We start from the raw sequence: 576,716 nt of genomic DNA, 5'->3' as shown, positions 1-576,716 counted from the left end.
TCAAGGAATGTTTGTGTATACTTTGGAGGCCTCCTATGTTTAGTGCATTTCCTGGAACCTAACTAGAAAAGCTAAGAAAGAGTTAAGAAGTAGCTGGGAGCTTTGTAAGAGTTGGGATGGAACAGGGCCTCGAGATTTGGAAGATGATCATGCACCATAGCGGGACGCCAGGTGGCTGTGGAAATGGTGGGGAGAAGCCTCCGGTGGGGGTGCTGGGGAGGTACCCTGCCTTTTATTCTTCCTTGCTGCTTATTTCCTGCATAACTACCATGTGGGACGCAGGTTGGCATCCACCGTGGGGGGAGTGCAAAGGCTTTTTGCCTTATCAAAGAGAGGCAAGGATACAGTCCCATAGAACAGGGAAACAGTCTCATAGCAGCCACGGGGAGAAGCAGGGTGACTGTCCACCAGGAGGTAGTAATTCCCAGGGACTCTGTACAGAGAGTGTGGCTGGCAGATGAAAAACAGTGACTGCTCCTTGTTTTTTAAAAAGTAGTATCCTAGAGAATAAAACACTGTTCCTTACATTGTGTTTCATAATTAAATCATGCCTATTCTACAATGTTTAGGTCCTGCCTTTTGTTGCCTGCAGATTTAGAAAGTATTTGTCAGACCTAATACATACAGAGCCACTCCTGTGTAAAATGACAGCTGTTTCAGGAATGCAGCCCAGGCGTGTGGTTGAAAATATGCAGTCGAAAGCCCACGCGGCTGCTGTTCTTTAAGGCCATGTAATCTGTACCAACCAAACATACTACTTCTCCTTTGAATTATTAAAAAGTGTTTTTAAATATGGTGTATCTTAAAATTCAGGGTTTTTGCTTTGGTTTGTTTTATGGCCTTTACTGATTAAACATATTTGCTCTATCTATGTCGTGAGTGGATAGCAGCTTCAGCTGTTGTAAAAGATGTCCTACTCCGCAGACCCGTGTGCAACATATGTCTGTGCAGAAGTTATGCAACAGATGGCAACTGGAAAGGATCTGCTATCTTTGGGAAGGTGGTAGTTAGAGAGTATACAATTATGAGTAAAGCAGGGTGTACCTTTCATGGTTCTTTCAAGAACATATTAAACAAGTCAGAAAATATTTATTAAGTGCCTATTTTGTGAAGAACTTTGTAAGGGTTGCTGTTTTTCTGTTAGGTTGTCTGAATGAACGGCTTAAAAGTGTTACTAATGCATCATCGCCTACAAGAATATTGGAGAAATAATGATTTCCTAAGTTTCAAGGTCTCTCCACTTTTGATTTTCTGTTTTATGAACTTGAAACAGGATTAAGAACATTTTAGTTATCAAGGACAGTTTTCTGTGGCTTTTTGGGGCAGGGGGGCTATATGCCCCTAACGGGAACTGAACCCAGGACCCTCTGGTCTGCAGGCCGATGCTCCAACTGCTGAGCCAAACCGGCCAGGGCGTTCTGTGGCTTTCTGAGTTAGATGTGTGTTATAACCTTAAGTGACCTATGAAAAATTAGCCCTCTGGGATGGCCCAACTCATGGGCAGGATCTGATCAGGTGAAAGAAATAGATTTGGCACATAAGCAGCATAGTGAAGTCCTAAGTGCCTGTCCTTTCGTAATTACACACTGCTCCTGGAGAATGAGTGGGATGGATGAGACAGTGGGCTGTGCCGGCACCCCTGATCCGACAGCTGTCCCTGCCTCCTCACACAGCTTTGACCAAAGACAGAGTTACCTTCCCCACAGCGAATCCACAGGGCCATATATATATATATATATACACACACACACACACACACACAAATATTGGTGTCGTGCCTCAGCTCCCGCCTCCATGGAGCAAAATGAATTTCCTCCGAGCTTCCTAGTGTTCACACCTTTGTGCTGGAGGAAACCCCAGAGGCAGCTCCGCTGCAAGGGAGAATGCTATGAATGTGCCACCCCGAGATAAAATGCCTTGAAAGATCTGACGTGGCCTCTTTAGCCACTGAAATGTTAATACCTTGATAGATTTAAGGAGTAGTCGCATGTGGGCAGCTTTCTAATCCTTTGCTTTGAAGTTAGATATTGGTCTTGATTGCTGAGGAGGGTGCGCGGCGGGTGCTCTCGGCCCCTGGAGCAGAGAGGCAGTGTGATTCAGGGAGTTCACTCACGTGTCGATCACCAGAAGCCCTTCAACACTTTCAGGACCACTTGCATTTTTAAAAGATTTTTTCTTAACCCAAACAAATCTGTGTGGGGGAGTTCTGGAAGTGTAACACAGTGGAATAAAAACAAGTCAAGCTGTTTCCAGATCTTAGCGATTGTAAATAGCATTGCTATTAGTATAAGGGGCATATATTCTTTCTGATTGGTGTTTCAGGCTTCTTAGGGTATATTCCTAGAAGTGGGATCACCGGGTCAAACGGCAGTTTTGTTTTTAATTTTTTGAGGAAACACCATAGTGTTTTCCATAGTGGCTGCACCAGTCTGCATTCCCACCAATAGTGTACTAGAGTCCCCTTTTCTCCACAAGTGAATAAAAAGGTTGTGGTACATTTATACAATGGAATACTATGCAACTGTAAGAAGGATTTCTTACCCTTTGAGCTGACATTGAGGAACCTGGAAGAGTATTATGCTAAGCAAATTAAGCCATTCAGAGAAAGGTAAGTATCACATGATCTCACTTATATGTGTAATCTAATGAACAATTTAAACTGATGACAAAATAGATCCAGAGACATGGAAGCAGGGAACACACTGACAAACCTCAGAGGGAATGGAGGTTGGGGGGGAGGGGAGAGATAAACCAAAGGAGTTATATGCATATATGCATAACCAATGGACACAGACACCAGTAGGGTGCAGGCAGGGAGGGCGGGAGTGGGGAGGAGGGGGTCAGTAGGGGGAAAAAAGAAGAGACATCTGTAATACTTTCAACAATAAAGACAAATTTTTTAAAAACTCAAGCAACACACAGGAAAATGTTTCAGAGGGTAGGGGGCAGAACTCCAGAGACGAGCCCCCAAATGGGTTCCTGCTTTCCCACAACCTTTTCACTGATCCCCTAAAAGCATGAGGTGTTTGTTGTTTTGATGGGTCTCAGGCATAACTTGAGGCTGGAGAGAGAGCGTGGCCCAGAGCAGGCAGCAGGTGGAGAGGCACAGAGACAAGGCAGGCATGTCTTGCTATGTTTGGGTCTTTGTGAATCATGTTTGAATACATCAGGGATTAACAATGGTTTGTTGTAAACATATCTGAGTGTGAATTGATTTGTCTGCAAAAATATAAGAAGTGTAAAAATAATGGCAAACCACAATGGAGAAAATAAGTTTTGCTCTTTATGTCAGGCACTTGGAAAATATGCAACCCCATTGCTCCCTTGGGCTGGTTTGATACTGCCTATGAACTTCCTTCAAGAAAAACAATGTTTCACCACCCATTTTTATGAACTCCACATTCTCAGAGGAACCTCTGTGCACTTCCTTAAACATCAGGACTAGATTCCTCTCACTCCTTGTGGGACTGTCCTTCTGCATGTCCCTTTCCAGGAAGCTGGCTTTACTTTCCAGACCAGGAGGAATATCGGTGGATGCTCTGCCATCTCTGTCTACTTGCTTTTAAGCCTCCAGACGTTATCTCAGGAATAAGGAAAAAAAAAGTTTAATGTATACTGGAATAACTGCAGGGCCAGAAGTGCTGCGTGTGGCTCTGAGTGCTTATGTCTAGCCTCCAACTGATGTGGCTGAGAAACTCTTCTTCGGCTAAGAGAGAGGTAGTCAAACAGGATGGTTGGTTCTGTGAGTAGGTTAATGCATATGGATAAAGACAACAGACCAGAAGATGGGGTTTAATTAAAGGGGAGGGAGGACGGGAGCTAGGGCAAAAACCTAGGGTGCAAGGTTAAGTTCTAGGTCAGCTGCCTATGAAAGTATAATAATGTGAGCCGCGTACGTAACTGTATATTTCCTAACCACCTAAAAAAAGGTAAAAGGAACAGGTGAAAGTAATTAATTTTAATCATATATTTCATTAAAACCAATATATCTAGAATGTTGTCATTCTGAAATGTAATCAATACAGAAAAATTATCACTGAGATATTATATTCTTTGGGGAGGGTTCTAGGTCCTCAATCTGCTACGGATTTTTTTCACTTGTGACACATCTCCATTCGTACTAGCCACTCTCTGAGTGCTCAGTCCAGGGCTCCTGGACAGCAGTTCTGGGTACTGAGCCAACAGGAAAGACATGATGAAGACCAAAATCATTATAGAATCTAAGTCAGAGAGAGCATTAAGCAAATAATGAGATAGCTATAAGGAGATCAGTTTTTACTTTGAATTAAAAGATGAACTTGGAGTTTATTCAAAGATGATCTTGGTTTTCTTAAGGTAAGAAAAGCAGCGCTGTTATTGGAACAAGAGTATAAATAAATGTGGATTCCAAACCCCACCAATGTATGAACCTAACGGGAAAGGGGGAGTTCCTGAATCTAATCTGCATAATAACGTCCCTGAGTTTAAGTCGGTCCCCCTATCTCCTTTCTGCAGCAAGGTAATTTTTACCTAAGGGCTTTGTTAATTTTGAAACTCATATTCTTATGAGGGTTATAGTTAATGACTAAGGAAAAGGCTGTTCTGTGGAGATGAGCTATAAGGCACACCTATAGGCGAAAATTCATCTTCCCTGAGCATAATTAAATGTTGGAAACTTGCTCCTTGGGGAGACGGAGAGTTGGTGGAGGTGGGGGAAAGCTGTAGTTCTATCAGGGACAATCTTTGATTTTTTTAAAAATGTATCTTTAGCCCTGGCCGGTTTGGCTCAGTGGTTAGAGTGTCTGCCCGTGGACCAGAGAATCCTGGGTTCCGTTCCCGCTAAGGACACGTACCTTGGTTGCAGTTTGTTCCCAGCCCCAGTTGGGGTCATGTGGGTGGCAACCAGTCAATGTGTCTCTCTCACATCAATGTTTCTCTCTCTCTCTCTTTGTCCCTCTCTCCCTCCCATTCTATCTGAAGATAAATGCAAAAATGTCCTCATGTGAGGATAAAAAAAATGTATCTTTATTGTTGAAAGTATTACAGATGCCCCCACCTTTCCCCCCATTGACACCCTCCACCCTGCTTTTGACCCCCCACCCCCAAGCCTTCACTGAACTATTGTCTGTGTCCATAAGCTATGTGTTATAAGAACTTTGATTAATTTCTTCCCAACCCCTGGCCCCCCCTTCCCTCTGAGATTCCTCAGTCTGTTCCATGCTTGCATGTCTCTGGATTTATTTTGTTCATCAGTTCATTTTGTTCATTAGATTATACATATTAGTGAGGTCATGTGATACTTGTCTTTCTCTGACAGGCTTATTTTGCTCAATATAATACTCTCCAGTTCCCTCCATGCTATCTCAAAGGGTAAGGCATCCTTCTTTTACACAGCTGCATGGTATTCTGTTGTGTAAATGTACCACAGCTTTTTTAATCCACTCATCTACTGATGGGTACTTGAGCTGTTTCCAGATCTTAGCTATTATAAATAGCACTGCTATGAACATAAGGGTGCATATATTCTTTCTGATTGGTGTTTCAGGGTTCTTAGGATATATTCCTAGAAGTAGGATCACTGGGTCAAATGGCAGTTCCATTTTAAATTTTTTGAGGAAACTCCATACTGTTTCTCACAGTGGCTGCACCAGTCGGCATTTTCAACATCAGTGTACTAGAGTCCCCTTTTCTGTACACCTTCACCAGGACTTGCTGTTTGATTATTTGTTAATGATAGCCATTCTGGCAGGTGTGAGGTGATATACCTCATTGTCATTTAAATTTGCATTTATATAATAATTACTGAGTTTGAGCATTTTTTTCATATGTCTCTTGGCCATCTGTATGTCTTCTTTGGAGAATGTCTATTTAGTTCTGTTACATGAGCAGAGCAAGGATGATGGACTAGGTATACAAAGTCACTAGAGCAGAAAGCCCTGGATACCTGGCAAGGGGCAAAACTGGGAAAACAAGAACTTCATACGCAGGGTAACCTTTCCTTCGTATCATATCACTGGTCATGCGGATTAGACCCCCTGACCTTTTTCTCCCTTAAGATAACATCTAGTTGTCTGAGCACTTTATATATTTTGGAAATTAACCCCTTATCAAATGTATCATTGGCAAATATGCTCTGCATATACAGTGGGATATACAGTGGGTTCCCTTTTCATTTTGATGCTGGTTTCTTTTGCTATGCAGAAGTTTTTTAGTTTGTTGTAATCCCATTTGTTTATTTTTTTTCCTTTGTTTCCTTTGTCCCACGCGATGTTGTCAGTGAAAATTCTGTTACGTGAGATGTCTGAGATTTTACTGTCCACATTTTCTTCTAGGATTTTCATGGTTACACAACTTACATTTAAGTCTTTTATCCATTTTGAATTTATTCTTGTGTATGGTGTAAGTTGGTGGTCTAGTTTCTTTCTTTCTTTCTTTTTTTTTTTTTCCATGTACCTGTCCAATTTTCCCAACATCATTTATTGAAGAGACTGTCTTTACTCCATTGTATGTTCTTGCCTCCTTTGTCAAATATGAATTGAGCATACTGTCTTGCATCAATTTCTGGGCTCTTTGTTCTGTTCCACTGATCTATGTGCCTCTTCTTATGCAGTGTCAGTCTGTTTTGATTACATTGACTTTGTAGTATAATTTGATACCTGGTATTGTCATCCCTCCTACTTTGTTCTTCTTTCTCAAGATTGCTGAGGCTACTGAAGCCTTTTTTGGTTCCATATACATTTTGGCAATATTTGTTCTAGACCTGTGAAATATACCATTGGTATATTATATAGGGATTATGTTGATTCTATAGATTGCTTTGGGTAGTATGGACATTTTAATGATGTTAAATCTTCCAATCCATAAACATAATATATGCTTCCACTTGTTTGTATCTTCCTCTGTTTCTTTTTTCAGCGTCCTGTAGTTTTTTGAGTATGGGTTTGTTACCTCCTTGGTTAAGTTTATTCCTAAGTATCTTAATTTTTTTTGTTGCAATGGTAAGTGGAATATTACTTTTTTAGTTTCTCTTTCTGAGAGCTCATTATTGGTGTATAAAAATGCCATTGATTTCTGGATGTTAATTTTGTATTCTGCTACTTTGTAGAATTCATTTACTAAATCTAGTAGTTTTTTGGTGGAGTGTTTAGGGTTTTCTATGTAAAATTTCATGTTATTTGTGAATAATGACAGTTTCACTTTCTCCTTTTAAATTTGGATGTCTTTTATATTGTCTTCTTGTCTGATTGCTGTGGCGAAGACTTCCAGTACTATGTTAAATAAGATTGGTGAAAGTGAACATCCCTGTCTTATTCCTGTTCTTAGGGGAAATGCTTTTAGTTTTTGCACATTGAGTATGATGTTGGCTGTAGGTTTATCTAAATATTGATTACCCATCTTTAGAGCCTTTAGGCTATTACTCTTGGTATATATTTAGTGTGAGGACATGCATTGCTCAATAATTAATTTTTTCCCCCTCAATGTGGGCTTTTGGTGGCTTCATAAAAGTGATAAATGGCTCTTCTTGGACACACAAAATACAGATTGGCAGGGAATTAAAAATTAAGATTTCCCAGTAGAATTGTCACTACCATCACAATCACATGGACTCTCCTATACTCTGAGAAATGTTAAAGTAAGGCCAAAATTTTTATAGTCCTCACTTTCTACTGCCCAAAAGACGTTTCTACCCCTCACTTGTCCTGTGCCGGCTGTAGTTACACCTTTCTAGTTGTGTCCCCTTGGAGTACACAGGCACATGTGGACGCTCCTAAAAGCAGTCATTTCAAGCAGCTCTAGGTTTTGCCAGGACACTTGTGTATGCGAGAAAAACTGCTTTCCTGGAAAATAGCTTTGGAAGACATGCATACATTTTTACATCAGGTGACAGCTGTAAATTAGTGCACTCAGAACCTCTTTTAAATAATAACACTTTATTAAAGTATGGGGTTTCCTCACACATGATCCCGTTTGCGCTTCACAAGGGCCTCGTTAGGGCATTTGGAAGATTCCACTTTTTAAGCCCAGAATCTGAAGCCCGGCACATTCGAATGCTTGACCAAGGTCACACAGCTAATATTTCACACAGCCAGCACTCCACTGCCTGTCTCTCTACCGCACCCCCTCCTCTGTCACATCTTCCTTAGTTGTTTTCTAGGCCGTGCATCCTGGAAGCAGTCATTGTAACCACAGGCTCATTTGAAGGCTCTGCTCCCGGTTATTATAATTCTAGGTCTTCTTTCCTCTAGGAATCTTGGTGGGGCTGGGATGCTGGGGAGCGAAGGTCACATCTGCTTGGGGGTTGGATTTGTTAACCCAGGGTAGCAGGCACTAGTTTCATTGTGTTGGGATCCAGCTTGGAATTGACGATGTTTCCACGACCACCCCCGTCTGGGGCAGCGGAACGCCCAGAGCGGAGCCGGCCCAGGTGGTGAGCTCTCATTTGTCTGCTGCAGCTCCAGGCTCTTCCTGCGTGTGGCTTGGGCTCCGGCTGCAGGTCACGTGAGTGGGGAAGTGCTTCCCCCGCCCCACCCCGCCTTCCACGGCTACAAATCTTGTTAAACGCTGCCCTCAACGAGTCTTTAAGGGAACTGCTCTTTCACTCTTACTCCCTTTGTATTGTATCCCCTTCTCCCCGGGATGTCCACAAGGGCTGAGCCAGAGAAGTGTCCCCGTGACGAGCCCCGAGCTGTTCCCCAGGTGCGCCATCCCTCCAGCAGTGCCCCACTGAGTTTGCACCAGCCGGCCTGCCTTTGGGGGATTTTCTCCCTTTGCCCTTAGCTGCCTCCAGCCAAGGAGACTGCCGAGCCTACCTGCTTTCCTTCCCACGTCAGCCATTCTGCAGCTTAGGTCGTCAGGCTGAGACACACATTCACCGCTGGAACCACTCTCCCCAAACGCTCTCCATTTTCTGTGACCCTTTGTGCACAACTGCCAGAGCAAAGCCAGCGTTTTCTGTCTGAACATTAAGGTTCTTTACCAGCTGTTCATGTCATCTAATTGATCTTCGTGGCCCTGCCTCCGTGGGATGTCACAGAGAATTTGTATATAATGGGCATTTCCTACTTATATCAATGGGTTAATTGAGTAAATTACTAACTATTGGTGACAGTTGAGAGACTGATTTTTCTTTCTCAGTTATAGTTCTAGATATTTTTAGTAGTGCTCAAAGTACTGTTTTTCAAGTTACATACCTATTATTTATTATCTTTTCCATCTTATCTTCCTTATAAATCTACAGGAATAAAATTGTTGGCAATAGATTAGTAGGGTCTTCTTTATTAATAAAGGAAACCACATTAATTAGCACAGCATTGTGCTGGCTGTTAAGCAAAGCCGGCCTCAAGTTAAACACAAACCGCTCAGGAGCTCATAACCTGAGGAAGGATAGAGTTATTTAGATCTGGTCTATGAAAGGTCGTGCAGATACTTGTGTAGATACATAATGTTTTTGCATGAAAAGATCATCTAAACTTTAAGCTTTAGTACAAGTGGTTTTATGTGGTCTAGAGTTTAAGAATGAGTTATGAGAGTGGCACATTCTGGGAGGATATGGCCAGGATAAAAAAATAAATCCGTACTCACTTCCTTTTATGAAAGACTTCCAGAAGGAGATGAGATCTGCAACACTCTTTTGCTATGAGGAGGAAGAAGTTGCGTTTTGTGAAGTCCAGTGAATCACATGCATCTCTCCTCCAGAACCTAAACTGACTGAGAAATATGTACAGGTGCCAGGAGAGATCAACACATAAGCCTCATTGCGGATGGAGCTGGGCCAGAGGCCATGCCTTGGACCTGTGTGGCCTTTCTGTTTTTCCTTACTTTGATCCCGAGTAGAGCTTACTGGTCCCGGGAAGATCGGCGGACATTTCCAGGCCTCTTTCATGGAAGAAAGAGCGGCTGAGGAAGAAACACCAGCCGGCTCTGGAAGGAGAGAAGCAGGGAGAACGGACTGCAAATGCCCAGTGACCCTTCTCCTGTCTTACCGATCAGATAAATCAGGAATCAGCAAACTTTTTCTGTAAAGGACCAGACAGTGAATATTTTGGGCTTTGAGGCCATGTGGGTCTTTGTTGCATGTACTTAGCTCTGTTGTTGCTGCACGAGAGCAAAACTGTGCAGATACAGAAATAGATGAGGATGCCCTGCACACAGTGCCACGGCATCGGTGGCCGAAACATCGGAATCCACGGCCACGGGAGGGGCGGGGTGGTCCCTCACGGCTGTGAGGGAGAATCTGCTCTGGGCCTCACGCCCAGCACCGGGGCTTTGCCTGCAATCTGTGGTGTTCCTGGGTTGGTAGAATCATCACCCTGATCTCTGCCTTCACGTGACATTCTCTTGGTGTACATGCCCCCGTGTCCCAAGTTCCCCTATTTACAAAGACAGCAGTCAGCTGGATTAGCGGGCCCACTCTGTTCCAGTATGGCCATTATTAACCGATTGATCTGTAAGGACCCTTTTGCCGATTAAGGCCACATTTTAGTACTGAAGTTTAGGACTTTCACACATGAATTTGGGGACCCAGTTCAACTCATAACACGGACATGAAATGCTGATTTTCACATAAAGGTCATGTGTTATGAACTATCCTCATTTTTTCCCAACCTTGTAAACTATATGAATGTATGCAGACCCCGCAGAAACAGGCTGCCGGCTGTAGAAGACTGGCTACTGTGATAAGTGCTCCTTCTCCAGAAGGGAGAGCTGAGTGAGGGAGGGGCAGAGGGTAAAAAGTGTCCCTCCCATCTGAACCTTTCCAGGGGGTGAGTGGCAGTTCCCACCCTCTGCGGAAATAATGAGGAATAGGGTAATATTCTGTATTTATATCCCAGAGGACTCTGGCTGCCTGGGAGACAGATTATATTCCAAGAGGAATGAGAGGCATTAAGGATGTTGGGATGAACAAACAAAAAACCCCAGACAAATAAAAACAGAGGAAAAAAAAACCCAGAAGATAAAATAAATTAGAAGCCCAGAGAAGAATCTGTAAGTATAACGTATAATCTTCACTGAGAGCATTTAAAGAACACAGTAGGTCCTATCGGAAAGGAATCCACATGGTGCCGGTCATGATGAGGAGGAGGAACACACGCAGGGAACCTGGAGAGAAAGGTCACGCAGGAGTCTAGACTGAGGTTACAAGATCCGGACTGAGGGATGGTTGTACGAAAAAGTATTAAATAAAAAAAACCTTCTTTGTTCTGGGGATTATATTTGATCTCTAAGACTCAGTCCTGAAAGCTCTTTGTTATGTGTTCTTACTATACTGATCACTCGCATCTTAGAAAAAATGCAAATAAGACTTTGACTTTCATTGTAGAAGTTGGCTCACCTGAAGGTTTTTTAGTGCATGTGGATAATCTTTTAGTCAGAACGTATTCCCTATGATTAATCTTAGTCTTTAGTTTCTAGTGGTTTGCTGTCTAACTTTTATTATGAGCTTTTATGAGTCAAGGGATGATTGTGGGGGGTGGTCTACCCTCATCTGCCTCTCACCTAGAATATGCTATAAAATCTGCCCCAGTATTGAGCAACAAGACTCAGAACAGATCATGTGCATTTTAACCTCCCCTCAGAACTGCCTTCTTAGGTTTGAACCTTAACAAGGTCCTCTGAGTTTTAATTAAGGGTAAGTTTTTTCTCTATGCTTGCTGTAAAAAAAATGTCTGCATGTCTCATGACGCTTTTGTTAAAGACTCCTAATTATATTATTTGATGTGCATGTATGAAGAGCTAGGTAAGATGTTATGTCTAGACGTTAGTGCTAGAAATAAATAATTCCTCTTTGATTTGCTATTTCCCTTTACTAAGAGAACATGCTATGTATCTTTTTAGTACCCATTTAGCTTTGCCTTTTCAGAGGCTCAGAGACAGGTTTTGTACTTGATTCTAGAAGAGAGACTTTACCTAGGATTTTCAGCTCATTTTTCTTCTTCACTTTGTAATTTTAGCCTTTTAATGTTTAACTTGCTTCAATGGTTTTATTACATAATGCCTTTTATTGCAAAGAGACACGACACTTTTTAAAATATAAATAGGGTATAAATAATAAATGATTGGCTCTCACCACTTTACCCAGGGGTATTGTCCCCTAACACAGAGTTTAGTGACCTCAGTTACCTCCTAATGTCACCTCAGGTTACAGTGATTTTTCAGTCTCATACAAATTCTTTAATCAGTGATTTCTCTCCTGAAATGTTATATTTGTTAAAGAAACAAATGTATACGGGACTCCAGAAATACATCAGTTTTTTAAAAAAGAAATCATTGTTTTACATGGTAGTTCAACTATTTCTCTTTGAAAGAAAATTAAAGTCACTCTAGTTGTGCTTATTAGGATTCTTTTACTTGAAAGTGACAGAAGCTTAACTGAGACTCATTTTGGCACAAAAAATGTGTATACTGAGGGAAGTAATTTTGAAAGCCAGAACTCACCTGTCTGGCTCTCGGCGTGGGTCCCCCCAGGAGCTCATCCCTGCTGCACCAAATCGGGGTGTGCTCACTGTTGTCAGGCTTTCCCCACGAGGAAGCAAAAACGTCTAGCAACTTCTGGGTCTGCATTGTATTGGCAGCTGAAATTCTAATAAAAAAATTTAAAAACCAAAAGTCTAATTTTTAACAACTCCAACAACAGTCTCATAGAGAGCTTGTATTGGCCTCGTTTGGTCATGTGACCATCCCTGGACTTAATCACTGTGGCTGAAGAAATGTAGTAACCGGCCAGAGTCCTGGGACGTGCCCACTCCTAGCTAGAGGAAAGAGGTGGGGTGGACTGGACCCAGACCCCATGGACCCAAAATGAGGGAGGGATAGTCCCCAAAGGGATACCACCCCGAACAAAACATAGGACATCTCCCATTGTGTTTCCACCCCTTGTCTGCCCAGCATGCTGTGTACCTTCTTTCTTATTCATACAACCCCCCAAATCGCCCTGGCCAATATAATGCAAATTCACCTCTGCAAGGAAAATCGCCCCTACCTTCACCCTTCACTCTAGAGGAAGAAAACCTGTAGGCTCATTCAGTTACTGCTTTCAACTTCACTTTCAGAGTCTCTAAGTTTGGACGTTTTCTTGGTCAGGTCTAAACATAGCTCTTTGTGTCTAGGCAACCTCTGGCTAAATAATAGAAATGTAACACTACCAGTTCACAGTGGCAGAGAGAAAATACTGTTGCTGCAATAAAACTTCCATTTGGAAAAGGGAGAAGGACAGCCACAAAATAGTGATCCCAGATTCATTGCCATTATCTAATGCTGGACAAAGACAGCAAAGACTTTCTGACCTGGCAATGCAGGAAGTTCTTTGTTCAAAAATCTGGCTGGCCTCTCACTGCCTTCTGGGAGGAACTCTCTTTCCCCTTGTCCTGCGTGGCTACGTGGCAAATGGACACTGGGGAGGCTTTCATTCCAACAACTAAGATGTTTCAGTTCTTCCTGCCTATTGGTGTGGCTTTGGGGGCTGAGATTGCCTTGTGAGTTGGACATTCTCAGGGCTGTTTGGTGAGCCTTGGCATTTCGCCAATAATGTTATTGGTTCTCCTGATAGAACTGTTGGTCTGTTTACTCCCTGATTATTCTCTGGATTGAGTCTTGTATAGCCAGGGCCCTTACTAATACTTCCTCCAAGGGGAAGTTTAGGCTCTTCCCCTCCCCAAGCTGTCTGGACCTCAAACTGGGAGACAACGGGCCCTCTCTCCTAACCACCCCCTCTTCCCTTTTAGAGTTCCTGGGGATGGTTTTACAGAGCAGTGACACATTCCCTGTGTTACTCAGGTAATAGACAGCAGGAAGTCTTTAGAAATGACCCAGTGCCCTAGCTCACCAGGATCCCAGTCTCTTTCCATTATGTTGTCACTTGCACTAAATTCAGCATGGGGCAGCGATTTATCTACCTGCTGACTCTGAAGGTACACGGCTGCCTGCTACTGGCCATTTTGGAGTGCCAGGCACAGGCAGCAAAGGGTGACGCTTAGTAAGGACTAAATAGCTTTCCTCTTTGCTTCCAGAACTGCCAGACTAGTAAAAAAATAAATAAATAAACTCATTACATGTGCACATAATTAGAATATTTTGATGAAACATTCCTAAATTTTCCAAAACAAAAAAATTTAGTAAGAAGAATTTCACATTTGTTTTAAAGTGGCTGCTTTGCTCCTTTTCCCCACATTTTTGTAAATCTTTTCAATGTCTGACTTAATAGAAGACAATTGGATTTCTTATATCTGCTTCTGCTTCAATGTATTGCTCTGTTATTTTGGTGGAAGTATATGAAAAAAATCTGGCTTTATACAGTTCAGAATTTGGACAAAGGAGGAATATTTTAATAATGGACCTTTTAGATAATTGCACATATTATTCCTTTATACTACACCAAAGCCCAATAAGTACTAATTTCTTGATATGTAGAAACTGAAACCATATTAATGATCTTTTCATATTCTGTTACATTAAACTTTATTGTAATATGTAAAACATATTAATGTTTTGGTATTTTTTATGTCTATGTAAAACTTTTTTTCTTGTTTAAAATATTTAATTTTGTCCTGCTATATATGAAATTTCTTTTTGTGTGTGAAATTACAATCTTTCTTTGAAAACATTTGTTAGTTAATTATGTGTGAATTTTTTATTACTTATTTACTTACTTACTGAATTGATTTTTAGGAATAGTGAAACCCAAGTGATTTTTAACCTCCCTAAGCTTCAGTTTCCTCATTTGTAGAAAATCAGGGCCCTTTTGTACAAATGATATAATGATATCATAATTATGAAACAATGTTCTGCTCGCCACAGACAGAACACTCAGTGTTCACTTCCTTCTTTGCTTTCATTCATTTTCCAGAGCATACTTGCAAGAGCAACAAGCACTGTAGTCTCACATAGCTAGAAGGGCAGTGTTGGTCTTTTTCTATCTGGTTTTAATGCAACACCCCAGCTACCATGAGCCATATTTGGGGAGCAGGCTTTCTTTGAGGCAGACCAAGATGCAGATAGTAATTGAAAGACTGTCTCAGAAACAGGACCTTCCTAGCAATGTATCGAATAGAATAACTATTGCTGTCATCCCCTGATGTAATTTATTTTTAGGATGGTATATGAAAAGTTTCTAAGGGACGTAGGACAGATAGCAGAGGAAAATGGGGATTTTTGTTGTTGGTATTTCAGGTTTGTTTTTTTGTTAACATCTTAAATTTTTTTCCCAATTGTTGCTACTATTTTCCTTAAAGAGCCAGCATCCTATCATCATAACATTCCTATTGAAGCATTATTCGATGATCCTTAAAGCAAGTTTGTCATCCTCGTCGTACAAACTTAACAGAATGAAAATCAGTCTTCATATTATGAAGTTAGAAAGTAGATTTATGACGAGAATTTTCTATCTCACTGCTTAACTTCATGAGTGATGCTGCCCTCATGATAGAATTCTTGATGTAGTTGGTTCTACTTTATTAACACTTGGCAGCCCTTGACTCCTTTACTGCCAAATATAGAAATGAATTGTTGGAAGAAGCCGTCACAGTCTGAGGCAGAAAGGGTTTCATCAAGCACTGAATCGATGTGTCTCAAGAAGTAATGAGCCAAAGAGCACCCCAAATGGATTTATTTAGCAGAAAGAAAAATTTTTCATTGATCATTTCTAAAATATTCTTTTCAGGTACTGTTGAAGCTAATACTTAAAAAGGCACATAGTTAAATGATATGAATTGGACACCAGATGCATAGAAAAACTATAATACATATAACTATGCAGAACTATAGAAAATTGTCCATCTCCTTTCCCTTCTCAGGTGATTCTCTAATTCTTAGCCTTATTTTGACTCTTTTAAATATTGCATAATTAATTTTAGATGCTAAATACATTAGAATAAAAAGATGGTGGTTCAAGGTTTCAGAAAGCCTGGGATCTTGTCCTTACTTTCATGTTAAATATTTGCAAACTTATTCAAACAACTTCATTTCTCTCAGCCTCACTTTTGTCATCCATAAAAATAGGAGTATTGTACTAAATAATTTCTGAGTTTCATTAATGTGCTAGAATTTGAACTGCAATGCACTCAACATAGTTTATTTGCAGTAGAAAGAATTTGAGACTAGTTACCTTTCAATGAAAATTTGTAATAAGAAAATATGAAGGAGGCATAATAATGTCTGTTCACAATTTTATATTATAACATTTGGATCACAGCTATATGTAATGTTTACTTTTAATTTCTCATTATCTTTCTCTGTAATTTTTAGCACTTTTTCCTTAATATAAGAATTATTTGTCACCCTGGCCGGATTGGCTCAGTGGTTGGAGCATCGGCCTACGGAGCAGAGAGTCCCCGGTTGGGTTCCCGGTAGGGGCATGTACCAAAAAAAAAGAATTGTCTTTCATCTTGCAAGGGTGTTATTTGAAATTTTTATTTTATGTGTATGATTTGAATTATTTTAATAGAAAGCATTTAGAATCACTTAATCTTATTGCCTATCTTTCATACCTAAAACCAATCCTTTCTTTTTCTGATTCTAATGGTAGAGGTCCTGTTTATTACCTTATCTCTTGACTATCACAAAAATGCAAGTATTTTAAAATGTCAGATTCATTACACACAAAAATGTTCTGAAATAAAAGACTCCAAGAATCCCTAATGAAAGTGATTACAGAAATTTGAATTTTGATCTATTTACCCCCCATCTATATCATTTTCACTATAACCCTTTCACCACATTGGGGTAACGTTTCACTCCCAGTACAAACTTAGCAGAGGAAAATCCCAAGTCCTACAACTGCAGCATGTGAGTTGTCATGCTGGGCTTGTAATGTTTTATGTTGGCTTAAGGTTGGAGAGTAAATATGTTATTTTTCTCTGTTTGCAAAGAACTAGATGCTTTTAAAACTTCAGTTCAGATACATGGAAGTATCACTGGCATTCTAGTTGGTTTTACTAAAATTGTTTTGTTACCACAAACTCTTTTTTACTGGGCACCATTTCAATGACTTACATTAGTAAAGAGTTGATTGTTATTAATGCACACACTGAAAAGACTCATCATGTCATATTTCAGAGATTTGTATGTCTGTATTTATCAACTCCCAGCTACTAAAGTAACAGACTTGAATCACAAAAATAACCACATATCACCAAATAATTTATGATTTCAGTTTCCAGAGTGGTACACACCAGGAAGCCCTCACACACTTAACTCCATCTTCCCCAAACCAGTCCTCCATAGCGAGCGGGACTCGTGGGCCTATAAGGAGACAGTGGCCCACATGCTTGTTTGTCACTTGGTGGTTGTGAAACCATGGTAATTAGCTGTAAATAGAGGGGGGAAAGGCTTATGGTGGTCTTTATAGCAGATAATACATAAAATAAATAAATCAGCTAATTGGCCACCAAATGAACTTGTAAGGTTTTCATATTGAGGAGACAAGATAAATAAGTAGATCAATGTAGAGATAAATAGGTGGGATGAATTTGTGGTTTAGCTGTGATTTATAACACTACAAACTAGTATTCCCACCTGTTCACTGAATATTTTAGGATCTTGGACAACCATTTTCACTCCTTTATCAGGATGAGATTTACCAAGCTTACACAGTAAAAGCTAAGCTCAGATCAGGTTGGGGTGGAAGACTGGAATGCCCAGTGACAAATGAGAGCTTCAACTCTGTTGGCTGATAGTGGACACTAAATGTAAGGCTGAGCTGTGGTAAGGAGAGTTTGAGACTATTTCAGTCCTCAAGGCAACTGACGTTATTCAGAGACAAAGTGCACACATAGTCTTTGAGAAAAGGAAGCCGACTGTATGTTGGTTATGTCTAAGCACATAACACCAGCAACATACACTTAGCACAAAGACATGCACTAGATCAGTTTTTCCAAGACAGCAATTAGATGAATAATTTTGAAAACTTAAAGGTCTCAGAAGATGATGGGATGTATTTGAGGTCATTCTAATTAAGCTAAGCATGTTTTTTATATTCTTCTAAAAATTTGTAAGGAAAGCCAAGCTCTATTTTTCTTACCATAAAAAGAATAACCACAAAGGAAATCTGGTGTGAAAATAATCCCAAACATATTTTTTTTAACAAAACATCTGTTTCATATATCTGGGGTTTAGTTGAGAAAAATGATACTTGTAGGATATTAGAAACGAAACAGTTATATCACATAGCCAAAATTTATTCTGAAATGAGACTGTGTAGCATTTAAAAAATAAAAAATATAATAGAGTTCAAAATTTGCCATTTTATATTAACAAAAGACATGTTGTTTTTTCTTATTTAAAAACATCACTAAAAATGCAGAAACTGTATCATCATCAGTGACAGTATCATGAAATGTAAAAACACTCTTCTGTGTGTACCATTGCCCTAGGTATTACACAGAGTTAAACATGGGAGCTCACTTGGGTGCTTAATACAAAACCATACTACATATACCTGGGTGTACAGGTGATTCCATATAAAGGAATTAATATGACACTTGTCTGATATGAATAAAATCCTGAGTAATAATATCAATATTTTGTATAAGAAGAAGGGAAATTGTATATCCAGGTAGGATGATGTGTCAAAGAAATTTGCATATTAAAACGACACCAAAAGGAAGTTTCTATCATGAGGATATTTTGGAAACTGATCAATTATTCTGAATAATTTAATTATCATTATTATAATATTAGTAAATAATAAGAAAGCATTTTTTAGATGGAACTATATTTACTATGCTATCGTAATTTCTTATTTTACAGTTATCTTTGCCTGAAATAAATAATAAAACTATAAAAATAAGTAAATGTACAATAAAAACGTTAAATGGAAAGGTAGCCCAAGATGAAAACTGATTTATCATCCATTGCAGGACAAGGGTAGACGACAGAGATGAATACCAAACAATTCAAAGCCACCCTGACCTGCTTCCTGCCAGCCTTATTCAACAGTAATATATACACAGCAAATACTTCTATCCTGTTTAAAAGATGGGAAAACTGAGACACAAATATTTAAATATTTTACTCAAGACAAATAAGAAAATAAGTGATCCACATGAAGAAAGTGTTGAAGTTTTTCAATCCTTTAGCTTAGGTCATGCTGCCCTTGTAAATGTTTATAATTTATCTTTGAGGGCTTTTCAAATAGTACCAAGTATAGAGGAGCTCATATTGTTTAAGTTAGCATTTCCATAACAGCTATCTAATGTAAAACACAAGTACTTCTTTTCAAAGTTTTAAGTTGTATCAGAGAAAACCTGATGATAGAGTTCTGAATATTTGTTGATTGACAGGTACAATTACCAGAGTGGGTAACCTGGGGAAACAAATTGACTTCTGATTTTATTCTCATATGTTGTACATTCTCTGGACAGTTTTTATGGTCCATAGGAGCTGAGCTAGAAATATCTGGCATTGCTAAACATGAAAGCCAAGCTCACAGTGAGGTCTAGAGCTAAAGGAAGTGTAGGCAGGAAATGGAGAGTCTCTGAGTCATGTCACGGGAATGTATAGCTAGTGAGCTTTGATAACATTCAGCTACACACTGTTGATTTTGGATGATTTGTTATGGGAAACCTATGTAGATTCCTTACCATTTGGGGTGCATTTCTTTTTATGTTTCCTACTGTGCTTAAGTGGTTTGTGCTAGTTATTTCTTTTTTTGGTATAGCAGCAGAGAAAACCTTGAAATTGTAAACTCTATAGACTGTGTCACTTAAGCCCTCTGTTTGGTAGTTGTCCTAAGGGGCCAACTGGTCACCCTTATTTTGCTAACCATAAGGAAAAAGAAGCCAAGGCCTTCATTTCAATAAAAAAGCTACTTTGCTCAAGCCTCCATCTAGTTTTACCGGGATTACAATCCTATCAGCCAATCCTGTCCTGTTGACCATTGTTCTATGTCCAGCTCCCTTCTCGCTGGTAGTAGACAATGACCCAATGCAATGCGTCAAAATTAAACTGAGGGAGCTAATGAAGGCCAAGGGAGGCAGAGCAGGAGTGCCTTAAACTCTGGTGGCTCTGTCTGTAAGTTCTTTCCATGCACTCTGACACTGGCCTTCTCAGGGCTGTACCTGCTCAGTTCCCCGTGACCTGGCTCCTGCACACCTTCCCATTAGACCCTGTTCTTCCAAGGATTAGTTCATTTATTCGACTAGACAAGTCTGTATGTAAGGCATGCTGAATACCAAGTACTATCCTAAGGGCTGGGGATACAACAGTAAAAACAAAATATCTGCCCTTCTATTACTTACCCTAGTGGGGTGAGAAAAAAAAATAAAGTTAACTTAAATATATAATATGCTGAATGGCAATAAGGGCATTGGGAAAAGAAGAAAGAAAAAGTGAGAACGGGGACAAGGAGCTGGCAGGGGTGGAGAGCTTCGTTCTGGGTTGGTGGTTGGTGAATTCTGCTCTGAGGAGGTGGCATTGGCATCAACATGGGAAGGAAGTGTCTGCTGCTTCTACACCAAGGACTAGTGTTCCAGAAAAAGTGAAGCTCCTTCTGCTTTAGTTATGCAGGGACGTTTGATGTGCGCAGCTGACCCTGGTAGCCTTGTACCCTGGTAAATACAGCATCCACAATGTAGTTCTTTTGGGGTTTACGACTCTGTCTGCTGAGGGACCCATTCATGTGGCACCCCCTGCTAATTCTCTCATAGCCTCTTGCACTAAACCCCATCCTTTGACCTGGAATGCAACCAGCCACTGGCCACTTTCTGTGAATGTGATAGAAACTATGATTTGGGGGCTATGGGGTTAGATGCTAAGTAAATTCTAGATTTGGATTTTCTTGACTTTAATTTTTTCTATGATCAAATATGCACTTTGCAGTGTTCTATACAGTTAATAGCTAACTTTAAAAAATATCAATAAACTTTAATTTTAGAGCAATTTTAAGTTTAGAGAAAATTTGAGCAAAAAGCACCAGCAGTTCCCAGTACTCTCCACCTCGCTCCCACCCACAGCCTCCCGCTATTAGCAGTTTGCTTCAGTGTGCTACATTTGTTACAATTGATGAGCCAATAGCCACACACTATTATTAACAAAGGTCATCGTTTACAGTAGGTTCACCCTTGGTGTTGTACCATTCCCTGGGTTTTGATAAATGTGATACATCTGAGTTCACTCTGGGACTTTTGTGGGGGTGGGAGGAAAGTCGAAGGTGATGAATCAGGCCCAGCTCTACTCCATAGTGGTTTTGTGTTGGCATCTAAGAGTAGGTTCCACAGGGAGATTTTGCTGCAATAATGGATTTACATTTCCTAAAAGTCATGTGATCATGGTGAATTTTTCAGGTGTCCCACCCCATCCACACGCTTAATGTTCAGTCTCACTGGAAGCTGTGAGCTGCTTATAGGTACCTGTGTCCCTCAGGATCACAAACCTTATTTAATAGAAGAAGAACACCCCCAGAAAATGTATGAAGAGATCCTGTTCCTTTGGTAGAACACTATTTATTTATTTATTTATTTATTTATTTATTTATTTATTTTTAATCTTCACCTGAGGATATCTTTCTGTTTATCTTCTGATAGAGTAGGAGGGACAGAGGGAGAGAAACATCGACGTGAAAGAGACACATGGACTGGTTGCCTCTCACACGACTTGACCAGGGCTAGGGACAAACTAAAACTGAGGTACGTGCCCTTGACCAGAATTGAACCCGCAACTCCTTGGTCTGCAGGCCGACGCTCTAACCACTGAGCAAAACTGGCCAGGGCTAGTAGGACATTTTGGAAGCAGGTTGGTGGAGTCAATGTGCGCAGGGTGCGTTCAGCGTTTGAGTGATGGTGGGGACATAAATCTGTCAGCATCAGTGATCTCATTAAAAAGGGGCAAATGATACTTAACTCAGCATCAATGAAGTAAACTGTATAAATACCTAGGTCCAGTGTGTAGACACTCAGTGAATGGTAACTATAGCATATCATCCAACTTTCATCATTTTCCCACCCAAACGGGTACTTGCTTTTAGGTTCCTCCAAAAATTCTCCTAGTACAATGGTTCTGCAACTTGATTCATAGGAATCCAGGGCTCCTAATTGGATTGTGTAGGATGAAATGCAAAGACAAAATGGGTTGGACTACAAACTTCCATTTTTGTAATTTATATTTTGGGGTTACAATGTAAAAATAATGTTTATAAATAACTTTCTATGAGAGGTTGCTTTTAGACAGTGATCCTTTAATGTTACTTCTAAGGCAGCAACACTGCCAAGGTACCACTTAAGCACCAAACTACAGTGACCGATCACCAATTACATATATCATACACTTCACACTCTACACTCGGCAATTTTTGCTAAATATTTCATTGGATTTAAAAAAGCAAAGCACTTGGGAAAATGGCGGCGAAGTGAATGGAGCGACACAGACCATCTCCCAAGACCAAACTGGATTTACAAGGAAAATAAAGGCAAATCGTCAGGAAAGGGCAGCCAAAAGACATCTTGGAGGACCACTTAACCAGAAACACCCACTCAATCCTGGTAGGCTTGCGAGGACGGGAGAGGGGACCAAGAACCTGGGGTCTGCAGTGGCCTGGGCAGGGGCCGGGGAACTCGGCTGGAAGTTACTGCTACCACCTCCCTTCCCACCCTGCAAGGGCCCTGGGAACTCTGTAGCCTGCTAAGCCCTCCGCTGGAGCCGCACAGACTCGCGGAGACCAGGGGACTCGGAGGGACCAGGGAACTCGGCGGGAAGTTAATCCTACCATCTCCCTTGCCACCCTGCAAGGGCCCTGGGAACTCTATAGCCAGCTAAACTCTCCGCTGGAGCCGCACAGACTCGCGGGACTAGGGAACCCGGTGGGAAGTTAATCCTACCATCTCCCTTGTCACCCTGCATGGGCCCTGGGAACTCTATAGCCAGCTAAACTCTCCGCTGGAGCCGCACAGACTCGCGGGACTAGGGAACCCGGTGGGAAGTTAATCCTACCATCTCCCTTGCCACCCTGCATGGGCCCTGGGAACTCTGCAGCTGGCTTAACACTCTCCGCTGGAGCAGCACCAGCCTACCGCGGGCCCCAGGGAACTCGGCGGGACCAGGGAACTCGGCAGGAAGTTAATCCTACAGTCTCCCATGCCACCCTGCATGGGCCCTAATAACTCTGTAGCCAGCTAAACTCTCGGCTGGAGCCACACAGACTCGCAGAGACCAGGGGACTTGGCGGGACCAGGGAACTCGGCAGGAAGTTCATCCTACCATCTCCCTTGCAACTCTGCATGGGCCCTGGGAACTCTGTAGCCTGCTAAGCTCTCGGCTGGAGCCGCACAGTCTCCCGAAGACCAGGGAACTCGGCAGGAAGTTAATCCTACCGCCTCCCTTGCCACCCTGCATGGGCCCTGGGAACTCTATAGCCTGCTAAACTCTCGGCTGAGGCCCACAGACTCGCGGGCACCCGGGGACTCGGAGGGACCAGGGAACTCAGCGGGAAATTACTCCCACCGCTTCCCTTGTCACCCTGCATGGGCCCTGGGAACGCTGTAGCCTGCTAAGCTCTCGGGTGGAGCCACACAGACTCCCGGAGAACAGGGGACTTGGCGGGATTAAAGTGGGTCCTCCCTGGTGCATTCAAACCCAGGAGAGGGAGCCACAAACAGCAGAACACCAACACCCACTGGGAAAACTTGGCAGACTCCAAATCCCTCTGTGATAACCAAAATGGTGGGAAACAGAAACAAAAGCCAAATGAAAGAAGAACAAGAGACCTCTACAGAAGATGAAATAAATGAGGTGCAGTTAAGCAAGTTAACAGAACTAGAATTTAGAGCCATGATGTTGCGGAAGCTCAACAGCATGTGTAAGGACATGAGCAACATGAGTAAAGACATAGAAATGTTGAAAATAAACCAGCTGGAAATGAAAAACCAACAGGAAGAAATGAAGAATGACATATCAGAAATGAAAAACACACTGGAAGGTCTAAAAAGCAGAGTAGGGGAAGCTGAGGACCGGATCAGTGAATTAGAAGACAGGCTAGAAGAAATCAACTAATCAGAAAACCAAAAGGAAAAAAAAAAAGATTAAAAAACAGGAAGAGAGCTTAAGAGAACTGTGGGACAACTGGAAACGGAATAATATTCGTATCATAGGAGTCCCTGAAGAAGAAGAAAGTAAGCGAGGGCTAGAGAATATATTCAAAGAAATAGTGACAGAAAACTTCCCTAATTTGGTGAAGGAAGAAGGCATTCAAGTTCAAGAAGCTCAGAGAGCCCCAAGTAAGAAGAACCCAAACAGGCCCACAGCAAGACACATAGTAATCAAACTGCCAAAAATTAAAGACAAAGAGAGAATCCTAAAAGCAGCAAGAGATAAGCAACAGGTTACCTACAAAGGAAACCCCATAAGGCTCTCAGCTGACTTTTCACAAGAAACACTACAGGCTAGAAGGGAATGGCATGAAGTAATCAAGGTCATGAAAAACAAGGATCTGAATCCAAGACTACTCTACCCAGCAAGGCTATCATTCAAAGTAGAAGGTCAAATAAAGAGCTTTTCAGACAAAAAAAGTCTAAGGGAATACATTAGCACCAAACCAGCACTGCAAGAAATGTTAAAAGGACTGCTGTAATTACCAGGAGAAATGGGAAGGAAAATAGAACCACACTAAACAAAAATGGCAATAAATAAGTACATATCAATAACCACCTTAAATGTAAATGGACTGAATGCTCCCATAAAAAGACACAGAGTAGCTGATTGGATAAGAAAGCATGACTCATCTATATGTTGTTTAAAAGAGACCCACCTCACAACAAAAGACTCACATAGATTGAAGGTGAAGGGATGGAAAAAAATCTTTCAAGCAAATGGAAAAGAAAAAAAAGCTGGGGTAGCAATACTTATATCTGATAAAATAGACTTCAGATTGAAGGCCATAACTAGAGACAAAGAAGGCCACTACATAATATTGAAAGGATCTATCCAACAGGAAGATATAACCTTGATAAACGTATATGCACCTAATATAGGAGCACCAAAGATTTAATAGATATCTACAGAGAACTACACCCCAAAACTACAGAATTCACATTCTTCTCAAGTGCACATGGAACATTCTCAAAGATAGACCACATGTTAGGGCACAAACTAAGTCTCTACAAGTTCAAGAAGACTGAAATTATAACAAGCATCTTCTCAGACCACAATGGTATGAAACTAGAAATCAATTGCAAGAAGAACATACAAAGACATTTTAACCCATGGAAGCTAACTAGAATGTTATCAAACAATGAATGGCTTACCGAGGAGATCAAGGAAGAAATCAAAAACTTCCTGGAAACCAATGAAAATGAGGACACAACAATACAAAATCTATGGGATGCAGTGAAAGCAGTTCTGAGAGGGAAGTTCATAGCACTACAGGCCTACCTCAAAAAAGAAGAAAAATCTCTAATAGACTACCTAACCTCACAACTTAAAGAGCTAGAGAGTAAACAAAAAGAAAACCCCAGAGCAAGTAGAAGGAAAGAAATAGTAAGGATCAGAGCAGAAATAAACGACATAGAGACCAAAAAAACAATTTAGAGGATCAATAAAACAAAGAGCTGGTTTTTCGAAAAGATAAACAAGATTGATGGAACCTTAGCTAGACTCACCAAGAAACAAAGAGAGAGAGAACCCAAATACATAAAATCAGAAATGAAAGAGGAGAGATAACAACTGACACCACAGAAATACAAAAGATCGTTAACAACTACTATGAACAATTATACGGCAACAAATTCGAAAATCGAAGCGAAATGGACAAATTTCTAGAAACACATAGTCTCCCAAAACTGGATCAGGAAGAGATTGAAAACTTGAACAGACCAATAACAACAGAAGAAATTGAAGATGTAATCAAGACTCTTCCAGCAAACAAAAGCCCAGGCCAGGATGGCTTCACGGGGGAGTTTTACCGAACATTCAAAGAAGAACTAATACCCATTCTCCTCAAACTATTTCAAAAAATTCAAGAAGAAGGAAGACTTCCAAACTCATTTTATGAAGCCAGCATAATTCTAATTCCAAAACCAGAAAATGACACAACAAAGAAAGAAAACTACAGGCCAATATCCCTGATGAACATAGATGCCAAAATCCTGAACAAAATACTAGCAAATCGAATCCAGCAATAAACCAGAAAAATTATCCACCATGACCAAGTGGGATTCATCCCAGGGATGCAAGGCTGGTACAATATTCACAAATTCATAAATGTGATACACCACATAAATAAAATGAAGAATAAAAACCACATGATCATATCAATAGATGCTGAAAAAGCCTTCAACAAAATCCAGCATCCATTTCTGATAAAAATGCTCAGCAGTGTGGGAATGGAGGGATCATATCTAGACATAATAAAAGCCATATATGAAAGACCTACAGCCAACATCATACTCAATGGGCAAAAACTAAAGGCATTTCCCTTAAGAACAGGAACAAGGCAAGTATGCCCACTTTCGCCATTCCTATTTAACATAGTACTGGAAGTCTTAGCCACAGCAATCAGACAGGAAGAAAAAATAAAAGGGATCCAAATTGGAAAAGAGGAAGTGAAACTGTCATTATTCGCAGATGACATGATACTGTACATAGAAAACCCCAAAGACTCCACCAAAAGTTTACTAGACTTAATAAATGAATTTGGCAAAGTAGCAGGATACAAAATTAACGTCAAGAAATCGATGGCATTCTTATACACCAATGATGAACTCATAGAAAGAGAAACTAAGCAAACAATCCCATTTACCATTGCGGCAAAAAAGTTAAGATACCTAGGAATAAACTTAACCAAAGAAATAAAGGACCTATTCGCAGAAAACTACAAGTCTTTGAAAAAAGAAATAGAGCAAGATATTAAAAAGTGGAAGCACATACCCTGTTCATGGATTGGGAGAATTAACATCATTAAAATGTCCATATTATCCAAAGCAATATATAGATTCAACGCAATCCCCATCAAAATACCAATGGCATACTTCACAGAATTAGAACAATTAATTCAAAAGTTCATATGGAACCAAAAAAGGCCTCGAATAGCCACAGCAATCTTGAAAAGGAAGAACAAAGTTGGAGGGATCACAATACCAGATTTCAGGTTATACTACAAAGCCACTATAATCAAAACAGCCTGGTACTGGCACAAGAACAGGTATATAGACCAGTGGAACAGAACAGAGAACCCAGAAATGGACCCAAGGCAATATGCTCAATTAATATTTGACAAAGGTGGCAAGAGCATACAGTGGAGTAAGGACAGCCTCTTTAATAAATGGTGCTGGGAAAATTGGACAGCTACTTGCCGAAAAATGAAACTAGACCACCAACTTACACCCTACACCAAAATAAACTCAAAATGGATAAAAGACTTAAATGTTACTCATGAATCCATAAAAATCCTAGAGGAGACTGTGGGCAACAAAATCTCAGACATCATACGCAGCAGAATTTTTACTGACACATCACCTAAGGCAATAGAAACAAAGGAGAAAATGAACACATGGGACTACATCAAACTCAAAAGCTTCTGCACAGCGAAAGATACAATCATCAAAACGGAAAGGCTACCCACTGTATGGGAGAGCATAATTGCCAATGATATATCAGATAAGGGGTTAATTTCCAATACATATAGAGTGCTCATACAACTCCACAAAAGGAAGACAAAGAATCCAATTAAAAAATGGGCAGAGGAACGAAATAGACACCTCTCCAAACAGGACATACAAATGGCTAAGAAACATATGAAGAAATGCTCATCATCACTAATCATCATAGAGATGCAAATCAAAACAACAATGAGGTATCACCTCACACCTGTCAGAATGGCCGCCATCAACAAATCATCAAACAACAAGTGTTGGCGAGGGTGTGGAGAAAAGGGGACTCTAGTACACTGCTGGTGGGAATGCAGACTGGTGCAGCCACTATGGAAAACAATATGGTGTCACCTCAAAAAATTAAAAATTGATCTTCCATTTGACCCAGTGATCCCACTTCTAGGAATATACCCTAAGAAGCATAAAACACCAATAAGAAAGAATATATGTACCCCCATCTTTGTAGCAGCACTATTTACAATCGCTAAGATCTGGAAACAGCCCAAGTGCCCATCAGTAGACGAATGGATCAAAAAGCCGTGGTACATATACACAATGGAGTACTATGCAGCGGTAAGAAAGAAAGATCTCTTATCCTTTGAGACGACATGGAGGGACCTGGAAAGTATCATCCTAAGTGAAACAAGCCAAACAGAGAAAGACAAATTTCATATGATCTCACTGATTTGTGGAATATAATGAACATAACAGTTTGAGGAATGGGGTAGTCCCAGAGACGCAGAAGTGGGGTACAGACTGACAATCCCCTAAGGAGTGGGGAGGTGGGGGAGGGATGAACCACAGAACTTATATGCATGTATGCATGAACAGTGGACATGGACAACAATCTGGGGAAGGGGCAGGGATGGGAGGGGAGGGGGGAATCAGTGGGGGGGGAAAGGAGAATCATCTGTAACAAAAATTAATCAATAAAAAAATAAAATAAAATAAAATAAAAAATAAATAAAAAAGCAAAGCAGCCCGACTGGTGTGGCTCAGTGGTGGAGCATCAACCCCTGCACCAAGAGGTTGCATGGGGGGCATGCAGGAGGTGGAGTCGATGTTCTCTCTTATCGATGTTTCTCTCTCCCTCTCCCTTCTTCTCTCTCTAAAATCAATAAAGAACAAAAAATTTTTAAAATAAATAAAGCAAAGCAAACAAAAAACTGTAATTTCTCCAGTAGCGTATTGGCCTGTCCTAATAAATTGTTTCAGACTTCTCAGATCTTAGGCAATCAAATCATTAAGGCCTCTGATTCCATATTAATGTCTCCTAAGTTGACTCAACCTTCTCTCATTTATTTATTCAAAAGTATTTGTTGCCCTGGCCAGTTTGGCCCAGCGGTTAGAGCGTCGGCCTGCGGCCCAGAGAGACCCGGGTTCAGTTCCCGCTAAGGGCATGTACCTCAGTTGCAGTTTGTCCCCGGCCCTGGTTGGTCGTGTGAGTGGCAGCCACTCGATGTGTCCCTTTCATGTCAATGTTTCTCTCTCTCTCTCTCTCTCTCTCTTCCTCTTTCTCCCTCGCACTCTATCTGAACAAAAAATGGAAAAATGTTCTTGGGTGAGGATAAAAAAAAAAGTATTTGTTGAGTTCCTTGTAGTGCCAAGCACCAGGAATACAATGAAGAAGTGAGTTTTCATTTTACGTCGGCACTTTTTCCAAGTTTGTTTCCCTTTCACCTGTTGAACTCAGCTTAGAATTTTCATTTTAATCTTTTACTCTAAACAGGCTGCCTATCTGCCACTGAAAAATTCTTCAATGTCATAAGCATGTCACATAGCCATGTGACATATTGAATACCTACTAGCATCCTTCAATGCATGACAAAATGAGTTCCCCAGAGCAAAATGAACATGTGGAATTCCTTAACACAAAAAACACAAACTTTTGAAATAAGGTTGCAAACTATTGCCATTAAAGTCAATTATAATTAAAGTTAAATTATAATTTATATATCAGATAAATTTTTCATTGTTATTTAAAAATTATTTGAAAGTTTAAAAGAATGTGTTTAAATGAGTAATATTGTTATTTTACAGTACATCTATTCCTTGCTTAATGCAAAGTTTCTTATTAAACTCCAAGTTATAGATTCATTTGGTTTTGTTAGCAATGTTACAATTTTGAAAATGACTGAAAATTATTTTTATCCCCCAAAGAGAAGAATATCATAGTTCACAGTTTTGGTCTGATAATTCTCTGAGAATCCTCATGCGAATAATGAAAACATTATAGCAAAGTGAGCAGAGATGAAAAAGAAAAGTTGAAGTTATTTGCCCCATGATCTATGGCTGTTTCTTAAATTTTTTTTGTAATCCCCACCTGTGGACATATTTTTATTGATTTGAGAGAGAGAGAGAGGACACTGATCACACCCACACACCCCAGCTGGGGACCGACCTGCAGCCTGGGTGTGTGCCCCGACCGGGAACCAAACCGAGACCTTTAGTGTACGGGGCCACGCGCCAACCCGCTGAGCCCCACTGGCCAGGGCCATAGCTGCTTCCTGAACTTTTTATGTGTTAAGTTGCTTTTGTTTGGATTAATAAAATTAGCACATTCAATTTTGGACCTAGAAGAAGCAGAATAAGTATATTATTTGGAACTTTCAGCCAAACTCTACTTCAAGCATTTTTTTTTTTTTTTTTTTTTTTTTTTTATGTAAAGGGAAGTTTAAATAGGTAAACTGTTTTCAGATTATCCTATTTTGATCTTGATTGAAGTTGAAAGAAATAAAAGGAACATTTAATTTCTCTACATCATTTATTATTAAAAATTGGTCACAAGAAGAAAATGAACAATAATATGTCTTCTTAGCTTTTATTGTGTAAAATTATGGAAATATCTTAATATTTTTTTTGCACGTGCCTGTAGTGGGAAGCGAACCCAGGACTCTCTGGTCTGCAGGCCGATACTCCAACCACTGAGCCAAACTGGCCACGGCCAAATACCTGAATATTAAACCATTAAATTATTTTTAGTTTGCTTTACCAAGAGATACATTTTGATAACATCCTCAGAAGACTTAATTACAGTGAATTGCCTTATGGAAGTTTAAAGGTTAATTGACTACATAGGTATTATATACATTGATGTTTAGTTTTCTCAATTGAGATCTTTTTTTTGTTTGCAATTCTAATTAATTGATTAGTAATTGATCAGAGGAAGAAAACCAATATGAAAAAGAGATGTGAATATATTTGAAAGATATTTATCAGCTGTGATCAATCAGACACGGTGAGAGATTGGAGGATGGAACAGGCCAGGATGACACCCAGCGCTCTCCCTGACTGGGACACAGTAGGGAGACCTGTCCAGTCAGCACAGATGCATTCAACTCGAGATGTACAAAATTTAAAGGTTTTTAGAGTTAACCCGGTGAGATGATTATTGGGCAATTAAATATCAGTCTGAAATACAGGTGGAGAGTATTTAAGAAAGCATGACCTAAACTTTTAAATAAGTGTTAACACGAATCCTGTGTGATCACAGCACAGAGTGAGTAACTCTGCGACCAGGTACCAGAGAGGCCACTCAAAGAAGGTGGCGTTTGAGTGTAAAGGACAGGAGGGATCAGTGGGTCGGAAGAAGGAAAGGATATTTCAGGTCGAGGCGATTTTATGAGCAAAGATCTAAAAGCTTGAAAGTGCTTGATGTTATCAGGAAGTGTCTGGTTGTAGAAAAAGCAAAGAATTCATGAAGAAAGATAATGGAGGTTGAAGTCAAAAAGAAAGATTACAGCCAAGCACTGAAACCTTTAAATCTTATTTTACAGAATTTTCATTCTATTCTCCAGGGACAGCTGGGATCCTCTGAGAGTTTTTGAAGAGGAAAGAACCAGATATTAGATATGAGATGTTACAGACATAGAAGTAATTGGGTTTGGTGGCTGAATTTATACGGGATTGTTCAGGGAGGTTAAGTTGCCCAAAGTCACAGAGCTTGTGAGTGGAAAACACGGTAGACAGAGACTGATACCATACTTTGTAAAAGTCATTGTTTTCATAATGAATGGTTATTCCTGGCTAATAATTTTCGAAAAATGCTTTTGTTCGGATAACTGGTTCCCTCCCAGCAAAGTCAGACTTTCAGTGGTGTAACACAGCAGGCAGCACGGCTGATGTGGAGGAAATCTTTCCCAGGTCAACACTACACGTATCTGACTTCAGCCGAAAGGGTCAGGGTGGGCGCTGTTTGAACGCGGGGCTTCCCTTTCTGGCAGGCAGGACCCCGGCGGCTCGAGAAGGCACTGTGCATTTTGGAGGAAGAGCAGCTGTGAGGAGGTGAAGAAAGTGTCGGCAAATAAACTGTAGAAGACATAAGTCAGGCAAGTTATGTACCTGGAACAAAGGCTGATGAGGAAAGATGGAGAGAGCAGCAGCATGCAGGAGAGAAAGCATTGTGAGCTTCCACCTGAGCGGCTACTGGTCTTCTGGTTCCCTCCCACCTTAGCTCTTTTACTTCTGTGGCCAGGCAACCGGATCTGCACTGCAAAGTCCATTCGCCTTCTGTTAGTGGCCTTGAGGTCACTTTCGGATTCTTTGTGTCTAATTCCCAAATCAAGCACACGAAACGTCTTTCCCTACAGCTGATGTAGGTCAGGATTGGTCTTCAGGTGTGGGGGGAATCATTGAGGAACACTTTGGTCTTGGAACACACTGACTGAGGCTCATCGGTAGCACTCTGAACAGCACACTTTCTACGTTCTGCATTTTAGTAGTTCCAACTCACCAAAATATACCTGATAATTAACTTGTCTTCTTTTAGCCGACTGTGACCCTTGTCTTCTTCTCCCAGCTTGGCATGGGCCTTGTCTGTAGCAATGGTACCTTAGCCCTGGCTGGTTTGGCTCAGCGGTTAGAGCGTCGGCCCACTGACCAGAGAGTCCCGGGTTCAGTTCAGCTAAGGGCACGTACCTTGGCTGCAGTTCATCCTTGGCCCCTGTCGGGGTCGTGTGGGTGGCAATCGGTCGATGTGTGTGTGTGTCTCTCTGTCCCTCCCACTCTATCTGAAGATAAATGCAAAAGAATGTCCTCAGGTGAGGATAAAAAAAATAGCACCTTATATTTGTATAGACATTTTTGCAATTCAAAGTGATTGCATATCCATTACCTCAATTGATCTCATTTGAAGTGATTAATGAAAATTCTGAACCATTAGAGGGTCTATTTTTGAGCCCTTTTTCAGGAAATTAGTGAAACTCAGCCCTTTTTACATTACACTCAATACAGTAAAAGAAATTTTCCAGGACTGGAATTTGCTTTATAATTTATGTTGCTCTCCTTTCAAAACATTAATTCTTATTTCTCTTCTAATTAATTTATGTCAACAAAGCATTCTTTTTTTAAATGTTTTAGGACTAAATATTGCAGGTGTGTTTTAATGACATAATTTTTTAATTTCCTGGTGCTTTTTATGAACGTCAGAAATATTTTTAGTACAAATGTTTTGTTTTTAAAACTGGCCTTGTTACCAGAAGCAGGGAGGGGTGGTCTTCATCCCCAGCCATTGCTAGTGGGGGTGGATTTCTTGTGATATCCTGAGAAAAAGGGTTTTCTGAGACCCGCACGGGAGGATGCAGTACGGTAGAAAGCTTTATTTCTGTGGAATTAAATCCCTGAGTTTCCAAAATCTCATTCCCTTTGTCCCGTCTCAGAAGAAATGTAGCTGGGGCTTTAGCAGAGCTAAAATCAGAGCCAGTGTTCAGAGCTTCCATTCCATGTCTGCAAATTCCGATCCAGCATCAGGCTGGTTTAGTTTGTGCTTCCCTGTGGCAGTCCATCGGTCCATTGCAGGTGGGGTCCGCAGGACCTCATGGAGGAAACACGAGTGGACACAAGGAAGAAGAACTGGGAGAGCCCCATGAGCCAAACGGAACCAAGAACGCGAGCGCACTTGTTTAGATCAGGGATTCCTAAATTTTCACAGCTTGCAGTGGCCAATGATCTCTGTTCCCAGGTGTGACTGACAGGCAAGCACCTTCCCTTTGCCACCCAACGGTACTGGGCATGTGTCTGTCTTCACTTTGTTGGGTCCCTTCCCCCAGTGTTTTACTGGGAACAGGCTGGTGATTCTCTAACTAGTGAAAAGTTGCAGTTTCCTGGTGAAGCTGCCAAATGACATGCCTATGATGTCTGGCCTTCCCTTTGCTCCTTCCCTACGATTAATAACTAGCTAATTCAATGGCATCAGTCTCCCCTGAAGGCATCTTGTGACATCATGAATCTTCCACTTTGGTAATTAAAAATGCTTTTGAGTTTCAGAAGAACTAAACAGTAATAAAAGTATTAGGCATCTGCTTATTTTAGTTATTCATGTAATTTAAGGCTATCTGAATATATTTCCACTAATTGCATTTGCAATTTACCAAGTAGTAGTTTGGGAGGAAATATTCTTAGGTTTAATTTACAAATTTCTTATAATTCATTTTAAGTAATAGGTATCAGTTTGGTATGTAACTCTGCCATTTTCTACTTTCTGTATCTCAGTGGTTTACTTATATTCATATTAGATATCAGCTAGGAGTCTTGAATGGTAAAAAGAAAGAAAGCCAGGCTTGTAGGAAAGTGTTTCCTTAAATTGATTTGAGGGATAATCTCAGATGTTGAAATTGATCTTAAATTTCTATTTTAAGTATTATCTATGATGCTACATTAGTTTTAGTTCTTGAATTTTTTTCTTTCCCGACTTACACCCTCACAATTGGAAATGACTGCATCCTAATTTTATGTGAAATATGGGACTTGCCATATTGGAATATGTTTTCAATAATTATTTTCACCCTTTATGTATTCTAAAACACCAAAATGGTCTTTATTTAGGTAAATGTCTCATTTTATTTCGTTTTCATAAAGAAAACCATATACTTTACATATAACTATAATTTGTAGTAATTTTTGAACATTCTGCGATATGGCCAATATGGATTATCAGTTATTTTCAAGCCCTGTTTTCTTTCTCTTCTCCTCCACCTCCTCCTTTACCTTCTCCCCCCACCCCCATTGCTCACTTATTTACCTGGCCCCGACACCTAGTATATCTGTCATGCTTTAATTTTAATTGGCTTCTGAGGTCACCTTGCCTGGACCAGACAGTTTTAGGAGAACAACAACAGTTCTAGATTTTCATCCACAGATGAAATTCATTTCCAAATTAAATTATTATCGAAGATTTCTAGGTAGTCCTGGTTGATTCTGGATCATTAGTGAGGCCTCCAGCTAACTCCCAAGGACTTTACAACCTTGACTGACATCAGGATCCTGTGACTTTCCTGCCAGGGAGGAGTCCATGAGGGCAGTTCTGTAAGGAAGTGCATTGTGATGACTGTACGAATCCAAATCCAGCCCCGAATCAGAGTGGTGGTCAGGGGTCTCCTTAAATCAATGTGTACCCTTTGCTCAGCTTTGAGGTTATAATTTTCCTCTTTCCAATATAATTTTCTACTTGTTTCCCATCTGCTTAATAAAAAATATATTTTTTTAATGCAAGGTAGTCTGAGAAATTTTGTCTGAAACCTTTCTTTGTTAGATTATGGCAAGACTTTAAACTTGATTATTTGCATTATATATTTGTCTGGTGTGTGAAACAGAGAAAGTTAAAAATATAAAGTTTTCCTTAACCAAGTCTCCATAAACTTTCCTTAGTCATCACAGTAGAAGATGCATTCATATACTATATTAAATTTATCTTTGATAATTATTTATCAACATTAATAATGTTTATTTTCCAATTTTAGTCATGTGTGTTATCAATAATCATAAAAATCTAGAAGAAATTTTTAACTTAGAGTCATATTGTTACAAGACCATCTTAATAATTAGAAATCTGACCTGGTCAGTGTGGCTCAGTGGATTGAGCGCTGTCCCATGGACTGAGAGGTCCCGGTTCAATTCCCGGTCAGGGCACATGCCCGGGTTGTGGGCCCAATCCCCAGTGGGGGGCATGCAGGAGGCGGTCAGTCGATGTTCTCTCTCATTGATGTTTTTATCTCTCTCTCCCTCTCCCTTCCTTTCTCACTAAAATCAATAAAGAAAAAAAATTTTTTTAAGTTGCAAATGGTAATATTCATTATTAGTATAATTAATTATTAGTATATTATAGTCATTCTGTTTTTATTAACTTCTTCTCATCTACTATGTGGTTATGTCTTGGTACAATTCATATAGGAAAGGTAGGATTAATGCTTGGTTGTTTCCTTTTATTTACCACTTTTCAAAATAATGTCTTTGTCTACCAGCATCCTCTCCTGGTGACCCCTTAATTGTTATTGTTTTTGGTGCCATTAACAACTCGTGGATTTAAACATATATGATATTGTTTTTAATATGTTATTTTCTCAAAATTTTCCATCCTTGGTCAGTGGGAGCTTTTTGAAGTTGGCTCTTGGTTCTTTCGACACAACCCTAGTAATTTTTGATAGTTTTCTTGCTTTCTGGTGTAACAAGTTCCTTCAGGCTTATTGTAAACCTTTTCTGCTCCAAACCTGAAACCAGCCATTTCTCCAACGACTCACTTTTCATGCAGTCAAAAGGGTGCTAGAAGCAGTTAATATTCATTTTTGCAAATCACTGAAACTTGCTCTTCTCTGTATGTTAGCAACTGGAGATAGAGTTAACTTCATTTATTTTATTTGATTTTATTATTTTCTCGCTTTCTTTTTTTTTAAGTTTAGTATTGTTCTATAATTCTGTAAGATATTCATGGTTTTAAACTCTATGTAAGAGGAGTCCTATCCCTATTCTTTCCACCCTATTTTCTTCCCCCTTCAATAGAGAATTATTTCCAATAATTGTAGATGATCCTTCCATTGTCAGTTTAAAGTTATATATATTTATAATATGAACACCTACATATGTAAGATATATATACACACACGTATATATATTTACATATAATACACATATAATATGTGTATGTCTCCTTAACTATAGCATAATTATACACTTCTTTTTCCCTGTTTGCTTTTTTCATTTATCCGTGTATCCTTGAATTAATCCCATAGTGGTACATAGAAATATTCTTTTTTTTTTTTATCCTCACCCGAGGATATTTTTCCATTTTTTTTAGATAGAGTGGGAGGGAGAGAGAGAGAGAGAGAAACATCGATGTGAAGGGACACATCGAGTGGCTGCCACCCGCACGACTAACCAGGGCCAGGGACAAACTGCAACCGAAGTACGTGCCCTTAGCGGGAACCGAACCCGGGTCTCTCTGGACCGCAGGCCAACGCTCTAACCACTGAGCAAAACCGGCCAGGGCTAGAAATATTCTTTATTTCATTTTTTAATATCATAATACCTCATGGCATTGATGTATCATAATTCATTCAAACAATTCCTTAATGATGTACATTTGAGTGTTTTTCATCTTCAGATTTACAAATAACGCTCTAACACAATATATAGGATAGAACAAAAGAAAGTTTACAGTTGTGAGTATGCAAAACAGAGTTTATTCTTTTATTATCATGTAGTATGTATTGTATCATTTTCCATATAAACCTTCTTTTGCCTCTCCCTGTACATCTGTCTTTTCTTTTTCTTTTTGGTACTGTAACCTAGGAAATGCAACTTTTTCCATTTTTGCCTGAATATCTTCCAGAGAGGTGAAATAAATGGATGTCTAGGTCCAAGGACAAATACATAGGTAGTTTTTCCAGATGTGCCCTACTGCCCTTCATAAGGTCCTGCCATGTCTGCGTCCCTGTCTGCAGTGTGTGCGGTGCCTCTTTCTCTTGCCAACAGAAATGCTGTTGACCTTTTGAAGTTGTACTAATCTAACAGGTGAGGAATAGAACTTTAATGTTGTTTTAATATGAATTTTTCTTATTATGAGAAAGGGTAATCATCTTTGCATATGATTAAAAACACTGTGAGCTCAGCCAGTGTGTACCAAGCGGTCGCCAGTTCCATTGCCAGTCAGAGTACATGCCCAGGTTGTGGGCCGATCCCCAATGTGGGGTATGCAGGAGGCGGCCAGTTGATGTTCTCGCTCATCAATGTTTCTATCTCTCTCCTTCTCCCTTCCTCTCTCTCTAATAAATAAATAAATAAAAATAAATTAAATTAAATAAAAACATGGTGAGTCACTTTTCTATGAATAATGTGTCCATTTTTATAGCCCATTTTTCTATAGGTTCTTGAGTTGTTTTTTCTCTGCTTTAGAAGCTTTTTATATATTCAGATATTAACCCTTTGAATATGATATACTGCAAATATTTTCCCCCAATTTTTCACTGAACCTTTTATTTTACTTCATTTTATTTATTTTTAAGTAGGGGAAGGTAGAAATCAAATTGTTTTGAAATTTTGATTCCATTGGACACATTGAAAAGAGTGATGTCACAAATTTATTATAAAAGTATAATATTTACACTATACTGGACTTATATACTTCACTGCTGTTTAAATGCATATTGAAAATTTTAGATACCAACTTAAAAAAGTATCAATTAAAAAAAAATTATTTTGCCCAGCTGGTGTGGCTCAGTGGTTGAGCATCGACCCATGCACCAAGAAGTCGCTGGTTTGATTCCTGGTCAGGGCACATGCCCAGGTTGTGGGCCCAATCCCCAGTGGGGGCATGCAGGAGGCAGCCAATCGATGTTCTCTCTCATCGATGTTTCTATTTCTTTCTCCTTCTCCCTTTCTCTCTCTCAAATCAATAAAGAAAAAAAAAAACTTTTTAAAAATTATTTTAGGAAGTCTCTGAAGAAGTCCCTGAAGAACATTTGATGGTTTTAGGTCTTCCTGAGTAATTTCAGTATTTTCTCACCTACAAAAAAAACAGCCTGGGCAGTTATCAGGAAAGATTATTTGACTTTGTAGTCTGAAAAGTTTAAGTCTAAACTCTGCTAGTCACTACAGGCAACTTATTCTTTGAGCCTCAGTTTCATCATATACAATATATGGAAACAATAACATACCTCCCACGTAGGGTTGTTGTGAAGATTAAGTGATAATGTCAGTGTGTCTAAAATATAGTAGACCATAAATATTTTCATACTGCTTAGATTGTTAATAAAATGAAGGCATAGTTTGCCTTACTAGACAATCATTTATCTAGGATCATATTCCTTGTCTGATTTTTCTGCTTTCTTTCCACAGCTTGCAATAAATAAATGAATGAATGAATGAATGAATGAATAAATAAATAAATGCAGAAGCAATTGAATGTTGGTATGACAATGGTAGGAATGCTATTCATTCATTTAATAATATGCATCCATGTATATTGTGTATATCAGGCACTATGCTAAGTAGAGAAATTCAAAGGTAGGATATGATCCCACCCTCACAGAGGTCTCTGTGAACTCAGGAGGCTACTACGTGCTGTTTTTGCTATGAGAGAGTTATACACACATTGGCACTGGAACACAGAGCTCTTAGTTCAACTTGAGATAGTCAAGAAAGTTTCCTGCCCGGCCAGTGTGGCTCAGTGGTTGAACATCAACCCATGCATCAAGAGGTCACCAGTTCGATTCCTGGTTAGGTCACATGCCCAGGTTGTGGGCCAAATTCTGATTGTGGGGCATGCAGGAGGCAGCCAATAGATGTTCTCCCTCATCGATGTTTCTCTTTCTTTCTCCGTCTCCCTTCCTCTCTGTAAAATCAATAAAGAGAAAAAATGGCAGTGGTGTGAATGGAAGCCACACAGACATTCTCCCAGGACCAAACAGGAATTACAACTGAAATAAAGACAAATCTTCAGAAGGAAAGCAACAGAAAAGCAGCAGGAAAGGACCATATAACCAGAGACACTGGTAGGATTGCAGAGGAGCAAGAGAGGGTGGGCTGGGAGCACATGGACAAAAGCGGTCTTAGCTGTGAGCAACACGCTCAAGGTTACAATCCCAAGCTGGCTCCACGGCACAGAAGCCCAGGACAGAGCACTAGATTGGCTACAGCCACTCACCTTGGGCTCTGGCAGAGGGAGGGAAGACTGGACTGGAACTCTGTGGGGACACCTGGGATTTGGAGGGTGCTCATTGATTTTGCTGGGTCGTGACCACAAAGGACAGTGGACAGCTTGCTCCGTCCTTGAGTGGGGAAAAGCAGCAGCACCTCCCTCGGGGATTCAATCCCACCAAAGTGAGCCATAGAAATGCAAATTGAGGATCATTTACAAACAGCATCTGCTCCACCCTCTGGAAATACTCTTACACAGAATATCTGAGGGCTACATCCTGAGTAACTGAGACTAATAGCCTCCAGGCAAAAAGCCAGAGGATAACTGAACGTTTCCTGGGCTTGCAAATCTACCCAGGAAAGTAAGACTTGACAGTGGTGTTTAACGTGGGCCCTTCCATGCTCATCCAAACCCAGTAGAGAGGGCCACAAACAGCAGAACACCAACAACCACAGGGAAAATTTGGCAGGCTCCAAAACCCACTAAGATAGCCAAAATAGTGAAACAAATCCAAAATGAAAGAACAAGAGAACTCTACTGAAGATGAATTAAATGAAATGCAGTTAAGCAAATTTTCAGAGGTAGAGTTCAGAGCCATGATCTTGAAGAAATTCAACAGCATGAGTAAGGACATCAACACCATGAGTAAAGATATAGAAATGTGGAAAATCAACCAACTGGAAATGAAAAACGACCAAGAAGAAATGAAGAATGACATAGCAGAAATTAAGAACACATTGGAAGGACTAACCATCAGAGTAGAGGAAGCTGAGGACTGGATTAATGAATTAGAAGACAGGGTAGGAAAAATCAAACGATCAGGAAACCAAAAGGAAAAAACAATTAAAAAGCAGGAAGACAGCTCAAGAGAACTGCGAGACAACTGGAAACATAATAACATTTGCATCATAGGACCTCTCAAAGAAGAAAATGAGCAAGGGTTAGAAAATATATTTGAAGAAACAGTGACAGAAAACATTCCTAACTTGGTGAAGGAAGAAAGTATTCAAGTTCAAGAAGCACAGAGAGCCCCAAGTAAAAAGAACCCAAACAGGCCCACACCAAGACACATAGTAATTAAAATGCCAAAAATTAAACACAAAGAGAGAATCCTAAAGGCAGCAAGAGATAAGCAACAGGTTACCTATAAAGGAACCCCCATAAGGCTATCATCTGACTTCTCAACAGAACCACTACAGGCCAGAAGGGAATTGCATGAAATAATCAAGGTCATGAAAAACAAGTATCTGAATCCAATGCTACTCTATCCAGCAAGGCTATCATTCCAATGAAAAGCTTCCCAGACCAAAAAAAAAAAAGGCTAAGGGAATACATTCGCACCAAACCAGCACTGGAAGAAACATTAAAAAGACTGCTGTAATTAGTAGAAAAAATAGGAAGATATACTCACATTAAACAAAAATGGCAATAAATAAGTATATAACAATAATCACCTTAAATGTACATGGTTTGAATGCTCCCATAAAAAGACACAGAGTAGCTGACTGGATAAGAAAACATGACTCACATATGTGTGGTTTACAAGAGACCCACCTCAACAAAAGACTCACATAGGTTGAAAGTAAAGGGATGGAAAAATCTTCCAAGCAAATGGAAAGGAAAAAAAGCTGGGGTAGCAATATTCGTATCTGATAAATTATATTTCAAAATAAAGGTCATAACTAGAGACAAAAAAGGCCACTACATAATATTGAAAGGATCTATTCAACAGGAAGATATAACCTTGGTAAACATATATTCACCCAATATAGAAGCACCAAAATATATTTAAAATCTTCTGAAGGACTTCAAAAGAGAAATCCACAGCAATACAATCATAGCAGGGGACTTCAACACCCTGCTGACATCACTGGATAGATCAGTTAGACAAAAAATTAACAAGGAAAGAGAGAATCTAAATGAAGTGCTAGATCAAATGGATTTAATAGATATCTACAGCCCTGGCCGGTTTGGCTCAGCGGTTGGAGCGTCGGCCTGCGGTCCGGAGAGACCCGGGTTCGGTTCCCGCTAAGGGCACGTACTTCGGTTGCAGTTTGTCCCCGGCCCTGGTTGGTCGTGCGGGTGGCAGCCACTCGATGTGTCCCTTCACGTCGATGTTTCTCTCTCTCTCTCCCTTCCTCTCTCTCCCTCCCACTCTATCGGTACAAAAAATGGAAAAATATCCTCGGGTGAGGATAAAAAAAAAAAAAAATAGATATCTACAGAGAACTACACACCAAAACTGCAGAATTCACATTCTTCTCAAGTGCACATGGGACATTCGCAAAGATTGACCACAAGTTAGGGCACAAACCAAGTCTCTACAAGTTCAAGAAGATTGAAATCATATTAAGCATCTTCTCAGATCACAATGGTATGAAACTAGAAATTAATTGTAACAAGAACATGCAAAGACAGTTGAAAACATGGAGTCTAAATAGCATGTTATTAAACAATGAATGGATTACCATGGAGATCAAGGAAAAAATTAAAAACTTCCTGGAAACCAATGAAAATGAACATACAACAAAACAAAATCTATGGGATGCAGTGAAAGCAGTTCTGAGAAGGAAGTTCATAGCAATACAGGCCTACCTCAAGAAGCAAGAAAAATTTCTAATTGACTAACGTCACAACTTAAAGAACTAGAAAGCAAACAAAAAGAAAAACCCAGAGCAAGCAGAAGGAAGGAAATAGTAAAGATCAGAGCAGAAATAAATGACATAGAGACCAAAAAAACAATTCAAAGGATCAATGAAACAAAGAGTTGGTTTTTTGAAAAGATAAACAAGATTGATGGACCCTTAGCTAGACTTACCAAAAATACAGAAAAGAGAAAGAATCCAAATATACAGAATCAGAAATGAAAGAGGAGAAATAATAACTGACACCACAGAAATAGAAGTATTGTTAACAAATATTATGAACAATTATATGGCAACAAATTGGACAATCTAAGAGAAATGAATAAATTTCTAAAAGCACTTAGTCTCCCAAAACTGAAAGAGATAGAAAACTTGAACAGACCAATAACAATGAAGGAAGTTGAAGATGTAATCAAGAATCTCCCAGCAGCCCTGGCCGGTTTGGCTCAGTGATTAGAGCGTCTGCCTGCGGTCCGGAGAGACCCGGGTTCGGTTCCCGCTAAGGGCATGTACCTCGGTTGCAGTTTGTCCCCGGCCCTGGTTGGTCATGCGGGTGGCAGCCACTCAATGTGTCCCTTTCCCATCGATGTTTCCCTCTCTCTCTCTTCATCTCTCTCCTTCCCACACTGTCTGTACAAAAAATGGAAAAATGTCCTTGGACAAGGATAAAAAAAAAAGAATCTCCCAGCAAACAAAAGCCCAGGTCTGGACAGCTTCATGGGGAAGTTTTACCAAGCATTCAAAGAAGAACTAACACCAATTCTCCTCAAACTATTCTTTAAAATTCAAGAAGAAGGAAGTCTTCCAAACTCGTTTTATGAGGCCAGCATAATTCTAATTCAAAAACCAGAAAAAGACATAACAAAAAAATAAAATAAAATCCTATGGCCAATATCCCTGATGAACATAAATGCCAAAATTTTTAACAAAATACTAGCAAATGGAATCCAGCCATACATCAAAAAATTATTCACCATAATCAAGTGAGATTCATCCCAGGGATGCAAGTCTGGTACAATATTCTCAAATCAATAAATGTGATATACCACATAAACAAAAGGAAAGATAAAAATCAAATGATCATATCAATAGATGCTGAAAAAGCATTCAAAAAAATCCAGCACCCATTTCTGATAAAAACACTCAGCAATGTGGGAATAGAGGAATCACATCTTGACATAATGAAGGCCACATATGAAAAACCTACAGCCACCATCATACTCAAAGAACAAAAACTAAAAGCATTTCCCTTAAGAACAGGAACAAGATAGGGATGCCCACTTTCGCCACTCTTATTTAACATAGTACTGGAAGTCTTAGCCACAGCAATCAGACAGGAAAAAATAAAAATGAAAGGGATTCATATTGGTAAGGAGGAAGTGAAACTGTCATTATTTGCTAATGACATGATATTGTACATAGAAAACCCCAAAGACTCCATCAAAAATCTAGTAGACTTAATAAATGAATTTGGCAAAGTAGGAGGATACAAAATTAATGTCAAGAAATTGATGGCATTCTTATACTCCAATGATGAACTCACAGAAAGAGAAACTAAAAACCAATCCCATTTACCATTGTGCCAAAAAAATTAAGATACCTAGGAATAAACTTAACCAAAGAAGTAAAGAAACTATTTGCAGAAAACTACAGGTCATTGACCAAAGAAATAGAGGAAGATATAAAAAACGTGGAAGCACATACCTTGTTCATGGATTGGAAGAATTAACATCATTAAAATGTCTATATTACGCAAAGCAATCTATAGATTCAATGCAATCTCCATCAAAATACCAATGCCATATTTTACAGAACCAGAACAAACACTTCAAAAATTCATATGAAATAAAAAAAAGACTCTGCATAGTCACAGCAATCTTGAAAAAGAAGGACGAAGTAGGCGGGATCACAATACCAGATATCAGGTTATACTGCAAAGCCACTGTAAACAAAACAGCCTGGTACTGGACCAAGAACAGGCATATAGACCAGTGGAACAGAACAGAGAACCCAGAAATGGACCCATGGCAATATGCTCAATTAATATTTGACAAAGGTGACAAGAGCATATAATGAAGTTAAGATAACCTCCTGAATAAATGGTGTTGGGAAAATTGGACAGCTATATGCAAAAAAATAAAATAAAAAAAATAAAAAAACTAGACCATCAACTTACACCATAAACAAGAATAAACTTAAAATGGATAAAAGACTTAAATGTGACTCATGAATCCGTAAAAATTCTAGAAGAAAATGTAGGCAACAAAATTTCAGACATTATACGCAGCAGAATTTTCACTGATACATCACCTAAGGCAACAGAAACAAAGGAGAAAATGAACACATGGGACCACATCAAACTCAAAAGATTCTGCACAGCAAATGAAACAACCATCAAAATGGAAAGGCTACCCACTGTATGGGAAAACATAATTGACAATGATTAATCAGATAAGGGGATAATTTTCAAAATATATAGAGAGTGCTCATACAACTCAACAAAAGGAAGACAAAGAACCCAATTAAGAATTGGGCAGAGGAACTAAATAGACACCTCTCCAAACATGACATACAAATGGCCAAGAGACATATGAAGAAATGCTCAGTCACTAATCATCAGAGAGATGCAAATTAAAATAACAATGATGCATCATCTCACACCTGCCAGAATGGCCGCCATCAACAAAGCATCAAACAAGTGTTGGCGAGGGTGTGGAGAAAAGGGGACTCTAGTACACTGCTGGCGGGAATGCAGACTAGTGCAGCCACTATGGAAATCACTATGGTGTTACCTCAAAAAATTAAAAATTGAACTGCCATTTGATCCAGTGATCCCACTTCTAGGAATATACCCTAAGAAGCCTGAAACACCAATCAGAAAGAATATATGTACCCCCATGTTCATAGCAGCACTATTTACAATAGCTAAGATCTGGAAACAGCCCAAATGTCCATCAGTAGACAAATGGATAAAAAAGTTGTGGTACATAGACACAATGGAGTACTACGCAGCGGTAAGAAAGAAAGATCTCTTATCCTTTGAGACGACTTGGAGGGACCTGGAGAATATTATCTAAGTGAAACAAGTCAGGCAGAGAAAGACAAATATCATATGATCTCACTTACTTGTGGAATATAATGAACATAACAGTCCGAAGAACAGTTTAGTCCCAGAGATGTGGAAGTAGGGTACAGACTGGCAATCCCCAGTAGTGGGGGGGGCAGTAAACTACAGAACTTATATGCATGTGCACATAACCAATGGACATGAACAACAAAGGTGGGGACGGGGCAGGGAGGGAGGGGGAGGTGGATGTCAATGGGAGAAAAAAGAGAAACATTTGTAACAAAAATTAATTAATTAATTAATTAATTTTAAGAAAGAAAATAAATAAAATCAATAAGGAAAAAATTGTTTTAATAAAATAAAAATAGCCCTGGCCATTTTGGCTCAGCGGTTAGAGCGTCGGCCTGCGGTCCGGAGAGACCCGGGTTCGGTTCCCGCTAAGGGCACGTACTTCGGTTGCAGTTTGTCCCCGGCCCTGGTTGGTCGTGCGGGTGGCAGCCACTTGATGTGTCCCTTCACGTCGATGTTTCTCACTCTCTCTCCCCTCCTCTCTCTCCCTCCCACTCTATCTGTACAAAAAAAAAAAAAATGGAAAAAATATCCTCGGGTGAGGATAAATAAATAAATAAATAAATAAATAAATAAATAAATAAAATAAAAATAAAGTTTCCCATTCGTATATAGTAATGACAAGGTACAGTACACCGGAGAAATAGAAGTTAGCATGATGAGGAAGACACACTAGGGGGAGGAAACAGGTGAGCAAACATTCAAGGGTGAAAGAGCCTGGAAGCCCGCAGCCAGGTCTTGGAGGGAAGGCCAGGCATGACCCAGGAGCTGGGATTTGCTGAAGTTCAGTCAGCAACAAAGTGTCATCAGCAGACTTGTGTGGTTCAGTGATCGCTTGGGCCACGTCGTGAAGAGTTCTTTGGAAAGGAAACCACACACAAGGCTTTTATGGTCATTCATTTACTCATCCATGCAGCTGTTGAACAATTGTTCCTTGAGGTCCTACATGTTCCAAGTTTATGCTAGCCACTGAGCAGTAACATGACAAAAACCTGAACTAAGGCATTGACAGGATAGTCAACAATTTGTTGATCATCAGCGGACAGGGATGGAGTAGGTGTTGGGGGAAGTACAGCAAGAGGACGGAATTCTAGCTTGTGTGTCTGGATTGATTATTTTTAAAGAGGAATTTCTCTGGTCCCTTTGGTTTTAAAAAATTTGATGAAGTGTCATATGCACTCCAATGAAAACATATATTTTGTAAATGTCCATATTGGCACACCCTCACATACCTTGATATAATTCAGTATGCCCACACGATCAGCTTCCTGATCTACGATCAGAACTTTACCAGTCCCCAGAAGTTCTCGTTCATGTTCCCTTTCAGTTGCTAACATTCCCCAACTTCTAACATTTGTTTTCTGTTAATATGTTTTGTGTTTTGGCTTTTTAAATAAATACTTGTGTCAACTTCTTTCACTTAGCCTTATTTTTAGTTCTTTGTGCTGTGTATTATTCTGTTGTGTGCATATAGCAGGTTTTATTTGTCCATTCTACTGTAGATGGATATTTGTAGTTTTTCATTTGGGGGCTACTACAAGATCTTTACTGCACATATGTATGCATTTCTTTCCCTTTTTTTTTTTATCCTCACTGGAGGACATTTTTTCATTTTTTGTTCAGACAGAGTGGGAGGAAGAGACAGAGAGAGAGAAACATCGACGTGAAAGGGACACATCGAGTAGCTGCCTCTTGAATGACCCAACCAGGGCCGGGGACAAACCGCAACCGAGGCACGCTCCCTTAGCGGAAACCGAACCCGGGTCTCTCTGGACTGTAGGCCAATGCCGTAACCGCTGAGCCAAACTGGCCAGAGCTATGTATGTATTTCTGAATCCTCCTTGAAGTGGAGTTGGTAGGTCATAGTCTGTACAGATTCCGTTTTGGCAGATTCTGCTGAAGAGGTTCTGCTGGTGGTTGTACCCATTTGCACTGAGCAGCTCACCAAAATATGTTTGCATTGTCAGTCTTTTTAAGTCTAGACAATCTGTTGCGTTTGCCATGGTATTATACTGTGGTTTTCATTTCCATTTCCTTGCTGACCAGCAGTATTGAGCATAAGTGAATATGTTTATTGGCAATGTGGAGATTCTTCTTTGTGTCTCTTCAAGGATTTTGTTATTTTTTCTTTTGATGTGTAAGATATATGTTAATATTTTTTCATATATAAAATAAATATATGTATTTACAAAATGTGTTTGTATCTTCTCCCATTCTATGGACTAACATTTTATTCTTGATGTATTTGGTAAAGTTTTTAATTTTACTACAACCCAATTTATTTTTCTTTTATGCTGAATGCCTTTTCTCTCCTACGTAAGAAAGTGTTACTTCCTAAAGGCCATGAAGATGTTCTTTTATATTTTCCTATAAAATCTTTATTATTTTATATTAATATTTATAATCTATTAAAATTAGATTTTTTAATGTATATTCCCTCCAATTACTAAAAATATTTCCTGCTTTACAATGGAGAGATTCGGTTTTATTTTTTTTCATTCATTGAAGGCAGGCCATACCTGAGTGGGTGTAGTGGGATTAAAGGGAGAAGAGAAATGTGGCAGGTTTAAGACCTTTCACATTTCATCTCTTCAGTGAATGCTTTTCCAACAGTTCTGCCCAAAGTGTTTTCTCTCTTTTGAAATTTGATGGCACTTAGTGTCTATATCAGAGCCTCCGACACATTTTCACACTGTGGCACTTAGGGAAAAATAGATGTTCTTGAAGCATTGTGGGTTGTGTTAATGAGGTTTCTCATACCTGGAAGAAACCACTGGGGCTTTAGCTACTCACACCTACTGCTGGCCAGAGGGGCTGAGGGGAGCAAGATCTTGGCACACCTACAACCCATCCATGGCACGCCTGGGAGAACGCTCTGCTTTGTACCATTAATTTCAAGTTTGTTTTCTTTTCATGTAACAAATTGTTGTATAATGAATTGTCCAGTGCTTCTAAAACTTTAGCACTCATCCTGATCACCTGAGAGGCTTATTAAAATACCATTTTCTGAGCTCCAGCCCCAGAGATTTTGGTTCAGTATATCTGGGGTGGGACTGAGACTTCCCATTTCCAGCAAACTTCCGTTGATGTGATGTTGCGGATCCAGGGACCACACTTTGAGAAGCACTGCCTAACCCTCCTAACTCTTAGCCTAGAGCCTTTATACATGGTTAGATTGCAGTGTCTTTTGATTGTTGACCATTTAAATAAGTCAATGAAAAATGAAAAAAAAAACATAACTTACTTGTTCTTTTTTTTTTTTTTTTCCCTCACCCGAGGACATTTTTCCATTTTTTGTTCAGATAGAGCCGGGGGGAGAGAGAGAAAGAGAAACATCGATGTGAAGGGATACATCGAGTGGCTGCCACCCGCACGACCAACCAGGGCTGGGGACAAACTGCAACCGAGGTACATGCCCTTAGCGGGAACTGAACCCGGGTCTCTCTGTACCGCAGGCCGACACTCCAACCGCTGAGCCAAACCAGCCACGGCATAACTTACTTGTTCTTAAGGATTCGGTGCAAATACTCTTCAGTGAAGCAGCCTCTTCCTTTCAAAGTATATTCAACCTTCTCTTCCTCTATATTGTTGTTGAAACATACACACATGTTCATTGGTATAGTTAGCACCTTCTACTTTAATAATGGCTCACAAGTATGTCTTAAAATATGCACTTTGGAGTCAGTCAAATGTGGCTTCAAATGTGAGTTCTAACACTTAATTAGCTCTATAAAAGGAAGAAAATCAACAGCTCTGAGTGTTCCTTATTTTAAAAAATATAGATAATATTACCAATTCTGAACTTTGTATTACATAGGGGCTTGTGGTAGAGCCTTAATAAGTGATATTATTATAAATGATATACTATGTATAAAATATTATAAACATTCTGGACACTAGACCTATTTCCCCAAGCCAGGATATTATCCTACTCATTTTTGTATCTCTTGTGTCTGGCATTGTGCCTAGTATACACTTGATAAATGATGAATCAACAAGCCAACCAGCAAGTTCAAGGACACCTCTGAATCATAAGTATTTTAGGCCTCATGTTTTTCAAAACCTATATGTTCATTTCCGTGTATGTTTATGGAGAAATCACCCAAAGGTAGATTCCCTGAGGCCATGTCAGACCCTTTCGGGGAACCTGAGCTGCCTATATTTGGGGTAGACTGGCTTCTCCACTTCCTTTGAACCAGGAAGAAGCCAAAGATATTCTAAAAATCTAGACAATTCCCTTGGCCAAGACTAAATTTGACCCCAGGTCTATGGACAAACCACAGGGTGAATAATAGTTTGTCTACACACATTCTCTTTAACGTTAGAGCAGCTCCGCAGTGAAGGGCCTCAGGTCCCATCTTTGTATACACACGATTCCACACCATCCTAAATCAGTTAGGAAGTTGAATTGCTGAGGGCTTTTCCTGGGTGGTGGTGTATGGTTTAGTCGTTAGTATCAAGCAATAGAACTGCACTGAGTTACACAGCAGCATCAGTGTATGTCAGTAGTTCTCAGCTGGGCGATTTCACTCCCTGCCTCCCACCCCCACTGAAGACGGGTGGTGGTGTCTGGAGATGTTTTGAGTTGTCCCAAGTTGGGCAATGGTGAGGAGTATATGGGGGAGGGGGCATTTAGTTGGTAGAGACCAGGGATGCTGCTAGATTCTACAGTGCACAGGACAGTTCCCCACCTTCCCATCACCACTATAACAAAGAATGTTCAAGTCCCAAATGTCAGTAAGGTCAGGGTTGGGAATTTCGGGCATGTTTTTCTTTTTTACAGTTGGATTTTGGAAAAATAATCATAAACTGATGACAGAGTACTCAATTAAAAGGGCTTGCTATGAAAAGTAAACAGACAAATAAAAATGGTGAATCAACAAGCCAACCACCCTCTTGATAGTAAAGATAGAAAAGAAAGGCACCATCTGTTTAACATTTGATGAAAGGTGAGTATAATATATAATTTTCTTCAGCAGATTTTTATTTTAGAAGTGAATTCATATATTTAGATATTGTATCTTTCTCTGAATAAATGACCTTATATATAGCATCTATAATGAAAGAACATTCTTTCTATGTAGATAAGTTCATTTCCTATTCCAGCTATGTAGAAAATAGTAAACGTAGCCCAGCCATTGTGGCTCCGTGGTTGGGCATCAACCCATGCACCGAGGTCACTGGTTCAATTTCTGGTCAGGGCACATGCCCAGGTTGTGGGCCAGAACCCCAATGAGGGACATGCAGGAGGCAGCCAATTGACGTTGTCTCTCATCAATGTTTCTATCTCTCTCTCCCTCTCCCTTTATTGATTTTAGAGAAAGAGGAAGGGAAAGAGATAGAAACATCAATGTGAGAGAAATATCAATTGGCTGCCTCCTGCACTCTGCCTACTGGGGATTGAACCTGCAACCCCAGCCATGTGCCCTGACCAGAAATGGAACTAGGACCTCTCAGTCCATGGGATGAGGCTCAATTCACTGAGCCACACTGGCCAGACAGCAATGACTTTTTAAAAAATCAATAGTGGAAAGGAAACATAGTGAAGGCCTTGGCCAGGAAGTTACCATATCTCTTCTGTTCTCATCTCATTGGTGAGAGTTACCCACACAGAGAGCAAGGAACAGATGATTGCTAAATATACCAGAAATGTCAATGGATTAACTGGATGGAGGGAGCAGGAAGACATAAAAGCTAAAAATAAAAATGTTTCAAACACCTGTAGAGTTATCAGCATCTTTAATATAAATTGGGCACACAGGAGGGTAACTAAGATGGGAAGAGAAACTATGAATTCTGATTTAGAATACTGAATTCGATGTCTAAAAGAAGACCCACTCGGGAGAATCTTTCAGGGGTTTGGAGATGTAGGATTAGAGCTGGAAGGAAGATGATGGATTCTTTGGGAGTCATTCACATAAAACCAGTGGTTATATCCCTGTGAACAAAAGCAGTTGCCGAAAAGGACGCATCCATTTTAACTTCCCTTGTTTCTGCCAGTTTCGCTCTAGTATTGCTTAAGTAGCAAAAGCTGATAACTAATTAGACTTTTCCAAAAGGCGACTAAAGTGTCAAGATCTTAATGACCATCCCCTTGAGCAGCAATTCAAAGAGGCCCTCGACCCAGAGATTGAGGAGGTCCAAACATGTAATTCATACATAGTATCAAATGTATTTACCATCTATAAAATGAATATAATAATAAAATCTACCTAATGAAGTTGTTGTGAAGATTAAAGGAGATGGTACAGTAAAGTGTCTATCTAAGTGCCTGGCACATGGTAAGTTCTCCCATCCTACATGCCTGCTTCCAAATGGCTTAGCCTAAATATGCAACCCAAAGACATCCAGCCTGAGAAAGATTGAAGAAGTGCCCTCGTGTTGCACTTAGGCAACCCCCACTTCAGTGTCAACCCCCAACATAGGTGCTTCAAATTGTCTACCAAATAGTGAGTGTCAGTAGATTTCTTTCCTGTTCAGTGTCCTCTTGGAAAATAAGAGGATCTGTTACCCACCATTACACTAATTTTGCGCTTAGGAAAATATTTATTTTAATGTTGCTATTATAGAGACCAGAGGTCAGGAAAAAGTGCCAAGTACGTGTTTCCCTTTTGGATTACCTTAAATTTGTGTTTAGGAATTTCTGAGTTCACAGAAGCTTTCTTCGGGCTCCTAAAGTAATCTGTATTTATGTTGCATTTTCTGCTTTGAAAGCAATTTAGAAACATCAACTAATTATATCATACTATGCTACTTTTCTAGGTTAGTTTGTTTGTTTCTTGGGGTTTTTGTTTATGGTTACTATTTTCACTAGGAGATTTTCACACAACTTCTATCCAGCCTTTAACTTTTATGCAATAATTAGTATGCAAACACATTAAAGCTTATGAGATATTAAAGTATAAATAAATAGTAAGCACATTCATTTTATAGATGTAATGTTGACACTGCAAGTCTGAAAATACTTTATAATTACTTGCTAGGAGTATAGGGGAATTTTATTCAAATTTTTTTCAAACTATCAACTATATTAACCTAACTGCTTACAGTAATCTGGTTATGGTAGCACCACGTTATACATGTCTATATTTCCTTAGGAAAGATAATGTGTAATATATAGAGTATTTTGACAGATTTTGTTTTCCAACCAACCTGGAATATATCTGTAGTGTAGCACATGTCATTTCTTCAAGTAAGCCAGTTGGTGTGCTGCAGAGTGAGAAGGAGTGAGTGGTCTACATTCAGATCAGAGGGGCCAGGTCCTGTGGGTTCCATCCTGAGTGCAACGGGAAGCCATTGGAAGGCTCTTGGGCAGTGAGGAGAAACAAGTAGACATAGATTTCAGGTAACTCTTGGGGGATGAATGACAGGAATGTAAAATGGAAGCAAGAAGACCAACGAGGAGACTAGTGTAGTTCCACAACAGATTATGGTAATGGGTAGAAATAAAGAAAAAAAGAAGGTAGTAAAAATAAGGATAGAAGAGGAAAAGTGGGAATATTAGGGAAAGTAGAGTTGACATTGGATAGATGAAATGAGGGAAAGAGAAGAATTGAGGATAATTCCCCAGTTTTTGGCTTGAGGCTGTGCTCTTGCAGAGAAGGGGAAGAGCCAAGGTTGTGATGAGTACCTGTAATCTGACTTCCAAGCTAGACCAGGAGGTTCTCGCAGACAGGTACCATAGCACCAGAAGTATTCAACACATCGTAGGTGTTCAGCACATTTTTAAATGGATGAGAAATATGTAGTTAGCATTGTTCTAAAGCAGCGTGAGATGAGCGCGGGGCTGCAGTATTCGGTGATGGCCTGGAGGGCAGGGTGCCTGGGACAGATGCCCCCCAGCTGTGGGCTGTGCTGCTTTTGATCAGTTTTGGAGGAATATATACATATTTATAGATGACTTGTTGGAAAAGTGAGAATACTTTGTGCGTCATTTAACATGTCTTATAGCTTTAGCCATAAACATTTTTAAAATTATTATTGAAATGTTCAAATATAGACAAAACTATAGAGACTAGTATAATAAAACCCCATGCATCGATCCCACTGCTTCCGTAATTACCAGCAAACTAGTTTGGTTTCGTCAGTGTTTTTGTCTAGTCCCTTTCCAGCTTATTTTGAAGGAAATCCCAGACAACACCATTTGACTGGCCTATGCCTTCGAATACGTTGTTGCCATGCGGACATTTGATTCCCAGAAGTGATCAAACAACAGCTCCATCAGGCTGCATCGGGAGCCCGCAGCGTAACATGCGCCTGCACACATTTCTGTTGCCCTGCTTTGCCCCTCCAGGCCCGGGTCACATCCCCTGCTTCTCCGACTGCTACCGTAGTACGTTCTCCACAGCTGGTTCCTTGGCACCGAGAGAGACTTGAAAAACATGTACTTAAATTTATTCACCAAATATATATATTGAGCGTTTACTGAGAGTAAGGCACCCCACTAGGCACTGTGAGAGGCATTCCTGCCCTCCGAGAATTTAAAATACCGAAGGGTAAAGGAGTATGCAGCTTAATAAAATGGTGTGTGATCTCTAAGGTTAAATGAATGGTATAAAAAAAATATTCCAAGAATTGGGAAGGGGGCTATTTTCCGGTCAGAATGAGCAGGACAGATACCAGGGCGGAGGAAGGATTGAAGGAAATCTTTAAGGAATGTTGAGGTTGCTCGTGTGGACTTCACCCGTGAAGAGGAGAGCGAGGCCAGCACAGGTCCCGAGGCGGGAGGCAGCTGGACAGGGATGGGTGGGGGAGCAGACGGGGCAGAGGGCAGGGTTTGGGAAGGAGAAGAACACCGTCCTAGATAGAAGTAGCATTCCAGTTTCTCTCTCTTTGTTGTGGTTGTGTTTAAAATAGAAAGAAAAACTTGGAGAGAAAAGTAAATGGCAGAGCAAGTTACGTGGAGACCACTGCTTATCAAACTGTCCTGACTTTGACAGAGGATGGACGTGTTCTCTAAATAATATACTTAATTCTTGTCCTCCTTGTCTCTACATAGTACACCTATTCTAGGTTTTAAATTTTACATAAAGATGTACAGGATAGGTTTATAGTTATTCATATGGAAAATAATATAATAGTTAATAATAATACAAGAATAAACTGTGTTTTGCATACTCGCAACTGTACACCCACTTTTGCCCCATCATTTATATTGTGACAAATAAAAACAAAGAGCAAGCGGTATTACAAATGCAAATATTTCAGCTCCATCTTGAGGAGCCTGCAAAACTCATTCTAATGTAGAAGCCTAAACTATACCATAATTTTATAAAAACCCATAATAAGAAAGAATATTGTTACAAACCAGCAGGTATAAATAATACTTCAGATTCCTGACAAAAATACCCTAAGAAGCCTGTACTACTGTACAAGAGGGAAAAATCTGAAACAAAATTCCATGTGTCCAGTCAGATTTCAGAGTCCCACTGAGGGGCCGTGAATCTAGCTGCGCGGAGCCTGGATTCCATCCTCCGTGAAATGTGGGCACAGCACTGGCCGCCTCACGCAGCCGGCGTGACACCGGGCGGCAGACCCCAGTGCCAACGTGGCACCCCTAACACAGAGCAGGCGCTCAGCGTATCTTCTCCAGGAATTTACAAGAGATATGTACCTGGCGTTTTCATTTCTGTTTTAAAATAAATGATTTTTTAAGTCAGCTTTATTGCATTATATTAACATAAGATAATATGCACATATTGAAAGTATATACTTTGATCAGTTTTAACATGTACACACTCAGGTCCATCATGGTGACCAAGGTAAGGACCATAGTTTCCCGGAGCCCCTCGGTAATCTCTCCTTCATTACCCTCATCCCAGGCAACAGCTGACCCACTGTGTGTCACTGCGGTGGTTTGCATTTTCTAGAATGGTAAAGACAACATTATGTAACATGTGCTTCTTTTTGTCTAGCTTGTTTCACTTAGCCTAATTACCTTGAGATTTATCTATGCTGCTACAGGCAAGGAGGGTTCCTTCCTGTTTACTGCTGACAGTATTCCATTGTATGGTTATCCACACATCGCCTCTTGGAGCAGACTAAAACCATCAGTGTAAAAATGACTGTTTTGGTTTAGTGTAAAAAAATAGTGTCCTTTGTTTTTACTTTTCTACTTTTATTTTTTGACTTTAAATAATTGTTTATTTTTCAATTACAATTGACACACAATATTAGATTAGCTTCAGGTATAGAACTGTGATTAGACATCATATAACTTACTAACTGATCATCTGATAAATCATGTACCCATCTGACACCATTCATAGTTATCATGATATTATTGACTATATTCCCTGTGCTGTACTTTACATCCTGTGACTACTCTGTAAATACCAGTTTGTACTTCTTAATTCCCTTTTCACCCATTCCTCCAGTCCCCTTCCCATCTGGCAACTGTCAGATGTTCTCTGTATCTATGACTGTTTCTGTTCTCTTTGTTCATTTATATTGTTTTTTATATTAAATCATTGATAGATATTTATTGTCATTTTATTATTCATATTTTTTATCCTTTTTTTTTTTTTTTTTAAGAAAATTGTTTAATATTCCATGTAATACTGGTTTGGTAGTGATGAACTCTAGCTTTTTCTTCACTTTGAATATTTCATGCCACCCCCTTGAGGCCTGCAAAGATTCTGTTGAGAAATCAGCTGAGAGTCCTATTGGGACTCCTTCGTGGGTGACTGACTGCTTTTCTCTTGGTTCTTTTAAGATTCTCTCTTTGTCTTTAACCTTTTGCATTTTAATTTTGATGTGTCTTGGTGTGGGCCTCTTTGGGTTCATCTTGTTTGGGACTCTCTGCATTTCCTGGACTTATATGTCTATTTCCATCACTAGGTTAGGGAAGATTTCTGTCATTTTTTCAAATAGGTTTTCAATTTCTTGCTCCCTCTCTTCTCCTTCTGGTACTCTCATGATGTGAATATTGGTGCACTTGAAGTTGTCCCAGAGGCTCCTTATATTATTCTCATTTTTCTGGATTCTTTTTGGCTGTTCTGATTGGGTGTTTTCTGCTTCCTTATCTTCCAAATCTCAGATTTGATCCTCTGCCTTTTCTACTCCACTACTGATTCCCAATAATGTATTCTTCATTTCAGTTAGTGTATTCTTCATTTCTGAGTGGTTCTTTTTATGTTTTTTTTTAGTTCCATTTTTATGTTTCCTGTCTCTTTGTTGAAGTTCTCACTTAGTTCATCTACTCTTCTCCTAAGTTTACTTAGTGTCCGCATAACCACTATTTTGAGTTCTGCGTCTGGTGGATTGCTTCTCTCCATTTTGTTTAGTTGGTCTGGAGTTTTGTTCTGTTCTTTCATTTGGAACAAGTTTCTTTGTCTCCTCGTTTTGGCTGCCTCCCTGTGTTTGTTTCTATGTATAGGTAGAGCTGCTATGTTCCGGACTTGGTAGAGTGGCCTTGTGTAGTAGTTGTGCTGGGGGTTCTGTGGCACAGCCTCCCCATTTATCCAAGCTGGGCACTCTAGGTGTGTCCTCCCTCCCCTGTGTGGGCTGTATACACCTTTGTGTTGTCATTGAGCCTTGATTGCTGTTGGCACATCAGTGGGAGGACCACTGTGGAGGGTCAGATGTGCAAGGGTTCACCCCACAGAGAAGGACTTACTTCAGCAGGGCTCTTGTGCCCAGTGACTATTCCCCTTGAGTGTGTCACTTGTGGAGGTTGTTGGGTGATGCTTTGATGTGGTCTGAAGCTGTCCACTGGGTGCGCTGGCCCTGGGGCATCCCAGGAGGTGTATGCCAAGGCCAGCCTCTGCCTATGTTCTGCCCAGAGACACCCAGCATGAGCTACAAAGCAGTCTGCAGATGGTTGCTACTTCTGCTGGGCTTGGAGGTTGCTCAGGAGAGACCAAGCTGGCAAGCAGAGCTGGCTGCCTCTTGTGCCCTGCCTGGGGCCACTTAGCAAGTGGTATGGGGTGTGCTGAGGCCAGATGCTGCTTGTTTGAGAAATTTTATGGAAGTCTGAAGCATGAGCCAAGACAGGCTGTCAGTATGGGAAAGCCATTGGAAGCAGCTTGGGTGGGCCCGCAGGTTGGGTGGGGCCCAGTCTCAGGAACTCACCAGGGCGGGGCAAACAGTGTGAGCCAGGTTGATGGAGACTCAGATACGGAGCCTGCCTGCTGGCTCTGTGCAGGAGGCTCAGCAGGGAACATGGCCTCTGCCAGGCTTCCGTCTGAGAGAAAACTCTGCCTCCAGCTCCTCTGGGGAGCCTGGTGTGGGGCGGGACCCCTTGCTCCTCAGGGGGGGCCTCTGCACCAAGATATCACTCCCAGTTTTTATTCACCACACGTGGGTGTGGTACCAGCCAGTTCTGCCCCTCCTCCCAGTATCCATATGGCTTCTTCTTTATACTCTTAGCTGTAGGACTTCCGTTCTAGATTTCGGGCAGTTCTGAATGATGGTTGTTCTGTAGTTCAGTTGTAGTTTTGATGTGGCTGTTGGAGGATGTGATGATACTGCGTTTGCCTACCCACCATCTTAACCAGAAACCTGTGTTCACCATTTTTAAAAGTTGAGTCAATCTAGAAAAAAACAAACATTTTAATGACTTTTATTTTTTAATTAGGGATAGGAAATGTTCTAATGGAGAAATGAGCCATGAGTTTTATTTTAAAAATAAAAGTGATACATTGTCAATTTTAAAAAATTTAAGAAATATGGAAAATAAGTAAAATGTTACCCTACTCCTGTAACTCCAAAACCACCTTCATTAATACTGCTGATTGTCATTCCATAAATCTCTCAACAAACAGATGAAAGACAGAAAGAAAAGTTTTATAAAGACACATTTGGGGATTCCACTTCCAGCTAAGATAGAATCATGGGAGCTAGATATACTCTTCGACTTGAAACATAAAAAGAAAAGATGGAATGTATGAAATAATTATTTTCGGAAATTGAGCGCCGTGCAGCACAGGACGGAGCCCTGGAAAAGGGGGAGCGAGCAAGGTGAGCCCTGTCATCGCCCGTTGGCTGCACGAGGCAATGGCTGGACCGTGATGCGGGCAGAGGGCACCCAGGCAGAGCCTGGCGAGCCCGGACTGTGGAGACAAGGCTGGGCCGCAAGGAGCCAGGGCAGCAGGAATTCAAGGCAGTTCAGAGGAGAGACAGCTTCAGAGAGAGACTTCTGGGACATGGGGGCTGTAGAGGATTCCCCACCCCCAGTTCACAGCTGAGAACTAATCAGCACCTGTAGGTGAAGAAACTGTGCAAGGCCTGGAAGGAGCCTCCTGAGAGGGTCTGGGGGAGCCATCTCAGTGTCCCCTCGCAGGGGTAACACCTGGAGGCACAGGGCATTGGGTGGAGACTCAAAGGGAAATGAATGCTTCAGTGTGGGGGGACCTTAGCCCAGAACAAAGGCTGTTCTGATCTCACATGACAACGTGTAAAATCAAGCTCTGGAAGGATTAAGTCATTTCCAACTAACCTAACTGCATCCTAGAACAAAGCTAAACAATATTTATACGAATACAAAAATTTTAACACATAACGAAAAAATTCACAAAGACTGGCATCCAATGAGAAATTACCAGAAATGTAAAGAAATGGGAAAATATGACTCATAATGAGCAGAAACATTAATAAATTGAAACAGATCCAGAAATGTCACAGATGTTAGAATTCTTTGACAAGGACATTAGAACATCTGTTACAACCACATTGCGTATGTTCAAGGAGCTAGAAGAGAGATTAAGCGTGTTAGTTAGAGATATAAAAGGTGCAAAAAATTTCTAAAATGAACTTCTGGAAATGAATGAGGTAAAAATAAATAAATAAATAAAAACCCTGCATGAGACAATTAGCATTGAGGCCCTGCAGAGGAAATGATCCGTGAGCGAAGCTGAGGACATAAAAACTCTCCAAAATGAAACACACAGAGAAAAGAGAGTAGGGGGAAGGAAAAAGCACTCTTTGTTAAGAGAAATTTGCAGATGACAAGCAAGCATATGAAAAATGCTCAACATCACCCTGGCCATTTTGGCTCAGCGGTTAGAGCATCGGCCTGCGGTCTGGAGAGACCCAGGTTCGGTTCCTGCTAAGGGCACGTACCTCGGTTGCAGTTTGTCCCCGGCCCTGGTTGGGTTGTGCGGGTGGCAGCCACTCGATGTGTCCCTTTCACGTCGATGTTTCTCTCTCTGTCTCTTCCTCTCTCTTTCTCCCACTCTATCTGAACAAAAAATGAAAAACATGTCCTCGGGTGAGGATAAAAAAAGAAAGCTCAACATCATCTGTCATCAGGGAAATGCAAATGAAAACAACAATGAGATTTCGCTACACACCCATTAGAATGCCCCAAATCCAGAACACTGACAACAGCAGGTGCTTGTGAGGATGTGGAGCAACAGGAACTCTCATTTGTTGCTGGTTGGTGTGCAAAACAATGCAGCCACTATGGACGGAGGATCAGAGGTTTCTCACAATACTACACAGACTCTTGCCATGTAATCCAGCAACGGTGCTCCTTGGTTGAAAGTAGTTGAAAATTTGTCACACAAAACCAACACATGAATATTTAAAACAATTTTATTCCTAACTGCCAAAACTTAGAAGTCATCAGGGTGTTCTTCAGTAGATAGGACAAATAGATTGAAAGATAAACTATGATATATCTTGGCAAAATGATATTATTCAGCACTAAAAAGAAATGGACTATTGAGTGATGAAAGGACATGGAAGAACCTTGAATGTGTATTTCAAGGTGAAAGAAGCCAATCTGAGAAGGCTACATAACTGTTTAAAACTATATGACATTCTGGAAAAAGCAAAACTGTGGTCACAGTGCAAGGACCATGGTCACCAGGACTTATGAGGAGTAAGATATGAACAGAGCAAAAGCGATTCTGGGGGGGTGAAACTGCTCTGTATAACACTATAATGGTGGATACATGCTACACATCTGTCTAAACCCACACAATGTGCAACACCAGGAGTAAACTCTAATTTAAACTATGGCCTTTGGGTGATGATGTTTCAATGCAGGCTCATCGCTTATAATAAATATACCACTCTAGGGAGGGATGCTGATAGTGGGGAAAATTATGTGTGTGTGTATGTACATACAGGGTACATATGGGAATTCTCTGTACCTTTTGCTCAATTTTGTCATAAACCTAAAACTTCTCTAAAGAAAAATCTATTTAAATAATTGTTTAGCTATGGGATAACTTCAAGCATCCAAAATATACATGTAATTGGAATCTACAAAAGAAACAAGAAAGGGGAAAACAGAAAAAAATATTTGAAGAAATAAAGGCCGATTTTCCCAAATTTGATGAAAACTTCAACAATAGAACCAGATCTTCAATGAACTCTAAGCACAAGAAAGTTGAATATTACACTAAGGTGCATCATAATGAATTTATTTAAAACCAATGACAAAAACATAAACTTAAAAGCCACAGAGGGAAGAGACACATTCCATGCAGAGGAACAAGATAAGGATGACCTCAAAGTTCTGTTTGAAAACAATTCAAGTCAACACAGCAACATATGTGGGAGACCATTTGCATGGCATCCCTCATTAGAGTCTGCTCTGCCGTCTCTGGCCCCAGGGCGGGGTCTCTCTGCATACAGTGTCTGCATTTCTCTAGATAATTGTTTACTCCATTCTTTGCTTATCATTTGTTCCACCTGGGGTATTTACTGGAATTTGCTTCAGGTGGGATACTCATTAACTGTTTCACCTGTTTTTCCCCTATATATTATGTGAACTCCCCCTGAATAAACGAGACTTGATCAGAATCCTGTCTTGTCTCCATTTCTCTTGTCTCTTGTCCCTCCTCATTCTCACTCCCCGTCTAGAGTCCTCGTTGCTTGACCTATTTAACTGCTGAAAGGAAAACTCAAACTAGAATTCTATCAGAAAAAAAAAAATATATGTATTTCAAATACACGTCAAATAATGACTCTCTTATGCATAAAAATTAAAGAATTCATCACCAGAAGACTTGCACTATAAGAAATGTTACAGGAAGTCCTCCAAGCTACAGGAAAAGATATCAGATAGAAATACAGATCTACGCAAAAGAATGAAGAGCACTGAAGATGATACATACGTAGACAAATGCAATTGATAACATTTTTTGTATCTTTAAAAGTAAATGAGTATTTAAAGTAAATATAACAGCGTCTTTGTGTAACAGACACAGAGGTGAAATGTATGACAGTAATAGTACAGAAGGAGGGGGGATGGAAGGGTAGTGTTATGAGTGTCATGTTCTGTACTTGGAGTGGGTTGATAGTACTTAAAGACAGACTGCAAAGTCAAGGATGCAAACTGAAAACCCAAAGCCAGGACTAAGAACCTAATCAACAGTACCAACGATGAAAACCAGATTTATAGTATATAAACCAACTAGAGAGGCAAAAGGACACCATAGAAATGTTTATGCAGTGCAAACGAAAGCAGACAAACAAGCAAAGGCAATTCAATTGAGAGAAGATAGTGTCTTCACCTGATGGTCCTGAAACAATTGGATATTCAAATGCAAAAATATGAACCTAGGTCTATACCTCTCACCACTTAGAAAAACATCTCAAAAGGGATCATAAACAAATGTAAAATCTAAAACTATAAAACATACAGACTACAACACAGAAGAAAAATCTTTATGACTTGGATGAGGCAATGATTTCTTAGATGTAACATTAAAAATCATCCATAAATGAAAAAAATTAATTGCACATTTTAAATATTAAGAATTTCCAATCTTTAAAATCACTGCCAAGAGAATAAAAAGACAAGGTCCAGACTGGAAGAAAGTCTTCACAAATCACTTAATCTCATAAAGCACTAGTGTCTACAATACATAAAGAACTCTTGAAATGTAATAATAATAAAAAAAAAATTGACCATTTAAAAATGGACAAATGATTTGAAAGGCACTTCAAAGTAAGTACACAGATGGCAAATGAGCACCTGGAAAGGAGAGTTATCATCATTAATTATTGAGGAAATGCAAATTGTAACCACAAAAAGTTAGATGACATTGCACAATGGCTAAAATGAAAGAGACTGTGCTGTGTGTTGGCGAGGATGTGGAGTCACGGGAACTCTCTGTGCCGCTGGTGGAGATGTAAACCGGTACAACACTTTGGAAAACAGCTTGGTGGTTCTCAAAAGGTTACATACACATCGATTATATGATTTCATTATTCCACTCATGAGAAAACGAGGAAAACAGCTAAACAAAGAAGCATAGATGAATATTCATACCAGTTTTATTTGTAGTAGTCAAAACTAGAAACAACCAAAGTGTCCATCAATAGGCAAGAGAATATGCAAATTGTGAAATCTCTATGCAACGAAATACTGCTCAAGAATAAAAAGGAAAAATCTCCTAATACGTAAAATAATATGAATGAATCTCAAATGTATTACATATACTATGTGAAGGAAGCCAGAAAAAAATAGAGTAGATACTGCACAATTCCATTTATATAAAAGTATTAGGAACGCAGACCAATGCATAGTGAGATGAGGTAGGTAATTGGGTATCTGGGGACTGAAGGTGTGAGACAAGAAAGGACATGAGAGATGATGAAAGAGGGGCACAAGGAAATTTGGGGGGGGCAGATCTGTTTATTATCTTGATGATGTTGATGGTTTCCTGGATATGGTCATTTGTCAACAATATTGATCAAATTGTACACTTTAAATCCACAGACTTAAAAGTTTATTCTATGTCACTTATATCACAACAAAGCCGTAAAAATGGGAGGAAAGTTTCAAGAATAATAAATAAATAAACAAACAAACAAACAAACAAACATGTGTAAACTGTTCCTTGCTCAAAGAGGTTTTTCCAAGGTGGAGAATGGAGTCTGAAAGGCAGACATGGGAGTAATTTATCAGGAGGAAGGCGGATCTTTTGTGATTCAGCCATGAGAGGAATTCTTTCTCTGCATGTGATTTTCCCCTCAACATCTTGTTGCTTTTTTTCTAATTCACCTAATTCACAGAAAAGTTCTGTTTGTGTTAGCACAGCCTTGCCAAATCTACAGGTTACTATCACAATAATTTATTATATTTTAATTTTGAAGATAAAAAGAATCTAGTGAGACAAAAGGTATTGATAAACTTAAAATTTTTTCTATGCACATGAGAAAGCAGATCATAAAAGATTCATTAAAATTAACATAAAATATGAAAACTGTTAAGTGATTGGGTTTTTCATGCTTTGTAAACTACATATTTTAACTTTAATATGTGTTAATTCCTATTACACGAGAGAAAGAAATCAGCTCTTTTGTACCTCCCCCTACCCTTTCCCACACTTAAAAAAAAGAGAAGTTTTGAAATTTCTTCTTTTTAGAGAGACTGGAATGCCACCTCTCGGCCTGCTGGGATCAGTGCAACGCAATGAAACTACAAGTACACGCTGCTTGGAGTGAGGGGGAGCTGTGCAGGGGAGCAAGTGCTCCAGATCTCTGGGTGCAGTCCCATTTATTTGTAGATTGGCACCCCCAGGACACAAGTGGATTTAAGTAAATTATTTCCTTGAGATGGCATTACTGCATACAGCCTAGCTTTGTCTCTTGATTTTATGGGAAGAAACTTTGAAGCCAAAATGTAACAAACCCTTATTCACATGCAAATGAAGCATCCAATACACCTGGGTTGGCCAGGTTCCCCCCCCCCGCCCCCCAGGATTCTGAGAATGCATTAACATAAGGTTGAGAAACCTTAGCACAAGGTTACCAAACATCTATCTTCCAACCCCCCACAGAGGAACGTCACTGTGAGAGAAAAACGTCAATTGGTTGCGTCCACCATGCACCCCGAACTTACAACCTCGGCATGCTCCCTGACCCACGATGCTCCACGTGGTTGTGTTCCAGCCACCAGCCCACCAGCCACGGCTCCCTTCCCCACACGCTCTGAGTTTTGTTTCTATATTACTATTTTGACATTTTTAGAATAAAAACCTCGCTGTGTGAATTACAGTCGGCCCTCGTTGGTCGCGGTTAATCAGTTCCAGACTCTACCGTGATAAACGAATTTCCGTGAAGTGGGGTTCTTCATTTATACAGTGGTCCCCACCTCTTCGCGCCTCAACAGCGCAGCTTCGGTCATCGCAGTTTTTCAAATATGGTATGGTATTTGTAGACTAGAGTAGAGTAGAGTAGAGTAGAGTAGAGTAGAGTAGAGAGTAGAGTAGAGTACAGTATTTGAGAAAACCGCGATCCAGCAAGCCGCGAACGTGGAGGCGCGAAGTGGCTAGGGACGACTGTGTAATTCTTGAACTAAAACTTAGGTAAGACTATGCAAATGCCTTCATTCTACGTTTAAATGAATTCCACCCTAACCACCTGTCCTTGTATCTTGGTTTTTACATCATGAGTTAATTTTTTACTTTTATCTTCCACTTGGTCGTCTTTGTTACCAAATTTTATTTTTTTTAAGGAAGTACATTGGCTGTTTCTTGAATTCTTGCTAAGATGATTGTTTTTATATTTACAGAACAACTTGATTAAGCATCCGGTTTGGGGATCACATTTTATTTTCCTAAGACCTTTGTAAGAAAATACTTACTCTTTCTGGCATTGAGGGCTTTTGTCCAGATGCCTAAATGATGCATTCTTTACAAGGGAATATCTTTTCTTTATTAGAACTTGACATTACAGATTTTCTGGAACACAATGTGTTCCATTAGGCAACAATTAAAAAAAGTTACAAAAAATTCCTGCTACTATTTGAATACTCTCTGTTTTTATTCTCTTCTTCAGGAATGCCAATGCTATGTATGTTAGACTTATTTTTCTTCCATCTATCAATCCTCTTTGCAAAGAGCACTTACCACCTCATCAAATTCATTAAACCTGTCTAAGTCCCAGCTGTGTTATCTGTGGAACTTGTCCTTGTGTTTTGTGCCTACAAATATAATTGTCATGTCTACATTATTATGTTTGTTTTCTGTTTCCTAGGTCTTGCCAGCTAACTTTTCCTCTTTTAATTTTCTAATATATTGTTTTAATAAGTGTATTTATTTTTATAACTTAAACACTATTTATTTATTTATTTATTTAAATTTATTCTTACCCAAGGATATGTTTATTGATTAGAGAGAGAGAGAGACACAGAGACAGAGACAAAGACAGAGACAGAGACAGAGAGACAGAAACACCTATGTGAATTAGGAACTTCTCATAAATCAGTTGCATCTCATATGTGCCCTCACCTGGGATTGAACCCACAGCCCAGGTATGTACCCTGACCAGGAGTCATGGACCCACAATCTTTTGATCTATGGAACAATGCTCCAACCAACTGAGCTACCCAACACATTTAAAGAGAGATCACGTGGTCTATTATGTCTTTGAACTATGAAGAACTATTATTGTGTTTTACAAAGTGTCCCCCTCAATATTTTAGTACCCACCTGGCACTATACATAGTTATTACATTCTTGACTACATTCCCCATGCTATACTTTACATCCCTATAACAATTTTGTAACTACCAATTTATACTTGTTTATTTCTTCAATTTTTTCACCTAGTCCCCAACCCCCCTCCCATCTGGCAACCATCCATCTGTTCTCTGTATCTATGAGTCTGTTTGTATTTTGTTTGTTCATTTCTTTTGTTCATGAGAGTCCACAAATAAGTGAAATCATATGGTATTTGTCTTCCTCTGACTGACTGATTTCACTGAGCATAATACCCTAGAGGTGCATCAATGCTGTCATAAATGGTAAGATTTCATTCTTTTTACTGACAAGTATTATTCCATTGTTTATATGTATTAATACTTTTTTTTCCCATTCATCTATTGATGGGCACTTGGGTTGCTTCCACATTTTGGCTATTGTAAATAATGCTGCAATGTACATAGGGGTGCATGTACTCCAGAATTAATGTTTTGGGTTTCTTTGGGTATACACCCGAAAGTGGAACTGCTGGGTCATAAGGAAGTTCTATTTTTAGTTTTTCAAGGAACATCCATACTGTTTTCTACAGTGGCTGCACCAATCTGCATTCCCACCAACAGTGCATGAGGGTGCTCTTTCTCCACATCCTCACCAAGGATTGTTTGTTGATGGCAGCCGTTCTGACAGGTGTGAGGTGATATCTCATTGTGGTTTTAATTTGCATTTCTCTGATGATCAGTGACCTTGAGCTTCTTTTCATATGTATGTGTTATTTGGAGAAGTCTCTATTCAGGTCTTCTTCCCATTTTTAATTAGGTTTGGTTTTTTTTAATTTGTTTGTTGTTGGTGGATTTTTTTTTTTTTTTTTGGTGTTGAGTTTTATAAGTTTTGTATACTAATTCCTTATCAAATGTATTGGCAAATATGTTCCCCCATTCAGTGGGTTGTCTTTTCATTTTGTTGATTGTTTCCTTTGCTGTGCAAAAACTTTTTAGTTTGATGTAGGCCCAATTCTCTTGCTTTTTTCCTTTTGTTTCCCTTGCCCGAGGAGATGCTGATGCATGTTTGCCATGTGTTATCACCTTCCCACTGCCATACCCAACACACACATTTTATTTTTTTCAAATTTATTTTTGCATGTAGCTCAGTGGTTCCTTTGTCACTGTTACCCATTGAATGCACACTGCCCGCTGTTGCAGAGGAAGAACGTGGGCCTGGGCTGGGAGCAGGACAACTGGCACTCGTCTGTCATTTCCGCCCTGGGAGCAAGTCTCCTCTCACTTCTGAGCATTCTGGGCAAACTTCTTGAGTAAAGGTCAAATAGTAAATGTTCATATAGTTTCTGTGAGCCACATAGATTCTGTGCCAGCTACTCAGCTCTGCCATAGTACGCTGTTGTGGACTGAATGGTGTCCCCCCCACACACACACACACATTCACAGTTTCAAGCCCTAATTCCCAGGTAATTCCTTTAAGGAGGTAGTAAGGCTCAATGAGGTCCTAAGGGCGGAGCCCTATTCAGTAGGACTGGTGTCCCTTTAACATGAGGGAGAGACACCAAGCATGAGCACGCGGAGAGAAGACCCTGTGAGGACACAATGGGAAGGTGGTCTAACACCCAGGGAGAGTCCCTCCAGGGGCTGTCAGCACCTTGATCTTGGATGTGCAGACTCCAGAACTAAGAGGAGACAAGGTTTGTGGTTTAAACCACCCAGCTTGTGCCATTTCGTTATGGCTGCCAGCAGACTGATCTGCAGCCTGAAAGCAGTCATAGACAAGATGGAAATAAGTAAACATGCCCGTGTTATAATAGAACTGTATTTAGGGATGCTGACACTTACAGTTCTTGTAATTTTCTGTTACAAATGTTGTTCTTCATTTGATTTAAAAAAAAAAACATTTAAATATGTAAAAGCCATTCTCAGCTCCTGGTAGAACAAACGCAGGCAATGGCTGGATTGGACCACTGGCTCTGGTAACCCAAGTCCTGAAGAGCAGTCTGACTCACGCGGAAGCCCAGACAATCAGAAGGCTTTGTGTGAGATCTGATACTTCGTTATTTCTCTCACCCTTCCGCCCTGCTCACTTGTAGAAAGTAACATACTTCAGCCTGTCTTCCTGTGCTACCTCTCCTGCCTTCCGAATGGGACGGCTCGTTCTAACAAAAAATGACAACTGGCTAGACCTTCCACAGTGGTGACACCTGTTTCAGAGAAGTCTGAGGTTTGGGGCCACTCAGCACCCTTGTTCTGGCAGAACTTTCCACTGTAATTGACCTGCGTGTCAGTCTGTGGTTTAGGCTTATGACCATTTTCTTGTTTTATTGGTGATGGAAGTTAGTGTTTTTCCCCCTTGTTTTCTACTATGACTCTAGACTTTAAGGGACCGGGTGGAATGAAAGTTCCTTTACACACACATATTTTAATGGCAGTCACCCAAATGCCTCTGGACATTTGGAAATGTATCTTTTCTTCTCTGTCTTGCCAAGGCATAGCGCAGGGCTCGGTCCAAAGTACATATCCGCTGAGTCGCTAATCTCAATTTTTCCTATGAAATATTTCCCTACCTCTTCTACATACTGGGTCTATTCTCACACACACTACAGTCATCACCTCTTCGGTGATTCACTCTCCACTTGGCAGCAGAATGATCTTGTTCTATCACAGATTTGAGCCGGCCACTCAGTAGGAGCTCTTTTTCTTAGAACAAGGACCAAGGTCAGGTATATGGGAGGCATTCACTAAGTAGTTGTTAAATGAGAAATTGAGGAGAATCAGTAGCTTCAGGCTCTAACTTGGAACTGGAATAAGTCACTGTTATAGAATCCCCTTTGGAAGTTTATTAAATCTTTCTTTACTTCAGTTTTTCTGTCTATAAATACCTACTTATGGTCATAAAACCAAAATAAGATAGCACATGAACGTGTTAGTTTATGTCTGCCAAGAGGCAGATTCCACGATAGGATTAGACCTGCTAGGTCTACTGAGAAAGGGCTCGGGGGGCGGGGGGGGGGGTGCTCATACTGTTTGGCAGTCGGTGCAACACATGTGGGAGGAGAGGGTGAAATGAGAGTCGCAGAACAAGTACAATTCCCAGAGAGGTTTGGCCAGACCACTGGAAAGTCCTGTAGGAAGAAGTTGAAGCTAGGGAGTGTCCTGCTGCTAGCTGGAAAGGGCCTGTATCAGTGACTCCGCCAAGGTCACTCCTTAGGTGGAAGCACTGTGGGAAGCATGGCCCCAGTATGGAAGGGGGTGGATCCGAGGGGCAGTAGCTCCCGAGCAGAAGACCTGCATAGTGTACTTCATGGCCACTGCACTTAGGAAACCTCTGAATCAGAAGAGGAGGAACGAAGTAAACACAAGAAAAAAGATCATCTTTCCATTTGTCTTGTGGGTATCGCACCATAAACTCATCGGTCTTGCCTTTTTAGTTTCTCCCTCCCACTATCCTTTCATCCTCTTCACTGCTCATCTACATCTGTGTGCAGAAGCGGACAGAACAAGAAGCCGTGGATTGGCCTTGTTTTCCCACTGTCGAGGCCGAGATAGCTGGATCAAAACCCTGCCTCTCCCACCTTCATGTGTTTCAACTCTTCACTTTGGGAGAATGCTTTTCTTAAATTTTTTTCAGTGGTAGCATGCAGTTTACACAGTGTTTTTGTCCAAAAGTGATGTTAAATTATATTTTGGTAGATAGTAGTTTTAAGTTCTCGTCTTCCATTACCCCAGACAAAAGTAGTGACAGTTGTACCATTGTCTCTGTACTTCATCTCTTATTGGCATTTTGTTGAACTATTGATTTTTATGTGGCTTTCAAATGCAAAATGAAAAGGATGCTCCAGACAAGCCAACACCAACATTTCTTTTATACCCAGAAGAAAACATATTCTTGAGTCATTTTTATTTCTTAAAGCAATTAGGATTCATCCAGGAAGTTACTTGGGCTGGGGCCAGACAGAGGAGCAGACCATCAACTGCTGACATTTTCCAGGGCTGGGTGTCCGGAATGTGGTGACCCAGTTCTTCCCTGCTGGCCTGGGTTCAGCCGAACAGGCCAGGCCTAAGTCGTCAGGCTCATGAAATATTTTGTTTTGTTTGTTTTTTTTAAACCAAAACCAACTCTTTTAAAGAAAATGAAGCATTAAATAAAATGTGCCACTATAATTTAGTATAATCTTAAAGGCTGGCAGTTCTGGTTTATAGAAACAAGCCGAATGCCAGGGCAAACAGGCCTGCGGAGCAGTCAGCTCGGGATGCTGCCCGAGGGCGCCGGCTGTGTGCCAGTCGCCAAACCAAACTCAGCTTGATTTCTTACCTATGGACACCGAGCGTGAGTCGGGGGTATACTTACTAGAGGCCTGAATTGGGGTGTGATACAATGACTTCTTTCCCATACCTTCTTTACTGATGGGCACTATTTTTAAAGTCAGAGATGAAATGGAATAGAGTAGTTGACGAGAAAGACATTTTCATGTAGATACACATGAGTATTCCAGGTTACTCATTGATCTAGAAAGCATAGATTAAGTACATTATTACCTAATCTGGTCCTAGATGAAAGAGGGTACATGGATTTTAAATTCAATCTTTACATTCTTATGAAGTCTGTCTTCATTTTTCATATAAGAACCTAAGTCTCAGACAAGTGAGAACAGTTGCCCAAGCCCATATAACTAGTAAGAGTTGGATTCCAATTCACTATGTCTCACTCAAAACCCCAACGCTTTCTAACACACCATAATGCTTTAAAAGAAATAAATAGAGAGAGTCAGGTCTTAATTTTCCAGAACTCACAATTTTTTAGAGGAGAGAGACAAGTTTGGAGTAATAACTAGAGAATAGTTTCATGTTTATAGAAAATATAAATATATTTGAGTGTGAGACTACAAGAGTACCAAAAAGCAAAACACTGCGTTGCTTCTCAGATGGTAGACAGATTTCTCCTGTGCCCTCCCTCCAGCTCCAGCCTCCTTTCTCCTGGCCTTCACACCCTCAAAGAAGTTAGAGGCTCTGGGATTTGTGTGCTCCCAACTTTCACAGCACCCCCTGCCCTAACTCGATCAGCTGCCACCTCAGCCAAGCTGCCAGTGCCCATGCCCTTCTCTTCTTCCCCCCTGCCAGGTCCTGAGTTCCTGGGTTCATTCTTGCCCCCCTTTCAGACCCCTTGTTCCTCTTAAGCAACCACAGTCATCGCTAAGTTTCTGTCTCAAGGTCTTAAACATATTGAAATGGCTTCTAATTTGCAAAAGCCCTCCATCAAATTGCCTGCTAGGGCTAGCACATGTGCATCCTCAGTCTTTCTAGGTCAAGTTTTTTGAGATTAGATTGTTTCATTTTCCATTTATTCCTTAATTTATCCCATTCAAATTTCTATTCCTTAGCTCTCGCAAAGGTTACCTCATAATTACCAGTGTTTAGTATCTTCAGAGTTGTCCATTTTCAGCCCTTTTTCTATTAACCTATTCCTCCTGGTTAACAAACTTTTATTTTTATTTTTTGGTTTTACACTATATCACACTCTTCTCTGGCTGCTTTTCCTCCATCATTTCCCTCAGCCTCAAAACTACTATTGCGCTCCAGACTTTTGCCTTTGCTCTCATATTCTCCATAGAATCACTTTCCTGAACAAGCTCCTCCAGGGCCGAAATGATCACTGAAGCCTGCATGTTAACCCAGTCCAGACCCCTTTCCGCAACTCCAGCTTCTTTATACAGTCCCAGCTGCACAGCCCCGTGTGCAAACTCAATGTGTCTGAAAACAGAAGCCCTCAGAGTCCAAGCCCCTCACCACCTCTCCTGCTACTCAGCTTCTGCAGCTGACACCTCCATGAACTAGGTTGCCCAAGCCCAACCCTGATAGCCATTCAAGACACCCATTTTTCCTCCCTGCCCCTCTCTACTGCTATTAACCAGTCCCTTCCTGAATGACTCAGAACTACGTCTTTCCCACAAGTAGTCTAGACCAGCTTCGTGTTTCACCTGGTCTTGACCTACTGCAACAATCCCAGACTTGTGTCCAGTCTCTTCCTCCTCCAGTCCATCCCAGATTCTTCCAGATATACCATGATAAGCCCACATCTTTGGAGTCTTCTTCACTCGTTGAAGTCATTCCTAACCCCTTAGCATAGTATACAAGCCCCTTTATGATATAGCCCCTTCTTATGTTCCCTAACCCCATCACTTTACACTTTTCTCATAACTGTACAGCAATAACAAAATACCTGCATTTCCCCGAACACGCATGCTCTCCTCTGCCCCTTTCCTTCACACATGCTGTTCCTGCTCTCTGGAACCCCCATCTCCCTCATTTTCCCAGTGAGCTGTTTCTTTCAAAGTCATCTTAAATAGTTCTTCTATGGAAACCTCCTCTGAGCCTTTCTCTGTGGAACCATTATTCTACACTTGTTCCATAGGGTTGCGCACTTTCATAATGGGGCTGTTTGCTGCTCCAGATTGTGATCTTATGCAGAGTAGAGAACTCATTTCCACCCTAATGTAGCTGGATTTTCAACAGCACACCCAAATGTAGTAAACATTTTTTTTACTACTAACTTTAAGGTATTCTTTTTTTTTCCTTCAAGTTTCAGTTATTTTTAGTTAAAGAAAAACAACCTTTTTCAAGGCAACAAAGTGAACTGATGGTCAGAAGGAAGCAGGCTGTGGGCTTCTCACCAGCTCTTGCTCCAAAACCTGGACTTGAAGAAAGAGGGCCCTGCTGGGAACTCAAGGCCAACTGGCCAGCAGAGGCGTGACTTTGGTGGGAGGAGGCGGAGCTGCAGTCCACCTTGGTCACTGAATTGGTCTGCGTGGACTCAAAGGTGATTTCCACCTGCCAGTCGGCTGACATGATTAACACTATTATTCTTGGGGGCATTAAGTTAAGGAATGACAGTGGAGCCCAGAGAGTGGCTGATTCAGTTGGATTCTGAATCTCAATCAGGAAATAGTCTTTATCTGCTGCAACCATAATTTCATTTTTCTTGGAGTGAATTGGAAGGAAGGTGAAGTCATTCTGGGGGTCAGTTTCCTGCACAGTACCCCAGGGCATTCGAGATGAAACTGGGCATGAGTTGGTATACTGTGTGGTGGCGGGACAGTTCACGTGCTCCTAGTGGGAGCCTTTGTGCTCACTCTGATGCCCCCGCACTGCCTTCTGGCTCTGACGTGTCTCCCCCTCTGCTGCCTTGTCTCGCGAGCCTGCAACTCCACAGTCATTCTTAAATGTCGAGTGTGTGTATTTGCTAAGTGAGTTAATTTGGCATTGTAATAAATTATACACTGAATTGCTTCCTAGCTGTTTTGTGTATATATTTCTTATCTCTCTTTCGAGATGATCAAATTCTGGAGTCTTTTCCTTACCACAGATTATTTTAGGGTGGATCAAGCCTCTTTTTATTTTATTTTTAATTAAATTTATGAGGGTTATATTAGTTAATAAAAGTATATAAGGTTAAGGGTACAGTTCTGTAATACATCATCTGTATATTTTATTGTGTGTTTGGTACCCCAAGTCATGTCTGTCACCATTTATCCCCCCTTCACCCTCTCCTGATTCCCCCAACCCCCTTCCCTCTGGTAATGACCAAACTGTGGTCTGTCTATGAGGTGACTTTTTTGTTTTATTTTTAATGGATCAAGCATCTTATAAGGCTAGGTAGCAGGCTAAGGCATGGGAAGTGTACTTACTGGGCCTGTCACATTGTTAGTTGGCTGGGAAATCCATGTTTAAATTGTGAAACCCAAAACTATGATTACTAAAAAACGCTCAAGGTGTAAGGAGAAAAAACTGTCTTAGCTTAAGCTAGTTAATTCACACTTGCATTTTTCCACTTCCCAATGATCGATGCATTGGCTCTGCATCAGAGCTTCGGTTTGTCACTCTCTAGAAAATGCCTCTGCTAGTGGTCAGCAAATTGCCAATGTTTCTAAAGAAATTTAATGAAAATATCTATGATGTATGTTTTACACTATTGCATTGATGCTGTCAGAGAAGTAGTGACCTTTTCTAGAGGAAAGGGTCAGGAGCTGGTGTGTCGGGGTCAGTCAGAGTCAGGGGACAGCCTGAGCCCACCGCCCAAGCTGGAGCAGGACACTGGGCACCGGAGCTAAGGGAGGGACCCAGGAAGTCTGAGCGAGCAGGACAATAGCACTTGCGTTTCAGGGTCACGGTTCAGGGGCAAGGAGCGCCTGTCTCGGCCCAGCTGGCTTTCTCAGCAGCTTCCGGGCCAGCTGCGGCCTCCTCGCCTCCCGCAACACCGGCCTGGGGACCGAGAGCTGCTCACCTTTGCCTGGAGGGACCGTGCTGGTACGAAAGAGGGAAGCGTGGAGAGCCTTGTGGATTTTAGGCCCTCGTGGTGTTTCTGGAAAACTGACTTCGAATATTTGTCCAGATGCAAAATTCCCTGGATCATTGATTAGAATGAATTTTATTAGCCAAACCGGATCCAGGAAAATCCTATAATCAGCTTTGTTATTAAAAACTTCTTTTTTATTTGATGCATTCCTTTCTTCCTTCATTTATTCATTTCTGGGATATGGTCCAAATCATACATAAAACATCCACAGAAAGAGAGAAAACAAGTGGCCTCTTTATATAAACTAATCAAGCAGGAAGTGAAGCCACCCAAATGTGGGCTATGCCATCTGCGGTCTGTGATAAATAGCAAAATTACAGCCATGTTTTCTTTAAATGTTAACTGTAATATATAAAATTCTTTATATTAACACCAGATGTCAAGAATGCTTATTGAAATGCCACGGTTTATTAAATAACATCATTTTAGACTCACTGAACTAATAAGATTATTTTTTTCCATTTAGATTTGTCTAAAATTATGTATCACTACTTCTATTCAAATATGTGAATACTAATATACACATATACCAACATAAATTTAGAAGTAGAAGATTTATACATCATGGGATAAGTGGAAATATATCTAATTTTGCAAAAGTAGATTTTCGTTTGACTCATGTTTAAATGTAATCATATTTTTATGTAGCACTGAAAATAAGCATTACTTTCCATATCTCTAAAAGAAATCAGGGAACATAAAAAAAGAGTATATTTTTAAATTATATTGTGCATTTTCGGCATCTTTTTAAGTAGCTTCTGTTTGGCTTTCATAGCATAGTTATTTGTTGAGAAATCTGTTATCTACTGTTTTTTCTCTATACCCCACCAACTAAGAATTACTACAGTCTCTTCGCACCTGAGTCAGAAAAGAGATAGCTGAGGCAATAGGTAGGAACCATTACATAGAATTTTTGCAGAAATAAAAATTTTTAGAAACTTCTCTACATGGTCATGCTTAGAATAATTTGAATTCAAATTTAAAGTCAATAATAAAAATTAGCATGGTAATTAAGTAATATAATATTTCTATTTTATTTCTTCAGAAGCTTATACTTTTTTTTTTTTTATCCTCACCCGAGGACATTTTTGCATTTTTTGTTCAGATAGAGTGGGAGGGAGAGAGAGGAACAGAGAGAGAGAGAAACATCGACGTGAAAGGAACACATCGAGCGGCTGCCACTGCACTACCAACCAGGGCCGGGGACAAACTGCAACCAAGGTACGTGCCCTTAGCGGGAACCGAACCCGGGTCTCTCCAGACCGCAGGCCGACGCTCTAACCGCTGAGCCAAACCGGCCAGGGCAGAAGCTTATACTTTTTTTGAACTTCTTTCCTTAGCTGAACTCCTGGAAGGAACTCTGGAATTACAGATTATAATGCTTTAAAATATTTTCTTTTTTATTTCCACATATTGTTTGGACATGATCTATTAGGTAGCTAACGTGAAAGGGATGAGAAAACTTTCTATGAGATATAAATTCACCTACATCAAAGTCAGTCAGCATTGCCCTGTCCAGGTGGCTTGGTTAGTTGGGGTATTGTCCCATACACCCAAAGGTTGCAGGTTCAATTCCTGGTTGGAGCTCATACGAGAAGCAACCAACTGATGCAAAGTTTCTCTCTCACATCGATGTTTGTTTCTCTCTCTCTCTAAAAATCAATAAACATATCCTCTGGTAAGGATAAAAAAGTCAGCCTTAAATTATTTGGGCCAAAGTCAGTGTGTATTACATCTCTCATATTTGTCCCCCTTTCTGGTGGAAATCTGGTGCTTAACCTCATCTGTGCCTTACTTCTTAGACATCATTCTGTGATGTTTAAATCAGGGTCACCACTGAATATAATTTATTGAGTTTAAAACCAGCAGGTGTACTCTGAACAAAGTAAAGAGCAAATAGTAAAGTGGCTTACATGTTTACCTAAGAGTTTATTTACTTTGGGATTTTATCTGCTGCTTTGGTTTTAAAGGTTTACTACGGGGCATTAGGAACAAATGGGCCCTTTGTGTTTCGAAGTGGCAGGTGTTGAAACAGCTTTCTGGTTTCCCTTGGACAGCAGTTGTTAATGTATTTATTGACATGATTGATCACCACATGCCCCAAGGGCCACAGCCTCTTAATAAAAAAATTATCTGGAATTCTCTGTGGTTTTCTAGTGCCGTTCTGTTCATCTATGTGCATCTTCGTCTATGTGGCAAAGGATACATGTCTGGGCACATTTATTCCAAAAAGCAATGGCATTTATATCCAGCTCTATCATAAAACAAATTCCTAAGATGTTGCTATACTTAGACTGTGTGAACATGGATTTATAATTACTATGGCTTTTAGAGCTATTTAACATTGAACACTTTCGCTGGGCAGGTAAGGCTCAGTGGATTGAGTGTCGTCCCATGGACTGAGAGGTCCTGGTTCAATTCCCAGTCAGGGCACAAGACTGGGCTTTGGGCTCAATCCCCAGTAGGGGGCGTGCAGGAGGCAGCTAATCGTTTCTCTCTCATCAATGTTTCTCTCTCTCCTCCTTCCTCGCTCTAAAAATCAATAAAAACATATTTTAAAAAAAAAAAACCACACAAACATTTAACACTTTCTGGGAGATCTCACCAAATGAGGTAAGTGACTCTTAAATACACTTTAAAGGAATTTACTACAATTTATCCATGAGATAATTTTAACCATTCTAGAGCTCCTAACTCTCCACTTTGGATGATTTGCCTGTCCACAGTCATCTATACAACAGAAAGAAAGGGTCAAACACCCAGCATGGTGCTAGAAATGTGTATTTCCATATACTAACTACGCATTCGACAAATATTTATTGGATAAAATATCCATAGAAAGAACCAATCGATTATCCAGAGACATTTAGTCAAACGACACTGGCATCAGTGAACGACATGTCCCCCTTCTGCTCCGAGGCAGACCTCTCCTGCCTTGTGTTCCATGGGCGCACTGTAATCGCAGGGCGACTGTAGCGCGGCACGAATAATTCCCATCAAGGCAGTAGCAGTCCCTGTACTCTCTTCCTGTGTCACATTTGAGGTCTTAGAAATATTCTATTAGTATGTTCTATTTCTGGGTTGTGAAGGTTTCTACACAGTGATTTGGATTTTCAAACAGAAGTGCTTGAAGCCGAGGGGCTGGAAGTGAAACACACAACCTTGCAACAGCATGTCTGCATCTGGGGATTTCTGCGTGTCTTTCTCTTTAGTTGTGGGACATTATTCATGTCATAAAATGTGTTATTGTAACCATTTTAAGTGTATAGTTACATGGCATGAGTACATCGTGTTGTCATGTGACCATCACCTACTCACCTCCAGAACTCATTTTGCAGAACTGAAAATCTGTACCCACAAAACACTAACTTCCCATCCCCCACCCCAGGAATCGAAAATTGTATGCAAAAATATTTCTGTATAGCCATAAGAAAAAATATATTCACCAACACATTTATGAGTGTTTTAGAACTGACATATTTTAGAAAATACATATTACATACTTTTTCTTTGCTTCATCAATTTTCCTGAAAAAAAATGAATGTCCCTACACTTTTGCTTCTAAACTTTCATGTACTATTGAAATGGTTACAAGCATGTAGCGGTTCATTTTTAAATATCTCCAGCATCTTTGAACTTGAGTAATATTTTTCATGTTTTTTTTATTTTTCAAAAACACTGTTTTGTTGCTTTAATTTTAGACATTTAATTTCTATTTTTCGCATCATGACACTAACATTAACATGTTTTCTATTTCCACATACATTTGTAAGTTGACACTTGAACAACACAGGTTTGAACTGTGCGGCCCACTGATACACAGATTTTTTTCAGAATTACATATACTGACTTTGATTTGTGGTTAGGAGTCCACAGATGTGGAGGGCCCCCTGTATGCGTTGATCTAAGGCCATTTCATAGAGGGGCCTTGAGCATCTGTGGATGTTGGTATTTGTGGGGTTCCTGGAACCAGTCCCTAGGGTAGTTAAATTTGGCTGGAGTCAAAAGTTATATGGAGATTTTTGACAATGTGGGGTCAGTGCCCTCCATTCCTGCATTGTTCAAGAGTCAACTTATATCAAATTCAAACTATGTGTAATTAACATTCTATATTTAGAAGTAAATAGTACTCAACCATACTTTTGTCAAATACTCTTTTTAATCTGGGAGTCCCTGGGCTGCATTGATTGACTTTGGTATCAACTAATGTGACTTCCAGTTCTTCTGTCAAGGATTATTCATTATTATTAATGTATGAGTAGCTCTGTTAGCACTCAATCTTACAGAGTGGTTAAGGAAGCCTACTTACTATGTTTTGTTCCTTTTTTAAACCCTAAGACTGAAATTTCTCTGCAGCAATTGCTAGCTCATCAGTGAGAATTTTTTTTAATAGGTTTTTAATTTTATTGATTTTTTTTAGAGAGGGAGGAAGGGAGAGAGAGATAGAAACATCACCATGAGAGAGAAACATTGATTGGCTGCCTCCTGCATGCCCCCTACTGGGGATCGAGCCTGCAACCTGGGCATGTGCCCTGACCAGGAGTCACAGGACACTCAGTCCATGGGACAACCTCAGTCCACTGAACACACCAGCCGGCCATAAGTGAGAATTTTTAAACAGCTGAACTTGAAGAATTCTACTGGGTTATTTCTATGTTGTATGACGATTAAAACATTATGATAATACTTAGAAAATAATTCTTAATATTTTATTATGTTCAAGTAACAAAACATTGTACTTTCTAAATTTGTTGTACTTGTTATTCCAAGTCACATAGTCATTAAACAAATTCACTTCTGAACCATGTCAGAACCGTTTAAATATGATATGCTGCCCCAGCTGGGTTGGGTTCTCTAGAGCAGTAGGTAGTCACCTCCTTGATAGTGTTTGGGAGTGTGGAGAGAGGTTTTCCTCGTGTCAGTGTCTGCAGGTCCAGTCCTTGGTGTTTGTTGTCAGGTGGTGCCCTTGGAGGTGTGCTCTCCCTGGGGACGGGGACGCTTCTCATCGGCAGTCCCGAGCTCTTTGGAGCGGTTACCCAGGCTGAGCAGAGAAAGAAGCAGCCAGGCAGGGAGGAACTGGGGTGTCAAGGACAGACCTTTAACTGCGTCAGCATTTTGCTTTTTTGCATCCCTGACTCGTGTAGAGTATTATCTGCTGGATGCTTTAACTTGTTAGTAAAATGCAAGTCCCTGTTTTTCAGAATTTCCTTCGGAGGGCTCAGCAGACACTCACCGTCTGGTATGACACCCTTGCCGCTCAGATAACAGCTTCCTAACTGCTCGCGGGCTCTGGTCTCATGCCCTTCCAGTCTGTTCACACCCAGGATGACCTTGCTAACGCACATTAATCATGTCCCTCTTGCACTTAAACCATTCAGGGGTTTTCCTCTTTCTAAGCATAAACCCTAGAGGTTGAGATTATATGTGTAGCAATTGGAAAGACAGGTACTAGCTGCACGCCATTAAGAAAAGATCCCACGTCCCTCGGAGCCTCATTTCCTCCTTCCTCAAATGAGATTGCGTTGAAGAGTCATACAGCCCTTCATGGGACCTGCTGAGCGGCAAGGGTGTCGTACCTGCCGGTGAGTATCTGCTGAGACCTCCGAAGGAAAGTCTGAAAAACAAGGACTTGCATTTTACTAACAAGTTAAAGCATCCAGCAGATAACACTCTACACGAGTCAGGGATGCAAAAAGCAAAACGCTGACGCGGTTTAAGGTCTGTCCTTGACACCCCAGTTCCTCCCCGCCTGGCTTCTTCTCTCTCTCTCTCTCTCTCTCTCTCTCTCTCTCTCTCTCTCGCACACGCGCGCCAATTCTATGCCTCTGCTCAGCCCTGGGTAAAAGCTCAACAGAGCTGGCGACTGCCAATAAGAAGCGTCCCTGTCCCCAGGGAGAGCATACCTGCAACAAACACCAAGGACTGAACCTGCAGACACTGACATAGAGAGAAAAAGCTCTCTCCACACTTCCAAACACTATCAAGTAGGTGATTACTTATTGCCCAGGAGGTGGAAGTAGGAATAAAAGAAGTGGGTGCAGTCAGGCAAAATTTGGGGGTAGACATTAACAGAATCGATTACAATGACAGGAAAGAGTCAAGAATGTTCTCATTTGAGCAACCAGGTAGGTGGTTGTCTTAGTCAGCTTGGGTTGTTTTAACAAAAAAAAAATCATAGGCTGGGGGCTTAAACAAATATTCCTTACAGTCTGGAGGCTCAGGGTCCAAGATCGAGGTACCAGCAGACACTGTCTCTGGTGATGGCCCGTTTCCTGGTTCACAGATGCGTGTCTCCTTACTGTGTCCTTACATGGCAGAGTGAGGGCACCAATCACACAATGGGGGCCACACTCACATGACATCAACCAAAGCTAATGACCTCCCAACGGCCCCACCTCCAAATATCATCACATTGAGGCTTAAACATATGATTTTGGGGGAATACAAACATTCAGTGTATAGAAATGGTGCTGCCATTCACTAAGATGGAAACACAGGGGGACCAGTTTGGGAATGGGTGTGGGGGGTGGATCCTGCTGAGCTTTGGATGTATGGAGCTTGAGGCCCTATGAGGTGTCTAAATGCAGACGTCCAATAAACAGTTTTCTCATTGGCCTAGAGCGCAGGGGAAGAGATGTGGGCTGGAGATATAATCTTTAGGCTATCGGTACATGAATGGGAAGAGGCTGAGATCACCCTGGGAAAAGTGCAAAGTCAGAGGAGAAGGCCCTGCACCCAAACCTGACAAAACAAAGTAGAACCAGCGTAAATGGAGTCAGCGTAGAAGAAGGGCGCAGGCGGACAGGGTGCTCGCAGCACGGTGAGAGAAGCTGGAGAGGTGGGAAGGACAGCAGGGACAGCGTGGAGAACAAAGAAGGCACAGAAAGACAGTTTCAGGTGTCACTGGGGCAGAAAGGGACGTGGTGGCTGCATTCAGCACTAAGGAGTTGGTTGGTGACATGGTTCAGGGGAGTAGAAATCAAAAACCAGATTTCACTCTTCTGACTATGGAATGGACACAAGGGATAGTGTAGATTTTTACATAAGTTAGAGAAAAATAAACTTAATGCATCTTTCTCATGAATGAGTCGTCTAATTGCTTTTTAAATTTCAAAAGATGTGTGCATCCTAAAATCATTTAATTCTAATACCGTGCTGGCACGTTATTTTCATTTCTGGAGGCCGTTTGACTCTCATGTCACAATATAACTGTTCAAAGTTGATGATATTATTTTGGGGGAGGCAGTGTCATTTTGAGATATTAAGAGAGTTGTATTTTTTTACAGGTACCCTCTGACAAGCAAAGCACGGAGAGAACAGGTAAATCTTGATTAATTACATTTCACTATTTGTTTATAAAAGTTGTTTAGGGAGTCTTGCCTGGTCACTATAAAGGTAAGCATGCCATGCATCTCCCCGAATGACCAATCGTCTCAGTAGGATGTTAAATCAGAACATGTCTGGTTGATTAGTGATTCCGGGGTAGTTCAATGCAGCATTAAAGCTTCTTTCATCTAAGTGTATATCTTGAAAGACTGTTTTGAAAGTCTGTTTTTGAAATAGTCTTATCAATACTCTAATGCTTCCATTGCCTGTATTGGTAACCATGATTATTTCCATTTCAAAGACCCCACTGTCATTAAACTGTTGGAGACTCAGGTTTAGTTATTATTTAGTCATTACTCAAAAACCCAAGGTCTCAGCTTCAGTTCAAATTAGTATCAGCATTGGACTTCTCTTCTTCTGTCTTTTGGGAAGATTTGCCAAGAGACCTTTGCATTGGACCCCTAGGCAAAGTGACTAGCTGGACCTGTCATGGAAATGACTTTGGTGCTTGTGTTAGGCCTACTAACTGTACCACTGGATCCACTAAACAACATTTCTCCTGCGCTCTGTGAAGTGCTTGTGGAATCATATCTGTATGGTTTTGTCCATGCCAGTTTTTATATTTAAGACTTTACTATGTCGCTGAGCGAGGGCCAGCTGCCTGGTGCACATAGCAGCCAATACTGTGGCACCGGCTTTTGAGAAAAGAAAAAAACTTGCATTGCAAGGAGACAGGAGGCACAGCTCAAGTCTGTCTCCCCATCCAGAGTTTGGGATGAGATGTAAGGGGTGTTAGCACTGGCTCTCCCTGGACAATAGACTCGTCACATCAGAAAGGGTTCCATCGGGTTCTGGTCACGTCCTGGTCCTTCAGTTTTCTGTGAGGAACTGTTAAGAGTTCACAAGTACTACTTGTAAGGGGTGGATCTAAGGCTTTTTAAACTTTGGTTCTGGGTCTTATTGGAAATGGGATAGGACCAGTGTGAGCTGGTTCTGTGATGGCAGATTCCCGCTGTTGGTGGTTTATTCCTCAATCTTGAGCGATGGGGGCAACCAGCACTCTGGCAACTTCCTGCGATAATGGACCAAAGTGCATCTTCGCAAAGAAAAAGCACAAGGAAGAATAAGAAGGTAGAAAGTAGAAGTATACAAGCAATGATCACAACCAGTAAAAAAACCACATTGTTTAAACCAAAACAATGCATGTTAGGGCAGATACTTTAGGTTTATGCAGGCTTGGTCTGCACTCTTGGGCAGAAGCACTCTGTTTTCAGGATGTCCACTTCTCTTCCAGGCAGTGTCTCAACAGTCTTGATTCTTTTGAAAAGTAACTAAGCAGACACATTTCATAGGGTCCATTTCACTTAAGTTGTAGCTGACTCTCAGGGTATTGCTTTTTCTAGTCTCCTGGGCTCACACAATGTAGGAGAACACCCTTAGGAAACATTAACCAGCTAGAAGCACACTCATGTATGGCAGACGAAGTAGCACCTAGAGACCATATGCATTTATAGTATCTAATTTTCTGTACAATACAATCATTTTCAAGACTATAATAATCTGTAGTCTTAAAGAGGGGTCTCCTATTTCACATTTCATAGGAGCTCAAGTGGAGCTAGCTTCCAGGGGCTTCTCTTACCCTAAGTGGGGCAACTGATAAAAACCTTATCCCAAGTTACATTGGTTTCTTGACATACTCATCTTTTAGTTCTTCCCCATAGACAGAGCCTCTGTACTCTGAGGGCTCCAGCATCTCTTCAGCCTTTCCTTGGCTATGCCTTGTGGGAGCACTATCCAGCAATATTGTTTCAGATTCATCTCTGGATCATCCCATTGAAAGGAGACTGTTCCTGACAGTCAGAACTTAAGTTTTGCAGTAACAGGTATCTTTTAAGTCTAGAACTGTAAACAGCAAAGGTCTCTAGATAAAGTTGTAAGCCAAGTGTAAGGATTTAGCACCACTGGATATCTATAATTTGGCTAATGGCTATAAAGGCACCCATGGACCCTATCCTTCCTGGTCGCTATCAGCGAGTGGCAGCATCTGGCAGGAGGTTCTAGAGTAAGTCCCTTTTCCTTCTTGCCAAAAAGGTTGGGAACCTCCCCTTTCCAGTGTCCTTTTTGTCTACTGCGGCACACTGTTGTGGTCCAACAGATGGATGGCCTTTTCTGCCTGGTGGGGAGGACCCAGGGGTCTTACCTATGGTCATTTGCTCTTTCCTGCAGACATCTTGTAGGGTTGTGGCTACCTTCTCTAATACCATCCTCCATCCCTCTCGCTGCGGAGAAGATTCACGAGGCCTGTATGTCAGCCCCATTAAGATGATGACTAGCAAAAACAGAGTGAAGAGATTCTTTATATGTTTAGGATTATCTCAGTAGGATGGCATGTTATTCTTCTAATTACATGGACCAGAAGCAGAAAAGGGGGAGTGTCCATAGACAAGTCCCCTGGATTGACCTTGGTCGTCGAGACCTGTGGAGACCGTCTTAATGGATATGCCCAGCCTGGAGCAGACGCACCCCGGCACAAACTGAGAACTCCGGCGAATACTGGGAGGGAGGGCCGTTCCTTTCCAACGATCTGGCAAGGAGGGTACAGGGAGGCCCCGGGAGGATGTCGGTGGGAGCTGGGCGCCCGGGCAGGAGCTCCCACTTCGCAAGAGGGAGGACGGTGGGAGGCGCCGGAGGAGACAGACGTTGTAAATTGAGATCGTCGTTTGGCCCTGTCTCAGGCAAAACAGGGTTTCTGTTTTCGTTTTCTGAGTGTCTCCTTCCGAACCATCATTTTACATCGTTTTTGTAAATTTTTATTTTAAAATGAGGACATAAATGATGACATATATTGGATTTTGTACCACTCGTCTTTCTTTTGCAGAACAGATCTAACTGTCAAGTGGTATTATAGTATAAGGACAAGTTCTGGGGCCTGTCTCCCCTGAACTTCGGTTCTTCATTTTCCTTGTTGAAATTCCCACTGGAATTCAAGAAGTTGGTGTTGCATTTACGTCATGAGTTTGTGTCAGCAGCTAATGCACGGCAGTACAGAAGTGACCAAACAAATGAGAGGTCTCTGCAGACGAGCAGCCCGTGGAGGTTTTTAAACGTGTCCCTGGAGATTTGACAGCTAGAATATTACATATCTTTTTTATCATAAGCATATCCAGTTTGTTATAGTTAAAGGATATTTTCAATCATGTAGAAGCTACAATAAGGGAGTAAGTAAGAAACAACTCCAGTTACCTCCTGGCCAGCATGACAAGTATTTTTCTGGCAAAATCCCAGTGAGTCGTGCAGCTGCGGTGGCTCCGATGTGGCTCAAGAAGCAGGTTGGACGTGGAGCTTCTTCGTGAGCCTTCGGGTGTTGTGCAGTGGGGTGCCGCTGCCTGTCCCCTCCGCCAGGGAGTTTCCCTTTGGACAGACACCGCTGAATAGGCCAGCAGGCTGGCAAAGCGAGGAAAGAGGCAGATTGATTTTCCTGCAAACACTTGTGGAAAGTACTGCGGGAGTACGAGATATTGCAATATCGGTGAAGGGTGTCTGAGAACAATTTCTCTGCACGTGTAAATCAGGGGAGAATTTTTAAAGCCTAATTCAAATTTCCATGCAAATGGAAAACACTCCATAGATTGGGTTTTTTTTTTTTTCCAATTATAGTTGTCCTCTTATTTTGAAATCTCATCTTCTAAAATAAATTACTTATACAGTTTAATTGTTTAATGTTCACTCTTTTTTGTTTTGTAAGATGTAAAATTGGTCCCTCCGCTCATTTCTAATTTGGTACCCCATCATCGCTTGTGATCAGTGTCTAAGAGCTGCTTCTGTGTGTTTTACCAAAGATGCAATCAGGCAGACTGAAGGGGCCACTCAATATATCCAGATGGAAGGTGTAACATGACCTACGAGGAATATGTGACCGTGACCCAGCCTCATTGTTTGCTCTTATAAGGTGATTTTTTTCATGAGTGATAAAGCTGCCTGATCCACACTGTCCTCTGCTCTGTCACTAGTGAGGGATAAGTGTGGAGCCCAGTATAAGTCACTGTTGTTGCTTTCACTAGTAGATTAAGAGAGCGTGTCACTAAATAACCACACTTTTTTCTAAGCAGTTTGAACGGCCCACCTGGTCCAAAAGATCTCAGACTAGTGGCAGAAGAAACATCTACTGTGAGAACAGTGGAATAAATTCTCTGAATTTGCACATATCATGCTGTGGTCTTTGTTAGGCAAAAAGTCAAAGTAGAAATGAACAGTTTATATTATATTATGGCTTCCCTAGTGGAATGAAAATAATTTATTTGTGAAAAGTGAATATAAATGCTCATAAATATACACAAATGAAAAAAAATTAACTCAAATAGATATGGTTGACCTAACCTTTCTTTAAATTCATTTTATCATCATATATGCTTTTCATTTCTTCAAATCTGTAAATAGGAGACAAAAGCAAAATTTCACCTTTACTCACTAATATACTGTCGTCCTTAGCATGCAACACACATTTCCTTCAAGGTTGTCTAAATTTCTCTTTTGTTTAGAAAACAATGTGTAAAATAAGATCACATCTGAAGAAGTCACTTACTTTTCTTACTCAGCAATTTCACTAGGGGAACAGGGTGGGCTCCTCTAGGAACCATTTCGAAAGAGGCTTTGTGGCCACAAATATTTATCCTTCCTGTAAGTACTGCAGTTACTTTCTGCCTTCTCAGCTTCATTGTACTACGATGTTTTGTTAGGCCCAGTTCCAAGGATATGGAGGATGTTTCATAAACAGAATTCACAAGAGTGAGAGATACAGTGTATGTGGGAAATAAAAAATACATTTACATGATGGAATACTATACGGCTGTGAAAAAGAAGGATCTCTTACCCTTTGCAAACAGCATGGAGGGACCTGGAGAGTATTATGCTAAGTGAAATAAGCCCTCCAAAGAAAAACAAATATCAAATCATCTCACTTACATGTGGAATGTAATGAACAAAATAAACTGATTAACAAAATAGGTCCAGAGGCATGGGTACACAGAACAAACTGACAGGATCTCAGAGAGGAGGGTAGTGGGGGGGATGGGAAGCGATTAACCAAAGAACATATAATGCATATATGTATAGCCCATAGACACAGACAATAATGTGGTGAAGGCCTGGGGTGGGGCAGGGGCTGGGTGGAGGGGAACAAAGCGGGTTAGAATGGGAAACATCTGTAATATTGTCAATAAGAAAAACTAAATAAATAACAAAAGAAACGAACAAACAGAAACAGACTCACAGAAACAGAGTGGCAGTTGTCAGAGGGCTAGAGGTGGGGGTGGGTGAGAAAGGTGAAGGGATATATAGTCAATAATAGAGTGATGACTGCACAATGACAGATGGTTCCTAGATATAGTGTTGTGATTACATTATAAAGATTATAGATGTCGAATCACCATGTTGTATACCTGAGAATAATATATGTGTGTATATATATATTTTAAAATTTATCTTTATTGTTTAAAGTATTACAGATGTCTCCCCTCTTTTTCCCCCATTGACCCCCTCACCCGGCTCCAGCAATAAAAATTTTAAAGACAGTGTACTAGAAAATGTATTTGAAAAAAATTCAATCTTCGTTTTGTTTATCAGTTAATAGATGCATAAACTTTGACAAATCAATAATAACTACATTGCTTACTTCACAGGGTTGTTATAAATATAAAATGAATAATTATTTGTTCATTCTTTTCACAAAGAATTATCAAGGGTGTATGTACTGTGTGGCAGGTACCAGTGGTGCAAAGATAATAAGGCATGGCGCCCGCCCTCAAGGAGCTGACAGTAGACGGCATAGGAGGCATTACAGCGCATCATAAAGAGTCATGTGCCTGGTCAGCTCTCCGTGGGAGACTAGGAGAATGGTCAACAGAGGTACCAGCTTCTGCTCTGCCTCCTAATGAGTGACAAGTAACTTTCCAGGTGGAGAAGTCAGGAAGAGTTTGTCTTTATGTCTCCAAGGTATGAAAAGGCAGAGTGTTCTTGGTGAACCATGATGATGGGGTAGATTAAGAGGCTGGCAAATGAAGGAGTAATGCCCTGTTCCAGTGCTGGAAGGTTCTAGGTAGGAAGGTGCTGATGCTAAGAGAGAGGCAAGAAAATCGAAACTAAACTCGTTGGCTAGCTTCTGGGTATGGTGATGAATTCTAACATGATTGTGGAAGCTGTACTCCTCTCTCAGAGGAGGGTGTTAACGAAAGTATAAATATAGATCTGTGGGACTGGATTGAATAATATTCAATGTTAATTTCTGCAAAAAATATTGTATAGGGCAAAATATTCTTTATTTCCAAAGACTGAATTAGTTTCTAAAGATTAATATAAATCAAGTTATTCATCTGTAGTCATGCTGAAGCCAATCTGAGTTAAATTTTCCATGAAACTATATTATATTAAAATTTCAGTGAAATAATGGTGTATGAAATCACTTTCAATATTAGATATCTTGAGTATAACATGCTTATAAAGGCAATTTCAAAAGCAAAAATTATAGCTGCCTATTAACTCTGATATTTTCTTCAATGCACTTTCTACAAGAGATCGTTGTTTCATCAATAAAAATAAACATTGACAAACCTAAAATCTATTTATAAGATGTGGGTATATTGTAAAACTGAAATACTTTATTTTCAACATTAAATTTATGTTACTTAAGAAATCAATATGCTATACATAAAAGTAGGGAGACCTTTTTTTAGGTTACAGATAAGATAAAATCATGTTGTTAACAGAATAGATTTCCTTTCAGGTCATGAAACAATGTGTAAAGGTAAAGAAATAGATAATTTAAATTTAAATTTTATTTTTCAATTGCAGCTTACATTCCATATTGTTTTGTATTAGTTTCAGGTGTACAGCTTAGTGGTTAGACAAGCATATACTTTACAAAGTGTTCCCCCTGATATTTCCAGTATCCACCTGGCCCCATACATAGTTATTACATCATTATTGACTATATTTCCTATGCTGTACTTTACATCCCCATGAATATTTTGTATTTCTTAATCCCCTAACCTTTTTCACCTAATCCCTCAAGCAATCATCCATCTGTTCTCTGTATCTACGAGTCTGTTTCTGTTTTGTTTGTTCATTTATTTTGTTCTTTAGATTCCACTTATAAGTGAAATTATATGGTATTTGTCTAAAAGGATGGTTTTTAACTAAGGTCTGTTATTTTCAATAAGTGGTACTGAACAACAAAACAAATTGATACTCAGTGTTTCTGGCTGAAGAAATTATTGATTATATCAAAGAAGGATTCTTTAACAAGGTAATGTTCTTTCCCTGCTGCCGGTAAATTAGCTACCAGTATTGTTAATTGCTTTCTGGTCATGATCTCAACTTTTCAGGGTGTCTCATCCTCTAGTAGAGCCTGCTTCATTTCCCAGAAGACTGTACTAGGGAGAAACCAGGTACTAATCTGCTTTCAGTAGCGTGTGCTCAGATCTGGCTTCCTCCAAAGCAACTCTAGAAGCAACAACAGCATCAGTAAGATCAAATCTCTTGCTTTACTTTGGTTTTGGTCTCCAGAACTCATTCTTTCCTAAACTACTACTATTTATAAGGGGACTTTTAAATAAAGTTTCATTAATAATATTTGCAAAAATCCTTGATTTTAAGGATCCTGCCTGTGTCCCTGATGTATTTACATTCGAAATAACAGGGGAAATATAAATGTAACAGAAAATATCTGTGTTTTGATCTTGTTCTGTATTGTTTGTTTATTCTCTTCCCTACTAAATGTGAGTCTGGAGGGGGGCCACTGTCTTTGACTTTTCTGTGCTCCTTATAATGAGTCATCATGCCTATTCCACCAGATCAGGGGGTTGAGGTTTATGGAGGGACAAGTGGTAGCAACTAGCAACCCTCCCACCAGTCTCCTTGAGAAGTATTCATTTAGTGAAAAGTACATGGCCTTGAAAATCAGATGGAACCAGGTTTAAGTTCAAACCCTGACACTCATTGAGCAATTCAGTCTCCTTTACCTTTTTGATATCTATAAAATATTTATGTAAATGAGGATAATACCCTCTATGTTATAAGGTTGTTTTGAGGATTAAATAAATGAATGCTCATAAAGAATGCATCACACTGCTTGCTTGACACTTAGTAAATACTGATTGCCTAGCGTCCTTTAATATTGCAAACTCTGGCCGGTTTGGCTCAGCGGTTAGAGCGTCGGCCCCACAGACCAGAGAGTCCCAAGTTCGGTTACTGCTAAGGGCACGTACCTCGGTTGCAGTTTGTTTCTGGCCCCCGGTTGGGGTCATGTGGATGGCAACTGCTTGCTTGATGTGTCTCTCTCAGGTCGATGTTTCTCTCTTTCTCTTCTTCCCTCTCTTCTTCCACTGTATCTGAAGATAAATGCAAAAATGTCCTCGGGTGAGGATAAAAAAAAAAAAAAGTTTAATATTGCAAACTTACCTTCTTCAGACTGAGCACTCAGCTGTTTGCTAAGAGCATCACAAAGCCACTGGGTAAGCACAGGTCATCCTGCTGCATGCACTTTCCTGGGTGACATGGGATTCTATTAATATAAAACAATTATTCAGGGATTCATTTCGTCCACAAGTGTTTTTGAACACTTTCATGGAGCAGCAGTGCTGGGAGCAAGGAATAAAATAAGAATCGAGACATGAACCTTCTAGTCCCGTGGAAAGGAAGCAAGGAAGGAAGCAAAGGGAAAGTGACATTCTGACAAGAGCTGCGAGGGAAATGAAGAGATGGCAGTGATAGAAATGGGTGAGGGGTGGGAAGTCAACCTCTTCAGGTTAGTGGACAGAGGATCCTTTCAAAGCTGGCGGTATGTTAGCTGGGTGATAAGGAGACAGTCATGCTTAGTCAGGGAATAACATCTGAAGCAGAGGAAACAGCAATGCAGAAGCCATCTAAATTCTTCAGGTAAAAAAAATATCATATTTGCTGGCTTGGCGATTTTCCTGACTCCCTCCTATCTGGGGCCTTTTGGTAGACTTTTGGGGAACATTGCTCTGGAGAAGACGTTGAACACCTGCTGCAGGAGATAGGAATGGGGAAAAAATCCCCTTTCATTTCCCATCAATTTTAAGTTGGCAAGGGCTGTCACTAAGTATTCACGATAAGTTGGTACAACTTACATATGGAAGAAAATAATGTATTTTACTGTAGTTTATATAACTTAAACTTTACATGGCACTTGCTTTTTAAGACAGGGATTCACACTAATTACAGTAACTGAAACCCGGGTTCTCTGGGCACGCTCAGGGTTCCCTTGTGCCCCCGTGGGAATGTTGCCACAGGATGGTCACGGTCTCTCTCTATGTTGCCACAGGAAATCACAGTTTTAAAGTCTTACTAAATGACTGTAAATTTCACTAAATATTCTCACATTTATTGAAAAGTTCTAAATACCCTGAAGAAATCTTAGAGACAGGATTTAAGTTAGATGAGTTTCTTTTTAATTAGATTTTTGTTCCTTTTCATTGAATTTATTGGAGTGACACTGGCTAAAAATAATTAGACAGGTCTCAGGTGCACAATAATACAACACATCATCTGTATACTGTAATGTGTACTCACCACCCCAAGTCAGGTCTTTGTGCATCACCGTTTATCCCCCTGTACCCACATCCCACCACCCCAACCCCTCCCCCCCCCCCCGGCAGTCACCACACTGTTGGCCTTATCCATGAATTTTTCTTTCTTTTTTTCTTTTTAGCTCAATCCCTCCACCTTCCCCACCCAGCACCCACCTTCACCTCTGACAGCTGTCAGTCTGCTCTCTATCTGTGAGTCTGTCTATATTTTGTTTATTAGTTCATTAGATTCCACATATGAGTGAAATCATGTAGCACTTGTCTTTCTCTGACTTGCTTACTTCACTGAGCATAATGCTTTTCAGGTCTACCCACGCTGTCGCAAAGGGTAAGATTTTCTTCTTTTTCGTGGTCAAGGAGTATTCCATTGTGTAAATGTACCACTACTATTTTTTTATCCACTCATCTACTGATGAACATTTGGACTGCTTCCAAATCTTGGCTTTTGTGAATAATGCTGCAATGAACATAATGGTGTATAGTCTTTTGAATTAATTTTTCATGTTTCTCTGGATAAATTCCCAGAAGTGGAATCACTGGATCATAAGGCAGCTCCATTTTTTATGTTTTGACGTAAATTCATACTGCTTTCCACAGTGGCTGCACCAATCTGCATTCCGCCAACAGTGCACATCCTCACCAACACTTGTTTGCTGATTTATTGATGATAGCCATTTACTGCTGACAGACAGGTGTGAGGTGAAATCTCACTGTGGTTTTCATTTGAATTTCTCTGATGGTTAGTGATATTGAGCATCTTTTCATATGTCTATTGCCCATCTATATGTCCTCTTAGGAGAACTGTCTATTCGGGTACTTTGCCCATTTTTTAAAAAATATTTTTTCTTTATTGATTTTAGAGAGAGAAGAAGGGAGAGGGAGAGAGAAAAAAACATCCACAATAGAGAACATTGATTGGCTGCCTCCTGCATACTGCCACCAGGGATCAGGCCTGCAACCTGGACATCTTCCCTGACTAGGAATTCAACCAGTGACCCCTTGGTGCATGGGTTCATACTCAACCACTGAGCCACATCGGCCAGGCCCATTTTTTAATTGGATTGATTGTGTTTTTGGTGTTGAATTTTATATGTTCTTTATAAATTTTGGATATTAATTCCTTATCAGCTGTATCAGTGAATAGGTTTGCCCATTTACTGAGTGGGGTTTTTTTTATTTTGTTGATGGTTTTTTTGTTTGTTTTGCTGTGTATAAACTTTTTAGCTTGAGTAGTCCCATTTGTTTATTTTTTTCTTTTGTTTTTCTTGCATGAGGAGATATATCAGAGAAAATATTGCTAAAAGAAATGTCTGAGATTTTACTGCCTATATTTTCTTTTAGGATTTTTATGGTTTTGAGTCTAACATTTAATTCTTTAATTCATTTTGAATTTATTCTTGTACATGGTACATGAAGGTGGTCTAGTTTCTTTTTCTTTTTGCATGTATCTGTACAATTTTCCCAACAATATTTATTGAATAGATTATCCTTAGCCCAATATATGTTTTTGCCTCCTTTGTCAAATATTAATTGACTATGAAAGAGTAGATTTAGATCTGAACTCTGTATTTTGTTCCACTGATTTATATATCTGTTTTTATGTCACTACCATGCTGTTTTGATTACTGTGGCCTTGTAGTATATTTTGATGTGAAGTGGCTTGATTTCTCCAACTTTGGTCTTTTGTGGTTCCATATAAATTTTTTTTTTTTATCCTCACCCGAAGACATTTTTCTAGTTTTTGTTCAGGTAGAATGGGAGGGAGAGAGAGGAACAGAGAGAGAGAGAGAGATACATTGATGTGAAAGGGACACATCGAGTGGCTGCCACCCACATGACCAACCAGGGCTGGGGACAAACTGCAACCGAGGTACGTGCCCTTAGCAGGAACCGAACCCTGGTCTCTCTGGACCACAGGCTGATGCTCTAACCGCTGAGCAAAACCAGCCAGGGCCCATATAAATTTTTGAAATATTGTTCTGGTTCTGTGAAATACATCATTGGTATCTTTATAGGAATTGCACTGGATTTATTACTTGCTTTGAATAGTGTGAAAATTTTAATGCTGTTAATTCTTCTTATCCATGAACACAGTATATGCTTCTACTTATTTTTATCTTCTTCAGTTTCTTATAATTTTCTGAGTACAAATCTTTTACATCCTTGGTTACATTTATTCTTAGGTATTTTATTCTGTTTGAAACAATTAGGAATGAGATTGTTTTCTTAGTTTCCCTTTCTGATAGTTCATTATTCGTGTATAAAATGTAATTGATTTCTGAATATTTTGTATTCTCCTACTTTATTGAATTAATTTATCAATTCAGGTCAAGGGCCTGTACCTTGGTTGCATTTCGTCCCCAGCCCTGGTTGTGGTCATGCGGAGGCAACCAGTCAATGGGTTTCTCTAACAATGATGTTTCTCTCTCTCTCTCCCTCTCCCTCCCCCCCACTCTATCTGAAGATAAATAGAACAATACCCTCAGGTGAGGAGTTAAAAAAAAAGTGAGATTATGAGGAGTAACTTGATAGAAAATTATAAAGTAATGAAGGAATCAAGATAAAGGTGGAATTGCTAGAATAAAAAATGAGGGTTGGAATGAGTAATGACTGTCTTATAAGTGTCTGATAAAAAGCAGAAGAAAATTGCCTTAATTAAAGTGGAGATTAGATGTCAAGACAAATTATCAGCTGTTATGTGAAGAAATTGAGAAAGTTTCATTTCTTGCAAATGAGCTAGGCTTTATTTAGGTGCATCATCACAATAATTAATTCTCTGTGTTGTAACATGAGACAGGGTAGGAACCAAAAGCCCACCTTCTTTCTTGACATTCTACCACATTAGAGATACTTTTCTTCTATGGGCAACAAAGAATTTAGGATAGATAAGAAAAAGAAGCTCTACTAATAGAAGCTATAGATATATTGTAGAACATGTATGGGAACAATATTGAAAAGCCTAGGTAATTAATAATGCCTTAAACATAGATGGTCACATTTAATATTTTTAAATAATGGCTAAATAAAAAGAAGGCTAAATAAGACTAAACATTAGTCACCCCACTATTTATTTACACGGTTGGTATATTGCTGGGAAATTCAGTGTATATTCAAATCATGTAAAAACTACCTTCTGTTTGTAAATGGAATTAAGGTCTAGTCTCAGAGAAACTCAGATAATAACTCCTGTGGCAGGAGACTTTAAGATCATGTTGAATGCAGGGCAATTGTTCACAGTACAGGCTTATCCCATGACTTTCAGGATAGTCACTAATTCTTGCAGACACTGCCAATCATTGCAGTATACTAAAATGTACTCCCCTCATTTTTTACCCCAAACTCCCTCATAGGATGTATAAGATCTCCATTGAGAACCATCGGCTTAGACTCAGAGAAAGAACACCCTTGCATTGGAGACTTTCCATACACATGCACTAATCTAGCAGCATAACATGAGGTTGGGGTATTGCCCTGAATGGAACTATATATTATGTGTGTGTGTGTGTGTGTGTGTGTGTGTGTGTGTGTGTGTGTCTGTGTACACATGCACATGTATATTTGTATATATATATTTATTTATATATATTTAGATAGAGAGGAAGAGAGAGGGAGAGAGAGATAGAAACATCAATGAGAGAGAAATATCTATTTGCTGCCTCCTACATGCTCCACACTGGGGATCAAGCCCAGAACCTGGGCATGTGCCCTGACCAGGAATCGAACCAGCAATCTCTCGGTGCATGAGACAACGTTCAGTCCATTGAGCCACATTGGCCAGGCTAGGTGCACATTTTCTACCTGTTCTTTCAATGGTGTGGTACTAAACTTGGCATGCCAGTTGGACACTTACATGCTTACTGGGCACTCTACGTGTTGATGGCTTTGAAAGAATCTCTTTCCAAGTAGGAGACATAGACAAGGCTTCATGCTGCCCACACTACTCACTGAGAAAAAACTCACCACTGTATAAATTAGCATACAGTGCAGAGCTGATATTCCATTTCAAATCACATTCATGGTCATTTTCCTTTTCACTGAGCTCTTGTATGAAGGGAGACCACAATTTTTGTTCTTCTTTTAGGAGTTTAATGAGATCTAAAGCTTCTATTATCTATTATTAGCTCCAAAACTCACATCAAAATCCATTAGTCGTTTGATAACAGTCAATAGTTTAACAAACTCTCAAACTCCCAAAAGATTTTAAATGTCATCTTTAAAAGTCATCTTCCAATTGTGAAAGCAAACTGATTTCTCTTTTGGAAATTCACTAAAGGCAATCTTGCTGGACTATATGGGGTGACATTGCAAGGTTTTTGAAAGGTTCAATTGAGCTATCTAATAACATACAACATGAATTTAGATTTTTACTTGTAAAATATATTTCCACTGCTTATGGCCTCTTTTGATATGCAATACCATGTTCCCTGTCACCCACACAATAAAATCCAGAAAACTTGTCTGGCCATCAACGTCCTAAAGCAGCCTAACTGCCTTCCCCCCGCCCTGCTCTGGCCACGGAGGAGACTCTGGGCCTACAGTTAAACTCCTATTCAGTCATTTCACTCAGAGTCCAGTTTTTTAATAAGTACAAAGCAGGCGGAATAAACTGCAGTAACATCCATAGAAGGTGTAGCACATACCTTGGCACACAACAGGTGCTCCAGAAGTGTTAGTTCTTCATCCTCCCTTTTGAGGCCTTTATCTCGTAATCTACAAACACACAGTCTTTGAGACCATCCCAAATTCCATCTGTGTGAAAATTTCCCTGGAGATCTCAGCTGGAAGTACTCATTAATTTACAGATAAAGAAACTGGATACAGAAAAATTAACTAGTTCAGGGTTTCATGCTGGTAAGTGGTAGAGCAGATTCTGACCTCGGTAGGTTGGCTTTAGAGTGTGTTTTTGTTCTTTTAACATAACATAAACTTAAAAAACAAAATGGATTCATGAATATAATGTATGTGTCATACAATTCACCCATTTTTTTAAAACTCTTTTTAAAAATAATTTTTTCTTTATTGATTTTAGAGAGAGGAAGGGAGAAAGAGATAGAAACATCAATGAGAGAGAACATCGATTGGCTGCCTCCTGCATGCCCCCCACTGGGGATCGGGCCCACAACCTGGGCATGTGCCCTGACTGGAAATCGAACTGGTGACCTCATGGTGCATGGGCCGACGCTCAAACACTGAGCCACACCAGCGGAGCAAATTCACCCATTTGAAGTGTACATTTCAATGGTTTTTAGTATATTCACAGAACTGTGCAACCATCACCACAGTCAATCTGAGAACATTCTCATCATTCCAAACAGAAACTCCACACATGTTCTCAGTCACTGCTTATTTCCCTTCCGTTCTATTCTCTGGTCTCTGGCCACCACTAATCTACTGCCTCTCTCTGTGGATGTGCCTCTTCTGGATATTCCATATAAATGTGGACATTCCATATAAATGGGATCATGTGATACTTAGCTGTTGTGCCTGAACTCGCGCACCACAGTGCTTTGAAGGTTCATCCATATTGTGGCATGTGTCAGTACTTCGTTTTTATTTTTCTCTGAATAGTATTCCAGTGTATGGATATATTACATTTAGTAATCTAGTCCTTGGTTTATGGATATTAGAATTTTTCCTACTTGTTGGCTATTATGACTAATGTTATTATAAATATTCATTACATATTTTCATGTGAACATATGTTTTATTTCTCTTGGGTACACACTTGGAATTGCTGGGACATGATAACCCTGTTAAATTTTTTGAGGAACTGCTAAACTATTTTCCAAAGTGGCTACAAAAGTTTAAATTCCCACCAACAACATATGAGAATTCCCATTTCTTCGTATCGTCACCAACACTTCACCTGTGTTTTTATTGTAGCCATCTTAGTGGGCATGAAATAGCGTCTCATTGTGGTTTTGATGTGCATTTCCTTCATGACTAATGATGTTGAACATCTTTTCCTGTCTCCGACGGCCATTTGTATATCTTCCTTGAAGAAATAGAAGTTAAATCCTTTCTAAGGACTTAAAAAACAATAGCTTTAAATTGGGTTATATGTCTTTTTAAAGTGTTGAGTTGTAGGAGTTTTTCACCTATTCTTGTATACAAGTCCTTATCAGTTACATAATTTGAGAATATTTTCTCCCATTTTGTGGGGTTGTCCTCTCATTTTTTTAGATGATGACGTTTGAAAGACAAATTTGAAAAAATTTGAGGAACTACAACTTATTTATTGTATTCTAATTCTCTGTGTTGTGTCTAAGATGGCTTTGCCCAACCCAACCCAAGGTCCTCAAGATTTACTCCAATGTTTTCTTCTGAAAGTCTCGTAAAGTTAGCACTTCCATTTATGTCTGTGATCACAGGAAATTAATTTTTATGTATGGTCTAGCGAAGATACCTGACTGTTTTTTTGCTTGTCGATATTCTGTTGTTCCAGCATCACTTGTTGAAAAACACTATCCTTTCCCCATTAAATTGGCACCCTTGTTGGAAAAGAGCCCATGTATTTAATTTTAGTGCCCCCTGCCCATCAGATCCCTTCGTCCTCATTTTCTTCCTTAACCACACATGCTCAGCCACTATTAGTGCTTCCCTGTCCCCTCCCAGGCTGTCTCGAGTATAGGTCCATGTTGTGTCAGCCTGCCAGATTCTTCCTATCCTTAGCATCAGCTCAAGTGGAATCCACTTGGTCTAGTTTTTGTGTCATTACCTCTTTTTAAATGGTTTACATTTTCACACTGCTTATTGACAATTGCCTTTCTTTCTAAAGAGCTCTCATTTTCTTGCTCTAAGCACCTGGCACTGTGTCCAGCACGTACTAGACACTGTGGTTATAAATCTGTTGGATGGAATCAACGAAAATGGCCTTGGCTAGGAATTTTAGGGTCTATTAGAAATCCAGCAAGATGCTAAAGAAATCAAGGATTAACCAAATATAAAAGGCAATGGAAATGAAAACTGCAACCCACAGCGAAAGCATTATCATTTTCTTCTGCTTCTGATAAATTTCCTACAGACTTATCATTGTTATATCGCTGCTAAAAACAGAAAGCGATTGAAATTTTGCAGACCGATAAAATGTTTTGTGAGTTAATACATTTTGTAATGTATCTTATAGACTGCATTACTAAGAATATTTCAAAATCGATTTTGTTAATGCCTATCCCTTGCTTTTACAGCATATTTAAAGAAGAGTAAGAATATTTTAGTTGACAGTCCACAGTCACTTTCAATGCATATGCTTTTGGTCTTTTTATCTTTTCCATTTATGTATTTGTTTATTTATTTATTACCTTTATTGTGGAAAGCATTACTGATGTCTTCCTTTTTTCCCCGTTTACACTACACTCCCTGCTCTCACCCCCTCGTGCCTTCCCCACACTGTTGTCTGTGTCCATTGGTTGTGCATATAAGTTCTTTGGTTTATCTCTTCCTGCCTGCCCACCGTCCCTCTGAGGTTTGTCAGTCTGTTTCCTACTTCCATGTCTCTGGATCTATTTTGTTCATCAGCTTATTTTGTTCATTATATTCCATAAATAAGTGAAATCATGTGGTACTTGTCTTTCTTTGACTGACTTATTTCACTCAGCATAATACTCCCCAGGTCCCTCCATGTCGTCTCAAATGGTAAGAGATCTTTCTCTCTTACAGCTGCATAATGTTCCACTGTGTATATGTACCACAGCTTTTTTATCCACTCATCAACTGATGGGCATTTGGGCTGTTTACAGATCTTAGCTATTGTAAATAGCACTGCTATGAACACAGAGGTGCATATATTCTTTCTGATTGGTGTTTCTTAGGGTATATTCCTAGAAGGGGGATCACTAGGTCAAATGGCAGTTCCATTTTTAATTTTTTGAAGAAACACCATATTGTTTTGCATAGTGGCTGCACCAGTCTGCATTCCCATAAGCAGTGTACTAGAGTCCCCTTTTCTCCACATCCTCGCCAGCACTTGTTTGATGATTTGTTGATGGCGGCCATTCTGGCAGGTGTAACATAGTAAATACCTCATAGTCATTTTAATTTGTATCTCTCTGATGATTAGCGATGTTGAACATTTTTTTCATATGTCTCTTGGTCATTCATATGTTCTCCTTGGAGAAGTGTCTCTTCAGGTCCTCTGCCCATTTTTTAATTGGTTTGTCTTCCTTTTGCTGAGTTATATGAGTACTCTATATATTTTGGATATTTTGGATATATCATTGGCAAATATATTCTCCCAGAGAATGGGTTCCCTTTTCATTTTATTGCTGATTTCTTTTTCTGTGCAGAAGCTTCTTTGTTTGATGTAGTCTCATTTATTAATTTTTTCCTTTGTTTCTCTTGCAAAATTCTCTTGTGAATTTGCAAAATTCATTTATTAAATCTAGTAGTTTTTTAATGAAGTCTTTAGGATTTTTTATGTACAATATCATGTCAACTGTGAATAATCACAGTTTCACCTCCTCATTTCCAATTAGGACGCCTTTTATATTTTATTCTTGTCTGATTCCTGTGGCTAAGACTTCCAGTACTATGGTGAATAAAAGTGGCAAAAGTGGGCATCCCTGTCTTGTTCCTGTTATATGAGGGAAATGTTTTCAGTTTTTGCTCATTGAGTATGATGTTGTTTTTTCATATGTGGCCTTGATTATACTAAAATATGATTCCTCTATTCCCATTTTGCTGACTTGTTTTATCAGAAATCAATACTGGATTTTGTCAAATGCTTTTTCAGCATCAATTGATGTGATCATATGCTTTTTGTCTTTCATTTTGTTTATGTAGTGTACCACATTTATTGATTTGTGAATATTGTACCAGCCTTGCATCCCTGGGATGAATCCCACTTGGTCATAGTAAATAATTTTTTTAATATATTGCTGGATCCAATTTGCTAATATTTTTTTGAGGGTTTTAACATCTATGTTCATCAGGGATATTGGCCTGTAGTTTTCTTTCTTTGTAGTGTCTTTATTTGGTTTTGGAATTAGAATTATGCTGGTCTCATAAAAAATAGCTTGGAAGTCTTTCCCTTGAGTTTTTTGGAATATTTTGAGGATAACGGGTGTTAGTTCTTCTTTGAATGTTCGGTAAAACTCCCCTATGAAGCTGTACAGATCTGCGCTTTTGTTTGCTGGGAGTTTATTGATTATAGCTTCAATTTCCTTAGATGTTATAGGTCTGTTCAGGTATTATGGCTTTTCCTGGTTGAATTTGGAAAACTGTATGATTCTAGGAATTTGTCCATTTTGCCTAGTTTCTTCAATTTGTTGGCACATAATTGTATATGGTATTTTCTAATAACCCTTTGTATTTCTATGGTGTCATTTGTTACTTCACCTCTTTCATTTCTTATTTTATTTATTTGGGTCCTCTCTCTTTGCTTCTTGGTGAGTCTGGCTACAGGTTGATCGCTCTTGATTTTCTTTTCAAAGAACAAGCTATTGGTATCATTGATCTTTTGTTTTGTTGTTGTTTTAGTCTTTATGTCATTTATATTCTTTCTTTCTTTCTTTCTTTCTTTCTTTCTTTCTTTCTTTCTTTCTTTCTTTCTTTCTTTCTTTCTTTCTTTCTTTCTTTCTTTCTTTCTCCTTTCATTTTGCCTTTGTTCATTTTCTAGTTCTTTAAGTTATAGTGTTAAATAGTCTATTAGAAATTTTTGTTTGTTTGTTTCTTGAGGTAGGTTTGTACTGTATGAACTTCTCTCTCAGGACTGCTTTTGCTGTGTCCCATAAATTATGTGTTATTGTGTGTTCATTTTCATTGATTTCCAGGAAGATTTTTATTTCTTCCTTGATCCCCTTGGTAACTTACTCATTGTTTAATAACATGCTATTTAGCTTCCATGTGTTTGAATGTTTTTGAGTGGTTTTTTTTTCCTTTATTGATTTTAGAGAGAGAAGAAGAGAAAGATAGAAACATCGATGAGAGAGGACATCAACTGGCCGCCTCCTGCATGCCCCCCACTGGGGATCAGGCCCACAACTTGGGCATGTGTCATGACTGGGAACTGAACAGGTGACCTCTTGGTGCATGGGTCGACACTCAACCAATGAGCCACACCAGCCAGACTGAGTGTTTTTATTATAATTAATTTCTGGTTTTATGCCATTGTGATCTAAGAAGATGCTTGATATGATTTCAATCTTCTTGAACTGGTAAGGACTTAGTTTGTGTCCTAACATGTAGTCTATCTTTGAGAATGTCCCTGTGCTCCTAAGAAGAATGTATATTCTTCAGTTTTGGGGTGTAATTCTCTGTAAATATCAATTAAATCCATCTGACCTAGTGCATTGTTTAGGGTCTATGTTTTCTTACTAATTTTTGTTTAGAGGATCTATTCAGTGATGTCAGCGGGGTGTTGAAGTTTCTTACCATGGTTTTATTGCTATCTATCTCTCCCCTGAAGTCCTCCAGAAGATTTTAATATATTTTGGTGCTCCTATATTGGGTGCATATATGTTTACCAAGGTTATATCTTCTTGTTGGATCAATTGTTTTAATATTATGTAGTAGCATTCTTTGTCTCTTGTGGCCTTCATTCTGAAGTCTATTTTATCAGATATGAATATTGTTACCCCAGCTATTGTTAGTTTCCATTTTCTGGGGAAATTTTTATATATCTTTACTTTCATCCTGAGTGAGTTTTTTGTTCTGAGGTGGGTCTCTTGTAGAGAGCATATACATGGGTCATGCTTTCTTATTCATTCAGCTACTCTTTGTCTTTTTATTGGAACATTTAATCCATTTACATTTAAGATTATTATTGATATGTACTTATTTATAGTCATTTTTATTTATTATGCCTATGTTACTCTCTATTTCTTCTGATTACAGCAGTCCCTTTAACATTTCTTGCAATCCTGGTTTGGTGGTAATATATTCCTTTAGTCTTTTTTTTTGTCTGGGAAGGTCTTTATTTCACCTTCTGCTTTGAATAATAGCTTGCTGGATAGAGTAGTTTTGGATTCAGATCCTTGTTTTTTATTACCTTGAATACTTCATGCTATTCCCTTCTGGCCTGTAGTACTTCTGTTGAGAAATCAGCTGACAGCCTTATGGAAGCTCCTATGTGGGTAACCTGTTGCTTTTCTCTTCCTTTCTTTAAGATTCTCTTTTTGTCTTTAATTTTTGGCATTTTAATTATGATGTGTCTTGTTGTGGGCTTCTTCGGGTTCTTCTTGCTTGGGATTCTCTGTGTTTCCTGAACTTGTATGCCTATTTTCTTTACCACGTTAGCAAAATTTTCTGCCACTATTTCCTCAGACAGATTCTCTAACCCTTGCTCAGTTTCTTCTTCTTCTGATACTCCTGTGATGCAGATGTTGTTACGTTTCAATTGTCCCAAAGCTCCCTTAAACTGTACTGTTTTTATTTTTTTATTTTTTATCCTCACCCGAGGATATTTTGCCATTTATATTCAGAGGGAGGGAGGGAGAAAGAGAGAGAGAGAGAAAGAAACATTGATGTGAGGGAGACACATCAGCTGGCTGCCTCCTGTATGCCTCCCACGTGCCTCCCGTGTGCCTCCCACATGACCAGGGCCAGGGACCAAACCACAACCAAGGTACTCTTGCCCTTAATTGGAATCCAACCTGTGACTCTTCGGTCCGATATCCCAGAGATCTGCCCCTCACTGAAGCCTGACTGTTAGTCTCAGTCACTTAATGAGTCTCAGATTGTAGTCCTCAGCTGGACATAAACTCCCCATGGTGTGCAAAGTAAAAGGATTTCCAGTGAGTGGGGCAATTGCTTTCCCCAGGGGGCTAAAGCTGCTTTGATGGGAAAACTCTGCCTGAGAAAAAGTGGTTTCTGCAACATGGGTTAATGTCTCAGAACCGGGTCCCAGGCAGCCACCTTCACCACTTGGACCCTGGAGCCAGGAAAACCTAACACGATGAGTCAGGCCCAAGGCTCAAAGCATCCAGAGACCTATCTATGCCTGCAGGCTTGCTGGTAGTCTCTGACAGTTAATGAGCCTCAGGTTGCAGTTCTGTGCTAGGTGCAAACTCCTCCTGGTGGGTGGGGTGAGATTCAAGTGGGTGAGGCAGTAGCTTCCCCCATGCCCCAGGAGCTATATGTACTTTGATGGAAAAACCCTGCCTGAAAAATATGGTGTTTGCAGTGTGGTTCAGCACAGGGACCCAGTGAGCCACCTTCACAGCTCAGTCCCAAGAGCCACAAAACACAACAACCAAGGGCCCAGCCCAGGGCTCAAAGGGTCCAGAGACTCCTCTTTGCCTGCAGGCCGGCTGATTGTCTCTGACGGTTAATGAGCCTCAGATTGCAGCTCTGTGCTAGGTGCTAACTCCTCCCTGTGGGAAGAGTGAAATTCCAATGGGTGGGGCAGTTGCTTCCCTCAACCCCAGGCTAAAGCTGCTTTGATGGGAAAAGTCTGCCTGAGAAAAATGGTTTCTGTAGCATGGGGGAATGACTCAGCACAGGGCTCCTGATGGCCTCCTTCCCAGCTCTCTCCCCAGCACCACGAACCCCTGACTCTTTCCTCTCCGCTCCAGTCCAGTCAGCCTTCCCTTCTGCTGGGGCGCAAGGTCAGTGGCTATGGCTGAAACTGAGTGCACTGGCTCTTCAGGCAGGTGCCCGTGTCCCAGGGCCTGTCCCTGCCGGACGGGACCTCTGCTCCGGTGATTTTCACATTAGCCTTTATTTTTAGAGAAAGTTTATTTATAAAGGTGTTATGAACCCAATGTTATACCCAACTGTCCGAAACTGAGGTCTGTGGAGTACTGCACAAAGAACAGAAAACAACCACCAAATGAGAGGGAGACACTTTTACAAGGCCAATTCTAACAACGAAAACAAAAACCTGAATAGAATATTTTATTTCTTCATGTAAAATTTTTTGTTAATGTTTTTCAAATTATATTCACTTGTGGAAACTAGTGAAACAATGTGAAGACATTTAAAGCAAAAGAACTCATGGGCATGGACAACAGTGTGACGATTGCTGGGGGGGGGGGTGTGGAGGTGGAAGAGGGCGTAGAGGGGATAAATGATGAAGTAAACAAAAAATAAAATTTTAAAAAAGATTTTAAAATAAAGTTTATCATATCCCTCTCCTTCCTGCTACCACTGCCAAGCAATCACTTTTAAGAGGTAAGCTTTTGTTCATAACATTCTCTCTCTGTGCAAACATTTACATGTGCATTAATAGGTCCCAGGTATCTACTGCTTGCACCGAAGCACCCCGAAGAGTCAGGCGGGGCGCTGGTAGCTCGTGCAGGCAGTCTGCCCAGCTCTGGTGCCCAGAGCCCGGCTGCTGTGTTGGCTTGTTTGGTCATTGGTCTAGTTGAAGTGGAAGCAGACTAATATATCAATATCAAATCCTTCCTCTCAATACACATTATAGACATACTCAGAGATTACACAAATTTCATTCTAACTATCTTCCTCTAGTTTTTACACATATTACCCACACATATATGTATATTAGTGAACTTTCCTCTTTTTTCTTTTCCTCACGCGAGGACATTTTTCTATTTTTTATTCAGATAGAGTGGGAGGGAAAAAGAGGAAGAGAGAGAGAGAGAAAGAAACATTTATGTGAAAGGGACACATCGAATGGCTGCCACCCGCACAATCCAGCCAGGGCCGGGGACAAACTGCAACTGAGGTACATGCCCGTAGCGGGAACCGAACCTGGGACTCTCCAGACCACAGGCCGACGCTCTACCTGCTGAGCCAAACCGGCCAGGGCTATTGATGATTTTTTTTTTTTTTAATCCTCACCCAAGGACATTTTTCCACTTTTTGTTCAGATAGAGTGGGAGGGAGAGAGAACAAGAGAGAGAGAGAGAGAGAAACATGGACGTGAAAGGGACACATCGAGTGTCTGCCACCAGCATGACCAACTAGGGATGGGGACAAACTGCAGCCGAGGCACATGCCCTTAGCGGGAACCGAACCCGGGTCTCTCTGGACTGCAGGCCAACGCTCTCACCGCTGAGCCAAACCGCCAGGGCCCTTTCCTCTTTTTAATTACATTTTAATAGTCTCTTTCTCCCTACTTCCCCCCATTAATACTATCTCTACCTTGCCGACCTAAGATAACCCATGCTTATAACTGATGTGTTTCTTTCCACACTTTTTAAATTAATGATTTGTGTCATTTTCTGTTTAACAAAAATGAGATCATCCTTTACATCTTTTTTCAACTTTCCCTCCTTTATTCAAAAATTTGTCATTGAAACTTCAATCAAATTCATTGAGAAGGAGAGAGGGAGGAAGAGAGAGAAAGAGCGAAGTGTTTTTGTTTCCTTCCTCCTTCTCTGTCTCTACCTGTCAATTAATTAATTAATTTCCCTTCTATTCCTTTTATTTTTTTTTATTTTTTATTTTTCATCCTCACCCGAGGAAACTTTTCCATTTTTTGTTCAGGTAGAGTGGGAGGGAGAGAGAGGAACAGAGAGAGAGAGAGAAACATCGACGTGAAAGGGACACATCGAGTGGCTGCCACCCACACAACCAACCAGGGCCGGGGACAAACTGCAACCGAGGTACACGCCCTTAGCGGGAACCGAACCCGGGTCTCTCAGGACCACAGGCCGATGCTCTAACCGCTGAGCCAAACCGGCCAGGGCCCTTCTATTCCTTTTAAAATAAACTTTGTATTTTGAGATAATTATAGATTCATATGCAAGCACAATAAATAATATAGAGGTCCCATGTACCCTTTATCTAGTTTCCCCCAATGGCAACATCTCGCAAAACTAAGGTAAAATATTATGGCCAGGATGTTGACATTTATAGAGTAAAGACAAACTGTTTCATCACCGTAAGGATCATTCATGCCCTTTTTATAGCTACACGCATTTCTTTTCCACCCCCACCTCATTTTAACCCCTGGCAACTACTAATGTTTTTTCTCTTTTCTATGATTTTGTCCTTTTAAGAATGTTATATAGATGGAATCATACAGCGTGGGACCTTTCTGAATGTATTCTTTTCCCTCAGCATAGTTGTCTGGAGAGTCATCCAGGTTGTTTGTTATCAATAGTCCGGGTCCTTTTCTTGTTGATTTGTATTTCATAGTACTATGGGTTCCCTACAGTTTGCGTAATCATTCACCCAGTGAAGGTCATCTGGCTTGTTTCCAGTTTGGCTCTTTTGTGAATAAAGCTGCTATAACTATTTGTGTACAGGTTCTGTGTGGACATAAGTTTTACTTCTCTGGATAAATGCCCAGGACAATTGCTGGGTTGTATGTAGTTTCAAGTTTAGATTTTTTTTTATTTTTTATTAATTAATTTTTGTTACAGATGTTTCTCCTTTTTCCCCCACTGATTCCTCCCACCTCCTCCCTCCCTGCCCTGTCCCCAACTTTGTTGTCTATGTCCATTGTTCATGCGTACATGCATATAAGTTCTGTGGTTCATCTCTCCCCCACCACCCCCTCTTCTGGGGATTGTCAGTCTGTACCCCATTTCCACGTCTCTGGTACTACCCCATTCCTCAGACTGTTATGTTCATTATATTCCACAAATCAGTGAGATCATATGATACTTGTCTTTCTCTGTTTGGCTTGTTTCACTTAGGATGATACTTTCCAGGTCCCTGCCTGTTGTCTCAAAGGATAAGAGATCTTTCTTTTTTACAGCTGCGTAGTACTCCATTGTGTACATGTACCACAGCTTTTTTATCCATTCGTCTACTGATGGACACTTGGGCTGTTTCCAGATCTTACTATTGTAAATAGTGCTGCTACAAACATGGGGGTACATATATTCTTTCTAATTTGGTGTTTCAGGCTTCTTAGGGTATATTCCTAGAAGTGGGATCTCTGGGTCAAATGGAAGTTCAATTTTTAATTTTTTGAGGTAACACCATATTGTTTTCCATAGTGGCTGTACCAGTCTACATTCCCACCAGCAATGCACTAGGGTCCCCTTTTCTCCACACCCTCGCCAACACTTGTTGTTTGTTGATTTGTTGATGGCGGCCATTCTGACAGGTGTGAGGTGATACCTCATTGTTGTTTTAATTTGCATCTCTCTGATGATTAGTGATGTTGAGCATTTCTTCATATATCTCTTAGCCATTTGTATGTCCTGTTTGGGGAGGTGTCTATTTAGTTCCTCTGCCCATTTTTTAATTGGGTTCTTTGTCTTCCTTTTGTTGAGTTGTATGAGCACTCTATATATATTGGAAAATAACCCCTTATCTGATATATCATTGGCAATGATGTTCTCCCATACAGTGGGTAGCCTTTCCATTTTGATGATTGTATCTTTCGCTGTGCAGAAGCTTTTGAGTTTGATGTAGTTCCATGTGTTCATTTTCTCCTTTGTTTCTATTGCCTTAGGTGATGGATCAGTGAAAATTCTTCTGCATATGATGTCTGAAATTTTGTTGCCTACAATTTCTTTTAGGATTTTTATGGATTCATGAGTCACATTTAAGTCTTTTATCCATTTTGAGTTTATTCTTGTGTAGGGTGTAAGTTGATGGTCTAGTTCATTTTCTGCATGTAGCTGTCCAATTTTCCCAACACCATTTATTAAAGAGGCTGCCCTTACTCCACTATATGCTCTTGCCACCTTTGTCAAATATTAATTGAGCATATTGCCTTGGGTCCATTTCTGGGTTCTCTGTTCTGTTCCACTGGTCTATATGCCTGTTCTTGTGCCAGTACCAGACTTTACTCATGGTGCTCATGACCTTACACATGCTGTTGAGCTTCCTCAAGATCATGGCTCTGAATTCTAGTTCTGTTAACTTGCTTAACTACACCTCATTTATCTCATCTTCGGTAGAGGTCTCTTGTTCTTTCATTTGGCTTTTGTTTCTGTTTTTCACCATTTTGGCTGTCACAGTGGGCTTTGGAGTCTGCCAAATTTTCCCTGTGGGTGTTGGTGTTCTGCTGTTTGTGGCTCCCTCTCCTGGGTTTGGATGAGGCAGGGAGGACCGGCTTTAAACACCACTGTCAAGTCTTAACTTTCCTGGTTAGAGTTGCTAGAGGAGGGAATGATTGTTATCCTCTAGCTTTTTTGCCTGGAGGCTATTAGAAGTCACCTGAAGAAACTTGGTTTCTGAGTTGACTGAAAAACTCCCTCAGGTGCTCAGTGTAAGAGGATTTCCCAGGGGTGGGGGCAGATGCTGGTTGTTAATGGGCCTCAATTAGCATTTCAATGGCCACCTGTGGGGTTGAATCTCCAGAGAAGGGGCCGCTGCCTCTCCGCAGGGCCCTGGGAAGGAGTAAGATGACCACAGTCCTGTGTGGCTGCACTCAGCAAAAGCTCTGAGCTCCCTCCAAATCCTGAGTGTCCCCACACAGTTCCAGTCCAGTCTGCCCTCCCTCTGCCAGAGCCCAAGGTGAGTGGCTGCTGCCAATTTAGCCTCTTTCCGGGCTCCGCGTTGTGGAGCCGCCTGGGACTTTAACCCCAGGGTGCTACTTCCAGCCAAGGGCGGCTGAGGCTGTGGCGCTAGCTGAGGTCACAGGACCCAGCCAAGGGCGTAGCACCTAACCGAGGTGGCCGCAGGACCCAGCTGATGCAGCTGCTGATCCCAGCCAAGGCCACAGGACCCAGCAGAGGGTGCAGCTTCCAGCCGAGTCCCCTGGTCCCAGCCCAGTCCGCTGGTCCCAGCCCAGGCCGCTGTGGACCATGGGATCCCGGCCCCCTCTCGCATCCTCGCAAGCCTACCAGGGTTGAATCAGTGTCCCTGCTTATGTGGTCCCCCAAGCTGCCTTTCGGTTGCCCCTTCCTGACCATTTGTCTTTATTTTTGTTGTAATTCTAATTTGGTCCTGGAAGATGGTCTGTGTAGCTTCCATTCACTCTGCTGCCATTCTCTCTCAAATTTAGATTTTTAAAGAAACAACCAAAATGTTTTTGAGAGTGGCTGTTCTATTTCGCGTTCTCAGCAGCAATGTGTGTGTGATACAGTCGCTCTGCGTCCTCACTAGCATTTGGTGATGCCATTTTAAAAGCCATTTTGCTGGCTGGGTTGTGATATCTCTTTGTGGTTTAAATATGTATTTCTCTAATGGCTAATAATGTTGAAATTTTTTTGTTCTTATTTATCATCTGTATATATTCTTCAGTGAAATGTCTTTTCATGGTTTTATTTTTGCCATATCCTTTTTTTATTGTTGAGTTTTGAGAACTTTTTATGTATTCTAGATACCAGTCCTTTGTCAAATTATGTGTTTTGAAAAATATTTTCTCCCATTCTGTGGCTTTTCTTTTCATCCTTTCTACATGAGCATTGCAGGAGGATAAATTTATTTTTGAACTATTTTTCTTTATTGATTTTAGAGAGAAGAAGGGAGAGGGAGAGAGGGATAAAAACATCAGTGAGAGAGAACATCTATTGGCCGCCTCCTGCACTCCCCATATTGGGGATCAAGCCTACAATCTGGGCATGTGCCTGACCGGGAATTGAATCTGCAACCTGGTGCTGCCTGGGTGGATACTCAGTTGCTCAGCCATACTGGGGAGCAAGAAAAAATAATTTTAATTTTGATGAGGTTTGTAAATTTTAATAATCTTTTCAAGGAATTAACTCTTTGTTTTGTTGATCTTCTTTATTGTTTTTGTTTTCAGTTTTATCATTTGCTACTTTTATTTTTATATCTTTCCTTCTACTTATTTAGGGCTTAGTTTTTATCTTTTTTTTTTCCTTCAAGATTCTTGACATTTGATCTAAGATAATTAATTTGAGGTTTTTCCTCTTTTCTAATATATGTTTAATGCTATAAAATTTCCTGCTAGCTTTAGCTATATCCCACACAATTTGATACATTGAATTTTCATTTTTTATTCATTTAATATATTTCATTTAATATATTTTTTTCTTTTCCTTCAGACTTCCTCTTTGACCAATGGATTATTTAGAAGTGAATTATTTGGTTTCTGAATATTTGGAGATTTTCCTGTTAGTTGTCTGCTAATGATTTCTAGTTTGATTTCCTTGTAGTCAGAGAACAATTTTTAAATTTTTGAGGCGGTTTGTTTTATGATGCATCATACGATCTATCTTGGTGTATATCCCATGAACACTTGTAAAGAATGTGTTTTCTGTTTTTGTGTGGAGTGTTCTGTAAATGTCAATTATATTCTCTTAGTTGATGATGTTATTGAGTTCTTCCATAGCCATCTTGATTTTCTGTCCTGTTGCTCTTATCAGTGGTTAAGAAGGAGGTATTTAAGTCTCCAACTGTGGTTGTGGATTTGGTTCTTTTTCTCCTTTGTTAATCCTATTAGATTTTGCTTCATGTATGTTGAAGCTTTAAGGTACATATTTATTTTGTATTACTATGTCTTCTTGGTGAATTTACCCTTTTCTATTCATATAATTTCTCTATCTCTGGTAGTTTTTGTTTTTGCACTTTATTCTGTTTTATTTAATATTAATATATCTACTTTTGCTTTCTTTTGATTAATGTTTATATCTTTTTCATTCTTTCATTTTCTACCTGTCTGCGTCATTATATTTGAGGTGAGTTTCTGCCACTTTCTGTATTTTAATTGATATAGTCAGACCATTTAAATGGAATATAATTATTGTTATGTCTGGGCTTAATTCTTCCGTTTTATTTTTGTTTTCTGTTTATTCTCTCTTTTTTTTTCATTTCTGTTTCCTTCTTCCTGCCTTCATGTATATTTGAACTTTTTTTAGAATTCCATGTTTATTTATCTATAGTGCTTTGAAAAATAATTATTACCCAAGGATATGTTTATTGATTTGAGAGAGAGAGGGAGAGAGAGAGAAAGAAACATCAGTGTAAAAGAGAAAAATCAATCAGTTGCCTCCCTTACACCACCCCCCCAACCAGAGATCGAACCCATGATCTAGGTATATGCCCTAACCGAAAGCAACCCAGCAAGCTTTTTGGTGTATAGGACAATGATGCTCCAACCAACTGGGCCATCCAGCCAGGTTATCTATAGTGCTTTTTTTTTTCCTCCTTAATTGATTTTAGAGAGAGAGTAAGTGAGAGGGAGAGAGAGAGAAACATTGATGAGAGAGAACATCGATTGGCTGCCTCCTGCATGCCCCCCACTGGGGATTTGGCCCACAACCTGGGCATGTGCCCTGATGGGGAATCGAACTAGCGACCTCTTGTGCAGGGTTGATGCTCAAACGCTGAGCCACGTTGGCCAGACCCTATAGTGCTTTTGAGAGTATCTTTTTGTATAGCTTTTATTTTTAAAAATTTTTGTTTATTATTGAAAGTATTACAGATGTTCCCCTTTTTTCTCTATTGGCCCACTCCTGTGCCCCGCCCACCCCCCCCCCCCCCCGCCTTCACCACACTATTGTCTGTGTCTGTTGGTTATGCATCTAACCATATAAGTTGCTTTTGAATTGAAACAGGGACACTTTGGCTATTATGTTTTGAAACCCTACATCTTATTTTAACTGGCTTCTTCAGATACTGCTGTTGAGGAAGGAGGTGCAGAGCCTTCCTGCTTAGTGAAGGTAGAAGTCCAGGTCTCTCCCTTGGCGTTCATTGACACCTAGAGGGGGTTGCTCCTTGTTATGCCAGGAAGAGGTAGAATTTCTGGCTCTCCACTAGGCCTCTACTGATATCTCCTGTCTGGCAGGAGTGCTTTGTTACTGCTTCCACACGGTCCCCACTGACACCAGGGGGTAGGTGGGTGGCCGTCTTACTACTGTGGTGGTAAAAGTTCCTACTCTCCCCTTGGACCTCTTCTGATAGTAACCGAGGGAAGGGGAAGAGCCGCCTCATTGTTGTGAGGTGATGATGAAAGTTCAAGCTGTCTACTCTGCTCTCCAACTACACCCCTGGGAGGGAGTATTGGGTGTCTTGCTAAAGCCTGGTGAGCGTAGAAGTCTAGGCTCTCTACTTAGTCTTTGCTGATTTGTGAGGAGAAGGACCAGAGGTGTTTATTTTCCCCTGTGATATTTGCTATAATAGAAGAATTCTTTTCTTTTCTTTTTTTGTCTTTCATATTCCTTGGCTTGATAGAGTAGGCTTTTGTTGGGCTTAAAATTTTTTTTGGCCTATACCCAGTGGTATTTCCAGGTTACTAGCTTCTCCAGCAATCATTCTGAGATATGTAAAGGAAAAAGAAAAAGAAAAGAAAGGGAAATGGAAGAGAAGGAGAAGGGGAAGGGGAAACAGAAGGGAGGGGAGGGGAGGGGAGGGGAGGGGAGGGGAGGGGAGGGGAGGGGAGGGGAGGGGAGGGGAGAAGACCCAGGGACCTCACCACATTTAGGTCCTGAGGTCCCTGACTGGTCTGCTTTCTTTCTTCTATCTTTCCCAGGCTTCTTATATTTGTTTTCTGTATAATGTCTAGAGTTTTCAGTTGATTTAGTGGCAGAAATTAGGAAGTGTCTGTCTTACTCCATCTTTCAGGAAGCAGTTGTATTTGTTTATTCATTAATTATTAATAGTAGTATTGTCATTATTATTTTGTTCATCTTCACCTGAGGATTGATTTTTTTAGAGAGTGGAAGGGAAGGGGAGAGAGAGAGAGAGAAAACGAGAGATATGAGAGAGACACATCAATTGGTTGCCGCCTGCACATGCCCCAACTGGGGCTGGGGATTGAACCTACAACCCAGGTACATGCCCTTGACTGGGAATCAGATCCACAGCCCTTCAGGGCATGGGCTGATGCTTTAACCACTGAGCCATACCGGTCAAGGCTGTATTTATTTGTTTTTTACATTCTGCACAATATTCTTTGTTGTGAATCTGGCACGATTTACTGAACTATTTCTCTATTGGTAAGTATTGCCACTAAGAAAATTCTGCAACATTTCTATTGATACTTATATTCTAACACATTAGTGCCTTTATTTCTAAGGGATAGATTCCAAAGAGTGGGAATGTGAGATCAAAGGTCACATATATTTAAAATTATAATAGCTATTGTCAGATTACTTTATCAGTTTACATTTTCATCAGCAATATATTTTCAAACCGTTTTCCCCCTATCTTTACACATAATAGTTATTACACTTGAGTCATGAGTCTTTTTTCTCCATCAATTTGTAAAAACTCTTTGAGGTTACAGACCCTTTATCTGCTATCTGCCTATAAATCATTTTTCCAAAGGTATCAAATTGTTTATTAACCTTGCTTATGGTATCTTTTGTCATACATTTTTTTTTTGGTTTTTATACAGAAACAAGTGTTTATCATTTCTTCTATCAGTCCTATTATTATAGTAATCAACGTATGTCTACTTTGAAAATGTTTTCTCTGAGTATCTATATTACCCAATAACTAGTTATTCTAAGTAGGGCTTGGTCTGACTCAATTAAATCTAAAATCTTCAGTTGTTTAGTTTATTGAAACCACAGTCTCTCTCTGCTACAGGCAAGTATAACCTACAGTACTCACAGCTAGTTTTATTCCCCTTCATATTTATACTAATTATTTTAATTTCCTGTCTTATTTAATTTTCATTTTCTTTTTCTTTTTATTGAACTTATTGAGGTGACAATGGTTAGCAAAATTATACAGATTTCAGGTGCACAATTCCACAACATAGCATCTGTATTGTGTGTTTACCACTCAATGTCAAGTCTCCCTCCATAACCGTTTATACCTCCTCTACCCTCCTCCACCTCCCCCACTCCTGCCTGCCCCTGGCAATCACCACACTGTTATCCATGTCCATGAGTTTTTTCCTTGTTTCTTTTTTTCCGCTCAATCCCTCCATCTCCCACCCAGCCCCCAACCGCTCCCCTGACAACTGTCAGCCTGCCCTCTATTTATGAGTCTGTCTCTAATTTGCTTGTCAGTTCTTTTTGTTCATTAATCTTCACGTATGAGTGAAAACATATGGTACTTGTCTTTCTCTGATTGGCTTATTTCACTTAACATAATGCTCGCCAGGTCATCCATACTCTTTCAAAGAGTAAGATATTCTTCATTTTTATGGCCCAGTAGTATTCCATTGTGTAAATGTACCACAGCACATGAGGGTTCCTTTTTCTCTACATCCTCACCAACACTTACTGTTTGTTGGTTTATTCATGATAACCATTCTGACAGGTGTGAGGTGATATCTCATTGTGGTTTTCATTTGCATTTCTCTGATGATTAGTGACCCTGAGCATCTTTTCCTGCGTGTATTGGCCATCTGTATGTCCTCTCTGGGGAAGTGTCTATTCAGGTCCTTTGTTTATTTTTAAATTGGATTGTTTGTTTTTTTGGTGTTGCATTTTATAAGTTCTTCATATATTTTGGATATTAACCCCTTATCAGATATATCATTGGTAAATATGCTCTCCCATTCAGTGGGTTGTTTTTTAATTTTGTTGATTGTTTTCTTTGCTATGCAAAAACATTTTAGTTTGATGTAGTCCAATTTGTTTATTTTTTCTTTTGTTTCACTTGCCTGAAGAGATACATCAGAAAAAAATACTGCTACAGGAAATGTCTGAGATTTTGCTTCCTATGTTTCCCTCTAGGTTTTTATGGTTTCAAGTCTGACATTTAAATGTTTAATCTACTTTGAGTTTATTCTTGTGTATGGTGTAAGAACGTGGTCTAGTGTCATTTTTTTTGTACATATTTATCCAATTTTCCCAACACCATTATTGCATTTTCTAATAGCAGAAATTCTTGAGTACCTTATGATTTGGCTGAAATGGTTTAAATGTGTTCACTGTTTTAGAATAAGTGGCCTTTTTAAGTTTTGATAGTCTTCATCAAATTTTATTTTTTCTTATTTTATTTAGAATTACTATTTAATGGCTACATATTCTCATTTTATCAAATGACCTTTCATTTCTATTAATATATTAACTTCTTTTTTCTCTTTAGTTGCTTGGTTTTATAATTTTTATTTTTATTTATTTATTTATTTTATTAGTCCTCACCCGAGGACATTTTTTGATATTTTGTTCAGATAGAGTGGGAGGGAGAGAGAAAGAGAGAGAGAGAAACATCAAGTGGTTGCCACCCACACGACCCAACCAGGGCCAGGGACAAACTGCAACCGAGGTACATGCCCTTAGCCCAGGGCTATAATTTTTATTTTGTAATTTAAACCATCCTTGCACATCATTGGTCATATTATAGTTATTATTAGTCTAACATTAATAACATTCTTCTTTTAAAATAAATAATTTTCAACTTACTGAAAATTTGTAAAAATACTTCAAAAAACTTCTGTATACTCTTTGTCCAGATTTATCCACCATTTTGCCCCATTTGTTTTATTGTTTTTACTTTCTCTGGTTAAATCATTCTCTGTTTGTTTTTGCCAAACTAAGCAAATATATGATACTTTCTTACTTCATCTTTTGTTAGCATTTTATTTATGTTCTTTTACATTTTTCTTCTATCACTTAATAAATATATACTGGTGAACACTCCTAATCAGTGTCAGGATTCTTGGAGATTCTTGAAACTTTCTTTTTATAAATAGCTACATATCACTTCATGGTGTCTACAGACCATGATTTAACCAACCTATCTCCTATGTTTAGGACTTTAAGTAGTTTTGAACATTTTACAGATACATATATTACTGAACTTTTGCACATGCTTTTGGGGTGAGGGGTGGGGTTACCGCAAGCGTATGTAAAGGGTAAATGCCTATAACTGGTATTGCTTGGTGCAAATCTTTGTATCCATTTTGCATCCATGCTGGGAACCTGTGCAAGTGCTTCCTCCCCACAGCCTCGCCAGCTGAGTGTGATGGGCCGGTGACTGCCAGGCTGGTTAGTGAGAAGTGACACTTTGAATTCACATTGTTCTTATTATGAGTGAAGTTGAGCATCTTGTCATATGTACAGTGGCTCTTCTGTATTTTGTGTGCATTTGTGAATTGTTCATGTCTTTTTCCCATTTTTAGATCAAGTTTTGATCATTTTCTACTTTCAAGTTTTGAAAGTTTTCTACGCATTTGAGATATTAGTCATTTATCTGTAATATATTTTTCCAGTATTTTCTCCTTGTTTGTTATTTATTTTTGTCTTTGCTTATGGCGTTTCTGCTATACAAACATTTGTTTCGTTTGTGATACATTGCTTTGTTTGGGTTGAATTTACCCATCTTATTGCGTGTGGACTTTTGGTCAAAGTTAGAAATCTATTCTACACCCCTAGATTATAGAATATTTCACTCATGATTTTTTTCTAGTTCTTATGTGATTTCCTGTTTTCCTTTAACACAGGTATTATTTTAACATGTTTCTGAATATTTGACATTAGTTTTATATTCTTGTACCTTATTTCTAATTGGGATTAATTGAAATTTTCTGTATATTGTGCTATATTTAGTACAAAATTACTCTGGTTTCAAAAAATTAGGATTATTTCTAACTTTTTATGATAAAAATGTTTAAATAATATTGGAATGATCTAGTTTTATAATGAACAAGAACTTGGGAAATACCTACTCAAGTTTTCATTCTCTTGTATAGCAATTGGTACGTTTAACTTTTCATTTTTGTTTCGAATCACTTAGCAATTTTGATTTTTCTTAAAGAAATTATTCACTTCCTCAGTAATTGTTGCTATAAATCTGTATAGAAAGCGCTCTGCATTGCCAAGAGGGACCAGATGTACCTTCTCTATGGAATATTTATTATATTAAGAGAGACTGCTAGAATATTGTTTCTTAATATGACTCCAATTTATATCACAGTGCTCCAGTGTCATTTCTGTAAGATTCCACGTACGTGTATACAAACTGTGGTCTGACTTGTTTTGTTTTACACGGAGCCATATCCTTTTTCCTCAATAAAACCAGTGGTTTTGGTTTCATATAAGCACATTCTTTTTTTTTTTCTCGCACATTTATTATTTTTTATTTATTTTTGTTACAGATGTTTTTCCTGTTTCCGTAAGCACATCCTTAGTGTAAGGTTTGCCTATGGATTTTAGGATATATTAGAAATTCTAATTATAGTAACTAAAATTACTAATTATCTTAGGGTATCAAAGCACTTTTACGAAATCAAAAAATAATCTCAACAAACAAGGGCTGTTAATGTGCCTTTCTCTACTTCCCTCTTAGAGATCCAAATATACAAAAGTTTCAGGAAAATAATTAGTTTTATTAATCATCATTAGCATTTAGATTCAGAGAATATTCGCGCTGGAAAAAAGATTAGAGATAATTAGTTCAACCTTTCCACCCTGTAAACGAGGAAACGGAAACCATGGCTGGGAGGCCTGCCTGGTCTCCGTCACACAGAGGTGGTGAGTGGAGGGGCTGGACCATGAGCGGTGTCCTCTCTGCCAGTGCTCTTGCTCAGTGACCCTCCATGCATCAAGGAAAGGACTCACATGTTGGCTTTAGTGCAAATTTTTCCAGACTTCTTTCAGCCAAAGTGAGTGAGTGCATCCAAAAGAGACGGTCCTGCTCGAAAGAGAGCTCACGCTTGGAAATTCAGAGTTAAGCTTTTTAATGAAGTCATTTCTTCAGGATCCCATGGGTAAAGCTTACTTGCCCCCTAGAAGCCTAGTAGAAGAAACAGACCTGTTGATCCTTGGCCTTTATTCCGATTCTCATTGTTACCCTTTTCCACTGGCAATTTCCCCTGAAGACTTCAGAGTCCTTTGAGGACCTCCAATGAGACTCTGTACTTACAAACAGCATGGAGGTCACTATCACTTGGCTGACAAAATTTTGCCAATAATCAAATGATGGATGCATGCACCTGTTGTTCTAGTGAAACCTGAAGACAGCCTGAAACGAAGCAGACCATACAGATGGTGCTCTCAGTAACATGAGACCCACAGAATGGCCTGAGCCATTTGCCAGGGGCCTTGTACATCAACAGAAGCAGTGCAAAATGCACAATTGAACCATAGTTTCAGAGCACCAACGAGGCTGTCAGCTGCCTCCCGATTTAAAGAATGACAAGAATAATCAAAATGACAGTTCTTCATCCGACACTCATAAAGATCGTGCTTTTTTAGTTTAAAAGATTTTCTTTTCAAATAATCCTATCTCCGTCTCCACCTGCTGAAATCAGGTGCTCTCTCCACTTGACTTTGAGTAGGAGACTCTTCACCTCCCTTGTGTTTTTGAGAGTCTCTGTCAGCCCTGTTGTTGCTAAAATGCCTGCCGGCAGCCTGCCAGGATGCAGGTCCTTAGAGGGTCAGACGGAAAGTCACCAGCAGAAATGCACTGGGGCGAGGGGCAGGGGGCTCTGGGGAGTGGACAGTGTGCCGAAATCCCAGTTTAAAGCAGAATCTGCAGTGAACCAGTGAAATAAGAAAGGAAATGGGCAAAGGGGTAATGGAGGGTGGAAACGCCTCTGCCGGCCAGCTGTCCTGTCCATGCATTTTACTCTGGAGAAGGGGACTTGTTCCCATCGACAGGAGCTTACTGAGCTAGGGAACTGTCTAAATTTTATTAAGAAGCTGAGACTGTTTATTAATGTAAATTACTTTTCATAAAATAAATTATATAATAAATCTTGTTATGTCCTGCCATTTTGAAGAATTCCAATATGTTGGGTCAGATGTTACCATGAAATAGATGAAGTCGTAAGAACAGCAAGTTGAAGAGCTTGTCTCTTCAAAAACGTCGTCAGACACTGACAGTCGGCTAGGCATTGAGAACTCAGAGCAGCTGGAGTTGCGGAGGCATGGGTAGGAAGAACTGTGAAATTTCTGGAAGTTGTAAAGAAAGTGAAAGTCTTTCTTTAGCTGATCACAGAGTGTCCTGCTGATGTTTGGGTTGGACTGGGCGATGCCACCTCCTTGCAGTCCCCTGTCGAGCACAGACTGCGGTGGCTCTTTGCCAGAGGACGGAAGTGTCCATGTGAACCCAGGAGCTGGACTTGGGCATGTGAGCCTCCAGTGCGCCACCCTGTTTGGGAGGCCAGCTGAGAAGAGAAAGGGAAATGATTTTGTTGAAAGAATCTAGTTCTTTCAGTACACGCAGACAGTTTAACCAGCCCTCCCAAGGCGGCCCCTTCCGTGGCGGAAGGCTCTCTTCCATGCAGAGGGGGCAGGAAGGCAGGCATTCTGAGTGGGTGCCCAGATGGCGCAGCCAGTGGCAAGTCCTTCCTCCTTACAGAGAGTCTGGGGTAGGAGATAACGCAGAAGGCTGAGCACGGTTACAGCCTTGGCCTTCCACTGGAAATGCACGTCGCCTTCTGACTCCCTGGGGATGGTATTCCAACCAGGCATGCGGCCTCCATTGCACGCTACCTGCCTCTGTGCTCACAGAGAACCTTGTGAAGAAGAGGGTGTACAGTACCTGCTCTTCCCCATCTGCTCCCTGCTTCTACTTCCACTCATGTGACCATTAACATCTCTCGTGGTACCAATAAAATGGAGGTGTTAGATTATCTTAGATGTTCAATAAATCACCTGACAACTACCCACCCTAGTCATTGACCAGAAGCTTATCCCTGTAATGAAGAGACACACTGAGTTATTGATTTTTATTAGGCTTGCATTAAGCACTTAGCAGAAGACAGCAATAAATTAGTAATCACCTCAGTGTTTTTCAAGTTCACCTGAAGGGGCACATCAGAGGAAGTCTGAGATGCTACATCAAATGTACACTCCGTGGTCAAGGACACTGAACAGGGAAGAGAAGAGAAAGTGAGGCGAAATGAGAAACATGGGCAAGATTAGATTATAAGGAGGATGTGCTGGGCAAGGCTGGCTCTACCGGCTGGCATTTATACATTTATCAATGTATATATTATACATTTGTGTATAGCATAAAGGGAAGCTGAATTCCAGAGTGTCCTTTTTTCTTGGTAAGGTATTTGCACTTCCAGTTAAGACTGGTACATATAAATGACTAAATCGTATTCCCAGAACGGTGTTAGTATGTCCTGATCTGCCATGCTCTGAAACAAATTTGATTCTGTTTAGGTCAGGAACGTATTACTATTGCTGGTGGAAAGAGGGTTCTTGCATGGAGTCACAGGAAAAGCATTTCAGGGACCCATGCACGGTAGGGTGAGGTGTAGTGGTGAGATTTATGGGAGCCGGAGTAAACCCAAGGGCTGTCCCTAGGTGCCCAGGGTCTCATCCATGACCAGGTGGCCTAGCCCTGTCCTACTGTGTAAGAAGGTCAGCCTTGTCTTCACCAAACCCAGAAGAAGGGCCAGGGTCCAGAGATATTGTGCCATTACCCAGCATCGGGAGGGCATCCAAAGCTTTCATAGTTCACGCCAATACTCAGTCCCGCTCAGTCTCTGCCCCCATCTGGCCAGCTCAGTGTCTGTGCCCATCTGGCTCGCTCAGCCTCTGTGCCCGGCTGCACCCCAGCTGGCACTGTGCTGCTGTACCCTGGCCCGCGCTTTGGAGCCAGGCCAAGCTTGGGCCTGTGTGGCTGCCAGGGCCGCAGGGCTGCAAGGGAGAGAGAATGTGCCAAACAGGCCAAGGACGGGCAAAGGGGAGGAGACTTTGTTAAGTGCTGATTACAGTACCTTGGGCTTGGGAAGGGGTAAGCTTTCTTTCAAACTAACCAATCTCTTTTGTGACCCTTGGCGGGCTTGTGCTGGGTCCCCCACATCCAATCTGGTCCTTTTCCCAGGCTAGGTACTTCCTCTTTTGGGAGCCATTGGGCTCTACTGAGCACGTGCTTACTCCTCCCCCTCGACAGCCTTGGCTCCCACTGCGCATGCGCTCAGCGCAGGCCTTTCCCCTGTATTGTTTATTCCTCCTCCCCGTCGTCCTGGCCGCCCGGCTGGTTCGTGCTCCCTACAGGGGCACAGGGGGGTCAAGCCCATCGGCGAGATTCAGCGTCCCCTAGGCTGTCTGCAGCTGGAACTTCCAGACTTTAGCCTGATGAAGGGTCACTTGCAGGCGCCATCGGGCCCAGGCGTCTAGCCGCCTTCGCTTCTGTCAGCTCCGAGCTGCCTGTGCAGACTCTGGGATCACTTCCGGTGCCGTGCGGGAGCACCCGCAGGGGACCCCAGGCCGCGGGGACACCCACAGGGGACGCCAGGCCGGGAGCACCCGCAGGGGACGCCAGGCCGCGGGGACACCCGCAGGGGACGCCAGGCCCCGGGAGCACCCGCAGGGGACCCCAGGCCCCGGGAGCACCCGCAGGGGACCCCAGGCCCCGGGAGCACCCGCAGGGGACCCCAGGCCCCGGGAGCACCCGCAGGGGACGCCAGGCCCCGGGAGCACCCGCAGGGGACGCCAGGCCCCGGGAGCACCCGCAGGGGACGCCAGGCCCCGGGAGCACCCGCAGGGGACGCCAGGCCCCGGGAGCACCCGCAGGGGACCCCAGGCCGCGGGGACACCCGCAGGGGGACGCCAGGCCCCGGGAGCACCCGCAGGGGACCCCAGGCCGCGGGAGCACCCGCAGGGGACCCCAGGCCGCGGGAACACCCGCAGGGGACGCCAGGCCGCGGGGACACCCGCAGGGGACCCCAGGCCCCGGGAACACCCGCAGGGGACGCCAGGCCGCGGGGACACCCGCAGGGGGACGCCAGGCCGCGGGGACACCCGCAGGGGGATGCCAGGCCGCGGGAGCACCCGCAGGGGGACGCCAGGCCCCAGGCCGCGGGGACACCCGCAGGGGACCCCAGGCCGCGGGGACACCCGCAGGGGGACGCCAGGCCCCAGGCCGCGGGGACACCCGCAGGGGGACACGCACTGCGTGGGTTGGGCTGTATCTGTCCTTTTCACCCTCTGCTCTGTAAGATCTGTGATTCACAGTACAGCCTGTCACGGGGGAAGGACATGATGATGCATCATGCAAAAAAGAAAACTTGCTGTCTTTTTTCTCGCGTTTGTAATTTAAGGGACATTTTCGTTATTACGCACTCGCAGCCGAGTGGGTAAGAGCGCCCAGTGCGGCGCCACAGAGCTTTCCCTGGGGGCTCCATCACAGCTGCAGGGGGCCCGAGGTGAATTACTTGACATGTCTGTGCCATCACGTCGTTGTACAGCCAGTCTCTGGGAATCTTACATCTTGGAAAACCCTCTACCTGTTAAGCACAACCCCCTTTTCTCTCCCCCAGCTCCTGCCAGCCACCGCTCCGCTTGCTTTCTGACTTAACTCTAGATACTTCAGATGAATCGTATTGTACTGTGTTTATTATTTTTATTTCACTTAACATAATGTCCCGAAAGTTCATCTGTGTTGTGCCATGTCTCACAATTTTCTTTGTTTTTAAGGCTGAATATATGTACCACATTTTGTTTATCCATTCATCTATTGCTGGACACTTAGGTTTCGTCCACCTGCTCTATTTTCAGGTAGCTAAAATCTTACGACACAAAGGTATGACAACATATACCCTTGGAACAAAGTTGATATTATGCTTTCTTTAAACTTAACAATTAAGCTATTTCCCGGAGATAAATGATCTGACCATGGCTTTGCCTTTCTCTTCATCATGTGAATATACTTAACGGTACTGAACTGTACACTTAGAAATGGTTAAGATGATAAATTCCCTGTTATATACAATTTACCCCAATTGAAAATTTAAAAATAAAAGTAAAAAATAATAATGCAGATTCTGTGAGAACAGGGTAAGATTAGAGGGGCAGTGACTTTATTGTAGCTTTAATGCTATTGTTAACAACAGATTTTTCTCTGGTGACTGTGCTCTGCAAGAAGAATCGCCACCTGCCACCAGGCAGTTAGGCAGGGTTCCAGCCCCAGACGCAAGGCGTCTCTGTGAAGCTGCTGGCTGTGACTGGAGCACTCACGGAGAAGATAGCCAGGCTCATTTCAGCCCAGAGGTAAGGACGTCAAGGCCCGTGGGGGATGTGTGTCGTCTTTCGAAAATACCTGCTGCTGTGGAAAGCATAATTTCCATCTGAAATAATACTTTTAAATGGTGTTCTTCACATAATGGTTAAGTTTTTTCCAACCGTTATTGCTCAGAGAAAGGCTCTCTCGATAGGAAGAAGTGCTAAAATAAAAACAAGTGAAAGTGTAAAAAGCCCAGGCGTGTCTGTGCACATGTTTCATTTCCGCTGGTGTCCTGTCCTCAGGGTGTGAAGCCTTCTCCTCCCTGACTGAGTGGCATTTAGCCTGACTGCCTGGCAGAGCTCCTGGCTTCCCTGTGGGGTGTGGTGTTGGGGGGACGACTAGGAACATTGCCGGCCGTGAAGAGAGCCTGGGAACAGGCCTCATGGGTGGACTTGCAGGACGCCTACCCGATGGAGAGCCCCTCACTGCTCAGAGTTGGAATGTGCACATTCAAAGGCCACGTGCCCACAGCAGGAAGTTATTCCCTCCTGTGTGTTGTTGGAGAATGCTTTAAAGGGGCTGCAAGTACAGTGGGAGCTGTTTTTTGAAAGAATATGGTAGTAACGTTGCCTTCACTCAGCCTAAGTTCTGTGATTTCCGTGCAGTGACTGGTGTAGGCAGTTGATCCTCATTATTCGTCATCTGTGAATTGACCTACTTGCTGTGATTTTACTGTAACGCCAAAGTCGACGCTCAGGCCACTGTGTGGTCATTCGTGGGCATGCACAGCACACTGGTACGTGTCCCCAGCTGAGGCTGGACATGGTGATGTCTGTGTTCCTGTTTCATTTCTCGTGCTATAAACAAGTGGCTTTTTCATGGCTTATTTAATGCCGCATTTTCACATTTTGGTGCTTTTGTTGGTGCTTTGCTGTTTAAAATGGCCCCCAAACATAGTGTGGAATTGCTGCCTCGTGTCCCTAAGAACAAGAAGGCTGTGCAATGCCCAGTGCAGACAACAGGTGAGTTAGGGAAGCTGATTCAGGCGTGAGTTATTGTGCTGTTGGTGATGAGTTCAGGTTAATGAATCAACAGGAGAGCTTAAATAAGGTGTCTTTAAACAGAACAACACAGACAGAAAAATTACGTATTGATTGATTAACAAAAAGGTGATGACCAGAGGCTGGCAGGAACCTAACCCGATTTCCCCTTGAAGCAGTGGATCAGTGTTCACTAACTCAGTGTTCACAGCAGCGTTGTAGGCCGCAGCTCCCATGCGCAGTGAGTGTTACCAGAGTAGGTGTGCAGTTGTGAGTACATGAAACACAGTTTATTCTTGTATTATTATTTATTGTATTATTTTTTATACAAACAACTTGTAAACATAGTTTTAACCCACCCTTATTTTAAAAACTCTTTCTGAATAAGACTTATGTTCCATAATATCTAAAATAACAGTGTTTTTAAGCAAAGTATTTTTTAGGCTATGTCAATGTCATACATGTTTACATATATCAAATTACAGTCTCAGAAAGTCTTTGTTAGCCTTAAATAGTATTTTGATCTGTTTATATATGTGTTGGTAAACAAGCAACTATCTAGAGTAGTAGAGTATGGATTTTCTCATTATATGGATTTGGGTTTTCCCTTTTACTAGTACTAGATGGACAAATCATTTAGCCTGTTTAAATTCAATTTTCTCATCTGCATAAAGGAATAATATTATTTATTTTATAAGACTTTTATGAGTTGCCCTGGCCAGTTTGGCTCAGCGGTTGGAGCGTCGGCCCATGGACCAGAGAGTCCTGGGTTCTGTTCCCGCTAAGGGCACGAACCTCGGTTGCAGTTTGTCTCCGCCCTGGTTGGGGTCGTGTGGGTGGCAGCCACTCAATGTGTGTCTCTCACTCTCTCTTCCCTCTTCTCTCCCTCCCGCTCTATCTGAAGATGAATACAGTAATGTCCTCGGGTGAGGATAAAATAAATAAATTAAAAAAAAACTTTTATGCCCTGGCCGGTTTGGCTCAGCGGTTAGAGCGTCAGCCTGCAGTCCACAGAGACCTGGGTTCAGTTCCCACTAAGGGCATGTACCTTGGCTGCAGTTTGTCCCCGGCCCTGGTTGGGTCGTGTGGGTGGCGGCCACTCGATGTGTCCCTTTCACATCGATGTTTCTCTCTCTTCCTCTCTCTCCTTCCCGCTCTATCTGAGTAAAAAATGGAAAAAAAAAAAAAATGTCCTCGGGTGAGGATTAAAAAAAAAACTTCTATGACTCTTAAATAAGATGCACAAAAAATAATAAGCACACTTCCCTGCAGAAAGCATAGCAATGTTCAATACGTGTTAGTTGTTGTTGTTGTTATTTGAGCCAGATAAAATGCATGATATGGGAGAAAAGTTGTCTCTGAAGTGTTCAGTATAGAGTTTGTGATCAGGATATGTGAGGTAACAGAGTAAGCACAATCATGGTGAGATAAAAATTAGAAGTTCTTTTGAGATGTTATCTATTGTTTAGCAAGCTAGCTGAAGTGGGCTGTGCTGACACCTTTGCGTTTATCATTAACTCAACAAATATTTGTTATGCACACAGAACTAAGGAACTGGAAGGCTGTCATACTTAATACTTTTATCCAGTTTCTAAATCCAGCCTGTCAACAAGTGCATTACAAGGGGGATCATGATGCCAGAATGTGGAAATGACAGAGCCCTCGACAGTTCTGAGCACAGACCCCGTCCTCTCTGTCCTGTGCGTCTCTCTCCGAGTTCTCGGGGTGGTGTCCTGAGCACAGCGAGCGCTTGTCGGGTCCGCGGGCGGCTCGCCTGAGCCAGCACCTGTGCACGGGGCTGGGGATGATGGTGCGAAGGCGGGCACTTCAGGTACCCATGCGGCCCTGTAGATGGCTGTCACGATATTGGTGACTGTGTCCCCGTGCTGTAATCTTCACATCTGTGGCCGTTCGTTAATACCAGTTTGTGCTTCTGAGTCTTCAGAGGAGGTAGGATTGTGTGTCCTGCTGGTGGGGAGGTGAGGAGTTGTCGGAATTTCTCTGAAGCAAATGCAGCTTGAACCAGTCCCAGAAGCGATGCTGACACCCCTCCCCTCAGCAGGGTGAGCATTTTCTTCTCGTATTTCTGACTAATGAGAGAGGAACTTATACACAAGCCTTGCTATTTCACAAAGTGTTCAGTTCTCACTCGGTGCTCACATTTGTTGTTTTTGTAGCCCTGGATCTTACTTTGTTTAGAGTGACTTGTTCGTAGTCATGCCTTTAGGCAGCTTAAGGGACATATCTCAGATTCTCTCTCTGGATCACTACTAGTCCATGTCACCACCCATGCGTTCTCCACATCACAAAGACTGATTCCTGGATGAAAGCAGTGTGCCATTTCTGTTCACAGCCCCGGTTTCTTCCATCCTCTCCCCCCTCTCTCTCTCTCTCTCTCTCTCTCTCTCTCTCATAACAGGAACATTTTACTTTGATTGTCCTTGTTTGTGGGAAAACACATCCTTTTTGGACGCCTGCCTTTAGAAAAAGACTTTAAAAGGAAATAATACAGTTGAGAAAAGATTTATATCAGCAGTTATCCAGTTTCTTTTTTGTCCTCTTTGAATCTGCTACTTATCAAGATGTCCTTTGCTGTACTGTAGCTCCTTCATCTGTATTCCACAAGCCATTGAGACATCCTTCCCACTGTGCATGAAAACAGATCTCATTATTATCTATTTCAGCTATGCAGAACCAATGATCATCAGATTCTTTTGTGTATCACTGCTCATCCATGGTACTAGCTATTAAACTAATTAAAGACGAAAGTTTGCTTATGACTCAAGAAGTTTGAAGAGAAACATGCAATAGAATGCTTCTATTAATAGACTAATAGAAGAATACAAAAAAGAAAAAGGACGAAAGTTGGTATGATTTTCTTATCCACACAGCAAATGGAGGTTAATGGGTGTCTTAGTTTCCTTTATGATGTATTTTCTATGTTCATGAATTCTAAAAGTGTAGAGTAGAAAATAATAGTTGGTATCCTACAGTTGGTGCCCAGCTGGGCCAAAGCTTTACTGATGGACAGTGACCTTAAGCAAGATGACTGCACAGCAGTAGTGCTGTGTAATGATGTCATGTTGAGGCACACACTTGGAGTTATGTCTAGGTTCAGCCTCTTATTAATGACATACTTTATCACAAAACCTTTATTTCTGATCTATTGAATGTCTTTCAAAAAATGTCCCATGAAATCTATGAGTTAATGAAAGATAAATCCTCTTAAGTATATAGCATCACAATACTTTTTAATACGAGCATAAATATTCATGATGAAAAAGTTTTTAGAACAGCATATTCTCTAGCTTAATTGTCATATATTCTTTCGGCCTCTGCCAAAATTATCCTTAAAACTATCAGTTTGGAAAACCTACAATTCCCGCACAACCATTTTAAATCTAAACACAAACAAAATTTGCCATTATTATAAATGGGTTTAAACAAAGTGTTTTTCTCTTGAACTATTACAGTACACAATGAAGCAACCCACAAGTCTTTATTTAAGGGAATCCAATTACAATGATTTTAAAAGTTATTTCATTTAGTAGGTAGTGATTGCTGTCTTGAGAGCTGAAGTTTTTATGCTGTGCTCCCTGCCCTAATATTATCAGAGCAGAGGACCGCTACAGCTTGTTTCTAAAGCAAACTGTGAAAGATCACTGGTTTCAAATACTCATTTCTACATTTTTCTGGTGTCATTGCTGTCGTGGTGGTGACTGTAAACGCCTTCTGTGCAAAATGTTGCAGGAGGACATGTACAATTTAATTACAAGGATATTGTCCACCCTCTAGCTGTATATAATTTACTATCCTTAAAAGTCTCTAATGTTTACTTAGTTTATGAAAACATGAACTTCTTTGTACTGTAACATATCACAGATCTGCCAAAAAGTCTGTCATTTGATATTGCAATTTAATATTTTTATTTAAAACTTGAAGAAGTCACAACTTCCACCAAATTTTGGGTGTTACAAAGGTGGGAAAGATAACAGATATAAAAGATGAGGGAGTCATGATTCACAAAAACGTTTTTTGCATGACAAAGAATCCTTACTTCTAAATGGTTATCAGTACATTAAGTAATAACATGTAACAAGTTCTTGAATTCCATCATCTAGCAGTTTTGATGGAGAGACCCTAGAAGCAATGCAGACAGTTGCACTAGCAAACGTCCTTCTACGCCTCAGCCAGAAAGCACTGTTAAGCCAGTTGCTGCTTTACCAGCTCACAGACAGCTGTTTGCTGTCTGTTCATAGATGACGGTCCTCTCCTTCAAACCCTTCGGGAAAACAATCCCTTTCTTTCTTAAAAATGTGTTTTGTGTTTGCTACATCTAAGGAAGGAAAAGTCAGTAGTGATGTATGTATTGCTTGAGCTAAAAGGAAGGTGAAAAGAGACCATGTACACCCATTACATTTCTAAGAACTATGAGGTAAGAAGATGAAAGTTTTGGGTAAGCTCTAAGTTTTTACAAGGAAACTAGATTTGCTCTGATCTAAAAAGGACCTGCTGTATAATGTACAGAAATAATTTAGTGCCTTTTCAGAAGTGTAGGTCAAGTTTTTCAATATGTTCGTCTTCCCTGGAGGCATCTGACAAGCCAACCCATGCAAAGGCGCTTCCTTCGTCTTCCCTCGTCTCCTTATGTGGCAGTTTTCATGGATTCCGGCTGGATGTCCCAGCAAAGGCCAAGAGGCTATGAAGGGCTTCATCCCTGTTCTGCTGGAAGTTCGGGATCCCAGAGCTGCAGTCCCGGGGCCTCGAACTCACTGCAGGTGGTACTTCCCGCCTGGGCTCCCTGGCCCGCTGCAGCTCGGCTCTCCCCTGCCTTCCTCAGACCCCTTCCCGGGGGCCTGCTTCCCGGCCTGCAGCAGCTGCTGGATGCCCGGCGCTGTCTGGCCGTGTCAGCGTCGATTCACATGATCTTGATGATGAAGTAACTGGCCTTAAACCAGCAAGATGAAATTCAATAGGGATAATATAAAACTATAAGAGCCATCAGTGGGACTTGATCGCCATAAAACATAATTAAATTAACCCTAAAGATTCTACCTAAAAACTACTAGAACTGATAAATTAATTTAATTAAGTAGCAGGATACAAAATAAATATCCAGAAATCAGTTGTATTTCTTTTTTTTATCCTCACCCGAGGACATTTTTTAATTTTTTGTTCAGATAGAGCAGGAGGAAGAAAAAGAGAGAAACATCGACGTGAAAGGGACACATCGAGTGGTTGCCATCCGCACGACCCAACCAGGGCCGGGGACAAACTGCAACCGAGGTACGTGCCCTTAGCAGGACCCGAACCCGGGTCTCTCCGGACTGCAGGCCAATGCTTTAACTGCTGAGCCAAACCGGCCAAGGCTCAGTTGTATTTTTATGTGCAAATAATAAACTATCAAAAAGGGAAACTAAGAAAACAGTTCCATTAACAAGTCCATAAAAAATACATACCTAGGAATAGATTTAACCAAGGATGTAAAACACCTGTACTCAGAAAATTATAAAACACTGAAGAAAGAAATTGAAGAAGATACAAGATACAAATAAATGGAAGCAAAACAGAACACATATATCCATGTTCATGGATAGGAAGAGTTAACATCATTAAAATTTCCATACTACTCCAACCAATCTGTAGATTTACGGTAATTCCCATTAAGACACTAAAGATGTATTTCACAGAACTAGAATAAATATTCCAAAAATTTATGTAGAAACACAAAAGATCCCAGATAGCAACAGCAATCTTGAGAAAGAAGAACAAAGTGGGAGGAATCACACTACCTGATATCAAACTATGCTACAAGGCCATAGTAACCAAAACAGCAAGGTACTGACATAAAAACAGACATGTAGGTCAATGGAATGGAAAAGATATCCCAGAAGTAAATACATACATTTGTAGTCAATTAATATTTGACAAAAGAAGCAAAAACATACAATGGGATAAAGATAGTCTATTCGGTAAATGGTGTTAGGAAAATCAGACAGATACGTGCAAAAAAATGAAACAAAATACCTTCTTACACCATACCCAAGAATAAACTCAAAATGGATTAAACATTTATATGTAAGACTCAAACCATAAAATTCTGAGAAGAAAAAATAGGCCATTGGACATTTCTCATATAACTCTTCAAACAAGGGAAACAAAAGAAAACAAATGAACAAGTGGACTACATCAATCTAAAAATTTTTGCATGGCAAAGAAAACCATCAACAAAATGATAACCTATTAAAAGGGAGAGCATACTCGCCAATGATACATTTGTTAAGGGGTTACTATGCAAAATTTATAAAGAATTCATATAACTCAATACCAAAAAAACAATCCGATTAAGAAATGAGCAAAGGACCTGAATAGATACTTTTCCAAAGAGGACATACAGATGGCCAATAGACATATCAAAAGATGCTCAATGTCACTTACCTTCAGAGAAATGCAAATTAAAACTATAATGAGATACCACCCACACCTGTCATAATGGCTATCATCAATAAATCAACAAACAAGTGTTGGTGAGGAAACCCTCATGTACTTTTGGTGGGAATGCAGATTGGTGCAGCCACTGTGGAAAGTAGTATGGAGTTTCCTCAAAAACTTTAAAATAGAACTGCCTATGACTCAGTGATTCCACTTCTAGGACTATATTTGAAGAAACCCAAAACACTAATTCAAAAGAATATATGCACCCCTATGATCATTGCAGTGTTATTTACAATAGCCAAGATTTGGAAGCAGCCCAAGTGCCCATCAATAGATCAGTGGATAAGAAAGCTGTAGTACATTTACACAATGGAATACTACTTGGCCACAAAAATAAGGAAATCTTACCTTTTTCGACAACATGGATAGACCTGGAGATTATTATACTATGTGAAGTAAGCCATTCAGAGAAAGACAAATACCATATGATTTCACTTATATCTGGAATCTAATGAACAAAATAAACTAACAAACAAGATAGAAACAGACTCATAGATATGGAGAACAGACTGACAGATGTCAGAGGGGAGGGAGTTGGGGGCTGGGTGAATAAGGTGAATGGATTAAGTAAAAGCAAAAACAAAAATAAAAAAATTGCACAGACATCAACAACAGTATGGTGATTACCAGAAGGAGGAGGAGGTCGGGGGAGGTAGAAGAAGGTAAAGGGGGGATACATGGTGACAGAAGGAGATTTGACTTTGGGCGTGAACACAAAATAACATATAGTTGATGTATTATAGAATCGCACACTTGACACCTATATAAATTTATGAATTAACGTCACCCCAATACATTCAATAAAATTTTTTTTAAAGATAATCAAATATTGTATTGGATTGTATTTGTTCAGGTTTCCCAAAAACTTTACACCAAGATGAAATTAACTTGCAAGGGTTGAGGAAAATGCCATGAGGAAAACCGGAGCGGGCGCTGGGAAAGGCTGAGAGAGCCGTCCATCTGTGAAGCAGGTGTTACTCCTGGGGAAGGAAAGAAGGGGCAAGGCCGGCTGCAGGTGTTCTTGGTTTCCACAGAGTCAGAGGGAAGTTTGTCCAGGCCAGTAGGGTGTCCCTCAGCCAAGGCAGCCTCCGGATGAGTCCTGCGGCTCCTGGGAACAGATGTCTGAGTAAGCCTGCCTGGGAGGCTGGGAGCAGCCCTGGGAGCGTGGTTCAGGGACAGCTGAGGCCGGCGTTTCAGCGTGGAGCTGGGGCCCTTCGGCAGAGCAGCTCCCTGTCGGTGGGAGTCTGCAAGGCATTCTCCAGCCTGTGGGCAGGCAAGGGCCTGAGTAACTTGGCTTTCCAAAACTCTAGGTTTTGCTTTAAAATATTATAAAAATATTTTAAAAGAAGTAACTCAAAACCATGCAAATCTGAGACCCTGAAAATGTAATCTTGTTTTAGGATTTCTAGTTCCAGAACAGATACTGTTCATGGAATAGATTTTTAAGAAAAAAAGAATTAAATTCTGTTCTTTGGCCTTTGAGGTGTGTGTGTGTGTGTGTGTGTGTGTGTGTGTGTGTGTGTGTGTGAGAAAGAGAGAGAGAGAGAGAGAGAGAGAGAGAGAGAGAGAGAGAGAAGAGAGAGAGAATGCCTTTTAACACGTTCCTTCTATTTCAAGTATCTACAGCCATTATTCTCTCTTGATGCTTAAACTGTCAACTCTTGAGGTTGACCTGGAACACTTTTAAGGTTGGTTCTGGGTCATTTTGACATACCACATTAATCTTATTTTTTTAATTTGTTGATCTTTTCTTTCTAAATCAACTTGATTGAAGTATTTGCATATAGTGATATGCACCTATTTTAAGTGCACAGCTTGATGGGCTTTGACAAATATATCTCCCATGTAGCCACCATCAATCAAGAATAACATCCAAAATGTTGCCTTGTGTTACTTTTCAGACATTGCCCCCACAATTTTATCCTGCATATTTCACTATAAATTAATTATACCTATTCTAGAATTTTATGTAAGTAAAATAACATAAAATATTCTCTTGTTTTAGTTTTGGCTTTTTTCACTCATATAAGGCACTGACAATTCAACTGTGTTTTTAATCTATGAGTAATGCATTCCTTTTGTTTCTTAAGAAGTATTTTTTTCTATGCAATATTACAACTTATTTACCTATTTACCTGTCAGTGAACTTTTGAGTTTCCAGTTTGGGACTATTATGCTAAATCTGCTATGAACATTCATATAAAAGTCTTTGCATATGTTTTCATTGCTTTTGGGGAAATACCAAAGAATAGAAGTGCTGTGTACACAAGGAAACTACCAGAGTGCTTGTGCGGCTCGGCGTCCTCTCCAGCAAGACACGAGAGCTCCAGTTGCTGTACACATCACTAACACTTGTGTGCAGTAGTGTCTTAAGATTTCAGTTTGTGTTTTCCTGGTCATAATGTTACTGACCACCTTTTATTTTTCTTAGTGATTATTTGCATATCTTCTTTTGCGAAGTCCTTGTTCAAATCTTTTGTCCATTTTAAATTGGATTCTTATCACATCAGTTCACTTACATGTGGAATCTGATGAACAGAATAAACTGACGAACAAAATAGATCTAGAGACATGGAAGCAGGGAACAGAATAACAAACCGCAGAGGGACAGGGCGGGGGGGGGGGGAGAGATAAACCAAAGAACTTATATGTGTATATGCACAACCAATGGACACAGACAATACTGTGAAGGTGGGGGGCAGGAGCAGGGAGGAAGGGGCCAATGGGGGGAAAAGGGAAAGACATCTGTAGTATTTTCAACAATAAAGATACATTTTTTTAAAAAAAGAAATATTCATGTCTGGCCAGTGTGGCTCAGTGGTTGAGCGTCGACCCGTGAACCAAGAGGTTGCCCATTTGATTCCCGGTCAGGGCACGTGCCCAGGTTGTGGGCCCGATCCCCAGTGAGGGGCATGCAGGAGGCGGACAGTCGATGTTCTCTCTCATCGATGTTTCTAGCTCTCTCTCTCACTAAAATCAATAAAGGGGAAAAAATAAAAAAGACATATTCTTAGGTGAAGATTAACAAAAAAGAAATAAATTGGATTCTTGTCTTTTTAATTATTGAGTTGAGTAGTTAAGGATATAGCGAGGATATAAACCTATAGCTATATGTACTGTGGATATTTTTCCACATGGTGCCTTAGTTTTTAATTTCTTAACATATTTTAAAGAATAGAGGAATTTAATTTTGATGATAAAATTCAACTAATCCATTTTCACATCAAAGTTTATTTTTTGTGTCCTAGGAATTATTTTCCTACCCTCAAAATTTTGATGATTTCATCTTATGTTGTCTTTTAAAAGTTTTATGGTTTTAACTGTTATTTTATACATTTTGTGAATGTTGTGAGATAATATCAGTTACATTTTTCCCATATGGATATTCAGTCGACCCAGGATAAAAACTGAACATTGTTACTAATTGGTACAACAGGCCAGACCTGAGGCCGACTGCAAGGCTGTGAGAACGCCCTCCCCCCTCCCCCTCCTCCCTCCCCCTCCCCCCTCCCCCTCCTCCCTCCCCCTCCCCCCTCCTCAAAGGAGGGTTAGCAGCCTTGGGGCAGCAGGCTTCGGTCAACTTTCCAGTCTTCAGCCTATAACCTCCTCCCAGTTCCCCCTCAGTAACAGCAATAAGGGGGAGAACCATTTATTGCCCTGTTAACCATACAGTTTGGTCAACATTTTGATATGATTGCTTCTAAATTCTATAGACTTTTCTCAAATCCCGTTATTTGGCCCATGGGGCCCCCGACCTTCATTCTCCAGAAGTGAGGTCTCTGTCCGTGTTCCATCCTAGTCACCAAAACTGTCCAAATTATTGAGGCTCTGGGCTCTCACTCTACTTTCAAGCTCAGAAACTAGCCTGCTTCAGTTTCAAGGATGTCAGGAGAAGACATGGGTTTAATCTGCTTTTTGAAAAATACTTACATTGAATTTTAGAGAGAGAGGGTGAAATATAAATAGAGGGGAAGAAAGAGAGAGAGAGGCATTGATGTGAGAGAGAAGCACTGATTGGCTGCCTCATGCACACCCCCTGCTGGGGATCAAACCCAAAACATGTGCCCCTACTGGGAATCAAACCATCCACCTTTCCGGGCATGGGACGATGCCCGTCTGAGTCACACTGGCCAGGGTGAAGAATGTGTTTAAACGAAGAACTTCATTACCCCTGTCAGGAGCAGAAGCCAGAGTGTCAGGATTTGCTCCACCTTCCTGAACCCCATTCCCTCAGGGCTCTGCAGTGCAGTCCGTCTAGGAAAGGAGGGAGCCCTGAGTCTTGTACGACGGAAGTCAGAGTGTCTGCCTTTTGCTCCCGAGGAAGACACGAGCTCTGTTTCCCAAGGCTGTTTGCCACGCAGATCTCTGGACTAAGGAAGTCCGGAGTGAATGTAGTCAGCCTCTGGCTGCAAGGTCTAGACGAGAGGGCAATGGGGATTGTCGCTCGCTGCGGACAGCTCCCTGCAGTTCCCCCTGCGGCTTAGCCGGTGCTCAGCTGGACCGGAGGAGATCTGTGCAGACTCAGCACCTCCTGGCCGCGTAACTCCTGTGTCTCTGGCTCCGCTCGGTGCATCCCGGTCATTTCAGCATCCCTGTCTTCTTGATTTGCCATGACTGTTGGGTTTGGCTGGAGTCCCCCTACCTGTTTCAGTGCAGAAGTTCTTGCAGGCTGAACACGGGGTGCTGCAGGGCTCACCTTATCTATTTCCCTTCTCTCAGGAACTGCAATTCTGTGCTAAAGTTTGGTCCAGTTTTTTATTGTTTGCAACAGGGTTACAAATCCCGTTCCAGGTACCTCGGCATGGTAGGAGCAGGTGTCTTCTTTTGTTGCTGTTTATTTTTGACAGTTTCTGGGATAGTCATTAAGAATAATTCGGCTTTAGGTGCATATAGCTAAAACTAAGATTGATTGCACACCTGGAGTGAGACAGAACACCAGACACACCGAAGCAAAGCCGGCTCTCTCCCCGAGCGCGTTCGGGAAGCTGCAGGCCAAGCTGTCCGCACGGAGCGGGCCCCGGGGTGCCGTCATAGTGGGAAGCACCCGCGGTGCCCAGAGGCTGCTCCCCTCCCTCTGAAAAGGCAGTTCATCCACACATTGGGGAAAGTGTCAGGCTGACCTCTTTGATGCACTTACGTGCTTCATAGGTAAAGTTCTAGGCCTCAACGTAAGTATCTCTTCCTTATTAAGCGAGGGCTGCCAATATCTCATTGATTATGAAAAGTGGTGGCTTCCTCTTTCCAGTTATGGGACTGGGACATACCTGAGGCTGGACATGACGGGTTCAGGCTTGACTGGATCTGGGAGACGTGTTCCCAGCACAGTTACTCAGATCTGAACCAGCAGAATGAGAAGAGCCGAGGGGTGAGGCTGTCCCTCATTTACCACATCTTTCCCCAAAATGCAGCGAACACTGGCCCAGTGGGTCCTTCTCAGGTGTCCCCATCTGTCACGTTCCATCCGTCTTCCCATTTTATCTCTAGCCTGACAGTTGTCCACTACTTCAACTCTTTTATTCCATAATCGTATAAAACCAGTTAATAGCATTATAAATATATTGACCAAGAATAGACTTACGCTGCTTTTCAAATCACTTTCATTGACTGAGCAGATGACAGTGTTTCAGGTTGTGCTGAGGAGCCATTACTCCAGGATGTCTAACAGACACCACGTGTCCTTTTAGTGTCTTGCTTGTTTGATGTCGAGAAATTAGTAAGTATCTTATCTTCAAAGTCATTGTCCTGTTGAACTATGGGTATCATGACTGACAACTGAGGCACAATCACGCTCCCGAGGAAGAGTTCGGAGCTGTGTCTCAGCCTGCAACCTAGTAAACCCTCCGCACCTCCGCAGGAACTTCTCTGAAACAGGAAGCTGTGCCGACCGTGTCACCGCACAGCTTCAAGGCTTCTGACGGCTCCTGCTGCTGCCAGATAATCCGGAACCACTGTAAGGAGCACAGGGCCCGTTCCGTCCAACCCTAGTTTTAACCTTCAGCCTCATTCCCACTGCTGTCTCACCCTAAGGCTTTACCACTGTGAAGCCACATTACGCCATCACCAGGTTCGGAGGACTTTCAGGATCTGTGCCTCTGCTCGGACCGTTTCATCTGTCTAAACGCCCTTCCTGAGCAAGGGACAGCTCTGGCCAGAGCGCCTGCCACCCTTCTCGCCCCGTGCAAGTGGAACGCACCAGCGCACGTGCTGCCAAGTCCTGAGCTCCGCCCCCAGGGAGCATGAACGCGCTGGATCAAGAACTCTCCAGCCTCGATGCCTCAATTTCCTGTCTTATTAGCAACAATTCGCCCCACTTCTTTTAAGAGTTTCCTCCTGTGTATCCCTGAAAATCCCCTAATGTGACTGCACACATCACTTGCAAGTCCCCGGGGCCCCGCGGACTGAGGCAGAGAGAGGGTACTTACCCATGTTGTGTTCTCGAGCGGGGTGCTCAGGACAGCTCGTGCCATGATGGAGACTCGTTTGCTCTGCCCAGTGTGGTACCCGCCAGCTGCACTGGGCAGTTGTTTGACGTGCGGGTTGTGTGGTAGAGCAACTGAACTTTTAAAATTGTATTTAAATCAAATTAAATCAAATATAATGTAACTAGCAGCATGTAACTAACAGTGACTGTAGTACACAGGGCAATTCTAGAATCCTCATAGGCCTGGATACCAACGCACAGGACTGTTATTCCAGGGATTGGTTTTTCAGAGTAAGAGAAACACATTTCAGGATATGGATGACTGGTCACAGAAATTAGGGCACTACTGGGGTCACGTGAGTGTAAGAAGTATTTTCTTTCTCCATTCTTCAGGATTTAATTATAGACAATTTAGCCTCTGTAATTTTGCACTGGTCTTTATAGTTCTTCTAAAAATGTTCTACAGCCTTCCCTCTGTCTATAATTTCTGTTACTCTGGAATAACAATCATAATTTTATATTTTGCTAATTATTGCCTTACACCTTTATGACTGGCATGCATACAGAAAACATGTATGAAATGGTTTGGAGCCAGTGGCTGAACTAGTCAGTGAAACACTGGACAAGACAGATCGCAGTAACGTAACGTGAAAACAGACGTCACCCCTGAATGCATTCGGCCAGCGTCCACGGGGCTGTAACGAAGAAGGCGACTGGGTGTGGAGGCTGAAGGGACGTGAGGGCTTGACCGTCTAGCTTTCAGCTTCCTCGTCCGAAAGCCAGGAGGTCGGCCTGCAGCCCAGGGAAGTGGTTCACGTGAAGCCCTGAGGTTAGGTTCCGGCACGGAGGAAGCATTAAATGTTAGTTGAGCCCTGGCCAGTTTGACTTAGTGGTTGGAGTGTTGGCCCACGGACCGAAGAGTCGTGGGTTCAATTTCAGCTGGGGGCATGTGTCTCGGTTGCGGTTCGGTCCCTGACTCCAGCTAGGTCGTTCGTGTGGGAGGCACCAGTGGATGTGTCTCTCTACAATGGTGTTTCTCTCTCCCTCCCTCCCTCCCACACTGTCTGATGATAGATGGGAAGGAAAATGTCCTCGGGTGAGGGTTAAGAAAAAAAAAGTTAGTTGATATTGTTACTCTGATCATGATTATATTATTGTTTTATTAGTATTCTCCTTTGTGTAGAACTTCAGACTCGACAACGCACTCTCAGACCATAAAGTCATTTTACCTTCCAAACAAGAGGTAGGCAGACATCCGAGGTGGACAGACAGTCCCCCTTGACAGAAGAAAACAGGCTCAGAGGCTGCAAGCAGCTTGTCGGAGCACCGAAGGCAGAGCTGAGTTCGGACTCCGGAGCCGCCGCTGCCCGGGCCCCTGGCCGCCTTCTCACAGGACTCGTTCCTGCGTGGACTCATCTCCAAGTGCTCGATCGAGCCGGGCTTCAGCAAGTGTTCCTGCCTTCACCATATGCTGCTACTGTGTTTAACATTTGTCGCTTAGGTTTTCGTTAAGCAAATATTTTATCATATGCAGTAGTGCCTTATGTAAGCATTGGAAAAACAATTAAAAAAACCTCGTATCCATATCCAAGAGCAAACACTTAGGGTTCACCTCTGAAAAGCCAGGCCCGCCTCTGAGGCCGGAGTTCAACAAAGGCCCTTTGTCTGGCTGGTCTCGGCATCAGGAGTAAAGCTGTTAGGCCTCTGCCAAGAGCCTTTGCCACATTGCACCTTACAAGTCAGAGACAGAGGCTTTGAAGTAATGAACAAAGCACGGTTCCACATCGTGTTTGCTCAGGACTCTACCCGGTGCGTTTCATGCCAGCAACATCGAAATGGAAGTTAGATGAAAGGTGGTCCGTGTGAAACGTATAGGGTTCGAGTCCCCACCCATGCTCATAGAAGTGTTCCCGACAGTGCCGATCAGGTGATAGTAAGGCTCAGTTTACCTTGGGACTCAGGCAGAATGCAGTGATACAGCTGAATAAATGTAAAATCCAGTGAGTGCATTCATCGCCTGAGACTGCCTGTGAGGACACGCCAGCGTGGACACGGCGACATGACGCGGCACCTTGCTTCCCGAGGCAGGCTGAGCCCTGCACTCCCAGCTGGCCCGGGGCCACTGGGCACCAACACTGACCGAGAACGCACGTGCTCACACACCTGCGTCGCAGAAAAACCCCAGGATGGAGGTGCAAGGTATCCCGGATGCTCGGCACGCCGTGTGCTTCAGTCTCCGGAGTAGCAGGGGTGCCTGCCTGCGTGACCCCGCGCGGCTCCTCTGCCTGTTCTCCCCTGGAACACAGCTGAGGGAAGCGCTCCCGCAGAGCGTCCACTCACGCTACACGTGCTGACCCCGAGCCAGGGCTGGCCGCCCGGAGACACGGTCCAGGGGAACAAGATCGCCAAGGCCTTAAAGCGATGATATTCTCGGGTATTAGACAAGGAAGAGTTTTCAGAAGACAGTTGTACAGTTGGCTGGGTTCTTTCCAGAATGTCATATGAGTATTGAAGGTTTTTCTTTAGTGTCCTGCCAAGAGGCCCCGCCCACATCATGGGTAGAAGGCGCTTTGAAAGGCCTTCGGAGCAGAGATGTCGATGAGACGTGAGGAGGAAATACTGATCCCAAATTGACAGCATGTGATCTGCTCCCCGCTGGTTTTCTGAGCTGTCCTGACAGCTTTCTCAACACACTCCCTGCTCCATCATCGTGAAGTCCGGCGAAGTCCTTTGTAACAGATTCTGGCACATCCATGATACGCTTCCTGGATGCAGTACGATTTTTGAGAAATATTTTCAGATTTTGTGTCAAAGTCACGTAGGGTATGTTTGGCCTATACATCAGTCTTGTGTGTACTCCGTACCTTTCTCTTACCCAAGGGACAGCACACTGAGGCCCAGCTGTGTTCCTGCCGCAGAACAAAGCAGAGCCTTGAACCAGAGCCAGCAACGAACTGCACACTTTCAACCAGCTCGGATCTTGGTAAATGCAGTGAAGGCTGCAAGACAAGCTGGAGACCCTGACCCGCTTATTTTAAGGAACTGAGCATCGCAGTTTTGCTTTGCCAATTGTTAATGTCGTTTGTTCTGGTTCCTTGTCTAAAGCAAGCAGTAGCAATGTTAAAACGTATCTCAGTTGTTCTCCATTTCTTCAGTCAATTGTTTCAAAATAAAAAAGTAGTACATTCTGTGTGAATTTTCTTAACAATAATTAATGAATTTCCTTGTTATGTGTTTTGTTTGTTTTTTATCCTCACCCGAGGACATTTTTTGCATTTATCTTCAGATAGAGCAGGAGGGTGCGAGAGAGGAAGAGAGGGAGAGAAACATCGATGTGAGAGAGACACATCGACTGGTTGCCGGGGACAAACTACAACCGAGGTACGTGCCCGTAGCAGGAACTGAACCCAGGACTCTCTGGTCCGCGGGCTGACGCTCTAATCGCTGAGCCAAACCGGCCAGGGCTCTTGTTATGTGTTTTAACTGTAACCCAGCTTCTGATGTTTTCTAGTCACCAGGAAGGGTAAATTTCTATTTTTATATGACACATACACAAATACACACAATCTTTTTTTTTTCCTTCGGAGAGAGGAAAGGAGGGAGGGAGGGAGAAACATCAGCTTGCTGTTCCACTGATTTCCTCATTCATGGCTCGATTCTTGTGTGTGCCGACTGGAGACTGAACCTGCAACCTTGGCGTGTGGGGAGCACTCTCTAACCCACTGTGCTACCAACCAGGGCTCCACACAAACTTGAAGAGAGACCTGCCTTGCCGTGGTGGGGTACGTCAGTTGATCGGAGCATGGTCCCAGTACACCAAGGTTGCCGGTTCAGTCCCAATCAGGGCACATACAGGAATCAACCAATAAATGTATAAATGATTGGAACAATAAATTGATCTCTCTCTCTCTCTCTCTCCCTCCCTCCCTTCTTCTCTCTCTCACAAATCAATCAATCAATTAAGCAATAAAAATTTAAATAAAAGAGACCTGCTTAACAAAATTACAGAGGTCTCAGGCGCACAATTCCACAACACGTCATCTGTACCCTGCACTGTGTGTTCGCCCCAGTCAAGTCTCCTCCATCACTGTTCACCGCCCCTTCTCCTGCAGTCAGCACACTGTTTTCCGTCTCCGTCCCATGTCACCCCAATAAGTTCAATAAAAAGGGGAAAAATGCAAAAATAGATAAAATTAAATTTAAAAAAAGAGAGAGACGTGCTGAGTGATTAAGAGAATTCAGTGCTGCTGCACAGAGTCAGTGTGACCTGGAGGAGGAACGCAGAGTGGAGGCTAGTCTATGACCCACACTCGGAGCCGCTCCGAGCGCTCCTGCGGGCAGGAAGGGCACAGCTCTCGGTGCGCCTCTGAGGTCCGCGGGCCGGCCCCGTCGGATGACCCACACTCGGAGCCGCTCCGAGCGCTCCGGCGGGCAGGAAGGGCACAGCTCTCGGTGCGCCTCTGAGGTCCGCGGGCCGGCCCCGTCGGATGTCCGGCGGACGCGCTGGGATGCTCTGCGCTTCTGCGTCTGGAAGTGAACTGAAGCTCAGCAATGCTCCCGCTTTTATAGGATTGTCAAGATTCGGGATTGTCCTCTTTTTCTTTTGTGTTAGTAAGAGTTTGTAACGTGTTTTCATAAAGTAAGCACTTAAGACACGCATGTTACGGATTTTTCTGAGTGTTTCCCTTTCTCAGCCCACAGTGTCCCGGTGTTGAGACGTCACAGCCGCTGGCGGTGAGGGCTGCCTGCTGGGGCAGTGCCCACCACGCCTGTGCCAGCCTGTGCCAGGGAAGGGGCATCTCGGTTCTCTTCCTCCAACTGATCTTCTCAAATAAGACAAGGGAATATCTCAGATCCTTTAATAGTTTTACTTTAAAAAGTCTTTTGAATTATTCCCAGATTTGTCAAGCTATTGAAGTCCAAGTCAAAGGATATTCTTGCTTCCTAAGCATTAATGCCAGATCATTTTACACTTGTAAAACATAGATGAAGATTTTAAAAAATGAAATTAATATAGGAAATCGGTTTTAATTGCAATTGACATGATTATTGGGCAATGTAATACAAATTTAATGGAAATACAACTTTTATTTTTATTTCTATAAGTGACTAAGTATGAACATATGATTTAAATGTCAGAGATTTCTCTCGGAAATGGAGTACTGGCTTTCATTGTTCTCTGTATTACAATGGGTAAATGTTTGCACACCCATTTTATTAGGTACAACAAGAAAATAAGAGCGAACAATGTGCCACGGAGCAAAGCCCTGCCCTGGCTCAGCTCACTTCCTGCCTCCTTCCCCAGGGAGCTCCTTGCCATTCCCACCAGTTTCTTTTACTATAGCCCTCTCGGGAGGGAATAAGGACCCCCTTTCACCAGTGGGGATATTTCTGTGTGTATACCCGTTACATATACCTTATATAGCACACGTGATCTTAGCAGAATCTCTCCCCTCTGAAGGAATAATGTATGAGGAGCGTGGGATACCCCAGTCACCAGCAGCAAGACTGCCTCAGTGCTAAATGTCCTCCCCCAGGCTTCGTCTGGGACTGATCTCAGGCTGTGGCCGATGTCAGCCTGCAGCACGAGGAGCAGCGGCACAGCAGCACAGCTGCCAGACTGCAGGGCAGACGACCAAGGATCACCCAGGTCCTTGTGCTTCTGCAAGCCGAGGACGGTGCGTCTGCAGAGGTGACTGCAAAGCAGGGCAGTTACTAACTTCCAAAGTCCTGTAAGTGTTTAGAGGAAGTATCACAATGAAATTCTAGAAAAACATGACTTATCTGAGCTCAGAAGATAGGGCGGAATGTAGATAAACTAAGCCGGGGGAGGGAGGAATCTCACCGTAGGATTGGAGCCTGTGCATTTTCTTATCCCCTTCCCCGCTGCAGGTGCTCACCTTTGCCCGTCTCTGCAGGCTGCAGGCACTCACCACACAGAGTTCCCAGCCTACCAGAGTCCCTCCTACAAGACTCGGCCCTGTGGACGTACCTGCCCTAAGCCCTGCCAACCCCCCTGGTATCACGCCTCTGCTGGCAAGTTCGCCCCCGGCTGGACTCAGCCAATAGCTCTTCATTGCTGCACATTGACTCAAAACCCAGGTATTTTTGCTCAATTTTCCTTTGATTCTTAGAACTTCAGCCTGAATATTTGCTTTCAGTTTCTACTGTTCTGCAACCCAGTAGATTTCCTTTGAGGCGTCTCGGTCCCTGGCTGCCAGTCCCCTTGGCTCTGCGCACCTCGTGATTTTGGCATCTCTTTTAGTCAGGGAGGAGCAACCTTCGTCACAGCCCGGCCTTACAGAAATGCACAGTTAACCTCAAGCCCTCAGACTCCCCAGGCCGGCGCAGCCCCACTCCCAGCCGAGTGCCCACAGCCCACTCGTGGGCTTCGACGCGGAGACCACTGAGCGCAGAGCTGAGGGGCGCGGGCCCCACTGCCGTCTCCTCCAGACCAGCCACCGAGTCTGCTCATTCTGTGTCTCCAGCGCCTGGACACAGCCCAGCACAAGACGGGGTGTTTCCTCACAGTTAGCCGACCATTTTCATCCATTTCAGCTGAGATTCAACTGTCGCGAGCAAAACATGAGGGGCTAAGTCCTTCCCCTCCTTGCCCCATTTCCAAGCCAAGATACTGGAAGGCCCACTCAGGATTTGCACAGTGGGTAGGAAAAGTCCCTTCCTGTTCTCAGCCTATCACCCACCTCAAAATTTAGAAAGGGTTGAAATGGAAGAGTAAGGCAGCCCTGTGATGGGCGGAGTGGTCAATGTGCTGTGCATACCTCTCGCTTCAGCCAAATGGGGTACCCCAGGACCCCAGGGCCTGAGGGTGCTAGAAAACTCGACCTATATTCTCGACTTTGGAGGGCCCAGTTGGTGCCTGATTCTATTCTGTGGAAGCAAAACCACCTGCAACATGATAGAATAAAAGGAGGGGCACATGGGGGGACCTTCTCTCCCACTGATGGGAGTGGGCATCGGCCTCTTGTCCTGGGCTGGGCGGGGACCTTGCACAGGAAGCCACCATGAGAACCACCTGTAGGGCTGTTGATTACATGAGGTGTCAGGACTGGAGAGAAATCCAGCAAGGTAACCTCGTGGGAAAATCACTGGCACTGGAGTCCGCCACTTCCAGAGGGCACCCAATGGATCTCATCCGACCAGCTCGCTCTGCGCGTGAGACCTTCCCTCTTCCTGACCTCAGGCCCCTCCCACCAGGCCACCCCTGAGGGGCCAGGGTGCTCATGAGAGCTGGAGCAGGGGGTGACGGCGGGTGGAGGACAGGGCTGGAACACAAAGCCTTCGTCCTGGATAAAATTGAAGCTCTTCTAATTACAGTGGACTGGATATTTCAGTTCCTAAAATGAGATTGTTCTGATGACTAATGGTGGCCGGATTACTTTAATCAGCTGTGTGGTCTGAAGAACCATGGTGCCTCTCATCCGGAGACTAGGGAGGAAGTGGGCGACAGAGAGGGCTGAAGGCCGAGTGTTGACAAGGGAAGGGGGCTGCTTGCTGTGGGCACAGTTGAATTCGGCTGATGTACATATACTACTCGAATACATGATGAACTGATGAGTAAAAGGACCGGAAATAATTGCAAATTCAGTCTTTTCACTCGATGTACTCAAAACGCATTTATTTACCGTGAACTAGGCTTTTTAAATGATCTCCAGTGCTCCATTCTAGGTCACCTTTATCTCTGCTCTTTACTGGGTCAAATTCTAGTTACTGTTTTGCACCATTCCAGGTGAATCCTCTTTCTTCATAGTTGCCAGTTCCTAATTTTCTGAACAATTTTACTCTGGAGCTCACAGCTCAGGGCAACTGTACCAAATAAGCATTTTGCCTTCCTTTTCTTCTCCAGAACTTTCCTACTTTGCTGCCCCAAGAATGTATGCACGGCCTGTATTCTTTTCCTGCTTCTCATGTCCCCTTTCCAAAGTGAAACTCCGGACTGCCAGGCGTGTTAGACACGTGGGCCCTAGAGAAACTGGAACTCTTGTCAAACCAGATCTGATGGGACAGAGGGACGAGTGTGAGCTCTGCTCTCCGCTGTGCCCGTTGTCCCAGCTGCCCGCTGCGCAGCTCACCCCCTGGTCTTCAGCCTTGCCATGGAGCCACGGGCACCTCGGGCTGACTCCCTTCCTGGGCACAGCGACTCTGAGGTAGCGGTAGCTGCAGTCAGGACGAAGGGGAAGGCGGGATGGGGGTGCCACCGGGGACGAATGATGAAGGATTCGAGGACTACATTCCTGTAGATAACAGTGGGGTTGCCTGGCCGTGGGGCCAGGTGCAGCACTTGGTATTTTGAGTACTTTGTGTTTTGAGTTCTTATTCTGGAGTTCAGATCAGGAGACCATGGCATCTATACTGGTGCTAAATCTCCACTGTGCCATTGCACCTACGGGTTCGTTTACTCCCGTGCTATTTACCGGTAGACTTTTAAAGTTTCTGCAGCTTCTGAATATTAAATCATTTGATTCAAAAACACTTGCTTTCTTGGACCAAGGGACTCAGCATGCTTAAGAAGCATTAAAGTATTGATTGGTCGGTGTTTAACAGTCATGCTGAGCGATTTTATGTGGTTTGATTTAGCAGTCTGCCCCCTGGTTCATGGTTTGGCTGACAACATTACAATGCTTTAACCACTGGTGTAGAAAACTGAGCAGGAAATCCCCTCAACCATGGCTCGGTGGTAAGCAGCAGGGTTCAGGCTGGAGGAGGGGCCCTGGGCTTGTCATTACTGGCGGCAGATTCAGTGGCTTCTGCGCGAAGGGAATGTCACTCCTCCATCTGAAGGTGCTCTGTGCCCGGATCGCACCATTCGGCACACTGCACCGTGGGCCCTCGTCACCCTTGCTGTGGGCTGGGCCCCCGCCAGGTTGCCCCCAGGGCTAATTTGTCTTGTGGTGACCCATGAAATAAAACCGCAGTCTGCGTTTGAATTCCAGCCTGTTGGCCTGGTCCACCAGGTGAAAGTCATCCTGACATGGTGCGCCCTGAACGTGCTGCCTGCTGTTCAGAGAGAAAACTCACAAAAGACAGAGGTGCCGGGTGATGGGGCGACGCTCAGAGGGGCGGCCAGTCCTGCTTGACCCACAGACTGGCCGTGTGCGCTTCCCTGGGCACCGCTGGGCTCCTCCCCTGAGGGGGGCCCCCTCCCCCCACGAGCTGTCTCAGAGAGAAGCCTGCTACCACGTGGCACTACTGGGGGACAACCAGGGGGAAATGTGGGGGAATGTTCAATGTCTTTTGAAAGAATCTAAATGTAATTTGAAAGTTTGATTTCCCGGATTGTTTTTTATTCTTATAATCAAAGATCCAACCAGATGTCACTCAACAGCCCAGCCAAGACCTGTGGGTTTGGGGGTTTAAAAAAATTTTTTTTTCTTTATTGATTTTAGAGAGAGAGGAAGGGAGAAGGAGAGAGAGATAGAAACATCGATGAGAGACAGCATGGATTGGCCGCCTCCTACATGCCCCCCACTGGGGATCAGGTCCACAAACTGGGCATGTGCCCTGACCAGGAATCGAACCAGCGACCTCTTGGTGCAGGGTCGACACTCAACCGCTAAGCCACCCCTGCTGGACAAGACCCGTGGGTTCTAACACGCAGAGCACTCTGAGGTCTGATGCCCACTGTCACAAAGGGACTGACAGATTGAAAGGCACTTGGAATGATCCACAGGAATAATAAAAGCACCTGGGGAGAGTGGTTTATGGAGCAGTTTAAAGGAAATGATCACGTGTAGTGTGGTTAAGTGAGAGTGAATAGAAGACATGAGGCTAAAATTGTTTGAAGTGCGTTGATGCCAATGTGAAGAATTATATTACCTCCAGAGAAGCACTACCTAAAAGCTAGACATCATGGAGTAACATTAAAGGCAGGTAAGAATACGTTGTTCACCAATTCTAATAGTAATGCTAATGGCTAATATTTATTTATAATTAGGATAACAAAGTAGTATATTAATAAACTGTTATCAATGGAATAACATTTTTTTTCTATAATTTCAAATATAAAATGGCCTAAATTCTGGAAATGAAGTCTAAGCGGTAGTCTGTTTTCGCTCTCTTAAATTCTGTATTTTTCGTGTTCTTGAATGCATGTTGATTTCATGTGTGCATGCTCGATGCTGCAAGATAAGACCAAGGGCACATAGCCCAGCCATCGCGGAGCTCGGATCTGCCGAAGGACCAGCAGTAAACATAACCACATAGATTAACTTAGCTTTAGACTTGGTGTCAGCGCTAAGTACTGTACGAAAAAATAAATGGCATTCCCAGAGCCGACAGGGTGACCTGCCCAGTCAGGGCGGCGGTGGAGGTGACTTGTCAGCTGATGCCTGAGTAGGAGTTAGCTGCGGGGACAGGGGAGAGAGAGGCCGTTGTGAGGGACAGGAGAGGGTTCCGTGAAACCCTGCGGCACCAGGGAGCATGGGCACGATTTCTATACCCGGATGAGTTTAACTTGAGACATAATTTGTTCAGAAGAAATGGAAACTAAAGTGCAGGGTAAATGAGCTGCAGTTACCCAAGGGAGCCCAGGAGTTCAGATAACTCCACTAAGCATTCGATCCCACATGACCAGTGCCCATCAGCAGGACACGCCGCGTTCCTGCTCCTGCCACAAGGCCCGGTCCCCGGCCTGTGCATGTGCGGGGCCTGGAAGAGCGACATGCTATGCGGAGTGCTACTCTGTGGCCACCGACATATCCAGTCTCTGGGGGAACCAAAGGATAGCTCTCGACGGGGCAGCTGCGGGAAGTGGGGTGTATGTCGACTTTGAGGTGTCATTATGTAAAACCATTCTGAGAAATGCATGTTATTCCACACATAATACAGACAGTACTTGACATGTAAGAGATCCTAATGCCGTGTACTTGAGGGATTATCATCTCTAATCTGCTCTGAATGTTCTCTTATGAATGCTTTTCTGAAGAGACGGTGCGTAAAGAATACGTATACAACCACTCCTGGGTCACACCCTTGAGACAACGCCAGGCAGCGGTGAGGTATTCCATAGGTGCTCTGTGTTAGGGGAACAGTTTAAACTTCAAGCTTAAGTGTAACAAAGGTAGGGTTAAACAAAGTTAAATAAGCTTCCTTGCTGTCTGACTGGTCAAGTGTTTAGTATTTTCATATAAATGTAAATTGTAAGACTCTTGTGATATAGTATTTGACATCTCCCAAACATTTTTAACACAGGACGCTTTTTTCCCCTGGAAATACACTTTACTCAAAACCGAATATTATTATGTACTCATATAGGTGATCTAGAAGTAGAAAAAAGCCATGACTATGTTTGGTTCTAGAATGTGTTCCTACCTCGTTGCCTGTAACTGTGTCTGCAGTCTGAGCCGAGCCGGTAACATTCACTGTCTGGCCCTGGGCAGTTGTTCCTTCGCCTTCTGCCCCGTCGTCTGGGCACTGAGGCTCTGGCCACCGTCTCCCCTCCCTGAACCCCAGTTCTTCCTCACCTGCACCCTGGTCTGTGCAGAGGCTCTGGCCGCGGACCGTCTCCCCTCCCTGACTCCCAGTTCTTCCTTCACCTTCTGCAGCCTGGTCTGTGCAGAGGCTCTGGCCGCGGGCGGACCATCTCCCCTCCCTGACCCCGCCTCGTTCCCCCTCGCCTGGCCTGGCATGCCCGCTCCTCCTGGAAAACCCTGGGCCTCCACCCTCCACTCCTTCTGCCCAGGCCCCACTTCTGCTTGTCCAGGGTCTGTTCCTTCTTCGAGATCTAGTTCAAATACCTTCTCTGGAACTGTGTTCTTTCTTCTGTTACAGCACTTACATCGTGGCATTCTCGTATCTGTTTATCTGACGTTTTCTGCCTCCTGCCTCCCCCCGCTGAATGCTTGGCTTTGAGGCAGAGACAGGGCTCAGGTTTGTATGCAGTGTTCCTAATAAAACATTTAGATGGGCAAAAGGAGACATGTCTGTAACAAAAATAACTTAATAAAAATTGCAAAAAAAACATTTAGTACACAAAGGAAATGTCTATGCCAACTGAGATGAACTTGAATTTGTGTGTACGTGTGTATGTGTGCAGAGGGTATTCTCCACATTTTAAGTAAAATAAGTGAGTCAAACTATAAAACATCTGTCTGTTGAGGGGAACCATGTGTCTGTCCTGCATACATTTATTATCGCACTCGTCATAAAGTATTAAAGTTATTGTTTCCATGAGTCATATGACAACATTGTCCTTGAGCACAGGGACTTCAGCAAATTTATTTTTCATTCATAGCATTTAGCATAGATCCTAGAATTAGTAAATGCCTGATAAATGGCGCTTAAATTACTACCCCTGGGAATTGAGTTTTATTCAACTCTTCGCTACTTGTCACAGCAAAGTGACAAAATGTGTGAACTCTGGGGTCCAAATGCCTGGATCCAGGTGTGGCTCTTCTTCACCAGCGGTGTGGTCTTGGGCAAGTCACTGAACCATTCTGTCCCTCACCGTGTCATCTATGAAAACGATGCTGATGTTGTCCACCCTCTGGCCTGTTGTTAAATCTTAATCTATATTTATACCTATTTCCAAGACCATCTTTCTCATTCCTTCACAGTGAGAGAACAGGGAATCACATGTTATAATATACAAAGAGAAACTTCTAGCCTTCTAAATTCTATCAAGTGTGAGATCAGAGGCGGGTCATGCTAATGAGGGCGTGGCCTAAGGAAGTATGCGAGTATAATTTGCATTCTGTAATGATTTTAATATGCTCAGTCACAACTGGATTGTAAAGTGGTCTGACTTCCCACCTTTTAAATATTGTTATACAGCTTTTATGAAAAAATCTGCAAATGTCAGAGAAAAAATATGACGGCATAGTTTCAATTTGAACTATTTCACAAGGTGCTTTGGAGTATCTGTCCTCTAGCTCGGTCCTCACAGGAGCTCTGTAAGAGAACCGCGTGCGGTTCGTGGTGCGCTGGGCCATGGCGCGAAGTGGCAGCAGACACTCAGCGTGGACGCAGGTTCTGACGGGCACGGGCTTTCAGAGTGAGAGTGTCCCTGGGCGCCCACGGGGCACAAGGTGTAAGGGAGGGGGTGAAGCCTCTTCAGGTGGGTCTTGGAAGGTAAATGTAGACAGGTGTCAGGAAGGGCAAAGGGCCCTGGCTCAGCGGTTAGAGCATCGGCTTTCGGATCAGAGAGTCTCGAGTTCGATCCCGGTCAAGGGCACGGACCTTGGTTACAGTTTGGCCCCCTGTGCTGGTCGGGGTCGAGGGGGAGACAACCAGTCGAGGTGTCTCTCTCGCATGGGTGTTTCTCTCTCTCTCTCTGTCTCTCTCTCCCTCCCACTCTATCTAAAGATACATGGGAAATATCCCCAGGTGAGGACTTAAAAATAAACAGACAGGAGGGGGAAGGGCATGGAGAAGAGCAAGGTGTGGAATGCGTTAGCACTGGGAGCTGGTGTGGCCAGGCCTGGTAGTCCGGACTGGAGTGTGAAGGGGCCGCAAGCCGGGCTAACCCACGCATGCTTGTTTTAGGGGTAACATCTGCCTCCCTTTGGACACCAGTGGCCAACACTCCATGCAGTCCAACTTTGATGGCCAAGGAGAGTCTGGAGACCCTCTAGGGACCCACAGCCAGACACTGGCTCCCCGCCCCCCTTAAACGACAGCCTTGCTCAGTGCTTCATTGGACAAACAGTGGCCGACAGTGGTGTTGCCCCAGAGCTGTAGTCATTCAGCCCAGAATGTCACCAAACATTCCTGCCGGAACGGGTTGGCTGTTGTGAATGGTTTTCATAACAGGTCTTTCTTCATCTGGTTTTTAGATATGTGATTACTGACTTACCTATTCAATTAAGTTGTATATTCCTCTGCCGGGTAAACAAACACTTTTCCCAGCCCTACCCCCTGGCTTCAGGACAAGGAAAAAACAAAAAAGAACTACATCATGATCACAGCAGGTAATCACATGCCTTCCTCCTCTGAGTGTAGGACATTCAGTTCCGGTAGGGCTGATCCAGGGCTATTGGAGAGTCTTCCCTAAAAGTATTATCCATAGGACACATTCTCACCACCTGCAAGTTGTGTGTTTGTGGCCACATGTGTGCATGCATCAGCGCGCGCGTGTGTGTGTGTGTGTGTGTGTGTGGAGTGTAACCCATGGGGTCAAGGTAGGAGTGATCGAAATGCTCTGTTAAGATTTCACTTAGTCCTGCCCTGGTCAGGTGGCTCAGTAGGTTGGAGCGGTGTCCCACACACCAAGAAAAAAAAAAAGTGTGGTTTCGATTCCCGGTCAGGTCACATACCTAGATTGCAGGTGTGATCCCTGGTTTGGGCACATGCGGGAGGCAACTGATTGATGTTTTTCTCTCACATCGAGGTTTCTCTCTCTCTCTTTCTCTCTCTCAAATCAATAAAGATATATCTTCAGGTGAGAATTTAAAAAAAGATTTTACTTAGTCCCATGAGGCTGAGGAAACCTTTTTTGATGGTCGTGCAGAACTTCTAGAATTGTCATAATGACAGTTTAAGTATCGATGATTCTGGATAGATGAATTCATTTTTACCTTTCAGAGACAGCTCAGTATTTTTCACTCAGTATCCTTAAGTTCACAAATATACTTGTTACTTCAGTGTTTCTTCCCAAATGTCCCCTCATATCAGAAAGAGGACATAAAGTAAAATTAAATGTTTTTATTAGAACATGGCTCTTGTTGGCTACTTTATTTTTAATTTTTTTCCTCAAGAAGCCTTTATTATTACTATTACCTATTATTTTTTATTATGCCAATCATTCTTCTGTCATCTCTGAAATTTTTTAACTACTCTCAGTTATTTCTTAATGCTCCAGTTGTTTTAACCTGCCACTCGAGAATCCCTGTGACTCAGGCCCGCTCTATTCTTTCTTTCTTCCCCAAACACCACCTTCGTCTTCACCTTTGATCTTCTAGTCTTTTTCTTCTGTAGCCTCAGAGAGTACTTCCAAGTGTGTCCTCTCCATTACTGACTCAATTTTCTATACTGATGAGACTGATTTTCCTATCTCCAGTACAGATTTTAATGATCTTATTACAATTTTAATCTCCATGCAATTATTTTTTTTAAATGTATTTAAATTACAGTTGATATTCAATATGATATCAGTTTTAGGTGTACAGCATGGTGGTTAAACGTAACTTATGAACTATTCTCCCTTGATAAGTCGAGTACCCACCTGGCACCATATGTAATTTTTGCAATATTATTAACTGTATTCCCTAAGCTGTATTTTACATCCCCATAACTAATTTGTAAGTGCTAATTTGTACTTCCTAATTCCTTCACCTTCTCACCCAGCCCCACAACACCCCTTCAGTTTGGCAACTATCAGCTTATTCTCTGTATACATGGGTTTGTTTCTGTTTTGTTTGCTCTTTCTTTCTTTTTTTTTTAGATTTCACATGTAAGTGAAATCATACTATTTGTCCTTCTCTGTCTTACTTATTTCACTTAGCAAAATACCTATGTTGTTACAAACAGCCATATTTTATTCTTTTTTATGGCCAAGTAATATTCTGTTTATCTGTATGCCACCTCTTCTTTGTCCTATCATCTATTGATGAACACTTAGGTTGCTTCCATATGTAAATAATGCTGCAGTTGGCATAGGTATGCATATATCTTCTTGAAGTACTGTTTTGGGTTTCTTCAGATAAATACCCAGAAGTGGGATTGCTGGGTCTCATTTTTAACTTTTTAAGAAACCTCCATACTGTTTTTACTCCATTGTATATTCTTGACTCCTTTGCCATATATTAATTGATCATATAGATGTGGATTTATTTCTGGGCTCTCTATTCTGTTCCACTGATGTATGTGTCTGTTTTTATGCCAGTATGATGTTGTTTTGATAACTGTAGCCTTGTAGTATAGTTTGATATCAGGTAGCATGATACCTTTAACTTTGTTCTTCATTCTCAAGATTACTTTGGCTGTTTGTGGTCAAATTCCATACACATTTTAGAATTATTTATTCTAGTTCCATATAAATTTTAGAATTATTTATTTTAGTTCTGTGGAAAATCTTATTGGTATTTTGACAGGGATTGCTTTGAATCTATAGATTGCTGTTGGTAGTATGGACATTTTAATGATGTTAATTCTTCTTATCCATGAGCATAGTGTATGCTTCCATTTATTTGTATCTTCTGAAATTTCTTTCTTCAATGTTTTATAATTTTCTGAGTACAGGCCTTTTACCTCATTGGTTAAATTTATTCTTAGTTGTTGTTGTTGTTTTTTAATGTAATTGTAAATGAGATTATTTTCTTAGTTTTCCTTTCTTATAATTCATTATTGGTGTATAAAAATGCAACTAATTTCTGGATCTTTATTTTGTATCCTGTTACTTTACTGAACTGATTTATCAGTTCTAGTAGATTTTGAGGTGGGGGGAGTCCATAGGGTTCTTCATATATAGTACCATATCAATTGCAAATAATGACAGGTTTACTTTTTCCTTTCCAATTTGGATGTCTTTTATTTCTTTTTCTTGTCCAATACCATGCTGAATAAAAGTGATGAAAGTGAACATCCTTGGTGCCTGGCTGGTGTGGCTCAGTTGTTAAGCATCAACCCTGCACCAATACGTCGCTGGTTCAATACCCAGTCGGCACATGCCCAGGTTGTGGGCCCGATCCCCAGTGGGGGTCGTGCAGGAGGTGGCCAATTGATGTTCTCTCTCATTGATGTTTCTATCTCTCTCTCCCTCTCCCTTCCTCTCTCTCTAAAATCAATAAAGAAAAACATAAATAAATAAAAGTATCTTGTTAAAAAAAAAGAAAGAAAGTGAATATTCTTGTTTTGTTCTTAATCTTTAGGACAATGCTTTTAGCGCCCCCCCACCCCCACCCCCTGCCCCTGGAGTATGGTGTTAGTTAGGTGATTACCATTCTCAGGTTAATCTTCTGAGAAAAATTATGCACTACTTATTGATGAAAAATAAAATGCTAGAACTTTTGCTTTATTTTGTTCCAAGCCTTCAAAAAGCCAAGCCAACACTCGGTACAAAAAGATTATTTTCATTGAAAATAAAAATGGTGATTAAAAATGCATAAATTATCATCTAAGAATACCTTGGCCTCCTTAAAAGTCTCAATACTCTTGCCCTGGCCAGTTTGGCTCAGCGGTTAGAGCGTTGGCCCATAGACCAAAAAGTCCGGTTTTGGTTCCTGCTACGGGCACCTACCTCGGTTGCAGTTTGTCCCAGATCCTGGTTGGGGTCGTGCGGGTGGCGGCAACTTGATGTGTCTCTCTCTCTCTCATATCAATGCTTCTCTCTCTCTTCCTCCCTCTCTCCCTCCTGCTCTATCTGAAGATAAATGCAAAAATGTCCTTGGGTGAAGATTAAAAAATAAAAGTCTCAGTACTCTTTCTCATATACAAATACCATGTAGCATCTTATTGACCACCCCATGCCCCAAGCCCCACCCAGGGCATAGTCATGGCTTCCCAAAGCTGACCTTCTCCTCCCTGACATGGCCAGCTGCCCCAGACCTCATCTCCTTGACCTCTCAGCAACACTCGGTACTGGTACCTGAAGGGCCTTTGACCATACTGCTTCCCTGGATTCTCTCCACCTTGTCCCTCTTTCAGCCCTTGGGCCACCCCTCCACGGCGTTCAGTGACTCCTCCCCTGTGTGTGGCCCACATATGAGCCTTCCTTCCCTTGAGGTCTACTTCAGGGAGGCATTTCATCCGTTGCAAAGTTTTATTCCTCATAAGGATCTATATCTGCATCTAAACCTGCATCTACCTTCCTTCAAATGCACCCTTTCCTTCCTCTGCCCCCACTTCCGGAATGTGCAAGTCTCCACTCGATCGTACACTCCATGAGGACAAGCCTTCTGGCTGTCGTCATTTTTACCTAAACTTAGATACCCTCAGCACTTAGAACAATTCCTAACATCCTGTTAGCCACCTGTGCTTAAAGCTTGAGTGATTATATTATGTATCACTGAATCTGGGACATTTTTAGTGTGTAACAGGCCACCGTTAATAATTACACAGGAATGACGGGCATCACTTTGGAATGCCCTGGACAAACCTGATTGTATGTGTGCTCTAATGATCGGCAACCTTCTTCTTTTCCTTCTCCTGTGTTCCCCTGCATGGCAGCTGCCCAGACATACGTCTTCTGTAGAAATGAAGAATTTGTACCCTGCCATTGGAAGTGTTATTGGAGAAATTGGGGTGTCCTTTCCCACTGAGTGCTGCGGTGGGATCCTTACAATATCTTGAGAAAAAGAACTTTCTGAGACTCACACGGGAGAATTTATTTCCATGGAATTATATCCCTAGGTTTCCAAAGTCCCATTTCCCTTAGTCCAGTCATAGAAGGAGTGTAGCTGGGGTTTCGATGAAGCTAAAAGCAAAGTCAGTGTCCAGAATTTTCTTTCCATGTTGGAATCAGGTCCAGCTCAGCATCAGGCTAGTTACAGCTCATAGTCCATTGTGTGAGGTCCACAGGGCTGTGGGCCATGTGGACAAACACAGGGAGCCAAGCGAGTGTGTCGCCTGCAACAAGAGTCCCAAGGGCATAAGAGAAATCAAGGAGAGCTCCAAAGCACAAGAGCGTAAGAGGACCAAGAAAAACCAAGAAAGCACATTTCTTTGTGTAGGGCAGTGGTTCTCACCTTCCTAATGTTGAGACCCTTTTATAGGGTTCCTCTTGTTGTGTGTGGGCGTGTCTGCCTGTGGGCGTGTCTGCCTGTGGGGGGACCCCCCTGGAGAGGGACAAAGGAGTGGTGTCTTGGTTCCTAAGACCGTCACAAATATGTGTTTTCCGATGGTCTTAGGTGACCCCTGTGAAAGGGTCATTTGACACCCAAAGGTGTTATGGCCCACAGGTTGAGAACCACTGGTTTAGGGGATTAAATATCCCAAATTTTATGCCCTTGCAGTGGTCACGCCCATTCTGTTCCATGACCTGTTCCCAGGTGTGTCTGACAACAAGCACCTTCCTTATGTCACCCCAACTTTACTGGGCATGTGTCTATTCTCCTCCCTGTCTAGTCCCTTTCCCAGCGATCTGAACGAATAGTCTGGTGGCTCCCTGGGGAGTGTAAGCTTTGGCTTCCTGGTGCAGCTGCCCCGATGCCGTGCCTGTAATATGCGGCCTCCCTCTGCTCCTTTCCTGTTATTGCTCACTAGGTTCATGACAGTGGGATCAGAGCTATGGATCAGAATCCTCATTTAGCAAGATTCCCAAGTGTTCTGTATCCAGTGTGACAAACAGCTCTACACATGCACATAACTGGGAGGGATCGCAGTTCTAGAATCACACCTCAAGACGTTCGCTTCCGTGCATTGTTTTTTTATACTGGTCTCTTTTTATAAGAAACCTGTCCCTACCTTCTCTATCATTTCAATTATGTTCATCTTCCAAAGGTAAAGCCCAACCACTATATGCTCCATAAAACCTTTCCTGAAATAACTATTTTCTTTGTAATCTCTGGACACCATACTATTTAATGTCTTCTGTCATTATTTTACTTATGTTATTCAGGTACTAATATGTTATTTCTTCACTATATTATAAGCCCAATATGGGCAAGAACTGTTTTTTAATGTGGTAAAATATTCGTAACAAAATTTACAATTTTAACCATCTTCAAATGTATGGTTCTGTGGCATTTCAGTATGTTCACATTGTTATGGAGCCAGCACATCTGTCTCTAGGATGTTTTTATACTGTCCTATACTGAAACCTGTATATATTATTTGTTATTAAAACATTTTTTCTTTATTGATTTTAGAGAGAGGAAGGGAGAGGGAGAGAGAGATAGAAACATCGATGAGAGAGAACATCGATTGGCCGCCTCCTGCATGCCTCCCACTGGGGTTTGGGCCCACAACCTGGGCATGTGCCCTGACCAGGAATCAAACCGGCGACTTCTTGGTGCAGGGTCGACGCTCACCCACTGAGCCACCCCGGCCAGGGGAACCTGTATCTATTAAATATTACTTCTCATTTCCCTATTTCCCCAAATTCTGGCAATCACCATTCTACTTTCCGTCTCTGAATTTGACTACTCTGGGTACCTCATGTAAGTGGAATAATATATTTGTCCTTTTGTGTCTGGCTTATTTCACTCAGTATAATGTCTTCAAGATTTATCTGTTCTGTAACACATGCCAGAATTTGCTCCTTTTTATGGTGGAACAATATTCTGTTCTATGAATATACTCCATTTTGTTTCTCTAGTCATCCATGGAGGGAAAAAGGAGTTGCTTCCACCTTTCAACTATTGTGCATAATGTTGCTATGAATATGGGTATGGAAACATCTAGTCAAGTCCCTGTTTTCAATTTTTTTGGGTGTTTGCCCGGAGTAAGAATTGCTGAGTCACATGCTAATTCTATTCTTAATTTTCTGAGGAATCTCCATACTGTTTTTCTTTGTAGCTGCAGAAGGATTCTAATTTCCCATATTCCTGCCAAGACTTCTTTTTCTTCTTATAAGAAGCATTCTAATGGGTTGATTATGAGATGGTATCAAATTGTGGTTTTGATTTGAATTCCCTAATGATCAGTAATGTTGAACATTTTTTTATGTCCTTGTTGGCAATTTGCATATCTTCTCTGGAGAAGTGGTTATAGAAGTCCTTTGCCCATTTTTATATTCAGGTTGTTTGTTTTCTTGTTGTTGAATTGTAGGAGTTCTTTATGTATTCTGATATCAAATATATAGTTTACAAATATTTCTCCCATCCTGTAGGCTGCCTTTCACTCTGTCCATAGTGGCCTTTGATCCAGTTGTGGGATAAGTTGTGGGAACTTATTTCCCCACAGTGTCTTCAAATGGTGTGTGATCAATATTTACATCTTTAATCCAATTCTTAAATGATACTTAATTAATGATTTATCACTGTGCTTACATTAATGATAAAAACTAGATGTAAATTAACTTGGCTTTAAAATTACTTGGGAAAAACCCAGTGAGATGGAGGAACGCCCCACGGTGACATCTCCAGGCGTGAGCTGTTGGGGCCCCTGGAAGAAGGTCCCGTGCAGCACGTGCCCTGAAAACCGTCCGCGTCCTCAGGTTGAGGGGCTTGGTGGTTCCAGAGGGGGGCTTTGAAAAGTAATTGCTGTTATATGATAAGAAAGAGATGAGACAATTATTTGTGGGACAACCAGATGAAAGTTTAAATTCCTGTGTTTGGCTAGGGTTGTCTCATGATCAAAGACAGATGGGAAATAGAGAGTAACTCTGAAAGAATGAATTTCCAGGAAAGTAAGAATGTTTATGAAAATTCAGAATGTACCCTGAAGCGTGACTCCTGCTCTTCCTCCGTTCAGATGAGTCATTGATATGACGGCAGTGAATGAGAAAAGTGAGTGAATATTTGTAGGATGGTAAAAAGAAAGGGGCAGTAAGCTCTTTGGTGTTTCTGAAGTTACTTGTTTATAGGCCAAGAAAGCTACTAATAATAGCTCTATTAACAATTCTAATTCATTTACTGTCTTACATTCTGGCCTTTCTGGCCTGTGACTTATTTTTAGTTCAAGAACTTTTACCACAAAGTATCTTTAGGCTATAAAGTCACACGGGTTGTGTGCTGCTGTGATCTTGTGCCCTCGTTAGAGCAGCTTGATGGAAATCTGATTTTTCTGGTTGGTTTGCATTTGAAAGGATTACATAATACTCCTTTGAGTAATTAGCCCAGCCTCTCAACAAAGGGTTAGTTGATTTTTTTATAATAAAGGTCAGACAAGAGAAGTCATTTAGAAGGCGTAAGAGATTGGTTCCTGGGGTCATTTTTATTCTGAACTACGAGCAATTTCAAATGCATGAGGAAAGCACTTAGCATTTCTGGTGCGAAACATTGCTGCTGAGTACGGTAGTTCCATGACCGCTTCTCTTCTGGTTTAACATTGATGAGAGCTCCCGATGGTCCTTCATGCACATAGGTAGCCTATTCTAAGGTATGTGCAGGTAGTTAGTTAATCAGGGTCATGCTTAGCCTTTTATTATAACTATTTACTCTGTTTACTCAACCCTGACTTGATGATGAATGATCCATTTGGAACAACTTTTTGTGTCCTTTCAGATATGTCAAGGTTACACGTTCCCCCATGACTGCTTACATTTAATACTTTAAACTTTTCTTCCCCGGCTATCATAGACTCGTTCACTAACCTGTGTTTTGAAGTGTTTTATCTAATTGTTTATGTTACAAGAGATTAACAGAACAGTGCAATAGAGTTAAAGCAGGGAATCTGTAAACCTGTGTGATCCTGGTTGGTTCTATAATAAATCTAAGATATGTCAACAAAAGGTCGCTGTCATCAATCCAACACCAGTCTCCAAGCCTGGGGCAGTGAAGGAGAGGCTTTGTTCAGGTGAAGAGTTTGCAAACCTGGGAAACAAGCCTCCAAAGGAAAACAAAAGTACACTCCCAACACTAAGGGGAGACTCACAGAGAGAAAGCACCAGCCCTGATCCCTGATTGGTTCATTCTTATGCAAATAAAGAATCCATATTTGGCCCTGGCCAGTTGGGCTCAGTGGTTAGAGCCTCGACCGGTGGACCAGAGTCCTGGGTTCAGTTCCCGATAAGGGCATGTACCTCAGTTGCGGTTTGTCCCCAGCCCCCGGGTGGGGTTTCGTGGGTGGCAACCAGGTAGCAACCAGTCAATGTGTCTCTCTCGTGTCAATGTCTCTCTCTCTCTCTTTCTCTCTCTCTCTCTTTTTCTTCCCCCCTCTCTCCTCCTGCTCTATCTGAAGATAAATGCAGGAATGTCCTCAGGTGAGGATAAAAAAATACCAAAAAAGAATCCATATTTGTAATTTTATTGATCTAAATAGCACTGTGTTGATTGGTCAAAAACACATTGGTTGTTAGGAAGCCACTCTGATTGGTCAGTAAGAGAACAAATGCAGCTCTGATTGGATGGGACAGCATTTAGCTATTCAAATATTCCAGTAACTCTTTTATAACTTTGTCTCAGAGGACAGGAACACAGTGCAAGAGGCTTGGCAGCCCAGTCTGGCTTTTTTCTGAAATGCAGAATTCAGTGACACCCCTGTAAACAATGGCTGCTAGACTGATTAAAATTCGTTCCCAGTTAACCAAAAGATATCCTTTTTTTTTGTTTCTTTAATCCTCTCCCAAGGATATGTTTTTATTGATTTTTTTTAGAGAAATAAGAAGAGGGGTGGGAGAGAGAGAGAAACATCTATGTGATAGAGAAACACAGATAGGTTTCCTCTTGTGGGTGCCCCAACTGGGGATCAAACCTGCAACCTAGGTATGTGCCCTGGCTGGGAATCAAACTTGAAACCTTTCAGTGTATAGGATGGTGCTCCAACCAACTGGACCACCCATCCAAGGCCAGAAGGCATCCTTTTGGACAGAATATTCCTTCCTGAGGTCAACAGTTGGAATTTAAACAGAAATAAACTTTGTTATTACCTTTTCCCAGTTTTAGTTCTGAAGTAAAAGCAATATGGCCAATTACAAAAAGTGTAAATTGAAAAGAAGGCATTTATGTGCTGGCTACCAAAATTGTACCTGAAATCATACAATTTTAGAAAAGGACCTCAGAGGGTATCTGTTCTGTTTCTCTTAATTTGCAAATATGGACACGGCCGAGCGCCCGTGAGTGAAGGGACTGATGTTGTACAGTCACCGATGCAGCCAGGGAGCCAGCACTGGGAGGCATTGCAGGTCAGTTCTCGTTACTGTGCCTTGTCTGCCTCAGACCTTCGAAAAGCACTGTATTATTTCTTGTTTATTTGTTTTTAAATTAGAGCAAGCCATTTATAACGATGGAAACAAGTTGTTTTTTTATTAAAAATTGCTATTCTCTTTACCGTAACATTCCTAATGTAAGAAACAGGCTACAAGCACCAGGTGTTTCTGACAGGGTAACAGGACGCTGTCTGGTGTGAGCGCCTTTGTGACCTCAGTCTGAAATGCAAATCGGCTGATATCTACACACACACTCAAGGGTCTCCTTTTTTAGCATGTTTTCAGAAAGGATACAGTGTTTTACAGATGTTTGACCAAAGCAGTTATAGAAAGAAAAAGAGGGGGGAAAACCAGGTGACCTTTTCTGTAGTGTGCTTGCAAATGCTCGTGAGAATGAAAACAGGCAAGACTTCGTTAGCTTCCGGAAGTTTCTCTCGGTAGGCGGCGGGAGCACTGAGGAAGCAGAGAACCTAATGTAAGGGAATCCTTGCCTGTCAAAGAGCCAGCGCAAGGGTTCCCTTGGCATATGTTATACCACTTTATTCAGAGATGGAGCGGTTTGGCCTAACCTGGGAGGCAGATTTGAGATGAAACTCTTAATTTCTTTGAACTTATCATCATTATAGTTTAAGAAAATATACCAAATTAAAGCAGAGCAACATTCAGAAAAAATAATTTTGTTCTGTATATGAGTGCCACAAAAAAACAGAAAATGTGTTAAATTACAACTAAACACTAAAATAAATCCTAGGACATGATAGAAGTGATACCAGCAGGTGTTTGCCGTGCATTGCTCCGTTGTTGCCCTTCTGAAAGGGACTGTAGAGTGAGACCAGTGTCTCCTGCCGCCCACACCCAGACAGGACTCGGACAGGTGCGGGGAGAGTGACATTCAGCTGAGGTAACATTAGCAGACTTTTGTATTAGGTTCTTGCTGTTCCCCTGAAACTAACAGTGCTGTGCAACCCATTGTTCCCTGACCCCCAAACCCAGCTGAGAATGAGATGCCAATTCAGCAAAGGGGGCTCATAAATACCAAAAGTAATTTCCTTTTCTAGGAGAGTCAACGAGGTAAACATAGTTATTTATAATCAATTAATATAAAAGAACTTAGTGACTGATGTGTATATGTGCCAGGCCTAGCTCTGAATGCTTTGTAATAAGTGTGACCTTATTTAATCGTCACAACAGGCCTATGAGGTAGAGAACACTATTGTCCCCATTTTACAGACAAAGACACAGAGACACAGAGAACCTGACTGGTTCTCGCAAGTGGCAGAGCTAGCCTGGGAAAGGCGGAGGTCCTGAGCATGGAGGGAGACCACACACCGTATGCTTATGCACGTTACCCTGCAGCTCGTATGCATTTCTAGAAATCTGAGTTCTCATGATAATTTGTCGTATGAATATAAAGTCAGAAGTCCCTGGAGAAATTAAAAGACTATGAATATATCCATATTTCTTAACAAATATTTACTGAGGGTAACTGTGCCATGTGCCAGGCCCCAGGATTCTCTATTCCATTAATGATGAACAGCTCCCAAAACAAAGGCGATAATTCTCCCACTGCCTTCAAAGTAAACTTGACATAGGAAGGGTGTGTGTGCCCACGTGTGTGACGTAGACCGCGTTCTGTAAGTGAAGAGAAAGTGAGCTTTCACTCACCTCTTTGTAAACACAGCCTTACCCCCCAAGTCTGAGGGCACCTGTCTCCCAGCACCCGGCGGTGCCTGTGGTCTCGGGCAGAGACCCCAGGCAGGGAGGTGCGCGGTGATGGGACCTGCCAGGGAGTTCGGGTGGCCTCCCAGGTGCTGTCGGAGGGGCTGGGACGTCCTGCCTCTCTGAGCCTGGGACACACACCGCGTGCTGAGCCAGCTCCTCGTATCCCCTCTCTGGGGGTGGGGTTGGCGGCTGCCCGAACTCACAGCCAGCACCTCCTCCAGTCCGAGCAGGAGCTCGTTCTCCTTCTCAAGGCTCTCTGGTCCGTCCCTCACGGAAGGTGCTCCAGGGCACAAGGACTTTGCACCGGTTTTCCTCTCCAGCACCAAGCACAGAGCCCAGGACACAGTAGAGGTCAAATCAGTGTTGACTAAATCTCCAAAGGTTTTACTGTTGTTTTCCTGCTAATAATAGTAAGGAGGACGTGGCTAAAATGTTCACTCCAAACCTTTATTATTTCTCTTTCCTTTCAAACGGCCGCAGAGGAGACAGGGCTGCACAGAATGCCACTGTGCCGTGTGTCCAGGTGTGTGGCACACAGGATGTACCCAACAAGTACGTGTTAAGTGAGTGAATGCCAGTTGTAATGTTCAAGTACAAAAAGGGCAGGCATAACATTTATCTACATTATGTAGAAATATAATTTTGTTGTCAGAGCTTTCTCTATTATAGGACCTGGGCCACGATGGGGGAGGGGTCTGGTTGGATGTGGCTCTAGGGACATGTTGAGGGGGAGGAGGGGATGCAGGGGTGCCTTGAGGAAGTGAGGACAGAATTAGTCATAGGGTTTACTCCCCGAAGATAAAAGTGTTCGAAGTAGGGGAGAGACTGGGGCTATATGCAGAACCAAATGGCAGAAGGAGGAAGGGAAGGAAATCGCAAACCCCGTTATCAGAAAGGGAAGGAGAGTTCGTACAGCTGCCGGGCACTTTGGGCTCTTTTCCAAATAGTCACACACCTGAAAGTGATAGTTTTCCATTGGAGCGCATTAGTCGGGACCACCCACAGTGCGAGAGCCCTGCACTCTCCCATCGCAAACAAACCTCTTCGGTGTAGTGCAATTTCAAATCGTACCGCATTCTAGGAAATATCTGATACAGGCTGGGAAAAACACGGTGAGTACGGAGCTGTTTCCCCGGGCCATCGCTCGTTGTTTCCGTCATACAGGGTAAAGGCGTGTTCGGCACCTGGCCTTTCATCTTGGGACACTTTCTCACCAGGAGGAAGCAGAAATAGAGCAGGTTAAAGTACGTTTAACAATACAACTCACAATTGAAGCAAATGCATATACAATGGTTTTTAATATTGGAAGCAAGTTTTATTGTTTTTACTATTTAGGAATTTCTTGTTCTTTCTCTTCTTATAAGAGCTGCTCACCTTTGGGAAGTGATGGTTGTAATTCTTCGCCCCATTGCAGTGACCAGAACACAGTATCCTAGACTGGACTGAATGGGAGCCAGCCTGTGCATGGCGTTGATTACCTGGCTAAGGCAGAGGACTGTCTCCAGGTTTTAAAACACAGCTTGACGTTCTTACCCACATATATGCTTTATTAGAAATAAATTAAAAGAAGATCCAAAAACAGCCAGGAACATTACTTTTTATGTCTAACATACATTTTATGAAAGAAAAGTGGCAAAAATTAAGCCATTTGGACTATAATATAGCACATCTCTGACCTGATGAAAATTCTGTATTTCCCTTTTCTTGATATATTATCTACACAGTGACAGAGGGTGATGAGTATTCATGCTGTTAATGTTGTCATGAATCATTTAACTATATGGTTCTTTTAATGTATTTTTAAAGCAAACTTGGACTCCTAGCTACTTATAGAGTATTCTTTTACAGGACATGAATACTTCCTGTCATAATCTCCAAAAATCCCTCCTAGAAAATAAACCTTTAGCTTGAATTCAAAAGCTTAGCTTTCATCATAGTTCATCTTTGAACCCACAGCAATAAGCTCCTTTCACTAAACGTTGATATAATATCTGGCCTATCAGGTGAAATCAGTGTTTAATGCGGACGAAAGGCCCAGACCTGTGCAAATGCGATGTTTTATAAGGCATTAATCCAGAGACCCAGTAATACGTACAGTAAAGTTTATCTTGACAGGTAAATCAACTCACTGCTAAGTAAAATAGCCAGACAATGCTAGCCTTGTTATTGACCTGCAGGTGTTAAAAGCTAGGTTAACTAAGGCAGGAACTGAGCATCACATGACAGGAATGAATGGCGGGGAAGGGAGCAAAGCTTGGTTAGTTGGTCAGACAGGTGCTTAGGAAATGTACGTGAGAAAATAGAGATCTTAAAAGCAAAAGCATGTGCCTGGTTAGGTTTTTATGGCTTTTCTAGAAATAATAAGAGAGCTTGAGGCTCAGGTGAGCTATAATCATAATAATAATAATAATAATAATAATAATAATAATAGGAGCACAAACATTAAAAGAGTTATTCTCAGAAATCTTGTTTTGGAAGAATGAAATACTGTACAGGTTTGGGAGATCATCTGTTCTAAGGAATTCATTGTGTGCAGACTAGTGACAAGGAAATTCCATAAACCTAAGAACAAGCATACTTGTTTATCAGCCTCGGAAATATTTATTTAATGTCTCCAGTGTGTGTGACAGAATCCTGTCCTCTATCCTATCTTTTTTAGGCTAACTATAATATAATCTCAGGAATATTATTTGTAAGCATTTGAACAAATGTAGCCAAGTGATATATACATCTAAATGATATGCATGTTTGGTTACAGAATAAATGTAAACCATTCTTATCTATAATACTGTACTTGGGAGAGAGAAGCTATATAGCCCTATGATAGAGGTCTCCAACTAACAGTATTAGGAAGTTGCTTAAAATAAAACAATTGATCATGTTGAATTTTATGGTGTTCTAATAATATCTTAATGAAGATATTATTTAAAAACATGAAGGTGGAAGTAGTACAATAATAAAGCCATTAAAGGGAAATCAGAAATATAACAGAAAAGACTTGTGAGCAGGGGCAATGAATGTCTGAAGTGAAAACTGTTTTATAATTATACCAAGAAAAGCAGAGTAGAGAGAGGACAGTCAGAGCGAGACGTTTCCCTGCTCAGACACCCGACCTGCAGTGAATGCAGGGTCCCTCCTTGAGGGGTCCAGAGAGCATGCTCTATTGGCTAAGGAACTGAAAGCGGAGGGATTGCATTCTGTATTTTTTCTCCCATGATTCATCTGTCAAACCCCTTGGATGACATACATGACATTTCACTTGCTAGCAAACCTTGTGGTTCACCCCTGGCGGCCACCACTTAGGGCCAGGTTGGGAGGGGTCTCGAGCCTCACCACCCTGCCATAACGTCCACGGAAGGGTCCTGTCTCCAGTTCTGATTGCTGTCGTCCAGCACATGGGGCCATTTGAATGCACAGCTGAACCTTGTAACAGAGGAATGAAATGTGGGGACACTTGCTGTATGTGTTGATGTGCACCAGACTGTAGTCTTATGTTGTTCAGTGCCCTTGCCCAGCTTGAAGGCTCTGAACAACCCTTTCCAGCACCTCCTCTTCCCAAATCCTGTTACTCTCCCCACGTCCCATCAGAACCCACCGAGGCTGTGGCCTCTGGCCCCCACCCCAGACCCCTCCTCCTTCCACTGCCCCTCTCTCCCCCTCCAGGGAGCTAGAGCCCTGTCCTGCTTGAGGCTCAGGGGAGCTGCGTTTACTTGTTTTGTGATGACCTCACACCACCATGGAAGGGGCCAACTGGCTCTTACCCTGGAGTTCTACCTTTGACAGCCCCTCTCTCCATGTTAGAGTCTAGCAGGTCTGTTCCCGCCCCCCCACTTTGCTGTGTTGTACTGAGGTCCTCTCTGTTCCTTCCAGTTCCTTGTACCTTCTACCCTTCTGCTCCTAGTCACATCCTGTAGTTCTTCTCTTTCTTTTTCTTGCCATTACCCGATTCTCCCTTTAAGACGACGCACACTTTGCCCATAGGAAAGTTGTAGTTTCCCAAAGCTGGGTCATCACTTTCATTGTACAATATTGTATTTCTATTCAGAGTCATGTATTTAGCTTGCATGTTAAATTCACATGCACTCTTTTCTTACATATTAAAGATAACCTAATTCATTTTTATTGTATATTTAAGACACTGATGACTCAGCTTTTACATTTTAACAGAGAAACTTTTGGACTCCAACCCTGGTTTGGTGGGAAAGGGGAGTTAATTTATGACAAGATTCATTTTCTTAAGTGTAAAATGCAGATTTTGAAGGGTAAAAAAAACCTAAGTAATATTTTCATTTAATCAAATATTTATATTATTTGATTTAATATATTTGATTAATATTTAATATTTGAATATTAAATATTTCATTAGTCTAAAACAGTTAATAAAATTCACCCATAACTTATTATTATTGTTAAAGTTCCTGTCATTCTTGGTTATTTTATCAATTGTGACTTAGTATCTATGTGTTGTGTCCATTCTTACCAATTTCTGTCTCTAAGGGATTAATGCTCCGTATTTCAACATTTGAGTGATAACATGCGGCACACCCAGCTTCTCTAGCCCAGTTTATAGCCCCAATTTTAGTTCTTACTCATTCAGTAAATATAGACTGAGCAGTTGCCATGTGCTGGGAACTGTGCTCCACGCTGGGGATACAGAAGTTAAAAACCCCCTTCCTCCCTTGAAGGGGGGCACAGTCCAAGGGGGTATGAGACTGTCACTGTCTCTGAAGAGGAAGACTGTGTGTCCCAGGTGGAGGAACAAGGAAAGCAGCGAGGCAGAGACAGCTCGGAGCATCTGGGGACCCGCGGTGGGTGCAGTCAGAGGGACAGAAAGTACACCAGAGGCTCTGGAGACCCGCAGTGGGCGCAGTCAGAGGGACAGGAAGTAGACCAGAGGCTCCGGGGACCCGCGGTGGGCACAGTCAGAGGGACAGGAGGTAGACCAGAGGCTCCGGGGACCCGCGGTGGGCCCAGTCAGAGTGACAGGAAGTAGACCAGAGGACAGGAAGTAGACCACGGGCTCCGGGGACCCGCGGTGGGCACATCAGAGGGCCAGGAAATAGACCACAGGCTCCGGGGACCCGCGGTGGGCACATCAGAGGGATAGGAAGTAGACCAGAGGCTCCGGGGACCCGCGGTGGGCCCAGTCAGAGTGACAGGAAGTAGACCAGAGGACAGGAAGTAGACCACAGGCTCTGGGGACCCGCAGTGGGCACATCAGAGGGCCAGGAAATAGACCACAGGCTCCGGGGACCCGCGGTGGGTACATCAGAGGGACAGGAAGTAGACCAGAGGCTCCGGGGACCCGTGGTGGGCACATCAGAGGGACAGGAAGTAGACCAGAGGCTCTGGGGACCCGCAGTGGGCACAGTCAGAGGGACAGGAAGTAGACCAGAGGACAGGAAGTAGACCAGAGGCTCTGGGGACCCACAGTGGGCACAGTCAGAGGGACAGGAAGTAGACCAGAGGACAGGAAGTAGACCAGAGGCTCCGGGGACCCGCAGTAGGCACAGAGGGACAGGAAGTAGACCAGAGGCTCCAGGGACCTGCAGTGGGCACAGTCAGAGGGACAGGAAGTAGACCAGAGGACAGGAAGTAGACCAGAGGCTCCGGGGACCCGCAGTAGGCACAGAGGGACAGGAAGTAGACCAGAGGCTCCGGGGACCTGCAGTAGGCACAGTCAGAGGGACAGGAAGTAGACCAGAGGACAGGAAGTAGACCAGAGGCTCCGGGGACCCGCAGTAGGCACAGAGGGACAGGAAGTAGACCAGAGGCTCCAGGGACCTGCAGTGGGCACAGTCAGAGGGACAGGAAGTAGACCAGAGGACAGGAAGTAGACCAGAGGCTCCGGGGACCCGCAGTAGGCACAGAGGGACAGGAAGTAGACCAGAGGCTCCAGGGACCTGCAGTGGGCACAGTCAGAGGGACAGGAAGTAGACCAGAGGACAGGAAGTAGACCAGAGACTCCAGGGACCTGCAGTGGGCACAGTCAGAGGGACAGGAAGTAGACCAGAGGACAGGAAGTAGACCAGAGGCTCCAGGGACCTGCAGTGGGCACAGTCAGAGGGACAGGAAGTAGACCAGAGGACAGGAAGTAGACCAGAGGCTCCGGGGACCTGCAGTGGGCACAGAGGGACAGGAAGTAGACCAGAGGCTCCAGGGACCTGCAGTGGGCACAGTCAGAGGGACAGGAAGTAGACCAGAGGACAGGAAGTAGACCAGAGGCACTGGGGACCCACAGTGGGCACAGTCAGAGGGACAGGAAGTAGACCAGAGGCTCCGGGGACCTGCCGTGGGCACAATCATAGGGACAGGAAGTAGACCAGAGGACAGGAAGTAGACCAGAGGCTCCGGGGACCCGCAGTGGGCACAGTCAGAGGGACAGGAAGTAGACCAGAGGCTCCAGGGACCAGGAACGGGAGGGAAGGAGAGCTAATGTTTATGGCACAGGCGGGGATGAAGAAAAAGCATTAGATAGGGTTGTGATGTTTCTACAACACTGTGGATATACTTAATGCTCATGAAGTGTATACTTATGAATAACTTAAATGGTAAATATTCTATTATGTATATTTGGCCACAGAGGCTTTTGTACGTGTGTGTGGGCCTTGAGGAGGGGGAAGCCTGGAGAGGGCCCCAGTGGGGAACAGGAACCAGACCAGCTGCAGACACGATGCACATTTTCTGGGAACTCTCCCCACCCGCACTGTCACCGCCGCTGAGGCCCGGGGTTTACAGACAGCCGGGCGGCCTGGCAGTGGGCGGTGTAGGGGGGTTGCCAGACCGGCGTGCAAGAACGGGGAGCTGACAGAGCTGTGTGTGATGAGAACGTGGCTGGACACTGGCTCATGGCACTTAACCCAAGGCTTGGGAAGGCGGGAGGCCAAGGAGAGGGACTGATTAAGTAAAGGATAAGGGAGAGCAAAGATCGTGAGACAAGATGAGGAATGCTGGAAGGATACAAGATTGTTACAGTCGCTTTGATAATGATTTTGGAAGCACAGCTGTGTGGGTGGTGACTTAGCCCGGGGTATGTCCGTGGGAGCGACTGAGTGAGTGGGCTGCAGGCAGGTCCTTGCAGCTGTGAGTTGAAGGAACCCAGCCTTCCAGCCAGGCTAATGTCCGAGCGTTTGGCTTCCAGGGATGGTGCGGGTTTCTCCGGTGAGTGATGCATTATTTGCTCCTCATCACATGTACCCGTTCAGCGCATACTCTGTACCAGACCCTGCGGTGCCTCCTGAGAATGCGCGCAGAGCGAAAGGCACCCCTGCTCTCCTGGAATTCAGTCCTGGGAAGGGCCAGTGGGAAATACATGTAAACAAACAGAACATCCTGTGAGCGTGCGTTCTGGTCAGAGTCTGTGAGGCTTGAAGATGGGGTGGAGAGGAAGAGCCAGGCTTACCGGGGTGGACAGGAAAGGTCTGATAAGAGGCAGTAGTAGGCTGAGACCTAAAAGGTAAGAAAATAAAATTAAACACTTTTTAAATTTTTTTTTTTACATCATCATGTGCCAAACATAACTCTGGGCACAAGGAATACAAAGATAGATAAATCCCAGGCTTTGCCCTGGCCGGTTTGGCTCAGTGGTTGGAGCATCAGGCCGCGGACCAGAGAGACCCGGGTTCGGTTTCCACTAAGTGCACGTACCTCGGTTGCAGTTTGTCCCCGGCCCTAGTTGGGGTCGTGTGGATGGCAGCCACTCCATGTATCTCTCTCACGTCGATGTTACTCTCTCTCTCTTCTTCCCTCTCTCCCTCCGGCTCTATGTGAAGATACATGCAAAGATGTCCTCGGGTGAGGATAAAAAAAATAAAAATAAATAAATAAAATAAATAAAAACCAAGACCTCAGCCACACAACTAAAATAGAGATAGCAATAAAATTAGTTAAATCCAAAATGATCTCCCAGGACTCCAAAGATAGATTTGGATTTGTAAATTATTACATTAACATCAGGACTCTTTATTTTAAATGATACCTGAGAAATATGTTATTAAAAATAAATTATACCAAAAGTGTGTTATTAGTAATAAATGGCCAATGAGGCACAATTGGAGTGATATAAAGAATGCAGTATTATCTCATATGAAAGGAAAAACATGTTCTACTGAGGTGAGTAAACGGAAGGAAAATACATATTGAATGATAAAAGTAATTTCCATTGCCCAGAAACTCTTAAACAGTAACTCCATTTGTTATTAACCTAATGCACAAACAGGAAAAAAATTAAAACTTTGGAAAAAAATCAGTTGCTTTGAACTGTTTCTGGTGAAGAGAAATGTCCTGAGTTTTGCGAGAAGACACGAAAGACTGGTAGAAATGAAATAGCAGCACATTTGGTAGGAATGAGAATAGAAGGCAGGTCTCAGCTCTGGGAATGATAAGCAGCAAGATGGTAGAAACTACTCAACTTCCCTGGACATGGGTTTCTTTCTCAGGTGCAGAGAAGAACACTGTTCTGCTTGCCCCGATCACAGGTAGACCAAAGTTGTCTGCCTGCTGCACCTGCCCCCCACGCCCCTGTCTCAGGAGCCAGAAGTCGCTTTCCTTGTTCTTCAGATGATGTGGTCATCGACCTTCACGGGCCCGTGAGCACCAGAAGAGGGCTTCACACCGTGTGTTTGAATGTCCTGGGGTCTCAGACTCCTCTCAACTAGAGGCGGCCACACAGAGTGGATGGTTCTTAACCGGCCAATCTGCCCGTATCCACGAAGTACAGCAAGGTTGTGTGGTAAGTTACGTGTACCCAGTCTTCATGGACCGACGGGCTGAGGGATGCCAGAGTATCCGCCGTGAATGGAAAGAGGGTTCCAATCACTAGAAACTTCTTTAATCCCACAGCCTGTGAGTGTGATAAGCAGTCTGTGACACACTGGCCCAGGGTCTCCTAAGTGGTAATAATAGTCCCCAAACATACACAATAAAATACAGAATTTGCAAAGTTGGAGAGGTGTTATGATACAGCACAAAGCCTGACAGTCCCAGGCATTTATCAGTCCATATAAGCAAAACACTAATCGAGCCCTGGCCGGTTTGGCTCAGCGGTTTGAGCGTCAGCCTGTGGTCTGGAGAGACCCGGTTCGGTTCCCACTAAGGGCACGTACCTCGGTTGAGATTTGTCCCCAGCCCTGGTTGAGTCATGTGGGAGACAGCCACTCGATGTGTCCCTTTCACATCGATGTCTCTCTCTCTCTCTCTCTCTCTCTCTCTCTCTCTCCCTCCCTCTCTATCTGAACGAAAGATGAAAAAATGTCCTTGGATGAGGATACAAAACAAAGCAAAACACTAATCAAAGTCAAAAAGGCATGAAACTCAAAACTACTTTAATTAACAGAGCAAAACCCCAAAAGCAACCCAACCCATTAGCAACAGAAGACTGCAGATTCAGAGCTAAGTGGGGCACTAGATGTGCGTGCTGGGACAGGCACGGGGCGCGGGGTGACGGGGACCTAAGGACCCAGCGTGCAAAGCTAGATTCTCCAGAATGTCCATCAACATTTCCTATGAATAAACACATACACGATTTTGTTTCGGAATCTCCAAGAACAAGGCCCTGAAATGAGCCCGGGGGCACTGCAGGAATCGTCAGGTCACGTGTCCTGGGAGGCCCCTGCCAGGGAAGAGTCCCAGGGAGGCTTGGCCTCTGGCAGCAGTGGAAGGAATGTCACAAGAAGGCAGTTTCCTACAGTGCAGCCGAGAAAACACCACAATTAGGGACCACGACCGTAGGCTCCTGGCAAAGGGTTGCTGGCCTGGCACAGGTAGAAACTGATTTTTTTTTTATCCTCACCCGAGGACATTTTTCCATTTTTTGTTCAGATAGAGCGGGAGGGAGAGAGAGAGAGAAACATTAACGTGAAAGGGACACATCGAGTGGCTGCCACCCACACGACCAACCAGGGCTGGGGACAAACTGCAACCGAGATACGTGCTCTTAAAGGGAACCGAACCTGGGTCTCTCTGGACCGCAGGCTGACGCTCTAACCGCTGAGCCAAACCGGCCAGGGCTAGAAACTGATTCTTAAGCAAAGGCTTCCGACAGCAAAGTGCTCGGCAAGCGGACCACAGACTACTTGTCCGTTGTTGGTGTAAGGGTGAGAGCAGGGCCGGAACACGGATGGGGAGAAGACACGAGTTAACAGAACTGCAGTCATTAGTGTTCGTGTGTGCAGACGGTGAGTGGGAAGTGCTCCTCACTGTCTGCAGGTGCTATGGGTGCAGCGGGCGCTGAGGGTGTAGCAGGTTCTGCGGGTGCTGAGGTTGCTGTGGGTGCTGTGGGTGCTGTGGATGCTGTGGGTGCAGTGGGTTCTGCGGGTGCAGTGGATGCTGCGGGTGCAGTGGGTGCTGCGGGTGCAGAGGGTGCTGTGGATGCTGTGGGTGCAGTGGGTGCTGCGGGTGCAGTGGATGCTGTGGGTGCAGTGGGTGCTGCGGGTGCAGTGGGTGCTGCGGGTGCAGAGGGTGCTGTGGGTGCAGTGGGTGCTGCAGGTGCAGAGGGTGCTGCGGGTGCAGAGGGTGCTGTGGAAGCCGTGGGTGCAGTGGGTGCTGCGGGTGCAGAGGGTGCTGTGGATGCTGTGGGTGCAGTGGGTTCTGCGGGTGCAGTGGATGCTGTGGGTGCAGTGGGTTCTGTGGGTGCAGCAGGTGCTGTGGGTGCTGAGGGTGCTGAGGTTGCTGTGGGTGCAGTGGGTGCTGCGGGTGCAGAGGGTGCTGTGGATGCTGTGGGTGCAGAGGGTGCTGCGGGTGCAGTGGGTGCAGTGGGTGCTGTGGATGCTGTGGGTGCAGTGGGTGCTGTGGATGCTGTGGGTGCAGAGGGTGCTGTGGATGCTGTGGGTGCAGAGGGTGCTGCGGGTGCTGCAGGTGCAGTGGGTGCTGTGGATGCTGTGGGTGCAGAGGGTGCTGCGGGTGCAGTGGGTGCTGTGGGTGCAGAGGGTGCTGTGGATGCTGTGGGTGCAGAGGGTGCTGCGGGTGCAGTGGGTGCTGTGGGTGCAGTGGGTGCTGTGGATGCTGTGGGTGCAGTGGGTGCTGTGGGTACAGTGGGTTCTGCAGGTGCAGCAGGTGCTGTGAGTGCTGAGGGTGCTGAGGTTGCTGTGGGTGCAGAGGGTGCTGCGGGTGCAGAGGGTGCTGCGGGTGCTGTGGGTGCAGTGGGTGCTGCAGGTTCTGTGGGTGCTGCGGTGCAGTGGTGATGGGCCTTGCTGACATAGCATAAAGGGAAGGAGAAGGAAAAGAACATTTTTTTTCTACTTACCAGAGGTTCATCACAGTATTATTTGTAATTTCAGAAATTTAAAATTAAACGTCAAAAAAAATAAATTATGGTATGTCCATCCAACAGAATTTTTTGTATTTATTAAAAACTGTATTTTAAAAGATAACAATAAGTTGGGGAAATGCTCACAATCTAAAGCTACAAATTTCAAAATTTGATATGAAATGTATTATAATTTTTTTAAATATGGAAAGAAAAAATGAAAAAGAAAATTTTCAAATGTTATCAGTTCCTTCCTGGTAACATGACAGGTGATTTTTTTTTATCCTCCCTCGAGGACATTTTTGCATTTATCTTCAGATAAAGCGGGAGGGAGAGAGAGAAACATCGATGTGAGAGAGAACATCGGCCGACCACCCACACGACCCCAACCGGGACCAGGGACAAACTGCAGCCGAGGTATATGGCCTGAATGGGAACCGAAATTGGGAGTCTCTGGTCAGCAGATGCTCTAATCGCTGAACCAAACCGGCCAGGGTGTTATAGGTGATTTTAATGTTTCTATTTATAATTTTATGTGTTTAAAATGCTATACTCATATATATGCATTACTTCTATATTAAATTTAAACTTTAAGAGAGAATGATAGTTAATGGCACTACAAGCGTAATTTAATGTTCATTTATACTCAGGAGCAGACCCTAGAAATAGCCAGCTGCCCAAAATGTAGTGGGAGATTCACTGTGTTGGTAAATGAACCTGCTGTTCTCTGTTCACTGAGAAAGGCACGAAGGGCTCAGAAGTAAAAGTTCTAGTCCCAGCTGGAGAAACTGGGGACCAGTGGGGACCCGAGGGGAAAGAGACGAGTTCCCAGGGTGCTCTGTGGGGAGTGCTGCTCCAGAGGCCGGCCCGAGGCCCGAGGCACACAGGACAGAGGACCATCCGCCCCTGGGGTTTGTGAAGGCTGTCAGGAGAAGGTGACATCTGAGTTGAATCTTGAAGGATGAGGGAAGGGAAAAATCAGACGTTTAATTAGTGGAATGCATAAAGACTAGAGCTCAGTGAGAGCAGTAGCTTTTAATGTAAATCTCATTATGCTGAAATCAAGGGCGGAAAGAAGAAAAACGGAACTAAACCAGTCACTATGGAAATGGAGACAGGAAGATTGAAGAAGCAAGGGAAAGAATTTTGGGATGTAGAATGTCTTCTAGATGTCTCGCTTGGACACGAGACGGTGGGCAGCATCACTTGGTGAACATATGAAGAGAAAAGGAGGAGCAGGTTTAGAGGAAGCATTTAGAAACATCCATCAGTAAGGTAGAAATATGTGGCATTGGACCACAATCATTCATTTGATCTACAAGCTCTTACTGAGCAAGACTGTCGGGGGCTGTCCCAGGTGCAGAGAACACAATGGTGAATTAGACCGACGAGGCCTCTGCCCCCGTTGGCCGGGGAGACAGACCACAAACAAATAATGAGACAATGTGCAGGAGTGGGAAAGAGTAAGGACTAGAGTTCAGTGAAAATTAAACCATTCGGAGGAGTCATGGAATAGACTTCAAGTCAGGAAAGGCCTTTTGTAAGGGCTCAGGGAAAATTTGAGTAGGACAGTGATGTGATGATAATATTATTGATGGGAGCATTGATTGAATCCTTTATTTGTGCCAAGTGGACTGTTTCACTTAATCCACAATACAACCCTATGAGTAGGTAGTGCTGAGGGCAGACATATGGCCAAACTCAACTCTGCCTCCAGCCATACTCTTAAAGAGCACACATGCTTCTGTCTGTTCCAAGCTGGGCCCTGAGAGCTGAGGGTTGAACCCACGGTAAGGAGTGTCATTACCCAGAGTGCTGAAGCATGAGGAAAAAGTGGGGGGCTGGGGACTGAGAAGTGAAGCCCAGGGAATGCTATCATTTGACGGACAGAGGAGATGCTCTGAAGATAGACACTGCGTCCACATGGACATGGAGTGAGGAGACCGGGGAGGGGTAGCCCGACAGTCAGGGGACTGGGCAGGGTCAGGAGGAAGGGCTTGTCAGCAGGGCTCCATCATCCACATGCCCACCAAGGAAAACAGCTGGAATGTCCATCAGATTTAGCAATCGGACAATTATTGGTGGCCTTGGCAAGACATGCTTTCGTGTCATAGTGAGGGAGACCAGATTGCAGTGTGCATAGGGGAAAGCATCCTTCCCAAGAGATACAGGGTGGAGGCAGCCTGCTTTGTTATGGTTGTCTTTGTTTTGGTTCGGTTTAAAGAAAGGTGAGCCTTGAGGATTGAGCCTATGAGATGGGGGCAGGGGGCAGGCTGTAGGAGAGAAAGGAAATAACTAGTGTAGCAAAGGACTTTATAGGGACCGGAAGGAATGGTGAGCAGAGCACCGGTCAAGGACTGGGCCTTGGGTAGGAAGAGAGACCCCCTCTTCTGCGGTGATGGGAGGGAAGGTAAGAAGGAAGCAGAAGCCAGGAGTTACCTGATTTCTTTCCTTTGAACATCAGCAATGCTGCCAGCTGCTCAAGGTGAAGACTCTGGGAGGAGGGGAGAGGTCCTTTGGCTTTGAAACAGGGCTATGGAGAATGGGAGTGGATGCTGTCCAAAGACCTGTGTAAAAGTCTCCGAGCAGCCCCCGGCTTTCCAGTGAGTTTGAAATCCTCGCATCTGTGGCGGCTGCTCTGCACAGCTGTGAGATTTTCTACAGCAGGACCAGCGCCAGGTCACGGCACAGGCTGCGGAGGCCGCAACTGTTCAGAGCAGATCACTTGTCTCTCACCTGGCTTCTCTGGACAGTCCCGGATTTCTAGACTCCCACAGCCAGCGCGAAGCCGACTTGTAAAGCCAGAATTCTTCAAATTAATCTTCCCAGGGAAACCCCTAGCCTGTGGCACCTGAATATAGAATATGTATTAAAATAGAAAATAATAGGGGTCCGGGATCTTTGGAGTTCACAGATCAGTCCTGTGTCTATGTTACAACTGTTGCCTCAGTTTGGTGCCATGAGAGATGCTTTTTTTTTTTTGAGATTACACAGCTTCCCTGGAAGTGCATTTGTTCTTAGACTGTACAGCAGTCACTTCCAGATAACACAGATCTTGCTCCTTGCAAAGTAGTTCCTGACCACTACATGAGGATGGAAGCAAAAGGGTATTTGGCACGAGTCCAGAAAGCAGTCTGGATTAGTCTGTAATTGGCGGCCACAGTTTCAAGTCCATTCCTGATCCATGACTTATTGCTTCATAACTGACAATTTCAACGGTTTACCAGGGTGGCACAAAAAAGCTCAATCATTACCTTCTAGCACATTCTAAAATGTTTCACTAGTGAACATTTTGAATATTTAAAACAACAAAATAAAAAAAAATAAGATAATAAAAAATGTAACTGTAGAGGGAATACTTAAGGTAGCTAGCTGTCTTTACTCCTTAAGTCAGTAGTAATTTATATACTAGAGGGAGAACTGGATACTTTCCTTTAATTTTCAAACTTCACATGGAGCACCTGAGATTTAAAACGCCAACAAACAACATACAAAAATGACAAAACAGCTAACTAGACTTGGTTTCTACTTGGCAGTCTGGTTCAAAGACATTTAAAAAGAAATGAGATTTAAACAGTTTAACTGTTTTAAATAATTCAGAAATTCTCTTGAAATATTTCAACTCCTATTGCCAAACTTCAGATGTAATTGATACATCAGATGTCCTAATTACTTTCTTCTCTACGGCTCTTCAAGCACTTTGGAAGCGACACCTTGAGAACAGCAGGACATCCTGGGGTCTGAGCTAGTTCTGAATTCTAGGAGTGAGGCTTTGGAGCCCAGAAAATGACTGCCAGCCACCTCCTCAGGGAGGCCAGCCCAGGTGACTTCTTAAAGGGCCAGCACATTCCCTCCCTCTTCCCTGCATGAATACATTAATTTCTAATGATAAACTCACTTTCTGTTATTGGCTAAAAATCTTAAAATTCTTTTTTCAGATTTAACTTTTTCATAATACCTTACTTTTCAGACTGCATACAGGTTTTAGTGCTTTACCAGAGCATAGAAATGTACTCTCTGGGGTCCCCCATGGTATTATAGTTTGACTCTCTAAAGCCATGTAAATTTGATTGTAAATTGCAGCCAGATTATTATTTAATGGATGAAACCAGGAAAAATTAACATAAAATACAAGCGCACCAAAACTGAGCTCCAATTAAACCATCCAAACCGAGTAGCTGGAAGAATAGGATGGGTTATTAATAGCCCTAGCTGTGGCATGGTGTAACATTTTTGTATGGTTGTGGTGATGGAAGTTTCTAAGCCTGAAAAATAGAAACTATCAAGAAGTAGCAGGAATAGGGCCCAGCCCCTGAGCTCCCCCTGAAACTGAACCGGGGTGGCAGCTCGTCCGGTCCCGGGGACGCGGGGTTGGGGCGGAGGCGGAGGGAGGGGAGCTCTCGGAAGGAGCGGGCTGCGGTCCGGGAGGGCGGGGAGGGGAGGGAGCGAGGACGGCGGGAGGGAAGCGGGGAAGGACGAGTCGAGGAGCGCAGGATAACCGCGGGCGCTCGCGCGCGCTGCCGGCCCAGCGCGGGACGGACGGACGGACGGCGGGCCCATGCGGCGCCCCCGGCGGGTCCCGGGACCGCGGTCGGAGCCCTGCGCCCGGCGTGTCCAGCCGCCGGCGCTCTGACTGCGGCCAGGAGCGGCGGCGGAGGCGGCGGCGAGCCCGCGGAGTATGAAGAGGATCTGAAATGACCAGCGCGCGGAGACCCGTCCCGACGCCGCTCAGGCGCTCCATCAGCGAGCAGCTGCGGGACTCCACGGCCCGAGCCTGGGGCCTGCTGTGGAAGAGCGTCCGCGAGAGGCGGCTGGCAGGTCAGTGCCGCGGCGGAGCCGGAGCCGGTGGGTGGAGGCGGCCGGTCCCGTCCCGCCCCCCGCGCTCCCCGGGGTCCGAGCGGGCTGGGTGGCTGCGCTCCCTCCCCGCCGGCCGCCCGCAGCAAGCCCGCGCCCGTGGGTGTGGGCTCGGCCGGTGCTCGCAGGAGCCGCCCGGGCGCTGCACGGGGCCAGGAGCCGGGACACGGTGCCCAGGCGCGGGCGCTGTCCCCGCTCACCTGAGCGGCCCGGCCCTGCCGCCACCCACCGCCGCCCCAGGGGCCCTCCGCGAGGGCTGCCCCTCTCCCAACGTTGCCTTTTCCACGGAAAATGTCCACTGCGTGTGTGGGAGGGAGAGCCAAGAGAAGACCGGCGAGCATATGCCAGGCTGGGAGGGCAGCCGTCGGCGGGTCGGACTTGGGGAGAGACAGGTGGACCCCTGTGTGTGCAGGTCGCAGCCACGCTGCCTGCCCTGCGGCGGCCAGGCCCTCCTCAGCGGAGGTTATGGCAGAGGGCCTCCCTTTGGGACCCCTGCCCGTGACCGGAGGGAGACAAGCGCTGATGGCTGGGAGCCAGAGGTCCTTACCATCCGTGCATAAGTTAGGACGCGGCCCCTGCCCGCTCCAGCCTGCACCTGTGCCCACACTTCTTCCCTTCACGCTTCATGCCCGCAGGGAGCGGCCCCGTCTTCTGCAGCCTTAGCGGGGGCATTGAGTCCTTACCCCTCATACCTGCCCCATTACGGGAGTGGGCCCGCTCCACAGAGGGGCTGCTAGGCACTGTGGGATTTCCCACCACTGTCCCCAGTTCTGGCTGCTGGAAGAAGGTGCAGGAGTCGGGGTGTGTTTGGAAGGGCCCCTGAGCTGACCATGAGGAGTCTCTGGACCTTATTGCTCTCCATCTCCCCAACAGTGTTTCTGAGTTGGTCAGTGGTAGAGGTAGAAAAGAATTCTCGAGAAAGTATGAAGCTTGGATAGGGGGAGAAGATGCTGGGGGTGAAACTGGAGATTTTCTTCTCTGGGCTCCTCCCTTTCCCCTCACTGTAGAACTGCGGATGTTCTGACCCTACACCCCTGCGGCCACATCTCCCGTCAGCGTGACCGCTCTGGGCAGTCGGTGCCTAGAGTCTCCATCTCCTCGAGCTTTAGGTCCTCATCAACCTAACGGGTCCAATGGGAAGTCACGGTTTCATGTCCATAGTCAGCGTGAGACGTTCATTCCACATTTTCTCTCCAACACAATTGCCCCATTTAGTTACCACCTAAGAAATGAACAGATTCTCAGTCTGGACCCAGAAATAAGTTGTGGTAACCTAGTAGTTTTGACTCTTGATTTTTAAAGACTTGTATGTACCTTGCAGACTTCAATTACCGACGATCAGTAACTTTCCCTGATATTGTGCCGAATTGAATACTCCACTTGATAGATGGTGTTAGAACTTTCTGTGGTCTAGTAAACTGGTTGCTTCATAACTTCAGAATGCTTGCTGCAAATGTCTCTTTCATAGCTTCTGTTATGAAGTCTGTTGGGTTTGCTAAATGAATGGATCTTCAGGAACAAGAAGTCTTTCCAGGGTGGCTGCCAAGGCTGTGCTCAGCCCTTGTGGAGCGGAGGTCAAAGGCGAGTCAGCCCTATCTTTCTTGGAAGGAGACCTGGGGGGGAAGACACTGTAATGTAAAGACTGAAAACCACTAAAATTAACTAGGAAAGCCATTCATTCACATGAGTTTTAGACATTGCAGTGTCTTACGGCAGTTAAGAGAAAAAGTTTTGATTCTGGAAAATAAACTATAGGTAGAGATTTTAAGATTATGAATTTTCAAAAATTAAGGCTAAAAGTGGCTTCAGAATGATAAATATGAGTTCTCTCAGAGCAGTGCAGTTATTTTTTTTAATAGCAGTATGAGGTTTTAAAATGTTTGATCAGAATATTAATATCTGCTTACCCATAATCTGCTTACCACTCTGCTAACAGCAGATGCCAGCAGGTTATTCAGCTGGGACCAAACAATCCTCTGTGAGCAGGCTCCTACTTCTGCTTCTCCAAGCCAGCTGGGATTCTTGCCACAAAACCAAGCCAACTCCATGAAGGAGCTTTTAGATGCAAATTGATTTTCTTGGGTTTTCTTGCTAAGGTAGCTAAAATATGGAACTTTGGCCACGGCACATTGAAATACTTAAGTTATTAATGTTGGCATCGATTTTAGGTGTAAGTATTCTTCATTTGTAAAAGTGTTCTTTATATGGTTCAGTTCACAATATCAGAATAACAAACTATATAAATGCACCCGACCCCAGAGTGCTGCCCCGCTAAGGGATGATATGAGGCCATTCACTAAAAAAAAAATCTTTTTCTATCAGATAAAATTTTTGTGCTGAGACTTTTTAATTTCCCTAAAATTATCTTTTTATTATCCTTAGTCAATAGGACAGTGTTCAGGGTACTTTATAACAAACTTGTGTTTGTTGTCCAGAGAGTTCTAAAGGTTATTTGATTCTCCCTTTTGCTTTTTTACATCTCAAGAAAGGAAATCCTTACTCGAACTCTCTCTTACTTCTCTTCATGAAAGGCTATCTGGTCAAAGAAACAGAGACAAGAAGTAAAACCATCTAATCACAGCGTAGCCTGTGGATTTCTGTGCTTTGGGATCATGTGTAGGAGAGGAAAGGACTATACATAATTGCAGAAAACATTCCTTACATGTCACAATGACACAAATACTGAAGCCAATGGAAAGATAAGATCTGAATGATGCTACACTTTGTTAATTTCATTACAGAACTTTAAAAAAGAACTGATTTGGGAGCTCTTGGGCTTTCCAGTTCTGTAGGAGCAGCCAAATTTTCGTCAGATTGTGGCATTTTTGCCAATGCACACATCTTAATTTCCCAAGTCTAATCCTTATAAGGATCAACAAAGATTTTCTCAATATTGATTATTGTAATAATGGTGGTAATTGTTGTTTATTCTCTAGATGATAAAGTTAGCGCTCAAAGCAAGATTCTAATTCAAATTGTCAGAACTCAAGGGTCACCTGTGTTCATTGGCTGTTACAACACACTGCCTCCATAGGCCTCATGGGGACACAGGGTCCTCAAACCCTTTCGCTACAGCTCTTTGTCACCTATACTTAGTTTAAAAATGAAGAACATAGTTAACTAAGTTCACACAGACTTTTTCTCCCGGAGTGACAGAGATAACCCTGACAACTAAAATAATGTGTCTCCTCGTCATCTTGTTGGGCTGGGCAGTGTATGGACTTACAGAGATTTGGAACCGACAGACAGCCATACATCTAGCTTGTCAGGGCCCTGGCTGGTGGCCTGCCCACGGCCACTGATCTCAGAGGCCCAGGCTGCAAGAACACGGCGCTGTCAGGAAGCCTAAATGCTGTTTCTCCAGGTGGATGAGTGGCATTTCTTTTGGCTTCCTTTGCTCCTTAATCAGACACCCCTGGTGACAGCTCTTAGCTTGTATAGCATCGTTCAATTCTGCAGGCGTGAGCATACCCTTTAGCTCTTGGTGTTTATAAGAAGTCTGAACTAATTTTCAAATATTAAGGTCTGAGAAAATCAAATTGAGTTTTTTTTAAAGCTTTCTTGCTCCTTTATTTTAAAACCCTACTGTATTTAAATGTAAATGTAATCCATATGCTTGATTCCTTTATAGTCTCATAATAATATTTATGTAGCTTATGAACTAAAAGATGTCCAAGTCTTTTGAACTCTTTTATAGTCTCATTTTAAATAATTTCTCTTAAACACAAAAGTTATGTTGCCGCCAAGAATAAACTAACTCAGTGATTTTCAATATTTTACATTTTATGGCACACATAAACTAATTACTAAAATTCTGAGGCACACCAAAAAATGTATTATAGTTCACATCAAACAGCTATTAATATGTTAGCTATTGTATTTTTTTTTTTACAATCTAAGGGAAAAGAGGTACCAGAGCCCCTGAGTAAATAGTCAGGTATAGCATGTTTTAAAAATTCTTGTGGCACATGGGCTGAAAATCGCTAAATGAACCTAAGATACTGAAAAGTTTGAGTTTCACTAGAAACACTAATTCCATCAAATTTCAATGAGTTCTTGTCACGTCAAGACAGGTTCATTCAGACTCACAGTCAATAGCAGCGTCCTGTGATGTAATGTAAATATGAGATTGGGATTTGAATGAAGGGTAGGACCAAGACCAGAACATGGGCCATACACACTTTCTTATTAAAGTCTAATTGTGCTACATGATATAAAAACAGACAGGACAACACCAGCCTCCCTTTCCAGGTGTCCTTCCTTCCACAGTGCCCTTCCCCCCGTCGTCCCCTTGCTGTGAAGAACTGCCACCCTGCTCTGTCAGGGTTCTGTTTTGTTTGTAACATTCTTTGAAAAGGGAGTACATTTAGATGTGATTTATATTAACAATAACAAAAAAAAGTCAAATCAAGCCCGGCTGGTGTGGCTCAGTGGTTGAGCATTGACCCCTGCACCAAGAAGTCGCCGGTTCGATTCCGGCCAAGACACATGCCCAGGTTGTGGGCCCGATCCCCAGTGGGGGGCATGCAGGAGGCGGCCAGTCGATGTTCTCTCTCATTGATGATTCTCTCTCTCTCTCTCTCTCTCTCTCTCTCTCCCTCTCACTTCCTCTCTCCCTAAAATCAATAAAGGAAAAATATTTTAAAAACATTCAAGCCAGGTAAATGTAAGTACACATCAGAGCAGGAGGGCACACATCAGGGTCCTCAGCCTGGGCTGCACGTGCCATGATCGGAAGCCTTTCAGAAACCTGCTGCTTCTCGAGATCCTGGCTCAGTTCAGAGGGGCCTGGGGTCACCGCTTTTTGAAGTTCGGAGATGTTCCGAGGGACGTGCAGGTTGAGGACCAGTGACTGACACGACCGTGTGATGACTCACAGAGGCGTGTGTGTACTGCAAGGTCATATTCTAAACCCCTCTGAAAAGTTTTTGCTTACGTGAAGCTGGAGTGAGCGTTAATGTCATTGTACAGGGGCAGGGGAAAAGAAGAAGGTACATGCCTATAGGAGAATGAGGAAAGGTACACGAGTTGGTGGTGGATGTCAGAAGTATGGGCACCGATTATCAAATCAGATTGAGCCTTGTTGCCAAAGCACAGAGTTTGGATTTGGTTCTATGTGTGATAAGAAGCAAAGAATTTTAAGCAGAGGAGTGACAGGGCCTGAATACATTACCAGCTCGAGGTCCAGGTGAGACAGAAACAGTGGCATGGACTAGGGTGCCGGTGCCGGGAGTGGAGAGACAGGAGCAGCTTTGGAACTGTCTTGGGAGCTGTTAGAGGTGAGGGAGAGGGGCCGGGACTCCCGCCCTGGGGCTGGGCGGACAGCTGGCAGGGTTGCCCGTTGTAATTGCAAACTGAACTTTCCTTTCGCTTTCGCACAAGACAGTGGAGGAGCGAGGCGGTCTCCTCCTGCGGGTTAGGGCGCAGGTGCCTCCCGGCGTCCAGCAGTAACGTCAGGAGCTGTTTCCAAGTATAGGTTTGGAAGATATAAATCTGGGGTAATCTGACTGCATGGGGTCACTTAGGAAGGTACTGCCGATGAAAGGAGCACCCCAAGGACCAAGTCCTAGGGCGTCTTCAGCTTACAGCACAGTGGTTGGTGTAAATTATATACACAGGGGGGCAAAAGTATGTTTACAGTTGTATGGGAAACAGACTGTTCTTGTATTATTATTTATTAATGGTTGTGTTATTTTCCCCATGAAGAACAGTGAACCTACTTTTGCCTACCCTGTACTATACACAGGGCGAATTTCTGGGGAATGAGAAAAATACCCACACTGTTCCTAAATTCAGCGTTCTTGTGGTAGAACAGTAGTAGTGTTCTATCAAAGAATCCTTAGTTAGTTGGTCCTAGAACAGTTGATAACTAAAAAATAATCATCAAAAGCCTCACTAATAAAATACAATTTAAATTTAGAAATGTTACAAATTAAAAATAAAAATTTAAAAATAATATTTGAAGGAAAGACTTCCCAAGGTTGGCCCATACATATAAAAAATAAAAATATAGATAATTAAACAAAAATGGTCTTGTCCGGGGCAGTGCTGCTCAGCTGGTTGGACCATCGACCTGGGCACCAGAAGGCCGCGACCTCGACTCCCGGTCAGGGCACAGGTGGGAGGCGACAGTCCATGTCTCTCTCGCTCCCTTCCTTTCTCTAGGATCAGTAAAAAAATGGTCTTAGCAGTGATGTTTCTGTGGTTACTGTAACTTGTTGGCCCCACATATAACGGGTGAGAGTACTGTACTGGCGAGGTGGCTTCTCCAGGGTCACGCTCTCTGGGAACATGTTGTCTAATCAAGCAAAGCCTAGCTTGTAAGGACAGTTCTCTATACTGAGTGTCTCAGCTCTGCATCTATCAGTTATGTTTATCCACAGTAAAGTTGATTGAAGGGTGATTGCTCAGTGAAAAGTAGATAACAACATCTTAAATTTTTGTGTTTGTACGGAACATAACTTGAACTTTGTCTCGGCTATCGGCAGTCTGCTGGCTAACCCTGAGAAATAACACAGTGTCCTCCTGGTGCCAGAGTAAGAAGGGATGATGTTCGTTGATTGCTCTGAGTACAAGACACAAGTCCCATTAGTTAGCTAGAATTTCTTGAGGAGTCTACATGATACAATTTTTGCCCATCACAAATTTGATTACTTAGACATGGAGCCCATGTCTATGAAATTAATATATACTTCTCCTTTGTGCATTTTATGTCTTATGTTGAACAAACAACTTATAAAGAAAAATTTGCTTGGAGACCTTGTACTTTTCTGGGGGTTCATCTAGCAGTATATTTTTATTCTGCCCTTTTGCAAGTTTTTTGATATTGCAAAATAAAAACAAAAGTGTTTTGAAAGCGTTACAACATTCCTGAGCTTTCTTCCAGATCCTTGTTTAGTTCTACAACAGTCAAGTGACAAACATTTTTGTCATGTTTGTAGTTAGTCAATAAGTATTTATTGAGCCATGAAATAGCATCCTTGTCAAAACATGTTGGGACTATGGTGCAGGATATTAATTCAGTACTGTCATTTGTCCTGGCAAAGCACACAAATTTCATTATTCTGCTCAAATCACTTAGCTCATCTATTTAACTAGAAATAGAGCAAGCTTCCAGAAGTTGCAGAAGGACACTATAGAATGTGCCATGACCACACAATATTGTATTTGCAAATCTGCTGTGTCAAGCCATCTCACATGCTCTGGCCGAATATTTCCTTACTAACATTCTTGTCTCAAATAAAAATCTCAGAATCCTATGGTTGTTATTTGGTGGAATAGGGAATACTTAATCTGTAGACTAGCACGGCATACTGTTGAATACTTCTTTCTCCTGTCTATAAAGGAAATTAAAGGAACAACAGAGATAATGGTTCTGCAACCTCCTGCAAATTAATACATTTACTAACAATGACATTAAATTGGGATGTTTTATCATATGCCTCTTACCCTCTCTCCCAAGGGCTACCGTGGAAACATTTCTGGGTTCTTTGAAGGATCATTGAAAGTGCTTTCTAATGAACTTAATATTTATTATTTGAATAATATCCTAAAAATACAAATATTTGATTGAATATCTGGGAATCGTAACAGTGTAAGTTACACCCATATCCCGCTGCACGGAGCCTCTGGGGGTCAGTGACGTCGCAGAGATTGGGGGGGCAGTGATGTCACAGAGATGGGGGGCGCAGTGCTGCCCTCTTGCCTGGCGTTGAGTTGTGTTTATCACAGAACTCTCCCAAAACAGGACGGATTACACTTCTGGCCACGAATTCCCGCCACAGTCTTGTAAATAAATTATACATTTTAATCCCCTAAAAGACTTCATAAGCAATAGACATAACAGAGGAGCAATTGTTAGACTGAAAATAAGCCCTCAAGAAAACAAAAAAAAACTGTTACACATTTTAATCATTGTCTTATTTCATTCTTTCCGGAAAGAAAGAGGAGACAATTTGTGCTCAGTGTTTGATTTCTAGCTCCTCAGTCTCAAAGTAACGACGACAAAAGGAAAACGTGCGTCCGCGGTCCTTCAGAGGAGCACCGTGGGTGGGAAGGGATTGAGGCCATGTGAGATAGCATCGTGTGTGTACAGTTGTGCTGCGTAATGTGATCAACATCTGGGGAATTAGCATCCCTTCAATCGCACTGTTGATGATAAATATTTGCCACTGCTATGGCGACATTGTTAGGACCACAGGTCACCCTGCGCAGTGAGTGCGTATCACTTTACTTTGGCTCACACAGCCCTGCAGAGGAGGGTGCGGTTGGTGGTGTTTGGGCATGATGGAAGGCAGGCGTCACATCCAGTGACTAAGCGCAGGGCTGGAGCCGAGACTGCGCGGGTTTGAATCCTGCCTCCGCCACTCAAGCTGTGGTGCCTGCGCAACATAGTTAATCTCGGTGTTCGTGTTTCCTCATCTTTGAAAAGGAGGATGAACATACTACTTCACTTATAGGGTTGTTATGAGGATTAAATGAGTTAATATTTTTAAAGCACTTGGCATAGTGTCTGGCCCCTCATAAACACTGGATAAGAGTTTATTTAAAAAAAACAAAAAACAAAAAAAAACAAAAAAACCAGTGGAGAATAAAGCAGGAAAGACATATTTCCTGGTAAAACGATGCTTTTAACTCCAGCCTTAAATCGCCCACACCCTTCAAACCCCGATTCCTCTGCCTCGTTCCCGTGTCGTATGAACCCCCCTTAGAGCCCATGTTCAGGGGTTTCCAAGGGCTAAGACATAACCTAACTCCCTTTGCTCTGACTGGACGAGTAAATCAAACACTTCATATGTCGTTAGCATGGTTGGCAGCATCTCGTGTAAAACCATTAGTGTTGGAGCATGAGTCATTCATTACACTAACATTCTGTCTTTCTGAAAGATCATCAATTACGGTTTGTTCATCAAAATCACCATCATCTTTAGAAGTATACAACCAAAAATCTACCCCCATGTTCTTGGCCTAAATGGGATTTGACAGAAACCTAATTAAAAGGAGAGAATTTGGACTAGATCATCTCTAGGTCCCATTTAGCTTAAAAATCAATGAGTCTATGAAAACAGACCATGCATCCAAAGGGAAGGAAACGCCTTATGTCCTTTAGTTCCCTTTCTGTGTGGATTTCATAGGGCGTTCGGACAGAGGGAGGACAGAGGGACACCCCAGGACGCCTGGTGGGTACTCCCCGTGTGGTGACCTAGCTCCATCGACAGCAGCAACTCCCAACTGGTACTTCCTGTTACCTGGAACTACACCTGTGGGACTGGAGGGGGACAAGCTAGGAGTCCAGGACCTGCAAACACCTAGGAAATCTCAGCCATCTCTGGCCGGCACCACACTCAGGCAGGGCTCAGAAGGGCCCCACACTTGGTGTACTGCTCTGCTGTTACCATCTTGTTGTTATTACTACTTTTTGAAGGGAGAGCTCACATTTTTATTCTGCATGAGGCCTGGAAAATGAATGGCTGGTCCCGCATCCAGCCTCCTGTAGAATCGTGTTTTTCTTTCATTTGTAAATTCACCTACATGGGTGATTTGGTGGTAATTAAATCAGATAGAGTGATGTGTAAAGTCACAGGATATGAGATCTGGAAGGGACCTTGAAGCTTCCCCTTGAACATCTACAGTCTGCAATTCACACGCTCTGTGCCCCGGCTCCCGGGGAAGGTGCTGTCCAAGAAACTGCGCTTTACTTTACTGTCTGTTGACTCTGACAGCATTTTATGAAATAAGGCAATAACACTACCCCTGGTATGTACAGAGTTATCATGCATATATATTTATTATTACATACATTCAAGCAAATATTCTATTTAGTTTTTTAAAGTATTACAGTGCTTTAAAAGTATTACATATAATAGGAGATGGGGACACATTACAACTCTTAATAGGCTAGATTTCCAGATCCAAGGCTTGTTTTAAGAACTTAATTAAGCTTTTTCTTAATTAAAAATGTATTTGCAGTAGCTATAATAAATTAATATATTAAACCACTGCTATTAAAATCACTGAGGCTATTATCTGTGCAGGTTTCACCTAGGGGGATTCACGCAGAAAAGGGAATTAGAAGTAGTAACACAGCCTGTCCTGACCACCAGGGATCCCCAGCACATACCTACCAGCATTCTATTTGTCCTTATGTCCATCTGTCCTGGTGAAGCTGACCAGAGTCTAGTCTCTGAAATCACATGGGCTAAGCCCCCCTTTTCTCCTGGAAGCTATACATAGATATCCCCATTTAAAAATAGTTTTAAAAAACACATTCTTTTTTGTTTGAAAGTTAAGTTTCTTATTTAATGCAAAGTATTTCTGGGAAATTAAATAAAAAGAGCGCATGAATTTTTATTTGATTTTAAGCTGCCTCAAACAAGAATGTATCTGTGTAGTTCTGGGTAGCAGCACAAATGCAGAGGCAGGTTCCGTCCCTGTCGGCGATGCGGCGTGTGGAGGGCAGGCCCGCCGGCGCAGTGCCTGGCACCCAGCTGTCCCTGATGGTGGTCCACGAGAAGCAAGTGACATGACAGTGGCCTGGGAAGCCCTCTGTGGTTAGCTCTGAGCACTCGGTGAGCATGAGCTGCCAGCAGCTTCCGTGGAAGACCCTGTCGACTTTTACTTTCCAGGAAGATAGGAACTCTGTAGGGGTACATCAAACGTTAGTGGCACAGTGGTCAGAATCCAGACCTTCAGGTTCTGGGTATCCCTGGGGACACGGTCCCTGCGTCAGTGCTCACATACAGTGATTCTCCGTGCCCGTGCCTGCAGGACAAGGGCTCTGGCTCATCGGCGTGGACAGCCCAGCGGCCCTAGCAGAGCCGCGGACGGGCGCCGCGCTGCGGAGTGAGTGGTGCGCGGGTGCGGACGGCCCATCGGTCCCGGTCACGCCGAGCGCCGTGCCCAGGCCTTCATGCGCTGTCTCGTTTGCGGGACAAGCTTCAGGTGGAGCAGGCCGGGCCCACGGTTAGCACGCGCGGAGCTCGCTTTGATCCCTCTTCTATGTGGGTGTCCCTCCTGGGCCTCGGGTGGGAGGACTTGGGGCCTGCGGTGTGCCAGGCCCCTGAATCAGGCTTCTCCCCATCATCCTGGGAATCCTCACGGCAAGACGCGGACGTCATGATTAGCACCCCACTTTTAAAGATGGGGTACGTGGGAAGCCTGGCTCAGGCCAGCACAGCTGGTGACGTGGTCTCCGCTGGCCCCCGGTTCCTCCCTCTGTCCATTCCGATGTGTTTCATGTTGCAGCCTGGTTCTTGTCTCCCAACAACATTGCTTTTGTACTGTAATAGAGAAGTTTTCTCTTACATTAAAAAAAATCTGCCCTGACCGAGCAGCTAGGTTGGTTAGAGTGTCATCCCAATGCAACACAACTGCGGGTTCGACCCCGGGTCAGGGCTCCTACAAGAGTCAGCCATGAATGTGTCAATAAGTGTTTCTCTCTCTCAGATCAATCAATAGAAAATAAATAAAATAAATAAATGGGTCTATGATTATAAAAAATATCCTTTTATCTCCTACTGTATAATCCACATGTTAAAGTAAACTGGATTTTTTTCTTCTTCAACTTTTTAAAATCAGTTTTTATTTTTATTTACAGTTGACATACATTATATTAGTTTCAGATGTACAACTAAGTGATTAGACATTACATAATTTACCAAATTATCATCCTGATAAATCTCACACGCATCTGACACCACACATAGTTATTAGACTATTATGGACTATATTCCCTATGCTGTACTTTCTATCCCCATGACTACTCCTTAACAACTAATTTGTACTTCTTAATCCCTTCACCTTTTCCACCCATTCCCTCCAACCCTCCCATCTGGCAGCCATCAAAATGTTCTCTGTGTCTGTGAGTCTGTTTCTGTTCTGCTTGTTCATTTATTTTGATTTTTGGATTCTATTGCTGATAGATATGTTTTTATTGACAACTTATTGTTGCTATTTCTCCTCCTCCTCCTCCTCCTTCTCCTCTTCCTCTTCCTCGTCCTCCAACTCTAACATTTCACAAAATGCTGGTTTGGTGGTGATGAATTTTAGCTTTTCCTTGTCTGGGAATCTCTTTATCTGTCCTTCAAATCTAAATGACAGCTTTGCAGGATAGAGTAATCTTGGTTGTAGGTCCTTGCTCTTTATCACTTTAAATAGTTCTTGCCACTCCCTTCTGGCCTGCAAAGTTTCTTTTAAGAAGTCAGTTGACAATCTTCTGGGAGCGACTTTGTAGGTAACTAACTGCTTTTCTCTTGCTGCTTTTAAGATTATCTCTTTGTCATGAACCTTTTGCATTTTTAAATTATGATGTGTGTTGGTGTGGGCCTCTTTGGGTTCATCTTGTTTGGGACTCTCTGTGCTTCCTGGACTTGTATGTCTGTTTCCTTCACCAAGTTAGGGAAATTTTCTGTCATTATTTTTTCAAATATGTTTTCAATTTCTTGCTCTGTCTCTTCTCCTTCCAGCACCCCCATGGTGTGCATGCTGGTATGTTTGAAGTTGTCCCAGACATTCCTTGTACTATACTCATTTTTTTTGGGGGGGGGGGGGAGATTCTTTTTTATTTTTGCTGTTCTGATTGGGTGTTTTTTTTTGCTTCCCTATATTACAAATCACTGATTTTTTTTACAAATTTATCTTTGTTGTTGAAAGTATTACAGATTTCCCCTTCCTTTGATTCTTGGCTTTATCTACTCTACTATTGATTCCTTGTAAATTATTCTTCATTTTAGTTTGTGTATCCTTCATTTCTGACTGGTCCTATTTTATGCTGTTGGAGGTTCTCACTAATTTTCCTGAGCATCTTTATAATCAATGTTTTGAACTCTGCATCTAGTACATTGCTTGTCTCAATACTGTTTAATTCTTTTCCTGGACTTCTATTCTTTTCTCTTATTTAGGACATGTTTCCTTGTCTACTTATTTTGGCTGCCTCCCCATGTTTGTTCTGTGCGTAGTAGAGCCACTCTGTCTCCCAGGTGTGGCAGAGTGGCCTAAGTAGGAGGTGTCCTGTAGGGTCAGTGGCACAGCCTCCCGATCACCCAGCTGGGCCCTTGATGTGTGACTGCCATGTGGGTTGTACACCCCCTCCTATAGTTGAGCCTTGATTGCTTTGGGCATGTCAATGGGAGGGATTTACCCCCATACTGATCAGCTGTAAGGACTGGCAGTGAGCACTGATCACTGACCTTCAGTCACTGTGGGGGATCCGCTGTGTAGGGGCCCAGCCCACAGAGCAGGACTTACTTCAGTGGGACTCTGGTGCCCAGTGTCTTCCGCTTGAGTGTGTTGCTTGTGGAGGTGTTTGGATGTGATGCTTCAACATGGTCTGAAGCTGTCCACCAGGTGTGCTGGCTCTGGGGCTTCCCAGGAGGTGCAGGCCAACGCCAGCTACTGCCTGTGTCCTGCCTGGGGCCACCCAGCATGACCTACAGATCGATCTGCAGGTGGCTGCTTCTTGTCCCGGGCTTGGAGGTGCCGGAAGAGGCCAAGCTGTGAACCAAGGCCCGATGCTGCTCGTGGCAGGGCTGGAGCCGCGTAGCAAGAGGTGTGGGCTCAGTGCGGGTAGATGCTGCTTGTTGGAGAGATGTTAGGGAAATCTGAAGCATGAATCAAGGCAGGCCATTCGTATGAAAAAGTCACTGGAAACAGCTTGAGTGGGCTTGAAAGTTGGGTGGGGCGAGACCTCCGGGAATCACCGAGGGGCAGGGGTGACCTGTGTGAGCCAGGTTGATAGAGATTCAGATATGATTCTGTTCTACTGGCTCTGTGGGGAAGGGCTTATCCAAGGAACAATGGCTTCTGCCAGCACTTCTGCCTGGGAGAAAGCTGACGCCTCAGCTCTTGTCCTGATGCTGGACAATTCGGTTCCTCCGGTCAGTCCTTGGGGCCTTTCAAGCTGCTGCCCTGGTGCTGGAGCCCAGAGGGGTGAGTCTGAGTGAGGCCGTGCACGGCTTTGTAGGAGGAACGGCCTGGGACTCTAGCAGCCCTCTCTCCCTCAGCCTCTGTCCCCTCCAGTTTTCACAGCCAGAGGTTATGGGGACTTCTCTTCCTGGCATGGGACTCTGGGATGGGGGCCTGATGTGGGGATGGGACCCCTCACTCCTCAGAGGGGCTCTCCACAGCTGAGATATCCCTCCCAATTTCTATCCACCACAGGTGGGTGTTGGACTAGCTCATTCTGCATCTCCACCCCTCCTGCCAGTCTCAGTGTGGCTTCTGCCTTGATCCCTAGTTGGGCGACTTCCATTCAGCCAGATTTCAGGTGATTCTGCATGACGGCTGTTCTGCAGTTTAGTTGTAATTTAGATGTTGTGGGAGGAGGCGAGTACTATATTTACTTATGCCCCCATCTCCAAAATAAACTAGTTTTGCAGAAATAAAAAATGAATGTCTTTTCTTTATCTGTGAATCATTTCCTAGCAAGCGTCAAAAATGTGAATGGCATTGACCGAGACATGATATTTGTTTATTCAAGCTCTTTATTATGGGGACATTCTAGCCAACATTTGATCCTCTTCTTTCTTTTAACTTAAAAATAAATAAAAAAATATTAGAGCACATGGAAGCCTTATAGATTATCTTGCCCAAGCCATTCATTTTATGAGCTGACTGAACCTCAGAGAGATGCAGTTAACCTGTTCTGGGCCACATATCTCATTAGTGATAAATTTGAGCTTAGAGTCCAACTCCATGTCACACTGAGTGACTTGGGATTACAGGTGAATTCATTCTTGGCCACCCAATCATTAGCAAAATGCCCATGTCTGAAATGAGTCTAGGCTGCAAACTTCTTGAGGGAAAATGGACCTTACCTTCGAGAGCAAAGCTTTCCCCGTGAGAGACGTTTGTGTTTGCTGACAGCCTAAACCTCTGTCTCAGGACACTGAAGGACTGGGACTGGTCGCTCCGCAGTGCCCAGTTCACCTCTGGTGGCCGCGGACCCTGCCTGCCGGATGATACTCCACCCCTAGGTGTTAGGACACCTGTCAGCTTCCTGGACTCAGCAAGATAACCCGTTCCCGTCCTCCGCCTCCTTCCAAGGCGCAGTTTTACAGCCAGTAGAAACCAACACTGCTGCTGTCGCCCAGGTTGGGTTGGGAAAATGGAGAAAGCATAGTTGTGGTTTAAACATTAAATTTTTCATCCATTTAAGATGAAAATGTTCCCCTTTGACCATTTTTTTAAAAATCACAGAGCTAGAGGAAAAATGACTTTTTAAAAAATTTTCTAAACGATATTACTTTCTTTTCTTAAAGACTCCAAGTTCTCATTGACTTAACTTATTCAACAAATACTCATTCACTACCTGCTGCGCTCAACACTGGCCCAACTACCAGGCATTCAGTGTTACCCCAAGGGGACCACATTGGCGCCCCCCGGTCTTCCAGGGAGCAGGAGACAGATAATACTGAGCAGATGCGCAATGTGTGTCGTAAGTAACACATTCTGAAGAAAATGAAACGGTGAGAAGAAGCTGGGGACTGAAAAGGGGTGCTGCCTTTGGGTCAATGGCCAGGGAAGGGCCATCTGGGGAGGTGGCCACGGGAGCAGAGGCCTTCAGAGACCCGGGAGGGCAGGGTGCACGGGTGTGGGACAGTCCGGAGGCGGCCGAGCAGTGATGAGCAGGACAGAGGAGGAAAGGGGTGAAGGTAGTCAGGCCCCCTGGAGCCCTGCTGTGGCCGGGCAGGAGCTCCGATCTCGGCTGTGACTGGCTGTGCACAGGTGGCAGGTGTGTGGCAGGGGGGAAGCAGACACGCAGAGCCCCCTGAAGTACCAAGTGCAGTGCACGCCTCAGTTAGAGAAAGAAGTCCTGGTGCTGCTCGCATCAGGGCCCGTTGCTTAACCGCACGGAGAGGGAAAATAACCTCTGGCCCTCAGCTTTTTATGCAGGGGGAGGAGTTAGCCAGATTCGCCCAGCCATTCAAAGCACTTACTTACTCATATTCCAGATACGTGCTACGCTGTGCACTGAGAGTAAAAAGGTACAGAAGCTCTCCCTGGCCGGTTTGGCTCAGCGGCTGGAGCGTCGGCCGGAGGACCAAAGAGTCGCGGGTTCGATTCCAGTCAAGGGCACGGATTCAGTTGTGGTTTGGGCCCTGGCCCTGGTCCGGGTCCTGTTGGAGGCAGCTAGTCAGTGTGTCTCTGCATAGATGTTTCTCTCTCTCCCTCTCACTCTGTCTGAAGATAAATGGAAAACTATCCTCGGGTGAGGATTTAAACATTAAATAAATAAATAATAAATACAAAAATAAAAAGGTGAAAAAAACTCTGTCTTCCCCTCGTGGACTCATGGGTCGTGCAGTAGCAGAAGAATGACACGACCAGAGGGGGTCAGAGGGTGGACTGTGGAAGCTGGCCCTGCACAGGGACGGGGCAGGGAGCCGGGGCTGGGCCTTCGCGGGAGGGCTGCCCTGTGCAGGGAGCAGCTCGGGCCCAGGGCCGCAGAGGCCCAGCACGGCAGCGGCTCCGCTCCACGGGAGCCCTGGGGCCACCCGAGCAGGTGGAGAACAGCCGGCGAGGTGAGCGGGACGGATGGGAACTTCGGGGCCTCGTCCCTTCGGGGCCTCGTCCGTGACGTCCGGTGCCGTCTCCGAGTCAGTAAACGCTTGTCTAGCCCGAGGACTTGGTGATTACGTGAGTCCATGTTCCTTCCTCCACTGCGCTTGGAATAAGCATCACAAGCCCGGTTTATTTTTATATCCATGTTGTCTACCTTACCCGGCTCTAACAACTTCAAAGAATATCCGTCGGAGCCTCTTTTCTTGCATGGGTTGGCAAAAACACCCGAGGTCGGTCTTCTGTGCTTTGTAAAGATGACTTTTGTCAGATGAGCAGAACCTACAGCAGATCCTGAGCTTTGCAGCGTCCAGCCTCTCTTCACCGGGCTTCTCACTCCAAGCACTGGTGCAGTTGCTTGGATTTGCACGTTTCAAGTCGCAGTGTGTCTGATGTCCGTGTGCTGTATAACAGAGACTCAGAAGCCTACAATTCCCACAGTAACACGAACATGACTTCTTGACCAGTTTTTCAGAAGGCTTTTGGGCAATAGTTACTTTCAAAGGATTCCCTTGAACAATGACCTGGAATGGAACTGTATTTACTCATTCATAAGCATTAATCAATGGCCTACTCTACGCAAGATTACCTATCAGGTACTAGGGACACAAATACAAATATGATAAATTAAAATTGATGACTTCTTGTAATTCTGATAAAAAATGTTGTAATTCTCGCCTGGGTCAGTTTGGCTCAGCAGTTGGAGCGTCAGCCTGTGGACCAGAGAGAGAGTCCTGGGTTCGGTTCCCGCTAGGGGCACCTACCAAAAGAAAAAAAAAGAAATGCTGTGATTCTCTGACTTTCGTATACATACTGAATGGCTTTAGGTCAATGGTTAAGAAGGTTTTATATCATTTCACTAAAAAGAGTTGAGTTCTTGGATTATGCAGAAGCTCAGCTTCTTGTGGGAAGCTGGATTTGTTTACCTAACACGCTGACCAGAGGCAGGGGGATCAGAAGTGTACTGTCCGAGAATCCCCACTGAACAGCTGCGTTGCAGCACTCACCTCCTGTTCAGTGGTGCTGCCCTTAGGAGCCCTCAGATATCTGGGACCGCCTGAGGGAGGGCTCTTCAAATGTCACCAGGGCAACAACAAAGTGACATGCATGAAGTGGCCCCTCTGTGCCTTCTCTATGAAAAGCATTGAATTAAATCGTTGCAGAACAATCATCTGCATATGAAAGCCAGCGGACTGGAGAACCCAGCTGAAAACAAGGCTGAATGCATGCGGTTCCTGCCTGCGCAGATCACTGACTGGAGGGCGCACTCAGAAATCTGCTCTGACCCAGGGCCCCGTGTGGAATGTGGGCAATGGTAACGCTGTACTTCTGACCTCCAGGGAACTGAGAGCCACATTAGGGAGATTGTTGGGATGGTTAGAGAAAAACTCCCAGCTATTCCTTAACCCTGATTCTTTACCCGTCCTTGGTCAACCTTTCAAAAGTATTAAGCAGTTTCCTACTCTGCTTGAAACCATTGCTCCCCACCATGGAGACCCCAGCAAAACACAACAGCTGCTTTACTGAGTCCTTACCATGTGCCAGAGACTGTGCTAAACTTGTTCTATTTCATCCTAATGACTTGTAGGGTCAGTAGTATTAACATCCTCATGTTATAGTGAGGACATGAGACTCTGAAATGTATACGGGTTTGGGCATGAGTTCACAAAGCTAGGGCATGTTCCGAAGCCAAGACTAGACCAGGTCTCAGGAGCCCTCAAACCTCTGTGCATACTGGTGTAAAGGGACCTGTATGTTGCATCACATTGTCTGCCATCAATATAGCTGGCGACTGCTTAATCTAGAAGTCATAGTAGGAAAAAATATTTCTACAGACTAAGTTAAGGATACTAATTCAAGAAAGCCTGTGGAGAGATTGTATATGAAAAATAAACAACATGTAATGTTTTAGGCATGAATAAACCAAAATAAGACAGATTTTGAAAAATGTACTGAAATACATTGAAATTATATTGTTATTAGTGGCCCACCCGCTTATCCAAACAATGCTGAAATCTCTTCCTGGGAATTGGCAGCTTTTGAACCTCGCAAGAAAGGGGTCGCACTCCTGTTGGTTGGCTGTCGACTGTGGATCCCAAAGGAGAACAAAACCTTGTTTTCATCAGATTCAACCACGAAACTGCAACTTTGCGAGCAGGTCCGTTTGCTAAGTACGAACACAGCACCGCTGATCTGTGCTCGGAAGGACAGTCTTCCCGTTTAAAAGTGTTATTCATTTACTTATAATGATAAAACTAACATGTTGATTATAAAGACAACATGTGGACTATAAAAAGCACCCAAAGATAATCACTACATACATTTATAGTGTAACTCAAAAGAGCATTTTGAAAATATATCAAGCCAGCAAGCCAGTATTTAAAAAAATAAACGTGTGCCCTGGCCGGCATGGTTCAATGGTTAGAGTGTCGAACTGCACACTAGAGGGTCATGGGTTCGATTCCCAGTCCCAGTCGGGGCTCATGCAGGAAGCAGCCAATCGATTTGTCTCTCTCACATTGATGTTTCTCTCTCTCTCCTTCCCCTCTTCCTCTCCACGCTCTCTAAAATAATCAATGGAAAAAATATCCTCAGGTGTCCTCTTTCAAGAGAATATTTTTAATGAAAACAGCAGATATGTGGTTATTATAGATATTTTTAAATGGTAACATTGCTTTTTAGTCACAATCTTAGAATGTAGCATTCTAAGATTGAAGGGCTTTTGTGAATAAATAAATTGTTTTATAGATGGATCATATTTTTCAAGGAAAATTATAATAGCTACTGCGACATTTTGAGTGCAACCATGTACCAGCTCACAAATTTTGTATTTAACACTCAAAGCAGGCCTAGGAAGCACAGTATTATATTCACGTTTCATGTGATACAACTAAAGCTTATGGAAGATCAGGAATTAAGTGAAGTATTGTGGTCAGGGCTGTCTTCCCCTATGGCTCATGTGCTCAACCATTAAGCATTCTTCATAGGGGAAAGCACAGCTATCTCTGCTTAGATAGAGAAGGAACACACACGTTAAATCACGCACATCGCCACTTGAATGTTACTGGACTGCTGAGTAAGATAACCTATGCGAAAGCATTTGGTCAAAGTCCTGTAATGAATCCTCAAGTTTCCGTAGAAAAGAATCACCTGGGCTACTTTTCCTGTACACGAAATCTAGAACCTACTGGTTAGAAAGTCAAGTTGGACAGGAATTTGTGTTTTTAAGATGCTCTGCAGAGAACTGTGAGGCTGTTGATCCACTTTGAAAACCCCATTTTATCATAGCAGATGTTCTAAACATGGTTTCCTTTCCTTTCCCTAAAGATCTTTGGAAGAAAACCAAACACAACAGTTTAAGAGTAGGGCTCAGTTCATAGGATATTGTGTCTGGTTTCCATTATTTTATTGAAATACACCAAAATAAAATTTCATTTCAAATTTAGCCTCTTACCCCGATGACCTCTTTGTGAAACATTAGTGTGCAAAAGTGGCATTTAGGGTGAAAAGGTCCTCACAGAAGCTTGATTTGCTCCGGCCTTCAGCACTCTGCCGGCCTGGGGAGCAGCTAGTGGAGGGCCAGGTGGGGATACCCTGGGATTTCCTGTTTATTCGCTTTACCTGTTTTAAATGACTTTATACATCCTGTGATTTTCACAGTTGTTCTGAAAGGAAGCTTTTGTATTGAACCTCGTTGAAATGGAGCACTTGTGTTTTTGAAGGAGGGGAGGTAGGGATACATCTCCTTCGGGTTTTCCATGAGTTAGTGCATTATTCTCTTCCAGCGTCACCTTTCTGCTGTCAATAAAGGACACACTGTTAGACCCCGTAAGACTGGTGATGGATTCTGAGGGTTGTAAGTTACGTATTAGACAGTTCAGGTGGCAGTTTATACATATTTTTGGCTCCTTTTCCCCATTTTTCTGTCCTTTGGATGTGTAGCATTTGGAAAGTTTCATCCACCCTGTAACGGGATGGGCAAGAGAAGGGGATTAAAATTAAAACGTTTTATGGCGCCTCCCAGCAACAGGTCTTGTGAACAAAGGGATTCGAAATCCTAGGTCGTGCAAGGTTCTGTCGTCGCTGTCTTTGCTCTCTGTGTAAAGGACAGCGGGGCCGTGTCTGTGGACAGAACTGCTGGGTGGAGAGAGCCGCGGAGAGTCCGGGGAAGGCCTCCTCCTGTTTCCTTCTGGAGCAGCTGAGGGTTGGATGACGGCGGGGTAGGGCGCAGGCGCCGGCAGGAAGTAAGTAGGGCAGGTTTGCTGAAAGCTTCAGAGAGAACGGCCAGTGTCCTGTGATCCTGGTGACAAACTTTCTGACGTGTAAGTTCAAAATCCTCGCAGTTCACGTGTTAAAAAGAGAGAGAAGAAAAATGTATATGATGTACCCTGTGTGCTTTTATTATACAAGAAATGAAATCATTAGTGCCAGCCAAGCAGCCCCAGGGCCAGCAGGATGGCGCTTGTTGCGTAGGCTGGACTGGCAGCACCACTTTCTGAAGGGAAGGTTTTAGGGGTAAACTTGACATAGATATAGGAGATCAATATAAGAGGATCAGTCTGCAAGTATTTATGACTACCTTCACTGTTCTTAAAAGACATATAGAACCTTTTTAAAAGATAAAAGTAGAGGTGTTTCTATTTTTATATCAGTAATCCAAATATCTTAATCCCTTGAAAACATACAAATTACAAAAATCACATATAATATCTATTCATTAACACTGAGTAAAATATAGAAAGCAGTAAGGTCAGCGTGGGGTAGGAAGGCGATAAAACACCGAATACCCTTGTCTTTGAGTAATCTGCAAGATGCCTCTTGAACAAGTTGTGGAAGATTTTTTTAAGAAACAGGAAATCAGTCTTGATGACGACCTTGACTTTGAAGCTAGAACTCTGATTCTCTATTGAACATCAGCTTCTGTTTCTGGGTTTGATACCGCTGGGACATACAGATACACACTTACAAAACGTCTATTTGGAATTTCTAGTCTTTCGGAACTGGATAAAATTAACCCAGTTTCTAAGTTGGGTATGAACCCTCACCCTTGGCACAAGGAGCTTCTGTTGTGCAGGACCTGAGGAACGCCTGGCTCGGAGGTGCCGGTTCGTAGATTCAGACAGTTGGGTTTTGATGAGAATCTGCACTGTTCATACCCCTGTAGCAAATGTTTTCAAATATTCTCAAGTAACGCACTTAAGTTGAAAACAAATACGGATTCGCTTACTTTAGAGTCAATAGTAATTATTGTATTAGTAGTATATGAAATCTATCTTCTGTTTGTGCTTATTAGGGTACTCAGTTCACATGTCACATTGTATCTGCAGACCTTTAGCTGCCTTATACACACAGAGAAAACACACTTAGAATTTAAAACAGGCTTTGGCAGAAAATTATTTCAGCTGTTGTGAAATATTACCCTTTTTTTAACTGCTCACTCCAGACAGTCAGAATGATTGTCAGCTGTGGAAATGGACTTATGAAATTCCCAAAAGGAATGCAAGAGGGTCCTGTTGTTGTTTCTTTTGCTCAGTGGAGACTGTGGAACCAGACCAAAGGGAATAAGGTTCGAGTAGAAAGCAGAGGGCCTGGAGGCGTTTCTGATGGAGCGTTTGGGGCAGTCGGGGGCTCAGGCGTGAGGTCCGGTGGCCGGCTTTGCCCACGCCCCTTCTGCCCTGGCACTGATTCACCAAGGCCAGAGAGTCGGGTTTAAGGGCTAGGACAACGGGAAAGCCGGAGATGGGAGAGAGTGCTTTGACGGTAAGTACCTGCCCAGTCGGTGTGGCTCGGCGTTGAGCGTCGTCCCATGCACCAAGAGGTCGCCGGTTCGATTCCCAGTCAGGGCACCTCTCTTTCTCAAATCAATTAAACAAAAATGTTTTTAATAAAGTGAAGTACACAGGTTAATATGGAACTCATGAGATTTCAACCTAAGTGCACTGTGCCTTGTAACGTTCTTTTGACTTAATAAAGCTATTGTCATACTTATAACCTGCAGGTCTTTTTCCATGTGAACCGCTGCCCACCTCCTCTCGCCCACCTGTAACCTGCACATGTTCTGTGGTGTGTGCACCCAGGGGCTCTGGTTGCTGCTGCTCATCTCTGGCTGAGTGAAAAAAATACGAGGCCTTAAAATGTAGTCTCTGACTGTGTTATAGTTCTTCCCTGGTTTCTATCTTCATCCTTGTTTCTAAAAAAAAAAAAAAAAAAAAAAAGTGTTTTTTTTTATATCTCATAAGAAAATTACACAGCTGATTGTTTATAATGGCATGGCAATTTAACTAATTTAATGTCTACAATGGCCTCGTGCATTTCAGAGAATGAAATATTAGCTCACATTAGTAGGAACGTGAACTAGATTACATTATCATTGCATGTACTGATTCAGATTTTCAGTGTGGCTGTCTCTTCTTTTTTAACTCCTGGAAGGCCCGGTTTAGGAAGAGGGAAATAAATCAACTCTTGTGCACCAAAATAGAAGGCTTTTCAGTCCTGTTTCTGAATAGCTGAATAACGCTCTGTAGCTTTTCCATGACATCTGCGTGAGCAACAGCTGTTAGGTCATTCTTAAACTCAGTTCGTATTTTAAGACGTTCAACATTTTTATGAGTGGATATAAATTTTCAAGTTTTATTTGAAGACAACATGCCTTTCCAAGATACACAGTATAATTTCTGGTTCATTTGTTAGGCAATGAAAATGTGAGATGCCTTTTCTAAAGTACTCCAGTGGTTGAACTTCTCAGCAGACCGGAGAACGCATGCACAGCGGAGTTTGGGCTCCTTCCGCCTGTGAGACGTGACTTTACCAGTTGCATTTTTTGAGACTCATGTTACTAAGACTTTGGGCTGTTTATTTGTACATTGTGTATATTATGAAGAAATGTAAGTCACTCTTGTTCGTCATTATCAGACTTGGAAAGTTATGTGGGTGAAGATATTAGATCCGATGGTGAGGAGTGAATTGATTTCGAAATGAGATGTGATAATGCGTCGGCATTTGCACACGTGCTCCTAAGCACGGTGATTAACGAGCAGTGAAGGAACAGGATCTGCCGAACACCCACTTTATTCAGAATTTCTTTTTGTTCACAGGTCATGGTGAAATAAAAAATAAAAAGGGAGAACACAGTCTCCTTTTTATAATTACGTGAAAATTTAAGCTGGTGCATAAAATCCACAGCTTTGATGATAATTACAAAAATAGCTAAATTTACCCAGATTACAAATTAATGCTCTACAAACTGAGTTTATAAGTACTCAAAGAAGAGTGAGGAAACAAACTTCTGTTAGCAAGGATCCCTTGCAGACGGCCTCTGAGAAGAGACGCCTGTGGCTGGGCTGGCGAGAGAGGTGGGGAATGAGCTGGTGCGCGTGGAGGTCCGGGAGTAGGAGAACCCCGACTCTGCTGCCGCCAGCGCCCGGCGTGGCCTCTGCACAGAGTACACCGCCAGGCGCCATGACTATACAAGACATGGTCTAACAAGCTGGAGTACTCGGTATGAAGCAGAGGTGCAAGCTTGTGCTAGAGAAGGACACCAGCTCAGGTGTCCTTGGCTAGAATTCAGCCACCTGAGAGCTGAGCATGTGCTCGGTGTTCTGCGGAGCATCATGGAAAGACAACACCTTGGATGGAGGTGGGAGTTTGGAAAGCAGGTTGTGGAAATGCTCTCAAGGCGAATGTTTAAGAAGAAGTAGAAATTCACCCAAGGATGGGGAGGAGGGAAGGAGGCTCTGGAAAAGACCAGCAGAAGAATATCAAAGACATTGACCATGAAGCCGCAGCAAACTGGAAGCGAGGGGTCTTGGATTGCTGACCCCGGATCAGGATGCTACAGGACATGAAAACGGGCGTATTCAATGCAGCCGGTGGCTTCTATTTATTGTGTTCGTGTGAGCTTTTATTTACTAAAGTAAGCACTTATTCGTATTACACCATAATGAAATTTTCCACAGGGGTAGCAAATTTTTCATTTTAAATGCCCTATTTTTCCAAAACAAAAACAAAACCCCGGTATCTAGGGCAATTCACTTATGATAAATTTTTTCAAAAAGCCTTCCCACCAATAATATTTTATTTTTTATATTTTTATTGATTTCTAGAGAGAGAGGAAAGAAGAGGGAGAAAGAGAAACATCCCAGGTAAGAGCAGAACATGGATCAGCTGCCTCCTGCACGCCCCCTACTGGTGATAGAGCCCACAACCTGGGCATGTGCCTCGACAGGAAATCAAACCAGCAACATTTTTGGTTCACAGGATGATGTCCAGCCAACTGAGCCACACCTGCCAGGGCAACATTTTATATTATACTTATTTTTTACTGGATACTTATACAAATGTTTACTTGTTCAAGTTCCCCAATATTCTACAGTGTTTTGAAAATATCAAACAGCCATTTTACTAGGAGATTCAAAGGAAATGATGTGTTTGGGTTCACAATTTCAGTTCTGCTAATGAGGATCTGCTCATTTGGGAACTCACTATAATTAGCTAAGAGAGAACTAAAAAAATGCTATTACCTAAGGAAAAAACTGCCGGCAGAATTCTGATAAATCTGGCTGAACAAGTGGATCACTTCTTGTGGAATTTTTAATTATCACAGATTTTGCTGTTACTTTGATCTGAATGAGACGTTCCGCAATAAATTTGGCCTCTGGGTCCAATACCAGGTATTCACAGACTTATCCAGCAGAGTTCGTGTTTTGTTTTGATTTGCAGAGGAAAGCTATGTTGCCACATGCCTACTCAAATAAACGAGCAGAGCATCGAGGTGGACCCCTCGGGAAGGAACAAGTCCACATAGCAGAAGTCTAACACAGCAGGGTGAGCCATGCCAGGAGCATGAAAACAGGCAGAACCGCATACGCTTTTTCGTTTAGTGATGCCATCCCTTGACCTTTACCCGCACCCTGAGTCAAGCATGAATGCCGAAGTATGGAGTCTTGGAAAATGAAAGAATGGGGAAAGGTGGGGGGAAGGGCAATAAAAGGAGGGGCAGTGAAGGCATGGTGCAGTTTCTCAGGACAGGAATTTAGGGGGAAATGCCCCTACCAAGGGAATCCCAACTTGACAGACTGTCTTCCCCAGCTAGGTGGCACCTAGAACCTATGATTGCCATTTGGAGCAGAGGAAAAACGAGCATAGGATTTTCTCCTTAGGGCATAATCTGTTGTTTCTCTTTAGTAAATGCATAGACTGAAATATGGAACCTCAGATTTTATAGTCCTCAGCAAGGGAAATCAGAAGATAAATAGTAAAAATGCTTGGTTGATTAGATGTTATTGTAGCTTTATGTGTATTTTGTAAAGCAAAACATGGACATTTTATACAATATGTCAAGCACAGCTTTCTAAGAAAAAGAATAACCATTTGTTCTGATAGGAACTGCACATTCAATAGTGGATGAATCTGTAACTTTTTTTCCTCATAGCAGTGTTTTTCAGGGATTGAAAGAATCGCACCATTTTCTTTCCTTTTACACAGAACTTGACAAGATTATTCACATGCAAGAAAAGCATAATATGAATAATATTGTACCCATTAAGTTGCTTTCCACCTACAGGGAGACTAGGGCTTGGCGCCGGTTTGGGCCTCATTTCCCATCATGCTGCCTGCTCCCTCTGAGCCTGCACATCGTCCCAAACCTCTGACTCTTTATAATTGAATTTTGTATTCCACAGTCTAAAAGGAGCCCACTAGCCTGGCCAGTGTGGCTCAGTGGTTGAGCATTGACCCATGTACTAAGAGGTCACCAATTCGATTCCCGGTCAGGGCACATGCCCAGGTTGTGGGCCCGATCCCCAGTGGGGAACGTGCAAGAGGTGGCCAATCAATGTTCTCGCTCATCGATGTTTCTGTCTCTCTCTCCCTCTCCCTTTGTCTCTCTCTAAAATCAATAAAGAAAATATAAATAAATAAATAAATAAATAAAGGGAGCCCACTAAATAAATAATACTACAGTGAAAATTTACAACTTCAAAGAACTTTCATTAGATGATTGAATACTCAAAATGATGATATGATGTAGATATCACCTATCTTTATTTTACAAATAAGGAAACAGAAACTCAGACAGGTTAAGTAGGCTGGCCAAGAGCACAGCAAATAAAGGCCCTTGGTTGGTATTTGAACCCAGATGGCTCCTAAATTTCAAATGTGTGCTACTACATCCTGCTGCCTCTAGAAGTTTTACACACAGTGATTAGAAGCTGAAGAGATTATATCTACTAAATTAAATTTTATTCAAGGTGAAATAAGAAAACATTCTGTTTCTGAAAAGTTCAGAATATTAATATCATTTTATGAATGCTCACATTCATTCGGCTTATTATTCTTTATAAATACAAAAGAAGAAGAACCAGCAATGCAAGTTTAAATCCACAAGAGGGTTGCAGTGTTGTGTTAACCTGCCCAGGTAGGTGGCCTGAACCGATGTCACGGCTGCCATTTCTCGGCCCGTGCAGATGGACTGGGTTCCAGCCCAGGGACGCTGACTTTCCTTCAGAGAGAAAGCTGGAGGGTGCAGAGCGCTCTGCTGTTATCCTGAGAAATCAGTCTTAAAAATATGTTTGCGCTTTGCAATTACGTGATTTCCTTTCATGCAATCTTGTCCCTAGCGGATTTACACCTGGGAGAACCGGCAGCATCCCAGAGGGGGGCCGCATGCTGTCCCCGGAACTAGTGAGCGACAGCTGTCTGCTGCCTAGACCTGCCGCTGAAGAGAGCAGAGCTGGTGGCGCTCACCGTGTCCCTAGCTGTCCCCAGACCCGGAGGGCAGCGGCCTTTCCCAAGCTACCTTCCTGTCCCTCGGGGAGCAGGGTGTCCCGGATCCCTAAGTACAGGTGCTAACAGGATGTCCAGGGGAGACCGTTTGTAGTTCTAGCCATGGACTGGGAACGTGAGGCTGTGTGGACGTTAGACACTGAAATTAGCGAAGGCTGGTCCGGGCCCTCAGTCCTGCTCCTGGAAGGAAATCCTTTACTCAGAAGCACCTCTCCCCGCCCCATCCACCCCCAACTTGGAATATTAATATTCCTCGTGGCTGTCTTCTCTGCTGGTAGTTGCACGCTCTGAAAACACTGCAAGCCACGAAGAAACCGTGACAAATACCCCGAGTAGGAATAGGGGATCCTACATGCAGGACAATGGGTTCAGATGATCATACACTGCCTGTTGCGCTTTTTAGGATTGTCTTTCGGTCTGTCTAAAAGAAAGGAAGGTTGGACAGGACTGTTCCCTCTTGGTCTTCTCTCCCTGGCCCGCCGTCTGCCTTGCCGGCTCAGGGCTTTGTAGCCGTTGCGTGGCCCCCGCCTCTCTGCCTCCTGTGTCCGGCCAGGGGTCTCCTGGCGGAGCTGACCCCAGCTCTGTTACCACTACCGTCTGCTGCAAATCTCCGACTTCCCTCCTCCAGCTCAGAAGCTTCCTCTAGGCATGACCCGTCAATGAACTCACAACCTCTTTATCACGTCCAGCTCCTTCGGAGTTCAGAGAACGAAAACAACGACGTATCCGCCAAGAAGGTGTTGGGGGGAGGGGAGGGAAGAGCCGGAACGCACTGTACTATTAGACTCTCCTGTATCAAAACTGCCAAGGCAGATCTTTTATAGTAAGAAAACGTATTAAACTTCTGGAATCCAACACTGTGACTAGTACACATCCCGTGGTCCCCATTACATTACTTTCTTGTCTAAGATCAGTATTAAGTCTGCAGAAAGCTGTGCTTCTTGGAGGGTCACAGAATTAAATAAATACTTGGTGAAAGACCCTGACAAGGGGCACAGTGACCACCATCAGTCCTTGGTGGTCTTCACACTCCAAGGCCCAGGAGAGGTCGAAGCACACTTACCATGGGCCGCCAGCAGGCACCATGTGGAAGGAAATGGGCAATCCTACAAGACAGAACATGTTTGCCAAGACACTTGATTGAGAATTAGAAAATAAATAAATAGAAGAACCATTAATAGTTCGAGTTGAACTCCTTCAAGACATGCAGATATGCATGTTGACAGATACTTTTATCAACATTTTAAAAACAAACTCTGGCCCTGGCCAGTTTGGCTCAGCGGTTGAGCGTCGGCCTGCGGACCAGAGAGTCCCGGGTTCAGTTCCCGCTAGGGGCACGTACCACTAAAAAAAACCCCAAAAAACAACAATAAAAACAAACTCTGTGCTTGCGTCTATTCCTGGCATGTCACTCTGTCCTGTCTCCTCTTGTATTTTCTCCATGCACTGTGTATTACTTATATACTCAGGAAGATTTTAGTTAGAAAATCAGAGGAAGAAATAAACAAGCGAATTGGGAACGGACTCTCTCCAGAGCCAAAGGTTTGATTGTTGTGGGAGGGGGTGGCCATCGTTTTATTGCTCGTCCTCTGAAGACTTTCAGATGGTCGCATTTTGCCAGCTTTCCTAGAGCAAATGCTACTGTAAAACTCCATGCGGCGCGGGGCCATTGTGCCTTCCGATGTCTTCTGTCTGTGTGGAGGACCGTGCAGACCCATGATGGAATGGGGTCACGGGCGTCTGCTCTGAATCTTTGTAAAGAATGATCTCTTTGTAAAACTGACTAATAAAGAAGTACCATCATTGCTCTTTTACCAGTAATTGTTGAAAACATTGTATTGTAGATTAGAAAGATGTGGTGGTTTGTGACTGAGAAGATTCACATCATTGCGTGCCCTGTCCCAGGAGAGAAGGATGCACACACGTGGGGATGGGATCCCTGATGCACCCCCGGCTGTGGCGGGCGCAGGGTCTCACCGCAAAGTTGCAGGTGGAGACAATGCTGGTCAGCGCTCAGCTGGGTCCGCAGCTGGATCCACACGGCTCGTACCCCACAGGCAGCCTGCCTCCCTGTTTCCACAGACCCTGTGCTTTCATGTTTTATAAAACTACTAGAAGGTGTCGTAACTGCTACTCGTCCGTCTCCCCCACGCAGGAGGGTCACTTCTTTATGCCTAGTACTTACCATAATTGATGGCTCCTAGTCGGTACTTGCTAATAGTAAATAAATACTTGTTGAATTAGTGAATATGCTTATTGGTGAAACGTTTGTAGTCGATGTGGATGTAACGGGACACTCACTGCTGACGTGCTGCCCACTCTCCGAGGGGACTTTCACATTCCCGACGGAGAAGTTGTGCGTCTGCTCTGCTAACCACGGCGGCACGCTCAGACGAGGCTCACCTAGTCCAGTTTCATCCCCAGGCCTACGTGGGACACTTCTCTTTAACTGACCCAAGTCACCGCCTGTCAGTTCTTTGAGGGCTTAGCGACAGGCATCCAGGAGGGACCTGTTCAGTGTGTGGGGGAGGAAGGGTGAAGGCGCCTGCTGACCCCTGTCAGCCTGACATCGAAAGCCTGGTCTTAACGCTCTGTGTGGCAGCGGGGGCCTTCACGCTGCCACGGACTGTCCCCAGCCAGCGTGGTCAGAACTGTGGCCACGCAGCTGCGGCTGAGGCCACGCAGGCGGGTGCTGAGTGCATCGAGCCCCTTGCCAGTCACCGGGTCGGCGCACACGGTGTCAGTACACCGCCGCTGGGTGAAGGGAGTTTTAGTCTCTCAATTCTAGGCTTGCAGAGGAGGCCAGAAAGCAAGCACGGAGCCCCGACAGGAACCAGCAGCTCAGAGGGAAGTCAGCAGACGTACTCGGAGGACTCGTGGTTAGGGTCACGTTGGTGTGGAGGTGCTATGTGCACGGACACACATCCTATAATACTGGAAACAGTTTGGGTCCATCTTGACTAGACAGCTAAACTTTGAACAGGTGTAGATGTCCAGGAGAGCATTTTACTTATAAAAAAAAAACCCTCATTCTTCAAAGTTACAGAACTCCTTGTTTCAGAGATGTGGAGTTTGAAAAATATAAAGAATTCTTATCTTTATGTCTGCAAGGGAAATCAGATATTTTAAGCTGAGTTTTTAAAATCACATGGAATGTTGATAAAATATTTTTGAGACTTAAAAGGGGGGGGAGTTAGAATTTCATTATATAAAATTAACGTTAAGCTTGAAACACATTTAAATATTTTCGTACCAGTAATAGCCTTTAGCTGTTTTTTTTTTTTCAGAACTAAAGGCCCTTTATGAAAAATAATTTTACTTTAAATGATAGATCATATTTAAATGTAATGTAAGATCAAAATAGTCAGAGCAGTGCCTACAACATTCACCTGCTTATGTAAGATATCTGTGACCCAGGGGCAAAATCGAAAACCTCAAAATCGAAGGCCCTCAGCCCGCGCTGCGCCTGCAGGGAGCAGATTTCACAGCCTGGGGGTCCACACCCCGTCTCTCCCGATGAAAGAGGGAGTTACGTTAACGTAGCACCTCTCCAACTGCAAAATGCGCGGAGTCCCCTGCACTCCTCACAGTGGGGTTCTGATTGCGCAGGTCTGGGGGCGGCGGAGGCGGAGCTCCTGCTGCCTGTGGCGACCCCACTTGGAATAACAAAGGTTTGAAGTTGTTTGAGGTCCCCAGGATCCGAGACAAGATTCCCAGGTTTCTGGTGCGAACACTTCATCAGACGTAACCTGGAACAGTGCTTTAGCTGCAAGACGCTTCCACCAGTCCTTGACATGGAGCGTGACAGGCTGAGGGTTACTCCGCCACGTCGACCTCAAGGAACAGCCCCCCTGGACTTCTGCGCGCACAGCATACACTTGGCTCTGTATTTCTTCCTGACAAATGTCAGAACCTGGTGGTAGTTCAATGCCAGAATGATAGAATGCGCCTTGTTTGAATTTAGGCTTTTAGGAATTTGGCCAGCAGTTACTGTATTATCTGTCGATCACAAATTCTAATCATGTGTTGAACCCTGATACGGCCGAGACTGCCTGATGCAGGCATGTGTCCTCACCGTGTGTGCTGCAGATGAGGATGGTGGGGCTGGGTGAAGTGGAGGGCCACCCAGCCAAGCAGTCAGGACTGGGACCTCTCCGCTGGCTCCCAAGCTGGTCCACACACAGGTCCCACAGGAGTGGGGGGCAGGAGCCGTGGGTGCACGAGCCCCGGGAAGGCTTCCCGAAGGAGGGGACCACTGAGTCAGGCCGTGAGAAATGAGCAGGGATTGAGGAGGCCTAGAAGAGCGTCTGCAGCGGTAGACAGGGGTGGCTGTCTTGGCTTCCGGAGAGGAAACCTTTTCTGGCAACAGGAGGGGAGTCCGCCAGGACAAGCCTTCGGTGCCAGACTGAGGAGTCCAGTCCGTCCTTGGACCAGCGGGGACCTCAGTGGTACAGCACTGTACTCTAGAACATTACCCCGGCAACCAGACACGGGATCACCCGGAGCTGAGGGTCGGGAGTCAGGGCGAGGAGGCTAGTGTCCTCATGTGTAAAATGAGGAAGAAAGCCACCTCCTCGCAGGGCTGTTTGGAGAACCGGACGGGACACGTGTGTCAGCACTCGGCACGCTGCTGTGTGGAGGTGACTGTGCGCTAGCAGGACTTCAGGTGTGCGTGAATGAGCCAGGTCCTGAACTTACTTCCATGTACTGAGTGCCCGAGTCGGCTCTTCCCGTGCACGGCCCCTTGCTCCAGTGTCCGCCTGCGGAGGCCCTTGCTGTCACAGTGCCACGGTGTCATGCTCTCCGCACCCTCTCCTCCTCCAGGCAGGTGTGCCTGTGGCTCATCTTTTCTCTAAACTCGATTTTGTCTCCAGGGCAGCACTGTCCTTGGCTTGTTGTTACTCTGTCACTTGTATCGATTCTCTTCCTTCAATTCTGCCCTAGTCACTGCATGCGGAGTCTTCTTGGACGTGCTTTCTGCTCGAGGGTGTGGGTATGAAAGAAGCTTTAGAATTCTGAGAACAAATGCACGAGTGCAGGTTTTCTAAGAAAAAGAGACTCGAGGTGGAAATCGCCTGCAGAAGGACTTGACTGAGTGTCACTTGATGTGCATCAGCAGCCTCCCTTTTTCATGGGTTCGCCCTATAAACGGAGCCTTAACTACTAAAGCACAGAGCAACCACACGGGCTTCATGAGAACGGAGCCCGTGCAGAAGGGGGGCGCGTGTGGGAGGGCAGGGACAATCAGTCCAGCCCCGGGCCCCCCGTCTCCACTGAGTACCCAGATCCCCTCATGCAATTACTGTTTTCCATGTGCAGGGTGAAAACACCATTTATCCTCCCCGTCTCTCATCTAATATTGCACTCTAACCAAATCCACCGTCCATTCCTGTGCCAGGCACCGGGCTGGGTGCTGTCCAATAAGGAGCGGGATTAAATAGGGGCCCTGCCTTCATGGAGCATACGGATTGGGGGATAGACAGATAGTAATCAGTATCCATCCCCCAGATGTCCTAATTCAGGTATGACAGGCTACTAGGGACATGGACACGGTGCTGCCGGAGCTAGGTGGGGACGGGACGTCCTTGGAGGAGCCAGCGCTGCGCAGTGCCGATTGCGCCCCTGGGGCAGCGTGTCCTGGCCCAGGAAGAGGTAACTGCATGTTCAAAGGCCTCGGAACAAAGGCTGGTGTCTCGGGAACACAGAGCAAGAAGGGGTGTGATAACAGGCTGCCGGAGGAAGTCGGGGCAAAGCCCAGCAGGGTCTTGTAAGCCCTTTCAAAGGATTGTGTTAAAGGGTTGTTTATCTTTAAAAATTATAAAATGCTGAAAAATGGAAGACAATTTTATTCTCATCATGAGTATTGTCTTTTTGAGATATACTAAGAGAATTGTATCAGATATCATTATATAGCTTAATATAAGTATTTATTCTGCTCAAGCAAGCAAAGAGCGTTTGGCTGTGCACTGGGTCATAAACACGCTCCAAAGACATGTCCAGGCATCCACCTGCTTGGTGTCTGCGATGCTGGTGATTTCGTGGAATCAAAGCTATGTATTTGGAGAGGACCAAACTGACCTCTGTGGCGTGTCCGCTATGATCAGCCACGCCTGCCCCATCTTTGTATTGACGTTGCTTCAACCTCTCACTCACATTTTGGATCAGAACCTGTAGGGTGAGGCTTGTGGGGGGGCTCATCTTCCAGTGTGCCGGTGTTTGCATACATAGTCTGACTTAGCGGTCACAAGAGCTCAGGAGGCCTAACCTGGTCTTATAGATGACAAAACTGAGGTACAGAAAATGAGCTAACTGTTGTCCAAGCTTACGTAGTTCACAAGTAGCAGGGCCTGGCTTTGGATACAAGTTGGTTTGACCCCAAACGCACAGTGTTCTAAAACTGTACTTCAGAGACATTTTTTTTTTTTTAATCCTCACCCGAGGATATTTTTTCCATTTTTTATACAGATAGAGTGGGAGGGAGAGAGAGGAAGGGAGAGAGAGTGAGAAACATCGACATGAAGGGACACATCGAGTGGCTGCCACCCGCACGACCAACCAGGGCCGGGGACAAACTGCAACCAAAGTATGTGCCCTTAGCGGGAACCGAACCCGGGTCTCTCCGGACCGCAGGCTGACGCTCTAACCGCTGAGCCAAACTGGCCAGGGCGAGACATTTAAAAACATTTTTAAAATTGCATTATCTTTTGAAAATCTGATGGAATCTAAAAACCGGTGCTCTAGAAAAGTGAAAGTATGCACCAGTTTTGCAAGCAGCCGCAGTCCTGGTGGCTGACAGGTCACGGTGGCTGACAGGTCACAGGTAGTGCACACGCCGTTACGTTCATTGGTTTCAACATGTACTCCTCGGGACAGATCGGTGCCGGCTTCACTCATCGGTGCCTTCCCAGCGCTAAGAACACTGCCTGGCATCAAAGAGTTAAGAATGAAAGTCATTGAATTAATGTGACTCCAAGGACCTGGGCCCATTCGCTGGATTACCTAGAGCAGGGTGGCAAAAGCGTGGTATGGAGGGGTTGCCTCTGTGCGAAATTCAAGAGAACCACAGAATGATCCCAACTCTGACCTCAGGGACCCAAGACCCCTTAGGGGACCTCCTAGGTCCAGATTTGAGAAATTAGGGACCATTGGTTTTATTTTGCTTTATAATTTTAAAGTCACTTTCTCTACTCTCAGGAAAGCATATGTCTTTAATAGTTTCTGTTTAAATTAGAGTTGGAAGCCCACTGGTGAAAGTGGAACTGGAGTAAATTTTCAGGACGTATTTGGGCACGACGTGTAGACAGACCGTCGGTCCGCGTACTTCCAGCCGTCACTGTCTGCTGTTTGGATGAGCTGGCTCGTTGTTGGGAGACTCGCACTGTAATATGCTTCCATGTATTTCTGAAGCTAGAGTCGTACCAGTTCTTAGAACATGGCTGTAAGGGTGTATTACCCACCCAGGTTTCACCCCCAGGAGTGGCTGAAAAGCTCGTTTCTGAACCTGGGGGTCAGGTCCCTGCAGGTCACAGCTCCCAGTTCTTCCAGGGCGCCTTCCCAGGAAAGCACCCCAGGAGTGATAAGGAGCCTGCTCCAGTGTTTTCCGGCTTCGATTCTGATCCAGTTGACACAAGCATGGAAAGGGCATTGATAATCCCATGTGCCTGGTCTGCTTCCATTCCTGTGCCTGACATGTATCTGATTACATAGGTACCACGTAGAGAAGCAAACGGAGACTCAAAGAGACTGAACCGCTCACACAGTGAGCGCAGAGGGGGGCGGTACTTGTGTTTTACAGCAAGAGAGCAGGAGAGTAATGGGACGGATGGGGTGTCCTGAGAAGATAAGCGCCCTGGGGTGTTTGGGGCAGATGTGGGAGACTGGGGTGAACACGGGGACACAGTAGGCCTGTTGGAACTGTCGGCAGAAGGCTGGTCCCCATGTGGTGGAGGCAGTAACGCGGGAAGGAACGGATGAGAGAAGAATTTGGAAAAGGAATCAATAGTCTTTTTTGGACACTGCAGTTTTGCCCAGTTCTGCGTTGGGCGCTAAGGACGTGGCCCGCACTGGACAGCGCCTGTGGCTTCCTGCGGGTCTGTCTCTGTCTTCCCGCCCTGAGACCGACTGGCAGGCAGAGCAGCTGAAGCTCAGGTGCCTTCCCCGCCTTCGGACGTGACCCGCTGAGTAGGATTCATCCTCTCGTGGTTTAAGCAATGGGATTAGTCATGTGACAGAATATTTGCAAAGCAGAAATTTAAAGACAGCACTCATAATGCTACCATCCTAAAAATGGGTACAGATATCTTTGGGGTATGTTTTCTTCTGATCTTTTTGTTACTGTGTATTTTTTTAACTTATGAAATTGTGATCGGGGTAGGTACCACACACCATTCTGTGCCCTGCATTTTTCATTTGCAACAATAATTGGTGACAAAAATGCCATGGGACTGGGTTTTCTAAAGTTATTCATACAGAGAAAAAGCCGAGGACAGCACTTGAGGACCCCGACGTCCGAGACTGAAAGAGGGTAATTTAAGGTCAGGAACGACAGTCGTTTTTGGCATGTTCTAGTCCTCTGTGCAACAAGCACATTTTTGGTGCTTAGTAAGTATTTTCCTGTGATTGATTAGTATTGAGTCACCCTGGCGGGGCAGCAGGAGAGGTGACCACGCCCAGCTATCTGTGCTCTCCTTGGTCTGTTGAAACAGGCCTGTGTCATAAGACACAGTGTGATTATGATGGTGTTCCTGGAGGTTGGCCAGAGGCCACGACATACTTTGATAAAAATCAAGCTCTGAAGAAATAATAAGATGCGAAATCATGGAGCAGTCTCTCTGTATTTATACATTTACACACATCTTCTAACAGAAAGAACAGCCCCAGAAAGGCTGTGAAAAATTGATCTAACAGTCCACGGATACCCTTTTCTGACCTTAATTCAAGAGTCCCGGGATAAGGGACCTGCCAGGGAAGCTACTGTGGGTGTAGTTTTGGAAACCTGCTTTGTCTTTACAGAGAGTTGTATCAATTGTGAGCAGGTGCTTGGACGAAGGGCGGTGTTGCAGCGAGCGGAGCACCATTCGATGGGCCAGCGAGACCTGCGCTGCGGCCGGGGCCTGCCTGGCCCGCTCTCCTTCCTCGCCCCCAGCCCGCAACTCCCGCGTTCAGTGTGCCTCTTGGCCCTTCTCCCAAAGGGCTGCCTCCAGGAAACAGCAGGAACTGAGAGGTGTCACCCCAGCTTAGAGATTTGGTGGAGAAAAGAGAATGACTCCAGGGGAGCGTTGAGGGAAGGGTGTCCTTTCAAGTGGAGTCCGACCTAGAGGACCCTACAGCGTGGTGATTTGAAACGCTGAGCTCTCGTATCAGCTACAAGGGAGACAGCACAGGGAAGTGTGTACACATTTTCCTCGTGGGCATGTTGTCTCCCCTCCTCCTCAGGTGTGCACCCGCCCGGCTCAGCACCAGCTCCCGGCTGTGCAGAATGCGTCTGCTCCTGTCCTGCTGTCCCGTGCCCACTCTGTCGGCATCTGTGACGCGGCCCTTTGGTATCACTGCCCTCAGCTTTTCCCATCAGAAATCACTGTTGAGGAGAAGGGACATCTCTGTACCATGCCTGTGCCTGGCATGGAGCATGTACTAGACATATTTGACTGCATCAAGGTGAAAGAAAGAAGCTGTAACATGAGTTAATTAGCGGCTTTGTCTCTATTTATAACAAACAAGATGCCAACAAACATCACGTTTTTATTACACCAGAACCCTTTGGTTAAATCATCACTCCCGGCCCAGAGCAGGGACCTCGCTGGCGACCCAGTCAGAAGCCCTGAGCGTGTCTTCCCGCTCCTCTGGAAGTCCCGCTGATACTGATGTCCAGGGACCAGAGCCGGAGCTGCCTTCCGAGTTCTCAGCTCGCCTGTCCCTGGAGTGTGTTCTAAGGCATCGCTCCTCCTTCACTACAGACTGAGGGTCTCACGTTAGGGGAAGGAGAGAGAGCATTCTATCATAGTCTTAGTGCACAGAGCTGAGTTATCTAAGCAGGTGTGTGTGGTTCTAACATATAAGAAATTCAATTGTATCATTAACCACACACCCTATTCCTCCACGCCGTGTGGGCCATGGTTATGTCCAAATTTTTTTTATGCCAGATGAGAGGCAGTTGCAGACAAATGGAGACTGGACCCAGGGTTTACGATCTTTATAATGGTGTGTCTTTCCCTGGCGGTGTCGCACACTTACGCGCAGATGATGCGGAGACCAGCGAAGAAGTGTCCAAAGGGTTCGTGGTTGATCTCTTTAATGAGCAAACTCTCTTTCTCTGTTCACATTATAATTTGAGGAGACCCTAAGAAACGTATTCACTATTGCTCAAGATGGGGAAGGAGGTTATAAGTCTAACCTGGTGTAAGGGAGGGTCTGTCTCTGCGTCCAGACAAGGTACACTGGGGATGGAACCATCCCTTCTGGTGGTCTAAGCAAACCTTTAAGAAAAGAAAGAAACACCCAAATGGAGCACTTACCTCTATTTTCAATGAGAGCAAAAACGTAGGTTATAGAAAATGACAGACAGTACATTCATAAATATCTCCCAATAATTATTTAAAATATTGATGACCCCTGGCTGGTGTGGCTCCGTTGGTTGGGCATCATCCTGTGCACCAGCTCGCTGGTTCGATTCTCGATCAGGGCACATGGCCGGGTTCAGGGCTTGGTCCCTGGTGGGGGGCATGCAGGGGGCCAGGCGATCTATGACCTGCTCTCAAACAGTGGTGCCTCTCTCTCTCTCTTCCTCTCCCTTCCTCTCTCTCTTAAAAAAAGTAAATTTTTTTTGAGCACGAAAAAGCAGAAGTGGTTGATGACCCAGATGCAGCATGGATCCATGAATCACAACTGATTCATGAAGAACAACTTTTTAAAAAAATAATTAATAATTTTTTATTACAGATGTCTCTCCTTTTTCCTCCATTGACACCTTCCTCTCCCCCCTCCCCCCTCACTGCACTGTTGTCTATGTCCAATGGTTACACATTTATGCGCATCAGTTCTTTGGTTTATCTCTTCCTATCCCCCTTACCCCTTCCTTCTGAGGTTTGTCAGTCAGCTTTTTAATAGAAGGCACAGCAGTCATGCTTATACAATCTGAGGCTGACTCAGCTCAGGAAGATAACTAATTTTTTATATGCGTTTCAGCCTCTCTCTCTGGAGCAAGTGTTGCTTTATTCCTCCAGGCTGTTGGCTTTCGCAGGGACTTTAAACTGCCCTCTCTTTAATGGTCAAAGCATATATTGCTGCCATTAACCAACAAAGTTAAATATGTGCATTTAAGGCTCTTTCTAGAGAATAAAACCTTGACTTACCTGCTGCCCAATCCTTATTCAATCCACGTTGTTGTGTCAGCAACTGCAATTTATGACGATTGCCTAAAAATGAGCATCCAATCCACTAGGCAGTCTCAGTGTTTATTTATTTTTTGTTAATTCTCCCCAGAGGACATTTTTCCATAGACTTTTAGAGAGAATGAAAGGGAGAGAGAAAGAGAGAGAAACACTGATGTGAGAGAGAGACCTCAGTTGTTGCCTCCCACACCACCCAGACCAGGACCAGGGATTGAACCTGCAACCCAGGTACGTGCCCTTGGCCCGGAATCAAAGCCGTGACACTTCGGTCCGAGGGCCATCGCTCTAACCGTTGGGCCAAACTGGCCTGGGTGACATTTTCAGTTTCATCCTTGGAAAAATGTATGTCATCATTTATTCAGTTATTTACTCAATCTTTTCTTCAGCACAGTCATTTCTACTGTGCGCTAGGATTGTGGCAGGCAGATTCCAGAAAGGGAGTGAAATAGACGTGACAGCCTACTGGGGGAAGCCACCCACAGTCGATGAGAAAATAAATGTGCCCTAGAGGCAGCGCGTGGGGGAGGCGGCAGGGCGGCCTGGGAGAGAGGCCTGGCTGGCAGACAGCCCACAGCCTGCCTGGGCGGAGCTCCGCCCACCACGCCGGCGGAGGCGGGGCTTCCGTGGGAGGGAGGCGGGGCCAAGGGCAGGAGGGACAGCGTGGGAGTAGTAAGCAGGAGGAGGTCACGCAGGGCTTCGTGCGCAAGTGAGGAGTTTGGATTTTGTTCCAGGTGCAGTGGAAGAGTTTTGGAGTGTCTTCGGCAGGGAAGTGTTAGGGTTCCAGGCGGAGGTTGAAGGATCACTGCAGACGCACACACTTCACCGTGCTTGGGCCCCCACTGAGGTGACTCGTCCCAACAGTGCACAGTGTCATGCTATTATGGTCATTGAAGGGTTCAACGCCGCGACCTAAGGTCTGGTACCATATGCAGCATCGCTGAGGACAGTGATTGTCTGTAAGGACCCAGGAGAATTTTCTCTGGGCATCTCAATACCTGGCAGTCTGTGTTTATCTTGGATGACCTTTTTTTTTTTAAATCCTCACTCGAGGACATTTTTGCATTTTATCTTCAGATAGAGCCTGAGGGAGAGAAAGTGGGTGAGAGAGAGAGAGAGAAACATCGATGTGAGAGAGACACCTCGACTGGATGCCACCCACATGACCCCAACCAGGGCCGGGGACAAACTGCATCTGAGATTTATGCCCTTAGCGGAACCGAACCCTAAGTCTCTCTAGTCCACAGGTCGACGCTCTAACCACTGAGCAAAACTGGCCAGGGCTTGGATTACCTTAAAAAAAAAAAATGCGTCTTTATTGTTGAAAATATTACAGATGTCCCTCCTTTATTCCCCCACTGACACCCTCCTCCCTGCCCCCACTCCGCCCCACCCCAGGCCTTCACTGCACTGTCTGTGTCCATTGGTTGTGCATATGTGCATATACGTAAGTCCTTTGGTTTATGTCTTCCTGCCCCCCCTTCCCTCTGATGTTTGTCATTCTGTTCCCTACTTCCATGCCTCTGGATCTAGTTTGTCAGCTCGTTTCGTTCATTAGATCCACCAGTGCGCGAGCTCAGGCGGCGATGTGGGATGGTGTGGCCAACGTCACCCCTCTGCTTCGTCACAGAGGAACCCGAAGCCACCTGCCCAGCCGCCTCCACAGGTGAGCCGGCTGTCTGTGGCCTGAATTTACGCGCACTGACTTGTAGCCAGGGGGTTATTGTTTTCCTACCCTGCCTTACCTTTTTCCAAACTCACTTAACTATTTTATACTCCTATAACGTAATTGTTTTTGTTAACTACATCATAGGCCAAGGCAGAATTAAAGAGCTGGAGGAGAAAATCAGGAATTGACAATACCTCAATAATTCCAATAAGTTGAAAGACCTGTTTTTAAATTTGCAGGGTCATTTGTTAAGTGCAGGACAGAGAACACTCATTTAACAGTCGATTGCATGAGATACAGAGGCGCCAGTGGCCTAAGCTCTGCAGTTGACTACAAACAGTCAGAGGCGACAGACAGCGCCTCCCTCACAACACTTCCCAGGGGATAACAGTGGGTCCTTTTCGCTCTTCCCTGCCCTGTGCGTAGGACCACATCAGTGCCTTTGTCTCTTCCATGCTCCTGCAGTGCTGTAGGCATTCAGTCAGTGTTGAACTAATGAATGAGTAAATGTAGACTATAAAATCAAACACCCGTGATCTCAGACTGGACCCGCAGAAGTGCGGTGGCCGGATGCAGGTGTGGGCTCTCGTGGTTCTGAGCAGGGCCGTGCCCCACTCAGTGCAGGGCAGGGCCAATGCGGAGGAGATACTGACGCATTGGAGCAGGCGCAAGAGACAGCAGCTGGTTTGCTGAATAGCTAGTCGTGTGGTTTGACGAACAGGAGTTTAGCCTATAAAAGACTCTTATAAGGGACATGTTGGCTTTCTACAAACGTCTGAAGAATGGGAATATGGAAGGAAACAGATTTGTCCTAACTCCGGCTGGCAGAGTTAGAGCCAGTGGACGGAAATGACAAGGAAAACCTTTCTTAAACTACTTGTGGTCTTTAGTAAAATAATAGACTTCATATGTGTGGGTAGAGTATTAATTAATTGATCTGACAACAACTTGTGTATGAGATGAGTGTCTGGATGAGAGGGTGTTTAACGTCTTTTCTAAATTCAAGATGTAAAAACTTTGTCCATTGCAGTTGCAAAAAACAAGCAGATTCCACATTAGCATGTAACAAACTATTCTAATTAATTTGCCATATAACGACTAATTACAGGTATTAATATGACTGTTAATACTAAAGGTGCATTAGTCATTAAAATATCTCTGAAGGCAATGTGTTTTGACAGGTGGAAGATTAGGAAATCACACGGTTCTAGATTTTTGAAACGAAAGAAGGTTGGTTGGCTGGGCTGGGGGGGGGGGGGGTTGGTATAGGCAAGGAGCCCAGGACAAGTCAGACCAGATCGCAGGCCATGAGGACTCAAACTAATGGTTGGGTCCACGGGGGATGGCATGAGGGTACAGCCACACTCTCAGGACCTAAAGAGGTGAGCCAAAGACAGTAGTGAGGGCTGAGAGACAAACTAAAGAAATTCTATTACCATCCAGAAGACTTTATAGCAGGATTGGACTCCAAACAGGAGACATGGTCTGTGGCTGGGGAAGCTGAAGCCAAAGAGAATCCACTCGAACCTTCCACAGGGTCCTGGTCATGGCTGCAAATGTTAGCGTCACTGACTTGCCTGACTTGGTCACTGGGCGAGTGGCGCAAGCATATTCGAAAGGCTGATTAGCACAGTGTTGGGCCCATACATCACAAATCAATTGGTAGAAATCCTCAAAAGTAGCTTCAGAGCCCACGGGAAGGCTGTGGCATTAACACACAACCTTTGCATTCAAGTGAGTCCCAAAGCAGCCTCCAAACCAGTCCTGCCTTTTTCTACCTACCACTTGTATCTCAAACCTTCTCCCACTTGGCACGGCTACCTTGGCTGCCTCTGCGCAGGCTGACGAGGAGGCTGGAGTGTGTGTGGAGGAGGAGGAGACGCAGACAGAGGAGGGCAGGGTGAGCCGTCCTGGCCTCCGCACCCGCGCCCCAGCACCCTGCCCTGTGTACACAAGATTCTCTGAGCGCTCAGCTGGGATCATCTGTCAAAAGACTTGAAAATCTTCAATACAAACTTTGTTTAGAGGTCAGATTTCACAGTTTTGGCTGGATTTGGAGTGTCTGCTGGAGAAGCCGAGCCGTGGAAAAGGCCGGACAACATGCAGAGTTTGCCTTGAGGGTGGAAGCTGAAGCACAGCCCCCCCTGCAGAAGGGGGGTGGTCTTCAGTCCTAACCTCCTGCAGAGGCGCCTGGTTCTTTCTGGTTAATTCAAGGCTCTCGGCTTTGTCTCTCGCTGTCTAGACACCCAGGTCTCAACCCCGCAGGATTTTAGCCTATACTTCTATTTAGACATTCCAGTATCACATACAATTAGATAAAACTGAAATGATTTTCAGTATATTCTTACAAAATTTTCTTCTCTGTGCAGTTTCCCCAGCACCCTTCCTGTGCCAGTCCCCCCGTCCTGTCCCTCGTGTGTGATAGTAGAAAGAGTTAACATGTCATCGGGCACGGCTTCCCCTCTGGGAGTCTTAGCCTCCTTTTCCAAAAAATAGGACACCACAGAGGGTGGCTGTGGACATCAACTAAAGACATGAGGTGTAATCAGCACAGGCCTGGCGCATAGTAGGTGCTCAGCTCTGTTAGCCCCTCCCCTTCTCTGTGGCTCTTGCTGATTCCCAACCCTCATCCCATCCCACGTTGTCTGCGTGACCTGTGCTCTAGATGAGCAGATTAGGAAGGAGAAGCAGGTGAAGACTGACCACGAGTGTCCTCTACGCTCCTCTGGTTTGAAGGACTCGGAAAGGAAGAAGGCCCGCGTCAGTCTCAGAAGGTGACTCGGGACCCCTCTCCCTCTCTCCGGTTTCCGTGGACCTCCCTCCCCCCCAGAGAAGGGGCGTTCTCTCCTTGAGATGCCTGCAGGACATACCAGAGCAGGGTAGCTCAGCAGTTTGCTTGCATTACAGCAAACAGAACAGAACTGTGCACCCAGTGGCCATTCTGTTACTGGGACCAAATGATGGGGGGGTGGGGCTCATTAAGAGGGTTCGAGTTCCATAAAAATGGTATGCTAATGAGAAGATAATGTTACTTATCTGCTTTAAATATGGTATTGTGGTCATGCAAAATGACAGAAACACGGTGAGCAGCTGCATGGATGTATAGATACTACCCGAACCATAGACTCAAACATGTACAAGCCACAGGGAGACAGATGTGGGTGCAGCGCCCTGTTTAAATCAGACTGGTTTTTTGGCTCTATTCTAAGTTGTCTTTTAGTCAGAGAATAAAAATCCCTTTTTAAATGTATGTTTGGTGACTGTTCTTCATTGCCAGTTTCCTATGAACTACTGTTTCATGTTGTTACGTCTGTTTACATACCTCAAAGAATATGTATTTATGATCTCGAAGTTTTCAGAACAAAACACCTCAGGACTTTCATTGTGTTCATGTATTGATCATTATGCAAAAAGTAAGCATTGTGACTTTTTTAAAAATTATACACCGCAGTGCATTCTAGGAAGAATAATTTCACTTATTTTCAAATGCAATCTGGTGAGTAATGAACTCCAAGGGGGCACCGGGAATGGTCTGCCTTCTTGCTGGCTCTCACAGCTGTGAAACAGCTGCACATCACCTTCCGCCTTTTCCTTCCCGGAACAGCCCACACTCCCCAGTTCCACGCTCTGCTTTTCTTTCTCCACTCTTCTTCCATCCTCTCTCGCGAAAATGTAATGACTGCCGGTGTCTGGCTCGACCACATGGTTCATGGAAGGGTCGCCCCAGTGTTGGACTATCCAACCAGAAGCATGAACACCAAGTGGCTGACAGCAAGCAATGTGGGATCTGAGCGTGACAGATGGGCCCTACAGACACCCTCCCGTTCCAGACTAGTGCTTGACCGTCAGCCATCAACGCTCCCGCTCTGGCGTGCCAGGGCCCTGGACCTAGCTCCCTTTCACCTTCCACAAGGGGTGCCCTGGGACAGAAAGCTGCCATCGAATCCTGAGTAGGAATGGAAAGGGAACCACAGGGCCCAGGCAGATCTTCTCTTTCTCTGTGACGATGCTGACTTGACGAGCTAGACTTGCCTACCCTCCACAGCTCCTGGACAGCTGCCACAGAGCAGGTTCTGCTGGAGGCCCGCGAGACCTCCAGCAATCTGCCCATTTCCACGTGGCGGAGTTACTGGGCACACACTGCTTCTCGGAACCCAGCCAGCACAAATCCCCTCAGGGAAAGGTGTTAGGGGCCCACAGCCTTAAGAGAACAGAGTAATAAGAATTGAGGTTCTAATTTAAGTCCTGTTAAACTGTTAATTGAGCGTTTTCATTATTAGGACTATAAATCCCAGGCCAGGCTATGTTTCAGTTTGAGTCAGCCAAATGTAAGAACAACTTGGCCATATGCTTCTTTTTCAAAGAACTTGATTCATTCGGCCTCAAGCTCTGAATCTGATAACATGTTTTCTATGGACTATTTTCTCTTCACATCAAACACTATTAAATAGGAAAAACGGAGGGTGGATTCTAACTATTCCCATATGTACCCTCAGCTATAGCCAAACTAAATGTCTGGCACTTTCCTTAAACACAAGCTCTGATTCCTGATCTCCCACCCGTGGGCACAGACCCTCCTGCAAGCCCTCCCGGGCCTCTGCCTGTCATAATCCCATCATTTCTTAAAAGGCCCCCAAATGTCTCCTCCTATGTGTGGCCGGCTATCATCACCCCAGTGAAAAATGATACTGCTCCCCTAACATTGCATTTGTGTCTTCTTGAGCTTTTGCATAACTTTTCCACTGCGCCTGGGCAGCGTGGCCGCAGGCAGGGCCTTTGCATGAGTCCGCGTCTGGACAGTGGTTCTTGGCGGCGTCCTGAATGAACAGGCACTTCCTGAGAATTCCTCTTCTTGTGAGTCCACACCTGGGGAAGCCGAAGAATTGAACAGGTATGACCAGGTTTGCGCGTGCCCGCTGCCTCCCGGCCTCCCCTGCAATGAGCGCTCAGCGCCCACGGCCGAGGCCGGCGCCTGCGGTGCATCCACGCGGGTGTCCGAGCACGGGAGGTTTAGTGTCACTGCAAAAGCGTCTGTCCGTGTCTGTGTCAGGAGGGTGGCCCTGCACACGCTTACTGGAGGGAGTTTCTCCTCGAGGACAGCAGCACGTCCAACTTGTCCCCGCCGCAGCGCCTTCTGGAGCTTGGACAGAGGAGGTCCTGTGCTGGGGTGACTCCTCTGTCCCGTTCCTCTCCCCTGTCTCTATTTCTAACCCTTCAGCGAGCAGCGGCGGGGCCTCAGGCCTCAGTCCGCTGGGCCGGCGCCCGGCGCGCTCAGCCTGCGGGGACCCTGCGGGACGGCGGCGCACCGGCGGGCTGGCTCCTGGGCGGGGCGGGCGGGCCCTCGCCTCCCCTGATTGGCTCCCGCGGTCACGTGGGCCGGTGGCCGGGAGTTGTGGCTCCGGCACTCCTTTTTCTTTTAAATCTTGCTGGTCGGGAGCTCGGCTGGGCTTGGTGCCTCGCTCCGGGAGGCTGGAGACAGGCGCAGACCGCTCGGGGCACCCGAGGTGGCGCAGGACACCCTGCCGGGATGCTGGGTCCGGGCGCCCGGGCCCCCGCTCCAGGCCGCTACCATGTCACCCCCATGCGCCCCGAGGGCCAGGAGAGGTACCTGCGGCTGGACCCCACGGCCCGGCGCTCCCCGTACCGGCGGAGCCGGATCCTCGCGCGCCACCAGCTAGTGACCAAAATCCAGCAAGGTGAGTGGCCCCGGAGGAGAGCTGTCGCTGGCTGCTGGCCCTTGGCGCGTTTCGTGCCCACCCCGTGGGGCCAGGTGCTGCCCGCTCTGCCGCCCGTGGGTTCTGTGCCACGTCGCACGGAGCTCAGAGGAGCAACGTGGGCCGAGCGGTCACAGTGCCGGTGCTCAGCGGCCACACCAAGTGCACAGAAAGTTCACGGTGGGCGCGTTCCCTGCGCTGACTAGCGCACGAGTTTGCTGGGCGTGTGTGTCAGGAGCTTTTCTGCAGGTCCCTCACCCTCGGTCACATTTGAAACTTGGATTCTTGTTTATTGAACCAGTAGGGGGGGAGGAACTCACTGCCACCCTGCACAGGTCCCCGGGACACTCGCAGTGACAGGGAAAGTTAGAGTTCCCGTCCTAGGGGTGAAGCTGACCGCCGCCGCACTCTCCGCCTCTCTGCATGTTTGTGTCAGTAGTTGCCACTGATTTGTTGATACTGTTTCTGCTGGTAAAGGATGAACGTGTCCTCTAACCTCAAAGCGAGTCCTGTGACCTGTGCACACAAGCACCAGCTTCCTGTGGAGAAGATATTGATTATAAACTGCTGGATGTTCCTTTTAATCATCCGGGGAAAAAAAACCATCAACAGCCTGGACATCACTAAAACTCAACATTCTCCAAAAATAGTTTAAAACATTCTCCTAATCTTAGGATAGGTCGTAGAAACTACACAGATGAACATTCATAGGAAGTCCCTAACCAGTGTCCATTAAAAAGACACACCCAAGCACCCATATGTACACAGTAAGTTTATGAAGTTTATGACCATCCCCCTTCTAGCCTGAAAAAAAAAAATATATATATATATATATATATATATTCAAATTACACTTAAATAAATGAGTATAAGAGTATATTGAATTTTAGAGAGGAAGTTGGAGTTTGCAATCATGAAATTCTTATTGTAATGTTTCTAAAAGGAACAATATGAGTTCTAGTGAGCAGCATTTGATGAGATTGTTTCCTTGGAAATTCGGATTTGTTTGTAAAGGTTCAGGAACTGGTTATGTGTGAAGGATACTGGTCCTACATACCGGTCTGATTTCAGGAAGGATATTATGTCATTCCATAAACTCTGTGTGCAGGTCTTGATTGAATAGAAACAAAAGTAATTATTTCCCTGTGGCTTGATTTAAAAATACATTAGGCTTAGAATAAAAAGCCAGCTCCATTTTTGTTTTAGAGATTTCTGACAATGGTGTTTTGCCAGATGCCATCATTGTTATGGGCATAGAGGCTTGCTAAATGTTTCATGATGATTTATGATCTATGTTCTGAAATGTTCCTCAGCATGCATATAAAGTGTATTATCTTAGAAACATTGCGTAGAATTAGTTTGAAATTGAAATGTATTTACAATAACTAATTTCACTAAAAATTATTTATATTCTTTTTTGGAATGAAGTTTATTTTTGCATTGAGGACTTAAAGGTATGATCATATGCATGATCACTGAAAGTGTACTCTGAATCTATGTTTCATTTTTTCCAAATTAGAAAACTTGAGCATTCCGACCTTTTTATATTGGGCAACATAATATTTGAAGCCAATAAATGGCTTAAACTTTAAAAATGGCAATTAAGATCATAGGCAAGATTAAAAAAATAGTCCAATGTTTAGGATCTCATTACTTGTTGATAACATACAGTTGTATAGTAAGACATTGAGAAAGCAGAAGCAAAACAATTTGACTGGGTTTCCTGTAGCCGTAGACTGACTGGTTTGCTGTAATAGTAGAGAATGTTGATTGAGCATTTATAATATATTGAGCACTGCTCTGGGAGCTTTACATGTTTTTCAACTTATTTTGTCCTCAAAAAATCCTTGTAGATAAGTACTATTATTAGTACCATTTCCAAGGTGAAAAACAGGAATAGAATTCAAGTAATTTCTCCGAGTTTTCATAGTAGGATCTGGTATTTGACTACACCGCGAGAGCCCATGCTCTATATAATACATGACACTGTTTTTTAGTTTTTATGAGTGTTAAAGTATTGAACCTATGGTTGATTTTTGGATTATATAACATGCCAAAGGTATGTTAGTTTTTTATAATCAGGGTATGGCAATGAACCATATTGCAGAATCAGAATTGGTCACTCAGTATGAAATTTCCATTCAGGTTTTAGTTCTCTAGTGGAAGCAAAATGCTATGTGTTTTACCTTACTTGAACTGTTAGTACCCAGTAGGGCATGATGTCAAGTTATTTTACTTATGACCATAATCATTCAATTAAAGCTCAATGAGTGCATATTAAATTAATAACATGTTTGTGTGTGCGTGTATGTAGTTCACCTATTGGTATCTTGCAATGACAGCCAGATCAGTAACATCGTTGGCATTACTCTGCTATAGATCTTTCAAGGAAGCTTTAGCATTTTGTTAATATAATTTGGGGCATTGTTACTTATAGTGTCTCATGGCTGTTGGGAACAATGCAAACAAGAGTAAATTGCTCCCCGCTGACCTCATTACAGTGAGATAATCATTGAATGGCATGGACATGATTCAACTGCAGATACACTCATAGGAAGGAAAACAAGGAAGAGAAATAAAGGAATCTTTGATGATACATAGGATCGGAATGATCCCAAACCCAGGATGAATCTAAACTTGCTCGCTTTAGGGTATGCTCCAAAATCTACAGGCATCATTTCTCTAGCCGTCTCTTTAGTTCTGGAGTTCTAAGTCCAGTCAAAAAGAGTAGAGATGTTTAAATAGAGTATTTGTAGAGTCATACTGTCCATAGCCCTACCCCGTGATCTTGTTCAATGAATGGGGAAATTGTTGTAGACAGAATGGAAATAATGATGGTCCTTATTTCCCCCACTGACAGGCACTGGGGAGTGAACTAGAGGGAGGACACTGAGGAGGTGAAGGATGAGCACGGCAGGCCACAGGAAGGGAGAAGAGGGACCTTATGTCATTGTGGCTTTGATTTATTAGCTAGGTATAGCCACATGCTATTTGATAAATCCAAGTCTAAGCCCATCTTTAAATGTGATTACCTGATTTGTGAAAGAATTCATGATGCTACTAAACTGTTAAAATCATTTAAATGCATAAAACAGCGTGATGTGGACCCCCTGCAGTCAGTTCCCTGAAGCAGAGAGGAGACAGGGATGCAGGCTCTGTTTGGACGCTCCCTGATTGTTCTACTGGGGAAGTTACAGAACTTCACTGGGCCTTTTCTTCTTGATGAGAACATGAAATTGTTGGATTCTGATTGCTCAGATGTATTCTGGTTCTCAAGTCCTCTGTCGTTGAGTCAGTAACTCTTTGAACAAGTGTGCAGAAAGCAGGGAAACTTCAACCTAAAGTAACAGAAGCTGGAGAGGAAATAAGAGCAACTTTCCCAGGTGGAATAAATCTATGGTTTGTATTTTTCTAATCTGTCAAGGAAATAATAAAGTGAAAATAATTTTAGTTCTAGCTCTGCCACTATTGTGTGATCTGGGGCAGGTCACAACTTCTCTAGACATTCTTTCCTTCTCTATAAAAAAGGTTTGGATTAAATAAATGTGAAGTCATCTCTAAAATTTTAGGATCCTGTCATACCTAGTACCTAATTTTAATACCTAAACTTCAGGTATTACTTTAAGAAAAAGACAATTCTTATGTATGTTTTGTTTATTATGTCATTTAACATTTACCTGGACATTATTTGATACCTGTTTAATGCTCTCATTGTCAATTTTGTTTTATTTTATTGTTGCAGTATTACAGATGTCCCCCAATCCCTCCTTCTCTCCCCTCCTCCCAGCCCCTGCCCCACCCCAGGCCTTCACACACTGTTGTCTGTATTCATTGGTTATGTATATATGTATATACACTCTTTGTGTAATCTCTTCCCATCTCTCCCAGTCCTCTGAGCTCTGTCAGTCTGTTCCATGCCTCCATGCCTCTGGATCTGTTTTCTCCATCAGTTTATTATGTTCATTAGGTTCCACTTATAAGTGAGACCATGTGATATTTGTCGTTCTCTGACTGGTTTATTTCACTCAGCATAATGCTCTCCAGGTCCCTCCATGTTGTCTCAAAGGGTAAGAGATCCCTTTTCACAGCTGCATAGTATTCCATTGTATAAATATATATACAGCTTTTTATCCACTCATCTACTGACAGACACTTGGGCTGTTTTCAGATCTTAGCTATTATAAATAGTGCTGCTATGAACATGGGGGTACATATATTCTTTCTGGTTGGTGTTTCTGGCTTCTTAGGATATACCTTTAGAAGTGGTATTGCTGGGTCAAATGGTAGTTACATTTTTTAATTTTTTAGTAAATTTCATACAGTTTTCAATAGTGGCTGCACCAGTCTGCATTCCACCAGCAGTGTACTAGGGTTCCCGTTTCTCCACACCCTTGACAGTACTTGTTTGTTGATTTATTGATGGTAACCATTCTCACAGGTGTGAGGTGATATCTCATTTTAGTTATAATTTGTATCTCCCTAGTGATTAGTGACCTTGAGCATTTTTTTCATATGTCTATTGGCCATCTGTATATCCTCTTTGGAGAAATGCCTATTTAAGTCCTCTATCCATTTTTTAATTGGGTTATTTGTCTTCCTTTTGTTGAGCTGTATGAGTTCTTTATATATTTTGGAAATTAAACCCTTATCAGATGTGTCATTGGCAAATGTGTTCTCCCATACGGTGGGTTCCCTTTTTGAGGACGGTTTCTTTTGCTGTGCAGAACCTTTTCATTTTTATGTAGTCCCGTTTGTTATGATTTCCCCAGGAGATGTATTGGTGAAAATTCTGCTCTGTGAGATGTCTGAGATTTTGCTGCCTATGTTGTTTCTAAGATTTTTATGCTTTAGCAACTTACACTTAAGTTTTTTTAATCCTTTTTGAGTTTATTCTTGTGTATGGTGTAAGTTGATGGTCTAGTTTCATTTTTTTTGCATGTAGCTGTCCAGTTTTCCCAACACCATTTATTGAAGAGACTGTCTTTACTCCATTGTATGCTCTTGCCACCTGTGTCAAATATTAATGAATTATAATAATGTGGGTCTATTTCTAGGCTCTCTGTTCTTTCTTTCTTTATTTATTTTTATCCTCACCCAAGGACATTTTTGCACTCATCTTCAGATGAGAGGGAGGGAGAGCAGGAGGGATAGAGAGAGAGAGAAAGAAACATTGATGTGAGAGAGACACATCCATTGGTTGCCACCCACACAACCCCAATGGGGGCCGACAGCAATTGAGATACGTGCCCTTAGTGGGAACCAAACTCAGGACTCTTTGGTCCACGGGCAACGCTCTTACTGCTGAACCATATGGGCCAGGGCCTGGGCGCTCGGTTCTGTTCCATTGACCTATATGCCTGTTCTCGGGCCAGTACCAGGCTGTTTTGATTATAATGGCTTTGTAGTATAACCTGATATCCGGTATTGTGGTCCCTCCAAATTTGTTCTTTTTCAAGATTGTTGCACCTATTTGTTTGTTGTTGCTCCATATAAATTTTTGGAATATTTGGTCTAGATCTGTGAAATATGCTGTTGTTATTTTAATAAGAATTGCATTGAATCTATAGATTGCTTTGGGTAGTTTGAACATTTTTATGATGTCAGTTCTTCTCATCAATAAACATGGTATATGTTTCTGCTTCTTTGTATTTTCTTCTGTTTCTTTTTTCATCATCCTGTAGTTTTTCAAGTATAGGTCTTTTACCTCCTTCATTAAGTTTATTCTAAGGCAGCGGTTCTCAACCTGTGGGTCGCGACCCCTATGGGGGTCGAACGACCCTTTCACAGGGGTCGCCTAAGACGATCAGAAAACACATATTTCTGAGGGTGATTCATAACAGTAGCAAAATTAGTTATGAAGTAGCAATGAAAATAATTTTATGGTTGGGGATCACCACAACATGAGGAACTGTATTAAAGTGTTGCGGTGTTAGGAAGGTTGAGAACCACTGTTCTAAGATATCTTTTTTGTTGTTGCAATAGAAAATGGGATTACTTTTTTAGTTTCTCTTTTTGAGAGTTCATTATCAGTGTATAAAAATGCCATTGATTTCTGGATGTTGATTTTGTATCCTGCTACTTTGCTGAAGTCATTCATTAAATCCAGTAGAATTTGGTGGACTCTTTAGGGTTTTTTATGTATAATATCATGTCATTAGCAAATAATGACAGTTTTACTTCCTCCTTTCCAATTTGAATGCCTTTTTTCCTTCTTTTTGGCTGAACTTGGTGAAAATCCAGACTGCGGCCAAACTTCCAGTACTATGTTGAATAAAAGTGGTGAGAGTGGACATCCCTGTCTTGTTCCTGTTCTTAAGGGGAATGCTTGTAGTTTTTGCCCATTGAGTATGCTTTTGGCTGTAGGTTTGTCATATGTGACCTTTATTATATTGAGGTATGACCCCTCTACTCCCAGTTTGCTGAGTTTTTATCAAAAATGGGTGTTGGGTTTTGTCAAATGCCTTTTCTGCACCTATTGATACGATCATGTGATTTTTATCCTTCATTTTGTTTATGTGGTGTATCTCCTTTATTGATTTGTAAATATTGTACCAGCCTTGCAGCCTTGGAATAAATCCCACTTGGTCATGGTGTATGATCTTTGTAATGCATTCCTGGATCTGATTTGCTAATATTTTGTTGAGGATTTTAGCATCAATATTCATCATGGATATTGGTCTGTAATTTTTTTTCTTTGTAGTGTCTTTATCTGGTTTTGGAGTTAGGATAATGCTGGCCTCTTAAATAGAGTATGGCAGTGTTCATTTCTTTTGGATATTTTTGGAGTAGTTTAAGGAGGTTAGGTGTTAGTTCGTCTTTGATTGTTTGGTAAAACTCGCCTATGTAGCCAACCGGTCCAGGACTTTTCTTTGCTGAGAGCTTCTTGATTAACACTTCAATTTTATTAGTTGTTATCGGCCTATTCCGTTTTTCTGATTCTTCCCGATTTAGTTTTGGAAGATTGTATTTTCCTAGGAATTTGCCCATTTCATCCAGGTGGTCCAGCTTGTTGGTATATAATTGTTCATAGTATTTTCTTACAATCTTTTGAATGTTTGTGGTTTTAGTTGTTACTTCACTTCACCTATTTCATTTCTGATTTTTTAAAAAAATTGGGTATTCTCTCTTTGATTAATCTGGCTAAAGGTTCATCAATCTTGTTTATCTTTTTAAAGTACCAGCTCTTGGATTCATTGATCTTATGTATTGTTTTTTATTCTCAATGTCATTTATTTACATTCTGATCTTTATTATTTCCTCTCTTCTACTTTCTCTGGGCATTTTTTGTTCTCTTTTTAATTATTTTAGTTGTAGGGTTAGCTTGTTTATTTGAGCTTTTTCTTGTTTCTTGAGGTGGACCTGTAATACTATGAACTTCCTTCTCAGAACTGCTTTTTCTGTGTCCCGTAGATTTTGGGTTCTCTGTTCATTTGTGTCCAGGAAGTTTTTGATTTATTCCTTGATCTCATTGATCATCTATTTATTATTTAATAACATGCTCTTTAGCCTCCATGTGTTTGAATGCTTTAGAGTGTTTTTATTGTAGTTGATTTCTAGTTTCATGCCACTGTGATCTGAGAAGATGCTTGATATGATTTCAAACTTCTTGAATTTGTTAAGGCTTATTTTGTGTTCTAACATGTGGTCTGTCTTTGAGAATGATCCATGTGCATTTGAGAAGAATGTGTATTCTGCTGCTTTTGGGTGAAATGTTCTGTAAATATCAATTAGATCCAACTGATCTAGTGTGTCATTTAAGGCCACTCTTTCCTTGTTCATTTTTTTTCTGGAAGATCTATCCAGTGATGTTAGTAGAGCGTTAAAGTCCCTTACTCTGGCTGAGTTGCTGTCTATCTCTCCCTTAAGGTCCATCAAGACTTTTTGTGTATATTTAGGTGCTCCTGTATTAGGTGCATCTATGTTTACAAGGGTTATATTTTCTTGTTGGGTTGATCCTTTCAGTATTATGGAGTGACCGTTTTTGTCTTTTGTTATGACCTTTGTTTTGAAGTCTGTTTTGTCATGTATGTGTATTGCTACCCCGGCTTATTTCTCTTTTCCATTTGCATGGAATATTTTTTTCTATCCCTTCACTTTCAGTTTGTGTGAATCTTTAGTTCTAAAATAGTTGCTTGTAGACAGCATATATATGGGTCATGTTTTCTTATTCATTTGGCTACCCTGTGTCTTTTGATTGGAGCATTTAGTCCATTTACATTTAAGGTGATTATTGATAGGTACTTACTTGTTGCAGTTTTTTTCTTTAAATCCTCACCTGAGGACACTTTTTGCATTTATCTTCAGATAGAGCGGGAGGGAGAGAGGGGGGAAGAAAGAGAGAGAAACATCCATGTGAGAGAGACACATTGACTGGTTGCCAACCACACAACCCCAACCGGGGCCGGGGACAAACTGCAACCAAGGTACGTGCCCTTAGCAGGAACCGAACCTGGGACTCTCTGGTCCTCAGGCCGACGCTTTAACTGCTGAGTCAAACCAGCCAGGGCCAGTTTTTTGTTTGTTTTTGTATCATTGTTCCTTTCTCTCTCATTTTCGTCTTCTTAAAGCAGTCTCTTTTGCATTTCTTGCAGTGCTCAATGATGCTTTGGTGGTAATGTACTCCATTGGCCTTTTATTGTTTTTGCTTTTGTTTTCGTCCGGGAAGCTCTTTATTTTACCTTCAATTTTAAATGATAGTCTTGCTGGATAGAGTAGTCCTGGATTCATTCCCTTGATTTTCATTACTTTGTATACTTAATGCCACTGCCTTTTGGCCTAAAGTGTTTCTATTGAGAAATAAGCTGACAGTCTAATAGGAGCTTTCTTATAGTTAATTTTATGTCTCCCTTTAGCTGCCTTTAAGAGTCTTTCTTTGTCGTTTAAAGTTCTGATGTGTTTAGGTGTAAGTCATCTTGATTGGGACTCTGTGTTTCCTGAACTTTGTGACTTTTTTTTTCACCAGGTTAGGGAAGTCTTCTCTCATTATGTCTTCAAATATGTTCTCTAGTCCTTGCCGAGATTCTTTTCTTTCTAGTACTTCTGTGATTTGGTAGTTGCTATGTTTCATTTTGTCCCAAACCTTCCTTAAACTATCCTCTTGCTTTTTAATTCTTTTTTCTAATTTCTGCTCTAATTGGGTGTTTTTTTCTACCTTGTGTTTTAGTTTGTTGATTTGTCCCTCAGATTCTTCTAATCTATTTTTTATTTTTTCCAGGGTATTCTTTATTTCAGCTATGTCATTCTTCATTTCCAGTTGGTTCTTATTCATGGTTTCTATACATTTTTCATGCTGATTTAATTTCCTCTAAGTTCTTTGTATTTCTTATTAAGTTGCTTGTAGTTCTCACTAAGTTGTTTGAACATCCTTATAACCATTACTTTGAGCTCTTTATCTAATAAATTGTTCATCTCCATTTCATTTAGATCCTTTTCTGGAGATTCCCCCTTTTCTTCTTTTTGGGAGTTATTTCTTTGTCTCCCCATTTTAGCTGTCTTTTTGTATTTGTTTCTATGTATTTGATAGATCTGTTATGCCTCCCAGTCTTTGTTGGGTGACCTTATATAGAAAGTGTCTTATGGCACCTAGTGATGGAGCCTCTTTGATCTCCTGGACTGGATGCTGTAGGAATGTCCCTTTTATGGGTTATTTGGGCTTTTATGTTGTATTTGGTCTTGATTTTTGATACCCTGTTTGAGGGTGGGGTCTCCCCTTGCTGATTGTCACGCTCCACCCTGACCACGTTGTGTCAGCTGTTGTACAGGTGTTTGGATCTGCTATTGTGGAGCTCACTGGGTTTTGTTTTGATGTTGTTGATTCTGATGCCCTGATGTGTCAGTCCCAGGCTTCCCTGGAAGGTCTCTGGTGCGGGCTAATGTGAGTCACTGCGCAGGCGGCCGAGGGCTGGGTGCTCTGGGTCACGGCGGTGGGTCTGGCCATCTGGGGGCAGGCAACAGGTTGCAGTGGCAAGGCTCGGCACGCCAGTCTGCAGCCTCGGGGCACTGGGTCATGGCCGCTCCCCGCGGCCTCCTTCCAAGGGAGATCTGTGGGTTCTCTAGAATGCATGTTTTTCTATCCCAAGTGTCAAGAAGTGCCTGGCTGAGCAGCATGTGGTGGCAGCTGGTGGCAGCCCTGCCAGGAGAACCCAGCCTGCCCACCCCAAGGGCCTGCATGAACAGACAGACACTCACCCACACGCATGCATGCTCTTTCTTGCACATGCTCACCCACTCACACTCACTGTCACCCCCGTCCTGCCCACCTCCACGTTCTCTCATTAGCAATTTATTAGGAACTTCAGGCTGTCCAGTCTTGTGGACTACTTAAATGTCAGTATATCCTATAATTAAAAAGAAACTTGTAGAAACTTTTGCTTCTCAGGAGTCCAGGACTGTAAAATGGAGCTACTGTGATGCCGGCTGGGCACGGGGACTATCGGGTCAGAGTATGTTCACGTCTGTCTGCCCTCGTTCTCACAAACAGACCCGTGTTCTTGATAGAAATGCAGGATGGAGACAATTTCACTCCTAAGAGAATTAGTGAAAATTAGACTGGCATTTCCATGGACTTTGTATCTGAGACTATTTTTAGAGACGGCCCCTGAGTTGAACTTGACAGGAGTAGAATAAACTGCCATTTTGACGTCCCCAGGGAATGGAACTTGGCGTGAGTGACGCATCCTCTCTCATTACTCCATCAGGTCAGATGGCATCTGGGGAATTTGCCCAACCTAAGTGGTGGCATTGCTCATCCCTGGAGGATGCGACCCCCACCCACTGGGCGGCGTCAGCTGAGATTAAACAGGCGCTTGTTGTTTCAGACTCGCTCCTTCCCGTCTTCAGCATTTCTTACCCGCTGCCCTCGGGGACCGGGGAGAGTGTGCAGGCAGAACGACGCGCGGGACAGAAGCAGGGTGGGAAAGCATTCGTCATGTGTTGCTCAAGTTCTTTAAAAAAATGGCAACTGTCAGAAATTCACATGCCATGAATCAGAGCCTCCTTCTGCTCGGAGCGGGCACTGAAGGGCCTGCCCAAGAGGGTGCTGTTTGGCCAGAGTCACAGGGAAACCACCAGGGGAACGAAGGTAAACGCTTTGGATGACAGTCTTAAGATGATCACGTGGTAGAAATGTGAGCAGCCCAGAGATAGTACTAACAGGGAATTAGCAAAGAGCACTGTGCTCATACACATCAAAGTTGTGCGTTTTACTTGAAGCACACTGTGGGCATAGCTGCATGTCGCCGCTTCTCTGAGCTCTGATTTTGTAGACACGCATGCCGGAGGCAGGCAGTTGCCGGTTCGGATTTTGGAATCCTGGTTTTCGTGAATAGAAATTCGTTTTTTTCTCGTATGTTATTTTCCCCCTTATAGTCAGCGTTTTAATCCTCAGTAAATTGTCAACACTGATAAACTCTCATAAAGAAAAGTCCCTCATTTCCTTAGTAACTTAATTATGGAAAGATTTCAAAGCACAAACTAGTAAAAACGTCACCACGAGTAGTCTGAACAATAATAATTGATGACCTGAACAAATATAGAAAGAGAGAAAATGACAGTGGGTTTTGATAAGCGTCTTATGTAAAAGGTAATGAACACAAGATTTAATGGAGACAGGTCACTAATGGGGATGCTCCTGTCTCTGCATTTTATCAGCAATGAGAACACGGTGTGAGACTAGGGGTGAAGGTACAAAAAGATAATAAAAAACCATAGCCAGGAATTGCATACCAGGTATCTGAGTGAGATAAGGATCATGTAAAAGTCATCTGGCTTTTTAGGGGCAATCTGAATATGATTTTGTTGTGAGTAAAGACATTATATATTAATTTACATTCTGCCTCATTACCTAAAGGGTTTGAGGTAGTTTGTAGAAGAATATAAATACAATTCAGTTAAAAAAGGTAAATCTGCCCTGGCTGATGTGGTTCAGTGGTTAGAGCAGCAGCCTGCACACTGGAGGGTCGCGGGTTTGATTCCCCGTCAAGGGCACGTACCTGGGTTGCAGGTTTGAGCCCTGGCCCTGTGCATGCAAGAAGCCATCGATCGATGTGTTCTCTCTCTCACATCAATATTTCTCTCTCCCTTTTCTCTCTTCCCCTCCCCCTCCACCCTCCATTTCACTCTCTCTAAATATCAATGGAAAAATTATCCTTGGGTGAGGATTAACAACAACAAAACAGGTAAATCTGATGAAAAGAAAAATGTAGGTCAATTAGTAACCTAGAATTAGAAAGAGATAAAGAGTCATTACATAAATCAAATATATGACACCCAAGGCCGTGACTAATTATTAAAAGTGGGCTGCGAATTTAACTTGAGTTTCCCTGATGTAAGCAAAGAGGAGAGCATGGTCCGTGCCCATGAGGTCAAAACATACCAGCACAGCCTTTCCTGGGCCTTGACATCTGGGGCAGGAGAACGATTTCCCGTGTTAATCTGGGGAAGCAGCTCCACAGTGGGCGATGCGTGTGCACATTCCTCCGGTGGGTTCAAGGCTGGTCTCCGTCACATCCTGCAGTGCGAGAGGGCAGAGCAACACATCATGACTCGGCAAAAATGTTCGGGGAAGGGGTGGGTGGATCAGCACAGACAGGTGCGGTACACAGTTCTCTAATTTCCAGCTCAGTCTGCAGATCATTTCCCTAAGTCTCCTGCCCAGACCACGAGCCCTGTTAGATATTCAGGAGGAACACGTTTAAGTGATTTGGGGAAATGCTGCATCGTCTTCTGCTGCTTGGAAGTTTGCATCGGTGAAAGGCTCAGAGAAACCCTGCAGAGTTTTAACCTTGTTTCCGCTGGGACGGTTCATCATGGAACCATTTTCCTGTGGATGCCGGAGTGACTTTTGTAAAACCAGTGTTCCCAAGGAACACCTCTTGGCAAGGCTGACTTAGGGAAGGGCAGAGCCTGTGGGTGATGCTGGTACCCTGAGCATACTTCTTGCACGGATCGGGCAGTAGGAAGTTTGAGGTGCTTCGGAGAGTCACATGGCAGTTATTCTATGATTTCAGCTCCATATACTTTAAAAATCAACTGGGGAAGGCGGATGGACATCTTTTTATGCAAAGTAACAACCAAAGTAAGATCCTAGCCGGACTGGGGGGGAGCTGCTCACCTGCGGGCAGACACGGCGGGCGCAGGCCGTAGAGGTGACAGCGACAACAGGGGGGCCAGCCGTCCTCGGGTCACCGCAGCGAGGCCTGCTGGCCGGAGGACGGACGCGCTTGCTCTGTCGCGCTGGGTCTGTCCAGCCTGCATCCAGCCGAAGTCCTGAGGGGTTCCAGGGTCCGACCTGCAGCACGAAGTCAGGACCGCAGTGCTGTGGGAAGGAGCAACCGCGCCAGGAAAGGGTCCGGCCACGCGGGTGTGTACTGGCCGAGGCGCAGGCGTCCGTGCGTGAAGCAGTCTCTGCCGTCCTGGTCCAGACATCCTGGCAGTTTCCCTCGGGACTACAGAGTAAAGCAAACCGGTGCATAAGGGTCCTTTCCATTAGGAGAATCAGTTTCATTCCGTTGTGTAAGCACATGTCCATGTTAAGCTACTTGTCCCCCTGCCGGCAGAGAGGACACACTTGCCCTCCCGCGTGGTGATGCTTCCCGAGGGAAACAGAGTCTCAGAAAGCTGAGGCTGGTGCCGATGCCTGCGTCCTGGAGGTTCGGGGACCCGGCTGTCACTCGAGAACGGTGTGGTAGGTGTCAGGCCAGACCGACCACCGTGAACATTTATTCACTGTTGTTGGAAAAGACATGAAATTTCCTTTTTTTTTTTTTGAGAAACTTGGGATCTAAAGGAATTTAAATGGAGTGGTTGGGAAACAACAAAGTTACAGAACACGTGAATGCTGTCAGAAGGGAAAGCGATGGAGATAAATCCGAAGTGCCGGCCAAGCCTCAGACGACTTCCCTCACAAGGCAGGGAGCCCGGCAGCGGGGAAGGTCGGACAGAAGCAGAGCTGACTGCACACCAGTGACGTGTCGCCGGGTCGGTCACTCTGATGGACACGGGGGACGGCCGAGGGGACAGCGCGGTTTCCCGTCGGGCGTTAAGCGGCAGCAGTTGTCCCTGCGCCCACCCTCCCCCGGGGTTCTGACAGGGTGCGCATGGGTGGCCAGGCTCCTGCATTAGTATTGTTTCTATAAGTGAACAGTAGCATTTCACATACATTTGTAGTCACCAACTGACATGTAAGAAAAAAGTGTGATAGTCATAAAATCATGTTTCCTCTGAATATTTTACAACCCCAAATTATCATAATACTTAAAATTACTGTGAGAAACAAGAGAGATTCACAGTTCCAGTGGTACTAGCGCTTCAGCACAGCCCTCCCCTCAGTAAGACTCGCCTTCTTAGTGAGGAAACATAAATCTCCCCAGATGCTTTGAAGGACACCAGACATTTCTCACGAAATGCTTTGTTCAGAATAGAGAATGAAATGCATTTCTAAGCGTTTACTCTGGGCCTGCGTAAAACCAAGCGTTATGTTGAACAGATTCTTAGTCATCAAAGCACCTTCACGTCTACATTGGTCTCTTTGGATAGAGGGGTCATCGAACACCCCTGACCTGGACATTTCCATCCACTGGCACTTCACTTGACTTGCCGTGCTGTAAGGAGAAGCCCTGAGGCAGATAAGACTGTCTCGCTATCTTTATTACTGGCACCCTAGAAGAAGGAGGGGGAAATACTTGGCAAGAAAGAAGGGAACATAGTCTTGCAGAATATCTTGAAGAAGAATGCAGAGGAATTTCAGCAACTGAATTCATCATCTGTTGTTGATCCCAGCACTGAGTGTGATACCATTCCAGTTTGGACTTCGTGTGTTATCGGCAGCCAGGGTGGGCAATCATTGGCATCGCTTAGAGCAGCTCCTGAAATGGCAGCATTTGGCATAAAGAGAAGGGATTTGTTTCTTGCCTTCAATGACATTCTTCCAGGAGTTATTCTGTTGACAGGATGTTGAAACCCACGTTCTTAGGAGTAAATAACTGAGACGTTTTGATTGAATTTCAAGAAATACTTTCTTTTACAAATAGCCTCACAGGATCAGGACTGTCCCAGGAATACTCTCCATTCGACCCAGACCCCAAACTTTCTACACCTACAGTTCTGAAAATGGGAAGCCTTTGGAGTCATGTAGCTTGAATTTGAATTCTCGATCTGCATCTTCTAGCAGAGTGACCTTGGCCAAGTCACTTAACATTTCTAAGCTTGACTTCCCCCACAGCAAAATGGAGCTAACAATAGCCACAATCTCCAAGTTATTGCAAGGATTTAATGAGAGAATATAATTAAACACAGAGCATTGCACATACTATATGCTCAATAAAAGAAAAACTATATATATTAAACAAACATCCATGAACGTATGGTCCTTAAAGGCACAGTATCCCCCTTATCTGTGATTTTACTTTCTGTGGTGTCATTTAACTTCGACCAACCTAACTCTGAAAGTGCTAAGTGGAAATTTCCAGAAATAAACAAGTCATAAGTTTTGAATTGCATGCTGTTCTGAGTAGCATGATGAAATCTCACACGCTCCTGCTCAGTCCCTCCGGGATCGTGAATCCCACATCATCCAGTGCTGTCCACGCTCCCTGCCTGAGTCACTTAGCAGCCGTCTCGGTTCTTCAGTCCACGGTCGCAGTCTCGCAGTGCTTGCGTTCACGTGGCCTTCCCTTTAGTTAACAGTGGCCTCAGAGTGTAAGAGTAGTGATGCTGGCAGTCCTGATACGCCGGAGAGAGGGCGTCAGGTGCTTCCTTTAAGTGACAAGGTGAGGATCGCACAGTAAGGTATTTTGAAAAAGAAAGACCATTGTTCTATTGTTCTATTTTATTATTAGTTATTGTTAACCTCTTATTCTGCCCAATTTAGAAGTTAAACTTTCTCATAAGTATGTAAGAGGAGAAAACAGTGAAGTTGGCCCTCTGTATCTGTAGGCTCTACATCCGGGAATTCAACCAATCGCAATAAAAGTACTCAGAAAAGTTACATTGTTGCTGATGTGCCCTATGCAGTTAGGCCAAACCTTGTTTTCTTGTCATTATTCCCTAAACAACACAATATAACAACTATTTACATAATATTTTCATTGTTTCAGGTATTGTAAGTAATTTAGAGATGACTTCAAGTTTATAGAAGGATGTCCATTGGTTACGTGCAAATACTGTGCCATTTGGTACAGGTTGCTGCGTCCTCAGATTTTGGTATCTGTGGGGTCCTGGAACCACTGTCTCGCATATACCAAGGGACAACTGTACACCTGGAGTTCAGTATTATACCAGATTTCAGAGATCCACGGGGGGTCTTGGAAAGTATCCCTCACATACAAGGGGTGACCACTGTTCTGTATCAGCAGAAGAAGAGTAAGTCATGGACTCTATACAAAGTATGTTGAGACGAACACATGCCGGCACATTTTTTTGGGTCCTCAAAAAGTTAATAAAATTTGAAATGAGATGTTTTTTCTTTTTTAATTTTAAACTGTAATGAAAGCATTGCTGTTTCCAATTGTGGTTTCCTATGTGCAGCTGTTACTCTTTTTGGTTGCCCTGAACTGACCTGAAATGGTGGGGTTAGGCCAGGCTTTAACTCATGCAGGTAAACAGCAAAGCCTGCTGATCCCCACCCGCCAGCAAAGAGGCGGGAAGTGTTCCTACCTCTTGGAGTCACTCGTTGGTGAACCTTGAGGCTAAGGAGAGGAGCAGAGCTGGGGGAAGGGCTGTGCTCCCCCTGGGCCTAGGGGGAGGCCAGGGAGGAGCCTGGGGTGGGGGGGCAGGGCCCAGACAGGCCTCATAACCAGCATACGTGGTTATGTCTATGTGTCTGGTGCTCATCTCTATAATATCTGAATTTCCCTCCCAAATTGCTGTGATTTTCTAAACTGACAGGTTAACTTTGACATTTTTGTTAATTTTATAGGAACTTTCCAGTATTACAATGGTCTTTGCGTAGAGGAGTTAACACAAAAGGAATTCTTTTAAAAAGTAAACTTTCTAATGCTCAGTTGACAATTGGAAAACTAAGCACTCTGCTACTCAAATTCATTCAGACAAATCATTGAGGACATTTTCAGTGACCATTTCCTCTAGGGATTTTATTCCTTTTAATTGAGAAATAGTCTTCCTAATTGTTAGATTCCTCAGCTAGGAAAGAGCACAGATGGATTTGATCGTTAGCATTTGTGTAAATTTGTTCTCAGATTTGAGTGGATTAAATAAACAGATTCTTTTGCTTCCTTATTTATGGGATATATATAATCTCAGATCCCCCTGCATTTAAGATGCCCACCCCCCAAAGAATAGAAACATCAGTGAGTACAGTCATTATCCATCATGACTTAAATGTGGATCTTTGTAAAAGCCTTGTTTCGTCGGAGGAAACACTTGCTGTCTGCCCACGGCCTCCTGCAGACCCCGAGAAGCTGTGTTGATAGTGTCTGTGGGGCAGATCCCATGCACAGCCTTGAGAACAGGGGTGAGGGCCCCGCCTCAGGAAGCTTTGCCTGCACCTGCCCTTTGGAGGCCTGACAGAGGCACATGCAGGCGTCCTGCCGCCTAGTCCCAGTTCCCTGAGTCAGTCCTTCGTAAACGGTTTCGCCTGGTGTGTCGTATGGAAAAGCACACTTACCTGAGTGGGCTCCCTAGATAAGTGTAGATCCACCTGACAGAATAAGGGAATTCAGCGGTGAGCAATACAGTTGTAAAACATTAACTCATCGGTAGCAGAGAGGTAGTTTCAGAGTCCAGTGTTTTTCCTTTCTCCTCTCCATTTACAGTAAAATGACTTCCTCACCTCGTTTTACAACGTAATTCCTGACAATTCTATTCCTGTATGTGTCACCTGCGTTTCCTCCTGTTCCTTGGGTCTCCTCCCGTCTCGTGTGGCTCTAGCAGGGCTGGCCCTGGCCTCGCAGCTCCTGTCCTGGGGAGTTTATTGCCTTGTCCCCTGAAGCAGGGGTGCCGTGGAGCTGACAGGTGCTTCAGCTCGCTAAGGGTCAGGCAGCTTTCGCCTGTGCAGCTGTGCCCAGAGGTGTGCGAGGGGCGGGGCGTGCCCACTGGGCTCAAGGAGAACATTTCCACCGGGTCACCAAGTGAAAAGAAAAGTGAAAGTTGGGGTTTCTCATGGAGAGGCAAGTTGTTAACATAGTTTATTGACATTTGTATGCATTTAGATAAAATATTTGGGGTTGGGATTGGCAATTTGACTTCTGATAAATTTCATGCCACAAATTTTCGCTTTGGAAACATTTAAAAAATTTAAAAATAGTAACAGTATACTTATTGCTACACTTATTGAAGGCTTTCTGTTATGCCCCAGGACTGTTTTCAGCACTATATATATTGCAATTTTATTTAACTTCCAGAGTCCTGAGAGTTAATTTACTCGCCTGGAAAATAAACCTAGTGAGGCCTAATGCTGGCCGTGTCCATTTTGCAGATGAGTAAACAAAGACGAGGCTAAATAACTTCCTGAAGTCTCACAGTAGGTCGGCGGCAGGACTGGGCTTTGACCGAAGGCTGTGAGCTCCTGGAGCCCACATTATCCACCTGTGCAACCCGGCACCCTGGCAGCGATAAGTGGGCATGTCCACCGGAGAGCACAGCAGGCAGTTTCGTTCCATCGTTGTAGACCTGGTGGCTTCTCCCTCCCCCAGCAGCCCCTCGGGTTGTTGGAGGACTTCGCTGTGTCTCTAAAGCCAGCAGCCACTCCACGTGACCATCCTGTGTACCAGCCACCCTCCCGCTGCCCTCTTGAGGGCTGGCTGTTCCTTATCAAGGACGCTGTGTCCAAAGTCAACGTCAAGGCAGCAGCAGCTTGTGGCCTGTGGCGTGGAATCCAGCAGAACAGGCAGGGCAGAGGGAAAGGCTGGATTCCTCACCTCGCGTCTCCCTGCCTCGCATGCCGTCCTTCTTCCCAGAACGTGCTGGGGTGGAGACCATCCTCCGCCCGTTTCCCGGGATCGTGGGGCCAATGGAGCCCGTGCTCACTGGGTGGGCAGTGCATCTGGCAGACGGGGACAGAAGTGAGGGGGAAACCAGGTCACACCTGTGTTGTCCCCTGGACTCTGGATCTCAGGCTCATCTGCCCTTCAGCAGGAGGAGGGCGTGTATGGAACCAGGGTCTCCATTTGCAGAGAAGTCCTGGATGGAGTTTTTTTCCTCTAGGTTTTGCAATTTTCACCTCAGCCACGGCTGAGGCCTACAGACCAAAATAGTCCCAGTGGTGCTCTGCACTTGTAGCTGGAGAACAGTAGGCAGTCAGAAGAAAATAGCAATGTTCTGCCAACTTCTGCTGTTTGTGAGATTCTGCCAGAAGCAAAACAGGATCAGAACGAATAAACAGACCTCCTCCCTAGCTGCCCGACTGCTATTTACGAAAAGAAGCTGGTGGACCGATGGCGTGTGCGCGTGTTTGGTGGAGGCAGTGTTTAAGGGGGAAAGGTTAAGTTGGTACCCAGTTGCATGCGATTTGAGGTTTGCAGAAATACTTGTGTTTCCAAAGAAACAGCCTGCAGCAAAGACAGTGGTGCTTCTCCGGTGCGCGGCCTGAGCCAGGGTAGACCTGGCACGCAGATTGCACGCGGCTGTAACACTCCCGCAGGGACAGGGAACCTGGAAACAGACGACGAGTCTTGCGTAGAATAGCGACGTTTCCTGCAGACAGAAGCCTGCCTGCACCGCAAGCCCAGGAAGCTGCAAGGCAGGAGGCCCGGGTTCTCGGTCACCCGTATCTACCAAACGGGACTAATATCAGCTTTCGTTAGTCGGTGACACTATAAAGTAAACAACCAAAATGATATGAAATCAGCCCAAATGGAAGGCCTGTGCCCAGTGCTAGCATGGCTGAGCTGTGTGAGGGCACCTGCCAGGGCCCCGGGCGGCCCCGTCCCAGAGGCCGTGCAAATCAGTGCCCCGCACGTCCGCTCGCGCTGGCGGAACATCCACGTTGGCCTGTTCCCCTTGAATGATACTTTGTCACTCCTCACGGATACAGGAATCGTGGACCACTCTTCTGTTTTTATTGGTTTCCAAATACACAACGTCTACTAATTTCTAGCTTTATTTTATATTTTCTTTTTATATATTTGATCTGCTATGAGTGAGTCTCCATATTTAGTGAGGGTCATTTCAAACTCTGGCTTCCCCTCTTATTTTTCTTCTATTCTGAGGTGTCAAGAATTTTACTTTGCATTTTTACTCAGTTAATAAGTACTGTTTCACTCTTAATGAATAATTTTACGTAATCATGAGCAGAATTAAACCTTTTAAAGTGAAAGACACTGTGTTATAGACTCAAGGACTTTGACAAGTCCGAGTGCCGTGGATCACAGCTCTGAGCATTAGGAATTTCCGACGTAAGCTGCGCCTCCTGCCAGGGCCAGCGAGGAGGCGGGGAGGTGCCCCTGCAGAGGACCACCTGTCTCCAGGCCTGTGAGAACTTCCTGGGTCAGGGTGGGGGCCTGGGTGGGAGGGGCTGGGGGACCTGACGCCACGCCCAGGTTATCTGACCAGGGAATTTGCCCAGTGCTGTCCTGCCTCCTTGCCTGGCACAGTCTAGTCTGGAAAGTCTTACGAAATTAAGGCGAAAGGAATACAAACTTTATGAACATATCCTTTTATATGAAATATTTGAGTTTTGTTTGATAGTTTCAATATCAGGTTTTTTAAAAAATATGTTTTAATTGAATTTTTAGAGAGAGAGAGAGAGACAGACACATCAACGAGAGAGAAACATCGACCAGCCGCCTCCTGCACGCCCCCTACTGAGGACCGAGCCCATAACCCAGGCCTGTGCCCTGACCGGGAATCGAACCAGGACCTCTCCGTCCTGGGACGACGCTCAACCCACTGAGCCACACTGGTGGGGCTGATATCGGTTTTGTTTTTTGCTTTAAACGTTCAAGTGTGCCGATGGTGGTGGGTCACAGCAGAAGGGCAGTCCCTAGGGAAATCTGTGAACCTTCGTAGGCACGCGGCGTATTTGGGTTATTATCTGGAAAGCCTGGTCTCGAGAATGAAGCGGCCTTTGAGAGGGGAGTGTGGGCGGAGAGGAAGGGAGCTTGTTTGCTGGAGGACTGCTCAAGCACACGGAATGGCCCATACCTGTGGCTCCAGCAACATGCAAGCGAAGGCGTTGCTGACTTCCCTGCACAGGAGGCTGAGACACTTCGCTCCGGCCCCGCACAGACACACGGGGCCCTGACTTTCTTGCAGCCTTGGGTTTAGCAGAACACACTTCTTGTTTATAACGGGCTTTTCTCAGTGACCAGCCGTTTAGTAAAGTACCATGTCTGTGATTGATGTTAATAATTTGACATGGGAGTTATGACGCCTTCTTTTCAGATCCTTGATTTATCAGCAAAAGAATCTTTACGACGTTTTTTTTCTTTGACTCCAGGAGGCTGTGCATTTTCTGAAACTTGTGGCTTGGAGATGCATTCATTGCTTAAAAGCATGGGCTTCGGTGTCATCTGGACGTGGGTTCGAATCCTGCTTCCAGGACTGATGAGCTGTGTGAGCGGGAGCAAGGCTAGAGGCCTGTGGTCTCGTCTAACGTGGACATAAAGCCAGTGGGTGGGACGAGGTGCTGGCACCCGCAGAGTGCGTGCACAAGGCCAGGCACTCCTGGGGCCCAGAGCACGTTAGTCTGAAAGGAAGGGCCCCCGAGGCCAGCAGCAGGGCCACTGCAGTGGGGATGGCGTACGTGCGGGGGTGGGAAAGATTGAAGGACCCGTGTTCCGGGATTACATATGGTGGAGGCAGAGGAAGGGCCACCATCACAGTACACCTCAAATTCGAATGCTTGAGGTGTCCTCGGAGGGGAGAAGGTCTGACAGGTGCTTAGGAACTGCGCATTTTAGGCAAGAACTTTCTAACCAAACGCAGTTTGCATGGGACCTCGGTTCTCAAACTGAGCGCGCTCCGGAGGCTGTTCGGAAACATTTTCCCATTGGAAGTAACGCAAATCGAATGCATCGCTCCAGACCCCCAGAGATCTCTGTACTAACCTGTCTTATATGCAGTCCGTGTCTCATGCACTACCTGGTCTATAAACAAACACTTTAAAAACAGAAAGAACATGAAATGTGAATGAAAATTTAACAAAAAAAAGCAATGAGATGTACAGTAAAAAATGAAAATTTAATAATAAAAATAAGCAGCAACCAAAGCAGAAAAGCACGAAAATATTCCCAGCACAGTTTCCTGACGGCACAGCGGTGAACGGACGCACACGCCTGCGGTCTGTCCTTGGCCATCACACAGGTGTCAGCATGGAAGGCGCCTGGCTGAGGAGCGAGGTGACGGAGACGGAGGCTTGCCCGTAATTCTGAGAGCAGACAGCTGTCCCCTCCTGGGCGGAACAGAAAATGTTTGCCGTCCTCAAGCTGAGGCGCCCACCCCTGTAAGAGCAGAGCACAGACACCAGCTCTGGCCAGCTCGAGGGGCGCACACCCGACCCCTGGTCCTCCAAGTCTGACCTCCCCGAAGGAAGCATCTTTCAGGCACCCGCCTCAGCAGGGCCGTCGGTCGGGAACTGCGGTACATGCTGTTACCTGCTGTCGTAAGGCACGGTCCCGTGAGCTCAGGGAAGCCGGTCCCCACCGTCATGGAACCGAAGGGACTGCACGGTGGCCAAGCAGGTATCTTCAGAGACAGCCTGCTAAGTCTTCTGTTTCCACCACGTTTGCTGAATTCAGGACATTGGATCTGGACTTCGCCGCCGTCCACTCGGCTGGTTCACAGCGAGGTGCAGCCTGGCTCTGTGCTCTGTGGGGGACGGTCACCACTCCCAGGTCCCCGGACACAACAGCACGTGAAGGCACGGTCCGCACCGCAGTCGAACGTGTTGGACTTAGAAAAGCACCCGGAGTTACAGGTGGGGGACGGAGTCGCCCAGGGGGAGTGGTGGCCGGGGAAGGGGTCTGGTTGCAGCTTTGGCTGTTTGCTGGTGGTGGCTTTGGTGTCCACTGCTTCATCGTCCACCTTCGGCAGAAGGTGTCCGGGCCTGCTGTTGCTGGCCGGGACTCTGTGGCCGTCTGGGAATCCTGGTGAGCACTTTGTCAGCCTCATCGGTTTGCCCAGTGTCTTTCTCAGAATCAGAGTAACTAGGCTCCACGGTCCAAGGACACGGGACCCGCTCGGCCGGGTGAGAAGCGCATCGCCACTGGCCTCTGTCGCAGTCCAGCCCGGCCCAGAACCTGCCCAGAGCGCCCCACACCCTGCTGCTGAGCACCCTGCTTTCCCGGAAGGCTCAGCTGCAGAGGGATGCAAGAGGCTACGTTTTAGAAATGAATGTCCCTCTTTCTGCATCAGTTGTACCAGTGAGAACCTACCGAGCCAGTATTCCAACAAAGATGTGTTCGAAGTCAATTGTATGTCGTATCTTTGCAGGTACTGTGTACGATACAAAACGTAACACATGATCATTGCCCTCAAAGAGATGAAAATCAAGTAAGATAAGACATGTAAGCTGTCATTCATATCAGCCTTTGAAGGAAATCTGTGGTTTGGTGACTGACAGGCCATCCAAACAGCCGTGCAGAGGACGAATTGTCAGCAGGACACTGGGCCTGGGCCATGAAGAGTGGCCGGATTCCCACGGTGCAGAAGTCAGAGGGAGTTGTTTTAAGCACGGCAGCAACATGAATTGAAAAGTATGATTTGAATAATCAAGATTAAGAATGCAGCTCAAATCTGGTGAAATGAGGTGGTGTAGGTATAGATGATAAAATCGAAGAAGGAATTGGTGCCAGACGGCAGTGAATTTGAAATGTATTTGTTAAATAGTGGGGAGCTACTGGGAGTCTTTGAGAAGTGATGGGAAACAGTAGTTTAGAAAGATGATGGATGAACAAACAGTGTTGGAGTGGTCAGACTGGATGTATAGGGAGAGTCGTAGTCATTTTGTGTGTTTTGTCTGGGCCCTGTCTAAAAATGATAAATAACTGTCTCACTTAACCCTCGTGATGCTTGGTACCATTGGTGTTTCTATTTTAAAGGTTAAGACATTGAGGTCCAGAGAGCTTAAAGTAACTTGTTCGGGTTAAACCCAAATAACATGTAGAGGCAGGAATTGAACCCAGAGACGTCTGACTCATATACTCTTCCACAGCGCAAGGCTGCCCTTGTATGTGTGGTTACCCTTGTCACAGTGCTACCCCGGAGTATTGTGAGGGACAAGGATTTTCACTATGGCAACCAGGACATGATAAGCATACGATTTAGCTCCGTAACTTTTCAGAACGGCAAAATACTTTCATGCTTTATAAAATTTTAATGTTGTCATTACTAATTTATCTGCTATGCTTTTCCCCCCACCTGCGATGGTAGGAATTCATGAATTTGAATATATTAGTGTACCTTCTACTGTAGATTTTTATTCCACTCGGAAACACCTATTCAGTGATGTGTGTTGTCAGTAATTCTTACTCAGTGACGTCGGGGCCCCTCACGGCTGAGTTCCGCTGGATTGCAACCAAATGACCTGCTGTAACTGTGCACGTCTGCCTTGCTGTAGGCGTGATCCCTTCAACACCACTGGTAATAAATATGTGACATTAAAGACTAATATTAAATGAGTTTAATATGTGTGGTAAGGATTTGAATGTGAAACATGAGACCTTACCAATTATCTTGAATGATTTCATATTCTTTTCTAAGAATATAGTAGACCCAAATACACATATAATTTAGTGGCTGATTTTAGAACTATGAATAAACCAAAGCACTAGTTAAACTGGGCTAATTGTCTGTAAAAGTTTGAAACCACAATATTGATTTGTGGAGAAACCCAGTAAACACATGTCCTTATTGGACACCTACCTGTGTTTTTTGTTTATTCCAAATTCTTAATCAGCCAGTCATTATTTTATCAGGAAAAGAGCATTTCAAATGTGAATTCTTCCAGAAGTAATTTAAAGATGTTTAAACATTTTATGACGTGTGAAATCACATGGATTCGCCTCAGGCAGGTGTTTCACTGGTCCTGAATAAACAATACTCAGATAGTATTTTATAAGGGTTTTTATTAATATAAAGTTTTACTTCTCTGCTTGAATTGTAATTCGTACTCTGAATCTAGCGGCGGTTACATCCCAGTTGAACGGGATGCGTGAGGAGCCACGGGGACAGGGATGAGCAGTGGTGATGGGGATGCGCCTGGGGGCGGGGATGCGCCTGGGGAGGGGGATGCGCCTGTGGGCGGGGATGCGCCTGGGGATGGGGATGTGCCTGGGGATGGGGATGGGGATGTGCCTGGGGGCGGGGATGCGCCTGGGGATGGGGATGTGCCTGGGGATGGGGATGCGCCTGGGGATGGGGATGTGCCTGGGGGCGGGGATGCGCCTGGGGATGGGGATGTGCCTGGGGATGGGGATGTGCCTGGGGGCTGGGATGCGCCTGGGGATGGGGATGTGCCTGGGGGCGGGGATGCGCCTGGGGATGGGGATGGGGATGCGCCTGGGGGCGGGGATGCACCAGCAGGGATGGGGATGTGCCTGGGGGCGGGGATGCGCCTGGGGGTGGGGATGCGCCTGGGGAGGGGGATGCGCCTGGGGGCGGGGATGCGCCTGGGGATGGAGATGCACCTGGAGACAGGGATGCGCCCCCGTAGGAAGCCAGGCCTGCAGGTGCTCGGTGACAGGCCGGGGCAGTGAGCTCCCTCTGTGCTTCCCGGCGCCCTGGCACTCATTCTGCTGTTTTCTCAACAGTGTTGTTTCTTGATTCCTGTTCAGAAAGTGACTTTTCACCGTTTCTGTCCAGTCCAGTCCACTTTTATCTTTCTTCAAGATGGTTATCTCTACAGATCCAGACAGGCAAAAGGTCACAAAGAGTCAGTCTCTCTTCTTTGTATGGTTACACTTTTTCCCATAAACTCTCCCAACAAGCAAAAACTAGAGGTCACCACCCGACCTCTGAGTCAGCGCCAGGTTGTTCTCTGACAGCTGCTCCTGACCTAATAACCAGCTCCTGAGGGCTCATGGCTTCCCCAGGGAGTGGATTTTCAAGGTTCACATGTCATGTTTTTGTCTGATGTTTACATGTAAATGTAGTTTTCCCTCTCTCCTGATTAGGCTGCTCTGTACATGCGCAGGAGAGAAATCACAGACTGCGTCTTCTCCGTAGCACAGAGACTTCCCGATGGCCCTGGCGGGAGGGGGCCTGGGACAGACCCATCCTGTGTGTGATAGAACCTCCAGCTGAGCTGATCCACAAGACAACCTCCTAGTGTCCACATTCTTTCAGCAGAAATGGCCACATTTCATGGAGGTGCGTTTGGCCATTGTTGCTGCATAACAAAGCATGCAAACTTAGTGGCATGAAACAACCATTATTATGCTCATGGGTCTTGTGGATCAAGAATTTGGAAAAGACACAGTGAAGATGACTTGTCTCTGCTCCATGGTGACTGCAACTTCAGCTGGAACACTTACGGCTGGTGGTGACTCAGTGACTGGGCCCCGGAATCATCCAAAGCCTCATCCCAGGACTGGCAGTTGATGTGGCCAGACAGGTGGACCATCCGTCGAGGCTGTCACCTGGAACATGTCCGTGTGTCCTCTCCACGTGGAGGCTTGGGCTTCCTCACAGCGTGGAGACCGTCTGCAAGAGAGCAAGGCCAAGTACGTGCCTTTTTGTGATTAGCCTGGAAGCTGCATAGTCACCTTTGCTTTATTCTGCCGGTCAGCGTAGTCACAAGGGTCTGCCCAGGTTCAGGGGAAGGGGACATTGACTCACCCTTTGATGGGAAGAGGTTCGGGGACTTTACAGATATATTTCATAACAGCAACAAGGTATCTGAAGCATCTGATGATTCCGGGTTTCTGCCATTCTTGCTGGCCCTTGACTGATTCCTTGGACGGAATGTTCCAACCGAAGTCAGTTGTAGCAAAACCACAAGTGAGGTTTTGCCCCCAGGTGTGAAGAGAGCGCCGTGGTGACACTCCAAGGTACACTGCGTCGCGCTCGTTCTTCAGTTGTGATTCTGTCAACAGCGACAGGCGTGTTCTGCACACACTTACCTTGGGGAAGTCCCGTGCCCTGTGCAAAGCAGCCTAAGCCCACCACTGCTCCTTGCCCAGGGTTAGAACACAAAGACGTCCCTGTCCAAATCTAAAACAAAACCAGCCGTCTCCAAGATTTAGGCTGGAGCAGAGTCTCCAAGTGAGACCAAATGGTTCTCACTTTTACCCCGAACCCTGTTCTTCAGAGATGAGAACTCTGAGGTCTCTTATTTTACTCACAGCTATTTTTTAACTGTTACCCTGAAACCTTAGGGGTGGAGTTAGAGTTTCTGGTGCTGTTTTATTAGGGAATTGAAGGTGCGGTTTCTTTGTAGCAGTGGTTCCGAAGCAGCGGCAGCGTCACCCTCCCGGGGTCAGCCGGCGACGTCGCAGGTGTTTCCGATGATCACAGCCGTAGGTGGTGCTAGCAGCTCCCAGTAGACAGGGGCCAGGGGCGCCCTGAAACCTTCTGAGATGCACAGGAGGCCTACCATCCCCCCAGAATTTTATAGCCCACAATGTCTGTATGGCCACTGTTGGAAACCGCTGCCCACGGAGATTTTATAGCCCTGCGCAACGGGGAAACGGGCTCAGGGAGCTGGGTGGTGGAGCCGCATCCTGTGCACCAGACAGGCTGCAGATTTGATTCTCAGCCCGGGCACATTCCTAGGCTGTGGGTGTGATCCCTGGGTCTGGGGCGATGTTTCTTTCTGTCGCGCTGATGTCTCTCTCTCTCTCTCTCAAATCGATAAAAATGTCCTCAGGTGAGGAGATACATCAGGAGAGAGAGGGATGGATGGGGAAATGGGCCCAGAGAAGTAAAACGACTTGCTCGGGGCTTCACAGTAAGTGGTGAAGCCAGAATCCAGACACCTGTCTTGAGATCCTGAGTCTCATGTTCTTATTTCCTTTTGGGCCTTCGGCCAGCCCTGCCACCTGCCGAGAGAGCACTGACGTGGTGACAAAGTGTTTCTGCTCATTTTCCTGATGTCCTGGGCAATGTGAAGTGAACCACACTATGGTGATCAGCATGAGTCACCGTGAGGACGCCGAGTGTCCTACCCTTAGGAGACAGGGCTGCTCACACTCCGACAGTGAGATTGTGGGTTGGGTGTGGGTGGAAATTAGGCTCTAACTTCCCAGATTAAGACTTATGAATAACACCTGAAAACCTGGAGCGTGTGTGTGTGTGTGTGTGTGTGTGTGTGTGTGTGGTAGGAGGGCATGGAGATCTTATCTTATTATGACAAGCAAACAGCTAATTGCTTGTAATTTTGGAGATAATTGTGTTCTCATCTGGCAGACACACTGAACAGGAAATTAATGTAAACCTCAGAAAGTTTGGATCCTCTGCAGATTGTCAGGAGAGAAACCCTCGCTGTCCCTTCGAGAACCATCGCTCCAGCAGGCTGACCCGTGCAGCGTCGGCCGGGCCCCCTCGTGCCGGCCCTGCGCTCGCGGGGGCTGGAGAGAGACAGCGCCGAGGGGCTGGCAGGGCGGGCCCAGCAGAGGGGACCCCGCTCCCTGTCGGCACCCGGTTGATGCCACCCGCGCAGACTGCCGGGCTTGGAGTCGTCCTTTCCGGTAGACCCAGTCGTCACTGGCATTGCGAGTCAGTGCAGGCGCTTCATCCTGCCTCGGACAAGCGGGTCCCCTAGTGATAGATGACAGATAAAATGTCAGGCAAATGTTATCCCCCCTGAAATCCTCGGCTGGCTCTGCTCAGTCCCTTTTGCTTCCCAGTTTGAGGCAGTGTCTTCATTTCCAAGCGGGAGGACAAACACACTCCAGATTGTTCACTGAGAGGCAGTGTCTTCCGCTGCTGTCCCCCCGTCTGGGCTGAGTTCACCCGGGAAACCCTTCCGGGGTGAGCAGCAGAAGGGCCTGCCCTGCCTTCCCAGCTCAGGCAGCCACACAGACACTGTCTCAACTGTTCTGGGAAGAATGAAGCATTCATAAGCCATTCCATTTTTAAGAAAAAAATTTCCTGTGACATTTTAATCCCCTTTTGTGCTGGAGCATTTTTAGAGTTTTCTCCTGCCAGTCATCTTGAATATTCAGTATCTTTCGCTTTTAGCTGAATTGCATATTATGAGCCATGACCCACAAGAAAAAAACCATGTCTCTGTTATTGAATGACAGTCTCGTTCTTTGGGTTATTCTGGGTTGTGGGTCAGCATACAAATGCTGACTTCGGGAAGTCCAAAGACATTCTCAAGTTGAAGCTCATGTCAGAAAAACAAAAATGAGCTATGAGATGACAGTGACCACCTGTGATCTCAAATTTGGTTTTCGTCTCTGTGAAATATTGTCTTTAAATAATATGACTGGTGCCATAGAATTTTTCTAAATATGGGGTCTGGCTTATTTCTGAGATCTCGTCTGCTAGTGGGGTTTTTGTACACAGTCTGTATCTAAATCCGGGTTTCTCAGACTCAGCACTGTTGGCATCAGGGGGCCAGATGATTCTTTTTGTCCTGTGCATTGTAAGACGTTGAGCAGCATCTGTGGTTCTGTTCTCCAGATGGCAGACATGTCCTCCCCCAAGTCAATAACCAAAAGTGTCTTCACACATTGCCACGTGTTCCTGAAGGAGCAAAGTCACCCTTGGTTGAGAACCATTGATCTAGATGAAAGAATACGTGTATAAATATGAATTCCTTCTTTTTACAAATATCTCTTGAGTCCCGCTCTGTGCCAGAATCTTCCTTGGAGACTGGAAGTAGAGCGGTAAAGAGATCAGTGTCACTGCCCTACCAGGACTTGTCAGGCCAACAGACTGAACTTCATCGCGTCAGGAATGTTCCCTCATCAGAACGGGAAAGATTCAGCCGGGGAGGGGCCAGAAAAGGACGCTTTAACTCTGTTTCAGGTTAGGAGACCGCTTTGAATCTTTTGACTCTCTGTTTGATCAGGAAGTACCTACATTTTCAGGGGGGAAAGTCTTGTTTACCAAGGTACTATAGAGTGTCTGAAAACTAAAACGGGGGGTTATTTTATACACATATTGATCAGGTAAATTTAGGTGATCAAAGGTAGATAGGAAGTGCCCTTGAATCAAGGTGTTAACGACAGACAAAATGTACACACGACAGCATCCGGATGTTTCCATGGGCATCGGCGGAGTCGGGGCCGGGTGCCCGGCCGGGTGCCCGGGCTGGGTCCCAGGAGGTGTCTGCCCTGCTCTGGAGAACGTTTTCAGCCTCAGCTTAGACAAAGGTGGGTGTTCACACTGCTCCGGGCCTGCGGCTCGTAACTGCCCATGAAGTGCGGCGGACGGAGCTGGCGTAAGGCCGTCCGGCTGTGGGCAGCCCTCCTGGCAGCGGTCGCCCGATAGTTACCCCGTGAGGCAGCTGCCAGCACTCCAGCTTAAAATCTTCCCTTTTTAAAAAAACAAACATATTTTTATGGTCGACACTATTACAGATGGCCCCCATTTCCCCCTTTGCCCTCTCCACCAGCTCCCCCCAGGCCCCCTCCACCAGCCCCCCTCCACCTGCCCCCCCCAGGCCCCCTCCGCACTGCTGTCGGGTCCGTGGGCCGAGCCTATATGCACATGTGCTCTTCGGTCCGTTCCTTCCCACCCCACCCCCTCTCCTCTTTCATTGCAGCAAATGTGAAATCTGCTATGATAAGGGTAGTCTTGATTGTATGCAAATGTATATTCAAAATCAGGTACGTGTTTTAACAATGTGGGAAGCAGTGTGATATAATCATTGAAACACCGGCTGGGGGTTAGAAAGACCTGGAATAAAACCCAGGGCCCCCAGGAGGAGCTGCTTGACCTTGGACAAGGGTTGTATTTATGGCAATTATGATGCCCCTACCTCAGAAGATTAGCTGTTCAGAAACTGCCTCACCCTGCTTGGCAGGCGGGGGCAACGCGTCACTGGGCAGCCTCACGTGGGCCCGTGGCCCCGTGGCTGAAACCTGAGGGTAAGAGCGAAACCGGGAGATTATCACAGGTCTGCAGAGCAGCTGTGTTACTTAAAACCAGAACTCAGAAGTGGTTGATTTTGCGTCCAGTGCTAAGGAGCAGTGAGGGTCCCTCAGCAGAGTGAAGCCGGCGGCGTTTGCCCTTGACCGCAGCGCTGCTGACCGGGGGCAGCAAGGCCATCGGGCTTCGGGAAGGTGCATAGGCAGAGGGGTCAGTCCTGCAGGTCCACCTTCCGTTAGGGCATCAGCAATGGTCTTGAAGCTCCAACAAAGTGGTGTCACCTTCTGGTGACCTCTTGGGCCTGACTCAGCCATAAACAGAGAGGCCTCTGCCCTTGACCCCTGAGACTCAATACAAAGTGTGCCCAGACCACTTGCAGTGCTCTGCTTGGCCGACAGCTCTCTGGATGTGGTCAGGAGAGCACCACAGGGACAGGAAGCATCCTCTGCCGAGGTCCAGATGACGTTGTCATGGGGACCAACAGCAGAGCAGGCAGGTGTGACATTTAAACATGGAGACATGGCCCTGGCCGCTGTGTTCAGTGTTAGAGTGCCGGCTTGTGCACTGAAGGGTCGAGGGTTCGATTCCCCGTCAAGGGCATGTACCTGGTGGCAGGTTTAGTCCTCACCCCAGTTGCGGTCATGTGGGAGGCAACAGAGAGATGCGTCTCTCACATCAGTGTTTCTCTCTCCCCCCCTTCCTCCCTTCCTCTCTCCCTCCCTTCCTCCCTCCCACTCTCTTTAAAAATCAATGGAAAAATATATCCTCGGGTGAGAATTAACAAAATAAATAAATTAAAAGAGGAGAGACATTGATGAGAGGCCTATTTTGAAGAGGTCCTTTCTTTGTGAATATTATCATCTGAATATTCTCCTTATGAATGTTTCTCTATTAGCTTTTAATTTCTACCAAAAATCTCAGAGAGAGAGGCTATTGTCAGTCCCTGTGAAAATGAGGACAATATAAATAGTACCCAGTTTGTTCTTCAGAAGATAATTGTTTTCATCCGTTCCTCTCATTTGTCCATTCAACATGTACTAAGCACATGCTATAAGCTGGGTAAGATGAGACAAGGGTGCTGAGCCCCAGGAGCGTCCACTTGGTTGGGGGGAAAGGGGGTACCGGGCGGGACAGAAGTGCACGGGGTGCCGGGTGAGTGCAGGGTGCTGAGGGAGGGCTTCCGAGATCAGGGGCTATTTCCGCCGACTTCTGAGGCAGACACACAAGCAAAGATAGAAAAGAAAGGTGTTTATAGGAGAAAGATCTTTGATGCTGCCGCCTAGCGGTGTGTGAACACCTGATCTGTTCTCGGAACAAGAAATTCGGGAGAAACCTTGTTTCTTTTATGGAAGCAGAGACCGGGGTAGTGACTTCACCGTGGTTTCGTAATAACCACACACATGGACATCCCAGTTGCTGGAGCCCTTTTCAAGGTTAGTCTGACTGTAAAAGGTCTCGATTTGGTTCTTGGGTAGAAAAGCTACACATACCTTTGAAATGAAAAGTTTTGTTTGAAAACTGCAAGAGTGACTCTCAGAAATACCCTGTACGTTGCATTTAGAAACGATCTGAAATGTTTTATATCCACCCGTGCCTGCCAGCCGGAGGGCTGGAGCAATGCCTACTTTAAAAGGCTTCCTGGGCACCCCATGCCCTTGTTTCCCTGCCAGTCTCCAGGACGGAGTTTCTCGGTCTGCTGTGATCACGTGTTCTTGCACTGTTGGTCTTCACAGCCATGAAACGATTTCTAAGTCAACTGAAATCCAGTTGAAACTTGCTGCCTTCGGTGTTTCCTCAAGGGAACACACAGAACAACTGTTCTAGCACAGTTTTTACTTTTTCTGTTTTAGGAAGATGGTAATGAAAACATTTACTCCAGTGGCACTTGGGGGAGGGAGTGTTGCTTTAATTGTATCAGGTAAAGGATGAACCCAGTTCTCCTTGGCAACCGGAACCGTTGATGCTGGAGCCCGAGGAAGAGGCTTTGAGTCAATTCTGTCGCTGGAAGGAGGTTAGCGGACCAGGGACTCTCACTCAGCAGCGTAACCCACGAAGCTGATAAAGGGGAGCTGTCCATTTCAAACGAATCAGCCTTATCACATGCATATAAAACAAAATTACCAAATGAAGCAGCTGGAAGATTATAGTAAGTTTTAATTATCTTTTAATAGCCAGCAGGTTCTTGCCAACACTGATAATCTGTCAGCTGTTCCAAGCCATGAGTCTCCATGTCTGAGACTCAGCTGTTGCCAACTGGAAAATGCATTCACCGTGATGATCTTTTCTTGTTAGATGCAGATTCCCAGAAGTGTCTGAACTGCAATGAGGCCTCACTGGGCTTCGGGGGGCTGTTGTGTGGGGCTGAGAAGGCGGACAGAACCCGATAACCAGCACCCCTCCTCCTTGTTCGCGATCGATGACTCCATTAGAGTATAGTGATCTCAGTCCATAAATATAGGGGAAGATTAGTTCTGGTGCTCATGGATTACATTTCTATAAGTTGCCTGCAAATCGTTTTTAGTGGAATTTACATTTTTTTCCAAATCCGCCTGCCCCTCTCCCTCGCTAGGTGGACGGGCCGGGCGCCCGGGGCTCTAAGGCGGCCGCCGCGGTCTGGGGCACAGCACTCTCCTTGGTGCTTGTCTAGCGCACCTGGCACCTGGCACCTGGCACCTGGCACCCGCACCTGCACCCGGTCCGCGCGGCTGGAGGAGGGGCGGCTTCTGAGTTTACAGACTCGGCCCATTTACCAGAATTCTTCTTGCCTTGAGCACGTCAGCACTGATTCCCGGCTGCTCACGAGTGGCTGGCGGATGTGTTTGCAACTCTGCCAGCCCTGCCCCGCCGTCCCCGAGATTTCGTTTCCATTCACGACGCGTGTTACCAGCTTGAAGGGGCGCTCAGGTCTGCCCGCGCAGTCAGCCCCACGTTCCGGATCGCCGGAATGCACGTGCTGTCGGATGATCACGGTCATTTCCGATCAACAAGCTTCATAACTGAATGTCAGCTTCCTGCCGGAATCTTTCTGTATTTTGGGCAGAGTTTCATCTGTTCTTCCTGATGAGAAAATTAGTCATTTTCAAAATACCTTTGACCTTCAGGCTTATAGTCTCTAAGCATTATCATTTTGTTTCTTCAAAATATCTTTAGGATAGTTTGAATTATTTTTTATTTTCGCTGCAAACATTGCAAATATTCAAATACAGACACTGCTCTATGTTTTCAAATTAAATTTTAATATGTAAGCAGATTGTACTTTGTTGAGGTCGTCACGGGCACTTTGTTGAGGTCGTCACGGGCACTCAGCACTGACAGGTGGGTTGGTCAGCAGTGATCATCACGTTGGTTCTGCCCTCACGCTGGTGAGTGTGCTCGTCACGTTCAGACTAAATTCGGAACGGGTTTTGCAATCACGTGAGCTGATTCTGGCCTGATAAATACAGAAGTAATAACAGCTCAAAGTTCAAAAGTCATTCAAAGTTCTAGTAAGAAAAGACCTGTGGTTCATATGGAAACAAAAGTAGAAGTTTTTAAACACTTGAAAGGAGAGGAAATGAGTTGCATGTGGGCTTGGAATGGCTAGTTTGACAGGCTTTGAACTGTTTCAGTCCTGATGGGTTTGGGAGGAATGTGAGTAAACCACGTGGGAGGTGGAGAGGCCGCCCGGGACTGGCCAGGCCTGCGAGTTGACCGCGTGGAAACCCTGCGGACCGGGGGCTGGGGAGCGGGGCGGGCCAGGCCCGCAGGAGCTGTTCAGGAGGTTGAGCAAGCGGAGGTGCGGTTGATGAAATACATCAGCGCCCCGGGGGGGTTCGAAGGCCCCACTGCTCCTCAGCTGTGCACATCGGGGTGCTCACAGCTGGGCTGGCAACAGGCCCGAGGCGCGCCCAGGACTTGGCATGCCATGGAACCAAGTTTGAACATTTTTCTGAAAATTAGTCCTAGTTTTGTTGATGAATATATGCACAGCTCCTTTAGTAATTCACAATTTGAAAGTGATCAGATGAAACCGATCAAACTTATATGTCTATATTTCTATTTTGTTTACATAAAAATTGACCTGAATCCAGGCACTCTTTCCTTTGGTGATTGTGAAGGTCGCAGATCACCACAGACCACCGCGTGAGTGCCGTCTGGGGCAGCGTAGCAGAAGGGCCACTATCACTGCTTTCTTTGCAACTCAGGATGGGTAGAACCAAGAACCCGGTCTCTTCTCTCCTTAGTTCCAAGTGAGCATTCGTTTATCGACCGTGAACCCGTCCCTCCCTCCCCTGGCAGACGTGTGCGAGGGTGAGGGTGGACACCTCCCGTATACAGCCTTCTCCTACTGGTGGTGAAGAGGCCCTGGGCTCGTCTGGCTCAGTCTGATCGCTGTGTCTCCGGTGGCCTCAGAAGACATGGCCTTTGTGACAAGACGAAAGGATTTGTCTCAGTGACATGAGTTGTGGGCAAGGTTCAGTAAACGGTGATCACTTCCGTCCCCTCCACCTTCTCGTACAGACTTGGGGAGTGTGGGCAGCAGGTGTGGTTGACGGCCAAGGAGGAAGGAATTTTGCCCCAGTTGTGAGTGATTCTCTGTAGAGATTGGGACACTTGATAAACCTCCATCCTTAGCTTGGATAATAATGTGAGAGTATAGCTCACTATCCTAAATATAAGGACTTCTCTGTCCCTTATCATAAGCCAAGAACAGTTACGATACTTGGATCTTTCTGGATATGAATCCTACACACTTCAGTTCATAGATCTCAGTGTGGTTTTCAAGGCCACTGTGTCCGCAGCGCACTTTCAAACACCGAATACAGGCGACACCAAGGAAGGGGTTGAGAAGCCCGCGATGACGCTAAACAAATCAGCCAATGACAGCACAGCACAGGGAGAGCTTACAGTCCCCAGAGAGCAGCCACAGGGTCACACTCGCTCCTCTCTTCAGCACCCTCAGAGCCTGCTGTCCTGGGGTCCCGACCTGCAGCCCGGTCCTGTGTCTGGCATGTCAGGTCTGCACGTCATCCGCTTTGCAGCTGGCCTGATGTCGTGCTGTGCATCTGACCTGTCGCTTTGTGGCCGCTCTTCTCAGCCTAGTGTCCACCTGCCAGGGACCAGCAGGCTGCTCTGCTGGGCCCAGGGTTTCCTGGGACACTGGGCTTTCGATGCTAAAACTGGAAAGTCCCAGCCATACCAGGCCGGTCGGTCACCCTACCTGCAACATTCATCATCTCCCTAGTACACTTATTTAATTGCAGCACTGATACATTTCAAAAATCGATCACTGATTGGCAGTCCACCTGGAGAGGCTGTGCAGTTCCCAAGTACTGTGGGGGACCTTTCGAAAAGTGCCCCTTTCTCTCTTCATTGCTCAGCAGTCTGATTTCCATGGGAGGGAGGGTTTCAGTTTGACCTCTTTTAGTCTAGTTGAAATCCAAGCAGCATCTTTAGATTCTTACTTTGTGGAAGACTAATTCCAGGTTTGGCTTACAAATCAGAGTTAGACCTGACATCAGTCTAATTCACCTGCCCTGTTGGGGGATCACAGTGGGCACAGGAAGCACGGAAGGTGGAGCGTCAGCAGAACCGGCGAGAAGGCCGCCCTGCCCTCCTGGCATCCCCTCCCCCGACCCCGTGCGTGCGGCCGCAGTAAGTGCCGGCGTGTGGGTGTGGCGCTCCTCCCCACTGTGTTCAGCCTGTGTTCTGCGTGTTCACTGGAATAACTTCTGTTTTTCCTGGATGAAACGTCTAGGCTTAGTTAGCTAACACAGCTGGAAAGTGACCAGCAGTGTTTACGCTGTCCCGTGGCTTAAACTATGTTTTTAATGGTTGTTGTGTTAGGATCTATTCTTAACTGCAGGAACTGGGAAGCGGAATAGAGCACCTATGTTTCTCCCAGGGCCTCAGAAGTCTTTCGGGAAACCCAGGGTGCCCCCGGGCATCTCCCTGAGCCCGCAAAAGCCATTCTTTCTGCAGGACTGTGGCCACACGGTGGCAGAAAACAGAGGCAGGGCCCTGGCGGTATACACGCAGGACTTTTTGTTCTGTTTTTGGACATAGTGTAGGACATTGTGATCTAGATGTCATGGAAAAATTGCCTGCGAGTGACCTTTGACTGTGTCCCTAAGTGAAGTGAGAATGTGGAGGACAGGAGCCAGATGATGTTGCCAGTGGGCGGCACAGGTGGGTGGGGCGCCGGCCTTCCCCTCGTGGGGCAGCCCTCTGGTGCGCTCTCGCAAAGGAAACACGCTTCAGTCCTCTGCCGCCCGGACCGGCCCACGCGGGCCGGGCTCCCGCGCCTCTCGGGGAGTCCAGCTCACCTGGAAAAGGACTTTCACATGAACATCTCGCTCAATTGTTTGATGTGGGAAATGTTATAAAAATGTCTAAACAATGTTCTTCTGGATGAGATCTTCAGTTGGTTAGTGCATTTTAAAATATGCAGAAGGGAGATAACTAAATACAGCCAGCTGTCGGGTGAAAACTTTCTCAGTCACTCGGGGTGGTTGAGAACACGGTGAGGGTGGTCGGGCACCCCGTCGGCGTCCCCAATGGGGTGTCTGGCGTCAGTCACCCCAGCCAGCCTCAGCCAGGCTCTCGGTCCCGGGGCACAATGCGCGGGGCACAGGCTGTGGAAGGGAGACAGGATTAAAAGCAGGGATTCCAAATAAAGGGAGCGTCTGAGACATAACAGCGACTCCAGATCTTGGATACATTATATATTTAACCAGAATAAATTGAATTAGAAGATGATGATGTTTCCTTTTCTTAGTATAGAGGGCCACTTGTTGTGGAGGGAGTGGTAAACACAGGAATGATAGGAATACCTGTTGGATAGGTGATTCTTGTGTCTGTGGGCTTTCCAGACGAATGGAACTCAGCGCTTTGCTTTTTGGGGGCTTTCTCAGAAATCTGCAGAGGTCGAATTTTGCTAGTTTGTCTATTTTGAAAAGGAAGGACACTTACTTTTGAAACTGTGTTTGGGATGAGATGTTACTTGTTTCATTTAAGTAGCAGCATCCCTTGACAAGCTAAACAGGCTTGCGGAAAACAGGCTTTCAAAATTCCCGGAACATTACATGTGTTTCATTGTAGCTTACAGTCAGGGGAAGAAGTAGCTCAACATAAAGGTATGCCTGGACTTCCCCCACACAGCCAATCACACCTTTTGATGGAAAAAGAAACTGTGGAAGTAAACACGTGTCTGCTTACTAAGAGTCTGCGCGCCTACTGCATGCTGCTAACATAATGATTGATGTCTTCTGCAGCTCCTCTTTGAAGATACAAAAATAAATGACACAGAGGCCAAAACCTCTGCCAATTAGTGGTTATTCAGGCTTTATCACTGTCCCGAATGCTCAGGGTTTTCTCATGACGACCACAGCTGGGTGCATGACTCACCGTCACCTGGTACACTGTTTGAACAGCACTTCCATGTCAGTGATGGGGCTCACTGGGCAGAGGCCATGCAGGGAGAACAGGGCAGGTCCTCCAGGGCCTGAGAGGCTCCGAGCCGCTCGGTCCTGTCATCTGGCAGCACTATAGTGAGGCCAGGGACCCCTGCAGCCTGCCAGCCTGCAGGGATCCGACCTCCTGAACACTGGACATCTGCCCATACGCCATCTCCTTCCATTCTCAGGTCAATCCCGTAAGGTCGATGTGATGATACTTTACAAATAAAAATAGGAGGCTCAGAGACGTTAAAGAACTTGTAACTTAGCACCTTAGATTCCAGACGCTGCCCCCTGCTGTCTCTCCTCCCTCTGTCCGTGATGGCATCCTTCCCTGCCCTCCCCTCCCCTCTTTTCCCAGGCCTTTCCCCATTCCCTCCTACCTTCTGTTCATTCATGTGTTCAAAACAGTCCGGCTGGTGTGGCTCAGTGGTTGAGCATCGACCCTGCACCAAGAGGTCGCTGGTTCAATTCCCGGTCAGGGCACATGCCCAGGTTGTGGGCCCATCCCCAGTGGGGGGCGTGCAGGAGGCGGCCAATCGATGTTTTTCTCTCTCATCGATGTTTCTATCTCTCTCTCCCTCTCCCTTCCTCTCTTACTAAAATCAATAAAGGGGAAAAAAAATGAAAAGAACACCATGTTGAGCTCCTACACCATGGCAGACCGGCATTCAGCAGTGAATGAGACGCGGGCTTGTGCTCACGCAGCTGGTTCTGTAGCAACGAGAACAGCAGTGTCTTCAAGTGGAGACCAAGGGGCGGGAGCAAGGACACACACATGGAGAAGGGGTGCCAGCTGCCTGGGGAGGGTGACTGGTGTATTAGTTGGCAGACTAAGAACTGTGATTTCAACAGGATAGAATAATGGACCAACACCACTGGTTGCAATGAAGCAGGAATACCGAAAGCTTTTCATTTAGGTTATCATTATATAAACAGAATCAGAGAGACATGGCTTGTAGGGTGCCGGGTGATACTTGAAACCTCAGCAGTCTGGAGAAATGGAGGCGATCTCAGGCTCTGTCTGAACCTCCATGGATTCCCAAAAAAGTGCGGGTAACTGCATGTTAGTTCTTAGCCCTCTGGGGCTTTTCTGTTGTGAGGGTGGCGTTGACTATGAGGGGGCATCGGGAGCTTCTGGTTTGAATGATGCGGACGGTCGGCATCGCAGAGTGGCAGATTTCCCTTCAGTGCCTGGGCGTGTCTGGTGCCCAGGAGGTTCAGGATACAATCTCCAGAACATTTTTTTCCACTATTTATTTCAGTCTGACTGAGGAGACAAAATGGGCGTGTGCGGCGTTACTGTAAAATAATAAAATGACAGATGATTGGTTTATGGTGGCATTGGGAAGACACGGAGAGAGACAGCCCGGCACGGAATGAAACCAGATTCGAATAGCAGCTCCGCCTCTGCAGGCAGTGTGAGGACGACGGTGTGCCCAGCCCCCCGAGCTGTGCCTTCCCGTCGCGTCGGTGCGACCATACCTGCAGCGAGGCACTGTGTGGCAGGTGTCTCGCCAAAGCAGCCGGTGCATCGCAGGTGGCCAAGGAAACCGAGAAAACAGACCATGGGAAGAAAACGGGGCATGTCCAGGACTGCTGTCTGAGATTCATCCTCAGAAAAATATGGTCACGGATGGACTTGGTTTTTAAGAAACCCGTTACAGACAGAAAAACAAAGGACAAAATGAAAGTGTGAGATCGGGAGTTTGTGTAGATGTGTTGTATTTTCTTAGTCGATGTGCTGTCCATCAGCAGTGACTTTCGCTGCGACTGAAGTTTGACCGCGGCAGGTGGCCCGCGGTGATCTCCGGGCGTGGTCGGTTTGCTGGTCCGAAACCCTCCCAGAATTTGGGGAATGGTGCTGTCTAGTAATCAACTTGTTTTTCTCCTTCAGTTTATAGAACCAGCAGGCCTTCCGTGCCGCCGAGGGTGTCAGATGGTTTTCACCGGAAGGTACACGGAGCCGGTTTCCCAGTGACGGCCCCCAAAGATGTAGGGCTCACTTCTGCTTGATTCGCAGTTTGTAGAGGGGGTGAGGTTTTGTTTTGTGTTCTTGTCTTTCTCAGAAACGACCGCCCATTTATTAGTGTAGAGAAACTTCTTTAAAATTTGCTATTTTAAAGAGAACAAGTTGATATGTCCAACTTGCCACCCTAAAGTCTAAGACCAAGGAGCTTCAAGCTCATTTGATTAATGCAACTAATTTAACGTGTTACGTGGTTCAGGGGTTTGGGCTCGTAAGGCAGAGGGTGTTGGTGAGAAAGAAAGGAAATGACTGGCCACATGGACGAAGAAGAAAGAGCAGACTGCGGGGCAAAGAGTGGTCGAAACTGGGAAGGAATGCAGAGGAGAGGAAGGTGTAGGGAGGGGAGGGGAGGGCGGAAAAATAAACAAGAGGCAGAAAAATAAGGAAAGGAACAGAGAAGTGGACGGCGTCCATGTGGACAAGGCTGACTGCCTCCTGCCAGGCCCTCCCTGGCCCCAGTTCGAGTCTTGACCCCAGCGGCAGGTAAGCCTCCATCTGACCTACAGACTGACGTCGGGGGTTCCTTGTGTGAAGGCTGGTGCCCGATCCCTAACACGGTCGCACACACCGGAATCGCCATGCGCGTCCAGGGTTAAGTGTCACCTACAATTTTCTTTGTCATTAAAAACCTGCTGTTAGATTCTCTTCTTCCTTTTTTATCTTCTTCCTGATGAAGCCCAACTCATTCAAACTCAGGATCACAGTAGAAATCTTACGGTTAAAATGTTATATGTGTAGCTATTCAAAATAATTTTTTTTTTCTTTTTGGCTTAGTTGGATCTTGAATCGCAGTGATGTAAAGACCCCTCAGAGGATAATGTCAATTGCCTGAGTGAAAGGTTTTTTGTCCTTGTGGCCCCCACCCTTGCTGGCACATTAGAATCGCTTGGGGAGCCACTAAAATCTAGGGTGTCTGGGCTGGCTGAGGTGCAGTTGCCTATCATTACAGCACCTGGGATGAGGCTGTGTGCCTGCTGGGACCACGCCCCCAGGCGAAGACAGCAGAGTGTGAATCAGGCCTCTAGCACTGACCAGCAGAGGGATGTGTATATGTGTGTGTGTGTGTGTGTGTATATGTGTATGTATATATAGTCTCATGGTTTTGTAACTTGCGTATATATAGTAAAACCTTGGGGTTTCTTGAAAAGTGTAATAAGAAGATTAGCTCCAACAATGGGAAGGTGCTGATCTGGTGGCACCACCGTCATGGAAACGGTGTCGGAGGGACTTTCCTTTGACTCTGTCCCTGCCTGTCCACCACCTGAGCCCAGCCCTCGTCACGTCGTCACCCACCGCCTACGAACTCGGCTCTGCCTCCTCACAGGAGCTCCCTTCCCGCTAATTCTCAGTCTCCCGGTGCCTGGCTCCAGCCAAAGTCAGCTGCAGTGCACTCTCTCTGCTGGGCGTCTTTCCAGCCTGCCCTTTCACCTGGCTCGATGTGTGACCTCCTCAACCACACCCCATCATTCCACTATTGTCTGTTGTAACTGTGCATCCTGTGCCCCTCCTTCCATGAAGCAGTTTTAATTCTCGTGCCCACAGACACAGTCCTTCTGGTCTTTGAAATCCTACTGCACATGGTCTGTCTGCCTTTCCTCTCTCTCCTCATCCGTTTTTGTTTTCTGGTCATGAATATTTTTATCTGAGTTGTCTAGTAAGCGGAGTGAAGGTCGAGCATATCTTACATATTTTTGGATGCTCTCTTGTGCCTACCTAGCCTGTTATTTTGCACAAGTATTTATTCAATAGAAATTAACAAAACATAAAAAAGGGTGTTGATTTAGGTATAAAACCAGTCGAGCCATGAAACTGAAACGTAGACAGGTGTGTTTGTTAAAATAAGTTGGTGGTTTAGGAAATGCCTTTCTGCTCCCCGACATGCAGACTCAGGCCCAGATGCAGCGAGGAAGCTGGATGTGGCTGCACCCTGTGCCGATGCCCAGCCTGAGTGCGGGCGTCTGTGAGGGGTCCTGTTTCCAGCCCGCACCCAGTGACTGCCACACCTCTCTGCTTTGTGAAACAGGACAGTCAGTTACTCATCTCAAGTCACGCCCCTTGGTTCACTTTGACACTCAGGTTTGAGATTGTAACCCTGGGATTTATTGTCTTTCTTTCCAGAAGAAAGGCAAAGCATTTACGGCTACGAGTCCATGCATTGCCTCCCCTCCCCCCACACAAGGAATGGTACACTTTAAGGAATTGCCAAGCTTGAGCTTATTCTGTGTGATGTTCCTCGGATAACAGAGTGCCCCCCTCCCCCCTGCAGTGAATGGCCTTTCATTGCCGGCCTTAGGCCATCTCTTCCGCTGCAGACAGGAACCTGCACCCCAGGGTGGAGCCTGGCTCCTTGAGGGTACCAGTGAACTTAGCTCCTTAAATTACCTCTAAGAGAATGACCATAAGAAACGAAATCTATTTTAGAAACAAAAATGTATCTGCGCAGCTTTCTTTTCCCAGGGACAAAGCCTCGTGCAGGACAGAGTGAAGCCCCACTCATCTTGGCTACGGGGAAATGAGCTCAGCGACATGTTTTCTGTGGAAGAAGAAACCTTCTCTAAGTGGCTAAATTTCAGAATCAATCCTTTGCACTTCGGTCCTGCCCCCTCTCCCGAGCAGGGAGCATTATGCAATTTGTACGTTTCCATTACGTTGCCATAAAAAATGAGGAGCTCAAGGGCATGTGTTTATTCCTGGGATCCAGCCGTGGTTCGCTTTCCTAAATGACATTCTGAAAGCCTCCATTCTGAACATAATCACTGCGGTGCCCACGGAGTGCCCCGCGTGATGCAATTAGAGCCGCGAGCCGGTCTCCAGGCAGGACCGAGCACACCGCCTCCTCCGCACTGGCAGACGCCTTCCTTTCGTGAACTCTGCAGGGTGTCCACGCGGAGGGGGGGTTCCGGTCTCTCCTTTCTGAGCTGCCTGTATGAAGCAAATTGTCAGTTCTTAGGATAAACCATCTTCAGTTTACCAACAAGTGAGTTTATACATGACTTTATTTAAATGAGGAACATTTCCCTATAGCATCAAGGGCAGATGAGGCTGAGTTTCCTGCTGGCCCACAATAGCCTGTTTAGCTCACCGTGAAGCTCAGCCATACAGTATTAATAGTCTCCTGCCATTTCTTGGGGAAAGGAGCTGATGTTTCGAATAACTTGAAATTCCTGGAGCTGTCTGCCATGGCCAGTTCCTCCCGTGCTCGTGACAGGAGAGTCTTTCTCCTCGCGTTGGACACAGCTCGCTGTAGTGTTTGAGTCAGGGGTGTGTCATTTATCTGTTGCTGTGTAACAAAACACTCCAAGTTCAGTGACTGAAAACAACAGTCCTTTTTTGGTTCGCAATCTCGCACGTTGGCGTTTGGGCAGGGCTCGCTGGGAGGGCTCCTGCAGGTGTCTCCCAGGCCCGGTGTGTGTCAGAGCGGTCTGGCAGTTGGCGGACTCTGGTGGCCATTGTCGCCTCTCTCGTGCCGGTGGTTGGTTTTGGCTGTCGGCTAGGCTGCTCTTTCCACGTGGTCTCGCTCCTCGAGGAAGCTGGCCTGGGCCTTTGTCTCAGAGGTCCGAGCGGTGAGCACGGGAGCCCAGGACCTCTCCAACCCGAGGCTCACAAGTTGCACAACCTCACTTCTGCCCTGTGCATTGGTAAAGTCGTTTGCATGGCCAAGCCCGACTCAAGGGCTCTTCTGGCCAGGAAGCGGCGAGGTCACGTTGCGAAGGGACGAAGGTACGTGCTGGGAGGGAGCATTCACTGCAGCTGACCTTGTGAGGCGTCTGCCCCGCGGGTGCTGGGTGCAGTGGCGAGAGGGCGAGGAGGGGTAGGAGGGGTGGGCAGGCGACTGACGACTCTGACGTTCCAAGGACCTTGACTCGGATTCCGCCTTGCTGCTTCCAGTGTGTGATCTTGGAGAAGTGATTGACCTGTTCAGGCTTCAGTTTGCTCACCCCTGGGAGCAGAGCCTGCCCAGCAGGGTGTCTGGAGAATTAGAGCGCAGACGCCCCCTGGCAAGGTGCCCGTTGCACAACAGCCAGCACGGGGTTGTACCAGCACCTCCTGTTCCCCCGGCTCCCCTCAGGCACAAAGGGGGGCTGCAGGCCCATCGCGGGGTGCTCGAGCCTCTCCGAGCTGCTCATTCACAGAGGACGCGCCGGACTCCTCCCTCGCCTTCTCCAGCCCGCTCGCTCGCACCCTCCTCGTGTCCTCCTCCCCGATGAAGGTCGTGCCGACCACATACCTGCCCACTTCGGGGCACCCTCAGCTACCTGTTTGTCCCCGCCTTCTCCCCTTCAGCAGGAGTCTGCTGGACACCCGCTTGCCAGGCGTGTCCGTCAGGTGAATGAGGCCCCTGTGGCTCCTGCCCCACGGAGCCCGCAGTCCCCTTAGAACCGCTGCTGTGAAGATCTCCAGGAAGCAAGGTGTTGTGAGAAAAAGGAAGGGCGTCGGGGAACTGGATTTTGCTCATTTTGGTGGTTGTTGTTTGTGGTGGTGGAGTCTGGGCCCCCTGTTCCTGGCCTAGCCACCCCTGACCCGCAGCTAGGGCTCTCTCCCCTGCACAGCTCATCCCTCCCACCACTGCTGGAGACACCTGGTAGGGGAAGAAGGCAGTCTCTAGCTCCTGTTTGGAAACCTCAGCCGCCCACGGGATCTGTGTACAGATCCTCAGAGGGGCGTGCAGAGCCTTCACTGCGCCCGGATCAGCCACTCCCCAGCGACCCTCCCCCACATTCCCCATGGCTCCCCGATAGTTCATGCGCGGACGCAGATCTGTGACTCCACTTCTCTTCGACACCCGTCTCTCCCCCACCACACACAGACTTCCTAGTAGCTTTTGTATTTCGGCGCCTCAGAACATAGTAAGTGCTCAGTAAACGTCCGTGGAATGAATGTTTGTGAGGATGGTCAGAGGTAGGGGTGGTGTGATTCAAGTGAGGGACCGCTGAGGGTCCACTGAAGATACCATGAGGAGGAAGATGAGGCATTTGTCCCTGGAGGGGTGGGGCTAGGGATGGGATGATAAGGGACATCACCCCATCTACTGGCTAAACAGCACGAGAGAGGAAACAGGAATTCCTGAATGCGGCCGGTCAGAATGGAGAGTTGCAGTGAGAGGTGTTTTGTGAGGGTGCATCCTTGCTTCTGGAAACCACTGGTTGGGAGGAGACTGGTACTATCTTTGTTCTTTGGTGAACAGTGTTATATAGCATCTAACTTAGAGAGATTAATAGGTCTTGCAAGAACAGGGAAACAGCCAAACACACCAGCTAAATCTCTGAGTATTTCCTACCTAATATATATTAAGCAAAGGGTGTTTTTAAAATTGTTTTATCCATAAAACTTCTTAATTCCATATTATTTAATTTTATTTTTACTATTTTTTCATATACTCAGACTGAAATCACCTAGAAAATATATCAGAGGCAGAGCTAAACTGTTCTATCATAAGTTTGACATTAATACCTTCATTTGACATTAATAGAGAGTTTAGTCTGCATCTTGATTCCATTAATCTATCATAACTCTGAAGGCCCAAGTTATTTCTTAGCTAGACTTTAAATGTTCAGTGGGTTGCTTTTTCTCATCCTCTCATTTTTATCTTTATAAGCCCCTGTTAGTGCTAAGAAATAACGGTCAATCATGAACGGAGGTCTGTTTTGACAATTGATTATAGAAATCAATGTTCCTGAAGTAGTTTATAAAACAGTTTCACACCCATAGCTCATAGAGTCCTCACAATAACTTCATAAACATGATAGAACACAAATTGATCAGAGTATATGTAAATAATAGTACTCTACCAAGGCGTCTAAATTGGAAAGGAGGAAGTAAAATTATGTTTGTTCACAGATGACATGATCTTATATGTAGAAAACCCTAAAGACCTATCCCCCTCCAAAAAAACCTTTATTTATAACTAATAATGAATTCAGCAAAGTAATAGGATACAGACACAAAAATCAGTTGTGTTTTTATACACTAACAATGAACAATCAAAATAGGAAATTAAGGAAAAATTCCATTTGTAATAGCATCCAAAAGAATTAAGTACTTACACGAAAGACTTGTATGCTGAAAAGTACGGACATTGCTGAACAGAATTAAGGAAGATAAAAACAAATGGAAAGACATCCCATGTTCATGGATGATGTCTTGAAATTGTTCAAATGTTTATACTACCCAGAGCAACCTAAACATTCAGTGCAGTCCTTTGCAAAATCTCAATGGCATTTTTTTTAGAAATAGAACAGAATCATCCTAAAATTCTTATGTCAAAGGACTCTGAATGGCCAAAACAATATTGAGAAAGAAGAACGAAGCTGGAGGCCTCACCCTTGTGATTTTAAAACAATATAAGTGACTGTAATCAAATCAGTATGGTACTGGCATAAAGACAGACATATCCACCAGGGGTGACAGAGAGCCAAGAAATGAACTCTCACGTACATGGCCATGTGGCCTTTAACGAGAGTACCAAGACTACACAACAAAGATAGGATAGTATCTTCTACAAGTGGTGTTGAGAAAACTGGATATCCATATGCAAAAGAATGAAGTTGAACCCTTACCTTACATCACATACCCAAATTAATTCAAAATGAAGTTAAGACCTAAATGCAAGACCTGGAATGGTACCATGCCTAGAAGAAAATGTAAGAGGAATGCTTCATGACATTAGATTTGGCAATGATTTTTTGGATATTACATTAAAAAAATGCAGGCAACAATAGCAAAATTAAATATATGGGACTACATTAAACTTAAAAAGTTCTGCACAGCAAAAGAAAGACAACCACTAGAATGAGAGAAAATATTTGTAAAACATGTATCAGATAAGAGTTTAATAGCCAAAATATATAAAGAACTTCTACAACTCAACAAAAGAACAAATAACCCATCCAATTTTTTTTTAAATGGCAAAGGACTTGAATAGCCATTTCTTCAAAGAAGATATACAGTGGCCAACAAGCATATGAACATGTGCTCAACATCATTAATTATTAGGGAAATGCAGATCAAAACCACAGTGAGTTACCTCACATTTATTAGGATGGCCATTAGCACAAAAATTAGTTTTGGTAACAATGCATAGAAATTGGAACCCTGCCCTGGCCGGTTTGGCTCAGCGGTTAGAGCGTCCGCCTGCGGTCCGGAGAGACCCGGGTTCGGTTCCCGCTAAGGGCACGTACCTCGGTTGCAGTTTGTCCCCGGCCCTGGTTGGCCGTGCGGGTGGCAGCCACTCGATGTGTCCCTTTCACATCGATGTTTCCCTCTCTCTCTCTCTTCCTATCTCTCCCTCCCGCTCTATCTGTACAAAAAATGGAAAAATGTCCTCGGGTGAGGAAAAAAAAAAAAGAAATTGGAACCCTTGCACATTATTGGTGTGAACTCAAAATGGTGCAGCTACTGTGGAAAACAGTATGGAGACTCCTCAGAAAATTAAAAATAAAATTACCATATGATCAGCAATCTCACTTCATGGTATATCTCTAAAGAATGGAAGATAGGATCTTGAGATATTTGCACACCCATGTCCCTTACATCATTATTCACAATAGCTAATGGGGGAGGCCATCTAAATGTCCATCAGCAGACTAAAGGGTAAAGAAAAATGTAGTATGTAAATACAATAAAATATTATTTGGCTTTGAGAAAAAGAAATTCTGCGACATGCTACCATATAGGTGAACCTGAGGACACTATGCTGGTGAAATAAGCAAATCACAAAAAGACACATACTGCATGATTCCATTTATAAGAGGTGTGAGAACAGTCAAAGTCATAGAAACCGAAAGCAGAACGGTGATTTTTTTTTTAGAGTCTGGAGTGGGCAGAGGGAAACAGGGAGTTGTTTAATAGGTAAGCAGTTTCAGTTTTGCAAGATGAAAAAGTTCTAGAGAGTTATTGCACAACATTTTCACAGTGTGACGCTGATATACTGTACACTTAAAAATGGTGAAGATGGTCAATTTTGTGTTGTATATTTTTTACCACAATAAAAAATCATTCTACTTCTCGAGGATATTGCAGAATTAAAGGGACAAGGTAGGTAAAGCATTTAGAACAGCACTTGGCTTGTCGTGTGCATTTGTATGGCAACTGTTCTTATTGCCACTGATTAATCAACTCAAGCCTAAGGAGAAGGGGCTTTCTCAGCGTCCCGCCAACCACTAAACGGCAGAGGGCAACTTCAGTTTCCCATCTTAGGGCTCATGGACTTTCTACTATTATTTGCTGAACCTTCCCCCATAAATGGCAAAAATTCAGGTCTTTGGATCCTTAACCAAAATTTTCAAATTGCTAATCTGTTTCTTACTAAACATTAAGGGAAAAAAAGGAATTTTAAGGATATGGTGTTCTTCCAAGGTAAAACTTTTTATCACTCGCTTCACCTCTTGAGGGCAGTACATTCCTTTTCCCCAAACCTTTCCCTGCATTTGGCCCCAGATCCGTTCACATCTGTTGGGGAGCCTATTGCAACAATGGAATCTTAGCCTTTAGCCAGTGAAATCTCTAGCCTTATCATCTGGCTTTGCCTCTGGAACTAGCCAGGGAGTTGGATCAACAAAGAAAAATTCCAAGGGAGCTGGAATTGTGCCTGTTGTGTTTACTGTCCGCTGCCCAGGGCTCTCTGTGGCGCAGTGTTGATATACGAGCGAATAAGGGGAAAGTGAGTGCTATTTAACACAGAATCGTGGAACATCCCAGCTGGAAGTAACCCAAGGTAACCCTCAACTAGTCAGTGGACGAGCTAGTCTGAGAACTTACTTCTACTGTCTACTGCTTCGTTCATAGATAATATTGATCAGTTACTCCATGTGGTTTAATAAGGTGTGTTCCTGAGAGGCGTGGCTTTGTCCATCTCTTGTCAAAATGCTGTCGATGTTACTGAAACAGTTCTGTGAATCTGGCATACTCTCTGGTTTTGATCCCCAGATAGGATGATTCTAAACCACAAAGACTTTTCCACCCAGTTAGTTCATTTTGAAGGCAGCAGCCTTTCCAGAGGAGATACAGAGCCTCCCAGAATATCAGTAGAGACTGTGGCAGGTTTTTTTCTAGAAAATTTGGACAAGGGTGGTCTAGTGCATCTTGTGGGGAAGAGGAGGGTGAGGGGAGATGGGGAATTCTTGTCAAGGGATCACACTGATGAATGGTGGGACCCAGGGAGGTTTAGGGCCAAGGAACAGGATTACTTGGAGAAGCAAGATGCTGGAGGCAAGAAGACCAGAAAACAGTAGTCAGTGTGGAAAGTGAGGCTGCTCCCAGGCTTGTCAGCGGTGGAACAGAAAGGAGGGATGAGATATTACAAGATGAAGCTCTTGACCCTCTAGAAGGCGAGGACCAGGCTGAGGTGGGCAGCACAGACAGTGTCTTCCCCTGCAGGCCTGTGTGTGGACAGCCTGTGCACTGTGAACTGCTGGAAAGTGACCGTGAAGGGACGCCGAGGATCACAGCCTAGCTTCGTGCGACTCAGCTTGATTCATCCAGTTAGCTAAGATTAGAGGTTTCATTCAGCATCATAAGCATGTCAGAGGGGCAGATGTAACCCCTGGGAAAGACGATGAGTTCAGGCTGGGTCACGGTGAGTAGTCAGGTGCCGGAAATCTGAGACTGGGACCAGTGTGCAGTTTAATTTAGCAAGTCTATCCAAGGAAGAAAGAATAGTTAGGAGATAGTGATAAAAAAAAGTATTATGCTTTGGAGAGGAGACGGAAATTTTCAGAAGACGTGAATGAATTTGTACCGACTCAGAAGATGACCATAAATAAATATCTAAAAATGGACTCATTCAGTGAGAACACCGCAGTAGTCTGCTTGCATGATGAGCTTCCTAATTGTGTTCCGCATTCGACTGGCATACGGTAAGGACATGGTGGGGTGGGGGGTTCCCAAGAAGATTGTTGCTGGAAGCTTCTATTTGAGCTGAACAGTTTGGAAATCTCTGCACATGTACAAAGGCTTCCTGGGGTTAACAGAATGCGTGCACTGATGTGCTCCTTGGCAGAGTTTACTCAGAATCTCTCCCACTAAAATAACCGTGTGTTCTCACCACGCCCAGTGGTCGCCTGGTCCCTTGTCCCTCTTACTCTTTTCCACAGAAATACTGACATGTGTGAGGTGTGTCCTGCTTGGTATTAAGGCAGAGGAGAATGTAAGTCAGATTTCTGTCAAGGACTTTGAATCATGGCTTCAAGGCCAGCCTTAACGTTTGTCTTCTGAAAGAAATGAGGTGATTCATTCTCAACAATCTAAAACACTCAATAAATAATAGAATGATGCAGTTTTCAGGAATTAAAAAGCACTGTGGTCTGTCCCAAATGCCATGGGATAAAAATAACCCACTAGTTCTTCACTATTCAGTAAGTTTTCATCATTTTAAAATTATGAAAACTATAAAATGACTAGAAGACAGATAAATATGATAATTGGTTTGATGGTGGTGTTATTTTCCCCTGCTGGGCCATTTCTGTAATTTTTCATTCAAAGTAAGATTGGCCCAATGACCTCATACAGTGGGCTTTGCCTGCAGAGCACACCCTGCAGGTGGTTCTCAGACTTCAGTGTGGATTGGAATCACCTGGAGGCCCGCTCAAACCATCTTCCTTGTGCCCAGCCACAGAGTTTCTGAGTCAAGAATTCTGGGGTGCAGCCTAAGAATTTGTATTTATAGCAGATTCTCGTGTCAGAGGACCCCAAACCTTGTTGGTTCACGTTACTCTCAATGTCTCGGAATCTTCTCCTTTTTAATTGTTTTTTTCCCTCGGAATATGTACCCTTGAAAGACTGCCAGACTTACCTGGGAAGCTGATTCCTACCTTGAAAGGAGTACCTACCAGTTCTGCTTATTAACTAGCTAGATTCAAACAACTTATAAAGTATTTATGTATTAAAACAGTGGGTATTCAAAAATAGTAATACCCCTAAGCTGAAAGAATATCTCTATTCCCTTATTAAGGACCAATTCCTTAAAAACGGGCTGCATTCCCCAGTTGGCCACTACACAATTCTCAGACCTTGGAATCTGGACGTCACCACCTCATTTTCTTTCTTTCTATTTTAATCATCACCTGAGGATATTTTTCCATTCATCCCCAGCTGCAGTGGAAGAGAGGGAGGGAGGGAGGGAGAGAAACATTGATGTGAGAGGGGCACATCGAATGGTTGCCTCCCGCTCAACCCTGACCAGGGCCAGGGATGAACCACAACTGAGGTATGTGCCCTTGACCGTAATTGAACCCGCGACTCATTGGTCCCTGGGCCGACACTCCAAACACTGAGCCCGACTGGCTGGGGCACCACCCTCATTTTCTCTCTCACATTGGTTCCAGCACAGCCTTGCTTCTGTCACAGTGAATGTGGACGCCTCAGGTCCACAGAGGTAAGGCCCTGGGGAAAGGCGTGTTGTCCAGAAGAGCTCGTGCTGACACTGGCAGCCACCTAGAACCAGGGGCTGGCTTTCTGTCTGACGATTCCAGTGTTGCGGTGACTCCCTTGAGATTGTAGATACTCCAGGGTACCCTGTGAGTGTGCTGTGGGCAGCTGGGCACCCCTCGGCGATTTCTGCAGGCTGGGTCTCATGTGTTGCAGACGTTGCTGGTTTAAAGATTCTACTCTGAGCCTGGCCAGTGTGGCTCAGTGGTTGAGCATTGACCCATGCACCAAGAGGTCGCCAGTTTGATTCCTGAACAGGGCACATGCCCAGGTTGTAGGCCCGAACCCCAGTGAGGGGCGTGCAGGAGACGGCCAGTGGACGTTCCCTGTCATCGATGTTTCTCTCTCTCTAAAGTCAATAAATGAATGAATGAATGAATAAAGGTTCCAGTCTGAGAGCCATAGTACTAATGTCTCAGAGTTCCCAAGGCACATTTTCTGAGTTTTTTCTCATATTTCTTTGACAATACTTAATACCTTTAAAATGTTGAAAAGCGGGGATTTGAAATGGCAGCAGAATGAATGGAAGCTACACAGACGATCTCTCAGGACCAAACAAGAATAACAACTAAAATAAAGACGATTCATCTGAAAAAAGCAACAGAAAAGCAGTGAGAAATGACCATATAACCAGAGACACTGAATCAATCCTGGTAGGATTGCAGAGGCGCGAGAGGGGTGTTGAGAACCCATGGACAGCAACAGTCTTAGCGGTGAGCGGCACCCTCATGGTTAAAGTTCCAAGCCCGCTCCACAGCACAGAGGGCCAGAACTGAGCACGGAATTGGCTACAGCTACTCACCGTGGGCTCCCGCAGAGGGAGGGCAGACTAGACTGGAACTCTGTGGGGACACCTGGGATTTGGAGGGTGCTCAGAGTTTTGCCGAGTCACAGCCACACAGGACGGGGGTCAGTTTCCTTCTTCCCAGAGCTGTGGGGAAAAGCAGCAGCCCCTCCATTGAAGATTCAGCCCCTTCCGGGTGAGGCAAAGAAATGCAAATTGAGGCTCATTAACAACCAGCATCTGTCCCACCCTCTGGAAAGTCTCTTATGCAGAACACCAGGGCTACATTCCAAGGCCCTGAGTAACTGAGACTAATAGCCTCCAGACAACAAGCTAGAGGAACACTGAACCTTTCCTGGGCTTGAAAATCTACCCAGGAAAGTAAGACCTGACAGGGGTGTTTAACGTGGGCTCTCCCATGCTCATCCATATTCCATAGTGGGAGCCACAAACAGGAGAACACCAACACTCACAGGGAATATTTGGCAGTTTCCAAAACCCACTGAGACAGCCAAAATGGTGAAACAAAGAAACAAATCCCAAATGAAAGAACAAGAAAACGCTACCAAAGATGAGATAAATAAAATGCAGTTAAGCAAGTTATCAGAGGTAGAATTTAGAGACATGATCTTGAGGAAGCCCAGCAGCATGAGTAAGGACATCAACACCATGAGTCAAGATATAGAAACATTGAAAATCAACCAATTGGAAATGAAAAACCACCAAGAAGAAATGAAGAATGACATAGCAGAAATAAAGAACACATTGAAAGGACTAACAAGCAGAGTAGAGGAAGCTGAGGACTGGATCAGTGAATCAGAGGACAGGGTAGAAAAAATCAACCAATCAGAAAACCAAAAGGAAAAAAACAATTAAAAAACAGATAGACAGCTTAAGAGAACTTAAGTGGGACAACAGGAAACGTGATAATATTAGCATCATAGGAGTCCCTGAAGAAGAAGAAAATGAGCAAGGTTAGAGAATATATTTAAAGAAATAGTGACAGAAAACTTTCCTAACTTGGTGAAGGAAGAAGGCATTCAAGTTCAAGAAGCACAGAGAGCCCCAAGCAAGAAGAACCCAAACAGGCCCACACAAAGACACATAGTAATCAAAATGCCAAAAATAAAGACAGAGAGAATTCTAAAGGCAGCAAGAGACAAGCAACAGGTTACCTACAAAGAAAACCCCATAAAGCTATCATCTGATTTCTCAACAGAAACACTACAGGCCAGAAGGGATGGCATGAAGTAATCAAGGTCATGAAAAACAAGGATCTGAATCCAAGACTACTCTATCCAGCAAGGCTATCATTCAAAATAGAAGGTCAAATAAAGAGCTTCCCAAACAAACAAACAAAAAGGCTAAGGGAATACATTAGCACCAAACCAGCACTGCAAGCTATGCCAAAAGGACTGCTGTAACTAGTAGAAGAAATAGGAAGAAAAATAGAATCACACTAAACAAAAATGGCAATAAATAAGTACATATCAATAATCACCTAAAATCTAAACAGTTTGAATTCTCTGATAAAAAGACACAGAGTAGCTGATTGGATAAGAAAGCATGACTCATGTATGTGTTGTTTACAAGAGACCCACCTCATAACAAAAGACTCACATAGGTTGAAAGTAAAGGGATGGAAAAAATTCTTCCAAGCGAATGGAAATGAAAAAAATAAAAAGCTGGGGTAGCAATACTCATATCTGATAAATTAGATTTCAAAATGAAGGCCATAACTAGAGACAAAGAAGGCCACTACATAATATTGAAAGGATCTATACAACAGAAAGATATAACCTTGGTAAACATATATGCTCCCAATATAAGAGCACCAAAATATATTAAAAATCTTCTGGAGGACTTCAGAGGAGAAATTGACAGCAATACAAACATAACAGGGGACTTCAACACCCCGCTGACATCACTGGATAAATCATCTAGACAAAAAATTAACAATGAAACTGTAAATGAAGCACTAGATCAGATGGATTTAATAGATATCTACAGAAAACTACGTACCAAAACTGCAGAAGTCACCTTCTTTGCAAGTGCACATGGGACATTCTCAAAGACAGAGCACATATTAGGGCACAAACTAAGTCTCTACAAGTTCAAGACGACTGAAATCATATCAAGCATCTTCTCAGATCACAATGGCATGAAACTAGAAATCAATTGCAACAAGAACATGCAAAGACATTTGAAAACATGGAGCTAAATAGCATGTTATTGAACAATGAATGGGTTACCAAGGAGATCAAGGAAGAAATTAAAAACTTCCTGGAAACCAAGGAACATGAACAAACAACAACACAAAATCTATGGGATGAAGTGAAAGCAGTTCTGAGAGGGAAGTTCATAGCACTACAGGCCTACCTCAAGAAACAAGAAAAATTTCTAATGAACTATCTAACCTCACAACTTAAATAACTAGAAAGCAAACAAAAAGAAAACCCCAGAGCAAGTAGTAGGAAGGAAATAGTAAAGATCAGAGCAGAAATAAATGACATGGAGACCAAAAAAACAATTCAAAGGATCAATGAAACAAAGAGCTGGTTTTTTGAAAAGATAAACAAGATTGATGGACCCTTAGCTAGACTCACCAAGAAACAAAGAGAGAGAATCCAAATACACAAAATCAGAAATGAAAGAGGAGAAATAATAACTGACACCACAGAAATACAACGGATTGTTAACAAATATTATGAACAAGTATACGGCAACAAATTCGACAATCTAAGCAAAATGGACAAATTTCTAGAAACACGTAGTCTACCAAAACTGAACCGGGAAGAGTTAAAAAACTTGAGCAGACCAATAACTCCGAAGAAAATTGAAGATGTAATCAAGACTCTCCCAGCAAACAAAAACCCAGGTCTGGATGGCTTCATGGAGGAGTTTTACCGAGCATTCGAAGACCTAACACCCGTTCTCTTCAAACTATTCCAAAAAATTCAAGAAGAAGGAAGACTTCCAAACTCGTGTTATGAGTCCAGCATAATTGTAATTCCAAAACCATAAAAAGATACTACAAAGAAAGAAAACTACAGGCCAATATTCCTGATGAACATAGATGCCAAAATCCTGAAGAAAATATTAGCAATACATCAAAATCCAGCAATACATCAAAAAAATTATTCATCATGACCAAGTGGGATTCATCCCAGGGATGCAAAGCTGGTACAATATTCACATAAATAAATGTGATACACCACATAAACAAAATGAAAGATAAAAACCATATGATCATATTAATAGATGCTGAAAAAGCATTAGACAAAATCCAGCACCCATTTCTGATAAAAGAGCTCATCAATGTGGGGATAGAGGGATCACATCTCAACATAATAAAGGCCATATATGAAAAACCTACAGCTAACATCATACTCAACGGGCAGAAACTAAAAGCATTTCCCTTAAGAACAGGAACAAGACAAGGATGCCCACTTTCTCCACTCTTATTTAACATAGTACTGGAAGTTTTAGCCACAGCGATCAGACATGAAGGAAAAAAAAGTGATCCAGATTGGAAAGGAGGAAGTGAAACTGTCATTATTGGCATATGACATGATATTATAGATAGAAAATTCTAAAAACTCCATCAAAACTCTACTAGACTTAATAAATAAATTTGGCAAAGTAGCAGGATACAAAACATGTTAAGAAATTGACAGCATTCTTATACACCAATGACAAACTCACAGAAAGTAAAAGTAAAAAAAACAATCCCATTTACCATTGCAGCAAAAAAAATTAAGATACCTAGGAATAAACTTAACCAAAGAAGTAAAGGACCTATTTGCAGAAAAGTACAGGATATTGAAAAAAGAAATAGAGGAAGATATAAAAAAGTAGAAGCACATATCTTATTCATGGATTGGAAGAATTACCATTATTAAAATGTCCATACTACCCAGAGCAATCTATAGATTCAATGCAATCCCCATCAAAATACCAACGACATACTTCACAGAACTAGAACAAATACTTCAAAAGTTTATACGGAACCAAAAAAGACCCTGAATAGCCACAGCAATCTTGAAAAAGAAGGACAACGTAGGCGGGATCACAATACCCGATATCAGGTTATACTACAAAGCTACTGTAATCAAAACAGCCTGGTACTGGCACAAGAACAGGCACATAGATCAATGGAATAGAACAGAGAACCCAGAAATTGACCCAAAACATTATGCTCAATTAATATGTGACAAAGGTGGCAAGAAAATACAGTGGAGTAAAGACAGCCTTTTTAATAAATGGTGTTGGGAAAATTGGACAGCTACATGCAAAAAAATGAAACTAGACCGTCAACTTACACCATACACAAGAATAAACTCAAAATGGATTAAAGACTTTAATGTGAATCGTGAATTCATAAAAATCCTAGAAGAAAATGTAGGCAACAAAATTTCAGTTATCATATGCAGCAGAATTTTCACTGATTCATGACCTAAGGCCACAGTGACAGAAAAAAAAAAAATGAACACATGGGACTACATCAAACTCAAAACTTCTGCACAGCAAATGAAACAACCATCAAAATGGAAAGGCAACCCACTGTATGGGAGAGCATCATTGCCAATGATACATCAGATAAGGGATTAATTTTCAAAATGTATAGAGTGCTCATACAACTCAACAAAAGGAAGACAAAGAACCCAATTAAAAAATAGGTAGAGGATCTAAATAGACATCTCTCCAAACAGGACATACAAATGGCTAAGAGACATATGAAGAAATGCTCAACATCACTAATCATCAGAGAGATGCAAATTAAAACAACAATGAGGTATCACCTCACACCTGTCAGAATGGCTGCCATCAACAAATCATCAAACAAGAAGTGTTGGCGAGGGTGTGGAGAAAAGGGGACTCTAGGACACTGCTGGTGGGAATGCAGACTGGTGCAGCCACTATGGAAAACAATATGGTGTTAGCTCAAAAAATTAAAAATTGATCTGTCATTTGACTCAGTGATCCCACTTCTAGGAAGATACCCTAAGAAGCCTGAGACACCAATCAGAAAGAATATATGTACCCCTATGTTCATAGCAGCATTATTTATAATAGCTAAGATCTGGAAACAGCCTAAGTGTCCATCAGTAGACGAATGGATAAAAAATAGTGGTACATGTACACAGTGGAGTACTATGCAGCTGTAAGAAAGAAAGATCTCTTATTCTTTGAGATGACATGGAGGGACCTGGAAAGTATTATCCTAAGCAAAACAAGCCAAGCAGAGAAAGACAAATATCATATGATCTCACTTATTTGTGGAATATAATGAACATAACAGTTTGAAGAACAGGGTAGTCCCAGAGACGTGGAAGTGGGGTACATACTGACGATGCCCAGAAGAGGGGGGGGATAAACCACAGAACTTATATGCATGTATGTGTGAACAATGGACATGGATAACAAAGGTGGGGATAGGCGGGGAGGGACGGGGAGGAGTGTGTCAATGGGGGAAAAGGGAGAAACATCTGTAACAAAAATACATATAAATAAATAAATAAATAAATAAAATAAAATATTGGAAAGCAAGCAGTGCAGAGAAATACGCACCCATTCACCATCAGTGGTGTTTCATCTCCGTAGCAGGAGCACTGGGTGGGGAAGGAACCTGAGAATGACAAAGGCACCACAGAGCTGGCAGGTTGGATGCGAGCCGAGCACACCGATGGGTGCCGTCCGTGTCGTGAGAGTGTACAAGGCAGTTTTCCCTCCACGGCGCTTTGCAGCCTTCACCGGTGGAACCTGGCCATCCCAGCGAGCCGAATAATGAGTGTCCTCACTCCACACTCGAGAACCGATGTGTCGTGTAGGTGGCTGGGCTCAGGCCCAGAGCTTCCTTCTTCGGAGGCAGGAAACTGAAACCCAGGTGATCAGAAACTGGCCTCTTGTTTCCCTTCAGCGTCCCTCGAGCATCATGGGTAATTTTCACAAGGATCTGGTGCAGTGGGGGAAGGGCAGGTGGGCCCCTGTGGCTAACACTACACCGGCCAGCTGTGGGCGTGTGCCAGGGAGGAGCCGAAGCATGTGCGAGAGCCCGGTGGGAGACCAGGGCAGCAGCAGTGACCAGGTCGGCTGGAGCAGCGGGGCTGCGTCCTGTCCCGATCCCCTCCCGGGAGCAGAATCCAGAGCCCCACTGAGACAAGGGCAGAGACACAGCTGTTGCGGGAAAGCAGGCAGGATCCTATGCCTAGACCCTTCGAGCCCGGACATTGAGCTTTGGTTGATGCGGTCCCTGCAGGCCCCTTGACTTCTGCCGACCATGGTTTTGCAGCTTTGTCCTGGTTCAAAATGACACAGTCAGTCCTTTGAGCTTTGAGCCCTGACCTTTGTCTGTGCCGGGTAGTGTGCACTACACTGTCTCGCGAGGCTGGGCAGCCGTGCGTGGCGCCTCTGCCGACTGTGGGCTATGAAGGGTGGGCTGGGCTAAGGTGATGTTCCACAGGTTAGGTGTATTAAGTGCATTTTGACTTCATGATATTTTTAACCAACGTTGGGTTTAGGGGGACACACCCCATTGCACGTCGACGAGCGTCTGTGCCTCAGTGGTGGCCCATAACCGAAAGGCTAAGAAGAGTCTATTTGGACACAAAGAGCAAAGCACATGTTTCAATGCAGACATTTAATTTTGATCCACCTGAGCACAATTAAACAGGTCTGCACATCCTTGCGCATGGGCAATGCCGCAAACAGTGCCTGGCGAGTTTCAAGTGCTTGCCACCCACCCCTGAGGGGTCTGGAGTGTGGTCGCGAGAGTCCGGAGGGAGACAGGAGACCGGTGGTTATACGTTGAGTGATTGCTTTTCATATCTGTCCTGGGGCCTGCGAGTTAATACCCTAATCAGTGACCTAGGTCACGGAACGGAGAGCGCTCACTGGCTGGCACCGAATTACCAGGCGGCGAAGCGCAGGCACATCACAGAGTTCGGGAAACGCTGCCGGTTCTGGAGCCGAACAGCCGTCTGCGGTTTGAATCTCAGCGGTGCTGCCTCTGGCCCTGTGACCAAGGCCCTTCTTCAACTGCCAGTTCCCACCTCGTGGGTCTGCACAGGGCTCAGACGTGGTCATGCATGTGAGCGTGTGCTCTGGGCTTTTATTATGCTCCTTTCGACTCCAGATGATGCTCAGGGTCCAGAATACAACTCAGCTGCCTAACCTGCTCCTCCATCCCTTACCCGCAGTGGTGGGCTCTCTGATGCATGTGCCTGCAGGGCGGCGAGGCTGACCTGGTGGCCATGTGTGTACCCATGGAGCCCTCAGGCTGCACAGCTCCAGGCCACATTCCGGTCTAAAGGGGGCCACTTGCCACCACCGCGTGCCGGTCCTGAGCTTCGTCTCCGTGCTGGTGCAAGGGAGATGTGAGTGGGGTTGGGGAGGGGCTGCCGACCCACCTGTGTTCACCCCCTTCCCACGGCCTCGTGCACTGATGGCCACTGAGTCGCAAGTCCAGCCTGGCCCCTCACTCATCACTCCCAACCTGCTGCTGTTGGGGTGATCTCATGTTTCACCCCTAAATAAGTGCTGTGTCCAATGGGTGGGATCCTGGGACCCAAGACTTCCAGTGTTAAAACTGGAATGAGAAATCACCCCATCCAGGGACAACTTCAGTTTTGTCTCCTTTAAAACTGGTGTTTCGATCTCTATCAGGAATTAGAATTATTTTCTTATCAGCCCCAGCATTTGGCTGATACCACTGGCTCCGCTTCCCAGGTGCTTCTGTTTCCCTCACCTGACGTTTGACCCCCGTGCAGTTGGGGTTGTGTCCCCCAGGGCCTGGCTGGGGCTTTGCACTTGGGGCACCTAAGTGACCTTGCTTGAACTGAAGATGCTAATTATTCAGATACGAGTGAGTAAGGGCTGTCGCTGGGAGTTAAAATGGACTAAATAAACTATCTCAGAAGAGAGAATGTGTTTCTCGGATGAATCAACACGAGGATAACAGGATATGGGCTGCGATTTCAGTAAGAGAGAATTCCACGTATCAAAAAGCAGCCTTTGACCGGAAGACTGGGGTGGGGGATGGGCGTGGGCACAGCTTGCGAAGGAGCTTGTGCCATCTCCACTGTCAGAGTTGTTCAACTTTGTCCCACTGCGTCTCAGTTTAAGATGAAGATTTTCCGACAAAGTGCTGGATGGAGTAATGTGGGGGGCAGTGTTCAGACGGGGTTCTCTCTGACATGCAGTGGGCCAGGGTGAGTATTTCCCCCAGAGGTATTGCAGCTGCTTCTTTTAACCAAGGTAACAGGTGCTGGTGCCGGCTCCTGTCCCAGGCGGGACTGTGAGGTTTAGAAGTCAGGAGTGTGACAGGAGCTCACGAGCAGCAAATGCTGTGACCTTCCTGTTGAATCCTTTCCCTGAGAAGGATTTACCTGGGGGCATGAAGACTCAGTGAAGGACCATAGTTCTTCAACCGTGTGGACGGACCATCGATCGGCTCACAGTAGTTGCAAATGTACCCCGGCCTCAGCCGGCCTCAGGCAACTGCTGCTTTGTGGGGAGCCGCCAGAGCAGCTGTGAGCACCGGGCACTCTGCCCCTCCACAGCCAGCCCCGCCCCGCCCCGCCCTCTCCACAGGCCTGCAAATCGTAAACCCATTAAGGCTTAACCCCTAGGGGACAACAGAGAGCCTTGCCTTTGAGTGGAGCTCGGTGTGGGGTGCCGGCCTCTGGCACCTGGGCTTGTCCTCAGGGCCAGGCGGTCGGAGGGAAAGTTACAGGCTGCTGAGGGAATGTTTTCACAGGTTTCCGAACAAAGGGTTCTTTCTTCAAACCCCATACAACTCTTTTCTGATTGCTAATTAACCAAACCGAGTGGAAAACAGGCCATTTCTGTAAGCAGAAGTCATGCATGTGTGTGTGTGTGTGTGTGTGTGTGTGTGTGTGTGTATGGCAGTTTGGGGTGTTTTGTGTATGGGGTTTGAGGCGGCAAGGGCGGGAAGCCCTGTTTTCGGGGTGACAGGATGGTGAGGGGACTGTCCTGTTGCAGGGCATCCCTCTGTCCTGGTCATGTTCTCTGTGCAGTCTGCCGCTGTTTCGCACACCGACTCTGTCTCGGGTTTTGCCTCAAGACCGCCCCCATCCTGAAGCCGAGTTATTTCAGGCGTCACCTAGGTCTGCTGCAGTCTGTGTCCTCCCATCTGTCTTTCTGTTTGCTCCTGGGAGTCACTGTTTAGGAAGTCCCTTCTTGGCCCATCTGTCTTGAATTAGGACTGTTTACTTTCCCACCCAGGAACTGCTCTGTGGGTGCAGGCCTTTGAGTTGGCGTGTGTGCTTACGGCAGGGCCGGCCCGGGGCCCACAGGCGCTGGTGGCTGTGCCGGCGGCTGCCCCGCTCGGGCCGACTGCGCGGTTCCAATGGGCACCGCCCGCCGGAGCCCGGCGGCCTCCGGGGCTGCTGCTGCGGCCTTCCAGCCCACCGCGTCCACCTCGCTCAGCTCCTCACTTCACACATGCCCCATCAGTACCCTGCAGTTCTGGGGAGACTCGTATTTTGTTCATTCTATCCACAATGATGGTGCTTATTGTGAGGTGACCCATCAATTCAATCCTCGCCTTAGTGATACTTGGTCAATCGTTCTTGTTTGTGTTGATTCCCGCCTTTTTGGTTAGGAAGGCTGTGTGACGGGGAAGAAGCTCTTCACAGGCCTCTAGTGGCCATGTGGTAGAACTGCAGAAATCCTGAGTTCAGATGCCTGGCCCTGGTGGGACCTACAGGAATCGGGCGTCTCAAAAACAGGCGCTCGTTAGATTTTCAGTTTAATAGTCTGTAATAGCATCTTGGAAGGGATGGACGTTAAGAACAATGTGAAATCAAATTCTAGGATGACTTTAACCACAGAGTCCTCTCAAGTGGTTGCTTGTCAACTGAACTGAGATTTTTGTCCATTTAGTTCCTATTTTATAACAGCAGCTGAATTTTAACCTCAAATAATAACTTGAAATCAACTGTACTTCAATTGACTTTTCACCAGTAATTTTTGTCAATAATTTGAAGCCTCTAATACATCATTTAGACGGTTCATCGCCAAAGCGTGGGAAATAATGTGCTGCTCTAGAGAGATGTGCAGGAAGGTGATGCCCAGAGGCGGCCCGGGCCCTCTCCAGAGCCCGGACCCCAGGCTCTCCTGCCTTCTGTGACTTTCCACGAGCACGTCGTGTACGTTTCATGCCTTGGTGCCTGCTGTATGTTCCCGTCACCTGAAATGACTCCTCCCTTCCACCACCTGCCCGCCTGGTGAAATTCTTCATATCCTTGCAAACCCAAGTCAGATTATATTTTTCATGTGTGACCCCCCACCCCCACCCCACTCAACAGAGTTGGAAACGACTCTGCACTGCTCAGCTTGAGTATCTATCAGGTGTTCAGTCGCACCTTTAACTGTTGTTCTAGGTTACCTTGGAAAGGTGGGGGACCTTTCTTCGCCAAGGCCATTTGGATATTTATATCATCTTTCGAGGGCCATACACAATTATCAACTTAAAAATTAGACTCCTGAATTTGGTCAGGCCGATGCGGTGAGGCGTGTGATGTCAGGTATTGATTGCTCCGGCCTGATAGGGCCCGCAGCTCGACGCCCCTCCCCCCGGCACTCCCCTTGGTCAGCGCAGTGTCCTGTGTGCAGTGTTCTCGTGGTCACCCTGCAGCCCCGAGCCAGCCCGGCCCTTGGGAAGCACTGTTGAACTGACACCTGCTCCTGGGGGGCAAAACTGGGCGTTCGAGGAGAAGGCCACGCGGAACCCTTGCCTTCTCCGCTCGTACCCGTGTCCCGCCTCCCTCATCCCTCTCCGTAGTCACGTCCAGCTGGAAGTGAGTCAGCACCCTGCATTCCCTCGTGAAGGGTATTTGAAATGTAAGCTGTCCCTTGAATTTGAAGGGAAGCGCTTTGCCCTGGCATTATATAAGAACCAGAATATCAAACAGCAAGGCTGGTGAGGTCTGCGGTGTGGAGCTGGCTGAGCCCGTAGTGCTGGGGTCTCTTCTCCCCGAGAGTGAGACTGGTCATTCTGTCACATTCTGCCCCGTGGATTACACTTCAAAGCATTTTCGAGGTGTGACGTGGAAAGTAGTTCTGGAACAAATTAGCCCTATGTCTACTTACATCTGCATGGAGCTGAACCTCCCGGGACGTACTTCGAGCCGTACGGGAAGACAGGGGGATTATAGTGAACCCATCACTATAAGATAGACCTTGAACTAAGAGAGGAAGGACTGGGGTGCAGCTCTAAAGAGGACGGGTGATGAGCAGCTGTTTGCTGGGGGACACCTTGAGACTCGCCATCAGAGGTCGTGGATGAGAGCCCTGGAAGGCCCTGGTCACCGAGCCGCTTCGTGGTGGCCCTTCAAGACTATTACAGTGGAACAGCGTTTGCTTTGCTGAGTCTACTTAGTTTGTTTTTGTTTAATTTTCTTTGGGGCCAGGGTTCTTAATCTGGTGACCTCTTATCTCTCTAAATCAGAAGTTCTAAGAAAAAGTATGTGTGCATGCGATTCACGGGGAGAGCGTTGGCATGGTTCTGGAAAACCTGGAGAAGGTTGAGAATTGCTGGTTTAAGAGATGCTTGAGGTGTGTTTTATAGTATGGGTCAGAGTAACAGACTTTTGTTCAAACACTGCCTGGATTAGGCCGAATGTTTCACTTACTCATATTGTTCAGTTGTTTTTTTTATTGAATTTTCTTAATTGAATAATGGAATTAAATTTGAAAACTACTGCCCAAATAGCCTAACATTTTTGGCAATAGCCTGGCAGTAAGTAGTCTTTTACTAGACTTTCTATACTTTTTTAAATTGATTTTTAGAGAGAGAGGAGAGGGGGAGGGAGCAATATGAACGTGAGGGAGAAACACTGGTTGACCGCCTCCCAGACACAGCCCAAGGGGTCGAGTCCCAAACTTGGGCCTGGGCCCTGACTGCGAATCGAACCGGCAACCTCTCAATGTACAGAGTGACACTCAGTCCTGAGCCACACCAGCCAGGACAACTTTCTGTACTTTTATGGGCCAAAGTACAGGGCTTGGAGTGACTAGTTGGGGTGAAAGAATGAAGAGGCCAGGTGAAGCCCCCGGAATATGTTGTGAAGCTTGAACAAGCCCCTAGTGCAAGCTACCTCAGTGGTCTGCTTTCCTAAGTCTGCAATCAGACAGGATCCGTCATAGAAGCATAAAAGAAAGGGGAGATTAAACTATGGATCTAAACATTTGCAAATATAAATTACCTTGGCAAAGGAGGCCAGAAGGAAGACTTATGCTAATAGGAAGGAATCTTTTTTTTAGTGAAAGAAAAGATTTAGAGAAGAACACAGGCAGTATTTTATAAAACAATAATCCTGCTTAAGGAAATGCAAATGCTAAGTATTTAGTCCCTCTGAGCTCAGGACACAGTGATGCCTCGCGCAGCTCATCCAAATGTCAGGGTCAGACACGCGCACGGCAGCGCGGGGACGGCCCAAGCAGAGCGTCTGGCGGTGCACCGAAGCCCCCCCATCCTGCCCGCGCCTGTTCACTCCCACCTCGCAGGTGAGTCGAACGAGCTTAGTTCCAGTCCTTTATAGAAGGGTTAAGAGCTAGAAACGAGGGAAGAGGGGTGCTGCCGGTACGCGGACAGCAGGAAAGCGAGGGCTGACTTGCTGGAAGCAACGGAGATGAGGAAAATAATCATTAGAAGCCACTCCGGCTCAAAGGCTCTGCACAGCGCTCGGGTGAGGGCCGTTCCGACCCTCAGGTGTGGCCAGTGCTGACGTGTACATGGGCCACATGTCCCTGTAGTGGTTCAGGTGTATTTGTTCAGTGTGAATAATAAATTAAATATATTGTGGATACCAAGGAAACCACAGTATAGTATCTAATATTTATAATGTTGATCTGCCACAATTAAGAAAATGTTAAATTATATATGTATATTTTGTTTAAAACAAAAGAAAAATATGTACCCATTTTAAACATGCTGCCATCCCAGAAAAAGTCCGTGTGTTTTTCAAGCTCAGAATCCCCACTGGTAAAGCCTGAGGTGTACACGTGAAGTCTCGTGGTCCTGAGCCACCTCCTTTCCGCTGTGCTCTCATTAGTTCTTGGAAAGGGTGGGCTGACGTACGTGACTTTCCAGGTCGGGAGTCAAAGTTCAGGTGGGTCATTCACTGACAGAGAGTGGAGAAGGGGAGGGATCCACTTCTGTTCGGAAGACCACAGTTTTGGGTAATGACCAGGAACAGTGATGTTTCATGTGCATTACATATTCCTACCAGTATGTTATCCTGTTGTTTTCTGAAGAAACAGAGACCCCTATAAGCTCCCAACAATAAAAGGAAGGATGTGGTCTATTTGAAAACATTCTAACGAGACCATCCTTCTAGGCATTCGTAGGCGTGTGCTCCCAAAGGAGGTGGGGCATGGCCCCAGGACTTGCTCTGGCTGGTGACAGGCTCACTTCCAGGCAGAGCTTTACAGCCAGCGTGTGACTTCCTGTTCCCTTTCTGCTTCCCTGGAGATGGCTGAGACACAGTCTCCTGTAGCCTGTGTCCCTGAGGTCTGAGATGCCCAGACCCCTTGCCAACCCTCAGTGCACACCTGGTGCAGTGAGAAGTGTGCTTCTGTGGTATTAAGTTGTTGAGACTTGGGGGCTATTTGTTACTGCAGCATGCCTTAGCCTAACCTAACTAATACAGAGTTGGTCACAAAGATGCAGAGCTGTTCCCAGTTCTGCGGCCAGGAAGTAAGACAGAGCCAGGCTTCATGGGAACTGACATGAAGACCAGAGAGTTCAGAGCTGTCATCTCTGTGCCATGATGGCCTGGCGTCTTCTGTCTGCCTTTTCCTACAAGTTGTATGTTCCTTTCAGTCCACTAGTGAAACAGCTACCTCCTTCCTGCTCGGACACATCATCAAATGTAACTGATATCTTTATCTCTGCCTTTGACGCACTCTGTGCTCTGGGTCACCTAGCTGAGTTTCCCAGGTTCGGAATCTGATGGACTCAGCCAAGCCTATGTTATGACCACTTGATTCAGCTGTGGCCATCATTACCAAACCTGTGGTTTGCAAATTTCAGGAAATTCCTAAACTTGGAAAAAGTGATGGTTAACTTTAGTGACCATTTTGTGTGTACTAGGCCCCGTGCTAAGTGCTTGCCTGTGTGAACTCACTCCCACAACAACCATATGATGTAGGTATTAGCATCATCTTCATTTCACGATGTGTGAACTGAGGCACAGTGACGGGTATGACATGAACTACAAACAGTGGACTCCAGAGCCCACCGCTGTAAGTGCTGCACCTGGCACTGATTCTGCTTCAAGTCTATCTGTCCTGTCCAGACAGAAGTGTATTACATACGGGCTTTAAAAGGTTGTTTCCTGACAGCAGTGTAGAATCACTGTCCTTGAAGAAGCAAGGTTGAAACCGAGCGTCGTCTGAACTGTTGTCCTCACGTAACTCTTCTAACGTCTGTCTCCAGAGTCTCGGGGCTGCCAGCACGTGCTGGGCAATGGAGGGCAAGCTGGGTAACTTCTACCAACGGTGATTCGTGGACCATCAGATCTTTTTTTTTTTTTTTTTTATCCTCACCCGAGGATATTTTTCCATTTTTTGTACAGATAGAGTGGGAGGGCGAGAGAGGAAGGGAGAGGGAGAGAGAGAAACATCGACGTGAAGGGACACATCGAGTGGCTGCCACCCGCACGACCAACCAGGGCCGGGGACAAACTGCAACCGAAGTATGTGCCCTTAGCGGGAACCGAACCCGGGTCTCTCCGGACCGCAGGCCGACGCTCTAACCGCTGAGCCAAACTGGCCAAGGCGACCATCAGATCTTAACTAAATTAGTTGGTGGTCTGTTTTCAGAAATGAAACTTCATAGTAATCCCAAAATAGAGAGTAGAGTCCTAACCCTATTTTGTTTGAAAGTCATTGTATTTACTACATTTCATTTATCAGTCCTTCCCAGACCAGTGATCAGACCAGATGAATTCGGTCTGGGCGAAGCTGACCCGTGGACGAGTGAGCCCTCTGGCAGACCCACGGGTCCCCGTACCCCCAGGCTGCCCCTCTGGGGCGCTACCGTCACCTGGGAGGAACTCTCAACATTTTGCCGGTTGCTAAAAATTTCAAGTGACTGAAAGTTTGTAGGACTTTGGCATTTATATGTTCCATAGATAGCACATATAGGTAGCTTCTTCCTTCTGTATTTCCAGCATAGAGAGCTGAGAAGACAAAAATAAAACCCAGTGGAAATGGATATTAAATGTGCTGGGGGGAGGCGGCAGGAGGTACTTCCGGAAATGATCTGTGATTTATAAATGCATGTACGCTTTTAAAAAACATCAAACGTGGACTTCTGGTCACGACGGCGGGTAGGTAAACGCGATATCGCATCCTCCCACAATCACATCAAAGTTACAACTAAACTACAGAACAACCATCATTCAGAACCGCCTGACCCCGAGCCGGATGGAAGTCCTGCAACCACGGGATTAAAGCAGCAGCCACATCCAGACTGGCAGGAGGGTGGGGCAGTAGGGCTGGTCCCACACCCACGTGTGGCGGATAAAATCAGGAGGACACCTCGGCTGGGAAGGTCCTCCCTGAGGACTGAGGGGTCCCCGTCCCACACCAGGTGCCCCGCTCAGGGTCCCAGTGCCAGGAAGAGAATCCCCATCACTTCTGGCTGGAAAACCAGCGGGAACTGAGGCTCAGGGAGGCTGAGGCGGCTGGAGCCCCAGGCAGCTCCTTAAAGGGCCCACGCACGGATTTATCGGACTCTCTCCCTCTAAGCTTGGAGGGGAGGCAGCTTGAGGGGCACCAGAGACATACAGGGAAGAACTGAGCTGTTTGGCACTGGAGCGAGGGGGCTTTCTCCGGGACAGATGTGCTGTCAGAGGCCTTTGTTCCTTTGGTGAGCCCTTCCCTGGGGCGGCAGACAGCCACCATATCTGGGACTCCAGCAACCTGGCCACACTGGTAGCCCCACCCTGCTGACTCCCTGAGGCCCCGCCCCACCCCACCCAACTTTCAGGCCCACCCAAGCTGTTGCCACTTGCTTAACCATAGGATTGGCCTGTCTTGGATCCTGCTTCAGGTTTTCCTAAATTTTTTCAAACAAGCAGCATCTGGTCTCAGCGAGCCCCATACCGCTCGTTAAGTAATACACTGAAACAAACACAGGGAGGCAGCCAAAATGAGGAGACAAGGAGACAGGTCCCAAATGAAAGAACAGAACAAAACCCCAAGAAAGAACTAAGCAAAATGGAAATAAGCAACCTAACATATGCTTAGTTCAAAATACTGCTTATAAGGATGTTCAATGAACTTAGTGAGAACCTCAGTGAACTTAGTGAGGGCCTCAAGAGCATAAAAAAGGACCAGTCAGAAATGAAGAAGGCATTAACTGAAAAAACGAATAATTTACACAGATTCAATAGTAGAGTATGCAAATCCAAGAAGCAAACCATTGATTTGGAATATAAGGAAGCAAAAAACGCCCAATCAGAACAGCAAAAAGAAAAAGGAATCCAAAAAAAATGAGGATAGTGTAAGGAGCCTCTGGGACAACTTCAAGCATGCCAACCTTCGCATCTTGGGGGTGCCAGAAGGGGAAGAGAGAGAACAAGAAATTGAAAACCTGTTTGAAACAATAATGGCAGAAAACTTTCCTTACTTGGTGAAGGAAACAGACATACAAATCCAGGAAGCACAGAGAGTCCCAAACAAGATGAACCCAAAGAGACCCACACCAAGAGACATTATTATCAGAATACAAAAGGTTCAAGACAAAGAGAGAATCTTAAAAGCAGCAAGAGAAAAGCAGTTAGTTACCTACAAGGAAGTTCCTATAAGGCTGTCAGCTGATTTCTCAAAAGAAACTTTGCAGGCCAGAAGGGAGTGGCAAGAAATATTCAGAGTGATGAAAAGCAAGAACCTACAACCAAGATTACTCTATCTGCAAAGCTGTCATTTAGAATCGATGGCCATATAAAGAGTTTCCCAGACAAGAAAAAGTTAAAGGAGTTCATCACCACCAAACCGTTATTATATGAAATGATGAAAGGTCTTTTTGAAGAAAAAGATAAAATATATGAACAAACAAAATGACAATGAATACATATCTATCGACAATGGAATCTACAAACAAAATGAACAGGCAGAGCAGAAACATTCTCATAGATACAGAGAACATTTTGTTGGTTGCCAGATGGGAGGGGGGTGGGAGAATGGGTGAAAAAGGTGAAGGGATTAAGAATTACAAATTCATTGCTAGACTGACAAACCTCAAAGGGAAAGGGGGTGGGGGTGGGAAGAAATAGACCAAAAAATTTATATGCATAACCAATGGACACAGACAATAGTGTGGGAAAAGGCGGGAGGGGGGGCCAGAGTGGGGAGGAGGGGGTCAATGGGGGAAAAATGAGGAACATCTGTAATACATTCAACAATAAAGATTTAAAAATAAAATAAATAAAAAACATCAAACATAATTTGCCCTAAGTAGGCAGATCAGTTGCTTGGAGCACCATCCCGTACACCAAAAGTTTGCGGGTTCAATTCCTGGTAAGGGCACATACCCAGGTTGCAGGTTTAATCCTGGTCAGCTTGTGTGTGGGAGGCTTAAAAAAATCAAAACATAATTTGATGTTAATGTAATTTATAGCAGGAATTAAAAAAAATGGAATACCTATTGAATACCTTTTAGCATCACACACATGTGAAATGATGCAAGAGAAGAACATGAATAAAACTTTGCACTCCAGGAGTTCACAGGCTAGTGGGAGGTCATCCCCACATGGAGCTAAATAGGGTTGAGTCCTCTGGAAGGCGGTCAGATGAAGTACCTGGGGACCCAGAGGCAGGACCAGCTCCGTGGGCAGGCAGCCCTGCAGTTCTGTGACGGCCCCGGCTTAGAAGGGCCCGCTGCTCGCTTGGATGTTCTGCTGAGCTGTCTTGAGATTATTACTAATATTTTCATTGTGGTCAAATACACGTAACCTTTGCTATCTTTACTTCGAAGTGTACAGTTCATTAATGTTAAGTATCTTCACTTTGTTGTCCAACCATCCCTGTCACCCATCTCCAGAACTCTTTCCTTCTTGCAAAGCTGAAACTATGTTGGATAACTCCTCCTCCTTCCTTCCCCAGCCCCTGGCAGCCACCCTTCCACTTGCTGTCCCTATGAATTGGACTACTCTAGGGACCTGGTATGAGTGGCATCACATGGATTTGTCCTTTCTATGACTGGCTTACTTCAGCACAATGTCTTCAAACATATATTGTAGCAAGTGTCAGAGTTTCTTTCCTGTGTAAAGCTGAATGCCATGCCGTGTGTGTATACATGTAGCAGGTTGAATTGATCCCTCCAGCCATCGGGGAGCACTTGGGTTGCTTCCGCCTTTGGGCTACTGTGAACAATGCTGCTATGAATATGGGTGTGCACATACCTCTTGGAGACTGAAATTATTAGTAATACTTAAGCAGGGGGCCTGCGTTTTTGTTTTACCCCAGAACTACAATGGATACAGCCAGGCTATGGGTGTGGGGCCGGGGCTGGATGAGAATGAGCCAGAGCTCCAGGGAGGGGTTGGGTTGGCCAAGGTGGGGGGCAGGACAAGGGCTCAATTTAGAGGGACCAGCATGGACTTGCCCCAGAGGGACAGGGTGTTGGTGTGCTGAAGGACAGTAGGGACACACACTAAAGACAAATTGATGAATCTTTGCTCCAAGATCAGTTTCCAGTCCTAATTAATCACAAAAGTTGGTAATGATATCATTCAGGCTTCACTGGATGAACTTTGGAAACAACATGTCAGAAGGACATACTGTTTGAGTCCATTCATATGAGGGGTCGAGGGCCATGAAACTCAGAGAACAGAACTGGGAGGGTGGTTGACAGGGGCTGGGGTGAGGGGTAAGGAGACAGTGTTCAATGGGGACAGAGTCAGTTTAATAGGATGAAAAGGTTCTGCAGATGGATGATGGTGGCAGTTGTACATTGTGAATGTACTCAGTGCCACTGAACTGTAAGCCTAAAATGGTTAATATTACAGATTTTATGTTACATGCATTGTACCAAAATGTTTTTAAAAGGTTGATGCTGAGCATTTTTGTTTCAGTCATCTATGTGCTGTGAATGCCCTTCCAGACCTCAGGGGATGGGGTGGGATGGGGCGGGAGGTCAACTCCTTTAATGGAAGTGAAGACTTGTGAATTGATCTAACTCCATTGATATCCATGGGAATCTTTTGTCTCTGCAAGAACTTATTTTTTTGTGTTTACTTTATTGATGGCAAACATTTTTTGTTAATATAAAAATGCTAGTATTTCATTTGGCATAACATTCTCCAGGTCCCTCCATGTCATCTCAAAGGGTAAGAGATTTTTCTTTCTACAGCTACATGGTATTCCATTGTGTACATGTACCACAGCTTTTTTATCCACTTATCTACTGATGGGCACTTGGGTTATTTCCAGATCTTAGCTATTGTAAATAGTGCTGCTATGAACATAGGGGTGCATATATTCTTTCTGATTGATGTTTTGGGAGTCTTAGAATATATTCCCAGAAATTTTGGAAGAAACACCATATTGTTTTCCACAGTGGCTGCACCAGTCTGCATTTCCACCAGCAGTGTACTAGGGTCCCCTTTTCTCCACACCCTCGCCAACACTTGTTGTTTGATGATTTGTTTATGGTGGCCATTCTGACAGGTGTGAGGTGATACCTCATTGTGGTTTTAATTTGCATATCTCTGATGATTAGTGACATTGAGCAGTTTTTTCATGTGTCTATTGGCTATCTATATGTCCACTTTGGAGCAGTGTCTATTCAGGGCCTTTGTCCATTTTTAATTGGATTTTTGTCTTCCTGGTGTTGAGTTGTATGAGTTCTATGTATATTTTGGAAATTAAATCCTCATCAGATGTGTCACTGACTAGTATGTTTTCCCATAGAGTAGACTACTACACTAAGTAAAATAAGCCAGTTAGAGAAAGAGTAATATTACATGATCTCACTTACATGTAGAATCTCATGAACAAAATAAACTGATGAACAAAATAGGTCCAGAGGTATGGACGCATGGAACAGAATAACAGATTTCAGTGGGGATTGGAGTGGGAGGGGGCAGGAGGAGATTAGCCAGAGAACATACATGCATATATGCATAACCCATGAACACAGACAGTAGCATGGAGAAGGCCTAGGGTGAGGTGGGGGTTGAGTGCAGGGGGGCAAAATGCGAGAAAATAGAAGACATCTATAAGACTGCCAACAATAAAAAAAGTAAATAATAAAAGAAAAGTTTTTTGCCCGTTAGAAAAAATATATGTACCCCTATGTTCATAGCAGCACTATTTACAATCACTAAGATCTGGAAACAGCCCAAGTGTCCATCAGTAGACAAGTGGACAAAAAAGCTGTGGTACATAAACACAATGGAGTACTATGCAGCTGTAAGAAAGAAAGATCTCTTATCCTTTGAGATGACATGGAGGGACCTGGAGAGTATTATGCTAAGTGAAATAAGCCAATTAGAGAAAGACATATACCACATGATCTCACTTATTTGTGGAATATAATGAACAAAGCAAACTGATGAACAGAATGGACCAGAAGACATGGATATGGGGTATAGACTGACAAACCTCAGAAGAGGGGGTAGGGGAGAGGGAAGAGATAGACCACAGAACTTATATGTATGTATGCATAACCACGGACATAGACAACAATGCTGGGGGGTGGGGCAGGATAGGGAAGAGGGAGTCAGTGGGGAAAAAAGGAGAAACATCTATAACAAAAATTAATTAACTAATTAATTTTAAAAAAAGAAAAGTTTTTTAAAATGCTATTATTTTGCCTGTGCTGTTAATAGTAGAAAAGATTAATGACAGTGTAATTTATCAGAACCAGAACCTGGATAGTCATCTATCTTTGAAAGATATTTATATTAAATTCATTAATTTTTTAAAAGGGATCTCAACCCTTGTAGCGAATACTCATGGTCTACAAGCAGCTAATACTGGTTATCTAGTCTCATGGTCTAGATCCTAAAATAATAATTACAGATTTTATCCCTCAATTTCAGGTGGGTAGGTTTCATGACCCTAAGAAAACTCATCTCCTTTTTATTTTTAAGAGTTTGCTAGCCATTCAGTGTGTTCCATCATGTAGTCTTCATGTGTGTTCATCCGTTGCTTGATGTGTTCACGCATTTCGGTGCCTGTTACGTACGAGGCACAGATCTGGTGACTGAAGATACATCCATGTACAAAACAAGATCTCAGACTCCTGGAGGTTTTAGTCAGAGAGCAGATGGATGTTAAACCAAATCAATGAGCAAACTGGTAGAAGGTGAGACTTACTGTGGGGGAAAACTGAAGCAGGGACGGGGGTGCTGTAGGTCAGTCCCAGTCATCAGGGTCTCGGTCTGGAGCTGCGCAGCTGTTTCACACTGGGCCTTCCCGTCCCCCCTCCGCCAGCGCAGCCGGACACCGGGGTGTGCCTCACGGTGTCACCTCCCGTCCATGGAAAGCGATTTTGAGGTTTCTTCTTGTCGTTTTCTTATTCAGCCCCTAGCATCTACATAGCATTCTGTATGCAGTAGGCATGGCAAATACATTCCTGTTATGTTTTAAAACTTAGGCAGGAAGCACGCTCTGTGTTTTCCCAATGCTCTTACTGTTGGAGTCGCCCAGGTAGGGTTTACCTCTAGGCTTCATTCGAAAGGGATCGCCTTACAACGCCGCGTTGTGCAGCACAACCAGGTGCAGGATGATGTGACCTCACAAGTATTTATCACATACTGTCCTCTGTCTTTTTAATATCAGAATCTCAAAGCCAAGTTTCACGAATGTAGAACTTGCTGTCTGCTCGTCACAGACAACTAAATCAGGGACAGGAGATATGTCATCATAATGCTACCTTGAATTTATTTATTTTTCTTTATTGATTCTAGAGAGGGAGGAAGGGAGAGGGAGAGAGAGATAGAAACATCGATGAGAGAGAACATCGATTGGCCGCCTCCTGCAGGCCCCCCACTGGGGATCAGGCCCACAGCCTGGGCATGTGCCCTGACGGGGAATTGAACTGGCGACCTCTTGGTGCCTGGTCAACGCTCAACCACTGAGCCACACCAGTGGGGCTGCCACCTTGAATTTGTATAGTACCCCAGCTGCATAAGGTATCTGCAGAATTTCTTACCGTATTTTACTTAGCAGAGAGGATAAACAGGTTACTGGGAGTCAGACACGCGAGGGAACCAGGCACAGGTGTGTAGGAGCTGGCGCAGGCTTCGGAATTAGAGGCGTTGGAGTGAGACGTAGATTTGAATACAGACAAGGTGACTGCTATATAGCCTTTGATGCCACTTAAATCTGAGCCTGTTTCCTCATCTTTAAAATGGAGATAAAATGAGGTGTGTGTGTGTATTCTGTAATGTAGTCTGCTCAGTAGATGTTTGTGCCCAGCTGGCGTGGCTCAGGCGATTGAGATCCTCCCATGGACTGAGAGGTCCCAGTTCGATTCCTGGTCAGGGCACAGGCCTGGGTTTTCAGGCTCAGTCCCCAGTGGGGGGCGGCCGATCGATGTTGCTCTCTCACATTGATGTTTCTACCTCTCTGTCCCTTCCTCTCTCTAAAAAAAAATCAATAAAATATATGTTTTTTAAAACTATCAGTAAATGTTTGTGTCTTTTGTCTTTCTCTTTGGAAAGAATCACTCCCTCGTTACCTGCTCGCTGGGCTGAGGGCTCCTATGGGAAGAGCGTGGCCTTACTGACCTTTGCCCCCGGCACATCTCCCAGGCCGGCAGCTCCCCCCAGAGCTCACTGAGAAGCCAGTGCTGAATTTAATTCTGAAAACGTTTTCACCGAAGGGGTTTCTTACTTCTGGTTCTGCGCATTCGCCCCCGCGGGGCCGGGCTCCCTCCGCTTTGCTCCCCAGGAGGGCTCCCTTTGCGCTGCCGGTTCTGGTTCCGAAGAAGCGTCCTGACAGCATCCCAGCACGCAGTGGGTGGAGCGGCCAGGGAACAGGCTCCCTGCAGCTGGACGGCTCTGTGGCCTCCCGCCCTCGCACTGTCACTGTGCCCTCAGGAGCCCTGCTGGGCTTCTGCCTGGAAATAAATGGTCCTCGCCCCCCCCCACCCTCTCCCCGTCACTCAGCAAATGGCACAATGGTAGGAGAGGCTGAGCAGCTGTGAAGAGGCCACACCGTGGAGCTAGGAGGCTCAGAGGGACGAGGGTGGGTGTCTCCAGTGAGCCCTCCCTTCCCAGTGTCTGCGTGCCCTCAAACAATGCGCTGGGAGACGGGAGATGTCTCTTCAGTCTCCTCTCCCCCGGGCTGTGGTGGATGGCGTGTGGTCAAGTGTTACCAGCCGTGCTCTCCATCCCCAGCAGCTGCCTGGTCTGTCTGTGATTTTGGGTGGCTCGCATTCAGATCCTTTGGGGCAGTCATACTGTCTTCCTTCGAAGACCCCTGGAAAGTGAGCTCCCCCTCGTGTGGTCCATTCCCACAGCTCTGCAGGCACGTCTAACCCACGAGGTAACCACGGCCCTCAGCTACGAAACTGACCTTGGCTCTGATGAGCGTTGTTTCCAAGCATCACAGCTCCCGACCCTGCTAGGCCAAGGTCGGCAGAACAGACCGTCGTCAGGTTTGGTGTAAAGAGAACCGTGGTGTCTTAGCAGGTGAATACCTAGAGGATTCGGGGTGAGACTTGACTGCGGTTGAAACAGAGGGTGGCCTCTGTTGGTTTTGTTTGGTTTTGCGGAATTAAAGCTGGTGTTAGCCTGTGGGGGAAGAGGGGCAGCAAAGGCCGCGCTCCAGAAGCGAAGCAGGGCTGGGGACGCAGAGACGGGGGCTCAGGAAGGAGCCTGAGAGCAAGACTCCACCAGTCGGAGACTCGCAAGCTCTGCTCTGGTCCCTCCCACTTCTGAATGTGCTCCTGCTCCTGCGCCTGCTCCTGCGCCTGCTCCTGCTCCTGCTCCTGCTCCTGCTCCTGCTCCTGCTTCCTGCTCCTGCTCCTGCTCCTGCTCCTGCTCCTGCTTCCTGCTCCTGCTCCTGCTCCTGCGCCTGCTCCTGCTCCTGCTCCTGCTCCTGCTTCCTGCTCCTGCTCCTGCTCCTGCTCCTGCTCCTGCTTCCTGCTCCTGCGCCTGCTCCTGCTCCTGCTCCTGCTCCTGCTCCTGCTCCTGCTCCTGCTTCCTGCTCCTGCTCCTGCTCCTGCTCCTGCTCCTGCTCCTGCTTCCTGCGCCTGCGCCTGCTCCTGCTCCTGCTCCTGCTCCTGCTCCTGCTCCTGCTCCTGCTCCTGCTCCTGCTCCTGCTCCTGCTCCTGCTCCTGCTCCTGCTCCTGCTTCCTGCTCCTGCGCCTGCTCCTGCTCCTGCTCCTGCTCCTGCTCCTGCTCCTGCTCCTGCTCCTGCTTCCTGCTCCTGCTCCTGCTCCTGCTCCTGCTCCTGCTCCTGCTCCTGCTCCTGCTCCTGCTCCTGCTCCTGCTTCCTGCTCCTGCTCCTGCTCCTGCTCCTGCTTCCTGCGCCTGCGCCTGCTCCTGCTCCTGCTCCTGCTCCTGCTCCTGCTCCTGCTCCTGCTCCTGCTTCCTGCTCCTGCTCCTGCTCCTGCTCCTGCTTCCTGCGCCTGCGCCTGCTCCTGCTCCTGCTCCTGCTCCTGCTCCTGCTCCTGCTCCTGCTCCTGCTCCTGCTCCTGCTCCTGCTTCCTGCTCCTGCTCCTGCTCCTGCTCCTGCTCCTGCTCCTGCTTCCTGCGCCTGCGCCTGCGCCTGCGCCTGCGCCTGCTCCTGCTCCTGCTTCCTGCTCCTGCTCCTGCGCCTGCGCCTGCGCCTGCTCCTGCTCCTGCTCCTGCGCCTGCTCCTGCGCCTGCGCCTGCGCCTGCGCCTGCGCCTGCTCCTGCTCCTGCTCCTGCTCCTGCTCCTGCTCCTGCTCTGAGGCCCTGCCTCTGAGCCGAGTGAAGCGTCCCTTGTTCCGTGAACACGTCCTTCCCAGGGAGCAGTGGTTGGTGCCTTGGGCGAAGCTGCAGTTAAAGTCTGATGCTTCCAAAGACTGTAACTAGGCTGTTTCCCAGGAAACTGGCCTCTTTTCCGATGGCCGTCACCTTTTTCACGTGAGATCAGTAGTGCCCGGATCTCTTAACAGTGAGGGCCCCTTGAAACTCAAAATCTGTGGTGCCTTACAGCGTGTCCCAGTTGTTTGGAAAACATGTGCGTGTACAGCACTGCGAATGTTTGGTCTTAGCTGCCGGTGCAGGAGAAGAAAGGGTGTGTACACGCCTGAGCACGCGTGTGAGCGTGTGTGTGTGTGTGAAGGATGGAAAAGGACACCTGGCATTTATGAAAAGCTAAGGTTTTTAGCTGTGCTGCCTCACCGTTCGGATTACTGGGCGCATTGTCGCGAGGGAGCTCATCTTGTGCGTCCAGGGCCGCTGGCGGTGTTGATAAGTACGATTATCAATGTTAAAGTCAAATGCATTAGCAAAGGCGTTGTAGTGCCGGGAAAGCCCACGGCCACCCGCCTTCCACAGCAGAACGAGAGCAGATCGGGAGCCTAGGACTCGTGAAGAGCTCAGGTCCTCTGCCTCCAAGATGTTCAAGTTGCGTCCGTCCGGTCGGCAGGGCTCTTGTCGGAAGCAGTCAGATGTGAACGGGCAGGAGGATGCGCTTTCGGTGCGCGAGGATGTCGGTAGATGGTGGCTCTGTAGTTTAAACCTCCTTTAGGTCTGGCTTGCTCTGAAATTTTAAAGCGAACTTTAAAAGAGTTACTAGATGTCATAGAAAAAATTTCATTGCATAATCCAGTGTTTGATGGTACCCCTGAATAAAAGTCCACACTCTAGGCTACATACAAATTGGATTGGCAATGACAGGTGGCATTCCCTTCAAAACAGCGTAAGGGCCCCGTTTAGGAAGGGACCGTCCTGGCGTGCCTGGGACCCGGGCTTGCTTCCAGACTGAGACTTCCTTGATGGCCGTTTGCATCGTAAAGAATGCAGTATTCTTCTGCCCAGAAACAAAGATAACCCCACTGCACGTTTAAAACAGCGCAGATTCGATATGTGCAGGTCGTGGGTAGTAGAGAGCTGGGCAGAAGGAAATGCGGTGTAGAGCTAGGAGAGACAACCCCCAAGCAGTCGGGCCAGTTTCCAGGACGCCCGTCTGTGCTTGCAGTGCGTTTGCGCACAGTGTGTGGAACTGGTGTCACCTCAGCACGTAGTCCCACCGTCTGCCTCACTGCTGACTGCTTCTGGTCTGTAGCTGCTGGATGCCAGGACTTCACGCACCTTCTCTGCGGAGAGAGCCAGAGTCGGTTCCGTTCCCTAGCGGCAGAGACCGCCAGCCGGCTCCCCAAACGTCAGCTGTGTAGGAGAGGGGCTGTGAACAGCTATTCTCGTACCGCATGATTTTGTCTTCTCCCTTTTCAGTATGACTTCCCAATGCACAGATGACTTGCTGACAAGATGGGATTTTTTCCTCCCCTTCTCTCTCTCTCTCTATTTAAAATTAATCTCGCTTAAAGTAATGTAATCCAGAAGTTTATAAATTTTGGAATTTTACAAATGTGGGAATAGAAACCCTGTTTGTATAGTGGAACATCCACAGAGTTGAGGCCGTGCTGACATTTCCAAACTGCACGTGATATGGAAGTAAGTTCTTATCACTTGAACCCCACATAGAGCCGTCGGGGACCTGGCTCGTTGTCAGAGCCTCGTGCTGCGCATGCGCGTCAGCCTTCTCTCCTGTGCCCTTTCAAGGAAAGCTCAGAGACATCAGGGCCAGGGATCCAAGTAGCCAAGCCAATACCTTGATTCGCTTCATAGTATAAATGTATCAGACGTGGGGGGTAGGTTGCCTCAGTCTGAAAACAGGGGCTTCACACAATTTTCCGTTTTAGACAACACTTACTAAAGCCCAGTGAAAATATACAACTTTTTCGTGAAAGGTAACATTTTCCCCAGGGAAGGAAAGGGACTAACAGCAATGGGCCTCGTCGGGAGAGTGGTATTCCCCCTCAGGGATGTTGAATACCAGAACAGGAATGTGCGGAGAGTTTGTTTGCAGAGAGTTTGTTTGGTGAGAACCTGGGTTTGTTTGGTTTTCAACATCACCTGGAATGTCCGCTGCCGAAGTTGTGTCGCAGGCATCGTCGTCGCTTGAGAACCTGAAAACCCCAAGTCGTAACCTGAAAATGGGTTCCATGACCGCGGAGCCGAGGGTCACAAGCCCTCGCCGCACCGCTGCCCAGCCTGCGCCTGTCCGGGGCCTGCGCCTGTCCGGGGCCTGCGCCTGTCCGGGGCCTGTTCCTGTCCGGGGCCTGCGCCTGTCCGGGGCCTGCGCCTGCCTGTCCGGGGCCTGCGCGTTGGTCCTGTCTCTGGCCCACAGCCGACGGTGTGGCCTTCGTGGCCATGACGGGCTCAGCAGTGAAGGTGGCTTTTATTTCCTGCTTACACTGGGGCCGGAAGGAAGCAGGTGTACTCCAGATACCCGTGCCCCACGGCAAGGAGAGGAATTGAGTTCTGTTCAGTTCATTCTTCATCTGTGAGTTGTGGAGTCACTCACTGACCCATGTATTCTACTGTCCTCCCCGGGGTGTGCGATGCCGGACAGGAGCGGGGTCAGCTCCCCCAGCTCCCGCCTGGAATCCCAGCCAGCCGGTCTCAGGTGGTGACTGCTGCTTTGATGCCGGCAGCACTGGGTTGTAGCCTAAACAATGCCACACACGTACCTTTGTGCCGTCCGTGCTCAAGTGCTTTGCAGTGCACTAGAAATGAGCACCGCATTCGCCATTCATGCGGGTAACTGTCTATTGAATTGTGGTTAATCGGGTCAGTCCTTGAAGTAGAGTGATGATCACCGATATTTAAAATTCTGACTGTGGAATGGTAAGTAACATGAACTGAACGTTCCCAGCAGTTTACATATGTAACCCACTTAGTTTTCACAACCCAGGAGGGTGCTGTTGTAATCCATGAACAATGAGGGACCGCAGGTAGCATGTCCAAGCTCATGCAGCCTGTCTGGGCAGATCGAGGTCAGAGCCCAGGGTTTGGGGGTGAAGTTAGGGCTTTCACTGCATTGAAGAGAGAACATGCGCTCACCCGGAAGCCACGCTGCCCTCACCCGCTACGCAGAGCTGCTCTGTTTTTTAAATCCTCACCTGAGGATATTTTTCTGTTTATCTTCAGATAGAGTGGGAGGGTGGGAGAGAGAGAGGAAGAAAGGGAGAGAGAGAGACATCAACTGTCTCCTCCCACATGACCCCGACTGGGGCCGGGGACAAACCACAGCTGAGGTACGTGCCCTTGGCCGGAATCAAACCCACGACTCACGGGTCCGTGGGCCGACGGTCTAACCACTGAGCAGCCAGCCAGGGCTGTGATGCTGCCCGTGCCCTCGAACAGATCCGTGCACGAGGCGAACAGTCTGCTGCTGTCTGAAGGCTCTCCCCGGGGTGCAGTGCTCCTCTGTGGACCCCGTCTCCTCTGTTTCCGCAGCAGGGCTGGCGAGAAGCAGTTATTGGGAGGCCTTGCTCTCGCGAACCATGGGACAGGGTCTCCAAGGAGCCATGTCCATTGTCCCGAGGACCCTCCTGGGTGCCCTTCCGCAGGACAGCTGGTGTGGCGGCCTCCCAGGGCTCGCTGCCGAAGCTCCGCTCCCGTCTGTGCGGACGGACTCCTGAATGTGGTCGTCCGGGAGATTCCTTAATTAGAAAGGAGGGACGGTGACGGAAACAGCAGTCTGGTACTCCGGGGTGTAAGACAGGGCCAGCAGTCAGCCCCAGTCACCACCGCCGGCCTTGGTGCTCACCCGGCACTCACTGGGACCTGAACATGGACGTCGCTCGTGATGCTGACGTCTTGTGCCCGGAGTTTGATAAAAACAGGAAGCTTCCGATACCACGTCGTTTGCCTTGCCGGCTGGTACGGTCCTTGAAAGCACCTTTGCCCCAGACACGGATGGTGCTCCTGTGAGTGCTGATTTGCCCAGGCCCATGGCTGTCGCGCTTTCGACCACGACAGTGGTCAGCCGAGTTAGGCAGGTTTCTGGGCACACCTGCCACCTGCATTGAGGGAGGCAGCACCCTGCATGCCTGTGGGGTGCCCTGGTCCTGGAGAACACAGGTGCCAGTCGGGGAGCGGAATCCAAACCTGAGGGCCCTGCCAAGTCCCCGTTCCTCTCCGCAGTGTGTCCCTTTCTTTTCCATGAGTTTACTCCCTGCCTGCAACTGGTCTTCCACACCCAGCCCTTCGCCCTGGCCGTCTGGAGCCTGTCCCCGCGGCTGGACGGCTGCTCCCTCGTAGCTGGCTGCCTGCTGTTTCATTGCTGTATAATTTAGTTAGACGTTCCCTGTTGGTGGCATACAGGTGGCTCGCAGTCCTTTGCTGTTACAAAGAATGAGGCGAACTCTTGTGTGTCTGCACACGTGTCAGCGACCCCCCAGGAGAGTCCCACAGGCAGGAGTTTCTTCAGCCCCCCTCCCTTGACTCTCATGGCTGCGCAGTTGCCCTTCCTCCTGTGTTCTCCTCCTCATGTGGGAGCCCCGTGACCTCTTGCCTAAACTCTGCAGCAGCCTGCGGAGCTCTGCCTACCATCTCCACTACAATGAACCCAAACGTGGCCCCTAGGTCTCACTACTCAGATTACGTCACACCGGCTCGAGCCCCCCCAAGGGCTTGTGCGTGCTGGCTGAACTTCACAGGACCTCCCCACACCCCATCCCCATATCAGACCCCACAGGACAGTGTGGTTCCCCGACCCCGTCCTTGGAGTCTCCTCCCCTGTGGTCCCCACATGTTCCCTCTGCTTCAGGACAGATGGTTGCCGCTTCCCAAGCCCCTTCTCATGTTTTCTTGGTGGTCTACACCCCTCCCCAGACTAGGTGTGATCTTCCCCATGACCCCCCGCTGCACTCTCCTGGCCGCTGCTGGTCGTCTCCCCGTGTTAGATGGCCGTCACCCCGCTGTCCACGGCTGCCGGCGAGCTGGACGTGTGCCGCCGCTGGTGTCCAGCAGAACGCGTGGACATTACGGGACTGAACGTACTTCTTAGATTAGGTCTTCACGTGGCACATCACGGCACGTGGCGGGGACCGTGCACCCGAGGCCCTTACGGAGCAGGTGACGTTCCTCTGCCCTGGTCAGGAGCACAGCAGTGCCCTGGCCGTGGGGCGGGTGCGGGCGGGGGCGGAAGCCATGCCACCTCCCTCGCCGGCGCGGCCGCCCTGGCACGGCCTACGCGGTGGGTGCAGCGGGTGTGGCAACGTGCTGCTTGCCAGCCCGCGAGCCAGGGCTTGCACCCCGTTCGGAGGAATCTGCCCAGCGACCCGTGCACTTCTTCAGACGGTGTTTACAAACTTCCTGCTTCTTGACTCACGCTGTCTCAGGATGAGGCTCTCCCAGGAGGCAGCAGGGAGGGTGACGTTGGGGGTGCGGACGCCGGATCAGATCGGGGTTCCTGAGCAGAATTCCCTCTCTGTTCGGGGCCCAGAGCCCTCTTTCGGCAAACCCAAGCTCACACTTAGGAGTCAGGAAGGACACACGGGGAGTCGCCACCTTGAAGTGTCTGACTTTCCAGCCTGAAGCTTGAGCTTCTCAACGAGCCACTTTCTCCTTCCCCGAGGGGTGCCTCTCGCTCAGCTCAGGGTCGCGTCCATTCGCTGACTCACAAGTGCCAGCCGGTCCGTCACTGCCCGGCCCGGGGTCCGGCTGTGGGAGTGAGGAGCAGCAGTGTCAGACTTACCCCGCCCCCATGCTCACCGCAGGTTCCCTCGCGGAGCACCGCACCTTCACCACTGAGCCGCGGTGCGCAGCACGCACGCTGCCTCACCTGCTCCCAGAAGGCTTTCATCCTGACTCTCCCTGTCACACCTGGGCGTTTAGTTCTGGCCATCCCTTGCCAGATTCAATATTTATACTGACTTAATGTTCTCTCTGTTGTGGCGAAGAACAATAGGAACGTTGACTGAGAACCACATAGTGCGCTATCACCTTAACCTACTGTGCCATCACCTGCGGGCTCCCCAGAGCCTACTCTGGGTCCTGCGGGTCCAAGGACACTGTCCCAAGAAACAGGACTTGCACTAGATCTTCTGGCTCCGGAGCCAAGCACAGACTTCAGACCTTTTGCTTCTTTGAGTAACACTCCCGTCTCCTATTTGCTCTAAATGTGCCGTCCTTCTGCCTGATGAGGTTTGACGAATGTTGACTGTACAGAACATGTAAGTTTAAAAATAGATACCTGTGCCACTGAGTTGCCGAGCAGACTGGCCCCGCACCCGGCTGGCTGACCGCTAGGGAGAGCAGACTTCTCTCTCACACCCGAGACGGACCCGGGGTTCTCTCGGTTCACAGCCTCACAGGTGGCTGAAATACCAGCAACTCCCCTTGCTTGGCCGGTGCGGTGTCGTCTGAATACAAGTGACGGCTTGTGCATTGGGGTAGAAATCCACCAGCACCCCCCCGTGTATGTGCTTTCCATTTTCTCCCTGAAATCAGTTTTCACAATTTTAACATGTTAAACATGATTCAGCCGTGCGTGTGCGTGCGTGTGTGCGTGTGCATGTCTGTGTGTGCGCGTGTGCGTGTGTGTGTGTGTGTGTGTTTCAGTCATGGACATCTTTTGAGTCACGTTAGGCACAGAAAAACTCGAGCTGGTTTCCAGTCCTCCCTCCCATCCTGTGCAGTCTCAGACGGACTTGAGCTGGGACTTGGTGTGTGACCTGCAGGCTGGCACTGCGGGCGCTGGGAGAGGACACCCCTCCGGGTCTGTGACGGGCTGGCAGCTTGGCTTCTGCTCTGAGCCATAGCTGCAGAGTCAGACTGAAAAGACGGGGTTTACAGCAAAGCCAGCTGTGAGTTTTTGTTTCTCTCTTGGGGCTGGAGGTGGGGCCAGAACCAGCCTTCAAGCAGGCACATCGTCGCTCAGGCTGGACGCGGAGTGGTCCTCGGGCGGGGCTCAGCTCGGAGGAAGCGGGCTGGCGGAGGGCACGGGCGGGAAGCTCCCAGTGGCTGATGCACCCTCTGCCAGTTCCGAAGGAGCGGTTTTCAGGAAAGCAGGAAATGAAGACGAGGGTGTTCTTGTTTCTCAGCACAGCATAAGGACCTTCTCTAAACCAAGTGAGTTGTGTTGCACAGAAACGAGGTGCTGGTGGTGGGTGGGACACGTTGTCTTCTGTGTGCAGTGTGAGTTTTGTCATGGGTGCATAAAGTTTTTTTGTGGGATACTTGACATTCAGAAGAACATTCTTTTAACAAAACTGGATTCAAAACCTAAGCAGTGGATCTCATTTTGATTATTCACTGTAAAAGCATTTGACAGAGCCAGTGAGATTTATTTTATTTCTGTTTAACCAGAATTGTTTTTCCATCTCAATTAGACTATAGATATTGGTGTAGGACTTTTCTTTCTTTCTTTTTTTATTTTGAACAATGAGCAAAATTACTTGTGTCTTTCTTCTAAGGCAATTTGGCAGAAAGCTCCCATCTCTCGGATTTTAGCAGCTGCATGTTGTCGCCCGCGTGCTTACTCGGTGGGTCGGCAGGTACATGGCCATGACCTCTGCATGCTTTCCAGGTAGTGCTCCTGTGCTGACATCGGCTTGAAGAAGGCTGCTTCTGACGCTTTTAGTCCATCCTTCTCAAAAAGCCTCTCTCCCTTTTCTAGACTACCCTATAAAATGATCCTGCTACTTGTTTTTAATACGTTTTCAAACTTACTAGCTTGAAAACAAAGTTGGACTTGTGCTGTGTGTTGCATGTGCTGTATGTCTGTTAGGCTGGGGCTTGTCTGAGCCCACAGAGATCTAACGCCGTGATCTGGGGAGCTGAGCTCATCTGAGCAGCAAGTAGCCCTTCAGCGGGGGAGGGCAGAGCTCACAGTTCACGCAGGCGGCGGGGAGCATTCGCACGGTGTTAGCAGGCGGCCGTCCAAACCAGAAGAGGAAGCAGGGGCCGCACATTCCCAGAAGCAGAAAGCTCTGTGCTGTGGCCCAATATGGACGGCAGAACTTCGCGGCATGTGTGGGAACATGGCCCCGGTCCAAGGTCTGGAGTAATTTATCTTCAGCTAGAGTCTAGAAGACAACGGTTTTATGCATTTTGCAGAAACCCTCGATGATTGATTTCATTCACACAGAGCAAGCGCAGTGACTGGTGGTGGGGGCAGCACGCGCGGGAGCGGTCTGGATCGTTCCTGCCGTTCCTGACCTCCGCGCTCACGGCTGTTCGGCACCATGGAGGGGACCGTGCTGCCCTGTGGCGTGGCAGGCCCCCCACACGTCCTAATGAATGCCACCTTCGCGTGCTATCCAGGGGGAATCAGAAACTGAAAGCTTGCGTTCTGCCCTGCTGCCTTTCCAGAAGCTCACCCTGTTTCCTGTCGTCTAGATTTGAAGAAGGAGAAAGAGAAAGTAGACAGTTCTCCATGGGCTCTGCTCAACCTGTGCAGCCGTTTAGGGGTGTCCGCGGGAGGACATTCTCTGTGGAAGTTGGGAACACGCTCTTCTTGATGTTTGTGAGGGTATCAGAAATGCCAGCCAGTGAATTCTGCACGAGCTAAACTCGCGTGTGCTGACACGTGCTGACGCGTGAGAGTCGCCTCCAGACGTATTTTCTAATGTGTGCACGAGTGTGTGCCAGCTTCCCACAGTACCCGTGTCAGGCCTCACGGAGACACCTCGAATCATTGTGAGGGCCAAGTGGACTTCGGCCACTGCTCTCATGCTGCCTACCTTGGCGACCTTGAGGAGATAACCAGCCTTTTGATAAATCTCGTTCCCTGCTTTAAAATGTGGAGAATAATGCTAGCCATTTTTGTTTCCTAGAGACCTTTCAAATATCAGTAAAATATTTATAAGATGCCTTGTGCAGTTTGCTTTTAGCATGCATGTTATTCATGAAGTTGCCCCATTTCCTTGGACAGAAATGTACCGCTGAAAAAGCCGAAAAACTAGGTTACTAAAAATGAATCCTGTCATCTTATATCATAGTACTTTTGTGGACAGTAGCCCGCTCTTGAAGGTACTTGCACCAATGGTTTTTCTCTGTGTGAAATTATCCTTGACTTTTCTCATCACAGTCACGGCATGTCCTCAAACAGGTTGACATTTTAGAAGTTGAGTTAAAATTGGTACAATACTGCCTTGATTTACTATGGTTAAATATATCAAATTTTAAACACTCTAATATAAGGAAAATGGATGATAGTGCATATAATGTACCTCATTTTTTACATTTTATATACACGTATATTGTATTTAAATAAATATATGCTTACACATGTGTATCTTTATATAAGATATAGACATAATATCTTTACAAAATATTCTAGTAACAGCAATAGTATATAAAATACTAAAAGGAAAAAATAAGGACTGTTAGTGTATTTTCATTGTAAGCGCGACGGACATCAGACGGCAGACCAGCCCATGTCAGCGCCAACGCCAGCATGCGCCACACGGAACCCCCGCGGGCACCGTTGGCCGCACTGTGGGGCACGGCAGCCGGCCACCCACACGCCACTCGCCCCGCCGACTCGTCCCTCTGCTGCCGTGCGGGGATGAGAATGTGCACCTTACACTGAGGTCGTGTGGAGATCAAGTGACAGACTAGTATATGTTAAAATGCTCTGAAAGCTTTCAAGTCACTAATTGCTTCCTAGAATATTCCTTTCTTCCCCCTTTTTAAAAAAAATCCTCGCATGAGGACATATTTATTGATTTGGGAGAGAGAGGGGGGAGAAGACATCGATGTGAGAGAGGCATTGATTGGTTGTCTTCCGTATGTATTCAATTCCGAATGGGGACTGAACCCACAACCTGGCATGTGCCTTGACCGGGAATCAAACCTGCAGCCTTTCTGTATACGTGATGATGCTACAGCCAACTGAGCCACAGCAGCCGGGGCTCCTTCCTTCCCTAACACATCCTGCCCATCACTCCAAGGCTTCTCTTACCCTCTTCTGATCGTCTCAAAACTTTCTCCTTCTTTTGAACCCTTGCCTTTCGGGGAAAGAACGAACCAGTTTGGCAGGCATGTCCGCCCTCCCCTCCCCGCCGTCGGACCCTGATTCTCCAAGTGTTTCCCACCTTTCATCCCTGGGTCTCACGAAATACTTTCTCTACTGCGTTTTATCATTCTCTTCATCCTCCGAAGCTACCTTAAAACTACTAGTCTTCACAGCCTTCCCCACACTCTTTCACCAGAGTCAGGAGTTCTTCATTCATGATTCCCTTGTGTAAACTTCTCGTCAAGTTCTCACCTTGTTCCGCTTCCTTCTTCACTCACGTGTTGTCCTCCCCCGTAGGCTCCGGAAGGACAGGGAAGGTGCCGGTTTCTCTGATTCCCCGGTGCCTCCCACGGTGCCGCGTGACTGGCTGGTGCTTAAGTGATGTTTGTTGACTGAATGAACAAGTCAATCTTTCTATATCTTTCTGAAATTTTTTTCTCGTTTGTGATCTACTATAATCATGCACTTTTGGGGACAGAATCTGGGTATCCATTTCTTTGTCTGAAATAATTTGACCATTATCGCATAATAGCATATAGACCATTTGAGGCTGGGAAAACCCTGTAAGAAATCACCAGTTGTAGACAAACAGTTAGCTACTAATCTTATCAGAGTCCTACTAATTACATTTAGCTAACTCAAAACTAAAACTATCAATCAACTGTCTCCATTTGGAGATAGTCCTGACATGTCTGTAGCTAGATATCTTTTAAAAATAAGATCTAACTATCTTTTTAAAGAGAAGTATGGTGGTGGTGTTTATCGGATCCATTGATCTAGTAATTCCCCATCTAGGAAATTATCCTAAGGAAATGGTTAAAAATATGCAGACAGAGCTTCCTGAACAAAGATATTTAACATATTAGTCAATCATGTGAAAAATGACAAATAAGTAAAGTGACCAGAAGTATTTTAATAGTCAAAATAAAGTTCTTAGTAATCTAAAGGGTGCATGATCAATTGTATACTATTGTGTTGACCTGAGGGTTGCCTTGTTTGTTTGTTTTGGATACTTGACGTAGAACCAGGGATATACCTGGAGAAATCAAGGTTAGCAATTTCTTACTGGGTTTCCAATTTACTACTACCCTTTTTTAAATTTAGAAAATGTTGAAAAGAACGTAACCTTCGAGCCGAAGGGGCAACACTCAGCATTGGGAGGAGCCTAAAAGGCTCCTCCTACCGGTTTCCGTTAACACAAACACTGTCACCGAGAGAACGAAGTCTAACTGGTCTAACTTTCCTCTTGAAATGAGGTTGTAAACAGTTAAAGGAAAACTTGAGTCTACTTGTTAAATGACTGTGAAGAAAACTATGTAAATTGTGGGGGCTTTTTGTAATCCCTTATTTAATCTCCTTGTACACGGAATGACTGGCAGAGGTAAAGCCATTTTATTCTAACAGTTTCTACAAGTTTTACCAGGATGAACCACAGGAATACTGGACATAAGCTATCAAATCAGGGTTGTGTGGTCCCATGAACCTGAGCTGAGTCAGAAACTCCGTTCTCTTGTCACAGCTCACTCATCAGGGGAGCGGGGTCTGGTCAGGGAGACGGACGACAGGGGAGAGGAAGTGTACCTTTTTCAGTTCTTGAAAAGTACTTGACATGCATCCCCACTAAGAGTGCCACTGCCTGAAGCTCTCAGTGGACAGGCCAGGGCACAGGGCTGCCGAGGCGGGGACCCTCAGCAGGCCCGTCCACTTGCCCTGAGGACAGAGAAGCGTGTCTTCTGTAGGACATTTCTGAGTGGTCCTGTTCTGCCTGTTGCAGAGTGAGTGGTGTAAGTCCTCTGCTTCCAAGGGTTCAGCGTTGACATGGCGAAGGAATTGCCAGCTTCAAAGAATAGCGGAACCCGGTAATGAGTACACAGCTGAACCCTCACTTGGCTGCCCCCAGCCAGCGCGCACTGTGAGCGTCGTCGGGGTGGAGGGAGCGGCGGCCTGCAGCCCCGCGGGGCGTCCCTGCGGCGCCCCGTGTCCACGCCCAGAAAGCATGCGGAGGCAGAGGAAGCCCCTTCACAAGCTGCGTGGGAGCCTGTTCCTTGCTGGTGGCTTCCGCTGGCAGCCCCGGGTGCACAGGGCGAGCGCGTCAGTGTCTAGCTCGAGGTAAGCCCGGCTGGTTATGGGAGCGGGCAGAATGCGAGAGCCCGCTGGGCGAAGGAGGGCGAAGGAGGGCTCGGGACCCTCCGGCCCGCGGCCCCAGCAGGACGCCAAGGAAAGGCGTAGTGCCCGCCAGCCAGAGGGCAGGCATTCTGGGGTGGGGATCCGTCGACCCCTGCAGAGGGGCCTGGCGGGAGCCTGTGTACTCCTCAGTCAGCAAAGGGAGAGGACCCTGTCTGAGTCTGTTGTTCATGGTTCTAGGATGTAGCTCACTACGCTAGAGTTTCATCGAAGGTTATGCTATGAAGGCTCCCTGGAATTATGGGTTCTCTACTCCCCACAAGAAAACAGTGAATTAGAACAACCCCTTGAGAGTGACTGTTTCCCCGTGTGCTGCTCATACTGCGTACGGGACCGTGTACTGGGCTGACGGCTGGATCTGTGCGTGACCGGGATGGGCCAGGAGGAGAACCCAATGGGTAAGGTAGAATTACTTGAATTAACCATAAATTACACCATGAAAAGAACTCTTATCTGACTAGTGTTCCTTCAGCCTTACAAATACTTGAATAAAGCCATGAAATGGTTAAACAACAATAGTGAGCCTCCGTTTAATTAAAAACAGTTTATTTTTAGCTGAGGCTGCACTTCAGATCAGGGACCTCTCTGTGCCCTGCGGGCATCCACAGCAGAGAGACGGTACTCACATCTTCGGAATTTATCATGAAGACTCTTCATACCATTTACACTACAACGGTCTTTCAGTCTAATTGTTATTCACTTGTTTGGTGTTGGTATGTTCTACCAGGGATCTAAATGCATATCTCACTACAATTCTCTCATAGCAAAATGTACAGCTGGTGACATTGTGCACTTCATTTCAACAAACACGTATTGCTCATCTACTGTGTTCAAGGAACTTGAAAAGGAGACAGGATTATAGTGAACACAGTTCAGGGAGAATGACTTTCACCCTAACCAGGGGCAGAGGCAGTGCGCCACGGAGCATTGATCTGAATCGGAAGAAAGGGAAAGCTTCATGGGCGCATGGCGTTTGAGCAGGGCCTACAAACATCAGTAGATTTCAGTAGAGGGCAAAGTAGTGGTAAGATATGCAGAAGGACGTGTCCAAAAACATACAGATGTTAAAGTGCGGAATGTGTTCCAGATACAGACACGGTCCTTCAGCAGGACCAGACCCTGGGATGTGTCCGCAGACGGCTGCACTGGGGAATGGGGCGGGGTAAGGAGATGGGGCCAGATCTCTGAAGGCTTTTCAATGTTATTTCCTAAATTATCTATAGCTATTGACAATTTATATGAGGAGGGCAGTGATTTTTTAACTCGCAATTTGGGATGAATGTCTTGGTTGAAGGGTGGGTTGAAGAGGAAGCAGTGACCCTACTTGCAGAGCCATTGCAATAACCCATCCACCCACCTGTTCCCCCTTTCACTCGACAAATACTCACTGGGCACCTACTGTGCACCGGCCCAATTTTAGGCTATAAATCAATAGATCTGCAGATAGAGCTACATCAGTATGCAAAACAAAAAGACACCGTTGTCTGCCTTCATGTCACTCATGTTCTAGTGGGAGAGAGAGACTTTAAGCAACATAAATAAATGATGTTTATCGTAGTGATAATTGATAAAAGAGTGAATCGAACAGGGAAAGGTGGTGTGAATGTGAGTGAGAGGGGTTGCATTTTGTGAAAAGTCTCCAGGGAAGGCCTCTTGAAGGAGTAGCCCGAGGGAAGACTTGAAAGAAGGGGTGTAAAAGTGGGTGTTGCGGGTGTTTGGGCCAGAACAGGTCAGAGGAACAGCAAAGGAAGAGGCTCTGGTGCAGGGTGGGCTTGGGGCTCGGTGGTGGACTGTTTAGTTGAGGCAGCACTGGGCAGAAGGAGCCATTCAGTGAAAGCATCCCTCCATGACCGGGAGGTTTGGTTAAGAAGGATTAAGTCAACCACAACCTGGTGGGGGTGGGGGGGCAGTTTACACTGATGACTTAGGTTGATATATCTGTGTTAAGACCGTCTGGGTAGGATGGTCTTGATGATCTCATCAAAGGAAGAGGTAAAGTCAGCTAAGATAAGTAAAGAGCATGGGATTGGGGCTGGAAATCGGAAACTAGTGACAAGTGGTAGACTAACTGCCGGGAGAAACAGGAAAAGGACCTTAGTTGTGAATGTAAGGATGGATGACAGTATTTTTAGCTTAACTGGGGCTTGTCTGTGTGCTGGGCAGCTCTATAGTAGCGCTCCCTGCATGTGTGGTACTGTGCTAACGGTTGGCCGTGCAGGGTGGAGTATGGGCAGGGGCAGAGAAGAAAGAGTATTTGTAAATATATTCCATGTATTCTTTTATCCAATCGGAGAGAATAAGATAGCATAAATATCTGACTTCTCACAACAAGCCCACTTTAGATGCAAACATATTGTATCGGGCTTACTTTTCAGAGGTGAGAAAACCCTTCTCTGCCCTCTTTTGCAGAGATGACTCAGTTAGAACCAAATAGCTGTACTCGTCCATAGTTAACCTCACGAATTCTGCTGTAGGACTGAGTTTTCAGCCAATATGCCTTGAGGTGCCTCACATGGGAGATGGGTGTGCTCAATGAGCTGGAGGTGTGCTGAAGGTACTAATGCCCTCAGCCCCTTCGGATAACCTTGGGCTCCCAGCAACGTGGGGGTGTACCCCGCAGCAGGTAGGAGGATGCAACGCGGGCCACGTAGTGAGATGAGGAGACGGTCCGACAGTCTGCCTGCTCTTCCTCAGGCTCCCTAGCACAGTGGCCCCACACTTTTTATGAGCAGTGCTTCCATTATCTTTACATACATGTTCTACTATCATTAACTATCTCAAGTCACAAAGGCCAGTGTTCATCATCATTTACTTTAATCCCTGTTTCAAATCACCTTCCAGACCATTTCGGTTGTCCCAGCCGACTTCTGGTCTGCTCTGAACACACTCCTCGTTCTAACCTTGCAGGCGTGGCTGGCGCAGCACCAGGGCCAGGAGGGGAAATCTCAGCCTCGGCGCTCTCTGGTCGACTCGTGCTAGGAATTAATGCTGTCTTCTCTTCGTGGCTTTTCTGCCGGAGACTTAGGTCGCTTCTCCGTTTTGTGAGGGTTAGTTTGGTTAAAAGTAAGCAGTGTTGTCCACATACCCCAGAGACATGGCAGTGAGCCTGTGGGCGTGGTGTCCCCTCCCAGCCTCCGGCAGAACCGCCAGCGGCCAGGTGGCGGACCAGAGGGCGCCTCGGATCAATCCTGATATTCACTACTGCATAACGGTTTATTTCTTAAAAATATAATATGTACTTTAAAAATATATTAAATGAAGAAAAATTAAAATGTCTAATGTACGCATCTGTATCCTGTTTTGGAGACCATTCCCTTGTGTCCCGTAAATGTTTATCGCTTCACTCCTATCCCGGTGATAAAAGCTATTAGTTACTATTTGCTTCTCGTCTGCCAACCACGCTGCAGATATTATCCCATTTTATTCTCATGGGCACGCTGTGAGGCAGGATTATTCTCTCCATTTTGCAGATGAGAAAACTGAGGCTCAGAGAGATTCATTAACTTGTCCAAGGTGTATTGCCTGTAAGAAATAGACAGATTTGAAATGTAAGATCTTTCCAACCTAAATTACTGCCTGCTTTTGCTTAGGGTCCAGGGTGTAATTTCCATTCTTATATCTAAAAAAACCTAGTCGTAAAAAATAATGAATTTTGAGTTCTCAAGACACTCATTACGGTAACACTGCGGTGGCTGCTACGTCTCTGTTTCCCACCTTAAATTGTAGCAGCAGCATGCCTGCCCTGTATCCAGGCCACAGAGCTGGTTGCCATGACATCCCTCATATTAGGAAAATATTTGTCAGCTCCAGGTGGCTAGAACATCCGACAGGCTCACTGATCGTGCAGTGAATACAGGCAACGATTTAGCGATTTACGGGGTATTGTGCCGTGAGAACACAGTCCACAGGGACCTCATGCCGTAGGCCCGGCACTGGCACGTCGTATTTCTTCTGCCACAAAACGTCCACTTCAGTCGGGGGTCACTGAGGGAGCGGCTCCATCTGCAAGGACGGGCTCGGAGGCGACTGGAACCGCTTCCTGCCGGGGGCCAGCACATTGCGTCACAAGGCACGAACGTGTCGGCCTGGGAAAATTGTGTCTGAGTCCAAAGTGGAAGCAGGATTAAACCTTTTAATTGTTGGTCAGTGGTTTAAATCATCTCCTTAGTCAGAATGTATTCTCCTTGAATGATTATATGCAGATAATTCCAGGAAGAGGGGAAGAACAAAGGAAAATAAATATAACACAGTTTACTAGAATCTCGTAAGAGTTCTTGCACAAGAAGTGAACAGCACGGAAAACATGCGTTCTCTTAGGAAAACGAGTTTTTCCTTGAAGTTCCTATGAGATTGCAGTTCACATAACATATTGGTATGTGTGTGTGTTTATACAGGAGGGGCTGTATCACCAGAAAAATGTGTATCAAAGTTTCTGTGGTGGCAGTGGTCATTTTTTAAAATGACTAACAGCGTATATAATTTATTTTTCAAAAAGGGGTTATCACTCATTACTCATTTTTTAAAAATTTGTTTTCACTTTCTTCACAAAAGCCCCTATCTGGGAATTGAGAAGCATCTTTCTTTCTGTTTTACTTCTTCACTGTGTGAATTCGTCGGATATTGTGCCCCAAACTAACAAAGCATTATAGATTTAAAACGTTTTCTACTAACAAACACAGGAGTTGTATCAGGTTTATATTACAGCAACTTCATTCTGAGCTAAATACTTCAAAATGTGGTATCTAAATATAAATGTACTTTCAAACCTAAGACAAATGCTGGTTAACCTATTTAATGTATTCGTACCATAAAATCTACATTTACATGATATGTAAATCAGGGTGTCTTTTTTGTTTGTTTTAAGATTCAATCCAAACATTTTTTAAAAATTGAAAGTTAGTCTCTAGTAAACTGGATTTCATACCAGAATATTTCCAAAATGAAATATTAACCGCCCTCCATATTTAAGATATACTTACAAAAATTCATTTAACACACAATTTGAAGGCAATAACTGTTTTTTAAAGTGCAATATAAAAGAGTCACCAAACTTTTTTTTTTTTTTTAATCCTCACCCAAGGACATTTTTCCATTTTTTGTTCCGATAGAGCGGGAGGGAGAGAGGGAGAGAGAGAAACATGGACATGAAAGGGGCACATTGAGTGGCTGCCTCCTGCACGACCAACCAGGGCAGGGGACAAACTGCAACCGAGGTACGTGCCCTCAGCGGGAACCGAACCCGGGCCTCTCTGGACCGCAGGCCGATGCTCTAACCGCTGAGCCACACCGGCCAGGGCGAGTGGCCGACTGATGGGTCCAGGTGTTGGGCTTGGACTGGGTTCCCAGCCCCCCGCCCTCTCTGCCGAGCCCAGTCCACTGAGTAGGAGTCCGGCTGAGGCCAGGGTGCCCGCAGGGCCAGTGCTCTCGCCCCTACCGGGAGGACTCCTCTCTTTTTCCCTGTGCAAGTGAAATATGCTGACAGTCCTTGAGGTCTTTGGGATAATTTTGGGCTACTTAACTAATAGAAAGAAAAAAAAAACATGAAAACCTTGGTCTAAAGGCACTTTTTTGTGTCAGCCTTGAGAGGAAATCACATAGGCCTGTCCCATTAGTTCACTGGCATCTGAAACTCTGACCGAGCCGGAGGCCCTGGGGGTACGCGGCTCCTCTGCTGGGCAGCGCGGGCTGTCCGCCGGCCCCCTGCTCTGACGGCTGCGCCCTCTCGGCCCCGCAGCCGGTCCTCCTGGTGCCGTGTTCCCGGCTGCGGGCTCCTGCAGGACGGGCAGCGGCCGCTTCGGGCTCCGAACCTGGGTCTGAGTCTGACCCCGGCACTGGTTGTGCGCAGGACAGTGTGCGGTCACCCATCACCCATGGAAGGTCCTGGCAGGACCCCGGCACTGGTTGTGCGCGGGACAGTGTGCGGTCACCCGTCACCCATGGAAGGTCCTGGCAGGACCCTGGCACTGGTTGTGCGCGGGACAGTGTGCGGTCACCCGTCACCCATGGAAGGTCCTGGCAGGACCCCGGCACTGGTTGTGCGCGGGACAGTGTGCAATCAGCCGTCACCCGTGGAAGGTCCTGGCAGGACCCCGGCACTGGTGGTGCGCGGGACAGTGTGCAATCAGCCGTCACCCGTGGAAGGTCCTGGCGGGACCCTGGCACTGGTGGTGCGCGGGACAGTGTGCAATCAGCCGTCACCCGTGGAAGGTCCTGGCAGGACCCCGGCACTGGTTGTGCGCGGGACAGTGTGCAATCAGCCGTCACCTGTGGAAGGTCCTGGCGGGACCCTGGCACTGGTGGTGCGCGGGACAGTGTGCGGTCACCCGTCACCCGTGGAAGGTCCTGGCAGGACCCTGGCACTGGTTGTGCGCGGGAGAGTGTGCGGTCACCCGTCACCCATGGAAGGTCCTGGCAGGACCCCGGCACTGGTTGTGCGGGGGACAGTGTGCAATCAGCCGTCACCCGTGGAAGGTCCTGGCAGGACCCTGGCACTGGTTGTGCGCGGGAGAGTGTGTGGTCACCCGTCACCCATGGAAGGCCCTGGCTGGCGCATGTTCCCTGGGAGTGCGCCGTCACCACCCACCAGTCCGCTGCCCGCAGTTGGTGCTGCGCCCCCTCCCCAGGCCCCTGCAGCCTTCCCTCTGGGCTTCTGCCCGGGAACCCCACAGGGAGTCCCGCCTGCGGAGAGATACTGCCTGTGATTCAGCTCTTTCTCCTTCCTGTCACAGCCCTGTGGTCACCAGAGGAAGCACTGACATCTAGGTGACCTTTGCTTCTCCTCGCATCACTGGTGCAGTGGCCGTGCATGTATTTAATGGATGATTACGGTATGAGTAGATGAACGGGAAAATTATGTGAGCGATTTTTTATTTCCTTGGTTGCTTTATTTATAAATTTATCCCTATTAAATAAAAACTTTAACTTCCATGACTCAAAGTCATTTTTTTTTTAATTTAAATCCTCACTAGAGGATATTTTTTCATTTATTTTTCAGACAGAATGGGAGGGAGGGAGAGAGAGAGAGAGACATTGATGTGAGAGAGACACACTGACTGGCTGGCACCCACACGACCCTGATAAGGGCCAGGAACCAAACTGCAACGGAGGTCCATGCCCTTGACCAGAATCAAACCCGAGACTGTCATCGCAGGAAGATGTTCCAACTGCTGAGCCAGACCTGCCAGACCTTTAAAAGAAAGGTTTAGGATGTGAAAATAGAGGCGAGTGAATGGAAGCTGCACAGACAATCTCTCAGAACCAAACGGGAATTACAACTAAAATAAAGACAAATCCTTGGAAAAAAGCAACAGAAAAGCAGCAGGACAGGACCATATAACCAGGGACACTGGTAGGATCTGTAGAGATGCAAGAGGGTGGTGGGCTGGGAGCCCAAGGACAGCAGCAGTCTTAACTGTGAGCAGACCCCTTGGGGAATAAAGACCAAGCCCACTCCACAGTGCAGAGAGCCAGGACAGAGCACTAAAATGGCCACAGCCACTCACCTGGGGGATACAGCCAAGGGAGGGCAGACTGGGCTGGAGCTCTGTGGGGACACCCGGGATTTGGAGGGCACTCAGAGTTTTTGCTGAGTTGTGGCCACAAAGGACGGTGGCCAGTGTGTTCCTTCCCAGAGCTGTGGGGAAAGGCAGCAGCCCTACCCCTCGGAGCCTTTCCCAGGTGAGGCAAAACAATGCAAATTGAGACTCATTAACAACCAGCACCTATCCCACCCTCTGGAAATCCTCTTATGCAGAACATCAGAGCTACATTCCAAGGCACCGAGCCTCCAGGAAGAAGCTAGAAGATAACTGAACCTTTCCTGGGCTTGCAAATCTACCCAGGAAAGTAAGACTTGAAAGTGGTGTTTAACATGGGCCCACCCAAGCCCATCCAAACCCAGTAGAGGGAGACTCAAACAGCAGAACACCAACACACACAGGGAAAATTTGGCAGGCTCCAAAACCCACTGAGATAGCCAAAATGGTGAAACAAAGAAACAAATCCCAAAGGAAAGAACAAGAAAACTCTATCGAACGTGAAATAAATGAAATACAGCTAAGCAAATTATCAGAGGTAGAGTTCAGAGTCATGATCTTGACGAAGCTCAACAGCATGAGTAACGACATCAGCACCATGAGTAAAGATATAGAAACATTGAAAACTAACCAAGTGGAAATGAAGAATGACATAGCAGAAATTAAGACACATTGGAAGGACTAACCAGCAGAGTAGAGGAAGCTGAGGACCGGATAAATGAATTAGAGGACAGGGTAGAAAAAATCAACCAATCAGAAAACCCAAAGAAAAAAACAATTAAAAAACAGGAAGATAGCCTAAGAGAACTGTGGGACAACTGGAAATGTAAAAACATTCGCATCATAGGAGTCCCCAAAGAGGAAGAAAATTGGCAAGGGTTAGAGAATATATTTGAAGAAATAGTGACAGAAAACTTTTTTAACTTGGTGAAGGAAGAAGAAGGCATTCAAGTTCAAAAAGCACAGAGAGCCCAAAGCAAGAAGAACCCAAACAGGCCCACACCAAGAAACATAGTAATTAAAATGGCAAAAATTAAAGACAAAAAGAGATTCCTAAAAGCAAGAGATAAGCAACAGGTTACTTACAAAGGAATCCCCATAAGGCTCTAAGCTGACTTCTCAACAGAAACACTGCAGGCCAGAAGGGAGTGGCATGAGGTAATCAAGGTTATGAAAACAAGGATTTGAATCCAAGACTACTCTATCCAGCAAGGCTATCATTCAAAATAGAAGGTCAAATAAAGAGCTTTCCAGACCAAAAAAAAAAAAAAAAAGGCTAAGGGAATATATTCACACCAAACCAGCACGGCAAGATATGCTAAAAGGACTGCTGTGATTAGTAAAAGAAATAGGAAGAATAATAGAACCACACTAAACAAAAATGGCAATAAATAAGTACATATCAATTATCATCTTAAATGTGAATGGTTTGAATGCTCCGATAAAAAGACACAGAGTAGCTGACAGGATAAGAAAGCATGACTCACACATATGTTGTTTGCAAGAGACCCACCTCACAACAAAAGACTCACATAGGTTGAAAGTGAAGGGATGGAAAAAATCTTACCAGCAAACAGAAAGGGGAAAAAAGCTGGGGTAGCAATACTCATTTCTGACAAAATAGATTTCAAAATGAAGGTCATAATTAGAGACAAAGAAGGCCACTACATAATATTGATAGGATCTATCCAACAGGAAGATATAACCTTGGTAAACATATATGCACCCAAGATAGGAGCACCAAAATATATTAAAAATCTTCTGGAGGACTTCAAAGGAGAAATCAACAGCAATACAATCATAGCAGGGGACTTCAACACCCTGCTGACATCATTGGATAGATCCTCTAGACAAAAAACTTAACAAGGAAAAACAGACTCTAAATGAAGTGCTAGATAAAATGGATTTAATAGACATCTACAGAGAATTACACCCCAAAACTATAGAATTCACATTCTTCTCATGTGCACATGGGATATTTTCAAAGATTGACCACATGTTAGGACACAAACTAAGTCTTTACAAGTTCAAGATGACTGAAATCATATCAAGCATCTTCTCAGATCACAGTGGCATGAAACTAGAAATCAATTGCAACAAGAACATGCAAAGACATTTGAAAACATGGAGCTAAATAGCATGTTATTGAACAATGAATGGCTTACCAAGGAGATCAAGGAAGAAATTAAAAACTTCCTGTAAACCAATGAACATGAACACACAACACAAAATCTATGGGATGCAGCGAAAGCAGTTCGGAGAGGGAATTCCTAACACTACAGGCCTACCTCAAGAAACAAGAAAAATTTCTAATTGGCTACCTAACCTCACAATTTAAAGAACTAGAAAGCAAACAAAAAGAAAACCCCAGAGCAAGTAGAAGGAAAGAAATAGTAAAGATCAGAGCAGAAATAAATGACATGGAGACCAACAAAACGATTCAAAGAATCAATGAAACAAAGAACTGGTTTTTTGAAAAGATTTTAAACAAGACTGATGGACCTTTAGCTAGACTTACCAAGAAACAAAGAGACAGAACCCAAATACACAAAATCAGAAATGAAAGAGGAGAAATAATAACTGATACCACAGAAATACAAAGGAGTGTTAACAAATATTATGAACAATTATATGGCAACAAATTTGACAATCTAGGCAAAATGGACAAATTCCTAGAAACACAGTCTCCCAAAACTGAACCAGGCAGAGATAGAAAACTTGAACAGATTAATAACAACAACAAAAAAATTGAAGATATAATTACGACTCTCCCAGAAAACAAAAGTCAAGGCCGGGACAGCCTCACGGGAATTTTACTGAACATTCAAAGAACTAATATCCATTCTCCTCAAACTATTTCAAAAAATTCAAGAAAAAGGAAGACTTCCTAACTAGTTTTATGAGACCAGCATAATTCTAATTCTAATTCCAAAACCAGAAAAAGACACTACAAAGAAAGAAAACTACAGACCAATATCCCTGATGAACATAGATGTCAAAATCCTGAACAAAATACAGGCAAATCGAATCCAGCAATACATCAGAAAAATTCTTCACCATGACCAAGTGGGATTCATCCCAGGGATGCAAGGCTGGTATAGTATTCTCAAACCCATAAATGTGATACACCACATCAACAAAATGAAAGATAAAAATCATATGATCATATCAATAGATACTGAAAAAGCATTCAACAAAATCCAGCACCCATTAGTGATAAAAACACTCAGCAATATGGGAGTACAGGGATCATATCTTGACATAATAAAGGACATATATGAAAGACCTACAGCCAACATCATACTCAATGGGCAAAAACTAAAAGCATTTCCCTTAAGAACAGGAACAAGACAAGGATGCCCATTTTCACCAATCTTATTTAACATAGTACTAGAAGTCTTAGCCACAGCAATCAGACAGGAAGAAAAAATAAAAGGGATCCAAATTGGAAAGGAGGAAGTGAAACTGTCATTATTCGCAGATGATATACATATACGTAGAAAACCCCAAAGACTCCATCAAAAACTTACTAGACTTAATAAATGGATTTGTCAAAGTAGCAGGCTACAAAATTAACATCAAGAAATCGATGACATTCTTATACACCAATGATGAACTCATAGAAAGCGAAACTAAATAAACAATCCCATTTACCATCACAGCAAAAAAAATTAAGATACCTAGGAATAAACTTAACCAAAGAAATAAAGGACCTATTCGCAGAAAACTACAGGTCATTGATCTATCTGCCTGTTCTTATGCCAGTACCAGGCTGTTTTGATTACAGTGGCTTTGTAGTATAACCTGAAATCTGGTATTGTGATCCCTCCTACTTTGTTCTTTTTCAAGATTGCTGTGGCTGTTCGGGGTCTTTTTTGGTTCCATATGAACTTTTGAAGTATTTGTTCTAGTTCTGTGAAGTATGTCATTGGTATTTGATGGGGATTGCATTGAATCTATAGATTGCTTTGGGTAGTATGGACATTTTAATGATGTTAATTCTTCCAATCCATGAACAAGGTATGTGCTTCCACTTTTTTTATATCTTCCTCTCTTTCTTTTTTCAATGACCTGTAGTTTTGCCAGTTCAGTTCCTGGTCAGGGCTCATACCTGGGTTGTGGGTTTGATCCTTATTCTGGGAATTTGTGGAAGACAGCCAGTCGATGTCTCCCTCGCGCATCAGTGGCTCTCTGCCTCTCTCCCCTTCCTCTCTCTAAGCATGTCCTTAGGTGAGGGTTTAAAAAAGTTCCATTTGGAAACTGGAGTATAATAATGCATTGGAGTAACACTGGGTTTCTTTTGTTTGTCTATCTTTGAATGTTTGGATTTTTTTAAGAGTATGTAATTTATATTGGTCACCTTGAGAAATGGGTGCAATATTTCAACAGTCTCCCCTTTATTTTTGATCTTTTGTAGTGATGCTAAGAGCCACATGCTTAAAAACTTGTGAAATTTTGCTTTCATGCCCATCTCAGTAAGTCCTTAAGATATTTTTTAAATAATCCAGATTCAGGGCAAAATAAAGCTCAACTAGGCATTTATCAGCCACAGTGAACTTTGGCCAAGTATTTAGTCACAGGTTAGTGTGAATCCAGTGGGTGGTCCCAAGGTTCATAGAAGAGTGAGAAGGTTGTTTGACTCTAGAAAGGGTTGAGAAGCTAAAATTTAAAATAACATCAAGCTAAAGTTAGGTTTGGGATCATCATTTTTTGCAATGGTACTTAAAATGATTTCGCATGGGTTGACGTGGAAAGTAGAGTTAACCTCAAGGTGGTACAGTTCAGTCACTGACCTTCGTTGAACTCCGGCTACAAACACAGAGTACCTGGGGCAGGACAGGACAGGAGGACGGGTGCAGAGAAGCTTCCTGCAGATGGAGAGTAACTGAACCAGGGCAAAAAGTGGACTAGAGAGATGAAATTGAAGGAGGTGCCAACGTTTCTGATTTGAGAAGCAGCTACGAACTGGGCACTGTCATAATAAGGGCTCCAGTATATAGCAGGAAAGGCAAACAAAGGCTTTCCTGTCAGATGGAGTTTCCTATCTAGCAGCCAGGGAATCAAACTGACGTGTCTTGGAGCGCTAGCGCCAGGCTGGCTGTCGGGGCCAGCACAGGGCTGTGCTTGGTTAGGTGACTGGAAAGGATGACATATTGTTGAAATCCTTCCTTCCTCCTTCCTCCTTCCTTCCTCCTTCCTTTCTGCTTCCTCCCTTCCTTCCTTCCTTCCTTCCTTCCTTCCTTCCTTCCTTCCTCCCTCCCTCCCTCCCTCCCTCCCTCCCTCCCTCCCTCCCTCCCTTCCTTCCTTCCTCCCTTCCTTCCTCCCTTCCTTCCTTCCTCCTTCCTTCCTTCCTTCCTTCCTTCCTTCCTTCCTTCCTCCTCCATCCCTTCCTTCCTCCTTCCTCCTTCCTTCCTCCTTCCTTCCTTCCTTCCTCCTTCCTTCCTTCCTTCCTCCTCCATCCCTTCCTCCTTCCCTCCTTCCCTTCCTTCCTCCTCCTTCCTCTTCCTTCTCCTTCCTTCCTCCTTCTCCTTCCTTTCCTTCCTTCTTCCTCCTTCTGTCTCCTTCCTTCCTTCCTTCCTTCCTTCCTTCCTTCCTTCCTTCCTTCCTTCCTTCTTCCTTCCTCCTTCCTTCCTCCTTCCTTCCTTCCTTCCTCCTTCCTTCTTTCCTTCCTTCTTCCTCCTTCTGTCTCCTTCCTTCCTTCCTTCCTTCCTTCCTTCTTCCTTCCTTCTTCCTTCCTCCTTCCTTCCTCCTTCCTTCCTTCCTTCCTCCTTCCTTCTTTCCTTCCTCCTTCTTCTTTTCTCCTTCCTTTCTTCCTTCCTCCTTCCTTCCCTCCTTCCTTCCTCCTTCCTTCTTTCCTTTCTTCTTCCTCCTTCCTTCTTCCTTCCTTCCTTCCTCCTTCCTTCTCCCTTCCTTCCTCCTTCCTTCCTTCCTTCCTTCCTTCCTTCCTTCCTTCCTTCCTTCCTTCCTTCCTTCCTTCTTTCCTTCCTTTCTTCCTCTCTCCTTCCCTTGATCTTTCTTCTTTCCTACCTCTTTTCTCTTCTAACTTCCTCCCTTGCTTTTTTCTTATCCCTAAGAGTTGGTCACATCTAGTCACTACATACTAGTATTAAACATGTAGCCACTTGGGAGATTAAATGTGCCCCTGTCACCTTTTAGAAATATACTAAGGACTTTAGAAACTCTTGATTGCAAATTCTTCCTTATGATTTTATGAGGCATCAAGCTATTCATGATGTTCCTTTTTAAATAATAAAAAGAAAAGAAAAAAAAGTTTTTAAATGACAAAAGAGAAGCATAAATAAAAGATGTGGAACCGTTGACTTATGCTTGACAGACACAGAACGTCTGTCCCAGTACCTAGTCACACTTAGTGTCAAGAGCAAACACCAAGCCTTACTTCATCGTCTTCAGCCTAGAAATCAGATTTAGCCTGAAATAAATGTAAAAAGGCCTTGTGGGTTTTGTTATGAAGGCAAAGGCTCTTACCATTTGCCATGTTCAAGGACTCAGAGACTAGTCCTAGGGCAAGGTGTTCATTTAGGAAGAGAACGTGGAGCAGGTCTTCCCGGTCGTACCTCCTGCAGGGATCTGCCGTGGGAGCCTGGGTACCGCCAACTGCTTCTGACATGCATGCGAGTCTCTCAGACTCATGAGCAGTAAAATCAACCTGTTCGGTCGGCTGAGGCCAGGTTTGTTGTCGGGGTTGGCTGGGGGACAGGAATTGAACCCTTCAAAACAAATGGTTTCACAGTCTGCTTAGTGTGGTGCGTATTAAAAGTTGGAATCTTGCCCTGGCTGGTTTGGTTCATTGGTTAGAGCATCGGCCCTCAGACCGAAGTCACGGGTTCGGTTCCAGTCAAGGACATGTACCTCAGGTGTGGTTCTGTCCTGGCCCTGGTCGTGGTCATGTAGGAGGCAGCCAATGAATGTGTCTCTCTCTCATATTGGTGTTTCTCTCTCTTTCTCTTCCCCTTCCCCTTTCTTCCTCCCTCCCCCTCTCTTCCTCCCTCCCCCTCTCTCCCTCTGAATCTGAAGATAAATGGAAAAATATCCTTGGGTGAGGATATTTTTTTTAATTATAAAAAATTAGAATCTTTAAAAATAGATTGATTAGCCCTGGCTAGTTTGGCTCAGCGGTTTGAGCATCAGCCCGTGGATCAGATAGTCCCGGGTTCGGTTCCTGCTAAGGGCACGTACCTCGGTTGCAGTTTGTCCCTGGCCCCAGTTGGGGTTGTGTGGGTGGCCACCAGGCGATGTGTCTCTCGAAACATCGATGTTTCTCTTTCTCTCCCTCCCTCTCTATCTGAAGATAAATGCAAAAATGTCCTTGGTGAGGATTGAAACAAAAAAAGATAAATTAAATTTAAAAAGTTGGAATTTTGCCCTGGCCAGTTTGGTTCAGCGGTTAGAGCGTCGGCCTGCGGTCCCGAGAGGTCCGGGTTCGGTTCCCGCTAAGGGCGCGTACCTCGGTTCCAGTTTGTCCCCGGCCCTGGTCGGTTGTGCGGGTGGCAGCCACTCGATGTGTCCCTTTCACATCGATGTTTCTCTCTCTCTCTCTGTTCCTCTCTCTCCCTCCCACTCTACCTGAACAAAAAATGGAAAAATGTTCTCGGGTGAGGATAAAAAAAAAAGTTGGAATTTTTCCGTGAAAACAATAGTGGGCATAAAAGTCAAAAGTGTTGAAATACTATTTAGAGGGAAGTTGAGTGTGTTTGTGTGTGTGAGCGTCTCCAGCATTTTTCTCAACAGTAACTCTGTGTGTGCATTTTAATTGTCCCTGTGCATACTGTATGGCTCATTAAATATTCATTATTTCATAAACACTGGGCATATACCTGCTCTTTTCCAGACCTAAGGTGGCCACTGGGGATTCAGCATCGAAGAAGGCAGAGGTCCCTGTTCTCTAGTGTTATAATCTCAACAAACTAAAGTTGGTTTTGCACTCTCTGGGGACAAGACACTGCTCCAGACCCAGACTAACTGAAATGTCCCCACCTCAGCCTTCAGCTTCCGAGGTCACCTGGGCAAGGGGACAGCCACCGGTGGAGAGAGGGGAGGGGACTGGTAGGTCTCACGGAAGATCACCCATCCTTTGCACGGGCTCTGTCACATGGCCCCCGTGCGGGGGCTGGGAGTCACAGTCTCCCTACATATTTGTACATACCACGCTCCTGTCTGCCACCATATTATTTTTACATTCTTAATTTTAAAAATTTACCATAATAATTTACTATTTTATTAAAAACTGACTTGGAAAGCTAAAACTGGTGTACTATGTCCAATTTATTAATATCAGTGGCAAGAAAGAAAGCAAGTCTCAAAAAAATAGAAGCCCATTAATCCACTATTTTTAATTAGGTCTCAGATTTGCCCAGACTTTTCATAAATATAAGATTGAAAATTTTGCTTTGTATTGCTTTTACCCTTCATTCTTTTTAAAGTTACAAAGAAACAGTGGAAGGGTGAAGAGTCGAGTCAGGATTCTGGATAGAGATCAAGTATTAAATAAAGCACAGCTCGGGTCATAGCGCGATAATTATCTCCCACAAAATCAAGACTTGGCCGTGCTCAGCGTTCAGAGCCTCTCGCCCATGCAGAGAGTGGGACCCTCTCCCCTCGGCCTGCCCTCCAGGCCCTGCTCCCAATCCTTCTTGCACCCCCAGCCAAAGCTCTCCAGAGGCAAGTGTGGCCACAGTTTAACGGACAGGAAGTGACTCGGTTCCTGGGGTCAGGTGAGTGGGTAGTGAGAGGGGAGGGTGTCAGGGCGGGGATTTCTGAAATGACATGACGTAAGCTTCAGTGTTATCCTCCCCCACGGCCCCAGACAAGTGTCGCAAAGCCCTGCCGAGAAGTTTCCCAGAGATTTCCACAGGGTGATTGGAAACGAGGGGTCTGTGGTGGTCAATCCTCGCAGCAGTATCAGAGGGGATTTCTGGAAGAATTTATTGGTCGTTTTGTGCTGTCTGGGTTCTCCTGATAGAAACCATTATGCTAAAGACAATTTTAAAACCTAGAATTTGGTAAACCAAAGATGTGTGGAATTTTCATTGTTTTTGCTGTTTGGGATTATTAACTTCAAGTAGTCTGTGCTAATGACGTGATTGTGTCACAAAATGAGTGGGGTTCTAGGATGTGTGGTCAGTAATGTTATTCAGACCGTCCGGAGAACCCCCGTTTGGCTGAGAAGAGAAGCGTAACATTTGAAGGAGGTTGTGGCACCAACGAGATCCCGTGAGGGTACTTTTTGTACCCAAAGTAAGCCTGTTAGAAACACACTTTACTAATTGTAGTAATTATGGACTGTTTTTAAACTCCGTGTATGAATTGAAGGGCATGTGAGAAAAGATTAGGAAATTTCAAACAGAAGATTAGGCAGTGGAGTTATGAAGCCCTCTTGAGCTTTTCTCTCTGAGGACGGAGCTCTGTTGACCACTCAGCGGCCCTGTGACTGTGCGAAGAAGTGGACATCCGTCACCTTCCACTGCAGTTACATTGAGGGGTTGGATTCATCAGAAAGCGTGTGGTTCTTCCTGTGCCCAGGGAACCCCCTCTCCCTGTGACTGTTGTGAGGCTGTGGTGCGAAGCCATGTGCTCCTTTGCAAGGAGGCCAACACCGGGAGCGGGAGCGTGGAGGCTGGGAGTCCGGCCATGCCTCACAGGTCACTGGGGAGCCCTGCGGTCCTCCGCACTGCTGGTGGCCGGGAGCGGCCGCGGGACACCTCCTCAGCCGGCCACACAAACCTTAGCCTAGCCCCTCTGGGCGCTGCAGGCCGAGCTGGGCCGGGCATGCAGGGACAGTGCCCGTGGGAGGAGCCAGAAAGGCAGAGTAAGAAAGTCCGTGCCCGGGTCAGTGCCCAGCGGCAGGTACACAGAGCGTGCCCAGGAGGGCCGGGCCGGAGGGGGCGGGCGGGAAGGACTTCCCAGGGGAGGCAGGCCCAGAGCTAAAGCACTGGTCGGGACCGGAACTGGCTGGTCAGCTGCAGTGGGAGAAAGTCGTTCTAGATGTAGGAAAGGTACCTGCAGGGACAGAGGGCGGGATGGAGGAGGTGGGCCGCTTTAGGGAGCCGAGTCGGTTGCTACCACTGACGTCCAGGGCACCTGGGCAGCTGAGGTGCAGGAAGACATGCCAGGGACCCAGGCTGAGCTCTAGAATTGTCAACTGTCCTCAGAAGTTGCATTTTACTTGGGAGGGATTTGAGAGCCAGGAAGGACCATGAGCAGGAGAGAGAGTGATCAAATTGGAATTCTCCCTCTGAACTTATTTTTGCAAGCTGTTGGTCTCATTACTAAATAAAATGCACCAATTGCCTTCAGAACATAAGATCTCCTGCCATTTCATGGAAATGTATTTAGGAAGGTCTTTGTTTTCAAGCCAGCACTGGATGTTGTCAGAGGAGATTCTGCCTCTGACCCGCGTCCTTCAGCTTAGTCAGCTGTCAGCTGCCTGTTTGTCTCTCCGTTCGTTCAAGTTTGATCTCTAGGCCCCGGAGAAAGTAACAAAGCCCTGGCCGGTTTGGCTCAGCGGTTAGAGCGTTGGCCCGGAGAGGCCCGGGTTCGGTTCCCGCTAAGGGCATGTACCTTGGTTGCTGTTTGTTCCCGGTCCTGGTTGGGGTCGTGTGGGTGGTGACTACTCGGTGTGTCTCTCTCACATCGATGTTTCTCTCTTTCTCCCTAATTCTATCTGAAGATAAATGGAAAAATATCCTCAGGCGAGGATTAAAAATAATAATAATAATAATGACTCATTGTAAGTGCCTGTGTTTTGTCAATTTACATAATTCACTTTGTTCAGCGCACATAAGACGCGGAGTCACGTCCGAAGCCCTGTGCCAGGACCAGGGCTGCGGTGTGAACTCTGTCTCTCTGCCTCACGCCCGCTCTGCAGGGTGCGCAGCTTCCTGCCTATCCCGCTTATGAGAACACAGACTTTGACGTCAGAAAGTTTGCTCACGGACCCACCGTCAGCCACACTCTTACGCTCTCCTCTAGCACTGTCTTCTCTGAGCGGTGAGATCTCGCCTGTCTCCTTTGCCTGATTTGTTCTTGCATTTTCTTTATTAAGCATATTCAGTTCTGCCCCCCAGGTCTGTCTTCTTTCCTGTCTCTAGAAGTGAGCAAGGGCCCTCGGTTGTCATCACCATCAGTCATCCTCAGCTATGCCCTGTACACGCAGGTTTTCATGTTAGTAAATAGCAGGAGCCATAATAGCTGCACCCATTATAACTCGTATGGAGCCTCCACTGTTTACAAATGTACTGTGATCAGACGTGACATCTATGAAGTCATGGCTACATATATTGGCTGAATAACAAGTCCAGATGGCCAGAGATTATGGAGTGGTTCAGACCATGAGTATTGAAAGGGTTCAGGGAAGACGCCTCGGAGGAGGTGGTCAACAAGCTGTACCTTCAAGGAAGGAGAATCTTTCAGCAGAGTGAAGGGGAGGGGGGTCTTTTGGCAGACCCAGCTAAATCCAGTACCTACAAGTTCACCACAGTCCCTCGCACGTGTTCCCTCTGCTCCTGAGAGCCAGAATAGTCGTAGCCAAGTGTGGTTACATTTCAAGAGAAGGAATTACTGCTACTCTACCGCAGTGGCTACATTTCAGTAGAGGCATCATTCTACTGTAATGAAAAGCATCCCCACTTCCCCCGGGGCGCCACCGTGGACTGGCTGGAGGATTTTCTGGGAGGCCCGCGTGGGGCAGCCTCGGGAGCTGGGAGCTTTAGGATTGGTGCAGACTGAACTGAACCTCAGCCCTGCTCATGAGGGACCCAAGCCTTGTTCCTCATCACCAGAAGTACCCTCCTCCTGGGCTCCTCCAGATAGGAAAGAATTCTGGACCGAATCTGACTTCCCAGATCTATTCCGAGCCCACATCTGGAAGGCCTCTGAGCTGCATGGGACTCTGTGTCATTGACTTGTTGATTCAGACCGGGGCTGGCGCCCAGCCCGACTCGGCCCCGGCCGCAGTAGTGGCAGACGTCTCCGATGGGACAGAGAGACTCAGCCAGGGCCCCTTAGCTTCCTTCAGCCAAACCAGGGAAAGAGAAAGAAAGCCGGAGAGTTTGCAGAGGTACCTTCACCCGAGACCTCGTAAGGATTATCGTAGATGTAGGGAACTTGGGATTCAGGAGCCGGTGTCTTAGCTTAATATTGATGGAAAATGAACGAGGGGAGGTCAGGAGTAAAAGAAGTAGGAGGAGTGTGATTGATGATGAAGAAGAGGAAACAGCCCACGCACGAGTGTTGCCTGTGAGATGGCCCCACGGGACTGGGGAACTCCAGGAAGTTTTTGCGCTGACCTTAAGTGGGCTCTGCACACGCAGAGGCCGCTGACGGAGGGCGCTGTGGGCCATGCTAAGGGGCTTCATTCTCAGATGGCAGGAGACCTGGGGGAGCCTTAAGGAGTCACCATACTGGCCGCTTACGAAGGTAAGGAGGGCACGGATTTAAAGCAGGAGACCTGTTAGGGTCTGTTGCAAGAGTCCTGGACATGATGAGGCTCTAAACCAAGGAAAGAGGGGATGGAGAAGGGATAAGAAGAGTTTAGGAAATAATTTAAGAGACACATTCAGCAGTCTAAGGGTTACAGTATGAGAGTATGGGGAATGGAGGGGAGGAGAGGGTCTGGGAAGACCCTCAGCTCTCAGATTCTTAGACCAGGATCAGTTTATTCATTTATTTAATCAGATGCTTCTCATATAACAGTTTCATCTAAGGCAGTGTTTTTAAAGGGGGGACACGAAGTCAGTGGGCATACCCAGCAATTTTAATAGAAGGGAACAGAACAGAAAACGTTAGGTGACACTGCATATGTACAAACTGCAATTGTTGTTTTGTGAAGCTTGGTTTCCACGTGTGCGTGTGCATGCCGCGGTGTGCGTGTTTGCAACTATGTGACGTGTGTTTTTCACGTAGGATTTCGGTCCAAACGTTCGAAGCCCTACAGTATTCTTTTTCTACCGCCGTGTCTGATTATTCTCAAGGGTGACTATGTCCCAATCAGGGAGAGGGACTCCTTTGTAAGAAACAGGAAAACCTTTTCCTTCTATTAATCTTTGAAGAGTAAATTTTATAGTAATCAGTGCTCTTGGAAGTCCCATGGAATCCGTGCACAGGAAGGAAAAAGGCCTGAGCCAGCTGACATGACTCCGGCCAGGGCGGGGGCAGCATCCAGTGGCCTGCCCTTCAGAACACAAGCGGCTTCTGCAAAGACACTGCTGCCAGGGCATCGGGGGGCCTGCCTCTCAGAGGGGGGATCACAGCGGGAAGAATAATGCTATCTTATGTCCATGTGGGACTTTACAGTTTGCAAACTACTTTCAAAATACATGTTCCCATGTAGAGAACAGCCGTGGGAGTTTGGAGGCACCTGCATATCTGAAGAAAGGTTTAGGTGTTTATTGGCCTATCCATATTTAAAGCTACAGATACCTTCCTCTTCCTTCCGTCAGCTCTCGTTTGCTCCAGGCTAAGAACGGGACATGCAAACACGCAGTCTGTTTCCCATCTGGTGAAAGGTACCTGCAAAGTCACCATTTAAGAGGAAACTGAACCCCACGTATTTATTTAAGGATGCTTGCAGTGTTGTTTATGCTGTGTTTACAGAATGTATTTCACCTGTATCCGTGTGTGTGTGTGTGTGAGAGATCGAAGGGCACAGAGCGGGGGAGGCCGGCCCTCGGGGAAGCCGACGCAGTTCTCGGGCCAGCTGAGGAGCTGGCGGGAAGGACAGTGGGCGGAGAGAGTGGTGCAGCCCTGCAGCCTCCGCCCACGAAGCATCTGCACAGCCTCCGGGCCCTGGGCGCCTCTGGAATCAACCGCCTGCACACCGCGGGGCGGGGCCTCTTCCTGCGCGAGGCGGACCGCCTCTGGCTTCAACCAGTGCATACCTGCGTGTGTGCATTCATGTGTGCTTGTTGCTCCCTGTTTCGGGGGAGAAAAGATTCAAAGAGGGCTGCGTTCTCAGTTTTCTGTTCAGCATTAGGTATAATTGGAGCGGTCATGAAATATTAATCATAATCATTTTAAGCATAAAAGCAAAGTATTTGTTGGCTTTAAAGTGTAAATGGTTCAAAGCATTTGAATTACTTTCTCAGTTGCCTCCTCACAAAGCAGATCCCTGAAGACACACCTAGGATGTTTCTAACAGTGGGGATGACCTGGCAGGAAGTCCATCTGGGAGCCTCGTGACCCCTCGAGGTCAGTGAACTCGGGCTCTCCATTAATCCTCAAGTTCTCCCAGTCATTTCTCCACAGGAAGCCCATATTCCTTGCTCATGATTTATTTATTTGTTCAGTTTTTTTCTCATAACATGGAAAAATAATCTTCGGAAGGCATTTCCCGTAACGCAGCCTACGTGTCTGACACAGACTCTTTCCCAAGGTTCCGATGCATTTGGTTCTGTTTGAGCACATTTGCCCTCGCGATCCCACCGTCGGGCCGTGGGTAACGGTTTGCGTGAACTGGCAGCGCGTTGCAAACGGCATTGCGAGGCCGCCTCCCCCCGGGACTCACGTCCTCACGGGACAGCGGCCCTGCTGCCGTCTCCGCAGCACCCCCTTTCGGTCCGACCCTCATTGCATCTGGTCAGATGGCACTGTGTGGTGTGAAGCGTGGCCTCCTGTGATACGACATGGTTTAGCAGAAAGAGTGTAATGACATCTTCTAGGACGTCAAACATGAACGTCCTGTGAGATTCCTGTCACGAGGAGCCTCTGGGTGAGGGACAGGCCTTTGGCCCCAGCGGCTCCTGCAGGCCCGGACGGAGGAGCGGAGACAGGTGCTCAGTGCCAGTCCGGATCCCTGGCTGGGCGAGGGCATTGCTGCAGGAGGAACCAGCTCGCTAACCACCTCCTGGCTCGGCTCTCATCTTCCTGGACTCTTGTTCTGGGGACCTGTCCCACCGTGCCCCTGCCCTGATCCCTGAGGACTCGGTCCTGCTGGAGAAGGCTTCTGCTCCCTGAACTGTAGCGCTGCCTGGAGGTGACTTTGTCTTCCCAGGTTGACTTAGAGACCTCAGGGCAGGACCCAGGCACCCGCTGTCCCTGAGAGCAGCCTTCCCCATCGTGGGGGCTCAGGTCCGCTGAGCGACTCAGCCAGAAAAATGCCTTCGGGGTCGGGAGGCCCAGGGCAGAGCTGTGTGCAGCGCATCTGCAGTGTTGGTCCCAACCGTCTGCCAGGGACTCTGACCCCTTTACTCACCCCAGCCCGCGACAGCGCTCTGGGGGACACAGGTTCATCCCCTGCTGCAGACAAGACACGAAGACATGCTGAAGTCACTCGTGCAGGGCTGTGAGGTGAGGCCAGGGCTGGCACCTGTCCTTGCTTTGTCGGGTCCCGTCAGCCTGCTCACGCCTCGACCGAAGGTCCCTTCCAAACAAACGGACTCTTTTATTTATAACCCTCACTCGAGGACATTTTTTCCATTTATCTTCAGACAGAATGGGAGAGAGAGAGTGAGAGAGAAACACGAACGTGAGAGAGACACATCGACTGGTTGCCTCCCACGTGGTCCCGGCCAGGGCCAAGGACGAACCGCCGAACTGCAACCGAGGTCCGTGCCCTTGACCGAAATCGAACCCGAGGCTCTTTGGTCTTGGGCCGACACTCTAACCACTGAGCCAAACCCGCCAGGGTAAACTGACTCATTTTTAAAAGTTGATTTATAAAACTAAGTATCAAACCCATAGTTCAAATACATTATAAACCACATGATCTCTCTTTGAAAGTGTTTAAGTGAGCCCTGGCTGGTGCCTCAGTTGGTTGGAGCATCGTCCCTCACACCAAATACGTGCACATTCGAGTCCTGGTTGGGACACATGCCCAGTGTGTGGTCAGATCCCCAGTTGGGGCACATGCCCAGTGTGTGGTCAGATCCCCAGTCAGGGCACACGCCCGGTGTGCGGTCAGATCCCAGTCGGGGCACATGCCTGGTGTGCAGTCAGATCCCAGCTGGGGCACACGCCCAGTGTGCAGTCAGATCCCGGTCGGGGCACATGCCCAGTGTGTAGTCAGATCCCAGCTGGGGCACACGCCCAGTGTGCAGTCAGATCTCAGGTTGGCATGTACAGAAGGCAGCCGATTGATGTTCTCTCTCACATCGATGTTTCTCTCTTTCTCCCTTCCTCTCTCTCTAAAATCAATAAAAACATCCTCGGTGAGACTTCTTCAAAAAATAAATTAAAAAAACTAAGTGTCAATATTCAGTAGGAGAAAAAGCTTGAAGTTTATTTATGTAATAGGTATGAGGTATGCCATTATTTAAGGGCAAAGTTCAGTGAGCTCGTATGTTCACTTTAAACTCCCCTTTAAGGCGGTAACATTCACCCGCACACAGATGAAGCTGTTTGTTCTAAAGGGATGCATTCTCAGAGAATTTTCTAGTTTTAGAAATTTCGGTCACATTTTGCTTTTGATTATTTAAAGGATTTGAGTCACCTAGTCACTGAAACAAGACAGGAAGTTTTCCTTTATTTGGTCTAGCGTGTTTGGCTTTGTTTTGTTTTTTAACCGTAACCTTGAAACTCCAGCAGCACCGGAGTTTATTACACAGAGTTTTAAAATCATCTGAAGGCATGTCCAGGAAGCCAAAGACAAGCAGAACAGCTGCTGCATAAAATCTCCACTTTCCAAATACCAGGGAGGAAGAGTGGGAACCAGTCCAGAATCTAACTGAACTTTGAACTTCCTGACTTGTGTTAGTTTAAGACATCCCTGTAGCATCATTTAAACATAGTTCTGGTGTATGAATAAACTTCCACTTGGAATTTCCTTTTTGAAGTCTGCTGAGAATATAAATGAGAACCATAAGGGAGGTCTAATCCAGAATGTAAAATCACATGAGAAATGCCAGCCCAGAAGCCCTCCCCGAGTACGTTCAACAGAAGGCACGCTCTGGAGAAGCCCTCTATTTAGAACGAAAGCCTCCGAGAACTGGAGTTATTACTTTTAGCCCATGACTCTGGACGCCTGAATCGATGGAAGAGAATGCTTTTTAAAGTAATAGCAATAGGAATGTTACCCAGCCACCTAGAACGTTTGAGAAGGACATCTGTTAGCATGGAAAGAGGTTCGAGATGTATTGCCAAGTGACAAAGAGATTGCGATTTCATGTAGAGTGTGTAAATAGTATACTTAGCCTCGATGCACACACATCTTCACTAAGGGACAGAGACTACATGCCAACAAAGTGCTAGTTGCTAGGTGGTAGAATTATAGCAAATTTTCATCTTTTTTTTTTCTTTCTCCTTTCTCTTTTTCGGTAGTGTCAGAGGTTGAAATTATTTTTATTTGATTTTTAAAGAATAAGTGTAGTGTCTTTACTTGAGTCTTCTCCTCTCTGCAGACACCTTCCTTGAATGTAGCCCAGGGCCGGGGTTTCGGGCGTGGCCGGTCCTGGAGCGGGTTCTGACAGGCACTCGGGCCACGTCACCGGAGGGCGGTGCCACCAATGGCCTCCGTGGTGCCAGTTTGCTGGTGCTTTCGAATTTAAAGGATCCTTCGTGACACTTTTAAATTTGCTCAGTTGGTTTATGTTCTTTCTTTTTAACAGGATACTTTAGCCTGGTTTGTGTGCATGTGTGTGTTTCAAACGTTAGATTTAGATCTCATCGAAAAGGAAATTTTGTTACATTTATCTCTTATTCAAATCTGTTCTTAGGGGAAATATTTCTTCTATACCTGAATTCAGTGAGAATTTGGGCAAGCACATTAGTCAAGACTTTTGTATTCACTACCTTCATAAAAATTGGTGGACGCCCACAGCGGGTGAGGTAACTGCATCCATGCTGGATAAGGCGAGTGATCTGCACTCCATTTAGAAGAGTCGTGTGTCCGTGACACATGCCTCTGCCATGTCCTACTGTGTTGTCACACTTAACATCTAAGAGGTCCATTTAAGATTTCTTTGACAATAATTATTATGATCCAAAGACTTCTTTAAAATGAGAATTTACTACTATATAAATTGAACTACTGATATTTTAAAACTTTTAAAACTTTTGAATAGTTTATGTAACTTGTTAAACCTATTTGATTGCCTTTGGTGCATTTATGGGACGCCTCAGTTGACTTTAATGTCAGGTGCCATGTGGCATGATGGTAGCATGACACTACGGTATCACTGTGTCTGATTAAAAAGGGGGTGCCATGTCTCTCACCCCAAATCAGGTAAAGCTATTTCAGCTACCTAAACTCATTTTAAGTTGTTTTCTAAAAGGAATACATAATGTCACTGTCTATTAATGGACTGCAAAATAAAAATCTCAGTATTTAGAGAGCTAACCTCTAAAGTCTGCAGTCTCTGGCCCTGAAGAACATGAAGAAAAATGAAACAATAGGGGAACACCTAATAAAACTTCATGTCTTGGCCCAGGTTGTTATTTTCTGGGATGACTGGCATATGTCTAGAAAATCACGCACAGAAGCAGTGCTATTGCGGACAAGTAAAAGCAATGGCGCATTTAGAAATTCCCAGTAAGTATTTGCTCCCAGTCATGTTTAAAAATAAAGCACGCACAGCCCGGGCCAGTTTGGCTCAGCGGTTAGAGCGTTGGCCCGGAGAGTCCCGGGTTCGCTTCCTGCTAGGGGCACGTGCCGCGGTTGCAGTTTGTCCCCACCCCGGTTGAGGTCATGTGGGTGGTAACCGCTCGATGTGTCTCTCTCACATCGATGTTTCTCTCTCTCTCTCTCTCTTCCTTCCCTCCCACTCTATCTGAAAACTGATGAGAAAATACCCTTCGGTGAGGATTAAAAACAAAACGAAAAGTCTTAAAGCCGTAGAGGACAGAAGAGCACCTGCGCAAAGCCTCGAACGCTGCTTTTGCGTGGAGGTGGGACTTGTCCAAAGCAGCTGCTCTTTCCCGGCGGGACAGACAGTGAGTCAGCAAGGGCCTCTGACCCTGGCAGTGCGGCCGACCTGCAGAGGGAGGGCTTCGGCTGAGAAGCCAACTCCAAGTCAGATGTGGCGAACTCTGACTCCCCACCTTTTCAAGAGAAGCCAAAGAAGCTGAGTTAGACCATTGCCAGAATCTCACACTTGTCCCGAGAAGGGTTATTCCAGACCACATTGTCTGGGGGGTGGACACGGGGGCACGGGGGCCAAGCCTGCGCATGTGGCCCTCCCTCGGGTTGTCTGAATCAGCTCTGTCCCCCCACCTGGCATTTCAGTTGCTTAACTGAGTCCAGCGGAGGATCTCGTGGGATTTCCTGGTCAGCAGCGGCACCCCAGCGTCCAACACTGGGGGTGTTCATGTGGTTGTGTGTACACGTGGCCTCCCCGAGACATGCTAGCGCCTGGTGGGGACACTCGGTACCACACGGAGGAGGAGAGGGAAGAGCTGCTCACCGCATGCAAAACGAAGCAGGACAGGCTGGTCAGAAGCTGGCTGGAGGAGCATCTCTTTGTCTTTGAGATTGATTGGGGGGTATACTTTTTATCTTTTTAAAATATTAGAAATGGCAGCTGAACATTGACTTTGCTGTGTGTGTGAGAGAGAAGTGTGTGTTTGTGAATGTGAGCACACACACTCACACATTTGGACGTATGCGAGATGAACGCGAAAGGTGGTTTACATGTTTTAAAGCCCCGCGCACTGTGGGCAGGGGAGCAGAAGTCCAGGCCCAAATGATTCCTGAGCATGACTGTGTTCAATACGGTGACCCACTGAACCCAAGTCCAGGGTCCCTGCTGTGCTTCATCTGTAGAACGAATGTCTGCATGCTGTGTGACATTAGCGTGTGTTCGATTATGCCACTGTCACAAATTGTCCTCCAAGTTGAGTGGCATAAAACAACAGAAGTTAATTTCTTGCTCACATCACAAGTCAGCAGCTGGTCTCTGTGACCCCCCACCCCCCGTCCCGGTGCCATCATTCTGGGACCCAGGCTGCAGGAACAGCCTCGACGTGCGATTGCTAGCCTGCGGTACGCGGAAGGAGCAGGCACGCTGGCCCAGCTGATGGCTCCTGCCAGTTTTGCTTGGAACCTGAACACGTTATTTCTGCTCGCATTTCATTGGCCCAGGTGGGGCATCTGGCCGAGCAGCACACCAATGGGGTGGGCAGTATGTGCTTCCCAGTTGGAAGAACACTGCACATCACATGGCAACTGGGAAGAGCAGGGGATCGTTGGGAACGTAGAGGGAATAAAATGTGTTTGTGGGTATATATGTTTTTATCATAAGTTTAATAATTAAATAAATGATAAATGGATTAAATGTTGCAGATGTTTTATATGTTACGTATTCTAACATATGCAGCACTTCTTAATATATCTATACAATGTTATATAAATAATACTTTTTATATAAATCACTTTTTTAGTGTGGTTGGGAAAATCACTTTTTAAGTATATAAACACTCTTTATCATCTTTATGTATGATTTTCCAAACCACACTGAAAACAAGTGATTTAAAACCATTTACTTAATCCTCTTTTCCAATAATAGAAATTATTTTTAAGTGACTGGATCGGCTATGAATCCAACTTGCAAAAGATGTTTCAGTCCTGGGAACAAGACTGGAGTTCCGAACTGGTGGTGGGAAGTATATCTCGTCACGTCTGTGCCTCGTGTTTCCCAGAAAGGAATGCACGTGGGCACGGCCACGGATTCTGTGAGCTGAGCACAGCTCCGTGTCACGGGGCACACCTGCGTCTCCGGCTTTCCCGCCTGCAGTTTTACATGTCAGCTGACAGCAAGATGTTTTGCTGCACATCAAGGAGAAAGTTGCTTTATGTTATGGGAGCTGAAATGGTGTTTATTAGTTTTCCACTGAATATTCAGTGGTTAATAGTCTCACATTTATTCTAAATAGCCTGTATTTTGACTCCTATTATGGAAGGAAAATGTTATGCATATTAGAAAAAATATATATTTGGTATACATTTAATACTTATTCACAGTAAGCCTATTATGTAATGCAGAGTGCAGAGATGCAGCCTGACATCGTGACATGGGACCTAAATCAGAGTCTGTTACTGCCACCCTACACTTGCGATTAAGGTTACACAGCCCTCCAGGGAGAGGGAGGTGGTGGTGTGTGGTAGAATATCTGTCATTCATACCCATACACAGACAGGATGGATGCTCCAGCGTTGGCTGTAACACCTGGCCTGTGTCTGGCCAAATAAAGACACCTCAGTATATAGGGACTTTCCTTGAGAAATTCCATCTGAAGACAAAGGAGTCATTTGCCTTAAGTAGTATGTTAATAGTAAAGTTCACTCAGCCATAAAAATCGTCCCAAACCAACCCCTGTGAGCCTGTTGAAGTGCTAACGCCTGCAATGTACTTTAATGGTGATGATTGCATCCACCGCAGACAGGTTGTGGTGGTGGAGCCCCCACAATCTCCCCGAGACAGGGTGCCCGCCCGGTTAGCCAGTAGAAGTGAGAAAACAACTTTCTGAGCCTGCTTTTCTGCGTCGCAGGGGGGCCCAGATGCCTTTTCGTCCCCCTTTCTTGAAACTTTTCATGAGCACTTAAGAAAGAAGACCTACTTAAATTGGAGCCAGCTTGTCCATTGAAACTGCGGGAGATACAGAAGAACAGCAGAAATGTATACGCCTGCATAGAATAATTCTGAAAGCTATCCACAGCGGACCAGGTTCTTTCTAGCCGGCTAGTTCTCTGATGATCATAAAAGTTAATGCGGCCCGAATTTAAATTTTGGTCATTTTGAAAGAAGAGTATTCCTTTGGGCTAGCTCTGGTAAAGTATTTGCTATGCTGAGGTTAATGTAAACCAAAATGTACTTAAATGCTTAGCTGGGCACACGCAGTGTCCCGAGCGCTCTAGAATCACCAGGTCACACGTTCGCTGCGGGTGTGACCTGGGAGGAGGCCCGCGGACCCCGCAGCTAATGTGCCGAGCTCAGTGCACCTCCTTACTCCACTGAGGCCCTCTGGGCCTGGCCACTTGACTGTGTCCACACACCGCGACACGGTATGTCCTTGAAGAAACAGCTAGTAAATCTCTCATCCGTCACATTGACGTCCAGCCTTCTCCATGACCAGCCTTCCTTGGTGCCGTCCTGCTGAACTGTTTGGGTTGCTTTGACGGTATAACATCCCAGCCATGAAACACAATGGCCGCATTCACAAATGAAGTATTTAGAGAATAAGCATGGTGTATTATTATGTGAAAAAAATAGTCAACCGCAGATGTTACCGTATTACCATTTCGACAAATAACACATTGACTCATGTGTTAGTAACAGGACAAGGGTTGAGTTTTTTCAGACATTGTACCTTTTTCTGTGTTTTCATCCCCGAGCCTGTGTTATTAAGAAACATGATAGCACTTAAGACCAGCATCGCGGGCCATGGTTAGTTTCCACGGTGACTTGATTCTCATCTCATCGCTTTGCACCTGATGGGACAGCCAGTGAGACAGCCCCTCCCTGTGTCTGTCTCTGGACAGAGGTCACATGTTTTAAGCATGTAAAACTGAGGCAAAGCAAGTAATTTTCCCTCAAGTGGCTTCACAGATACGTGGCAGAAAAATAAACCCAGCACTGAACCATCTTCTGAATGTATTGAGTGAAGAGGGTTTTGGGGTTTTGTACAGATCAAGCAACCGATTGAAAAAACTTGATCTGCACCTTTCAACCAGTTGATTTCATCCCCCGGACAACTGTTGACTTAAGATCCCAAAGTCCGTTGTCTTCTTAGACAGGGGAGCGGGGTGCCCTTAGGAGCACACCATCCCTGTGTTGGTGCTGGTGATGGCCAAGGCATGCGGTTGGACAGAGGGCGGCCAGCCCCTCGCAGCCACATACAAGAGGTCTGAACACGGGGAATTCCGTTACCTGAAGAAGTGGGGAAGGATGCTGGGCAAGAAAAGTAGATACCCACTAGAGGAACACGAAAGTGGTGTTTCTGTATAATAATCGCAAAACTGTTATTGAAATTTGATCATGTTTGGAGCCAAATAGGTTGAATGTTCTCTGCAGACGTACCGCAGTAACTTCCGTAGAGGTCTGTCCGGGGACGTTGTCTTAGGTCCCATGGGGACTTACAGCAGGCTGATGCTTCACTTGTAGCCCTGGAGCTACAGGGACAGGTATGGGCAGTGAATGCAGAACAGATAAAGCCGTGAAAATGTGGTTGTAATGACCCTTAAAGCTACTATGCCGTGTTGTTCTGGCTCGTGAGAGCACTGTAAGAAAGAGATGTCCACACCCCCTCCAATGTCATTTAACCCGTATTAGGTGGATATTTGTGAAATATTTGGTGACACTGGCAATAATGATTTCCTTCTCATTCTCCAGCCCTTTTGGCCACTGTAGGGTACCATGCCCGGGGGAAAACACTAGCATTTGGCGGATGTGTTTCGGTGGGGGCTGTGCAGAATCAGCAGAATTGGAAGGCCTGCTTCCCTCCACGTCCACTGGGTAGACCACGTGGAGTTAGCAGTGGTTCCTCGTGCCAGGTTATTTTGTTTGTCTGCTTTGTCACCGGGCAGTAAGCGAGTTCATTTTGCCCTGAAATGGAGAGATCAAGGTGTTTGGCCTGCAGCTAGAGCAGGGGGTGTGTCTGAGAGACATGTCAGAAACGCAAGAGTGAGCTGGATGTGGGCAGTGCTGGTGAGCAGGCAACACCAGACTGAGGTGTGACTTATTTTCACTCAGTATTTACTAATTGCAATTCTTGTTGTCATTCGACTGTGAGGTTGAGAAGCAAAATGCCTGTGCATCAAAATATCTGCTGGTTGGAGGGGTTGATTTAATTGGGTTCTGGCTGAGATTTGATTATTTATGTTTATGTATGGGCAGGATTCCAGTGTATTGTCTAGGTTGCGCTTACAAAAATAAATAAAGTGATTTAGAGAGCCTTTAAATGACATCTCCCGGGCTAGTCTGAGACCTGTTCCACGGCACATCCCAAGTCCTCGGTTCTGAAAGAATATTTCTGTAGGGACCCCCTGTGCCCACCACTCCCCCAGTTCATTGTCCTTTCTTCTCCAGTGTCTGGGCCACACCCCACCCCACCCCTGTCCTGGGCTGGTAGTCTACACTCCCCCCTCCCCCTTGTTGATTTAGAGAGAGAGAAAGTGAGAAGGAAAGACAGGTAGAGATAAGAGAGAACATCGATTGGCCGTCTCCTGCACGCCCCCCACTGGGGATCAGGCTCACAACCCAGGCATGTGCCCTGACCGGGAATCAAACCGGCGACCTCTTAGTGCAGGGGTCAACACTCAGCCACGGAGCCACACGGCCAGTCAAGTCTACAGCTTTTTATACATTTACTTCCCATTCTCCTTTGCGCGTTCTGGGGTATAGAGCCCTGCCCCAGGGCTCAGCATTTATTCCTCACTGTCTGTCTCTGGGACGCTCCGCTTAATGCTGCATTTCCATATGCAGTGAAAGTCGTAAGAAATAGAGAAAGGCATACTGTTCCTCTAGTTCAAATGGAAAATGTGGAATTCTGTGCTCCTCATGAGTCCTGCTGGCTCGTAATTAAGTAGAACATATGTAGAAATTAGCTATTTTGTCATGACTAATCACTGTACTATATTATATTGAACTAAAAAGCAAAGCTGAAGCTTGAAAATATTGAAGGCAAAATTTTCGGTAGTAATTCACGCCAGGTTCTACGTATTGCGATCAGAACAGGCATTTCCCACTGCTGCCGAAATCCTCGTGATTTTCCAATGGGACTAGCAGGTGAGGACTCAACAGAACTTCTGAGCCGCACAGTAGCTGTGACCTTCTGAGGGAAACCCCAGTTTGGCCAGTTCAGTACAGCTCAGCTGAAGGTCTTGAACTGCATGTGTGGGTCTCGGAGGCACCCCTCCTGATAGAGGTGCTTCCAAAGCTTTTACTTCTAGCTTGGGGCCCTGGGCATTTCTGATTGATGGGCCGTGGCAGGAAGGAGTCTGTGCCAGTAGCAATTATGCCAGGGCAAACACTCCAGATTTAGAAACTGTCAGTCACTGGAGTAACAGTGGATTAGGGGGTGCCAAAAGAAGCAGGCACTCTGGGACAGAGCTACTCACAGGCTCTGTTTTCCTGATTTTAATGGCAAACCTCAGTCCATGTTCAACCAAACCGGCGGGACAGGATTATAGGTTTCTGCTCTTTCCTTTGGGGCCTGTACAAGATCTGGCTGATGGTTTGTTTCCCTAACACATACCAGATCGCTCTGTCACGTTAAACACTGAGTCACAGGCACAGATTTCAGCGTAGACATGCAGGCTCTGACCCCCAGCTGATGTTGGTGTGGACTGTTTTTGTGCGATGGTCCCCCAAAGTCCCTGTACACTTTGGCTTTTGCTGTGGGGGAGGAGGGGGCGCGCATTGGAGTAAATGCAAGTGCAGGGCCTGACCAGGCTCCTTCCCAGCAGCAGAGGAGGAGCCTGTTGCAACGGGCTGTTTCATTTCGTTTGGAGAGACTGGACTTCTGACAGATGAACCTCTCCCCTTGCACTCAGTTCTCTGACAGCGTTGTGGCTGGGAGATGGTCCAGGAGTCAAAGGTCAAGTAGTGACCTGGTTCACATACTGTAGGCTCCTCTCATCTCCCTCCACGGCTTCTCCAGACCTGTGGTCCCCGGTGCTGTGGGAGCATCCATTTCGAAAGAGGTCACCAAAGGAGACATCAGCCTCTGGAGTGTGGCCCTCAGGGTTCTAGCAGCCCCGTCCAACTCGGCTCTCAGGTCCAGATGAGCAGCTTGATGTCACTCTAAAGTGCTGGGTGAATGGACACCGGGTGCCGGGAGTTAAAGCCATTAGAACGTTAAAGAAACAATAATACATTGGATTTTTATAATTCCTTTCTTCATGAGAAAATACATTTTCTTAGACTACCCTGTTGTATTCTTTCTTTCCTTATCCCAAGAGGAAAAGACAAAGGAATGTTCATAAATATTCTTAGCCTTATCTTTGAAAGTTCAAAAAATTATTTTACAAAAGTATCATAAGGAACTGTTTCCTCCTCCCTAGGCCCCTGGCTTCCCGATGTATAAATAGAGACGGTTTTCCCTGCCTAAAGCTCAGCCTTGTGTTCTGTAATCTTTATTACAAAATGTTTTGTTATTTAAATACTTACAATCGGCATTGAAGATGATCTTAACAGACACATAACAAGCACCTTGGTGATACCTGCACCTTGGTGATACCTTGGTGATACCTGCTCATTCGCAGCCGGTTCTGGGAAGCCCTGAGCACACCTGAGCCTCCGCTCTGTGGTGACCGGCGCCCAGGGCTGGCCAGTTTGTCCTGTGGCCTTGGCACTCACGCTCCCCTCTTGTGTTTTTCAGAAATCGAGGCGAAGGAGGCCTGCGACTGGCTGCGGGCGGCCGGGTTCCCGCAGTACGCCCAGCTCTATGAGGGTAGGTGCGTCCTTCCCCGCGGGGGGCCTTCCCAGGGCGCCGCTGTCTGCCCGTTGGCTTTGTCTCTTCCTCTGACTTCGCAAGGACCAGGGCTTGTGCCGACCCTAATCTGGAAATGAGTACTGCTTCCCAAGCCTGCTTTTCTTGTGCCCGGCCCTTCTGCTTCCGGCTCTGAACCCGTCCCTGGCTCCACCCCTTCCGCTTCCTGGCGGGGCAGCTTGTCTGTTTCCAGTCTCAGTTTTCTTGAAAGTACAATACATTCGTTGTTGATACATTTCCCAAAAATAACAAAACAAATTGTCGTGAGCCTTGTCTTCACTTCTGCTTACTTTGTATGAGCATTTTTAAGTTGTAATTTTGGTCAGATATGATTTGGGTTTTTTGTTTTTTTTTTAATGTTTTTATTGATTTTTTAGGGAGAGAGAGAGAGAAACATCAATGTGAGAGAGAAACATAGATCAGCAGACTCCTGCACGCCCCCTACTGGGAATTGAGCCCACAATCAGGGCATGTGCCCTGGCCAGGAATCAAACTAGGACCTCCCAGTCTGTGGGATGACACTCAATCCACTGAGCCACACTGGCTGGGCCGATTCTGGGGGTTTTAAGTAAGGTGCTTTTATTGCTAGTATAATACTTCCTTTCGTTGGTGTTTTATCTGACAGTTGTATTCATTTATTAACTTAATAAATGAATATCTCTTAATTGTAACCAAGGCTTCTAACTATGTTTGGGGAGTTCTTAGTCAGGACCCCAACAGTAAGCAGATGACACACTTAAAATGATCTGAGGAGGGTTTATTTCTAGAAGTGTCCATTGCACAGTCCACTGCAGGCTACTCCCTGATGGTATAAAATGTATGTAGGGTAGAAAGAATCAACAAAATGAACCTGTACTCATGGTGAATCTCATTCACTCACTCAGAAGCTCTGTTTTATAGTTTAAACAAAACAAAATCACCTATTCTACTTCTCTGGCTTAAATTCTGTGAAGATACAGGAGAGCAGATCTCTGAATGTGCTTTGAAGTCTAGAACCTCTGATGAAAGTTTTTACAGAATTATAGCCCTTTGGGCAAGGAAAGGCCTCATCATTTTGGTCTAAACAACCCCCACTCCCACCCCTACTCCCAATTCACTGATGATGAAAGACAGGGCCCCAAAAAGTTAAGTGGCTTTTCCAAGGTTAAATGTTAAGTGGCTTTTCCAAGGTTAAAAGGTAGAATAATCAGAATTAAAATCAGTCTCCTGAGCTTTGATGCAGTATATTTTCTACTATACCATGTGCACTCTTTATAAACTCAAAATGCTAAGTGATTTAAACATGAAGTGTCCATAAAGGGCTAAGAAGTAGAGATACCTCATAAGTAACCTGTGTCTGTCAGATTGTGTTGAAGCCATATTTATTCAGTGAAGGTAATAAGGATACTAGCAAATACTTTGTAGAAATTACAGTGTGCCAGGTAATGTTCAAAGCACTTTATATATCTATTTGTTTAATGTTCATGACACTGTAGGGCCTTATAATCATCATCACTTCCCTTTTGCACATGAAGGAAGAGGCCTGGAAGTGGTTTAGTGCCTGACCCCAGTTCCACAGCTAAGAGTAGCAGAGGCAGGATGGAAAGCCAGGGCACACCCTGCACACACTGCACACGTGCACACCCTGCACATCCTCCTCCATACCCTGCACACCTTGCACACCCTGCACACACTGGCATCCTGCACACCCTGCACACCCTGTGTACTCAGCATAGCTGCACACCTTGCACATATTGCATACACTCCACACCCTGCACACCCTGCACACACTACACACCATGCACACCCTGTGTACTCAGCACAGCTGCACACCCTGCACACATTGAACACCCTGTACACACTGCACACCCTGCACATCCTCCACACCCTCTACACCCTGCACATCTTGCACACACTGTACACCTGCACACACTGTACACCCTGCATACTCTGCACCCACTGCACACCCTGCGTACCCTGCACACCCTGCACACATTGCACACACATTGCACACACTGAATACCTACACACCCTGTGTGCCCTGCACACCCTTCACACTACACCTGCACACCCTGCACACACTGTACAGCCACACACACCTGCACACATTGTATAGCCACACATCCTGCACAGCCACACATACTGTACATCCCCACATACTGCACACTCTGCACACCCCACACACACTGTACACCCGCACACACTGCACACCCCGCACACTATGCACACCCCATACACACTGTACACCTGTACACACTGCACACCCGCACATACTGCACACCTGCACACACCGCACATCCTGTGCACATTACACACACCTGCACTCACTGCACACCTGCACACCCACACACTGCACACCTGCACACACCGCACCCCTGCACACCCTGCACACACCGCACACCCTGCACACACTGAACAACCTGCACACACTGAACAACCTGCACACACTCTGTCCCTCGCAGAACAAGACAGTCTTTATTCTGGCACCACCTAGAATTCACTCACATTACTTTTTTCACCAGAAGAGGAATTGTTTCTGTTTCCAACTTGCATTAAGATTTAGATCCCTTGGATGTGTTATGGCTGGCCAGGTGTCAGTACTGCAAACTATAAAATGAGGATGAGAAAGCATGGCAGGTATTGATAATGAACTGACACTCTCTGTGAGGTTTGACCTTGGTCTCTATCACAATGATCTCCAGATTCTTACCTCCGAATGAGGTACCCAAAATTAACACCGTGTCTTGAATATTGCCCTTGACTCCAACACTGCTATAAATAGACTGGCGAAAAGTCATGATGGAGTTTCTTGTTCTCTTTGGATGAAGGCAGCTGTTTGGGTATTTTGCTTATACTCTAAAGTGATTCAAGATTTTGCTACAAAAGAAAAATTTGAGACCATTAAGCGGATATTTTTGGAAATTTTCTTTCTGAAGGGAAAAAAAAACAATCTGTCAAACTAAACATTTCCTGCACTGGTCAGGCTGGGAGCGGCAGGCCTTAGGTGAATGGCGACAGTGTGAAGCTGTCCTCCGTGTAGGCAAGTGTGTCGATCATGACGAGCTATAAAAATGCAGGCATTTAGCATACAGTCCCATCCAAGGTCAAGCACTTAGTTATTCTCATATTTCATTCTTCTTTTATACCTTTAAAAGCATTTGTTGTGATAAAAATAAAACTGCTTGCTCTCTTAGTACCAGCACGCCCCTGTCAACGGGGAGTCACTGCTGCGCAGACCACTGCTGTGTATAATGGTGGCCTGAAGGGGTGTGTCTGTTCGCTTAACACAAAGCAGTAAATCCTTCTGTGTCCCCCATTATCTCTTTCAGATTCACAATTTCCCATCAACATTTTGGCTGTTAAGAATGATCATGATTTTCTCGAGAAGGACCTTGTAGAACCGCTTTACAGGTAAATCATGTGAAGGAAGTGTTTTTGTTTCTTTTAATTGTCTCCAATAGACCTCACTATATGGAGAGGTGAGTTTGCTAGTTCAGTAAAGTCCGTCTTTATTGAGTGCCTACCGTGTGCCAGGCAAGGGGCCAGGTCCTACGTATATACTGCAGTGAGCATGATCAGGCCTGGTGCCATGGAGCTTAAATCTTAGTAGGAGGCTTCAGAAAATACATCGGAAGAGGAAAGGGAGAGTGAGCGAGAAGAGAGGGAGAAGGAGAGGTCATCTCAGAGTGTTCGATGCTGTGAGAAAAGTAAATCAAGATAAGGCTAGAGACAGTGATGGGGTTGTGTGTGGGGGTGGGGAGTGGGAGGACACAGCAGGAGCGGCAGTCCCTGGGACTATGTCGAATTGGCCTGTATGTTTTGCAAGTCAAGTGATTATATCAGAAAACTGGAATATGTAAGCTCAAGTAATTTTCTTGGCAACCTGAAATATTTAAGCCTTTGCTCTGTGGTAGATGCTTTAAGAAGACCAAGATATATATATATGAATAATTCCTTCCTCTGAATTTATAATCTGATTGGAGAAACTTAGCTAAAGAAATAAAGCCTGAATCATGAACAAATAAGTAGCAATTATAATTTGGGTAACAGTAAAAGACGCCAATGTAGCCAGCATGTCTGCACAGTGAAATGCTGCCTGAGAAGGTGCATGTCTGTAGGAATTTGCAGTTTCCCATCGAAAGCCCTGGAGAGATCAGAGCTGGAGATAAATATTAGTTACAGGAGATGAGTCATTTTTCTGAAGCCACACAGCAAGCCATGGGCTGAACTGACCTTAATAGGGAGTCCTTGTAATTTACAATTCAGTGTTCTTTCTAGTATATTCTGCATTTGACATAGGAAAGAGGGTAGTTTAATAGGAAAGTAATGACGAGCAAAACTTTTGTCCAGATGAGAGACGGTGTGTAAATCATCTTAGGCTCGTTGAATCTTCAGGTGTGTGTTTCTGGGCTCACAAGCTGGTCACCGCGGTTCCGGTAGGAAAGTAACATTAAGAAACGGTCTCGGAGCATTCAAGGCACACACTGGGTCTGCTTCAGTGAGGGGAGCAGCGGAGAGCTATTCAGTGAAAGGAACAGACTGTTCCCACCAGAAAACCACAGGCACACAATGCCATCTGTGACCATGGGAGAGAGGGATGGATGCCTGGTGGTGACTGTTTAAAGGCAATGAATTGTAAAAGCGGTTTTCTTGTCAGGATATTTGAGGTACACCCCAAACATAGCAACTCCCTCCCCAAAAGTATTCATCGGACTCAGAACTATACAAACAGCACCTCATCCCGAGTTTTCCCTCTTAGTTTTAATCAGGCGTATTTTTACTAGTTGAATTTTTTTAAGTAAATAATTTTTGTATTTAAATTGTATTATATTATGCTAATTTTCCTAATTGCATTTTGAAATTTATATTTTCTTTAAATTGAGGTAAAAGTAGGTTTACAGTTGTGAGTGCATGAAACAGTTTTTATTCATGTATTATTATTTATTTGTATTACAAAACCTACTTTGCCCACCGTGTGTGTGTGTGTGTGTGTGTGATAAAATTCACTATTTTCAATTTACAGTTTTTTGAGTTTTGACAAATGCCTGAAGTTATCTAACCACCACCACAACCTAAATATAGAACACTTCATCAGACCCCCAAATTCCCTGGTTCCCTTTTATCATTAACCTCTACACCTGTTCCCAACCCCTGGCACCCACGGATCTGGTGTTGCACCTGTAGTTTTGCCTTCTCCTGAATGCCATGAATATGCAATCAGGGCTTTCAGGTCTGGCTGCTTTCACTTAGTACGATGTACGTAAGATTAGCCCATGTTGTTGTATGTATCAATCAGTATGATTGCTGAGGAATGTCCACTGTGTGGATAGACACAGGAGTTTGTCCATTCACCGATTGAAGGACAATTGAGTTGTAGCCAGTTTAAGTGGGTTGAAGTGGTTAAGTTACTATAAACATACATATTCAAGTTTTTGCGTGAGCAGAAGTTCTTTTGGATTAAATTGTAGGAATAGAATTTTTGAATCATATGATAAGTGTATTTTAACTTTATAAGAAATCACAAACTTCTCCAAAGTAAACATACCATCTTGTATTTTCACCAACAATAAATGAGAGTTTCTGTTGTTCCACATCTTTGCAGCACTTGGTATAGTCAGGGTTGTTGTTTGTTTTTTTGGGCCATTCTACTTGGTGTCTGGGGTTCCTTCACTGTGTTTCAATTTGGACTTTATTAATGAGTGATGATGTTGAACATCATTTCATGAGCTTATTTGCCAATAGATCTTCTTTGGAAAAGTGTTCAAGTCTTTTGCTCACTTTATAAAAGTTGGGTGTTTGGCCCTGGCCGGTTTGGCTCAGTGGTTAGAGCGTCCGCCTGCGGTCCGGAGAGACCCGGGTTCGGTTCCCGCTAAGGGCATGTACCTCGGTTGCAGTTTGTCCCCGGCCCTGGTTGGTCGTGCGGGTGGCAGCCACTCGATGTGTCCCTTTCACGTCGATGTTTCCCTCTCTCTCTCTCTTCCTCTCTCTCCCTCCCACACTGTCTGGATTTTCCAAAAAATGGAAAAATGTCCTCGGATGAGGATTAAAAAAATAAAATAAAAAAAAATAAAAGTTGGGTGTTTGTTTTCTTATATTGAGTTTTGAGGGTTATTTGTATATTCCAGATGTAAATTACTTGTCAGAGATGTGTTTTGTAAGTATTTTCTGCCAGTTGGCAGCTTGCCTTTTCACTCTCTGAACAGTGTCTTTCCCAGAACAGAAGTTGTTAATTTTGCTTAAGTCCACTTTATTGACTTTTTTTCATATTTTTAATGTCATACCTAAGAAATCTTTGCCAAATGTAAGGTCACATTCCTCATCTAGAAATTTCAGTTTTTTGTGTTATATTTAAGCCAATGGTCCATTTTATTTAAATCAATGGTTAATTTTTTTATAAGTTACAAAGTGTAGGTAGGTCAAGATTCATTTTTTGCACATCAGTATGCCATTGGTTGAGAACCTTCTTAAAACGATTATATTTTCTTTATTGAATTTGCTTTTACACGTATATTATAACTCATTTGACCATCTATCTAAGTCTATTTCTAGACTCCCTGTTCTGTTCCATTTGTCTGTGTTCTGTTCTTTCATCAGTTAGACACCTGATTACTGAGCTCTTTGTGTGTCTGAGAACCCAACAGGGTGTGTCCTCCAGCTTTGTTGTTTTTTTTACCAGGATTGTCTTAGTTATTCCAGTTCCTCTGCCTTCACATATACATTTGGAAACAGCTATCAATGTATATTTTTAAAAATTCTACTGGGGCCCAGCCAGTGTGTCTCAGTGGTTGAATGTCGACCCCTGCATCAAGAGGTCGCTGGTTCGATTCCCGGTCAGGGCACATGCCCAGGTTGTGGGCCCAATCCCCAATGGGGGGCATGCAGGAGGCAGCCGGTCAATGTTCTGTCTCATTGATGTTTCTATCTCTCTCTCCCTCTCCCTTCCTCTCTCTAAAATCAATTAAAAAATAAAAATAAACACAATTAAAAAAAAAATCCTACTAGGGTATTGATATGGATTGTGTTGACTAGATAAATCGGTTTGGTGAGAATTGGTATCTTGACAATATTAAGTCTTATGATTCATAAACACAGTGTCTATTTATTTAGGTCTTCTTTAATTTTTTTTTAACCCTGTTTAATAATTTTCAGTGGATACTATATTTGACAGTACTTAAGAATTTAATATTTTGTGTTATAAATAGTACTGCTTTTTATCATTTTAATTTGCAGTTCATTACTAGTATCTAAAAATTTTATAGATTGTTCTTGTATCCTGCAGTTCTTCTAAAGTCACTCTAATAGCTTAGTCATAGATTTCTAAAATTTTACTTCTAATGTTTAAATGAAGCATTACATTGCTAATGAAGAATAAAAATTCTATTCCTTATTTTTTTTTTTTATAATCCTCACCTGAGGTTATTTCTCCATTTATCTTCAGTGATTAAATCCTTATCAAGTCACTGCAGCATTTGATCTGACTGTGACAGGTTCTGGACTTTCCAGCAAAGTCTACCCTTTTTTAAAAAGTACTGTTCAGACTTGCTACAGAGAAGAGCCAGTATAATTAATGTGAAGTCATTTAGATATAAAGTTCCGATTAATGATACTAGTGTCAGCCAGACGCACTAGGAAGCCTGTCCTGCAGAGGCTGTGCCCACAGTCGTCCCCTTACAGACCCCCGGGTGGCCGCGCAATGCCAGACGCCGCGGGCTCTTGGTAAGGGCCCAGCTTGGGTCAAAATGGTTGGAGTGGCAGGAGGTTGTTATAATTGGAATAATTCTCATGACAGCTATGTCTCCAAAATTATTGTGAAGGAAAACATTTGGCTGGAGGTGTGCGAGCTGAGATTCCGGGGCGTAGGGTAAAACAGAGGCCCAAGGAGCAGGCGGGGCGGTGGGCAGATGAAGCAGGCAGCTGGGCCGCAGTCGCCTGTGTGACGTCTCCTCCCCTCCGCCGTGCGTTCCACCGACACGCGGGTCTCCCTCACTGCGGTAGTGGGGAGCAGGCAGAGGGAGACCTCCAGACGGGGGCAGTGCCAGCCCTGGGAGCTGGATGGGCAGGTCACCAGACACGACCACACACGTGGTGATACTGACCCCGGAGAGGTAGGGTGTTGAGATGGTCCCCTGGCCAGAATTTCACTCACCTGCGTGCCCCGGAGTTTCTCACCTGTGTCCGCAGTGTCCTAGGTCCCAGCCTGCACGGGAGAGTGGTGAGCAGGGCTGACTTCTGACTGGCTTGGAGCGCATGGCACTGAGGCTGCTGGCGGCAGGGAAGACCCTGCTGGCCCCACAGGCGGTGTGTCACTCTCACTGTAGATCTTGGAAGCTAGTCAGGTTTGCTGTTTCTGCTGAAGGGGTGAACCTCCAGGATGGCGGCCACGTCTCACCACTGCTCCAGTCACTCGGCAGTGCTGACACTCGGGGTGCCCTGTGAGTACTCGATCTCACCACTGCTCCAGTCACTCGGGCAGTGCTGACACTCGGGGTGCCCTGTGAGTACTCCATCTCACCACCGCTCCAGTCACTCGGGCAGTGCTGACACTCGGGGTGCCCTGTGAGTACTCCATCTCACCACCGCTCCAGTCACTCGGGCAGTGCTGACACTCGGGGTGTCCTGTGAGTACTCCATCTCACCACCGCTCCAGTCACTCGGGCAGTGCTGACCCTCGGGGTGTCCTGTGAGGACTCGATCTCACCACCGCTCCAGTCACTCGGGCAGTGCTGACACTCGGGGTGCCCTGTGAGTACTCGATCTCACCACCGCTCCAGTCACTCGGGCAGTGCTGACACTCGGGGTGCCCTGTGAGTACTCGATCTCACCACCGCTCCAGTCACTCAGGCAGTGCTGACACTCGGGGTGCCCTGTGAGTACTCGATCTCACCACCGCTCCAGTCACTCGGGCAGTGCTGACACTCGGGGTGCCCTGTGAGTACTCCATCTCACCACCGCTCCAGTCACTCGGGCAGTGCTGACACTCGGGGTGCCCTGTGAGTACTCGATCTCACCACCGCTCCAGTCACTCAGGCAGTGCTGACACTCGGGGTGCCCTGTGAGTACTCGATCTCACCACCGCTCCAGTCACTCGGGCAGTGCTGACACTCGGGGTGCCCTGTGAGTACTCCATCTCACCACCGCTCCAGTCACTCAGGCAGTGCTGACACTCGGGGTGCCCTGTGAGTACTCGATCTCACCACTGCTCCAGTCACTCGGGCAGTGCTGACACTCGGGGTGCCCTGTGAGTACTCGATCTCACCACCGCTCCAGTCACTCGGGCAGTGCTGACCCTCGGGGTGTCCTGTGAGTACTCGATCTCACCACCGCTCCAGTCACTCGGGCAGTGCTGACCCTCGGGGTGCCCTGTGAGTACTCCATCTCACCACCGCTCCAGTCACTCGGGCAGTGCTGACACTCGGGGTGTCCTGTGAGTACTCCATCTCACCACCGCTCCAGTCACTCGGGCAGTGCTGACCCTCGGGGTGCCCTGTGAGTACTCGATCTCACCACCGCTCCAGTCACTCGGGCAGTGCTGACACTCGGGGTGCCCTGTGAGTACTCGATCTCACCACCGCTCCAGTCACTCGGGCAGTGCTGACACTCGGGGTGCCTTGTGAGTACTCGATCTCACCATCACTCCAGTCACTCAGGCAGTGCTGACCCTCGGGGTGCCCTGTGAGTACTCGATCTCACCACTGCTCCAGGAACTCGGGCAGTGCTGACACTCGGGGTGCCCTCTGAGTACTCGATCTCACCACTGCTCCAGTCACTCGGCAGTGCTGACACTCGGGGTGCCCTCTGAGTACTCGATCTCACCACTGCTCCAGTCACTCGGCAGTGCTGACACTCGGGGTGCCCTCTGAGTGCTTGATCTCACCACTGCTCCAGTCACTCGGCAGTGCTGACACTCGGGGTGCCCTCTGAGTACTCGATCTCACCATCGCTCCAGTCACTCGGGCAGTGCTGACCCTCGGGGTGCCCTGTGAGTACTCGATCTCACCACTGCTCCAAACACTCGGGCAGTGCTGACACTCGGGGTGCCCTGTGAATACTCGATCTCACCACCGCTCCAGTCACTCGGCAGTGCTGACACTCGGGGTGCCCTGTGAGTACTCGATCTCACCACCGCTCCAGTCACTCGGGCAGTGCTGACACTCGGGGTGCCCTGTGAGTACTCGATCTCACCACTGCTCCAGTCACTCGGGCAGTGCTGACACTCGGGGTGCCCTGTGAGTACTCGATCTCACCACCGCTTCAGTCACTCGGCAGTGCTGACACTCGGGGTGCCCTGTGAGTACTCGATCTCACCACCGCTCCAGTCACTCGGGCAGTGTTGACACTTGGGGTGCCCAGTGAGTACTCGATCTCGCCACCGCTCCAGTCACTCCGGCAGTGCTGACACTCGGGGTGCCCTGTGAGTACTCGATCTCGCCACTGCTCCAGTCACTCGGGCAGTGCTGACACTCGGGGTGCCCTGTGAGTACTCGATCTCGCCACTGCTCCAGTCACTCCGGCAGTGCTGACACTCGGGGTGCCCTGTGAGTACTCGATCTCGCCACTGCTCCAGTCACTCGGGCAGTGCTGACACTCGGGGTGTCCTGTGAGTACTCGATCTCGCCACCGCTCCAGTCACTCGGGCAGTGCTGACCCTCGGGGTGCCCTGTGAGTACTCCATCTCACCACCGCTCCAGTCACTCGGCAGTGCTGACACTCGGGGTGCCCTGTGAGTACTCGATCTCACCACTGCTCCAGTCACTCGGGCAGTGCTGACACTCGGGGTGCCCTGTGAGTACTCGATCTCACCACTGCTCCAGTCACTCGGGCAGTGCTGACACTCGGGGTGCCCTGTGAGTACTCGATCTCACCACTGCTCCAGTCACTCGGGCAGTGCTGACACTCGGGGTGCCCTGTGAGTACTCGATCTCACCATCGCTCTAGTCACTCTGGCAGTGCTGACACTCGGGGTGCCCTGTGAGTACTCGATCTCACCACTGCTCCAGTCACTCGGGCAGTGCTGACACTCGGGGTGCCCTGTGAGTACTCGATCTCACCACTGCTCCAGTCACTCGGGCAGTGCTGACACTCGGGGTGTCCTGTGAGTACTCGATCTCACCACTGCTCCAGGAACTCGGGCAGTGCTGACACTCGGGGTGCCCTGTGAGTACTCGATCTCACCACTGCTCCAGTCACTCGGGCAGTGCTGACACTCGGGGTGCCCTGTGAGTACTCGATCTCACCATCGCTCTAGTCACTCGGGCAGTGCTGACACTCGGGGTGCCCTGTGAGTACTCGATCTCACCATCGCTCTAGTCACTCTGGCAGTGCTGACACTCGGGGTGTCCTGTGAGTACTCGATCTCACCACTGCTCCAGTCACTCGGGCAGTGCTGACCCTCGGGGTGCCCTGTGAGTACTCGATCTCACCATCGCTCTAATCACTCTGGCAGTGCTGACACTCGGGGTGCCCTGTGAGTACTCGATCTCACCATCGCTCTAGTCACTCTGGCAGTGCTGACACTCGGGGTGCCCTGTGAGTACTCGATCTCACCATCGCTCTAGTCACTCTGGCAGTGCTGACACTCGGGGTGCCCTGTGAGTACTCGATCTCACCACCGCTCCAGTCACTCGGCAGTGCTGACACTCGGGGTGCCCTGTGAGTACTCGATCTCACCACTGCTCCAGTCACTCGGGCAGTGCTGACACTCGGGGTGCCCTGTGAGTACTCGATCTCACCACTGCTCCAGTCACTCGGGCAGTGCGGGCCCCTTGGGGTGCCCTGTGAATACTCGTTACTACGAGTCAAAATAGTACAGGTTCTGTTATTTTAACACCAGAATCCTGTTTTGATATTTTTTGGTTGAATTTTTTTTTTTTTTTTTCTCAGATAGAGTAGGAGGGAGAGAGAGAGAGAGAGAAACATCGACGTGAAAGCCACATCGAGTGGCTGCCACCCACACAACCCAACCAGGGCCGGGGACAAACTGCAACCGAGGTACGTGCCCTTAGCGGGAACCGAACCCGGGTCTGTCTGGACCACTGGCCGATGCTCTAATCACTGAGCCAAAACGGCCAGGGCTTGGTTGAATTTTTAGTTGGAAAATATTTTGCCCTGTGGGTAAAGAAGCAAATTGCAAATCTTAGGTCCTTGATGAGCTAGTTGAAACTGTAACAATATCTAAATGTAAGAATAGCCAATGTGTAAAGTGGCTTGGGAAATCTGTCCCTCTTACGGCAAAGGGCAGCAAATCAAAGGTCCCGAATGAGGTTTTCAGAGAGAAGTGATGTGTTCTGTGAGCATTTTGATTTGCAGTTTTCACTCAGATCCCTAAATGGGGCCTGATGCTCAAGGCAGGCTCTGGGTGTCTCACTGTTAGCCCGTAAGCCATCCGGGCACCTTCTGTTTCCAATAAACGCTAGCTAATCACAGCATGTATGAAACAGGGGTGCTCACTTTGTTTGGTCCTGTTTTGTGGAGGACTGATTAGGATGAATGAAACTGATTTCCATGTGGGGTGGGGAGAGAGATGAGATGCTGATGAGATTATATTTACAATTTGCCTCTGCACACAAAGGCACATATTTGATTTGAATATGTTAAATGATGTTAGGTTTTATGAATATTGATAATACATTTTCAGTATTTTCTCTTGTGGAATATTTATCAGAGCAAATGCAGAGTCTCATACCATGTGTTATGACTTACAGTGTGGTGACGACTGGGACCGAGGCCTTGGGCAGATCCCTGGAAGAGGGACACACGGGCTCCCATGATGGTCATGGTCACGGCTGCCTGTAACGTTCTGTCTACAAGCAGAAGCAAAAGCCAACAAGCAGTGGTTTTATTTCTTTAAAACCCTTACAAGGTGTTCAGTATATCGCAAGCACTGCTCTAAGTGTTTCCTCAGAATCAACTCATTTAATTTCCACAGCGATGCCTTAAGGTAGGCTGCAGCACCGTTACCCTTTCCCGATGAGGAACGGAGGCATGGAGGTATAGAGTGAGCTTCCCACTTAGAGACAGTACAGGGTGGTGCTGGGGTCCCAAGACAGCCCGGCGGCCCCTGGGTTTTCAAAGAGAGCTCCGGTGTCGCTGGGAAACACAATGTGGAAATTTCCACCCTCCCTTTGAATGTGATCCTTCTAAAGACGTTTGTGCTGCCTCGTATTTTCCGAATTTGACTTGTAAGTCCCGAGGATAGACACTCGGTGACATTGGCACCTTATACGTCACGGAATCCGTTACAAAGTAAGTGATAGCATTAGAGCACACCCTGTTCTCGTGGAGAGGAAGCACCTGCCCTCTCCTCCGGTACCTTCGTCCAGGCTGCCCCCGCGGGCCCGCCTTCGCCGCAGGGACTGTGGGGCGGATCCTCACCCGGGATCCCAGGCGAACTCAGCGGGGCAGGGACGCTCGCGGCTCCTGGCCCATGTGGGCTTAGGACAACGGGACGGCTGCCGCGGGCGTCGGACGGGGAGAGGCCGGGGCTGCGGTTCGACCTCCGGTGTCCCTCAGCAAGCAGGCATCTGGCCCCGAGGCCGGCCGTGCCCGGTTGAGCACTGAGGCACCTGTGAGCCCCGGGACAGAGGCACGGTCACTGGGTCACTGCCGGTGCCGCCACACCGCAGTGCAGGCGGAAGGCTCCCGGGGCTTCCTGGGAAAATGACCCGAAAAGGCCCGTGAGAATTACCCAGACAAGAAGACACGGACTTTTGATGTGGCTATTATGAAATTTGTAGCATTTTTTTAAACTAAATTAATGTGCAGAAAGGTATGTTCATCCTCACCCCTACTTCCTACCGTGAACTCCCCCGTGACAGCTGTATCGTATGGGAGCAGGCTTGGGGTGCACACAGGTACTGATGTGGTCAGCGCAGAGATAGGCATCTCACATATTCACATAAATTTGTGTGAAAAACATTTTAAAATGATCTCTTACATAACATTTTCCAACCGGCTACTCAGAACGACGTACATCCCTACGCTTTCAGGAGGAATGCACAAGAAACCACAAATAGGACCCTCGATTGAGGGGAGGAGAAGTTTATATTGTTAATGTTATTCACTTCTCTATATAGTCTAGATATTTGAATTGCATTATTAAAAACAGCCAGTTTTTATTTTTTTAAGTGTTTTTTTTTAATAATTAATTTTTGTTACAGATGTTTCTCCTTTTCCCCCACTGATTCCCCCTCCCCCTCCCTCTCTGCCTGTCCCCAGCTTTGTTGTCCATGTCCGTTGTTCATGCATATAAGTTCTGTGGTTTATCTCTCTCCCACCACCCCCTCTTCTGGGGATTGTCAGTCTGTACCCCACTTCCACGTCTCTGGGACTACCCCAGTCCTCAGACTGTTATGTTTATTATATTCCACAAATAAGTGAGACCATATGATACTTGTCTTTCTCTGTTTGGCTTGTTTCACTTAGGATGATACTTTCCAGGTGCCTCCATATAGTCTCAAAGGATAAGAGATCTTTCTTTCTTACAGCTGCATAGTACTCCATTGTGTATATGTACCACAGCTTTTCTATCCATTTGTCTACTGATGGACACTTGGGCTGTTTCCAGATCTTACTATTGTAAATATTGCTGCTACAAACATGGGGGTACATATATTCTTTCTGATTGGTGTTTCAGGCTTCTTAGGGTATATTCCTAGAAGTGGGATCACTGGGTCAAATGGCAGTTCAATTTTTAATTTTTTGAGGTAGCACCATATTGTTTTTCATTATGGCTGCACCAGTCTGCATTCCCACCAGCAGTGTCCTAGAGTCCCCTTTTCTCCACACCCTCAACAACACTTATTGTTTGGTGATTTGCTGATGGCAGCCATTCTGACAGGTGTGAGGTGATACCTCATTGTTGTTTTAATTTGCATCTCTCTGAGGATTAGCGATGATGATCATTTCTTCATATGTCTCTTAGCCATTTGTATGTCCTGTTTGGGGAGGTGTCTATTTAGTTCCTCTGCCCATTTTTTAATTGGGTTCTTTGTCTTCCTTTTGTTGAGTTGTATGAGCACTCTATATATATTGGAAATTAACCCCTTATCTGATATATCATTGGCAATTATGCTCTCCCATACAGTGGGTAGCCTTTCTGTTTGGATGATTGTATCTTTTGCTGTGCAGAAGCTTTTGAGTTTGATGTAGTCCCATGTGTTCATTTTCTCCTTTGTTTCTATTGCCTTAGGTGATATTTCAGTGAAAATTCTATTGCGTATGATGTCTGAAATTTTGTTTCCTACATTTTCTTCTAGGATTTTTGTGGATTCATGAGTCACATTTAAGTTTTTTATCCATTTTGAGTTTATTCTTGTGTAGGGTGTAAGTTAATGGTCTAGTTTCATTTTTCTGCACATAGCTGTCCAATTTTCCCAACACCATTTATTAAAGAGGCTTTCCTTATTCCACTGTTTGCTCTTGCCACCTTTGTCAAATATTAATTGAGCATATTGCCTTGGGACCATTTCTGGGTTCTCTGTTCTGTTCCACTGGTCTATATGCCTGTTCTTGTGCCAGTACCAGGCTGTTTTGATTACAGTGGCTTTGTAGTATATGAAATCTGGTAATGTGATCCCTCCAACTTTGTTCTTCTTTTCAAGATTGCTGTGGCTTTTTGAGATCTTTTTTAGTTCCATATGAACTTTTGATTTGTTCTAATTCTGTGAAGTATGCCGTTGGTATTTTGATGGGGATTGCATTGAATCTATAGATTGCTTTGGTTAGTATGGACATTTTAATGATGTTAATTCTTCCAATCCATGAACAGGGTATGTGATTCCACTTTTTAATATCTTCCTCTCTTTCTTTTTTCAATGACCTGTAGTTTTCTGCGAATAGGTCCTTTATTTCTTTGGTTAAGTTTATTCCTAGGTATCTTAATTTTTTTGCCGCAATGGTAAATGGGATTGTTTTTTCCGTTTCTCTTTCTGTGAATTCATCATTGGTGTATAAGAATGCCATCAATTTCTTGATGTTAATTTTGTATCCTGCTACTTTGCCAAATTCATTTATTAAGTCTAGTAAATTTTTGATGAAGTCTTTGGGGTTTTCTACGTATAGTATAATGTCATATGCCAATAATGACAATTTCACTTCCTCCTTTCCAATTTGGATCCCTTTTATTTTTTCTTCCTGTCTGATTGCTGTGGCTAAGACTTCCAGTACAATGTTAAATAAGATTGGTGAAAGTGGGCATCCTTGCCTTGTTCCTGTTCTTAAGGAAAATGCATTTAGTTTTTGCCTATTGAGTATGATGTTGGCTGTAGGTCTTTCATATATGGCCTTTATTATGTCTGGATATGATCCCTCTATTCCCACATTGCTGAACGTTTTTATCAGAAATGGATGCTGGATTTCTTCGAAGGCTTTTTTGGCATCTATTGATATGATCATGTGGTTTTTATTCTTCATTTTCTTTATGACACATATAGAAAATGAAGGTGTATCACGTTTATTGATTTGTGAATATTGTACCAGCCTTGCATCCCTGGGATGAATCCCACTTGGTCATGGTGGATAATTTTTTTGGTGTATTGCTGGATCTGATTTGCTAGTATTGTGTTCAGGATTTTGGCATCTGTGTTCATCAGGGATATTGGCCTGTAGTTTTCTTTCTTTGTAGTGTCTTTTTCTGGTTTTGGAATTAGAATTATGCTGGCTTCATAAAACGAGTTTGGAAGTCTTCCTTCTTCTTGAATTTTTGAAATAGTTTGAGGAGAATGGGTTGTAGTTCTTCTTTGAATGTTCGGTAAAACTCCCCCATGAAGCCATCCGGGCCTGGGCTTTTGTTTGCTGGGAGAGTCTTGATTACATCTTCAATTTCTTCAGTTGTTATTGGTCTGTTCAAGTTTTCTATCTCTTCCTGGTCCAGTTTTGAGAGACTATGTGTTTCTAGAAATTTGTTCATTTCACTTAGATTGATGAATTTGTTGCCATATAATTGTTCATAGTAGTTGTTAACGATCTTTTGTATTTCTGTGGTGTCAGTTGTTACTTCTCCTCTTTCATTTCTAATATTGTGTATTTGGGTTCTCTCTCTTTATTTCTTGGTGAGTCCAGCTAATGGTCCATCAATCTTGTTTATCTTTTCGAAAAACCAGCTCTTTGTTTCATTGATCCTTTGAATTGTTGTTTTGGACTCTATGTTGTTTATTTCTGCTCTGATCTTTACTATTTCCTTCCTTCTACTTGCTCTGGGGTTTTCTTTCTGTTTGCTTTCTAGTTCTTTAAGTTGTGAGGTTAGATAGTCTATTAAAGATTTTTCTTGTTTTTTGAGGTAGGCCTGTAGTGCTATGAACTTCCCTCTCAGAACTGCTTTCACTGCATCCCATAGATTTTGTGTTGTTGTGTCTTCATTTTTATTGGTTTCCAGAAAGTTTTTAATTTCTTCCTTGATCTCCTCGGTGACCCATTCATTGTTTAATAACATGCTATTTAGCTTCCATGTATTCAAATGTCTTTGTATGTTCTTGTTGCAATTGATTTCTACTTTCATGCCATTGTGATCTGAGAAGATGCTTGATATGATTTCAGTCTTCTTGAACTTGTAGAGACTTAGTTTGTGCCCTAACATGTGGTTTGTCTTTGAGAATATCTCATGTGCACTTGAGAAGAATGTGAATTCTGTAGTTTTGGGGTGTAAGTCTCTGTAGATATCTATTAAATCCATTTGGTCTAGTGCTTCATTTAGCGTCTCTGTTTCCTTGCTAATTTTTTGTCTAGAGGATCTATCCAGCGATGTCAGCGGGGTGTTGAAGTCCCCTGCTATGATTGTATTGATATTGATTTCTCCTTTGAAGTCCTCCAGAAGATTTTTAATATATATTGGTGCTCCTATATTGGGTGCATATATGTTTACCAAGTTTATGTCTTCCTGTTGGATAGATCCTTTCAATATTATATAGTGGCCTTCTTTGTCTCTTGTTATGGCCTTCATTTTAAATCTAATTTATCAGATATGAGTATTGCTACCCCAGCTTTTTTTTCCTTTCCAAACAGCCAGTTTTTAAAATACCTTGCATTGCCAGATCAGTAATAGGCGACAGTGGCTGACATTCAGTGGGTGTTGATGATGTGCCCGGCTGTATATTAAGCTTTCTACATTAATCTCAGTTCAGTCTCACAAGAACCTGTGACTAGCAGGTGCTGCTATTATTGTTGTTGATGTTATTCACAGGTAAGGGTGACCAGACTCCTCCTAGCGGGAGCAGCTGGGTGACGGTGACACCCTTTCCTGAGGCAGGGACAGCTCGGAGGGGAGCAGGTGGGGTCCGGCCAGGGTCTGAGGAAGGGAAGGTGTGATGTCTGAGGCACCTGGGGAGCCAGGGCCAAGGAGAGATGTCCAGGGTGCAGCTGGGAGTGCAGGTGAGGAGCTGAACAGGGGCCTCAGCTGGAGAGAGAGATGCGAAGTCATCAACATGTGAAGCACACAGGTCCTGAGAATGTGAGGACAGAGCGAAAGCCAGGGCAGTGAGAGGGCAGAGGACCACGGCTGACCTCGGGGCCCCCTGGAGTGGGCAGAGGCCAGGAGCAGCGCGGTGCCCGGGAGCGGTAGCTCCGAACCGTCCAGTAACCTCCGGGCTGTGTTTGTTTTTCTTTCAGTTTTTGGATTTCTCTCCAAAATCTCTGGTTGTGACCCTTGTTTCAACTTGGACTTGTTCTCACTAGATTATCAGGATCAGATGCAATTGTTGTGAAGATTTAAAAAGCTAAGGACACCTCATCTGACTTTGCCAATACAGGCTTGTGTGAATTTAAAGCTGGTATGACCGTGTCCAATCTGAAGGAGCCCGAGACAGCCTGGACATTTTCTGAACTCTTGGGTCACTTCATTGGTCTGTTGATGGAGCTTGCACTCTTCCTTGAAACCTTGACCGTTAGAACACATAACATTTAAAATGATTTTCTGGAGAAGCAGTTCACAGCATGTGACTACAGTCAACAGTACTGTGTCGGACATTTGAAAGTTGCTTAGAGGGATCTTAAAAATTCTCATCATTGCCCTGGCCGGTTTGGCTCAAAGGTTAGAGCGTCGGCCTGCGGTCTGGAGAGACCTGGGTTCGGTTCCCGCTAAGGGCACGTACCTCGGTTGCAGTTTGTCCCCGGCCCTGGTTGGAGTCGTGTGGGTGGCAGCCACTCAATCTGTCTCTCTCAGATCGATGTTTTTCTTTCTCTTCCTCCTGCTCTATCTCTGAAGATAAAAGCAAAAATGTCCTTGAGTGAGGTTAAAAAAAATTCTCATCATAAGAGAGATTGTAACTATATGGCAATAGAAATGTACTAAACTTATTGTGGTAATCATTTTGCAATATATACACCTATCAAATCATACTGTACACCTTAATCTTATGCAATGTCATATGCCGGTTATATCTCAATTAAAACTTTATTTTCTTATGCAGTTCACACAGTTCTACACATACATCTTCTTCCGGGCCAACAATATTCACATCCTTCTTTTTCTTTGCATAGCTAGAGCTTGTGATGCTTAATCTCTTTTCCCCCTCACTTCAGCCCGTATCAGGGCCACGCGTGTGTGGGTTTGTGGCTGGAAGGCGCACATTTCTGGAGCAGCCGAAGGGGAGCGCTCGGCGAGCAGAGGGCTTCGTGGGCTGTGCCGGGCGGTGGCGGCCGCTGGTGGACCTCGGGTGGCACACAGACCCTGCTGTCGGCTGGCGGGGGTTTCCGAAGGGCCCACCCTCGCGAGCACAGGCCGGGCTGTGGGTCTGGCAGCCCACCCACCCTGCTCTGGGAATCTGTTTTGTAGACTCCAGGGGGTGGGGAGACCTTTCCCAGGCCGCAGAGGAGGGGCTGCCCTGACCGGGTTTTGACCCCTGCTTCCGAATCAGTGAGTGTTTCTGAACCTCAGGGCCACACCCAGAACATCCTGAGCAGCAGGCCCCTGGGGCGGCCGGAGCCTGGGGCTCGGATCAGGGTCAGGCTCAGGGACGCGCCCAGCGTGCTCCACCCTTGCGCAGGAAGGTCAGGCTGGAAGGTCAGAAATAGCGCAGGGACTGGCGCTGAGTCAGCACGGAGGCCTCTGAGCCGCCTGAAGGCTGCAGATGGAAAGTAAAACGTGCATCTGAACTGTGTGGAGGGAAGGGCTCCGTGGCTTTCCTAGTGTCTGCGGGACGGGCCTGCTGTGTCGCCCGCCCGGACAGGGTCAGTGGAAAACTCCTCCCTCCGGAGGGCCGGCCACCCTGCAGGCCTCCCAGACACCCTGCAGGCCTCCCAGACACCCTGCAGGTCTCCCAGACACCCTGCAGGTCTCCCAGACACCCTGCCATTCTCCCAGACACCCTGAAGGTCTCCCAGACACCCTGCAGTCCTCCCAGACACCCTGCATGCCTCCCAGACACCCTGCAGGTCTCGCAGACACCCTGCAGGCCTCCCAGACACCCTGCAGGTCTCGCAGACACCCTGCATGCCTCCCAGACACCCTGCAGGTCTCGCAGACACCCTGCAGGCCTCCCAGACACCCTGAAGGCCTGTCTCCCAGACACCCTGCACGCCTCCCAGACACCCTTCAGGCCTCCCAGACACCCTGCAGGCCTGTCTCCCAGACACCCTGCAGGCCTCCCAGACAACCTGCAGGCCTCCCAGACACCCTGCAGGCCTGCCAGACACCCTGCAGGTCTCCCAGACACCCTGCAGGTCTCCCAGACATCCTGCAGGTCTCCCAGACACGCTGCAGGTCTCCCAGACATCCTGCAGGTCTCCTGGACACCCTGCAGGCCTCCCGGACACCCTGCAGGCCTGTCTCCCAGACACCCTGCAGGCCTCCCAGACACCCTGCAGGCCTCCCAGACATCCTGCAGGTCTCCGGACACTCTGCAGGCCTCCCGGACACCCTGCAGGCCTGTCTCCCAGACACACTGCACTCCTCCCAGACACCCTGCAGGCCTCCCGGACACCCTGCAGGCCTGTCTCCCAGACACCCTGCACGCCTCCCGGACATCCTGCAGGCCTGTCTCCCAGACACCCTGCAGGCCTCCCAGACACCCTGCAGGTCTCCCAGACACCCTGCACGCCTCCCAGACACCCTGCAGGCCTCCCAGACACCCTGCAGGCCTCCCAGACACCCTGCACGCGCTGTGGCCACAGCTCCCGGCCTCCCGGCCGCTGCCGCGATCCTTGTGCTGCGGCCCTGGACCCACCCGGCTGTGCTCTCCGGGTCCTCTGTCCTCTGTGCTCAGGGTGCGGAGCTGCGGACCCCAGGCCCTCCGCGGGCCGGGGGTGCATCGGTGGTGGGTCTGAGCGCGGGTGCCCGAGTTGGCCTGTGCCGCGCAGCAGTTCAGTAATGTTAGTCCCGTTGACCTGCAACGTGGAAGAAAACAACCTGGCAGTTCACAAACCATTTCGTTGCTTTCACACTTTAGAGAATATTGTGTGGTTGTAAATGATTCATTTTCCCATCAGAATATCCTGACTCTGTCCTTAGCTTGGCGTCTTAAAGGAGCCCTCCGTGCTCAGTGCCTTCGCCTTCCCAGGGGCCACTCTTCTGCGCTCCTCGCTCTGACCTCTGAGAAAGTGCCTCGCTGACCGCCTCGTGGTTACGCTTTCTGCCACTCGCTCTTTTCTTCCCCCTTATGATTTTTAGAGAGAGGAAGGGAGAGGGAGAGAGAGATGGAAACATCGATGAGAGAACATGGGTTGGCCGCCTCCTGCACGCCCCCCCTGGGCACCGGGCCCACAACCTGGGCATGTGCCTTGAACTGAACCGGCGACCTCTTGGTGCAGGGGTCGATGCTCAGCCACTGAGCCACACCGGCTGGGCCTGTCACTCACTCTTAAATATCTGATGCAACTAACCGGCCACCCCGCCCTGGTTGTCATGCCCGTTCTGTGGCTTCTAGGGCGCCGCCTTCTGTTTCCGTTGACTTCCTACACCTCCTGCCCCATACCCTTCGATAGCTCCCCATCGCCCGCAGCTTGCCCCGAACACGCTCATTCCAGCCCTCGGTGATCCGCCGCCGTCTGTCTCCCCAGACATCCCCACGCACACACTGCAGCTCCCCGGGACCATGAGCTCCTCAGTGGCAGGGCCGCGCCTTGCTCAGCTCCGCATCCCCAGCACCCAGCTTCGTGCCTGGTACCTAGTCCACAGGGCTGGATGAAAGGATCTCAGTTTCTTCTCCTCTTACTGACTTTCCTCTCAGAACCCCGTTCCCCTTTCAAAAGCAGACTTCTGAGCATTTCCCCTTTGCTAAGTATTAGCCGTGCTCCAGGCTTCTGAACAGACAGTGGACACCCGCAGGCAGCATCTCTGCGAACATTGCTCCTGGACAGCGCAGATCCAGGGAGCTCGAAGCACAGGCTGCGTGTCTTTTTCAGGTGTTGTGGATTTTCTCTTCCCGTGGAGAAAAAGGGGACCCCTGTCTAGGAAGCTACCACTTACTGAATAGCCTGTGAGAGATCCATGACATAGGCCCTCATTTTCCAGGCCCCCCTCAAATCTGGGAGAGGGGGAACAGAGAAGCCACTGTCAGGGAGAAGTCTAACTCATGCGTGGCTCCCTTGAGCAAAGCTTCCTCGAGGAGCTGCGCTCTCCTCATCTGAAGATAAAATAGTCAGGCCAGATGGTCCCTGGCGTCTGCCAAGCTCTGTTTCCTGAGCAAACGACAGCCGAGTGGATGCTCCTGCAGCCGCTGCCTGGGCTGGGCATTAGGGGTGCAAATGAGATGTGGCCCTCAGCCCCACATTCAGTGGGGAGAAGGATGCTGTCATTCCGACTGTACAAGTTCGGTTGTGACTACTGACTGTCCAACACTCACTGAACAAATGTAGACAGACAGAGACAAAGTATGTTCAGCTGAAAAAGAAGAACCTGCTAAGACAACCATGTATAAAATGTCCCGCTAGGCTTTCTGTGGGTTATGTGGATTAAATTAAGGTTCCTGTCTCAAAAGAGGCTCTAACCCAATGAAATCTATACTGATCATGCAACAAATAAAATACCTTTTATAACCAAAATTGTTATTCACGTAAGGATAGCTTTCCAGGCAACCAGTGGCAGACCAACTCCGATTATCTCAAGGGTTTTACATCACTTATCACTAGGTTAGAGGTAAACAAATGCCAGTACTAATCATTTGTCCTGAGTGCAGATTGGCTTCATCCACAGCGACACTGCACAGTGGTTGTGCTAAAATGTTGTGAATGCTTGCGTCACGTGACCTGGTCCTTACAAAGGCATTTGCACCCCTCTGGGATGTGTGTTTCATCCATGTCACATTCTCACAGAGTAGCCACTGTTTCTGTTACCTTCAGGACAAATCACAGACCACCCCCAGCTTCAGACCACCCGCTACAAGGAGCGTTTTCTCTCTTTGTCTTTCTTTTTTCTTTCTTAACAAATCAGCTATTTTATTTCAGCTTGACAGAGGTATACTTAGAAAAAAAGCGTGCAGTATTTAAAGTGTACAACATGATGGTTTGATGTAGGTACGCATGTGAAGGAAGAGTTAACGGCTGTGTGTGTGACATTTGAAACTGCACCTAGGGTTTCTAAGATGTCTTCAGTGAGGGTCGTTTTGTGGACAGGATTGAGAGCCAACGGACAAGGGAACGGGAAGACAAGGACATGCAGATCACTTTACATCAGGAATTTCAGAGTCCAAAACACAAAATAATGTTTCAATGAATAAAACAAAGGCTACATCTTTTTTAAAAACAGACTATTTTTAGAGCCAGTTTAGGGTCACAGCAAAATTGAGCACAAAATGCAGAGAGTTCCTGTACTCCCCTGGATCCGCACACATACCCGCCCCCACCAGCTGACGAGCCTGTCCTGACGTATCGTTACAGGGTTCGTCTGTTCCTGTGCATTCTGTGGCTTTTCACAGGATCTGTCATTGTAGTGTCAGACAGAGTAGTTTCACTGACCTAGAAATCCTCTGTGTTCTGACTGTTCACCCTGCCTCCCTCCTGACCCCTGGACACCACCGCTCTCTTTACCGTCTCGATGGTTTTGGCTTCTCCAGATGTTATAGTTGGACTCATACTGCGTGTAGCCTTCTCATGGTAGCGTCTTGCACTCAACTCAGTCATGTGCATTTAAGTTTTCTTTGTCTTGTTATGGCTTGTATCACTTTCGGTTTTTTAACACTGAATAATATTTCATTGTCTGACGTACCACAGTTTATTCATTCGCCTACTGAAGAACATCTTAGTTTCTTCCAGGTGTTTGCAATTGTGAATAAAATGGCTATTAACATTTCTGTGCAGGTTTTCATGTGGACAGAAGTTTTCATCTCCTTTGGGTAAATACCAAGGCACGCAATGCTCAGTCCAATGGCACAAGTATGTTTGGCGGTAAGAACCTGCCAAAATGTCCTCCGAAGTGGCCGTGCCGTTTTGTGGTCCCGCCAGCCGTGATGAGCGCGTCGCCAGCCCGTGCCGTCCGCAGCGTCGAGGGTTTTGTCATCCTAGTAGGCGAATCGTGCTCTCTCGTTGTCTTCGTTTGCAATTCTCCGAAGACATAGGATGCTGAACATCTTTTCATATGATTATTTGCCATCTGTGTATCTTCTTTGGTTAGGCAGCCTGTTCAGATCTTTGCCTATTTTTTTTCTTTATTGATTTTTAGAGAGAGAGGAAGGGAGAGGGAGAGAGAGATGGAAACATTGATGAGAGAGAACTGGCCGCCTCCTGCACGCCCCCCACTGGGATCGGGCCCACAGCCTGGGCATGTGCCCTGACCGGGAATTGAACCAGTGACCTCTTGGTGCAGGGGGCGATGCTCAACCACTGAACCACACCGGTAGGACTAATTGGGTTGTTTGTTTTCTTATTGTTGAGTTTTAAGAGCTGTTTGTATATTTGAGATAACAGTTCTTTATCAGATATGTTTTTTGCAAATATTTTCTCCAAGTCTGTGGGTTGTCTCTTCATATACTTGACAGTGTCTTTCACACAGCAGAAGATTTAGTTTTAATAAATTCCAGGTTTTCCATTGTTTTCTTTTACAGAGCGTGCCTTTGATGTATCCAAAAGGTCACTGCCACACCCAAGGTTATATAGATCTTCTCCTACATTATCTTCTACAAGTTTCACTAGTTTATGTTTACAATTAGGTTTATGATGCATTTTGAGTTAAGTTTTGTGGATGGTATAAGGTCTGTGTGTCTAGATGGAATTTCTTATTTTTTGCATGTAGAAATTGAATTGTTTTGACACCATTTGTTGAAAGACTGTTCTCCACTGTATTGTATTCGTTCCTTTGTCACAGATTAGTTGACTGTATGTGTGTGGGTCTATTTCTGGGCTCTATTTTGTTCCATTGATCTATTTGTCCTTTTGCCAATATAACACTGTCTTGATTACTGTAGCTTTTTAGTAAGTCTTGATGTTGGGTAATGTAAATCCTCCAACTTTACACTTCTGCTTCAATATTATGTAGACTGTTCTGGGACTTTTGCCTCTCCAAAAAATATCAGTTTATTATTTTGAATATTTTCTTTAAAACTGGACATTTTAAACATTATAATGTGGCAACTCTCAAATCAGATCCCTCTTCCCCAAGGCGTCTTGTTGTTGCTGTTTATTGTGGTGACTTTTCTCAACTAATTATTTATTGTCTACATTATTCCTGTCTCTACTTGGTAGCTTAGTGTCAGCAAATGACTGGGCAGAGATTTCTATAAACTCCTGGAAGCAGGACGTCTCCCAGCATTTGCCAAGGGACTCTGCACACTGGACTCCAGCGGGAAGGGGTCGCTGTGCCTTAGCCTTTACTTCCTGCTTGTGCAGATCACCAAGGTCAGACCTTCTCGTCTTTCCCGGATATGCACACAGGTCTTCACGTGTGCTTGGCCTTCTGGATTCCCAAGAACGTCTAAGTCCCTATGGACATCTCATTCCAGAGCTATTGCTTTTACTCCTTTGGTTCACATCTTGTTTGGCCCAACTGTTGTCACCATTTTAGGTAGCTGTGATGCTAAATAATTGCCACTTATTGATTGTGACCACCCCCTGGGGATAAGCTGTTCTCAGTGCTGAGCTCAGAATCGGGTGAGTGGACAAGCCCGTGAATAAGGGCATTCAGGGCATTGCCAGTTCTTCAATAATGGAGGCTTCAGGGAGGTCACACCCCCTCTGTCCCCTCCAGTGGCCGCCAGGCTGCAGATTTGCCCAGCGACTGTGATGGCGACTCCTGTTTTCAGGGCGCCTGCAGATCTGGGGAAAGGAACGCGGGAATAGGCCAAGTTCAAAGGCCACAAATTCTCAGTTCTTACATAGACTCACCATTTTCCAACAGTACTTAGATTGTCGCAAGACTTTAATTTCCAGAGCTCTCAAAAGGCTTCTTTTGGTACTTACCTTTCTCTGACTGACTTATTTTACTTAGCATAATGCCCTCTAGGTCTATTCATGCTGTAACAAATGGTAAGGTTTCATTGATTTTTATTGCCAAGTAATATTCCATTTTATCCATGTACCACGTGCATACACTTGTTTATTGATGGGCACTTGGGCATCTTCCATGTCTTGGCTGTTGTAAATAATACTGCAGTGAACATAGGCGTGTGTATATTCTTTTGAATTGGTGTTTGGGTTTCTTTGGATATATATCAAGCAGCGGAATTGCTGGGTTTCACTTTTAATTGTTTGCAGACCCTCCATACTCTTTTCCCCAGTGACTGCACCGATCTGCATTCCCCCCAGCAGTGTGGGATCTAAAAGGCAAAATAAACAAACAAAACTGGAACAGACTCATCAACACAGAGAGCAGACTGCTGGTTGCCGGGGGGCGGGGGAGTGGGGGTGGGGGGAACCTAGACGAAAGAGGAGAAAGGATGGGAAAGGGCAGATTTGTAGTTACATAGTCACAGGGGTAGCAATGGGAGCATAGAGAACACAGTCACTAATATTGTAACATGTACGTATGGTGGGTCCTGGAAGTGTTGGGGGACACTTTGTAAAATATATGACTGTGTAACCACTATATTGTACGCCTGAAACTAATACAAAATAACATTGAATGTAAACTGTTATTGAAAAATAAAATGTAAAGTTTTTGTAAAGCTTATTTTGACAGTTTCTGCTAGGATTCTTGTTTTTATGGAGGAGCAGACTTTTGGAGATCTTGACGTCATCATTCCCATTGACGTCACCCCCATGCATTATTGTTTATTCAGCTTTATTGAAGTATAATTTGCATTCAAAGAAAATCATCAGCTTACTGTATACAATTTGATGAGTTTGATCAGAGGTGAAGTTAAGTAACTATCACCACAATCACAATATAGGACATTTCCACCACATGTTATATATGTAGTCTGTGCTGTTGTCTGTCACTCCAATTCTTCCTTTTCTAAAATTTCTTGTACATGCAGCTGTAACATGTATGATGCTCTGTGTATCTGGCTTCTTTCTCTTTGCATGATGCCTTTGAGACTCACACCCATGTTGTTGCACGAATCAGTAGTTAGAGTGCTTTTGTATCACTGAGTATTTCATTGTATGACTACGCCACAATTTTTATATTCGTTTGCCAGTTGATGAGCATTTGGGTTATTTTCCCTTTTGTCTATTTTATAAATAACACTGTTATAAAATTCAAGTACAAGTCTTTGAATGTGTGATTTATTTTATCTTAGATAAATAACCAAGGGTAGAATCGCTTGGTCGGATGCCAAGAATCTGTGTAGGGTTCTAGGAAGTTGCCCAGCCGGATCCGTTGACGTTTCGCTGCTTCTGCGTCCTCACTGAGACTTGGTTGGTGGTGTTTCCACCGAGCGAGCGTGGACGGTGGGGTCTTGTTGCTTTCACTTGCGTTTCTCCGTGACTCATGATGTTGAGCATTCTTCTTCCACTTGTCACTTTCAGAGCTGTCTGTTAAATGTTTTGCCCATTTAAACATTCAGGTTGTTTTACTTGTTACAGAATTGGAGTTGTTAATGTGTTCTGCAAACAAATCCTTTATGAAATATATGTGTGCTAATATTTTCTCCAAGCAGAGGGGTAATTCTCAAGTTAAGGTGCAGGCAAATGTCTGGCGTCAGGGGCGATGAGAGGCCCACATCTAGGTAGTCAAATCCAGTCCGTCTCTAGCTTTAGAAAACAACAAACCTTGCGTGTGTCAGAGTATCACGTGTACTCAAGCTGGTGCTATATACAAGCCCTTTGATGTCTTTTGTATGCGTAGTGGGTCAAACACTTGTGCAGTATAAAATGTGTTGTTTGTGCTTCCAAACTGTAATGGAAGAACAAGTTTGCTAGACAGTCAATTTTATAAAGAATAGGCATTTCCTCCCTGAGCAAGCCGGCCCAGGGCTGCTCAGTGAGCAACGTTGACGTAGTTAAGCCCTTGGATGTCAGAGCTTCATAATGAGGATATATGCGGAATGTGCTTCACGCACCATAGCTAGCTCGGGTAGTGGTGGTAGCCCGCGTGGGCCTGGCCGGAAGATGGCCTGTCAGTACACGGGCAAAGGCCGACCGCGCCGAGGACGGTGTCAGACACCAGGATCGCTTCTAATTCAGAGTGGTTGAAGGCATTTGACAGTGAAGGCGGAGAATGAGGGAAGTCATCAAATATTTCTAAGAAAACGAGTGACATGATAACAAGTTGAGAAATAAAACAGGTGTTAATGTGAAGCATTTGAAGTGATGGTGAAACCAGTGAAGAGGCCGGACTCTAGGTAAAAGATGAGACGAGACTGAGTTGAGACCAAAGAAGAAGCAAGATGCCAACAGTATCATGGAGGTATAGCCGATAGGACTTGATCATTAAAATAAACGTAGATCTTAAAGGAGAAAAGTCTTAAGGGAACTGTTTTTCTGTGTGGGTGGCCTACTTAGTTATGCTTTCAATCAAGACCAGACATTAAAAAGGAGAAACAAGTTTTGAAGAAATTAGAGTTCGGTTTTGACAGTTGAGTTTGAAGGGCCAGCAAGACCCCACAAAGCGGTGAGACCGGGAGTAGCTAGAAAGGTTACCTGGGGCTCAGGTGAGGTGTCTGAGCTAGACAGAGTGGATTAGACATCATCAGCTCTCCTTTGTTTAAAGATGAGGTAAGCTATTTCAACGAATTTGAAGAAATATGTAAGTTAAGGGTCAAGTACTGCTTGGTGACAGGGAAGAGGTGGTGTCTGGGGAGATGAGAGACATTACCGTCTTGAATGCCGAAGGGGAGGGGAGGAACAGTGAATAGTAGTTAGTGTCCTCTGCTACAAATATGTCTTTGCTGAAAAGAAGCTTTGGGATTTGGTGACTAAAAAAGTTTTGGTCAAAACTGGAAACAGCCCAAATATACATAAACAAGAGAATATATATATCTTCATACCATGGAATACTATTCAGCAATTAAAAGGGAAGATTCCTGCTATACTCAACAGCATGGATCAGTCTCAAAAACATTACATTGAGCAAAAAAAAAAAAGAAGGAAAAAAAAAAAAAGCCAGACACAAAATAGAACGTACTGTGCAGTTCTATTTACATGATGCCCAAGAATTGGCAAAACCAGTCTTTAGATGCTAGAAACCAGAAACAGGATGCCCTGGGGTGGTGGGAGGGGGTGTGGTGGGGCGAGAATTATAGTCAAAGAGTGCAAGAGAATTTTCTGATGTGAAGAAATATTCTGACCTTGTTTGAAGTTAGTTGCAGTTGCCAAAACTTATTGACTTGAAAACAAGATCTATGCAAAACCAGAATACCAAAGCCATTTGTCAGAGATGGGAGATTGAACATCTGAATTTGCTTGCTTTTAAATTCCCACTCATTTACGGAGACATTCCTTTACAAAAGCAAATGTTCATGCAGAGAGATCACAACTATAAAATTTCCAAAGCAGAAAAACAGAAATATGAAACAGAGGACTAGCAAGCCCAAGAAAAAAAATCTGCATGGTCCATGGAGGAAGTTATAAAATAGATCAGTTTGAACTACAGAATTCTAAAAAGCTCAAAAATGGGAAATGAGTTTGAAGGTGGACTGAAACGAAGAAGGTTGTTTAAAATTTTATTTAAAGGAGACTCGTTTCCCGAATCTGTATTTGGGTGACTAGCCCACACTGTCAGCACAGGACTGTATGTTTATTTCCTGGAGAGGCTGAAACAGAAGTTACCTAGACTAGGGGATATCAGACATAGTTGGAGATGGGATAGCTCCTTCAAAAATAAGGGCGTACCTGACAATCTGTCTACAATCTAAATATTGAAATTACGTGGCCTCTTTGTAACTCAGCTCTGGAGTATTGGAAAATATGCTTGAAGAAGAATCTGAGAAATCTGAGAATCTGAGTTCCGAGAAATCTGATTAGCCCGTGATTTTAAAAAACCCTGCAAATTCAGACTGGTACAGGTCAGAAGGCTCTGAGAGGGACATCTCCAAGGAAATTAAAGTAATAAACTACTTGATATATTTTAATAAGCTTAGAGATTTAGATAATTGGGGAAATTTGGGTTTGAATTTAGGGAGAAGTACATAGAAAACTAGGAAAACAAGTAAACAAATGTTTATTAGCTCCTAGGGTAATGGAAACTTGGGAATGAAAGGGAGAAAACATCGCGATATGTGTGAAAAGCATTTACATGGCCATAATAAACCACTGAACATTGATTTAGCAAAACATTATGAGCTTGTGACCTAACTATAGTTGTAAGAGGTAAAGGGTGTGAATGTGTGGGGAGGGAGGATGGGAATAGGTAGTAAAAACAAATAAATCCTCAACTTCCATAGACTGAAGTGAATAGATGTGATTTAAACTGAAAAATCAAGAAGTAAGTGTGCACACATATTAACACCGAAGGAAAGTTAAGAGAGTTCTCTCCAAAGAGTGGTACCTGAAAAATGACATAAAGGCTTATGTTTGACCATATGCATTCAATCACTATGATTCTTGCTTTTTTTTTTTTTTAATTGATTTTTTAGAGAGAGGAAGGAAGAGAGCGAGCGAAACATCAATGTGAGAGAGTAACATGGATCAGCTGCCTCCTGCACTCCCCCTACTGGGGATCAAGCCCAAAAGCCAGGCCTGTGCCCTGATTGGGAATCGAACTGGGACCTCTCAGTCCATGGGATGATGCTTAGTCCACTGAGCCACACCAGCCAGGCAATAACTATGACTTTTAAAAAGTAACAAAATTAGAAAGCAGTGGGTTGAAGGGAATGGAAATTGAGAGTGTTCCCAGCAAGCTGAGTAGTATGAGGAAAGGTCGTTAGTGCAGTTTGCCAGTTGCCAGTTAGTGCAGTTGCTTGACTGAAAGAGGGTTAAAGGAAAATCGACAGTTTCCTTGGTGCTTATGTAGGCAGCTGACTAGTAGGTTTGTCAGTTTGCACAGAACAGGGAGGAGCTTAGAGAAGGGAAGCCAAGGGGAGGGAATAAATGAACTGTTTCAAAGTCCCACAGGTGGTGGTGGATGTTGACATCAAAATCAAGGTTAAAGGATTCGCTGTGAAAAGGATCAGGAGCATGATTTTTTTTTTTTTTTTTTTTTTCATGATGAAGGAAAGGATTATTAAAAGAATTTATGTCCTATATTAAATTAAGCTGTATTCTCTCGATGGCAATGGTGGCTAAGTCATCGGTTGAGAAACTGGCATCTTTTTTATGATCTCAGATGGGAGCCAAACAGAGAAAAGAAACACAAGGAGTGCTGGGTAGCAATTTTGAGAACCCAGCTGAGGGTGAAACCAGAATGGATGTGTGGGCAGCAGGGCCACCGGAGCGAGCACCGCAGCCCGGGTGTCTAACACAGAGGACGTTTCTGTTCTCCCAGTTTGGGCGGCTGGAGCGTGTGGGCATCAGGGGGCTTGCTCCCGAGGAGGACTCCTCCTGGCCCACAGGCGGCGTCTTCTCATTGTGTCCCCACCTGCTGGACTGAGGGAGAGCCAGCTCTCTGAGGACAACAGTGTTACTGGGTCAGGGCTCTACCCTGTGACCTCATTTCACCTTAATTACTTGTCACTGCAAATACAGTCACCCTGGGGGTAGGGCTTCACCGCGTGAGTTCGCGGAAACAATTCAATCCACAGCATGTGTAATGTAGCACTGTAATGTGAGATTTTTTCCATTTATACCCAAGAGTCCAAGAGCAGGGGAGAGGACAGACAGTTGAGCAGATCCAGATTTGGAGACTAGCACAGCAGAAACCCAGGTGGTAAACAAATTGAGGCTGGAGAAAGTGTGACAGGCGGAAGGGCGGAAGGGCGGGGTGGGCACTGCTGAAGGGGGAGGGGCGGAATGGGCTCCAGGCAGGGGAGTGCTCAGGAGCTCTCCTGGAGCGGAGTTTCTGGGACGTCAGTACTTTCTTGGGACATAACGTAACTGATGCACTTTCAACGTCACTGCCAATGAATGAGAATTAACACACTGGAGAGAAAATGTAGGTTCCAGAGTAGGAGCAATCATCCCATTTTTCTTTCTTTTTAGACGACTAAATACGTTGAACAAGTGTGCCTCCATGAAACTTGATGTGAACTTCCAAAGGAAAAAGGTACGTGCTCACCCCCAGGCGCACAGCCATTCCAACGGCAGACGCTTGCATTCCTAGGTTAGAAACAGTACGCACCTAACAGAATGATGAAAGGCCTGGCCCTGTATGTTTGTTCTCCACGGAGCCCGTCTCCTCAGAACCATGAAAGGTTAAATGAGTCTGTTATAAACCCAGGTCAAGGCGTTTTTATTTCACCATCTCATTTCACTTTAGTTTTTATCCGTGGGTTTGCATAAAGATGTAAAACACCTTAATTCTTTATTACCATAAAGAACTTCTTGCCGAAGTTTGTCAAGGTGCGAATAGCCCACTGCATGCTCGAGGCCAGTACTCCGCAGATACTGGCAGATGAGGAGGGGGCCGCCGAGTCGGAGGGGCCAGGCCACGTGTCCTCTGCCTCGTTCTTTCCCACAGCATTTTATGTCAAGTTCATTTCCAGATGCGTTCATATCCGGCAGGCTCATCGCGCACGATCTCATTTAATTCACTGCGGTAGGAATTCTCTGTTTTCTAGATAAAGAAGGCAAAACTTGAACAGGTTAAGTCATTCTTCTACGTTTGTTTGTTTGTTTGTTTGTTTGTTTGTTTGTTTAACTAGAAGCAAGAGCAGGTTTCAGCCTCGGGCACCTCTAACTCCAAGCTGAGGCTGCTGACCTCTGTGCTGAAAGACCCCCCCTCACTGAATCGACCCCTTTAGGAAGCTCAGCAGTTCAGGTCGTTAACTACCTTTTTCCTTTCATTTCTCCAACATGTAACAAATCAAGTCTCAGTACACTCTGAGGAAGCAGAGAAAACATCTCTGAGTCAAAAGAAAGTGTTCTTTATCCTGGTTTTTACAGAGAAATCATTAAACCCGATGGATTTGAAGTCACTCCTGAGTAACTTAATCTTTAAAAATAACTTTCACTTGAATTTCTGCTCTAAGCTAGCACCAGAAAGAGGCAGGGGGAGCAAATGAATTTTGGTTGACCTTAAAAAACAGTTTGGGGTTTGAACTAGAAACCAAAGATTTAAGCTAAGGAGATAAAATGTTGAAAAACAACATCTAGAGAAATATTAAAACGTCAGCAATTTGTCCCAGGCCAAAGACAAATCCAAAACGTGGGACTCAGATCCCAGCAAAAGTCGGGCTGAATGGAGCTGTTGAGCGGCACACACGATTCGAAGCTTCGGGTCAGACCTTGTTCTGATTGTAGCACATGGTTCTCGGTACACTGAATATGGCCACGCCTGTGCGTCTGATTGTAGCACATGGTTCTCGGTACACTGAACACGGCCGCGCCTGTGTGTCTGATTGTAGCATATGGTTCTCGGTACACTGAATATGGCCACGCCTGTGCGTCTGATTGTAGCACATGGTTCTCGGTACACTGAACACGGCCGCGCCTGTGTGTCTGATTGTAGCACATGGTTCTCGGTACACTGAACACGCCGTGCCTGCGTCTGAAGTGTGCCGGCCCGCACAGCCGCCCGCACAGACCTCAGCTGCAGTGTGTACCAAGCAAGGTGCCCAACACCAGTGACATGGCTTCTTTTCACCCGAGTGGAGTGACTGCATTCTTACCCTGTCACCAGCCTTTCCAAGCCCGTGAATGACGTTGGTTAGCCGGTGTGCGACCTTCACCCAGGCCGCTCTGTGAGCGCCCCCTCCGGGATTCTGACATGGGAGCTGTCCCTGCTGGGTGAGGGCACACACCCTTCCAGCCCCTGCTTGCTACGGGCTTCCCTAGGGCCGCCCTTGACCAGCCCTGTGAGCTGGGCAGTCACAGCCTGAAGCTTCACATCATTCCACCTGTGTCTTCAGCCCGTGAATCTCAGGAAGGACCAGCGTCTGGGGCACTGGCCTCAGCAACGATGTGGGAGACGCTGGTGGTGACACCTGTTCCCACGATCTGCCCTTTACACAAGTCGTAGGCTAGGCCTTCATTTTACCGCAAAAGAAAAAATAAAAGTCAGTACAGGCCGGGAATAGGCCAAATGGTCCAAACAGAGTGAAACTTGGGGACCGAGCACCACGTGAAGCTTCAGCCCACTTCGGAACCAGTTTGTCTGGAAGAAAACGGAGACCGTAGCATTTCCTCGAGCTACGTCCCCACTTTGAGCAAACCAGAAAATAAGACATAATCCTCATCTGTACTCTGTGCAGTTTTGCTCGCGTCATTGGCGGGCCGAGAGCATTACCCCTGGAGGCCGCTGCGCCCGCGGAGGGTCCCGCACGAGCCCGCGTCCGGGGTGAGCGGCCCGGCCGAGTGCCCCGCTCGGTCCTCGTTAACCCATGTCGCAGATGCAGGAGTGAAAGGGCAGAAAGGTAGAAACGTGCAGAGTCGGCATTGGCACACTCCTTGCCTTTCAAACATATTCAGAAGCACGTTGGAGCCCGCGCCTGTGGCCTTTGGCTGGAGGCCTGGAAGTGTCTCCTCAGCAGAATATAGTGATGTGTTTCGTCGTTGTGTTAGAACAGGGCTGACTCTGGCCATCTGCATGGAAGGCCGTGACGTACAATGACTTCCGGACGGGCACTTGCCTCTGGATCTCACAGAGAATGAGTCATGAATGGATTGCTCTGCTTTGCATTTTCTCTCGTTGCTTCTGTCTGGAGAATGTGGCGAGTTGATCCATGGAACAGAAAAGCCTAGACGAGGATGATGAAGCACCACTTGTACTTAGTTAGGTGGGCACTTTCCCTGGACGTGAAATACCACCTGTAAAGCTTGGGGGACCTGAAGTCACACCTTCCCTCCCACCAGATGGCATCACGAGATTTTCTCTTTGCAGAAGAGCAAAGTTGTCTTTTAAAGTTTCAAGATGACCTTACCTCTCTGGGAGAGTGAGGGGGAGAAGTGGTTCTCAGTCTTTTCCACAGCCCGCACTGAAAGACCTGTGACACCGAGTCAGGAGGCATGTCTGAGCTACGGACCCAGCAGGTCCCTTCGCCTCCGGCCCGCGCCGCATGCCAGGGGCACATTGCTGCTCCTGGGCGGCAGACCCGGCCCCTGGCTCGGACCCGGCCCCTGGCTCGGACCTGGCCCCTGGCTCGGACCCGGCCCCGGCTCAGGCCCGGCCCCTGGCTCAGACCCCGCCCCTGGCTCAGACCCGGCCCCTGGCTCGGACCCGGCCCCTGGCTCGGGCTGACTTTAGAACAGCAGTTCTCAACCTGTGGGTCGTGACCCCCTGGGGGTTGAACAACCCTTTCCCAGGGGTCGCCTAAGACACAACAGTAGCAAAATTACAGTTCTGAAGTAGTAACGAAAACAACTTGATGGTTGGGCTCACCACAACCTGAGGAGCTGTATTAAAGGTCGCGGCATCGGGAAGGTTGGCACCACGGCTGTAGAGGGAGGCTCATTCTGCGTTTCCGTGGGCCCGCGCGTCGGCTGCCTCCTGTAGCTGTGGTCTCGCGTGGGCCTCTCTCCAGTGCAGACACGCGGCCGAAGTCCACTTTCAGAACACAGACCTCCCCTTCGCTGTGTCTGCTTGACCTCTGTCTCTGAGGAATATACGATTTCAGCTAAGAATGTTCTCTTCTTTATTAAACAAAATAAACATTAGAGCTTCATCTAAAGGGAAAACAAGGCACCTGACAGTGTGACTTATTCTAAGAAACGTGATTCTTCTTCAGTGTGACCCACAAAATCTCCACTTGCTTTACGACAACATTGACATCCCCTGACTGTGGTTAGTGTTGATGTGGTACGACTTCTTCTCAAAGTTAAAGTCAGAGACTGGAGACTCTGAAAGGCTGTGCATTAAATGACGAAGGACAAGGACACACATGCACCCAGGACTGAGCAGCCAGACCCAGCCACTGGGTCTCTAACTTCCCCAAGAGAAGCTGTCTTCCAAAGAAGTTTCTAATTAAAATTATAGTTGTCATAAAGCTCTCTGACATCATGACCAAGGTGGACAGCAACAAGAAACCATGACCAATTGCAACCTTGCAGCAGCATCTCCAACCTGGGTGCCATCCACGTTTCCAAGGAGTGGCAGGTGTCAAGGGGCGCGGTCAGCACCTCACTGCGTGGCAGGACCCTGTATCTCCCAGCAAATGAGACACCTCCTCATAGCGCCCCACAGAGTCGGAGGAGAGATTACATTTCATTCCAGCATTCATGTGGCTGGCGAGTGTCACAGTGGAAGATCACGCGTGTGAATGTCCTGGAACCACAGGCTGTTTGAGTGGGAAAGGGTCTCTCATCTTTTCCAGCCTCCCACTCACCTCAGGACTGTCTTCTTAGAGCAACCCTCACACATCACCCAGCCTCTGCTTGCACACATCTGGACACGATGAGCTCACTAAGCTGCAAGACAGTTTGTTTTATTCTAATTACTAAGTCTTCCACATAATAAGCTAAAAGCTGATTCAGTGGAAACTTGCCTATCTGATCCCATCTCTTTTCTCTGGAGAAGCACAGAATAGAGACTTCCCCTTCCATGCAGCAACCCTTCACTCGGTGCTCCGGGCTGAGGGGCAGCCAGCTGCTGCTCCTGTTTTTGTAAACAAAGTTGTGTTACCAGTGGGGAGAAGTCCTCACCTCCACCTGTGGCTCCTGGGAGTGGACTTCTTGTGCTATCCCAAGAAAAAGAATTTTCTGACACTAGTACAGAAGGATGAAAAAGCTTTATTTCTGTGGAATCAAACCTCAGAGTTCCCAAGGTTCCCGTTTCCCCGCCGTGGAAGCAGAGCAGCTGGGGCTTCAGCAGAGCTAAAATCAGAGCCAGGTCCAGAGTTTCCTTTCCATGTTGGAGCATCAGGCTAGCTTAGCTGGTGGTTCCCACTGCAGTCCTAGTCCATCGTGTGTGGGATCCACATGGCTTGTGGGCCACACGGGTGAATGCAGGAGAGCCAAGAGCCACCAGAGTGAGCAAGCTGCTTTGTTTAGGGATTATGTACTCCCAGATATTCTCTGTCTTGCAGTGGCCCCACCCATTCTGGCCATGATCTCTGTTCTCAGGTGTGACTTCCCTGTGTCACCCCAACTTCTCTGGGCATGCATCTGCCTCTCCTTTGTTGGGCCCCTTCCCCCAGTGTTTTGCAGGGAATGGTCCAGTGGTTCCTGGGGAGTGTGAAAATGCAGCTTCCTGGTGAAGCTGCTCAGATGACTTGCCTATAATGCCTGGATTTCCCTTTGTGCCTTTTTCTACTATTAACAACTAGCTAATTGCAGTGGTATCAGTTGTACTGGATGAATTTATATCCATTTTTTGGCTACAATAGCAGTGTTGAGTAGTTGTGACAAAGAGACTGCGTGTCCATAAACCTATAACATCTACTATCTGACCCTTTACAGAAAGTTTCCTACTTATGCTCAGTCTAGAAAAAAGTTGCTCAATCTAGAACAAAGTTTCTCAAACTGTGGGGAGTGACTATTTTTGTTTTATGAGTTATGGAAAGTGGAAACCTAGTCTCTTATTATCAGACCCAATAGACACAAAATTGTATACTAATAAATCCAATCAAAACAAATAAAATGGGAATAGAAAAGAATTGCAAAATTTATATATTTTGTATTGAAAGTGTACATATAGGCAATTAATATAAAGAATTCTGATCGGACTTATAACTTTTTTGTTCAGCTGTTATAATTAAACAAAAAGTTTCCTTTGAGATAGCAATTTCTCATGTTAAATGCCTGTACTCAGGCTTTGATTAAATACTGTGACTATGAGTGTTTATGACATTAAGTTTCTTGTTTATTATCTAGTTTAGGTTGGATTGACAACACTACTCACAGAAAGGAATGTATATCTTAATTTTTTTGTTGTTCTAATACTAGTCATATTAAAGAAACCAATCTCACAGAGTATGTTGATTGAAATTTTAAAAAGTATGGAAGTAATTTGAAAAAGCTTAAGATAGTCCTTTTTACCTTTTTTTCAAAATGATATGAGTGTTGCTGTATTTTCAAAATTCATCTTTAATCCTTAATTACTAGCCAATTCCAACAATTATCTTTCTGTGAAACAAAGCATCCTTGCATTATACACTCTGAGTTTCTGAAAACGTACATGTGATAAAGCAGACCTACTATGCACAACACCCAGCATGGGCTCTGCCCTACTCAGTACCGTGAGTCCACTGATCATGACCTTGAATAGCATGGCTTTGCCCAATGGTGGCAAACATTGTAATGCTTTCTCTCAAAGTCTGTACTTACCTCGCTGAAGGCTGGTATGTTTGGGGACTGGCAGCCCCTTGACCACACTTTGAGTAATTCCTCATTTCCAAACCAACCTATTAGCTCTTTCAATCATCCTTCACATTTGATTACCCTTCTCTAGAAATGATTACCCTTCCCTAGAAATGTACTCCTTCCCATGAGCCCGTTGTTCCTGAGGTATGTGACCAGTGCACAGCATAGTAGGGCTCCCGCCTTCTGAGTCTTGAGATCCATGCTTCTGGTCATGCATTTCAAAGTTAGTGACTTAGTTTGGCAGCTGTATTACATGGTTAATTCACAGTAACCTTAACTCTCCTACAACTCTCGAAGCTATGAATAGTAACTGCTATTAAACCAAGTCTGTTCTATCCTACACTTCTGATGGTTGATTTTTAAAGTTAGGTCTTTATATTTTACTTCATGAAATGTCATCTTATTAACAGGTCATATTTCTATTCTGTTGAGATCTTTCTACACCTTCATGTGGCCAGTCTCTGACACAGATAACTAATTTAAGCTTGCGCTGTAAGGGTTACATGGAGTTTTTATGTAGACTCTCATTTGCGTCTATTGGCATACCATGCTGCGTGTGCATTGTCATCATCCCCATTTTAGAGCTAACAGAATTGAGTCTCAGAAAGGACGCCTTGCTTGAGGTTACTTAATGAATTACCTTGTCATCTTCACATTTTTTTTTTTTTTATCCTCACCCGAGGACATTTTTGGATATTTTGTTCAGATAGAGTGGGAGGGAAGGAGGGAGAGAGAGAGAGAGAGAGAGAGAGAGCGCGAAACATTGATGTGAAAGGGACACATCGAGTGGCTGCCACCCGCACGACCAACCAGGGCCGGGGACAAACTGCAACCGAGGTACGTGCCCTTAGCGGGAACCGAACCTGGGTCTCTCGGGACCACAGGCCGACGTTCTAACTGCTGAGCCAAACTGGCCAGGGCCACATTTTAAAAACATGAGTTGTCCTGGCTCATTCAAGTTCTTCCTAAAATGGACGTAACTTTGAGGCATCCTTCAGAGATGTCTCCTTAGGTTTCCTTGGTCTTTTGATCATACTCTGGTGAAGTTACTCAACTGGTCCCTGGAGCAGCTCTTTGTAGCATCCCGCACAGGTGCCGTCTCTGGCACAGCTGTATCGGGGGCTTTGTCGGCTCCCTTGCCCAAGTCCAGACAGTCTGTGTCCGTAGCGTTTTTATGGTACTAAACCACCAAGATGGGAGAATAGGTAGTTTGGTATTTCTTTTTCTCACAAATACATTTGACTCCTAGATATCTCCACTTTGCATTCCTAAATAATCAAACTGTTTGTTTTTAGCCTGAAAAAAGGATCAACCTGATGAAATCTGATCACCTCTTCCCCAGTAAGGACACGCGCACAGTGACCGCAGCCCCCGCAGGCCCCTCGCGCCTGGTCCTGGGCCCTGGGTGCTGAGCGTATGGACGTGATGCGGAGCGCAGTCCGCGTTTCGTACTGTGGCTCAGGGCCAGGAGTGGATGCTTAGACACATCCGAAGGGTCACAAACAACATTCCCTAAAAAGGAAAGCAGACCAAATTCAGTTATAAAATATCAAAGTACAGCGAAATGAAATAAGTCAGACAGAGAAAGGCAAATACCATATGACTTCACTTATACGTGGAATTTAAAAAACAAAACAAACAAAACAGAAACAGACCGAAAAATACAGAGAACAAACTGATGGTTGCCAGATGGGAGGGAGTGAAGGGATGGATGAAAAGGGAGAAAGAGAATAAGAAATACAAATTTCCAGCTATAAAATAAAGAGGTAGGGGGAAGTAATGTACAGCACAGGGAAAATAATCAACAATATATAATAACTTTGTATGGCAACAGACGGTTACTAAACTTATCATGGTGACCAGATTACAGAGTGTATAAATGTTGAATCACTGAGTTGTATACTTGAAACTGATATACTGTTGTATGTCACCTATAATTTAATAAACTATATCAGGATACAAACAAGGATAATTATAGTATGAATTACTTATTTGTTTAGTATAACCCTACGTGTACCTTGAGTTGCGATAGAAAATGCATCTCCTATAGCACGTCACTGTCGGCAGTTTGGAGGAGTCTGCAGCTGGAGGAGAACAGATTCGGAACCATGCCAGTGTCCTCTGGGACGTACTGGGATAAAGGAGAAGGTGCTGAAGGAGGATGGGCGTTTTTCTTTGTTTATTATTGGTTTTGTTTTTATTTGTTCCTTTTGGTTCAAGCAGTCAAAATGGTGAAAGCATTTCCTGAACGGTGTGCCTTTTGTCCAGCAGGTCACTGTCTCTCACATGGCTTTGTTGGGTTGCAAATACCTTCCTGTTGCCCAGAGCCAGTATAATAAGCCCTCAGAGCCGAGCAGTCAGGAGAAGGCTGCGGTGCCAGCTCGGGTCTCTCTCAGCAGAAATAAAGGAGTCCTTATCCAACTACATGTGGTTTACTAGCATCAGTGACCACGTTTGGGATAGCTTGAGAGAGCTCGTTGGAGCCAACACTAAATATTATTGTTACTATTTTAAGATATCTATAATTTCTTTAAAAGCATATCCCTTTGCCTTCTCAGAAACTATTTGCTAAAAGGGTTTTTTCAGAATTCGTACTTAATATCAACTTCCTCTCACTAGTTTCCTGAAATGTGATATGAAAATCCAGAACTAAACCTTCACCCTATGATGGTGCCTGATATATAATGGCCCTCAGATGTCGGGGTTTATTGCATCAGTCACAGGGGGAAAGGAAGTAGAAAATGCTACAAAGAAAGTATAATTTTGAATCATCGTCCCAGAGTCTTGCCTTTTTTCCACTTGTGCAGCTTTTTAAACTCTTTTGCCAAACCTTTATGCAACTTCTTTTACAACTCAAGGCTAATTTTCCACTGTGACCTAAAGCTGCAGAATTCGATGTCAGTACCTGGGTGGTGTACTTTCTTCCACCTTACACTTCCATGTTCGAATTTGCCGTTCAGTCCAACCCAAATGAGTCTGGACTTTCAAGAAATCAACACGAATGAGGATATCTCAGCATTTATTGACTGTTCGCGGTTTCTTTGAAAACAGAAAGAATGGCAAAGGCGAAGAGAATGAGGTGGGTGTTGGGGCTGTAGAAAGACAGGTGATGGCAGTAATGAGCAGCCGGACGGTGTTAGAAGATGAGAGTAAACACTCCTCAGCGAGGGGCTCCTCAGCGCTCATTTCCCTCCCTCCCCACAGTGACTCCTGAGGCAGGGCCTATTTTTAGTCCCATTTTATACGTGATAAAAAAAAAAAAAAAAAAAAAACACAGGAGAAAGTAGCTCTAACTAGTCCTACTAGCACAGGGAACTGGATCTTAGAACCAGATGCCAAATAAACTGAGTCCAGTGGACAGATGGATTGAGCAGTTACTGTGAGCTTGGCATTGGAGGGACGTAAACTTGAGTAAGACAGAGACCAGGCCCTGCTCCGCGGAGCTCACCACAGTGACTGACAGTGCGCGTGCGACCTGCGCTGAGTTACCGTTAGAGTAAATGCTACAAGGAAGGTGTGACCCGGTGCTACAGGACTGCAGGGGAGAAAGGAGTCGTTGTTACCGGCGAGACGACAAGACCTCGGTTCTTGTCTTCTTGAAGGAAAGATTTCAGTCAAGAGACAAAGTGCAGCAAAGTCAGCAAGAATGTATTGACTAGCACAGTCAGGACAGTGAAACAGGGAGGGCCAACGGGGGGCCAACAGGGGAGCCCAGGCCAGGCCGCTAGGCTCACTGGGAAGTCAGAGGACAGGTCAGGGGTTAGCCCGGGATGCCACTGCCCCTGCTCCCTGGTTGCAAGTCTCCTGGGGTCCCTTGGAGTTTAGGGGATGCAGCCTGTGGGGGAAGAACAGGGGAAGGGAATGGCAGGGGCGTGCTCCCTGGAGGGAGAACCCCTGGGACCTTCGTGTTCAGGGGTTTTAAAGGCTGGGCGTTTAGGGTGTGTCTTATAGAATATTCATCAGCTTTATGCTGATATACCAGAATGAGATTTATTCTCTTAATTTGTCTGTCCTTGGGGGACAAATGGCACTAATTGGATTTCTGCTCTCTGTCTCACTAAGTAGGGTCATTTAAGCTATTTACCCTCTGGCTGGGGAGACGTGCAGACCATTCACTCTTGTGAGTACTTGGTCAGGGAGAGAGGGTCCCTAGGTGGCCGCGAAGGGCTGCTGAACTCGGCCCTAGTCCCTCGTCCGCTCCTCCGGGAGTTTCCTCGTTCTGACGGTCCGTATCGCCGTCCAGGGAGGCTTCAGAGGGAAGGACTTCACAGGTGCGCTGAGTGCCCACGAGTCACCAGGAACCAGAGAACATTCTCAGCAGTGGGCCACGGATATCCCTTTAGACTCCTAATCCTGCAACACAGCTGAACGTGGGGAGCGGTTGTGGGCTGGGGAGCTGAGTGGAGGGAAGTTGGGAGGACCCAGTGAAATGAGGCAAGGAAAGTAAGTACATGGCAGTCAGGGTGAGGGGCTGTGAACCCCACGCCAGAGACTGGGGACGGCCGAGGGTCTCAGAGGGGAGCCCGGTGAGCACAGCGGGGTCACACTGCACACAGCAGCTTCGATGGCGAACACCCCGGAGCCGAAGATCTCAGCTGGGTTGTGACTGATAGGCCCAGAGAAAGGTGCCAAAGGCCGAACAAAGGGCATGGGCATGAGGGTGAAGATAGAAATGAGAGGGAGCGGGAAGGAGGGGGTCAATGGTTAAAAAAGGGGGACATCTGTAATACTTCCAACAATAAAAACTAATAATTTTTTAAAAAGAAAGAAATGAGGGATAGATCTGAGGATCATCTGAGCTGGGCCCTGGTGGTGAGGAGAAGGAAGGAGTCGATGATTCGACTCACCTTGAAAGGAAGTTGTTATTTAAATGCTCTAGGTCAAGGTCCTTATGGGGCTGCAGGGATTTGCAAAGATAAACAAGGCCATCTCTGGCCTCGGGTAGCCCAGACTCTCAGCTCCCAGGAATGCACTCTCAGGAGCACCCAGACAGGTCAGATACCTGTGTAAGGAGTCACAGCGGGGCCAAGGCAGCCTGGGTTCGGGCCCTGCCTTAGGCGTCAGAAGGGATGACTGGGAACAAGGCCGCGGGCAGCAGGCTGGTGCACTGCCCTAGACGGCCTCTGGGGTTCCTCTTACAGGAAGTCAGTAGATGATGTTGCTGTCGATTTGTGCAGGGGATACACAGCTAGCGTCAGGTCGGGGAGCCTAAGGTGAGGAGCACTAGTGTGGGATGTGGTGGCTTTGAGGTTCAACAGGAGGAAGCTGGGGCCCAGCGAGGCCACAGGAAGAAGCGAGTGCCGTTCACAGCGGGACTTCTGTGGGAAGAAGAGACCGCAGACGGTGATTACACCTCCTCCGTGATCAGTCGAGAAAAACTGAGAGGAAGGAATGAATCAGAAACTGTGCAAACTGAAAACAAAGCTGGGCAGGCTGGGAAGACCTCTAGCCGCCGGGGAGGGAGGCTGTGCAGGGCAGGGCACGGTGGTGGCGGACCTTTACTCAGAGGTGCCCCCAAACCCCGAGGGCGCGTGACAAGCGGGAGGAGGGGAGGCGAGGACTTGCCCTGGCCCCGGCTTCCCCGTCCATCCGAGCGGCCGGCCGACACGCCCTGTCCTTGATGTTTTCCAGGGTGACGACTCGGATGAGGAAGATCTCTGCATCAGCAACAAATGGACTTTCCAAAGAAGCAGCCGGCGCTGGTCTCGCGTGGACGACCTCCACACGCTGTTTCCTGGGGGCGACAGGAACGGGTCCTCGGGAGACGTCAGGATGAGAAACACCACGAGCAGAGAGAGCGTCCTCACAGACCTGAGTGAGCCCGAGCTCGGCTCCATCCACAGCGGGAGCAGCGGCGGCAGCGACGGCCGCGGCCAGCCGGGCGGCCAGGGCGCTGGCCGGGAGGCGTGCGACGGCCCCGATGGCCCGGGCGTGCCGGACGCCCCGGTAGTCAGCAGCGGCCTCCCACAGTCCCCCAGAGACGCTCTCAGCTACCCTTTCCCCCCCAAGAATGAGAAGGCCAGCAGAGCCAGGGCCAAATCGCTGCTGAAGCGCATGGAGACGCTCCGAGGGAAAGGGGCTCAGGGCGGGCACAAGGGGTCCGGGCGGGCAGGGGGCTTGGTGATCAGCGGGCCTGTGCTGCAGCAGGAGCCAGAGTCCTTCAAGGCCATGCAGTGCGTCCACATACCGAATGGAGACCTCCGGCCCTCGCCCCCCGCCGCCTGCAGGAAGGGGCTCCCGAGCTCCAGCAAGGGGAGCGGGGAGACCAGCCCAGAGGAAGACGGCAGCGGGGGGCCGAGCACCCCTGGCCTGAAGGAACGGAAGTGCCAGGAGGCCGGCAAGCGTGGGGGCATGTACTTGGAGGACCTCGACGTGCTGGCCGGGACAGCACTGCCGGATGCAGGGGGCCGAAACCACACACACGAGTTTCATTCCCAGGAGAACTTGGTAGTGCACGTTCCCAAGGATCACAAGCCAGGAACGTTCCCGAAGGCGCTGTCCATCGAGAGCCTGTCGCCCACAGACAGCAGCAATGGGGTTAACTGGAGGACTGGCAGCATCTCCCTGGGCAGACAGCAGGGCCCCGGCGCCAGGGAGCCCGGGCTCATGGCATCCTGCCACAGAGCAAGCCGCGTCAGCATCTATGACAACGTCCCGGGCTCCCACCTGTACGCCAGCACGGGAGACCTCTTGGACTTGGAGAAGGACGACCTCGTCCCCCACTCAGGCGACATCCTGCACCATCTCAGTGGGCTCCAGGAGGTAGTGGGTGACTGGTCAAGGAGCGTCCTGCCTGAGCTGCCCGCACATGACACCTTGGTTCGGAAGCCTGGCTCATGCCCCATTCCGTCTTCTAGTCAGATCGCCCTCGATTTCGAAGGCAACTCTGTCTCCGAAGGTCGGACAACACCCAGCGATGTGGACAGAGATGGCATGTCACTGAACGAGTCCGAGGCTACCGGGGTCAGAGACAGGAGGGATTCCGGTGTCGGCGCCTCTCTGACCCGGCCAAGCAGGTTGGTGGCATGATTTTGCGGAATAGTTTTTCATCCGCTTGATCACTGTGGTCTGTTCATGTATTTGACACACATTTGTAGAGCACTTACCGAATCCCTGGAGTGGCCCTCCGTGATGCGTGTGTCAGGGTCACTCGAAGGGAGGACGTCTCTGCCGTCAACGCGGCTGTCGAGGCCCTGACCTCACACTCACGTCCCTGCGCTTCCCTTCAGGTTCAGGCGTAGTTTCATTTTTAAAACTGTCAGCTACATGCACAGGTCTCTGGAGCACCACAGATAGTCCCTGACAACAGAGGCCCAGAGCGTCCCACAACCTTGGTTAAAATGTCTCCACCCCAAATGTTAAACTACTTTTAATTGAGAAAATTCTGAGATCTAAGGTGCCTACTTCACATGTTTATTTTGGCTTTAAAATGCCAACTACAAAGTACATAGAAGCTATTGTACAAAGACCCTCCCAGAAGTACCTGAGGAAGACGGCCCCGGATGGGCCCAACGAGCAGCTTCCCATGGAGGCAGTAATGTCTCCGGCGACGACTCGCTGGTCGTCGTCACTGCAGGAGCGCTCAGCTGTGCCCGTCACCCGCAGGCCCCAGCCAGCACCCAGCGGGAGTTAGAGGGCCGAGACCGGGTGGCAACATGAAAATATTCTAGGGCTCCCAGACCTTGAGATCGATCTATCTCTCTCTCTCTCTCTCTCACACACACACACACACACACACCCCACACACAATATCAGCTGCTTTCAACACTTTGGGGATGAATGTAGAATGAACACATGAAATCTATTACATAACTGGTTTAAACCTCCTGCTGAAAACGACAGTGACTGTTTTCCAGATTGAACAGGGAATAAAACCGTGTCTCAGGTCTGTCCTGTACGTTGGTGTCCCTGTTGCCACTGGCCGGTGATGTCTGGTGCAGCACCTGTCTGGGGTAGCCGCTCGGATGCGGCCACCCGTGTTTCCGGGCCACGCCCGTCTGACTGCTTCCCCGCTGGTCTCTCGGTACAGGCGACTCCGCTGGATCAGCTTCCAGCTCTCGCACCAGCCGCGGCCGTCCTCGGGGTCTCCGCACATCAGCAGCCAGACGGCCGGCCAGCTGAACCTGCTCCAGCGCCTCTCGCTGCTGCGCCTCACGGCCGTCATGGAGAAGCACTCCCTGTCCAGCAAGCACGGCTGGACCTGGTGCGTAGCCTGGCTCGGGAGGGGCGGGTGCGGCTGCGGCTGGGGCCTGATCCCCAAGGTCCGGCTCCTTGCGTGCTCGGGCCTGAACTAGCGCCGGAGCTCGCCTCCCGTCCCCCTGCTCCCGCCCGCCTGCGCCTGGCCCCTGGGGTGGCCTGCAGGTCACTGCTTGGTTTGCAGCTCTCTGCTGCTGTCCAGGGAAGGCACTCGGGCTCCCAGAAGGACAAAGGTCAAGTAAAGGGTGATTGATTGTGAGCAGAGGGATTAAAAATAAACTTGCCGTAAAGTGATGCTGGCAGCTTGCAGGGCAACGTGTTGTTTGGCATTTGGACGAGTGCAGAGCCCAGCATGTAGAGCCTCGATTCCTTCCAAAAGCATTTCAGTCTTCAAGTCCATGTCTGCGTTTATCTCATTGGCAAAGCACAGAAGAAAAACGAGACTATGCGTCAGACCTTCCTAATGAGGAATTGACAAGGCGTTGTGCTGGGACGTAAGCGTGGACCTATTTTAGATAATTTGGTGGGTTTGAAAGCATATAGAATGTGTCATTAATTGTCCTATGGTATATATTATATAGAGAAGAATTAGAAATGCTTTTATAAAAATAATTTATAAGTTGCATGATCAAATGAATATGTGCTTGTGTATTTAAATTTCCTTTAAAAGGTACAGTTGATTCTAGAACATTATAACCAAGAGATGCTTATCTTCTCTCCCCTTTTTCTCCCCAAGCCAACCAAGTTAATTCTTCTTGTCGTTTTTAAATGGGTTTTATTTTGTCTTGTTGGGGATTTTTAAGTATTTCCTTCTTGAGAATTGTGCAGTCACAACAGAACTAGAAAGTCGAGCACCTGACTTGAAAACAGACCCGTAGACCCACCCACTGACGGGAATGCCGCCGTGTGACAGCTGAGCCGTGTGACAGCTGAGCCGTGTGACAGCTGAGTCTGACACGCAGGGGCACACGCGGCCTTCCCTGTGCTGCAGTGATTGAGGGGAAGCGCTGAGCCGGGCCTGCCGGGGTCCCGCGGGCCTGGTCCCCGCGCGCTCGCCCTCGCAGCCTCTCCGACCGCGGGCCCGGGAGCCCTGATGGCCTGTTTTCTGTGAATTCTAGGTCAGTTCCCAAGTTCATGAAGAGGATGAAAGTTCCCGATTACAAAGACAAGACTGTCTTTGGCGTTCCTCTTATAGTTCACGTCCAGAGAACAGGCCAGCCGCTGCCACAGAGCATCCAGCAAGCGCTCCGGTACCTCCGCAGCAACTGCCTGGATCAGGTACGGTCGGAGCCCGACGCCGGCAGGTGTGGGGGCGCCAGTCAGACCCGCAGCGTCACAGCAGACATGCTTCCCGTGAAAGGCTGTGATCCTTGTAGGTCGGCATTTAATTTGACCAGAATGTATCCTTGTCCAGCTGTTGGAGGATGTGTCCTCGCCGGCACCTTGCGAGACGCCCCGCAGTGACTGCAGGGAGTGGGCGCGGTCGTCCGCCGCTGTGCCGTCCGTCTGCGTGCCCTGCGTCTCCGCCTCGGCCACCCAGGGCCATTGCGGGGCAGCCTTCCTTTCAGCCTTGTTATTTTCCTAGAGAATTGATGTTTATATTTTATGTTATTAACCCTTTTCTTTTTTTAAAGCAGCACCATGACCAGGAAAACTTAAAGCAAAGACACATTTATTTACAACTTTTTAAATGTGAAAATACAATATGAAAACAATATCAGCTACATCAAATATCCTCTCATCTTGTAGAGTAAGAAAAAAAAGCTCAAGCTAAACAAAATGTTTGGAAGTGGTCCTGGCCAGTTCGGCTCAGCGGTTAGAGCATCGGCCCGTGAACCAGTCTCGGGATTGATTCCGGTCAAGGGCCCGTACCTCAGCTGCCGTTCAGTCCCTGGCCGTGGTCGGGGACACATGGGAGGCAACCAATTGATGTGTGTCTCTTGCGTCGATGTTTCTCTCTCTGTCTCCCTCTATCTGAAGATAAATGGAAAAATATTATTGGGTGAGGATTAAAAAATATATTTGGAGATCATTTTGTGTCTCCGGGACTGTTTGGGGACCACCACATGGTGAACGATGACCAGGCCCAACATGCTACCCATCCTGTAAGTGTCTAGACCAAGCCTTTGTTCCTCCAAGTTCACACCCATTCGTTTCTTAGACATTCTTTCCAAAATAAAAGCCGTGCCGCCGCTTGATAAATGACGACCTTGAGCAGTGGGGTATTTGCAGGCAACTATTCACTATCGCTTTTGTTCATTGTGCTCTTTAATACCGTGTGAAGAGACCTAGGATTATGTGCAAGTTTTATTGATTTACCCTTGGCTTTGGGCTCGGGGACACAAAGAGTCTGGTGGCTGGTGCTTGTATCAGCCCTAACGCTGGGACACATCCAGGATCCGGACGGTCCCTCAGCGAATCAGACACCAGTTCTCAGGGGAGCAGAATTCGAGTAGCCGCTTCGCCTGATGCCAGCTTTGAATGAACTGAATGCGTGACCCCCTTTTCCGTCCCAGGTCTGCCCAGATGGGCAGGTTTCCACACTCCAAGGGCACAGCAGAGAGCACGGCTGGTGGCCGTTTTGTTTGAGAAATGGCCTTAAAGACTGGCTGTTGTTTCTCAGAAGGAAGGGCGCAGAGCACCGTCTACAACTGGGGGGCTCGCCTGGCAGCTGCCCCCACGGGGGCTGAGACCCCTTAGCAGGGCACAGCAGTGCCGCCGCTCACTCCAGCGTTGTGTGTTCTTCACCTTCTGTCTCCGGTGCTGCCCGCGTGCTTGTTTAGGTTTTACAGTGGTCGCCATGAGCACACCTTGATCAAAGGTAGATGACCTGTGGGCTTGTTACTGAGGAACCTTTGGAGAGGTGGCCCGGCGAGGGATTGGAAATGCCCAGAAGTGTTGCGTCTGTCCTTGGCTGGTCTCCGTTGTGCTTTTGTTGGTTTGTTAGTACAGAGCCAAGGTTGTGTTTTATGTTTTGTGGAGAGTAGCCTTTTATTCAGACATGTTTTTCCAATCTTCCTAATTTGTATGAGGATATATAAGGCACATCCTGCCTCTTGGCTGATTCTCTTAGTCTTCAGCTCTGCATTTTCCTGAGCACAGAAAATACTTTGTTCCAGACATGCTAATGGGCGGCCAGCTAATGCTCATGGCAGAAGCTCTGTGAAGAGAGAGTGTTTGTTCAGGAATGCCCAGAGGGAATTCAGGCCATCATGCCAGTAGCTCAGTAACAGTAGCCTTTCTTGAGTGCCCAGCGGGTTCCGGTGATCACACTAAGTGTTTCGCATTCATCGCTCCCTTCAGCCCCACGCCCAGCCCGAGTGGTACGGTCTCGGGCAGCAGCGATGAGCCAGCGCTGCTCGGAAACCTGCCTGACTCCAGGGCCCAAGCCGTTAACCCCTGCACTCCACTACCACACTGCTTGTTCCGAGTGGACTGAGGGGCACTTTGAGAAGTGACCCCAACAACTCACTGATAAATTCACCGCCAGGATTTTGTTGATGATGTTGACAGTTACGTCATGTCCTTTGTGAGAAGGAAAGAACTTTTTCTCTGGCCCCGGCTCCCGAAAGCGTCATGTTGCTTCTGGACAACAGGTCTGTTGTTTGCATGAAGCACACCAGACTCGGGTTTCTTCTCCACCTGGGCTGCCGGAGAGACGCAGCCCAGTGTGTGTCCTGCCTGTAGGAAGTAGATGAGATTTGGCGGCATTCCCGGTTTTAGCTACCCTAGTCCATCTTCCCTTTCCTTTCGCTCTGATTTTCTCATCTATTTTCTTTAATTTGATTGCATCTTATTGAATTTTATAGATCATTGTAAGTCGCCTTGAATTCTTTCTTGAGCAAGATTGGGTGTAAGTGAAGGGATTGTTCTCCTGCCCTCCCCTCACCACCCAGTCCTCAGAGTATATGGACCGGGACCCGGTCATGGCCCCTGTGGGTGCAGAGTATGTGGACTGGGACCCGGTCATGGCCCCTGTGGGTGCAGAGTATGTGGACTGGGACCCGGTCATGGCCCCTGTGGGTGCAGAGTATATGGACCGGGACCCGGTCACGGCCCCTGTGGGTGCAGAGTATGTGGACTGGGACCCGGTCACGGCCCCTGGGACCCGGCCACGACCCCTGTGGGTGCAGAGTATGTGGACCGGGACCCGGTCACGGCCCCTGTGGGTGCAGAGTATGTGGACCGGGACCCGGTCACGGCCCCTGTGGGTGCAGAGTATGTGGACCGGGACCCGGTCACGGCCCCTGTGGGTGCAGAGTATGTGGACCGGGACCCGGTCACGGCCCCTGTGGGTGCAGAGTATGTGGACCGGGACCCGGTCACGGCCCCTGTGGGTGCTGGGCAGCATGCAGCACCGGCACCACTGCTGTGACTGGGTCCAGTCTGCTGTTGGAAGCGAACACACCCGGATGGAGAGAAGCCACCCGAACCTCCTCAGTCCCTCCTCACTGTCCATTCCCAGTCTCCACGTCAAGCCTGTAACTACTTTTTAACTCGGGAAAAACGCTGGCAAACTTCTGTAGGAAAGACTCGTTTCGAGGACACAAATACTCATTCTAAATGTACACATCAGTCAAAAGTGAGAATGTGGGACATGTCAAAGGGACTCTCACCGTCAGCAGTCGCATCGTAGGAGACACGCCGCCGGCAGGGTCACCGCCGTGAGTGCCCACCCCGGCCCCGTCAGAGCGTGGAAAGCAGCCGCCTCTGGTCCTGGGAACAGTGACGTGGTAACAGGAGGAGAACCAGGCACAAGGAGGGGAATGTAATGAAGAATCAAAGAAAACCACAGCCAAGAGGAAGACTGCCCTGTGGACTTCAGAGCGAACGAGAGCAAATGAAAGTGAATGAATCCAGAAAGAAAGGGGCAGGAGTCACAAGGAAGAAGCAGACATCACACCAGAAGAATGTTCTGTCTTCTCGAACAGCACCTCCTATGAACTGAAAAGACTCAGCTCTGCCCAAGACCTTGAGATCTCAGCCCCAGGGTGGTAGAAGACCAGAGCATCTCAGAACATGCTGCCTCCAAACCGCAGGTGGCTGGCCCCGTGCCCCTCCCTGGCACCCCCTAGGGCTCCCCGGCTTGGCCCTCGGCCTCAGGCAGCGAGGCTTCCTGCCGTGTGGTGGGCCCTTCCCCTGACGCTAAGCATCCGTCTCAAACAATGGAAGACAGAGGCCTGAAACATTGCCCACATTTCACCTCCTACACTCCTAAGTGCAGAGCAGTTTATATACGACAAACACAGTGTGTTCATTTGGTCCGTGCATCTGGCTGCAGATGAAATAAGGAGGTTTAGCCTTCGGTGAGGAACCATTAGCATTCAGACAGCAGTGTGTGAGAGGAGACTTGTTCTGTTGGCCAAGCTTTTATTTCTGCTCTAAATCAGCTGTGCACAGAGGACAGGTTCTGCCCAGCTTCTGATACACGGCACCGCGGAAGAGGCCAAAGCTGCGGTGCTCCAAACCAGAACCACGAGACTGTCCTTAGGACGCCTTTTTTCTGAATGAAACCAACCTTTCTTCATTAGCTGAGCACAGTGCTAAAGAAGAGGAAATGGAAGTCTTGATAAACATCATTAGCACAAACAGGATGCCAAGGAGGAGATTTAATATTATTTAGATGGGATTTGAATGCTAATGCAATGCTCATACCCAGCCTCTCCTAATGGAGCAGTGAGTTTTAAAAGCCCAATTATGCTTGAAGACACTTCATACTCAGTACAGGTGTCCTCTGCCTGCTGCCTGTCGGTCACATGCCCTGCTGCCTGTAGGTCACACGCCCTGATGCCTGTCTGTCACACGCCCTGATGCCACACTCCCTGCTGCCTGTCCATCACACGCCCTGCTGCCTGTTGGTCACACTCCCTGCTGCCCGTCCGTCACACGCCCTGATGCCTGTCTGTTACACTCCCTGATGCCACACTCCCTGATGCCTGTCCATCACACACCCTGATTGCCTGTCGGCCACACTCCCTGCTGCCTGTTGGTCACACTCCCTGCTGCCTGTCCATCACACGCCCTGATGCCTTATGCAATGGAATACTATGCAACTATAAAAAAGAAGGATCTCTTATCCTTTGAGATAGCATAGAGGGACCTGGGGAGTGTATTGCTAAGTGAAATAAGTCAGTCAGAGAAAGACAAGTATCACATGATCTCACTTATTTATGGAATCTAATGAATAAAAAAAACCTGACAAACAAAATAGATCCAGTAGGGAACAGACTGACAAACCTCAGAGGGAAGTGGGGGGAGGGGGAACCGAGGAGAAGGGGGTCAATGGGGATAAAAAAGGAGGGACATCTGTAATACTTTCAACAATAAAGATACATTTTAAAAAATATGTGGGAGCATGACCATGTGAAATTCCTTGTTTATAAATTAAGAATTTCTAAAGAGAGACAGGAGAACATTGAAGTGTGGGCCCTGGTCGCCTGCCTACTGGTGACAGACATGGAGCAGGAGGAGGACAGTGTGCACCCCTTGGGTCTTCCTCTGAAGAGGCTGGGGTCCGGGGCAGCCTCCTTCACTAGGGATGAGAGGTGCTCTAAGGGGCAACGGATTTTTACATTGTTTCTTCAGTTGTCCATTTTTTACTTGGAAAAACATTTTTAGCCAAAAAGACCGATATTATCCGCGCTCTGAAAGCGTTTTGGAGAAGAAGGTATGATTGGCACTCACTCCTGCCACCGCCCGGGTTGTCCGTGAAGGCGGGTGGGGGGCTGTTCTCTCTGGTCTGAGGCTCCCCACCGTTAAAAGAAACCTCTGCGTGCACCGTGCAGGGAGTTTCCACTGCCTGTCACAGGAGCCCCGTCCCCGAGTGGCCGTAGCAGGGAGCCCGTGGGCTCAGGCTCGCCCCTCCATCGGCCGGGACGGTGCTGAGCCCGGAGTTCCTCCCCTTTCCTCCCGCCGTGCTCAGCGCTGACACCAGGCATCTGGTCTCGTTTCAGACCACCTTTTCTTTGTTAGGTTTCGGAAAGAAGTTTCCTTCTGTGCTTCCAATAGAAATCCGCACCACCCGCAGATATTTCCCACGCCCTTTGGAAGTGGAGGGTGGGACAGGAAGGTGGTTGTCAGAATTCGGGGAAGAACAAATAGATATCCGACACCTCTCTGGACACCTGTGAGCTGTGAGTCGGAACAAGCAGCCCTGAGCCCACAGCTGAGGGGCTCCCACGTGTCCAGAATAACCAAGATAACAGTATCCAACGGAACTGGAGAGTTGGGAACGGAACAATACAAAGAAAACATCGCTGGTGAGTGTGTGCACGCACACGGGTGTGCGCCAGAAACACACCAACAAGACGCAGCGCACAGAGGAGAGTCACGCTCAGTCATTCTCGCACAACCACGCGCCTGCTTTATTCTTTGTAAATCCTGAGCCATTTTTCTCTACTGAAAAAAGTAACAGGAATTCTTGGACGGAATAAACACCAGCTCACATGATGATGAATGTGACTCACACTTAGTAATTAATTCATGTTCAGGGTGCTTAGATTCTGGGACCCCTGTGCGCAGCCTGGGACAGTCGGGGTCCCCTTCCGGAATCAGAGGATCTGGGATGGGAGCACACGCAGGCGGATCTCATCCCGCGAGCTCTCGCCGACACCCCGCCGTCTCTTCTGCAGCACACGCTTTCTTCTCATGCACTTCGGTGAAGTTTGGAGTAGCTGCCCGAGGAGATTCTTCTAGGAGAGCCCCAAAGCGTGGCCAGGTGTTGCATTTTCTAGCTATGCCAGATTTAAGGATGGAAACGAAAGCAGTTAATGTGTTAAGTGACATGCCTGAATAGACTGATCTGTAGAATTAGGGTGATAAGCCTTGGAATGCAATGACACATCGCGAAGAATTCTGTTTTTATTGCCAAAGACAAGTAGTAAATTATAATTTCCCCTATGAGCCATTTAGCTGACATTTACAAAAATCTTAGTATCGCTTTGGCTGGTTTGCTCAGTGGTTAGAGCGTTGGCCTGTGGACCAAAGGGTTGTGGGTGCAACTGGTCAAGGGCACGTATCTGGGTTGCAAGTTAGATCCCTGGCCCTGGTCAAGGTCATGTGGGAGGCAGCCAATCGATATGTCTCTCGCACATCAATGTTTCTCTCTCCCTGTCCCTCCCTCCCTTCCACTCTCTAAAAATCGATGGGAAGATATTCTTGACTGAGGATTAACCAAACAGCAACAACAGCAACACACCACCTCCGTATTCTCTGATTGCCTGGAAGTCTTCCCTGGCTGTCCCTGCAGTTTAAAGGGTTAGGGCCACCTCCTTTTACAGCAGCAACCGAGAGAGCTGTCCTCGGACACCTGAACTCAGTGGGGCTGCCTGGCATGTTTCTCCAGGCCTGTCTGACCTGGGGTGACCCACCTCGCTTTCCAAAGCGAGCCCCTAGGGAGTGAGAGAAGTGGACCTTGTGGGTTGAAGGACTGAGTTTTGAGCAACTCAGTGTCCTACAGGCTTTAAAAATAGCAAACATACGAATTCCCTACAAACCAGGGTCCCAGGGAAGCTCAGTTGTCTTGGAGCTAGAGGCTGGGCCAGCGTGTGCAGAGGCTGCAGGGCTGGCCCCTGACCTGCAGCCGCCCCGCTCCCGGCCCTGCTCCGCGGCCCTCGTCCCGTCGGCCATATGGGCCTTATCCGTTCTCGTCAAGCGGACTACGAGCCCGGGGCTTAGGGATGCAGGAAGCGTGAGACAATGTCTTGGAGTCTGAGGAAAGCCAGCCAGGCCTCGATCTCAGCAGACCCAGAGCCTGTGTAGCTAACCAGGCAGAGGGGATACCAGGCGTTGCCTGAGAAACACGCACAGCGGTGTCACAAATCCCAGAGAAGAAAAGCGAGTAAGACTGAAATCAGAACACGTGCTCACGGTTACTATTTTGTTTCATGGGCATAGTCCCTGTAAACCTTGCCCTCAAGATGGCTGTTTGCCTGGGATCCCCCAAAGCTTCCCCTGACCCCCATCTCAGAGCCTCACTTCAGTGTCAGCACGAGAGCAGGCACTTTGCGGCCCCAGGAACTGGACGTGCGCCTGCCACACGGGGTCTCGAATCCCTACCTGGTGAATAAATGAATGAAACAGTAGCATGTACTTGTTCTAGGACTTTGCAGGTGACAAACTCAGTCACGTGTATTCTCCTCGGCGAGGTGGAGCATTCCCACTCTCCGTTCTGTGGGCCAGGAGTCGGTGTTCAGCTGCTGCCGGAGGAGCCACCCGCCGCTCACAGCTGGCTGGCTGGGTGCCAGTGCGGGCCCCACACCTGGCCCCTGCCGGGCGCCCGCCGTAGGAAGGGCGTGTGCAGTGTGGGCCGACGTGGCCTCGCTAACACATGCCTGTGACTCGTTTCAGGTGGGCCTGTTCCGAAAATCGGGTGTGAAGTCTAGAATCCAGGCCTTACGTCAGATGAACGAGAACTTCCCTGAGAACGTCAGCTATGAGGACCAGTCCGCGTACGACGTGGCGGACATGGTGAAGCAGTTCTTCCGGGACCTCCCCGAGCCCCTCTTCACCAACAAGCTCAGCGAGACCTTTCTCCACATCTACCAGTGTAAGTGCCCGCAGCAGGGCGGCCCCCCGCGCCTGGCCTCGGGGAGATGCCACGGATGTGCCGTCAGTGCGCACGCAAGGCCGAGCGCACAGGGTAGATCAGAGCGACCGCTCCGCACGCCTTTCCAGACGTAGCTTTGTTCACGGTTTGACGTGGAAATGTCCAGGCCATATTTTATGCATTTGAAAATACATTTTTAACATCAGTACTTGCCTTTTCAATAGGTTTTGGCCTAAGATCTAAAAGTAACTTTCAATGCACTTTTGATAAATTTAAAATGAAAAGGAAGTACAATAGAATTTATTTTGTGTGTAGGCGTTTATAAAAACCCATTTAATTTTCTAAAATTCACCGTTCTCCTCGAAATGTATGAAACTCAAAGGCAAAAGTGTTAAAATGACTGGAAGGAAAAGGCAGATGTATTGGAATACAGCGTATTTTAAGTGGTGAGCTTTAGGCTTTTAACTCATCTGTTTTCTTTTTTTAAATTTTTTTTCTTTATTGATTTTAGAGAGAGAGGAAGGCAGAGGGAGAGAAAGGTAGAAACATTGATGAGAGAGAACATCGATGGGCCGCCTCCTGCACGCCCCCCACGGGGGATCGGGCCCACAACCTGGGCATGTGCCCTGACCGGGAATTGAACCAGCGACCTCCTGGTGCATGAGTTGATGCTCAACCACCAAGCCACACCAGTCAGGGCAATTTATGTTTTCATTTGGAATTTTTTAAGTGATGTTAAATTGATAATTCTCAGCCAAGCCTCTATAATTAAAATAATCATGAAAATAACAATTTTTAATTAAAAGGCATAACCTACTAAGGTAATTGCAAAGGGGATATTAGTAATGGTCATGGACTCTTTCTAGATGTGATAATGTTATCATTATAAATTAGTCTGATGGCCCAGCCTCAGTTCCTTAGGAAAAAAGTTATTCGGCCCACGGACTTTGAGTTTTTAGCCAAATATGCCTGAAGTAGACCTGCACATGGAATTGAAGATGGTCCCTCAGTAGAGAAATCGGTCCTAAATGTGTTTAAGGAGTCTACAAGATTACACATTCAAAAAGTACCGCTTGTAAAAACAGGGTAAAATGGTGATCCACTCAATCAATATCATTTTGTGCAAGTTGGATAGGTTAAATTAGTGATATGTGCTGCTAGAGCCCAAACGCAGGGGTTCATGGTGGTGTTGCCATAGAGATTGAGCTGTATTTTCCAGTTAAGCCTCTCTTATGGTTTGGAAATACCGTATGTGAATCTTTACATGTAATCAGTTCTGAAATTAAGGTTGACACTAGCCAAAAGTGAATGAGAGATTACCCAAGATATCAATGCCTTTCGTCCTTTCTGTGACTCATCAGCGAGACACCAGATCCCAGCAGGGTCGGTTATAGCTGAGAGGACAGTCAGCGAGTGTGCTTGTGTGCAGGGCCCCATGCTGAGCATCAGGCTGGGAAGACCGGCCCCCAGCTCCTACGGGCCCTGCAGCACAGGGGGACAGGACACGCACACCAATAATGGCAGTACAGCGAGACTGGAGAATCCCGTAATTAGGTTAAAGAGAAAACCAGGGAGGCTGAGATGAGGAACAGGGACGTGAGAGCTGACAGCTGGAGGTTGAGACGTGCAAGGAACACGTGCTGAGTGACGCAACAGCGTGAGCACGAGCATGAGGCCGGAGATGGCAGGGTGTTTATGGCTGGCGTGAATGGTAAATGTACAGTGCTGTGCCAAATTACCCTGAAAAATCAGAGTGCAGACATGCTGAGGATGGGCACAGGGCAAATAATTAATACTTGACCCATAAAGCATTGGGGAACCTGGGGTGTTGATGCGAGGCTCTCACTTGTAAAGACAGAATCAGAACTCCAGCTGTTGTTTAAACAGTAAGGACATTATACTCCCTGGCCGGTGTGACTCCGTCGGTTGGGCATCGACCCGTGCACCAAAGGGTTGCAGGTTGATTCCTGGTCAGGGCACATGCCTGGGTTGCAGCCTTGATCCCCGGTGGGGGGCGTGCAGGAGGCAGCTGATTGATGTTTCTCACATTGATGTTTCTCTCTCTCTCTCACCCTCTCTCTCTCTCTCTCTCAAAAGTCAATAAAAATTTTAGAAAACAAAACAAGGGCATTATATAATGCACATAACAAGCAGTCTGAAATTAAACAATTTCATAGCCAGTTAATTCCATGATCAGTGATGCCTGGGCTGAAAGTCCCCTGTCTTGGTGGCCCCTTCAGGTCTCAGTATGAGTGCCACACTTAGGATTAGCATGCCTTCCCAAATCACATCCAAGGGCTAAAAGGGGACAGAGGGCTTCTCCTTGGGCATATGTCTCTTTTTCTCAGAAAGATACATTTCCACGAGTTCCTGACATTTATCCTGGTCCTGTAGGCCAGAGATGGTTTGCACCTTCTCCCCCGAAGGCATCGCTGGAAGGAGGCAGAGCAGGAGGGTCACTTTTGCTTTAGGCAGAAATGGTGCTTCCCTGGGTCTGAGGGGAGGACCAGCTTCTCTGAGCACCTCCAGCCCCACCTGCAGAGAACGCGTGTTCTTACGGAGGAAAACGGAGACTGGGTACTGAGTGGGCCGCCAGGTTGCTTCTGCCAGAACTACACTTTGGACCCGTGAGTCTGGAGGTGGCGAGGCACAGGTGTTGGGCGGGATGAGAGTGGAGGGCTAGAGGCTCCACTGAGGCTCTGGGTGACCTGCAGCCGCTTCCAGCCGTGAGACCGGAAGCCTGAGGTCACGGATGGTCCACATTTCAAACTAGTACTGGGAAGGGAGGGCAGCTCCTTCTCCTGTCCTCCAGAGCAGTTCTGATGTTCGCTGCGCTACTTCTTGGGTTTTCATCAGATGGTTAATTAGGATGTTGGGTGGTTAGTGAACATATGTGACGCCCACTTGTTCACAGGAGGGAAGAGAGTGGAGGGTCGGAGACAACCCTGAGGCCTGGTGCCGGGAAGAGTAGGGAAAGAAAGGGGCGAAGCTGCTGGCGGGGGGCGGGGGGCAGGTGTTTGGAATGGGCCGGATGTTGACGTGGAGGTGCTGCTAGCCGTCCACACACTCACAGATGACCAGCACCTAGGAGCGCGGATCTAAAACCGGCGCCTGAGCCTCAGGAGAGGTTCAGCAGCTTCAGGAGTGTCAGCGTCACAGAGGAGGGGACCCGAAACAAATGCAGAATTTAGGGATGCGTCATTGACTTTTGCAAGTATTTTTAGTAGAATGTAATGTACAGAAGACATTTCCTGAGGGAAGAAGGAGCACGTGAGGAGAAAGGAAGCTGAGACAACACATAGCCATGATAGAAGCTTGGCAATCCCTAGTCCAACCAGGACACACTGGACATCTTACCCAAAGCAGCATCTCAAAGGCAGTGCACCGGCCCGAGCTGAACGCATAACACATTTGAAGTCAGTAGTAGAATCTGCTTCTGCTTCAGCACGACCAAGAAAAAGGTTTTACTATAATTTGAACAAATTGGCTCTTCTGTGCTAAAGCCAGATCCGCCTTCTGCCGGCACACTGTGGATGGTGCGCTGGGGATGGGGGCAGAGGCATAGTGACGGCCAGGCTCCCCGGAGCTCGGCTTTGCTGGCAGACAGGAGCCAGGACTGTGCCCGCCCTGGGGAGGGGGATGGGGAGGGCAGGGCCCGGGCAGAAGGGCCGCTGTCGCCCCTCAGGCACAGCAGGCGCCAGATGCTTTGACCATGCGTCCCTACCAGGGGTAAAGATCCGAACATGTAGATTTACTTCTTTTTAATAATATAAATATATTTGGATATACTGTGCACATTATAAAACACATCCAGTCAGCTCTTTTAAAGCATGAGAGAAAACACAAACACCACTGAAAATTCTAATTGTTTTCCGACCCCCACGGGTTGTCTCCAGGCCGTCTCCCCACCCCTTCAAGCACCAACAGCCTCCTGCAGACACCTGTTCTAGAACATGGTGTTTGAAGAACAAAGCAGCCCTGGTGGCTTGGCTTGGCAGTTAGAGCGTCAGCCCGCGGACCAAAGAGTCAAGGGTTCGATTCTGGTCAAGGGCATGTAGCTCGGTTGCAGATTGGTCTCTGGCCCTGGTCAGGGGTCGTGCAGGAGGCAACCAATCAATGTGTCTCTCTCACATCGATGTTTCTCTCTCTCTCCCACTCTATCTGAAGATAAAATGGAAAAAGTATCCTCAGGTGAGGATTAAAGAAACGACGATGTTAACCCAAGCGAATGCTCGCCTGTGCTCAGAGTGAGAACAAGGGCGGGGCGGGCCCAGCGGAGCCGGGCGGGGCCGCGAGCGCACCTGCACCCACTCGCGGTTTCCCGTTCACTCCACTTCCCGCTGGTGGGGCCGACTTCCCTCGGAGCTGACATGACCAGGGCCTACATCCCCCGCAGTGACCACCCTGAAGGGGGATGGACTTCGCTTTAGGGAGCCTGGCTCCTCCTTAGCCCAGCCTGGTTTCCATGATGTTCTAGGCGGGAGTGGGGGGCCTGAGGCCCCCCATGAAGCCACGTGCCTCCTCTGAACTGAGCCCTGGGGGCTCGGAGGAAGGAGGTGAACGTGCCAGGCTGGCCCTTAGGCATCAGCTCAGAGGGCAAAGCAGCCCCACCACTCACAGCTGCTCCCCCAGGGGTGGGGAGAGGCCGGCGGCCATCCCCAGACCTCGGACCCTGGGCACCCTGAGCAGTACTCCGCAGCCGTCGGGGGCCGGCGGGCGAGAGGGCAGCCAGGCCAGCAGGGCCCCAGCCTCGCAGCTCCCACCCGAACGGAGGATGGTGTGAAGGGGGCAGGGGCGCTGCTCGGGATGAACGGCGAGACTGGGCCCTGGAGCTGGCCGGCTGGGGTTCCAGGCCTGGCCTTCGCGTCCTCCTGAGCAGCCTGGGGCTGTTGATGATGTCTGAGTGCGGCTCCATGTCGGGGCGGGGCTGCCCCTCTCCTGACTGCGCTCTGGCCGCCCTGACTGCGCCCCACTCCCCGCAGACGTGCCCAGCGAGCAGCGGCTGCAGGCGGTGCAGGCCGCCATCCTGCTGCTGGCCGACGAGAGCCGGGAAGTCCTGCACACGCTGCTCTGCTTCCTCAAAGACGTGGTGCACTCGGTGCAGGAGAACCAGATGACGCCCATGAACCTGGCCGTGTGCCTGGCGCCCTCGCTCTTCCATCTCAACTTGCTGAAGAAAGAGAGCTCTCCCAGGTGAGTCCCGTCGTGCTCACGGCCACGTGCATAAGGGGAGGAAGACGGGCCCACTCGATTCCAACTTGATCATTTGTGATCAGAAAATGTGTCGGGTGACCTAATTCGTGCGCTCAGATTCATAGGGTGGTCCAAGCAGCATCGAAGGACGCTTGCTGTGACCCAGAAGACCTGTGTGTGTGTGGGGGGGGTGGGGGGGAGCACATGAAGTCGTGTTTTACAGTCTTGAAGTTTGAAAGAAAAGGGACTAGACAAGGCCCGAGCCCAGCAGCTTCTGGCAAAGTGGTTTCAGACTTGGGGAAACGGATGCATTTCTCCCCCAGCAGTTACGTCTTGGAAACGGATGCATTTCTCCCCCAGCAGTTACGTCTTGCCCTGTGTCTGTCCGAGGCTTTTCCTTGTGGACTAGCAGACTCAGCCCGAATCGGGGTACCTGCGACGTGCGGTCACTATTGTTTGGGATGAGAAAGGCTGGGGTCAGCAGAGCCTCTGGGCAGGAACAGAAAACAAAAGGGATAAGCTTTGGGGAAAGTGCCTTGGCGTGGGCCCTGCTTGGGACTGTCCCTTCCCTTACAGGGTCATACAGAAGAAGTACGCCGCCGGGAAGCCCGACCAGAAGGACCTCAGCGAGAACCTGGCCGCCGCGCAAGGCCTCGCCCACATGATCGTGGAGTGTGACCGGCTGTTCGAGGTGAGCGGGCTGCGGGGACTGCCCCTGGAGCTGGAGGGACAGCGGCTGCATTTGTGGCTCCTGTTTGTTCCCGAGCTCATAATGACAACAGTACCCTCTCTAGCTCTGGTCTTTGCCTCCGCGAAATGCGAGGAGCTATCTGTATGACGGAGGCTTGACAGTTACGACGCCTGGCGTCACCATGTTGATGGTTTTCACCAGAGCAGTGTGTCGCCTTCGGCTGCCAGGTTCAAGGCACGCCAGTCAGTTGTGTTATTTTTTATTTTAGTGCGGGATTTGATTCGGTTCTGTATGTGTGTGTGTGATACTGACCAGTCCCTGCTGCCTGGGAATCAGACTAGTGTGTGAATACGGCCGCAGAGATGTTAGAGAAGTAAGGAGCCGGCTTCTGGCGTACTTTCTGTGCTGAATTTGGCATTTGTAAGTGAGAACAGTGCACTTAAAGGGTGAAGTATTTCTAAGTCGCAGTTGGTGTTTCCCTCAAGTCTGTCTGCTTCAAGTGTCCTGAGCCGACATTTTGCCAAATTGAATAAAAGTACATTAAAGGGAAAATGGAGAGACTGGATGGGAAGTCGTCACCCTGTTTTGAGTAATAAATACAGCCTCGGACACGGGTTTTCATGTTTCCTACTCTCGGAAGCCCCACTCCGCCAGCAGCCTCGACACTGATCTTAGAAACACATCCCCCACCCCACGGCACGTGGCCCGACCCAACACGGTTTTCGACGAAATGACTTTGCTTTCTCTCTCCGTCTCAGCTTTTCTTTAACTTGGCATGTTCTCTTTCATGCATCTATGGGTGCAGGTCCCACACGAGATGGTCGCCCAGTTCCATGATTCCTACGTGGAGGCTGAGATCCACGCTCCCACTCTGGAAGACCTGGGGGCGCAGCTGGAAGAGGGCGGGGCCACCTTCCACACTTACCTGGACCAGCTTGTCCAGGGCCTCCAGAAGGAAGCCAAGGAGAAGTTTAAAGGATGGGTCACGTGCTCCAGCCCAGACAACACAGACCTCGCTTTCAAAAAGGTAATTTCGGGGCTTGTACAAAGTCACCCCCAAAGAACCGCAGGTGACAGCCAGGAATTTGGTGTGCTTTAAAGATGGCAGTGCCCACAGGACATGGCATACACACCAACAGGCAAAGACCCTCTCTGGAGACTGCCAAGCGACCAGGTGGCACATAGTCAGAGTGCAGACCATGATGCCCGACCACTGGATCCCCGTCTGGTCTCCACCCCTTAGCTGTGACGCTGGGCAAGTCACACACCTCTCAGTGCCTCTGTTTCCTCAGTTGCATAAGGGACAAAATGATAATACCACTGTCAGAGGAGGGCTCTTTAAAAACCAAATGGGTGCGAACAGCACCTGCCAACAGGTGGTGTGTGCTGGTGGTTATTTTTATTATCATTACCATTTCGGTCTTTAGGACTCCCGTCACAAAACAGTAACCCTGAGGTATGTGGGATCACGGTCTCAAGGTAGATAGTCGCTGGTTTTCCTTTGAACAGCAGTGGACTGTGGTAAGCTTGTGTTGGAATCTGCTGACCTCTTTAGCCTCTGATGGTGTCTTTCCCGAGGTGGGAGACGGGAACCCGCTGAAGCTCTGGAAGGCCTCCGTGGAGGTGGAGGCGCCGCCCTCCGTGGTGCTGAACCGCGTGCTGCGGGAGCGCCACCTGTGGGACGAGGACTTCGTGCAGTGGAAGGTGGTGGAAGCCCTGGACAAGCAGACGGAGATCTATCAGTACGTGTTGAACAGCATGGCGCCCCATCCGTCCAAAGACTTTGTGGTCCTCAGGTAAGCCTGCCTCTGGAGCTGGTGCTCGGGGCCTGGCGCGGGCGGGCACTGCAGTCAGGGGTTCCCAGGGCCCTGCCCCTGAACCAGCCCCCCTGGGAACACCACGCCGCCCAGTTTACAGCTCTGCCGGGCTCTCTTAGGCCCCTCACTTCGGAGCATACGGTTTATCAGGCCGTATTGTTCCTTTCCGCAAACACAGTCACCAGAATAGCTGCCGTTCGCCCAGTTGTACCTTCTGCCCAGCAGGCAGGGTGAGCCCGCGGCTACTCCTGCTCCTGCCCCTCTCCGCTGGGAAAGCCGTCTGGCCTGCGGGGCCTCCGGGCTGCAGCGGGGCCTCCGGGCTGCAGCGGGGCCTCCGGGCTGCAGCGGGGCCTCCGGGCTGCAGCGGGGCCTCCGGGCTGCAGCGGGGCCGCGTTCAGGAGCACGGCTTCGTGGCTCAGAGCCCCCCGCCGCACCAGCCTGGGCACAAGGCACTTGGTGCCCGGTGAGATGCCAGGGCCTGCCGAGCTTGCTGCCCGAGGGCTGTGGGCTGAGCCTGCAGGGGGGCTGTGGGCTGAGCCTGCAGGAGGGCTGTGGGCTGAGCCTGCAGGGGGGCTGTGGGCTGAGCCTGCCCGAGGGCTGTGGGCTGAGCCTGCAGGGGGGCTGTGGGCTGAGCCTGCCCGGGGGCTGTGGGCTGAGCCTGCAGGGGGGCTGTGGGCTGAGCCTGTCCGAGGGCTGTGGGCTGAGCCTGCAGGGGGGCTGTGGGCTGAGCCTGCCCGGGGGCTGTGGGCTGAGCCTGCAGGGGGGCTGTGGGCTGAGCCTGCAGCGAGGGCTGTGGGCTGAACCTGCAGGGGGGCTGTGGGCTGAGCCTGCAGGGGGGCTGTGGGCTGAGCCTGCCCGAGGGCTGTGGGCTGAGCCTGCAGGGGGGCTGTGGGCTGAGCCTGTCCGAGGGCTGTGGGCTGAGCCTGCCCGAGGGCTGTGGGCTGAGCCTGCAGCCCGCCCTCTGGGTGTGCGTGGGCGTTTGGCGCACAGTGTGCAGTGCAGCCCTCGTGGGCTGGGGGCTGGTACTGAATCGCAGGAGGGCACAGAGGGCTGGGAAACACAAATAAATATAATTAAATCAATATATCCTTCTTTATTGATAACAGTATCTCTTCTCTTGCATTAATGATATAAAAGGATCACTAAATTCCCAAATGTCTGTCTAAGATAGTTTCTTTATGAAACTAGCCTTCATGGCAGACTAGAGGTTACTTTCCACAGGATATTTATGCCTTTGGAGTTGGTCCTCGGGACCTTGAATGTTAAGGGCCATTTTTCCCTAAATGTATGTGTTTATCTTGGCAACCTGGGGATCCTGGTGGAGAATGTGCGCCGTTGTGTGGGTGGCTCATTCCAGTTATTGGGACATTAGTCACCTGGTCGAGGTTAAACTTCACACCTTCACTCTTGCAAGCGACCGACGGGGACGGAGCCGCGTCATCATCACCGCCTGTCTCTGCCACCCCTTAGCGGAGCTGAGGGCGCTCAGGATAGAACCTGCTTCCTCCCGAACATCTACCAGTGAGGTTTCTCCGTGTGTCAGCCCATCACCTGAGCAGGCACCCGGCGCCTTTGGGGAGCCTGCAGGCAACTCTGCAGACCCAGTCCTGCCCCCCAGGGCCCCTGGGGTACTAGGCGGAGTCAGTACCGGATGAGCAAGGGACAGGGTGACTCATGCCGGGGTGTAAGGTACAGGGGAGTAGGAATGGGATTCTCAACACAGTGCTCAGGGCCGACTCTCTCCGCACCAGTACGTGTTTGATCCAAGACTTCAGGGGGAGGTGGGGGACCCGAGGCCGTGAGGGGGAAGGACTCGAAATGCAGGGAGATTCAGGATGCACCAGACCTGGCTGCTGCACCAGGGACTCCTTTTGGTTCTGATGCGAGAAGACAGAAAGCGATGGGGGTGGCGAGGTGGTGACAGGCTGGAACGCTCCCTGTCCCCAGACTGTCCCCCGCTTAGGCTGGTGTCCTGTCAGGGTGGATTCTCAGGCTGCCCTCCCTGGTCCCTCGTGAGCTTCCGGTGATAGTGCCTGCAGGTGTTCCCACTGTACTTACACATTACCACTCATTGTTTGTTATCAATCACATTATCATGGAGAAATGGGAATAGTCTCACCCAGGGAGAAGTAGCTCAGCATTTGTGTGGGACTTGTGCTCCCAAGGTCTTGTAGGGGATGCATAATAGTTTCTCTTTGTGGTGTCGTAGGACAGGACACAGTTACAGACGAGATGGCTAAGTGAGGGAATAAGATTTACGACATAAACAACTGGGATGATAATAATAAAACCTGTATACTATGGTATAAATTGTAGAAATGCTCTCATGGTTTCTGGCTTCCATCAACAGTCTTACTCCAAATGGGGGTCCCTCTAGGCTTGAATAGTTCTAGTGACAGGGAACTCACTACCTCCTCATATAGCCGTCCCCTTCTCAGAGCGTGCACACTGTGATCCAGCTGTTCTCTGAAGTCGGATCCCTGCATTATTTCCTCTCCCACTCAGGACCACCCAGGTGTTCACAGACAGGTGGCAGTCACAGGTCTAGCTTCTTCACACGAAGCATCACGAGTTCATTTATCCTGTAAGACTGGAACTGAGCATTATCTACTCCAGAAGCCTCCCTGTCTGCCTCCCCTCCGCTTCCACGCAGTCCCGCGCTGTGATGCCCGTGTCACTGCACTGACCGCTGGGTTCTGCCGCCCTCCTGTGCCGGGTACCGCTGTGCCCTCGCGGCGCCTCCGGGCCTGGAAATCTCTGCCCAGTGGTGTTTGCTGCGCGAACTGGGCGAGCAGCTCCCGAGCCCACAGCTGCGAGGCCTCTGCAGCCTGCGCTGGCCTCCAGGGCGGATCCGGGTGCCCGAGACTTCACCCGCACCCACATAGGCACTTCCTTAATCTGGTGACTGGGACTGAAGTGTGAGCAGGAAGATATGTGCCACCCTCAGCCCCGAGCCCTGGTCTCGTGGCCACACGCTGATGAGCGGCTGGTTTGCCCGCAGGACCTGGAAGACCGACCTGCCCAAAGGTGTGTGCACGCTGGTGTCGCTGTCCGTGGAGCACGCGGACGCGCAGCTCATGGGCGGCGTGCGGGCCGTGGTGATGGACTCTCGGTACCTCATCGAGCCCTGTGGCTCCGGCAAGTCGAGACTCACCCACCTGTGCAGGACAGACCTGAGGTAAGGGCGACTCCCGGGCAGGTGTGGTGTTGGCCTCTGGCTCCGCGGCACTGGGCGGGGCCCTCTGCCATCCGATGGTCCCGCGCTGGGCGGGGCCCTCTGCCATCCGATGGTCCCGCCTGGGCGGGGCCCTCTGCCATCCGATGGTCCGGCACTGGGCGGGGCCCTCTGCCGTCCAATGGTCCCGCGCTGGGCGGGGCCGTCTGCCGTCCAATGGTCCCACGCTGGGCGGGGCCGTCTGCCGTCCAATGGTCCCGCACTGGGCGGGGCCGTCTGCCATCCGATGGTCCGGCACTGGGCGGGGCCCTCTGCCATCCGATGGTCCCGCGCTGGGCGGGGCCCTCTGCCATCCGATGGTCCCGCCTGGGCGGGGCCCTCTGCCATCCGATGGTCCGGCACTGGGCGGGGCCCTCTGCCGTCCGATGGTCCGGCGCTGGGCGGGGCCCTCTGCCGTCCAATGGTCCCGCACTGGGCGGGGCCGTCTGCCGTCCGATGGTCCGGCACTGGGCGGGGCCCTCTGCCATCCGATGGTCCCGCGCTGGGCGGGGCCCTCTGCCGTCCGATGGTCCCGCGCTGGGCGGGGCCGTCTGCCGTCCGATGGTCCCGCGCTGGGCGGGGCCCTCTGCCGTCCGATGGTCCCGCGCTGGGCGGGGCCCTCTGCCGTCCGATGGTCCCGCGCTGGGCGGGGCCGTCTGCCGTCCAATGGTCCCGCGCTGGGCGGGGCCGTCTGCCATCCGATGGTCCCGCGCTGGGCGGGGCCCTCTGCCGTCCAATGGTCCCGCGCTGGGCGGGGCCGTCTGCCGTCCAATGGTCCGGCGCTGGGCGGGGCCCTCTGCCATCCGATGGTCCGGCACTGGGCGGGGCCCTCTGCCGTCCAATGGTCCCGCGCTGGGCGGGGCCGTCTGCCGTCCGATGGTCCCGCGCTGGGCGGGGCCGTCTGCCGTCCGATGGTCCCGCGCTGGGCGGGGCCGTCTGCCATCCGATGGTCCGGCGCTGGGCGGGGCCGTCTGCCATCCGATGGTCCGGCGCTGGGCGGGGCCGTCTGCCGTCCGATGGTCCGGCACTGGGCGGGGCCGTCTGCCGTCTGATGGTCCCGCGCTGGGCGGGGCCCTCTGCCATCCGATGGTCCGGCACTGGGCCTTTCTTCCCCAGAGCCCTTACCCTGCTCCCGGCCCCTCCTCTCCGCCCTTCTGAGCCCTGCCGAGCCCTGCCCCGTTCCGGAAGCCCTGAGCTGGCTCTGTTCGGGTCCGTCCCCACTTCCACAGCCTGCCCCTCGCGCAAACACCCGGGAGCCAGCACGCAGGGTGCTCAGCGGCCCTCCCTGGGTGTCCTTCTGCCTGTCCCTGGGCGGCTCCCTGCAGCTGCCGTCCTGTCAGGAGACACTGACCTAAGTCCAACCTCCTCACGGCGTTCATGATGCCGAAGCAAGTTCCCGGTCTGGGGAGGTACAAGCTGAGTTCCAGCCGCTTCTGGAATTCAGTGTGAATCTTCCCGAAGAGGGTGTCACTCCAAAGTGCCCAGTGAGGACCGAAAGGTAGCCTGACGCTGGTCCTCAGGTCCTCGAGGAGGCAGGTGACCGGGCCCAGGGACAGTCCTGTCTGCCTGACAAACTGCCATGATGTGGAGAAAGACCTTCCCAACCCCCCTCTGGTTTTTGTCCCCACAGAGGTCACTCCCCAGAATGGTACAATAAAGGCTTTGGACACCTGTGTGCGGCAGAAGTTGCCAGGATTAGAAACTCCTTCCAGCCCCTCATTGCTGAGGGTCCGGAAACTAAAATCTGAGTTGTCCCGGTGTGACGCTAACTCAGGGAAGAGGGAGCGACGGCGGCGTGGGAGGCGGCGTCTGACTGACAAGCGTCTTAAGTGGAGACACTGGGAAGTCGGAATGTGGATGATGCACAGATTTCTGAGAACTTTCCTAGCCTTCCTGGAGATGGCTATATCCCTACTAATATTATATTTTTTAAAATCAAAACATTTATCTATGTTACTAAAATTAAATGGATTTTCCTTGTGCATTGCCTAATTTGCTATTTAAAGGCTTCTAAGAAGCATATTCCTACCTGTAAATAAATGTATGTATAGCGTATGTACATATGTTTGTATACCTCTCCCTTTACTGTATATATGTAAATAGCAATCTGATATATATTTCATATTTTGAAGCGTGTCTGATTCGGCGAGTCCCTTGCTCGCACGGTTCTCTCCGAGTTGCCCCGGGGCCCACTGTCCTGTACGCTGCCCTGCTGCTGCCCCAGGGTGTGAGAGTGGGCACCCGCCGGTCTGCCCTGCTGTGCGGCCAAAGACACTAACCAAAGGCAGTCACCATGACAGTCCTGTGTTGTCAGGTTTGTTACTCAGCGTCTGAGTGGCGCGTTGGATGCAGCCAGGAAAAGAGTAAGTACTGCTTCGTAAAGCCAAGCAGTGGGTGAGAGGTCGCTACCAAATTAAAGCTAAATTCCCAGTTGCCCCTCCAGGTGGAGATGAGCGAACATCAGAGCCCAGAACCCCTGGAGTCAGCGAGACTGAAGTAGAACCCCATTTCCCTGCTAACTCGAGCTGACAGAGCAGACACATGGCCAAAGGGAGTCTCTGTGTCGTATCAGCTTGTCACAGGGGCATGTCACAGTGCTCTTCACGTCGCTCTGTTTGACCAGTGGCCTGCTTGGTCACAGGTACTTGGTGTTCCCTTACCAATGTATTGCACTGAATGTAACTCTGACACTAGACAAAGGGAGATGATGGTCGTCTAGGAGTCCTGGACCATTGCAGCTTCAGGGAGTTCTTATTTTGTCACGTACGATGCTCTTAGGATGGGATGCATTTAAGTGTTACGATCTGAAAGGCGGTTTTAAACTAACATGAGACCAAAACTATGTTCTTCAGTTAATTTTAGAAAATATAAACAGGCTTGTTGAATCCACGTTTCTTCATTAGCCAGAGAAGCTACCTATGCATTTGACCCAACCCTATTTATTCTTCTATAGACTAAGCAAATTGACCCTCCTTAACCAATTACTAATGGTTTAAACTGTTTTTATGTAATTCAACAACTGTAGAGAGGAAGATAATTTATTGTGCTTGGTTTCAGGGAGACAGATCTCTAAATAGAGATTGGTATCATAATTTAGTAACTGGTGTTAGAAGAAAAAAGAAAAACTTAAATGTTTTTCCTTTTTCGTATTGTATGCATTTATGTAATGTCTTCTGTCATCAGCATTGTGCAATTGTTTTATTGAGAAGAATAAAAACGCTACGTACGAGTCCCGCGTGGAGCAGGACAATCATACTGTCTGAATCCTGACCTAGGAGTTGTCTGTTTCCGCGTCCTCCCGGAAGGCGGCAGCAAAGCCATCACCTCCCGCTGGGCAGTGCCCTGAGCGCACAGCACATTCACGTCCGCACCCTTCTTAGGTGTAACGCGTGCGGGTGACCGATGGACATGCGCGGGCCGCGAGTGACGTTTAACCCGGAGGCGCGACCCTGTGCTTGGAAACTGCGCGGCACACAGGACGGATGTATTATGCCACCAACCCGAGCATGCACACGGGCCACCCGGGTCGTGTTCAGGTGCAGACTCTGGCCCAGGCGTCTGGGAGCCTGAGACTCTGCATTTCTGATAGGCCTCGGGACGCCCAGGCTGCGGGCCCAGAGACCACGTCCGAGAAGACCCGGGAGGTACTTACAGCAGGATAAAAAGATGATTGTATTTCAGGCTCCCTTCTTTTCCAGTTGCCTGACTTTTGAAGCATTTTACTTACATGTAGTCACATCGCTTCTGCCCACGAACACAGCGCATCTCAGACGAGGAGCAGGAGGGGAGGAGCCGCGAAGCTTGCTGGGCAAATGCCGCAGTATTTTATTCATCGTTGTTTTGCCAACGGAAATCAAATACGATATTTTATTTAAGTATTATATTTATACCTCATGTATATTTTTACCTCAATTGTTGATATCAATCATCAATTGTAAATAAATAATTGCCAAGGCAAATAAATTTATATATATATTAAACATTTTCTATTTTCTGTAAAATACACCTTGACTTGCATACTTGCTCCCGTCAGCAGACACCCTGCTTCTGAGGATTTCTGTGGAGCCAGCTGCCCCGACGGCTCTCCAGCGTTGGGATGTTAGCAACGGGCAGTAACAGTCTGGGTGCCTCACCTGTGTCTGAGGCTTTCAAGTGAGGGGTAGGGATTCGTTTTACATTTTATTGTTCTTAAACCTGGCATTTATGCAGACACATGTATAGTATTTTTATGAAGGAGTCCGTAACCCACTGTGGCTGACTGCACAAGCTTAAGACATAAATGCCAGGAGTCACAGTATCGTGATGTCGCAAAGCCATGAAGTTAGAACAGCTGATACCGTGGAACTTTTGACATGCCTATATCTTTTGCCCATTGTTTTAAAGACAATGTTTAGCTCACCGGTGTGGCTCAGTGGTTGAGCATCGACCCTGCACCAAGAGGTCGCTGGTTCAGTTCCCGGTCAGGGCACATGCCCTGGTTATGGGCCCATCCCCAGTGGGGGGCATGCAGGAGACGGCCAATTGATGTTTTCTCTCTCTCTCTCTCCCTCTCCCTTATTCTCTCTCTAAAATCAATATAGAAAAATATTTTAGAAAGCAACATTTACTTCCATTCTAACAACCCCACCGACAGGCCACCGCGGTGCCTCCTGCCCATGTCCACACGGGCCGAGCTGAGGCTCAGTGTCCCGAGTCATCTGTTTCTCCATACTCAGATTTCCTGCATAAGGTGTTTCTTCTTGCAAAACACATTCACGGGACGTTGAATGGGGCGGAACAATGGCCCAACAGAGGTGAAACAGTAACGCAAGGAGATTCTCATTTTTCATAGTGGTTGTCTATGAAGCCCCCGAGAACACTCAGCAAATACTGAACCCCTGCTCCGGGCGGAAACACAGCGCTAGGTCTCCACAACCTCTAGTCGCCATTTCTGCCAACTATCAATACATAACTGTTTTATGTGTGTTTCTGTTTGAAGATGCCTTACTTAGCATACTTTGCTTACAAATAACTGTCTGCCGTATGTCTTTATAATCAAACAACAGTCAAGAAAGGCTCAGTATTTTCCTGACCTTGGGTAATGTAACTTTATATTTCTTTGGTTTTAAGCCTCACAATGGTTTTTTGTTACACTTTTTGAACAGCCATTGTCATCTCATGAATCCCCAAATGTAGCTGCTCTCTGCCTTTTCCATCGCTTCATCATCACTGTCACGGAACAGGCCCGTGGACCCTGTGAGCGTTCCCCCACTCCTCCGGGGTGTGCCCCAGCGTCAGTTCCACCACACTGAACTCACGGCCAACGGCCCGACTGGCTGAGCCACGCTCCCCTGACACACGCATGCTCTCTGGAAGGCACGGGCCAGCCTGGCCCGGCGGAGCCCCACAGCTCAGCACTGTAACTGGGGCGTTTAAGCAGCAAAGTCCACCGGAAGCAGAGGAATGGAAAAGCACGGCACTGACCAGGCCGTGTGCGCTGAGACGGGAAGGAGGCACTTGGTTTATCTCGGCTCAGACTGTGTGAACCTCGGCGGCTCTAATCATGTGCCCCTCTGCACATGCCCAAGGACGATCCGGAAAATACAGTGAACGTTGAGTGTGGGCTTACACGTAAGTTCCAGTGAGTAGGCATGGCCGAGGCATGGAGCCCGCGGCACACTCGGCCGGACGGGAGAGAGGAAGGCAGTGTGGTGACGGAGGAGCCATCGATCAGAAGGCTGCTGTAACAGTCTGGGTGGAACACATCCGAGAGGAAAGAAGGGGAGATGCGTGTGTGAGCTGGTTGTGGGGCGGTGCAGACGTGGAAGCAGCTGATGACGACGGGGTGCTCTAGCTTGGAGAAAGCTGTGTGGCGGTGAGCCCTGTAACGGATATAGGGGAATGGGGACGGGAGAGAAAAAACAAACACACCAAAAAGGAGGAAGAGCAGTGGGCAGCAGAGCAGGGAGGGGACCAGGGTGAAAAGGTGATCGCTTTGTTACCAGATGGGATCAGGGCCCGGAGCAAGTCCGCCCGCAGCTAGTGTGTGGGTTCTTGACACATGCAGGAAAGATTCCACAGCACGAGTCCAGGTGGCTTTTGAGAGTGTTTATTAAAGCTGGAGATGGTGAACCCAAGGGAGAGCTTAAGGTAGGAGAAGCAACAGGAGAGGAAAAGTCAGAGAAAAGGGGGCTTGGAGACAGGTTTAGCGGTTAGCCTGGGTCAAGCTGCTGCTCCCCTGGTTGCAAGTCTCCTGGGGACACTTAGAGTTTAGGCTACAAGGTGTGGGTGTGCTCTACAAGAGTGCACCGTGACTTTGTTGTCTTGAGGCTTTATATCTCTCCTGAGCGGGCCAGGCTCTTAGGGGAGGTCTCGGGACGGTCTTACAGAGTGTTCCTTAGCTTTTCAGGTGTGCCCTTGACTACGCTGATTCATCAAACGTGTATAAAGGGGCCAGTGGTTATTTTCTGGTTAGCTTCATTTTTGAAGAATGTCATCAAGAACGCCACTGAAGAGGGATGGGAACTGAGGCTGTTCTGTCCCTGGACAGTTGGGAATTATAAACCATCTGCTCCGAAGTGTCCATGGTTAGGAAAGATGAAACCTTGTGATTCATTAGCTGACTAAATTGCTCGTTATTTGGCCTTAATTTGTCTCACTTTCCTCATCCCACTTGTCAAGGAATTTCCCAGCTTCTTACTGCCCTGCCGCAGCTTGAGTTCTGATCACGTAGCTATGACTTACCAGGTGGCAAAGGCCAGCAGCCAGCTGGACACACAGGTCTGGAGCTCATGAGAGTGGCCAGTGCCCAGAGCTCACTTCAGGGTGCCTTCTCGCCTCTTCTGACCACACATTTAACGTCCCAGTGATGCCAAACCCTGCTTCCCATCTCTGAGACTGCGCGTTGACCATCTCTCCGGCTTGTTGGTCATGTGACAGCCTATTTACTCCTCAAGACCCTATCTGGGCATTATTTCCTCTATGGACTTCCTGACCATCCTCTCAAATCCACTTATTTCTTTACATATTTCTCTCATTGCATGAACCAGCCTCCACTCTGGCCGTGAGTGAACCTCTTTTCCTGCAGAAAAGGGCTTGTCAACTCCAAGCCCACCTCTCTCATCGGCTGGAGTCCCCAGTCTTCACAGCGTGATGAGCACTGGATCTAACTGGTGAGAGAAATTCATCTCAGCAGGAGACCCACCTTCATCCACCCATTGATGGCATGGCTTGACCCAATGACCCCAGAAGATAATCACACAATGGACATGCACTGATGCTTTCTCTAAATCTGGTTTGCTTTATAGGAAACACCTCCACGTCATTTCCTATGGGCATAGCTGAAAAGCCAGTGGGCAGCCAGCCCTGTAAGGGAGCTTCCTTGACTTGCCTTTCCACGCCCTGGCCTCATGGTTGAGTAGGGGTCAGTGCCGCCCAGCTGCAGACAGCTTGCCCCTCTCGTGGGGATCGGCCGGCCCGCCTCCTGAAAAGCTAATTGATGACGTTTCAATATGAATGTGTTTCAGACAGAGCTACTCCACTATAGATTTGCATTATCGAGCCCTTTACCTCTTCATTGGGAACCAGAGGCTTTGTTTCAGGTGACAAGGACTTCATGCATCAGCAGGTAGTTGGGAGCTGCTTTTGGAACAAGAAAGAGCCTGAAATTATACTACCGCGTGGTAAAGCCTAAACCTCACTGGGGTGGCAGGATTGTGCCCGGTGTGGTCCCTCCTCCTGGGGACAGTACCTGTCCTGGCCAGTCCGGGATGGGTGTTTTGCCTTGAATTCGGAAGGGCTCTTCTTGGCAGCCTCCTCCCCCCGACCCTTCGCCCCTTGTCCCCCCTCCTCTCCACCACCTCGGAGCCTCTAGCCCCCATCCTTTCCTCGGGGAACCTCCAGGGCATCTGCTTCCCAGCCCATTTTCTGAAGAATTTCCCAAGTTGGTTTTGTCAGAAACTGTTGCCTGAGGAAAACCCAAGGGGACACCCCCATCCAGAAGTGGTAGCCAAAGGAAAAGTGACCTGCTGATGGGGAGACAGGAAGCAGGATCCCCACGTATTCCAAGTGGACAAGAGTCGAAGACGTCAAGTGAGGAGGTGCTAAACTAGGGAGCACAGGGCAAAGACGACTGAATTTGGGGGTATTCACTGGTTTTCCTGATGAGCCTTCAGTGTCTCTGTTGCTCCGTCACCTACAGGGGAAAATTTATAGAAAACATGCGTAACTGTCAACCCCGTTTGAGCCACAGATAAAGTGTGCTGTCATCTAAACTTAAATGTGCTCTCTGAGGAGCAGCCGTGGGGGTTGGGGTGGGGAGGTTATAACATGTCACTGGGTCTGTGGCGATCATCCTCTGGGACCCCATGCAGAAGGACCACGTGCCCCAGAACCGCCTGTCTTCTAGGCCTGAATGAAACACGCTGTTCAGCTCAGAAGAGTCGTGGAAATGGCAAGGAGAACACATTTCTTCCTAGTTTTCTATCCGTCGGCAGTGGTTCCCACGCGGCCCAGTGGTGGGTGCAGGAAGCCTGGACGCTGCGGGTTGGCTCAGCGATACAGCCGTTCAAGCAGATGCTCAGCTGTCTGCTGCGTGGCCGCTTCTCAGGGTGTGCGGCTGTCCTAACCCCCCCACAACCCTCGGATCCGTGCCAGAGCCCCTGCCGCAGGGCCCTGGCGGCTGGCTGACGGTTCGGGGCTCAGGCTGTTGCAAAGTTGGCACCACGCAGGATCCTGTAACAGAAAACGAGGGAATTTTCAACATCTGTACACACAGCACCAGCTTTGTGTCGCCTCCTGGGACTGAATGGGAATGCGAGGGGCAGTCTCTCTGAGAAGACAGAGCCCTTGGTGATCTTCGTCCACCGATCTGGGTGTGTGACACGCACAGCTCATGTCCTCACACCGCACTGTCAAGATGAGAGCCTGGGAACGGATGCTCAAGGCGACACTGTGAGACAGCAAACCAAGAGCAGTCTCTCAGCGGCTGTCATTCAGGACAGGGCAAGGCCTGTAACCATGGCAGGGGAATGAGGCCAGAGGAGAGACCGGGCTGGGAGTCCTCCAACCCTGCTGGGCGTCGGGAAGCCACCCTGGCGGTGAGAGACGGCAGGAGCTGAGTGACTCTCCTAAGAAGTGACAATATTTTTAGTATGTTTTTATTGATTTTTTTTTAAAGAGAAAGGAAGGGAGAGAGAGAGATCCACGTGAGAGAGAAACATGGATCAGCTGTCTCCAGCACACCCTCTACTGGGGATCGAGCCCGCAACCCAGGCACGTGCCCGGACCGGGAATCAAACCAGGACCTCTCAGCCCAGGGGACAACGCTCAACCCCCTGAGCCAACTGGCCGGGCAGGAGTGACATTCTGAATATCACTGCAAATAGTCTCTATGGTGAGAAAGACGCCAAACACAGCCAGGCTGCACAAACTCTAGGAGGCCAGGTCCTACCAAGGCAGTGGGGCACATTAGGGAGGGGACGTCACTCCTTCAGCCAGGTGACCTCTGCCCAGCCCTTTGCAGCACTTGCAGGGGAGGGGAGACGCTAGTGTGATTCGCTCTGTGGACATGCGTGGTCACAGCATTGCCGGGGGGCACGCAGCGGAGCCAGTAGGTACAGCTGATAACGCCGACGGCGCCCACCTGCCCTGGGCTTGCCTGGACACCGCCCTAAGATTTAGATTTGGAGGCCAGGTGGAGCCCTTGCCCGTCACCACCGTCCTTACACGTTTGTACAGCTCTTAATAAAGGCGTCCTTGGGTCCACTCCTACATCGTTCCTGTGCACGGCAGCCTCAGGGCCGGCGAGACGGGACCAATGAAAGATGATCACGATTTTGCCCTGGCCGGTTTGGCTCAGCGGTTAGAGCATCGGCCCGCGGACCAGAGAGTCCTGGTTCAGTTCCCGCTAAGGCCATGTACCTCGGATGCAGTTTGTCCCCGGCCTCGGCTGGGGTTGTGTGCATGGCAACCAGTCGATGTGTCTCTCTCACATCGATGTTTCTCTCTCTTTCTTCCCCTTTCTCCCCCTCCCATTCTGTCTGAAGATAAATGCAAAAATGTCCTGAGTGAGGATAAAAAAAACAAAACAAAAGATGATCAAGATTTCAATAATAATAATAATAACTAATGCATTAATAATTATGCCTTTTTTCCTGAAAATAAGCAAAATACAAAGGACAAATTCAAAATATAGACACAACTTCTAATGACAGGGGAGGGGCACAAAATAAAAATAGAATTATAGTTTTTTAATAACTACTCGCTATAAAAAAAAAAAAAAAAAAGATTTCTTACAGACCCTGGGAAACTGAAGAACATGTTACAGGAAGGAGAACAGGCCCTGGAGACAGGGCAGCCGGAGCCCAGGTCAAGGACAGAGCCCATCGGAAGGGAGGCAGCGTCCGGGCTCCTCTTTATAAGGACAGTGCAAGAAGGCGGACCTTGGAAACTCACTAACTTTAGATTTTTTCCCACCTACTGACCTTATAAAAGAGGTTGTTTTTTGTTTTTGTTTTTGTTTTTTTTGATGAAATGTCAGAGAGTAGAATTTTCAGGGTGACCTGCTGCTCTCTCCATACTGCCGGCATTATTGAAATAAATGCTCAGATATGATTCAACCTTGTCTCTGCTTAATTTGACTCAAGGAGTGATAGGCAGCCTTGGACTCAGTTAGTGTTCAGTTTCAAAACTGGCAACTCACCCTGGCCGGTTTGGCTCAGCGGTTGGAGCGTCGGCCTGCGGTACAGAGAGACCCGGGTTCGGTTCCCACTAAGGGCACGTACCTCGGTTGCAGGTTGTCCCCGGCCCTGGTTGGTCGTGCGGGTGGCAGCCACTCGATGTGTCCCTTCACATAGATCTCTCTCTCTCTCTCTCTCTCTCTCTCTCTCTCTTCCTCTCTATCCCTCCGGCTCTATCTGAACAAAAAATGGAAAAATGTCCTCGGGTGAGGATAAAAAAAAACAAAAAAAAAAACAAAAAAATAAAACTGGCAACTCTGCCAGGACAGTGAGCAGGATTTTTCCTGGATAAGTACTGGGGATCCCGCTGGCTGCCTGAACTGGGGGTCCCCAGAGCTGAAATCGGACTCTCTTACCTGCGGCACTGCGGGGGAGTTTGGTGTTGAGACCCACCTTTGGTTTTGGCCATCCCTGTCATTTCACCTCAGTTGAATCGAGCATTTCTTTGTTGGATACGGGAAGCATCTGCTGCCTCCTGTCTGGGTTGAGCCTGATCAGCTCTGGGTTGCCAAAGACCCCTCACACTCCGTGCCTGGTCTCTGAAACTGACTGCTCCAGGTCAAAACACTGCTCTGCGTCAGTGGCTTCGTAGTGCAGGGCACTCTGTCGGACTCTGTGGCTAGACAGATCAGAGGCATGGTAAGCCGTAAAGCTCTTGTCTGTCTGTTGTGCACACTTATAAATAGTGTACGTAACAGTGTCTCTGTTGATTGTTGTTTGGGGTCTCTCTGTTGCTAGGTTTAATTTGCTTCAAGATGGGGGCAGGTCCCACTTAGCTGGGGACCCCAGCTGCTGTGGTGGCTAACGTGTGGCAGGGACTGCAAGAACTTTCCAGCAGCTGCCCAGAGTTCTTTATCTTGGAGACCCTTCCTGGTCTCCCTCTCAAGGCACCAACTGCCCAGAATGCTTAACCAGTGAGAGGAAACAGGTCCCTGGGGAGCTGACAAACTGCAAATCTGACTGGGGAAGTCAGACTGGTGTGCACACTGGAGTCCTCTATCACTGCTGTCTAGGGTTTAGCCATCTGGGACCTGACAGGGTGTCATCTGCAGTGTTTCGGCAGGGATAAGACTCTGACTTTAGTCCCAGCTCCTCCCCAGAGGAAGTCAGTTTCCGCCTGAGAGCTCTCCCTGTCGGAAATGAAACTTTGGTTATAGATGTTCTTTGCTTGCTTTCTTATCTTTTGGGGATTTGGTTTGCTCTTTGCTGTCTTATGAACACAGGGAACTCTCTGTCTCCACCGTTTGGGCTTTGTGCCATTTAGACCTTGTGAAGGTCATTTGCTATGCCAGTTAGTGTGAGATAAGATGCTTGGGCTGGTGTCCAGTTCCTCCTTTGGAGAACACGTGTTTGCTTGCTTTAGATGTGTTTGTTTCTATTTTGAAATGGGACACAGGCTTTCATGTTGTGACAGCATAAGAATTTACTCAGAAAGAAGAATACGGGGGAATAAATCTTTTAAACACTCCAAGTCCCCCTCCTGGAGGGTCGGAGCTGCAGGGGTGCCCTGACACAGGCTGCAGAAGTGGTGGGGAGTGGCCCCTCTCCCCTATAAATAAAACAAGGTGCTTGCACACGAAGCCGCTGGAGGCCCGGGAGGCCGGGTCCTGGGACAGTCCAGGGCCTCATATCTGCCCTCCCCCGGCCTTTTCTCCAGGCTCCTAGGAGTCGTCAAGGTCATGTTATCCCTGTTATGCTTCCTAAAAATGTAAATGTGTTTTAGAATGAAAAACACAGCCTGTCTCTAGAAGTTATAAAGTGCATTTGCCAATCTGAGGAATGTAAATCACTTTCTTGTCACGAAAAGATCAAAGTTTCTAAGAGTTAAGAATTCTAATTTAGAAAGAAATTATATGGTTTTGATCATATATAATTGAAAATAGGTAGTTCTAAAGTTGGTTATTTCTAAATGAATTAAGGGGAAAAATCAAAACAAAACGAGTAGAAAAATTGCAGAGGGTCTGTGGAAATTGAAAAAAAAATTGTATGTAGGAAAGAAACACAGATAAACTAAATAATATATTTAATTAGGTAAATGAATCTAAAGTAAACTAACACATAATTTGTCTGTTAAAAAGAAAAACCTGTTTCTGTATCTGCTTAGAAAGCAGAGGATCCATATATGATGGAAATAATTATATGTTATGTTCATCAGAGACTTAACTACCTAAAAAACCATCTTTTAACCCCAAGACCTGAAGTTTTGCTAGCTTGTGTTTGTGTTTAATACCTTTTGTTATCACTTTGAATGAATAAATAATTTAATATTATTTTATAATAACATATGATCTATTGGTCAAATATGTTTGACAACCTTCCCAGGGTTTGAATTTTAAGAGACTTTTTTTAACCAAAAATTTGCTGTGGGTCATTCCAGTGGGCCCCTGGAATACCACAAGGGTGTGCTTTCTCTTCTTATGAAGAAAAATTTTATACTTGGGGTACAAGAGAAATTTTGTTAAATAAATTTTGTGTTTCCGCAAAAAATTAAAATTGAACTGTCATTTGACCCAGTGATCCCACTTCTAGGAATATACCCTAAGACTCCCGAAACACCAATCGGAATGAATATATGCACCCCCATGTTCATAGCAGAACTATTTACAATTGCTAAGCTCTGGGAACAGCCCAAGTGTCCATCAGTAGATGAGTGGATAAAAAAGCTGTGGTACATACACACAATGGAGTACTATGCAGCTAAAGAAAGAAAGATCTCTTATCCTTTGAGACGACATGGAAGGGCCTGGAGAGTATTATGCTAAGTGAAATAAGCCAGTCAGAGAAAGACAAGAATCACATGATCTCACTTACTTGTGGAACATCATAAACAAATTAAGTTGATGATCAAAATAGATCCAGAGACATGAAAGTAGGGAACAGACTAACAAATCCCAGATGGACAGGGTGGGGGGTAAGAGATAAGCCAAAGAATGTATATGCATATGTGCACAACCAATGGACATTAGGTTGGGGAAAGCAGAGAGGGGTGGGAGTGGAGAGGAGGGGGTCAATGGGGAAAAATGGGGACATCTGTAATAAATAAAAGTGAAAAAAAGAAAGCCCTGGCCAGTTTGGCTAAGTGGTTAGAGCATCAGCCCGCGGACCAAAGAGTTGTGGGTTCAATTCTGGTCAGGGACACGTGCCTTGGTTGTGGTTCATCCCTGGCCCTGGTTGGGTCATGCAGGAGGCAACCAATCAATGTATCTCTCTCACATCGATGTTGCTCTTTCTCTCTCCCTCCCTCCCACGCTATCTGATGATAAATGGAAAAATATCCTCAGGTGAGGAATTAAAAAAAAAAAAACTAAACTAAAAAAAGAGATAATAACTATATTAAAATAGATGTTCTAGAGATTATATAAAAAGCTCCAAGGGTCTACAAATTCTGTTATACTTTCCTTTATAACTCTGATTGTTATCTTGAATTATTGTGTCTTGCATAAATGACAGAGTTCCATGTTAATCACATCATAATCAAGTCTATTATGTCACTTAAAAATTTTTTGTCATTTAGAGACAGCCACTGTTTTGTTAAAATACATTTACAAAAATATTACATCTTCTGAAAAAGTCATGGGAAGGACCCTGACATTTTAAATCGCATATCTCTGAGAATAAATTTCCAGATCATTCCCTTGAACTGGATGATCTAGACCCTGGGGAATGTCCGAATGTATGGAAATACTGGTGAATGATCGGGAGAAACAAGGTTTATTATAGGACTGGGTGAACTGAAGGTGACTGTAGTTTTTATAACTTATTGTTAAAAGTACTGCAGATTTTTTTAAATCTTTTGTTTTTCAGGCATAAGGAAACTTAAATTTCAAAGCAGTATGATAAATTATACCTTAATAAGCAATATTAAAGCATTTATTTTTTTCTCCTTACCTGATCCCTCTAGAATTTGGAAACTCTTAATGAATATTATTTAATTTTCATGACAAGATGCTTGTTTGCATACATTTAATGAGAATGTGTTCTCTTTATAACAGGACGGGGTGAAAACTGATTTTATTAACCCAGACTTTGAACGGCCTGTCGTGTCTGAGGGAGACACACATAGACATAGACTCTGGGTGTCATCAGCAAAGTCTGAGGAATCGAGATTGACTTTAACTATAGCAAATGAAACTCACAGACAGCTGGTGATTCCCAGGAGGCAGGGAGGGTGGTGCAAGGCTGTGGGAGGATAATAGTGAAAGGGGACTTGACCTGGGGTGGTGCCCACACAGGGCGGCTCACAGATGATGATGCAGAACTGGGCACCCAAACCCAGCTGCTCCCCTAAGAGAAGGGCCACAGGGGAGCCCCAGCAGGTTTATGAGGAGCAGAGGAGCAGTCAGATAGGTGCAGGCTTGGTCTCTATGACCCAGCCCTACCTGGGGATGGACGTACATGTGCCCAGGAGGGGTGCATGGGGTCTCTGGCAGTGACCAGGGAGACCCCGCATCCCAAAGGGGTTTGGTCCCAGGTAAGGACAGGGGCTGAAGAAAGTTACAGCCTAATAGAGAAACAGCCGTACACCACCTACCATACCTGCAAGCAACGGAGCCCACAGCCAGCAGCTCTGCTGGCACAGTACGGACCCCATCCCACCATGGGGGGGCTGCACCCTGTCTCACCCCGAAATCTGGTGCAGCACAGACACGTCCATTCGACATCCCCTCTCAGCCAGGAGTGGCAGGCACTGTTGGGTTTGCCACCTCTGTGTCAGGGGACATGCTGGCCCTTTGCCGTTGAGAGCAGGTACGGCTCCAGTGCCACCTGAAGCTGACGTAGGGACGGCCCCTGCGAGGGGCAGCCCCCTAATATCACGTGCGGGGCTGGACTGTCAACAACAGACCCCTGTAGCTGACATATGGACAGCTGTCCAGGCGCAGGAGGTGACCCTGTCACAGGACTTGAACGGTCCCCATGCCCGGGGGAGATGGAGAGGATACACTTGCTTCCGTTCGATGGCTGGAGGAGGCCCGCGGAGACCTGGCGGCGCGGAGAAGGAAACACTCGGGCAGAAACCCTGTGCGCGGCCCCAGAGCGGGGCTCCCGCTGGGAACGACTGAGGCAGCGCAGCAGGTCCGCAGGGTCCTGGGTGCGGAGGCTTCCGCGTCCTCCCCTGGCGACAACAGGACATTACGTGCAAGGCTGGCCGAGCGCCACAACACGAACGGCCGTCACCGCGGTTATACTCCAGCAGCAGCTGGGCAGCTGGAATGTGGTGATGGGCTGTGGAAGACACCCCGAGAACCGAGGGGGTCGTCACAAGGACGGCCACAGGCCTCTGACTTATCCCAGCCCGTGAACGAGAGCCCCGGCCACATGCGGCAGCAGACACGGGCACCCCCACCCAGAGGGCAGGTTCAAACAACAGGCGACAGGCCTTGTGGGAGCAGAGAATCCAGGAACGCACCCTGGAGCCCCGCTCAGCCTGGCGTTGACCTGCCCCGGGAGACCCCAACAGGTGCCCGCTGGCGAACGTCCTGGCCCCAGGGCGGGCCTGGCCCGGGGCTGCTCACACCGCCGGCCGGAACTGGACGTGGCCAGCTGCTCTCCCGTCGGGCCCCTGTCTACCTCCTCTCTCGGCTGGTGTCCAGGTGGAGGGGCGTCACGGTCGAAGGTTCGGGATAGGAGGCAGGGAGCCCACCTGGACCAGCCACGGCGCTTACTCGGGATGGAGCTGCGGCCGCGCACTGCCCACCGATGTGCCCCTGTCAGTGCCTCCTGAACATCTGCCTTCTCCTCCTCGGTTCAGTGAGGCTGGCAGCCCCGAGACGGGCTGAAGAAGTGCTCCCCGTGCCAGTGTCTCCGACGTCAGGCGTGTGCAGAGGTGCCCCCTCTGCTGCTGGGCGGCCTTGGAAACAAATGCAGTCAGCCTGACAGCCTGCTCCAGCCGCGGCGTGCTTTACCACGTTTCCCTGGGACTGGCGATCAGCTTTATATACTCTGAAACTGAGACCTGTTACATCCCTCACTGTATGTTACATTATTGCTGTAATGTACACATACAATGTCTCCCCACCCTCCTCCCTGCCAGGATATATGTGGAAAATATGACGGGCAGACTGTACGCGAGTGGAGAGGGGAGGTACATGTAGGGGTGGAACGGAGAGTACATGGAAGCACGTCCCATGCCCCAACTCTCCACCCCCCCATGGGAAATACAGGGAAGACCATCTGTAAGTGGACTAGACACCTTAGGATACACAGAACCCCACACACACACACACACGCTCCTTAAGCAGCAAGACACTTTCTGTATGAAACTGCGCTCTCAGATATGAGATCTAAAGGTAACAGGGCAGGGATGATAGGGAGGGGCACGTAGTAGAAATAGAATCACAGTTCTTTAATAACTACTCACTATAAAAGAAAAGATTTCTTACAGACCCTGGGAAACTGGAGGACTTGTTACAGAAAGAACAGGTCCTGGAGACAAGGCAGCCGGAGCCCAGATCAAGGACAGAGCCCATCGGAAGGGAGGCAGCGTCCGGGCTCATCTTTACAAGGACAGTGCAAGAAGGCGGACCCTGGGAACTCACTAACTGGATTTTCCCTACCCCCTGATCTTGTAAAAGAGTTTGAAATAAAATGTCAGAGAGCAGAATTTTCAGGGTGACCTGCTGCTCTCTCCATACTGACGGCATTATCGGAATAAACGCTCAGATGTGATTCAACCTTGTCTCCCCTTCATTTGGCTCAGGGAGGGACAGGTGGCCTTGGACCCATTTAGTGTCTGGTTTCACGAAGAGTAGTGTCAGGAAGTCTGAATTCCAGAATGTACTGAGCTTTTCAAAAGGTATAGAGGACAGCAAAACCAATAACAATAAAACAAAGACTTTTAAAAGGCATATTTAGTGCACGACACAGGATGAGGTGAGGAGCACATTTCTGTGCTCGCTCCCTAGACCCTCATCTGAAACCCCTTTGGGCCGTGCCTTATGCCTACTTGTATTCTCTCTCTTCCACTTTCAAATTCCACCCTACGCGTGAGTGAGAGAAGCGTGCTAAATGAATACATCTTCAATGAATCCCCCAGTGAATGGAGAGCAGAAGGAAAGACGGTCAATGCGTCCCTTTCCAGCTGGATGCACTGGCCAGGACTGGGCATGGAGGAGTCTACGCTGGGGAAGCCTTCAGGCAAACAAGGAGGATAACCTTTGAGAGGCACACCCAGGGGACAAGCAAGAAAGGAGAGTCACCTTCAAACAGCAAAACCGCGCCCAGTTCAAAGTGACTAGAAGCTGCTTCTATAAAATCAGAAAGAATGTTCTGCCCAGATGTGAGGTTTTCAGTCTTGGAACCACGAGAAAGGAGCTCCCAGCGGTAGGTGGACACTGGTTCCGCTGTCAGTGGCCTCTCCTTGAGGGGACAAAGGCCACTGGCAGCCCCTTCCCCCATCCCCTTAATTCTGTTTTGCACTCACAAAGCAACCTTCTGAGTGTGATTTGCGCCCACGCAGGGAGGCTCATAGGGGGATAATGTGCCTGCAAGGTTTTGGTCCTCAGAGCAGAGCAGTAGATCTAGATGGAGGGAGAAGGATGAGGGAAAACAGCTTCCGATGGGGCTTCTAGGTTACGGAGAGCATCATTCCACGTGTCATCAGGCAATGTCTTTGCGGGTCACAAACAGTCTTAAAGAATTACTCTTTCCAACCATATCAGATCTTCTCAAAAACAAGAACCTATAAATTAAAATAGAGTCCTCAAGAGTAGACATCTGGGAACTAGGAAGGACTCAATACTTCCTAACCACAGCCTGGAAATCTAGCTGTTTTCAAAAAACAAGTGCTTAGAGAATTGTTATGCAAGTTAAATTTGTAGTAGCCACTCTTCTCATTGCTATTTTAACATCTCTGAAATTTAGATTAGGAGGATGTCATGCAAAGTGGCAATATTCATCAGGGAGCTTTTTGTCGTTGCTTCATGTGGCCATTTGCCCAGCAATGTCTTTCCCATAATTGCCCCTTTCTACAGAAACAGAACAGCTCTTAGCAGCATGTCAAGTGTAGTTTCTGAGAAACCTAAAACTCCCCAAAGGCTCCTGTGTGTGTGTGCATGTGTGTGTGCGTGTGTGTGTGTTTGGGGGTGTTATTTTTGTTGTGTTCTTTTCTTAGGAAAGCTGGAAAGGTTTGTTCTCAAATATTTCATCTTAAACCTCTACTTACATTAGTGAGTACCAAAGTAATTCAATGCATTTTTTTTCTGTTTCTAATACAAAGAACAAGCTCACTCAGGACACTCAGACTGCGGTACTAGCCAGGACAGAGGTGTGACCGTTCAATGTGAGAGCATTGGGGGGGCAGTGACAGAGCCCTCCCCACGTCCATGGGCTGGTCGAAGCTGGATTTCCATTCAAAGCTCTATGTCAAGGGTCATGAAAAGATATGAGACAGATGGTAAGTCTTCAAAGAACTCATATGACAGAAGTCAAGAAAATAGGGCAGGTGATGGTTCTTGGGAAGGTGGAATAAGCCAACAGGAAGGAGAAAATCAGGGGACGGCGGGGTGACTATTCTTCAGGACTGCATTTGAAGAAGTTGGGGAAGTCAGGGACACCCCCTTGCAGCCAGGCCTTTATTCCCGTGAGCAGATGGGCTTGAGATCTGGTCCCACGTGGTCTGGTATCCCGTGTCCAGGGTTATCAGGCGAAGCCTTTTACAAGAACAGGCAGTTCCTGCTTCTCTTCCTAATGTGCTGTGCCTCGGAATTAAGAGCAATGTGGCAATTCAGAAGTTCTCCTTCTACAGATTTCTATGTTTAGTTGAAATATTTAAAATATAGACTGGGTGTGACAGTTGGCAGCTACATTCACCTGTGCAGCATGGCACAGTGGTTGTGCAATGTTCCTTCTCCCTGTGGCATGAGCACGGCCGCGCGAATGGAGCAGAGCAGTAGGGACACGGACGGCCCAGCCGAGCTTATTCGTGGGCGGGGAAGACAAAGAACCTCCCGGTGCCCCACGGGACGCAGTTGCTGGCAGAACAGTCCCTCCAGGAACCAAACTGAAAAAAGTCAGGTCTTATGAAAAACTGAATGAAAGCTTGCCTACTGGTAGTAGTAACTCAGCATTTTTTTATTTCTTATTATTCCACAAAGAGAACATAAATGGGGATCATGCTAGTTTTTTAAATAGTTCAGTCCCTCTCTCCCCCACCCATTCAGTTATCCACCCATTCCTTCCTTCCTCCCTCCTTCCTTCCTCCCTTCCTCCCTTCCTCCTACACCACACCAAGTATCCGGTGTTAGCAACCTAGTGCTGTAAACAAATACATATATTCACAAACATATTCTATCTGCAATGACACTGTGCCACTGTTCATGAACTTATTTGCAGAAATGCAGTGTTATACCTTCCTGAAGCTAGTTTTTCTCACGTGATAGCACATCATAGAAATCCTGGCCAAGTCAACTGGTTTTACTATAATTTATTCTTTTTCATGGTACATGAAATATTTTATAATTTTTTTAAATTTTATTTTAAATATTGATTCAACTATTTATTTATGGAGTTTCACCTTGTTTCAGAATTTCAACTGTATAAATAATGCTATAATAAACATCATGATACACACAGACACATCCACACACACATGCACACATATATATAATTATGTTATTATTATGTATTTTTATTTCTTTGGGATAGCTTCCCAGGAATGACCCTGGTGGATCAAAGTGTATGTAAATTTGTATGTTTAGAAAATATTGCCATACTGTAATTTTAAAATGACTGTAACAATTCACAGTCATTTCAATTTCTCTCTGCATACTTCCTCTAAATAGAATGATTGTGTTGTTCTATTGTGTTCTTGTTAACTACATGGTTATAAAGGGACATCGCATTGTAACTTTAGTTTGCATTTCTTTATTTCTGAAAAATTTTAATAGTCATATGTTTATGGCCATTATACCCAGTTTTGTGTAAATTATCCAGTCATATCTATTTTCAGTTATTTGTTGCCCATTAGTAAGAACTCTTGGTATTTTAAAACTATTAACTTTTTATCTGTCATCTGTGATGCAAATATACTTTCACTGTATAATTTATTATTAATCTTGTTTAAATCTTCTATAGCTTTTGGGGTTTTTGTCTTAGTTAAGAACAGTCTCCACAAATCCTATATTTGTGGATAGGCTTCTAGATTTTTCTTTGAAATTTAAGTGATTCACTTATTTATCTCTGATTGATTTTTATAGTTAATTCTTTGCATTGAAATCTTTAGTTATCTGCAATTTATTTATATAGATATTGAGGAGAAGTGTTCATGTTTATTTTCTTCCAGGTGGATAGTCATTTGAGCCAATACCTTCTCCAAACTGCATTGAAATACCACCTTCATAAGAGATTAAAATAACATGTATTTTGGGATCTACATCTAGATTTTTTAACTCAATTCCTCAACCATGATTATTTATTTCAAAAACCAATGCCCTATTTATTTGAATATAGTGGCTTTTTAGCATGTTTTAATATCTGCACTCTCTACTCATTTTTTATACATTTTATTCTTGGACTGTTTTTCCAATCAGCTTTAAATTCATTTTATATTATTTTTAAATGTTATGCTTCTAATTGGAATTGCATTATATATTAGAATTAATGTTATATATAAATATTATGTATACATGTATATAGTGAATTTGGGGAGATCTAACTTTAATTATTTTCGGTCTATATATCTAAGAACTAAGTATATACCTAAGAACTCAGTATAACTTTCCATTTGATCTAGTTTTGTGTTCAGAACTTTGTAGCTCTCTTCACACAGTATTCCTTTGCATTTAATGCAACTGCAATATTTTTTCCCATTTTTATGTTCAAGTTATTATTGCTATTATCACATGTATTTTTATATCTATCCATCTAATGAATTCAAGCACTTTTTTTGTAAATGTCTTGGGATTTCCAGGAATGTAATCAACAGAAATAGAGGATTCTATCCTTCCTTTTCCAATGTGTGTGCACATGACTTGACCGTCTTTTCTTGCTGCATTTGCTGGCCCCTCTGGAGCAATGCTGAAGAACAGGACAAACGCAGACGTCTTACCTAGCTCCCGGCCACAATGAAAGGAACTTCAGTGGTTTTCTGTAGAGTAATGTTTACCAGTGTTGTGTACTCTTTATCATACTTGAAAAGGTATCTCTTGTACATATTTTCCTAAAGTTGTTTTTGAGAGTAATTGCTGAATATTTATCAAGAGGCTTTTGAGCATTTGATATGTGTATTTATTCTTTCGCTTTGATATGTTGTTGTAGTGAATTCCATTGCTTGATTTCCTGGTACCTATGCAACCTTGAATTCTTTTTTTTTTTTTTAATTTAATTTTTGTTACAGATGTTTCTCCTTCCCCCCCCCCCCCTCAAGACACCCTCCTCCCAATCCTGCCGCCTGCTGCCCCAGCATTGTTGTCTGTGTCCATTGGTTACACGTACATGCATGTAAGTTCTTTGGTTCATCTCACCCTGCCCTCCCCCCACTCCTCTGAGGTTTGTAAGTCTGAATCGTACTCCTTACTATGTCTCTGGGACTATTTTGTACATCAGCTTATTTTGTTCATTATATTCCACAAAAAAGTGAGATCATGTGGTATTTGTCTTTCTCTGATTGGCTTATTTCACTTAGCATAATGCTCTCCAGGTCCCTCCATGTCATCTCAAAGGATAAGAGATCTTTCTTACAGCTGCATAGTACTCCATTGTGTATTTATACCACAGCTTTTTTATCCATTCGTCTATTGATGGACACTTGGCCTGTTTCCAAATCTTAGCAACTGTAAATAGTGCTGTTATGAACATGGGGGTACATATATTCTTTCTGATTGGTGTTTCAGGCTTCTTAGGATATATTCCTAGAAGTGAGATCACTGGATCAAATGGCAGTTAAATATTTAATATTTTGAGGAAACACTATATTGTTTTCCATAGTGGTTATACCAATCTGTATTCCTACCAGCAGTATACTGGAGTCCCCTTTTCTCCACACCCTTGCCAACATTTGTTGTTTGATGATTTGTTGATGGCAGCCAGTCTGACAGGTGTGAGGTGATACCTCATAGTTGTTTTAATTTGCATCTCTCTGGTGATTGGTGACACTGAGCATTTTTTCATATGTCTCTTGGTCATTTGTATGTCTTGTTTGGAGAGGTGTTTAGTTAGGTCCTCTCTGCATTTTTTAATTGGGTTCTTTGTCTTCCTTTTGTTGAGTTGTATGAGTACTCTACATATTTTGAAAATTAGCCCTTTATCTGATGTATTGTTGACAATTATGCTCTCCCATATAGTAGGTTCCCATTCCATTTTGATGCTTGTTTCTTTTGTTATGCAGAAGCTTTTTAGATTGATGTAGTCCCATGTGTTCATTTCTTTTCCTTTCTTTCAATTGCCTTAGGCATTGTATCAGTGAAAATTCTGCTGTAGGTGATGTCTGAAATTTTGTTGCCTGTATTTTCTTCTAGGATATTTATGGATTTATGCACCACATTTAAGTCTTTTATCCATTTTGAATTTATTCTTATGGATGGTGCAAGTTGGTGGTCTAGCTTCCTTTTTTTGCTTGTAGCTGTCCAATTTTCCCAACACCATTTTTTGAAGAGACTGTCTTTACTCCAAAAATGGTATGCTCTTGCCACCTTTGTTGCATATTAATTGAGCATAATGACTTGGGTAAATTTCCGGGTTTTCTGTTCTGTTCTATTGATCTATATGCCTGTTCTTGTGCCAGTACCAGGCTGTTTTGATTACTATGGCTTTGTACTATAACCTGATATCTGTATTGCGATCCCCCTCCTACTTTGTTCTTCTTTTTCAAGATTGCTGTAGCTATCCAGAGTCTTTTTACTTTCATATAAACTTTTGGAATATTTGTTCTGGTTCTGTGAAGTATGTCATTGGTATTTTGATGGGGATTGCATTGAATCTATAGATTGCTTTGGGTAGTATGGACATTTAAATGATGTTAATACGTCCAATCCAAGAGCAAGGTATATGCTTCTACTTTTTGATATCTTCCTCTGTTTCTTTTTTCAGTGAACTGTAGTTTTTTTGCAGGTAGGTCCTTTACTTCTTTGGGTAAGTTTATTCCTAAGTGTCTTAATTTTTTGCTGCGATGGTAAATAAGATTGATTTTTAGTTTTTCTTTTAGTGAGTTCGTTGTTGACGTACAAGAATGCCATTGATTTCTTGATGTTAATTTTGTATCTTGCTACTTTGCCAAATTCATTTATTAAATCTAGTAGATTTTTGATGGAATCTTTAGGGTTTCCTATGTATAGTATCATGTCATTTGCAAAGAATGACACTTTCACTTCCTCCTTTCCAATTTGGATTCCTTATGTTTTCTTCATGTCTGATTGTTGTCGCTAAGACTTCCAATACTATGTTAAATAAGAGTGGTAAAAGTGGGCATCCCTATCTGGTTCCTGTTCTTAAGAGAAATGCTTGTAGTTTTTGCACATTGAGTATGATGTTGGCTGTAGGTTTTTCATAAATGGCCTTTATTATGCCAAGATATGATCCCTCTATTCCCACATTGCTCAGCATTTTTATTAAAAATGGGTGCTGAATTTTGTCGAAAGCTTTTTCAGCATTTATTAATATGACCATATGGTTTTTATCTTTCATTTTGTTTATGTGGTATATCAATTTATTGATTTGTGAATATTGTACCATCCTTGCATCTCTGGCATGAATCCCATTTGGTTATGATGAATAATTTCTTTGATGTATTGCTGGATCCAATTTGCTAATATTTTGTTAAAGATTTTGGCATCTGTGTTCATCAGGGATATTGACCTGTACTTTTCTTTTTTTGTAGTGTCGTTTTCTGGTTTTGAAATTAGTATTATGCTGGCCTCATAAAATGAGTTCGGAAGTCTTCCATCTTCTTGGATTTTTTGGAATAGTTTGAGAAGAATGGGTGTTGGGTCTTCTTTGAATGTTCAGTAGAACTCCCCAATGAAGCCACCCAGGCCTGGGCTTTTGTTTGCTGGGAGAGTCTTGATTACATCTTCAACTTCTTGTGTTGATATTGGTCTGTTCAAGTTTTCTATTTTTTCCTGATTCAGTTTTGGGAGACTGTGTGTTTCTAGAAATTAGTCCATTTTGCCTAGATTGTCCAATTTGTTGGCGTATTATTGTTCGTAGTATGTTTTAATGATCTTTTGTATTTCTGTGGTGTCAGTTGTTACTTCTCCTCTTTCATTTCTGATTTTGTTTATTTGGGTTCTCTCTCTTCGTTTCTCAATGAGTCTGGCAAGGGTCCATCAATCTTGTTTATCTTTTCAATGAACCAGCTTTGTTTCATTGATCTTTTAAAATTTTTTTTAGTTTCTATATCATTTATTTCCACTCTGACCTTTACTATTTCTTTCCTTCTCTTGGTTTTTCTTTTTGTTTACTTTCTAGTTCTTTGTTTACTTTCTAGTAGGGTTAGAAAGTCAATTAGGAATTTTTCTTGTTTCTTGAGGTAGGCCTGTAGTGCCATGAACTTCCCTCTCAGGATTGCTTTCATAGTGTTCCATAGATTTTGTGTTGTTGTGTATTCATTTTAATTGGTTTCCCTGAAGTTTTAAATTTCTTACTTGATCTCCTTGGTAACCCATTTGTTGTTTAATAGCATGCTATTTAGCCTCCATATGTTTTAATGTTTTGTTGTAATTGATTTCTAGTTTCATGCCATTGTGATCTGAGAAAATGCTTGATATGATTTCAATCTTCTCAAATTTGTAGAGACTTCCTTTGTGTCATAACATGTGGTCTATCTTTGAGAATGTCCTGTGCGTTTGAGAGGAATGTATATTCTATACCTTTGGGGTGAAATGTTCTGTAAATATCAATGAAGTCCAGATCTAATTCATCATTTAAGGACTCTGTGCCCTTGTTAATTTTTTGTCTAGAGGATCTATCCAGTTCTGCCAGTGGTGTGGTAAAGTCACCCACTATGATTGTATTGCTATTGATCTTGCTTTTGAAGTCCTTCAGAAGTTTTTAAATATATTTTTGTGCTCCTGTATTTTGTGCATATATGTTTATCAAGGTTATATATTCTTGTTGAATTGATCCTTTTAATATTATGTAGTGACCTTCTTTGTTTCTTATTATGGCCTGCATTTTGAAGTCTATCTTATCAGATATGAGTATTGCTACATTAGTTTTTTTTTCCATTTCCATTTGCCTGGAAATTTTTTTCCCATCCCTTCACTTTCATCCTGTGTGAGTCTTTTGTTGTGAGGCAGGTCTCCTGTAGACAACATATATATGGGTTGTGTTTTCTTATCTAATCAGCTACACTATGTCTTTTAATTGGGGCATTTAAGGTTATTATTGATAGGTACTTATTAATTGCCATTTTAATTTTATGCCTGTGTTCCTCTCTCTTTTTCTTTCTCTCTTTCTTCTTCTTACAGCATTTCTTGCAGTACTGGTTTGGTGGTGGCAGATTCCTTTAGCTTTTTTTTGTCTGTGAAGTTCTTTATTTCACCCTCAGTTTTGAATGATAACCTTGATGGATCGAGTAGTCTTGGATTCAGAACCTTGTCTTGCATTACTTTGTACACTTCATGCCACTTTTTTCTGGCCTGCAGCATTTCTATTGAGAAATCATCTAATGGGAGCTCCCTTTTATGTAACTTTCTGTCACTCTCTTGCTTCCTTTAAGATTCTTTCTTTGTCTTTAATGTTTGCCATTTTAATTATGATGTGTCTAGCTGTTGGTCTTTTTTGGTTCATCTTGCCAGGGAGCCTCTGTGTTTCCTGGACTTATGTGACTTTTTCCTTCACCAAACTAGGGGAATTTCGTGTCATTATTTCTTCAAACAGGGTCTCTATTCCTTTCTCTGATTCTTCTCCTTCTGGTACCCCTATGATTCAAATGTTGTTACATTTTTGTATTGTCCCAAAGCTCCTTTAAACTCTCCTCCTGGTTTTTTTATTGTTGTTTTTTCCCCCATTTGCTACTTTATTTGGGCATTTTTTTCCTACCTTGTCTTCTATCTCACTGATTTGTTCTTCAGCTACTAATATACTATTGAAACCTTCTAAGATACTTTTCATATCAGCTTTGTCATTCTATTTCCTCTTGATTTTTATTCATAGCTTCTACCTCTTTTTTTTAAGCTGATGTAGTTTCTTTTTTTCTTTCTTTACTTTTTTATTAATTTATTTTTTTTACATATGTTTCTCTTTTTCCCCCCTTTGATGCCCTCCTCCCTATCCACTCCCACTCCATCCCCAATTTTGTTGTCTATGACCATCTGCTATGCATACATCCATATAAGTTCTGTGGTTTATCTCCCCGCCCCCCACCTTCCAAAGAATGTCAGTCTGTGTACCCTACTTCTGTGTCTCTGAGTCTATTTTGTTCATCAGTTTGTTTAATTCATTATATTCCAGAAATAAGTGAGCTCATGTGATATTTGTCTTTCTCTGCTTGGCTTGGTTCACTTAGGATAATACCTTCCAGGTCCCTCCATGATGTCTCAGAAGATAAGAGATCTTTCTTTCTTACAGCTGCATAGTACTCTATCATGTATATGTACCACAGGTTTTTTATCCACTCATCTACTGATGGGCACTTGGGCTGTTTCCAGATCTTAGCTATTGTAAATAGTGCTACTATGAACATAGGCATACATATATTCTCTCATTGGTGTTTCAGGTTTTTTAGGGTATATTTCTAGAAGTGGAATCACTGGGTCAAATGGCAGTTCAATTTTTAATTTTTTGAGGTAACACCATATTGATTTCCATAGTGGCTGTACCAGTCTGCATTCCCACCAGCAGTGCACTAAAGTCCCCTTTTCTCCACACCCTCCCCAACACTTGTTTGATGATTTGTTGATGGCGGCCATTCTGACAGGTGTGAGGTGATACCTCATTGTTGTTTTAATTTGCATCTCTCTGATGATTGGTGATGTTGAGAATTTCTTCATATGTCTCTTGGCCATTTGTATGTCCATTTGGAGAGGTGTCTATTCAGCTCCTCTGCCCATTTTTTAATTGGGTTCTTTGTCTTCTTTTTGTTCAGTTGTATGATTACTCTATATATTTTGGAAATCAACCCCTTATCTTATGTATCATTGGCAATGATGTTCTCCCATATAGTGGGTTGCCTTTCCATTTTGACGGTTGTTTCTTTGGCTGTGCAGAAACTTTTTAGTTTGATGTAGTCCCATGTGTTCATTTTTCCTTTGTTTCTGTTGTCTTAGGTGATGTATCAGTGAAAATTCTGCTCCGTATGATGTCTGAAATTTTGTTGCCTACATTTTCTTCTAGAATTTTTATGGATTCACAGGTCAGTTTAAGTCTTTTATCCATTTTGAGTTTATTTTTGTGTATGGTGTAAGTCGATGGTCTAGTTTCATTTTTTTGCATGTAGCTGTCCAATTTTACCAACACCATTTATTAAAGAGGCTGTCGTTACTCCACTGCATGCTCTTGCCACCTTTGTCAAATATTAATTGAGCATATTGCCTTGGGTCCATTTCTGGGTTCTCTATTCTGTTCCATTGGTCTATATGCCTGTTCTTGTGCCAGTACCAGGCTGTTTTGATTACAGTCGCTTTGTAGTATAACCTGATATCTGGTATTGTGATCCCACCTACTTTGTCCTTCTTTTTCAAAATTGCTGTGACTATTTGGGGTCTTTTTTGGTTCTGTATAAACTTTTGAAGTATTTGTTCTAGTTCTGTGAAGTATGCCATTGGTATTTTGATGGGGATTGCATTGAATCTATAGATTGCTTTGGGTAATATGGACATTTTAATGATGTTAATTCTTCCAATCCATGAACAAAGTATGTGCTTCCACTTTTTTATATCTTCCTCTATTTCTTTTTTCAATGTCCTGTAGTTTTCTGCAAATAGGTCCTTTGTTTCTTTGGTTAAGTTTATTCCTAGGTATCTTAATTTTTTTGCCACGATGGTAAATGGGATTGTTTTTTCAGTTTCCCTTTCTCTGAGTTCATCATTGGTATATAAGAATGCCGTTGATTTCTTGATGTTAATTTTGTATCCTGCTACTTTGCCAAATTCATTTATTAAGTCTAGTAGATTTTTGATGGAGTCTTTAGGGTTTTCAATGTATAATATCATGTCATCTGCAAATAAGGACAGTTTCACTTCCTCCTTTCCCATTTGGATCCCTTTTATTTTTTCTTCCTCTCTGATTGCTGTGGCTAAGACTTCCAGTACTATGTTAAATAAGAGTGGTGAAAGTGGACACCCCTGTCTTGTTCCTGTTCTTAAGGGAAATGTTTTTAGTTTCTATCCATTGAGTATGATGTTGGCTATAGGTCTTTCATATAAGGCCTTTATTATGTCGAGATATGATCCCTCTATTCCCACATTGCTGAGCGTTTTTATCAGAAATGGATGCTGGATTTTGTTGAATGCCTTTTCAGCATCTATTTATATGATCATGTGGTTTTTATTCTTCATTTTGTTTATGTGATATATCACATTTAACGATTTTCCTCTGCCCATTTTTTAATTGGGTTCTTTGTCTTCCTTTTGTTGAGTTGTATGAGTACTGTATATGTTTTGGAAATTAACCCCTTATCTGGTGTATCATTGGCAATTATGCTCTCCCATATAGTGGTTCCTTTCCATTTTGATGGTTGTTTTTTTCTATTTTTGCTGTGCAGAAGCTTTTGAGTTTGATGTAGTCCCATGTGTTCATTTTCTCCTTTGTTTCTGTTGCCTTAGGTGATGTATCAGTGAAAATTCTGCAGTGTATGATGTCTGAAATTTTGTTGCCTGCATTTTCTTCTAGGATTTTTATGGAATCACAAGTCACATTTAAGTCTTTTATCCATTTTGAATTTATTTTTATGTATGGTGTAAGTTGGTGGTCTAGCTTCATTTTTTTTTTTTTTTTTTTGCATATTGCTTAAGCTGATGTGGTTTCCGCTGAGCTCTTTATAATTCTTATTAAGTTGCTTGTAGTTCTCACTGAATTGTTTGAGCACAGTTAGAATCATTGCTTTGAATTCTTTATCTGATAAATCGCTTTCTTCCATTTCATGCAGCTCTTTTTCTGTTGATTCCTCCTATTCTTTCCTTTGGGTGTTGTTTCTTCATCCCACCATTTTAGCCATCTGGTAGTTCTAGACCTAGTGAGGGATGTTGGGATGTGTAGGCAGGTCGGTGTGTATCAAATAAGGCTGCTGTACCTCCCATACTGTTCTGGTGCGTGTTGCCTCTTGCCTGCTGTGGGTCTTGGTGGCTGGTTGGTCTGTTGTGGTAGGCACTGCTGCTGGGGTAGTGGGCTCAGCTGGAGCCAGGGGCCTTGCTGGTGCCCTGGGCTGCTGAATCACCTGGTCCCTGCCAGTGCCACGAGCTGTTGTATCGCAGGGACCTCACTGGAGCTGCGGGCACTACCAGTGCGGCAGGCAGCTGGATCACACAGGTCCCGGCGGTGGCTGGAGTGTGTTGCTGCCTGATGGGGCTCGGCTTCTAATCAGCCTCTGCTGATGCTGGTGGGGATGGGTCTCAGCTGCCAATCTGTGCTGCTGCTGCCTGGGGTTGGATGTCTGCTCCCAGGCCTCTGTTGCTGGGGGTGTGTCTCGGCTCTGTTCAGGCTGCAGTTGTGGGGGATGGTGCTGGGCTCCCAGCCACTTGCGGCTTCTGCAGCAGGTACCTTGACAGCACTGCTATTGTGCACTGGTCTGTGTTAACACAGCAGGGTCCACTGGTCTGATGGTGCCAGGTGCACTGGTGGGCTCAGGTCACTGTGCCCTACCCGCTCCCACTGCCTCCTCCCAGAAAAGACCAGGGATCTTCCAAAATAGCAGGGCCTTCTGGCCGCTCAAGGAGAAGCGCCCTGATGAGGCACTTGCTGCGGTAGCCGGCTGCTCCCCGTCCCCAGCACAGGAACCTCTGCCCCACATTTCTGCTCTGCTCGGGGCTGCTCGTCCACACTCACACCACTCACCCGCTCACACTCTCACACTCTCACACTCACCCGCTCACACACTCACCCTCGCTCCGGTCTTGCCGCCACCATCCTTTTCATTATCCACAACCTTGAATTCTTGACATAAACTCTACTTGGCCATAGTTTAGTACCTGTTAATACATTACTAGATTATTGTAACTAACATTACATTTACAAATGTTTACATCTTGATCTTTTTGTAGTATTTTAACAGGATAGAGTAGTAAGATTGGCTTCATCAGTACAATGAGAATTTATCTCTATACCCTTGAATAGTTTACATTACATCAGAACTGCTTGCCCTTTAAAGTTATATAGTGTTCCGCCAGGAAATTCTCAAATCCTATTAACTTTTCTAGTAACACATTTTGAATCATTTTTCTAAGCTCTTTTCTGATGCTTGGTCCATTCAAGTTTGCTACTTCTTGATTCAATTTTAAAATTTTATATTTTCCTAAAAAATAATCAATGTTTCTTAGATTTTCAAATCACCTTTTTAAGATTGAGATTTTCAAGTACCAAATCAACTATTCTTGTAAATATTATATGGACATTAAAAAACAAATAGAAATGTATTGACTCTACCTTGTAGTAGACACTAGCCATAGTTTTGGGACAGATAGGTCAACTTTTCACATTTCTTCCTTTGTCCTTGTCCAAATTTTCTATAAAGGAGTTCACCACACCTGTCCCCAATGACTAGTAATTCCTATGTACACGTAGGTCCCAGTTTTATGTAATTTCACTCTAGGAAGTCTCCCTCTTACCCTAGACTGAGTTGGAGAATAGTTTCACAATGTGCAATTTTTTTCTTTCTTGGCACTAGTCATTTGTAGTTATATTATATAGTTATTTATATAATGTCTTTGTCTCCAACTATCTAGTAATATCTTCTTTACCTTCTCAGAGTGTCTGGCACATAGTAAGCATGCAATAAATATTGAATGAATGAATGAATGAATGAATGAATGAATGAGTGAATGGTCTGTTGATGAGAGGAGATGTAATCCAGAAACTGTCACCAGTAGTTTTCCATCATGTGGTTGGAAACTCACGCTGCCACATCAAAAAAATGTTGAAGCAGGAATTCACGGAAAAAGCAGAGTTGAGAGATGGAGGAAAAGAAAATGTCCTGGTTCATAAGAACATATCAGCCCCCACTGAACATTTAAATCAGAGGCCGATTGCATCTCAGTCCTTGGTTTGTGAGACCTGTGTAGCATTATAATTCCACTTTTTATTGAAACTGAAAACAAAAGCAGGTTTCCTTAGTTTATACCACCATCAGACTGCTGTGCCAGGAGCCAGTCCAGGATCCCACATCACATTTAGTTGTCACATCCCCTAGACTCTCTCAGCTGTGAGTTTTTCTCAGACGGTCTTTGTTTTTACACCTCATTGTATTTTGTACTTTATTTTATTCCTTCTAATGTGATGTTTACTTTGTGTTCACTTTGGTTTACTTTGTATCTCCTCCTTCTCCTTTTGCTTTTTTTTTTTATTTTCTTAAGTTTCTTTTCATTATCTTTTTCCTTTTGTTAATACTGTTGTTCCTCTGTAAGTTTCTGCTCCTTAAATGTTTGCTTTCCGTCTCCAGGGGCTCATAACAACACACATATTTCAGTGACATTTTTTAAAAGATATAATTTATTTCCTTCACCAAGATAGTCTACACTAATGAAGTCAGTCTTTTAGAATAGTTTCACTCTTATTCCTCTTAATTCTCTGCCCTTATCCAGATCAAGATAAAATCTCTGAAATGTATTGCCTCATTACTCTACTCCTTCTTCACCCCAACTTCTAGATTGTTCTGAGATAGTTCCACACATGTCATTCCAGATCATTATTAGCATTACCTTACACAGTTCCTTTCCACTTTAAGAATTCTCACTTGGGCAGCCAGCATACATTCCTGGTCTACTACTGCCCATCGGATTTTACTGTGGGGTCTGCACTGCTGACCATCTCGGTCTCCTCTGGTTGGTGGTGGTGCTGGTGGTGGGTGGAGGTGGGTGTGTTATGTGTGTGGTGTTGTTATGTGGCCTTCTCTCCAGCAGTTTCTTCCGGTATCCCAGGCGCAGGCGTGCTGTGCTCTGACCGCAGCATCTGCACTTTTCCCTGAAGGGGAATGGTTCCTGGAGGGCCAGGGGTCTCGAACAGGGGTCTTTTCCTCTCAGCATAAGACCAGCACACCATCTCCCACTGCCTTGGTTACGAAACGGCCTAGGGCAGCCTGACTCTTTAAGCTACGTTTGGAAGCTGTAATGGTTTCTCCTCATTTTTGGAGTTTAAAATTTTTCCAGACTAACATCAGTGACTTTCTTTTCTTATCCCGTCTGCTTGGACCTTGGTGAATAGTTTCAATTTGCACAGTCAGGTCTGCCTTAATCTCAGAGACATTTGCTTCTTTTATTAGTTTAATTATTGCCTTTTCTCCTCTCGAGTCTCTTTTATTCACGTTCCTCCTTCCAGATATTTCCTTTGCAAGCCCCTTCTCCCTCTCATGCTTGCGTGTCCTCGTGTTTCGCTGTGTCTGAAGCTCTCTCTATTACTCGCAGTTGACCATCCAGGCTACTAATGCTCCTTTATTCAGTGTGACCTCTATGCTCTTTCATTTCATTTCCTAGTATTTTTAGTTCAAAAATCATGCAGAAGGTCTTTTAAAAATAATTGACTACTCTTACATGTTTCTGTATTTTGATTCAAGCTTTAATCTTTCCTTGAAGAACCTGCCCTGTAGATTGTTTCTCTCTCTCTCTCTCTCTCTCTCTCTCTCTCTCTCTCTCTCTCTCTCTCTCTCTCTGGCTCCCGGACCCCCTCTGGCTATTGGAGTTCCTCTAAAGATGCCAGGGAAGCGTGCAGACCCAGGGTGTGGTCTGCGGAGCGCTGGAGGTCCCGTGACTCTCTCGGAAGGTCTGCAAGATCAGACCCTCTCCTACGGGCCTGCCAGGGGGTTTGCCTTTTTCAGGTGCTATACGCTCAGTTGACTTGGAAGCAATGGTGGGTAACATTGTGACTTTCTTAGCATGAATCAAAGCAGTGTCGCCAAAATGTACCCAGCTGTCGTCGTATTCTTCACCACCACATGTGAGAAAGTAGAATTAAATACTCGAGCAGTTTCTGCAGGTCTCGTGCAGTGAAGAGCAGGCTGGGCGCACCTCCAGGTTCCAGGGCAGCTGAGCGGACAGCAGACCCTTCTGCAGCCTCCCTAGCACCCCAGCTCTGTTCCGGAGCAAACAGGGAGGAGGGCAAGAAAGATGGACAAAAACCTACAACGGTGACTAGGGGGAAACATGCTCTGTTCGCCTTAGATCTTTCTTCGCCTTTAAGGCCTCCCGGCACGCTAGGGGCTGCTTGGGAGCCCAGAGAAAGCCCGGCTGCGGCTCCCCAGAGGCGCGCACTGCGCAGGCGCCAGACCCAGCACCTGCCCCGCCGCCCCACCCCCTCCCCCGCTCATCATTCCTCCGCTTCGTCCGTCTGTCCAGATAGAGAGGAAACTTGGACTCTTGGAGCAGAACCTTATCCTCCTTGTTTCTTCCGTAATGTCTCCTTCTCCAGGGAGCAGGGCCGCACACCGGGCATGAAGGACCCAGCGCAAAATGACAGCGAAAGCCCCTCCTTTCAAAGGTGGAAACCGGCCGAAAGGTACCAAACTACAAACATTTGCAAAACAACATGGTGGTGTCATAATCTTATATAATGTAACAAATGGTAATACTTTATTAATGTGCTATCTTGATTGATCGTATGATTTTTTTGGCGTACTTATCTGCAAATGTATTAAATCATTAAAAGCTGTACTTTTAGCATGCTTTTTTTTTTATGAATTTTTATTTATTTATTTTTGTTACAGATATTTTACCTTTTTACCCCATTGGCACCCCCCACCCCACCCCACCTCCGCCCCGTCCCCGGCTTAATTGTCCATGTCCATTGGTCATGCATACATGCATATTAGTTCTGTGGTTTATCTCTTCCCATCCCCCCACCCCCCATCCCCTCTTCTGAGGGATGTCAGTCTGTGCCCTACTTCCATGTGTCTGGGTCTACTGTATTCCTCAGACTGTTATGTTCATTATATTCCGTATATAAGTGAGATCATGTGGTATTTGTCTTTTTCTGCTTGGCTTCTTTCACTTAGGATAATACTTTCCAGGTCCCTCCATGTAGTCTCAAAGGATAAGAGATCTTTCTTTCTTACCGCTGCATAGTACTCCATTGTGTATATGTACCACTGCTTTTTTATCAGTTCGTCTACTGGTGGACACTTGGGCTGTTTCCAGATCTTAGCTATTGTAAATAGTGCTGCTATGAACATGGGGGTACATATATTCTTCCTGATTGGTGTTTCAGGCTTCTTAGGGTATATTCCCAGCAATGGGATCACTGGGTCAAATGGAAGTTCAATTTTTAATTTTTTGAGGTAGCACCATATTGTTTTCCGTAGCGGCTGCACCAGTCTGCATTCCCACCAGCAGTGTATTAGAGTCCCCTTTTCTCCACACCCTCGCCAACACTTGTTGTTTGATGATTTGTTGATGGTGGCCATTCTGACAGGTATGAGGTGATACCTCAATGTTGTTTTAATTTGCATCTCTCTGATGATTAGTGATGTTGAGCATTTCTTCATATGTCTTTTGGCCATTTGTATGTCCTGTTTGGGGAGGTGTCTATTCAGCTCCTCTGCCCATTTTTTAATTGGGTTCTTTGTCTTCCTTTTGTGGAGTTGTATGAGCACTCTATATATATTGGAGATTAACCCCTTATCTGATACATCATTGGCAATGATGTTCTCCCATACAGTGGGTTGCCTTTCCATTTTGATGATTGTGTCTTTTGCTGTGCAGAAGCTTTTGAGTTTGATGTAGTCCCATGTGTTCATTTTCTCCTTTATTTCTGTTGCCTTAGGTGATGTATCAGTGAAAATTCTGCTCCGTATGATGTCCGAAATTTTGTTGCCTACATTTTCTTCTAGAATTTTTATGGATTCACGGGTCACATTTAAGTCTTTTATCCATTTCGAGTTTATTTTTGTGTATGGTGTAAGTTGATGGTCTAGTTTCATTTTTTTGCATGTAGCTGTCCAATTTTCCCAACACCATTTATTAAAGAGGCTGTCGTTACTCCACTGTATGCTCCTGCCACCTTTGTCAAATATTAATTGAGCGTATTGCCTTGGGTCCATTTCTGGGTTTTCAATTCTGTTCCACTGGTCTATATGCCTGTTCTTGTGCCAGTACCAGGCTGTTTTGGTTACAGTCGCTTTGTAGTATAACCTGATATCTGGTATTGTGATCCCACCTACTTTGTTCTTCTTTTTCAAGATTGCTGTGGCTATTCGGGGTCTTTTTTGGTTCCATATGAACTTTTGAAGTATTTGTTCTAGTTCTATGAAATATGTCGTTGGTATTTTGATGGGGATTGCATTGAATCTATAGATTGCTTTGGGTAGTATGGACATTTTAATGATGTTAATTCTTCCAATCCATGAACAGGGTATGTGCTTCCACTTTTTTATATCTTCCTCTATTTCCTTTTTCAATGACCTGTAGTTTTCTGCAAATAGGTCCTTTACTTCTTTGGTTAAGTTTATTCCTAGGTATCGTAATTTTTTTGGCACGATGGTAAATGGGATTGTTTTTTCAGTTTCTCTTTCTGTGAGTTCATCATTGGTGTACAAGAATGCCGTCGATTTCTTGACGTTAATTTTGTATCCTGCAACTTTGCCAAATTCATTTATTAAGTCTAATAGATTTTTGATGGACTCTTTAGGGTTTTCTATGTACAATATCATGTCATCTGCAAATAATGACAGTTTCACTTCCTCCTTTCCAATTTGGATCCCTTTTATTTTTTCTTCATGTCTGATTGCTGTGGCTAAGACTTCCAGTACAATGTTAAATAAGAGTGGCGAAAGTGGACATCCCTGTCTTGTTCCTGTTCTTAATGGAAATGTTTTCAGTTTCTGTCCATTGAGTATGATGTTGGCTGTAGGTCTTTCATATATGGCCTTTATTATGTGGAGATATGATCCCTCTATTCCTACATTGCTGAGTGTTTTTATCAGAAATGGATGCTGCATTTTGTCGAATGCTTTTTCAGCATCTATTGATATGATCATGTGGTTTTTATTCTTCATTTTGTTTATGTGGTGTATCACGTTTATTGATTTGCAAATATTGTACCAGCCTTGCATCCCTGGAATGAATCCCACTTGGTCATGGTGAATAATTTTTTTGATATATTTCTGGATCCGATTTGCTAATATTTTGTTCAGGATTTTGGCGTCTATGTTCATCAGGGATATTGGCCTGTAGTTTTCTTTCTTTGTAGTGTCTTTTTCTGGTTTTGGAATTAGAATTATGCTGGCTTCATAGAACGTGTTTGGAATTCTTCCTTCTTCTTGAATTTTTTGAAAGAGTTTGTGGAGAATGGGTGTTAGTTCTTTTTTGAATGTTCGGTAAAACTCCCCCGTGAAGCCATCTGGGCCTGGGCTTTTGTTTGCTGGGAGAGTCTTGATTACTTCTTCAATTTCCTTAGTTGTTATTGGTCTATTCAAGTTTTCTATCTCTTCCGGGAATAGTTTCGGAAGACTGTGTGTTTCTAGAAATTTGTCCATTTTGCTTAGATTGTCGAATTTGTTGCCATATAATTGTTCATAGTAGTTGTTAACGATCTTTTGTATTTCCGTGGTGTTGGTTGTTACTTCTCCTCTTTCATTTCTGATTTTGTGCTTTTGGGTTCTCTCTCTTTGTTTCTTGGTGAGTCTAGCTAAGGGTCCATCAATCTTGTTTATCTTTTCGAAAAACCAGCTCTTTGTTTCATTGATCCTTTGAATTGTTTTTTTGGTCTCTATGTCATTGATTTCTGCTCTGATCTTTACTATTTCCTTCCTTCTACTTGCTCTGGGGTTTTCTTTTTGTTTGCTTTCTAATTCTTTAAGTTGTGAGGTTAGACAGTCAATTAGAAATTTTTCTTGTTTTTTGAGGTAGGCCTGTAGTGCTATGAACTTCCCTCTCAGAACTGCTTTTGCTGCATCCCATAGATTTTGTGTTGTTGTGTGTTCATTTTCATTGGTTTCCAGGAAGTTTTTAATTTCTTCCTTGATCTCCTCAGTGACCCATTCATTGTTTAATAACATGCTATTTAGCCTCCATGTGTTGAAATGTCTTTGCATGTTCTTGTTGCAATTGATTTCTAGTTTCATGCCATTGTGATCTGAGAAGATGCTTGATATGATTTCAATCTTCTTGAATTTGTAGAGATTTAGTTTGTGTCCTATCATGTGGTCTATCTTTGAGAATGTCCCATGTGCACTTGAGAAGAACGTGTATTCTGTAGTTTTGGGGTGTAATTCTCTGTAGATATCTATTAAATCCATTTGGTCTAGTGCTTCATTTAGAGTCTCTGTTTCCTTGCTAATTTTTTGCCTAGAGGATCTATCTAGTGCTGTCAATGGGGTGTTGAAGTCCCCTGCTATGATTGTATTGTTGTCGATTTCTCCTTGGAAGTCCTCCAGAAGATTTTTAATATATTTTGGTGCTCCTATATTGGGTGCATATGTGTTTATCAAGGTTATATCTTCCTGTTGGATAGATCCTTTCAATATTATATAGTGGCCTTCTTTGTCTCTAGTTATGGTCTTCATTTTGAAATCTGTTTTATCAGATATGAGAATTGCTACCCCAGCTTTTTTTTGCTTTCCATTTGCTTGGAAAATTTTTTTCCATTCCCTTCACTTTCAACCTATGTGAGTCTTTTGTTGAGAGGTGGGTCTCTTGTAAACAACATATAGATGAGTCATGCTTTCTTATCCAATCAGCTACTCTGTGTCTTTTTATGGGAGCATTCAATCCATTTACATTTAAGGTGATTATTGATATGTACTTATTTATTGCCATTTTTGTTTAGTGTGGTTCTATTTTTCTTCCCATTTCTACTGCTAATTACAGCAGTCCTTTTAACATTTCTTGCAGTGCTGGTTTGGTGCTAATGTATTCCCTTAGCCTTTTTTTGTCTGGGAAGCTCTTTATTTGACCTTCTATTTTGAATGATAGCCTTGCTGGGTAGAGTAGTCTTGGATTCAGATTCTTGTTTTTCATGACCTTGATTACCTCATGCCATTCCCTTCTGGCCTGTAGTGTTTCTTGTGAGAAGTCAGCTGAGAGCCTTATGGGGTTCCCTTTGTAGGTAACCTGTTGCTTATCTCTTGCTGCTTTTAGGATTCTTTCTTTGTCTTTAATTTGTGGCATTTTAATTACTATGTGTCTTGGTGTGGGCCTGTTTGGTTTCTTCTTACTTGGGACTCTCTGTGCTTCTTGAACTTGAATGCCTTCTTCCTTCACCAAATTAGGGAAGTTTTCTGTCACTATTTTTTTGAATATATTCTCTATCCCTTGCTCATTTTCTTCTTCTTCAGGGACTCCTATGATGCGAATATTATTTCGTTTCCAGTTGTCCCACAGTTCTCTTAAGCTGTCTTCCTATTTTTTAATAGTTTTTTCCTTTTGTTTTTCTGATTGGTTGATTTTTTCTACCCTGTCTTCTAATTCACTGATCCGGTCCTCAGCTTCCTCTACTCTGCTTTTTAAACCTTCCAATGTGTTTTTCATTTCTGATATGTCATTTTTTATCTCTTCTTGTTGGTTTTTAATTTCCAATTGGCTTATTTTCAGTGTCTCTATGTCCTTACTCATGCTGTTCAGCTTCCTCAAGATCATGGCTCTGAATTCTAGCTCTGTTCACATGCCTAATTGCTCCACATTTATCTCATCTTCAGTGGAGGTCTCTTGCTCTTTCATTTGGCTTGTGTTTCTGTGTTTCACCATTTTGGCTATCACTGTGGGCTTTGGAGCCTGTCAAGTTCTCCCTGTGGGTGTTGGTGTTCTGCTGTTTGTGGCTCCCTCTCCTGTGTTTAGATGAGCGAGGGAGGACCCGCGTTGAACACCACTCTCAAGTCTTACTTTCCTGGTTAAAGTTGCCAGCCCAGGAAACGTACTGTTATCCTCTAGCTTTTTGCCTGGAGGCTAGCAGTCTAGGTTACTTGAAGAGTTTTGGGTTGTCAGTTGATTGAAAAACTCCCTCTGGTGCTCAGCCAAGGGGCTTTCACGAGGGTGGGGCAGATGCTGGTTGTTAGTGAGCCTCAATTAGCACTTCAATGGCCCACAGGGTGGGGTTGGATCTCCGAGGGAGGGGCTGCTGCCTCTCTCAGAGCCCTGGGAAGGAGCAATGTGGCCACCGTCCTGCGTGGCTGCAACTCAGCAAAAGCTCTGAGCGCCCTCCAAACCCTGAGTGTCCCGACACAGCTCCAGTCCAGTCCGCCCTCTCTCCGCCGGAGCCCAAGGTGAGTGGCTGTGGCTGTTTCAGCCTCTGTCCCGGCTGCGCTGTGGGGCCGCCTGGGAGTGTGACCCGAGGGCGCTGCTCCCAGCTGAGGCCGCTGCCGAGCTGCGGACCGTGGGCTCCCAGCCCCGTCTCGCGCCTTCGCAAGCCTACCGGGATGGAGTCCGTGTCCCTTGTTGTATGGTCCTCCAAGCTGCTTTTCTGTTGCTTTTTCCCGTCGATTTGTCTCTGTTATAGTTGTAATTCCAGTTTGGTCCTGGGAGACGGTCTGTGTAGCTCCGTTCACTCCGCCGCCATTTTTGTGATCCTAGCATGCTTTTATTTTTAATAATTTAAAGCAATATTGGTTGCTCTTAAAAATGCAAGATTACAAAAACTTTTTGATAGTTTTTAATTTTGAGAAGAATCTTTCTGTGTGTACAACTGTCACTGGAGCTATTAAGGGTATTTTACATTTTATTTTATTTATTTATTTATTTTTTAACAGAGGAAATTTATTTTAATTTTTTTTAATTTTTTTTTTTTTTTGTACAGATAGAGTGGGAGGGAGAGAGAGGAAGGGAGAGAGAGTGAAGGGACACATCGAGTGGCTGCCACCCGCATGACCAACCAGGGCCGGGGACAAACTGTAACCGAAGTACATGCCCTTAGCGGGAACCGAACCCGGGTCTCTCAGGACCGCAGGCCGACGCTCTAACCGCTGAGCCGAACCGGCCAGGGAGGTATTTTACATTTTATACTCTGTGACAACATTGGGATTTTGAAGGGATATTATATTGGGATAAATTTTTGATAAATTATATCAAACTATACATTTCATTACATCTAAAACTGATGATTGTCACAAAATAATTTTGCTAACGGATTTAGCTCTCCGTAACTATGGGTTTCATGTGAGTCTGAAATAACTTGAAATGTAAATTTATAAAATGTAATTGGCCACCACCTGGACCCAGATTCTGTCCTGGCCGTCCCCTCAGGAATCCTGACCTGCCCTGGGTGTGAGGTCTGGGCCTGCTGCTCCGCGGGTGGGCTGCTGGGCCCAGCCAGCCTTGTACCAGCTGCGGACTGGCACACCTCCACCAACTTCTGCGTGAGCTGCCCTGGTCCAGCGGCACCACAGAGCACATCTTGCAAACACAATTGTGTTCAGAACTTCAATATGGTCACAGCAGAACGTGAAACCAAGGGCAGGGCCCTTCTCTAGCCATGCCCTGTGTAACTACTGGTCCTGCCAGGTGCCCAAGCACATAGCAGTGGTAATTTCTGGTTTGCCACCCAATAGTGGTTTGGATTGGAGTGTTTAGTGCACTTTTTATTGCCAGTCTAGTAAGTAATTTGCCTTATAAATCTGCCTTTTACAATCTCTCCTAGGCTTTATGTAGCTTTGTAAGCCAGCAACGGTCTCTCTGCTCCTTGTAAATCATTTGGCTACCTTTCCAGGAAACAAACGTGAACCTAACTCTAAATAGTCACTGGTGACCAAAATTAGTGGCGGGGTTTTCTGGGCCCCTGATTTTCCCAGGACTAATTAGCTCCGGCACAGAGAAGCTATGGAACCGCGGACACGAACCCCGTCGGTGCGTGATGCAGGCTGCGTCCGGAGTAATGCTTCCCTCTCAATCCTGCCTCCACCTCCGCGCTCTCTGTGAGATTTGTAAGCCTTAGTTTTCTCGTCCATTAAACGGACACATAGCATACTTCTAAAGGTGGGGCTTGACAGACGTTCCTTATTATTATGTAAGTTTCCATAACGGGGCTCGCTGTCTTAGCTTATAGCAGTGGTGTTCCTAAGACAAAAGTGCTACTTCGACTAGCAGTGCTTTGTGTGTAAAATGCAGAGGCTGTCCACTGGTGCCTTCCGAAGGTGTGTACAAAGGACCCAGTTCCGTGAGGCCACACAGAAAGCACACGTGGGGAAGGCTGCTGCAGGCGCAGCTGAGGGTGTGGCGTGAGCGTGAGCGTGAGTGTGGGTGTGAGGAAAAGACGGGGCCTGCGTATGATCAGCCTGGTACTTACTGGAAAGACAGCAGGCCTGGGTGTCAGCGTATACAGTCAACAAGCGCACACGGCTTTCGTCTGATTCCTGGGCTCGCTTCCTCCTGTTTACACGGGCTGTCCATGAGCTCCAGCGGCTGACACCACTAAGCGATACAGAACAGAGCAGCCCCGGTGACACACACAGGACGAAGAACAGGCATCTTTGAAGCTGATTTTTTTTAACTGGGATGAGGTTTTTTAAACCGACCTTAAGTTGGATCATGAATTGAAAGCGTACGTTAATAGCATGTTTGGTAAAAAGAATTCCACATTTAAAAAGAAATTCACACTTAGGTCTCTTCAGCTTTACTAGTATGGACCAAATGGTGAATCGGGGTTAATGAACCAAACCTACATACCAACAGCTAGAAATCATGTAAAACATTGATTTCTTCCTTGATAGACTTTATAAAATGTGTGACCTATTACAAGGAAGTTGAACAAGAAAGAAAACAGTAAAGTTAGAAAATTTCATTAAATTCTCCCATGAGATTTGTGTTGTAGAATACACGCCGGTATCTCTGCTAAATGAGTGACCTCTGGAAATGGTCACCAATCTGTGTCCCCCCCCCCCACTCCCATTTCCACGGTCCGAGCCTCATCCACCCTCCCAGCTGGCACTGGGTGGGCTGCCCCGGGACACCCACCACTGCGTCACTCACCGTCACCGCCTTCGCCGCCAGAGGTCTTAGGCAGGTCTGATGAGAACCGAGCGAGGAAAAGAGGAACTTGGAGATTTTACAGCAGAGGGCGGGTCACAGGGGCAATGGGAGAGTTGAGAACCCAGCAGGGATGGTGAGGAGACTCAGACAGTAGCCAGAACAGGAAACCACTGCCTCCCCTGGGCTACGGGATAAAGGAGGAGGTTCCCAGACCCGAGGGACCAGGGCCGCCCGGGTGAGGCCCATCCATGGCAGCGGGGCACTGACAGAGAGCAAGGCAGCATCCCAGACCGACTCGGAGAATCCCCAGCTGGGACCAGGCATCAGTTGTTTTCAAACTCCCCAGGTGACTCCCATGTGCAAGCAGGCTTGAGCACCACCACTTAAAGCATGTAGTCAGGACCGACATTTCCGGCAGTGTGTCTGTCCTGGACTGAGCGGACGCGGGGAAAGAGCGGGCCACACCCTCCCTGCAGGTCCAGAAGCACGAACCCAAGACACGGTGGGTGGAGCAGCCAGCCTGCCCGGCCCTCGCCCTGAGGGAATAGTCAAGAACTGGATTCAATCTCTAGACTTGCTTCGGAGGTAATGTTTTAGTAATTGCTCCATAAAATATACCATTTTAAAGAGTCATATTTTACTCAATGTTTATTAAAAAAATTGATTAGATATCACACTGTATGTCAATTACAGCAAACCATATTCTAGCACAATTGATGCACAAGGCATTTCAAATATACATGAATTGACTAGAGCAGACTGTCCCACTTAGTAACACTACGAACTTGCACATATGAAGTGTGAGCTAATTATCTGTTGAATGAACTAATCATCAAATGAAGATTAATGTTCAGTGTGATATTATTGTAATTTTCATTATATTTCAATTCTTTTAAAATGAATAATCCATGATGATACATATAATGAATCTGTTAACCAGAAACAAACATCTTAATATGATCTTCTTTTTAATGACAGAGAAGGCAGTTCAAGATTTGGTACAGCCTTGGGGTAATTACTATAAACACTAATTATCAACATAAATATTATTAAACAGAAGTCTGACTGGCAAAACTCCAAGTAATAGAGTCTAACTGAGCTTCATAACTGAAAAAACAGTTAACTCTTTTTAATGAACCACCTGTAATAAGTGTCTACCTCTTTTCATTAAGCAGTTTTTATATAAGAAATGTTTATTGAGCAATTAATACGCACTTTGGGGAATTACAAAACAATTGAGGTCCCTGAGTTACACATTACAATCTGTGGACGAGAGAGACAACCGTGCAGGTTTCGACAGGTGTAGTAGGTGCAACTCCCATGTTGGGCGAGCTTGCGGATGACCGGGCCTGAGACCATTGGAGAGCAAACACCAGCCAACCAGAGGAAGCAAGGACACCCATTAAAAGTGAACTGAGCCCTGGCTGGTTTGGCTCAGCGGTTAGAGCGTCGGCCTGCGGTCCAGAGAGACCCGGTTCAGTTCCCGCTAAGGGCACGTACCTCGGCTGCGGTTTGTCCCTGGTAGGTTGTGTGGGTGGCAGCCACTCGATGTGTCCCTTTCACATCGATGTTTCTCTCTCTCTTCCTCTCTCTCTCTCTCTTCCTCTCTCTCCCTCCCAATCTATCTGAACAAAAAATGGAAAAATGTCCTCGGCTGAGGATACAACAAAAAAGGTGAACTGAGAAAAGTGAACCGAATCAAATGGCGTCTGAGGGATATCACTGCATGTCTCAAGGACATTAAAAGGATAATAAAGGAATACTGTGAATTCTATGCCCATAAATTTGATTATTTAAATAAAATTGACCAATTTTTCAAAAGACACAAGTTGACAAAACTCACATTGAAGAAATAGACAATATGAATAGGTTTATATCTATTTTAAAAATGGAATCAATAATCAATCATCTTTTCTTTACGTCTTTATTGATTTTTTAGACAGAGAGGAAGGGAGAGAGAAAGAGAAACATCCATCAGCTGCATCCTGCACGTCCCCTACTGGGGACGGAGCCCACAGCCCAGGCCTGTGCCCTGGCGGAATTGACCAGGCCTCTCAGTCCACGGACGATGCTCCATCCACTGAGCGCACCAGCCAGGCCATATTCAATAATCTTCCAAAACAGACAGAACCAGGCCCAAATGGGTTCACTGATGACTTCTACCAAAATGTAAGGAAGAAATTATGCCACCTCTCGGAAGGTGCTAGGAGCGTATTCATTGTGAGGGAGAGCCAGATGAGAATAGCTGAATCGGGGTAATGCTGTGACAGAAGTGTTTTCTCATCTGACATTAACACAGTTAAAGGAAATAATCACCCGGGGACGTGATGTTACGAACCACTTGTAGACGCGCGCACCAAGCACTGCGAACTGATGGCAAACAAACCGGCCTCACAGCGCCCCCAGTGGAGAGCTGGCCTGTGACAGGCCTTGACACGTTCTCTCTAGACCTACGCTGCTTTTCAGACTCACACTGCCCAAGCCAGCAACCCCCCTTCAGGCTAGGTTCATGTTCTCTTCATTCGGTCCGTATTTCAGATATATTCTTAATGATAGAAAAAGTTTCACTAAACTTGAACGTTTTATACCTCACAGTTGATATCGTATCTGTGTCATCAATAGATACATGCATAATTTTATGCAGTTATAACCAACATGAAACTGTTCTTATCATTTTGTATTGAACAAAACTCACTGCAAGATGTGGGGGTTTATGGGATGTTTGTATCCTCAGGCTCTTGGTTCAGTATTACTCTTCCAAAATGTTGACGATGGAGGAGAAAATGTGTCCTGTTTTTCTCATAACTTTTCATATTAAATTATTTTTTATTTTAAAATATATAATTATTTAGATCTAGAAGTTCTTTTTAAAAATTATTATGCAGCCTGGCTGGTGTGGCTCAGTGGTTGAGCGTCGACCCTGCACCAAGAGGTCGCCAGTTCGATTCCCTGTCAGGGCACATGCCCAGGTTGTGGGCCGATCCCCAGAGGAGGGCATGCAGGAGGCGGCCAATCAAAATTCTCTCTCATCAATGTTTCTATCTCTTTCTCCCTTTCCCTTTCTACAATCAATAAAGAAAAAAAATAAAAATCATTATGCACTTAAGGTGAGAACATATTAGAAATTGCTTCTTAAAATTATGATTATAACAGATTCAACTGGTACCCGTTCACCATCCATGACACTACTTTGGTTTGTTCCGGCTTTTTGTACCATCCAGTAGAAAGAGGCTAGTAATTCTTTCCTATCTCATGGTATCCCTACTAGTACAAACGATATCCATCCTTCAAGCAGCACAGAGGAAGGACCCTTGGCCCCTTCCTACTCAGAATGTGGTCCACAGAACAACGGCACCTTGGCACTCCTAGGCAGTCGGACTCCGAAATGCATTCACCAGGATCTCCAGCTGATTCCTGTGCACGGGGAAGGTGGAGAGGCGCCAATTTAGATCACCAGGTCTCAGTTTTAGCCTCTCATTGTGATCGCCTGGGAGCTTTAAGTACCAGTGCCTGGATGCCACCCACAGACAATCTGATTTAATTGGTCTGAAGATTTCTGAAAGCTCCCACCTGATTCTAATGTGAAACCAAGGTTGAAACCTGCCGTTCTTGGTTAACTCCCTCTCTTTACAGACAAAAACAGTAAGGCTCGGTGGGTTTTGCTTCAGACTATAACGTAAATTTGAGAGAACTGGGACTCAGAAGGTCCCGGTCTGGCTGGAGCTGCCTGCACGCTGTCAGAGTTCAGTCCTTCTCGAACTCTCCCTCGCGCTCAGGAGCGGGCTTGATCCTTGCTGCCCAGCGCCACCCCCGTTCACCTGCCGCGGTTCCCGTCTTAGAAATGTTCTGGCCTGAACAGTCTTCATCTCAGTCCTTGGCTTCCCTCCCTCCTCCGCCGGGCCTGCCCCAGAAGCCCTGAACCCGTTCTCAGCCTTTCCAGCCTCCGTCAGTGCCCCTCCCTGTACCTGGACCGACACCTGTGGCATCATCACCTTCAGCGGCGTTGTTGCTCCTTCAACACAGCCCTGCGGGTACAATCTGAAAGGGCTTCACCTCTTGCTTCTGGCTCAGTCACCTGTGTCCTTCCATCTTGCCCATCTTGCGTCTGCGGAATCTGACCTTGGCTGGGTTCTTCCACGTCCCCCCGTTTCTCAATGAATGCTCTGCTGGAATCACTCAGGAGAGCCTGTGGCCAAACAGGGTGCTGCAGCCACCTCCCCAAGGGCACCTCCGAAAGTGGGGACCGTGAGGAAAAGGCATGGTCATCCGTACTTGCAAAGTGTACCCCGGGACCCCCAGATCCAGGGGCCCTGCTCCATGCATACCCACCCCCATCCTGCAAGCCTTTCCCACAGTGTCTGGCTCACTTCCTCTCCAGGGAGACACTGCAGCTGTGTCCCCACCAGGCTGGGACTCTGTAGCTCTAGCAAAGCTCACTGTGTTTGCTTTGGTGGATGGCGAGGCCCATGACAAGCACAGAGAAAATAAGGACATTTCAGAATTATATCAATTTGGGGTAAAATCTTGTTCATTTTTTAATTGAGAATCGAACATGGTGACAGGCAGGACCAGAGCAAGGGTGAGTGTGTGAAAGTGTGAGCACGTGTGAGAGAGAGTGTGAGTGTGGATGGGCAACGGCGCAGCAGTGTGGAAACTTAGGGCAGACGTGTCAGCGCTGTGGACGGCGAGCAGCCAGCCCCACTAGGCGCTGCTTGGCCGGGTGCTTCTCCCTGCTCTGGGCTCAAAGGCCCTGCCATTGTGGTAGATCCTCTGGGTCCTCTCGGGGAGGAGGCAGCAGGGAGCCGCTAGGGCCCAGCAACCCATGACCACCAGTGCGCCTTGCACCGTCGGACCAATGGCCCTCACTGTGCCAACCTGGGCCAGGACTCAGTAGCCACACTGCCGAGGCACCTGATCACAGCAGCAGCAGAGTCCTAGCGCTGAAAAGATTTACGTGCTTCCTGACCTTCAATTCTAAGTGATGGCTTTTCCGGGTAATCTTGGTTGTAGTTCTTCCCAGACGAGAAAAAGCTAAAAGAGTTCATCACCACCAAACCAGTATTACATGAAATGTTTATGGGTCTTCTTTAAGAAGAAAAAGATAAAAAATATGAACAATAAAATGACAATAAATACATATCTATCAATAATTGAATCTGAAATAAAAATAAATAAGCAGAATAGAAACAGACTCATAGATATCAAGAACATTTTAATGGGAGGGGTGTTGGAGGTGATGGATGAAAAAGGTGAAGGGATTTAGAAGTACAAATCAGTAGTTATAGTGTAGTCATGGGGATGCATAGTGCAGCATAGGGAATATAGTCAACAATATTCTAATAACTATGTATGGTGTCAGATGGGTATGAGATTTTTTGAGATGATCATTTAATAAGTTCTATAATGTCTAATCACTAGGGTGTACACCTAAGACTGATATAAAATTGTATGTCAACTGTAATTGAAAAATAAAAAATGATTTTAAAAACTCTCATTTTTCATTTTAGTCTTTTTTAAACTTCTTAAATGTATTGGGTGACACTGGTGAATAGGGTCATACAGGTTTCAAGTGTACATTCCTATGATACACAGTCTGTGTAGTGCATTGTGTGCCCACCACCCAGTGTCAAATCATCTTCCTTCACCACATATTTGTCCCCTTTACCATCCCCATCCCCTTTCCTCTGGCCACCACACTGTTGTCTGTGTCTATGTGTTTCAGTTTTATATCCCACATACAAGTGAAATCATAGGCTCTGAGTTTTTTCTGGCTAGCTTATTTCGCTTAGCATAATATTCTCAAGATCCGTCCGTGATGTCGTAAGTGGCAGTATTTCATCTTTTCTCATGGCTGAGCTGTATTCCATCGTGTGTCTGTAGCACATCTCTCTCCAGTCCTCTGTGGAAGGACACTCGCTGTCTCCATGTCTGGGCCACTGTGAACAGTGCTGCCATGAACATAGGGGTCGTATATCTCAGTCTTTTACTAATGGAATGTTTCCACCTGACCTGTTATCTTTCTCTAATTACTTTTTGGTTTCACTGCTCGGTGGCTGACCAGGACTGCCCTTGTTGATTGCAACGTTATATTTTGAAGCCTTTGGGCTACTAACCAGAGCCTCATAAGACCCCAAATTTACATAGGAAACAGTTATAAAACCTCATGTCCCACAGGAAGCAGCATGGCCTTGAAGCAGTGTGGCACTTGCAGTCCAATCTCTTGGAACTAAACTAGCCAAAGCTTTGACTCACATGCAGTTGGAGACCAAACAGGCTGAAATGCCTTACACAACATTTATGCTTAAGGCCATAATTAGACAACAAATGCTATAATATTGAAAAGAAAGTGAACTTTACAAGCTAATTGAGATTCAAAAGAGAAGAATTGTCGGTCCATTCCAGCAATTATTAAGGGGTAATGTTTCTGTTGCAAATAGTTTATATAAAATAAATAAAATCTTTTAAAATTAATTAGTTTTACCATAAAATAAGCATATTTAAAGATCATAACCAAAATCAGAAACTCCACCAGAGATTTTGAATCACAGAAAAAGGTAGCTAATGGGACTTCAAATATTTACCAACTGGATAACAAATATACACATTTCCTATATTATCTGTGTTGTTAGTTTGTTTAAAAAGAGAAGCTGTTCCAACATACTGATGTAGACGGATCTTCTGCCAAATTAATTTCAGGAGTCAATCGATCCACCATTTGTGAAATTTGATCCAAGAAAATAATCTAGTATTATTAAGTGACTACTGGGATTGACTTTTTTTGTTGTTGTTAATCCTCACTCAGGGATATTTTTCCATCGATTTTAGAGGGAGTAGAAGGGAAGGAGAGAAGGAGAGAGAGAAACATCGATGTGACAGAGTCACATCAATCGGTTGCCTCCAGCACGGCTGGAGCCGGGATCGAAGCTGCAACCCAGGTGTGCGCCCTTGACCGGAAGTCGAACCTGCGACCCTTCAGTGCATCTGCAGGCATCAGCTCTGACTGCTGAGCCAAACTGGCCAGGGTGGGACTGACTTTTTAGCTTTGATTTACCGAGGGTATTCTCTGAAGACGCATATTCCACGTGATGATGAAATAACTGCGGTGGTGCCAGGTGAATCAGACCGACTGTAAGTCCTTGGCGTTCGTGTTACTGGGCTGTGAATATCCAGTTAACAAAAACACGCGTATTAAGAATAAGTGGCACCAGCCTAGAGAACTATGTGCAGGGCAGGCGCTCTACCGAGTGAGTGCTCGCTGAGCCCAGCTCTGCTACGACGGACAGTCCTCCTGTTTCAACCATGAAGCCGAGGCTCAGCGCCCTTTCGACTGTAGGTCTTGCTGACTCTTTCCCTGTGCTTTTCTAACTCCATTAGCACGTAGATTGAATTTTCTTTTTCTTCTCTAACCTATTGGGTCACAAAGGGGGGCTGCAGGGCCGGTCACCACACCTTCCCCGGCGTGCAGAGGCCACGTGTGAAACGGGAACGCGCCCCTTACCTGCCCTGTCAGTCATCGGTGGCCTCCCCCTCGCTGAAGGCTCCCTGTGGCTTTTCTTGACCTTGTTCTCCTTGATCTCAAACAAGGGGTATTTACCACAAATGCACAAAACAAAACTATTCCAGGAAATGCACCACGTCAAACAAGCTCCAACAGCATTTAATGGATACAAAAATGGAAGGGTTAGGTCAGAGCAAAGAGCAAAGGGTTCCAGGAATTGTAAGCACTTAGATGGTGTAAAGGGGCTCCTTCTACGTGACGGTTCCTTGCTTCTATTTGCAGGTAAGAACAGACCCCAATACCAAGTCTTGCAAACAGCAAGTTTGGGTTGAGAGACAGTGTCAGTAATGAAGAAAAAGTGACAGTCTTGTCAGTGATTAGGCCAGAGGTGCTGACGGGACTGCGGCTTTGCTGCCTCCCCACCTAGGACAGGCTGTCAAAGGTCCTCACGTTCAAGGCACATCCCTCCCTCTGAGCACCCAGGACCTGGGTGCGTGGGTCGAGCACAGAGCAGCTGCCGATTCTTCACGGTTGGTCCCTATTCAATCAATCTCTGAACAAAGGTGATGTCAGTGAGCTAATTCTGCTCATTAATTTATCCCATCACTCATTTCTGCATTTATTCAACTAATCAACATTTATTGAACAATATTTATTTAAAGACACTGGGCTAAGTAAAGAAACAAAGAAAACAAAAAAGACATGGCCTCTCCTTTCTCTCTAGAACCAAGGCCTCGGGTCAGGGTTGGTCCTTATCACCCAAAACTTACATCTTTCTTCCAAGCAGACGTTTTCAGCAGCGCCGTTCCCAGGAGGTATGGAATCACAATGCTATGGAACAATACAGTCGCTCTATTGATTTGGAGAAGAGCAATTTGAATTAGAGAAAAGACTGAATTGTAGACTGTGTGGGAAAAAAAAGCGGTTTCATCTCACCCCCTGAATTAATATTTAGAATTGCAAAAACGCTTTTGTTCACATAGATGTTCTTAAAATATGTTTCAATCAATAGTTAGGCTTCATTGAAAAGTCACATGCCCATTATTTCCGTGGATTCCAGAGCTTAGGAGAACTTGACAAAGGTCCGGTCTGTAAGCTGTCAGCTCCTTTGCAAACGGGCTCTGTCTACAGGCCTGCACAGCCGCAGCAGCCAGGGGCCCGTGTGGCCGCTGGGCCCCCGTGTGGCCGCTGGGCTCCCCGTGTGGCCGCTGGGCTCCCCGTGTGGCCGCTGGGCTCCCTGTGTGGCCTCTGGACCCCTGTGTGGCCGCTGGGCTCCCCGTGTGGCCGCTGGGCCCCCCGTGTGGCCGCTGGGCTCCCTGTGTGGCCGCTGGGCTCCCTGTGTGGCCTCTGGACCCCCGTGCAGCCCGCCCAGCTGAGCGCCAGACGCACGGCGCTTGTGAGACACACCGGGCCTCGCAGCTTGGTGCCCAGAGAAGTGTGCAAAACCGTAACCCTTTATGTTGATTGCCTGTTGAAACTACAATAATTTGGATGTTTAGGGACAATACAGTGCAGTTTAAACTTTATTTCTTCTGTGCTTTTTTATCCCTTTTACGTGATTACTGCAAAGTTCATGTTTCTGTGGGAGAGCCCTGTTCGCTTCTGCGGCATCCGTAGATCTAGTATTGTCTGCGGAAGATAGGAGAAAATGAAATGAAAAGTGTCCTTAATGAGTCTGGAACCCAGTCCTTGGACCGAGGCGGAACGAGCTGGGCCTAAGTGCAAGGGCCCACCGGGTTCAGGGCAGGGCTGTGGATGCAGGGCACGAGCAGATGTGGCAGACGGCAGCCCGAGGGGCCTGGGGCCACAGCTCATCACTCGGTGCCCCTGGACGCCTGGCCCCACAGTTACCGAGTAAGAGGTCCGAGCCGGCGTGAGATCACACCCACAGCGAAGGCCAAGGTAGGGCAGAACAGCTTCATCACGTGAGCTGGGTGCAGGCGGGCCGAGCCGAGAAGGTTCAGCCTCGAATAACAGTTGGGGTGCAGGTCATGTACTCTGCTAGCTTCCGGCAGTCCCTGCTGACGTCCTCTGCCTGGGCCACTGTCCACTCTGCGGCTGGACTGGTCTGCTATCTCGTGCTGCATCTGCTGGGTGAGTCAGGTCTTACAGATAATCCGATAATCCTCACTAGGCAGAAGGCTGAGCAAAGGTCATGCAAACAACGTATTTTTCACAGTTTCCGCCTTTTGTGAGCTTTTACCTTTACCCTTTGAAACGTTACTAACCCTTTCACTAAGAGATGTGCGAGCTTCAGAGGACTGGTCTGTATGTGTGTGATATATATATTTATAAATATATGTGTGTGTGTATATATATGTATATGTGTATATATGTTTATAAACGTGTGTGTGTGTGTGTGTGTGTGTGTGTAATGGGCAAAAGTGGGTTTGCAGTTATCTGTAACTCGAAAGAATGTCCCTCACAGCTGTAACCCTCCCTTTGCCCACCCCTGTGTACGGAGTGGTGCAAAGTCCAGCATCCCTGGATGGAGAGCATCCCTGGGTGGAGAGCATCCCAGGGTGGAGAGCATCCCAGGGTGGAGAGCATCCCAGGGTGGAGAGCACCCCCAGGTGGAGAGCATCCCCAGAGGGAGAGCACCCCCGGAGGGAGAGCACCCCCGGAGGGAGAACATCCCCGGAGGGAGAGCACCCCCGGGTGGAGAGCACCCCCGGGTGGAGAGCACCCCCGGAGGGAGAGCATTCCTGGGGGGAGAGCACCCCCGGGTGGAGAGCACCCCCGGAGGGAGAGCACCCCTGAAGGGAGAGCATTCCCAGGGGGGAGAGCACCCCCGGAGGGAGAGCACCCCCGGAGGGAGAGCATCCCCGGAGGGAGAGCACCCCCGGGTGGAGTGCGTCCCCAGAGGGAGAGCATCCCCAGGGGGAGAGCACCCCTGGAGGGAGAGCATCCCTGGGGGGAGAGCATCCCTGGGGGGAGAGCATTCCTGGGGGGAGAGCACCCCCGGGTGGAGAGACCCCCGGAGGGAGAGCACCCCCGGGTGGAGAGACCCCCGGAGGGAGAGCACCCCCGGAGGGAGAGCATTCCCAGGGGGAGAGCACCCCCGGAGGGAGAGCATCCCTGGGGGGAGAGCATCCCTGGGGGGAGAGCTTCCCTGGAGCGAGAGCACCCCCGGGTGGAGAGCACCCCCAGAGGGAGAGCATCCCTGGGGGGAGAGCACCCCTGGAGAGAGAGCACCCCTGGAGGGAGAGCATTCCCAGGGGGAGAGCATCCCCAGAGGGAGAGCATTCCCAGGGGGAGAGCACCCCCGGAGGGAGAGCATCCCTGGGGGGAGAGCATCCCTGGGGGGAGAGCTTCCCTGGAGCGAGAGCACCCCCGGGTGGAGAGCACCCCCAGAGGGAGAGCATCCCTGGGGGGAGAGCACCCCTGGAGAGAGAGCACCCCTGGAGGGAGAGCATCCCCGGGGGGAGAGCATCCCCGGAGGGAGAGCATCCCCGGGTGGAGAGCACCCCTGGAGGGAGAGCACCCCTGGAGGGAGAGCATCCCCGGGTGGAGAGCATCCCTGGAGGGAGAGCATCCCTGGAGGGAGAGCATCCCCGGGTGGAGAGCACCCCTGGAGGGAGAGCACCCCTGGAGGGAGAGCACCCCCGGGTGGAGAGCACCCCTGGAGGGAGAGCATCCCTGGAGGGAGAGCAGTGCTCTGAGAATCTGCTAAGGAATGCGTGTGCCCTGGACTGATTGACCAGGTGCCCTCCCCTGTCAGGCTGCCAGTGAGCCACCAGCCTCCCCCAAGGCCTGTGGGGACTCAAAGTTAGCCCTATAACCTAGCTTCTGTTTCTGAAATGTCGTTTCTCTCAGGACGTTGGCGCCTGCTGGTCACTTCCTCCTCTTCCCCTGCTTTCTCAGTGTCTGAAATTCTCTCAGCTGGGCCCCAAGACCAGCCTGGGGCACCCTCCCCCCAGCTCAGGTTGCTCCCTCTGCTGTAACACCCACCTCCTCACCGCCCGCATCACAGTTCAAAGCAAAACTTTGTCAGGGAAACGCGTCTAGCAACCAGCACACGGTTATGAAAGAAGGCGAAGCTGTGGCCAGTTTATTATCACCTTCATTAAGGAACAGAATGGCTTCTCTGCACACTCAAAAGAATTATTGTAGCAAGAAGATCATTTAAAAATTGCATTCAGTATCTAACAGAAATTAACAAGAAACGAGTCTAAGAAATGGGAATGGTTAAATAGTTGTGATAAAGTTATATAGTGGAATTACTCTATGACCATTAAAAATAGTATGCTTTTGAAGATAAATGACAAAGGAAATGCACACAATAAAAATTAACAAAGATACATAACAATTTAAACTATGATCTGACTCTAGGTAAAATAAAATACATAGATAGTGGCTACCTTAGAGTGGTGACATTACAGGTAACATTTTTTACATATAGTTTGTGTCTTAAAAATTTTTTTACAATGAATATATATTACTCTTATAATCAGAAAAATATATACATAAAATAAACTATGATTCTCTAGTTTCCAGTTTTAATGAGTCCAATCTTTAAAAGATTAACCCAAAAGCTTATCTTTCATGGCAAAAAATCACACCGCCTCTGAAGATGATACATAATGCAGTACAGTGTGTCTTACCCACTGCCGTGCTCTGCCAGCAACATTAGCCATTCCTGAGCCCGTGTCGGTTCATCTTGCCTGACACGGTGTTGGCTCATCTATAAAAAGCATTAAGATCATCTACAGCTGTAGTGTAATAGATTTCCCTGTCTGAAAATTAGCAAGACTTGTGTAGGGGCCTCGGAGGGCAAGACCTGACATTTTCTGGAAATCAGCAGCATATTTCAGTGTGAAAATTCAAAGCAAAACTAGTTCAAAGCTAGTTCCACAGAAGTAGCAGCAAAAATTAATAACCTGGACCTCAGCAATCACAAAAGAAAATTTTCCAGTGCTATCAGATTAGATGCCTTTGAATCTATTAAGAACATTTAAAACTCAACTCAGAGAAATTATGGCAGATTCTAAAGAGCAGAAAGTGAAGTCATTCTTCACAGGATGAGTTGTTATTTTGTTCTTATTCCCTCAAGAAAGGTCACCTCATTCATTCCAACATCTGTTCTAACATGAAAGGGTTTATAATCAAATTAATCATAATGTTGCTCATCATGCGTACTTTTTATTCCTTACCTCCTCCTAGAGCTCCTGCAGCGTAATGCACTCCCACTCGCTCTGTGCTTCCTGAAGACCCCAGCATCTCGTGAGTCATGTTTACTTTTCTGCACACATTCAGTGAAGGTTCCCTATGAGCAGACCCTCTACAAGGCCCAAGGACACAAAGCCTTCAAGGACCCAGGGTTTAGAGAACACCTTGAAAGTCACATAAAAATGTCATTTGCCCTGCTAAGTATATCATTAACCAGGTATGCAAATTAACTTTGGCAGCACCTAACAGAAACACTGCTAACCATTTCATCCTAGAGCCTTTGCCATCTCTCCTCCATTCTGTCATCTTCTCTTCCAAGGGAGACTTGGTTAACAGAGCCCACCAGGCATATCGTGGCAGTTGTGAGATGGTTACTTGGGACTAACTTTGTATTCTAACACTTACAATTATTACTGTAAGTAAACATTATATTTAGGAAGGGGCACAGATAAACAATACCCTAATCTTGTCATTACATTTCTGTAGAAATGTTGCAGAATGGTTCCCATTTCTCATGCTTTCGTTACACGATGTTGTAGAAATGATGGCCCTGTCTGTTTTTTATCACCCTCAAAAAGAAACAAATCCAGGCACTATTCACATTGTTCAATATTTTACAATCACCTGTGCTTATTTGAAAATCTGTCATATGTCACAGAAAAGTTTTGTAGAAATCAGACATATGAAATCTATAGCTTCACAACACTGACAACTGCAAATGGTTAACAATTCATGTGTGCGTAATTATTTCAAAATAGGTGAACAGAAAAATGTTCAGAGCTATTTATAATGTCTCCTGCCTTTCTTAGAGTAGTAAAAAATAAGAGAAAGCGAAATAATAAAAGCAAAGAGGAGGAAAGCTAGGAAAGCTAGTAACATCTTTCGGGTGTGGAAGAAGCTACACTCAGTGCACAGGGCGAGTTCTTCCGGACAGACTCTGCCCAGGGCTCCGGGGCCCGGGAAGCCGTTGCTGTCGATCATTCTCCGGTAATGCTTCACGGACGGTTTGGGCTCCCACTGACCGGCAGCGTGACGGTAGAGGCCAAACCTCGGAGCTGTGCGGTCGGTAAATGAATACACAAAGTAGCCGCGGAGGTTGACCCCGTCCAGTATGTAAGCTGGAAAACAAAAAACAGGCGAACAGTTACTAAAATATTTTGCACACAAGACTTCTTTTATCCTCACCCAGGACACTTTTGCATTTATCTTCAGATAGAGAGGGAGGGAGGGAGAGAGAAACATGGATGTGAGAGAGACACATCGAGTGGTGGCCACATGACCCAACCAGGGCCGGGACAAACTGCAACCCAGCTCCGTGCCCTCCGCGGAACCGAACCGGGGACTCTGGTCCGGGCCGACGCTCTAACCGCCGAGCCAACCGGCCAGGGCTTGCACACAGCACTTTACCTTCACGTGGCCTTGGTGCCTCGGGGAAATTTTCAACACCATTTAATAAAACTTCAGATTAAATTGCATTTAATCAGAAAAGACTTCTTTCAGAGAAAGACAAGCAGGCAAGTCTCAAGGCAAACACTGAGCTACATGTACACCGTTGGCTCTACGTAAGGAGACCTGCTACGAGGGCCGTGGGTTCATCGTCACGTGCTGGCAGCAGGTCCGATGCGGGGCGTCTGGCGGTGGGGGACAGCGTAGCCCGCGCCCAGCGCGGGGCCCGGGCTGTCCGCCTGCACTTGGGTTAAACGCAGTCCTGTGCGTCTGGGGAGACTGCCGTCCTCGGAGGCTCCGTGTGGCAAGGGGCGGACAGCGCTGCTCTCCGGAACGGGAACGTGCCTCCGGCAACGCGGCAGGAGTCTCCGGGTCCTTACCTTTGAGAGCCTCGTTTGCATAGTTGTGCAGGTAGTGCACCCTCAGCCGGTCGTGGCTGGCTTGCGGGTCGTCGTCCACGCCGCTGGAGAGGACGTAGGTGGGGAGGTCTCCGTACTTCCGCTGGAGCCAGCGCAGGGCCTTGCGCAAGCCCCAGGGCACCACGGCCACCTGGTCCGGGGAGTTGAGCCACGTGATGTCCGTCATTTCTTGCACTTGCAGGTAATCGTTATATTTTACGGGATCTTCTTTCTCCCAGTCTACGAGGATGGTGGTGTAGTGGCCTAAAGCCAGAAAGTCGAAGGAACCCCGTATAAGCTTTTTTTCGTCTTCAGTGAAGTAAGGTAGAAGGAAATTGTTCCTCTGGTTCAGCCAGTCCCTCATCACGCGTGGATAATCCCCGGAGCCGAAGATGGGCTCGGCCAGCCAGCCAACGTCGAATTCCAAGACGCGCTCTGCCACGTCGCGGTCCCGGGCGGAGGAGGGGCAGGCGGGCTCCACCCAGTCGGCCTGCAGGGCGATGGAAATCTTCCCCCGCTGCGCGCTTCGGAACCGCGCGTCGTACAGCCGCCAGGCCAGCGCGTGGGCCTTCAGCAGCGTGTGCGCCGCGCTGTAGGTCATGTTCCGCGTGTGCGGCTCGCTCATCGTGATCCAGAACTTGACGTGCGGGCCGAGATCTTGAAAGCACAGCCTGGCGTACTCTGCAAAAGCGAGGGCCGTGTGGGGGTTCTCCCAGGCGCCCCGCTTGGCCAGCGGCTCCGGCAGGCCGTGGTGCAGGGCGGCAGGGCGCCACAGGGCCACCACGGGCGTTATGTTGGCACGCACGAGCTCGCTGGCCATGCAGCGGTAGAAGTGCAGCACCGAGCGGTTGGCCCGGGACGGGTCGCCCAGCGGGAGGATCAGCGCCCAGTCCAGTGCGAAGTGGAAATGCGTCACGTGCATGTCCTGGAGCAGGGCGATCTGGGGCCGGATGGCAGCGAAGTCCACGCAGTAGGGTTTCCTCTTCTTGGTCACAAGGCCATCCACCTTAATGAGCCCCTTAGTGTGGTGGACATCCCACAGGTAAACGTGCGGGTCGGTAAACTGAGACAGGGTAGTGTCGACCTAGGAGGAGCAGAGGGAGCATGAGTACGATTCGCGGACAGGCCTGCACAGCAGTGAGTGCAGCTCCTTCAACGGAACTAGCTAGCGAGATGAGCGAACAGTAAGTAGCCGTTCTAGCTGAAAGTGAAATGATTGTTTTTATAAATAGTGAATTCTTGAACAAGAAAACACCCCACTTTCTTTTATGCATATTTGTTTTCCCTGTAGTTCTCTTTTATACGGTAATTTTTTTAAAAATCATTCCCCTTACTTAAGATAACAAATAGTAGTGATTCCCACACATCTCTGGCCTGTGTTAAGCAAGCAGAGTATTTTTGGATGCTTTTCTTTTAATGTAAGAAATTAATATTAAGATGAGACTTTAATTTTTTTAATGGCAAAGATAAAGCTTCAAACCTAAGTGAGAGTCAAAAAATGAAATGACATTTAAAATTAAAATGTGGCCCTGGCCGGTTTGGCTCAGCGGTTGAAGCCTCATCTGCGGTCCAGAGAGACCCGGGTTCGGTTCCTGCTAAGGGCATGTACCTCGGTTGCAGTTTGTCCCCAGCCCTGGTTGGGTCATGCGGGTGGCAACCACTCGATGTGTCCCTTTCAGGTTGATGTTTCTCTCTCTCTCTCTCTCTCTCCCTCCCACTCTGTCTGAACAAAAAACGAAAAAATGCCCTCGGGTGAGGATAAAATAAATAAATTAATTAATTAATTAATTTAATTAAAATGTGCTCCTTAAAATCACATTCTACAGTGAGATTTGCTCTCAGAAGAGAAGGTACTAAATAATCATAACTATAGCCATTTATTAGCCTTGGTGTTGATAACAGCATTTAACAAATTCAATCTGACTGGTGGTAGAAAGTGACAAAGCATGTGGACAATAAGGAACAATATTGTCATTGATCCATAATGGAATTTTATAAAATAGTTTAAAATGTTTTTCCTAATTGTTTTTCTTTGACAATCATGACAATATGGTTCTCAACATCTGACATCGAAGTCTCCAAAATGAAAACAGGTATTCGGGAGAGTGGAAAATGATACACTCACAATGACCAAGTCCTCCCTCCAGGTGTAAGCATGGAGAGATGCAAACAGAAAGTGCACCCAGACCCGCTGCCTACACCTGTTTCCTCCCAGGGAAGAGTCTCCTTAGAGAAGGTTACTCGGTTGGGCCCTCTTATAAAAGCGGGGTCAGGCGAACTCCAGTTTTGAATCTCTAGTAGAAGTTTCCTTGCCGGTTTACCGGCCTGTTGCAAATGAGCTGCTGTGTCTCTGCAGGGGTCGTTGCTGTGTTCATAAAGGAAAGCAATAAAAAACAGCATGTCGGAGGGAAATTGCTTTTCTGGAGGCCTGTCCCTTGTAGATCACCCACACACGCACTTCCCTAGTTCTGTGAGAATGTCGTCAGAAGTGTTTTTCCACCGTGATGCACCCACAAATCATGTTGCTTTGGCTTTGCAAGAGAAAATGTTTGATGCTCTTTTGAAGTGAGAGTGTTCATAGCTTGGAGGAATTTTTGGATTATTTTTATAGAACTATCTTTTCTACCATAATTGTTCCCAAACACCAGCTTTTATTCAGTCCATTTGATAACAAATATGAGAGACTACAGTGTAAGTCTTGGGGGAGAAATCTCTTTCTTAAACATACAGGACATTTGGAAATGGTGGAATTCAGGCATAATTCTATCTAACCTTTATTAATTAGTTGACTTTTTTCTTAATAAAAACTGAAATAAGCCCTGGCCGGTTTGGCTCAGCAGTTTGGCTCAGCGGTTTGGCCCGCAGACCAGTGAGTCGCGGGTTCGATTCTGGTCAAGGGCACAGACCTCGGTTGTGATCCGTCCCCAGCCCTGGTTGAGGTCATGCGGGAGGCAGCCAGTCGATGTGTCCCTTTCACATTGATGTTTTTCTCTCTCTCCCTCCCACCTCCCACTCTATTTGAACAAAAGTGGAAGAGTGTCCTGGGGTGAGGATAAAAAAAAAAAAAGAAATAATGAAGCTGAATCAGAAGGAATGGGTATACGGTATGCATTTTGTATGTTATGGAGGAAACTTTCTCCTAACAAGACCACTGTTAAAGAAGCCCATGTTCCAGGGTGTAGCAAGTTCCATCACTAACTCACTATGAGAATTAATAGTTGTGGGGAAACGCTGTCACCTGGAAAATCAGTCCAAACACCACGACAGTCCATGAGAATCAGCCTAAGGTCAGACTTCAGGCAGGTTGTGTGCTTAATGGGATATGATTTTTAAGTTTTTAGTAAAATGCATGCCTCATTAATATTAGCTTTTGACATGCTATACAAGAGGAAGAAGACAGATTGCAATGGTTTAAGAATCGTTTCTCTGGACTTTAATATAATGTATTAAAAGGATAAATACTACCTATAAATAAAACACGCCCACACTCCTCAGCACTGCGCTGACAAAGACTCATTATGACTTGGTCAGTTAGGGAGCTCGCTTGGGAAGGCCTCTACCAAAGTAGTGCATAGCTCACCACGAAAAGCAGGAAAGATGAAATAGCAATTGCTTTTTCCCACTGAAGAGCTTCCGGAGAAGTTTGAGTCCGCCGTGGGTGGAGAGTGATTAATTCTGCTTGGCGGTTCTGTGTGGGAGAGCACGGGGCTCTGCGCGGTGGAGTAGGCACCGAGCTGGGCACGTAAAGAGGCCTGAGGCCTGAGAGGAGAGGCCCGGGCTGGTGGGGGGCTGGCATTAGATTCGAAGACGAGTGCTTCGAGGAGCAGAAAAAGGGCTTCCCTCTCCATCACCCCTCATGCACTCTTGTTACGTCTGACTGGAGTTTCTCTTCTCTGTCCAGGAAGCAGGATATATTCTTAAGACGTTCTCACCCCTTACCAGTCCCCAGGCAGACAGGGCCCTGGGGTGGGGAACAGCAGAGCCAGGGGCTCCCTCCAATGTCTCTGAGCTCACACTGCCTGCCTGGAGGAGCTGGTGGAGACGTCTCTGCACAGAGGACTGAGCTGAGAATGCCCTGCCCAGGCTCAGGGCCCCGCCAGCGATGGAGAGGAGCAGGAGCCCTCAGTGACAAGGGGTGCAGGCCGAGGCATGGTAGGGAGTCAAGAGATAGAACAAGGACTGGGGACCATCCCACCCCAGTCCCGTTAGTAAAGGAGAGGAAGAAGGTGGGGCTGTGAGTCTCCCTTCCTCCCTGCCCCTTCCCCTCACTCCCTCACCTGCCCTCCACATGTCACCTGAACCCACTGTTTACCCCCCACAGGGGAGAAGCTAGGACAGGGGCGTGCAAATGCACCGGGCTGAGGGGGGAGGGGGAGGAGGCTGGACTCCCCCCCTGAGTGGGTGCAGCCGCGCGGATTTGCTGTTGCCTCAGATGACCTTGCTAACACGTAGGGCAGGGATTCACCTCTGAGAGCCCTGTAACTACTGGAGGGCTGAAAAAGGCATGAGTAATAGAAACCAGCAAAAAAAAAAAAAGTATAGTGTTAATATATTTTCTTATAAATAAAAGATTGCAATTTGATGTTTACGAGAAAAGAGCAACCATTTCAAGTAGAAGGACTTTCCTCAGATCCAAACATTCTTCCAAACACTTCTGAACTGAAGGGTACCAGAACACGCCACCCCCAAATATGCCCCTTGGTGTATTGATTATCTGGAGCTGCAGGCACTTGACAAACAAACGCAGGAGAGACCTGCTCAGCATCCCCTCTGCCTAGACAGACCCCAGCAGGAGCTCAGGTCAGAAACCCCTCCCCAGTCTCCTCAGCCAGGGAACCCTGGCTCTCGTCACGGGAGAGGAGACTAGCCGTCCACAGCGCGTCCAGACAAGCTTCGTCACAAACTATCACAGTTCCCATCTGTTCTTAGAAGGGTCTGGTTATGTTTCTAAAAATCACTGACTCTGCCGTAAGAGACCTATAACCCACCTCCTGCTTTCCCTCTTAACAAGATATTTATCCTGAACTGCAAGCCACCTCGGGTATACCCGTGAATAAACTTCTGTTTTTCTCTTGTTAATCTGTCTTTTATGACAAGAGTCTCAGTGAAGAACTCAGAAGGGTAGAGGGAAAATGATGTTTCCTTCCCCAGAGAACCGATGAATTGGCTAGAAGCACTCAACCTGCTAAATCCCATTGCTTGTCTCCGGACTTTGCCTATTTTCAGACTCTGCTCAGCAACACCCTACCCTCGTGCTTTCTTCACTCTGTCATGTTATTTGTGGAGCCATCATTTTCTCTCCAGACTCCTTTCGAGGCAAGGCTCATGTCTTTCTCTTCTCATCGCACACGCCCTGCGCCCTAGCACCCCAGCAACTAGCACAAGGATGTGCACATGCTAATAAGTGCTTTCTATTTGATCAAACTTTAGAAAATAATTTCTTGAAAATAATTAAATTAAAATTAAATCTTTTAATTTAAGTAATTAAATTTAAAAAGTTTGGAATTAAGTTTAAAATAATATTGAGAACTAACTACATGGTATGTACACAGTAAATATTGGTGGACCATTCTGAAGGCCTCCCATCCCATCTCAGTGACCGCTGCTCAGGATGACTTTGAGCAAAGGCTTTCGCTGTGTATTCCAGCAAGACTGGGAGCCAAAGCCGTGCCTCGGGGGGCTCTGCCCGGCGCCTGCCGCAGTCCCAGCAGCCCCTCTGAGATCGCAGAGAACGCGGAGTTTTGTGTTGCATCTCGTTTATGGGAGGACTCAGCCGTCTCAGATCTTAAATGGGTATGTATTTCTTATTTGTTCCCTTTGGGGGCTGATTTTAAGTGCACGTGAAGCTAGAGGGTTTTGGAGAGAAGGGTGCAGCGTTGGACAAAGTGCCCCGAGGGAACAGTGTTTGGTCCGAAGAGCGGACCGTGCTCCGTGCCAGCCTAATGAGGAAGCTCTACTTACTAGTGACAGGGCTTGGCGAGAGGCTGACTGGGTTTTCAGCTGACTTACTTGAATGTACTTGTCAACAATTCCCCAAGCAAAGTCACAGGGAAAGGTCCCTTCTAGGGGCTGGTTTTCAGGTGAAGGAGGAAAGCCATTTTTCTCTATCAGCTGTTGGTAGAACAAGGCCGAAGACTTCGGCAACAACGTCTTCTCCTGGCTCAAGAAGTCGACATAGAAGAGTCCGCGCCTGATGCTGTAGCCTCTGTGCCACTCGAAGCCGTCCAGGAGGGACCACGCTGTGTACCCGATGACGTCCACCCCATCCAGTCTGATGGCTGTAAAGGGAAGACAGGACAAGACACTTGAGGGTTTGACTACTTAAGGAAATAAATGATGAAGTGTGCTTGTTGTTCGGTAAACCAATGACCTACGAAAGGATCGTATCACACCTAGATGACTATAAATCAATGCCTTCACAAACAGGCTGATCCCCAGTAAGCTTGTATTTGGATTCCCCTTGTTCCCAGTGTCCCCTTTCCATCCGGGACACCTGACATTGCTCCTGATGTAATAAACAGAGAAAGGCTTTAAAAGCATGAACTAGTTACTATTTCCTGTAGAAAATGTTGATTTTTTTTTAAAGTGTTTTATTCAGTACAAGCAATAAGAAACCAAAAACATTTAAGGAGAGCTAAATACACTGAGATATACCTAATATTTAATGTAATCTAAAAATCTAGAGTAGTAACTCTGAAAATTTCACACATTATAACCCAGTTTCTCATTTATAAAATGAGTTTTAAAATAATTTAAGTTCCTTAAGTCCCCAAATGAGAAAGGCATTACATAAAGTTACATAAAGTTATTCCTATTATTGCCAAGATGAATTTGTACATTACAATTAAAAACTATAAATTCACAGAGTTTATTACAGATCATCTTAAAGATTGTTTTACCAGTGGATTTTGGCAAGAAATAAGAATTTTATCCCCAATCCTACCTTTTAAGGTTTCCATTATAAATTTTTTGAGGTAATACATATATTTGGCATCGTCTCTCCTGGTGGTCCCTGAGACGAACCAGCCGTTTTCCACAATAAATATTTGAGGGTGGTCATATTCCAGGTCGATCCAGGACAGCAGCTGCCTCAGGCTGGGGGATTCTAGTTGGCGGAACTTCATGTGAGGGTCCAATAGCTGGAAACTCAAGGTTGGTCCAAAGGAAAGAGCAAAAAAGTCAGCTGTTCCTTTGATGAACTTTTTCTCAGGTTCAGTAAAAGCAGGCAGAAGAGACGAAAGATTATTCTTCATGCTCTCAGGATAGTCACCATCGATAAATATGGGTTTGGCAAACCAGCCTAGAACAAAGTCAAGAGATTTTTGACATTCTTTGATGCTGTGGTCTGTCATCTTTCGAGGCTTGATCCAGTGGGAACTTAAGGCAATGGACACCTGGCCCCCCTGAGCTGGACGGAAAGAAGTATTGTAAAGATGCCAGATTTGGGCATGAGCCTAAAAAGAAAAAAAAAGTAAATTTATTTATGATTGTGAAGAGAAATATAATACATATTTGAATTCCCAACCCTTGTTGTGTCTGTTTCTCATCAACCTAACCTAATGACTAACTCCACAATGTAAAAGTCATCTGGAATCAATAAACTACTTCAGAGGTTGGTCAGCCCACAGCGAGCCGCTACCCCGACTGGAATTACTCCCATTGTTTCTCAAAGCCAGTGGAAAATGTGAATTTCTTCTGTTGAATGTGTAGTTATTATTCATACTTTGAAAAATTAATGAAATAAGAATCTGTTATAATATCTTGCTGTATAATTGACTTTGGATTATGGAGTTTTTAATTAATAGGCTCCGTGAAAAGAACCAATCCCAAATCTGTAATTGCACCAGGAATTTCTAAGTAGGATTATATATATATTTTTTTATCCTAAGAGACTGGGAGTTTTCAGGTTGACTCAAATTGTTGGAATTAATTTAATATTTCATATTCCTCTCTCCGGGCTAAAATTCTAACACATGTTCTCACAATCTGTGTTCTGCTCTAAGAAGAATCAGTGGAATAAATGAAGGGATCAACTCCAATATCTAACCTCAGCCCACTCGCCGGACCCTGGGGCAGTGCTGACTTCCCACAGCACCCAGCGTTCAAGGCACAAAGGGCACAGAAAGCACCGAAGTCAGCGACGGGGACCCGCTGTCTGCAGTCAGCTCTGCCGGGCGCTCCCGCAGCAGTGAGGTGGGCTTGGCTTCCCCGGACCCAGCTCCACTTCCCGAGAAGCCTCACTAACTTCCCATCCGATCTTCACGTGTTTCCTCTTATTGACGAAGAAGAGTGGGGATGATAGGGTTTCCCTACCTTACTTGAATTAGGTTTTTCTTTACTTTTGAATTCTTCAGTTTACTCTATTTTGCTAAAAGTACAAATGTGTTTGGTAGCCTTTTACTCCCCTAATATATCTTTTCTATTTTTTTTTCCTTTATTGATTTTAGAGACAGAGGAAGGGAGAGGGAGAGAGACAGAAACATCGATGAGAGAGAACATCGACTGGCCGCCTCCTGCACGCCCCCCACTGGGATCAGGCCCACAACCTGGGCATGTGCCCTGACCGGGAATTGAACCCGTGACCTCTTGGTGCAGGGTTGATGCTCAGCCACTGAGCTACACCAGCCGGACTAATATATCTTTTAAAATGTATTCTGACTCTGTTTGACACATATTCTCCAAAACGGCCACGCCGGTGGTCGTGCACCCCTGGGCCTGCAGGGGCTCCGTCACTCAGCAGCCGAACGCCCTCTGACCTTCTCTGAGTAACCTGCTTGTTCGTGTCAGGGCGCATGTCCAAGAACGGCCTCGTCACTGTCCTTGAGGTCAGCCAAACATCTCAGTGGGGTAAGATAGTTCACGTAGAACTTTAATTGTTAGTTTTTTAGTACACAGCTATGTCTTATTTCACTGGATGTGTTTTGTGTGACCCCAAGCAGCCATGCATATGCTGAGAAGGAAACGGAGAAAACAACGTTGATCCCAAGAATAGTGACATTTGCCCATTGATTCAAAGCCTGGGCTTAACTGTGCCGCACTGCTGGCTTGGTGCGGTCTCCCTTCTTCCTTCCTCTCCTTTGAAACTGCCTGACTCTCCTTTCCCACTTGAAACCAGTCTCAGCCTGACAGGGACATTAAACAGAAAAGAGAGAGAGCAGTTCTCTCCGCAGGTGCGAGACCAGGGGACGTCACCTACGTGGCCTGGTTGGAGGCCACGGCAGTCATGCCTGAGTCCAGCACCTACCTCCACAGACCAAGCGCTGGACTGGGTCGGTGGGCAGGGAGGGCAACCCAAGGGCTTCCTCCTCTGGATGAGCTGTGCAGGTGCCACAGCAGAACTGTTTACCCGTGTGGCCTACGCTCCTAGCCATAGCACTTTGACCCGGCTCGGAGGGGGCTGGGCAAGAAAACAGAAGACGGGGCCACACAGACGTATACACCTGGTATTTGATATCAGACAAGGTTCCTGTTGTGTGGCTTTTACCCCATCACTTAACCCGGGTGGGTAAAACTAACTGTCCTGTGTCTCTCATGGGGCTACTTTGAGGAGTAAATGAGGTAACTGAAGTCCAACACCTAACACAAAGTTTACCTATGGTAGGGCCTCCATGAACGTTGATTCCTTCTGTCCCTGCGGGAGGAGCGGATCAGAAAGGAAGCCACTGGCTCGTAGCAGGGACAGATGGACCAGGGGACAGATGGAGAGCCCCGACCTGGGTTTGCACTGAGGAGCCAGCTTGGACCCCAAGTCTTCTGTCCAGCACCAGTGTGAGCCCTGATTGTTTCTCTGCACAAATGGCAATAACATCTATGCTCCTGCAGGGACATTGTAAGGATTAAATGACCTGATGCGGGTGGAAGCTTTTATCAAGTTATTTATTATGTAGAGAAGTATAAATTTGCTACATTGGAAGGGATGATGGTTAATTTTATGTGTCAACGTGACAGTCAGCTGGTAAACACTGGTTGAGGGGTTAGCTAGGCTGCTCCGTGGTATTGCTGCCTCAGGCCCGTGTTGTTTAACTGAGCAGCCTCGGACCGCCCCGCTCGGGCCTCCCCGCGGGCGGTGCCAGAGGGCGGCGCAGGCAGGAGCCGCGGTGAGGTCCCGCTCGGCCCTTCCCGCAGCCCTGGCGCCGACAGCCTCCCTGCCTCCCGCTGCCTGCGCGATGTTTGCACCCCTAGACAAGACTCTCGTGGGACCCACCGGTTTGGTCCTAGCCCGAGAGCCCCGCAGCGCTCCGCCCGCCAACCCTAATGAAGCCGTGTCGCAGGTCCTGCCTCTGTCCTGCCTGGGTGTCCCCGGGCGGCCCCTTGAGACATGCCACGGGTTCCTTCAGAGCCCATGAGAAACGAACTTCTCTCTTTGGCTTTCTCGTCCTGCTCTTGAACCCAGGCTCACCGCGCAGCCGCACCTGAGCTCCGTTGAACAGATGTTAGTCTGACAAAACCACAGCACCGTCACCTCGGGCATGTCTGCGAGGCACTCCTGGGCACATTAGCTTTAACTGGCGGACTGAGCGAAGAAGAGCCCCTCACCATGTGGGTGGGCATCACTCAGTCGAGGCCTGAACAGAACAAAGGCGAAGGGAGAACGAACTTGCTCTGCAGTTGAACCAAGACGTCCATCTTCTGCTCTTTGAACATTGGCTTCTTGGTCTTAGGCCTCCAGGCATGGAAACGACACCACCAGCCTTCCGGAACCTCCAGCTTGCAGACAGCGATCGTGGGACTTCTCGGTCTCTGTACACGTGAGCTAACCCCTCATAACAGGTCTCTTTCTGTGTATCCGTACTGATCCTGTCGGTCTGTTTCTCTAGAGACGCCTGACCGACATAGAAAGCACCTTGGGTGTCATCTAGCTGACCCACTTGCCCCATCCCAAACCCCGCACTGGCTCTGTTGTTCGACTGCTTTCTACGGCCGTCCAAACTGCAGGTCACTCCCTGTCTGCCAGCGTCTCCAGGGGCCCTCACCCACCCCCACTCCTACCCCAACCTCCCTCACTGAGCTGCGGGGCCGTCCCCCAGGAGCCCTCCCCGTGGTGGGCAGGCTTTCTGACCTCTTGTTGCAGGTGATGATCTGCCTCCCAGGAGTCCCCTCATTCCCTCCCTGGTACACGGAGGCCCCATTGCCTGTTAAACTTTTTTTCTAAATTATTGACTGATTTTTTAGAGAGAGAGGAAGGGAGAAGGAGAGAGAAAGAGAAACATCAACGTGAGAGAGAAACATCAATTGGCTGCCTCCTGCACACCCTCTCCTGGGGATCGAGCCCAAAACCCCGGCATGTGCCCTGACTGGGAATCGAACCAGCGACCTCGGTGCACGGGACGACGCTCCATCCACTGAGCCACACCAGCCGGGTGTGCTTATTAAACGTCACCAAACTCTGCTCCTCATCTCCTCATGAGTTCATTTCATCTTCAGATGGTAGATCTGAGTAATCAAATACTGTGAGGCAGGGTAGCGGAAGGTCACCATTTGGGACACTGAACAAGTAAGGATGATAAATTGAGGATCATTGTGTGTGGTTTTGAATAGCTAATTATTCTTGGTGTAGTAATCTTATAATCTTGTTATTTTAAGATTGAAATTTAATAAAGCTATTGACAAGGACTCGGGGGAATAATTAAGAGTATGAGCAAGAATGTTAATCTAAACACTATTTCTAATAGCAAAATATTGAAACCAGCTGAAATGTCCACATTGAAATACATTACAGCATCACATGCATGTTTTAATACATTGTGGTACAACCAAAGAATTACCAGAAATACTACTATTCAGATATAAATAATATAGGAAAATATGTATTAACATGTAAAATATGTTCCTAAAGTACTAACTAAACAAAAAACCAGGTTATAAAGCAATATATAGAGTTTTAATAGAATTTTTATTAAAGAAAATATGTACATAAAGACCCAGAAGGATTTATAACTTGTTAAAAGAGGTTTTATAGCAGGATTATGGGTGGTATAATTCTCTTCATTTTGCTAATTTAGATATTTTTCATCTCATCACATAAATATGTATTGCTTTAGAATGAAGAAGAAAACTGAAAATTCAACCAGGAAAAGAGCTCGCAGGAGTTGCGGGGCCGGCCATGCTCAGGCTGTGCGTGACCGTTACGAAGGCTGGGGTGCCCGCGCCGCCCACGTGTTCTCAGCCTGCGCCCAGGCTCTGGCGCAGGGTCCTGTGTGCACTTCGGAGATCCCTTAGGCTTCCACGCTTTTGTAGGTCCAGCTGTCATGTTTTACCAACTCGCAGACTCTAGCCTCACCCCCTTCGAAACTCAGCTCGTACATCACCGTCTCAGGAAGTCTTCCCTGACGTCTTCTCTCGGTCGACCCTTAAATGTCCATGCCAGGGGTCTCCACATCTGGCCTCTAGCAGAGACCTTTAACCATCTTATATTTCATTTACTTAAGTGTCTAGAGTGTAGGTGTTTGGAAGGCACTGGCTAGGTCTCTCATCTCTCTGTTCTCCGATTCCAGCAAAGTGTCTGGGGCACAGTGAGTATTCAGTAAACAGATCTGCAAGAATGAAGGCTGGCATTAAGAACCTGATCGAGCCGGGCTGGTGTGGCTCAGTGGATTGAGCATCTTCCCACGACTGAGAGGTCCCGGTTCGATTCCTGGTCAGGGCGCATGCCCGGGTTGCAGGCTCGATCCCCAGTGGGGGACGTTCAGGAGGCAGCCAATGGATGTTTCTATCTCTCCCCCCACTCCCCAAAACAATCAATAAAAAGATTTGAAAAAAGAAGAAAAGAACCTGATCAAGAAGCCAGAGACAGAAGCAAACATTTTTCTCAGCCACAGCAGCAAAACTATCTCATAAGAAACCCTGGTTGTATTTTATTTCTGAGATCTTAAAAGGGAACTTTGATGCAGGCAGCATTAAAAAAATAAATGGTAAGGAATCTGGCATGGGAGACCTCTAAGAGTAATACTGTATTGCCTCGAAATGCACTGATGGTTCATTTTGGTGTATAAAACAGTATGGTATATGATATTCTCCTCACTTCTTTCCCAGCCTCGATGTAGATTTTTGAAATATAAAGTGTGAAAAATCCAGAAAAAAATGGATCTCATATTTCTTTACCAATCAGCTAGTGTCACCAAATTTTGGAGATCAGGTAAAATACTCTGAATTTCGTAGTACATTTTCTTTCTGGCTAAATTGTACGCTCCTTGCTTTTTAGCTATTTGTCTCCTCCCTGGAGTCCAGCACAGAGCTGCACACACATAAGGCATTTAAAACTGTGAGTGGAGGAAGCACAGAGCTGAGCTCCGTGTCCGTTCCAGCTTCCTGCCAGCTCACGTCCAGACCTGGTGAGGGACCCGAAGCCCAAGCAGCGCCCAGCAGCTGAGAAGGCTTCAGGAGGCACGCGGCGGAGCAGCTCAGCAACCCGGAGAGAAGCAGCTGTGCGGAGGAAGGGCCCAGAGCTCTGCATGGGGCCTCCTGGGGGCCCCGGCTAAGTCCGCACACACAGACTGCGGGGGCTTCACGGAGAGCAGGCCCGAGAGCTGAGCAGCCAAGGCCGTGCAGGGCTGGGAAGCTCGGTGGTTTAGGAAAGACGTCAGAGCACCTCAGATATTCAGGTGAAACCCGAAAAGGCCATGCCTGAGGAGTAAGGCCAAAACTGACCCGGACCAGCTCCAGCAGACTACATTCAAGCCTGGCATGTTTTGAAACATCCTCTGGTAATTTAACTGTCCAACGGAGCACAATACCACACCCTTTAAAAGAATACAATACAGACCAGACTCCCTATCTTGTGTCCTGTATATTTTCCACTGTATGATTACCAAAAAAAATGCTGGACATTGAAAAAAATGAAAACCTTAATTTAAAAAAAGTATTCCAAGGAAACAGAAACCAACGCCAAGAGGACCTAGAATGAGTTTAAGAAAGCTTCAGAAACATGCTCAGGGGTTGCAAGGAAAAGATCGACATAAAAAGTGAACAAATGTGGAAAAACAACGGAGAAGTGGAAACGAAAAACATATGAAAATTATAGAATTTAAAAGTAAAATATACAAAATAAAATTTTATTGAATAGATTTAACAATATTCACTCTATATAGATTATATGATAAAGATAAATAATGTCATCTCTAAAATATATATATATTAAAATTTATATCTAAAAATCCAGCAGAATAATTAAAACAAAACATTAAATAATATTTGACTTACTGAAAAGTATGCATAAAGAAACACAAACTGAGAGGACAAATAGAAAACAAAGACAAGATGGTAGCATAAACCAAATCATATCAATAATCACTCCAATAAAAATGTACTAAATGCTCCAAGAAAAAGACAGATGCTATCAAACAGTAAATTCCAACTACATTCTGTGTACAAGAAATACATTTTAAACAAAGAGTCTCAGCTAGATTGAAAAAAAAAAAGATGGAAGGAGCTATATCAGGCATGTAGGAAGCTTAGCAAATCTGTGTATTAACAACAAAATAGATTTCAAGACAAGAAGTGTCACCAGGGATAAAGATAGATATTCCTTAATGATAAGAGGGTCAATTCATCAAGAAGACATAATTCTAAATGTAATGATATCAGAGCTTTAAAATACATAAAGCAAAAATCAACAGAATTTTTAAAAACTAGACAAGTTGATAATGTGTTGAAGATTTTAACTGCCTCCTCAGTAACTGATTGAAGAAACAGCCAAGAACATAAGTATATACATTTTCTAAATAATACTATAAACCAAATTGACCTAATTGACATTTAGGTCAACACTACCCTAAACAATGCGTTCAAGATGTCCATGATATGTTTATGATATAAACCACATCTTGGAACATAAAATAAATTTCAAGAGATTAAATGAGTAATCAAAAACCTCCCAACTAAGAAAAATTGAGGGCAAGTGGCCTTGATGGTAAATTAGATCAAACATTTAAAGAAGAAATAACACCAGTCTACACACAAAGCTACAGACCAATATCCCTTATTAACTAGATACAAAAAAACTTCAACAAAATATTAACAAAACAATTCCAGCAGCATATTAAAAGTACCATATACCTTAATCAAGTGGGATTTATCCCAGGAAGGCAAGGATAGTTCAACATATGAAAATCAATCAATGGAATAATCTCTGTGCAGGGAAAACTTCCGTTTTTCCCTGTGTGATAAAGGAAAACACAGTTTTTCTCCGCCGTGTACTTCTTTCCTGAGTCTCCTTTATTACTCACAGAAGCACTTCGCTTCTGACGGTTCAGGTCACCAAACGTATAGAGGTTTTTCCCCACACCAAGCAATTCTCCGTGACAACTGGATGTCCTACAATTCAACTCAGTCTGACACTACCTGCCCCAAGATAGCATCAGACCCCACAGGTCAAGGGCTCAGTCCCACCACACACACACACACACACATGCACACACACACACAAACCAGTGCTTTTGACCAACTGGTTACACAGCACAGGTTCCCATGGCCCCTCCTCATGCTCACTGACTTTACTAGAGTGACTCACAGAATGAAGGGGAACACTTGCTAGCTGATTAAAAGAGCTGAGAGAGAGAGAGATGAACAGTGAGACGAAGAGATACACAGGGTGAGGTGTCGAGCACAAGAGCTTCTGTTGCCATGGAGACGGATGTATCACCCTCCCAGTGTGGATGTATTCACCAGCCTGGAAACGCCCCCGACCCCCCACTTTGGAATTTTATGGAGGCTTTCTCATGTAGACATAGTCACTTATTAACTTCATTTCCAGCCCTTCTCTCTCTGGGGGTGGGGTGGAGCTGAAAATTCAAGATTCTAATGATGGCCTGATTTTTGTGGTGACCCACCCCCATTCAGGAGTTATCCAGGGGCCCATCCAGACTTGCCTCATTAGAAAAAAGGATGCTTGTAGTGTTCCTATAGCTTGGTATTTACAAGGGTTTTAGGAACCCTGTGTGCGGGACAGGGCCAAAGACAATATTAGAACAAGAGATGCTCTTAGTGTTTGTATCATCTGGGGAAGTACAAGGATTTTAGGAGCTCTGTGCCCGGAACTAGGCACAGAGACTTATATCTAGTTTTAATTATCTCACAATTACATTAATGGATCATTGCATGATCATTGCAATTAATGAGGAAAAAGCATTTGATGGAATCTAAGTTTTTCATGATCAAAATGCTTTAAAAAACAAGGAGTAGAAGGAACTTTCTAACGTGATGAGGGGCATGTTTGAAAGCCCACAGCTGGCATCACAGTCAGTGGTGAAAGCCTGGAGCCTTCCTCCTGGGATGGGATCGAGACAGCTGTCTGCTCGCCACGGCCCTGCAGCGTGCGTCGGAAGTTCAGCTGGTCAGCTAGGCAAGAGGAAAACAGATGCCCACGCTGGAAAGGGAGCAGGATTCTCTCTAGGCACAGATGACGTGATCTTATACAAGGAAAATGCTAAAGAATCCCCACAGGAAAAACTATTAGAGCTAATAAAAAATTCAGAAAAATAGAGGGTACACTATCAACACTAAAAAATCCATTGTGTTTCTATACAACAACAATGAACAATTGAAAAAAAATTTTTAAATAAATTCAACTTATAATAGGTTCACAAAAATAAAACACCTCGGAATAAATGCAAGCACTCTGACGACTTCATTTGCGTTGTACCGGGTCCCAGCCAGTGAGTAAGGCGTGGCAGAGAAATGAACGGCATGCCGACTGGGAAGGAAAACAAGTGACTCTTCCTCTCAGAACACATGATTGTCTATATAGAAAGCCTAAGGGATCTAAAAATAAACTATTACAGCAAGCAAGTGAATTTAGCAAGTTAACAGTATACATCAATATGCAAAAGTCAATAGTATTTTTTATTTTTGTGCAAAAACATTTGGAAAATAAATTTGAAGTAAAATGCCCCTTACAACAATACAAAAGCCATACAATACCTAGAAACAAGTTACCTACAGTAGGGAAGGATGTGCACGACTCTTCCAATAGCTACAAAGCATGACTAAGGTCTAAATAAATGAGGAGAGACGCCAGTTTTTATGGATCGTAAGAATCAATATTGTTAAGCTATCCATTCTCCCTCAAATTGATGTATTGATTCAATGCCATCCCATTCAATATCTCAACACAATTTTTTGTAGAAATTGGCAAGTTGATTTTTAAATGAATGTGATAATTCAAAAGACACAGAATAATTACAATAATTTGATAATGGAAGAACAAAGTTGAAGCATTCATCCTTCCTGATTTCAAGACTTCCTCTGAAGCTATAATAATAAACATAGTGTGATACTGGCATGAGGATAGACAAATAAAGAAAAAAAAAAAAACAGAATGGAGACTTAAAATTAACCCATGGCCAAGTGATTTTCAACCAATGCACCAAAGCACTTATATCAAAAGGAAAGCCTTTTCAATCAATGAAAATGCATGGGAAGCAAACAAACTCAACTTTACTCTTTGCATAAAAACTTCATTTGCGACAGATCCTAGGTCCAAAAGTAAAAGCTAAAACTATTAAGCTTGTAGAACAAAAAATGGCCTTTTGATCATAAGGTAGGAAAAACTTAAGACACTACACAAATCATAAGAGAGAAAATGATCATTGGACTTCATCAAAATTAAAATCTGCTCTTCAAAAGTTAAAAATATGAAAAGATAAACCACTGAAGGTAAATACTAAAATGTACATATCCAACCAAAAAATTATACTAAAAAGATACAATACTCCTCCTAATCAACAATAAGAAAGAAACAAGACCCTGAAGCCCGTGGACAAAACAGCACCGGGAGCAAATCCCCGCACAGACATTTCCCAGGCGTCCACACCAGTGCTCAGCGTCAGCGTCACGAGGGAGACGGAACACAGCCAGAGCCTCGCCCCCACGGAACGCCTACAACTAAGACGCCGACGACATCCGACGGGATGAAAAGCAGCTGGAACTCGATACGCTGCTGGTAGGAGGGTGACTAGCACCACGGCCCTAGAAAACTCTGGAAAATTACAATTTTTATAAACTAAACATAGGCCTTCTTTACAATTCAGCGATTCCGCACACGAGAGAAATGGAAAGCCCACTAAAAGACGTGTACAGCATCAAGATTAAAACTTACAAGAAGTATTTGTTCAGTGATGTTCATAGTAGCTTCACTCACTACAGCAAACAACTGGAAATGCCACCCATGTCCAGTACAGGAGTCACGTATACACGGTTGTCTGTACACACCGCAATACCAGTCAGCGATAAAAGCAGTAAACTCGTGTTTCATGTCACAAACGGGTTAATCTGTGGAATACTATGTAGAGAAAAAGAACCAAGACAGAGAATACATGCATGTGGTCACATGACAGCATTTACATCAAGTTAAGGAATGATCGCACGGTGAGACTTGTCAAGAGGGGAGGAACCAGAGACAAGCAGAAAGGGGCCGATTGGGGAAGGAAAGGAATCGAATTCCATTTAGGTCACGGGTTTGATATCCCAGTGAGGATGCCTGGTCCGCAGCCGGGCGTAGGATTCTGAAGTTGGAGAAGGCATGGATGGCATTAATTACTTGAGGAAATACTAAATGGGTCACGTTTTGCTATCATTCCTTAGATTTTTAAAAAACTAAAGTGGAAAAATTCTTAAAGGATTAATTTAATCTTACAAATAATCTTAATTAAATTGACTGTGACCAGTGATTAAAGAACTGAGTGCAACCCATAAACAGAAAGTAATTCAAAATCTCCCTGTGTCTACTCCTTACCCAAGAAGGGCCCCCAAGATGTTCTAAATTAAAGGTTCATTATTTTGAGGAAGGTCACAGGACTAGACAAATTTCAGAGAATGCTGGAGATTTGTTTTTCTTTTTGACGTCCTCTTACAAGTTCAAGAACAGTATCACGATTACATGTCTAAGGACTTTCTCAAAGTCACTGCTACCCTGGGCGCACGTATTCCAAGGAGCGTAAGGACCACGTCTGAACACTGAAGTAGCCTCTCATGTCCATCAGACGGCTTCGTGGATTATAGACTGCAGGCCCTTCTGAGAGAATTTCAAGCAGCCTCACACAAAATAACTATCTAATAGAGCTCACAAGTAATTTCCCTAAAATGGCCATCTGTACCTTTTATCCACGAAAATATCCAGTACAGAGTTCAGTTTCCTAAAACTCACCTGGGACCTGGCTCTCATCCAGGCGCCCACCTGTGCTGGGGCCTTGAGCCCACCTTCCCAGACACCCTGTCGGACACTCGGAGGAGGCAGAGCGAGGCCTGCTTGCCGTTCCTGGGATCTCCTCGGTAAATTAAATAAGTAGAGTGTTTTAGCTCAGGCCCCAAGCCACACGGTCTCCCACGAGGCATCAGGAGGACGGCGCAGTGTCCCTGTCAGGGTGGATCTGTGACTCCCCAGCGAGCCCTGTGTTCCTGTGCCTGTCAGCTCTAAAATGATCTGCTTTTCTTCTGGTCTCTGTATCCCTCTCCTGTTTCAGACTTGTCTCCCCCAAGAAGCAGCCGCAAACTAACCCTGCTCACTTCTAGGTGCTATGCTCCCCAGTGGGTCACAGAGAAAGCCTCATCCCTCCAAATTCTGTTCCATTCTCATCACGCCGGTGACGCCTGTGTGACTCCCCAGACACACCCGGGGTCGCCTTCCCACTGTGCTCGGCCCAGACAGCGTTGGAGCAGAGATCACACTTCTTCCTAGCTCTTCCTAAATCAGGGGCTCTTCACCGAGACTTCCCACTCTCCGTCAACAACAGAGTCATTGAAACAACCTGAACATTCAACAACATGACCTTATTCATGCGTTTATTCTCTCAGGCAAAGACTGTTTAAGTAGCTACTATGCGTCAGTCATAGTTTTTAGATTAGTTGAAACAATCTCATTACTGAACCCCCACTATATGTTAGATACAGAAGTGCTGTGGATACAGGAATAAGCAAAATCTCCTGCGTAGATCCACGTCATCATTTACTGCATACATAACAGAGAGAGAAAAACCAATCCCCAAATTTCACCAAGAAAATGTACGATCTTTATATATTTAGACCTTTCCACCCAGCCCCAATATACTGGTATGTTCCATATCATAAAAGTTTTATTTTAAACCTTTATTAAGATCTTTAAGGTAAAACAGATTGCTACATATGATTGCTAAAACTTAAAAAAAAATTTTTTTTCTTTATTGATATATTAGAGAGAAGAGGAAGAGAAAAAACATTGATGAGAGAGAACATCGATTGGCTGCCTCTTGCATGCCCCCCACTGGGGATCAGGCCCACAGCCTACAAGCTCTTAGTGCATGGCTCAACGCTCAACCACTGAGCCACACCGGGCTGATTGCTAAAACTTTATTATTCTGTCCTATGGAACTAAGTTTGAGATTAGGTCTCCTCTAGAAATCACAAGAAATCATGGCATATACTAGTTTTGAGAAATGGACAAAAAGTTAGATGATAGATTTATTTTACTTTTTCACTGTGGTAAAATATACACCACACAAAATTTACTCTTTCAATCATTTTTAAGTGTGTACTTTGATAACTGGTACATTAGGCACCTACTATATACTAGCATACTAGGTTTCAGGAACCCAGGACATGAATGAGGTACAATACCTGCTCTCGATAAATCATTAGTGTTATTTATTGATCTGATAGGAAAGCTGTAAAACTAAAAGGATACTGGTTTCTCTTCTTCTGCTTTGGTTGCATGTCCCAAGCAGGCCATGAGACATCGTCCCTGAGACTTCAGCTGGCTGGTGGCAGCAGCGCACCCTGGCTCTGGAGTGGAGGGACGTGATCCGGGGGTGTGGCCGTGGAGAGGCCAGGTGACTGCGTGTGCATTTGTGTGATGAGCGGGAAAGACTGTTGTCCTTGGTAGTAACGATGACTTGGAGTCCAATTCCTAAAATCCCTAAAACTCTTCCCCAATTCTGTGTTCTTCTAATCAAGTCCCTTTCCTTCCCTAACCTAGTGTCCGTCAGGGTTGGTCATGGCAAACACAGGATCCCTCACACAGAGCCACAGCTGAGATTCGCTGAGACCGCACCCAGCAAAGGCAACGTAAAGCCCAGGGTCCATGCTGGCGTTTCATTACTCATGACCATTTCATCTGGGTTTTTTCAAAGTAAGTTACATAAAAGATTTTATTCATTTGTTTTTAAAGAAAGGAAGTAAAAATTAGTTTATAAATCACTTTGGGTAAATACATAAAGAAATCGGAGATTAAGTTTCTTGACTCATTAATTTATCTGTACAGAACAAATCAACATCAGTTAAATCATTCTGTTGAATATTAAATCATGCTAAGTTGTCAACAAAATATCTGGCCTGTGACCGGAATCGGTCTAGTCCATTAATCACAACATATCAGACACACAGAGGAGTTTCGATTCCGGGTCCTCAACTCTGTTTTTTAACAGCAACAACGTGCGAACGGCGAAGGGACAGGGAGGGAGACTTCAGGCTGGGTGAGCAGGGATGCAGCCACAAGGTCCGCAGCCGCCTCGGTGGTCCCCGGTCAGCCGGCATCTTTCCAGTGAACCTGCTCCTACAGTCACCGGGGGAACTCTGTGCCACCCTCACGGAACAGCTACTCGCCGATGCCGGCAGAACGTGTTTTTCTTCCACACTAGTCACCTTTACCTTCTGGACATTTTACCTGCCCCGCTCACCTAGTTCTGCTCCGAATGGTCACCTGCAGAGGCCAGCCTGTCGCCTCTGGGACTGCAAGACCCTGCATCAGTTCTCACGCTCATGTACAGCTCGTTGCTCTGGAAACAACTCCATTCCCATGCAGTACGGAGCACTTCTCTTAAAGAAAAAGTGACACGCGAGTGTGAGAGCATCTACATTGTCATTCGGGATGAGATTACGGGAGTATAAATATGTTTTATGGAGTAGCTGGTGGTAGAAAGTAATCTATCTGCCCCGGTCCCCTCTTTTCCATTTGCCTTTTGGTGGTAATAGTTTCTACATGGTCTTCAATCAGTTTCTCGTACGACAGGTCCCAATTGGGAAATCAAGTTACGTGTCACCACAGCCATTTCGGAAATGGAAACAGAATAGATAAGCAGAAAGTATCAGAGTGCCCTGCGTGGGGAAAGGTAAATACATTTCACGAAAGTTCGGTTTTAGCTGTGTGTGTGTCAATGCGTAAAACGCCTTTCTTACTGTGGCTCAAGGTCAAGAACTTCAAGTCACTGGTTTAAGAGAGATTTCCCCCCACAGGTGTTTACTAAACGCCTCGCATGCCTGGGGCAGCTCTAGGGCTGGGATGCAGTGAACCAGCCAGGAACCTCTGTCCCGTGGAGCTGCACCTTGGGCAGGAAGAGAGGTGAGCAGCACCCTGGTAAACCTTAGCTCGGAAGAAGGCTGGGGGAGGGCCAGCAGTGTGGGAACCAGAACCCCCGCTTCAAGATCCTGGCAGAGGAGGTAGGTCCTTCCTGCACCTCCTTCCTGAAACAGACTTGAAATAAAACTAAATTGAGGTCTGGCCAGTGTGGCTCAGTGGTTGAGCGTTGACCCCTGCACCAAGAGGCCGCTGGTTCAATTCCCGGTCAGAGCACATGCCCAGGTTACCGCCTGATTCCCAGAGGGGGGCATGCAGGAGGCGGCCTGTCCATGTTCTCTCGCATCCATGTTTCTATCTCTGTCTCCCTCCTCCTTCCTCTCTCTGTAAAATCAATAAAGGCAAAATAAAAAAACAAAAAAACTAAATTGGGGAACATTCCCCATGAATTACCAATGGAAGACTAGCCAAAGCGACTTTTAAACACAGAAGGGCAGAAAGCACCTTGAGGCTGGTGGGAAGGGCGGGGCTTGAGAGGGGCTGCCTGGCACCCACCGGCAACAGGCCAGGGTGCAAGGGAGCAGCTCAGCTGTGGGGGTCCCTGGGAGGAGGGAGGCCCAGACCCCAGATGGGCTCCCCCACCCAGAACACAGAGCCGGAACAGCCGCCACACGGCCCCCAGTGTGAAAGGCAGTGGGGCGTCTGTCCTCCAGGGAGAGAGGGAGCCTGCCAGGGACTAAGCCACTTGCGTGTTTAAAAAAATAAAAAACGGAACCCAGGATGTTCACTCGCAGACACTCGTGGGCTGCGTGGAGGGAGGGCAGCGCGCATGGTCCCGAGCCGGTGTGGGTGAGGGGCACTGCGGAGGCGGGGAACAGGGCTGTAGGGCAGCGGTGCCGGTGCCCCCCCTCCGCAGGCACAAGCCCCTCCAGCAGCAGCCGGGGGAGACAGTCACCCGCTCGGGAGCCCTGCGCACCCCGGCCTGCCTCTTGACCCCTGCTGAGAGGGCGCAGCAGGTGCCAGCCCGCAGCTCTGGGCGTCTCAGGGGCGGGCTATGTGGCAGGACCGGTCCCTCCACTTCCCCAGGAACCTGGCTGGTGCTGCCCGGCCCTGGGAACGGATAGAAACGGACAGAAGCTCCGCGTCCAGCAGACCCGCCAGACCGCCTACCAGGGCCTCTGCCCTACGATCCGGGCAGCATCGGAGACGGGCCCCGACGTGCGGCTCTGGGACAGGGAAACACACCTGCCATCTCCCCTGAAATCGGAACGGCACCTCCCCCTCACAGGAGACCAGAGGTCCCTGGATGCTCCCATTTCGGCCCAAAACCCTTTCAGAAACAGCGTTTTCAGTGACTGACAGCTGGCCGGCAGGTGGAGGTGCACAGAGGTGGGTCCCGAGGTGCCCTGGGACGTTTGCTGACATGCCCCTGGGCACAATGTTGCTAAAAAGCCAGACTTGAAGTGGAGCTTGGCCCCTGCTGTGCACAGCCAAGCCCTGTGGAGGCAGAAAAAAACTGTGGATCTCTGACACTTCAACCAGGTTGCCAAGAGCCAGAGGTGGGTGGCTTCTGACAGCCATCAGCACCAAGGTGCCTCCCTGGGCCCCGGACCAGCACACAGAACAGTCAGCTGCAGTCAGCAGAAGAGCAGGACCCAGAGGGAGATCCCAGCAGGCACTCAGCTCTGCCGGCACAAACTCCACTTTTCTTTTCCTTTTCATTATTTTCTTTACTTTTTTTTTTTAATGTTTCGTTATTATTTTTTCTCTTTTTTCTTTCATAGCTCTTATTTTTCTCATTCCTTTCCTTTTTTATCTCCTTTCTCTTCTTTTTTCCTTTTCATATATTTTCCTTCTTTTATTTTTTACCATTTTTAAAATTTTTCTTTATTAATTTTAGAGAGAGAGGAAGAGAAAGGGGGAGAGAAATGGAAACATTGATGAGAGAGAACATCAATTGGCCGCCTCCTGCACACCCCCCACTGGGGATCAGACCCACACCCTGGGCATGTGCTCTGACTGGGAATCGAACCAGTGACCTCTTGGTGCAGGGCCGATGCTCAACCACTGAGCCACACTGGCTGGGCATTTTTATTTTCATATTATTTGTTCTGATTTTTTTCTTTCCCTTCTTTCATTTCACATTCTTTTTTCTTCCCCTTTTATTTCTTATTGCATTCTTTTCTTTTCTTTTATTAATCTTGTCCTCTTTTCTTTTTCCTATTTCTCTTCCTTTTTAGTTGTTTTCGCTGTTGTTGTTGGGGCCTTTTCTGTGTTTTTGTTTTGATTTGTTTTGTTCCATCAGCACCTGCGCAGCAGCTTGCAAGACATGCCTGAGGGGAGATCCCACTAAAAAATGGAACAAGAAAAGTCAAGGCCCAATTATAACAGGAGGGCTCACATAACCCACACAAGGGAAATCGCCAGAGCATTCAGCTCAGAAGAACAAAGAGACCACACCACTGGGACCCATAGGACACTTACTATATAAGGCCACCACACAAACTGGGAGTCATGGCAGTCCCAGTGCATAGAAATAAACACAAAAAGATAGCTAAAATGGGGAAACAAAGAAACAACCCACAAAAGAGAGAAAAGGAAGAATCTCCAGAAAAAAAGCTTAGTGAAAAGGAGGCAAGCTATTTATCAGATGTAGAGTTCAGAGTACTGGTTTTAAAGATGCTCAAGGAACTTAGTGAGAACTACAAGGAATTTATGGGAACTACAGGAACTTAGTGGGAACTACATCAGCATGAACAAGAATAAGAAACCACAAATAAGAAACAGTTGGAAATGAAGAATACCATATCTATCATCAATAATATACTGGCAAGAATTAAAAGTAGACTGGATGAAGCAGAGGACTGAATCAGATATTTGAAAGATAAGGTAGAAAAAAACACTAAATTAGAGCAGCAAAAAATAATAATAATAATAAGGATAAATTAAGGGAACTTTGGGACAATATGAAATAAAATAATATCCACATCATAGGGGTACCAGAAGGACAAGAAAGTGAGCAAGAAATAGAAAACCTATTTGAATAAATAATGACAGAAAACTACCCTAACCTGGTGAAGAAAAATTCACATAAGTGCAGGAAGCACAAAGAGTCCCATTCAAGACTGAACCAACGAGACCCACACCAAGACATATTATAATTAAAATGTCAAAACTAAAGACAAAGTGATCATTTTAAAGGCAGCAAGGGAGTTCCCATAAGGCTGTCAGCTGATTTTTCAACAGAAACACTTACAGCCAGAAGGGATTGGCATGAAGTAGTTAGAGTAATGAAAAGCAAGGACCTGAAATCAAGACTACTATATCCAGCAAGGCTATCACTTAAAATTGAAAGCTAAATAAAGAGCTTCCCAGACCAAAAACAAAACAAAAAACAAACAAACAAACAAAAAAACTAACCGAGTTCATTACCACAAAGCCAGCACTGCAAGAAATGTTAAAGGAATTGCTTTAAGAAGATGAAGATATATAGAGAGAAAGAAACATAGGAATGAAGAAAAGAATGAAAATAAATAAGTACCTATCAATAATAATCTCAAATGTAAATGGATTTAATGCTCCAATAAAACACATAAGGTAGCTGAATAGAGAAGAAAACATGACCCATATATATGCTGTCTACAAGAGACCCTCCGCAAAACAAAATAGTCTTACAGACTAAAAGTGAAGGGATAGAAAAAAATAATTCATGTAAATTGAAACAAAAATAAAACCTGGGGTAGTAATACTCTTATCTGACAAAACAGACTTCAAAACAAATGCCATAAGAAGAGACAAAGAAGATTACTACGTAATACTAAAAGAGTCAATCCAACAAGAGGACATAAACCTTGTAAACATATATGTACCCAATATAGGAGTCCTTAAATATACAAAAAACATTTGGTTGACTTTAAGGGAGAGATCAGTAGCAATGCAGTCATAAGGGATTTTAACACCCCATTATCATCACTGGATAGATCTTGCAGACAAAAGAACAAAAAGGAAACAACCTTAAATGGCACACTGGATCAGATGGATTTAATTGATAGTCACAGAACATTTCACTCTGAAGCTGCAGAATATGCATTTTACTCAAGTGCACATGGAATAATCTCAAAGACAGACCACATGTTAGGACACAAAATAAGTATTAACAAATTTAAGAAGACTGAAATAATACCAAGCATCTTCTCAAATCACAATGGCATAAAACTAGAAATCAATTGAAATGAAAATACTCAAAAACATTCAAACACATGGAGGTTAAATAGCATGTTATTAAGCAATGAATGGGTTAACAATAAGAAAAAGATAAAACTAAGAATTACCTGAAAATAAATGAAAATGAACACTCAACAATCCAAATTCTATGGGACACAGAGAAAGGAGTCCTGCGAGGGAAGTTCATAGCATTACAGGCTTACCTCGAAAACCAAGAAAAGTCTGGGCCAGTATAGCTCAGTTGGTTGGGTGTCATCCCCTATACCAAAAGTCTATGGGTTCGATTCCTGGTCAGGACACATGCCTCAATTGCAGCCTCAATCCCTGGTAGGGGACATGCAGGAGGCAACTGATCAATGTTACAGTTTCACATCAGTGTCTCTCTCTCCATTGCTCTCTTCTTCTCTCTTTAAAAATAAATAAAAATAAAAATGTTTAAAAAGAAGCAAGAAAAATCTCAAATAAATAATCTAACCCTACAACTAAAAGAACTAGAAAGAGAACATCAAGAAAAGTCCAGAGTAAGCAAAAGGAAGTAAATAAAAAAGATAAGAGTAGAAATAAATGACATGGAGTCTAAAAAAACAATACAAAAGATCAATAAAACTAAGAGTTGGTTTTTGGAAAGATAAACAAGAATGATGGACTTTTAGCCATACTAACCAAGAAACAAAAAGAGAAGACTGATGCCAATAAAATCAGAATTGAAAGAGGCAAAGTAACAACTGATATCACAGAAATACAAAGGATTGTAAGAATATATGATGAAAGATTATTATATACCAACAAATTGACAACCTTGGCAAAGTGGACAGATTCTTAGATACAATCTTCCAGTACTCAATCAGGAAGAATCAGAAGACCTGAATAGACTGATAACAACTAATGAAATTGAAACAGTAATTAAAAAAAAAAAAAAGTCCTGGACCAGATGGCTTCACAGGTGAATTTTACCAAACATTCAAAGAAGAATTAATGCCTATTCTTCTCTAACTATTTCAGATTGTTTATTTGAGATTTTTCTTGCTTCTTTTTAAAAATTTTTATTTTTATTTATTTTTTAAAAGGAGGGAAGACTTCCAAACTCTGTTTATGAGAACAGCATTGTCTTAATTCCAACACCAAATAAAGATAGTATAAAGGGGAAAAAAGTGTGGGCCAATATCCCTGATGAAGGTAAATGCTAAAATCCTCAACAAGATATTACAAACCAAATCCAGCAATATATTTAAAAAAGCATACACCATAACCAAGTGTGATTTATTCCAGGGATGCAAGGCTGGCACAATATCTGCAAATCAATAAATGTGATACATCACATATTCAAAATGAAACATAAAAATCACATTATCATATCAATAGGTGCAGAAAAAGCATTTCATAAAATCCAGCATCCATTTATGATAAAAACTCTCAGCAAAGTAGGAATAGAGGGATCATACCTCAACATAAACAAAGGTTATATAAAAAAATCTACAACCAATATCATACTCAATGGGCAAAAACTAAGAGCTTTCCCTTAAGATCAGGAACAAGACAGGGGTGTCCTCTTTCACCACTCTTATTCTAGGGACAGCGATCAGACAGAAAGACAAAATAAAAAGCACCCAAATTGGAAAAGAGGAGGTGAAACTGTCACTTACAAATGACATGATATTGTACATAGAAAACCCTAATGACTCCACCAAAGTCAGATATAAAAATGAATTCAGTAAAGTACTGGGATACAAAACTAATATCCTGAAATTGGTGGCACTCTTATACACCAATAATGAAACCTCAGAAAGAGAAACTAAGAAAACAATTCCATTTATTATTGCAACAAAAATATAAGGTACCTAGGAATAAACTTAACCAAGGAGATAAAAGACCAATACTGGGAATACTACAGGACATTAAAGAAAGAAATAGAGAAAGATACAAACAAATGGAAGCATATACTGTGTTCATGGATTGGAAGAATTAACATCATTAAAATGTCCATACTACCAAAAGCAATCTATAGATTCAATACATTCCCTGTTAAAATATCAATGGCATTTCACAGATCTAGAATAAATATTCCAAAAATTTATATGGAACCAAAAAAATATCCTGAATAGCCTCAGCAATCTTGAGAAACAAGAATAAAGTTTGAGGGATCACAATATTAGATAACAAGCTATACTACAAATCCACTGTAATCAAAACAGCCTGGTACCGGCACAAGAACAGGCATATAGATCAATGGAATAGAACAGAAAGCCCAGAAATCAACCCATGCCTTTATGGTCCATTAATATTTGACAAAGGAGGCAAGAGCATAATAGAGTTAAAACAATCTCTTCAATAAATAGTGTTGGAAAAATTTTACAGGTACATGCAAAAAGTGAAATTAGACCACCAATTTACACCACACATAAGAATAAACTCAAAATGGATAAAAGACTTAAATGTAAACTGCAAATCCACTAAAATCCTTGAAGAAAACATAGGCAGTAAAACTCAGACATCTTTCAGAGCTATATTTTGCCAATGTATCTCTAAGAGCAGAGTTAACAGAGGAAAAAATAAACAAATGGAACTACATCAAACTAAAAAGATTCTGCACAGCAAAAGAAACCACCAACCAAACAAAAAGGAAATCCACCATATGGAAGAACATAGTCACCAATGAGTCATCTGCTTTGGTTAATCTCCAAAAATATAGGGAAAAAAACGAATACAATTCAGCACCAGGAAGACAATCCAATTTTTAAAATGGCCAAAGGACCCGCATAGAAACTTCTCCAAACAGGACATACAGACGGCCAATAGACATATGAAGAACTGCTCACCATCACTAATCATCAGACAGATACAAATTAAAACCACAGTGCAGTATCACCTCACACCTGTCAGAATGGCTGCCATCAATAAATCAACAAACAACAAGTGTTGGCGAGGGTGTGGAGAAAAGGGGACTCTAGCACACTGCTGGTGGGAATGCAGACTGGTGCAGCCACTGTGGAAAACAATATGGTGTTACCTCAAAAAATTATAAATGGAACTGCCTTATGACACAGCAATTGCACTTCTGGGAATATTATATCCGAAGAAACCCAAAACATGAATTCAAAAGAATATATGCACCCTTATGGTGCAGTGTTGTTTACAATAGCTAAGATTTGGAAGCAACCCAAGTGCCCATCAGTAGATTGTGGGTAAAAAGCTGCAGTACACTTACACCATGGAACATGCCCAGCTGTAAGAATGAAGGGTATGTTACCTTTTGCAACAGCATGAATGGACCTGAAAAGTATTATGCTAAGTGAAATAAGCCAGTCAGAGAAAAACAAATACCATATGATTTCACTTATATGTAGAAGCTAATGAACCAAGTAAACTAACAAACAAAATAGAAACAGACTCGTATACACAGAGAAGAGACTGACAGCTGTCAGAGGGGAGGGGGGTTTGGGGGGCTGGGTGAAAAAGGTGAAGAGATTAAGCAAAAACAACCCCTCATAGACACTGACAACCATGTGGTGGTTATAAGAGGCAAAGGGGGTGGGGGAGGAAGAAGAGGGTACAGGGGAAATAAATGGTGACAGAAAGACACGCCTTTGGATGGTGAACACACAATACAATTTACAGATGATGTATTATAGAATTGTACCCCTGAAACCTTTAGCATTTCACTAACCAGTGTCACCCCAGTAAATTCAACAACTTAAACAAATAAATACACCAGTACTGAGAAAGAGACGACAATGAGGAGGCACTCTGGATTCATAAAATAAGTCTCCCAAACCAACCTCAAAATAGTTTTTACAATATCGCATGGTTTCTGTGGGAACACAATAGGCATATCTATGTAATGATTTTGACAATTACTGGATCTTTTTATGATACTGTTTAGGTGAAGAAATAAAAAGTAGGGTGTATGGAGATAGTACCACTGCTCCTTGAATAACTGATCCTAAAAGGACTGCATGTTAAGAGTATTTATTGATTAAACAAAAAATTGCTAATTACTTATTAAGTATCAAACACTGATAAATGTCTGAAACATTGATTAATGAAAGGTGTCCACTTGAGACAAAGTGACTCACAATGTCCCACAGGTTGATTCACAGCCCAATTTCTTCGTAACATTTTTATGGCCCAAAAGATGAACACCCACGAGGCATTAATCTGAAAATGTGGAGATGCTTGCAGTTCCCTTCACGAAGAGTTTCACAGGCTGCGGTGCTCTAAATGTGTGCCATAACTTGCAAAATTGATTTTGAAGTGATGCTAATAATTTTTTTTATTCTTATGCAACTTATAACAAAAATCACAGTTCCATGTTCTCCTCCCCTATTCTCTCCCCACTTCCCATCTTTACATTTGACCCTATGACCTTTTCTGAAATGTCAGGTTTCCGCACTTCCAGACTTTAAGCTGTGTCCAGTGACTCCCCGTTGGGGTGGGTGGGCCTTAGCTGCCTGACACCACTGTCTCCCTTACACAGCAGGTTTGGATTTGAACAACCAATATTCGGTATTGACATTATTCTGCCAACATGACTATTCCTCACAGCTGGGCATTATTATAATGAGGTAATTAAGACTGTTTTCTTTATTATTTTTGTTTTCCTTCGAGTTAATTGCATTGTTTTTTCATTTCCTCGGTTTGCTTTGTGCCTGTGGCTAGTTCTTGCACGCTCTCCAGTAGCCTCTCATCACGAACTCTGCGAGGCCACGTCTACCCGGCTCCGTACTTTTCTCTGAGGCACTTGGGGAGTCTGCCCCCTCTGGACGGTGGCTCTCAGGCCCCCGGGCAGCTGACTCCTGGGTCCAGCTTTGTCCTCACGGTCCTGCGTCCAATCACTGTTTGTCCAGGCGGGGTCTTCCTCCTGCTCGTCTGCACTAGCGAAGGGGGGTTCATCCTTCAATAGCATCCTGATGAAGGGTTCAAAACAGACTTACTTTCTGAGACTTTGTGTGTTTTAAACATGTCATTATTCTGCCCTCATAGATTAGCAGCTTAGACAAACACCAGCTTCTCGCCGGAGGTAACTGCATTCCCCTCTGAATGGCACTGCTCCCTGGGGTCTGTGGGGCCCGAACTTGTGCGCTCAGGTCTCCCACTATCAGGGCACGGCTCACTGGGGCGCCGGCTGCTACCTCTTTGCGCCCCTGCACTGGCCCTGGGCACCAGTGCAGCCGACCCGGCCAGCGGGGACCCCTCCAAGGGCAGGGCTGGCCCAACCACTCCTGGCAGCCGGACCTTTCTCAGGCCTGCAGGGCCATCTCAGGACCCCCAGATCCTCCTGCCCGCCTCCCCACAGGTGTCACTGCATCGCGGTGTGCGGCTCACCCGCTTATCCGCCGGGGTTCCCTCAGTAAGCGTCATGACACCTCATCCTGCCTGGACGTTTGCTGCTCAAAGACCCAGCAGACAGGGCGGCCTCACTTCCCGGGAGACAAGAGAAGGCCCCTCTGCGCAGGGCTGGGCAGCCGGCCCCTGGCCCGACGGCGACCACCCCCGTGCTGACCTGGGGAGACCGCGGAGGGGACACGCCCGGGATGACGGCGTCCTGCCGGCTCACCGAGACCCTAAACCACAGTGAAAGCCGGTGCCTTCAGCGGGCAGGGTGAGAGCCGGAGGGTCCCCGCAGCTCGGAGGCTGCCTGCTGGGGGCGGAAGCAGGGGTCCTGTAAGGGCTCCCCAGTACTTTCATTCAGTATGGACCTCCCTGCGCCCGACTTCTCGGAAACATTGTTTTAAATTACTTTGTTATTTCCTTTCTTTTTATTCCAGCTCTCTGTTGCTATCGAACTGACCACCCCAACCAGGGCCCGGAAACCAGGAGGATTTGTTCTCCCTGGGCTCTGGGTCACCTGGGCCTCCCGGCAGTTCCGCACCTGACATCCAAGCGCTTACTCAAGGGATCTCGGTCGGGGGAGCACTGCCCCAGCCATGGTTAAGGGACCGAAGTCTCCCTCCGGATGGCTTCTCTTCCCTAAGCTAGCCCGCTGCAGAGCTGGCTTCTGAGGAGCTGTGATCCAGGAAGAAACACTGCGATGCGAAGGTATCCGTCAAGCTTTTGTGGCATCTTCCTTAGTACATCGAGCGAAACAAATCCCGCGACCAAGCCCACAGCCTGTGGGAGGCCAGTGCACGGGGCAGGGCTGCTGAGGGGCTTGGTTCAAGGAGGCCACTGGCTTGACACCCCTCCCCTCCCCCCTCCCTTGCTGGACCGCCTACGATTTGAATGTTGAACCCCCGCTGGTCCACTACATTTCCTTACATTTTTTTTTAGTATTTTCCATCTCTGTCTTCTTGCTTTCCTCTTAAAGAGATTTCATCACTTTATTTCCTAACGCTTGTATTATTTTTTCCATTTCTGCTATACTGTATTTATTGTCCAGGTGTTTTCCCCACACCCCCACCTTTTGTTATATTATCCTATTCTTATTTTCTAGATGCAGTATTTCTCCTTCTCTCGTTAAACATTTATTGGGTGTTTAAAAATATTTATTTTAGCCCTGGCCGGTTTGGCTCAGCGGTTGGAGCGTCGGCCTGCGGTCCGGAGAGACCCAGGTTCGGTTCCCGCTAAGGGCATGTACCTCGGTTGCAGTTTGTCCCCGGCCCTGGTTGGTCGTGCGGGTGGCAGCCACTCGATGTGTCCCTTTCATGTCGATGTTTCGCTCTCTCTCTCTCTTCCTCTCTCTCCCTCCCGCTCTATCTGAACAAAAAATGGAAAAATGTCCTCGGGAGAGGATAAAAAATATATATATATATATATTTATTTTATTTAGATACTGACATATTGACATATATTACATTAGCTTCAGGTGTATAACATGATGATTCAACACTGTATATATTATGAAATGATCACCACAATAAGTCAAGTTAACATCCATCACCACACTTATCTTTCTTTCTGGTGATGAGAACTTTTAAGATCTACACTGTTAGCAATTTTCAAATACACAATACAAAATTATTAACTGTAGTCACTGTGCTGTACATTACTACATTACTTTGACTTAATTTATTTTATAACTAGATATGTGTATCTTTTGATTGTCTCGTGTGCTTTAGTTGATATTTCTCTCTGTATAATGGTTTCTCCAAGTTGCTTTTCGGTTTTGTTTATTTGTATGGGTCTCAATCTTTCAGGTTGGAAGCTCTTCTCTGAGGTCTGTTGGTTCTTGATTGTCTACTCATATTTGAGGATGAGAAACAAAGTAAACCGGATCGGAGGATGGAGCCTGTGGGTGGGGCCTGCTGCCTGGGCGCTTCACTGCGGAGAGATCTGTCCCCACCTGCAGGCCCAGACCTCAGGTCTCTCCTGAAGGGCCCGTCAGATTCCTGGGGTGGACTCTTCTGATCCCTACCTGGAGAGCTAAAGTCCCACCGCCCCACGCGAGAGCATGGTGGCAGAAGAGGGCGGTGTGGAGTTTGGGGCGGGGGGGGTCCTCAGCTTTCAGCTGCATTTGTTGACTTAATCCTTATTTTCAATGTGGTGCTCACGCCCTCCAATGTACCTGGTGTACTTTGGTCCAGACACCTTGCGATGTATATTCTCCAAAAAACTAACTTCTTTTCTCTTTAACTGAGGAGGGGCAGATGCTCAGCAGTGAGGAACTGGGGGAGGGATCTGGAAATCTAGTTGTTTCTTAAATAGCTTTCACCCGATTCTCATGTTACAGTCTCTCCCAGGCCCTCCAGTTCCAGAGGATCAGGTCTCCCGACCCCCATGCCTCTAGAAGAGTCTGCAGTGGGGGGCTGGCTCCTGGCTCCCCGCCCACTCCGCAGTCAGTGACCTTAGGTCGCCTGGTCGGTAACGGAACCGCCTGCTTTTCAGCTTCCGAGTGCTGCTGCTCGGCTCTGCCGGCTGGTGGCCCTTCCTTCCTCCCCTCCTGCCCTCTCTCCCTCTCCCCTCTCTTCCTTCCTTTGAGCAGCTCCTTTCTAACGTTTAACAGGGTTTCAACAGAGAACACAATGGGAGGGGTAAATACAACCTGCCGTCTTTTACTGGAAACACTACTTGCTATTTCCCATCACAAAAAATATACATTTTACTGAGAGAAAAATTAGAAAATCCAGACCACCAGAAATAACAACAACAAATCACCTTTAATCGCACAGTTTATAAAGAATTCAGTTAACAGTTTCCTTTTGCCTTCACCTCTTTCATTCACTGGACAAATACCTGCTTGCTTCCTCTCTCCTGGCCCGGGAAGCTCTCGGTATAAAACTAAAAACAAACGTGACACTTGGCATCTCAAAGTCGAGGGCTGTTGTGGGAAGACAAACAATTTCAGTACATGTGCTGAGAGGGGTAGGATGAGATTTTAGGGAGCAGGAAGCAGGTCAGCGGTGGGCCTGCAGGAAGGGCAGGAGGCGAGCCCGCCACACCTGAAGGACAGTGACGTGCTGGTGACTCACTGGTGTCCACAGCGGAGCTGCGGAGAGGCAACTATCACTGGCATTTGTGTGGTGACTTTTTAATCACCATACAGGACTTCCTAGTAGCTAAATACTAGTCCACCGTACATGTGTACCACTCTTTCTTTAACTGATCACCTAAACATATTTAGGTTATTTCCCGTTTCTAAGAATCACCCGCCATGTGTGGGAACCCTCCTCTTATCTCTGCCACTGAGGATGAACTTTAGTAAGATTAAACATTCCAAAATAAACGACAAAAGGACATGACGGGACGTCTGGTCGACAGTCACTCACGGAGGGAAAGTGAAGAAGCCCGAGAGCTTTCAGGGGGCTACAAACTCCCCGAGTCCCAGGGAGCTGGCAGCCACCTAGGCGGGTACCCAGGGAGGGACAGGCGCCCTGCCCACCTGCGGCAGCCCCACCGCTCTGCACACTGCACTCGGGGAGGCCTTCGGCTCCCCCTCCGGCCTCTTGTCCTTCCCCCTCTGACACTGCAGCCCAGCACTGACCACTCTGCCCCCCTGCCCTGACTCTGCGCTGTTGCCTGGAGCCGGCCATGCGAGCGGCTCATCCGCCCAACAGCCTGGCCCCCCACCCGTTTCTGCGAATGAAGTTCTGGAACACACAGGTCACCGGTGGCTGCTGTCTCCCCAAACCCACAGAACTGAGCAGTTGTGACGGACACTGTGTGACCCACGAAGCCTGAAACCTAGCCTTTCCCAAAAAAAGTGTGCCAGCCCCTGAGCTAGTCACACTTTCCCTGACTGCTCCCTCACCCCACCGCCCCCAACTCCAACCCAGCCCCCCTGTCTCCAGGCCCTGCTGCCCCTGGAACGGACTCCTCGTGGGGCACTTGCACATTCTCACGTGAGTGCTGGGTGCTGTCTCTCCCCTACTGATCTCGAGGAGATTGGGGGGGCTTCCTTGTCTCTCCTTCTGTGGCAATGTGACATTCACCAGACTGACTGCCAGACCGTCCCCACCCTCTGGACCCCAGCTCCTTCTTGGGACAGTCCTGTGTCCTGTCTGTGTGGGAGCTTTGCAATGTCACCTGGCCACGGGGGGAAGAAAGGGGCTGGGTGGCAGGCCCGCAGTAAGCACAGCCCCACGGACAGAGAGGAGATGCCGATTCTCTCGGGAAGGCCAGAATGTTTTCAGAATGGAAACAACAATGCTACAAAGTCGTAGTTGACCTCAGATAGTATCAGGGAGAATGTACCCGAGCCCGCGGTGACAGGCCGCCATCCCCGTTGTCCCCCTCTCTGCAGAGCGGACAGGAAGGCCTGACACGGAGCAAATGCCAGGCTGTGGACGGGTCCGAGGGAGAGGGTCTTTCCACGAGGGGTCCAGAGAGAAGGGCAGTCACACGGGGAGGAGGAGTCAGGCATTACCAAAGGAGACAGGCATTTCCCACCCCTCACCTCGGTTGTGGCTTTGGGGACACCTCTTGCTCCTTGCTGGAAAGAACCTCTAAACGCGCCCCTGGCGCAGGAGATCCAGCCCTCCTCAGGGTCCAGAGCCCAGAGCCACGGGGCCTCGTGCTCAGTCACCCGCACCCGCCAGGAGCCCTTGTTAAGGAACGTGGGACAGAGGTGTGTCCGATGGGCGACCTGAGATTGCGTGGTTTCTGGAAGAGCGTGGCCCACCCCCTGAGCATCCCCCTCTCCACCTCCCCTCCACCTCCCCTCCCGTGTCGGAGCTAACGGGGCCTCTCACGAGTCACACGTGTCCCACCGATCAGCAGCACACCTGAAAACACAGTGGCTCTTTCAGATGCTCGAAAAGCTGTCTCATCAAAAACAATTCGTTTTATTCTTCGAGATTTAGGAAAGCAAAGAGACAACCATGGGTGAGGCGGTACAGTGGCAGGTTTTCATTCGATCTAGAAGGTAAAATCACTTGGGCAACTTGAGCGGAACCGAGTTTCCCTTCCTGGAAACAGTGGAGGAGAAGCTGGCGGGCTCCCCGAGGCCACTGGAGTTGTCCCGAGGAGCACGCCGACCGGGACCGGGAGCTGCCCCGGGCCCTTCGAAGGCTGGCATTCCAGTTACCAAATAAAAGTGCACTTGCAGACATGGAACGGTTTGCTTCGCCATTATTTTAAATATAATGTATGCCTGCTCTCAGTTTGAGTATTTTGTCTAATTATAATGATACTGATTCAGGGATGATGTTCTGACACCTATACTTTGAACAATGTTATTGATAAAAATATATATTCAGGCTGGGGCCACAAGAGTTTACTAAATATTTATCTCTAGTCAATACATCAAATTATATCAGTCATAAACTAAGTATACTTCTCTTAAACATCAAACTGTGGCCAGTCCTGGCTGGTGCGGCTCAGTTGCTCGGGCGTCGTCCTGTGCGTGGAAAGGTTGCCAGTTCGAATCCCCATCAGGGCACATGCCCGGGCTTCAGGCTCAATCCCCAGTAGGGGATGTAATCAATGTTTCTCTCTCACATCAATGTTTCTCTCTCTCTCGAAAAATCAATTAAAAAAATTTTTTAATTAAAAAAAAAGAGAACATAAAGCTGTGTCCAGAAAAGTGACTTGGTAATACTACATTTTATGTAAAATCAATTATTTCAAAATCATTTGAAAATATTTGGTCAAATGCTACAAAAAAATTGCAAAGACTTCATTCTATTGAATGCTACATGTTGCAAATGAAGAAGTTAAGTGAGTCAAGAATTTCTAATTTTTAAGTATTTCTCTAATTTCTTTCTTCTAAACAGCTCAAGAGGATCATTTCTTCAGGGCTTTTGCTATATTATTATTATTATTATAGACAATAAATTCATACCTCACTTATGTAGAGCGCTTTATATTTTTCAAACCATGTTGACATACATGATTTTGTTTTAATTCTCATGATATATCTTGGAGGAAAGCGATGTGGCAGAGATGGTTGTTCTGAATGAGCTGCTCCCGCCGGATTTCGCCGTGACAGAATTATTCGCCGAGCCCAGGGCTGCGCCGCGGACAGTAATTCCCGGGTTCGGGTCGGCACAGCTTCCGCTCAGCCCTGTCCTTCCCCTTCCCTTCCTGCCGTGTGCACTGGAGAACACTGGGATACTATCGGCCCTGGGAATGCACAAAGGCCATATACCTATCCAGGCAGAAATGTCTTTCTGCTCTTCCTCACTCTGAAGTCCAGTGGGGGAGGAGCTGCGGCGACTCTGAGACCCTGGCGGTTCCCTGGGAGAGCGCCTCCAGCCTTCCGAAGCACCACTGCGTGCCCTGGGGCAGACCCTGCAGTGCCCTGCGGCCATGGGGGTGGGGCACAGGCCCAGCAGGGGAGGGCACTTCAGGTCCATGGGCCATGTCTGTTGCAATAAATTGCTAACACTGCAAATAAATAAATAAATAAATAAATAAATAAATAAATAAATAAAATCCAGTGAGGGAGAAGGGGGTGGGGGGCGATATCTGTAATACTTTCAACAATAAAAAATAAAAACTTAAAAAAATAAATAAATAGATGCCTTGGCCAGTTTGGCTCAGTGGTTGAGCATCGGCCTGCAGACCAGAGAGTCCTGGGTTTGGTTCCCACTAGGGGTACATACCACAAAAATAAATAAATAAATAAATAAATAAATAAATAAAATACTAGAGCAAAAAAATTAAATTAAAAAATAAAATAAAATTCTCTCCTAGATACCGTGTGGGAAAGCCGACTGTAACTATCCAATTTGCAAGAAGGGAGAAGAGCATATCGAAACAAGCACAGATCATTTTACGTCCACACTTATTCACTTGTCAGAAGCTGTGTCCCAAGGGCTGAGATAGCACTAAAATTTTTAAATAAATATGATATATAGTGTCTGATCTCGAGGAATTACAAATGAGTACATGATGCACTCTGCCTATCGGTATCACAAAATAGGGGTGTTCGTGTCAATCCTTTGGAAGATAAGTAAGAGTTTATCCCTAAAGAGTGGAGAGAAGTGGTATAGAGATCCTTCAGATTAACTTTGTATCCAGAATATATCAAAGTAGAATACACAAAAGGTAGATTATGTTTACTGTTTAAGTAGATACTGCAAATATAACTTCGGAGTTTCTCAGAAGACTTGATCTCGGAGGATTCAGTAACAGTATGTACCTCTATTCACTCAGTCTGTATTTCTTGTCCTCCCAATAGATATGTATTGTATTCTCCTCCTACAGCTAACACTTACTTTATACTTGAAAAGATAACAGTCACTGAAAGAAAGGCACCTTTTGTACAAACTCATTATAATAAAATTCTGACTTAGAGCAATCACAGTGTTTGAAAAGTTAAGATAACTCAGAAGACGTCTGTGTGCAGAGTCATGACTAACTGCACACCCAGGTGACACAGTTGGGCTCTCATTCACTTTGTGCTTAAGAAGTGCACATTGACATCATTTGAATGCTTCGTAGTCTGTATTTTGCCTCTTTTCTTCAACTCAATATAATTGACATTGTTAAACATCGCTACGATTTTAAAATACTTTTATTAGTTCTTTTTCTATTCTTAATTTTTTTCTGGGACTTGACTGTAACCTTCATAAAAATACTGTTCAATCAGACAAAGAGGCATGTGTCAAGCTCTTTGGGAGATATTTTAACTAATTCTGATTAAACGTACATGAATTTCGTAGTATTCTGTAAAATACATTGTTTCCGCACAGTCGGTTATTCCATCCGTGTACTAAATACATTTTAACGAGAGGAAAGCGGGTGCAGTGCTCCCCCCGAGCACATGCGTGCGCAATTAGAGCATGCGTCTACCGACAGACGGCCTCTCCTGTTACTTGGGGAAAGAAAGTCCAACCAGCTTACACTGCCGCTTCCCGTTCAGCCAGGAGACTCCTACCTCCCGTCCTGAAAACTCCTTCATAAAGTTCATAGTGATCACAGTTTTTAATTATCTGGAAATTTTTACAGTGGAGTCATAAATTTGATGGTGATCTTTAAGTTTTACTGAAAATGTCAAAGTCTGCCCCATTATGTTTACTGATCTTCCTATCTGGTTAGGATTTGGTGCTCCCCACCGGAAAGTAGCCAGAAAGACTGACAAAGAGAGTAAGTCCTAGAAGCATTCACAAGGCAGAGCCGGGCTATGGAACAGAAGTCATTCACTGAGCACCTACCAAGGGCAAGATGCCATTTTAGGGCAGAGGAAGTGGGCGTGGTTTCCTCACTCAGGGAACTGCCCAGCGAGTGCCCAGGTGTAAGGGGCAGATGGTAAATAGATGGTAGGAGGTGTCAGAATTGTGGGAGTCCCATCAGAATGAGGCATTGTGGGAGTCCACAAGGGAGAAATAGCATTCAGGTGTGGGGCTGAAGGGAGCCAATTAGCTGCTTCTGGAAGAAAAGGTGGGATTTTCATAAACAGGGCACTTAATTTTGTTCCGATATAACAACATCCTTGAAAATACCCATCACAGCACACTGCCAGGGGTGAGGGCAGAAGCAAGGACATTGGCTAGGAAGCTATTCCAATTGTCTGATGGGTGCTCAGACTGCAACTTTAGATAGGGAGAGACGTGGCTGGATTCTGGATACATCTGAAGGTAGTTGGAGCTGCCAGATCTGCTGATGGATTGAGAACAAGATGTGAGAGAAAGGGAGGAGGTAAGGTTTGGGCTTAACCAACTGAAAGAGCAACGTTGCCATACGGAGAAGGGGGAAAAGGAGTTTGCCTTTGGGTGTGTTCGATGCAACATACCTGCTGGACATGTAAGTGGAGAAGACAGTTGTCTGTCCATGTCCGGAGCTCAGGGCCGAAGTTCCGGCTGGAGACCCAAAGTCTGCAGTCATCAGGATATAGAGAGTAATCGAAGAAATCACTTGCAGTGAATGTAGGGACGAGACCAAGGTGAAGTTCTGGGCCTTTAGAGGCAAGGCGAGGAGGCCAGGGCAGAAGGGACTGAGAAGGTATCACCAGTACGCCGAGAGGAGGAGCAGGACAGAGTGGGGTCCTGCAGCCACGCTGAGGAGGTGCGCCAGGGAAGAGAGACGAGCTAACCGGTGGGCGGGGCCAGAGCGGGATGTCAACGTGCAGTGCTCAGTACCACGCACATCTGCACCGCACATCGGTGCCCGAGGCGACACCTCCTGGCCCCGCCTCCCCCAGTGAAAGAAGCCGTCTTTTTCCACAGGTGCCCTGTACAAACACTGGCAAGATCCCCGGAGGCCCGTTGTGTCTTCCACTCCGTCCTGGTCCTCTCAGAGGCTGGACTCGCAACTGCAGGTCTCAATGCTAGCTTTTCAGGCCCTCGAGAATCATCTTTCAAGAGCTGTGAAGGCACACAGTCCCCCTACAAGTCAGAGAAGAGGTGTGGTCTCTTCCTGTGTTATTCATGCAGGTGAGCAAAGCAGCCCAGTCTCCCAGAACTCGGCAGGGAAATTCTTTCAGTTCTAAGTTCTATGTTTCTCTTTCTCTCCATCTCTCTTTCTCATTCATCCTCTCTCTCTCTCTCTCTCTCTCTCTCTCTCTCTCTCTCTCGCAAGGTTTATCTCAGTATCAGGAATGCACAAAAGAACATGGAGACCTCCATTCTGAGCAGATCCCCCCATAATTCATCCTGTAGTTTGCTTGACCTGCCTCCTGTCCTCCAGCCCATCAAACAATGATCCTGAAATCTCTGTGCTGGGAGGGGTGGGGAGAGGGGGTTATATTTCCAGTGTCCCCAGGGAGTCTCCTTCGCCTACTTTTATTTTATTTTACTTTTAAAATTTTTTTCTTTATTGATTATTTAGAGAGCGATAGGAAGGGAGAGGGAGAGGGAGACAGAAACATCTATGAGAGAGAACATCCTCCTGCGTGCCCCCACTGGGAAATTGGGCCTACAACCTGGGCATGTGCCCTGACTGCAAATTGAACTGGTGACCTGTTGGTACAGGGGTCGAAGCTCAACCACTGAGCCACACTGGCCTGGCCTCCTCAGCCTACTTTTATAGTGGAAGCACAGAACAGGACCACAGGGAGGGGTGCTGCCAGTTTTAGCCTTCACTAGCATCAGCCCCCCCAAATGCCAAAGAATATGTGAGGAGCTCAGTGGCCCCTAACAGCAATATCTAAGCCCCAGCTGAAATGTTCTATTAACAAAACCTGCAGAATACTTTTTATCTTTTCAAGTAAGGTCAAAACTTCCCTCCCTCCTCTCCCCAACACTATAGCAAGAAAGAATATTAAAAACAGAATAAAAATATCTCATGAAGAATTAATTTGAGATATTCTTAGACAAGGACAAGTTACTTCATAAGACACAAAAATGACTAAATTCCAAATCAAAGAAATTTGAAAGCAAAATTAATGTTTTACAGCAACTAGCATTTTGTCTGCAGCATCAGCAAAACAACTGTGCACCTGTCACTAATTTCTTATGAATTCAAAGTCCACTGCATTTCTGGGAAAGATGGTTAGTGTTTGGCAAGTTTTTGTGTGTAAGGATCCAAAAATATAACTGCAAAGTTAATCAAAGGGCTGAGAGTAGGCACAAGAACCAAAAGCATGTTGACTATTTAAAACACCAGAGTATCAGAGAGCTCCTGTCCCAATTCTTATTCTATGTATGAAAATAAGTGAGTCACTAAAATAACAAATGATGACTTTTGCATACATGTGGAGTTTATTACATGCACTCTAAAAATTCAACTCGTATGATTTAAATATAAAGTAGTGATTTTGCAGAAATGGTCTATTTGGTCCTCCAGTTGTCCACGAATTTATTTTTTTCTGATATGGACTGAAATTTGCTTGTCTTCCTCATCAGAGGAGCCAGCGCTGCGCATGGTTTTTCTGTCACCACCATAAACAGGTGGTGCTTAGGATCTGAAGTATGTTAATGAAAAGATATAGATCAATATGAAATCACTAACATCTCAATTTTTAAAAACCAAATCCAGCATTCTCTTAGGATCTGTGGTGCAGATTCTGTGGAGCTGACATGCAGTCTGTTCAGCACTATGACAACATCGCTGGCAGTGCAGGGCACCGGGTCCACTCAGTAACCCATGATATGATGCCTGAATTATCCACAGCTTCCGTTAAGAGTGTGCAGAAGTGGTCTGTCTTGAATTTGTTCAAAATAAGTGGCTTAATTCTTAATTTAAAAATAAGTCCTCCAGTAGGCCCATAAGTCACCAAAATACCATACCAAAAGTCATACATTTAAACACTTTTATTAAAATAAAAAGTTGCACATACACATAAAATATTCTCTCAATACAAAACTGTAGAAACTACCAACAACTGACATCATTATAAATGAACCCTCAAATCAATGGGACCCAATCTTGAACACTAAGTAAAGGAGGAAGAATTATTTGGGAGACAACTTTATCATGGCATATCAGCATTTTCTACTGTCAAATTTTATTAAGCCTTTTGTATAAGGGTGTTGAAATCAATTTTGTCATCTTAAGAGTCTCATCCTGGAGGAATCCTTCCAGTCGGAGAGAGCAACATGGAAACGCACGTGAAGGATACAATCTGTAACATTCTGTGTTTATGTATTTTTACGGCTAGTCTTGTTTAAGATTGTTTTCGGGGTTTTCACACCCCTGCAAATTAAGTACGGTGAGACAGAAAGGACTCCAAAGACACTTCCAGGACGTGCGACCCGGACGCCCTTGCATCCGCTGCGGTGTGGCCTGAGCCGCGAGCAGCACAGACCTTACTGGGTTCGCACTGAACTGCCATCGCCACCAACTCCAGCGGAGAGGATCGCTGCGCGGCTCCCGAACAAACTTGTATCTTTTTCATCCACCCTCCTCATTCTCCCCGTACCTACTATCAAACCCTCCCTGCCTTAGCTCTGGGGATTCCTCTATACCCAAAGAAAGGAGCTGCCTTTTCTCACCCGAGAAAGTGATTCCAACCTCTTCCTGACAAACGGTCTCCAAAGGGCGCTCACTCCGGGCACTCGCGCGCGCGCCCACTGCGGGGCTTCCTTCCCACTCCCGACTCCACGCTCTCCAAGGAAAGCCTAAGCCCCCCGCCCCCTTCGACTCTAGGTGACCTCACAAGCGTGTTGCTCGTCTGAGCTGGAGGCTCAGGCACCCCTCTGGGCCCTGGCGTCTCCCTAGGCCCTGTCCCCGGTGTGGCTCTCTGCCTGGCCCCTTGAACTCACCAGGAGAAGGTTGTGCGCCACCAGGTACCCGAGCCGAGCGCCGCCCCGGACGCTGGGGGCCAGGCGCCCGGTGGCGTAGCCGTGCCAGGCCACCACATAGGGGTTGTCGATGGTGATCCAGTACTTGACCTGGCCGCCAAAGTGGCGGAAGCAGAGCTCGGCAAAGTCCCTGAAGTGGTCGGCCAAGGTGCGGTTGGCCCAGCCGCCATAGGTGTCTTGCAGGTGCTGGGGCAGGTCCCAGTGGTACAGGGTGACCACGGGCTGCACTCGCAGCTCCCGCAGCCGCTCCAGCAGGCGTCGGTAGTAGCGCAGCCCTTCGCGGTTGGGGGCGCCCGCGGTGCCATTGGGGAGCACTCGCGCCCATGAGATGGAGAAGCGGTAGTGGGTGACCCCGAGCTCACGCAGCCCCTCCGTGTCGCGGAAGACGTTGTTGTAGCTGTTGCTGGCCACGTCCCCGGTGGCAGGGGCGCCCGACGGCAGACCGGCTACCGGGAGGGCGCCTGGGAGCGTTGGGGGTTGGTGGGTGAACGTGTCCCAGATGGACGTGCCCTTGCCGTGCTGCTGCCAGCCGCCCTCCGTCTGGTAGGCGGCGGTGCCCACGGCCCAGAAGAAGCCGTCGGGGAAGGTGTCGTGGAGGAGGCCGGCGGCCTCGGGGACCGGAGGGCGCGCGAAGCGGGCCCAGGTCTGCGCGCCGTCCCCAGGCTCGGCGCGCAGGCGGCGGCCGCCCAGGGCCAGCAGCAGCAGCAGCAGCGACAGCGGCGGAGACCGCGGGCGGCGCGGCGGGGCGCGGGCTGGCATGCTGCGCGGGATCCGGGCACTGGGGCCCGAGCCGCCCCTTTATGCCCGCGCCCCGCCGCGCCGCCCGCCCCGCGCCGGCGCGCCCACCCCCGCTCCCCGGCGCCCGGCTGGCAATAATTACCTGTGAGCCCGCGCCTGCCCCGCCCTGCGATGCGGGGGACCAGCGCGCAAAGGCGAAGGGGTGCCTGGGGAGGGGCGCGACAGCCGGCAAGGGGCGGCAAGCGCAGCTCCCGGACGTCGGAGGACAGGCACCTGTTCCTTGCTGCGCCCGGGAGCCGCGGAGGACATCTGGCCGACACAAGTTCTCCGCGCCGCCTTCTCTTGCCCATCCGCGCGCGCTCCTGGGAGAAGCCGCAGAGCCGGGGTCGGTCCTGGAGGGAAGGCGGCCAAACAACTTACCCCGAGTCTGGCGTGAGGCCTTTGCCAGCCTCTGGTCCGCTGGTCCGGAGGCACCTGCGTTCTCTCGTCCCTGGGAGGCCGGGAAAGCTTTGGATTGACGTGTCTACAGCAGATTAGGAATTGGCTAAAGTCATATTGGGATGGCAAAGTGGGGAGACTTAGGTCGGAACTACGGGTGTTGTAAGACAAGGAATGGAGGCAGACTGGCCTTAAAGCCACCCACTTGCGCAGGGCCTAGGGCCGTCCTCCGGCCTCAGTCTAGGACGCCTTGGAGGAAGACACAGGAGATGCGTGGTGGTCTTGGGGCTCCCTCTTTACTGTTATCTTTTAACCATTTCAAACCAGTACTTGTTCTTTAATTGATCCTGCAGAATTACTTGGTGAGCTTCAAATGACAGTTGTTAATTGTTGTTCTTCAAAAAAAAAAAAAGCAAAAAGAAAGAAAGAAAACTCAAAACACCAAGATTTCTGTGTTAAGTAACTATCATTCACCTTTATTATCCTTTGCATCTGGTTTATGAGTCATTGCAGGTGTTAGCTTGCCGCTCTGGCTTAGCAGGGAACTTGCCTACGTAAAGTTTTGCACTAAGTTTGCTGGAGCCAGAGGTCTCTGCGTCCCACAAATGTCTCCTGAGCTGTGAAGGGAGAGAGGAGGAGGGATTTAGCCCAAGCACCCACTTCCTCTGCAACAAAATAGGGTCATGACGTCTTTCCATTGCATCTGGACAGTTGTGGAGACACAATGTCCATTTGAGTATGTGTGTATATGAAGCCTGGTCCCCTCTTTGTGATCCGGACCAGGACAAGCTTCAGGATCCTCCTCTATCAAACAGAGATAGTTGTGCGGGCGCCACCTCACAGGCTCGTGAGGCGCAGATGAAAAATGTGCAGAGAGGACTCAGACCTGGGAGGGCAGACCAATGCAGGGTCTTGCTGATGATGCATTTGCCTCCCTGCCCGAGCCTTGTCCCTCAGGCCCCCACACCCGAACTGTGTGCAATGATGAGGGTCCTCACGGAGGATCATCCCTGTACTTTCGTACAAATTTAAGATCAATAAAGTTTTAAATATTACAGATGAAGGTACTTTTATTCATTCTCTTAAAATGTAAGCACAAGAAATTTATTCCAATATTTTATTAAATATTCCCAACTACAGCTAGCATATATTTTCATAATTAGTAGGATCAAGCCATCAGACTGGAACAAGACTTATTGTTATTGTTACATGTGGCATTTCTATTTGTCAATGAATATAAAATAAAAAACAGTGACACTTCAGCAATTTAAAAAATTACACACCCAGCTGCACAGTCACACTTTCTTCTCGCTAAATTAAAAAGCTTCTGTGTCTGCATGCAGGATCACATTCCCTTTCTAGAGCTGAACATTGGCGTGTTTGCTGCATTGTAGCTTGTAAAGTTTCTTTTAGAAATGCTTCACGGTCTCACGGAAAATAGCTTAGGCTAAGTGTTCACTTATTGATGTATGGTCTCTTTGCTCAGGGCAAATTGTATCTATTGCTACTTTTATTAAACCAACATTTTAAAAATTTAAGTTTTTTGTTTGTTTGTTTGTTTTTGTGTGTGTGTGTGTGTTTTGTTTTTTTTTTAGAATAGTGATTTAAAAGAAGGACCAAGTTGACTAAATTCTTCACATTTAAAGTTCATGTCTCTGGGGGGGGGGGAGGCATAAAGCAAAAAAGCACATGTACCCCTAAGTTAGACACCCGCGGTTTCAGCATTTGCGAAGGTGTTCCCAGGTGACAGTTAATTTAACCCAATGATAAGAGTACATGATAATTAAACTTTCTTGCCAGAACTCAATGTTTATCAAGGTTACATTGATGGTTATTATGCCCTGGATCCCTGAAGGGTGACTAACTACTACTGCTTCTTGTTTGTTCCGTTTGACTTTGGTTCTTACTTTTCACCTTTGAATATCTAAAGTGTGGCTTTCACTCAGCACTTTGTTCTTCCACAATAAGAGTTTCAGTACTTGTTGTGCTTTGAATATGAAGATGAAGGTATTGATGCGTTAAAGGAAAGGAAATTTTTTAATCTACTTATTGGCTTTGCCATGGTGATGACTTTCAACAACCTAAAGGTGGTCATCAAGATGACACATTTCTTCATCAGCCCCTCTGACTAGTTCTTCTCCTGTGTTTTCCTGGGACCCTGGAGCCCTCCCTGGCCAAGGCACTAGAAGGGGGCTCACTGACCCACATGGGCCCAATCACATCCCCAACCTCATGCCTCACAGCCACAATGAGCCTCACCGGGGAGTTCCTGACATCACCACCAACACCCAGCAGCAACCAGGGGCAAGGCCACCATGAGGCTTAAGACTTCAAAACATAGACAATAAGCTCTTCCCTTAAAGACAACACTGGCTAGCGAGCCAGGATAAAGAAAGTGACAATGAATGAGCTTTTTAGTTTATTATGTTGAGCATTAACAAATGACACACTTGAGAGCTGTTGTAGGAATTCTGGGGAAGGAGAAATTATCTCGTTTTGAGCAGCTGGAGAAGTTTCACAGGCTGTGATAATATCTGGGGTTTAAAGAGTACACCTTGCAAGGAGACCTGGAGGCAAAGATAATAGAGAAGCAAAACATGGAAGAAAAAATTGTTTGCAGCATATTTGTGGTAAAAATAAATACATAAATCTATTTGTGCCAGGAAATGGTGAACTGAAAGGACAATTAGGAGTCACACCATAAAGAGCTTTAATATTAAGGTTTGATCACTATATTGCATCAGAGCCTCTACCTCCATTTACTCACTAAAGATACGTTTGCATTGTGCCCAGCACTGTTCCAGGAACCGAGAAGGCAGCAGTCAACCAAAAGGCCGAGCCCTGCCCTCCCCTTGCACCCCTCTCCCACTCTGCTCTGCTCCCGCCACACTGGCCTCCTGGGTGTCCTTGAACAAGCCAAGCTGGCTCCCAGCCTCAGGGCCTCTGCTGGCTGTTTGCTGCCTCTGGGATGTTCACAGGACTGCCCGCCTCTCCACACTTCTCCACAGCCGGGTCCTGGAGCAGAAGCCGCACCGCGAGAGCAGCGTTCTCCACCTCTCAGCTGCAGCAGTGCCCCAGTCTCTCGGTCACAGGGCCTGCTTTATCCTTCTCCCCTAGTTTCTGCATCTCAGGTTATCTTTGTTCACTGGTTTGCTTTCTTTATCCCCAACTAAAAATGTGAGGCCCATCAGCATAGACTTTTCTTTGTAGTATCTCCAAGACCTAGCACAGTGCTTGCACACTGTACGCGTTCCACACTTGTCTGTGGAATGAGTGAATGAATGAATGAGTGAATGAATGAATGGATAAGAAATTGCCAAAGCACATTGTTGAGGATGGTGAAGCCACATCCTGACTTCCAGAGGAGGCTGTGATTGATTAGTAATGTCTGCTCTGAGCACAAGAAAGAGAAGGGTCGAGCAGGGCCATGTTTGACAGCCTGCCTATGGACTGCAGGTGTGTCCCAGGCCCACCGACTCTACTAACCCTCAGGGAGGGCTGATGACACAACAAGAACTAGAGCACAAGCCCTGTTGCTGTGGAACGGTTTCAAGCCTCTTGCCCTGGTACACCTAGTAACACCTCTGACAAGCCCGAGAAAGATCGAAAAGGCAATGACATTAAGGTTTCAAGCTTCTCTGACGCAGCAAATTCCTCATTGCACAGACGTTCTCAGAGCCACCACACATCAGCACCCTCATGAAGGGCCAGAAGGCAACAAGGACCCATTCCCACCACGAGTGTCCTTGTTCTGCTTATTTGCCAGCAGAACAAAAATGAAAGTGATTAATGATCCAAGCACTGAACTGCAAGTCTGTGAGGCCTTCGTGGTGTACCCCAACCCAGGAGCCCCTGGAAGCTTTGAGTCGTGGGGTTACCAGGGCAAACAGCAAGATGCCTCAATTTACTTTAAGAAAGGAAAACAATCAGCAATGAAAACTGAGGCGAAGACACTGCAACCTGGACAATCACTTTGGAAGCAACTCCAGTAACCTGGACAGTAGTTCCACAGGCGTATGCCCGGCACGGTGAAAACTGCCAAGGAAAAGCACCAATAACAACAACAAAACTGATTAAACACGGGAGGTTAGTGAGAGGGAAAAGTAAGTGATGATTTAAATATTTTGAGCTTAGTTAAAAATACAAATAATAGCCCTGGCCTGTTTGGCTCAGCGGTTGGAGCGTCGGCCTGCGGTCCTGAGAGACCCGGGTTCGGTTCCCGCTAAGGGCACGTACCTCGGTTGCAGTTTGTCCCCGGCCCTGGCCGGTCGTGAGGGTGGCAGCCACTCGATGTGTTCCTTTCACATCGATGTTTCTCTCTCTCTCTCTCTCTGTTCCTCTCTCTCCCTCCCACTCTACCTGAGCAAAGAATGGAAAAATGTCCTCGGGTGAGGATAAAAAATATATATATACAAATAATAGCACCATAGATACACTTATGTGTAGGAGGTATAATTAATTTTTTATGAAAGATGAATTCAGTGCTAACTATGTTGAACTTGAAGTGTCCATCAAAGATAAAAGTGAGAATATTAAGCAAATAGTTGGAGATACATCTTTGAAGCTTGGAGGGCAGACTGGAGATTTGGACCAGAAATTTTGGAGCCAGCATAGTGGGTAAGAGGAAGGTGCTCAAAAGGAAACAAAGAGCCTTGATAACGTCTCTGTCTCTGGGGCAGGTTAGGTGGAAAGGAGACAGAATGGAAAACAGAACAACAGACAAACATGAAGAAGCCAAGGGGAGCACCAGGGTCCTGGGATAACGTGTCTTTCCCGCTGAGGAGATGAGCATTCCCAAAAGGAGTGATGATGAAACTTGATGAGCAAAGGAAACTGATCCAGAAGTTAGACCACTTGGTGACTTTGGAGACAGACCTGCACCATTGTGCTGAGGACCTAGGCCAGATGACAGAAGGCCTTAGTGAGAGTCCATGGGAGGAGAGAAAATACAGGCCACTTGTATTTTCTGAGAATGTGGCCAGTAGAAGGAATGAGATAGGATGTCCAGTTCAGGGATCAGCACAGCTCAGAGAAAATGTCCAAGCCGAGGCTCTGCACATATCTGTGCACAGAGGGGGAAGGAGTTTGGGGAAAGATGAAGGAAGACGGTACCAGGCAATTGCCGGCTTTTAGGCTCCACCTTATTAACATGGAGACAGCATGAAGGCCAGAAGAAACGTCACAGTGGCGGGAAAGGGAGCATGAGCCAGCGCATCGGGGTGGTGGACAGAAAACGTCTACAAAGGTGACCAAAGGGAGCTTCCGAAAGGCTTCAAGACCATGGCAAATGGGCTCCTGGGAAGCTTCAGCTCCGCTGTGCGCGCTGGGACTGAGGTAGACTGTGGAGCTACACAGGGCTCTGGACACTTCCCCTTGAAAGCTGGCTGTTCCTGTGTGGGCTCGTCTCCGGTGAGTGGCAGGGAGCCTGAGGGCTCGGACCCTGCACCTCCCTTCCCCCAGGCCCTCCTAAGGAGCACCGCTGCCCCCGCAGCCTGGAGCTGCTCTGCACCCCAACCACGCGCGGCCCTACGAGGCTCTGTCTGAAGCAGGGAGCTGACGTCAAGGACTCGGCTTGGAGCTGTTGGAGACAAGGTGTCCCTACTCCCTTTTCCTGCGAAGCTGTCCCCAAGAGAGCGAGGGGAGTGAGAGCCATGCCTGTTTACAGTGAAACAGAGCTTGGAGAGGGCAAGGGAATGGAGACAAGGACTGGCGAGTGAGGGCGCTGCGGGTGAGATGCACGAGGCACAGGATGCTTTGCCCGGCATCAGTCCACAAAGGTTCGGGACCTGCGACACCGCGGAGGAGAGAGGCTGCTGCAGCCCGGGAACAGAAGCAGTGAAGTCCCCGTTTCCTGCCCGTAGCACTGCGCTTACCCTGGACTGCTCACCCTCCCGCTCCACAGGAAAATTATTCTCTGAAGAAATGGATCCAAAGAGGCTACAGCTTTGGGGACTGCCTCCCTGGTGAGGCGTGGGACTAAAAACTAGGAGAGTAAGTCATATTCTGCAAAGCAAGCCTCAGGCCCCAACCCCTCCCGGGCCAGCTGCAGGACCCGCAGGCACCCCACTGTCGCGAGCCCTGCCCAGCGCATAAACCTTCCAGGCCGCTTTCAGTGGCTCGTCCTTAAGGATGAAGGAGCAGCCAAGGAGCACCGCATGATAAAGGGAAGCCCCTCGTGAAAGGGCACAAGGGCTGTCATTAACATTTCCAAGTAAGAGAGAGTATTGCATCTATGAGACGAGAACAGGATAAGAATAAAAATAGGAACAATAGAAAGCCAAAAAGAACTCTTGGAAATTAAAATTGCGGTCACAAAAATAAAATATAAAATTGGTAAAATTATTGGAAAACGAGAAAATCTGTTAGGAACTAATACCAAAAAGTGAAGTATTAGAAAACAAGAGAGAAAGGTTACTGAAAATTGAGAAGATCAAACATCCAACTTATAGGAGTTCAAGAAAGTAAATGAAGAAAACTGGATCTAAGTAGCACAATTATAATAAAAGACCCAAAGTAAGGCACATCATTATGGAATTTTGGAATTCCAAACATAAAGATAAAATCTTAATGCTTCCAGAGGAAAAAATATATATAAAGCAAGAACCAAAATAGCACTGGGCTTCTTAAAAGTAGCATTGAAAGTTAGAGATTGGTGGAGCCATGCCTTCAATATTCTTGGGGAAAATGATTTTCAACCTTGAATTCTGTATTCCACCAAGCTAATAATTCAGTGTACTAGCATGATGCACAATTCCAGATGTTAAAGATCTTTTAAAGGGTGCTTTTCTTGCACGTTTTTTGTGAAGCTGCAGAAATATGTGCTCCACTAAAATGAGGAAGTGAAGAAACAAAAAAAGAGGAAACACAGGTTGCATGAAACCGAGATTAAAAGGCACAACAAATGTGAGCGGAAGTCACAGGACTGCGGGGAGGGAGCCTCAGAGGCAGCCGCGGGCCGCCGGGCTTCCAGAGGGGAGTCTTCAGGGAACAAACAACCACACAAAAGAAACAGGTAGATGCCTCATTAAATCTGTGGAAAGAGAATTTATAGGACTTTAGGACTGAAGAAAATAACTTAGCTAAAGATGTGAGGTAAAGGATTTCAGGCTTCTGGTCCAACATGTTAAGAGCCGGGAAGTCATAATTTTCATCCTCACAAGAAAAAAAAAATGAACAAACTGAAAATCAACTTTTCTTAGACGCATCAAAGAAGGGAGGTTGCAGGGCAAACGGCTGCCCCCGGAACTGGAAAGACAGGCGATACATAGAATCACAGCTTGCCAGGTGCAGAAGCCCGCACAGGAGAAGACTTTTAAACTGTGATTGACAGATGCTGGAGCTTTAGTGTGGACGAGCTTGAGAGTTAAAAACTCTGAGGAGCCAGCCTAGGGGACTCACACTTTTGTGAATTTTACCTCCAGGAGCCCCACAAGATTTTCCCTGTGAATAGAGGAGAAATCCCCTCATGCTCCTGGCAGAAGAGAAAAAGTAAGCCTTCTGAAACATGCCTGGAGCTCTCTTCTTTTTAACAAGCTCTCTGTTCCCACAAAACCGCTGTACCAGAGCCTGACCCACTGGGTCTTCACCAAAGCGTCACTAACCTGAAGCACAGGAAATACCCAAGCCCACACGCTGCAGCCCTTGGCATGGAGCAGGGGAAATACAACTCGGGTTCACTAACCGACTTCATCACAGGGCTAGGGAACGTCTCCCTTCCCCTACCTTTCCACCACATCAAGAGGGCTGCTGTACAATAACAGGAAATTATAGCTGAAAGAACTACACGCCTCAGACTCTATTTAAGAAGACGTCTCTAGGGAAATCCAAAGATAATGGGACAGACAAAATACAAGCACACTGGAGGAAATTTTAGCCTCTGATAGCACAGATACAACAAACAGTAAACACGTCCCAGCCCCTAGACACATAAACGGAATCTCACAATAAAGGCCCATCTTCCTCAGTTCCTCTGAGCGACACATCATGTCCGGCTTTCAACCACAATGACAAAAACATGCTAAGAGGAAAAACAAACAAACAAACCCAAAAACAGTCTGGAGAGATTAATCAAACATCAGAACCAAAAAGAAAAAAAATATATTAGGTAAATCACTTCTCCAGGATAAAAAACAAGCAAACATTGTAAGATTAAACAAATGTTCTTATAGGGCACGACTTGCCTCAGCCATGAGTGAAATGTACATATTTATACTTCCTATGATTGTAAGAGGGAGTTATGATTATAACTACATCGGGAAATTATGCAAATAATTCAAGAGAAAGAGGTACAAGCATATTATTTTTTAAATTTTATTTTACTGTTGAGAGTAGTACAGATGTCTCCCATTTTCTCCAATCTGCCCCCTCCCACCCATCTCCCGCCTCATCCCAAGCCTTTTGGAAGACTGTATGATTCTGGGAATTCTTCCATTTCACCCCGGTTTTCTATTTTGTTGGCATATAGTTGCTCATAGTATTTTCTTACAATTCTTTGTATTTCTGTGGTGTCATTTGTTATATCGCCTCTTTCATTTCTGATTTTATTTATTTGGGTCCTCTCTCTTTGTTTCCTCGTGAGTCTGGCTAACGGTTCATCAGTCTTGTTTATCTTTTCAGAACACCAGCTCTTGGTTTTATTTATCTGTTGTATTATTCTTTTAACCTTTATGTCATTCATTTCCCCTCTGGTCTTTATTATTGCCTTCTTTCTACTTCCTCTGCACTTTTCTTGCTGTTCTCTTTCTAAGTCTTTTAGTTACAGTGTTAGTAGTTTGTTAGAGCTGTTTCTTTTCCTTGAGGTGGCCTGTAGTGCTGTGAACTTCCCTCTCAGGACTGCTTTCTCCGTGTCCCATAGATTTTGGGTTGCTGTGTGTTCATTTTCGTTCGGTTTCAGGAAGTGTTTTATTTCTTCCTTTATCTCATTGATAACTCACTCATTGTTTAATAACATGCTATTTAGCTCCCATGTGTTTGAATGTTTTTGAGTGTTTTCATAGTGGTTGATTTCTAGTTTCATGCCATTGTGATCTGAGAAGATGCTTGATATGATTTCAATCGTCTTGACTTTGTAGAGACTCGTTTTGTGTTTTAACATGTGGTCTATCTTTGAGAATGTTCCGTGCGCTCTTGAGAAGAATGTATATTCTTCTGCTTTGGGATAAAATGCTCTGTGAATGTCAATTAAATCCATTAGATCTAGTGTGTCATTAAAGTTCTCTGTTTCCTTGTTAATTTTTTTCTGGGTGACCTATCCAATGATGACAGTGGGGGGTTAAAGTCCCTTATTATGACTATATTACTGTCAATCACACCCTTAAAGCCCCTCAAGAATTATTTTTACATATTTAGGTGCATATATGTTTACAAGGATTATAGCCTCTTCTTGGATCAAGCCTTTTAATATTATGTAGTGACCTTCTGTGTCTCTTGTTATAGTATTTGTTTTGAAGTGTATTTTTTCAGAAATAAGTATTGCTACCCCTACTTTTCTTCCTTTTCATTTGCACAGAATATTTTTTTTCATCCCTTCACCTTCAGCCTGTGTGAACTTTCGTTCTGAGGTGGGTCTCTTGTAAACAACATATATCGGTTTTCATTCAGCTAACCTGTGACCTTTGATTGGAGCATTTAATGCATTTACATTTAAGGTTATTATTGATATGTACTAATTTAGTGCCATTTCCTGTGCCTATGTTGCTTTCTCTCTGTATTTCTTCGTCTTCTTAAAGCAGACCTTTTAGCATTTCTTGCAACACTGGTATGGTGGTACTGGATTCCTTAGTCTTCTTTTGTCTGAGAAGCTTTTTATTTCACCTTCAGTTTTAAATGATCGCCTTTCTTGATAGAGCAGTCTTTGTTGCAGGTTCTTTCTTTTCATTACTTTGTATACTTCATGTTAATCCCTTCTGGCCTGAAGTGTTTCTGTTGAGAAATCCGCTGACAGCTTTATGGGGATTCCCTTGTAGGTAACTAGCTGTCTCTCTCCTGCTGCCTTCAAGATTCTCTCTTTGTTTTTAGCCTTGGCCATTTTAATTATGATGTGTCTTGATGTGAGTCTCTTTGTGTTCATCTGTGCTTCCTGAACTTTTGTAATTATTTCTTTCACAAGTAGGATGTTTTCTGTCATTATTTCTTCAAACAGGTTCTCTAGCCCTTGTTCACTTTCTTCTCCTTTGGACCCATATGATGCAGATGGTGTTAAGTTTCATATCGCCCCATAGTTCCCTTAAACTATCCCTGTTCTTTTTAATTCTTTTTTATTGTTTTCTGTTTCGGTGTTTTCCAATCTTGTCTTCCAAAGCACTGATTCTATTCTCTGCTTCGTCAAGCCTACTTTTAATTTTTTCTAGTGTGTTATTGATAACAGACATGCTATTCTTCATTTCTGACTGACTTTTATTCATAGTTTCTGTCTCTTTTTCATGTTGATATTGTTCTCATTAAGTTCCTTATAGTTCTCACTACGTTGTTTGAGCATCCTTCTAACCATTATTTTAAACTCTGTCTGATAAATTGCTTGTTTCCATTTCATTTAGTTCTTTTTCTGGAGATTTTTATTTTATTTTATCTTAGCTTATTTTATTTTATTAGGGGTTTTTGTCTTTGTTGCCCCATTTTAGCTGTTTCTTTTTGTTTGTTTCTATGTGTTAGATAGAACTACTGTGACTCCCAGTCTTTGTGAGGTTGCCTTATGTAGTAAGTGTCCTGTGGAACACAGTGGTGAAGTCTCCTTGATCTCCTGAACTGAATGTCCCTTATGCAGATGATAGGGACCCTTCTGTTGCACCTGGGAGCTGATTTTTGTTGGCCCATTCACAGGTGGGATCAACTTTCATCCCATGGAAATGAGTTTAGCAGGATGGGGCCAGCAGGAGTTGGAAATGCAAATCCAATCAGCCCTTTGATTGGGTGACAAGGGCTCTTGGCCCTTGAGGAGAAGCTAGCGTCTTGCTTTCTAGGCTCAGCGGTGCCCACCAGGGGCCTTCAGGGGAGATTCCTAGGGGCTTACACTAGATGCCCCAGTTCTGAGTCGTGTCCCCTTTCACCTGTGGGGCTGCACCAGCAGGAATGTGCCAGCAGGGTTGGAGGCAGAGAACAAGGCTGCCCCTCAGCTTGGTGTGGTGCTGAGCCTGACCCTTGGGTGGGATAGGGGGCTGCTTGCCTCCTTCTGTCTCTGCAGTGCACTGTTAGAGGCCCTGGCGGAGTGGCTGAGGAAGTCAGGTCCATGTCCAAGCTCTGACTTGCACCCTCTTCCGCCAGCAGATATGAGTTTAGGAGGGTGGGGCCAACAGGCTGGGAATGCAAATCCAGTCTGCACTCAACGGGGAGGCAGCTCTCCTAGCTCCACGCCAGAACTCCTCCAAGGAAGCTCCAAGGGTGTCGCATCAGATTTCACAGTTCTGAGTTGTGACCTCTGTCCCTGTGAGGCTGCACCTGCGGGACAGTGCAGGTGGAGCTTGAAGGAATAGATCAAGGCTGCCGCTCTGCTGGGGGTGACGCTGGCTTTTGGGAGGGGAGAGAGCCTGTCACCCCTTCTATCCCTGCAACTCACTGCCAGAGGCCCTGATGGAGGCCTCCAACGAGGGTGACTCTAAACGTCTGTTCTGAATTGCGCTTCCTCCCCCGCATAGGGTGCCCACAGATTTAGGGACTACAAATCCGGGCAGCCCTTTGTGGGGGTGGTGTGGGTCCTTAGCCAGGTAGTTAGCCGCTTGCTTTCCAGCTAGCAACACCCGCCAGGGGGCCTGAAAAGGGGCTGCAAGTGCCTGGCGGCCGAGCCCCTAGCTCTGCACCTGCCGCTGCCTGAGGCCCCGAGCTGGCCTTCCCGGGGTGGCACAGGCCTAACCTGGGGAGAAGGGAAGGTCCCCTCCTGCTCCCAAACCACTCAGTGTGTGTCTGTGACTGTCTACAGTTTGTCCAGGAAAAAGGAGCACCTCAGGTCCCTTCTGGGTACAGCCAAAAGTCCTTTATGCCGGACTCGAACTTGGCAGGGTGGAGTCGCCAGTCTTTGGGGGACAGGTGCCCTAAGAATAGAAGTGCTGGACCCTGGGAGACGCATCTGAGGGTGGTGGGGGAGGTTGGCTCCGGACCGGGACCTCAGAAGCCTACCTTCCCAGTCTCCAGCACTATGCTACCAGATCTTCTCCCCATGACTTCTGAACGTCCGGAGACTCCATCCCTCCGCCAGAGACTGGGTGAGTGCCCAACAGTGAGTCCCTCTGTGGCAGCCCTTCCGGAGGTGACGGGGGATTCAAGCGGACTCTTTCCGCTTTCTGATGGACAAAGTCTGCTTCCTTTTGCTGCAGATGTTATGCAGGCTCTTCTTACAGGTCCTGATGTTCTGGGCTGGGTCCCAGCAGGGGATTGAGACCTCACTTTCTCACGGGGAGGCTTTGCAGCTGCAACATTTCTCTGGCTTCACAGCCGCTGCCCCTGGGCGCAGGGACCAGCCCTGTCCCGTGTCGCCACCCTTCTCACCGGTCTCTGTGGAGCTTCTTTGTTCGTCCCTGGTTATACGACTCGGTCCCGGTGCCCTCTGTGGCGGCTCAGGTTGAGGGCTCGACCCTTCAGCTGTAACTGCTTCAGCGCCAGGGGCGCGCTGCTTGTGCGCCGCGTCCTCCTCCTCCTCCTCCATCCTCCTCCGTCCTCCTCCGCGCACGATCATAAATGTGGGGGTAAAGTACCAGGCACAACTAAAATGGCCGAAAGGGAAGAAACCATGAGATTGAAGATTTTTAATAACATTTTCCAACATTATTTGACTTCATAAGTTGTATGAAAATTAAAGGAAGTGCCTGCCAATACAGTTAAGAATGGGTTAGCTCTTGAGGGAGAAAGGCGGGTGGTGCCGCAGAGCCATGCGAAGGCAGATGGAGGTGTGAACACATGTATTTGAGGCGAGAGACTGACGGGTCAGGGGAATGACATGGACCTTAAAACTGATGGTTTATGTCTCCCAGTAGAACAGGAGATGAGGCCAATGCTGAGCGTGGACAAGCTGGGTGAATATGGAAAAAGTAGAAGGACCACTACAGCGAATCTCCTGAGTGACCAACAAAAGGTGACTGAAACATCACTGAACAGCAGATTGACGCTCCACAGCATGGTTTTTTAAAGGGACTATCTACATGTAAACTACAGTTATCTCATGTATTTGACCCCGTATTTCAGGTTGCCCATGAGCCTGTGTTTAAAATATACAGTTGTGTGGCCTATTTCTCACTGAGATAAGAAAACAGTTACATATTTTAAAAAATTAAATAACGGCTGAATACTTAATGCCAATAAGGAATTGGAGAGATTTTTAGAAAATATTTTTAGAGAAAGAGGAAGGGTAGGGAGAGAGAAATATTGATGAGAGAGTGAAACATCCATTGGCTGCCTCCTGCACACTCCTTACCAGGGATGGAGCCCGCATCCCGGGCATGTGCCCTGACCAGGGATTGAACTAGAAACCTGTTGGTGCACAGAACAGTGCCCAACCAACTGAGCCACACAGGCTACTTCCGTGCAATACAAAACCAAGCTTGCTGTTTCTTTAAATGTGGTCAGTCTTCTGTTGATTAGAACCGAGGTCAGCAGTTCAGAGCGTGGATGGCCCATCCATCCGACCCACGCACAGATTGCCACCCTGCTCCTGGCCACAAACTTGAAATTGGTCTCCTGAGTCACCCGGGGAATTGTTTGAAGCAGAAAGTGAAATAAATACTCGGAATATATGGGCCACATAGAAAAATAATACAAAATGCATCCCTCTCCAAGTGTGACTCATAAAATGTAGGTGTAGGGTCTGAGTCCTCTACCAAGTGACAGCAGAGGTGCCCACAAAACCTCAGCCCAACAATATTGATTTTATACCCGCATTTTTTTTTGTCATCTCTCTTTAAACAGAGAGACTGATGGGGGTTTTCTGTTTTGTTTTTCAGCAAAAGCTGACATTTGGATCTTCATAGCCTGCTTTCGTCAGCGATTCTGATTCTGGCTTAGCTCTCCCTCCGCTTGCTTGCTGGCCCCGCCTCCTGGTCCTTGGCCGCTGTGTCTCCCCACACCCTTCTCCGAAAGTTCAGCCACTCCGGGTTTTCAACGGTGAGCGGATTCTTACCTTTGAGTCTCCTCATCACGACCTCATCCCAGCCCCTCATCCCACACCTTCGGCGGCGGTCACACTGCCACTGGGACAGGCCAGGCACCAGCCTCAAAGTTAATGTGCTTCCGCCGACAAAGCACAGACACAGTCACGGAATTAACACGAGAACCAATCAGACGTAGTGGAGCAATATTCAGCAGCATTTGTGACAGGACAGTGCAAATTGTGCAAAAATAGTTAAGAAAATTGTGAACGGAAGAATAAGGGAGGAATTTACATTAATACAATCAAAGCAATATATTACTGGCATAGGAATAGTAAAAAAAAAACAAAAACAGTAGAACGTACTAGAATGTACAAAGCAGCTCTGGATGGATAGATGATAGATAATAAATAGATGATAGATAGATAGATAGATAGATAGATAGATAGATAGATAGATAGATAGATAGATGACAAATGATAGATGATAGATAGATAGATAGATAGATAGATAGATAGATAGATGATAGATGACAGATAGATAGATAGATGATAGATAAATGATAGATAGATGACAGATGATAGATAGATAGATGATAGATAAATGATAGATAGATGATAGATAGATAGATAGATAGATAGAGATAGATAATTTAACATAAGCTAAAATGTGAGGGGAGTAAGTATTTTTAAGACTAAGAAAAATGGCTATTGATTTGGAGAAAATTGTTAGATTATAAATGTGTATCACATTAACAAAATATTCTTAATGGATTAAATAGCAAACTGAACAATGTATAAAAATACTTGAAAAGACGGTGGGATTTTCCGTGATCTTGCGAAGACATCCTTTCCCTCCGCGGAGCAGCGGGGGTGATCCACTCGGTGCCAGCGTCGTCCGCCATAGGACAAGGGAAGCCACAAAGGGAAACAAAAGTCCAATGGACAAGCAAACAGGAACTACCCAACAGAGCAAACAAAAAAAATTTAAGAGAGAGACATCGTTTTTCATCTAAAATGGGGGGAAATTAACATTTAGTGTTCAAGGACAGGAAGATGTACACTTATGTACTACTGATGAAAATTAAATCCTGTAGCTTTGAAGGAGGGTAATTTGTCATTATCTATAAGAAACACACACGCCCGCGCCTGAGGGTGCAGAAACCACCGCAGGGACAGTCCCAGCAACAGCAGGGACCGCGTGTGAAGACAGATGCCACGCAGGCCCAGCGCCGCCAGTGACAGGGAACAGCGCATCCCCAACGCCCATCGGCAGAGGAGAGTTACGTAAATTATTTTTTTTAAATCTGAGGCATAAAATTGGAGGAGGAAATACTTTCCCTTTAATTTTTCCTTGATAAATGCTTTCTCTGCATCCTTACCCCCGAGGGGAAAGGAAAGTCACGGCTAAAGAGCACGCGTGGACGGGCTCCGCTCCGTGGAGCAGCTGCCCCATCAACAGGGACGCTGCCTGACCGGAAGCAGCCCCTGCTCCCCCCCTCTCCAGACTGTTCTTTCCAGGTCCACTCGTCTCCCCGGAGCGGATGGTAACACGAAGGGGGACCCCAAGCACGGACCGTACTCTGAGGAAGGGAACGCCAGGAGGAAGGGCGGGGTGGAGCGGTGGGTGCAGGCTCAGAGGAGCCTGAAGGCCGTGGACGGAAGGACAGGAGGACAGGCCACCAGGTGTCTGAGTTCCTAGCAGGCTGGATGCTCCTGTGACACCAGCACCCAGCACGTGGCGCGCACAGGGGGGGGCCGGTCTCCTGCTCCTGGGAGCTCGGCCTGCACTGTGTTGTGAAAACCACCCCACTGTGTGAGTGATTTAATATCTTTCAGTGAACAAACCCCTCTTGTGCTTAAACCAGCCAGCCTGGGTTCCACTGTTTACAGCGACAGTGACCTATAGACCACTAAACATATCATTTTATCAGCCTGCTGCCCCGACCTATTCACAACCAGAATCTTGGACTTGGGAGGAAGCTTAAGTCAGACGATCTGAGCTGCCACCCACGCAGGCTTCTTACTCCTTTCGTGTCCCCTGCGAAACTGCCTGTGGCAGGGGAGTCTGCACCCGGTGGAGTCTGCGCCCCTGCTGGACACTTACGACAGACCGACTGTTATTCCTCCCATGGGACCTGCTTTGCTGTGCCTTCGCCCACGGATCTCGGTTCTGTCCCCAGGAGCCACACGGAGCCTCCGTGGTCGGAGGAAGCGCGTGGCGACCTCTCAGCCTGCTCGGCCTCCTGCGCCGCTTACCCACAGGATACTGACCTTCTCAAGGGCAGAGCTGGTGCCCCGCCTTGCAAAGTGCTCGGTGAACACTGGTGGAATGAGTAAACACGTGGACACAGCTCACATCTCCACTTAGGTGTGCTCCCTGTGAAACCCAGTCCTCCGATCCCGCTTCTCCAACTTCTGGTGGCTGCAGTACCCGTGCGGTGTGCTCTCCACGGTGGGGGGCAGGGAGACGCCTCCCTCACCTTGCAGGGTGGTATTAGAGGAGATTCATGACAAATGCTGAGAGGGCAACACTGTGGAACAGGCTTTAAGATATTGGAGATTTGAGCCCTGGCCAGTTTGGCTCAGCAGTTGAGCGTCGGTCTGCGGACCAGTGAGTCCCGGGTTTGGTTCCCACTAGGGGCACGTACCACAAAAAAAAAAAGGTATTGGAGATTTGAAAGGTTTGAAAAGCAGAAATAGGGAATGAAATAGGAGCTGTTATCAGCTCATATATACCCTTCCCTATTAGATTTAGAGTATTTTAAAATGTTATATTTGAACCAAAGGGAAAAAAGCATATGTGAATTATATATGTAAAGTGTAACACATACTAATCTAACGAATCCACAAACCTATCACCCCCCAAAGAACTGGAAGATTAGCGACGACTTCACTTTGCACCATGAGTTCCTCCTTGTCTGGTCAGTGTGTCTCCCAAAGGGATCAGCCAGGCCCCCGAAAGCGTTCCGGCCGAGCTCTGGATCACTCCCTAAATCTCCACTGTGGCGACCACAGATGTCTCTGTGCTAAATCCAACGGTTCATGCTCAGTACTCAATTTACTTCATCTTTAGCAGCGTTTAATGTAGCTGACGACTCTCTCCTTTTTGAAAAAAAAGGGGGAAAAAAAGTATTTGAAGCCAAAACCCTTGAAATCCTTCTCAATTTTCTCCCTCTAGTAGCCCTTATCCAATCCATCAGCAAACTCCGTTGACTCTATTTCCTCAAATTATTCCAAACCTGATGGTGGTCACCAGATCCACCACGTCACCCTCGCTCCCCTAATGTCATCTGTGCCCTGAATTGCCGCGGTCACCTTCACGCTACTCCTGTCCCTGCACCGGAGTCCTCAAGCCATAACCAGTGACCTGTTTGAAATGTTGAGTTAATCGTTTCCCGTTCAGGACCCCCAGTGGCTTCTCGTCTCACTCAGAAAATTCCGAATCTTTGATGTGACTGATCGGGTCCCATATGATCTAAACGCCATCAGTCTCTTAGACTTTATGTCCTACTGTTCCCTCGTGCTCCAAGGGCCTCCAAGCTTTTCCTTAAACCTCCTAGACACTCCTGACTCGGGGCATTTGCATTTGCTGATTCTTCTGCCCAGAATGTTCATCGGCAAATGTCCTCACAGACTGTTCACTTGCTACGCTCAAGTCTCTACGTAATTGTCATCTAAAAAACAGCCCTTGACCACACAATCTCAACCATCACCTCTCATCTCATCACTCTTGGTTTTCTTTAAAGCACTGATACCTGGTAATGCATTATATATTGTCTCTGGCTGTCTCAAAATCCCGGGCTACAGCTTCCATGCTCAGTGCTGATCCCTGACCCTCTCGGGTACCTGGCACCTAGCAGTCCCCTAAATATTTGTGGAAGGAAGGATGCAAGACACCAGAACAAATCTCTGTATCAGCATAATCAAAGATCCTTGGTCCACATTGAAAGTCTCCCCTCTTTCCGCAAGTGCACAGTCACTATTCGCAAGGTGCCAGTTTTTAAGGAAATACACGTCCCGTGAAGATATTGCCACTGGGTGATATGACGTTATTACATAAAAGAACGTCCTGATGGACTTGAGAAGACGGCGCACCGCAGGGTAAGAGCGCGGGACTGAACTGCTGCAGACGAACACGGCCTTCCTTCTGCACCTGTGCTGCCTCGTGAGCAGGCAGGGCAGAGGCTGCAGAGGAGTCTGAAGGTGCTGAGTGGACCACTGAGCATCAGCCTGGCTCGAGCCCGGGCGCCGTGTCCACGTGGGGCCAGCGGTTGGTGCGTGGGCGCTAGGCTCCTGGGTACCCTGAGGAGCTTCAGGACCCTCCGTGTCTACCTGAGTTGGTCTGCCCCAGGCCCACGGCAACCTGCTTAAATTTCTTCTCCAGAACCTCCTTAAAATGAGGACTTCCTCATGAATCTGATGTAGTTTTCTGAATGGGACCCTGGGTACTTCGGAGCATCGCGTGGAACGGACCCGCCCTGCTCCTGTGGCTTCAGCTGGTCTAGGTCGTACTGTCCTCGGTCTTAGTGTCAGCTACAGCCTTGCCTCGTCTTCTCTGAGACAAGGGGCTGAGACCTCTTCCGTGGGCTGGTCTCCCACCTCAGCTGCGTCGCCACAGAAAGCCCGGCCAGTGAGCCGGATCGGGCTTCTCCTGTCTCTTCATTTATGGACGCGGGCCAGGCTGGGCGATTCCCACGCTCACCCGGCGCGGCCGTCCCTTACGGGCTCCAGGGTGTCCTCGGAGGCCTAGAGAAGTTCACAAATGAGAAAAGAGCTTGTTATCGAATTGACGAAGCAAGATGCGACCCGAGCTGACACTTGGAAAACGCCAGCCAGAGTGTCCTAACCGAGCATGCACCAGGAGAGGAGAGAGTTAAGGGGTGGTGAGGCCAGGACAGGGTCCCTCAGCACCGGTCCCTGTCGAATAGTCCTGTTACAAAAGCCTTAGCAGACCAACTGGGGTGCATGTTGTGATCGCCCTGCAAAACCAGTTTCTCCTGTGGCCCCACTTTCATTAGTGTGACCTCTGTTCTCAGGGTCACCCAAGTGCAAAACACCCTCACAGTACTAAAGTACTTTACTAATGACACAAATTGGATTGACAATTAAATAATGAATTAAACCAAGGGAGAAGGGAAGAGGTCGTATTTCAAGGCACATGCACGTATAGGGCTATGTAATACAGCCACAACTGCACACCAGTTAGATCCGTGTCCTTACAAGAAAGACTAACAAGAACTCACTAACCTTCCCAAGAAAACGCATCAGTGCAGGAGGGCCGCCTCTGGAACATGAGGGTGCCTGCTCCTCCCTCTTTCCCTAGCTCCTGTGGTGCTCCCTCTTCATTCAGCCATCACATGCTACCACAAAGCACTGTGGGCACACAGGTGCAGGCAGCCTGCTCCATCTTATTTCCACAAACTTCATGGGGTGCTTAAAATGGATGTTTTCATGTGTGACGTACCCTGACCTCGGCCCAGGCCAAGCCCTCATCCTCAAGGGCTCGGGTGTGTGGGGGCGGGGTCATGGACGGGGGAGGAGAGAGACAGACACACCAGTACCAGATAGGCTGTGGGTGTCGGGTCGGAGAAAGGAGCAGTTTGTTGACATGACTGCAGATATTTTCCAGGAGTGACTATATCATGACTCACCACTGTCTGCTCCATTTATTAACACGTGCGTCCCTGTGAAATAGGCCGTGTTGCTATTACATATTATTTAGCTTCTATTCTATCTGTTTTTTATAAGTTAGAATGTTGGATTCCAAACTAGATTTAGGTTTCTGAAGACAAAGCCTGTTATTGCTGTGTTGCTTCCTGAGCTCTGGTGCCTGCAGAGCCGAGCGCAAGGCTTGTCCGTCGACAACAAGGCCGGGTCCTTTCACACAGACAGACACCCCGCTCTCTGCCCTTCCACTCTCGCCTCCCCATGTGCTGAAAACTGGGGATGCAAAGGATCTGTGCCTGGGAGCTTGCCGGCAGGGGTGGTTTCCCCTTTCTGCCTTTAAAAACATGTCAATGGCAGCCCTGGCCGGTGTGGCTCAGCGGTTAGAGCGTCGGCCTGCGGTCCGGAGAGACCCGGGTTCGGTTCCCGCTAAGGGCACGTACCTCGGTTGCAGTTTGTCCCCGGCCCTGGTTGGTCATGCGGGTGGCAGCCACTCGATGTGTCCCTTTCACGTCGATGTTTCTCTCTCTCTCTCCCTCTCTCTTCCTCCCACTCTGTGTGAACCAAAAATGGAAAAATGTCCTCGAGTGAGGATTAAAAAAAAACATTTCAATGGCACGGGAAGATTACACTGCTGAGGGGGAAAGAGCAGGATGCGAAATAGTACACCTACATACACACATAGTTAACAGATAACGTGCGTGTCTGACAGTCTCAGACGGCGCCCACCTCAGATACAACTGCCAGCGCACTGGTGCTCAGTGGCAGTGTCTGTTCTTGCTCCCGGCTGCCCTGGCAGAACCTCGACTCCACTTTAGAAGTCCCCCAGAAGGGACCTTACATGTGCTCCTGTCTGACCCTCAGCATGTTCACCCAGTCCTGCTTCCCAAGCGTGGCCACTGCTGGCGCAGTCACACAAAAAGGTAATAAGGCCCTGCCGGAAATGCCCACATCTGGCCGTGGTGGGCTCAGGCCCTCGAACCATCATGGGGGTGCCTGGAGACACAGCACTGAGGAGAAAGGCCCTCTCTCCAGCTCCAGCTCCAGCTCCAACGTGATGTTGTCCAGGTCCCAAAGACACTCTGTGTCTCTAAACTCAGAATTCCAACCCTGGCCGGATTGGCTCAGCATTTAGAGCATCAGCCCGTGGGTTGAAGGGTTGCAGGTTCAGTTCCAGTCAAGGGCATGTACCTGGGTTGCAGGTTTGATTCCCGGCTCTGGTCAGGGTCGCTCGGGAGGCAACCAATAGATGTGTTTCTCTCACACAGATGTTTCTCTCTCTCCCTTCCACTCTCTCTAAAAAATCAATGGAAAAATATCCTTAGGTGAGGATTAACAACAACAACAAATTCATAAAAGCAAGTCATGCTCCGCAAAGCATATCAGACATAGTCATGCCCGGAGGGGTCAGTAGCCCAGTCAATCTCCAGTCATGCTCAGAAGGGCTCAGTGTAGGTTCCAAGAGGGTACCTTGTTAGACATATGGGGGTATTTATAAGTGTGTGTGTGTTACAAAAAAGACTAGAAAGAAATGTACCAAAATATGAACACCAGTTCCCTCTGTATGGTGAGATTACAAGTAATTTAAAAAAAAAAAAAAAAACTACCGAGAACATGTTTATATTGATTTGAGAGAGACCGGGAGGTTGGGGGGAGGATGACATCAGAGGGAGAGAGAAACATCAATCAGTTGCCTCCCATACACTCCCCAACCAGGGCTCAAACCCACAACCTGGGTATGTGCCCTGAACAGCGATTGAACTTGCCACTTCTGGTGTGTGGGACAATACTCCAACCAACTGAGCCATACTGGCCAGGGTATGATTACAAGTAATTTTACTTTTTCTGTGTTTTTTAATATTTTCCAAATTTTGTAGATTACTAGTTGTATAATCAGAAGCAAAATGATGATTTAAAACATCTGCATCAACTTCGCAAGATAGCAAGGGAGCTGCTCCTGTGAACGGCCCCCGCAGTCAGGACAGAATGAGAAAGTCAGGGGCGGGGGGTGAGCATTGCGGGGTTATCCCATCCCCATTATTTTACTTCATTTTGAGTGAAGAGGATACAGAAAAACTGACTCCTGGTTGGCAGATTGCTTGGTGAGACTCAAGATTCACAAAGACAAGAAAGTTTGTTATGGGGAAAACAATTATAAGACATCCATGTGTGCCAATAGCTTTGGAATTAACCGAAACCTCATAGGAACAGCAATAGGAGTGGTCACAGGCAGCCTAATGAAGACATCTGCCAAATAGAGAGTTGGTCGGAAACTTAATAAGACATCAGACCATGTTACAAAAGAGAAAACAGAGAGTTGCTTTGGAAAAATTAACAGTGCTGTGTGCATTAATAAGCAGACACTGACGGAAGCAGCAGACGCATGAGGAGGTAAACTGGTTTTTAAAGTAACAGTAGAACCCAGCCCATGTGGTTCAGTGGATAGAGCATCGTCCCATGGACTGAGAGGTCCCAATTCAATTCCTGGTCAGGGCAGGTGCCTGGGCTGTGGGCTCCATCCCCAGTAGGGGGCATGCAGGAGGCAGTTGTTGAATGTTTCTCTCTCACATTGATATTTCTATCTCTCTCCTTTCCTCTCTCTCTAAAAAAACAATTAAAACATATTCTTTAAAATAAAGTTCATGAAAAGAAATGGCAAGACAAACTTTAAAGTTACTTTTAAATTAAAGATGGTCTGTATGTGCTCAAACAAGGAGAGTGTTGTTTAGGTTTGTTTTGTGTCCCTGGAAAATAAGCATCCAGAATCAAGGTTGTGATGTGTTTATTAAATAATAATTCAGCAAGGATACGAGGATACGGTGTATTTGCTTTTAAAAGAACAAAATGACCATTTGTAAAGACGCATGTACATAAAATTACTGCAGCAGAGAGAGAATTGTCCTGTAGTACAAAGAAGAACAAAATAGTATCTAATGAGACAACAGGACTATTTCTTTAAATCTGATGAGAACTGACTTATTTTTCAAAGTCTACCGCTTGTTAAATTCACTATTTGGGCTATTGTTATGGAAAGCCACTTAGAGAAATAAAAAATATAAAGAAATTACAAACTCATTTTAATAAGAGTAGTTTTCTGCAAATATACAAGGAATAATAAAAATCATGACGACTATTACTCTGACTATTACCCAAAATTTTCAGAAACTCAGACCCCGAGTAAATTCCCAGAGGAGGGAAACACTGGGGAAAATTAAGTCGCCATGCAGGAAAACAGATAATCTCATTCTTTAATTTTGCTTTCTGCTCAGCAAACCCAAGCTAAATGGCATTAGTCTCCCATCGATAGGATCTGTCTCCAGCAAGACCGGGGAAGTCAAGGGTTAATTATTAGTGAGAACCTACTCTAGGATGCACACTCATCTGTTCCAGGGTGTCTAACGGCTGACAGTGAAAATACGTCTGGAACACCTTAGACGCAGACGCTCACCTGCACAGGAAGCACTGGAGGGTCCCTACCGCAGGGCTCACACTCAGCCCGGCCAGGTCGCCGGGCGAGGAGGCGGGTTGCTGTCCTCGGCTCACCTGTCCCCGGCCGGCCCTCCTAGTGCCTTCTCTCCTGCCGGGACCTGGGACGATGGCCGGGAAACTGGATTTGGCTGCAGGATTCCTTCCCAGAAAGGGACCCGCAGGTACTAATGAGCCCCGAGCACCTGAGCTGGAGGAAGCGCGGACCGGCCCAGCCCCTGCCCGCAGCCAGAGGGGTCGAGGGGCGGGGGCGGCGCAGGGGGCCAGGCGCCGACTGGTGGTCCCTGGTCCCCGCGGACTTGGAGTTGAGAAGACAGGCAGTTTGTAGGATAAGAACAGTACTTCCCTCTGACTTTCTTCTCCAACTTGGTACTGACGCTCGGTGGACTGGGCCGGGACCCTCCGCGCTGGGCCCTTGCGTGAACCTGCCACGCCGCAGCCCCAGGCGGCCCTGCCGGACAGCGGGTGTTGCCGGGCGTTTGTCTACACGGACAGTGGTTTCTAAGTGCACCGTCCAGCTCCCGGGCTCCCGTGAGGCCTGGTGATTTACCGATGCAGACTTCAACAGCGGGTGGGGAGAGGTGCCTCCTCACTGTGCTGGTTTCGTTATCCAGTCGGAACTCCTGCTCGCTCTCCGCCTCGGGTCAGACATCAGTGAGTCACCTCCCAGCAGTGTGTCAGCACCATTCTGGTGGCCCAGTCCCCCGTGATCCGTGAAAGCAACACCGTGCCAGACAGTGTTGTCCTGCAGTACCCGGGACCACCCCACGGGCGCCAGTCAGTCCCACATGAGGGGGTGGGGCTGAGGCTCCCAAAGCCCCCAGAGGGAAGAACCAGGGCCCAGGGCCCATGTATCCTTATCAGACAGCAGTAGAGTCCGGCCAAACCCAGGCACTAGAGGGGCCTTAGAAAATGTCAAGGAAGGTGCTATAAAGCAGATGAGGTGTCGCAGGGGCCCGGGGAGCCAGGCCTAGAGCGGTGGGACCCTCCTCCTTTCTGATGCCTTCTCCTAGGAGATCATGGAGCCAGTGCTGTCCAGTAGAATGTGATGTCACCACCCATGTGACTTCAAGTTTCCTAGCAGCGGTACTAAAAAAGTAAAGAGAAACAGATGACATTAATTTTAAGAATGTCTTTTATTTAACCCAATATATCCAAGATAGAGAAGAAACATTATCTACTAATTGTGCATTTGCAAATTTGCCTACTCACTGAAATTTATTTGTAACCCAAAATCAATACTAGAGCGCTTCTGCGGTCATTCGGGGACTTGCACAGAGTGGCAAAAAATTTGAGGCACCTGACACGCGTCCCAGCCGAGGTCACACAAAGCCACACTCTCCTTCCTGCCTCATTTCATACTATAGAGAAACAAGTGTTCTTTTGAGGGTCTATTTAATGCCACATTTTTTGCACTTTTATGTCTTTTATTGGCAATTTTGCTCTTTAAAATGGCCCCGACCATAGTGCAGAAATGTTCGCTGCTCACTGTTCTAAAAGCAAGAAGGCTGGGATGTTCCTTGTGGAGAAAATAACTGTCAGACACACTCATGCAGGCATGAGATTCGGTGCTGGTGACCATGAGTTCAGTGGTGATGGCACAATGTATATTAAATAAGGTGTCTTTAAACAGAAACACGTATAAGACAAGATTGCGTATTGATCAGTTGGTAAAAATGTGTCAACTGCAGCTGTGCCTTGGAACCAGCACCTGTTCCCTTGTTCACTAAGTCAGTGCTCAGAGCGACTGCACACAACACTGCCTCAAACAATGAGAATGGACCGTGTCACCATCTCAACAGGTCGCTAACATAAACTCATTGCATCTGTTCTTTCATCTGCCTTTCACACTGGATGAGCCCTAGGACAGTGACATTTCCTAGTCACAGGTTATGCAGTCTGCATAGATCAAGGAGGTGTTATGCACCTGGCACTGGGATAGGGCCTGAGGGTGCTGGGAGGAGTGAAAACTGACATATCTTTGCCCGAAAGAAACCCTACGGACTGGTGGATGAGGCAGGTGTTATGCAGATAAACCCACAGATGAATGCATGCGTCCAAGCTGCCGTAAGTACTAGGAGGGGCTGCATGGGGTTTGGAGAACTGTAACAAGGAGACCTGATCGACTCAGGATGATCAGACTTCTCTGAAGAAGACATGTTGGACCAAGTCAGTGATAATCCACCAGAGTTTAAATTCAAGTTACGAAAATGAAACCTTTAAGAGAGCAGGGAGTTTCTTTCATTATGAATCTCCAGCACCTAAGTCAGTGGTTGGCATGTTGTAAGTCCTCAATAAATACTTGTGAGTGAATGGATGAACTATACAAAAAGAGGGGAAAGCTAGGAGCGGGAGAGAGAGATAACCTGGGGCAGGAGGGAGCATGATGCATACGAGGAACTTCAAGACCAGTACGAAAGGGCAAGGAGAGTGGGGAGAGGGTGGGGTAAGATGAGGATGGGGAAATAGGTAGGAGCATACTATGAATGCATCTCGGGTCAATTTAAATATTTTAATCTTCTCTTAAAGAGACATAGTTTTAAGAGGTGGGGGCGTCTGAAATGACATGACCCGATTTGGCTTCAAGGTAGAGAAGGAGGTGGAAGGCTGGGCATGTTTAAGACCAGGAGTCCCGTCAGGAAGTAAGAGACAGTAATAATGGCTGGGGATAGGGTGCTGGCTGAAGGTGGAGCTGGGGACTATTTCAAAGATCAAATGAACAGGACTTGGTGAAGTTGGAGGAGAGTGGTATGAAGGACGATTGCTTAGGGTCTGGCCAGCCACTTCAATGGATGCTGGAGCCATTTCCTGAGGGAAAAAATGAAGGAAGAGAGGCAGGTCTTGGGGATAGATCACAAGGTATGTTTGGACATGTTGGCTTCAGAATGCCGTTGACACAGCCGAGCAGTGAGGTAAAGACAGTGTGCTGGGCTTCGGGTTCAGAGAAGCCTGGGGTAGAGGTATACATTTAAAAGTTATGTGGCAAATGGAATCTCAGCACCAGTATCTGGCACATGGTAGGCGTTTAATAAATATTTGTAGAATGAATTATGTACCAGGTGTTGTTAAAGATTAGTTTTTATCAGAACATGATGAGTGTGTAGTCACTCGAGACTTAGAAGTATCTAAACATACCTCTGAGGTTGTATTTTTCATAAAAGACTAATGTATAAATAACTTAAATAACATCTAATCTTCTGCAAATTTATCATCTTATTTTATGTCATGGCTTATTTTTAATTATATATCTTGGTTTCTAATGCTTTAAAGGCATCTCTTGAGATAAAAGCAATATTGAAGATAGAATCTTATTTCTTATATTTCAGTTGATCTCACCATAGAAACAAGATAAAGTACCTGAGAAGATAGATTTCCCAGCAATAATTTTGTATTTTTCTCTCTGTTCTTGTGGCGTATGCAATTCTCTAACTAAAATTAATAAACAGTCTAATTATCTCATGTTCATAAATCATAGTTAGGCTCAGACACCACCAGAAAAAGTAAATACAAATAAAATGTCTGGAAAAAGTAGAGCCTTAGTAAATTTTTTTTTTTTTTTAATCCTCAGCCGAGGACATTTTTCCATTTTTTGTTCAGATAGAGTGGGAGAGGGAGAGAGAGAGAGAAACATCAATGTGAAAGGGACACATCGAGTGGTTGCCACCCACACGACCCAACCAGAGCCGGGGACAAACTGCAACTGAGGTACATGCCCTTAGCGGGAACCAAACCCAGGTCTCTCCGGACCACAGGCCGACACTCTAACCATTGAACCAAACCGGCCAGGGCTTTTTTGTGTCTTTTTAAAACTATTCTCGATTTTTTAATTGTGGAATTTAACCACACTTACATGTACAGGTCAGTTGCCTTCAGCACATTCACATTGCCGGGTAGCTATCCCTGCATCCATCTCCAGCTCTTTCTCCTCACCCCAACTGAAAGCCTGTACCCATTAAACAGCAACTCCCACCCTTCCCTTCCCCAAACCCGGAAACAGGCGTTCTGCTTTCCGTCTTTATAAATCTGGCGCTTCTAGGGACCTCATTATAAATAAGTAAAATCATACATATTTGTTATTTTATGACTGGCTATTTCACTTATTACATCTCTGATGTTCACACCACGTTGTAGCATGTGTCAGGATTTCCTTCCCTTCTAAGGCTGATAATATTCCACTAAATATATAGACCACATTCTGTTTATACATTCATGTGTCGATAAGCACTTGGGTTGTTTCTACTGTTTGTCTATTATGAATATTGCTGTTATGAACATGGGTATATAGATATCTGTTCAGGGTCCCACTTCCACTTCTTTGGGATGTATACCTTGAAGGTGGGTTGCTGGATCGTATGGTAATTCTATGTTTAAGCTTTCAAGGAACCTCCCCTGTTTTCCACAGTGGCTCCACTGTTTCGAGTTCTCCACATCTTTGCCCAGACTTAATATTTTCTGGTTCTTGTTTTTGTTTTTCTTTTACTAATAGCCATCCTAATGGGTCCGAAGTGGGATCTTGCTGAGATTTGCATATGCATTTTCCTAATGACTATGCATATTTTTTATGTGCTTATCAGTTATTTGTATATCTCTTTAGAAACATGTCTATTCAAGTCCATTGTCCCTTTTTAATTGGGTTTTGTTGTTGTTGAGTTGTAGGAGTTCTTTATGTATTCTGAGCACTGGGCCCTTATAGACTATAGATTTGCAAATGTTTCCCCCCATTAATCCATCAGTTGCCTTTCCCTTCTCTCAATGGTGCCTTTTAATACATACAAATTTTTTCATTTTGATGAAGTCCAATTTATCTACTTTTTTCTTTCATTGACTGTGCTTTGATGTCATATCCAAGAAATTATTGCCAAAACTAAATCCTGAAGCTTTCCCTTGTTTTATTCTAAAGAATTTTATAGTTATAAGATATGTCTTTAACTTATACAAATAGAATTAAAAGGAGAGGAAAAATGGTGGCAGAGTGAATGGAGGCTACACAGACCATCTCCCAGGACCAAACTGGAATTACAACGGAAATAAAGACAAGTCATTTGGAAACACTAACTGGACAGCAGCTGGAGAGAACTCATAACCAGGAACACAAAGAGGACCTCAAGTCGAGACTGCGAGGAGGTGCAGGGATGTGAGAGGGCTGGCTGGGTCCCCACAGGCACCAGCTGAGCACGATCTTCGCTGAGAAGTCGGGGATTTAAACCCCAGCCGGCTCCCAGCACAGAGTGCAGCACAGGAGAGGTGCCCACACAACACCTTGCTGAGAGAATCCCCAGAGCAGAGGTTCTGTCCATCAGGAGAGGCACTGGGAGCACCGGCACTTCCCTGAGGGCCAGTGCACTGAATTACAGCCACAGCCACTCACCTTGGGCTCCAGCAGAGGGAGGGCGGGCTGGACTGGAGATGCGTGAGGAGAGTTGAGTGACACTGGGGAAAGCACTGGGAAGGAGGCCATCAGGAGCTGTCCGCTGAGTCACTCCCCCATGTGGCAGTAGCCATCTTCTTCAAGAAGCAACTGCTCCTCCCTTGGGAATTTAACACCACCCAGCCCAAAATGTGCAACCTGAGGCTCATTAATGGCCAGAGACTACCAGCAAGCCAGGAGGCACAGATGAGATTCTGAAGGCTTTGAGACTTGGACCTAGTTCTCAGTGTTGAGTGTCATTGCTCTGGGGCCTGAGCTGTGAGGGCTGAGGCTTAGGTCCCTGAGCTGAGCCATTAACCCTCACTGCAGGAACCATTCTCTTCAGGTAGAGTGCTCCCATCAAAGCAGCTATAGTCCAGAGGAGAAGGCAGCTGCCCCTCCCCTGGGAATTTAACCCTGCCCAGACAGAAGAAGTGCAACCTGAGGCTTAGTGATGGCCAGAGCCTTTCAGCCAGCCTGCCAGCAAAGACGAGTGTCTGGGTACACTAACTCTTAGGCCCAGCTCATGGTCATTGGTCATTGGGTTTCAAGACTCTGGGGTCAGAGGTGAGAAGGCAGCTGCCTGGGACCCAGTGCTGAGTCATTAACCCAAACTGCAGAAATCATTTTCTTCTCAAAGCAGCTTTAGTCCACGGGAAAGCAATTGCACCCCCCTCCCACTGGGAATCTTCTTACCCTGCCCATCTGGGGGACTTTTCATTCAGCTGAGGGCTACAACCTGAGGCTTATTAACTAACTAAAACTTAGCCTACAGGCAAAGGCTCTGGGATAATTGAATCTTTGCCTGGCCTGAGACTCTACCCGGGAAAGTAAGACTAGATGTTGATGTTCAGCATGGTCCCTTCCATACTTATCCAAATCCAGCAGAGGGAGATACAATCTGTGGAACATCAATACTCACAAGGAAATTTTAGCAGGCTCTAAACCCTGCAAAGACAGCCAAATGGTGAAACATAGAAACAAATACCAAATGAAAAGTCAAGAGAATTCCATAGAAGAAGGGCTCAATGAAATGCAGATAAGCAAGTTAGAGATGTAGAGTTCAGAGCAATGATTATGAGGAAGCTCCAAAGCATGAGTAAAGATATAGAAACAATTAAAATTAACTAACTAGAAATGAAAAACAACCTAGCGAAAATGAAGAATGGCATAGCAGAAAAAAAGAACATGTTGGACGGTATAACCAGCAGATTAGAGGAAGCCAAGGATCAGATCAATGAATTAGAAGACAGGGTAGAAAAAAAAAAAAATCACTCCATCAGAGAACCAAAACGTAAAAAAATAATTAAAAAACAGGACAAGAGTTTAACAGAGCTGTAGACAACATGGAATATAAAAACATCTACACTATAGGTGTGCAGGAAGAAGAAGAAAGTGAGAAAGAGTTAGAAAATATATGTGAAGAAATAGTGGCATAAAACTTCCTTAATTTGTGAAGGAAAAAGGCATACAAATTCAGGAAGCACAGAGAGACCCAAGTAAGAAAAACCCAAAGAGGCCCACATCAAGATACATCATAATTAAAATGCCCAAAATTAAAGACAAAGAGAGAATCTTAAAGGCAGCAGGAGAAAAGCACCAGGTTACTTACAAAAGAACCCACATAAGGTTATCAGCTGATTTCTCAAAAGAAACACTACAGGCCAAAAGGAATGGTATGAAGTATTCAAGGTAATGAAAAACAAGGATCTGAATCCAAGACTACTTCACCCAGCAAGGCTATTATTCAAAATAGAAGGTGAAATAAAGAACTTCCCAGACCAAACAAACAAACAAAAAAAAGGCTAAGGAAATATATTAGCACCAAACCAGCACTGCAAGAAATGTTAAAAAGACTCCTGTAATAAGCAGAATAGAAAGAGAGACATAGCCATATTAAACTAAAGTGGCAATAAATAAGTACATATCAATAAAAACTTTAAATGTAAATGGTTTAAATATTACAATCAAAAGACACAGAGTAGTTGAATGGATAAGAAAGCATGACTCATATATATGTTGTATACAAGAGACCCACCTCACAACAAAAGACTCACACAGGTTGAAAGTGAAGGGATGAGAAAAAATTTTCCAAGCAAATGGAAGTGACAAAAAAAAAAAAAAAAAAAAGCTGGAGTAGCAATACCCATATCTGATAAAATAAGACTTAAAAATGAAAGCCATAACAAAAGACAAAGAAAGCCACTACACAATATTAAAAGGATCTATCCAATAGGAGGATATAACCTTGGTAAACATATATGCACCCAATATTGGAGCACTAAAATTATTTTAAAACTTTTGTAAGACTTAAAAGGAGAAATAAACAGCAATACGATCATAGCAGGGGACTTCAACACCCCATTGACATCACTGGATAGATCCTCTAGACAAAAAATTAACAGGGAAACAGGGACCCAAAATGACACACTAGATCAGATGGATATTTAATAGATGTTTACAGAGAATTACACCCCAAAATTGCAGAATACAAATTCTTCTCAAGAGCACATGGGACATTCTCAAAGATAGACCACATGTTAGGACACAAACTAAGTCTCTATAAGTTTAAAAGATTGAAATTATATCAAGCAAATTATCAGATTTTAATGGCATAAAACTAGAAATTAATTACAATAAAAATACTCAAAAACATTCAAACACATGGGGGCTAAATAGCATTGTATTAAACAATGAAAGGGTTACCAAGGAGATCAAGGGAGAAATTAAAAATTTTCAGGAAATCAATGAATATGAACACACAACACAAAATCTATGGGACACAGTGAAAGCAGTCCTGAGAGGGAATTTCATAGCATTATAGGCCTACCTCAAGAAACAAAAAAAATTTCTAATAGACTATCTAACCCTACAATTTAAAGAACTACAAAGTAAACAAAAGGAAAAACCCAGAGCAAGTGGAAGAAAAGAAATAGTAAAGGTCAGAGTGGAAATAAATGGCATAGATACTTAAAACACAACTCAAAAGATCAATAAAACAAAGAACTGATTGTTTGAAAAGATAAACAAGATCAATGAACCTTTAGCCAGACTCACCAAGAAACAGAGAGAGGACCCAAATAAACAAAAACAAAAACAAAAGAGGAGAAGTAACAACTGACACCACAGAAATACAAAGGATTGTTAGAAAATACTATGAACTATTATATGCCAACAAAGTGGACAACCTAGGTAAAATAGACAAATTTCTAGAATCACAGTCTCCCAAAACTGAATCAGGAAGATTCAGAAAACTTGAAGAGACCAATAACAACTAAGGGAATTGAAGCTGTAATCAATAAACTCCCAGCAAACAAAAGCCCAGGTCCAGACAGCTTCACAGGGGAGTTATACAGAACATTCAAATAATAACTAACACCCATTCTCCTCAAACTACTCCAAAAAATTCAAGAGGAAGGAAGACTTCCAAGCTCTTTTTATGAGGCCAACATAATCCTAATCCCAAACCAGATAAAACTACTACAAAGAAAGAAAACAAAGGCCAATATCCCAGATGAACATAGATGCCAAAATCCTAAACAAAATCTTAGCAAATCATATCCAGCAATGTATTAAAAAAAATTATTCACCATGACCAAGTGGGATTCATCCCAGGGATGCAAGGCTGGTACAATATTCACAAAACAATAAATGTGATAAACCACATAAACAAAATGAAAGGTAAAAATCATATGATCAAATCAATAGATGCTAAAAAAGCACTTGAAAAAACCCAGCACACATTTCTGATAAAAATGCTCAGTAAAGTTGAAATAGAGGGATCATATCTTAACATAATAAAGGCCATATATGAAAAACCTAAAGCCAACATCTCGCTCAATGGGCAAAATCTACAAGCATTTCCCTTAAGAACAGGAACATTACAAGAATGTCCACTATCACCACTCTTATTCAACATAGTACTGGAAGTCTTAGCCATAGCAATTAGACAAGAAGAAAAAGGAAAAGAAATCTAAATTGGAAAGGAGGAAGTGAAACTGTCGTTATTCACAGATGACATGAATTCAGCAAAGTAGCAGGATACAAAATTAACATTCAGAAATTGATGGCATTCTTATACACCAATAATGAATACTTAGGGAAACTAAAAAAAAAAAAAATCCCATTTACCATTGCAAAAAAAAAAATATATATATATATATATATATATATATATAAAACATACCTAGGAATAAACCTAACTAAGGAGATAAAAATCCTGTTCTCAGAAAAATACAGAACATTGAAAAAAGAAATAGAGGAAGATATAAAAAGGTGGAAACATATACCATGTTCATGGATTAGAATAATCAACATTATTAAAATGCCCATACTACCCAAAGTAATCTACAGATTCAATGCAATCCCCATTAGAGCACCAACAGCATATTTCACAGATTTAGAACAAATACTCCAAAAATATATTTGGAACATGAAAGACCCCAAATAGCCATAGCAATCTTGAAAAAGAAGAACAAAGTAGAAGGGATAACAATACCAGATATCAAGTTATACTACAAAGCCATCATAATCAAACAGCTTGATACTAGCACAAGAACAGGCATATAGATTAATTGAACAAAACAGAGAACCCAGAAATTGACCCAAGACAGTATGTCCAACTAATATTCAACAAAGGAGGCAAGAGCATACAATGGAGAAAAGACAGTTTCTTCAATAAATGGTGTTAGGAAAATTGGACAGGTACATGCAGAAAAAATGAACTAGACTACCAACTTATACTATACACAAGAATAAACTCAAAATGGATAAAAGACATATGTAACTCATGAAACCATAAAAATCCTAGAATAAAATGTAGGCAGAAAAATCTCAGACATCATACATAGAATTTTCTTTTTTTTTTATCCTCACCTGAGGACATTTTTCCATTTTTTGTTCAGGTAGAGTGGGAGGGAGAGAGAGGAACAGAGAGAGAGAAACATCGATGTGAAAGGAACACATCAAGTGGCTGCCACCCACACAACCGACAAGGGCCGGGGACAAACTGCAACCGAGGTACGTGCCCTTAGCGGGAACCAAACCCGGGTCTCTCTGGACCGCAGGCTGATGCTCTAACCGCTGAGCCAAACCGGCCAGGGCCATACATAGAATTTTCAATGATACATAGCTTAGGGCAAGAGAAACAAAGAAAAAAAATTAATAAATGGGACTACATCAAACTAAAAAGCTTTTGCACACCAAAAGAAACCAGTATTAATATGAAAAGGGAACCCATTGTATGAGAGAATATATTTGCCAATGATACATCAGATAAGGGGTTAATATTAAAAATCTATAGATTACTCATACAACTCAACAAAAGGAAGATAAACAATCCAATTAAAACATGAGCAGAGGACCTGAATAGACATTTCTCCAAACAGGATATACAAATGGCCAAGAGACTTATGAAGAAATGCCCAACATCACTAATCATCAGAGAGATGCAAATTAAAACAACTATAAGGTATCACCTTGCACTTGCCAGAATGGCTGCCATCAACAAATCATCAAACAACAAGTGTTGGCGAGGGTGTGGAGAAAAGGGGACTCTAGTACACTGCTGGTGGGAATGCAGACTGGTGCAGCCACTGTGAAAAACAATGTGGTGCTTCCTCAAAACATTAAAAATGGAACTGCCCTGGTCAGTTTGGCTCAGCGGTTGAGGATTGACCTGCAGACCAGAGAGTCCCGGGTTCAGTTCCCGCTAGGGGCACGTACCACAAAAAAAAAAAAAAAAAAAATGGAACTGCCATTTGACCCAGTGATCCCAATTCTAGGAATATACCCTAAGAAGCCTGAAACACCAATCAGAAAGAATATGTGTACTCTTATGTTCATAGCAGTGCTATTTACAATAGCTAAGATCTGGAAACAGCCCAGGTGTCCATCAGTAGACAAATGGATAAAAAAGCTGCGGTACATATACACAATGGAGTACTATGCAACTGTAAGAAAGAAAGATCTTTTACCCTTTGAGACAACATGGAGGAACCTGCCGAGCATTATGCTGAGCGAAATAAGCCATTCAGAGAAAGACAAGTACCACATGATCTAATTATTTATGGAACATCATGAACAAAATAAGCTGTTAACCAAAATAGATCCAGAGTCCTGGAAGTAGGAACAGACTGACAAACCTCAGAGAGATGGGGAGTGGGAGGAGATTAACCAAAGAACTTATATGCATATATGCACTACCAATGGACACAGACATTAAGTTCGGGAAAGCTGGAGGGGATGGGAGTGGGGAGGAGGGGTCAATGGGGAAAAAAGGGGGACACCTGTATACTTTCAACAATAAAAAATAATTATATTATGTATCTCACTCTCTTTCTTACTTTTCTCACTCAATGCAATCGTTTTAAGATTTATTCATGCTCCTTTATGGAACTGAATCTTTGCTCTAACTTCAGCACAGACCTCATGGCTGTTCACCTTCACGTTGTACCCCTCCCCCCTGATGAAAAATATCAGACTGTCTCCACTACCTGCCATCAGTCAACCTGCAATCAACACCCTTGGAATCACGTTGCAGGACTGAGTAGTGCCGCTGTCTCCCGAGTAGCTGCCCCCATCTGCTCCTAAACTCACACCCTGGCCAACACTGGGCACTGCCCAGCTCTCTAATTAGTGCCTAGTTAATGGGCACAAGGTGATATTTAATTTGCATTTCTTTTATTATTGTTGTAGCACCTCTCCATAAGTTTGTCAGCTTAATGAGTTTCCTCTTCTGTAAATTGCCTTTTCTATATTTTGTCCATTTTTCTATAGGAGTGTTTTGTTGTTGATATGCTGAAGTTTCTTGTATAATCTAGATATTAATCCTTTGTCAGAATTAGACATTGCAGATCTCTTATCTTTGTGTGACCTATGATGCATTGGACCACAAATGTTTTATTTTCACCTCATTCTATTTTGTAACTCCAAATTTTAGAAATGCATTACTTTGCTAAGAATAAAAATTGTATTTTCTGTGATGTTGTGCCCTTTTTTAGATTAAGTTAGTTAAAGTAGAACAGTCTGCAACATGTTAAGTACAGTGTTAACTTCAAATATATGTTTCTCATATGACATTGTCTCATATGACCTAACTAGCGTAATTGCCTTAGGATACAGTCAAATAATAAAAAATTGAGGTCATTGTGATTTCTTTATCAGCAAAGATAACTCACTTATTTGGTGATATTACTAGAAAAGAAGAAAAACTGAGAGACACAGTCCACTATTTGAACACGTGTACGGTCTTTGGGGACCTGAGGGTTATACATGCCACAGGAATTACAGCACCTCTAAACTTTCATAAAAGAATGCACACCCTGCAGCATGATTTCAGTCTGTATCTATTTCACTGTGTTTCTCTCCCTGCTTCTCCACTCTTCTGTCACCTTATGGTGACCCCTTATTTTCTTAGTCTGTTGAGAGTGGCTTTCATGTTGAAAAAAGTCTCACAGGTGATGTGAATCTTTTCTCCCTGTAAGGCCCCAGGTAAATGTCATAACGCATTGTGTGGCAGCGCAGCCTCCCACAAGGGCCGACCGCCCACGAGAACTTCCCAGCCCCCCTACAGCGCTCTGCACTGGCCCAGTCACGACCTCTGACTCTCTTCAGTGCCCCGGCTCCTAACCCTCTCTGTCACAATCAAGATACCTGCAGTCACGGCAGTGGGGGTACCCAGGGAATTAGAGACATGAGCACGTACTCGGTGTCGGGGCAATCTCACCGAGAGCTCTGGTCATGCTTTTGCAGATTCAGATGGGTTTAAGCTCAAAATAAAGAGAATTTTTTAAAAAAATTTTTTGTGCCCTAACCAGTTGCTCAATGGTTAGAGCATCGACCTGTGGACCAGAGAGACCCAGGTTTGGTTCCCACTAAGGGCACGTACCTTGGTTGCAGTTTGTCCCCGGCCCTGGTTGGGGTTGTGCGGGTGGCAGCCACTCAATGTGTCTCTCTCACATCGATGTTTCTCTCTCTCTCTCTTCCTCCCTCTCTCCCTCCCGCTCTATCTGAAGATAAATGCAAAAATGTCCTCAGGTGAGGATAAAATATATATATATATTTTTATTTTTGTATATCTATATATCTATATCTATATATACACATATATATTGTTTTAAACTTAAGCTCAATTAAATATAAACAAATCAATTGATGTGTGCCATGAAGTTATTGTTTATTTAGATTTTCTATTTCTATAATTCCTGAGATATTCTGATTAACCATGAGTAATATCTGTGAGATATATGTATTCAGTGGACATTAAAGTGTAAATTTTCCCTTTTCATTTAGAGAATAAGGTCATGTTGAAGTTGAGAGATTTTCTTGTGTAAGTAGTTGAAAAGCTTTCATGTAAATGATAATTATTTTTTAGTTCTTTTCCAGGTTTCTCACTAATACCATATTGTCCAGCAAATTTTTATCCACAAAGTATTATGAGAAAAACCATTCTATTTTCATCACAGTGAATGCCGTGTGATGCTACTCACATCAGCAATGTTGTCCTCAAGATTGCCTTATGTGCCCTGGCCGGTTTGGCTCGTGGTTAGAGCATTGGCCCATGGACCGGAGAGACCCGGGTTCAGTTCCCGCTGAGGGCATGTACCTCGGTTGCAGTTTGTCCCCAGCCCTGGTTGGGTCGTGTGGGTGGCAGCTACTCGATGTGTCCCTTTCACGTCGATGTTTCTCTCTCTCTCTTCCTCCCCCTCTCCCTCCCACTCTATCTGAAGATAAATGCAAAAATGTCCTCAGGTGAGGATAAAAAGAAAAAGATTGCCTTATGTGACCATTCCCTCAGAACTATTTTACTTAAGGCAGCGGGTCTCAACCTGTGGGTCACAACCCCTTTGGGGGTCGAAAGACCCTTTCACAGGGGTCGCCTAAGACACAACAGTAGCAAAATTACTGTTATGAAGTAGCAACAAAAATAATTTTATGGTTGGGGGTCACCACAACATGAGGAACTGTATTAAAGGGTCGCGGCATTAGGAAGGTTGAGAACCACTGACTTAAGGCCTTTTAATCCAGAAAAAAAATAATAAAAAATAGAAAATAAAAACTGCTCTACACAGCTAAAGGGAGTGTTTGTGCTTTTTAAATGATGCTCAATGTTTTCTTTTTCTTTTAGTTACCTTATGAATCAAAATGTGAAAGAAATGGTTCGACATTAGCAGTGAACTTTGTTTTAATACTTGAGCATGTTTTCTTAGTGGTCTGTGAACTTTGAACATCTGTTACTGGGCTGAGAGGACGTGTTTTCCTCATGTGAAGGAAGATGCCATACATCAACCACTGTGAGACCAACCGTCAACTAAACTGGAGTAGTAGACCCTCGTCACACTGAAGTTAAGCGAACGTGAGCGACTGTCCCAGCAGTGTGCTTACAGACACCTCGTGGCGTGTTCCCCGGACTCTGTTATGGACTGAACGTGTGTGCCCACCTAACCTACATATACTGCAGCACTAACCCCCGCAGTGTGATGACATCGGGAGGGGAGGCCTTTGAGGACGAGATGAGCTCATGGGGGCGAGACTTCCATGATGAGACAAGTGTCCTTTAGGAAGAGAGAGACCAGAGCTCCATCTCCCACTGTGACTGCCCAGCAGAGGCGGCCATCTGCAAGCCAGGGAGCTGGCCCTCGCCTGCACCCGCACCTGCAGGCACCTCGGTCTCCGACTTGCCAGCCTCCAGAGCCGTGAGACATGAACGTCTGTTGTTTTGACACCGAATCGACAGTGTTAGTTATAGCAGCCCAAGCTAAGACACCTGTGCTGGTAATAATCACCGGGCTCGAATAGTACGAAACCACCAAGACAAAGGACCGCAGCCTAGGTCACTGGAAACCAGAAATGTCTCGTCTCAGTTAGAGGCCAGCAGTCCGAAATCAGGGTGTCCTGGTGGGCTCCTCCTGGAGCTGTCCAGGAGGATCATCTCAGCCCTTCTCCTGGTCTCCTGGCTGCAGGCAGCATTTGATGTGAGTTTTTGTTCAGGATTCCTCTGGCTACTTTGTTCTGCTTTGCATGTGGGTCCTACACCTGGAAGCAAACGAGGCCCCAGTGTTCCCTCCAGGTGACGTGGCCTCTGTGCTCGCCTCGGGGAAGGTAGCTGGGAGAAGGCGAATGTGTCCTCGCCATGTCCGGCCCCGCGGACGGGAAAGGGCCTCAACAATGATGCGACACCGTCCTCTCGCGCCCAGGCTCCTGCACCACCAAGGAGCCCGGCTTTAGTAAGAGGCTTCACCCCGCGGGGCAGATGAGCGCCAGGTCTGGGAGGCCGAGGCTCTGGGAGTGACCGTTCGCTCCCTCTGCTCAGGGGCCCTGCTCCCGGCGGCGGGCTGCCTGCCGCTCAGCGTGCGCCCGGGCTGTCTCCCCCGGGGACCCCCCCCCCCAGATCCTCCGCCAGGGCCCGGCTCAGCGTGCGCCCCGGGCTGTCTCCCCCGGGGACCCCCCCAGATCCTCCGCCAGGGCCCGGCTCAGCGTGCGCCCCGGGCTGTCTCCCCCGGAGACCCCCCCAGATCCTCCGCCAGGGCCCGGCTCAGCGTGCGCCCCGGGCTGTCTCCCCCGGGGACCCCCCCAGATCCTCCGCCAGGGCCCGAGCGCTGCCATCCGGTCTCATCACCTGCGGTTGCTCCCGAAAGTTCTTTCATGGTTTTAAAACCCTCCTCTTACATCACTGAGATCACACTGAAGCCTCTGGAAAGAAGGGAGACGTGAGCACGCACTGATGGGTGGTGCTTCCCTCCAGAGAGAAGGGGCGCCCAGCAGGGCCAGACGGGGGCGGGGCACCTGGGTGCCAGGTAAGGAGCTGCTCCTGCCCAGTGCCAACCCTGCACTTGGAGGCCTCTTCGCAGGCTGCGCCCGCGGGCCTGTCCTCCGCGGGCCTGTCCTCCGTGGGCCTGTCCTCCGTGGAGCCTCGGCTCAGCCAACACCGTTTCTCGCTTGGCCCCGTAATCTGCTCTCTCCCCTCAAAATGAGGTTTCCGGTGACCCAGGGTGGACCTGCTGGGTTCTGCTAGAAACCATTTCAAACACTATGTGGCTGACCTGGAGAGTTTTGGGCCAAATAAAATGAGATTCATTGTTTGGATGGGAAGATCTGGGATTTTACATATACGCATTGTCTCCAAAATCTTTCCAAAAAATTAACTTTTTGTGTCCTTCAAAATCATTTCACAGAGGCTTTTCTTCCCGTGTGGCTCTATGTCATCAACTTGAAGTCAAATGACAGATAAAAAGGAATTTCAGGGGTGACATCATCTGCTCTGGCCACGAGGTCACCCCGTTGTCGAGGCCTGCCGGGAGCGGGCGGAGCCAGGCCGGGCCGAGGGGGCGGGGAAGCCAGCCGAGGGAAAGCTGCAGAGGCGGGCTGAGGCCTGGGGGTCCCGCTGCTCCGCTGGGGGCTGCTGAGGGGGGAGCTGGTGCTGGAGTCGGTGGAAGTGGGGCCCAATCCCCGGGACGGGCAGCAGGTGTTCCGTCTGTGTCTACAGGGTCGTCAAAGCTGGAGGTCCAGCCAAGAGGAAGGATGATTACTCTTCAGTCCACAGCAACGTCTTTTGGACTTTCAAGGTGTGCAGCCATTCCATTTGCCTCCACAGCCCACTCCTGTGCCCTGCCCGGTGCCCGGGGGCTGGCCTCTCTGGGCTGCTTCTGCCAGCCCTGGCCCTCGGCATCTGCTGGCTCAGACCACTGGAGGCCCTGGCAGCAGATCAGAGGGAGGCGGAGAGAAACTCAGTGTTTCTTCCACTGCTCCTTGCTTTGGTCCTAGTCTGACTGTGGCTCTGTCCTTTCTGTGTGACAGCCCTTGCCAGGTGCCCTATCCGCGTATCCAGCCGCAGGGGCTCTGGGAACGGTTTTCTCTCCTGTCCTGCCAGGCTGGGGGTAACTGCTTCCTGCCGGTGCTGGGTTTCTGAGGGCCTCAGGACGCCCAGATGGTCCCTTAACTCTGTCTCCACTTCTGTAAATAATCATGTTTGCGTTAAAGTCTTCTGAGTGGAATTGTATTTTTTGCTAGAATCCTGACTGATCTATTCCTATCTATTTATTCCTGCATCTAGTTTTTATAGTTATAGAAAATAAATTATCTCAATTGCCCATTAAAAGAAATAAAATCATAAAATACTGATCTGAGTTCACCTTAGAAAATGTAGAAATTCAGGGACAGAAAGGAATTGTAAATCCGGGAAAGGAACTACATTAATCAGACTTCTCTACAGAAACAAAACCGGTAGGAGGGACTGAGAGGGGAGAGGGCGAGAGAGACAGAGAGAGACGGCGAGAGGATAAAGAACCAGCTCATCTGTAGGGAGGCTGACAAGTCACAGCCTCACTGTGGCCCGGCTGACGGAAACCCGAAGAAGCTGATGGTGCAGATGAAGTGCAAAGGGAGGCTGCAGGAGACGCTCCTCCTGCTTCGGGAACAGTCCTGTGTTCTACTCAGGCCTTCAACTGATTGGATGAGGCCCACCCACAACATGGATGTCCATCTGCTGTACTCAGATTCACTGATATGAAAGTTAATTTCACTCAGCCGTGGCTCAGTGGCCAAGCGTCAATCAACGCACCATGAGGTCACTGGTTCGATTCCGGGTCAGGGCACATGCCTGGGTTGTGGGCTCGATCCTCAGTCGGGGGCATGCAGGAGGCAACAGATCAGTGTTTCTCTCTCATAGATGTTTCTGTCTCTCTCCCTGTCTCTCTTCCTCTCTCTCTAAAAATCAATAAAAACATTAAAAACAAAAACAAACTTAAAAGTTAATCTCATCCAAAAACACCCTCCAAATAGGTACATAAAAATAACTATCACAGGAACCTAGATAATTGAAAAACTATAAAGTGATCCTCAATGATAAGGAGGTGATTGGACCAATGAAAACCTATTTTTGGTGCTATTACTATGTATAGCAGCTTAAATTTAGCTAAGAGTTTCCTTTGCTTTTGAACATATGTGAGATGTTTTTCTGGGCCATTTCATTTATTTAGACATGTGGAAGTGTTTTCTTATTCTTGTGAGAGCAATGAAACACAAGTATAAACACACACACACACATTTAGTGCTTATCAGTTTGTGCCACTTGAACAGCTCAGGTCAGTGCTATTGACATGGCGCGGCCTGGCGAAGCCCAGCACTCGGCCTGCTGCGCCCCGGCTGGCCCGCAGCAGCGGCCACCCCGGCACATGGACGGCCCCGGCACGTGGAAGGCCCCGGCACGTGGACGGCCCCATCAGGGCGACGAGACTGCTCTCTCAAGCTTGCTAACATCGGACAAACCTCGGTTTTATTCTCCAAGTTCATTGTTGAGCTGAGGCCCAATGCTTCTGAATCAAATTTTCTTTAGTTTCATAGGCAAAAAAAAATGACAATTCCCACAAAATCTGTGGAGAAACTGTTTTCACTCATGTGGAGAAAGTCTTTTATGAGACGGGTGGGCATGGGAAGAGGGTGAGGCTCGTCATTTAAGGGACGGATGGTTCCGTTTTAGAAGAAGAACCTGCACCGGACAGAAATCTCTTGTCTACGCCGGTCTCCAGGGTCGCCCCATTGGGACGCACAGCGTGGAAGTCAGAACGCAGCTCAGTTCCTGTGTCATTTCCAGGCCCAGAGCCCAGTTCCAACAAGTGGCAACGCTTTCCTGTCGTTGACATAAAATGTAATGTCGCCATACTAGTTCTTGTCAAGAAAATGTTGCTTCTGTGGCCTGGCAGCGGTTTTACACCAGCGCCAGGACAGTGGGCAGAAGCACCTGCCGTTGCCCTGCGGTTCTGTGCCCAGGGAGGTGCCCAGGGGGACAGACGTGTCCGGAGCGGGCTCCTCCCCAGGCGGAATCCGTGAAAACAGTGACGCAGAAGAACCGGAAGGGACTGAGAGGCCCCTTGGCCTCCGCTTTCTGTCCAAAAAATAAAAATGTCTCAAGAAAGGCGTGCTACAAATGTAAAATGGCGCAAAATTACTTAAAATAATTATAGCAAAACTACCTCATACAGTTCAATTTTGTAAATAGTTCCATTAAGGATATAGGCAAGTTTTGAAAGAAATAAAAAATTTTAAGAATACGATAACATAGTTCATTAAAAAAGAAATACAAATGACTTACATACATATAAGAATATTTTTAACCTGGATCATAATTACAGAAGTATGAAATGAAACAATGGTGAGGTGCCATTTCCCAGAAATGTCATTGACAAAGGTCAAAAGGTTTGATAACAAGTAGTATTGGCTTAGCTGTAGAAACACAGGTGCTTCCAGTTTGGTGGGAAAATAAAATGCTATGGTCTCTTTGCAAGACAACTAGGTGTATCTATCAAAATCACAAATGTCCTGCAAATGTCCTTGCAATTCAAATTATGTGTGTGTGCATGAACTTGCACACACATCGTTCAAAAAGAGGTTGCTAAAATATATTGAATAAATTCATTCAATGGATTACTGTACTAGAAAGAATATTCCGTGCTGGGTTCTCTGACACCAAAGACAGCCGTACACATACAAGCAGATGTTAAATAGATGCAAGGAAAATATTTACTTGTTCCATTTCTCTGTGGCCTAGGCAAGCATTGGGATCCAAGAAATAATTCCCCCTCTGCTCCAAATACTACCTTAAAGAGCCACAGCAAATCTGAGACCAAATCTCTCAGTTGCGTCTAGTTCAGCTGCTGTTTACAGACACACTTTGTTCTTCCCTAAAACAAACTCTCCTGCTCAGCACAGGCATTATCCTTAACACAAGAAGTAACTGTTATGGTTTGTAACTGTCTATTTGTAACATAATGGCATGAAAAATACTTCCTAGTAGGTAGTGAATAAAATGCATCCAACAGAATGTTTGTCAGCTCTTACCAACAGTTTGTCAGTGTAATCCAATCATTAATTCTGAGATTTTATTTTTCACTTGTATTTGTGTTGTTGTTGTTGTTGTTTTTCTTTTTTTACTTTTTCATATCCTGGTTTCTTTTAGGCTTAATACAATTTCTTTCTCGTCTCTATTCTATGACTGTGTCTTAGATGAGCCCCTGAACCGACTTCTTTGTCCTTCATGCGTATTTTGAGCTGCTTTAAAACCAAGAGCCACCAAATCGCACAGACCAGTTAGTGAGCCAAGTCAGTCAGTAAACTAACCCTGCTGAGTTCACTTTTTCAGGTCCCATATATGCAGGAATTATTTAAACAGCTTGACCATAGTCATTTAATTTGCTGATGAAACTTGTTCTCAGTAAGCTGAAGTCAGACTTTGTTTTGTTTTTCTCATGTTTCCCTTATACATTCTTTCTCCCTCAGCCTGAAGACTGAGCCCACTTACATGGTGGACATCCGGGTCACCACAGCCGCAGGGCCTCCACCATGACTTTTCCTGCAGAAGTGTGGGCATCATTCAGTCAGTTCAGTGTCTCAAACGATTATTACCTACCAACAGCATACGCGATTGGAACTTATACCCATGACTTAAACCCATCAGTGGAACTGTACCTTCACACTGTGCCCTGGTTCCATGTTCTCTTCGGCCTTTTAGTTTCTCTCTTGGTCAAGAATCCCATTTAGAGTATTTGGGCTGTACAATGCAGCACTTTGCAAGACTCCACAGCTGATTTTACACCAGGAGGTGTATATTGAGGGCTCCACCCCAGGCCCTGGGGACTTATGGGAGCAAAAGCACAGTGGTCCCGTCTTGGGAGGGCAGAAGATATGTTTCGGGACTGACTCTTGCAGAGACAGTAAACAAGGTCATCTCTTTGTTAAAGCTTTTCTCAAAGTGTGTTAGATACATCATTCCTTTGACCTATGACCCTGTATGACTAAAATGTCTAAACGAGTGCTGAGGAAAGGACTTCTGGATGCTCGGAGCTGTATCTTCCCCCAAGAACCGATAACCCTTAACCCTTCATGACTTTGGCTTCACACACCCAGCCAGTCCTGCTAAGTTTCATGTTTCTCATCAGGGAACCGGCATTTCTGTTTCGTAATTCAGAACATCGCAATCTCCCCGAGTGAGATTCATGTGCAGGCACATATAACAATATGTGTGTATGTATCTAAATATTTTAAACTACAATAGGAACACCATGCCCCCACCCCCATCCTCAGGTTGGCCCAACCTGTAGGGGCTGAGGTGTCCCCTCCCCTTAACTCCCGCAGGCCAACCACTCAGCGCTCCTACGGGCCCCCTGGGCAATCTCATCCCCTGGCGGCTACTTTCACATCATTTCGAATACATTTGATAGAGAAAAGTATTGCTGGGATTTTATGGCAGCAGCATGTATACAATGAATACGAGAGAAACCTGGAGAGAAGGACAAGAAGGAAGGAGGGAGGGAGAGAGAGGGAGGGAGGGAGGGAGGGAGGGAGGGCGGGAGAGAGGGAGGGAGGGAGGGAGGGAGGGCGGGCGGGAGGGCGGGAGAGAGGGAGGGAGGGAGGGCGGGAGGGAGGGAGGGAGGGCGGGAGAGAGGGAGGGAGGGAGGGAGGGAGGGCGGGCGGGAGGGCGGGAGGGAGCCGTAAGGCAGTTGAGCCAGAGAACAACCTCGGCAAAAGCGAGCAGAGCGAGCGTGACCGTGACCGCAGGAAGAGGCAGGACACCGCTGCCAGAGGACAGCAAAGCCTCCTGGTTCTCGATCAGCTTTTCCTATTGAAGGTCACGGTCACAGGGTCACTATCTGTCTGTTCCCAGCAACAGTTTCCCCCGGCATGAAGTCAGCCCTTCCTGGGACATCTGGTAAGCGCTGCAAAGTGCAAAGCTGAACACATTATCTGCATGAAGCCTCTTAACCTTCGCAGCAACCCCTGGGGTCGGCGTGACCACAGAGCTCCACCTCCACCCAGAAACATACTCAACAAGTGTTTGTTGAGTTAGTAGTTTCCATGAAGTACCGAACACGCTGTGAGGGACTCCGTGGGTGCTGATATAAGAGAGAGCAGAGCGCTCCTTGGAAATCCCAGCTTCCCCTCCCTGTTCTCATTGGCTAACAAATGGCCGCAGCCAATGTTTGGTGAACGAATGAATGAATAATTAAAAAAAAAAAAAAAAAAAAAGCTCTCCGTAGACAAATTCGATTCAGTTTCAAAATTTATTCATGAGTTTATAATCATGAAATGTTGCCCTTAAGGCAGGCTTCCTTCCACTCTGATGAAGTTGCCCGTCGCTGAACCTGAATGAAACATTACAGCGCTTTCCTTTTTAAAATCAAATCTGAACTTAATCTGTTGAACAGAACCAGTTTGCAGTAGATTTTCCTCTTCTCCCCCGCTGCTGTGCTTCTCGTGCCCACAGGCAGTGGGGGAGAGGGAAAAGTTCAGGTTAAAGCATAGTCTTTGCCCAAAAGGAAAAAATCCCTAAGAGGTCTTCACGTTTTTTGCCCACCATTTTGGGGAGACTTGATGGAATAGGGTTGGGGTTTTTGTTGTTTTGTCTTGTGAGTTTTGTTTTGTTTTGCATTTATGTAAACATGGCCTTATGTTTCTCTACAGTTTTTAACCCCCCTCCAATCAAAACTATCACCAAGTTTTTTTCTCAATTATACAGCAGAGAAATTCTATCATTACATAAAGCCACAGGCTGTGACAATGCCGAGTTAAATGGCAGCTAGCATCCTGAAAAGTGTACCAGGAAGGAAAAGCAGGAGTAGAGAGCTCGTCCCTGTCCCTGCAGACGCCAAGCTTGGCGGCCCCCCCGCTGCAGCCGCAGCCGCAGCATTCAGCCGGGGTGCTGGCGTTGGTCAGAGCGCACGGGGACCCAGAATCGCCAGGGCGTGTGTGCAAACTGGGGTTCCCTTGTCTCTGCAGCTGACTCGGTTCTGCGTGGACGTGGCCTCCTCCCCAAATGTCTGCTGAGGTCATCATACCCTAATTTTCTTCTAATATTACATTAATGAATCACAGACCGGCAAGAAGTCAGATTTCCAAAAGTCATGATGAAGCTGCTGTGCGCGCAGGCGCCGCCCAGCCGGCTCCCGGGCCTGGCCGCGGGGAGCCGTGTCCATCAGGGTGGAGTCCGTGTCCGCAGGGAGCCGTGTCCATCAGGGTGGAGTCCGTGTCCATCCACGGCTCGTCTGTGGGAGGGACTGGGGATCCATTCCATTACTGGGCGATACTTTTCAAACTATGTCTAATGTGTTTCACAGACTCTTCACCTTTTAGAGCTAACTGATTTCTGTCCGCTTCTGGCACGTTCCAGAGATTTGGGTCCCTTTTCTGGCCCTGGATACACATGGTCGGTGAGAGAGTTGAACCGGCTACATCTAGAGGGAGGGAGCCAACATTTCTGCACATGGACAATAAACCAGCTGTGAGCCAGGTGTCCCTGCACACAAACCCTGACGCAGGCATCGCGGCCCCGCGCTCAGAGGCCTGAGCGTTCAGACGGATCGTTTCACAAACTGGTCCACAGGGTTCACGGATCAAAATCACCCTGGGGGCTTGTGAAATGCAGAGTCTTGAGCCCCATAAAATGACTTAATCCGAACACCGGGGGGGCCTTGGAATCTGAATTTTAACAAGCACAGATGATTCTCACATATTGAGGTTTTACTGGGTAAGTAATTTCCCCAATCATCCTGCTAGGAGGGAGCAGAGACAGGATTCCCACTCAGGTATGTGGACTTTAAATCTATATTTGTGATGTGTTTGAGCTTCCGTCTAGCTCTAACATTTTAATATTTTAATTATATATCCAACTTAATATTTAGTAATAATTGTAATAGTTAGCTTTTTATTAACTGTTTACTCTATGCCAGGCCTAAGTTAAATACTTAACACAGATTATCTCAGTAATTCTCACAACACTTAGGGTCAGTATTATAATTATTTGCAGTCCATTTTACATATGTGGGAACTGGGGTTTGGAGAAATCATTTTAACCCATATCTGTTTGTAGAAAAGGTGGTACTAAGAATTCGCTTGCTACAGCCAACATCATACTCAATGGGCAAAAACTAAAAGCATTTCCCTTAATATTAGAAACAAGACAGGGATGTCTGCTTTCACCACCCTTATCCAACATAGTACTGGAAGTTCTAGCCACAGCAATCAGACAAGAAGAAAAAAATAGGTATACAAAATTGGAAAGGCAGAAATAAAACTTTCATTATTCACAGATAATATGATATTGTACATAGGAATCCTAAGACTCCACTAGAAAACTTCTAGATTTAATAAATGAATTCAGCAAAATAGCAGGATACAAAATTAATATCCAGAAATGAAAGGTATTTTTATGCACTCATAATGAACTCTCAGAAAGAGAAACTAAGAAAACAATCCCATTTACCATTACAACAAAAAGAATAAGGGAACCAGGAATAAACTTAACCAAGGAGGCAAAAGGCCTGTACTCAGGTAAACTACAGACCATAGGGAAAAGGCATAGAGGGATATATATTTTTTAAAAAATGGAAACATATACCATGTTCATGGGTTAGAAGAATTAACATCATTAAAATGTCCATACTACCAAAAGCAATCAATAGATTCAATGCAATTCCTATTAAAATACCAACGGCATATTTCATGGATCTAGAACAAATATTCCAAAAATTTATATGGAATTAAAAAATACCCTAAATAGCCTCAGCAATCTTGAGAAAGAAGAACAAAATTGGAAGGATCGTAATACTGGATATTAAACCATAGTACAAAGCCATTGTAATCAAAACAGCCTGGTTCTGGCACAACAACGGGCACATAGGTCAATGGAACAGAACAGAGAACCCAGAAACCAACCCACACCTTCATGGTCAATTAATATTTGACAAAGGAGGCAAGAGCATACAATGGAGTGAAAATAGTCTATTCAATAAATGGTGTTAGGAAACTTAGGTACATAAAAAAAAAAAAAAGTGAAACTAGACCACCAACTTACACTATACAGAAGAATAAACTCAAAATGAATAAAATAGTTAAATGTAAGTCATGAATCCATAAAAATCCTAGGAGAAAATACTGGCAACAAAATTTCAGAATTTTCACTGATACAATGCCTAAGGCAAGAGAAAAAAAGGAAAAAATGAACATATGAGACTATATCAAACTAAAAATCTACTGCACAGCAAAAAAAACAAACCATCAAAATGGAACAAGAACCTACTATATGTGAGAGCATAATTGCTGATGATACATCAGATAAGGCGCTGATTTCCAAAATATATAGAGTACTCATACAACTCAACAAAAGGAAGGCAAAGAATCCAATTGAAATGGGCAGAGGACCTCAATAGACACTTCTCCAAAAAGGATATACAAATGGCCAAGAGACATATGAAGAAATGCTCAATGTCACTAATCATCAGAGAGAGGCAAATTAAAACAACTATGAGGTATCACCTCACACCTGTCAGAATGGCCGCCATCAACAAATCATCAAACAACAAGTACTAGCGAGGGTGTGGAGAAAAGGGGACTCTAGTACACTGCTGTTGGGAATGCAGACTGGTGCAGCCACTATGGAAAACAGTGTGGTGTTTCCTCAAAAATTAAAAATGGAACTGCCTTTTGATACAGTGATCCTACTTCTAGGAATATATCCTAAGAAGCCTGAAACACCAATCAGAAAGAATATGTGTACCCCTATGTTCATAGCAGCGCTATTTACAATATTAACATAATTGTTAATTATAATTGCTATTTAACATAAGATCTGGAAACAGCCCAAGTGTCCATCAATAGATAAGTGGATAAAAAAAGCTGTGGTACATGTACACAATGGAATACTATGCAGCTGTAAGATGACCTTTGAGATGACATGGAGGGACCTGGAGAGTATTATCCTAAGTGAAACAAGGCAAGCAGAAAAAGACAAATACCACATAATCTCACGTATTTGTGGAATATAATGAACAAAAGAAGCTGAGGAACAAAATAGACCCAGATACATGGAAGTGGGGTGCAGACTGACAAACCTGAGAAGAGGGAGTGAGGTGGGAGGGAAGAGATAAACCACAGAACTTAGATGTATGGATGCATAAACAAGGACATAGACAATAATGCTAGGGGTTGGGGGTGCAGGATTGGGAGGAGGGTGTCAATGTAGGAAAAAAGGAAAAATATCTGTAACAAAAATAAATAAATAAATGAATAAAAATAAGAATCCCCAAAACCAAACAGAAAAAAATATATGTACCCTTATATTCATAGCAGCATTATTTACAATAGCCAAGATCTGGAAACAGCCCAAATGCCCATGAGTAGATGAGTGGATGAAAAAGCTCTGGTACATGTACACAGTGGAATACCACGTGGCTGTAAAAAAGAAAGAACTCTGACCTTTGCGACAGCATGGCTGGACTTGGAGATTTTATTGTTAAGGGAAATAAGCCAGTCATAGAAAGACAAATATCAATTTCACCTCTATATCAAATCTAACAAACAAAATAAACTGACACTGACAAAGAACAACAAGAATTGGTTTGACAAGGTTCAAGTTGATTTCTGCACAAATGTAGCTTTAACACGAATCGCCTTGTCCACTCTTCCAAACAGCCAGCCAGTCTTAAACTCATCCGATATAGAAATTCTGGAGGCTCCACTGGTCTTACTGGAAAGACTGTGCCTTTAACAGTCAGTGTTGTGCTGTTACAGACTTGGGCAACCATCTCTTTTTTAACATAATTCAGTTTAATTCATTTTGTTTCATTGACTTCCAGGAAGTGTTTCTGGAGCACCCTATATGTATGTAACAGGCATGTGTTAGCTCTGTAGAATATGAGAAGGTAAATTATACAGAATATTTTGCTCCTAAACCTCCTACCTAATGAGATAGAAAGACACATATAATAAGTATTGTAAATAAGATTACAAAATACAATAAATGAAAACAGAGAGAATGGCTAACTATAACTAGGGGAAGAGGAACGCATATTCCTAACCACTGCTCAAGGCCCTGCATCAGTCTCTATGGCCCTCACTCTCCCTTGTCCAGCTACCTGGAAGGATGAACCAAAGACCAGCTAATAAAAGGCAAGTGACGGTGCTGAATACAGTGAAGAGAAGACCAAGCACTGAGGTGGCCTCGAGGGGGTCAAGGTCAACAAGCTGATCTGTGGAGCTCTTCCCAGCTCTGGGGACAGCCTGAAATCCCTCTCTGGGGGACTCTGATTCCCAGCTGAAGGAAACTGCTTCATGTGATGTCATTTTCTCATTTTCATCAAGAATTATAATTATCACATATATGTAAAGTTTAAATTATTGTCCATGTATTAAAATATTTTGGAAACTCTACATTACCTATATTTGCAACATATCACTAAATACCATATACTTAAATTAATGTTTCGCTTTGAGCACCACAGATATTATCCAAAGTTTTCTGTATCAGAGAAGTGACGTCTAAATATTCCTACAGAACTCATCCTATTACTCTGACAAAAAAATTTCTGATGAAGAAAAGGATGCTGCTGTGGGAAGGCCATCTGGTAAACAACTATTTCTTGTCAGTATTTCGTAAGACCTTTGTTTTCCCCCCTTCCACTGTTCCTTCTGTTATGCATTCTGCCCACGCTCCTGGCAGAGAACCTCACCCGGAAAATGGGCGGAGCACCCAGACCCCCTCAGGGAACATCCTGCTTTCTCTGTGCCCTGTTGTCCCAAAGTTGTTACCTTAAATATATCTTTGTTGTTCCTTATATTGGTTGAAAACTGATCATTATTAGTTGATATTCTCCAAGTGTTCCATTTGACCCAGTGATCCCACTTCTAGGAATACACCCTAAGAAGCCTGAAACACCAATCAGGAAGAATATATGTACCCCCATGTTCATAGCAGCACTATTTACAATAGCTGAGATCTGGAAACAGCCCAAGTGTCCATCAGTAGATGAATGGATAAAAAAGCTGTGGTACATGTACACAATGGAGTACTATGCAGCGGTAAGAAAGAAAGATCTCTTATCCTGTGAGACGACATGGAGGGACCTGGAAAGTATTATCCTAAGTGAAATAAGCCAAGCAGAAAAAGACAAATACCACATGCTCTCACTTATATACGGAATATAATGAACATAACAGTCTAAGGATTACAGTAGACCCAGAAACATGGAAGTAGGGCACAGACTGACATCCCTCAGAAGAGGGGGTGAGGGGGTGGGAAGAGATAAACCACAGAACTTATATGCATGTATGCATGACCAATGGACATAGACAACTAAGCCGGGGATGGGGAGGGGGGTACCAATGGGGTAAAAAAGTTAAAATATCTGTAACAAAAAAATAAATAAATAATTTAAAAATAAATAAATAAATAAATAAAAAGAAAAAAAAAAAAAGTAATGAAAAGAATTATGGAATTCTAATGTCTACTTGTCAATGTAAGAATGTCTAAACCTGTAGAGAAACTTTATAAAAATCTATTTGAGCCAAACAGAAGATACGCCTAGAAGAAGATCTCAACAGGCTGAGAAAAATGCTTCCAAGAAATGACAGTTTTCAGCTTCTTTATGCATTTGGAATTAAGGAGGAAATTTAGGGAAGACTAAATGAAAGTAGGAGAAAGCAAGGTGGGGATTGGATTGCAGGATACTTAGCAACATAATGTGCGCTCTTCATGGTGGTAATGCCTCCAAGGATTCTGAAGAAGAGGATTATTCTAGCAAGAACAACGGATGTGGCTTTAAAAAAAAATTAAATAAAAAACAGAAGAACAACAGCCAAAAATTAATAATAAATAGAAACCAATAAACCTAACTGATACCAAGTTGGTAGCATAACAACATGAAAAGATTATCTTAAGTGACTTCATTTATTTATGGGGTGTTTTTTTTGTTTGTTTGTTTGTTTGTTTTTGCAATTTTTATTAATTTATTTTTGTTAAGATTTTTCTCCCTTTCCCCCTACACACCCCCTTCCCCAGTCCCTGTGACTCCCCAGCATTGTTGTCTATGTCCATTGCTATGCATACATGCATATAAGTTCTTTGGTTTATCTCTTCCCTCCCTCCAACCCCCTCCTCTGAGGTTTGTGAGTCTGAACCGTTCTACTATATCTCTGGGTCAATTTTGTTCACCAGCTTATTTTGTTCATTATATTCCAGAAATAGGTGAGATCATATGATACTTGTCTTTTTCTAACTGACTTATTTCACTCAGCATAACTTTCCAGGTCCTTCCATGTCATCTCAAAGGATAAGAGATCTTTCTTTCTTACAGCTGCATAGTATTCCCTTGTATATATGTACCACTGCTTTTTTATTCACTGATGGACACTTGGGCTGTTTCCAGATCTTAGCTATTGTAAATAGTGCTGCTACGAACATAGGGGTACATATATTCTTTCTGATTGGTGTTTCAGGCTTCTTAGGGTGTATTCCTAGAAGTGGGATCACTGGGTCAAATGGCAGTTCAGTTTTTAATTTTTTGAGGAAACACCATATTGATTTCCATAGTGGCTGCACCAGTCTGCATTCCCACCAGCAGTGTACTAGAGTCCCCTGTTCTTCACACCCTCGCCAGCACTTGTTTGATGATTCGTTGATGGTGGCCATTCCAGCAGACGTGTGGTGACACCTCATAGTTGTTTTAATTTGCATCTCTCTGATGCTGAGTGATGTTGAGCATTTCTTCATATGTCTCTTGGCCATTTGTATGTCCTGTTTGGAGAGGTGTTTATTCAGGTCCTCTACCCATTTTTTAATTGAATTCTTTGTCTTTCTTTTGTTGAGTTGTATGATTACTCTATATATTTTGAAAATTAACCCCTTATCTGATGTATCCTTGGCAATTATGCTCTCCCATACAGTGGGTTCTCTTTCCATTTTGATGCTTGTTTCTTTTACTGTGCAGACTTTTCAGTTTGATGTAGTCTTGTGTATTTTTTCCTTTGTTTCTCTTGACGTAGGCATTGTACCAGTGACAATTCTGCTGTGTGTGATGTCTGAAATTTTGTTGCCTACATTTTCTTCTAGGATTTTATGGATTCATGAGTCACATTTAAGTCTTTTATCCATTTCGAGTTTATTCTTGTGTATGGTATACGTTGGTGGTTTAGCTTCATTTTTTTGCATGTAGCTGTCCAATTTTCCCAACACTATTTATTAAAGAGACTGTCTTTACTCCACTGTATGCTCTTGCCACCTTTGTCAAATATTAATTGAGCATATTGCCTTGGGTTCATTTCTGGGTTCTCTGGTCTGTCCATACAAGGGTGCCTAATATCTCTGCCTTCAGATGGAAAACCCATCCTACCAATCTAGTCTCTAGTTGTTGGGCTAGTGACCTGTTGCCCTGTCTTTGATGTTCTCACAAGCCCTGACCCTTTAGGAGGCCGAGGAGAGAGAGCAGCAGCCCCTCACGGGGAAGTGAGAGCCCTGTTGAGTTATCCCTGAGGCTCTCATGGAAGTTAAGAATGAAGAAAAGATGGTTAATACGCTTTCAGTCAATCTCAACATTAGTTTCCTCTTGTGGACTTTTCCTTTAAAATCCTAATTTTCTCTTTGGTTCAGTATCTGGTTCATTTAGTTCTAAATACATATTGACCTTCTGTAAAAAGCATATTTGGGCATCACCGATTTAAAAAAAACACACGCAAGAAAAACCTCGTCCTATCAGGTAGAGAGGGGCAGATTTGTCTACATAAGATACATACTGTCCCATAACATTCCCTGCTGGGAAGGAAACAAGTTTTGATTTAAAAATAAACATTGATTAGATATTTCTGCCATTTGTACAGAAGCTTTACTCCAGTATCTACAAGGGCCTTAGTGGCTTCCCTTTTTCATGATCATTTTAACTTCTCCCAAAGTATCAGTGAGAAGGAGGGGGATGTCCTTGGAGCAACCCTGTGCTTGCTTCTGTGTTCATTCTAAGTCCAGTTTTGTTCTTCTACAATCCTTTTTGTTGTTGTTGTTAATAATCCTCACCCGAGGATATTTTTCCATTGATTTTTAGATAGAGTGGAAGGGAAGGGGGGAGAGAGGGAGAGGGAGAGGGAGAGGGAGGGAGAGAAAGAGAGAGAGAGAGAGAAAGAGAGAGAGAGAAAGAAACATTCATGTGAATGAGACACATCAGTTGGTTTCCTCCTGCACAACTCCAGCCTGGGCTGGGTATCAAACCTGCAACCCAGTACATGCTGTTGACCAGGAATCAAACCTGAGACCCTTTGGTTTGTGGAGTGATGTTCTAACCACTGAGCCAAACCAGCCAGGGCTTCTACAATTCTTTTTAAGGTGACTTGGTTTTCTATAATAGAAATACACTCCTCTGCATTTCCCAGCAGACCTCACTCAGCAGTTCTGTTGCCTGGCTCCCAGAAACCAGTAGGCATATTTATTGGAATAGGTCAGAATCACCAGCACTATGTTCTTTACCAGTAAATAAAATTCCTTTGCAAACCCATCAGTGTCCCAGAGAAAGGAATGTATATAATCGCTGTTCTCCTCTTGCCTGAAACCAGCCTTTCTAGTTTTCTATGTAATTGACCTTTGTTCCTTCTAGAAGCTTCCAATCTGCAATTAAGATAAGCTTCCCACTCATTCAGTTTTAACTCTAAAGCTGGCTTTCTAATTTTTGCATGCAAAAAATTAATTTAGGCATCATAAGAGCTACATTATGGCCATTTTAAATTGATATCACTTCTAGTTAAATCTTCTCATTTCTCTAAGTCAGCAGAATTAATGGGGGATGGAGGTGGGAGTTACTGGCCGTGGAGGCACAATTTTCCATGTTGATGTTACTTTATTTTGAGATTTGCAGTCTGAATAAACCTCCAGATGTACTTTGTATTGGGTTGAAGCATGCTGCCTGTGTGCTGAGCTCCAAGTCATCGCACACCTCCCCATATGTCTTGCCCCCCCAAAGATCCTCAATCACCTAAGAATGCCTGAAATTCAAGCCAGAGGAAGTAAACACCCCCTTATTCTTGGAGCCAAACAAGCCTAGGCTCATAGTCATGTGGTAAAAGATTTTGTTCAGACCCCAGAAAGCAACTTCAATTGAAAAGCCAAAGTAATGCCCTGGCTGGTTTGGCTCAGCAGTTGGAGCGTCAGCCCACAGACCAGAGAGACCCGGGTTCAGTTCCCACTAAGGGCACGTCCCTCGGTTGCAGCTTGTCCCCAGTCCCAGGTGGAGTCGTGTGGGTGGCAGCCAGTCAATGTGTCTCTCTCACATCTATGTTTCTCTCTCTCTCTTCCTCCCTCTCTCCCTCCTGCTCTATGTGAAGATGAATGCAGAAATGTCCTCGGGTGAGGATTAAAAAAAGAAAAGCCAAAGTAAAAAACCAGCCATCAGGTTTTTTTCCCTCCTGCCCTTAGTTATCTTGATTCTTATCTATAGCCTAGTGTCTCTCAGTTACTAAGCTTTAGCTCCACTCAAGGATTTACAGACAGCTTAAAGAAAGTCAGCCTCTTACCTTAAAACAAAGAAGTCCAGGACGCCAAGAAACTCACTCAAGTCCACTGACGCCAAGCGAGGAGCAGGCGGGGCACAATGGGCCCTGCTGGCCCCTGGCACTGGTCCCGGCCTTCAAGGTGGTCCCGGTGGGCTTCCCTGGAATCCTGCCACACAATCACATCACACTCTGAGCGGAGTCACCGCAATGTTGTAGCAGAGAGAACAGCACCAGGGGTCCACACGTGGTCCGACTGGACTGGGTGTAGCAACTCTGGTGCTTAAGTTCTAGCTAAGTAAGAATTCAGAGCCTAGGCTCAAACTATAAGGAAGCATTTATTTTATTTGAAAAATCAGAAGTAGAAGTAATTTGTAGAAGAAATGGGTTTAGGAAACAAGTTATAGAGGCAAAAGAAGGGGCCTTGGGGCTTAGAAGTGAGGAAGGGAACGGTGACACGCCTGGGGGACAGGGAGGAGGAAGGGGAAGGGAACAGGAGAGCAGGCTGGGTCCTCAGCCCTAAGGATTTTAAGGGTGGAGATTTCAGGGTAGTTCCCAGGGGAAGATCTCAGTAGAATACTCATCAGCTTTCCAGGGGTGTCCTTCCAGATTTTCCATCTCCACTGATGGACTGGTTGCCAGGGTGGTGGGGGGAGGGGAGGGTTGTTATCCAGCGCAGCTGATTCTGAGGTCAGCTGTGGTGCTGTTGGTCTGGTTTCGCTGCTTTTCTGGGCCTCGAGCTAAAATACAACTGAGTCCTAAATGTTATCTCCAAGGAGAAAAGGTCGAGGTGTTCAAATGATATGCTAGGGGAGGAAGGGCCACCCCGGGGGTGAGGTCCCACCCACACTGCCCTTTGCTAGGCACCTGGGGCTCTCCACCCTGGGGACCTTCTGTAGCTGGCCCATCGTCCTGCTCTGCTCCTGGCTGACTGCCCAGCACACCCGCACTACCAGTGCAGAGTTATCTGAAAGCAGACTTGGATTAAAAGTCATTGCAAACTCTAGGGAAACCACTAAAAAGTACAAAAAGAATTATAATTGATATGCTAAGAAAGGAGAAGAGAAAAATACTCGATTAAAACCACAAAAGGTGCCCTGGCCGGTTTGGCTCAGTGGTTGGAGCGTCGGCCTGTGGTACAGAGAGACCCGGGTTCGGTTCCCGCTAAGGGCACGTACTTCGGTTGCAGTTTGTCCCCGGCCCTGGTTGGTCGTGCGGGTGGCAGCATCTCGATGTGTCCCTTCACATCGATGTTTCTCTCTCTCTCTCTTCCTCTCTCTCCCTCCCGCTCTATCTGAACAAAAAATGGAAAAATGTCCTCAGGTGAGGATAAAAAAAACCACAAAAGGCATAAAAAACAAAAACAGGAACGAAAACTAGGGCAGTAAGTAGAAACCAATAGCAAACACGCTAGCTCTACTCCAACAACCAGTACTTAAGCATCACTGGTCTAAATACATCAGTCAAAACACAGACTGAGGGACGATATTTTCAACAATAAAAATAAATTAAAAAAAAAAACAACATTGTCAGAGTGGATAAAAAAACAAGACCTGACTATATGTTGTTTGCAAGAAATCAACTTTAAATATAAAAACACATATAAATTAAAAGTAAATAATGAGGAAAAACAGCGTGCTAGCACTAACCACAATGAAGCTGGAGCAGCTGTATTACCTTCAGACAGCAGAATTCACTGCTGACAAAGTTATCTGAGCTAAAGAAGGGCATTGCATAATGATAAAAAGAGATAAAGACTCCACTAATACATAGTCTTTAATGTGTAGCACCTAACTATAGTGTCAAACTACATGAGGCCAAAACAGATAGAACTGCAAGAAGAAAAACAAGTTAATCCACTGTTCTAGTTGGAGACTTCAACACCTCTTTCAGAAATACACAGATCTAGCAGGCAGAAAATCAGTAAGGATATGGTTGAACTCAACAGCATCATTAATCAGTTGGATATAATTGACATCTATAGACTACTTCATCCAACAACAGTAGATTACACATTATTCTCAAGTTCACATGGAACATTCACCAAGATACACTACATTATGGACCATAAAGTATACTTTAATACATTTAAAAGAATAGAAATCATACAATGTCTGCTCTCAGGCTATAAAAAAATTTAAACTAGAAATTAAAAACAGACAGACAGCTGGAGAATTCCAAAATACTTGAAGAAGACAAGCTACAGACTATGATAAAATATTTGTAAAAGATACTATATCTGATAAAAGACTATTATCGAAAATGTGTAAAGAACTTTTAAAATCCAATGATAAGATCAACAGCATGATTGAAAAATGGACAAAAGATCTGAACAGACACCTGACTAAGAAAATACACAGATGATAAAGGGCACTCAATATCATACACAACAAGGAACTGCAAATTAAAATAATAGGATACTATCACACACCTATCAGAATGGCAAAAATCCAAAACACTGGCAACACCAAATGCTGGTGAGGATGCGGAGCAACAGGAACGTTGCTGGTGGGACAGCCAAGGGGTGATTTGCTGGTAGAAATGTAAATGTACATTCAAAGCTGATTAAAGTGATAAATGTTATGTTCTGTGTATTTTGTCACATCATAAGTAAATAAATATATATATAAATAAATAAAATCTGTACACATGCATTTATTTTTTTATTAATCTTTTTTTATTAATTAATTGATTTATTTTTGTTACAGATGTTTCTCCTTTTTCCCCCACTAATTCCTCCCTCCCCTCCCTCCCTGCCCTGTCCCCAGCTTTGTCGTCCATGTCCATTGTTCATGCATACATGCATATAAGTTCTGTGGTTTATCTCTCCCCCACCACCCCCTCTTCTGGGGATTGTCAGTCTGTACCCCACTCCCACGTCTCTGGGACTACCCCATTCCTCAGACTGTTATGTTCATTATATTCCACAAATAGGAGAGATCATATGAACTTGTCATTCTCTGTTTGGCTTGTTTCGCTTAGGATAATACTTTCCAGGTCCCTCCAAGTAGTCTCAAAGGATACGTGATCTTTCTTTCTTACAGCTGTGTAGTACTCCATTGTGTATATGTACCACTGCTTTTTTACCCATTCATCTACTGATAGACACTTGGGCTGTTTCCAGATCTTAGCTATTGTAAATAGTACTGCTACAGACATGGGAGTACATATATTCTTTCTGATTGGTGTTTCAGGCTTCTTAGGGTATATTCCTAGAAGTGGGATCACTGGGTCAAATGAAAGTTCAATTTTTAATTTTTTGAGGAAACACCATATTGTTTTCCATAGTGGCTGCACCAGTCTGCATTCCCACCAGCAGTGTACTAGAGTCCCCTTTTCT

General features: G+C 45.6%; 2 protein-coding genes across 2 annotated transcripts; one reads left to right on the top strand and one right to left on the bottom strand.

Annotated features, from left to right (window-relative positions):
• The first annotated feature begins 177,803 nt into the window (after window positions 1-177,803).
• STARD13 (StAR related lipid transfer domain containing 13) lies at window positions 177,804-417,110 on the top strand. The gene is made up of 14 exons (XM_036249813.1): window positions 177,804-177,927; window positions 347,661-347,732; window positions 351,080-351,161; window positions 380,127-380,190; window positions 392,013-393,397; window positions 394,411-394,584; window positions 395,696-395,855; window positions 403,926-404,124; window positions 409,107-409,317; window positions 409,894-410,008; window positions 410,814-411,035; window positions 411,587-411,804; window positions 414,827-415,003; window positions 416,670-417,110. The coding sequence occupies exons 1-14, from the start codon at window positions 177,804-177,806 to the stop codon at window positions 416,785-416,787; spliced, it is 3,321 nt and encodes a 1,106-aa protein (XP_036105706.1). The 3' UTR covers window positions 416,788-417,110.
• Window positions 417,111-471,174: 54,064 nt separating this feature from the next.
• Window positions 471,175-517,052, bottom strand: KL (klotho). The gene is made up of 5 exons (XM_036250230.1): window positions 516,243-517,052; window positions 479,182-479,692; window positions 478,248-478,516; window positions 472,221-473,322; window positions 471,175-471,512 (listed from the first exon to the last, which is right to left on the bottom strand). Exons 1-5 carry the CDS (start codon window positions 517,038-517,040, stop codon window positions 471,175-471,177), a joined length of 3,018 nt encoding a protein of 1,005 aa, XP_036106123.1. The 5' UTR covers window positions 517,041-517,052.
• Between the last annotated feature and the right edge of the window lie 59,664 nt (window positions 517,053-576,716).

Source organism: Molossus molossus, unplaced genomic scaffold, assembly GCF_014108415.1.
Source record: "Molossus molossus isolate mMolMol1 unplaced genomic scaffold, mMolMol1.p scaffold_m16_p_9, whole genome shotgun sequence".
NCBI classification, from domain to species: domain Eukaryota; kingdom Metazoa; phylum Chordata; class Mammalia; order Chiroptera; family Molossidae; genus Molossus; species Molossus molossus.
The sequence above is the reverse complement of the archived record's forward strand: the minus strand, read 5'-3'. Positions and strand labels throughout refer to the sequence as shown.

Coding starts and splice junctions, on each gene's coding strand:
- STARD13 (XM_036249813.1), top strand. CDS start 177,804: ATGACCAGCGCGCGGAGACCCGTCCCGACGCCGCTCAGGCGCTCCATC. Junction 411,036..411,586: donor CAGACCTCGCTTTCAAAAAG/GTAATTTCGGGG, acceptor GTCTTTCCCGAG/GTGGGAGACGGGAACCCGCT. Junction 411,805..414,826: donor AAAGACTTTGTGGTCCTCAG/GTAAGCCTGCCT, acceptor GTTTGCCCGCAG/GACCTGGAAGACCGACCTGC.
- KL (XM_036250230.1), bottom strand. CDS start 517,040: ATGCCAGCCCGCGCCCCGCCGCGCCGCCCGCGGTCTCCGCCGCTGTCG. Junction 478,517..479,181: donor TATAATGGAAACCTTAAAAG/GTAGGATTGGGG, acceptor TTCCCTTTACAG/CCATCAGACTGGATGGGGTG. Junction 471,513..472,220: donor TGCAAACGAGGCTCTCAAAG/GTAAGGACCCGG, acceptor TTTGTTTTCCAG/CTTACATACTGGACGGGGTC.